The sequence below is a fragment of the Oncorhynchus keta genome, chromosome 34, assembly GCF_023373465.1.
Source record: "Oncorhynchus keta strain PuntledgeMale-10-30-2019 chromosome 34, Oket_V2, whole genome shotgun sequence".
Classification (NCBI taxonomy): Eukaryota; Metazoa; Chordata; class Actinopteri; order Salmoniformes; family Salmonidae; genus Oncorhynchus; species Oncorhynchus keta.
Window position 1 is genome coordinate 43,575,471 of NC_068454.1, and position 549,985 is coordinate 44,125,455.

At 41.7% G+C, this 549,985-nt stretch overlaps 2 protein-coding genes across 3 annotated transcripts; one reads left to right on the forward strand and one right to left on the reverse strand.

The window, feature by feature from the left end:
• The first annotated feature begins 80,817 nt into the window (after window positions 1–80,817).
• On the forward strand, window positions 80,818–145,565 carry LOC118367558 (inactive dipeptidyl peptidase 10-like). Its single transcript, XM_052493929.1, has 25 exons — window positions 80,818–80,921; window positions 85,896–85,991; window positions 89,258–89,352; window positions 89,706–89,780; window positions 105,586–105,638; window positions 107,756–107,837; window positions 110,604–110,724; window positions 111,606–111,760; window positions 118,734–118,831; window positions 119,005–119,128; window positions 120,142–120,180; window positions 120,360–120,467; window positions 123,709–123,800; window positions 124,100–124,147; window positions 125,782–125,903; window positions 126,130–126,177; window positions 133,111–133,209; window positions 134,045–134,114; window positions 138,692–138,886; window positions 139,025–139,079; window positions 139,221–139,320; window positions 140,094–140,152; window positions 140,582–140,654; window positions 141,281–141,354; window positions 142,073–145,565. Exons 1-25 carry the CDS (start codon window positions 80,873–80,875, stop codon window positions 142,205–142,207), a joined length of 2,265 nt encoding a protein of 754 aa, XP_052349889.1. The 5' UTR covers window positions 80,818–80,872; the 3' UTR covers window positions 142,208–145,565.
• Window positions 145,566–149,269: 3,704 nt separating this feature from the next.
• LOC118367559 (inactive dipeptidyl peptidase 10-like) lies at window positions 149,270–470,034 on the reverse strand. 2 transcript variants are annotated; one of them, XM_052493923.1, is made up of 26 exons: window positions 469,820–470,034; window positions 303,896–304,010; window positions 300,194–300,289; window positions 260,686–260,780; window positions 260,352–260,426; window positions 244,944–244,996; window positions 244,515–244,596; window positions 234,024–234,144; window positions 229,158–229,312; window positions 199,517–199,614; window positions 199,297–199,420; window positions 198,413–198,451; window positions 198,087–198,194; window positions 197,573–197,664; window positions 191,071–191,118; window positions 189,980–190,101; window positions 186,592–186,636; window positions 176,726–176,824; window positions 176,570–176,639; window positions 176,214–176,408; window positions 175,925–175,979; window positions 175,635–175,734; window positions 171,755–171,813; window positions 158,354–158,426; window positions 157,992–158,065; window positions 149,270–154,832 (listed from the first exon to the last, which is right to left on the reverse strand). In XM_052493923.1, exons 1-26 carry the CDS (start codon window positions 469,889–469,891, stop codon window positions 154,695–154,697), a joined length of 2,403 nt encoding a protein of 800 aa, XP_052349883.1. In that variant the 5' UTR covers window positions 469,892–470,034; the 3' UTR covers window positions 149,270–154,694. The 2 variants fall into 2 exon arrangements, with proteins under 2 accessions (XP_052349883.1, XP_052349884.1); XM_052493924.1 differs by lacking the exon at window positions 469,820–470,034 and adding an exon at window positions 338,466–338,946.
• Between the last annotated feature and the right edge of the window lie 79,951 nt (window positions 470,035–549,985).

The following is a 549,985-nucleotide window of genomic DNA, read 5'->3' on the forward strand; positions in this document are numbered from 1 at the left end:
AGCAGGGAATATTTCTCCAAAAAGTATGATCTTTGTCCCCATGTGCAGTTGCAAACCGTAGTCTTTTTTATGGTGATTTTGGAGCAGTGGCTTCTTCCTTGCTGAGCGGCCTTTCAGGTTATGTCGATATAGGACTAGTTTTACTGTGGATATAGATACTTTTGTACCTGTTTCCTCCAGCATCACAAGGTCCTTTGCTGTTGTTCTTGGATTGATGTGCACTTTTCACACCAAAGTATGTTAATCTCTAGGAGACAGAACGCATCTCCTTCCTGAGCAGTATGATGGCTGCGTGGTCCCATGGTGTTTATACTTGCGAACTATTGTTTGTACATATGAACGTGGTGCCTTCAGGCATTTGGAAATTGCCCCCAAGGATGAACCAGACTTGTCTAGGTCTACAATTCTTTTTCTGAGTTCTTGGCTGATTTCTTTTGATTTTTCCATGATGTCAAGCAGAGGCACTGAGTTTGAAGGTAGACCTTGAAATACACCCACAGGTACACCTCCTATTTACTACAATGATGTCAGTTAGCCTATCAGAAGCTTATAAAGTCATGACATAATTTTCTGTAATTTTCCAAGCTGTTAAAGGCACAGTCAACTTAAAGTATGTAAACTTCTGACCCACTGGAATCGTGAAACAGTGAATTGTAATTGAAATAATCTGTCTAAACAATTGTTGGAAAAATTACTTGTGTCATGCACAAAGTTGATGCCCTAACCGACTTGCCAAAACTATAGTTTGTTAACAAGAAATGTGTGGAGTGGTTGAAAAACGAGTTTGAATGACTACAACCTATGTAAACTTCCGACTTCAACTGTATGTTGTAACATTCCCACCATGTTGTGCCAATATCAGTTATTTTTAAGTCTTTGTTGCAATAGTTTATAGTTTTTTTCCCAAGAGAATGTCTGTTCTATAGGCACTCTGCAAGGTTTTTTATATCTTACCTATCATGTGAATACATTTTTCTGACTCATTTTGGATTGACTCAAGATTGCTCTTATGTCCAAAAAATGTCAAATTTGAAATTTTGTGATATGAAACTTGTTGCATGTATTTGAAAATATTTTCAGTCCAAAATCCTGTCATGAAAATAAATGTATTTCCTATTATTATGAGCATGCACATCTTCAATATGTACCCATTGTTCCTCATCAGTGCATTTAACTATATGTTGCAAGTAAAAGCCGTGGATGGCGAGTTGATACATTTCCAAGTCTGGAAGGTTAAAACCAACCTCAGACTTTGGAAGATATAATGCATTCCTTTTTATTCTATGCGTTTTATTTGCCCATACAAAGTCTTAAGACTGAGTATACTGTTTTAAAGAATGGCTTCGGTGGGGTAATTGTTATTACTGATAATAAATATAACTATGGGAGCCATGCCATTCTGAAGAGGTATTTTATGTTTTGTCAACTTAATGGATTGCTGTAGATTATGAGGTATAAAAATATATATTTTGCCATTATTTCATTTTTTTCCCATGTTGATTATATATCCTAAGATTTTAGAGTATTCTGAAAATATTTTTAGCAAAGGGGGAGTTGAATTTTCAATATTGGTCAGGAAAATCAGGAGATCATCTACAAATACACTGCATAGACAAATGTATGTGGACACCTGCTTGTCAAACATCTCATTCCAAAATCATTGGTCCCCCCCCTTTTCTGCTATAACAGCCTCCACTCTTTTGGGAAGGCTTTCCACCAGATGTTGGAACATTGCTGCGGGGACTTGCTTCAATTCAGCCACAAGGGCATTAGTGGGGTCAGGCACTGATGTTGGGCGATTAGGCCTGGCTTGAAGTCAGTGTTCGATGTGGTTGAGGTCAGGGTTCTGTAGGTCAGTAAATTGTTTTCCACACCGAAACTGTTGCATCAAAGTTGGAAGCCCAGAATCATCTAGAATGTCATTGTATGCTGTAGCGTTAACATTTCCCTTCAGTGGCACTAAGGGGCCTAGACCCATACCATTATTCCTCATCCACCAAACGTTACAGTTGGCACTATGCACTGGAGTAGGTAGTGTTCTCCTGGCATCTGCCAAACCCAGATTCGTCTGTTGGACTACCGGATGGTGAAGTGTGATTCATCACTCCAGAGAACGTGTTTCCATAGTCCAATGGCAGTGAGCTTGACATCACTCCAGCCGATGCTTGGCATTGTGCATAGTGATTTTAGGCTTGCTCAGCCATAAAACCCACTTCATAAGGTTCCATTCAAACAGTTATTGTGCTGACGTTGCTTACGGAGACAGTTCGGTTGTGAATGTTATAACCAAGGACAGACTATGTTTTTACTTGCTTCGGCACTCAGTGGCCCCATTATGTAAGCTTGTGTGGCCTACGTCTTCGTGGCTGAGGAGTTGTTATTCCTAGACGCTTCTACTTCACAATAACAACTCTTATATTTGACCAGGGCAGCTCTAGCAGGGCAGAAATTTTACGAACTGACTAGTTGAAATGGTTGGATCCTATTCTGGTGCCACGTTGACAGTCACTGAGCTCTTCAGTAAGGCCATTCTACTGCCAATGTTTTTTTCTAAGGAGATTGCATGGCTGTTCGCTTCATTTTATATAATAGCCGAATCCACTAATTTGAAGGGGTGTCCCTACAATTTTGTATATATAGTGTATGTTTAGTTTTATATTCATGTTTACCAATACTTATACCTGTTACATTGGGTTCCTGTCTAATTCTTTCTGCATGCGGTTCAATTGCCAGCGCAAACAGGAGGGGAAAGAGAGGAAATCCCTGTCTTGTTCCCCTTTCTTAAGCAATGTCATCAGATAATGTATTTGTGTATATTTTTGCTTTAGGACCTTTTTATATAATATTTTTATTCAATTATGTCAGCTGGGAAGTTGAAAGCTTACACAGTTTTGAATATAAAAGGCCATTCAAGACAGTCGAAAGTATTTTTGGCAACAATAGCCATTATTGATAAATCTATCTTGTTTTTTAGGGTGTTTAATTAAACTGAAACATATTCTTGTATTTGCTTGTAAGTTTCTATTTTAAATTAACCTTGTTTGATATGTTATTTTTATTGTATTACTATTTCCATTTTTCTTAGCAAAATTTTCTCACTTTTTAACTGCATTGTTGGGAAAGGGCTCGTAAGTAAGCATTAAACGGTTAAGTCTACACCTGTTGTATTCATTTACATTACATTACATTTACATTTAAGTCATTTAGCAGACGCTCTTATCCAGAGCGACTTACAAATTGATGCAAACACCTATGACAACCAGTGGAACAGCCACTTGCATCTAACTCTTGTTGGGGGAGTGAGAAGGATTACTTACCCTTACTTACCCTATCCTAGGTATTCCTTGAAGAGGTGGGGTTTCAGGTGTCTCCGGAAGGTGGTGATTGACACCGCTGTCCTGGCGTCGTGAGGGAGTTTGTTCCACCATTGGGGGCCAGAGCAGCGAACAGTTTTGACTGGGCTGAGCGGGAACTGTACTTCCTCAGTGGTAGGGAGGCGAGCAGGCCAGAGGTGGATGAGCGCAGTGCCCTTGTTTGGGTGTAGGGCCTGATCAGGGCCTGGAGGTACTGAGGTGCCGTTCCCCTCACAGCTCCGTAGGCGAGCACCATGGTCTTGTAGCGGATGCGAGCTTCAACTGGAAGCCAGTGGAGAGAGCGGAGGAGCGGGGTGACGTGAGAGAACTTGGGAAGGTTGAACACCAGACGGGCTGCGGCGTTCTGGATGAGTTGTAGGGTTTAATGGCACAGGCAGGGAGCCCAGCCAACAGCGAGTTGCAGTAGTCAAGACGGGAGATAACAAGTGCCTGGATTAGGACCTGCGCCGCTTCCTGTGTGAGGCAGGGTCGTACTCTGCGGATGTTGTAGAGCATGAACCTACAGGAACGGGACACCGCCTTGATGTTAGTTGAGAACGTCAGGGTGTTGTCCAGGATCACGCAAAGGTTCTTAGCGCTCTGGGAGGAGGACACAATGGAGTTGTCAACCGTGATGGCGAGATCATGGAACGGGCAGTCCTTCCCCGGGAGGAAGAGGAGCTCCGTCTTGCTGAGGTTCAGCTTGAGGTGGTGATCCGTCATCCACACTGATATGTCTGCCAGACATGCAGAGATGCGATTCGCCACCTGGTCATCAGAAGGGGGAAAGGAGAAGATTAATTGTGTGTCGTCTGCATAGCAATGATAGGAGAGACCATGTGAGGTTATGACAGAGCCAAGTGACTTGGTGTATAGCGAGAATAAGAGAGGGCCTAGAACAGAGCCCTGGGGGACACCAGTGGTGAGAGCGCGTGGTGAGGAGACAGATTCTCGCCACGCCACCTGGTAGGAGCGACCTGTCAGGTAGGAGGCAATCCAAGCGTGGGCCGCGCCGGAGATGCCCAACTCGGAGAGGGTGGAGAGGAGGATCTGATGGTTCACAGTATCGAAGGCAGCCAATAGGTCTAGAAGGATGAGAGCAGAGGAGAGAGAGTTAGCTTTAGCAGTGCGGAGCGCCTCCGTGATACAGAGAAGAGCAGTCTCAGTTGAATGACTAGTCTTGAAACCTGACTGATTTGGATCAAGAAGGTCATTCTGAGAGAGATAGCGGTAGAGCTGGCCAAGGACGGCACGCTCAAGAGTTTTGGAGAGAAAAGAGAGAAGGGATACTGGTCTGTAGTTGTTGACATCGGAGGGATCGAGTGTAGGTTTTTTCAGAAGGGGTGCAACTCTCGCTCTCTTGAAGACGGGAGGGACGTAGCCAGCGGTCAGGGATGAGTTGATGAGCGAGGTGAGGTAAGGGAGAAGGTCTCCGGAAATGGTCTGGAGAAGAGAGGAGGGGATAGGGTCAAGCGGGCAGGTTGTTGGGCGGCCGGCCGTCACAAGACGCGAGATTTCATCTGGAGAGAGAGGGGAGAAAGAGGTCAGAGCATAGGGTAGGGCAGTGTGAGCAGAACCAGCGGTGTCGTTTGACTTAGCAAACGAGGATCGGATGTCATCGACCTTCTTTTCAAAATGGTTGACGAAGTCATCTGCAGAGAGGGAGGAGGGGGAGGATTCAGGAGGGAGGAGAAGGTGGCAAAGAGCTTCCTAGGGTTAGAGGCAGATGCTTGGAATTTAGAATGGTAGAAAGTGGCTTTAGCAGCAGAGACAGAGGAGGAAAATGTAGAGAGGAGGGAGTGAAAGGATGCCAGGTCCGCAGGGAGGCGAGTTTTCCTCCATTTCCGCTCGGCTGCCCGGAGCCCTGTTCTGTGAGCTCGCAATGAGTCGTCGAGCCACGGAGCGGGAGGGAGGACCGAGCCGGCCTGGAGGATAGGGGACATAGAGAGTCAAAGGATGCAGTAAGGGAGGAGAGGAGGGTTGAGGAGGCAGAATCAGGAGATAGGTTGGAGAAAGTTTGAGCAGAGGGAAGAGATGATAGGATGGAAGAGGAGAGAGTAGCGGGGGGAGAGAGAGCGAAGGTTGGGACGGCGCGATACCATCCGAGTAGGGGCAGTGTGGGAAGTGTTGGATGAGAGCGAGAGGGAAAAGGATACAAGGTAGTGGTCGGAGACTTGGAGGGGAGTTGCAATGAGGTTAGTGGAAGAACAGCATCTAGTAAAGATGAGGTCAAGCATATTGCCTGCCTTGTGAGTAGGGGGAAGGTGAGAGGGTGAGGTCAAAAGAGGAGAGGAGTGGAAAAAGGAGGCAGAGAGGAATGAGTCAAAGGTAGACGTGGGGAGGTTAAAGTCGCCCAGAACTGTGAGAGGTGAGCCGTCCTCAGGAAAGGAGCTTATCAAGGCATCAAGCTCAGGGATGAACTCTCCGAGGAACCTGGAGGGCGATAAATGATAAGGATGTTAAGCTTGAAAGGGCTGGTAACTGTGACAGCATGGAATTCAAAGGAGGCAATAGACAGATGGGTAAGGGGAGAAAGAGAGAAAGACCACTTGGGAGAGATGAGGATCCCGGTGCCACCACCCCGCTGACCAGAAGCTCTCGGGGTGTGCGAGAACACGTGGGCGGACGAGGAGAGAGCAGTAGGAGTAGCAGTGTTATCTGTGGTGATCCATGTTTCCGTCAGTGCCAAGAAGTCAAGGGACTGGAGGGAGGCATAGGCTGAGATGAACTCTGCCTTGTTGGCCGCAGATCGGCAGTTCCAGAGGCTACCGGAGACCTGGAACTCCACGTGGGTCGACGCGCTGGGACCACCAGATTAGGGTGGTCGCGGCCACGCGGTGTGGAGCGTTTGTATGGTCTGTGCAGAGAGGAGAGAACAGGGATAGACAGACACATAGTTGACAGGCTACAGAAAAGGCTACGCTAATGCAAGGAAATTGGAATGACAAGTGGACTACACGTCTCGAATGTTCAGAAAGTTAAGCTTTCGTAGCAAGAATCTTCAGCGACAAATACATTTTATTTAAATTTTGTGTGCCATCCTTCAGCACAACATATCATCCTTTATAAAGGACATATTTATATCATATTTGACAGTGTGTTATGCCACATTTTACAATGGTGGTTATGTCACACAACTATGACACATTTCTGACCCCTTTATATAGCATGAAAATAAGAATTTGTTCTTAACTGACTTGCCTAGTTAAATAATGGTAAAATAAAAATGGCCTACGGTTATAGATGCTTAGACACATTCATGTAGTTCCTATTAAGGCTTTATTTTTTATTTTATTTAACTAGGCAAGTCAGTTAAGAACAACTTCTTATTTTCAATGACGGCCTAGGAACAGTGGGTTACCCTCTTGAAACTATTTTCATGTTCCCAAAGTAAACGGGCTATTTTTCAGGACCAGATAATAGAATATGCATATAATTGACAGCTTAGTATAGACAACACTCTATAAAGTTTCCAAAACTGTAAAAATGTTGTCTGTGAGTATAACAGAACTGATATTGCAGGCGAAATCCTGAGAAAAATCCAATCAGGAAGTGACTCTTATTTAGAAACCTCTGCGTTCCTATGCGTCCCTATTGAGCAGTGAAATGCATATCAACCAGATTCCTTTTTCTATGGGTTCCCTAATGTGTCTCGTGTCACAAGACATAGTTTCAGGCTTTTATTTTGAAAAATGTGCGTGAGCGACAACATTGTGTCAGTGGTCAGCTGGTGGCTCTCAGTGATATGTGCGTAATAGACAAATGCGGCCATTGTTTCTCTCGCTCCTACTAAGAAGCCAACTGATCCAGTTGATATATTATCGAATAGATATTTGAAAAACACCTTGAGGATTGATTATAAAAAAACGTTTGCCATGTTTCTGTCGATATTATGGATCTAATTCTGAATATTTTTTGGCATTGTCGTGACTGCAATTTCCGGTCGATTTCTCAGTCAAACGTGATGAACAAACGGAGCTATTTCGGCTACAAAAATAATCTTTATGGAAAAAAGGAACATTTGCTATCTAACTGAGTCTCGTGAGTGAAAACATCCAAAGCTCATCAAAGGTAAACGATTTAATTTGATTGCTTTTCTGATTTTTGTGACCAAGTTGCCTGCTGCTAGCTAGGCATAATGCTATGCTAGGCTATCGATAAACTTACACAAATGCTTGTCTTGCTTTGGCTGTAAAGCATAATTTCAAAATCTGAGATGACAGGGTGTTTAACAAAAAGCTAAGCTGTTTTTCAATATATTTCACAAATATGAATATTTTCTAGTAATATATTTTTGCCTGTTGCGTTATGCTAATTAGTGTCAGTTGATGACAATTCTCCCGGATCTGGGAGCGGTAGTTCCAAGAGGTTTTAACTGCCTGTTCAGGGGCAGAACGACAGATTTGTACCTTGTCAGATTCGGGGTTTGAACTTGCAATCTTCTGGTTACTAGTCCAACGCTCCAACCACTAGGCTACACTGCCACCCCAAGACTTTTAAATGCAGAACATCATTTAAAGTGGGACCAAAGTAAGACATGTAGGTAACTGGCTCCTACTGTTTTGCCCTTTTTGATAGACAGTAATTTGACAGACTTGTCTTTTAATTCTTCACTCCCCAACCAAGTCAGCTTGGTTTCAATAATACAAAATCAATCACTACTTGATGATTGTAATCATACAGGAGTGGGTATAACATACATCTACTGTAGTTGGCAATGTCTCACCACTCATTAAACATTTAGCTCATTATTTGGCCTTTGGCTTGGTACTCTATTAGAATGCTGCTCTTGCTCTGACTTGGGCTTTGATGTTTCCCTGCAATTTCATGGCTTGCGCCAAACCATGTTCTGTCTTCCACACTTTTAATTGCATTTCGCCTCGTTTTTCCCATACTGTAGTAGAGCTCGAACTCAAATAGTGCCAGTATGAATTTTTAGGAGCTCAAACCAACTGATCCTTGCTCATTGCTCAATGGCCCTCTTAGTGACTTGGTTTCAAGGCAAGACAAGGGCAAATTGTGGAAAGTCACTAGTCTACTGAGAAGAGAGTATTACTTTATTTTTCTTAGAAGAACTCTAGAATTATGTGTGTGTAGATAAATGTGTCAAATAGATAAATGAAAGAAAGTTGAGAATATGTAAGTTGAAGTTATACACTAGGTTAAAACCTTCTAAAGTTCCATAACAAGCTACAGCTGTTTGCTCTAGATTTTGTTTGGTTTTAGATCTTGACAGCCACATACGATCTTAATGTGATTTTGTGGGTAAGAGCTTTAGAGAAAAAGACTTTGAAGTACTCAATATTTCATACAGACATGCATGTTTTCACTCACAGAAAAAGGTACATGTGAATTGAGGGTCCATTTTCAGCAGATATGACAAATGATTGTAGATCAATATGATCTGCAAACATTGGTGAAGATACTGTACCTACAAACACCCATTTTACTATCATATACAGCAGTCCTTCATGTAAAGTCAATTTAATCTATAAGAATAATATGTTTCTTTCCATACTAGACAGTGTAGTTTCAAGCCCCATCTGAATATAACACAGCTGACGTGGTTTCAAAAACAGAAATAAATAATATATATCCACTTCAAAGAGGGGCACTCTTTCTGCAGGAGCTTTAAATGCTAGGGGCTAATGCAGCCCTGCACATTTTCTCTCTCCTCTCCTTCCCTCTATCATCTCTGCCTGGGCATGGATCTCAACCCCCTCCAGCCAATGTGTGCTTAGCAGCAGTGCATACCAGCGAGAGGCAGAGTCTATTAATATTTCTTTAGCAAGAGAGGGAGAGCATCCTTATGCGCGTGCATAAGGATGCGAAACGGGTAAACAGACGGACACGTGTGTGTGCATATGTATGTGTGTGTTGCAGTGTCAGTTTAATATGTATGTGTGTGTGGGTAGAGTCCAGTGAGTATGCATAGACCCAGTGCAAAATTGTCAGTGCAAAAAAAGAGGTTTGATGCAAATAGTCAGAGTAGCCGTTTGATTAACTGTTCAGCAGTCTTATAATAATAATAATAATATATGCCATTTAGCAGACGCTTTTATCCAAAGCGACTTACAGTCATGTGTGCATACATTCTAAGTATGGGTGGTCCCGGGAATTGAACCCACTACCCTGGCGTTACAAGAGCCATGCTCTACCAACTGAGCTAGATTCCTTTCAGGAGCATTTTGGTTCCAGACTTGGCCTTCCGGTACCGCTTGCCATTCGGTAGCAGAGAGAACAGTCTGTCTTGGGTGGCTGGGGTCCTGGATGGCAGGGATCTCAGCCCCAGACATTTACTGGGTCATGTTTGATAGTTCCTTATACATTTCTGGATTAGTGTCCTGCTCTTTGACAGCAGCAGCTCTAGCCTTTTAGCTCAGTGCAGATGTTGCCTGTAAACCATGGCTTCTGTTTGAGATATACATGTTCAGTCATTGTGGGGACGATGTCTTTGTCGAAACTGGTGGATTATTGAATGAAGCGCACCAGCTAAACTGGGTTTTTGGGGATATAAAGGACTTTATTTATTGATGTAGCTGGGACCTTTTGGAGTGCCAAAAGAAGAATATCTTCAAAGGTAAGTGATTTATTTTATTGCTATTTCTGACTTTTGTGGCGCATCTGCCTGGTTGGAAAATGTTTTTTTTAATACTTTTATGTGCTTTTATATTATCTGTCATCAGATAATCGCATGGTGTGCTTTCGCCGTAAAGCCATTTTGAAATCTGACACAGCGGCTGGATTAACAAGAAGTTAAGTTTTTAACTGATGTATGACACTTGTATTTTCATGAATGTTGAATATTACTATTTCTATCATTTGAATTTCTCGCTCTGCAATTTCACCGGATGTGGTCGAGATGGGACACTGGCATCCCAATGATCCGCAAGAAGTTAAGCTTTTCACACATACCATCACACAGGTGTGCTCATTCTACAGTGGTCCCTGTAGCATACAATCACACCTGTGTAGTTAGAAAGCTTATTTAGAACGACCAGCAACAATCAACATTTGAGCTAGGCATGGTTTCTTCAGAAACTATTTACACAAACACAGCCCTTACAAAAGTATGTCCAGAATGTGAGGAGTTTATTTTTGGATGCAATGTTCAGATATTCACTGAAGTATCTATAGCATAACACGTACCCTACCTTTTTCCGGTTTATTTGTTCTTGTGCTAACCGAGGAAAGATTGACACGACACAAGCGGTCATATTTTTATAACTCTTGGCTGACATAAACTACATTATGAATTAGCTAATAGCAATTACTATTTATAATTAATAACATCATGGGTGAGCTCACCATTGATTGAAATAATTGAGTAAAACACTTTCTAGAAATCAAAAGTAATCCGAAGATGGGTAGTTTCAGCACGCCGCCATGCTTTTTTTCTCTCACAGAAACCAAAGATAATAAGAGAAGGCAAGATGAGTTTGGTCTGTTTATAGTATGCATGTTGAAGGGGTGTGTCATCTACCATCGTTCACATCCCACTCCATTTCCTGAAGTTCTCAAAAAATGAGTGAACCCTTACTCACCTCATTTTGTTATAACATCTTTGGTCCGACAGACGATTATGTGAAACCCAGAATACATTGTATGTCAACAAACATGGCTCCACATATAGCTGGAATTAGCTTAGCTCATCATAATCAGTACAACCTTCAAAATAGTGTTTTACACATATGTGCCCATTACAATCTATGCAAGAATCGGAATGCATGATTTATCATCGGTACTTGAAAACGTGAATAAAACAGTAAATAAATAAATAATTACCACACAAAACATTTCTGATAGTGATTTAGTGATACAAGTCACAATCACGTAACCTCTCCCTCCCACTCTGAGCCATTCAGTGTGGTTGTTTATGTATTTAGCGAGTGAGCTAAGCTGTAGCATTTGCAACATCTTTCAGTAGGAGACAACTCACAAATGTGGAAATTCTGGAGATTAAAACAATTCTGACAATGAGTCGAGGCAATCAGATTCTGACACTGACAGTGAGGAGCTGTCCCCCAGCCATTGAGAACCCTGAATCTGATGACTCCTTGTTCAATGACAAAGTCCCTGGTCCCTTTGAAGATGCTGGTGGTGATTGAGGCAGACCAACAGTGGATGAAGCACAGGAGTTCTGTGGTGGCTGGAAGGCTGCCAGCCATTTCACCCTTCCTGGCCTTACTGTTTGCTTTGAGTCCCAGTCTGGAGGGCAACACCCCTTGCCATTTCCATCTGAGGCAGAGTGCTTCAAGTTGTTTCTGACAGAGGAGCTGGTGGGAGACATAGTAGAGACCAATCGCTATGCCTTGGAGCTACAGGAGAGCGAGCCAGGAGTGGGGGGGACAACAATTTATGAAATGTATACCTTTCTGGTGAAAGTCCTTCTCATGGGGATAGTAAAGAAGAACTCCGTAAGAGAATACTAGAACACAGATCCTGTTTGCAACTACCTTCTTTGCAACCCTCTTTTCCCAAGACCGCTTCCTAGTTCTGCTGCGATGCCTGCATTTCGTCAACAATGCTGCTGCTGTCCTAAATGACCCGTTATACAAAATAAGAAATATTCTTACCAGCCTTACAAAAGCATTTTGAGCTACCCTGACCCCGATGCTAATAAGTTAGCATAACTTGGCTGTGTTAGAGTATTAGCATACTACAATAGCATACTGAAAGGCCCTGCTTAATTAGCAACACAGTGATTAAAGGGGATGCTAAAACAGGAGTGAAAAGGCTAAGGACAATTAGCGGTTAGGGTGCTAACACAATAGCGTTGATGCGTATGAGTGGCTTGGGGTGGCCTTGTCTGTGGTGATGACCATGCTGGCTCATCGTCTCAGCAATGAACACACTTTGTATGTGGACAATTGTTACAGCAGTCCCACACTCTTCCAGCATCATTTGAACCAGGGTGTCGGTAGTGATGCCTCTAGCACTGAGATGCTGTGCCTTAGACCGCAGCACCATTTGGGTGCTTCATAATTCAACACAAGCTAATACTTCTCTGATGCAATTAGCATTGTTTTACAGAGCTAATAGACGAATGTAGCTAGCTACATAAGCACGATTGAATAGAACACCATAAACGTTATGAAATGAGTAACGTTACCTCGCGTGACCACGGTTATAAGGAATATACACAAATATATTATGCTACAGTAGAAGTGACAACACGACATACAGCAACTATTATAACCTACTAAGGTACATTGATAGAAACGCACACATTTCCAAAGTTGTTATTATTGGTAACGAAAACAACAACAATGAATGCGATGCAGGCAACAGATGGAAAATGTGGAACACGTGTGTGCAGGACGGGAGATGCGCAAATGTCTGCAGACTTGAACTGCAAAAACAATTGGGAAGTGCTTAGGGAATTTTGTCCGGGTCAGAAATGTCACCAAAAACAATTGGTCCGCAAAAGTAAAAATGACAAATTTTACATCAATGAATGAGGAGGCGGAACACACCTCAATTCAAACTGTTCTTAGAAAATAAAAAAACAGACTGCGTACCTTGGTTTGAGGGTAGTGCCGATTTAAAATGTACTGTTGCGTAACAATCACATTATGGAATGGAGAGAACGTTCTAACAATACGTGCATAGAATAACTCCCGCTGGGACGACAGAGATATTTGGAACTCACACATGAAAAGGTTAATATCAAACTTGTTTGCCATCTGTAAATATGAATAAAATGGTTAAATTACAAGCCTAGTTGGTTTAGCCAGAGAAAAAGGGCAACCTTCCCGCTAGCCATGATTGGCTGAGATAATGAGTGAGCTGGACATGCCGAGAGAGGAGTTTGTATTGGTCTGCCATATAGCACCCGTCTGTCTATTGGAGCTGGTCAGTATGTCTAGGTAATCGTGTCAAACGTGGCTTTTTTAAAATGCATTGTGTAGTAAAACTGCATAAACCAAATGTCATGTTAAAGTGTACTGTTAGCTAGCTAACGTTATGTGTATGCTCTCCACTTTCTGGAGGACCGAGTTTTGAAATCAGTGGAATTTGAGTATGATAGCTAAGGAGATAGAGAAAACACCAGTCTGGATTACATCATCAAACTAGTAAGGGCAACCATACATGGCATCAGACAGGAGATGTAACGTCGTTCTTCGTTTGTAGAACGAAAACACAAAATACAATGACCAAGGCGTGACAGGAGACACGTCCAACCATGATGTATACTGGTAAGATGCTCTAGCTAGCTACATGTTCAAGTATTACACGGTTCTAATATTGACAGAAAGTGGTTTCATTTCAAGTGTACTGTTAGCTAGCTAATTTTAGCTGGTTTGGTCGCTAGCTATCGTTAGCTAACGTTATCTGTAAGATCTTATTCTTCATATCTCAGACATATTTACTTGCCTAGTTATAGCCATAGAAACTGGTTAGTTAGCTACCTGCAGATTCATGCAGGGTAGTAGTGTCATGAGTTGTGATTGGTCCATTGTTTAGCTAGCTACTCCACTCTAATTTTGCCAAAGTATTTTTATTCTCAACTCTGTGTACTGTTAGCTAGCTAGCTAACGTTAGCTGGCTGGCTCGCTAACTAACGTTACGTTGTGCGTTGGGATTCATTGTTTATCGAGCTAGCTAACTACTTTTCTTAACAAAAGACTCACGTCTTAGTGTGCCAGAGTTCAGAATACCTGATTTTATTTTTGAAAGCTTAACACCGGTTGAATATGTCTGGTGTCAGTAAACATTGGCAGCAACACTTTTTTGTTTACTACATGATTCCACATGTTATTTCATAGTTTTTATGTATTCACTATTATTCTACAATGTAGAAAGTTGTAGATGGGTCCAAACTTTTGATTGGTACTGTATACCAAAATGAATGTAGGCCTATTTAAATGGTTTTGAGTTCTTTTATTTTCATGATAGTCTTCAACAATAACTGTCAGTTACACGGTTATCAAATTACGATCACAGCCCAAATGGTCTCCAGCTTATCATGAGGTATTCGAAATCAGCTGAGCAGAACCTCCAGACTTCCTTAATATTAGAGATTGCGCACCAGCTGAAGCTGCTGTCCTGTCCTGCCGATGTAGAGAAAAAACAGCTTGATTTAAATTTTCAATGTCCTTGTTCAGCCACGACTCTGAGAAACATAAGATGTTACAGTTTTTCAGATCATGTTGATAGGATAGTCTCAAACAGAGCTCATCCAGTTTATTCTCCAGTGTTTACACATTCACCAATAGAACGGAGGGTAGAGGCGACTTATCCACTCTAAGACGTAGTCTCGTCAGGTATCCTGCATGCCGGGGTTTATAGTGCCATCTCCTCCTTCTCTGAGTATCTGGTATTTTGGCCTGGTCCGGGACAATCAATGTCTTTCATCGCCGACTCATTGAAGGAGAAGTCCTCATCCAAATCGAGGTTAGAGATACAGTTGAAGTAGAAGTTTACATACACTTAGGTTGGAGTCATTATAATTATTTTTTTCAACCACTCCTTTTCTTGTTAACAATCTATAATCTATAAGTCGGGTAGGACATCTACTTTGTGCTTGACACATGTAATTTTTCCAACAATTGTTTCAGACAGATTATTTCACTTATAATTCACTGTTTCAGAATTCCAGTGGGTCAGAAGTTTACATACACTAAGTTGACTGTGCCTTTAAACAGCTTGGAAAATTCCAGAAAATGATGTCTTGGCTTTAGAAGCTTCTGATAGGATATTTGACATCATTTGAATCAATTGGATGTGTACCTGTGGATGTATTTCAAGGCCTACCTTCAAAATCAGTGCCTCTTTGCTTCACATCATAGGAAAATCAAAAGAAATCAGTCAAGAACTCAGAAAAACAATTATAGACCTCCACAAGTCTGGTACATCCTTGGGAGCAATTTCCAAATGCCTGAAGGCACCAAGTTCATCTGTACAAACAATAGTATGCAAGTATAAACACCATGGGACCACGCAGCCGTCATACTGCTCAGGAGGAGACTCATTCTGTCTCCTAGAGATGAACATACTTTGGTGCGAAAAGTGCACATCAATCCCAGAACAACAGCAAAGGACCTTGTGAAGATGCTGGAGGAAACGGGTACAAAAGTATATATATCCACAGTCAAACAAGCTATATCGACATAACCTGAAAGGCCGCTCAGCAAGGAAGAAGCCACTGCTCCAAAACGGCCATAAAAAAGCCAGACTACAGTTTGCAACTGCACATGGGGACAAAGATTGTACTTTTTGGAGAAATGTCCCCTGGTCTGATGAAACAAAAATAGAACTGTTTGGCCATAATGACCATCGTTACATTTGGAGGAAAAGGGGAAGCAAGGGGGTGGCAGCATCATGGTGTGGAGGTCCTTTGCTACAGGAGAGATTGGTGCACTTGGCGAAGGTGTATGTAAACTTCCGACTTCAACTGTATATAACATACTAATCAGGGGAAATGGGAACCAGGTGTGTGTAATCAGACAAGACAGTCCGGAGTTGATGATAATGAATCTCATTCAGTGAAGCCTAGAAAGCCGGTGACCTAGACCTCCGGAAACGGAATGAGCAGCAGTACTTGGGGGATCCATGACAAAGTAATGAGTAAAGTAAATCAATAGGGCTAGAGTATAATCTCACAAACCTCTATAGGTATAAACCAGTGGAGAAAGACTTCCCACTCTCACTGAAGCCACAGAAGTTACCTGCAGTACCGACCGCAGTACTGCAGGCATTGTTAGCAGAAAATATGATCCCCCATTAGTGAATAAAAAAATGACAAACTTCGTGGTCAATCTTTTGTGTAAATATATATTTTTAGAAGACAATCATGGTACCAATAATTGCTTATGATACACCAGATGTATGTCTTGAAGCGATTATTTAGAAATTGTACACAGAAGATATTATATGGATAATTTAGTTGCTAAAGGCAGCCTACAGTACCACGGTCGGCCTTCAACTTGAGTTACCCAATGAGAGGAGGTAAATGACTTAAATGTAAATGTAGGTAGCACTGAGCTAGGCTCCAACATCATTTCCTGGAGTAGCTCAAAATGTGCATGTTATGTCTCATTGAGACGCCATCTTAACCGACTTAATTTGGCTTCAATGCGCTGTTGCGTCTTCACATAGGAGTGAATAGTGTCACATAATTGATGGCTTTGTCCATTCTTATATACAGTCATTGATGTAAACAAGTTACTCACCAGGGTGCATTCCAATCAGGAAAACAACACTTACAGTGCCTTGCGAAAGTATTCGGCCCCCTTGAACTTTGACCTTTTGCCACATTTCAGGCTTCAAACATAAAGATATAAAACTGTATTTTTTTGTGAAGAATCAACAACAAGTGGGACACAATCATGAAGTGGAACGACATTTATTGGATATTTTAAACTTTTTAAACAAATCAAAAACTGAAAAATTGGGCGTGCAAAATCATTCAGCCCCCTTAAGTTAATACTTTGTAGCTCCACCTTTTGCTGTGATTACAGCTGTAAGTCGCTTGGGGTATGTCTCTATCAGTTTTGCACATCGAGAGACTGCATTTTTTCCCCCATTCCTCCTTGCAAAACGCTCGAGCTCAGTGAGGTTGGATGGAGAGCATTTGTGAACAGGAGTTTTAGTTCTTTACACAGAATTGGATTCAGGTCTGGACTTTGACTTGGCCATTCTAACACCTGGATATGTTTATTTTTGAACCATTCCATTGTAGATTTTGCTTTATGTTTTGGATCATTGTCTTGTTGGAAGACAAATCTCCGTCCCAGTCTCAGGTCTTTTGCAGACTCCATCAGGTTTTCTTCCAGAATGGTCCTGTATTTGGCTCCATCCATCTTCCCATCAATTTTAACCATATTCCCTGTCCCTGCTGAAGAAAAGCAGGCCCAAACCATGATGCTGCCACCACCATGTTTGACAATGGGGATGGTGTGTTCAGGGTGACGCTGTGTTGCTTTTACGCCAAACATAACGTTTTGCATTGTTGCCAAGAAGTTCAATTTTAGTTTCATCTGACCAGGGCACCTTCTTCCAAAGTTTGGTGTGTCTCCCAGGTGGCTTGGCAAACTTTAAACAACACTTTTTATGGATATCTTTAAGAAATGGCTTTCTTCGTTAAAGGCCAGATTTGTGCAATATGACTGATTGTTGTCCTATGGACAGAGTCTCCCACCTCAGCTGTAGATCTCTGCAGTTCATCCAGAGTGATCATGGGCTTCTTGGCTGCATCTCTGATCAGTCTTCTCCTTGTATGAGCTGAAAGTTTAGAGGGACGGCCAGGTCTTGGTAGATTTGCAGTGGTCTGATACTCCTTCCATTTCAATATTATCGCTTGCACAGTGCTCCTTGGGATGTTTAAAGCTTGGGAAATCTTTTTGTATCCAAATCCAGCATTAAACTTCTCCACAACAGTATCTCGGACCTGCATGGTGTGTTCCTTGTTCTTCATGATGCTCTCTGCGCTTTTAACGGACCTCTGAGACATCACAGTGCAGATGCATTTATACGGAGACTTGATTACACACAGGTGGATTGTATTTATCATCATTATTCCTTTAGGTCAACATTGGATCATTCAGAGATCCTCACTGAACTTCTGGAGAGAGTTTGCAGCACCGAAAGTAAAGGGGCTGAATAATTTAGCACAACCAATTTTTCAGTTTTTGATTTGTTAAAAAAGTTTGAAATATCCAATAAATGTCGTTCCACTTCATGATTGTGTTCCACTTGTTGTTGATTCTTCACAAAAAAATACAGTTTTCTATCTTTATGTTTGAAGCCTGAAATGTGGCAAAAGGTCACAAAGTTCAAGGGGGCCGAATACTTTCGCAAGGCACTCTAAGTATGTTGACGAACATACACCATTCATAAAACACAATAACTTTGAATATACAATTGAGTCCAGGACCATTCACTTGAGTCATGGATCATTCATCGTCCACGTTTTTAATCTGTTCAGCAGTCATCATGAATGGAGACGTTTGAAGATACTGCAATGTTTCTCAGACTCTTGTCTTTGTCATATTCTATTAACTTGATTATATATTTGTGTATCTGCCCTTGATGTTTGTGGGCTCTTTTGTCAACTTAGATGGGTTAGCTGACAACGTCACGAAAACGAAGTGCGCAGTTCAATTGGGCAGAAGTCTGTGTTGTAATTCTGGATGGCCAATAGTTGGCAACAATGACAAGAAGCTGCCATGTGGGAAATAGTAGGTGGCTTGTTTCAGATATATTCATCTTGTTCTTGATACCATGTCTTGCTTTGAGGTGTTTTGACTAATGCCATGTCTATGCTAATAGGTCTACAATTCGTCAGCTAGCTATCCAAAAACTGTAACAATGTATTTGAAAGACAACAAGTGCTCATTGTGCAAATGTATTTGTTTTCAATAAATAAAAAAAGTCTGAAAAAATTTGGCGAAATATAGTTTACACTTTGTCAACAAATCTAAGTTAACCCGTCTGTTTTGCCATAGTTGCTCACACATCAGTTTTGTTGCTAAACAACGAATCCATCTATAGTGCCCTTCAATCCTTGTCTAGGTCTACGGAATAGCTCCTTTCATTCCCTCAAACCATTGACGTCAGGGATGGATTCTGTTGCTTTTTATATTAATATAAAAGTCGTTTTACTCTTATGTTAACTTTTTCATATGTCATAGCATGCCTTCAAAGCCTTCCATGGCATCAAGGACATGATGCTTCAGAGGCCTCTACAGATAAGTTTTCTCCAGAAATTCAGATGGATATCTTTCATTTGATGGTTTCCTGGAAACTATTTGATACATGTAGATTGGTGTTTTTGTCAAAAGACTATGCAGTGTTTGAATAATATCCATCTGTAAGGTTAATGCACCTCTGAATGGATTTGTGTATCACTCTTCTAGTTCAAACTAAATGGGTGCTTGACAGAGGTTGGTTGTAAATGAACTGAGGCTACTTGCTTTTCAAAACCGAGAGAAATAAGTGTTGAGTTTTAGGTAAGGGCAAGTAAAAATGGAAGAAAGAATGACCATTTTCACACTTCTGGGTATAACAAAATACTCATGACATGAATATAGAAGCCTGACGAAGAGCTTTGGGTTGAAACGTTGCACAATAAACTGCAGGAGCAATCATCATTATGCTGCTATTTATCTCTATATCATAAAAATAATGACCGTGTATCAAATCTGGGTCATCTTTGCATCACAAGGCAGCCTGTGGAGCTAAAGTACACCTAAAGTTGAAAAACACTACAGCTGACCATGCAAGAAGTTGTTGTGGTCTTACGTTAGCCTGTGACTTAAACCTCCGAAAAATCACACCAATGTTCAAGGAGAGGGGATTCTCGGGCACACGGGTGGATTATGAATCCATTTAAGCTCTCGGAAATGTGTCTGGGAAATGATAGTTGATCCCGAACTAGAAACTAATTGTCCACTGTATGCTCCGACTAGGTCCTACGGCCTTATCTCTGAGCGGAGGCTTACACCGCTCCCGGGATGTGACGGCATTACCATAATCTCCACAGTTGATTGTGTCTGGGCTACAGTGACATAAAGCTCTGCTGCCTGATTGGCTTCTGCAGGCTTGGCAGCCCAGGAAGGCAAGAAGCAATCAGCGGGGCAGATTAAAACTCCGGACAGCAAATAAAATAAGGAAGCAGCAGACTGACACAACGTTGAGACCTGCCGTGGTCGCCTGTGTCTGGGGACGGCTCTGTCTGTTAATGGAGGGGTCCATCACTTCTTTGTCCCACCCTCATTGCAGATTGGCTTCCCAACTATTGACTGACAGGTCATCATTGATGAACCCCCTGAGCTATCATGTAAATGCCCAGTACAGTCTAAAACTAGATTTTTTTTCTGTGTTTATATACAGTGGGGCAAAAAAGTATTTAGTCAGCCACCAATTGTGCAAGTTCTCCCACTTAAAAAGATGAGAAGCCTGTAATTTTCATCATAGGTACAATTCAACTATGACAGACAAAATGAGAAAACAAATCCAGAAAATCACATTGTAGGATTTTTAATGAATTTATTTGCAAATTATGGTGGAAAATAAGTATACAGTGGGGAGAACAAGTATTTGATCACTGCCGATTTTGCAGGTGTTCCTACTTACAAAGCATGTAGAGGTCTGTAATTTTTATCATAGGTACACATCAAGTGTGAGAGACGGAATCTAAAACAAAAATGCAGAAAATCACATTGGATGGACATGCGCTGGCTTGAGCAGGGGGACCTTGCGTGCGCTGCAGGATTTTAATCCATGACGGTGTAGTGTGTTACTAATGGTTTTCTTTGAGACTGTGGTCCCAGCTCTCTTCAGGTCATTGACCAGGTCCTGCCGTGTAGTTCTGGGCTGATCCCTCACCTTCCTCATGATCATTGATGCCCCACGAGGTGAGATCTTCCATGGAGCCCCAGACCGAGGGTGATTGAGCGTCATCTTGAACTTCTTCCATTTTCTAATAATTGCGCCAACAGTTGTTGCCTTCTCACCAAGCTGCTTGCCTATTGTCCTGTAGCCCATCCCAGTCTTGTGCAGGTCTACAATTTAGCCCTGATGTCCTTACACAGCTCTCTGTTCATGGCCATTGTGGAGAGGTTGGAGTCTGTTTGATTGAGTGTGTGGACAGGTGTCTTTGACCTCGTTACCTGTATAAAAACAGGTGCAGTTAATACAGGTAATGAGTGGAGAACAAAATCGGCATTGTCTCAAATACTTGTTCTCCCCACTATATATACACATACACACACAGTACCAGTCAAAAATTTGGACACACCTACTCATTCCAGGGTTTTTCTTTATTTTTACTATTATCTACATTGTATAATAATAGTCAAGACACCAAAACTATGAAATAACACATATGGGATCATGTAGTAACCAAAAAGTGAGATATTTGAGATTCTTCCAAGTAGCCACCCTTTGCTGTAATGAAAGCTTTGCACAAGTTTGGCATTCTCTCAACCAGCTTCATGAGGTAGTCACCTGGAATGCATTTCTATTAACAGGTGTGCCTTGTTAAAAGTGAATTTGTGGAATTTCTATCCTTAATGAATTTGAGCCCATCAGTTCTGTTGTGACAAGGTAGGGGTGGTATACAGAAGATAGCCCTTATTATGGCAAGAACAGATCAAATAAGCAAAGAGAAATGAAGTCCGTCATTTCTTTAAGACATGAAAGTCAGTCAATTGTGAAAATTTCAATAACTATAATTACATGTTCATCGAGTGCAGTCGCAAAAACCATCAAGCGCTATGATGAAACTGACTCATGTGGACTGCCACAGGAAAATAAGTTACATCTGCTGCAGAAGATAAGTTCATTAGTTACCAGCCTCAGAAATTGCAGCCCAAATAATATATATTTTCTACAATGACATCACAAACAGGAAATTATGTCACTTCCTTGGCGGGAAAACAACTGCGGTGAACCTGGTGAGTATCTAGATTTCATACTATTACATTTTCAGGTGATGTGTCCACCCTGTTAAGCAAAAATATAAAAGACGTTCATCAAACTTAATAATTTCAAAATATATTTGTCGAACAATGCAAATTCCTTTTCAAATGGCAGCCATTATCCTAGCTTCATCACGATCACTTGGAGCAGAGTTGCTAATTTTAGCTCAAAATGTCCACGTTGTCCACACTGTTATCCATGTACACGTAACAGGGTGGACATGCACTCAACAGGGTGGACAAATTGATATTTTGCAGGAATGTGTTGCAAAGTATGTGTCTTTGTTCATGAATTGTATTAAGTAAATACAGTGTGTATTTATAGCATGTATAGTATTTTAAGAATAAATACATATACAATTGAATCGGGGTCTTTCTGAAGGAATGGCACCCCCTCTTAATGCAGCTGAAAGACAGCGGCAATACAGAGAACGATGTAGTGCTGACCCAGAAAGAAGGAGAGGGTATCTAGAGAAGGAGAGGGAGGAAGGCACTGAGTTTGAAGGTAGGCCTTGAAATACATCCACAGGTACACCTCCAATTGACTCAAATGATGTAGATTAGCCTATCAGAAGCTTCTAAAGCCATTCCATAACTTTCTGGAATTTTCCAAGCTGTTTAAAGGCACAGTCAACTTAGTGTATGTAAACCTCTGACCCACTGGAATTGTGACACAGTGAATTATAAGTGAAATAATCTGTCTAAACAATTGTTGGAAAAATTACTTGTGTCGTGCACAAAGTAGATGTCCTAACCGACTTGTCAAAATTATAGTTTGTTAAAACCTCTTTTGGCTGCAATCCTGTTAATGGGATGATATGACAGCCAGTGAAAGTGCAGGGCGCCAAATTCAAAACAACACATCTCATAATTAAAATTCCTCAAACATTCATGTATCTTATATCGTTTTAAAGGTAGTATTGCTGTTAATCCCACCACAGTGTCCAATTTCAAATATGCTTTTCAGCGAAAGCACCACAAACAATTATGTTAGGTCACCACCAAACCACAATAAAAACAGCCATTTTCCCAGCCAAAGAGAGGAGTCACAAAAAGCACAAATAGAAGAAAATGAATCACTAACCTTTGATGATCTTCATCACTAACCTTTGATGATCTTCATCAGATGACAATACATGACAATACAATGACAATACATGACAATACATGTATGTTTTGTTTGATAAAGTTCATATTTATATAAAGAAATCTGAGTTTACATTGGCGCGTTACATTTACTAGTTCCAAAAACATCCAGTGATTTTGCATAGCCACATCGATTCAACAGAAATACTCATCATAAATGTAGATGATAATACAAGTTATACACATGGGATTATAGACATACCTGTCCTTAATGCAACCGCTGTGTCAGATTTATTATTATTTTTTACGGAAAAAGCAAACCATGTAATAATCTGAGACGGCTCTCAAAACAATCGGGTCAAATTAGCCGCCATGTTGTAGTCAACATAAACCATAAATTACATGCCAAATATTCCCTTACCTTTGATCTTCAGTAGAATGCACTCCCAGGAATCCCAGGTCCACAATAAATGCGTGATTTGTTAGATAATGTCTGTTATTTGTGTCCAACTAGCAACTTTTGTTAGCGCGTTTGGTACACCTATCCAAACGCTGGTGCTGCTCGAACATTTTTTCGGACAACATTTTCAAAAAGTTATATTAGAGGTCGAAGAAACATTTCAAACTAAGTACATAATCAATCATTAGGATGTTCTTATCATAAATCTTCAATAAAGTTCCAACCGGAGAATTCCTTTGTGTCTTGAGGAGGAACGGAACGCAAGTGGATATCATGTGGAATGCGCGTGACCAGGAAATGGCTGACTGCCAGACACATGGCTAATTCTGCTCTTATTCAGTCCCACAACACAGTAGAAGCCTCATTCAAATTTCTATAGACAGTTGACATCTAGTGGAAGCCCTAGGAAGTTAATCTTCATTCATATCGCAATGGGATTTCAATGGGGAATGGTTTGAAAATATACCAACCCCAGATTTCTCACTTCCTGTTTGGATTTCTTCTCAGGTTCTTGCCTGCCATATTAGTTCTGTTATACTCACAGACATCATTCAAAAAGTTTCAGAAACTTCAGACTGTTTTCTTTCCAATACTAATAATAATATGCATATATTAGCAACTGAGACTGAGCAGGCCTTTTTCTCTGGGCACCTCTGGGCACCTTTCATCCAAGCTACTCAATAGTGCCCCTGCAGCCATAAGACGTTTTAACAAGAAATTTGTGTAGTGGTTGAAAAACGAGTTTTAATGACTCCAACCTAAATGTATGTAAACTTCCGACTTCAACTGTACATACATTTTTATTGTACAGTAGCTGGTTGAATATTTAAATGTATAAGGTGTTTGTTTCCCGTTATTTCTTATCATGTGCTATCTCTTCTCACCTCAGATGCCTGCCTTAGATGCTATTAAAGGAACGATGAAGATTCATCAGGTTATCAGTGTCTCACCAGGCCAGATAAAATACAGGGACATTACTTGTCTGTGGAAGAAGGATAGTGGTAGGACTGTCCTTGTTTTCAGCTCAAAGAGGCATCTCTGGGTGAACCTGCAGCATCTAACCAGCTCCCTGCTTCTCATGACAAGGCTGACACCACATGGCGACCTGGCACCATTGAACTTAATCACGTAGGGGAGTAGTGTGTTGTCAATTATGACCATGAAGGATACCCTGGCATCATCATGGATGTAGAGGAACATAACATTAAGGTGAATTGCATGCACCGGAATGGCATCAACAAATTATTCTGGCCAAGCCCAAAGGAAGATATTTGTTGGTACTCTGATGGACAGATAATTTGTCTTATGCCAGAGATAGAAAAAGGGGAAGGGAGAGAGAGAGACGAACAGGAATGTGTTAATGCTAATTCCAATGATTTTATACCGGCAATGCCTTTTTGTGTTGTTTTTCACAATGAATATGTAACTAAATAGCAGTTCCAATGTTGTTACTACATGTATTAATATGTAGATGTCTATTCAGTGTTCAGGGTTTAATTTAAGTTCTGTCCCGTTATAGCTATCCACCCTGTTATCTTGGCATCTTTTTCAAATTAATTCAGTTACAGAGTAAGACATGACCAACACCACACAATCATCAACTTGGATAACATATAATTAATACCTGTCTCCATTTAGAAAGATACGGTGCAAATTAGATTAAGTTCTGTATAAAACCACAGATTGTATTCAAAATCTGTTATCTTTATAATTTGACCAGAGCAAATGGACAGGGTTGACAAGGGGACACAAATAGCTTCATGAAAATGTATATATGATTAAAATAGTCTAATGAAAGTAATTAAAGACCGATAAGTGCATGTCCGTAACAGGGTAGACATATTGTATGGCTGATTCACTGTCAATGTGTTCATAATTTTCTAACTCTTAGTGCTGGAGCTTGGCCAACATGTTTTTCTACACGTCTAATATTTCCTTTTTATCGTAAAACATAAAAGAAACACAAATTCTGACAAACATTTAAAATGTTGCATGGTCCAAATTGTACTGTTTTGTGATATTGACCCATCAGATGACCAGGCCTCCACAATCACCCGACCTCAACCCAATTGAGATGGTTTGGACCGCAGAGTGAAGGAAAAGCAGCCAACAAGTGCTCAGCATGTGTGGGAACTCAACTTCAAGACTATAAAACATCTCAAATATATATATATTTGATTTGTTTAACAGTTTTCTTTTGTTACTACATGATTCCATATGTGTTATATCATAGTTTTGATGTCTTCACTATTATTCTACAATGGTGTGTCCAAACTTTTGACTGGTAGTATGTATGTATGTGTGTGTTCACGCTATGAGTAGAAAAGCAAAACTTGGAACCATCTCCAATCAAATATGTTGAATAGAACCATAGCCTTAACATTCTACACATTGTCAGAGAGAAGAAAGTCGATGAATATTCATGACTGTAGCTCAATCACGATGTGATGGTGCAGAGGCCCCTGTGGATTGTGGGTACTAACGAGCTGTCTGTGGCGCCCATCTGTTCATTTGTGTGATAGATTAGTCAGATGCCACAGGTGCTCCACTGACAGCAGTGGGGCCCAGTCGAGGTCAGCTGGCAGCATAGGCCAGGGGTCTCCAACCTTTTCTAGCATGCAAGCTACTTAAAAAAAATATGTTGTGAGCTACTCATTTTTGTCTAGCTTTCAAATAGGCACATTCTTCTCCTCTCCCCAGCAACTCTTCCCCGGGTCATTAGTGTACAAGAGAAAGTAGTGCTCTATGTTTTCTGCCAATATACCATGGTAAAATAATGATCAATAAACAACTCTAATGGGGACCTATAAAATCTGTGATTTCTTCCCCAAATTATTATTTATATTTTCCCAAATTATAGCTTCTCAGTTTTATTTTCCCTGGTTTTAGATTTTTTTTTTTAACTCTCAAAATTATAATTGTTCACAGAGAAACAACGAAATTGGATGTTCTGAGTCCGTGTCGATGCTTAAATCCATGTGAAGAAGAAAATGAACATATTGATTTTTTTAAGTGAGTAATTTCCCTTTAATTGTGCATCTGGACCTTTTATTATTGTGCTCCTTGTAATGTGCTGGTCTAGCGATGGTTCTGTCCTGCTGCTTATTTGGTGTTGTAACATAATACTGTCATAATACATTACTGCTTAGAAACAGCATAGTAACTAATATAGACAGCTATAGATCACCAATACTACAATCCTCCTCCATGGCTTGTAATTCCCAGAGAACAAGGTAAATATGTTTGCGAAATACTAATGAAATATCCGAACAATGCATTCTTAAACATTTCTCAACTACTGGGTTGAAGCAGACTTTTCAGAGCCCAGCACAAATCCAGGGGATTGTTCTGCCCCGAAGATGGAACTTGTGTCCTAATAACTAACCGAAGTAATGTTCTTTTTCTTTCCTTTTTATCTAGGACATATTGAAGTGTTTGTTTGTTTTACCGTTCTTTACCTCCTGAAACAGCTGAGGTGTCCTTCGCTGTCGAACAGAATATCTCCGCTCCTCCTGGGCTTCTGGTGGTGGGCCAGGTTTGGGTGGAAGGTCAGGCTCTGTCTTTACCTTACATCACAGTCAGGAGAACAATCCTGGGGGTTTATTGTTGTTGTTGTTCTCTCAGCATGTCTCAGCTGGGGCGTTGGACCGTAGCAGATGATCCACATGAACGTTGACATGGCGATGACCAACTTAGACTTGGTAAGTCAAAGGTCCTCTGCGTTGCAAGATCACACCTGAGTTCTACGCGCTTGTTGTGTCTGAAATCACATACCATCACACTCTCTCCCTCTTTGAAATCTCTGACAGTCTTTGAGTGTCTGTCATGAGATTTCTTCTGCTGTAGCTTGTGCTTTGCCACAGTGTTTGACAAGTCTGGTTTCAACAATGTCAGGCGGGTACGTGGTTGGTGTTTCAGAAACAATTCAGCTGGTGTACGTTCCGTTACTGTGTGTGGTTCGTTATGGTAAGTAAACAGGAAACAGGGAAGCCTTTGGTGGGTGGGCACAGACTGAACCTCGAGTCTAGTCCAGGCCTTCTTAAATGTTTACACAGCTCTCTCCGCTGCTCTGTTTGATGCCGGATGGTAAGGCGGTGACAGGATGTGCCATACTCCGTTGTTCTTGAGAAACATTTGGAAATCGTTCGATGTGAAAGGACGACCATTGTCCGGAATGAGCTCCTTGACTAGTCCAAAGCATGCGAACAGGTGTCTGAAAAGATTAATGGTCTTCTCAGCTGTGGTCAGTCGAGTAGAAAACACTTCCATCCACTTGGAATGGACATTGACGACAACAAGGAAGTGTTGCTTGTCAATCTCGGCGTAATCCACATTTATGTGTTCCCGTGGTGTAATAGCCCTGGACCATTAATGGAGAGGTGCATTAGCAGGCTTGTTCCGAACAGCTTCACAGGGTGAGCAGTGGCCTACATGCTGCTGAATGTTCTGATCCATTCCAGGCCCCCACAGAAAACTGCGGCGAGTGCTTTCATTCGAGTGATCCCTGGATGTCCCTCATGCAAGTCTCCTCTTGAATTTGTGAGGTACCACCCCCCTTGATCCCCACAGAACACATCCTTGATCAGTAGACAACTGGTCTTTCTTGTCGAAGAATGGACTAAGGTTATCGCCATTTATGAAGATTGGCCAGCCGGCCAATGTTAAGTCCAAGACTTTTGAAAGCACTGGGTCTTTTCTTTGTTTCCTCTGCTATGTCTGAAGCAGATATGGGCAGTTCGTCGATGAGAAAGAGCAATCAACCAGATCTATCATCTTCACTGTCGGAGTCACTTGCAAGATTTCAAAACTAAAATGCTTCAAACTCAGTATACAGTACATCAGTCAAGTTCAAATAAGCTAACCCATCGTCTGTCACATTACGTCGTTGTCGCCATCAACGATGGCTGTTAGTCATCGTTGATAGATGATGCAATCGTAATACCACCCAACCTTACTAGTAATCCAAGTCTTTACAAAAAGCAATTAGTACAAAAATGAGGCACTATGTAAGCACACTGGAATAGTAAAGACCATGTCTCATACTACTCATACTCTCATACTACTTTCCCCACTGTAAAGAATGGAGTCTCACAGCCCACACAAGTGATATTCTGAGTAATTTGTCTATTGCTATTTGCTATAGCCCTTTCAATAAATACTGCATGTTATGTAGCCTACAGAATGCAAGAGAGGAATGTAGGCCAGACAGAGCGGAGAATTAAACCAAAGCAGTGCAAAATATGCATTCAGAAAATATAGTTTATCTCTCTCTGTTGGATGCATGGGCATGAAGTTATAGCCTAAACCTATTAAGTTATAGCCTAAACCTAAACCTATTTCTTTTTGTATAAACAGACACTTAACTGTTTAAACTGTTTAAGCTGTTTAAAAAAACATAGCATATCGAATGGAGAAGGGAATATAGGCTGTGTGAATATAAAGGCTAGGCTTCATCGTTTTATGAATGGCTTTCTCCCCATCAGACAATGAATGCAACAGAGTTCCATTTCAAAACCGTTATTTGAAAAGCCTAAAAACACAAGGTAGTCAGAGGACTAATAATGAGAGCGATCCAACAAAATCAATAGCCTTTAGAAAAATCGAATGACAAGTTTAATCAAGTTTAAGCTTACTGAAAAAGAAAAGATCCATGGGGGCCTGGAAAATTAATCGAGGTTGAAAGCCAAATGACCAAAAGCCTATCCTCATTCCTCTTACTGGCATATAATAAAAGCTTTAAGACAAGTTAAGTTATGAACAGTATCTTAATTTCCTAATATTCTATCCTACAAAGGAATTGTCCAAAAGTGGCTTTCAAAAAGAACAAGTATTGAAGTCTATAGCCTAAGCCTAGGAATAGCCCACTGGGCACACCACGTCATTGGGCAATATTTGGTTGAGACGTTGATCAATTAGATTACAACCTATATTCACCCACTCAAAAAGACAGCCAAAAGTTAGTTGAATTTCTAATGTATTATCTCTATGCTTTCAACCATCTAAAAACACAACTAAATTCCAATGAAAAAAATGTTTTTTTTGTTTAGTTGTCACCCAAATGTCTATTCTGCGCTTTCAACAATTTAAAAGCACGGCAAAGGTAAAATGGGAATACAACGTCCGCTATTTTGTTTATTTATACAACATATGAATTAATCTGAGCCACTGGCTTCATCCCATTCTTCAACTTACGTTGTTGGTTGAGTTGGAGACGTGAATCCAACATATAATTTGTTAACAAGTTAATAGGCTATTTATTGTATTTCAGAAGTGATATTGAATTGTGTTTGGTTGTCAACGCAATTAACAGGAGATTTATCTTCTTTTTGGATAGTTCACTCTGTGCCATTGACTAGTCTGTCTTTAATTCCAGTTTGTTGGATTCACATCTCTATGTCAACCAAAAATCTAAGTTAAAGAAATCAAATCATACTTTAAATGCATTCTACTCAAAGTTTCATTTGATTCAGTCCTATTCCTCAACGTAGATTGTTGGTTAAGATGCAGACATGAATCCAACATATTAATGATTCATTTGTAGACAAAGGGGAATTTAAGTTTCAAGTTTCAAAATGTATTCACCACTTGCACCGGATACAGCAGGTGTAAAACAGTACAGTGAAATGCGTACCTTGAAAGCTCTTCCAACAATGCAGTGATAATAATATAGATAAAAAAAGAAAAATATTTGAAAGAATAAATACCACACAAGAACTACGATGAGAGTTAAAGAAGCATGAGAATGCAACTATACAGTGCCTTCAGAAAGTCTTTTCCACATTTTGTTAAGTTACAGCCTTATTTTTCTATTGATGAAATAGTTGTTTCCCATCATCAATCTACACACAATACCCCATAATGACAAAGCAAAAACTTTAGAACTGTTAGCACATTTATTACAATTTAAAAACTGAAACATCACATTTACATAAGTATTCAGACCCTTTACTCAGTACTTTGTTGAAGCACCTTTGGCAGCGATTACAGCCTTGAGTCTTCATAGGTATGACACTACAAGCTTGGCACACCTGTATTTGGGGATTTTCCCCCATATTCTCTCCAGATCCACTCAAGCTCTGTCGGGTTGGATGGGGAGCGTTGCTGCACAGCTATTTTCATTTCTCTCCAGAGATATTTGATTGGGTTCAAGACCGGTCTCTAGCTGAGCCACTCAAGGACATTCAGAGATTTGTCCCGAAGCCACTCCTGTGTTGTCTTGGCTGTGTGCTTAGGGTCTCCTTTTGGAAGGCGAACCTTCGCCCCAGTCTGAGGACCTAAACGCTCTGGAGCAGGTTTTCGTCAAGGATTTCTCTGTACTTTGCTTCATTCATCTTTGCCTCACACATGACTAGTCTCTCAGTCCCTGCCGCTGAAAAACGTCCCCACAGCATGATGCTGCCACCACCATGCTTCACCATAGGAATGGTGCCAGGTTTCCCCCAGATGTGACGCTTGGCATTCAGGCCAAAGAGTTCAATCTTGGTTTCATCAGACCAGAAAATCCTGTTTCTCATGGTCTGAGAGTGTAATTGGTGGAGTGCTGCAGAGATGGTTGTCCTTCTGGAAGGTTCTCCCATCTCCACAGAGGAAGGCTGGAGCTCTGTCAGAGTGACCATCAGGTTCTTGGCCACTTCTCTGACCAAGGCCTTTCTCCCCTGATTGCTCAGGTTGGCTGGGCAGCCAGCGTTAGGAGGAGTCTTGGTTTGGTTTTTGCTCTGACATGCACTGTCAACTGTGGAACCTAATGTAGACAGGTGTGTGCTTTCCAAAGCATGTCCAATCAATTGAATTTAGGTGGACACAATCAATACACAATTAATCTACAACAATCAAGTTGTAGAAACATCTCAAGGATGATCAATGGAAACAGGATGTACCTGAGCTCAAATTCAAGTCTCTTAGTAAAAGGTCTGAATACTTATGTAAATAAGTTATTTCTGTTTTTTTATTTCTAATAAATGTGCAAAAATGTATTAAAATCTGATTTTGCTTTGTCATTATGGGCTATTGTGTGTAGATTGATGAGGAATATTTTTGTATATTCATTTTAGAATAAGGCTGTAAGGTAACAACATGTGGAAAAGGGTAGGTGCCTGATAAGCTGTCGCAGCTTCTTCAAGACTGTTATCGTGTGTGTGAACCATTATAAGTCCTTAATGATTTGGACACTTGAAGTTCTCAACCCTCTCCACTTCCCTCCCCACCCCTCCCCCTCCACCATTTCCTGTAGTCCACAATCAGCTCCTTGATCTTACTGACATTGAGGGAGATATTGTTTTCCTGGCACCATACTACCAGGTCACTAACCTCCTCCCTTTAGGCTGTCTCATCGTCAGTGGTGAAAGGCCTACCACCGTCGTGTAGTCAGCAAACTTGATGATGGTGTTGGAGTCGTACGTGGCCACGCAGATATGGGTGATCAGTGAGTACAACAAAGGACAAAGCACACATCCCTGTGGGCCCCGTGTTGAGGTTCAGCGTGGCTGAGGTGATGTTGCCTACCCTCACTACCTGGGGTCGGCCCGTCAGGTACTCCAGGATCCAGTTGCAGAGGGAGGTGTTCAGTCCCAGGATCCCAAGCTTGGTGACGAGCATGGATGGTACTATGGTGTCGAACGCTGACGCCACGTAGTCAATTACAGAGGATTACAGACTGGGACAAGGAAAGTTACATACATTGTTGTTTTCTCCGTTAAAAATGCTCCTGTTGATAATCCATGAGGCTTTCAGTCAGCAATGTGAGACATGTGATCAGACATGTGCGGAGCACTATAAAGGTATGTGCTCTATCATGTAATCAATTCCAATCTAAGGGCACTTAGCGGTGCACAACTATTGAACACAGCAATACATCCCAAACCAGCAGCAGGCTTTGAGGAAGTTAAGAAACTGGAGGTAAGCCCTTTCAGAACGCTTCATTAAGTCCAAATAGGCAACCGGATGGTTGGGTAGGATCCCAACACAGTATGCAGTCATTAAGCATAATTCATGAACAAACACATTAGTCTTTTGTTGTTTAGTCTTACTCTCAAAATGGATGTTAAATCGTATAACCATGCCAATTGTTCATTCACGGGCCATCAAGTCTACATCAAAATCACAGCCCACAGATGGCCAAATCCATCAGTGTACAGCTGGATTTTTACAAATTCTTACACAATTGTAATGAGAGAACCAACCTTCCACCCTTTGGTCTTTCATAAGCTTCTTGACTAACAATTGAACGTATTTAGCATTGTATGAGTCAATATTGTTTAATTCTACTGTATTTCAAATGGCTGTCTCATAACTAATAGAAAACATCACCTACATTTGTTCAACCATTTATTAGAAAATATATGTCAATGGTTGGAATTAGGCTCGGCTCCTTCGGGGTAACTCACTGCCAGAGCAAGCAGCAATCATTAAGATAATAAACTAACTACAGTCAGTGAACTCGATACGCTATCAATCCCCCTGACTGAAACAAAAGCAGAGCCAAACAGGTGGAGGCTGGGGTGGTGGAAGAGCAAACATAGCACGTAACTCATGTTACAGCGGCAGCATATTAGCAAGAAAATCAGGCACATAGCTTGCGATGCTGCAGCAATCAGAGGATGTGTGCCTGGAAATGGTCAACTTATGGTCAACTGCAACACCAGCCGAGTCTATCACCTGATGCATGACGCACACTCTGGTTTCCTGTCTGAACTGGCTTCACTTGATTTGAACTCCATAACTATAAGTCAGTGTTTGAATGTGCGCATAAGATTAGTGTCTATAATCAGACATTTTCATTGTATGTTTCACTCCACCTATTGTGCTCCAGCTCAGCCATCCCCCCAGCTTTAGTATATTGAAGTATGAGGTATCCCACTGTCATTTCAATGTCTAGTTTTGATTTACATTTGGTTGAGTTGTCAACTAACGTGAATTCAAATTGAAATCGACAACAAAAATTCACCATGTCACTAATCTTACACTAATCTTGGATTTATGTTCTAACTTGGCTGAAAAGAAAATACAAAATTCCCTTACCTTGATGACATTTTGAAAATCCAATCAGTACATCACGTTGATTCAGCATCATCACATATAATGTTTTTGTTGAAATTATGTGAAAACAACATTGATTCAACCAGTTTTTTTCCCCAGAAGGATGGCATTTGTTTGAGTTGAAGTAAAAACAGTTGCCTATGTATTGACACATCAACCAAAAACACTATATATCCCTCCAACAAGGAGTCACCCAGAAGCCCTTTATTCTAACAAGAAGTCTCTGCCAGTTGTAATGACACAACCAATAAAATATCAAATCTAATTTTATTGATCACATACACATGGTTAGCAGATGTTAGTTTGAGTGTAGTGAAATGCTTGTGCTTCTAGTTTCGACAATGCAGTAATATCTAACAAGTAATCTAACAATTCCCCAACAACTACCTAATACACATAAATCTAAAGAGGTGAATGAAAATACATACATGTAAGTATATGGATGAGCGATAGACGAGCGGCATAGGCAAGGTGCAGTAGACGGTATAATATACAGTCTATACAGTGGGGGGGGAAAGTATTTAGTCAGCCACCAATTGTGCAAGTTCTCCCACTTAAAAAGATGAGAGGCCTGTAATTTTCATCATAGGTACACTTCAACTATGACATACAAAATTAGGAGAAAAAAATCCAGAAAATCACATTGTAGGATTTTTTATGAATTTATTTACAAATTATGTTGGAAAATACGTATTTGGTCAATAACAAAAGTTTATCTCAATACTTTGTTATATACCCATTGTTGGCAATGACAGAGGTCAAATGATTTCTGTAAATCTTCACAAGGTTTTCACACACTGTTGCTGGTATTTTGGCCCATTCCTCCATGCAGATCTCCTCTAGAGCAGTGATGTTTTGGGGCTGTTGCTGGGCAACACGGACTTTCAACTCCCTCCAAAGATGTTCTATGAGGTTGACATCTGGAGACTGGCTAGGCCACTCCAGGACCTTGAAATGCTTCTTACGAAGCCACTCCTTCGTTGCCCGGGCGGTGTGTTAGGGATCATTGTCATGCTGAAAGACCCAGCCACGTTTCATCTTCAATGCCCTTGCTGATGGAAGGAGGTTTTCACTCAAAATCTCACAATACATGGCCCCATTCATTCTTTCCTATACACGGATCAGTCGTCCTGGTCCCTTTGCAGAAAAACAGCCCCAAAGCATGATGTTTCCACCCCCATGCTTCACAGTAGGTATGGTGTTCTTTAGCTGCAACTCAGCATTCTTTGTCCTCCAAACACGAAGAGTTGAGTTTTTACAAAAAAGTTATATTTTGGCTTCATCTGACCATATGCCATTCTCCCAATCTTCTTCTGGATCATCCGAATGCTCTCTAGCAAACTTCAGACGGGCCTAGACATGTACTGGCTTAAGCAGGGGGACACGTCTGGCGCTGCAGGATTTGAGTGCCTGGCTGCGTAGTATGTTACTGATGGTAAGCTTTGTTAATTTGGTCCCAGCCCTCTGCAGGTCATTCACTAGGTCCCCCTGTGTGGTTCTGGGATTTTTGCTCACCGTTCTTGTGATCATTTTGACCATCTGTAAAAGTTGGTCAGGGTTTTGAGTAACAAGCCAAATTTCTTCAGCCTTCTGAGTTTGAAGAGGTGCTGTTACGCCTTCTTCACCGCACTGTCTGTGTGCGCGGACCATTTCAGTTTGTCTGTGATGTGTACGCAGAGGAACTTAAAACTTTTCACCTTCTCCACTGCTGTCCATTCGATGTGTATAGTGGGGTGCTCCTTCTGCTGTTTCCTAAAGTCCACGATCATCTTTGTTGACATTGAGTGACACCACACTCCGAGTTTTCTTGACACCACACTCCGAGTGTCCTCACCTCATCCCTGTAGGCTGTCTCGTCGTTTTTGGTAATCAAGCGTGCATGGCCACGCAGTCGTGGGTGAACAGGGAGGGGCTGAGCACGCACCCTTGTGGGGCCCCAGTGTTGAGGGTCAGTGAAGTGGAGATGTTGTTTCCTACCTTCACCACCTGGTGGCGGCCCGTCAGAAAGTCCAGGACCCAATTGCACAGAGTGGGGTTAGGACCCAGGGCCTCCAGCTTGATGATGAGCTTGGAGGGTACTATGGTGTTGAATACTGAGCTGTAGTCAATGAACAGCATTCTTACATAGGTATTCCTTTTGTCCAGATGGGATAGGGCAATGTGATGGTGATTGATTATCTTTGGACCTCTTGGGGTGTTATGTAAACTGAAGTGGGTCTAGGGTGGCCGGTAAGGTGGAGGTGTTATGATCCTTGACTAGTCTCTCAAAGCACTTCATGATAACATAAGTGAGTGCTACGGGGCATTAGTCATTTAGTTCAGTTATCTTTGCCTTATTGGGTACAGGATCAATGGTTGCCATGTTGAAACATGAGGGGACAACAGACTGGGACAACAATTAATGTAACTAAAATATCTCTATTTGGTAGTGGTTGTGAATTACTGCCTTAGGATCCATTCCTACATGATTCTTCATTTATGCAGTCTTTGAGAATATAAGTGAATATGTTATCTGTTAGAGGGTGTTTTATGCAGACCTGTTATCCTTACCAGGCCTCACACACTTTCCTACAGTCACTATTGAAAGTCTACACACCCATTTTGGTATTTTTTCCTACTGATCTATACAACACACTCCACATTTCCAAAGTGAAAAGAAAATATAGAACATTAAGATGTCTTCACACCCCAGAGTTAATACTTGGTGGATGCACATTTGGCAGCCATTAAATCAAATCAAATTGTATTTGTCACATACACATGGTTAGCAGATGTTAATGCGAGTGTAGCGAAATGCTTGTGCTTCTAGTTCCGACAATGCAGTAATAACCAACAAGTAATCTAACTAACAATTCCAAAACTACTGTCTTATACACAGTGTAAGGGGATAAAGAATATGTACATAAGGATATATGAATGAGTGATGGTACAGAGCAGCATAGGCAAGATACAGTAGATGGTATCGCGTACATATGAGATGAGTATGTAAACAAAGTGGCATAGCTGTGAATAATTTTTAATAAGATTCTACCAACCTTGCACATCTCTTAAGTTAACGAACACTGAGTATTCAGCGGGACACCAGCCAGCAACATCTGGTGAAATTTGAGGGAGAACAATTCAAATAAATAATCGTAATATTAAAACCTCTTAAAACCTCTTTAGGCTAGGGGGCAGTATTTTGATGTTTGGATGAAAAATGTGCCCAAAGTAAACTGCCTATTTCTCAGGCCCAGAAACTAGAATTTGCATATAATTGGCATATTAGGATAGAAAAACTCTAAAGGTTCCAAAACTGTCAAAATATTGTCTGTGAGTATAACAGAACGGATATGGCAGGCGAAAACCTGAGGAAAATCCATCCAGGAAGTGCTGTTTTTCTGAAACTACTCTTTTCCATTGCAAGCCTGTCCTCCATTTAAATGGATATCAACCAGATTCCTTTCCCTATGGTGTCCAAAAGGTGTGAACAGTCTTTAGACATACGTTTCAGGCTTTTATTCTGAAAAATTAGTGAGAATGATCACGTCGCTTCCGTGGATAGCCACATGTCCTCAGATTTGTGCATGCGCGCGCGCCGGGAGCGAGACCTTTCCTTTTGAAAAAAAGATCTCTCCTATTGAAAAAGCCACGGTCCGGTTGAAATATTATTGATTATTTATTGTAAAATCAACCTGAGGATTGATTATAAAAACCGTTTGACATGTTTCTACAAACTTTACGGATACTATTTGGAATTTTCGTCTGTCCGTCGTGACCGCATGAGCCTGTGGATTACTGAACAAAATGCACCAACCAAATAGAGGTTTTTGGATATAAAGAGAATCTTTATCGAACAAAACAAACATTTATTGTGTAACTGAGAGTCTCGTGAGTGTACACATACAAAGATCATCAAAGTTAAGTGATTCATTTTATTGCTTTTCTGACTTTCGTGACCAATCTACTTTGCTGCTAGCTGTTTGTAATGTTTTGTCTGCTTAGAGCTGTCCTCACATAATTGCATGGTTTGCTTTCACCGTAATGCCTTTTTGAAATCTGACACGCCGGCTGGATTAACAACATGTTAAGCTGTGTTTTGGTGTATTGCACTTGTGATTTCATGAGAATTTAAATGTTTTAGCATACTCTTGGTATCAATTGAAAGAAAACACTCTGACGTTTATGGAAATGTCAATTGAATGTAGGAGACTATAACACAATAGATCTGGTTTAGATAATACAAGGAAAAAAACATACATTTTTTTATTTTATTGTTGTTGCATCATCTTTAAAAGGAACAAGACAAAACAAACATTCAGATAGGATGATGTGGACAATTTCAGTGACAAACATCAGAGGGCAACAGTACTTGTGCAAAGTTTCAGAATGATAACTTCCTGAGTGAGTGTGCTACTACATGACATTTAGCATGAAGTCACCCAGGTGTCCCACACAAGTTGCCCAAATGTATCCAAGTGGCCGAATTGTTGAAGTTATACATTTGGGGGCAAATAATTATATACAAAACACCAAAATTGTATTCTAACACCCCCACAAAATGAAAAAAAAAAATATATATATACATTTTAAATAACAAGGGTAACTATTTACACACTTTCAATATTTGAAAGACCCTCAGTCCTCTACACAATATTGTGCCGCTGATGCCATGTGTCATAGCAGTATCTTTCTGCTGTAAAGCATAGGGTCATTAAGCATGTGGTGCAGGAGATGGGGGACATCATTTTGCAAAGAACACAATGATGCCTACATCCTGTGCCCTTTTGGCCCTGAGGCATTACCATGCCTGCAGAAATACATTTGGGCAGATTAACACCACTTGTGGCAGGAGCCGAAGGGACAGAGGTAGAGGGGCCAGAACGTGGTGCGGTGGTACTGTAGCCAGCAAGCTCACTGATGAGCAGCTCTCTGAAGGCTAGCTGTGAGATGGGGGGCTTTCCACAGCTCTTAGCCATTTCCCTAATGTAGTATAAATGCATTCACCACAGCAATGTCGATGAAATGATAGAAGAATGTCTTGTACCATTTAATCGTCCTGAACCTGAGACCAGAAACCTCTACCTCAGGGCAATATCAAAATAAATAGTCTATTGATTCTGTATCCTCACAACAAAATCTGCAGAGCTTCGATGATTTTATGCTCCAAATATTTAACATTTTGTTGGTGGCAAGAATTCTGTATAATAATTTTAGCTGAAAAGCATTAAGTCTTGAATCTTGCGTTGTTTTATATATCATCTCATACACCCTGTACCATGGAATCTGTACATTGAAAATCTCTTCCCAACTATTTTGCAATCTGTATGGCACAGTTGTCAACATCCTGGTCCTCAAATGAAACTGGTATACTTTCCTATTTATGTTATTTTTATTACTCTGCCAGTTTTGATCCTTTATATTGGGCAGACAGACCAGTTCCCTTCCTTCTCCCGCTGCCACCTGCCTCCTCCATTTTTGGGGTAATGCTGTAATCAATTGGTTGTACTCTTGGATTGAGCAGATCTTCCTGTACAATTCTGATAACTCCATGAAGGACATAACTCTACCATTCCAATTTACAATATAATTTAAGAACAAAATACCCTTTTCAAACATCTTTCCCATAAATACAGGTATTTTATCAACCAGCACATTTGAGTCTTTTCAGGGGGATGAAATTGAAATTGTAGCCAGCTCTGCAATGCTTGTTTGAAAAAGAGAGATACTTTGAAAAAAGTATAATTTTCAATTAATCGAAATGAGACATGGCAATCTGCACAAAGGCAAAAAGGCGGTTTTTAAGCAATGGATGAGCTTTTCTTAATAATCTACTCGAATAAAATGTTTGAATGAGTGAAGTTTTTCGAGAGCGGTTTAGTGCTTTTATATTTAATAATCTCAACCCACCCAATTCATATTCATTATATAGATAGGCATGTTATATTCTGTCTGGTTTAGCGTCCCAGATAAAGAAAAATATTTTTTGCTCATATGATTTGAATAACGAATCATCAGGAGTAGGCAGCACCATAAGTGAGTAAACTGAGATATGACTAAGGAGATAATCAGGTACATTTTCCCATAAATAGACAGGTATTTACTTATCCATGGTTGCAGGATCTTGTCTATTTTTACAAGTTTTCTATTGAAATTCATTGTGGAGAGTTTTTTATTTATATATTTTGTGATATAAATACATGGTATGTCTACTTCGCCATCAGCCCATTTTATAGGTAAACTGCAGGGTAATGCAAAAGTTGTATTTTTTAAGGATCCAATATGTAATATTGTGCAGGGATCTAGCTGCAGGGATCTACATTGCAGGGATCTAGCTTGCAGACGTAATATAAAACTTGAGTCATCGGCATACATGGACGCCTTTTGTTTTTAAGCCTTGGATTTCTAATCCTCCAATGTTGTTATTGGATCTGATTTTAATAGCTAGCATTTCGATGGCCATAATGAATAGATATGGTGGCAGCGGACACCCTTGTTTAAATCCTCTTGACAATTCAAAACTCTCTGAGAAGTAGCCGTTATCTACAATCTTACACCTGGGGTTGCTATACATAATTTTTGACCCAATTTATAAGAGAATTACCGAAATTGAAAAAATCCAGGCATTTATAAATAAAATCCAGTTTTACTTTATCAAATGCCTTTTCAAAATCCACTATAAATACCATTCCTGGCTTCTTATATGTTTCATGAAGTTCTATTATTTCAAATAGTTGTCATATATTATCTCCAATGTATCCTCCATGTTAAAAAACCTGTCTGATCAGGATGAAGAATACCTGGTAAAACACTTTTTAAATTCTGAGAGCTATGCATTTTGCTAGTATTTTTGCATCACACCATTGAAGTGTAAGGGGCCTCCAGTTTTTTTTAAATAGACTGGGTCTTTATATTTGCCATCTGGGTCTTGTTTTAAGAAATCAGATGTTCCTGCTGAGTACCTGACAGACTACCATTTCTATAGGAGTAGTTAAAACAATCTAACAATGGAGCGTTTAGTATATCAGAAAATACTTGATATAACTCTACCGGTATGCCATCAAGCCCTGGGTTTTTCCAGACTGAAAGGATTTAATAGCTACAAAAAGTTCTTCCTCTGTAATTTGGCCTTTTCAATGATCTTTCTGTACATTTGTTCATTTTCCATTTTTTTTTAATGATTTGGAAATAATTCTTTACCATAATCTTCATTCAGTGGGAAAGGATGAGACGGAAAAGAGAACATCTGCCTCAAATAATTTGCTTCCTCTTTTAAAATATAATTTGGAGAATCATAGATCACTCCGTCTTACAGTAACGAGTTTCTGCAAATTATTTTTGTTAGCGTTCCTGTATTGGAGATTCAGGAATAATTTTGTGCATTTTTCTCCATATTCCATCCAGTTTGTTTATTTTGTAATATATTACATTAGATCGTTCTTGAATAAGTTCCTCAAGTTATTTTTCTTTTTTCCTCTAACTTATTTTGTATCTCTGTAGTATCGTTTTTATTGCTCTCTACCTGTACTATGAGTTCATGGATTTCCCTTGTTAGTCATGTCTCTAGCCAGAAACGGCTTTTTATTATTGATGAATATTGAATTGAATGACCCCTTGAAGGTACATTTAAAAGTATCCCAAACAATAACATGATTTTCTGAACCTATATTATACTGGAAAAATTCAGTTCGAAATGATTTTGTCTTAGTTAAAAATAAGTTGTCCTCCAGTAAACTTTGATTAAATTTCCAATATCCCTGTCCACATGGAACATCTATAAGAGTTATGTGAATGCCAATTAGATGATGATCCGATCGCATTCTGTCTCCTATTAAAACTTTTTAAACCTTTTGATGCAAGAGAGAAAGAGACAAGAAAGTAGTCAAGATGACTAGCTTGATTAAGTCTCCTCCCATGGATATCTCACTAGGTCGAGGTTTTTTAGTCTCCAAATATCCACTATTTCTAATTGTGTCCATAATATTTGTGATTTCCTTAAGGAGCAGGGTGATGATAGTTTGTAGAGTGATTACCTTTACACTCCATTGAGGTACTGAACACTGTGTTATAGTCTCCTACCAGAATTATTAGATCATTTGTTGCCTGTAAGTTCAATAAATTGGTATAAATGTTTTCAAAGAAGTGTGGATCATCCTGATTTGGACTATATAGATTAATGAGCCAAATCTCTTTTTCGTCCACTTTCATATTCAAAAGGATCCACCTTCCCTGCGAATCATTCCTGACTATTTTCACATTTAGATCAAACTTTTTGTTAATTAATATCATCATACCCTTTGAGTTCCTTTGTCCATGACAGAAAATTATTTCACCACACCATTCCTTTTTCCACGCAACTTAATCTAAGGATGTAGAGTGAGTTTCCTGTAAACAGCATATGTTATATTCCTTTTCTTTTAGCCACATAAAGACTGATCTTCATTTTTTATAATCTGCTAAACCATTACAATTATAACTGGCTATACTTAGTTCACTCCTTACCATAACTAGATTATATTATATTCTTTAAATTGACCATAATTGGTGCTTGTAAAGTTACTGCCATCAGAGGTATTATGAAGGTCAAAACTAGAGCTTTCATATGTCTGATATTTAGAACTCAAGAAATAGGTTCTATCAATATGTGTTTTATTCCCTTGCCTGTTTGCATGTGAGCCAATGCCACAGATGTTAGAAAATTGAGACAAGATATTATGTGTGTAGCAAATCTGAGTAGGTTGAAGTGTATGATATTGGATGTGATATAGTGTGTGTACAATGTCTGTATAAGAGTAAGACTATAATGTGTGATGTCCAAATAAATAATAACTCTGCCAATTTTCATGGTTATGTGTGTATGTATAGCCTTAATATTCATGATGATAATTTTAATCCATATTGTATCACCATCATAGTTGCATCATAATTACCTTGAAGAACATGGAAATGAACATGTGAAAATAGCCTCAAATAAAAGGTGACATTCTGTACCGTCACCTCATATGAAACATTTGAACTCAAATCCAAATGCTGGCGTTTAGAACCAAATTAAAAGTTTTAGCTTCACTATCCAAATAAATACGGAGGGGAGTCTATGTAAGTAAAGAGATCTGTTCTTTCTGGCTTTCAACAGAGGACAAACACTCCCGGGGCCATCCGCCACTCTACCATACCCAGAACGTTGTATTAGTATACCGCTAACATTCCACACCTCACATTATTAGTGTCCCCACCCCTGTTTAGTACATCCATGTTTCTCCTCACCATCTGCTGTTGTGAATAGTGGCGCTTGAGGGTGGACCTTCATGGAGTGATCGTGGGGACGTGGGGGGGGGGGGGGTTGATGTGTCACCTCACCATGTGGCTCATCTCATTACTTTAGCCACCCTGGCGCCAGGTGGATCATAATTAATCTGCATTGAACCACATGGCTGTCTCTGTGACAGGCTAAATGATCTGGACAGCGGAGGGCCAGATAACAATATCCTCAGATAACAACACCCACCTGTAGCACACGTTCCAGCAGGTATATCTCACTGATCATCCCCAAAACCAACACCTAATTTGGTCGCCTTTCCTTCCAGTTCTCTGCTGCCAGTGACTGGAATGAATTGCAAAAATCGCTGAAGCTGGAGACTTATATTTCCCTCACCAACTTTAAACATCAGATATCTGAGCAGTTAACTGATCGCTGCAGCTGTACATTGCCCATCTGTAAATAGCCCAACCAATCTACCTACCTCATCCCCATACTGTTTCTATTTACTTTTCTGCTCTTTTGCACACCAGTATCTCTACTTGCACATCATCTGCTCACTCCATCTGCTCACTCTGCTCACTCCAGTGTTAATCTGCTAAATTGTAATTCTTCGCTACTATGGCCTATTTTTTTATTTTTTATTTATTTCACCTTTATTTAACCAGGTAGGCAAGTTGAGAACAAGTTCTCATTTACAATTGCGACCTGGCCAAGATAAAAGCAAAGCAGTTCGACAGATACAACGACACAGAGTTACACAAACATACAGTCAATAATACAGTATAAACAAGTCTATATACAATGTGAGCAAATTAGGTGAGAAGGGAGGTAAAGGCAAAAAGGCCATGGTGGCAAAGTAAATACAATATAGCAAGTAAAACACTGGAATGGTAGTTTTGCAATGGAAGAATGTGCAAAGTAGAAATAAAAATAATGGGGTGCAAAGGAGCAAAATAAATAAATTAATTAAATAGTTGGGAAAGAGGTAGTTGTTTGGGCTGAATTATATGTGGGCTATGTACAGGTGCAGTAATCTGTAAGATGCTCTGACAGTTGGTGCTTAAAGCTAGTGAGGGAGATAAGTGTTTCCAGTTTCAGAGATTTTTGTAGTTCGTTCCAGTCATTGGCAGCAGAGAACTGGAGGGAGAGGCGGCCAAAGAAAGAATTGGTTTTGGGGGTGACTAGAGAGATATACCTGCTGGAGCGTGTGCTACAGGTGGGAGATGCTATGGTGACCAGCGAGCTGAGATAAGGGGGGACTTTACCTAGCAGGGTCTTGTAGATGACATGGAGCCAGTGGGTTTGGCGACGAGTATGAAGCGAGGGCCAGCCAACGAGAGCGTACAGGTCGCAATGGTGTGTAGTATATGGGGCTTTGGTGACAAACGGATTGCACTGTGATAGACTGCATCCAATTTGTTGAGTAGGGTATTGGAGGCTATTTTGTAAATGACATCGCCAAAGTCGAGGATTGGTAGGATGGTCAGTTTTACAAGGGTATGTTTGGCAGCATGATTGAAGGATGCTTTGTTGCGAAATAGGAAGCCAATTCTAGATTTAACTTTGGATTGGAGATGTTTGATATGGGTCTGGAAGGAGAGTTTACAGTCTAACCAGACACCTAAGTATTTGTAGTTGTCCACGTATTCTAAGTCAGAGCCGTCCAGAGTAGTGATGTTGGACAGGCGGGTAGGTGCAGGTAGCGATCGGTTGAAGAGCATGCATTTAGTTTTACTTGTATTTAAGAGCAATTGGAGGCCACGGAAGGAGAGTTGTATGGCATTGAAGCTTGCCTGGAGGGGTTAACACAGTGTCCAAAGAAGGGCCGGAAGTATACAGAATGGTGTCGTCTGCGTAGAGGTGGATCAGGGACTCACCAGCAGCAAGAGCGACCTCATTGATGTATACAGAGAAGAGAGTCGGTCCAAGAATTGAACCCTGTGGCACCCCCATAGAGACTGCCAGAGGTCCGGACAGCAGACCCTCCGATTTGACACACTGAACTCTATCAGAGAAGTAGTTGGTGAACCAGGCGAGGCAATCATTTGAGAAACCAAGGCTGTCGAGTCTGCCGATGAGGATGTGGTGGTTGACAGAGTCGAAAGCCTTGGCCAGATCAATGAATATTTATTGCCTACCTAATGCCTTTTGCACACACTGTATATAGACTTTCTGTCACGTTCTGACCATAATTCTTTTGTGTTTTCTTTGTTTTAGTGTTGGTCAGGATGTGAGCTGAGTGGGCATTCTATGTTGTGTGTCTAGTTTTCCCATTTCTATGTTTTCCCTGATATGGTTCTCAATCAGAGGCAGGTGTTAGTCATTGTCTCTGATTGGGAACCATATTTAGGTAGCCTGTTTTGTGTTGGGTATTGTGAGTGGTTGTCTTCTGTCTTTGTCTATGCACCAGATAGGACTGTTTCGGTTTTTCACATTTGTTTTGTTGGTATTTTGTAGTGTTCACGTTTATTGTCTCTATTAAACATGTTGAACACTAACCACGCTGCGCTTTGATCCGATCCTTCGTCCACAGAAGAAAGCCGTTACACTTTCTTTTTGTCTACTGTGTCATTGACTTGTTGATTGTGTTATTGGCTTGTTTGTTGTTTTCCATGTTATTCCAGGTGTAACTCTGTGTTGTCTGTGTCACACTGCTTTGCTTTATCTTGGCCAGGTCACAGTTGTAAATGAGAACTTGTTCTCAACTAGCCTACCTGGTTAAATAAAGGTGAAATAAAAAATAAAACATTTTTTAAAATAAAGGACAGGGCTACTCCCACAGGCCTATCTCAGCCAATCCAGAGGCTATGGCTGAGGACACAAGCAAGTACAACAAGCCCTGCTACGACTTCCACAGAGCAATCAAACAAGAAAACGGAACAAGGTGGAATCCTTTTACACAGGCTCCGATGTCCGATGCATGTGGCAGAGGCTACAATCCATTATGTGTTACAAAGGAAGACCCAGCCGTGGTCTGCCAAACGATGCCTCTCTACCAGATGAATTCAAAGTATTTTATGCACACATAAACGAAAACAGCACTGAGCCATGCATGAGGGGAATGGGTGATCTCGCTCTCCAAGGTTTTTAATCCATGGGGCCGGACAGTATTCCAGGGAGCGTTCTCAGAGAATGTGCAGACCAGCTGGCAGGCATATTCAAGGTCATTTTCAACTTCTCCTTGTCCCAGTCTGTAATTGGGGATAGAAGCTGTTTAGGAGCCTGTTCGTGGCAGACTTGTTGGTCTAGTACAGTTTGCCGTGTGGAAGCAGAGGGAACCGTCTACGGCTTCGGTGTCTGGAGTCTTTAACAATTTTCCAAGCCATCCTTTCACACAGCCTGATATAGAGGCCCTGGATGGCAGGGAGCTCGGCCTCAGTGCTGTACTAGGCGGTCCGGCACCACTGTCTGAAGCGCCAAGCGATCGAGGGCGATGCAGTTAGTTGGCATCTTTTCCCATTGACTGCCATATATTGACATAAGCTTCAACCACGTGAGAAACATGACAGGATGATGTTTTGAGGCTGATAATGGGCTGACAGCTAATTTTGACAAACACAATTAATTAGGGCTCGGGTCCTTTTTTTCAGAATTTCCGCTTGACTGAAATGCCCAAAGTAAACTGCCTACTCAGGCCAAGAAGCCAGGATATGCATATAATTGGATAGAAACCATCGGATAGAAAACACTTTGAAGATGGTAAAAATGTTAAAATAATGTATGAGACTATAACGCAATTGATATGGTAGGAGAAAATCCCATGCTCTTCCAATGGAAAGCTATGGGTCCTATATTCCATCTCCCAGATTGCAATTCATATGGCTTCCACTGAATGTCAACAGTCTTTGTTCAAGGTTTCAGGCTTATTTCTTCCAAAACGAGGAGGAATTTTGAGCTTTGGTACTGGGAGTCACAGTTGGAAATCAGTCTGTGGGGACGCAATGAAGAGGAAGCGCACTTGCTAATTTTAATCCTTTCCATATGAAATATTACAGTTTAATTACATTTTAGGATACCTGAGGATTGGATAGAAACATAGTTTGACTTGTTTTAACAAAGTTTAGTGTTCGATTTTTGGATGCTTTTGTCTGCATGTTGAACTCAAATCGATGGCGCCAACTAAACTGACATTTTGGGATACAAAGAAGGATTTTATCTTACAAAACGACCATGCATGTTATAGCTGGGACCCTTTGGATAGCAAATCAGAGGAAGATTTCCAAAAATTATGTGATTATTTAATCGCTATTTGTGATTTTATGAAGCCTGTGCTGTTTGAAAAATGTGTTCATGTGGGGCGCCGTCCTCAAACAATCGGATGGCATGCTTTCGCTGTAAAGCCTATTGTAAGCCGGACAATGCAGTTAGATTAACAAGAATTTAAGCTTTTAACCGATTTAAGACACTTGAATGTGTTTTATTTTTATTTTTCCATAATTTTTCCAATGATCTATTTGAATTGCGCGCCCTTCAATTTCACCTGAAATTGCTGAAAGGTGTACCGCTGATTGACTACCTAGCCCTAATGTATGTTGCCCTAAGAGTGCAAGTTTGGTAGAATCTTATTTGAAATTATTCACAGCTGTAATGGCTGCCAAATGTGCATTCACCAAGTATTAACTCTGGGGTGTGAATACATCTTAATTTCATAGTATTTTTTTAATTTGGAAAATGTTCTGTAATTTTTCTTTCACTTTGGAAATGTGGAGTATGTTGTGTAGATCGGTAAGACATTTTTTAAATGTATCCCTTTTAGGATTTAATTTTAAGGCAGCAAAAAGTGAAGACAATGTGTGTGTAGATTTTCACTAGTGACTGTAGAAAAGTGTGAGGCCTGGTAAGGATAATAGGGCTGCATAAAACACCCTCTAACTGTCTAACAGATAACATATTCACAAAGACTGCATAAATGAAGAATCATGTAGGAATGGATCCTAAGGCAGTAATTCACAACCATTATCAAATAGCGAGGAGGTTTGGTACGTTACACCCATAAGAATCAACATGTGGTATTTTGCAAATGATAGAAAGGGAAATTGACATGCTCAGGTCAAATGTTTGTAGTAACGAAATATATTTTGGTGCCGGGCTCAAAGGGCATATACTTGAACATTACATTACATTTAAGTCATTTAGCAGACGCTCTTATCCAGAGCGACTTACAAATTGAACAAAGAGTTTGAATGTATTTTTTATCAGCAGAGGTCAGAACAAACAGACATGTTTCGGCACCAGCCTTTGTTGGTGTTCGGAGAACAATACAAATGTACCCGTATGTATAGACGACGTCACATTGCAGTACTGTTACTTTCTTTTTATTTACATACTTTATTTACATACATTTTCTATTATTTTCATCAAGAGCTTCAAAATAAAAATAATAAGCAGCCATGAACAATATATAATATGTAATATAATGTAATCCAAAACTTAAATTGTGCACAGCTAATCATTTACTTGTCCATTAACCAATGTCTAGTAGAGTAAAGACAAACAGGAGGTAAATATTTGTTGTGTGATGCTAAGTAATCCATGAGCTCTACAAAAATAAATCTATGAATTTCAAAACATTAATTAACTGAATTAAGAAGCCTACTTGGCACTATGTTATAAGTAAACACCCCAATTATTATCCACTAGAGTGCAATAGCATTCTGTTTCTGTGTCAGTCTTCAGCAGACAGACAGGCAAGCTGTTATTCTCTTTTCACTCGCTCTTAATTAACGCTGTGTTGCCCTGGAGATGAATAGGCCGATAACATGGCTGCTTCGTTCTTGAACTAAGTTTTTCTCCATTTGCCTCCCCAAATGAGTTCAGTGAACTTTTTCTGGCCATGAAAATACTTTTTTTTGGAACTCCATTTGAATTCATTAGGCTACCCCTGTCTGAGTCCGTTTTTTTCTCTCTCTCATGTTCTGACAAATTGTCTGAAATGCAGCTCCTGGAGATGGATGCGTGTGTCAAACTCTAATGGAATCACTGTTTATTTTTGTAGTTGACTTGACAGATTATGTGAGGATAAACAGATTGATTTAGTAGTTAGCATTGTACATTATTCTGACCTAGCTAAACACCCAATATTACAGGGACAGATTTATATTCTGGTCTGATGTCTCTTTTTAAATCATTGGTGTTTAGGGCACTTGTTTATACATACATGTAACAGAGGGGGTTTGGTAGCTGTCGGTGAGGTGGTTTGGTGTTAGGTCCTAGAGTTAGCTCTCTGGGCTAGCGCAGTCTTGTATAATGTTGACAGCCTGTGTGCACACTACGTAGGTCAGAGTCACTGTCAGAGCCAAGCTGTGTGACTGTGGAACCTTTTAATTGCAGGGACTATGATTGAGGGACTGCAGTAGACAAATAACCGAGCACCTCAACATTAAATGACTGTGTGTCTAAAAAGCTATTAGTCCCAACTGTATCTCAGATACACTGTACTGTATGCAATATTCTCCCAAAGGCCCCGTGTTCAAATAATGGAGTTTCGCAAACATTTCCCCTTGAAGCCAGGAAATTACCACTGTTTGCAAAGTCTGCAAATTGACCGACAAATCACGAGGGGAACTGTTTTCTTTAGAAATGTATGTTCTCCAAATCTGCATCCTCTGACACACGCAAGAAGGGATGGCAAAAGAAGCTATTGTGAGGGCATGAAGACATTGTTCAAACAGATACAGTTAAAGCAGGCAAAAATATAACATACCATGTCAATTCTGAGTGGGTTGAAAGTAAAAGGTCCATGGAACAAAGCCATTTGGGATAGTTTTGAAAGTAACACTCCATGGCTCATCTCTGTTCTCCCCATGCTGTTGCGCAGGTTGGTTTCACCCTCCTGCCATAGTTGTCATAGCCACCCGTTTTATTACAGAAGACACAAGCTGCACCTCTACGATAAGGCCTCGGAATGTACGGTGAGCCAGTAGCGCATCAACCATGCACACAGCTACCGGCGTTAATACGATACATGCCTGCTTGGCTTATCTGCCACTGCTAGGTTCTTCTGTCATTGTCTTCACAATGCTTATTACTGCTACTGCAAGAGGAAAAACTTTGGACTTTTCTGTTGAGTCACTCCAGAGCCATACTTACGTATCTATGGGTCTGGGTCAATCGATGTAACACCAGTTATTAGTCCTAGCTGACATGACTGCTTTCAGACATTTCTGTAGCCAGGCTTTTGCCTGTGAAGTAACTGCCAGAATTAAATTGAGGGGGTTAGGAAGGGGACCAGGGAAACTTAGCAGGCATCGGTTCACGTCTCAGCAGTCAGTGTGGTATAACAGGCTGCTACAGCTGCAGGTTGAGGTGAACATGAACGTTTATCAGAATTCAGTTTCACTCTAATAGATCAGTTTAACATTGTGTCATTTTTCTAATACATTTACACTATCTAAAATATGCGATATAATTATATATTTTTTACATTTGAGTTATTTAGCAGTAGCTCTTGTCCTGAGCAACTGGTGTTAAGTGCATTGCTCAAGGGCACATCAACAGATTTTTCACCTAGTCGGCTTGGGGATTCGAACCAGCAAGGTTTCAATTACTAGCCCAGCACTCTTAACCTCTACACTCGGTTGCTTTTCACTTAGTCTTAAAGCAATTTGGATCAAAAGGCGGTAACTATCTCCATCTATCACTAATGTTTAGCATGCACCTGGGCGGTGAGCGACAGCCATGTTGTGCCAGAATGACTCATCACAGCAGAGAGACTAAGAGTAATTGGCCAAGTTTGGGGATGATTATATAGATGGCCATTAGAGTGTGACGTGGGAGACTTAGAAGGAGTTAAATCAGGAAAGCTTTTTATGATTTATCACACTGTTACATAATTTACTTTAATTAATGATTTAATTTCGTCCCCACCCACTTCATAAGCACTTGAAAGTCTTTTTTTTTAGACATGAATCAGGTTTAAAAGCAACTTTACTTGATATAATGACTACGCAATGAATCATTTTATACAAAACATAACTTTCAAGTCATTGGTTGTAAACATGGGATGTAGCTTACACTCTTAGAAAATAGGATTCCAAAAAGGTTATTCGGCTGTCCCATACGAGAACCCTTCTTGGTTTCAGGTAAAATGATTCTTAAAAGGGTTCTCCTAATAGGTTATAGTCACTGTCCCAGTGTAAGATGAACCATACACCTACAGTACTTAAGTAGCCGCACCAAAGTGTGTTTTTATCTCAAATGGTAAGATTACAATCACAAACATAGCCTTTTAAGCAACAAAAGAATAGGTGGTGGGCCGAACCCAAAACATGTGAAGTTGATAGATCCGCATAGAGTGAGGAGCTGATTTGTTTGTATAATAACAGGGAAATATACTTATGATGACTATAGAATTTGTTGGCACCTTATGTACCCCGATTCTATGGACATGACTAACACCTTCAAGACAATGCAAAATATCAATGGGGAGATGCTTATGGATTGCTTTGATTTTTAATCCAGGGAGGGCTATAAGCCATGGCCCACTATCTTAGTCAACGACCCACTCACACACTTCCTAGCACTAACTGTATTGTTGAATTTGCTGAGATGGTTCTGACTAAGAAATGTTTCATGTTTGAAAATAGCATGTTAATTCATCATAAGGGATCTGCTATGGGTAGAAAAATGGCACAGAATTATGCCAATCTGTATGTGGGGTTGTTTGAGAAGAATGTGATTTTCAGCCCTAACAATCGATTATTGTGCCATATCAGGCTCTGGAAACGCTTCATTGATGAGGCATTCCTTCTATTCCAGGGCACAGCAGAGGAACTTCATCGATTCCACTCCTTCATCAATACAAGCAAGGAACATTTGAAATTCACCCTCACCTTTGATGCGCATGAAACAAGTTTTCTTGACATTTTAATTAAGAGGGAGGGGGGTGGATTCCACACTACACCCCTAAATAAGAGCCTCCCCATCAGCCAATACAGTCGCAAATGCAGGATTTGTAGTACACAGAGGAGTGACTATGACAATCAAGCCGACTATCTGGATGTTTCAGACAGCGGGGTTACCCAGGGGAATGGCTGCATGACGCAAGGGATCGTTATAAAAATATGACTCCGGATGACAGCTTCACGCCCAAACCACTTCGCCCTCCTGACCAACGAGTTCAATGCTTTCTTCAGTACTCCCCACTTGGTAAACAGTTCGACCACGTCATTAAAAAACACTGGCACATCTTGAGCACTGATCAACAACTATAAAATACGTTGATCTTCCACCAGTGCCACGTGCAGTAGTACCTAATTACCGGATGGTAATTAAAGATGTGGCCAATGTACCCAGCGTAATGTTACAAATAAATGTGACAGACCGGCTCGATTCGATCTTATGTAGCAACATTTGAATTGGAAAATTTAATATCATACACTTACAGTTACGGAACAAAGGACAAGTGATTCTGCTTTGAAAGTTGATAAACTTGTAACCTCGCTTTTGAAAAAATGGCACTTGAATGTTTTGGTAAACTTACTGGAGAGCTCTTCTTTGTCTACACCCACTCCGCATTGTTCACAGCCTCTTAAGCCTTTAGCCCCACCTATCTCTTTAAGGATTCACATGTGAGGCCATGTACTAAACAAGCAAAGATTCAAGACTAAAGGCTGGTTTATACCACGTCTATCAACAGTTGCCGCAGAGACATCATGAACATGCTATTGTCGTCCGATATCAAACTTGTCGTTGTCGTTATGAAAAAGTATAAACGCAAAAAAGTCAGACTGCATGACATCAGCAGACAGTTGGTCCAACTTGTGAATTTTAACACCAATTAACCCACCCGTTTAAAAGGGAATTTAGTATCCGTCAAGCTAGCAAACCAGGCAACTTAAAGCAACTCTCTAAACAATGTTTTGAGCTGGCTAGACAGTTCAAATAATGACCATATCATATAGCCAACAACCTCTTCACTTTAGCTCATTTGTCTTCATTATTACAGGAAAATAAACAAGATCATCATTTACAAGTTAATGGCGAGCCAATTACAGAAAATAGCTTACGGTTGTGAGTGTGACGAAATAAAAGGAGGGCATTCTACTGGAGAATTTTAGAACTTGGACACTGTCTTGTTCGCCTAACATTATATCCTAATTTGACTTTGGTGAAGGTTATGTTCTTCACATTACCGTCTATGGTAAACACATACTATGTCAAATGAAATCAAATTGTATTTGTCACATACACATGGTTAGCAGATGTTCATGCGAGTGTAGCGAAATGCTTGTGCTTCTTGTTCCAACCATGCAGTAATATCTAACAAGTACACTAACCTAAAAATGTCACAACAACTACCTTATACACACAAGTGTAAAGGAATGAATAAGAATATATACATAAAAATATATCTATAAGCGATGGCAGAACTGCATAGGCAAGATGCAGTAGATGGTATATAGTACAGTATATACATATGAGATTAGTAATGTAGGGTATGTAAACATTATATAAAGTGCCATTGTATAAAGTGGCTAGTGATACATTTATTACATACATTTTTCATTATTAATGTGGCTAGAGATGAGTCAGTATGTTGGCAGCAGCCACTCAATGTTGGTGATGGCTGTTTAACAGTCTGATGGCCTTGAGATAGAAGCTGTTTTTCCAGTCTCTCAGTCCCTGCTTTGATGCACCTGTACTGACCTTGCCTTCTGGATGATAGCGTGGTGATCAGGCAGTGGCTCGGGTGGTTGTTGTCCTCGATGATCTTTATGGCCTTTCTGTGACATCGGGTGGTGTAGGTGTCCTGGAGGGCAGGTAGTTTGCCCCCGGTGATGCGTTGTGCAGACCTCACTAGCCTCTGGAGAGCCTTGCGGTTGTGGGTGGTGCAGTTGCCCTACCAGGCGGTGATACAGCCCGACAGGATGCTCTCGATTGTGCATCTGTAAATGTTTTTGAGTGATTGTGGTGACAAGCCAAATTTCTTCAGCCTCCTGAGATTGCAGAGGCGCTGCTGCGCCTTCTTCACCACACTGTCTGTGTGGGTGGACCAATTCAGTTAGTCCGTGATGTGTTCGCCAAGGAACTTAAAACTTACTACCCTCTCCACTACTGTCCCATCGATGTGGATCGGGGGGTGCTCATTCTGCTGTTTCCTGAAGTCCACGATCATCTCCTTTGTTTTGTTGATGTTGAGTGTGAGGTTATTTTTCTGACACCACACTCCGAGGGCCCTCACCTCCTCCCTGTAGGCCATCTCGTCGTTGTTGGTAATCAAGCCTACCACTGTAGTGTCGTCTGCAACTTGATGATTGAGTTGGAGGCGTGCATGGCCACGCAGTCATGGTTGAACAGGGAGAGGGCTCAGAACGCACCCTTTTGGGGCCCCAGTGTTGAGGATCAGTGTGGCGGAGATGTTGTTACCTACACTCACCACCTGGGGGTGGCCATTCAGGAAGTCCAGTACCCAGTTCCCAGGGTCTCGAGCTTGATGATGAGTTTGGAGGGTACTATGGTGTTAAATGCTGAGCTGTAGTCGATGAACAGCATTCTCACATAGGTATTCCTCTTGTCCAGATGGGTTAGGGCAGTGTGGTTGCGATTGCGTCGTCTTTGGATCTATTGGGGCGGTAAGCAAATTGGAGTGGGTCTAGGGTGTCAGGTAGGGTGGAGGTGATATGGTCCTTGACTAGTATCTTAAAGCACTTCATGATGACAGAAGTGAGTGCTACGGGGCGGTAGTCATTTAGCTCAGTTACCTTAGCTTTCTAGGGAACAGGAACAATGGTGGCCCTCTTGAAGCATGTGGGAACAGCAGACTGGGATAAGGATGGATTGAATATGTCCGTAAACACACCAGCCAGCTGGTCTGCGCATGCTCTGAGGACGGGGCTGGGGATGTCGTCTGAGCCTGCAGCCTTGCGAGGGTTAACACGTTTAAATGTTTTACTCACATCAGCTGCAGTGAAGGAGAGTCCACAGGTTTTGGTAGTGGGCTGTGTCAGTGGCACTGTATTTTCCTCAAAGCGAGCAATGAAGTTGTTTAGTCTGTCTGGGAGCAAGACATCCTGGTCTGCGACGGGGCTGGTTTTCTTTTTGTATTCCGTGATTGACTGTAGACACTGCCACATACCTCTTGTCTGAGCCGTTGAATTGTGACTATACTTTGTCTCTATACTGACGCTTAGCTTGTTTGATTGCCATGCGGAGCGAATAGCTACACTGTTTGTATTCGGTCATGTTTCGGGTCACCTTGCCCTGTTTAAAAGCATTGGTTTGCGCCATCAATCCACGGTTTCTGGGTTAGGAATATTTTAATAGTTGCTGTGGGTATGACATCGCTGATGCACTTGCTAATTAACTCGCTCACCGATTCAGCGTATTCATCAATGTTATTGTTTGACGCAGTGCGGAACATATCCCAATCCATGTGATCGAAGCAGTGCGGAACATATCCCAATCCATGTGATCGAAGCAATCTTGAAGCGTGGATTCAGATTGGTCGGACCAGCGTTGAACAGACCTGAGCGCGGGAGCTTCCTGTTTTAGTCTCTGTCTATAGGCAGGTAGCAACAAAATGGGGTTTTACCAGCCCTGGTTGCATAATCGATATGCTGATAGAATTTAGGGAGTCTTGTTTTCAGATTAGCAAAACCATCAAGCGCTATGAAGAAACTGACCGACAGAGGAAAGGAAGACCTAGAGTTACCTCTGCTGCAGAGAATAAGTTCATTAGAGTTACCAGCCTCAGAAATTGCAGCCCAAGTATATGCTTCACAGAGTTCAAGTAACAGACACATCTCAACATCAACTGTTCAGAAGAGACTGTGTGAATCAGGCCTTCGTGGTCGAATGTGCTGCAGATACCACTACTAAAGGATACCAATAAGCCAACAAGTGCTCAGCATATCTGGGAACTCCTTCAAGACTGTTGGAAAAGCATTCCAGTTGAGAGAATGCCAAGAGTGTGTAAAGTTGTCAAGGGTGGCTACTTTAAAGAATCTCAAATATGAAATGTATTTTTTAAATACTTTTTTGGTTATTATGTGATTCCATATGTGTTATTTCATAGTTTTGATGTCTTCACTATTATTGTACAATGTACAAAATAGTAAAAAAAAAAAATCCTTGAATGAGTAGGTGTGTCCAAACTTCTGACTGATGCTGTATATTATTTTCTTTAACTGCTACATGTGCCCATCTCGTTGATATCAAATTATTATAGCTACACAAACTGTTTTTGCGCCCACCGTGCGCCACAGGCATAATGTCACGTGAGTTGAAATTTGAATATTTTTTGGGACGATTTTTTTGTTGGACCTAACAAAGATCCATTTCGGATTGAAATGTTGTCAATACAGCGATGAATTGGGCACTTTAACAATGCGCCGGTCTTGTTCTTTACATTTTATCAGAAAAAGTTTATTCTAACACTGTCTGCTCAGACAACTTTGCAGAACTGCTGAACTTAGAACCAATCAGAACTCGTATACATACACGTTGTGAAGAAGTCAGACAAATGGCCTGCTTCTATCTACGATGTAAACACAGGCTGACATGAAGTCGTGAGCTGCTGTGTGTGATGAAGAGGATTAAATCTAAAAGACTAAAATAAGATCCATATGTCTGTTTGAGGGCACTTGAGATATGCAGCATGCAATTTGAACTGTCTTGAAGAGGTAACTCTGTTGACCATTTAGCCAATTTTCGGAAAGCTGACTAGCCTAGCTAGCTAATGCTACTGTGTCAATTTGCCTGCTAGCTATTCAGTGACCACAATAAACAATACCTTTACTCATGTTCAACATGAACAAATCTTGACCCATTTTATTTGTGTGTGTTTCATTAATCTCTGCCAGTGAATTAAACTATTTAATGATTATACTGTATGTCTAATTTGAAGTAACTAGCTATTTGCAGGATGAAATAACATTAAAACATAGTTGCATGGAAGGAAACCTAAATACAATCATGGAGATGGGGTATTGTGGGGTATTGTGTGTGGAGATTTATGAGGATTGATGAGGGAACAAAATACTTTTATCCATTTTTGAGTAAGGCTGTAATGTAACAAAATGTTGAAAAAGTGAAGAGGTCTCAATACTTTCTGAATGCACTGCATGTAGTGAATGTGAATGTGCATAGTCGGTGCAAGATAGGGTCAATGCAGATAGTCTGTGTAACCATTTAATTAACTATTCAGCAATCTTATGGCTTTGAGGTAGAAGGTGTCTCTGAGCCTGTTGGGCCAGAACCGATAATCTGGTACCGTTTACTGGACGGTAGCAGAGTGAACAGTCTATGGCTTGGGTGGTTGAAGTCTTTGTCAATTTTTGGGGCATTCCTCTGACACTGCCTGAAATAGAGGTCCTGTATGGTAGGAAGCTCAGCCCCAGTGCACCACCCTTTGTAGCGCTTTTCTCATTGGTGCAGCTGTCGAACTTTTTGAGGATCCGATAGCCCATGCCAAATCTTTTCGGCCTCCTGAGGGGGAGTAGGTGCTGTCATGTCCTCTCCACGGCTGTGCCGGTGTTTGTGGATTAGGGCTGTGGCGAAATTTCATCAGCCGGTGATTGTCAAGCAAATAATTGACGGTCTCACGGTAATTAAAACCTCTTTGGGATCATACCCTTTTTTTCTCCAATTTTCACCTAAAATGACATACCCAAATCTAACTGCCTGGAGCTCAGGACCTGAAGCAAGGAGAATATGCATATTCTTGATACCGTTTGAAAGGAAACACTTTGGAGCTTGTGGAAATGTGAAATGAATGTAGGATAACATAACACCTTACATCTGGTCAAATATAATACTAACAGAAAAACATGCGTTTTCTAATTATTTTTTTTCTTCATAATCTTTGAAATGCAAAAGAAAGGCCATACTATAATATTTCAGTTTAGGCTCAATTTAGATTTTGGCCCCCAGATGGCAGTAGTGTGTGAAAAGTTTCAGATTGATCCAGTGGAGCATTGCAATCAAGTCTGCCCAAATGTGTCAAATTGGTCAATTGATACATTTTCAAGTACATAATTATAGAGAACATACAAAAATGATATAGTAATACAAAATTATAGTTTACACACTCCCAGGAAGGTCATACATGGTGCTTCATGAGCTTATACACCAACTTTCACACATCTAGATGGCCAGGAGGGATAGGTGTGGAGCCAGAGACAGTAGGGGTTCAAACTGTTGAACCCAGATCCTACATTTGAATATAAATGGATTTCATCAAAGAAAACTATGCTACATGTCTTGGACTCTCAGGATGACAAATCGAGCAAGATTACTGAATGTAAGTACATTATTTACCTTCAGAGGTGAATGTATCAAACCAGTTGCCGTGATAATTTTTTGTTGTTGTTGTGCACTCTCCTCAAATAATAGCATGGTATTTTTTCACTGTAATATCAACTTTAAATTGGACAGTGCAGTTAGATCAACAAGAATTTAAGCTTTCTGCCCATATAAGACATGTCTATGTCCTGGAAAGTTTGCTGTTACTTACAACTTTCATGCTAATAATATTAGCGCTCGTTAGCTCAACCGTCCCAGTCCCGTAGAGGTTAACCGTTAAATAACAGAAACACATTTAGCATCTCCTTGCTTCCACACATGAAGCTTTGGAAAATCTACATTTTAAAATGTCAAATAAATCCACGTAATCCATGTTGAGCGGTTAACAAAAAAATAAGCACTCATTTATGCTTAATTTACAGTTATTAATGTAACTGTATTTGTTCTACAAACGTTGGGCTATATGCTTTGATTTTTAATTCAATGTAAGGCTTCATGATGCAACTCTAATGATGAAAGGTATGAGCTCTGCTTTGTTTTTTTTTTAGAAGCACTTGATAATGCCTCAAATTTCCCAGCGGCATCCCCTTTGTGTGGCCATAATGAACCCCCCAAAGAATCCATGCCTTTTGCAGCCCTTCTCCCTAAATGCTGCCTGCTCTGAAGCACCTCTCATCTCACTCATCTCACTCACATGGCTCTCCATCATGTGATCGGTCTTTCTCACAGGCTACTCACTGTTTATTATCTATGCATAGTCACTTCACCCCTACCTACATGTACAAATTACCTCTAACCTGTACCCCCGCACACTGACTCGGTACCAGTGCCCCCTGTATATAGCCTCGTTATTGTTATGTTACTGTGTTACTTTTTATAATTTTTTACTTTAGTTTATTTGGTAATAATTTTCTTAACCCTTCTTGAACTGCACTGTTGGTTAAGGGCTTGTAAGTAAGAATTTCACGGTAAGGTCTACACTTGTTGTATTTGGCGCATGTGATAAATAAAGTTTGATTTGAAGACCGACACATCGGGGACGCAACTATTCCCGTCCTTATCCAATTCCGAGGTGAATATTGAAGATATTGGAAGAACTGTTCACATTTACTTTTCGTCAGCCAACAAGATCTTTAGGCCTAACGAACAGCAAAAGCACAAGTCTATGTCAATCTACTGTCCCCCCATAGTACAAAAGTTGACTGATTCTATTCTGTGTGAGGAAACAAATATTCCAAACATAGTCTGGGACGGTTATGGGATGCGATAGATCCCAAATTAATACTATCACAAGCTTCAAAAAAACGTTTTTATGCAAAGAGGCTGACGCAACAGATCAGAGCTTTTAGCCTAATAGTTTATCAACATTTTAATCTATTTCCTCACATTATAAGCACAGCAATGTGCACACTGTAGGAGGCTTTAAGCACAAATGTTCCATTAGCGGGAAAACACCATTATCAAAAGTGACCACAAATGCGATTGTGCATGTATTGCTTTCATTACAAAGGTGCATTTTTATGGTGGAAATTATCCTCCCCAAACTTGAAACTCACATGCCTCTTATGTATGTCAGTTAGGCTCTACACCCTTTGTAAAGCGTATTAATGTGCTTAATTTTAAGTATTTATTTGGCAACTTTAGTTGTAATACAAACCTCATTAAAACATATAGGCCTACGGGCTAGGCTACATGAGGTGTGCGACTATGATTAGAAAAAGTTGCAAAAAAAGTAATCGCTTCTTATACTGGACATCATTCACAATTGATAATATATCATTCACAAGTGACAAGCTAATATTGTCACCCATCAGACAATTGAATCTTACCTTACGTATACTGTACTAAATAACATATGTGTGAAATGTGTTTTGATTTAGATTGGACCACTATTGCGCACCCTGTCTCGAAACAGGGGCAGTGGGAAAAAATACATATCATCTATGCACTTAGATAGCTAATGGAGGACGTTTTTCCCAGTGGTTTATTTTCATGCCAGCCAGGTAGGCTATAGTCCTGCTGTAAATATAAGCAATGTGCCTAATATTAGGAAAGTTGAAAAATATATATAGTAGGCCTAGCCTATAGAAAGCTGATCCTCCTCTTTTCAGGAGAGGCATCACTCTGTTTTCTCTTGCAATTGCATAGCCTATTGAAATGTTGTCCAACATGAGCTCATGGGCTCTCAAGTGTTTGATTTTCAAATATATTTGCATTAATGTCAGAGTGATTAGAGGGACAATAAAGTGCTGAGTACCAGGCAGTTAGCAAGTTTGGCAGGCTACTAATGATCATCAGCAGCACAAGGGCTTGGAGAAGCCCAATTACCATGACTAGATGGTCATGTGGAATTTGACTGCCTTCATGACTCGTGACCGTTGGTGTGGTGGTAATATGGTCACCGCAACAGCCCTAATATGAACCATGTTAAGTCCTTAGTGCTGTAGATGACAAGGAACTTGAAGCTCTCGACCTGCCCTGTTACAGCATCGTCGATGTGGATGGGGGCGTGCTGTTCCATCTTTCTCCTGTAGTCTACGATCAGCTCCTTGGTCTTACTGGCATTGAGGGAGAGGTTGTTGTTCTGTCACCACAATGCCAAGCCTCTGACCTCCTCCCTGATCAAGCCTACCCCTGTCGTGTCATCAGAAAACTCTGATGTCATGCATGGCCACACAGTTGTGGGTGACCGGGAGTACAGGAAAGGACTAAGCACGCACCCCTGGTGTTGAGGGTCAGTGTGGCGGAGGTGTTGTTGCCCACCCACACCACCTGGGGCCGGCCCGTCAGAAAGTCCATGATCCAGTTGTAGAGGGAGCTATTCAGTCCCAGGGTTCCCGAGCTTGGTGACGATCTTGGAGGGGACTATGGTGTTGAACGCTGACCTGTACTCTCCTCACAGGTGACTGAATCAATTCATGCTTGGTGAATAGCACTTGGTTGATATCTCTGGTAGCAGGACACATGGAGAGCTGAATAGATCATGGGAGACAAAAGTGAGAGACAAGAATTAATAAAAACAGCAAAGGATTGTAGTTTATGAGCTAGAAAGGAACATCCTGGCAGTCTAAATAATGACAACTTAACTAGGCTAGTAGGATAGAAGCAGAGTTCTCTGCAATCATCCTACTCCAACTATTGACAGGAACAATGTGGCATGTGTCAGTATGAATGAAATTAATGGGTCCTGCCATGATGACTGTATTGTGTTAGCTTTACACTACTTGTTCTATAGCTTTTTGCATTCTTAAACGGTTTCTTGGAATAAACTGATAGCTAAAGCTCCCTGTACCTATATGACATGCTAGTTATAAAGCGATCTGCTCCTGCTAGCTAGCAACAGGTCTACTTATTGTAGCCAACTAGCTAGCTACTTAACCAATGTTGAAGCATCCTAAGTTGATAGTCATTTTGCAGCTTGCATTGATGGTATAACACTTTACCTGATAGCAGTTTTGTCGGACAGAGATCTCCTTCGAGCAGTCACCAGCTGTGTTTACTCACTTAGCTACTCAGAACGTGATTGGCAGACGTGATTAGCAGAGATGGTACACATCGGCGGTGTTTGCATGTCCAGCTTGCGAACTCAAAAGTGAGTATTTTTTTTATGAGCAAGAATTGACACTGCCAACATAACAGAAATGTGTTCAGAATAAATAAATATACACAACATGTGAAATCTAGCTCTTCCCTCTCCAGGGACCAATCATCTTGAAAACTGAAGACATCTCCTCCTGCAGTCCCCATTCTGTTGAATATGTGATGTACTGAATATCTATTGGCACACAGCATTCGTCTCTGCTTTTATATGACGGAAATGTCAAGCGGTTTGATTTATTATCATTCAAATTTAGCCCCTGGGATATTTATTAGCATTATGCATTCCACATACTCACCATCTACCTACATATGCATCCACCTAAGTCCCCACAAAATATTCACCCCTGTACAGTTACAGTAGATATGCAACAGTATGACCAACAGCGAGGAAAGGTGTTCCTAATGTTTTGTATAATAATCCAATTTATTTTATACTCATATAATTGCTCAGAGTAAGAGATCTGATCACACTTTATTTGGATGGTCTGGATTTTCCATCTGCCGATGCTCTACAAAGTGTTTGGCACCACTGTTTTCAATACTCCAGCACCCTCCCCTTGTGAGAATAATGCCTTGAGACCTTTTTATGAAATGTTTTTATGAGGTATGAGAACACATTGGGAGGGATCTTAGACCATTCCTCCATACATAATATTTCCAGATCCTTGATATCCTTCAGATGTGCTACCCCCTGCGCTTATATTTACCATTGCATTAGATTTGGTAAAATAGAGCCCTGAGAAATAATGGCATTTTTTGTATCACATTTTGTTTATGGTCTCTGCTGCTGTATGACAATAAATATCCAATCTGGATCTATCTAGCTAATATTGTTTTTATAATGGTTCAATCTGATACAGTTTTTGAAAAATAGTGCACCGTAAGAGGCATCGGGAGTCATAAAACGGTTACAGACTTCATCGTCGCAAGCATGTCCTTATCACACACCTGTTAAGACTTTATTTCCTGCTTGCACATTCTGTTAAGTAGCCCTATTATGCTATGTTTAGCGTGAATGAAAATTGCCCTCTATGCAAGGAGCCCTCCAGCCCAGTGCTGACAAACACAGAGAGCAGGGCTTGGCATAATGTTTCTGGGAGACAGAGAGTCATTCCTCAATGTGACAGCAGTGTACTGCGGGCAGCAGCAAAAAAGGGACACTTTAACCTTTTTATCAGGCACAGAAGACCAGGAGAAGATACCCAAATGTCCGCACACACTATACTTTCTCTCTCTCTCACTCTCTTCTTTCATACCCTTGCATTAAGGAGCAAGGGCAAACAGTTTAGTGGGTGTAGACAATAGGATAAGGAGATTACATTTCTCCCTCTCAAAGTGATTAAGGTTTCACCTAAAAATCAGCTGTCTTCTTTCTTCAATTACTGCCTGAGTATTACTGTTGTTAACCTAGCCTGTCATAGCATGTCCTGTCTCTTTAACCTTCATGGTGATATGTTATTTCTGGGATAGTGAAAGCTTTGAATCAAATACACGACATGACCAAAAGTATGCATACACCTGCTTGTCAAAAATCAAATTCCAAAATCATGGGCATTGATATGGAGTTGGTCTCCCCTATGCTGCTATAACAGCCTCCACTCTTCTAGGAAGGCTTTCCACTAGACGATAGAACATTGCTGCGGGGACTTTCTTCCATTCAGCCACAAGAGCATTTGTGAGGTCGGGCACTGCTGTTGGGCAATTAGGCCTGGTTTGCAGTAGGCATTCCAATTCATGCCAAAGGTGTTTGATAGGGTTGAGGTCAGGGCTCTGTGCAGGCCAGTCAAGTTCTTCCACACTGATCATTTCTGTATGGACCTTGCTTTGTGCACGGGGCCATTGTCATGCTGAAAGAGGAAAGGGCCTTCTCCAAACTTTTGCCACAAAGTTGGAAGCACAGAATCATCTAGAATATCATTGTATGTTGTGACATTAAGATTTCCCTTCACTTGAACTAAAGAGCCTAGCCTGAAACATGAAAAACCTCCCCAGACCATTATTCTTCCTCCACCAAACTTTAAAGTCTGCGCTATGCATTGGGGCATGTAGCGTTCTCCTGGCATCCACTAAAACCCAGATTAGTCCGATGGACTGCCAGATGGTGAAGCCTGATTCATCACTCCAGAGAACGTGTTTCCACAATGGAGGCGATCTTTACACTCCACTCCAGTCGATGCTTAGCATTGCGTTGACCGGGACAGATACAGCAGAAATGTGACAAACTGACTTGTTAGAAATGTGGCATGCTATGACGGTGCCATGTTGAAAGTCACTCAGCTCTTCAGTAATGTTTGTCTATGGAGATTGCATTGCTGTGTGCTTGGTTTTATACACCTGTCAGCGACGGGTGTGGCGGAAATAGCCAAATCCACTCATTTGAAGGGGTGTCGGCATACTTCATATTAATAGTGCACCATTTTGACCAATCAACAAAATGTCATCTAGGTTGCATACAAATTATGGCAGGAATCTCAACATGTACACATTCCTTTTCTTATTTTTTTGTTACCAAGGAATACATGCATAACCTTACATTCTATTTAATTTCGTACCACATTTAATGTGGAGACGTTACAAGGCAAACTAAACAGTAGTTATTTCGCAATGGTGCACCTGCTCTGATGAAGGTCGACCGACCGAAAGCTCAGCCACAATCAAAGAAAGTTGCATCTGACTGGAAGTGTGTGGAGACTTTTTCCTGTTTCTCCAGTTTTGCCTCGAGCCCCTTCACTAATCAGCTCTGGGTGTGTGGTAGATTCTGCCTATTATGCACCTGCTCTGTCAAAAGACAACTGCAGATGATTTAGTTCAATATCGATCATGGCCCCTGCAGGTTCTGTATAAATGATGCAATTTGTCACGTGTACAAACCCCGACTCACCTACACTATATATAGAAAAAAAAGTATGTGGACACCCTTTCAAAGTAGTGGATTCGGCTATTTCAGCCGCAGCCGTTGCTGACAGGTGTATAAGATTGAGAACACAGCCATGCAATCTCTATAGACAAACCGTGGCAGTACAATTGCCTTACTGAAGACTGTCATTATGGCACCGTCATAGGATGCCACCTTTCCAACAAGTCAGTTTAACACATTTCTTCTTTGCTAGAGCTGCCCTGTTGAACTGTAAGTACTGTTATTGTGAAGATGAAAGGAGGAGCAACAACAGCTCAGTCACGAAGTGGTAGGCCACACAAGCTCACAGAACGGAACCGCCGAGTGCTGAAGCAACAGTTTGGGGAAGGCCCTTTCCTATTTCAGCATGACAATGCCCTCGTGCACAAAGCGAGGTCCATAAAGTAATGGTTTGTCGAGATTGGTGTTGAAGAACTTGACTGGGCTGTACAGAGCCCTTACCTCAACTCCATCGAACACCTTTGGGATGAACTAGAACGCTGATTGCGAACCAGGACTAGTTGCCCAACATCAATGCCCAACCTGACTAATACTCTTGTGGCTGAATGGAAGCAAGTCCCCACAGCAATGATCCAACGTCTAGTGGAAAGCCTTCCCAGAAGAGTGGAGCCTGTTGTAGCAAAGGTGGGACCAACTTCATATTAATGCCCATGATTTTGGAACAACATTTTTGATGAGCAGGTGTCCACATACTTTTGGTCATGTAGTGTACCTGTCACTTGAAGTATTGTGGGTGAGAGTGATAGGAATAACATGTACTTTCAGCTGCTTAGTGTTCATAGCCATGGTTATCAACTGTACCGCAGAAATGATACGTAAATCATAGAAAATAGACGTTTTGGTGGCAGCTGCAGAGAAGTACTTGGGTGTATGAGATTTTAATGCAGAGAAGTTACATGGTGTGTTGAATGATAGTGTCCCATCCTCCTGGCTGCTGGCCTGGTGTAGGATCAGATGCAAAATGCAAAAATAGTGCAAAAAAGTGATGGAATGGGGGTTTTAATGTGTGTAGGGTTAGTTGGTAGTGCAATTTTTCTTCCCTTTCCCCGTTATTTTGCCCTTCTCTTTTTGTGTCACGAGGTGTAATGAATTCACACTCCAGTAGTGTAGGTGGAAAAGCAGAGCTTGATAAGAGAACTAGATTAATAGGGAGGCCTCACTCTAGTACAGTAGGTGGCGGTGTATGCACCTTTCAGTTGGTTGCTATTCGCCAAAACAAATTTAAAGAAGAAGTATGGGTTCATAGTACACACTCTTTGCACGCCATTTGGCCCAGTGGCTGGTGCTATAAGTCATGATGGGCGTAGATTTCAGCACGTATACGGCTGCTCACACTGTCGACAAAAGAGCTGAGCACTCACTCAATTCTGGATTGTGGAATCTCTTCTACACACCGTGACATGTTGTCTAAAACCTGGCATACACTGCATGACTTTCAAAATCTTAACATCACTGAGTCTCTCATATTAAACAACCATCTTTCCTCTAGTATTTTGTTTTGTAAATTTTAGTTCACCTTTATTTAACCAGGTAAGTCAGTTGAGAACAAGTTCTCATTTACAACTGCAACCTGGGCAAGATAAAGCAAATCAGTGCGACACAAACAACAACACAGATTTACACATGGAATAAACAAACGTACAGTCAATAACACAATAGGAAAGTCTATATACAGTGTGGGCAAATGAAGTAAGATTAGGGAGATAAGGCAATAAATAGGCCGTAGTGGAGAAATACTTACAATTTAGCAAAGAAACACTGGAGTGATAGATGTGCAGAAGATGAATGTGAAAGTAAAGATACTGGAGTGCAAAGGAGAAGAAAAAAAAAAGTAATATGGGGATGAGGTAGTTGGGTGTGCTATTTACAGATGGGCTAAGTACAGGTGCAATGATCTGTAAGCTGCTCTGACAGCTAATGCTTAAAGTTAATGAGGGAGATATGAGTCTCCAACTTCAGAGATTTTTGCAGTTCGTTCCAGTCATTGGCAGCAGAGAACTGGAAGGAAAGGCGGCCAAAGGAGAAATTGGCTTTGTGGGTGAACAGTGAAATATACCTGCTGGAGCGCGTGCTATGGGTGGGTGCTGCTATGGTAACCAGTGAGCTGAGATAAGGCGGGGCTTTAACTAGCAAAGACTTATAGATGACCTGGAGCCAGTGGGTTTGGCGACGAATATGAAGCGAGGGCCAGCCAACAAGAGCATACATTTTGCAGTGGTGGGTAGTATATGGGGCTTTGGCGATGAAACGGATGGCACTGTGATAGACTGCATCCAATTTTCTGAGTAGAGTGTTGGAGGCCATTTTGTAAATGACATCGCCAAAGTCGAGGATCGGTAGGATAGGCAGTTTTAAGAGAGTATGTTTGGCAGCATGAGTGAAGGATGTTTTGTTGCGAAATAGAAAGCTGATTCTAGATTTTTTTTTGGATTGAAGATGCTTAATGTGAGTCTGGAAGGAGAGTTTACAGTCTAACCAGACATCTAGGTATTTGTAGTTGTCCACATATTCCACACATGTCCACATATTCAGTCAGAACTGTCCAGAGTAGTGTTGCTTGGTGGGCAGGTGCGAGCAGCGATCGGTTGAAGAGCATGCATTTAGTTTTACTTGCATTTAAGAGCAGTTGGAGGCCACCGAAGGAGAGTTGTATGGCATTGAAGCTCGTCTGGAGGTTAGTTAACACAGTGTCCAAAGAAGGGCCAGAAGTATGCAGAATGTCATCTGCATAGAGCAAGAGCGACATCATTGATGTATACAGAAAAAAGAGTCGGCCTGAAAATTGAACCCTGTGGCACCCCCATAGAGACTGTCAGATGTCCGGACCACAGGCCCTCCGATTTGACACACTGAACTCTGTCTGTGAAGTAGTTGGTGAACCAGGTGAGGCAGTCATTTGAGAAACCAAGGCTGTTGAATCTGCCCATAAGAATGCGGTGATTGACAGAGTCGAAAGCCTTGGCCAGGTCGATGAATACGGCTGCACAGTATTGTCTTTTATCGATGGCAGTTATGATATAATTTAGAACCTTGACCGTGGCTGAGGTGCACCCATGACGAGCTCGGAAACCAGATTGCATAGCGGAGAAGGTACTGTGGGATTCGAAATGTTCGGTGATCTGTTTGTTTACTTGGCTTTCAAAGACCTTAGAAAGGCAGGGTAGGATAGATACAGATCTGTAACAGTTTGGGTCTAGAGTGTCTCCCCCTTTGAAGAGGGGGATGACCGTGGCAGCTTTCCAATCTTTGTGGATCTCAGACGATACAAAAGAGTGGTTTAACAGGCTAGTAATAGGGTTTGCAACAATTGCAGCGGATCATTTTAGAAAGAAAGGGTCCAGATTGTCTAGCCCAGATGATTTGTAGGGGACCAGATTTTCCCGCTCTTTCAGAACATCAGCTATCTGGATTTGGGTGAAGGAGAAATGGGAGAGGCTTGGGCAAGTTGCTGTGGGGGGTGCAGTGCTGTTGATCGGGGTAGCGGTAGCCAGGTGGAAAGCATGGCCAGCCGTAGAAAAATGCTTTTGAAATTCTCGATTATTGTAGATGTATCGATGGTGACAGTGTTCCCTAGCCTCAGTGCAGTGGGCAGCTGGGAGGAGGTGATCTTTTTCAAATCAAATCAAATCAAATTTTATTTGTCACATACACATGGTTAGCAGATGTTAAATGCGAGTGTAGCGAAATGCTTGTGCTTCTAGTTCCGACAATGCAGTGATAACCAACAAGTAATCTAACTAACAATTCCAAAACTACTGTCTTATACACAGTGTAAGGGGATAAGGAACATGTACATAAGGATATATGAATGAGTGATGGTACAGAGCAGCATACAGTAGATGGTATCGAGTACAGTATATACATATGAGATGAGTGTGTAGACAAAGTAAACAAAGTGGCATAGTTAAAGTGGCTAGTGATACATGTGTTACATAAGGATGCAGTCGATGATGTAGAGTACAGTATATACATATGCATATGAGATGAATAATGTAGGGTAAGTAACATTATATAAAGGTAGCATTGTTTAAAGTGGCTAGTGATATATTTACATAATTCCCATCAATTCCCATTATTAAAATGGCTGGAGTTGGGTCAGTGTCAATGACAGTGTGTTGGCAGCAGCCACTCACTGTTAGTGGTGGCTGTTTAACAGTCTGATGGCCTTGAGATAGAGGCTGTTTTTCAGTCTCTCGGTCCCAGCTTTGATGCACCTGTACTGACCTCGCCTTCTGGATGATAGCGGGGTGAACAGGCAGTGGTTCGGGTGGTTGATGTCCTTGATGATCTTTATGGCCTTCCTGTAACAACGGGTGGTGTAGGTGTCCTGGAGGGCAGGTAGTTTGCCCCCGGTGATGCGTTGTGCAGTCCTCACTACCCTCTGGAGAGCCTTACGGTTGAGGGCGGAGCAGTTGCCGTACCAGGCGGTGATACAGCCCGCCAGGATGCTCTCGATTGTGCATCTGTAGAAGTTTGTGAGTGCTTTTGGTGACAAGCCAAATTTCTTCAGCCTCCTGAGGTTGAATAGGCGCTGCTGCGCCTTCTTCACGACGCTGTCAGTGTGAGTGGACCAATTCAGTTTGTCTGTGATGTGTATGCCGAGGAACTTAAAACTAGCTACCCTCTCCACTACTGTTCCATCGATGTGGATAGGGGGTGTTCCCTCTGCTGTTTCCTGAAGTCCACAATCATCTCCTTAGTTTTGTTGACGTTGAGTGTGAGGTTATTTTCCTGACACCACACTCCGAGGGCCCTTACCTCCTCCCTGTAGGCCGTCTCGTCGTTGTTGGTAATCAAGCCTACCACTGTTGTGTCGTCCGCAAACTTGATGATTGAGTTGGAGGCGTGCGTGGCCACGCAGTCGTGGGTGAACAGGGAGTACAGGAGAGGGCTCAGAACGCACCCTTGTGGGGCCCCCGTGTTGAGGATCAGCGGGAGGAGATGTTGTTGCCTACCCTCACCACCTGGGGCGGCCCGTCAGGAAGTCCAGTACCCAGTTGCACAGGGCGGGGTCGAGACCCAGGGTCTCGAGCTTGATGACGAGCTTGGAGGGTACTATGGTGTTGAATGCCGAGCTGTAGTCGATGAACAGCATTCTCACATAGGTATTCCTCTTGTCCAGGTGATCTTATTCTCCATGGAGATGCACATTTCTGTTTGAAACAGCTAGCCTTTGCTATCCTTACTGCCTGTGTATATTTGTTTCTAACTTCACTGGAAAGTTGCATTTCGCGGGGGCTATTCGATGCTAATGCAGTACGCCACAGGATGTTTTTGTGCTGGTCAAGGGCAGTCAGGTCTGGAGTGAACCAAGGGCTATATCTGTTCCTGGTTCTACATTTTTTTTGAATGGGCAATGCTTATTTAAGACGGTGAGGAAAGCACTTTTAAAGGATAACCAGGCATCTTCGACTGACGGAATGAGGTCAATATCTTTCCAGGATACCCAGGCCAGGTCAATTAGAAAGACTTGTTCGCTGAAGTGTTTTAGGGAGTGTTTGACTGTGATGAGGAGTGGTTGTTTGACCGCGGACCCATTACGGATGCAGGCAATGAGGTAGTGATCGCTGAGATCCTGGTTGGAGACATCAGAGGTGTATTTAGATGGCAGGTGGGTCAGAATGATATCTATGAGGGTGCCCGAGTTTACAGATTTGGGGTTGTACCTGGTAGGTTCCATGATAATTTGGGTGAGATTGAGGGCATCTTGTTTAGATTGTAGGATGGCCGGGGTGTTAAGCATATCCCAGTTTACGTCACCTAACAGTACATAGTCTGAAGATAAATGGGGTGCAATTAATTCACATATGGTGTCCAGGGCGCAGCTGGGGGCTGAGGGGGATCTGTAACAAGCGGCAACAGTGAGAGACTTATTTCTGGAAAGGTGGATTTTTAAAAGTACAAGCTCGAACTGTTTGGGCACAGACCTGGATAGCATGACAGAACTATGCAGGCTGTCTCTGCAGTAGATTGCAACTCCACCCCCTTTGGCGGATATATAATGGATTTTACTGTTTCAATAGGGAGCCACAAAGATGAAGGAAACAAATATCATCACTGAATTCACGTTGTTTGCTATGTCATGCAGCCACAGAATAGAAAGAAGCTAAACACATAATTTTATATTCAAATTTGGCATTGTTTAAAGTTGAGCGATATCATTAACACAATGTACAAGGAGACTGGGTCTGTAAGTATGTAAGTATGCCTTCAGGATAATATGGTAAAGTTAGCCTCATGTTTCCCCCTGTATATAGCCTCGTTATTGTTATTTTATTGTATTACTTTTTATTAAATTTTTTACTTTAGTTCATTTAGTAAATATTTTCTAGAGTTTATTTCTTGAACTGCATTGTTGGTTAAGGGCTTGTAAGTATTCGGTGCATGTGACAAATACAATTTGATTTGATTACATGCATAAGCCCCCGATCAAATAAACAAGACCAAGGACATCCAAAAACCACCAGTCACCGTTTTTAATGAAGCCAGCAACGTTTATTCTAAATAAAAAATGTTTTTAAACAAAATGAAAAATGTCACATTGGGGGAGAGAGAGATCGCGTCATCAACCTTTAGATTGCTGAGAACACCAGTAAAAAATATACATACTGTATGCTAACTGTGAAACATTTACTATATAATCAGCAGTTCACATGATTACATCACCGTCACTGAGAAGGGATGGGGAAAGGGTAAACTCAGTTAATCTGACTGTTAATCTAAACGCAAAGAATCAATATCAGTGATTGACAGTATGCAGGTATTATTGCATTATTGAAATTCGATTCAGTCTAGTCATGGTCAGTTTCATATATTTAATTCAGTGGTGCAGTGCAGTAGATTGGCTTGATAACAGCAATCATTGACATTGTTGGTTAGCTAGCAAGCAAATATGATGTTACTTTTGGGAAAACTTTTGGGAAAACTTCTCCAGCCACTTGGTAGCTAGCTATCGTTAGTTCAAATAAAGCAACATTATTGTATATGCTAATATGAAAGTATATTCATATTGATATTCTGATAGCATAAAATACCAGCAACTGTTTTGTCTTTGGAAGTTAACTACTAGTGAATGAAGGTGCTGGTGGTTCTTTAAAGTGTGCTGTCAATGGAGGTATCTGTTTAGATGTCACCCAGTCTGGAGCTATCGCAAGGTAGGATGGTGTTGAGGAGGATGGGTTGGTATACGACTGTCCTCATGTCCTCTGATTTGTGGCAGATCTGTGAAAGGTACTTGCAGAGACAGGACGCATTAGGAGGTTCTGTATCGTCAGAGATGCTAAACTAGATGGCTGGTACTCTAACTCCATACAAACAAGCACATTTAAAGGACTTGGAAGAAGACAAACCTGGTGGATAACAACGGATTACCTTTGAATTAAAACATGTGTTGTTCGCTTTGTCAGTGTCCAAGGTCCCAATGCTCACCTGTCTCTGCAATTCTGTTCATCATTTCTTACTTACAGTACCTTTTGGATGCCTGATTATTTTACGTTCACATTATGTGGTATGACACTAAATATATGGAATTGTATGAATACATTTCTTTGTAAAAATGGAAAGATATTGGATTGTCATAATTGCATTCCATACGACCTTGCATGATACAAATAATAAAGACTTTGGATAGACAAGCCCATTACCGTGGTAGTGGGTTGATTTAAATGACTTGCAGCACATAATACGATTGTTCAAGTTAGCTGGATACAATGAAAAGTAGCTTTGTTTTCTTTTGGTAATCATTTACATTTTCCTCCCAGGTATGAAATTCCACCTCCCTATTTTGCATTACAAATATATCCCCAAAGGGATGAAGGTGTGCATGGATAATAATAACCTAGCACATCTCAGTATTTCTTTCAGAATAATCAATTAAACCTTGTACATCATGAATGACATACAGTGCATTCGGAAAGTTTTAAGACCCTTTGACTTCTTCCACATTTTGTTATGTTACAGCCTTATTCTAAAATTGATTAAAATACATTCCCCCCCTCCCTCATCAATCTACACACACTACTCCATAATGAGAAAGTAAAAACAAGTTTTTAGACATTTTAATTTATTGCAATAAAAAAACTATCACATTTGCTCAGTACTTTGTTGAAGGACTTCTAGCAGCGACGAAAACCTTGAGTCTTGGGTATGACGCTACAAGCTTGGCACACCTGCTTTTGGGGAGTTTCTACCATTCTTCTCTGCAGATCCTCTCAAGCGCTATCAGGATGGATCTGGAGTGTCGCTGCACAGCTATTTTCAGATCTCTCCACAGATGTTTGATCGGGTTCAAGTCCGGGCACTGGCTGGGCTACTCAAGGACATTCAGAGACTTGTCCTGAAGCCACTCCTTGGCAGTGTGCTTAGGGTCGATGTCCTGTTGGAAGGTGAACCTTTGCCCGAGTCTGCAGTCCTGAGTGCTCTGGTGCAGGATTTCATCTTCATCTTTCCCTTGATCTTTCCCATGCTTCACTGTAGGTATGGTGCCAGGTTTCCTCAAGACATGACGCTTGGTATTCAGGTCAAAGAGTTAAATCTTGGTTTTATCAGACCAGAGAATCTTTACTTGCCTTTTGGGAAACTCCAAGTGGGCTGTCATATGCCTTTTACTGAGGAGTGGCTTCCTTCTGGCCACTCTACCACAAGGGACTGATTGGTGGAGTGTCGTAAAGATGGTTGTCCTTCTAGAAGGTTCTCCCATCTCCACAGTGGAACTCTGGAGCTCTGTCAGAGTGACCATCAGGTTCTTTGTCACCTCCCTGACCAAGGCCCTTCTCCCCCGATTGGTCAGTTTGGCCAGGCGGCCAGCTCTAGGAGGAGTCTTGGTGGTTCCAAACTTCTTCCATTTAAGAATGCAGACGTTTTCCCCAAATCTGTACCTCGACACAATCCTGTCTCGGAGCTCTACGGAAAATTCCTTCAATCTCATGGCTTAGTGTTTGGTATGACATGCTCTGTCGACTGTGGGAACTTTATATAGACAGTTGTGTGCCTTTCCAAATCATGTCCAATCAATTGAATTTACCACAGGTGGACTCCAAGTTGCATCAACATCTCAAGGATGATCAATGGACACCGGATGCACCTGAGCTCAATTTCGAGTCTCATAGCACAGGGTCTGAATACTTATGTGAATAAGCTATTTCTGTGTTTATTTTTAATCCATTTGAAAACATTTCTCAAAACCTGTTTCGCTTTGTCATTATTGGGTATTGTGTGGAGATTCATGAGGCCAATTTTGTTTGATTGAATCCATTTTAGAATAAGGCTGTAATATATCAAAATGTGGAAAAATGGAATACTTAACAAATTATATATACAGTTGAAGTCAGAAGTTTACATACACTTAGGTTGGAGTCATTAAAACTTGTTTTTCAACCACTCCACAAATTTCTTGTTAACAAACTGTAGTTTTGGCAAGTCGGTTTGGACATCTACTTTGTTCATGACACAAGTAGTTTTTCCAACAATTGTTTACAGACAGATTATTTCACTTACAATTCATATCACAATTCCAGTGGATCAGACGTTTACGTACACTAAGTTGACTGTGCCTTTAGACAGATTGGAAAATTCTAGAAAATTATGTCATGGCTTTAGAAGCTTTTGATAGGCTAATTGACATCATTTGAGTCAATTGGAGGTGTACCTGTGGATGTATTTCAAGGCCTACCTTCAAACTCAGTGCCTCTTTGCTTGACAATATTGGGAAAATCAGCCAAGACCTCAGAAAAATTATTGTAGACCTCCACAAGTCTGGTTCATCCTTGGGAGCAATTTCCAAACGCCTGAAGGTACCACCTTCATCTGTACAAACAATAGTACGCAACTATAAACACCATGGGACCACGCAGCCGTCATACCGCTCAGGAAGGAGACGCGTTCTGTCTCCTAGAGATGAACGTACTTTGGTGCAAAAAGTGCAAATCAATCCCAGAACAACAGCAAAGGACCTTGTGAAGATGCTGGAGGAAACAGGTAAAAATTATCCATATCCACAGTAAATCGAGTCCTATCTAGATAGGTCGACCTGAAAGGTCGCTCAGCAAGGAAGAAGCCACTGCTCCAAAACGGCCATAAAAAAGCCAGACTACAGTTTGCAACTGCACATGGGGACAAATGTCCTCTGGTCTGATTAAACAAAAATATAACTGTTTGGCCATAATGACCATCGTTATGTTTGGAGGAAAAAGGGGGAGGGTTGCAAGCTGAAGAGCACCATCCCAAACGTGAAATACGGGGGTGGCAGCATCATGTTGTTGAGTGCTTTGCTGCAGGAGAGACTGGTGCACTTCACAAAATAGATGGCATCATGAGGCAGGCAAATTATGTGGATATATTGAAGAAACATCCCAAGACATCAGTCAGGAAGCTTGATTGTGGGCCTTCCAAATGGACATTGACCCCAAGCATACTTCCAAAGTTGTGGCAAAATGGCTTAAGGACAACAAAGTCAAGGTATTGGAGTGGCCACTACAAAGCCCTGACTTAAATCCTATAGAAAGTTTGTGGTTAGAACTGAAAAAGCGTGTGCGAGCATGGAGGCCTACAAAACTGACTCAGTTCCACCAGCTCTGGGAAGCTTGTGGAAGGCTACCCGAAACATTTGACACGAGTTAAACATTTTAAAGGTAATACACTCAGTATTTGGTAGCATGTAAACTTCTGACCCACTGGGAATGTGATGAAAGAAATAAAATCTGAAATAAATAATTCTCTCTACTATTATTATGACATTTCACATTCTTAAAATAAAGTGGGGGTCTGAACTTACTAGGATTAAATGTCAGGAATTGTGAAAAACTGAGTTTGAAAGTATTTGGCTAAGGTGTATGTAAACTGCCGACTTCAATTGTATCTACTGGTCACAGTTACAGTAATAAAAAATAAAATAGTAGTAGCATGGATCAGAAAACCTGTCAGTATTTGGTGTGACCAACATTTGCCTCACGCAGAATGACACATCTCCTTCAAATAGACTTGATTGTGACCTGTGGAATGTTGTCCCACTCCTCTTCAATGGTGTTGTGAATTTGCTGGATATTGGTGTGAACTGGAACATGCTGTCATACACGTCAATTCAGAACATTCCAAACATGCTAAATGGGTGACATGGCTGTTGAGTAACCATGCTATGGAAGAACTGGGACATTTTCAGCTTCCAGGAGTTGTGTACAGATCCTTGCAACATGGGGCTGTGCATTATCATGCTGAAAAATGAGGTGATGGCAACGGATGAATGCCACGACAATGGGCCTCAGGATCTCGTCACGGTATCTCTGTGCATTCAAATTGCCTTGGATAAAAAGGAATTGTGTTCTTTGTCCGTAGCTTATGCCTGCCCATACCATAACCCCACTGCAACCATGGGGCACTCTGTTCACAAAGTTGAGATCGGCAATCCGCTCGCCCACACAAAGCCAAGCATACACAACACCATATGCCCGGTACAGTTGAGACCGGTTTTCATCCGTGAAGCGCACACTTCACGGATGGCCATCGAATGTGAGCATTTGCCCGAACTGCAGTCAGGTCAAGACCCTGTTGAGGATGGAAAGCACGCAAATGAGCTTTCCTGAGACCGTTTCTGCAGAAATTCTTCAATTGTGCAAACCCACAGTTTCATAAGCTGTCCGGGTGGCTTGTCTCAGACAATCCCGCAGGTGAAGCAGCTGGATTTGGAGGTCATGGACTGGCATGATTACACGTGGTCTGCGGTTGTGAGGCGGGTTGGACATGCTACCAAATTCTCCAAGACAATGTCGGAGCCGGCTTATGGTAGAGAAATGAACATTTAATTCTCTGGCAACAGCCGTGTTGGACATTTCTGCAGTCAGCATGCCAATTGCACACTCCCCCAACTTGAGACTTCTGTGGCATTGTGTTACGTGACAAAACTGCACATTTTAGAGTGGCCTTTTATTGCCCCCAGCACAAGGTGCACATGTGTAATGATTGTGCTGTTTAATCAGCTTATTGATATGCTACACCTGTCAGGTGGATGCTCAGGTCCAACTCCCATACTCAAAGGATTGGCCATGATCTGCTCTCCCTCTGTTCATCACATGACTGGTGATGCAACGCACTTCCGCCTTGTTTCCATATGGTTGTTCTGTTTGTTGCTGCTTGGCTACCTGTAAAACGTTTTCACTTTTTACTGTTTATAATTATTTAATCGAACTCTGTATTTATTAAGTTTACCAATGTATTTGTTTTGTCCTCACACAAAAAAAATTATGAAACTTTTTCACCCCGGACGCTTTATCTGCACATAGATCTGCACATAGATCTGCAGGACTAAGTAACATTATGCCTTGTTATTGCAGTTGCTGTACTAACAATATACAGGAGAACTATCGCCTTATGGTAAGGATAGCCAAGGTGCAAGCTGGGCTTCAGACGTAATCGTTAGGCAAGAGCAATTTATGTGTAGGAAAGGATACAGCATCTGTGCCACAAGTCAATACAGGTAGTAGTGTTAATCCCTCTGCCCAGTCCCCGCAATTTTCTCACGGCTTCTGGAAATAAATGCTGTCTGCATGCTCAACCGGTGTCGCTCATTCAGCCGAATAAACTTTCAACCTGTTTTTCCCACTAAGTAACGAGTCGGAGTCAGAGCCCAAAGCTTTCTCAGGTCTCTCCTCTCCCGTTACGGGGTCTGAGCCATCGAAGCCTCCCACCATTAACTCTGACAAATTGAAAACCCCAGTCATTGGAAATTTCATTACCTGCAATATTAGACTTAAAAAGAATCATCAAGCGATCCTACATAGTTTTCCAGGGGGCAGGGCACCAATGTCAGCACCAATGATGTTAGAATGAAACAGTCAGAGGTCACCAAGAGCAACATAACTTTAGTGTGTAACTTAGCTAGAAAGATGAATTGGTATTCAGAAATGGTCTCTGGCCCCCTCCCAGTTATGGGGAGTGATGAGCTCTATAGCAGTCTCGCACAACTCAATCGCCCGTTGAAAACGGTTTTCTGCCACTCCCAAAAGATAGAATTTTTAGATAACTGGCCCTCTTTCTAGGACTCCTGCACAAACAGGAACAAGGCTGGCCTGCTGTGGAGTGACGGACTCCATCCAAGCTGAAGGGGTGCTTTCATCTTATCTATCAACATAGACAGGGCTCTAACTCCACAATGAGCACAATGAGCACAATGAGAGACGGTGCAGGGCAGGCAGCAGGCTGTTAGCCAGCCTGCCAGCTTAGTGGAGTGTACCACTAGCTTTCCCCATTGAGACAGGTGTATGTGCCTGTTTACATTTATTTTTTAAACTATCAGCCTATATCGAATCTCCCATACCTCTCAAACGTTTTAGAAAAGGCTGTTGCGCAGCAACTCACTGCCTTTCTGAAGACAAATAATGTATAAGTAAAGCTCCAGACTGGTTTTAGACCCCCCATCATAGTATTGAGACCCCACTTGTGAAGGTGGTAAAATAACCTTTAATGGCGTCAGACCATGCCTGTGTATCTGTCCTTGTGCTCCTAGCATTTAGTGCGGCTTTTGACACCATCGATCATCACATTCTTTTGGAGAAATTGGAAACCCAAATTGGTCTACACGGACAATTTCTTGCCTGGTTTAGATCTTATCTGTCAGAAATATATCAGTTTGTCTCTGTGGATGGTTTGCCCTATGACAAATCAATGGTAAGTTTCGGTGTTCCTCAAGGTTCCATTTTAGGACCACTATTGTTTTCACTATATATTCTACAGTACCTCTTGGTGATGTCATTCAGAAACACAATGTCAATTTTCACTGCTATGTGGACAACAAACAGCTGTACATTTTGATGAAACATGGTGAAGCCCCTAAATTTCCTACGCTGGAAGCCTGTGTTTCAGACATAAGGAAGTGGATGGCAGCAAATGTTTTACTTTTAAACTCGGACAAAACAGAGATACTAGTTCTTGGTCCCAAGAAACAAAGATATCTGCTGTTTGATCTGACAATTAATCTTGATGGGTGCACAGTCATCTGAAATAAAACAGTGAAGAACCTCGGCGTTACTCTGGACCCTGGACCCTGATCTGGATCCTGATATTTAAAGCGCAGCTTTGTTCCATCTTCGTAAGATTGCAGAAATCTAAAACGTTTTGTCCAAAAATGATGCAGAAAGCTAATCCATGCTTTGGTCACTTCTAGATTAAACTACTACAATGCTCTACTCTACCCGGATAAAACACAAAATAAACTTCAGTTAGTGCTAAATACGGCTACTAGAATCGTGACTAGATCAAAACAATTCAATCATATTACTCCAGTGCTAGCCTCTGGCTCCTGTTAAGGCTAGGACTGATTTCAAGATGTTACTGCTAACCTACAAAGCATTATATGAACTTGCTCCTACCTTTCTCTCCAATTTGGTCCTGCAATACATACCTACATGTACGGTATGGTCACAAGATGCAGGCCTCCTTATTGTCCCTAGAAGCAAACAGCTGGAGGCAGGGGTTTCTCCTATAGAGCTACATTTTTATGGAATAGTCTGCCTGTCCACGTGAGAAACGCAGACTCGTTCTCAACCATTTAGTCTTTACTGAAGATTCATCCTATGATTAAGTGTAGTGTGGCCCAGGCGTGCGAAGGTGAACGGCAAGGCACTGGAGTGACGAACCGCCCTTGCTGTCTCTGCCTGGCTGGCTCCTCTCTCTCCACTGGTATTCTCTGCCTCTGACCCTATTACGGGGGTTGAGTCACTGGCTTACTAGTGCTCTCTCCTGCTGTCCCAAGGAGGGGTACGTCAAGTCGTGCCAGGCTTTTTTCCCCAATATACTCGACTTTAGCAGGTTGAGTCACTGACATGATCTTCCTGTCCGGTTTTGTGCCCCTTCGGTCTAGTGCGGAGGGTGGCCTGTTGATATCCCTCTAGTTGTATGGTGGCTTTGCTTTGGCAACGTGGGTGGGGTTATGTCCTGCATGGTCGGCCTTGTCCGAGGGTTATCATCAGACAGAGCCACATTGTCCCCCGGCCCCTCCTGTCTCAGACTATTGCAGCATAGAGACTGGAGACTATGTGCCGGGGGGCTAGGGTCATTCTGCCCGATCTGGTGTAATTATCCTGTCTTATCTGGTGTCATGTGTGATCTTAGGTATGCTCCCTCTAATTTTCTGCACTCTCTCTGTCTCCCCTCCCTGAGGGCCTGAGCCCTGGGACCTTGCCTCAGGACTATCTCGCCTGACAACTCCTGGCTGTCTCCATCCCGTCCACCTGGTCGTGCTGCTGATCCAGTTTCTGCTATTTTTCCTGTGGCTATGAAACCTTGACCTGCTCATCGGACGTGCTACCTTGTCGCACTGCTACTTCAGTTTGAACTGTTCTGCCTGTGGCTATGGAACCGTGACCTGTTCACCGGATGTGCTATCTTGTCCCAGACCAGCTATCTATCTCTCTCTCTCTCTCTCTCTCTCTCTCTCTCTCTCTCTCTCTCTCTCTCTCTCTCTCTCTCTCTCTCTCTCTCTCTCTCTCTCTCTCTCTCTCTCTCTCTCTCTCTCTCTCTCTCTCTCTGTCTCTGTCTCTGTCTCTGTCTCCCTCTCTGTCTCACACACACCCACACACCCACCCACACACTCCTGCTGTCTCAAACTCTGAAAGCCAGCTGACATTTACTCTCAAGGTGCTGAACTGTTGCACCATCTACAATCACTGTGATTATTAACTGACCCTGCTGGTCATCTATGAACGTTTGAACTTCTTGAAGAACAACCTGGCCTTAATGGCCATGTACTATTATCATCTCTAGCCGGCAATGCCAGAAGAGGACTGGCCACCCCTCAGAGCCTGGTTCTTCTCTAGGTTTCTCCCTAGGTTCCTGCCATTCTAGAGTTTTTCCTAGCCACCGTGCTTCTACATTTGCATTGCTTGCTCTTTGGACTTTTAGGCTGGGTTTCTGTATAGCACTTTGTGACATCTGCTGATGTAAAAAAGGCTTCATAAATACATGTAATTGATTGATTATCTTGGCAAAGGAAAAATGCTCATAAAAGTTGAGAGAAATAAGCTTTTTGAGCGTTTAGAACATTTCTGGGATCTTTTATTCCAGCTCATTGAACTGGGACCAACACTTTACATGTTGTGTTTATATTTTTGTTCAGTGTAATCTCAAAGTTTTCCGGAATGCCATGTGCATCCATTTATATCAGTACATTTGTAACAGCCTAAATATTGCAAAAACTTATATTTGATCAAAGAAGTCTCACGTAATTCGACACAATTCATAGACCTCCATGCAAAAAAGGGCTTATCTCACAAAGACTGAATTTTGGGAAGAGTAAATCTTCTCACTTCGCCTCTTCATCTCTTGCGGCATGGACCGACTGTCCGGTTGGGAGATGTTTCTTTTTTGTTTCCACTTCTACTTTCAACTCGCTACAAATTATTTATGAATATTAACCTTTTCTCTCTCTCTTCCTCCCTCTTTCTATCTCTGTCTCTCTCTCTGAAGGATGTGCCGGATTTTGGGCCAGACAGGAACTGGAAAGGTATCGCCATCTCTCTGCTGGTCATCATGGTCATACTGTCACTCATTGGACTGGCCATCGCTCTTCTTTCCAAAAGTAAATTTCTGGAGTTATTTTGTTTTACATATAATCTCAAAACCTGATTCAAATCATTTCGAAAGAAGACCTTGGTTCTAACTTTTCACCATTCTCAATAAATGCAGCTTTCAAAAACAGGCGACAAGCTACCTGCTTAGAATTTAGTCTTACAATTTAAAACTAACACCTTTCATTTAAGTTAAAAGTTCAACACTCCATTGCCTTTCTTTTAAGCAAATGGAGGTTATTTAATTGTGAGGGAATACTCTGGGATGATTATAATTTTCAGAGACAATGTGCGGATAACTTTTGTCAAGACTTTGACCAACGTTGGTCACCGCTTTTCAAAGTGTGTTGCATTTTGGGTAATAAAAAAAATCTGACTTGTTAACTGCATGACCTTTACACAACCATGTGATCAAAGGTCATGAACTTTCAATTGCAGTCGATTATAATTTCGACAGTTGCTCCTCACAAACTATAACTTGAATTCGGAACCAAAGCATTATGGGAGACAACCTTGTGTTTCTTTTGGAAGCAAAAGGCACTACATGCTCATACAGTATATGGTTGATGTCACAACCTATCATTGTTTATTATCAATGCATGTTTTAGGAGGATGACTATTTAGAGCTTAAATACATATTTATCCATACATCCTTACAATCTAATTACATAGTCCTACATGTGATCTACATTTCTAACAAAATAAATGAAATATCCCACTTGTAACAATATAGCTAATGTATTTATCTAGATGTTACTGTAATGTTGTGTCCCATGTTATAGCCTCCAATTTGTCTTGTCTGTGTTATTGTTGTCACCAAACAAATTAAAATGTCTTAATTGTCTATTAAGTGTGAATAAAATGGAATACATACTGTAGGCTATACATGGGTTATTGTAGGGGAATTCTACACTGGCAATTTTATAGGTTTAATCTGTGCCTGGGAAACAGGCCCTTAATGAGCACGTACCCCAGACACCAGTCGTGGGGTCAATACCAACAGCATTTGACGCCTTGGCATATTGTTTGGCATATTGTTTACCCAGCAACTTATTTGAGCTGATGTACATGTATAGTCTAATACTTTTCATATTGTTTACCCAGTATCTTATGTGGACTGATTTACACGTATAGTCTAATCATTTTCTGTAAAGTGAGTGTTTTGTCCTTCATGTGATTGAATCAAATTTTGTTTATTTCCGAACCCAGTGTTAGTGCTGTTCTTAACACACCGCGTTTGACTGAATTTTATCGTCTCCTGGAGCTAACGTTAGCAGGCTATAAATTATGACCAAGGGGATAATCCAGGGTGCGCTATGAGATTGGTCTCCTATGCGGTAGCTATGGATGATACTACTTTGGTCCAATAACTTGTATTAACACATCCAACCAATGAGAACCGGCGGACTACTCCATCTTGCTCTACACCATTCCAATGTATTCCTCCTCTGGCCCTCTCGTCCAGACCTGCGGCTCTCTAACCGTTTTACAGCTCTGAGCCCCCTGACTTCACCGGGGGCCCTCCGACGTCCATCAGGCTCGTAGCGACCCTCTCCTTGTCCATAGTTAGGGATGTGGTGGTCCCGAAAGCAAGACACACTGCTTCCCTGGATCCCGTGTTTGTGACATAGATCACCAGGTCCCTATTGTGATGCAGAAGCACTTGAATGCTCACACAGTAGTCATTCATGATAGTACCAACAATATAAATCTTCATAATTTGTAGCAATTAAAAAAATAACCTCAAAGGTTTCATAGACAGGCTATACCAACAATAGGACACGGAATGGAACACTTTAGTTGTCTCCTCTGGCTACACTGTAGCTCAGTTGGTAGAGCATGGCGCTTGTAACGCCAGGGTAGTGGGTTCGACTCCCGGGACCACCCATACGTAGAATGTATGCACACATGACTGTAAGTCGCTTTGGATAAAAGCGTCTGCTAAATGGCATATATTACACTACTGGCTTAAATCCTATGGGTCCTCTATCAATTTGAAGTTCATTGACAATTTAGACCATTTTTGGGAGAGGCCCCAGTTCTAAAATAATAAAAATGATTGTTTATATATTTTTATCCAGTCGGACAAACAGCCTGTCCGACCACTCTGATGGTCCTAAAGCACACCGCTGCCTCATTTTGTATCACGTTGCAAAAATGCACATCGCAAAAATGCAATTTCAGAATGTGGGGGAGGACATGTCAAAGTTGCGACCCTGGATCTGGCCATAAGCCAAAATATAATTGTATCTGTTGCAGGGATTTATATTATTGACAACCTTTACTTCACTACATTCCAAAATAAAATGATGGACATTTTACGCCTTACATTTTCCCTGACACCCAAAAGTACTCGTTACATTTTGAATGCTTAGCAGGACAGAACTGGTCAAATTCACTCACTGGTCATCTCTACCAGTTATCCCTAAATATTTCTAAAACTAAAAGCATTGTATTTGGAACAACTAAAAGCATTGTATCTGGAACAAAACACTCACTAAACCCTAAACCTCAACTAAATCTTGTAATAAATAATGTGGAAATTGAGCAAGTTGAGATGACTAAACTGCTTGGAGTAACACTAGATAGTAAACTGTCATGGTCAAAACATATTGATGCAGTAGTTGCTAAGACAGAGAGAAGTCTGTCTGTAATAAAGTGATGCTCTGCCTTCTTAACAACACTATCAACAAGGCAGGTCCTACAGGCCCTAGTTTTGTTGCACCTTGACTACTGTTCAGTCGTGTGGCCAGGTGCCACAGAAAAAGGACTTAGGAATATTGCAATTGGCTCAGAACAGGGCAGCACGACTTGCCCTTGGATGTACACAGAGAGCTAATATTAATAATATGCATGTCAATCTATCCTGGCTGAAAGTGGAGGAGAGATCGACTTCATCACTAGTTTTATTTATGAGCGGTATTGACATGTTGAATGCACCGAGCTGTCTATCTAAACTACTGGCACACAGCTCGGACACCGATGCATACCCCACAGGACATGCCACAAGAGGTATCTTCACAGTCCCCAAGTCCAGAACAGACTATGAGAGGCACACAGTACTACATAGAGCCATGACTACATGGAACTCTATTCCACATCAAATAACTTACGCAAGCAGTAAAATTGGATTTTTAAAAAAAGAAAAAAAAAACACCTTATGGAACAGTGGGGACTGTGAAGCAACACATACACAACACATTGGCACACACACACACACACACACACACACACACACACACACACACACACACACACACACACACACACACACACACACACACACACACACACACACACACACACACACACACACACACACACACACACACACACACACACACACACGACAACATATGCACTATACATACACATGGATTTAGTACTGTAGATATGTAGTAGTGGTGGAGTAGGGGCCTGAGGGCAGTGTTGTGAAATCTGTGAATGTATTGTAATGTTTTAAAATTGTATAAACTGAAGACCCTGGGAAGAGTAGCTGCTGCTTTGGCAGCATCTAATGGGGATCCATAATAAATACAAATACTACCTCTCGTCTGGCGGACTCATTAAACACAAATGCTTTGTTTCTGAATGATGTCTGAATGTTGGAGTGTGCCAAATAAAAAAAAGGACTAACAATTATGCCATCTGGTTTGGAATTTGAAATGATTTATACTTTTACTAAAGTACATTTGTACAACTACATTTAGTTTTGATACTTAAGTAAATGTAATTAAACCAAATACTTTTAGGCTTTTACTCAAGTAGTATTTTACTGGGTGACTTTCACCTTTTACTTGAGTCATTTTCTATTAAGGAATCTTTAGTTTTACTCAGGTATGACAATTGGGTACTTTTCCCACCACTGGTTATTGGAGTTTTTACACTTGTAGGATGGACAGATTTACAAAATAGAGCCCGAAAAATCAAGAACATTTAATTGTGTCAGCTAGGCTGGATTCTGTGCAGGAATGAAGGCTAATGCATTCACTATCGTGTTGAACTCGTCATGTTTCTTCTCGAATCCACAGGACACAAAATATTTATAGAGGTAAAATGGATATAGATTTTGAGACATGACATGTAGTATTTTCATATGTCAATGTACGCTTTAATATTCATTCAAAATTCCGGTTCTCACATAAATGTCAACCAACATTTATTTTCAAAGCCTTTAACATTTAATTCAGCTCATGTCATGCTAATTTGGCTTTTCACAACCCGCGGAAACAACTATGAAGATGTCGACCGCGAAAGTTATGATAAACCCGCGTCACTATGTAAACAGAGCTCGGTGCTTATTATTGGATGTATTACGTTTCGAAATCCAACTTTTTTGATATAATGGTAAAGATACAGTATGTTAGAGAAGGACCCCGATTCAGAACATGAATTATCGTATTTGTCTTGGTAAAATGTATTTTATAACATAAGGAAGTGAAATTACATCACCAAAGTGCGTTTTCACCCACTCTGGGCAGAGTGGATGGACACACTACTGAATGGCTCTGAATTCACTGTCAGCATGCAGTCAAAGCTTTAACCACTTTTGGAGCAAACTAGTGCTCTCAAATCATATCCTGATATGACAAAAGATTGATAACTTAGCTAGCTAACTTATGTTTGAAGAAAAATAGTTATATTAAGTGGCTAGCTAGTGATAGCAATGTTTGGTGGTCAGCTAATCACATGAGATAGCAAGCAAGCAATGTAACAAAATTATAATTCCGCTTCAGAAAAATCCTCCTGGTGCACTGTTCAATGATTTAGCAATTTAAACATGTATTTTTTTTAAAGAAAGCTCAGTTTTTGCCACAGCCCTCACTAGCTTTTCTTGTGATTTAAATGTGAATGATGACAGTTTCTATCCATTGGAGCGCTGTGATTGATTGCCCAACATTCTGGGAATGGCCTTAGCTAACTGTCAATTGTGAGTAAAAGTGTTCTCTATGTCTATTTGAAGACTTTGTGTCATTTCTTCACAGATGATGGCGCGAAGTCTTTAGGCACCCAATTGACACTGGATGACCTCTTTCAACGAGAGTTCCAGGTGCATGACCCTGATGCTAAGTGGATCAATGGTATGTTTATGCAGTATATTCATAACTCTACATATCTAATGTCGCTCGTATCTGTAACAACATTGTATCTGTCTCAAATGTATTTTGTTTCCATTTGCTATGAATGCTGAGCAGCCATTATTGGGACCTGTTGCTCTTCGAATTTAGTCTCCTCTGTTCACTGAACACATCATATTTCATCAAATCTGCGTGGTATCTGCTGGAGACTTGTGCCTCTCACTAAATCAAGATTCGTAAACATCACCCATCTGCTCTTTAGTTTCAACACAGAGCAAAGCCCAAAAGTAAACATCAAAAAGCTTTCAAAGAGAAATGGCACAGGCATCAAACGCTCTCAAAGAATGGTGTCCTTTGAAGATTTTTGAATGCGTTCTGAGCTGACAAAGTACATTTGTTTCTGCCAATTGTCTCTGGCGGTGTTTGTTCATCCGCATACCATTCTAAATCTGAATTTGAATTTCAATGGAAACGACATACTGTATATCTCTGAGGAACATTGTTCTGCCATTAGGATGAATTGTGCTGGCATATTCCGAAGCCTTTAAAGGTACCAAACTACCATCACTGCTGCTGTTTGTCTGATATTACATATTCATGCTGTTAAGGAATGTATTCATGTAAATTTAATTCGGAGAGGCCGAAAGTGGTTAATATTCTCCACATGGACATGAAATAGTTAACCTACTGCAGCAGATAAGCAAACACATGAAATAAAATAAACTGTATTACACAAATTTGAACATTATACTGAAACAAACTCATTTCAAGCCCTATCGGAGCCTTAAAAGCAAATACAAGCCTTGAAAGAGGATTCATGAGAAGGTAACATTGATACAATCACTGTTTAAATACCACCAGTGGAGTGTAAATTAATCATAGCACCAGCAGAGAACAATGATAGAATACATTACTTTAATCTATAGGAATTCTTGCTCCGTTGGGAACCAGCATTCTTGGTTATAAATCGTTCCCTCCTCATACATTCACTACTCCGGAGCCAGAACGGTACGGGATGTACCATCTGCAACCATTAACAACTCAAGATCCGGAAGATCAGAGAGGGATTTAATGCGTTAAGTTGAAGCTTGCAAATCACTGCTGCTTTCACTTGTTTGTGTTTACAGTATGTGAAGCGAAGTCTGTATTTTAGCACTGTCAGGCTGTGGCTAGTATCAGAGCGGTGTTGCAGATATGAAGGGGTCAGACCAATTTATAACACTCTCAAATCACTGTATCCTTTCATCCACATTATCTGAAGGAGAGTCTTTTCAAAATATAATGAATAAAGCATCACAAATAGCACCTTTCATGACAAGGCACTCCTCCCCTTCTTAGTCTCTCTGTCTAAGAGTTTGAGTTTGGCTTGTCTGTATAGGTGCTGTCAGCTTGTTAGTTCACTCAGCATCTCAGTCTTCTGACAGGCTAGGACATGCTGCTGTCTCCTTGCGGTCATGCTCTATTTTCCACTCCTGAAAGATGGGGCCTCACTATTCATCCTTCAATTTCAAAGAGCGCTCCTCACAACTGCCTGAGTGCAAACCCCTGAAGTACTGCTAATTACTTCACTGACATTCTTAAAGGTCCAATGCAGCCGTTTCTATGTCAATATCAACTCATTTCTGAGTAACAATTATACCGTATAAAAAGTAAAGTCATAGCGTCTAAAAAAATAAACACAGCACCTGGGATGGAAACAGGTCTTGTCAAACAGCTCTTACACTTAAAGGGCATTAATATTATTCACAATTTCACAGCATTATTCCAACCTCATAGTGTGGAAATGTCCTTTGTGACACAGTATAAAAAAATACTTTGTCAAATTGCTTTCACATAAGGACACTGTTCGTGAAGTTCTGGATGAAACGTCTTTTGTCAACACACTTGGCAGATGGCAAGTGGATGTGACGGTTGCATTGAATGTACATCACAGTTTTTGAGCAGAGCACACAAAGCATAAGCGCAAATCCAAATGTGCCTCTGTGCTTTGTCACAGGCCTCCATAACATGTGGATTGTCTGACAAATTTGACAAAAGTTTTTTTTTTTTGCACTGCGTCACAAAGGAAAATACCAACAAACATTTTTGGGGTGAAAAGTGTCAGTGAATCATGTACAGGGGAAGATGGCATTGAACACGTTGTATTGAAAGGGCACTCCATAGGGTCTGCATATGATCTGTACAGCACAAATGTTGCACAAATGCAATATATAAATACCAGCCAACCACAGGTTGATTCAAGACTACAAGCTCACGGCGTGCCACAATATTTACAGTTTAGTAGGCTACAGTTGATTCAGTATGCTACTGCACAATGTCACTTACTGCAAACCAATTATGAATCACAATGACAGTTTTATACATTCTTATCAAGTACCCTTAGAAGGAGTGTCTTCTAAAAAAATCTAACTTAATAACATTCTGGTCCCCTCTCTTCTCTTGTACCCTCTTTCTCCTATTGATCATAAGTCAACCATCCATCACTATTTTATGTTTACTTGCCTGTCATTGTACTTTAATGTATTCTGAGTCATCTCTGTTTTATAGCCCACCGGCCCAAGGTTGACGCCTTAGATCTCATTCAATGACATTTACTGTATATGAGATGAGGGCTTTGTAATGATATTGGTCCGTCAAAAGCATTAATGAAATCCTGGACTCCCCAGATTGTAAAATTGGCCAGAGATGAAAGATATTGGCCGAAACTCCCATCACATTTGTTCCTGTTGATGTGAAATAATACTGAGCCAAGTTGTCACTGATACTCTCTAAGTGAGTCGGTAGATTACTGTGCATGTTGAGTGTCTCAATTCTTCAGGGGGGACCTCTTCGTGCAGTTGTAATTTCTCATTGCAATGACAAGTCATATTTGGTGCGTCATACAAGGGATGTCTCACATGGGATGTCATTATACAGGATACCTGAGACAAGTGCCTATGCTTAAAAACACATATTTGGCACGATGCCCATAATTGTGTATGAGCACCGGAACTCTTAGCCATTCATTGTGACATCTGTAATTTACTGGCAGTGGGCCAAGTTGAACGAATGAAGTAACTAGATTGGATGTAGCAAACCATTGTTAAGCACCTCAAGGCAGTCCATGAGCAAGGTTATCCAGTATAAAAACCTAAACAAAGCCAGGCATTAACCATAACCCTTGGTCTCAGCCTTGGCATCACTTGTAACCCTTCACTTATTCATCTTACAACCTTTTACCAAGGGTCCTCTCTCTTTCTCTCTTCCCCATTTCTCTCTCTCTCTGACAGATGAGGAGATCATTTTCAGGAGCTGGGACGGTGATGTGTTCAAAGCCAACACGCAGAGCAATGAGACAGACCTCTTACTAAAAAACACCACTTTTGTGAGTACTTACCGTCTCAGTGCATACCAACTCCTCTTCCCAGAGAACTCACATTAGCGAGACATGCTCACCTTAAGGTGCCATTTGGTAAGTGGCTGCCTCCAGTAACACCTTGCCATCTTGTTTTATTTGCTACATGTTGTAGACTGGAATTAGACAATGTTTTAAATAAGTTAGAGAAGATAATACTATGCCATTCTTGTGGAATTTGAAAACATGTGTAGTTCATGCTAATCCAAAAAAATCATTAAATTTCACGCTTCAAAACAACACATTTGAATGGACTGTAAAACTGCAGATGAACAGTCACCGTATCTCTCATTCTCTTTCCACTCTTTTCTCTTTCTTACCAGGCAACATTTAAGGCATCCAAGTTTGCAGTTTCTCCAGATCTAAACTTTGTTCTTCTGGGCTATGACGTGAAACAGGTCAGTGATTTTAATGTGCCATTCCTGAAGAGTATCTCAAAATGATACACATCTTCGTAGCCTGGTCCCAGATGTATTTGTGCTGTATAGCCAACTCGTTTGGTTATTGTCTTGAGAAACATTTGTTGATATTGAAAATGAATAACAACACAATAATCTGAGGTACAGTACAACATTTTTTTTTTTTTTTACAACATTAATGAGAATTACATTGGAGAATGAATGGTGTGGGCCTGTGTGTCTCTGTGGTCTCCGGTTTCCTTATAATGCATCCTTCAGTATTTCTCAGAAAGAGATGTTAGACACAACAGATGCACAGAGAATGAGAACAATAAAGACAGCGAGTGCCTGAAGAGACCTTTCTGTGAGATTGGTACCCTCGGCCTTGTCATTTGCGGTGGTCTCACGAGCTGTGTTTTGAGGCCTTCCTCTTGTTCGTATTCTGTGATGTTCTGGTACAGAAAGCTAATTCTCTGGACTCGTAACTCTGTGGAAAAGTAACTGCATTAAAAGGCCGGAGGGCTTGTCTTCTTCCTCATGTCCTACCTGTGTCTGCTTTTATTAGGGTCATAGTGACGTTGAAATGTTTTGTAAATACTACTAGTTCACTCCCTGCTGACATATTGTTTGCTTCTGTAGGTCCAAACCGATACTGTAACTCTTTAAGTTATTCAGCTCTTTTTGAGTCTATATAGACATGGGAAACACTGTATTTGGATGGTATCCCACTGATGCATCTCTGAATGCTCAAGCACAACTCATCAACTAAAAAACAACACAACCGTACCACAATTAGTCATATTTATCACGTGTCTGCTGCAACTTTGTTGGCATGCACCAATAAAAACAGCAGCGTTAGTGGATAGCTTGCTTGGTTCACTGGATGGTTAGTTCTGGCACTTGTGGGCCAATGGAATGCCCCACTGAAGGTGCCTTTGGTCTCAGTCGAGTGTGTTTATCCTTTGTGGTATGACTACATAGTGGAAAAAAACGTGTTTTTGCCCTGTTTCTAACCGTTTGGAAAATAATGAGAGGTTGTGTAAATGTATTATCGTATTTTTACATGAATCCGTTCAAATTCGACCCTTTCATTAACCTCAGGACAAAAGTTGTGTCCGCATCAAAGCAATTTGTTGTAAACAATCCAAGACAATTTTTTCCATCATTGTACTAAAATAACTGTTGTTCAAAGAGAAAGCAATTATCGTTTAACGTAAGCCGACAGGCTACGGGCTCGATAGATATCAAATCAAAATTGTATTTGTTTGATGTGCAATTGAAATGTATTACTCGGATGAATAATTAGCAACATGCAATGATAGGGAATACTTTGGAATACTTAGAGAAAGCACATATTTGCAGAAACCATCAGAAACAATGTCCCATTCTTGTGTTCAGTGATGTTCTCTTTCATAACAGGAAGAGGCTAAAGCAAAGGAAAGGATAGGTGGTATGGTATCGGGGGAAACCTTCCTACTCAGACGACCGACCGCTTATCCATTAGTTTGGTTGCAAACAACAACAAAGAATTGGCTACGAAACGCTGGCAACATGGTTTCTGATCTTCTGAATGCCACCTCATACTGGCTCAGTAATGACCTAACCCTAACTCAGCATCAAGGGTATTTCGCACAAACATAACCCCTTATGATGAAGCAGGTATTTTAATGGAATAACCAGCCGTACTTTGAGTTCCCGATATCTCACTTGAACTGTGTGTCATAGCCTACTACAGTCATAATGTCTCCAAACCTATCATTGAAGAACATTGGATGCCCAATAAACAGTGACAGCTTCAAAACCAGTGCCATTAACAAATTTCATCAACTGAATGCCCTGATGGAATTGAACATCTCGCTTGCAAAAAGCAAGACCTTACAGCAAAACCTATTAAAAATATGAACTCTTATTCAGTCTGTATACATAGACACTCTAGCCTATGGCTCTCAAAGTGTGTCCATTAAAACAATACTTGGTTTCAGCGCTCCACACAAATAGCTCCTCTATATAGCTCCTCTCTCACGTTCATTCTTCTGGAGCGCATAAAAGCCATTCCTTTTAGGCACTTCGGTGTGTAGCCAATTTTCATCTTGTTTAATAGCAGACCTGGGAACATGAGAGTGGCTCACAACAGCAGTCATCTTGATTCAGATACCGGTTTGTATAATGCAGTCTGCACCAATCACCAGACGATGGTTAGTAGGGTAGCTAAGAGCCTATTCAAAATGCAGAGGAGGATAAAGATCTGATGAGGGTACAGTGCATTCGGAAAGTATTCAGACTCCTGGACATTTTCCACATTTTGTTACTTTACAACCTTATTATAAAATTGATTAAAATGTTTTTTTTCTTCATCAATCTACACACAATACCCCATAATGACAAAGCAAAAACAGGTTCTTAGAAATCTTTGAATATATATATAGATATATAAACGGAAATATCACACATACATAATTATTCACTTTTACTCAGTACTTTGTTGAAGCACCTTTTGCAGAGATTATAGCCTTGAGTCTCCTTGGGTATGACGCTACTAGCTTGGCATACCCGTATTTGGGGAGTTTCTCCCCTTTTTCTATGCAGATCCTCTCAAGTTCTGTCAGATTGGATGGGGAGCGTCGCCGCACAGCTATTATCAGGTCTCTCCAGAGATGTTAGATCGGATTCAAGTCTGGGCTTTGGCTGGGCTACTCAAGGACATTCAGTGACTTGTCCTGAAGCCACTCCTACGTTACCTTGGCTGTGTGCTTAGGGTTGTTGTCTTGTTGGAAGGTGAACCTTCGCCTCAGTCTGAGGTCCTGAGCACTCTGGAGCAGGTTTTCATCAAGGATCTCTCTATACTTTGCTCCGTTCATCTTTCCCTCAATCCTGACTAGTCCCCCAGTCCTTGCCGCTGAAGAATATCCCCACAGCATGATGCTTTACTGTAAGAATGGTGCCAGGTTTCCTCTAGATTGGCATTCAGGCCAAAGAGTTATTGGTCTTGGTTTCATCAGAGCGGCCTGTCATGTGCCTTTTACTGAGGAGTGCTTCCATCTGGCCACTCTTCCATAAAGCCCTGATTGGTGGAGTGCTGCAGAGATGGTTGTCCTTCTGAAAGTTTATCCCATCTCCACAGAGGAACTCTGGAGCTCAGTAAGGGTGACCATCAGGTTCTTGGTCACCTCTCCCCCAAATGATCAGTTTGTCTGGGCGGTCAGCTCTAGGCAGAGTGTTGGTGGTTTCAAACTTCTTCCATTTATGAATTATGGAGGCCACTGTGTTCTTGGGGACCTTCAATGCTGCAGAAATTTTTTGGTAATTTTCCACAGATCTTTGCCTCAAACCAATCCTGTCTCGGAGCTCTATGGACAATTCCTTCCATGCCATGGTGTAACGATCGTTGTTGAAAGGATTGGACCAAGGTGCAGCGTGGAAGGCGTTCATCATATTTATTAATGTGAACCAGCAACAAAACAAATAAAGAGTGCAGGTTTGTAGTGCAAAGGGCTACAAGACAAAAACAAGATCCCACACACAACAGATGGAAAAGGCTGCCTAAATATGATCCCCAATCAGAGACAATGATAGACAGCTGCCTCTGATTGGGAACCATACCAGGCCAACCAAGAAATATAAAAACTAGGGTACCCACCCTAGTCACACGCCGACCTAACCAAAATGGAGAATAAAAAGGCTCTCTAAGGTCAGGGCGTGACACATGGTTTGGTTTTTGCTCTGACATACCTGTAAATAAGGTATTTCTGTTTTTTATATTTAATACGGGGCGACAGGGTAGCCTAGTGGTTAGAGCATTGGACTTGTAACCGGAAGGTTGCAAGTTCAAACCCCCGAGCTGACAAGGTACAAATCTGTCGTTCTGCCCCTGAACAGGCAGTTAACCCACTAGGCCGTCATTGAAAATAAGAATTTGTTCTTAATTGACTTGCCTGGTAAAATAATTAAAAATACATTTGCAAACATTTTAAAAAATCAATCAGTTTTCACTTTGTCATTAGGGGTTATTGTGTGTAGATTGATGAGGAAAAAATGGATTTAAATCAATTTTAGAATAAGGCTGTAAAGTCACAAAATGTGGAAAAAGTCAAGCGGTTTGAATACTTTCCGAATGCACTCTATATGCCATGCGATAGCCTATGCTTGCTTTTATGGATACATGGAACTGAGAAAGAGGTGCCACATTGATGAAACGTGAGTTATGCTAGACCTAACATGTGTTTTTACTAGCCTGAGAGGTTAGCCATTCAATGTGTTGCCATATGACCTGACAGCATTCAATTATTGACATTTTTTACTAGATGGAACTCTCCCTCTCAATCATAAAAAATAGCCTTTTTTTTATTAGTCACTGTTAACAGTGGTTTAATCAACATTGGTGTTGCAAGCATGGACATTTACACGCCTCCTGCCTTATCAGTGCCATAATGAGACAATTGACATGCACTGTTGTGTAAGTTCCATTTAGACACGTTCGTAACAGCCATGCAGCTTTAAAGGCCCACTCCTTCATTGGAAAACAACAAAACGGCATCCCTGCCATTTGGTTTAATATAAAGCTCAGGGAAGGGAATCAATGGGTGGCTAATGATTTTAAATGATCAAAAACGGCTGCAAAAATTAGAGTGGGCCTTTAAGATGGGTTTGCGGAGTGCTGCTACACAGTCAGGTGTAGTGATTAACCCAATAGGGACGCACACAGAGCAGAGTCTAGCGAAAGCTCAAGGTGTCTGTGTTATCCTGCTTTCCCGTGGTGGCGGAGGCTTACGCCAAAAAGGCAATATCCCAAAATAAACAAAAGGCTTTCTGTCTTAGGCAAGCCACGCGCTCCTGTTTTGCACCGCCGTTTAACATTGTATTTGCACAGAGGGCTGGAAGTTGTATTTTGAGGGAAAGTGTGAGGAGATAATCCCAAAATATCGTTTTTTTGTGGACACTCAGGTGTTGACAGTTAAGATCACATTATTCACATTAAAGCTAAAAACAAAGTCTAGATATACAGATGTAACTCAAATTATAGAAGAAATTGATAGGATACTACAATGTTCTCCACAAGACCACAAAATGGTACAAGACATTTTTCCATAATTTCATTGACATTGCTGTGGTGAATGCCTTCATCCTCCAGAAGGAAATGGCCAAGAGCTGTGGACAGCCCCCCATCTCACAGCCAGCCTTCAGGGAGCTGCTCATCCAGGAGCTTGCTAGCTACAGCAAGTCCACTGCAGCACCTTCTGTCCCCTCTACCTCTGACCATTCTGCTCCAACCAGTGGTGTTCACCTGTCCAGATTCATCGCTGCAGGCACGAATGTGCCTCAGGGCAAAAAGGGCACAGTAGGGAGACGTCATTGTGCCCTTTGTCACAGGAAATTCCCCATCACCAGCACCACCTGTTCAGTAAGCCTCTTCTTTACAGCAGAAAGAGACTGCTATGGGCCATGGCACCAGCAGCACAATATTGTGTAGGACTGAGGGTCTTCACAATATTGTAAATAGAAAATGTGTAAATAGTTGCCCTTGTTATTTTTTAAATTTTTATAAAAATACAAAAAAAGTATGTATTTTTTTGGTGTGTGTTGGAATAGCATTTACAGTGCCTTGGGAAAGTATTCGGCCCCCTTGAACTTTGCGACCTTTTGCCACATTTCAGGCTTCAAACATAAAGATATAAAACTGTATTTTTTTGTGAAGAATCAACCACAAGTGGGACACAATCATGAAGTGGAACGACATTTATTGGATATTTCAAACTTTTTTAACAAATTTAAAACTGAAAAATTGGCCGTGCAAAATTATTCAGCCCCTTTACTTTCAGTGCAGCAAACTCTCTCCAGACGTTCAGTGCCTTGCTCTAGGGCATAACAGCAGGCAATGGCATCTAGGATTTGATACCAGCAACCTCCACAGCTCACTTTCCTGTCAGACCCGGGATTTTAACTGACAACCTTCCGGTTGCCGGCTTGTCTTTCTAACCATTAAGCTGTTTTTTCTCCTTAAGGTGACAGAGTGGTTGTATGGTTGACTTTTGTTCTACCTCACTCAAGCGTAGGAGCTTCTAACAAATAGACTTGTAGACACAGACCTACTTATAAATCCCAGGGGAGTTGTTGGGCAATGTTCAGACTTTCAGAGTCCCTACAAACTGTCTGAGTGGTCAACAACCGTGATTCTAAAGAGCTGTACACGTTTTAGTTCCAGGCAAGACTTAACATTTTGCTGGTGAGATGTGAGAACTCAGTGTCCTCTATTTGTTGCGGTAGTCTGGTGTAAATTGTAGAACAAAGAACATCTTTTAACATCATGTCACTTTATTTCGACAAATTGGGCAATGCTGCTTTTAGTAGGGTTTTTGTATTTCCCCCGCCTCTCCAAAAAAAAAATCAGAACAATTTAAACCCCAACAACTACAAAGTACATTATCCCAGTTTAAGACGGCAGCAATACGGCAATTGCCATCACTTTAGACTTCAAATGTGAACATTTCAGTTCTCTAATGTATTAAAATGACAAAATCCGAGTCTGTCAGTGAGGCTTTAACAATTGAAATATACAAACACCAGCAGCTGTGAGCACTTACGTACCGACGCTTGATATGGAGAATTAGTCCTGATATTCTAACACATGCCACTCTGATTTCCACATCCACTTACTGTAATTACATACATGCCATTCATATAGATTTACTGAGCTTTAAGAATTAGGCTGGACAAGTGTATGAATCGGGGCTGTCGATGTTGTTATTGAAGCAGTGTCTGTTCAATCTCAAGCTGCAGCATATCTCAATTCCCTGGGCGTCAATACATTCAGTCAGGCTGATTAAATTAAATGTTACAGTACATATAATGAAAGTTTAGACTGACAGCTGTTATGCTATATTCATTCATTCCTTTATTAGTCCATATTGATACAACCATGCAAGGTACACTTTGGTGGTCTCATTGCCTAGTGTTCCCAGAATGTTTTGCTCTATAGGAGCTATAATAATATAAACATTTTACTTTCCAGTGCTCAATGATGTGGGTAAACGTCTAGAAAAACATTATTTGGTCCAAATTCAAGTTAAATTTAAAACGGTAATATGAATACAGTGTGACGCATACTTTGCTGTTAGATGTTTGCAGTGATTCCTTGCATCGATTCATAGCTCTGTTATCCGCCATAGATCGGCATGAACTCAAGATGAGCTTAAGTCTGTCAGACACTATTGGCACTGAAAATATATTTGTGCGAGGCTCAAGCCGAGGCCTGCCCGCTCGATTAATAACTACCATGTTGAGCTGATTTTAAAACAGAAGATAATAATTGTGTTACTATATCACTCTTGGTACACAGTATAAGCCTTAAACTAGTTTAGTAGTAAAATGTGGCTTAACAAATCATATGTTAAATGGACTCACTCTGAATTATTAGTGGTTGACATGTATGTCCCCCATGCATAGAACATCTGTAAGGTCCTTCATCAAGTATTACATTTCAAGCACAGATTAAACTACGAAGACCAATTAGCATCATAAAGAAGGGCAGTGATTGGTAGATGGGTAACGATAACGACAAGTTAATAATTATTCTGTGGATGATGTATTAAACCACCCAGATACGTCAAAGATGCAGTCGTCCTTCTGAACAGAAGCTGCAGGACAGGAAGGAAACTGCTTATCACGATGAGGCCATTTGTAACGGCTTTCTTCTGTGGACGAAGGAGAGGACCAAAGAGCATCGTGGTTAGTGTTCATCATGTTTAATAAAGACGACAAACGTGAACACTACAAAATACAAAACAACAAATGTGAAAAAAAAAAAACGAAACAGGTGCAGACACACGAAGACAGAAGACAACCACCCACAAAACCCAACACAAAACAGGCTACCTAAATATGGTTCCCAAACAGAGACAATGACTAACACCTGCCTCTGATTGAGAACCATATCAGGCCAAACATAGAAACTGGAAAACTAGACACATAACATAGAATGCCCACTCAGCTCACGTCCTGACCAACACTAAAAACAAAGAAAACACAAAAGAACTATGGTCAGAACGTGACACCATTAGTATTTTAAAACAGCTACAGAGTTCAATGGCTTTGATGGGAGAAATCTGAGGATGGATCAGGAACATTGTAGCGACTCCACATTAATGACCTAAATGACAGAGTGAAAAGAAGAATACAAATATACATAATAAAATGCATTTGTATGCAACAAGGCACTAAAGTAATACTGCAAAAACACTTTTGGGTCTAAATACAAAACCTTATGTTTATGGCTAATCCAACACAACACATCACTGTGTAACTGCCTCCTTATTTTCAAGCATGGTGGTGGCTGCATCGTGGTATGGGTATACTTGACAGTGGCAAAAACTGGGGAGTTTTTCAGGATGAATAGAAATGGGAAAACCTGCGTCAGTCTGCTTAACTCTGCAAATGATTTAAAGTCACCATTGGCCTCATGGTGAATTTCCTTCCTCTCCGTCAACTGAGTTAGGAAGGACGCCTGCATCTTTATAGTGATTGGGTGTATTGATATACCATCCAAAGTGTAATTAATAACTTAACCATGGTCAAAGGGATATTCAATTACCGTTTCTTCTTTTTTTTTTACCCATTTACCAGTAGGTGCTGCTCTTTGCAATGCATTCAAACTTTAAAGACAAACAATAAGGATTATTTAGTTCATCAGCCAAACAGAGGTAGGAATACATATAGCTTAAAATATTTTTTTTGTCAATTAAAATAATAAGGCTGTAGATATTGCTTTTTATTCTTTCAGGTCACCAAGGAGACTGTCGTTTTAGAATTGACTCATTCATGGGTATTTGATGCTGGAACATGTCATGAGTATTATACTGCACATATAACATTGATGTTTTGTACACTGTACAACACTCATCTAAAATAGATTGAGGGCAGAACAAAATCCTTCTTCCAGATGCTTAACTCAACAAATGCATAAATCATTCATTGATTTATCCGCAAATACTCTAGTTACACAAGTGGATCTCGAGTCATGATTCTGACCTAAATGTTTACCGTATATGCATTGCACTTTGTCAAGTCCCTGTCTTTGCTTGTCTTCTGTTGAAACATTGCAAACAGATCGTTGGTTGTTGAGCAGAACAATCTGTTATAGGCGTCTCATTTTGGACTTACCAGGAAGCATATATACTTATCAATGTACACATTTTTACAAATTGTGGACTACTGTGAAAGATGTGCATTTTAATCAATGCGCACATTTGACTGGGGAAAGTTCTTTACAAACGGAAAACATACAAGGCATGATGCTTGTGTAAATCGGGAATCAAAACTCCTTACCAAAATTGTTTCTGAATACATGTATTTATGATTCGTCATCTCATATAACCACACAGATTACTTTTGTAGATGGACTGTTATTACAGATGTAATAATCAAGTCACACTGTGCAAGGAGCTTGATAAGTTGTACAACGTTTACATGGTTCTACATTATAGGTGTTGGTGGCCCTGATCACCTCCCTTCTAGTGGCATTGCCCTCACATGCTGGGGAGTGAGCTCTGTGAGAACAGGTTTGATGGAGACTGGAACTGATCTCCGCTGAGATGATGTGACCAGATGTGATCATCATCACACCGACAGCCCGAGTCGATTGAGAGTTATAGCACGGCCACTGCACCACCATCTCCAGTTGTCTTGTGAATTTATCATAATAGTGCTACCGCTATGCCTCCAATAGCCTCCATGCTCGGTATGTTAGCTTGTGCCAAGTGTTAAATATAGCCTGTTATAGCAGCAGGGAGTAGGATATCCTGAAGTGAATATTTGGATCTCAGCTATAGTTGTAGCCATACATCTTAATATTATGTATCTTCTCTTAGATGTGTGGCTCGGTGTCGTGATGTATGTTTTGCATGACTTGAATACCTTTAGAGTAGCTACTTTCCTTTGGCAGTTAATGCCACAATTTAATGCTGTGATACATATGTCTCCCTTAGGTGTGTTTCAATAGTCATACGTTTTATTGTTACTTGTCAGTTTGTGATCATTAAGGCAACGTTTAAATGTGTATGTTTTCCTGCCAATCATATGAAAAACATTTAGCAATAATAGCAGTAATGTGTGAATATCTATTGGATTGCTTACTGAGCCTTAAATGGAAATAACTACCTTTTCGGTAATACTTTACTTGACACCCAGCACACGAACACGTTATGACACGGTCATAACAGTGTCATAACAGCTGACATAACTTGTCATAGCCCGTTATAAAATGGCCATAACCCTGTCATGACACATATATTTAGACCTGTTGTGATATACACTACATGACCAAAGGTATGTGAACACTGGCTCATCGAACATCTCATTCCAAAATCATGGGCATTAATATGGAGTTGGTCCCCCCTTTGTGCGCGTCTGGACAGGCATGGAAACCTCTTTTGTGAAGCTCCCGGTGAACAGTCTGGACCTCGGTATTGAATTTTCATCCAAGGACATACGATTTTTACACACTTAAGCGCTTGGCGGTCCCGTTCTTTGAGCTTGTGTACCACTTCGCGACTGAGCCGTTGTTAAACCTAGACGTTTCCACTTCACAATAACAGCACTTACAGTTGACCGGGGCAGCTCTAGCAGGGCAGAAATATGACGAACTGACTTGTTGGAAAGGTTGCATCCTATGACAGTGCCACGCTTAAAGTCACTGAGTTCTTCATTAAGGCCATTCTACTGCCAATGTTTGTCTATGGCGATTACATGGCTGTGTGCTTGATTCTATACAACGGGTGTGGCTGAAATAGAAGAAGGGATGTCCACATACATTTGTATATATAGTGTATATTCCATTATTTTGTGGCTGTTATGACACCTGCAAAAGAGTGTCAAAACTCACAAAACCTACCACACTGTCACGACCGTCATAATTGGACCAAGGCGCAGTGTGAGTAGAGTTCCACATTGTCACGCCCTGACCTTAGTTATCTTTGTTTTCTTTATTATTTTGGTTAGTGTGACGAGGGTGGTATGTGTGTTTTTGTCTTGTCTAGGGTTTTTTGTATATCTATGGGGTTTTGGTATTCTCTAGGTAAATGTAGGTCTATGGTGGCCTGAATTGGTTCGCAATCAGAGACAGCTGTTTATCGTTGTCTCTGATTGGAGATCCAATTTAGGTTGCCATTTTTTCCATTTTGGTTTTGTGGGTTATTGTCTATGTGTAGTTGCATGTCAGCACTAGTTGTTTATAGCTTCACGTTCGTTTTGTTGTTTTGTTAGTTTGTTTAAGTGTTCTTCGTTTAATAAAAGAAGAATGTATTCATCTCACGCTGCGCCTTGGTCTCCTCTTTACGACGAACGTGACACACATTTTAATGATAGTGACACTTCCAAAACAACAAAGATACAATGATCGTGAAATACGTAGAGCACATAGGCACTCATACAAAAACAATATCCCAACATCGCAAGTGGGGAAAAGGACACACTAAGTATGATCCCCAATTAGAGGTAACGATTATCAGCTGCCTCCAATTGGGAACCATACACACACACCAACATAGAAATATAATACCTAGAAGCCCCCCTAGTCACGCACTGACCTATTACACTATAGAGAACCCCGAGGGCTCTCTATGGTCAGGGCGTGACACACACAAGGCAAAATATTCCATTGCACCATAGCCTACTTGTCAACAATATGTTTATGTTACAGTGCATTTGGAAAGTATCCAGACCCCTTGAATTTTTCAACATTTTGTTACGTTAGTTTTATTCTAAAATTGATTACATCGTTTTTTCTTCCTCATCAATCTGCAGACAATACCCGATAATGATAAAGTAAAAACAGGTTTTTAAACATTTTTGCACATTTACAAAAAAATATCACATTTACATAAGTATTCAGACCCTTTACTCAGTACTTTGTTGAAGCACCTTTGACAGGGATTACAGGTTCGAGTCTTCTTGGGTATGACGCTACGAACTTGGGACACCTGTATTTGGGGAGTTTCTCCCATACTTCTATGCAGATCGTCTCAAGCCATTTTAGGTTGGATGGGGAGCGTCACTGCACAGCTATTGTCAGGTCTCTCTAGAGATGTTCAATCCGGTTCACGTCTGGGCTCTGGCTAGGCAACTCAAGGACATTTAAGGACTTGTCCCGAAGCCACTCCTGCGTTATCTTGGCTGTGTGCTTAGGGTTGTTGTCCTGTTGGAAGGTGAACCTTCTCCCCAGTCTGAGCACTCTGGAGCAGGTTTCATCAAGGATCTCTCTGTACTTTGCTCTGTTCATCTTTCCCACGATCCTGACTAGTCTCCCAGTCCCTGCCGCTGAAAAACATCCCCACAGCTGCCCCATGATGCTGCCACCACCATGCTTCTCCATAGGGATGGTGCCAGGTTTCCTACAGATGTGACACTTGGCATTCAGGCCAAAGAGTTCAATCTTGGCTTCATCAGACCAAAGAATCTTGTTTATCATGGTCTTAGAGTCCTTCGGGTTCCTTTTGGCTAACTCCAAGCGGGCTGTCATATGCCTTTTACTGAGTATTGGCTTCTGTCAGGCCACTCTACCACAAAGGCCTGATTGGTGGAGTGCTGCAGAGATGGTTGTCCTTCTGGAAGATTCTCCACAGAGGAACTCTGCAGCTCTATTAGAGTGACCATTGGGTTCTTGGTCACCTCCCTGACCAAGGGTCTTCTCCCCCAATTGCTCAGTTTGGCCGGGCGGCCAGCTCTAGGAAGAGTTTTGGTGGTTACAAACTTCTTCCATTTAAGAATGATGAAGGCCATTGTGTTTTTGGGGACCTTCAATTCTGCAGACATTATTTTATGCCCTTCCCCAGATCTGTGCCTCAACATAATCCTGTCTCGGAGCTCTACGGACAATTCCTTCGACCTCATGGCTTGATTTTTGCTATGACATGCACCGTCAACTGTGGGACCTTATATAGACAGGTGTGTGCCTTTCTAAATCATGTCCAATGAATTGATTTTACCACAGGTGGACTCTAATCAAGGTTTAGAAACATCTCAAGGATGATCAATGGAAACAGGATGCATCTGAGCTCAATTTCGAGTCTCATAGCAAAGGGTCTTATTTCAGTTTTTGATTTTTAATACATTTGCAAAAAAAATTGAAAAACCTGTTTTTGCTTTATCATTATTCTGTATTGTGATTGGATTGATGCGGGGAAAAATGTATTTAATCCATTTTAGAATAAAGCTGTAACGTAACAAAATGTGGTATATGTCAACGGGTCTAAATACTTTCTGGATGCACTGTATGTAGCATTTTCTGAAATTGACCATATTACATTAGCATTGTAATTACGCACAAATAGATGTCAGACATGCACCTACCCCAATGCGCTGTTTCTGATGTCTGGGATAAATTTAGGAGCAGATTTCAGACACCCTATTTTTGACTGATGACTAACATAAGGGCATGTATGTGATAGACCGGTCTGGCTTATATGATTATGATGTCATAATGCTTCTTGACCGTGTCATAAAGTGTATTTTTTGCAAGTTATTTCAAATCTGATGAAAAAGACACATGACTGTAAATAATGAATTACAACAACATAGGACTTAAAAAACACATTTTAAAATGAAAGGAAACGTTTTGGCAGGGAAAAAACACAATTCAATAAATGTGGGGTTTTGACACTCTTATGTAGGTGTCATAACCAGCCATAAAAGAACACAATAGGTGCAACAACAGGCGTAAATATATGCGTCATCACAGTGTTATGACCATGGTATGACAAGTTATGTCAGCTGTTATGACATATTAGGACATGATTATGACAATTGCATAACATGTTATGATGCTGGGTGTCAAGTAAAGTGTTATCAATTTAGACATTTAGAACTTGGAAGTGGTTCTCATGCTTCTTGGCAAAGTATTCGTCCGGTCAAATATAGATTTAAGTATTCCTTCACACATAAAGCTCATATTCACCTCTTTGTCTCGATGTAATCATTCACATTCATCACACCTAACCCACCTCTCAGATTCACCGATTCAAAGAATAATACCAAAACATCTTACCCCGCCTTCCCACCCTTCACTCATGAAACATATCAAAGCTGTTAAGAGGCTTTGTTAGTCTGAGAGGCTAATCCTCACTTTCTCTCATAGCCATTTTAGCCAACTGTTGACAATCTTGTGAAAAACAAAAAACATTCCCAAATGTCTCCTATCATGGTGTCAAAGTAGACCTTCTGAGTGTGAGTATGAGTGACCAGTGATGATGCAATGTATTTTTCGGGGGGAAATTTTCCTCGGGCAACTCAAACAGGAGAACCAAAATTAAGACTGAAGGCAGGGTGACTGGTATAATCAGCCAAGCAGACTCCATTTCCATGGGCAATTGAGCTCTGGTTAAGACGAGTGGCGCGCCTCCACTGTATTTATCACTATGCCCAAGGGTGAGATTACTGTAATATTGTTATGCAAATGAGCTCACTGATTACCCATACAGCACCACTTAGAAATTCCCCCTTCACCTGATGACAACTAAAAGCTGTGTTGATGGAGATACACTGTGTACAAAATATTAGGAGCACCTGCTCTTTCCATGACATCGGCTGACCAGGCGAATCCAGGTGAAAACTATGATCCCTCATTGATGTCAGAAAAACCTGCAGTAGTCTTTTTAATAAACCTTGGGAAGTGTTTTATTTTTAACAACTTAAACAATTACACCCATTTTAATGCCAAAGACACACCAGACTGGCTTTCCAAGAGGCGTTGAATGTTCCTGAATGGTCCAGACTCAGTCTGCAATCAAAAACAATGGATATACACTGAGTGTCCAAAACATTAAGAGCACCAGGTGAATCCAGGTGAAAGCTATAATCCCTTATTGCTGTCACTTGTTAAATCCACTTCAATCAGTGTAGATGAAGGGTAGGAGACAGGTTAAAGAAGGATTTTTAAGCCTTGAGAAAATTGAGACGTGGATTGTGTATGTGTGCCATTCCGAGGGTGAAAGGGCAAGACAAAACATTTGAAAGGACTATGGCAGTAAGAGCCATGCGCACCGGTTTGTGTGTGTCAATAACTACATTGCTGATGGGTTTTTCACGCTCAACGGTTTCCCGTATCAAGAAGGGTCCACCACCCAAAGGACATCCAGACAAGTTGACACAACTGTGGGAAGCATTGTGTAATGAATACTCAGGGAGAAAGAGGTATAGATTCGCACGCAGAGCACGGCAGATGTTTATTATGCCTTCGCGGAAGGCAAGAATCGTGGTCGCAGGCAATGGTCAATCACAGGTAGGCAGTCAAAAACAAACAATACCTCACAACCATACAGACAGACAGAGCTGAACAAAATAGTGAGCTGATGAGACCAGGTGAGAAACAAACACAGGTGAAATCAATGAACAAAAAACAAAAGACAGAACACAAAGAAAAATAACGCAAGGTTGACTAAGAAAAGAAAAGCAGAACCTTACACATTGGAGTCAACATGGGCCAGCATCCCTGTGGAACACCTTCGACACCTTGTAGAGTCCACGCGCTGACAAATTGAGGCTGTTCAAAGGGGGTGCATCTCAATATTAGGAAGGTGTTCCTAATGTTTTGTACACTCCGTGTAGATTGAGTTTTAATGGCCTTATAGTTTATGCAAAAGTTTTCTGTCCAGCTTTCCATTTAGGTCACAGTGCCAAATAAAAACAATTATAGATTTGGATAATGCGCAAAACATTTATAATGGAAAATAAATATTGCTTTATTAATCTTTCATCAACACCACATTTTTCTGATTATGTATTGGTGATAACACATTCTCTGCTATGGATTTCTCCTTAGGTTTACCGGTACTCTTTCCTGGCATCCTACTTGATATACAACCTGAATACAAGGTATGTATCACCTGTCAAGATTTGAGTAGCCTAATAGTAAACAGAAGGCAATTTCCTACCAAGATGTCAGCTGAACCCGTGTGTCTCGCGCGCTTCTGTTTATTAGTTTGCAAGTGTTTTTTGTTGTTGTAATCATTGCCAGATACAACAGTAATTTTTTTATGTTTTTCATGTTACTTGGCTATAAAAAAAGATAATCTATCTTTTCTCTTATCGGAGAAAGCAAACAGATATCAATTGCTCCACTATGCACCTGTCTGGTTGAAAGCCTCCTCTCATACCCTGCCTCCCGAAACAAGCCTCTCCCAAGCGGGTGTACCTAGGCTGTACCTAGGCATGAACATGCTGCACTGCTTGGCCCTCACCTTTTTGGTCCGCTGACTCTTTTACCGATTATCCAGGCCTGCTCCTCACCTGTCTGGTACAGTTACCCCCGCCAATTGCTCCCTTCCTCCCCGTGCTTCGCTCACCTCCAGCACGCATTTACACGCACACACGGTTTTATCGTTAGCCTGTAGACTTGTGTGGACTTTTACTGGGGAACTTGTATGAATTTCAATTTTTATTACTTGGCCTTTGTTATTTTATTGTAGCTTAGACCTATTTTTGATTAGTGTGCAAACTCATAGGCCTATAATTATAGCTTTAGAAAACTTGTTAGGATTATTTCTCACGTTGATTGATCGGGCTACAAACGAACACGCTGCTGTTGTTGCTATTGTCTACCCTTGAATCTCACACTGAGGATGATGCATTTAGGGCCTGAGGCCTCTTAAATGTGGAGAACTTTGAGTGTTTTTCACATGGTGCATCCTGGGAGAAACCATACCCTTGTCCCGCTATTGCGCTGGAGAACTCTGCATGTTTTCCCCATTTGACATGGGAGAAACCGCATGCTTGCATTTACATGGATTGTTCTTTCAGTACTTAATCACGTCACTAGACAGTATGAATATTTTTAAATATGTTGCGTTAAAGACTCTGGGTCCTCTGGACTATGGTTCTAGTATGGTCTGGAAATCCAAATGCTGTAAAATCCAATCTAGACTGATTAAGTACGTCATTACGTTGCTGCTTTTCTACCCCATCTGAATAGAAAAGTCATTTTCTGCAGATAAATGTAAGAACTCTTCTTCCGAAACTTGATTTTGTAATTATTTGGATTAAAAAAAACCCAGACCCAGATATATTTATGCTTCCTCAAACCTGTCTCTAAAAAAAATCCATCACTGACAATGATTTTGGCAATGTTTTTCAGGCAGATCACAAGGGTGGTGGTGTTGCTATATGCATAAAAGACAAGTTCTCTGCGACCATTTCTGACTTCTGTTACCAAGCCTAAGCAATTTGGATATCTGTCTTTGAACGTACCGTAAATCTCTGCGCTTCCTTGAATCTGGTCGTCTCCTGTTGTTATAGAACCACCATCTGCTATTTGTTGGCTCTCTGGATTATATTTTTGAACTATTATCACACAACGTCAAATCTGAATTCGTGCTTATGGGTGACCTGACATCCAACTCTCCTCACCTCAAGAGTTTATGTAACACCTGTAATCTTACTCAGATTGTCAAAAGTGTAACGAGGTTGAACGCAAAGGGTCCTCTGAAATCCTCTTTGATTGATCTTATTTTAACCAATACTCCTCCTCGTCGTTTTCATGGTTCTGGTGTCTTTACAAAATAATATCACCATGCTGTTGTCTGTGTAAGGGATTGTAGCAAAATGTCTAAATTACCTCCACGTATCACCATGAAAAGATGATGTTTTAAACATTGCCTGGAATAGAGTTGAATTCATCCCTGATGTTGAATTAGTCTTTTCTTACTTTCCACAAAACATTCCAGGATGTACAGTATGCAACAAGCATGCCCCTATCAAACCATACAGATGAGCTAGCTGGAATAATAAGGAAACAGAATGCTGTGTGGGCAAAAGCAAGAAGGTCTGATTTGGATAATGATTGGATGGCTTTTAAATGCCTTCGGAATCAGGGTGTGGCTATGACCCGAAAGCTGAAAGCAGACCACTACCTCAAATCTGCTGCTGATAATCTGAATAATCCTTCTAAATTTTGTACATGAGGGACTGCATAATGATGTTGGGTTTTCAACCAGGGAGGTACAGGAGCTGAACCCTCCAGAGGTGTCGGACTCGGTCCTGCAGTTTGCTTCCTGGGGCGTTCGGGATCAACAGCTGGTGAGTATTCCTATGGGTCAGCTTGAAGAAAATGACTCATGCTAATGTAGGGTTTATGATGTGTACACTGCACACCGTGTACTCAATCACGTTGAGTTGATGTCCTTTACTCATGCATGGCGGTAGATTTATGATAAGTAGTTAAAGTCGGATGAAATGGGGTGAGGTGAATAGGGGCTTGTCCACAAATTGGTTGGGTATGTGTACCATGTCTGCCCTGGGACCATACCATAACAACACAACCAAGCATACACAAATGTAGAGCAAGACACTAGGAGTTTTTTACTGGAAATCTCAGGAAGATGACATCACACAGTGAGACAACTAGCAGTGAATGGCGTTCCTCCTTTGGAAAGCCATATATATAGGTATGTAAGTATGTAAGCCTTGGACAAGCCTTGTCCGAGCCAGAACCATAGGGCAGAATCTCCTGATTTTGTAGCACGAGGCAGCTTGATGACAAAATGATAGTCTATCGCATGGCATTACCCACAATCCAGCTCCTTAACGCTGAGTGTCAAGCAGAGAGGCATCGGGTCCCATTTCTAGAATTTTTAGTTTGATTCGACTGTCGATCGAACCCCCATCAGGGCGGACACTCTAACCACAAGGCCAGAGTTGGTTTAAAGCCATAGTGTGTAGTGTTGAAGCCAAAATAGCCATTTGAGTTTGAACAAAATAGTTTGACCTTCCCTAATACTGTAAGTACAAAAAAATGTACACAATCGAAAGCAGGTGCGAAGGACTCAATCTCAAATCAGATCTTTGAAGTCTATTGCAGAACGTGAAGTCAACATGAACTTGAGCCCATGAAATACAATGTTGTTTGTTGTGTTTTACCAACCAAATGCATTGCTTTGACTAATTTTCAATCGCTGGAAGCCATGGAGAGGCATGGGCAATGTTTAAACCTCTTATGGAACAATGGTATGTATAGTTCAATCTCCAGACCCCCTTTGCTCAAAGGTGAATGTTGATTAAAGGTCATTTTAGACAGGAGAGATACATAAACAAAAGCCGTAAAAGGAACCAATTATCGAGACGGAAAACGAACAACAGTACTACTAATCAACCCGTTGCTTTAAGACATGTTGTTGGCTACCAGATCGCTCTTTGTGAGTAATTCCCTCTACCCAAGGAGTATTAAGCATGGTATAATCAGTTCATTATTTGTAAAGCTTAGACATGGAAAGTAATTAACCGTTTGATAGCATATTTATCTACTTACTGCAGTATTTATACCTGGCCCCCATGTAATCAGTTACATAGGCTGCTTACAAAGGCAGACCAATTCTGATATTTTTTTTCACTCATTTGTCTTTTGACCAATCAGATCATCTCTGAAAAATGTCTAATGTGAAAAGATCTGTTGTGATTGGTCAAAAGACCAATTAGTGGAAAAAGTAGATCTGAATTTGTCTGCCTGTGTAAACGCAACCCTAGAAAGCCCTTACAGCCGTGTGTGTGTGTGTGTGTGTGTGTGTGTGTGTGTGTGTGTGTGTGTGTGTGTGTGTGTGTGTGTGTGTGTGTGTGTGTGTGCGTGCGTGTGCGTGTGTGTGTGTGCGTGCGTGTGCGTGTGCGTGCGTGTGTGCGTGTGTGTGTGTGTGTGCGTGTGTGCGTGTGCGTGTGCGTGCGTGCGTGCGTGCGTGCGTGCGTGCGTGCGTGCGTGCGTGCGCGCGTGCGTGTGTGTGCGTGTGCGCGTGCGTGTCCATTTGTGTCCGCTGGTGCGTGAGTGTGTGTGGCTCTGGTAATGACAGAGTAGGTTTCATTATTCCTTAGCTCTTTCTGCATATTTGTCTGTGTTATCACTTCACAGGATCTCTGCATATCCATTTATCTAAGCTCCTCACACCAACATTTCCTCACAGTCTCCTATCATGTAAACACATTTTCTCTATTTGTCTAAGATAAATTGTTAAAAATGACCACTTTGCCATGTGTTATGACCTCCACCGGTACAATTTATCGCATTTCTTTTGGAACTTTCCAAGTTAATTCTAAGATACAACAGGGGGAAAAAAAGCTCAAAACTGGGGATAGCAAGTCAAATACTCTATTTAAGTGTGGGTTCATTCCCTCCGCAAAGTGTGCGTTGATTCAAGAGGTTCTTCTGTGTTGTTGATTCTTCCTCCACTGAATAACTTACACATACACATGGTTAGCAGATGTTATTGCGAGTGTAGTGAAATGCTTGTGCTTCTAGTTCTGACAGTGTAGCAATATCTAACATGTAATCTAATAATTCCACAAAACCTACCTAATACACACAAATCTAAGTAATGGAATGGAATAAAAACAAATACATTTAAATATATGGATGAGCAATGACAGAGCGGCATAGGGAAGATGTAGTAGATGGTATAAAATACAGTATACACACATGAGAGGAGTAATGCAAGATATGTAAACATTACTAAAGTGAATAGTGTTCCATTTATTAAAGTGGCCAATGATTTCAAGGCTGGTATCTAGGCAGCAGCCTCTCTGTGTTAATGATGGCTGTTTAACAGTCTGTTGGCCTTGAGATAGAAGCTGTACAGTCTGATGGCCTTGAGATAGAAGCTGTCTGATTTGAGTGTGTGTGTGTGTGTGTGTGTGTGTGTGTTTCACACATACGCCTCCACACACTTGTCTTAATAAACCACAAGGCTCTTTTATTTATAAGTAATGAAGCGTGATCTTATTACATAGCAGGAACATCGACTATATGTAGGTGAACGCAGTAGATTTGATATCCCATGATGAATGAAACATCTTTCTCATCAGGTGTATGTCTTTGAAAACAACATTTACTACCAGATGGATGTGAAAAGCAGTTCTTGGAGACTGACGTCTTCAGGACAAGAACGAGTTGTCTTCAATGGCATCGCTGATTGGTTATATGAAGGTAGGACCGCCACTGTTCTGATAATATTGGTCAACAATGGTTGAGAATGGTCTTAAATGACAACCTCAGACTGGAATTCATCTATACTGTGTGGACAGTATAGGTACATTCCACTACTCTGAAATGGCTCCCTTTGTTTATGGCCTGGGGACTGTCTTTTGTAACCACGGATAGCAAAAGGACTTGTGGTGTCCAGCATAGAACAGGATTCACACACACACACACACACACACACACACACACACACACACACACACACACACACACACACACACACACACACACACACACACACACACACACACACACACACACACACACACACACACACACACACACACACACACACACACACACACACACACACACAGATAGTGACTGTATTTACTCTGTTGAATAGCTCTATGACGATTGTGCATCATATAGGGCCATTATTACGTTCAGCTAGATTATTGGGTGTTTAGAGCAGGAAAAATAGAAATGTCCCCACATGAGCTATTTTTACACATTATATTGTGTTGGCCAATGGAAAGTGAAGAGGATGTTAATTTTGTCATCTCCTACATGATTTCTGCCTGCCTGGCACTCCTACTGCATATTGGTTCAGCCTCTCCATGAATCCAAAGTTTACACAGTGTACACACGCACATTATTATTTCTGGAGGAAGTAGAAAATAGTAAGACGAGGAGCTAAAAAAGGTAGATAATTAAAAATAAGTGTCTTTGCATTTCTTTCCATTAAAAAAAATACATGTCATTAGTGCTGTGAATGTGTTTTGACAGGCTTATTTTGTTGTGTAAAGTGTAGAGTTACCACATGCAATGTTTTATCCACTTGGTATAAACATTTTACTAAAAAATCTCCTTTCATTGTTTTACAGAGGAAGTGCTGCACTCTCAAGTGGCTCACTGGTGGTCCCCTGATGGGTCACGACTGGCCTACCTCAACCTCAACGACACTCTGGTACCCAACATGCTCCTGCCTCGCTTCACTGGCACCCTCTACCCCAGGGGCCAACTGTACCCTTACCCCAAGGTAACAGTCAGACCAACTGTACCCTTACCCCAGGTAAGAGTCAGGCCAACTGTACCCTTACCCCAAGGTAAGAGTTAGGCCAACAGTCCCTTACCCCAAGGTAAGTTAGACCCGGTACCAATTTAGACCAAGTTAGGCTGACAGTAAACTTACTCCAAGGTAAGACGTAGACCAACAGTATCCTTACTAGGGCTGTAGCGGTCATGAAATTGTGTCAGCCGGTGACTGTTATGCAAATTACTGCCAGTCTCACAGTAATTGACCATCATTAACATAAACACGTTTAGCATCTTTGACTTCCACGCATAGCCTACAACCCCCTGGAATATCTATATATTTTTTAAAGTAGAATAAATACATGTAATATAACCTACACCATTACAATAAATTATTTATTTTAGACAGGTTAGTTTAGAAAATGTAGACTATTTCAGAAGAGCAGAATCGCAAACTTTTCTATTATTTTAGGCCTGATCCAGTTATGCCATAAGGCTGTGGGATACACTAGTTCATTTAGCAGACAATATTTGCTTAGAATTCTGTGGCATTATTTTATAGTATGAAGAATACAATTGAACATAGCTGAATAAAATTAAATGGATATTTTCTCCAAACGATTTCCGAGGTACTGCAATTATGAGTTTATTCTGTGTTGAGTGGTTAACAAGAAATCAGGTCCACCTATATGCTCAATTTAGAGTTATTTATGCAACTTTAATTGTGATACAAACGTTGGGCTGCATCCCCCTTGTGATGCCGTTGTGCATTTTGGCTGAATATAATAATTATAATTCCCTTTTCTTGACTGCCAGTCGCAGCACTCCAAAGCACCTCTTACTCACATGGCTCTCTCAGATATCTCAATTCTTATTAGCCAATGACCTTCAAGTGATCGGGTCCTTCTCACAGGCATCTCAGCTCCGAAGTAGGCTACAAGTGAAGACAGACACATTGGGGACGCAACTGTGCATGTCCTTCTCGAATTCTGAACATGTTAGAAGAACTGTTCAAATGTTCTTTTCATCAGCCAACAAGATGAGTAGGCCTAATGAACAGCAAAAGCACTAGCATATGTCAATCTACTATCCCCCATAGTACAAACATTTTGCAATTCTATTGGTCCACGTGTTCTTCTGTGTGAGAAATAAATATTCCAAACATACTCTGGGACAGTTGTGGGATGCGATACATCCCAAATGAATACATCCACTCGCATAAAAAAAAAAAAACATTTTAAAAGAAATGAAGCGGATGCAACAGGTCAGAATGTTTAGCTTAAAATGTTAATAAACTATTAGGCTATTTCTACATATTATAAGAGCATGGCTGATAGACTACGGTTCCAAATTCCGAATGATCCAAAATGCAACCAATTAGCGGGAAAACACCATTCTCAAAAGTGACCGCAGATGCCATTATGCATGGAATGCTTTATTATAAAAGGTGCATTTTTATGGTGAAAATAATGTTACTCGAACTGGAAACTCACGCGTCACCTATGTACAGTTGGGCAAAAAAGTATTTAGTCAGACACCAATTGTGCAAGTTCTCCCACTTAAAAATATGAGAGAGGCCTGTAATTTTCATCATAGGTACACTTCAACTATGACAGACAAAATGAGAAAGAAAATCGCATTGTAGAATTTTTTATTAATTTATTTGCAAATGATGGTGGAAAATAAGTGTTTGGTCAATAACAAAAGTTTATCTCAATACTTTGTTACAGTATGCCATTAGGCTCTACACCGGTTGTAAAGGAGTTATTTGCCAACTTTAACTGTGATACAAACCTTATTAAAACATTGGCCATATGGGCCAATGAGATGTGTGACTGATTTTAAAAAGTCACAAAACAAGGCATGTGCTGTTTCTTGCCTTATTGCAAACAAAATCATTCACAGGTGAAAATACATAATTCACAAGTGATAATATTGTCACCCATCAGAAATATTCTTAATTTAACCTGTTGACTCGTACAATCACATATTTGTGATCATTGTTGAGTGGTCCCTGCAGCGTACGATCTCACATATGTGATTGGAACAGTAGCAACAGAACGTATGACGCAACAAATGCGTCTAAACAGCATTGTTGGCTGAACAGCATCTAAATATTTTTTTTTGTACTGATGGAAAATAAAGGTCTTAAACTGTATTCCTCAATTTGACCTTTTATTATAAAAGATAAATGTAAACTTCATCATCCAAGCATCACACGGAACACATCCACAGCCAAACTCATTCAATAAACCAGTCTAAATAACAGGGTGCGCTGACAAGAAAACAAAACATAACAGCTGGACTAGTTTACAATGTACCACTTCTCTGGTGAGGACGAGACTAATGTAATGTTGTTTAGAAAATAAATGTGTGTCAGCTAAGCTAACAGCAGCTAAATTCTTTATGATGGGAGCCATATTTGTTTACTGTATGTTTGACTTGGTGAAAACTACCTAATCCCAGAATGCCATTCACTATAAGACACAAGTCCATGGGGGTAGAAATGGGGGAAGGTATTGTGGAGGATATGATGCAGGAAATATTACTATGATGGGGATTAATCAGTAAATGGGGAGCAAACACAAGATAAGTTATACGCTAAATAAAAATACCCCCCCCCTTTAAGATTTAGATGCACTATTGTAAAGTGACTATTCTACTGGATGTCATAAGGTGAATCCACCAATTTGTAAGTCGCTCTGGATAAGAGCGTCTGCTAAATGACTTAAATGTAAATGTATGTAAACCCCTGGAAAGGGGACTGACCTGGCAATCCTGAGGTACCAAAGTTACAATCTGTTGCCATGTTCAAAACAACTGGGAAATGGGAAATCTCCGACTTCCGACATCAGTGTGCTCAAGACAACTGGGATCTCGGAAAAAACTAGCTCAGACTGGGAAAAATCGTTTTCAACATGGATCGCATCCAACTCGGAATTCCAACTTGGGAACTTGGGCCTCTTTCTAAAGCTCTGAATTACTGACCTGAAGATCATTGATGTCATGCTTTTACCTAGTATTTTTCCGAGTTCACAGTTGTCTTGAAAGCACCATAAGTCAGTTGAGTGAACTATCCCTTATTATAACATCTTTGGTCTGACAGACGCCTGCATGACCATCAGAATGCATTGTATGATGTCAACAGACATGGTACCACACATAGCCGGAAAATAGCTTAGCATTAGCTCATCATAATCAGGACATTCAAAAAAGTATTTTACACACATCATGTGTCCATTACAGTCTATGCAATAATTGCAATGCATGATTTGTCACCAGTACTTGAAAACATGTGAATAAAACAGTAAATACATTATGATGCATACATACATATGGTGTGCTACAGCTGAAGTGACAACACGATATACAGAAAATAAGCCACTTTGATAGGAACAAAGTCCAATTTGTAAGGAAAACAACCATGAAGGCAATGCAGGCGCCAGCCAGAAAATGTGCTGGGGAAAACATTTGTGCAAGGCCTGTTCTGACTATAGATGCGCAATGTCTTCATACTTGATCTGGGAAAACACTAGGGAAGTGCCTGGGCTCTCGTTGAAGAGAGAAGTTTGTCCGCTAAAACATAAATTGTCCACAAGAGTGAAATGATCTACTTATTATGAGACTTAACGAGGAGGCGAAATCTAAACTGAAAACTTGTTAGAAAATAATTTTAAATTGACAGCCTATAGTTAATTAGCGGCAGCATGCCTTGGTTTGAGGGCAGCGCATGTAACTGTCCTGTTGCATAACAGAAATATTTTGGACCAGTGAGAGCATTCTGACGCCACGCATGAAAAACTCATGCCGGGGCGAAGGTTAGAGATATTTGGAACTCACACTTGAAAAGGTTCATCTTGTCTTTACAGTGCCTTGCGAAAGTATTCGGCCCCCTTGAACATTGCGACCTTTTGCCACATTTCAGGCTTCAAACATAAAGATATAAAACTGTATTTTTTTGTGAAGAATCAACAACAAGTGGGACAAAATCATGAAGTGGAACGACATTTATTGGATATTTCAAACTTTTTTAACAAATCAAAAACTGAAAAATTGGGCGTGCAAAATTATTCAGCCCCTTTACTTTCAGTGCAGCAAACTCTCTCCAGAAGTTCAGTGAGGATCTCTGAATGATCGCAAAGTTCGCAAAGTTCAAGGGGGCCGAATACCTTCGCAAGGCACTGTACATATACTAAATAGTATATGTGTGAAAATAGTTTTGATTTAGAATGGACCATTATCACCATTATTTGCACTTGTCTTGGAACAGGGGCAGGGTAAAAAAAAGCATGTTATATGCACTTACTGTAAATAGTGAAAGGAGAATGCTTTTCCCGTGGTTCCTTTTCATGCCAGCCAGGATGGCTATACTCTTGTTCTAAAGCGAAGCAATGTGCTTAATATTAGGAAAGTTGAGAAATAAATATAGTAGGCCTAGCATATAGAAAGCTGATGGGCTCATCCTCTTTTTTAATTCGAGGCCATCAACACTCTCACACAATTGCATAGCCCATGGAAATGTTGCGCAACATGAGCTCCTGGGCTCTCATGTAGTGTTTGATTAGATTTTCGATGACATTTGCATTGATGTCAGAGTGATTAGAGGTACAGTGGAGTGTGGAATACCAGGCAGTTAGCAAGTTTGGAAGGCTACTAATGACCATCAGCAGTATCAGAGCTTGGCGAAGTCTATTTATCGTGACTAAACGGTCATGTGGAATTCGACTGCTGTCATGACTCATAGCTGCCGGTTTGGCGGTAATCTAGTCACCATAACAGCCCTAATCCTTACCCCAAAGTACAAATGAGCCCAGCATTATCTCTACTCTGGTGTAGGGTTTGGTATAGCAATATTACCACTTCAAGGACGCAGCGTGTATAACTCTACTTAAATTTCATAGTGGGGTTAGGTCAACCCTTGCAGGTCCAGAGAATGAAGAAACAATTAACTGCCCATAGGGGTCCTACTTTTGTACTCAGAAACAGGACACAGCTATTGTCACTGACTTTGAGTGACTGTGAAATTCTAGTGCTTTTGATTGATTGACTGATTTGCGAAAGAGGTAGCACAATAAAGTCAAGAGACCTTTTTAATTTTGGTCCCTAAAGTGCATGGGGCAAAAAAACATAACATTACATACACGGAACAAAAATGTGTACTGCGACGTGCGACAATTTCAAAGACTTTACTGCGTTACAGTTCATATAAGAAAATCAGTAAATTTAACCACATTTATTAGGCCCTAATCTATGGATTTCACATGACTGGGAATACAGATATGCATATGTTGGTCACGGATACCTTTAAAAAATGTAGGGGCCTGGATCAGAAAAACGGTCCGTATCTGGTGTGACCACAATTTTCCTCATGCAGCGCGTCACATCTAATTCACATACAGTTGATCCGGCTGTTGATAGTGGCCAGTGGAATGTGGTCCCACTTCCCACTTCTGTCCCACTTCTTCAAACGTGAAGAAGACGGATGTTGGTTAATCAGCTTCTTGATATGCCACACCTGTCAGGTGGATGGTTTATCTTGGCAAAGGAAAAATGCTCACTAACAGGGATGTAAACAAATTTGTGCACAACATTTAAGAGAAATAAGCTTTTTGTGCATATGGAAACTTCATGGGATCTTTTATTTCAGCTCATGAAACAGTATACTATAGATACAGACACATTACATAGATACAGACATGAAAATTGTTCTATTGTTCAATCATCAGCCAGCTTTTGAGATTTTTTAAAAATGAAGTTACGGTCGGTATAGCTTTGAGTTGCTGTGGTACTTTGTTCCACTCAACAGCACGGTGTACTTACCAGACTCTTAAATTTAACGAGCACATTCTGTGTAGAGTAGCCATGTAGCCAAAGCCCTCTCCTGGCTCTTCCAGGGCATAAAGAAGAAACAGCTTCATCATATTACAGGTGGAATGAATAATTAAACCTGCACAGGGCTTTTTGGCTTTAGCTTTTTCATCCTGGTTAAAAAGAAAATCTTGTTTTATTCATATCAACGCTGACTGGCTTCCTTTGAAGAGCACGGTGGTGGTGGTTGCAGGGATCTGTAGCGTTAGGCGGGAAGTGCTGTGATATGCTATGGTAAGGAGAGGTGATGCTCTACCATCCTCTGTTCTGGAGGGGAAGAGTGGGGCTACCTCTCGAAGGGGCGAGAGAGCAGTGGGGTAGAGGAATGTTGCCTCGCCCGGACAAAGAATTAGAGTCAGAGAGGTTCATGGGAGGGAATCTTATTAATAAACCACAGCAAGTTTTGATCACACACGCACAAACGCGCACACACGCAGGCAAGCACATACGTACGTACGTACACACATACACACACATATAACAGTATGCACATACACACACATATACAATGAGAACTTTGCACATACCCACAAGAGAGGCAGGCTAATATCGAGGGAGTCAGCGAAGAAGAGAAGTCATTTCTCTTGGAATATCAGTTGGCATATTGTTTTTTTCCTTTCACCCAGAGACCCGATTATGCCGAAAAAAGAGAATAACAGAGCAAGATTATAATGCGGTTGGCAAAATCAGTGCAGTGAAAGCCAAAGTTTGACTCCTGTCATCTTCAAGTTAGGATCTGTGGTATGGGACTCCTCCAGCCCTGATAGACTAATGAGCTGTGTGTTTTAAGGGGAGGACTGAGCTCATCTGGGAGAAAACAATAGCCTCGTTACGATGGGCCTTGAAGGCTTCTGCGCAACACAACTCTTGTTTGCTCCATTTGTGATTCTCCCTGGTCATTATAGTCTCTGACGAGGGACTGTTTATGAACGCTGGCATTTCAAAACATGACAAGAACAGAGCAGAATGTTGTGGGGCTGTATATCACAAACTGTTCATGCCTTCTCTGTATAGATTATAACGTCTTCTATGTGTGATCTCCGTGCTCTCAATGGTGGGTGAGCACTTTGAAAACTGTTGTGCGTGTGGTTTTTCTATTTGTGTTTTAGGTGGGGCAGGTCAATCCCACAGTTAAGATTTACGTCGTCACCTTGGATGGGGGATCCCAGACAATTGAACTGCGACCTCCCAACAGCTTTGAAAAAAGGTATCAATTGAACAATCTTGTTTCTATATTATGAAGAGACCAGCATGTTCAATTAAAAAAGACAACGATCGCAGCATGTCGTTCATTAAGCCCCAGTTGGCAGCATATCATTTAGTTTTTTAAATAAAAAACAGATACATAATTGTGTCCCAATGGCCCTTTGTCCACTATAGTGACTACTACATAACCATGGTGAAATGGGTCACAGCGGAGAAGATTGGTGTGCGCTGGTTGAACCGAGCCCAGAACACCTCCATCCTGTCGCTATGTGAGGTCACTATGGGGGCATGTCTAAAAGTGAGCATCCTACAGTAAAAGTCAAAAGTTTGTACACACCAACTCATTCAAGGGATTTTCTTTATTTTTACTATTTTCTAGATTGTAGAATAATAGTGAAGACATCAAAACTATGAAGTAACATGTATGGAATCAGGTAGTAACCAAAAAAGTGAGAAACAAATCTAAATATATTTTATATTTTAGGTTCTTCAAATTAGCTACCTTTTGCCTTGATGACAGCTTTGCACACTCTAGGCATTCTCTCATCCAGCTTCACCTGGAATGCTTTTCCAACCGGCTTGTTCCCACATATGCTGAGCACTTGTTGGCATTCTCTTAACCAGTTTCATGAGATGTATTTCAATTAACAGGTGTGCCTTGTTAAAAGTTAATTTGTGGAATTTCATTCCTTCTTAATGCATTTGAGCCAATCAGTTGTGTTGTGACAAGGTAAGGGTTGTATACAGAAGATGTCCCTATTTGGTAAAAGACCAAGTCCATATTATGGCTTTGAAAGTTTCTTCAAGTGCAATCGCAAAAACCATCAAGCGCTATGATGAAACTGGCTCTCATGAGGACCGCCACAGGAAAGGAAGAGTTTCCTCTGCTGCAGAGGATAAGTTCATTGCTGTTACCAGCCTCAGAAATTGCAGCCCAAATAAATGGGCATCAACTGTTGAGAGGAGACTGCATGAATCAGGCCATCAAATCAAATTGTATTTGTCACATGTGCCAAATGCAACAGGTGTAGACGTTACAGTGAAATGCTTACTTACAAGCCCCGAACCAACAATGCAGTTTTAAGAAAATTAAGTGTTAAAGAATACAAATTATTATTCTACATTGTAGAAAATCATAAAAATAAAGAAAAGCCCTTGTATGAGTAGGTGTGTCCAAACTTTTGAGTGGTACATGTACACGTTACTGTCTTTGCGCTGTGAAAGGTCTGATGGGTTGTCCATGTCTACAGTTCAAGGTTTGAACAGCAGACACATATACCCTGCACTAACCTCTCTCCGTTTCCTCCTCAGAAACATGTGATTACATCAGAGAAGTGGCTTGATCGTCAGGTAAGCATGCATAAGGTTTGTCATACTGTTATTACACAGATATTACACAAGTTCATTCAATAATTTATTGTGCAATACTTTTCACTGGAGAGGGATACAAAGGAAATACCTTGCAAAACCAGAAAATCCGCCTATTTTGTCTGGTCATGACCAGTTGGCTACACTCTTTTTTCTTACAGAATGAAGAGCCATTGTTTTCCAAGGATGGGAATACCTTCTTCCTGACCATGCCAATAAAACATGGCGGACGAGGGTCATTCCACCATATCACCATGATATCTGACCAGGTAGGATGTTCAGCTGTCATAGTTGTGGTAAAGAAAGTCTCAATTAGGTTATTCGCTCTCTTGTTGTCCCCCATGATAAAATTGGGGAGGGGACTGTGGACCTGTCTCCGTCCGTTAGTGCGTTAATACGTTAGTCACACACGACATGTCAGACAGAACTGGCTTGATTTTGAAGAAACTTTTGTGAATAATGCGTCTTGCCATAGAGATCCGGTATTTACAAAATTACATTGATTGGCCAGATGGTTGTGCTATAAGAAGAGATTGAAAATGCAAACTTTGAAAGGTCACGCCCCTCACACCATTTGACCTAAACTTTCACTTCGGCATGGTCGAGTACATACTGTAAATGCATATAAATCAAAGATATTCATATTGCAACAACATTTTTTACACATGTTGTAAACACTGTCAAGAATCATTCATATCGACCACACGGTGGCACATGTTTAAATGTCTTGTTCTGTTTGACTCTTGATCTGTTTGGAACACATGTTAACCTCACTTGGGTACGCTAGTGTCCCACCTCGTCAACAGCCAGTGAAAATGCAGGGTGCCAAATTCAAAACAACAGAAATCCCATATTTAAAATTCCTCAAGCACACAAGTATTTTACACCATTTTAAAGATACACTTGTTGTAAATCCACAGTGTCAGCCACAGTGTCTGATTTCAAAAAGGCTTTATGACGAAAGCACACCAAACGATTATGTTAGGTCAGAACCAAGTCACAAAAAAACACAGCCATTTTTCCAGCAAAAGAGACTAGTCACAAAAAGCAGAAACAGCGATAAAATTAATCACTAACCTCTGATGATCTTCATCAGATGACACTCATATGACTTCATGTTACACAATACATGTATGTTTTGTTCGGTAAAGTTCATATTTATATCCAAAAATCTGAGTTTACATTAAAGCTTTATGTTCAGTAGTTCCAAAACATCCGGTGATTTTGCAGAGCCACATCAATTTACAGAAATACTCATAATAACCATTGCTAAAAGATACAACTGTTATGCATGGAATTTTAGATCCACTTCTCCTTAATGCAACCGCCAGACCGTCAGATTTTTTTTAAACACACCATGCAATAATCTGAGTACAGGACTCAGACAACAAAACAAGCCAAATAGATACCCGTCATGTTGTGGAGTCAACAGAAGTCAGAAATAGCATTATAAATATTCACTTACATTTGATGATCTTCATCAGAATGCACTCCCAGGAATCCCAGTTCCACAATAAATGTTTGTTTTGTTTGTTAATGTTCATAATTTATGTCCAAATACCTCCTTTTTGTCCAGGAGTTTAGCCCAGTAATCCAAATTCATGAGGTGCGAGCAGACAAACGGTTAAAAAGTTCCATTACAGTCCGTAGAAAAATGTCAAACAATGTATAGAATCAATCTTTAGGATGTTTTTAACATAAATCTTCAATAATGTTTCAACCGGAGAATTCCTTTGTCTGTAGAAATGCAATGGAACGCAAGCTAACTCTCACGTGAACACGCGTGGTCAGCTCATGCCACTCTGGCAGACCTCTGACCCATTCAGCCCCCATTCCCCCCTCCTTCACAGTAGAAGCATCAAACAGGTTCTAAAGATTGGTGACATCTAGTGGAAGCCTTAGGAAGTGCAATATGACCCCATAGACACTGTATATTCGATAGGCAATGACTTGACAAACTGCAAACCTCAGATTTCCCACTTCCTGGTTGGATTTTTTCTCAGGTTTTTGCCTGCCATATGATTTCTGTTATACTCACAGACATCATTCAAACAGTTTTAGACATTTCAGCGTGTTTTATATCCAAATCTACTAATTATATGCATTTCCTAGCTTTTAGGGCTGAGTAGCAGGCAGTTTAATTTGGGCACGCTTTTCATCCCAAATTCCAAATACTGCCCCCTACCATAGAAAAGTTAAGGGATATGAGTCTAGCTATCCCATGTGATATCTCAGACACCATTGACCTGGTGTGGATTAACCTGTTAATCCTACCCCCTACTTTTTCGAACATTCTGTTAAAAATCGTGCAACATTTCAGCGCCCTGCTACTCATGCCAGGAATATAGTATATGCATATGATTAGTATGTGTGGATAGAAAACACTCAGACGTTTAAAAAACTGGTTAAATCACGGCTGTGACTATAACAGAACGTGCGTTTCATCGAAAAGTGCAGGAAAATCTGATCACTGAAAATGGGAAAATATATCCATGCGCGACTTGAACCCATTGATAAAGGTGAACCACATTTAATGGGGCTGAGGTTGCAATACCTACAGCTTCCACACGTTGTCTAGAGTCTTGTCATTTGCCTAGGCTTTGTTTCTTGGTCAAACAGACGCAAGGCAACGCATTTCCTCCGGTCTCCGACCAGATATTTTGGTTGAGAATTACCCGGACATTATTTCCAGACGGACAGCTACAGAATATACTTCGCCTCGTGATCAATTTGATCGCTTATTAACGTTTAATAATACCTAAAGTTGCATTACAAAAGTATTTTGAAGTGTTTTGAGAAAGTTTATCGTCGACTTTTTTAATTAAAAAAAATGACGTTACGTTATAAGACGCTATTTTTTTTCGTTTATCACACAGTCTTCATAGATCGATATCTAGGCTATATATGGACCGATTTAATCGAAAAAAATACCCAATAGTGATTATGGGACATCTAGGAGTGCCAACAAAGAAGATGGTCAAAGGTAATGAATGTTTTATATTTTATTTGTGCGGTTTGTGTAGCGACGACTATGCTAATTATTTTGTTTACGTCCCCTGCGGGTCTTTTGGGGTGTTACATGCTATCAGATAATAGCTTCTCATGCTTTCGCCGAAAAGCATTTTAAAAATCTGACTTGTTGCCTGGATTCACAACGAGTGTAGCTTTAATTCAATACCCTGCATGCGCATTTTAATGAACGTTTGAGTTTTAACTAGTACTATTAGCATTTAGCGTAGCGCATTTGCATTTCCAGATGTCTAGATGGGACGCCTGCGTGCCAGGTAGGACCAAGAGGTTAAACTTGGGTGAATCATGCTTCTTGCCATGATGCTTCTTGCCATTCTTGCCAAAAGTATACTGACCAAGGGGGGGCGCTGCATCTTTCATGGGGGACATGTTTACTGCCTTGTTTTGTTATACATCGCACATGGGCTATACAAGGTTATGTTGAGTCTCGCGTGTCACTGCAGGTGATGTAATGTGTGTTTGTTTTGTTTCCCTGCTCAGTTCAATGGTGATGAGGTCAACATGCGCCACCTGACCTCTGGCAGCTGGGAGGTGTCTCAGATCCTGGAGTATGATGAGGAAGCAGATACAGTGTACATTACTGATACTCAGACCATACTCTGACATATGGTTGCACAATTCTGGTAACTTTCCCAAAATCCCAGTGGAAGATTAGCATAATCAGGAGGGAGTAAGCAGAAAATTCAGAATCCTCCAACTAGGATTACTGGAAAACCTGGGAAGTTTGGGAAAGTTACCGGAATTCTCAACCCTACTCTGACATGCCTTCGATGTAGGGCTGAATTCAGTTGCAAAATATTGTTCAGGAATGTCATGCCGACTGAACAATGGACAACATATCATAACAACATATTTTCTTCTCTTTCTATAGTTATTTCCTTAGCACAGAAGATAGTTCAATGCAAAGACAACTGTACAGGTACTGTATACATTCATTTAAATAGAATGTATAGTAATTGCCAATATGCATCCATATGCATCCAACAGATATCAACTCTGGTCCAAACATTTGTCTAGAGGTAAAGTGCATTTGGAAAGTAGTCAGACCCCTTGACTTTTTCCACATTTTGATACGTTACAGCCTTATTCTAAAACTGATAACATATTTTATATATTTCTACACAATATAATTCTACACACAACACCCCAAAATGACAATGTGAAAACAGGTGTGTTAAATATTTTTGCAAATTTAAAAAATATATATATATATATTTACATAAGTATTCAGACCCTTTGCTTTCAGACCCTTTGCTATGAGACTTGAAATTGAGCTGTTTCCTGTTTCCATTGATCATCCTTGAGATGTTTCTACAACTTGATTGCAGTCCATCTGTGGTATGTTCAATTGATTGGACATGATTTAGAAAGGCACACACCATTCTGTATAAGGTCCCACACTTGACAGTGCAGAGAAAAAACAAAGCCATGAGGCCAAAGGAAAGGTCCGTAGAGCTCCGAGACAGGATTGTGTCGAGGCACAGATCTTGGGAGAGGTACCAAAAAATGTCTGCAGCATTGAATGTCCCCAAGAACACAGTGGCCTCCATCATTCTTAAATGGAAGAAGTTTGGAACTACTAAGACTCTTCCTAGAGCTGGCCACCTGGCCAAACTGAACAATTGGGGGAGAAGGTCCTTGGTCAGGGAGGTGACCAAGGACCCAATGGTCACTCTGACAGACCTGCAGAGTTCCTTTGTGGAGATGGGCGAAACTTCCAGAAGGACAACCATCTCTGCAGCACTCCACCAATCAGACCTTTATGGTAGAGTGGCCAGACGGAAGCCAATCCTCAGTAAAAGGCACCTGACAGCCCGCTTGGAGTTTTCCAAAACGCACCTAAGGACTCTCAGACCATGAGAAACAAAATGATTTGGTCCGATGAAAACTTTTGGAATAAATGCCAAGTGTCACTTCTGGAGGAAACCTGTCACCATCCCTACTTGAAGCATGGTGGGGGCAGCATCATGCTGTGGGATATTTTTCAGTGACAGGGACTGGGAGACTAGTCAGAATCGAGGGATAGATGAACAGAGCAAAGTACGGAGAGATCCTTGAGAAAACCTGCTTCATAGTGGTTAGGACCTCAGACGGGGGTGAAGGTTCCTCTTCCAACAGGACAACGATCCTAAGCACACAGCCAAGACAACGCCGGAGTGGCTTCAGGATAAGTCTCTGAATGTCCTTAAGAGGCTCAACCAGAGCATGGACTTGAACCCGATCAAACATCTCTGGAGAGACATGAAAATAACTGTGCAGTGACGCTCCCTATCCAACCCGACAGAACTTGAGAGGATCTGCCGAGAAGAATGGAATAAACACTGCAAATACAGGTGTGCCAAGCTTTTAGCGTCATACCCAAGAGGGTATTATGTGTGTAGATTGATGAAGGAAAAAAACTGTTCAATACATTTTAGAAGGCTTAACAAAATGTGGAAAAAGTAGTGGTCTGAATACTTTCCGGATGCACTGTATATTGTAGGGACCAAGCTCTCAAGTTAATTTGACTCTGACCTCTTCCCGTATTTTATTTTCTCGACTTCTTTCAATCAGGGTGTCGGCGGTAAACCCATTTCAACGTGAATGCCTGACCTGCTCCCTGTTCAAAACACAATGCTCCTACTACGATGCAGTCTTCAACCAAGACTATCAATATGTCCTGCTGAACTGTAGAGGTAACAGTTCAATAAAGAGGATCAGTTCAATCTGAGTTGGATACATGCCACCTGTAATTTTGCAGTGTGTTTTATATAACATTTTCAGTTGAATGTACAACATATAAATTACAATAATAATTAGCAGACATTCAGTGACGTTTAAAATGTTGTCATGAAATGCTTAACAAATGATTAGACATTTTTACAAGAACAAAAATGGTTATACTTGGTCTCGTTTCTGCAGGTCCTGGTATACCAAGAACTACCCTTTACAAACTGAATGACATGAGCAGTAAGTACAAGGGCACCATCAATTCAAACAATAACAACCATGGCACTGTGTGCATACTGCTTGCTTGTGTAAGAAAGGAAGAACAGTGGGATGAAGGGAAGAAAGGATTTTTTTTTTAGCAGGTCAAGGTTTTACACTTAATTCAAGGAGTTACACCCGGGAGTACACCTGGTTCTATACTATTTACTGCAGAATCCAGCCTATTGACCAATGAGACCTGGTCAAAAGTAAGGCTCTAAATAGGGAATAAAATGCCATTTGTAAAGCAGTCTAGGATACTGGAGTAGATACATGATCAACCTCTTCTTCCTTTGCAGGCACACTCCGTGAGTGATGTTGTTTATTTCACTCATTAAAGTTGCGTCATTATATCCTCCGTAGGGCCACAACAAATGTATGTCGCTGAATCAGTTTCCTAGCAATTTGATCATCATTTAGATGGATGTGGTACAATATTTAAATGAAACCTGGGTATCCTAAAGCATGTGTGTGCATTGAGTGGGATGTGTTTGGAAAATGTGTGTGTGAACAGATATGGTAATGTGATCAAATGAAAGGAGTCATGTCTATTGAATCAGTTCTACCATATGATTTGATTATGCTGCTCGTTTCAATTTAAATGGGTTTAATTTTCAACTATGGATGTGTCTATTTTAGGATATTATGGCATACAATGTGCCTTTAGAAAATATTCATACCCCTAGATTCCACATTTTGTTGGGTTAAAGCCTGAATTCAAAATGGATCAAATAGATTGTTTTATCTCACCCATCTATGGTACACACAATACTCCATAATGACAAAGTAAAAACCTGTTTTTAGACATTTTTGCAAATGTATTGAAAATTAAATACAAAAATGATCTAATTTACGTAAGTATTCACGCCCCTGAGTCAATACATGTTAAAATCACCTTTGGCAGCAATTACAGCTGTTTCTTTCCGGGTAAGTGTAACGCAGACGCTGGGAGTCAGGACGCAAGTTCAGGAGGTGAATTTAGTCATAAATAGAACAGAGAGGGGGAGCGGGAGAAGACGTGACAGTAAGTCTCTAAGAGCTTTGCATACCTGGATTGTACAATGTATGCACATTATTATTAGTTTTATTTCTTCAAGCTCTGTCAAGTTGGTTGTTGATCATTGCTAGACAGCCGTTTTCAAGTCTTGCCATAGATTTTCAAGCTAATGACAAGCATACCCATAACATGATGGAGCCACCAACACGCATACTCAGTGATGTGTTGTGTTGTGTTGGAATTTCTCCAAACATAACACTTTGTATTCAGGACATTTTTTAAATATTTTTTTATTCTGTTTTTTTTTATTCCTTCTTTTCACTCTATCATTTAGGTTAGTATTGTGAAGTAACTACAATGTTGTTGATCCATCTTCAGTTTTCTCCATTCACAGCCATTCAACTCTGTAACTGATTTAAAGTCACCATTGGCCTCATGATGAAATCCCTAAGCAGTTTCCTTCCTCTCCGGGTTAGGAAGGATGTCTGTATCTTTGTAGTGACTGGGTGGATTGATACACCATCCAAAGTGTAATTAATAACCATGGCGCGAGATGGTTGGAGTCGTCAACAAAACCGCAGGCCAAAAAATATGATACGTTTTTGAACTACCGGTAGTTGAGGATGCCTGGTCATTCTTTAAGAGTAACTTCCTCACCATTTTAGATAAGCATGCTCCGTTCAAAAAATGCAGAACTAAGAACAGATACAGCCCTTGGTTCACTCCAGACCTGACTGCCCTCGACCAGCACAAAAACATCCTGTGGCGGACTGCAATAGCATCGAACAGTCCCCGCGATATGCAACTGTTCAGGGAAGTCAGGAACCAATACACGCAGTCAGTCAGGAAAGCTAAGGCCAGCTTCTTCAGGCAGAAGTTTGCATCCTGTAGCTCCAACTCCAAAAAGTTCTGGGACACTGTGAAGTCCATGGAGAACAAGAGCACCTCCTCCCAGCTGCCCACTGCACTGAGGCTAGGGAACACGGTCACCACCGACAAATCCATGATTATCGAAAACTTCAACAAGCATTTCTCAACGGCTGGCCATGCCTTCCGCCTGGCTACTCCTACTTCGGCCAACAGCTCCGCCCCCCCCGCAGCTCCTCGCCCAAGCCTCTCCAGGTTCTCCTTTACCCAAATCCAGATAGCAGAAGTTCTGAAAGAGCTGCAAAACCTGGACCCGTATAAATCAGCTGGGCTTGACAATCCCGACCCTCTATTTCTGAAACTATCCGCCGCCATTGTCGCAACCCCTATTACCAGCCTGTTCAACTTCTCTTTCATATCGTCTGAGATCCCCAAGGATTGGAAAGCTGCCGCAGTCATCCCCCTCTTCAAAGGGGGAGACACCCTGGACCCAAACTGTTACAGACCTATATCCATTCTGCCCTGCCTATCTAAGGTCTTCGAAAGCCAAGTCAACAAACAGGTCACTGACCATCTCGAATCCCACCGTACCTTCTCCGCTATGCAATCTGGTTTCCGAGCCGGTCACGGGTGCACCTCAGCCACACTCAAGGTACTAAACGACATCATAACCGCCATCGATAAAAGACAGTACTATGCAGCCGTCTTCATCGACCTTGCCAAGGCTTTCGACTCTGTCAATCACCATATTCTTATCGGCAGACTCAGTTGCCTCGGTTTTTCTGATGACTGCCTTGCCTGGTTCACCAACTACTTTGCAGACAGAGTTCAGTGTGTCAAATCGGAGGGCATGCTGTCCGGTCCTCTGGCAGTCTCTATGGGGGTGCCACAGGGTTCAATTCTCGGGCCGACTCTTTTCTCTGTATATATCAATGATGTTGCTCTTGCTGCGGGCGATTCCCTGATCCACCTCTACGCAGACGACACCATTCTATATACTTTCGGCCCGTCATTGGACACTGTGCTATCTAACTTCCAAACGAGCTTCAATGCCATACAACACTCCTTCCGTGGCCTCCAACTGCTCTTAAACGCTAGTAAAACCAAATGCATGCTTTTCAACCGATCGCTGCCTGCACCCGCATGCCCGACTAGCATCACCACACTGGATGGTTCCGACCTTGAATATGTGGACACCTATAAGTACCTAGGTGTCTGGCTAGACTGCAAACTCTCCTTCCAGACCCATATCAAACATCTCCAATCGAAAATCAAATCAAGAGTCGGCTTTCTATTCCGCAACAAAGCCTCCTTCACTCACGCTGCCAAGCTTACCCTAGTAAAACTGACTATCCTACCGATCCTCGACTTTGGCGATGTCATCTACAAAATTGCTTCCAACACTCTACTCAGCAAACTGGATGCAGTTTATCACAGTGCCATCCGTTTTGTCACTAAAGCACCTTATACTACCCACCACTGCCACTTGTATGCTCTAGTCGGCTGGCCCTCGCTACATATTCGTCGCCAGACCCACTGGCTCCAGGTCATCTACAAGGCCATGCGAGGTAAAGCTCCGCCTTATCTCAGTTCACTGGTCATGATGGCAACACCCATCCGTAGCACGCGCTCCAGCAGGTGTATCTCACTGATATCTCTACCTGTACATGATCATCTGATCATTTATCACTCCAGTGTTAATCTGCAATATTGTCATTATTCGCCTACCTCCTCATGCATTTTGCACACATTGTATATAGACTCCCCTTTTTTTTCTACTGTGTTATTGACTTGTTAATCGTTTACTCCATGTGTAACTCTGTGTTGTCTGTTCACACTGCTATGCTTTATCTTGGCCAGGTCGCAGTTGCAAATGAGAACTTGTTCTCAACTAGCCTACCTGGTTAAATAAAGGTGAAATAAAAAGAAATAAAAAATAAAAGTCTCTTTGATAAGATATAAAGTAATCTGTGCATTTGAATGACAACATAAATACACCTATTTCACTTTTGCATGTCAAAAACCAAATCACCACTGCTGCGCATGCTGCCACTGTTTTGAACAGATTAGATTATACTATTTAGAACGAGCAGCCAGCTCACGAACGAACGAGTGCAACAGGGAGAACGCAATCAGCATACAGATGCAATAAGTTAAAACACATTATCTAACTGGGGATATCTATCTATCATAATATCACAAGGCATGACGCGCTAGCCAGTACATTTTCATTCTGAAATAACTTCATATTTCCGAGTTAGTCAGAGGAGTTTAGAAAGACTTGAAATTGGCATGGGAGCTAACGAGCCAGCAAGCTAACAGCTAAAACGACCAAATAATTTCTCAGTGTTTCTCAAAATTACTGTAGCTGTATGATCAATTTTGCCTTGTGATACACCAAGTTTTATGCTGTTTTAATCCACACAACATGTCGCCCTGTGACCTACAGTAGAAACTGATAAACAACATCAGGGGGAAATGATACAATTAGCCATGATTTTTTTGTCCTACCATATCTGCGATGAGAAGATTCTAGTCGGGGTATCCATCTGTCCTTTGACCCTTGTTGGGTGTCGTTTTTTGGTTTATCAGGTCCCAGGCTCCTAAGACTTTTATGATAACTTAATTACAAGTTAATTACAATTAGCTTTTTGCTTTTTCGCCTAAAAAGGCAGATCTATTGTAGTCTCACATGTGGAAAGTAAGCCGTCTGGGGCCAGAAGTTCTGACTGAACCAAAGCATTGCTGTTATAATTTATGCTATGAAATCCTGTGATTTCATTGGGGCTTTTCCCACTCATAGCAAATAGCTGGCAACACAATCCAAGCAATGTTCTCGCGGGCATTGCCCACATGGAGGCGGAACAGGCACTGCTGGCAGTCACTGAGGGGCAGAGCAGTAAGTAACTGAATAGCTTGTTTTGAGCTATATATTTTGAAACAGGAAAATTCACACATTGCAATTTCATGAGCATTTAAAACATAATCCTTGATTCATTTAATATATATATATATATATATATACACACAGATTATAATAATTTATTCAATATATATTTCTGAACTTTTTTGGCCAAATGAACCAGTTTTATATATATATAATTTGTATTTATTTATTTACAAAAAATAAAAAATATTTAACCTTTATTTAACTAGGCAAGTCAGTTAAGAAAAAAATACAATTTACAATGATGGCATACCCTGGCCAAACCTTCCTCTAACCCGGACTCTGGGACAATTGTGCCCCATCCTGTGGGACTCCCGATCAGAGCCAGTTGTGATACAACCTGGGATCGAACCAGGGTCTGTAGTGACGCCACTAGCACTGCAATATATATATATAACTTCACCGCTCTGAAACAGATATTCAATGTCTGCTTTTATATTTTTACCCATCTACAAATAGGTGGCATTCTTTGTGAGGCATTGGAAATCCTCCCTCGTCTTTGTTGGTTCAAAAATCTAAATCAAATTTTATTGGTCACATACATATGGTTAGCAGATGTTAATGGAGGTGTAGAGAAATGCTTGTGCCTCTAGTTCCAACAGTGCAGTAGTATCTAACAAGTAATCTAACAATTCCCCAACTACTGCCTTATAAACACAAATGTAAAGGAATGGAATACGAATACGTACATATAAATATATGGATGGGCGATGGCAAGACGCAGTAGATGGTGTAAAATACAGTTTATACATATGAGTAATGTAAGATATGTAAACATTGGATCTGTGTTTGAAATTCACTGCTCAATTGAGGGACCTTACAGATAATTATCCAGAAAAAAGCCTTTAACTTCTACAACCACCTAAAAGGAAGCGATTCCCAAACCTTCCATAACAAAGCCATCATCTGAAGAGAGATGAACCTGGAGAAGAGTCCCATAAGCAAGCTGGTCCTGGGGCTCTGTTCACAAACACAAACACACCCCACAGAGCCCCAGGACAGCAGCACAATTAGACCCAAGCAAATCATGAGAAAACAAAAAGATAATTACTTGACACATTGGAAAGAATTAACAAACAAAAAAAACAGAGCAAACTAGAATGCTATTTAGCCTTAAACAGAGAGTACACAGTGGCAGAATACCTGACCACAGTGACTGACCCAAACTTAAGGAAAGCTTTGACTATGTACAGACTCAGTGAGCATAGCCTTGCTATTGAGAAAGGCCGCCGTAGGCAGACATGGCTCTCAAGAGAAGACAGGCTATGTGCTCACTGCCCACAAAATGAGGTGGAAACTGAGCTGCACTTCCTAACCTCCTGCCCAATGTATGACCATATTAGAGAGACATATTTCCCTCAGATTACACAGATCCACAAAGAATTCGAAAACAAATCCAATTTGAATTAACTCCCATATCTACTGGGTGAAATTGCACAGTGTTCCATCACAGCAACAAGATTTGTGACCTGTTGCCACAAGAAAAGGGCAATCAGTGAAGAGCAAACACCATTGTAAATACAACCCATATGTATGCTTATTTATTTTCCCTTGTGTACTTTAACCATTTGTACATTGTTACAACATTTGTACATTTGTAATGTCTTTATTGTTTTTAAACTTCTGTATGTGTAATGTTTACTGTTCATTTTTATTGTTTATTTCACTTTTGTATATTATCTACCTCACTTGCTTTGGCACTCCCATGCCAATAAAGCCCCTTGAATTGAATTGAATTATTTAAAATGTGTGAGGTACAACGATGAGGTAGATGAGGTAATCAGGTTAAACACTATTATTGCAGACAGTGTGAGTCCATGTAATGTATTAAGTGACTTTGAAATGATGAGGTTTTGTGTGTAGGCCAGTGACACAACATCTCATTGAATCCATTATAAATTCAGGCTCTAATAAGCCCAAATTTGCAAATAGTCAAGGGGTATGAATACTTTCTGAATGCAATGTAATGCAAATACATGTAATAACATTATATACAATTCGGAGTTTATGCAGATATTAAAACACAATGCTTTACCATGACGGATTTAAGAGAGATTATGTGTCTGCTTAATCCAAATATTTATTTTTCCATCTCTGTATATAGAGAATGACACTTTGGAGAAGAACACTGCACTAAGAGATGCACTGATATATAGGAATATACCAAGGAGAGATATCAGGACCCTACAAATCAACAACTTTGGTATGACAATTCTCATGATCATTCTATCATCGTGAACCATCATCTTCATAATCATCTTTGGTCTATTAACATCATCACCACTGTCACTGTAATCATAGTTGTCATCATCAGCATCATCATGAATCATCCTCCGTATCCCTCATGTGGTTCATTCATGGAATAATAGCAAAGTAACAGGTAACATATTTCAGCTTTCAGCATATTTCAGCATATTTCACCTGCTACGTGCAGACAATTCGACAGGCAGGGTTTTTAGATGTAGTGTGAGCCATGGAGCTTGCAGTGCCCGAATACATAATAAACAGATAACAGGGATAAACACAATTAAAAGAACAGGTGCACAGCTCTGTGAGGTAATTATGAATCAGCTCTGGAATGAGAAGCCTGCCAATCTACTAATCCAATTAGATGGGATGGCTCGCCATATGGGTTCTTCACTCTGAACCGTGTGCGCAATTAGACACAATGTGCTGCATTTCATTAAGGCTTCTGAATGGAGACTGCACCTCAATTTCTAGCTCCATTTCAAGGATTGCCTTTTGTCCATGTTTTTTTTTTTTTTTTTTTTTTTTTTTTTCACTCTTGATTTTGTATGTACGTAAAGTTGCCTGCAATGTAATCAGTTGCTCGGTCATTTGTCGAGCGATGTAACATGTCATTTGTCAAGTCATCATATCATGCAATCAGAACAGGTTAAACATCTGAAGATTCTCTCAAGATTCTCATTGGAGAAATAAACATGGTGTGTTAAAGTACTACATTTGGAAGGCTGATTGGTACTTAGTATAATCAATGTGCATTTGAGGTGTAAAGGGAATTCTGATTTATTTTATAGCACTTCGTCTGGAGCTGACCTTGCCAATAGATTTTGATGAGGCCACAGCGCATCCACTTCTGCTGATCCTGTACGTATCCTACCCTTCACCAATCCTTATCTTGGAGTGTACTGTGTGTGAAATTTCACTAGATCCTTATCCTTATCAATGGCTTCGGATTGAATATTGTTTTAGAGCAATAGCAGAACCAAGTTTCGCATCAACATTTCTCCTGAGATTATTGAGGGATCAAAATAAAGACTATTGTCATTCCATATATCACGCCAGGGACGTAGAAAATAAGTGTCTGTGTAGTGTGTTTATCCAGATAGTGATTTTCCAAAAAGTCTTATTTCTGTATCAGTAACAAGGTTTCCAAACAACTGTTTTTATGTGAGTAAAGTACATGTCAGATAAAAACAAATGTCACGACAGGCCTGATGGAAACTGCTAAGTTTGTAAACTTTCCAAATGTTGAGAAAACTAAATATGTTAGACGAGGTGGGATCTTTTTGTGTCTGTAAAATTAATTATGTGAGAAATGGTGGTTGAAATTACTTTAATCCGGAATATTGATATAATAACCATCATATCAATGTAAACTTGGAGTCACACGGTGATATGTTAGTGTGGTCCTCCCACTACGACTTGGTTACAGATTAAATAAATTATGATGCACTTCACAGGGCGGTGAAAGTACACGATGATGAGCGTGATGCTCCTTTGATTGATTCTTGGCTGCTGTTTGTTAAATAAATATAATCTTGCTGTTTTGTCCATAATAATCTCATCATGTAGGCCAGCCTACCCGAACTGTATATCTGTGAGCTGTTGGTTAGAGCTCACATGTCAAAACCAGAGTGGATATTTAAGTGATAATGCTTGAGAAGCCAGTGTTTGGAGGATATATTTGCACGGAAATTGCGTCTCGGGCCGAAAAACCGTGCCAATAAATCCTCCAAACATCGGCTTTGAGGGCATTATCACGTTTATTTAAAATACATATATATTTTAACCTTTATTTATCTAGGGAAGTCAGTTAATACAAACAAATTCTTATTTACAGTAACAGCCTAGGAACAGTGGGTTATCTGCCTTGTTCAGGAGCAGAATGAAAGATTTTTACCTTGTCAGCTCAGGGATTCGATCCAGCAAACTTTTCGGTCACTGGCTACCTGCCTCCCCAATACAGAAGGTTATTCAAAACATATTTAAATAATGATTGACATATTTGAATAAAAATTCTTATTTAGATTTATTTATTCATACTATTTCATCCTTCCACAAGATTTAGTCCCGACACAAATCTAGGGTTGATACCCAAGCCGGCTAGTTGTTCGATCTATCGGTTCGAATGCCAGAGACGCGACTCAGCCATTCAGTCTTTTTGTTCTGTATCTATGGACACGACCGAGTTGTTCATTCTAAATGTGCTATTACCACACTGTTTGGCAACATTATTATCCCTTGCTTGCTAGCTAGCCAACTACGGCTAACTTACTGTCACGTCAAAACTGCAGCTAGAATAACAGCAAAGTAGCTGCATTTGGATTTGTTTGAGCTGTTTTCTAGTGACATTTATTTGGATATATCCATAACAATGAGCTAATGAGGTGCAATTTCGCCTAGAAAATGTGCTCACTCGTCAGGACACTGTTCTTCAACAATACAGCAAACACAATCACCTCAAACCGAAGCTGGAAAGACTGCAAACTAGATGCACTTCGTTTTGTTTGACCTTTTTTCAATACATTTTTTGTATACAGTGCATTTGGAAAGATTTCAGACCCCTTGACTTTTTTCAAATTTTGTTAAGTTACAGACTTCTACAATTGATTAAATAAATTATTTTCCTCATCAATCTACACACAATACCCCGTAATGACAAAGCAAAAACAGGTTTTTATAAATGTTTGCAAATGTATACAAAATAAAATACTGGATTACTGCAACTCGCTGTTGGCTGGGCTCCCTGCCTGTGCCATTAAACCCCTACAACTCATCCAGAACACCGCAGCCCGTCTGGTGTTCAACCTTCCCAAGTTCTCTCACGTCACCCCGCTCCTCCGCTCTCTCCACTGGCTTCCAGTTGAAGCTCGCATCCGCTACAAGACCATGGTGCTTGCCTACGGAGCTGTGAGGGGAACGGCACCTCAGTACCTCCAGGCTCTGATCAGGCCCTACACCCAAACAAGGGCACTGCGTTCATCCACCTCTGGCCTGCTCGCCTCCCTACCATTGAGGAAGTACAGTTCCCGCTCAGCCCAGTCAAAACTGTTCGCTGCCCTGGCCCCCCAATGGTGGAACAAACTCCCTCACGACGCCAGGACAGCGGAGTCAATCACCACCTTCCGGAGACACCTGAACCCCCACCTCTTTAAGGAATACCTAGGATAGGATAAAGTAATCCTTCTCACCCCCCACTTAAAAGATTTAGATGCACTATTGTAAAGTGGCTGTTCCACTGGATGTCATAAGGTGAATGCACCAATTTGTAAGTCGCTCTGGATAAGAGCGTCTGCTAAATGACTTAAATGTAAATGTAAATGTACATATTCAGACCCTTTGCTATGAGACTCGAAATTGAGCTCAGGTGCATCCTGTTTCCACAACTTGATTGGAGTCCACCTGTGGTAAATTCAATTGATTGGACATGATTTGGAAAGGCACACGTCAGAGAAAAAAACAAACCATAAGTTCAAAGGAATTTTCCGAGAGCACCTAGACAGGATCGTGTCGAGGCACGGATCTAGGGAATGGTACCCAAAACAATCTGCAGCATTGAAGGTCCCCAAGACCACAGTGGCCTCCACAATGTTTAAATGGATGAAGTTTAGAACCACCAAGTCTCTTCCTAGAGCTGGCCGCTCGGCCAAACTGAGCTATTGGGGATAAGGGTTTTGGTCAGGGAGGTGACCAAGAATCCAATGGTAACTCTGACAGAGCTGCAGAGTTCCTCTGTGGAAATGGGAGAACCTTCTAGAAGGATAATCATCTCTGCAGCACTCCACCAATCAGGTCTTTATGGTAGAGTGGCCAGACAGAATCCACTCCTCAGTAGAAGGCACATGACAGCCCGCTTGGAGTTTGCCAAAAGGCACCTAAAGGACTCTCAGACCATGCAAAACAAGATTCTCTGGTCTGATGAAACCAAGATTGATCTCTTCGGCGTGAATGCCAAGCATCACTTTTGGAGAAAATCTGGACCATCCCAGTGGGGAAGCATGGTGGTGGCAGCATCATTCTCTGGGAGACTTGTCTGGGAGACTTGTCAGGATCGAGGTAAAGATGAATGTAGCAAAGTACGGAGAGATCCTTGATGAAAACCTGCTCCGGATCGCTCAGGACCTCAGACTGGAGAAAAGGTTAACCTTCCAACAGGACAACGTCCCTAAGCACACAGCCAAGACATTGCAGGAGTGGCTTCGCGAGAAGTCTCTGAATGTCTTTGAGTGGCACAACCAGAGCCCGAACTTGAACCCAATTGAACATCTCTGGCGAGACCTGAAAATAGCTGTGCAGTGACTCACCCCATCCAACCTGATAGAGCTTGAGAGGATCTGCATAGACATTCTGACACGGAACTAACCACTTGACAGATCCTCCACATACGAGTTACAAGTTGGAAACCAGAAGGTGATACCTGAGTTTAGAGTTTTTTGGGACATTTCATCATTGACCTTTAACTTTTTATTTTTTATTTTTTTACCCCCCTTTTTCTCCCCAATTTCGTGGCATCCAATTGGTAGTAGTTACTGTCCTGTCTCATTGCTGCAACTCCAGTACGGACTCGGGAGAGGCGAAGGTCGAGAGTCATGCGTCCTCCGAAACACAACCCAACCAAGCCGAACTGCTTCTTGACACAATGCACATCCAACCCGGAAGCCAGCCGCACCAATGTGTCGGAGGAAACAACGTACACCTAGCGATCTGGTCAGCATGCACTGCGCCCGGCCTGCCACAGGAGTCGCTAGTGCGCGATGAGACAAGGATATCCCTACTGGCCAAACCCTCCCTAACCCGGACGACGCTTGGCCAATTGTGCGCTGCCCCATGGGCCTCCCGGTCACGGCCGGCTGCGACAGAGCCCGGGCTCAAACCCAGAATCTCTGGTGGCACAGCTAGCACTGCGATGCACTTGTACCCAATGATCACAAGTTAAAACATTAAAAAACAGTGATTTTCAATCACTGTGAGATTCGCAATATGGAGCAAGCAAAAAAACTCATTGCCGGTTTCAAAATCAGTTTTTCCTAATCCTAGCCTTTGATGTAACAGAGAAGCATTTTTTTAGGACATTTCTTCTCATCTTTTTAACCACAGATTATAGAAACATGCAATTTTAACATATTTAGACACTGGTATGGTGCTGGAGAAATTAATATGAGGTTGAAAAGTGGCAGAATTGCCCTTTAATAATGTGAATAATCTAACTAGTTTTGCCATTTTGTCAATGTTAGCAATCTAGTTAACTCATTATTAGCTACCTAGCTCATATGTCAGTGGTTGAAAGTTGTTATGACTTCAAAAACACTTGAATACACTCCTGTTGTATTTATCACTACTATGAAATACCATATTCCAATGAGCACTGAACACACCAGAAGTAACCCATATTGCACCTTGATGGTAAGTTCAATTTGACCAACTTTCATGGTGTTCCATAGTGACAGTGCCCCCGGTGGCCAGGCGGTGAGTGACCAGTTTGTTCTTGACTGGGACTCTGTTCTGGTCAGCTCGGATAACGTCATCGTGGCTCGCCTGGACGGCAGTGGGAGTGGGTTCCTGGGCCAGCGGGTCCTACATGAAGTCCACCAGCGTTTGGGAACTGTGGAGGTGCAGGACCAGATCGCAGCAGTAGAGTATGTACTGGAGCATGATCTGAACATAATCTGAAATCTCTCACATGGATACTGTTGAAAGAAATTGTTGGTCCGATGGGAACTGATTCATTGCATTTCAGAAATGTTAGACTTTTATACCCTCCCGTATTTTCTTAGGTACCTGACCAAGCTGCCATATGTGGATAAAAATAAGGTTGCTGTTTATGGAAAGGTAAGGAAGTATAATTTAGAATATTTGTTGATATGGCATATATGGCTATAACCCCTTTTTTTGTATTCTTACTTACAGTACATGGGTTTTTACCTATATCCAACATTGCATGTCCAACTATTTTTGGGGGTGTTTCCCCAGGCTTATGGGGGTTTCCTGAGCTCTCTTCTACTCCTCTCCTCTGGCTCCATGTTCAGATGTGGGGTTGCAGTTGCTCCCGTGACAGACTGGAGACTCTACGGTAATTTTCCAGTCTAAGATAAATCCTTTCAGTAGCCATTAATTTAATAGAGTTTGTCAAGTCATGTCCAATATCTCTTTGAAGTTATGCTGATGGCAACTTAATACATCAGGATTTGTCAAATACGGTAGGCGGATGCGGCACTCATCCACTGACGTGAAATGTAGGGCCACGTCCAATAAGGCTGAAAAATGTTGTTGTTTATAACCATTTATGTGAATGGTAAGGCCAGCATGCGCTATTACTCTATAGAAATACGTCAGGCACTGGGAGGAAATACAGTGTTTCCTACTACCTCAGAACTGCCTTTGAATATCTTCCTCAAAACAGTGGCATAAAGCCCATTTATAGTTCAGGGGATTTTAGAGGTAATAATGAAAGAAAATATACCTGCTTCCTGTCTGTGCAATCACTGGAATCTTTTCTCACTTTCCAGTTCGCCTGAAATTTCGCTCTATACTTTACATGATCAATCTCATGTTTCCTACCCGTCATTTTTCACTTAGTGGAAAAATCCACTCAAAAACTATATTTTGGTATTTTTTTAAAATTAGTCCACTTAATTACAGTTAAACCCAATTCAAGATATTGGGTTTTCAAGCAGTGTGACTTGCCACATCCTCATGATGATGTGGCAGGTGACATTTTGCTTCTTGAAAGTCCAATATCTTGAAAGCTTGACTGCCGACACAAAACATTTTGGGACTGTATTAATAGTGGACTAATGAAAGAAATTCCAAAAACACACTTAACTATGTTGTATTTTTCTAAAGGTTCGGCCTTCACTGAGCGTTACTTTGGGTTTCCGGTCCAGGATGAGCGTAAATATCAAGTATGATTGACTTTCCACATTAAAAAAATGTAATATTGAGAGGTGGTCAAGGTGGAAGCACTTTGAAAATTCTACATTTAATCTTATCATTAGCAATTCATCCAATAAACATTTGTTACAGTGCAATAGTGTCATATCTGTTGATTCTTCGCTAATGGCAAGCCTCTGGTAGTGGCAAGCCTCTGCTAAAAAAAAATATATATATATATATATATATATTTTACCTTTATTTAACTCGGCAAGTCAGTTTAAGAACAAATTCTTATTTTCAATGACGGCCTAGGAACAGTGGGTTAACTGCCTTGTTCAGGGGCAGAAATCACACCAAGCTGGGCTTGAATGCATTTCTCTTATAGAAAACTAGTCAGTATTTACAGTATGTTTTCAGTATCTTTCACTGATATAACATTGTCATTGTGTCTCGAACAGCTCTCCAGTCTGCTTCCCAACATCACAGGGACAGGTCAACGGAAGTTTCTCATCATCCATGGAACAGCAGATGGTGAGTACTAGTTCTCTCGAGTTGCTACTCAGGGCATGGTTGAACGCTATTGTTGGACTTCAATGTGGAGCTTATTTTGTAGGTTTAATGAAAAAGATAGGAGACAAGCCGTTATCTAATTACTGTTTTATCTGTCAGGCAGACAGTGTTTAGGTCAAACAATGGGATTATTCATTGTGTTCAGTTGATTGTTAGCCTTAAGTGGGGATAAAAAGACAGATGTATCATACTGTTGTTAATGAAATAAGATATATTTGACAGGCACTCACAAAAATAGAACTGATGCAGCACACGTTATAATTGCATACCAGGTACATGTGCACATGCTATATTTTTAGTCTGTGCTCATTTAAACCTGAGATACAGTGCATTTTTTATACTTGTCTTATAAGAAGAATCTTCAATTGTACGTCTATTGTGCTCTAGCTTCATCTACTGTATCAGATCTATTTCATTTCTCAATAGCTTAGTGACTACGACAATGGATACTGTTTTTTTCTACATTGCTCCAGCCTCAACCCTGTAGAATTATATTTAATTGTGTGAAATTGCCTACAATGTTATTAATTTTGGATGAAAATGCTTGTCGCGCAAGAACACCAACGTTTCAATTATCTCTCTTTCAGCCACCGTTCATTTCCAGCATTCCGCGGAGCTGGTGAAACTTCTGTCAATGTCAAACGTTAACTACACTCTGCAGGTGACCAGTTACATTCTCCCTTCCTATGCCAAGCGCCATTTAATGTCCCTGACAAAGGAGCCCTCAGTGATAATTGAAGCTGACCTCCCCCTCTGCCTTGAATCATTTATTATTTAAAGTTTGACAAAGTGGAAATAGTTACCTGCTGCGTGGTGCCAAACCTGCCCTGAGGAAAATCTGTCTGATATTTAAAAAAGGCCCCACCTTTGAAAAGTAAGTGGGAGAGGAGGGAGAGGGATAATTCAAGAAAGAACTAGTGGAGCGATAATGGTAAGAGTTCAATTACATAAAGGTAGACTCGGCTAAATTACGTTGCCACGAGCAGCATTGCAGATGTTGCGATGAGCCAGACGCAAGACTTCGCTCTCACACAGTCACCCACAGTATCTGTGCAGGAGTTGGCTTCTTAAAACGTGGTAGCTGCAGGACCAAAACAGTGGAGGAGTTAAGCCTTGCCCTTCACCGTATTTAGTTGTTACGGAAATTGACCCACCATGCTGTTTACTTTGTGCCCCTGCGTCATATCGCTGAGTCTACGTTGAAGTGTCATTAATAATAGCAGCTCTGCATGTGTGTTGTGGCAATGATAATAGTGGTAGTCATAGAAGTTAACACTTCTTTTTTTATCTAATTCGTAATAACAGTAAATGTAAAAACCAATCTGCTGTAAAATTCAATATAAAGATAATGAACAACTATTTATTTCTCTGTTCCCTAGATCTTCCCGGACGAAGGCCACAACATTTACTCTGTGAAGAGCCAACGTTACTTGTTGAACTCTGTCATGACCTTCTTCAGGGAATGCTTCCTAGTGGAAATCCCTGGAGCTCATCCTGTGTCTGAGGATGACTAGGATGACCATATCTCACCTTGTTTTTGTAGAACCTGTTGCTCCTGGAAATGAGAAAGTGGTCTATGACCTGCTTGTCTGAGGAACCACCAGTGAGAAGTGGTGAGGTATGGTGAGACAAAGTGAATGAGAGAGAGGGGTCAGACAATGTTGTTGTGCTCTATGAAGGGTAATGATAGGCTGAGATGAGATTGAAGATTTTTCCTGTACAGTGATAATTTTTCCTATTGCTATGATCACGCAATAGTTCACATAGAAACATTTAGGGTATTACCAGTGTTCTGCAAATATCATAAGTATACAGTTAGCGTGGTAGAGTTTCAGTAGAGAAGAAGGGAAACTTCATATTAGCTGTTTGTATGGGAGATATGTTTTTGTCTTTACTGTTAAAGATGTGAAGGGAGATATTTATTTATTTTTCCTTTTAAAGAATATAGTTATTTCAGACAGCTGTAATGTATTGCGAATTTTATACCTAGATACATATTCAATTCTAATATGGCATTTAGCAGGCGCTTTTATCCAAAGCAATTTACAGAGTATGCATTAGGGACAAATACAGGTAACCGGGATCCTAGGACTTCACTCTTCACATTTCCCCCCCAAAATAAAATGACCTTGGTAATTAAAACATTTCCCCCAATATTGCACTGATGCAATTTTACAAAATACACAATCTGCACAGAAGCAAATTGGCAAACATTTTATACATAGTACATTATCCAATCAGGTTGTCGCATGGAAGCCTTTAGTCTAGAGAATTTACTTCACACAAAGTCACCATAAATTCAAAGCACACACATAATTGACACAGCTGGACTGCAGACAAGACTTAAATACAGTTTAGAGTTCTCATCAGAACTCTAAACAATGTGGCGGTTGGGGGCGGCAACAGAGTGAGTAGATGAGGAAACAGCCATTGAGACTAGAAAAAGCACAAAGAGAGGAAAACTCACCTTATTTATGATCAACTGATGATGAAAATATTGGAATAAAATAGGCTCATGCAATTGAAAGCATTGCTGCTACTGAAACTCACTCGGTCATATATTCAACCGTTATACTAATGTAGTTTGAGAGTTCTTTCAATGGTGGATGGATGACTATCTATGTCAGGGGTGTCAAACTCATTCCATTTAGGGCCCAGTGTCTGTGGGTTTTTGTTTTTTCCTTTCAATTAACACCTAGACAACCAGGTGAGGGGAGTTCTTTACTAATTAGGGAAAGGGAAAGGGTGATACCTAGTCAGTTGTACAACTAAATGCCTTCAACTGAAATGTGTCTTTCGCAATTTAACCCAACCCCTCTGAATCAGAGATGTGCAGGGGGCTGCCTTAATCGACATCCACGTCTTCGGCGCCAGGGGAACAGTGGGTTAACTGCCTTTAATTCATCAATCAAGTACAAGGGAGGAGCGAAAACCCACAAACCCCCACCCCATCTGGAATGAGTTTAAGACGTTATGCGAACAAAATCTGAATGGAGAATGATGATTATTTTATATATTTCATCATCAACTGTGCACAGATACTGTGCTGCATGAACTCAGCTACTCCACCAATCACAAATATGCAAGATGGTTACTGGGTAAATACTCAATAACTATTACCATTTCAAACAACTGATTCCACACTTTTTTTTAAAACTAACCAACAGTGAAACAGAAAATAAGAAATCTCGTAAAATAATCCCATACACCAATTTAATGCTATAGTTGTGTGTTGTCACGTAGATGATCATTTCAGAGAATGTGTTATCAACAAATAGTATGAGAGTAGATATGGATATTTTTAACAGAGTTGGTCCCCATTAAGATATCTTAATCTCCCGGTTATTTATGAGCTGATCTGCTATCTGTATAATCATCCACTTGATTTTGCCAAATAGGAGATATTCTGTCATTCTTTGGAGGTTAACTAGCAAGCTGAGCAATTTTGGTCATTTGTAGTTTGTATGATTCGACAATGCCAGGAAGCATATGCTTCCTGCTGAAATGTGCTGAATTTATGAAGGAACGTGATAATGCCTGGGGATATATGAACGGCCTGTTTTTCAATTCACAACAATATCATTGGCGATCAAAGTTACTCTATCATTAGTAAATATCAGTTTCACTTGCTGTGAAATCTTCACATAGTGTCACAGCCAAGCCGGCAATGTGGCATATCGACAATTTTATTTTGGGAGAACCCTGGCAAAGTAACCATATCTTGGTTTTAAATGTTTCTGGGCACTTCCAGTTTTTGTGGTGTTTTCCAGGGCTCTTGGGATAATTATGAATTTTTTCCGGTATTGAGACTTGGTAGATTTTCTGGAAATTATTCATCCCTAACGTGCATACATTTTTGAATGGGTGGCCCCAGCAGAATTCACAAGTTGATGTTGCAAGCGCCATGCTTTACCAACTGAGCCACTTTCTTGTATATACAGTGGAGTTCGGAAATTATTGACACCCTTCATAAAGACGAGCTAAATAATAAAAATATTGGGCTACATTGTATGCTAATGAAAATTGTGGAATTATATTATTTTATTCTATTACAATTTCTCAAAGAAGGAGATTTGATTTAACAAGTAATATATATACATACTGTATATATATTTGTTTTATTGACACCCTCGTTTTCAATACCTTTCAACGCCTCACCTTGCGAGGATAACAGCACTGAGCCGTTTTCTAAAATGTTTTATGAGTTGGAAAACACATTAGGTGGGATCTTAGACCGTTCTTCCAAACATAATCCTTTCGGATCATTGATATCCTTAATCTGTGTTCATGGACTGCCCTCTTCAAATCAAATCGCAGGGTTTCAAGTCTGGAGACGGCCATTGCAAAATGTTAATGAACCATTTCTCTGTGGATTTTGATGTGTGCTTGGGATTATTGTCTTTCTGGACGATCCACTTGCGGCCAAGTTTTTGCCTCCTAGCAGAGGCAGACAGGTTTTTGGCTAAAATGTCCTGGTACTAAAGTAGGTCAAATTCATGATGTTCTGCCTGCAGCTATGGAACCCTGAACTGTTCACAGGCCATGCTACCTTGTCCTGCTGTCTCAACCTCTGAATGCTCACCTATGGAAAGCCAACTGACTTTTACTCCTGAGGTGCTGAGCTGTTGCACCCTCCATAACCACTGTTTATTCATTATTATTTATTATTATTTGACCTTGTGGGTCCTCTATGAACGTTTGAACATCTTGAAGAACGATCTGGCTTTAATGGCCATGTACTCTTATAATCTCCACCCGGCCACCCCTCAGAGCTTGGTTCCTCTCTAGGTTTCTTCCTAGGTTCCAGCCTTTCAAGGAAACTTTCTTTATATGTGTATTGTTTGCTCTCTGCAGTTTAAGCTGGGTTTTTGTACAAGCACTTTGTGACATCTGCTGATGTAAAAAGGACTTTATAAATGCATTTGATTGATTGATTGATTGATTGATGATGCTGTTGACCTTGAGGCCAGGCACCACACCCATAGTAGGGTAATATTTTTAATATATATTAATCAAATCACATTAAACTTTTACCAGTTGGACACAAATATACTTAGAATAAAGCTGATAGCATTTTAAAAATGAATGCAATATTTATTCAATTCAGTTTCAAATCATGAAATTCAATTTCAAATTAGGAATTCTATAATTCAATTTGTGAATTACAAATTCAAAATATAAAATTCCTATTTAATACCCCAATACAAATTCAAAATTATGGAATTCAAATACAACTTCTGTTGGCACTGAAATACACTGTCCCTAAAAGGTAACTTCTCGTTTTTAAAATGGCCTGTCTGGCAATGATATGAGTCAAACATTTATTCTAGTGTCAACATTTACTATAAAGTATAAAAAGGATAATTTTGGTCAAAAAGTATGTCTTGTCTAATACTGAGACTTGCGAGATAATTGGAAGAAATTGTATGTCACGGAATGAAGGGTACTGTAAAAGTTTTCCGTGCGTGGGGTTTATTTTAAATCTTCCCATGGCTGGCAGTACTCAAGTAATCATCAATTCAGAATTTAGCATCAGGCACCCGATAATAATACCCATGGTCAATTTGGTCATGGCCGCATGCATTTTTAAATTAACCAAATCTAAAACGAGACCAAATCAGGAAAGGCAGTCGCCATACCGTACATCCTTGCCCTTTCAAATAAAATATTTAAATCTTGATCCTTTATTTGACCGAGATGCACGTCAAAAGAAAGACGCATCATTCTCAGAAAAAGCATTTGAGCGAGCGAAACAGCACTCTTCTGTCTCAGTTTGTGTAGCCATGTATCTGATGCTGTGTGGTTCTTGTGACTACCCATCCCGCATGCGGGAGCGTAATCATCGCCTGACAATAATTAGCATAACGCAACGGACATAAATATCCCTAGAAAATATTCCTATTCATGAACAACACAAATTAAATATATTGAGACACAGCTTAGCCTTTTGTTAATCACCCTGTCATCTCAGATTTTCTAAATATGCTTTACAGCCAAAGCTAGACAAGCATTTGTGTAAGTTTATCGATAGCCTAGCATAGCATTATGCCTTGCTAGCAGCAGGCAACCTTGTCACAAATCAGAAAAGTAATCAAATTAAATCGTTTACCTTTGATGAACTTCAGATGTTTTCACTCACGAGACTCCCAGGTAGATAGCCAAAGTTCATTTTTTTCCCAAAATATTATTTTTGTAGGCGAAATAGCTCCTTTGTTCTTCACGTTTGGCTGAGAAATCACCCGGAAATTTCAGTCACGAAAACGGTGGAAAATATTCCAAATTAGCTCCATAACATCGACAGAAACATGGCAAACGTTGTTTATAATCAATCCTCAAGGTGTTTTTCTAATATCTATTCGATAATATATCCGTCGGGACAATTCGTTTTTCAGTAGGAGTAATTGGAGTAATGGCTACCTCTGTATTTTACGCGAGAAATCTCTCTCGGAGCCACCATGTGACCACTTACGCAATGTGGCTGCCTACGGCTATTCTTCAACATAAATGCGTAAAACTACGTCACAATGCTGTAGACACCTTGGGGAATACGTAGAAAGCGTAAGCTCGTTGATGGCACATTCACAGCTCAATAGGGACTCATTGGAACACAGCGCTTTCAAAACCTGGGGCACTTCCGGATTGGATTCTTCTCAGGCTTTCGCCTGCAACATCAGTTCTGTTATACTCACTGACAATATCTTTACAGTTTTGGAAACGTTAGAGCGTTTTCTATCTAAAGTCAATTATATGCATATTCTAGCATCTTGTCCTGAAAAATATCCCGTTTCAAACGGGAACGTTTTTTTTTTTTCCAAAAATGAAAATACTGCCCCTAGAGTCGCAACAGGGAAGATTATGGCATGTCATTATTTTTTCAGCCAGACAGCATCAGATACATGGGCTAGATATTGTAAAACAGAGGGGTGTTGTTTCGCTCGCTCAGAATGCTCCGATGAGATACACTATATGACCAAAAGATGTCGAAAATCTCATTCTAAAATCATGGGCATTAATATGGAGTTGGTTGCCCTTTTCTGCTATAACAGCCTCCATTCTTCTGGGAAGGATTTCCACTAGATGTTGGAACATTGCTGCACGGACTTGCTTCCATTCAGCCACAAGAGCATTAGTGAGGTTGGACACTGATGTTGGGTGATTAGGTCTGGCTCACAGTCTGCATACCAATTCATCCCAAAGGTGTTCGATAGGGTTGAGGTCAGGGCTCTGTACAGCCCAGTCAAGTTCTTTAACACCAATCTCGACAAACCATTTCTGTATGGACCCTGTTTTGCACGGGGGCATTGTCATGCTGAAACAGGAAAGGGCCTTCCGCAAACTGTTGTCACAAAGTTGGAAGCACAGAATTGTCTACAATGTCATTGTACACTGTAGCGTTAAGATTTCCCTTGACTGGAAATAAGGGGCCCAAACCCCAGACCATTATTCCTCCTCCACCAAACTGTAGAGTTGGTACTATGCATTGGGTCAGGTAGCGTTCTCCTGTAATCCGTCAAACACATATTTGTCCTTTGGATTGCCAAATGGTGAAGCGTGATTCATCACTCCAGAGAACGCGCTTCCACTGCTCCAGAGTCCAATGGCGGCAGGATTTACACAACTCCAGCCTGCGCTTGGCATTGCGCATGATGTTCTTAGACTTGTGTACCGCTGCTTGGCCATGGAAACCCATTCCATGATGCTCCCGATGAACAGTTCATGTGCTGATGTTGTTTCCATAGGCAGTTTGGAACTCGGTAGTGAGTGTTGCAACCAAGGACAGATCATAGTTACACGCTCTGCACTTCAGCACTCGGCGATCTCGCTCTGTGAGCTTGCGTGGCCTACCATGTCACGGCTGAGCCGTTGTTGCTCCTTGACGAACTGACATCCTATGACTGTGCCGCGTTGAAAGTCACTGAGCTCTTCAGTACGGCTATTCTACTGCCAATGTTTGTCTATGAAGATTGTATGGCTGTTTGCTCGAATTTATACAGCTGTCAGAAACGGGAGTGGCTGAAATAGCCGAATCCACTAATTTGAAGGGGTGTCCACATGCAGTTGAAGTTGTAAGTTTACATACACTTAGGTTGGAGTCAATTAAACCCATATTTCAACCACTCCACAAATTTCTTGTTAACAAACTAAGGTTTTGGCAAGTCGGTTAGGACATCTACTTTGTGCATGACACAAGTAAGTACATTTTCCCATTTTTTTTACAGACAGATTATTTAATTTCTAATTCAATGAAGTTTACATACACAAAGTTGACGGTGCCTTTAAACAGTTTGGAAAATTCCAGAAAAGTATGGCATAGCTTAAGAAGCTTCTGATAGGCTAATTGATGTAATTTGAGTCAAGTGGAGGTGTACCTGTGGATGTATTTCAAGGCCTACCTTCAAACTCACTGTCTCTTTGCTTGACATCATAGGAACATCATAAGAACTCCGCCACGACCTCAGAAAATACATTGTAGACGTCCACAAGTCTGGTTCATCCTTGGGAGCAATTTCCAAACGCCTGGAGGTACCACATTCATCTGTAAAATAGTATGCACGTGTAAACACCATGGGGCCATCATACCACTCAGGAAGGAGACGTGTTCTGTCTCCTAGAGATTAACATACTTTGGTATGAAAAGTACAAATCAATCCCAAAACAACAGCAAAGGATCTTGTGAAGATGCTGGAGGAATAAGGTACAAAAGTATCCATATCCACAGTAAAACCTGAAAGGCTGCTCAGCAAGGAAGAAGCCACTGCTCCAAAATCGCCATAAAAAAGCCAGACTACATTTTGCAACTACATAAATACCTGTTTGGCCATAATGACCATCGTTATGTTTGGAGGAAAAAAGGAGGGGGATTGTAAGCTGAAGAACACCATCCCAACCGTGAAGCACAGGGGTGGCAGCATCATGTTGTGGGGGTGCTATGCTGCAGGAGGGACTGGTGCACTTCACAAAATAGATGGCATCATGAGGTAGGCAAGTTATGTGGATATATTGAAGCAACATCTCAAGACGCCAGGAAGTTAAAGCCTAGTTGCAAATGGGTCTTCCAAATGGACAATGACCCCAAGCGTACTTCCAAAGTTGTGGCAAAATGGCTTAAGGACAATAAAGTCAAGGTATTGGAGTGGCCATCCCAAAGCCCTGACATCAACCCTGTTGAACATTTGTGGGCAGAACTGAAAAAGTGTGTGCGAGCAAGGAGGCCTACAAACCTGACTCAGTTTCATCAGCTCTGTCCGGAGGAATGGGCCAAAATTCACCCAACTTATTGTGGGAAGCTTGTGGAAGGCTACCCGAAATGTTTGACCCAAGTTAAATAATAATAAAGGCAACGCTACCAAATACGAATTGATTGTATGTAAACTTCTGACCCACTGGGAATGTGATGAAAGAAATAAAGCTGAAATAAATAATTCTATCAACTATTATCCTGACGTTTCACATTCTTAAAATAAAGTGGTGATCCTAACTGACCAAAGACAAGGAATTTCTACAAGGATTAAATGTCAGGAATTGTGAAAAATCGGATTTAAATGAATTTGGCTAAGCTGTATGTAAACTTCCGACTTCAACTGTACATGCCATGTAGTGTCGTTTCAGCCATGAGAATTTAAGGAAAGTTGGTGGGTGCACAGTGTACTGTTCAGATACTGGAATTATTTTGATGAATGTGCGAAGGGAAACTTATTTTTGAATATGCAGGATGTCCAATTGGATTAAAGTAAATTTAAATACATTTGCCAAAATTATATATTTACTCTTGTCTATACAAAAATAAATAAAATAATTCAAATACTTCACCAGAGGATCATGAGCTTCCTAAAAAAATTAGCTGTGGATTGTTTTAAATTAACTGTGCATAGCCCTATGCCTATTTGAGAAGCCTGCAATTTGGACAGCTCGCATGGCAATAGGCCTAGCTGATTATTGAGTTGCAGCTGTCATTGACAAGTAGCTAAAATATGTGTGTAGATAAAGTGTCATGTCTATAATTGAATGAATAATGTTGAGACGAGAAGAAGTGAAGGGATGTGTGGTGAAGATATAGGCACGTCTCTCTCCAGAATACATGCTCTCAGCTCTCCAGAGTGCCGTAGCTGTCTCCCGCTAATTATTGCACATTCAATGTTTCATTGTGTGAATTGTTTCCCCTTTGATTGTTTATTTTTGATTCATTCTCCATTTACATATGTCACCTGTAGTAAATGTACCATTAGTCCCCGTCATTTAGTTACATTAATTTCTGTTTCTCTACCTTTCTTGCCTTTGTGCTGTTGTCTGTGCCCAATAATGTTTGTACCATGTTTTGTGCTGCTGCCATGTTGTGCTGCTGCCATGTTGTGTTGCTACCATGTTGTTGTCATGTGGTTTTGCTACCATGCTATGCTGTTGTCTTAGGTCTCTCTTGTAGTGATGTGTTTTGTCCTATATATGTATATTTGTGTTATCCCAGCCCTGTCTTGTACAGGTAAATAAATACTAAATGAAAAATACAAAAATAAATAATGCATGTAATAATTACAGTCATTTACCGTTCCCATTCTCGGAGTGGAAACGTTGTTTGCAGAGTTCACAACGTGCTACACTTGTGAGAAACAAGTTTTGGTTAATTTCATAACCATCATTTACGAGTTTTGTCAATTTTCATTGTCTTTTGTTTGGATAGCTTAATTTGAGCAATGAGCATGTGTCTGATTTCTCTGTCTTCTTAATATTGAGGGAGTGCGTGAAAGTGCCCATTTGGAGATGTCTTATTTCGAATTGTCTTAACTCACCATGTCCACCAATAATACATTCTTTTTCATCACCTCACACAGTAAGTCCCTTCAAAGTTTTTACATTTTTTTTACATCCATTGCGAATGATAATAGTTATCATTCCAACACTCTCCCCCTTGATAATCACTAAGCCTCGGTGTGCGAGAGCAAAATATAATGATTTGATAATTGCATATATCCATTGGAAAACATCCTTAAATACCTGAACATTTTTCCCAAAAACATCTCTCTGTCCCAAGCTCACAGGTGTGGGAAACTGAAGGCTCAGAATAGGTTAGTTGATACAATGTTGCAAGTTCGCTAACCACGGCTTCATCTGGTCCCAGTTGAGTGATTTGATACAATGTTGCACTTCGTTAATTCAAGTCAAGTCCTTGAGAAAGGGAGCTATACAGGCAGAGTAGAGAGATTAATTTAATTGAAAGAACCTGCATTTTTATTTGTCGGTTTTATGTGTTTTTACTTCGTTGACAATGCAAGTTACAGGCCTACTGCTGCATTGGCCTATAGGATATCATTGAGCTCCATGCATACAGTCATTACTTTAGCCGCCAATGATTCATGGTGTATCAATGTGTCCATTCGGCAGAGGCTGGTGCTCTCGCATTAGTTTAATTTGAACTTTGAGCATTTTATAATTTAATTTCAGATTTTTATGATTAACCAACTCACAATGATTTTGAGAAACAAAATTATCATTATTGAAATAAAACTATTCCACGAAAATGTGCATATGAAAATCATAACTGGCACGCAGATCGGTAGAAATGTTAACATAAATTGTACGCTTCCCCAAACTTGAAACTCATGTGCAGTCTATTAAGTGATTTGTTTGGCAATCAGATGAAAACATCGTAACCTTTTGTGTTCATGCCACATTAAAAGGTGAATTTTTTTTTACAGTTAAACTAAATGCCTTTGCTAAAAAAAAACATAAAAAAATGTATATAGGAGGTCCCATGAAAAAAGGTGCCACCGTTTGGAAATCAAATGCCTGTCCAACTGATTCCTTCTGGTGCCGGCCGTGGCGGTCACCCTTTACATGTCAAGCACGCTACTGTATAACCAGGCTTCAGATTGAATCCCGGCCTAAGTTCATGACACCTATACAAAACACAACTTATGTTCAATAATTGTCTACCATTCTATCCATCATATGGTGCAGCTTTACTGAAGTGTTGATCATGTATATTAATGCTTGCCTCAAATGAAATACACACAAACGTCCCAATCACCATACAGTAAATGTCCTTCGTGAATTGTATTTGTATATTTGTCTAAATAATGTACGCTAGAATAAAACCAATATATCTGTACTCTAGCGACCTTGATCCCCAATTTGTTTGTTGGTAGGAAACTGTACAGTAGAGAAACACCATTGTTCGGGCAATTACATCAGGTTGATTACATCAGGTAATCAACTAAAAAGTACATCAGACACCACAAAGCACTGTTAATCACTGCAAGTTCTGCTTCACGTTAATACACTGCACATAATACACTTTGAAATTATGTTGGATGCTGTTCTACAAAGAGGTATCAACATCTCTCGCTCGCACACCACGACTGGTTTACATATGTTAGAGCTGGGTTGGAACAAAAGCCTGCAATTTGTTGCTCTCTAGGACCACAGCTGCCCACTCTTGGTGGGAGATCCAATGTATAGTTATTGGGTGAAGTGTGTCCTCCTCACTCCCAGGGAGCAGCATTTAGTCTATTAAACACAACACTGATAAACCATCTGCCTCAAGGCCCTCATTGGCTCTCAACTCAACTCATCTAGGCACAAAGGTGAGTCCAAGGTCAACGAACCGATGAAATACAGTAGAATTGCCTGGATCATTTTGTCAATCAATACTAACAACACGGTGGTTGAATGTAATTTGTTTCTGAATACCTTATGGTAATATATTCGTTTTTTCAGTGTTTTTTTTTATTATTCACAATCATCACTGGAGGACAATCACAATAACCCCAAATCATCACCCCCCCCCTTCAAAAACAACAAAATTAGCATGAACAAGCATTACAAAATCCATCCTAAGAAGAAAAATCTATTAAAACCAAAATTAACTGAAAAATATACACGACATACATGTCAAGTCATTCCATTCCCATAGACTAACCTATCCATGAGATCTGACATATCTAAAAAATATATGTATGTACACACTCTGCTGTATTTTACTGTACAAAATACGACAACACTTTAGGCTTCCCCCTGTAGACATGCAAATGCCTTACTTAGCCCTGCACGATGTCATTTGACGGCCTTTGTGACCACTCAGCACTAATTATAATTGGTTTATGACCTGACATTACAACGGCTATTGACTGTCTCTGAGACTGCACTGGCATGTTGCATCTCAAACAACTGAGCTGACACAGGTTCGTGTGAAGCTTCTAATAATCAAGGGATATGAATGCCAGTAAATGGTCTTGTGTAGCACTTCATAAGGCATTGAACATGTCTACATGAGACCCTTGTACAATTAAGTGTGCCCCAAAGGACTTATTTTCAGTGGGGGTCAAAGATGAGAGCATTCAGCCGGAATTGCACTTATTTGCGGACAACGTCACAGTCAAGGTGAACTTGCATTGCCTACAGCATGTCTCTGAAGAGCTGTGGAGCATATCCGTATGCATCAAAACCCCAAAATAAAGAGAGGGTAAAATTTAAAAGGGTACATATGTGTTTGTCTCTTCCAATGTCTACCACGATGAAAACTAACATGGCAAAACTAGTTAAGCTGAAAGGGGAAAAGAACCATGCACTTGTAAGTGTGGATGTTGAAACCCTAATGGCTCCTGCCGGAGATGGAGGCAGTCTGCTATGTGCTTTGCCGTGAGAGGGATCGTCTCAGAGGTGGAGATTGAAGTGGCATTTTGGATAAGTGAGAGTTCCCACTTGTAGTCTTGCCAATTCTGGTGTCCATTGTCTTTGACAGGTGTCCTTGGGAGTTCTCTGACTGCAAACACATGCACACACAAACATACGCAGGCACACGCACAAACACTATCAAACTCTCTCTCAAACTAACACAAAGTATGTGATTTGCACACACACGCACATACCCACACACACACAACTCTCACTGTCCACCTCTGCCTTAACGCTTGGTCCAAAAGCCACCAGCCTTTCGTGCAGGCTTCAGCAATTTTTTTTACAGTGAGGAAGTCCTGCAAAAGTCCTGCCGAAGGTCTCCACCACATCCTACTCTTCCTCCTCCTCATCATCATCGGGCAGCGGTAGGATCTCTTCCTTGAGACACTCCCTGTAGAAGCTGGTGAGCGAGGCAAAGAGGTGCAGCCTACTTCTCTGGGACAGGAAATGACCCTCATCTGGATAGATCTAGAACGCCACAACAATGAGCACAGCGGCATCAGTGAAAAGACAGTATACTTATATTTATTTAAACTACTACTTTATGGGTGTGTGTAATTACTCTCCTCTCATCACAGTTTAGTTTAGCTTATTAGGATCCCCATTAGCTACTGCACATGCAACAGCTACTCTTCCTGAGGTCCACATAAAACGTGCAAATACATGACAAAGTACAGGACAGTTATAGATTAGAACGACATGTTAAATTACATTCCAAATAAAATGTAAATATGATTTAAAGATTGGAGAGACACCAAGAGACAATAAAATGACTATTTACACACTATTCGTATATACTGTACATATGCATATTCTTAGATAGAGTACAGTTACATTAGATCTTTAGAAAGAGGAGAGGCTCTGTGATACAAAATGTTTTTTATCAAGCTAAACTTGCTTTTTGCCCGAGTTACCTCTGGTGGCAGAGCATTCCATGATGACATGGCTCGACAGATAACTGAGAAGTGCATTGAATCGGTTTTTGGTTTGGGTACAAGTGAAGAAGCCCACAGTGGCATGTCTGGTGTGGTATGTATGTCTGTTTGAAGTATATGCAAATAGATTGCACAAGTGATTAGGCATTTTCAACACACAAATGCTTCTTAAAAAGACTAGAACAGAAATAGTAAATTTGTCCTCAACCCTCAACTATGAAAGACTATCATTCATCTCCGGCGCGGCCCACGCTTGGATTGCGTCCTACCTGACAGGTCGCTCCTACCAGGTGGCATGGCGAGAATCTGTCTCCTCACCACGCGCTCTCACCACTGGTGTCCCCCAGGGCTCTGTTCTAGGCCCTCTCCTATTCTCGCTATACACCAAGTCACTTGGCTCTGTCATAACCTCACATGGTCTCTCCTATCATTGCTATGCAGACGACACACAATTAATCTTCTCCTTTCCCCCTTCTGATGACCAGGTGGCGAATCGCATCTCTGCATGTCTGGCAGACATATCAGTGTGGATGACGGATCACCACCTCAAGCTGAACCTCGGCAAGACGGAGCTGCTCTTCCTCCCGGGAAGGACTGCCCGTTCCATGATCTCGCCATCACGGTTGACAACTCCATTGTGTCCTCCTCCCAGAGCGCTAAGAACCTTGGCGTGATCCTGGACAACACCCTGTCGTTCTCAACTAACATCAAGGCGGTGGCCCGTTCCTGTAGGTTCATGCTCTACAACATCCGCAGAGTACGACCCTGCCTCACACAGGAAGCGGCGCAGGTCCTAATCCAGGCACTTGTCATCTCCCGTCTGGATTACTGCAACTCGCTGTTGGCTGGGCTCCCTGCCTGTGCCATTAAACCCCTACAACTCATCCAGAACGCCGCAGCCCGTCTGGTTTTCAACCTTCACAAGTTCTCTCACGTCACCCCGCTCCTCCGCTCTCTCCACTGGCTTCCAGTTGAAGCTCGCATCCGCTACAAGACCATGGTGCTTGCCTACGGAGCTGTGAGGGGAACGGCACCTCAGTACCTCCAGGCGCTGATCAGGCCCTACACCCAAACAAGGGCACTGCGTTCATCCACCTCTGGCCTGCTCGCCTCCCTACCACTGAGGAAGTACAGTTCCCGCTCAGCCCAGTCAAAACTGTTCGCTGCCCTGGCCCCCCAATGGTGGAACAAACTCCCTCACGACGCCAGGACAGCGGAGTCAATCACCACCTTCCGGAGACACCTGAAACCCCACCTCTTTAAGGAATAGCTAGGATAGGATAAGTAATCCTTCCCCCCTAAAAGATTTAGATGCACTATTGTAAAGTGGCTGTTCCAATGGATGTCATAAGGTGAATGCACCAATTTGTAAGTCGCTCTGGATAAGAGCGTCTGCTAAATGACTTAAATGTAATGTAAATGTAATTCATGTTCTTGGTGTTAGTTCTATGTGTGCAGTGAAGACAAGGCGTGCTGCTTTGTTTTGTGCCAGTCACAGCTTTGCTAGGTCTTTCTTTGCTGGCCATGGCCATATTACCGGACAGTAATCAAGATGGGACACGATCAGAGCCTGAACAACTAGTACAGTTGTTCCTGTACGCAGAACATATTTTTAGAACTGACATCTCTCTCTCCCCATCTTCACTTCAACTTTGTCAATATGACTTGAGCATGATAACTGACCATCCAATGTTACTTCTAGGGGTTCAGCTTCTTCAACTCAATGGTCACACCCTTTATGTGCATTTCCAGTTGTGATTCAAGTCTAAGAGAACACATTGAACCAAATACAATGATTTTGGTTTTAGATGTGTATAAGGTCACTTTATTGTTATTTAGCAATTCTGACACTGAATTACAACTCCTTCCTAAGAGTTTCAGTAAGTTCACTGGCTGTAGGTGCTGATGTGTAGTGTGTTTAATCATCAGCATACATAATCATTTTTAGCTTCTTGTAAGACAAGTTGCCAATAATTTGTAAAGATATAGAGGAGTAATGGCCCAAGGGATACCACACTGTCCTTATCGGATGTTAGAGAAGCTTCCCTTTTTTTAACCTTTATTTAACTAGGAAAGTCAGTTAAAGAACAAATTATTATTTTCAATGACGGCCTAGGAACAGTGGGTTAACTGCCTGTTCATGGGCAGAATGACAGATTTGTAACCTTGTCAACTCTGATATTTGAACTTGCAACCTTTCGGTTACTAGTCCAACGCTCTAACCAGTAGGCCACACACCTACCCCATTGAAGAACACTCTCTGGGTTCTATTGGATAAGTAACTCTCCGACCATTTGATGACAGGTGACGTAAAGCCAGAGCAAGTGAGTTTTTCAGTAACAAATGATGATCAATAACATCAAAGGCTGCACTGAAATATAACTATACAGCTCCAACTATCATTGTATTATCCATGTATTTTAGCCAATCATCATTCATCTGAGCCAGAACGGTAGAAGCTGAGTGCCCTTCCCTATATGCAGTGGCTGGTGTTACTGTATGTTTATGGTACTACAGACACTACAATAACATACTGTACATACATAGCATGGGTAGGGTACTGCATAGTTTCGTTACTGTTAGTATACATTTAAAGCAACCATAGCTTGGGTAGACTTATGGCTTAAAGAATCTAGTGTACCTACACAGAACCTGTATTCTACAGTATAGTGGGCAATGACATTCTCCATACCTGCATCGAGTAGTTTGCTCCAACTTTCACAAGGTTCTTAATGAGCTCAGCAGTATGCTGAAAGTGGACGTTGGCTGAAAGAAGCATAAGAAAATGTGTCAGCAGAATTCCGCTTGAGTCGTCACGGGGAAGAGCAGCAAGATCACATAATGACAGAAAACTTATATTTCATAAAAACGGTCATTTTTGTTAAAAGTTCTTCAGTTTTTGTCATTGTTAGATTATTGCTGTTTTAAGTGTCGTTTGGCAAGACGCACACTGCAGACTGGTCCTACATAGTAAATAACAACACAACAGCTACATAACTGACCCCAGATCATTGTTGATGCCTTTTTCTTGGTTTCACATAGTTAGTCACTCACCATCTGCTGTGCCGTGTACAAGCATCAGAGTCTGTTCCCTCAGTGGCTGGACATTCTGCAACACACTGGAGAACTGCAACAGAGCCAACCATAGAAGTGTTAAGAGTATTAGAAAGAGTTTGCTGGCATATTGTTAGAAAGGGAAGGTCAACAAGCATTCCTAGTGGCTAGTGAAAGTCTATACATCCCTTGCACAGTCTTCACATTCTGCTGCCGAAAAATTACATCTAAAAATGTATTAAATTAGATTTAGTTTTTTATCGATCTACACAACTTACTCAACACTTTCAAAGTAAAAAAAATATATATATATAAAAAATGAAGATGTATTGATTGTGTGCCTTCACACCCCAGAGATAATACTTGGTAAAATAACCTTTGGCAGCCATTACAGTTGTGAATCATTTTTGAATAAGATTCTATCAACATTGCACAACTCTTATGGCAACATACACTGAGTGTACAAAACATTAAGAACACATTTCTAATATTCAGTTCCACCTACGCTTTAGCACTCAGAACAGTCTCATTTCGTCGGGGCATGGATTCTACAATGTGTCGAAAGCATTCCACAGGGATGCTGGCCCATGTCAACTCCAATGCTTCCACAGTTGTGTCATGTTGGCTGGATGACCTTTGGGTGGTGGACCATTATTGATTTTATTTTTATTTAACCTTACTTTAACTAGGCAAGTCAGTTAAGAACAAATTCGTATTTACAATGACGGCCTACCAAAAGGCAAAAGGCCTCCTGCAGGGACGGGGGCTGGGATTAAAAATACAAAAAATGAATAAAATATAAATATAGGACAAAACACACATCATGACAAGAGAGTCAACACAACACTACATAAAGAGAGACATAAGACAACAACATAGCAAGGCAGCAACACATGACAACACAGCATGGTAGCAACACAACATAACAACAACGTGGTAGCAACAAACATGGTAGCACCACAAAACATGGTGCAAACATTATTGGGCACATTATCGGGCAGACAGCAGCACAAAGGGCAAGAAGGTAGAGTCAACAATACATCACACAAAGCAGCCACAACTGTCAGTAAGAGTGCCCATGATTGAGTTTTTGAATGAAGAGATTGAGATAAAAATGTCCAGTTTGAGTGTTTGTTGCTGCTCGTTCCAGTAGCTAGCTGCAGCGAATTGAAAAGCGGAGCAACCCAAGGATGTGTGTGCTTTGGGGACCTTTAACAGAATGTGACTGACAGAACAGGTGTTGTATGTGCAGGATGAGGGCTGCAGTACATATCTCAGATAGAGGGGAGTGAGGCCTAAGAGGGTTTTATAAATAAGCATGAACCAGTGGGTCTTGCGAGGGGTATACAGAGATGACTAGTTTACAGAGTAGTATAGAGTCCAGTGATGTGTCCTATAAGGAGCATTGGTGGCACATCTGATGGCCGGATGGTAAAGAACATCTGGCCGCTCGAGAGCACCCTTACCTGCCGATCTATAAATTACGTCTCCGTAATCTAGCATGGGTAGGATGGTCATCTGAAACAGGGTTAGTATGGCAGCTGGGGTGAAAGAGGAGCGATTACGATAGAGGAAACCAAGTCTAGATTTAACTTTAGCCTGCAGCTTTGATATGTGCTGAGAGAAGGACAGTGTACCGTCTAGCCATACTCCCAAGTACTTGTATGAGGTGACTTCCTCAAGCTCTAAATCCTCAGAGGTAGTAAACACACCTGTGGCACAACAGAGGTAGTAAACACACCTGTGGACACAACCCAACCAAGCCGCACTGCTTCTTGACACAATGCCCACTTAACCGGGAAGCCGGCCACACCAATGTGCAATGTGTTAGAGGAAACACCATGCACCTGGCGACCGTGTCAGCGTGCACTGAAACTTTGTAGCGAGGAAGGGGGAAAAAAGAGGGAGAAGCATCGGGGATAGTCCCATTAGAAGGGATGGGAGTTGAGGAAATGTTGGACGGGCAAGGAGGCATGGCTAAGTACAATAGGAATCCTGACTTAACGAAGTGGTGATTAAAGAGCTCAGCCATGTACTTCTTGTTATTAAAAACCACATCATCAACATTAAGGGACATGGGCAGCTGTGAGGATGTCATGAACATTGTTGTAAGAATTGGACCAAAATGCAGCGTGGTTTGGGTTCATCATCTTTTATTATATGTGAACCGGCACAAAAACAATAAAGAGCAAAGAAACGAACGTGCAGCTTTGTCGTGCTCAAAGGCAACAATACTAAAACAAGATCCCACAACAAACAGGTGGGAAAAGGCTGCCTAAGTATGATCCCCAATCAAAGACAATGATAGACAGCTGCCTCTGATTGGGAACCATACCAGGCCAACCAAGAAATAAAGAAACTAGAATGCCCACCCTAGTCACACCCCGACCTAACCAAAATAGAGAATAAAGGATATCTAAGATCAGGGTGTGATAGAGGAGTGTTATTTCTCCAGGTCTTTAACCGTTTTCCAGAACTTCTTGGGGTTAGACCCACGAAGACATAACTGCTCCTCAAAGTAACTAACTTTGCCTTCCGGATAGCCTGAGTGCACTTATTTCTCATTTGCCTGAACGACAGCCAGTTAGCCTGACTACGCGTGTGCCGAGCCTTTCGCCAAATGCAATTATTGAGAAGGAGTAACTCTGCAAGATCACGATCGAACCAGGGGTTGAACATGTTTCTAATTATCATTTTCTTTATGGGGCCGTGTTTATTAACAATACCACAGAAAATATCAAAAAAGAAGGTCCTTCGACAGTGGGGATCAAGCTGATTCTATAACATTTTACAGGAAGGCTTGCTCATTCAAGTTTCTTAGCAAGGGTCTATGGCAAATCAGGACAAGTCATTTCACTGAGCAGCCATTACGAACACAGGCTGTAAAACAGTGATCTCCAAGGTCATTACAGAAACACCAGACTGATACTAATCAGGATTATTTGAGAGGATAACATCGAGGAGAGAAGCCTTTTCTGCGTGTTTGGAGTATCACGTTGTGGGATTGGTAATAATCTGAGAAAGATTTAGGGAGTCCCATTGCTTTGGGACTTAGTCAGGTGGTTTAAGCATGTCCCAGTTTTGGTCACCTAGCAGGACAAATTCAGACTCAGTGTAAGGGGCCAGAAGAGAGCTTAGGGTACAGGCTGGTGCTGATGGAGGACGATAGCACCCAGCAACAGTCAAAAAATAGTTATTTTGTTTTAATGCTTAAAACCAGCTAATCAAATTGTTTGGTGACAGACTTGGTGTAGACAACCGAGCACTGAAGGTGATTCTTGGTAAAGACTGCCACTCCCCCTCCTTTGGAAGATCTGTCTTGCAGAAAAAGGTTATAATCAGAAAGGTTAACATCAGCATTCTAAACACTCCTCCTTAACCACGTCTCAGTAATGACCAACACATCTGGATTGGAGCTGTGAACCCACACTTTCAATTGAAAGAACACTCACTCAAACATCTGTTGAACGTGAAAAACCCAGCAGTGTTTTAGTTCTTGACACCGGTGCACCTGGCACATTACTACCATACTCTCTTTAAAGGCACTTACATCTTTTGTCTTGCCTATTCACCCTCAGAAAGGCACACATACACAATCCATGTCTAAATTCTTATTTGACCTGTGTCCTTCCCTTCATCTACACTGATTGAAGTGGATTTAACAAGTAACATCAAGAAGGGATCGTAGCTTTCACCTGGATTCACCTGTTCAGTCTATGTCATGGAAAGAGCCGTTCTAAAATGTTTTGTAGACTCAGTCTATATACATTATTTTTGATTGCAGACTGAAAATGGACCATTCAGGAACACTCAACATCTCTTTAAAAGCCACTCTGGTGTGTCTTTGGGTGTAATTGTGTAATGGGTGTAATTGTTCCACTGAAAAATAAAACTCCCCAGGGTTTTCAAAAGCCTACGGCAGGTTTTTCTTTAACTTTGTACCTGGGCTTTCCTCCTTTCATTCTTATTTTAATCTTCGCAAACTACCCAGTCCCTGAAAGTGACAAGCATAACCATAACATGATTTTGCAATCTTAAAACTTAAAAATACAGTGCATTCACTCAACATTATTGGCCTGTATTACAAAGTGAAGGCTGTGTTAAAAAATATCCACTTCAAATTATCCATTCTGTTTGCAACAAGCCTGTTAAGTAATACTGCAAGACAACACAGCAAAGAAATTAACTTGTGAGCCGAAATAAAAAACAACAAGTTTGGGTCAAATCCAATACAACATAACACAGAGTGAAACCCTCTGTATTTTTAAGTATTGTGTCGGCAGCATCATGTTATGGGTATGCTTGTCACCGACAGGGACTAGGGCAAAGAGCAAAGCCCAGGTAAAAAGTTAGAGGACAACCTGTCTCAGTCTTCTGATAAACTAAACCTGGGATAGAGCAGGACAAATATAAAATAAAAATGCCAAAGAAAATGCCAGAATGGCTTTCCAGGAGGTGTTGAATGTTCCTGAGTGATCTAGTGACAATCCATACTTGCTGAAAAAGTCTAAACAGCTTGAATAATCTCAAAAAAGGTTTGAAAATTATTATCCATCAATGATTTCCAACCAAATGTACTGATCTTGAGACATTTTTACAAAAACAATGGATATACACTACTGTTCAACAGTTGTGTCATTTAGAGAAAGAAAATCACATACTTTTGTCCATTAAAATAACATCAAATCGATCACAAATACAGTGTGGACATTGTTAATGTTGAAATTGCTTATTGGAGCTGGAAACGGATTATTTTTTAAATGGAATATCTACATAGGTGCACAGAGGCCCATTATCAGCAATGGCACATTGTGTTATCTAATCCAAGTTTATCATTTTAAAAGGCTAATTGATCATTAGAAAACCATTTTGCAATAATGTTAGCACAGCTGAAAACTGTTGTACTGATTAAAGAAGCAATAAAACTGGCCGCCTTTGGACTAGTTGAGTATCTGGAGCATCAGCATTTGTGGGTTTGATTTCAGGCTCAAAATGGCCTGAAACTCTTTAGTCTATTCTTGTTCTGAGAAATGAAGGCTATTCCATGCGAGAAATTGCCAAGAAACTGAAGATCTCGTACAATGCTGTGTACTACTCCCTTCACAGAGCAGCGCAAACTGCCTCTAACCAGAAAATAAAGAGGAGTGGGAGGCCCCGGTGCACAATTGAGGAAGAAGACAAGTACATTAGAGTGTCTAGTGTGTCAAGTCCTCAACTGGCAGCTTCATTAAATAGTACCCGCAAAGCACCAGTCTCAATGTCAAAAGTGAAGAGGCGACTCCGCGATGCTGGCCTTCTAGGCAGAGTTGAAAAGACAAGGCCATATCCCAGACTGGTCAATAAAAAAAAAATTAAGATGGGCAAAAGACCAGAAACTGGATAGAGGAATATTGGAAAAAAGTGTTGGACAGACAAATCTATGTTTGAGATGTTCAGATCACAAAGAAGAACATTCATGGGACACGGTGTCAAGCATGGTGCAGGCAATGTGATGGTCTGGGGGTGCTTTGGTGGTGGTAAAGTGGGAGATTTATACAGGGTAAAAGGGATCTTGAAGGAAGCTATGACTCCATTTAGCAATGCCATGCCATACCCTGTGGACGGCGATTAATTGTAGCCAAATTCCTCCTACAACAGGACAATGACCCAAAGAGCAGCTCCAAACTATGCAAGAACTAGTTATGGAAGAAGCAGTCAGCTGGTATTCTGTCTATAATGGAGAGGCCAGCACAGTCAACCCTATTGAGCTGTTGTGGGAGCAGCTTGGCCGTACGTAAGAAGTGCCCATCAAGCCAATCCAACTTGTGGGAGGTGCTTCAGGAAGCATGGGGAGAAACCTGTTCAGATTACCTCAAGAAATTGACAACTAGAATGACAAAGGTCTGCAAGGCTGTAATTGCTGCAAATGGAGGATTATTTGATGAAAGCAAAGTTTGAAGCACACATTTAATATTTCAATTAAAAATCGTTATTTATAACCTTGTCAAAGTCTTGACTATATTTTCTATTCATTTTGTTTTCATGTAAAACAAGGACATTTCTAACTGACCCCAAACTTTTGAAAGGTAGTGTGTTGCCCTAAGAGTTCTGCAAAGTTGGTAGAATATCATAAAAAATGAGTCACAGAGGCTGCCAAAGATGCTTCCACCAAGTTTTAATTCTGGAGCTGGAAGACATACGCGATCAAGATAATCAATTCTCTATCATTTTAATTTATTTGGAAACTGTGGAATGGGTTCAAATCAAATTCAAACATTATTTGTCAAGTGCGCTGAATACAACAGGTGTAGACGTTACTGTGAAGTGCTTACTTACAAGCCCTTAACCAACCATTTAGTTCAAGAAATAGAGTTAAGAAAATATTTCATGAATAAAGTAAAGTAAAAAATAAAATGAAAAGTAACACAATAACATAACAATAACGAGGTTATATACAGGGGTAGGGGTGCTGAGTCAATGTGCAGGATTACAGGTAGTCAAGGTCATTTGTACATGTAGGTAATGGTAAAGTGACGATGCATAGACAGTAAACAGTGAGTAGCAGCAGTGTAAAAACAAAGGGGGTAGAAGCTGTTAAGCAGCCTTTTGGACCAAGACCTGGCGCTCCGGCACCCCTTGCGTTCGGTAGCAGAGAGAACAGTCTATGACTTGGGAGACTGGAGTCTTTGAATTTTTTGGGGGCCTTCCTCTGACACCATCTAGTATATAGGTCATGGATGGAAGGAAGCTTGGCCCCTGTGATGTGCTGGGCTGTACGCACTACCCTCTGTAGCGCCTTATGGTCGAATGCCAAGTGGGTACCATACCAAGCGGTGATGCAACTGGTCAGGATAGTCTTGATGGTGAAGCTGTAGAATGTTTTGAGGATCTGGGACCCATGGCAAACCTTTTCAGTCTCCTGAGGGGGAAAAGGTGTTGTTGTGCCATATTCACAACTTTCTTGGTATGCTTGGACCATGATAGTTCATTGGTGATGTGGACACCAAGGAACTTGGAACTCTCGACCCACTCCACTGCAGCCCCGTTGATGTGAATTGGGGGTGTGTTCGGCCCTCCTTTTCCTGTAGTCCACGATCATCTCCTTTGTCTTGCTTACGTTGAAGGAGAGGTTGTAGTGACAAGCTTTAAGGGCACTATGGTGTTGACCATGAGCTGTAGTCAATGAACAGCATTCTCACATACAGTTGAAGTCGGAAGTTTACAAACATTCAGGTTGGAGTCATTAAAACTTGTTTTTCAACCATTCCACAAATGTCTTGTTAACCATCTAGAGTTTTGGCAAGTCGGTTAGGATATCTACTTTGTGCATGACACAAGTACATTTTACAATGATTATTTCACTTATAATACACTGTATAACAATTCCAGTTGATCAGAAGTTTACATACACTTAGTTGACTGTGCCTTTAAAAATCTAGAAAAATGACAGAAAATTATGTCTTGGCTTTAGAAGCTTCTGATAGGCTAATTGACATCATTTGAGTCAATTGGAGGTGCACCTGTTGATGTATTTCAAGGCCTACCTTCAAACTCAGTGCCTCTTTGCTTGACTTCATAGGAAAATCAAAAGAAATCAGCCAAGACCTCAGAAAAAAAATTATAGACCTCCACAAGTCTGGTTCATCCTTGGGAGCAATTTCCAAATAGCTGAAGGTACCACTTTCATCTGTACAAACAATAGTACGCAAGTATTAACACCATGGGACAACGCAGCCATCATACCGCCCAGGAAGGAGATACGTTCTGTCTCCTAAATATGAAAGTACTTTGGTGCAAAAAGTTAAAATCAATCCCAGAACAACAGCAAAGGACCTTGTGAAGATTCTGGAAAAAACAGGTACAAAAGTATCTATATCCACAGTAAAACGAGTCCTATGTCGACATAAACTGAAAGGCCGCTCAGCAAGGAAGAAGCCACTGCTCAACTCAGCATTCTTTGCCCTCCAAACACGACGAGTTGAGTTTTTACCAAAAAGTTATATTTTGGTTTCATCTGACCATATGACATTCTCCCTGGCTTAAGCAGGGGGACACGTCTGGCACTGCAGAATTTGAGTCCCTGGCGGCGTAGTATGTTACTGATTGTAGGCCTTGTTACTTTGGTCCCAGCTCTCTGCAGGTCATTCACTAGGTCCCCCCGTGTGCTTCTGGGATTTTTGTTCACCGTTCTTGTGATCATTTTGACCCCACGGGTGAGATCTTGCGTGGAGCCCCAGATCGAGGGAGATTATCAGTGGTCAAGTATGTCTTCCATTTCCTAGTAATTGCTCCCACAGTTGATTTCTTCAAACCAAGCTGCTTACCTATTGCAGATTCAGTCTTCCTAGCCTGGTGCAGGTCTACAATTTTGTTTCTGGTGTCCTTTGACAGCTCTTTGGTCTTTGCCATAGTGGAGTTTGGAGTGTGACTGTTTGAGGTTGTGGACAGGTGCCATTAATACAGGTAACGAGTGCAGGACAGAGGAGTCTCTTAAAGAAGAAGTTACAGGTCTGTGAGAGCCAGAAATCTTGCTTGTTTGTAGGTGACCAAATACTTATTTTCCACCATAATTTGCAAATAAATAAATCCTACAATGTGATTTTTTTTTCTCATTTTGTCTGTCGTAGTTGAAGTGTACCTATGATTAAAATGACAGGCCTCTCTCAACTTTTTAAGTGGGACAACTTGCACAATTGGTGGCTGACGAAATACTTTTTTGCCCCACTGTATATATACACATATATATTTTGTAGTGGTTTCTTTGCAGCAATTTGACCATGAAGGCCTGATTCACTCAGTCTCTGAACAGTTGATGTTGAGATGTGTCTGTTACTTGAACTCTGTGAAGCATTTATTTGGCCTGAAATTTCAGAGGCTGGTCAGTCTAATGAACTTAACCTCTGCCGCAGAGTTAAGTCTGGATCTTTCTTTCCTGTGACGACCTTCATGAGAGCCAATTTCATCATAGAGCTTGATGGTTTTTATGACTGCACTTGAAGAAACTGTCAACGTTTTTGAAATGTTCTGCATTGACTGACCTTCATGTCTTAAAGTATTGATTGAATGTCGTTGCTCTTTTCTTATTTGAGCTTTTCTTGTCATAATATTGTCTTGGGCTTTTGCCAAATAGGGCTAATATCTGTGTACCACCTCTACCTTGTCACAACACAACTGATTGTCTCAAATGCATTAAGGAAAGAAAGAAATTAGACAAATTACCTTTTAACAAGGCACACCTGTTAATTGAAATGCATTCCAGGTGACTAACTCATGAAGCTGGTTGAGAGAATGCCAAGAGTGTGCAAAGCTGTCATCAAGGCAAAGGGTGGCTACTTTGAATAATCTATAATATAAAATATATTTTCATTTGTTTCACACTTCTTTGGTTAACCAGATGATTCCATATGTGTTCTTTCATCGTTTTGATGTCTTCACTATTATTCCACAAAGTAGAAAATAGTAAAAATAAATAAAAACCCTTGAATGAGTGGGTGTGTCCAAACTTTTGACTGGTACTGTAGGTTCTGGAGATTTGTAGGAAAACTGTCAAATGTAATCCCTTTTCAGAATACATTTGAAGGAAGCAAAATGTGAAGACTGTGCAAGGTGTTGGCACACGTTCTTTTCACTTTGTCATACAGGCCAGTAATGTGGAGGGAATGCACTGTATTTTCATGTTTTGTGAATGCAAAATCATGTTGTTGATATGCTTGTCACCGGCAGGGACTGGGAGGCTTGTGAGGATTGAAATAAAAAAAATTAAGGAGCAAAGCCCAGGTATAAAGTAAAGGAAAAACCTGCTGTAGTTACATTTTTCTGAAAAATAATTACACCCATTTTGATGCCAAAGACATACCAGAGTGGCTTTCCAAGAGGTGTTGCATGTTCCGGAGTGGTCCATTCTCAGTCCTCAATCAAAAACAATGAATATTCACTGAGTGTATAAACATTAAGAACACCTGCTCTTTTCATGACAGACGGACCAGGTGAAAGCTACAATCCCTTCTTGATGTCACTTGTTAAATCCACTTTAATCAGTGTTGATGAAGGGGAGTGGACGGGTAAAAAAATATTCAATTGAGGCAAGGACATTCAGAGGGTGAAGATGGTGCCGAAGAACATGGCTGATGTTTTACATTCTCCCAACCAATTGTGCAATTTTGTCGTTTTTTTTTTTTGCTTTTTGTGGAACTTATTTTTTTCAACTTATTGTGTACATAATGTTGCTGCCACAGTGTCTTATGACCGAAAATAAATTCTGGACATCAGAAAAGCCATTACTCACCGCGGACTGGAATAAACTTTTTTCTTTCACTAGTCCGATGAGAAGGATAACCTGCTTTCACTGGAACAGGCCCAGATCCACACCTATTGCATTAAAGAAAAGATGCCGGAAAAGGGGACGCAGGTCGGGGATCGTTCTGCGAATCCAGAGGCGAGTAAACGCTCAATGTCTTCCGTTCTCCTTGCTAACGTGCAATCATTAAAAAATGTAATTGATGACCTACTATTAAGGTTATCCTACCAACGGGACATTAATAACTGTAACATGTTATGTTTCACCGAGACGTGGCTGAACAAAGAAACGGACAATATAGAGCTGGAGGGATTTTCCATGCACTGGCAGAACAGAGACGCTACCTCTGGTAAGACGAGGGGTGGGGGTGTGTGTCTGGTGCGCGATGTCTAATATTAAAGAAGTCTTGAGGTATTGCTCACCTGAGGTAGAGTACCCTAAGATAAGCTGTCGACCACACTATCTACCAAGAGAGTCCTCATCTGTATTATTCGTAGCCATCTAATTACCACCACAAGCGAAGCTATCACTAAGACCGCTCTCAACCAACTCTATAAGGCCATAAGTAAAGAAGAAAATGCTCACCCAGAAGCGGTTTACCTAGTGGACAGGGACTTTAATGCAGACAAACTCAAATCAGTTTTACCCCATTTTTACCAGCATGTCACATGTGCACCCAGGGGAAAAAAATCCTAGACCACCTTTACTCCACATACAGATGTATACAAAGCTCTCCCCCGCCCTCCATTTGGCAAATCTGACCACAATTCTATCCTCCCGATTCCTGCTTAAAAGCAAAAACTAAAGCAGGAAGTACCAGTGACTCGCTCAATACGGAAGTGGTCAGATGACGCGGATGCTACACTACAGGAGACTAATCCAGAAAACCCGATATACCCTCAGACGAACCATCAAACAAGCAAAGTGTCAATACAGGATTCAGATTGAATCCTACTACACTGCCTCTGATGCTCATCGGATGTGGAAGGGCTTGAAAACTATTACGGACAACAAAGGGAAACCCAGACACAAGCGGCCCAGTGACACGAGCCTACCAGACGAGCTAAATGCCTGTTATGCTCGCTTCGAGGCAAGCAACACTGAAGCATGTACAAGAGCTCCAGCTGTTCTGGATGACTGTGATATTGCTCTCGGTAGCCTATGTGAACAAAACCTTTAAACAGGTCAACATTCACAAAGCCGCTGGGCCAGACGGATTACCAGAAAGTGTACTGAAAGCATGCGTGGACCAACTGTTAAGTTTCTTCACTAACATTTTCAACCTCTCCCTGGCCGAGTCTGTCATACCTACATGTTTCAAGCAGACCACCACAGCCCCTGTGCCGAAGGAAGCGAAGGTAACCTGCCTAAATGATTTCCGCCCCGTAGCACTCACGACGGTAGCCATGAAGTGCTTTGAAAAGTCATGACTCACATCAAGAGCATCCTCCTGGACACCCTAGACCGACTCCAATTTGCACACCAACATATCCACAGATGACACAATCTCAATTGGAAGGACCACCGATGTGAGAATGCTGTTCATCGACTACAGCTCAGCGTTCAACACCATAGTGCCCACGAAGGACCCTGGGACTAAACACCTCCGTCTGCAACTGGATCCTGGACTTCCTCACGGGCTCCCCCAGGTGGTAAGAGTAGGCAACAACACTTCTGCCATGCTGATCCTTAACACTGGGGCCCATAATGGGTGTGTACTTAGTCCCCTCCTGTATTCCCTGTTCCTCCAAGACTGCATGGCGAAACACGACTCCAACACCATCATTCAGTTTGCTGACGACTGCAAGCGGCAAGCACGGCAAGCGGTACCGGAGCGCCAAGTCTAGGACCAAAAGGCTCCTCAACAGCTTCTACCCCCAAGCCATTAGGCTGCTGAACAATTCATTAAAAAAAGCCACCGGACAATTTACTTTGACCCCCCCTCTTGTAAACTGCTGCTACTCGCTGTTTGTTTGCTTGTAGCGATTTCCTCAACTAGCCTGTACCCCTGCACACTCGGTACCAGTGCCCCCTGTATATAGCCTCGTTATTGTTATTCATATTGTGTTACTTGTTATTATTAATTTTTATTTTAGCCTACTTGGTAAATATTTCCTTCTTCTTGAGCTGCACTGTTGGTTAAGGGCATGTAGTAAGCATTTCACTGTAAAGTCTACACTTGTTGTATTCGGCGCATGTGGCAAATAAAGTTTGATGATAAAATATTTAAGTACCTTTGAATGGTAGTAGGTGACAGGCGCACCGGTTTTCAGGAGTTTCAACAGTTTCTCGTGTGAATCAAGAGTGGTCCACCTGCCAAACGACATCCAGCCAACTTGACACCACTGTGGGAAGCATTGGAGTCATCATGGGCCAGCATCCCTGTGGAATGCTTTCGACACCTTGTAGAGTCAATGCCCCGATGAATTGAGGCTGTTCTGAGGGCAAAAGTGGGGGGTGCAACTCGATATTAGGAAAGGTGTTCTTAATGTTTTGTACACTCAGTGTGTATTTCAATGGTACATACAGTACTTTATTACTGCGGTATGGATACTGTGAGAAATGATCTTGTCCCCAACGGACATGAATGTCATGTAAATCAGATTGAGGGTTATGTGCACAATCCGTATTGGTTGGAGAGAGTTTTGTGTTGTTTCTGATATAATGGCTTATTTCAATTAGTTCGCTGTACAAGTTGCAGTCATATAAATAAACAGTGTGTATACCAAGTTAGTTTACTTATTTTGTCCAGAAGTCCTGACTGTTCTGTCTTTCTTATCAGTGTAACTGAGCCAGCTGTTTGACACAGCACCAGGTCCACACCTTAGGGGAGTCTGGGAAAGTCAGATGACCCCCTTCAGCTGCTCGTCAAAACACTAACGTAGTGAGATTTAATAAGCTAATGTGCCACATTTACCGTAGGAGATGATTTACAAAGTCTCTGTGCTCTGGAAGTATCATAAAAAGAAAATGGTGAAAAAACTCAGTACTTTGACTTTGATGGTAGTGACATTCTGTAACTGTGGGGGCTTAACTATAGGCACGTATTTGATGCTACGACGTGGAGCTTTCAAAGAGCTAAACAAGGCGGCAAACAAGAGCAGGGAGGCGGTAAACAAACGCACCTGATATCTGCTGTCGTCCCGTAATGGCATGCCAAGGTACCGCTCAGAAAATGCTGATGCTGTTCAAATAGAAAGCGATACACTCTAAAAAGGTGGCAGGTACAGACAGTGTTTCAGTGCTTCAGGTGAGCTAAGTATTACTTTTGCTGACGCTACACAAAAAGTGATGTCTGTCATTCTGCATCCAAACTAAATGAATAAAATAATGGGGGGGGGAGGAGGTTACACAATTATTCAACTTCATATTCATATCATAACTTCATATCTCCAGCAACACCCACACATTAACATGTGAACATTTTGCGTTTCAATGTTTTGTAGTAAAAAAGGATAGGGGAAGATAAATGTTTTCAATGACATCATGTGATTTTAACCAATTAGTAGTAGGCAACTTTTTTATTTGACCTTTATTTAACCAGACAAGTCAGTAAAGAACACATTCTTATTTAGAATGACAGCCTAGGAAAGGTGGGTTAACTGCTTAAGTCAGGGGCAGAATGACAGATTTTTACCTTGTCAGCTTGGGGATTCGATCTAGCAGCTAGAGGTCGGTCGACTGATTATGATTCTTCGATACAGATACCGATTATTGGAGGACCAACAAAAAAAGCATATACTGATTAATCGGCCGATTTTTTTTTATATATGTATATATAAGTATATATATTTGTAAAATTGACAATTACAACAATATTGAATGAACACTTTTATTTAACTTAATATAAAACATAAAGTATATTTATTTTCAAATAATTAATGAAACATGCTCAATTTGGTTTAAATAATGCAAAAATACAGTGTTGGAGAAGAAAGTAAAAGTGCAATGTGTGCCATGTAAAAAAGCTCAAGTTTAGGTTCCTTGCTCAGAACATACAGTTGAAGTCAGAAGTTTACATACACCTTAGCCAAATACAATTAAACTCAGTTTTTCACTATTCCTGACATTTAATCCTAGCAAAAATTCCCTGTCTTAGGTCACTCATTTTAAGAATGAGAAATGTCAGAATAATAGTAGAGAATGATTAATTTAAGCTTTTGTTTCTTTCATAACATTCCCAGGGGGTCAGATGTTTACATACACTCAATTAGTATTTGGTAGCATTGCCTTTAAATTGTTTAACTTGGGTCGAACTTTTCGGGTAGCCTTCCACAAGCTTCCCACAATAAGTTATGTGAATTTTGGCCCATTCAAACAGTTCTATTTTTGTTTCATCAGACCAGGGTTATGTCGATATAGGACTCGTTTTACTGTGGATATGGATACTTTGTACCTGTTTCCTCCAGCATCTTTACAAGGTCCTTTACTACTGTTCTGGGATTGATTTGCCCTTTTCGCACCAAAGTACATTCATCTCTAGGAGACAGAACACGTCTCCTACCTGAGCGGTATGACGGCTGAATGGTCCCATGGTGTTTATACTTGCCTACTATTGTTTGTACAGCTGAAAGTGGTACTTCAGGCATTTGGAAATTGCTCCCAAGGATGAACCGGGTTTGTGGAAGTCTACAATTTGTTTTCTGAGTTCTTGGTTGATTTCTTTTGATTTTCCCATGATGTCAAGCAAAGAGGCACTGAGTTTGAAGGTAGGCATTGAAATACATCCACAGGTACTCCTCCAATTGACTCAAATGATGTCAATTAGCCTATCAAAAGCTTCTAAAGCCATGTCATAATTTTCTGGAATTTTCCAATCTGTTTAAAGGCACAGTTAACTTAGTGTATGTAAACCTCTGACCCACTGGAATTGTGATACTTTGAATTATAAGTGAAATAATCTGTCTGTAAAAAAAGGAACATTTACTTATGTCATGCACAAAGTAGATGTCCTAACCTACTTGCCAAAACTTTAGTTTGTTGTCCACAAAGAAATTTGTGGAGTGGTTGAAATATGGGTTTTAATGACTCCAACCTAAGTGTATGTAAACTGAAGGCTTTCAACTGAAAGCTGGTGGTTCAATATTCCCAGTTCTTCAATATTCCCAGTTAAGAAGTTTTAGGTTGTAGTTTTTATAGGAATTATGTCGTGTCGACTATTTCTCTCAATACCATTTGTATTTTATATACCTTTGACTATTGGATGTTCTAATAGGCACTTTAGTATTGCCAGCCGAATCTCAGGAGCTGATATGCTTGAAGTCATAAAAAGCGCAGGAATCAAGCATTGTTAAGAGCTGCTGGCAAACGCAGTAAAGTTTGAATGAATGCTTATTAGCCTGCTGCTGCCTACCACCGCTCAGTCAGACTGCTCTATCAAATATCAAATCATAGACTTAATTATAATATAATGAAAACAGAAATACGAGCTTTTGGTCATTAATATGGTCAAATCCGGAAACTATCCTTTCGAAAACAAAACGTTTATTCTTTCAGTGAAATAAGGAACCTTTCCGTATTTTATCGAACAGCTAACAACCCTAAGTCTAAATATTGCTGTTAAATTGCACAACCTTCAATGTTATGTCATAACTTTGTAAAATTCTGGCAAATTAGTTCGCAACGAGCCAGGCGGCCCAAACTGTTTCATATGCCCTGACTCTGCATACAATGAATGCAAGAGAAGTGACACAATTTCCCTAGTTAATATTGTCTGCTAACATGAATTTATTTTAACTAACTACGCAGGTTAAAGAAAATATACTTCTGTGTATTGATTTTAAGAAAGGCATTGATGTTTATGGTTAGATGCATTCGTGCAACGATTGTGCTTTTTTCGCAAATGCGCTTTTGTTAAATAGTCACTCGTTTGGCGAAGTAGGCTGTGATTCGATGATAACTTAACAGCCACTGCATTGATTATATGCAACGCAGGACAAGCTAATTAACCTAGTAATATCATCAACCATGTGCAGTTAACTAGTGATTATGTGAAGAATGTTTTTTTTATAAAACAAGTGTAATGCTAGCTAGCAACTTACCTTGGCTCCTTGCTGCACTCGCGTAACAGGTGGTCAGCCTGCCACGCAGTTTCCTCATGGAATGCAATGTAATCAGCCATAATCAGCATCCAAAAATTCTGATTACCGATTGTTATGAAAACTTGAAATCAGCCCTAATTATTCAGCCATTTGATTACTGGCCCAACGCTTTAACCACTAGGCTACCTGCCACCCCACATTTGTCTACTATTTGCCTACTGATAGTCTACTAATTGGTTGATATCATTAGAAACACTTATCTTCCTCTTATCTTTTTTTACTAAAAAAACATATAAACGTGCCATTTTCACATATGTTGATGTTGGGGTGGTGCTGGAGATGATGAATATGAAATCAAACAATTTAAAAATGTTACTTGAAGACATAAAAGTGCATAAGTAGCCAGTGAGATCTTATGATACTCTGTGGTTTAATCTTCAGTCATTTTTGGTCTCTCTCTGTGACTCAGGTGTTGCAATGTTTCATTTTAATGTGACATTTGAACAATATCCTAATTCCTTATTGAGGAATTTCTTACAAATAAGACCATCACCTCCATAAATGGTGCCCCATGTGAGAAGAATCCCCTACTCAGGTATCAACCCTTCTGTCACCTCTCCTTTCCTACCCTTCTATCTATTGATGTGAAGTGTAATTTCTGGAACCAATCAAAGATTGGGATGGCCGAAAGTCCTGTTAGACCCAATTGATGATATGCAGGTCTATGACACCACAGATTGTTATGCCTATTTCATAACATGAGAAAGACTGTTTGTGCTTAATACATATAAGTGACAAGAACATGAAATCATAATAGATGAGTCTTTAAAATCTTGCATCTAACTTGTCGAGAACACTTTACATTAAACATATTAAAGCAGTCATTAAGACTGTCATAAAAGTCATCATAAAAGGTCATTAAGGTTAACACCAACAAATATTTTACAGTCAAGCTTCTACTCACCATATAGTTTCCAGTCTGTGACTGGGGACATTGCTACGGAGCATTTTAACAGGCTGTCTGTTGATTTGAGCATCATTAATGTAATATAGGCACCATAACCCTGAAAAAAAAACAAGTAACCAAAATAAAATACAAATATTTGTTAAATTTTAAATCATGGGGCACAGCCAGCAAATAAAGTGAAAGTTTGTACTAACATGTTGAGTTTGTGTGTCTCCTAAAGTCATTCAAATCAACTTGAGACAAGCAAGCTGGAGCCTCTGTGAGTGAATCTGTCAATAGAATCTTACCCTCCCAAATACTCCTATCCGTGTACGATCAATGTACGGGAAGGTCAACATGTATCTGAAATAAACAATATTGAGGAGATGCCCAAGTTACAAAGTATGATAACATAGAATGGAATACAGTAACATGAATACAGTTCCTAAATATGTTTAAAGTCGTTTGCCAAATTCAGTTAAATAGAAAATGTAAGCAAATTGATAAATTGCCATGCATTCTAAGGCTAATGATTTATTGAATTAAATTCTAATTATTATATTAGACTCAATGGGAAAGGATCAAACTGGTACATACTCCACAGCTGAGATTTGATCCTGCACCTCTACTGTCCCCAAACGTTGGTGGACCTCATGTAGAACCCTCTGGCCCAGGAAGCCACTCCCTCTGCCGTCTAGACGAGCCACAATGATGTTATCCGAGCTGACAAGAACCGAGTCCCAGTCCAGAATGAATCGGTCGCTCACAGCCTGGCCACCAGGGGAGCCATCGCTGAATTTAAAGAGACAAATGACAGAATAAAACGGTGCTTGAGCCAGTCCTAATATGGGCATCATAAAGACAGTCTGGCTCTCGTGATGGGGTCCGCACCAACCATAATATAATATAATATTTTAAAAAATGTGTGCACAGACACTGAAGGAGATACGTACACGACCAGAAGCAGGCCATAGTGACGTGATTCAGAAAAGTCTGGTGGGTAGGAGATCTTCAAAGGAAGATCTGAGCAGAGAAAGCAGCTATTAGAATAATAGAAAGAGAAACTGATCCAACAAAAAAACGTAAGTAGCAAAAAGTATCCGTTTTACCAAAATGTTCTATCTGGACTGTTCTGAAGTCCGTCATTTGAATCCTCTTGATCTTCAAAGCCGCCTTCAGTAAAGAGTTGTTCTCAAGGATGTAGTAATCTATGTTGAGAGAAAAAGTTGCATAAGTTTTAGAAGTGTCCACAACACGGGCCACAGGTAATGTCGTAGAAGGTATACCACCGTATCAATTATGTAGTACAATAGAGAAATCATGCAAGTAGCCTACACAAGAGCAAAACACGTAAAATATTGGGCTAATCCAATCACGTGGATAAATGCAAACGTTACATTTAAGAATGGCCAACACAGAAATAATGTTCACGTGAACAGCAGCTGAAATGGCTCTGATTGGCTGGTCATTCAGAACATTACTGTGGTTCAATCAAATATGTTTTGATAGGTGGCGCCTTGTCTGTGCATAACAAACATTTGAAGTGTGCTCCTCGTGACAATTGTGAAACGGAAGTTAAAGACATGGTAGAGCACGCAGACTCATTTTTGGCATGTCTGGAGCAGGAGCAAGTAAAGTGTCGCGTGCTGGTGTTGACCCAGGGTGATGTCGCTGCACTGAGTTCTTTTGCAGATATGGTATGCTAATTAGAGGGACAAAGTGGACGCACAGAAACCCCTCTCTCTCCCTCTCACTCTCCACCCCCTTCCTCTCTATCCATCTCTCAATCTCGTGTCTTTGATGTTTGTTGAAAATGCATTTTGATAGAAACACCGTAGGCCTACATACTGAGATGTACTGTACTGTTAAAATGTTGACATGCAACTCTAAATGCCAAAACTACGCATATGTATTTGGTAAATATTATATATTAGCCTTATTATGCAGCACAGTCACTGAACCCATTTTTACACTTAGCTCTAATTTATTATTTTCACAATTTCAATTTCAGCACAGTTGCAGGCTTTCAGCAACTGTATTGAATGGCTAACTAGGCCAACCTAGTTCAGATTGGTTCTGTAGTGTAAAGAGAGGTACTGTAGGAACAGAACATAAGAACATGGTGGTTTACACACTGCAGGACTAAACTGACACTGAGCCATGCCAAGACAAGTCCAGACGAGGTGGCCTGGATATGTATCCACCATAATGGCTTGAACCCCGCTAGAAAGGTCAATGTGAAAAAAATATCCAGACCAGCACATTACATCTGAGCATGACGAACAGTTGAGTTCGGAAGTTTACATACACCTTAGCCAAATACATTTAAACTGAGTTTTTCACAATTCCTGACATTTAATCATAATAAAAATTCCCTGTCTTAGGTCAGATAGGATCACCACTTAATTTTAAGAATGTGAAATGTCAGAATAATAATAGAGAGAATGATTTATTTCAGCTTTAATTTCTTTCATCACATTCCCGGTGGGTCAGAAGTTTACATACACTCAATTAGTATTTGGTAGCATTGCCTTTAAATCGTTTAACTTGGGTCAAACGTTTCAGGTAGCCTTCCACAAGCTTCCCACGGTAAGTTGGGTGAATTTTGGCCCATTCCTCCTGACAGAGCTGGTGTAACTGAGTCAGGTTTGCCGGCCTCCTTGCTCGCACATGCCTTTTCAGTTCTGCCCACAAAGTTTCTATAGGATTGAGGTCAGAGCTTTGTGATGGCCACTCCAATACCTTGACTTTGTTGTCCTTAAACCATTTTGCCACTACTTTGGAAGTATCCTTGGGTCATTGTCCATTTGGAAGACCATTTGCGCCCAAGCTTTAACTTCATGAGGTCTTGAGATGTTGCTTCAATATATCCACATAATTTTCCTTCTTCATGAAGCCATCTATTTGGTGAAATGCACCCGTCTCTCCAGAAGCAAAGCACACCCACAACATGATGCTGCCACCTGTGCTTCACGGTTGGGATGGTGTTCTTCGGCTTGCAAGCGTCCCCCTTTTTCCTCCAAACATAACGATGGTCATTATGGCCAAACAGTTCTATTTTTGTTTCATCAGACCAGAGGACATTTCTCCAAAAAGTACAATCTTTGTCCCCATGTACAATTGCAAAACGTAGTCTTGCTTTTTTATGGCCGTTTTGGAGCAGTGGCTTCTTCCTTGCTGAGTGACCTTTCAGGTTGTCGATATAGGAGTTCTTTCACTGTGGATATAGATACTTTGTAAATGTTTCATCCAGCATCTTCACAAGGTCCTTTGCTGTTGTTCTGGGATTGATTTGCACTTTTCGCACCAAAGTATGTTCATCTCTAGGAGACAGAACAAGTCTCCTTCCTGAGTGGAATGACGGCTACATGGTCCCATGGTGTTTATACTTGCATACTATTGTTAGTACAGCTGAAAGTGGTACCTTCAGGCATTTGGAAATTGCTCCCAAGGATGAATCAGACTTGTGGTGGTCTACCATTTTAATCTGAGGTCTTGGCTGATTTCTTTTGATTTTCCAATGATGTCAAGCAAAGAGGCACTGAGTTTGAAGGTAGACCTTGAACGCTGAACGAGAGACCTCGGTTTATTGTTTTTATATACGTTTATTTTATTTTGGATCCTGAGGCTCAGCTGCTCTTAGACTGCTGTGAGTTGCTGCTGTCTGTCCCGTGAAACCTCCAGATTCGGCAGAGGGGTAGAGACACGGAAGCCCAGCTAGCCTATCTGGCTCAGCGGTCTCAAATGGAGGTCGCTATTGAGTGTTTCCAGGCTGCAGGAGCTGTGTTTACTTTGCATTGTTCTGGGACAATATTGGTCCGTTGACTTTCAATGTAGTTACTGTTTGCTTGCGGAGAACTACAGGGGTGAATTGACTACTCTTATTAGCAAGCAAGTAGCAAACCTACAAAAGATACTGGGGAATCCATGCCTGACTACTTTTTATTTTTCTTCCACCCCAGTAGCCGGACGCCACTCTGGTCTGGTTGACGTGTCGCCTCCGTGTCGGCTCTCCACAGCCGACTGGACGGTGCCCAGCAGGGAATAATCCCCGAAGGGGTCTCCCTCTTCCCTGGAGAATGGAGCTGTTCTCGACCCAACCAACCAGCCATGGAGATACGTCACTCGCGGTGGAAGTCGAAGACTGCGTCCTCTGGCAATGTGGGTCTTCTTGGAGATGTTGAGCTCTTCTTCATTGGGGGCTTCCCATTCAAGATCGGATCTGGAGGTACCTGCGTCTTCATCCTCTGTTCTGTCTCCCTCTCTTGTAGCTTCTACCTCGGGTTTAGATTCGCGGAGCTTCCACCCTCATCAGACCATGAGGATGCCTGAGAGACTGGCCCATTCAACATCACCAGCTGTCATCATAGGCAGCTCTATGTTGAGAAACATCTTGGTCCCCAAGGCAAAAACCCTGTGCTACCCAGGAGCACGAGTACAGGACGTCAGAAGGCTGCTTCCGACTGTTCTACCCCAGATGCCGGGAGCTGACACTGTCGTAGTCTATGTGGGGTCAAACGACATCAGGAGTGCTAGCTTGGAACATCTGAAAATGGATTTTAAAAGAACTGATTTTAGCATGAAAAGACTCCAAAAAAGGGCCAATCATTTCAGATCTCGTACCATCATGGGAAATATTCAGCAGTCTACTGTCCTTACACATCTGGCTAAAAGATTAATGTAGCTTTGCTGGAGTCACTTTATATATAACTTTGTCACCTTCTGGAAACAGAAGATACTCTACAGGAATGATAGAGTCCATCCAAATCATCTTGGCTCCTGGACCCTGTCCACGCATTTCAAGGCTGCGTTGAAACAATAACTTATCAATGACCCAAGACCAGCTCAGCTAATCCCTACCATTGTGAAAATGAGTTGTCATAATGCTGCATTAAATGTACATTATCCTAGGGGCGTTGGAAGACACAACTTAATTTATGTCCCCCTAATTGCCCTGAATACCCGTGTTAATCCTACAGCTATGGGATGCAGTGATCATGAGTCTATAAACCAGAGTTACACTGTTAGCACTGTTGATGATGTAAATAATATTTGCTGGTCTGTGGTGTATAATGAGGTGCAACCAGACGCTGCACTTGACACATTTATGAAATTGCTTATTCCAGTTTCTAATAAGCACACACCCATTAAGAAAAGGACAGTAAAAACTGTTACATACCCTTTGATTGATAAGGAATTGAAAAATGGTATGGTTGAGAGGGATGAGGCAAAAAGTATGGCAAATACATCTGGCAGCCCAAATGATTGGCAAACATACGGCAAATGAAGAAGTCATGTGACTAAGCTAAATAACAATAAAAATAAACTATACTATGACACAAAGATAAATGATATAAAGAATGATAGTAAAAAGCTTTGGAGCACCTTAAATTACATTTTAGGGGAAAAAGCCAATCCGGCTCCATCCTTCATTGAATCAGATGGCTCATTTATCACAAAACCCACTGATATTGCAAACTATTTTAATTACTTTTTCATTGGCAAGATAAACAAACTCAGCAACAAACGCTGACAAGTATCCAAGTATATCTGACCAAATAATGAAAGACAAGAATTGCACTTTTGAATTTCACAAAGTCAGTGTGGAAGAGGTGAAAAAATGGTTGTTGTCTATCAACAATGACAAGCCACCGGGGTCTGACAATCTGGATGGAAAATTACTTAGGATAATAGCGGACGATATTGCCACTCCTATTTGCCACTTCTTCAATTTAAGCCTACTAGAAAGTGTGTGTGGCCTCAGAAAGCGTGTGTGGCCTCAACTAAAAGCATTGTATTTTGGACAAATCATTCACTAAACCTCAACTTCATCTCGTAATGAATAATGTGAAAAATGAGCAGGTTGAGGTGACTAAACTGCCTGGAGTAACCCTGGATTGTAAACTGTCATTGTCAAAACATATTGATATAACAGTAGCTAAGATGGGGAGAAGTCTGTCCATAATAAAGCACTGTTCTGCCAGCTTAACAACACTATCAACAAGGCAGGTCAAACAGGCCCTGGTTTTGTCGCACCTGGACCACTGTTCAGTCGTGTCGTCAGGTGCCACAATGAGGGTTGGGAAAACTTGGGAAAATTGCATTTGGCTCAGAACAGGGCAGCATGGCTGGCCATTAAAAGTATGCAGAGAGCTAACATTAATGACATGAATGTCAATCTCTCATGGCTGAAAGTGGAAGAGAGATTGACTTCCTCATTATTTGATTTTGTAAGAGGTGTTGATAAGCTGAAGTTACCGAGCTGCCTGTTTAATAACATACTAGCACACAGCTCGGACACCCATGCATACCCCACAAGACATGCCATCAGAGGTTTCTTCACTGTCCCCAAGTCCAGAACAGACTATGGGAGGTGCAAAGTATTACATAGAGCCATGACTACATGGCACTCTATTCCACATCAGGTAATTGATACAAGCAGTAGAATCAGATTCAAAAAGCAGGTAAAAATACACCTTATGGAACCACAGGATAGTGAAGAAACCTCTGGTGGCATGTCTTGTGGGGTATGCATGGGTGTACCAGCTTATCAACATAGGCACAGACACATGCCCTGGCTGAGGGAAAGAGGTTATCGGCCAAGATTTTACAGTACATGGCCCCGTCCATCGGTGAAGTTGTCCTGTCCCCTTAAGCAGAAAAACACCCCCGAAGCATAATGTTTCCACCTCCATGTTTGACGGTGGGGATGGTGTTCTTGGGGTCATAGGCAGCATTCCTCCTCTTCCAAACACGGCGAGTTGAGTTGATGCCAAAGAGCTCCATTTTGGTCTCATCTGACCACAACACCCAGTTGTCCTCTGAATCATTCAGATGTTCATTTGCAAACTTCAGACGGGAACGTATACATGTATGTGCTTTCTTGAGCAGGGGGACCTTGCGGGCACTGCAGGATTTCAGTCCTTCATGGTGTAGTGTGTTACCAATTGTTTTCTTGGTGACTATGGTCCCAGCTGCCTTGAGATGATTGACAAGATCCTCCCGTGTAGTTCTGTGCTGATTCCTCACCGTTTTCATGAACATTGCAACGCCACGAGGTAAGATCTTGCATGGAGCCCCAGGCCAAAGGAGATTGACAGTTATTTTGTGTTTCCTCCATTTGCAAATAATCGTACCAACTGTTGTCACCTTCTCACCAAGCTGCTTGGCGATGGTCTTGTAGCCCATTCCAGCCTTGTGTAAGTCTACAATCTTGTCCCTGACATCCTTGGAGAGCTCTTTGGTCTTGGCCATGGTGGAGAGTTTGGAATCTGATTGATATATTGCTTCTGTGGACACGTGTATTTTATACAGGTAACAAACTGAGATTAGGAGCACTCCCTTTAAGAGTGTGCTCCTAATCTCAGTTTGTTACCTGTCTAAAAGACACCTGGGAGTCAGAAATCTTTCTGATTGAGAGGGGATCAAATATTTATTTCCCCCATTAAAATGCAAATCAATTTATAACATTTTTGACATGCGTTTTTCTGAATTTTTGTAGTTGTTATTCTGGCTCTCACTGTTAAAATAAGATTATTATTTCTTTGTCAGTGGGCAAACGTACAAAATCAGCAGGGGATCAAATACTTTTTTCCCTCACTGTATGTAGTAGTAGAGTATGGGCCTGAATGTATCGTAATGTTTTAAAAATTGTATAACTGCCTTAATTTTGCCGGACCCCAGGAAAAGTAGCTGCTGCCTTGGGTTGGCTTGACTGTCAAAGACCAATATGGTATTTGTCATTTTAGGTCATTCAGAGTACATGTCACTGTTTCTAATATCATTTTTCACACACGGCGCCTTTCCTGCGCCTGGTGTGTTGTTTGCGAAAAGTATTGCAGAATTATATCCACTTCTCCACTACACCACTGGTGGGCCTTTTATCTTAGTGCTCTTAGAAGAAAGTGGAATTACAGTGCCTTCAGAAAGTATTCATACACATGAATTATTCCACATTGTGTTGTGCTACAGCCTGAATTCAAAATGGATTAAATTGAAAAAAAAAATGCACACTTCTACACACAATACACCATAGTGACAAAGTGAAAACATGTTTTTAGAAATGTTAGCAAAATTATTGAAAAATTACAGCTGTGAGTCTTTCTAGGTAAGTCTCTAAGAGCTTTCCACACTTGGATTGTGCCACATTTCCCTATTATTATATATTTTTTTAATTTCAAGCTCTGTCAAATTGGTTGTCGATCATTGTTAGAAAAACATTTTGCCATAGATGTTCAAGTGGATATAAATAAAAACCTGGCCACTCAGGAACATTCACTGTCTTCTTAGTAAGCAAATCCAATGTGGATTTGGACTTTTAGGTTATTGTCCTGATGAAAGGGGAATTCATATCCCAGTGGAAAGCAGACTGAACCAGGTTTTACTCTAGGATTTTGTTTGCGCTTAGCTCCATTCTGAAAAAATGTTGTCCTGAAAAACTCCCCAGTCCTTAATAATTGCAAAACATACCAATAACATGATACAGCCACCGCTATGAAAATATGGTGCCCATGCTACTCAGTAATGTGTTGTATTGGATTTGCCCCAAACATAACACTTTGTATTTAGGACTCGACGTGAATTGCTTTGCCACATTTTCTTCAGTTTAACTTAAGTGCAGGATGGACGCATGTTTTGGAATATGTTTTATTCTGTAAAGGCTTCTTTCTTTTCACTCTGTCATTTAGGTTAGCATTGTGGAATAACTACAATGTTGTTGATCCATCCTCCGTTTTCTCCTATCACAGCCATTAAACTCTAACTGTTTTAAAATCACCATTGGCTTCATGGTGAAATGCCTGAGATGTTTCCTTCCTCGCATCTGAATTAGGAAGGATGCCTGTATCTTTGTAGTGACAGGGTCATACACCACCCAAAGCATAATTAATAACTTCACCATGCTCAAAGGGATATTCAGTGTCTTTTTTTTACCATCTACCAATAGGTGTCGTTCTTTGCGATGCATTGGAAAACCTCCCTTGTCTTTGTCGTAAGCTGTGTTTGAAATTCACTACTTGACTAAGGGACCTTACAGATAATTGTAAATGTGGGGCACAGAGATGGGGTAATCATTCAAAAATCATGTTAACCCTTATTGTATACATAGAGAGACCACTTATTATGTGTCTTGTTAAGCACATTGTTATTCATTTAGGCTTGCCATAAAGAGGTTGAATAATTATTTAATCAAGATTTCAGCTTTACATTTAAAATCTGTGGCAAAATAACACATTATTTAATCCATTTTAAATTCAGGCTGTAACACAACAAAATGTGGACAATGTCAAAGGGTGTGAATACTTTCTGAATGAACTTTATATTAGACTTATAAAACTTTTTGAACAAGGTAAGTTTTACTGGGGGAAGTCGGATAATGTAATCATGTGCAAGAGCACAAATTTCTCTTTTTTCTTTTGTTAAAAAACTTCAAGGTCCTGATAATACTAATCCCGTGCGTTCCGACGTCCTTATGTTGTCTGGGAAAGTTTGAAAGGTTCTGCTCGCAGTTTGAGCAAGGAAAGAAGAACGGATTTGAAAGCTTGGTGCTTAAAACAAAAGGCGTATATATTTCATATGAATAGCCTACATTCAACTCTCAGTGAATATTTTTGTTTATGCACTTTGTGCCAATGGATTGAACTTGAACGTTGCCAAATGCGTCAGTTTACCTAAATGCGCAATCAAAAAGTATGTCTAACATGGATCGCTAAAATAATCATTATGATCACACTACCTCAATTGAAATATTATTGGGACACCTATACAGTTGGCAGCCAAGCACGAGTTATCAGTGTAGCTCATTATAGTCCACACATGTTGAAAAACCTCCAGGCTTCCGTCATGAGTCAATTGAATGAAAAAGTTTAAGAATTAGATGAATTTATCCTGTCTGAATCGTTCTCTGGAATAACCCACATGCTGGGGTAATAGTTACAAAATCAATTAGTAATACTACATCTGTCCCAATACGGTTGGCGCATGAAGGTTAAGACATATCTGTCAAGTCTGAAGTAAAAATATAACTATGAACTCAAGTGCAGAGAAAATATGGAAACAATGGCAAAATCAGGTTTTTCCAGCACAGCCTTTGTGTGGGTGTTGAACAGTGTCCTTGATAACCAACCAAGGCCCAATTGTTTGGCCCAAGACATTTAAATGTCTCATAAAACCAGATGCATTGTTTTTCCTAACCCATAATAAGACGTTGGTTGGTCTGCAATTAAGACAGAACTAAATGTTGTACATCAAAATAATGCAGTGCTGCCTGCACCGGAGTTCGACCACTGTAACATTATCAGTGTCTGATGTACAATTGACTAGGTGTGCTATTGATCTTGTCGCAACTGGCAGCATAAATATCAGACCCACTGCAGTGCAGAAATGTTACTTTCTCCAAATACATCTTATACATTCAACTGTTTGTCAATGGTGGATTTTAAAAGAATCAATTTCCTCCACATGGAACAACAAAATGAATGCCTATTGTATATTCCGTTTTAGCCATCTGAGAGGAAACTGAATGGAATGCAATTTATCCAGCATTTTTATGGAAACACAAAATAAATAGGCCTCTCATTATGAAACCACAAAGACTCCAAAGTTCTCAGTTGTGGATTGGAAGGTCTGGCCAAATAATCCTTGCCAAATTAAAACTGTCTTGCCTTTTTTTCCACTGCATCTGTTAACATTCAAGACAAAACATTGATAGAAATCCGGACATGGGCGTAAAGGAAAAAAACTAAATTAATAAAACGAGGGGGTCGTTTCAACAAGGGTAACAGTGAGAGGGGGACTGGCATTTTAAAGAGCAAACCCTCAATATTTGAACAAAATGAGCAAATGAGCTGTTTTGTTTTTCATCCTTTCAACACTTGTTGGTTCTGGCAAAACACCAAAGTTCCAAGTTATCTTGCCAATTACTTTAATCAGTTCAAGACATGACCATCAATTGTGGAAGATTAAGTTGAGTTCTTACTGGCATTATTGAGGCTGTGTAAGATCACAGTGGGTGCTCCCGGACCTGCGAGAAATACAAAAAAAAAGTTAGACATACAAATGTATCCGATCTGTACATAGTTACAAAAATAGCACCTCCCAAGCAGGGTAGCACGGTCACAAATACAATACAGCAGCCTTTCCAATCCCCTAGCTGCTGTCACAACTGTCACTTCCCCTTCTTTACCCATTACAGTCAGTGGTTAAAGGTCATTCAAACTGCCTCTAATAACCTGGGCTTGTCAAATTAAGTCAATTCTATTCAGCACCCATTGGAAGACACCCACACGGAGGTTAATAAGATCTAGCAGTCGCAGTTCGGCTGCCCAACCCTCCACAAATCACTCCTACAGCCATTATCAGACCTGTTTAGTCAGACTAGCCCCCCCTATCTGAATAATGCTAGCTGAGGTAATGGTGATTTAACAGCCACACACACTGTTGCCATGAATAGTAAACATCTGAGACTTTTAAAGTCCAACACTGATCAATGAAGAGTAAGCTTTGTTTCATTTCCACCACTTAAGGCAAGTTTTATCACGCCTTAGGCTTTTTTTTAATTAAAAAAAGATAAGAGATTATTCACAACAATGCAGTGTTAAAACTCTTAAGGGGCGCTGGCCAACAACAAAGGGCTGCTAATTTGTCACACGGAGAAATTGTTTCTCATTTGCTTACCTGCTTGAAAATGGTAATAGCATCCGTTGCATTTGACGGAGGGAATTAACTAGCTTTAATATGCTTGATGAGGAGTGTGACAAGCTGCTTGGTTTCTACTGAATTTAGCCTTATCCTCAGATGACGTGCTAACTGCATTGTGTTTTTATAGCTCACAAAGAGAAGGATGGTACATTTTTTCCATTAACTTATGGTACACAAGGACAAACACTCAAGCTTATGTTTTTTTACTTTTATTTATCTAGGCAAGTCAGTTAAGAACCAATTCTTATTTTCAATGACGGCCAAGGAACAGTGGGTTAACTGCCTGTTCAGGGGCAGAACGACAGATTGGTACCTTGTCAGCCCGGGGATTTAGACTTGCAACCTTTCGATTACTAGTCCAACACTCTAACCACTAGGCTACCCTGGTTAAAGCAAACCTTAACAATAAACAACTGTGGCGGCAATTAACTGGTACGCATGTCACCAAAACACCTAAAGCAATTATACACAATAGAGCGACTATTTTTATTTTATTTTATGCTTCTTATATTGAATTGTCTGATGGTCTCTCTCCACACAAAATGTTAAATAATGATAGATTGCCAAAGGCAAATCCCTGACATCTGTCAAATGGGTTGTGGCTCGAAGGGCCACTGACACAAAAATGGTTGACTACATTGGAAAAGACAACTTCATTTAAACTATAATTGAATCATACTTCCATCTCAAATGGATCTGAGATTATGTTTGTTTAATGGAGTTAATTTTCATATGTTATGTTACTTTAAAATCACAAAAATAAAACATTTCTGGCCTTTATGAGAACCTTTTAAAAAAAAAAAATCATACATAGGTAGCCTAGTGGTTAGAGCGTTGGGCCAGTAACTGAAAGGTTGCTTGATTGAATCCCCGAGCTGAATCCCCGAGCTGACAAGGTAAGCATCTGTCATTCTGCCCCTGAACAAGGCAGTTAACCCACTGTTCCCCGGTAGGCCGTCATTGTAAATAAGAATTTGTTCTTAACTGACTTGTCTAGATAAATAAAGCATAAATGAAATACCATAGAAATATGAAAACATTTGCTTAAAGACCTTTTGCTCCTAGCAGTTTGTTGGATGGAGTGTGCTAAATATGCTTGCTCACTATACTGTATACGCTACCAGTCCAGAAATTGGACACACCTACTCATTCAAGGGTTTTTCATAATTTATTATATTTTCTACATTGTAGTATAATGTAGTAACCAAAAAAAGTGTTCAACAAATCATTAAAATATTTTAGATTCTTCAAAGTAGCCATCCTTTTCCTTGATGACAGCTTTGTACACTCTTTCCATTCTCTCAACCAGCTTTATGAGGAATCCTTTTCCAACAGTCTTGAAGGAGTTTTCACATATCCAGGATCTATCACAATCGGCAGTGATTGGGAGTCCCATAGGGCGGTGCACAATTGGACCAGACTTTGGCCTGTGTAGTCTGTCATTCAAAATAATAATTTGTTCTTAACTGACTTGCCTAGTTAAATAGAGGTTAAATAACTATGCTGAGCACTTGTTGGCTGCTTTTTCTTCACTCTGGGGTCCAACTCATAACAAACCATCTCAATTGGGTTGAGGTCGAGTAATTGTGGAGGCCAGGTCATCTGATGCAGCACTCAATCACTCCCCTTCTTGGTCAAATAGCCCTTAAAGTCTGGAGGTGTGTTTTGGGTCATTGTCCTGTTGATAAACAAATGATAGTCCCACTAAGCGCAAACTAGATCGGTTGGTATTTCGCTGCAGAATACTGTGGTTGCCATGCTGATTAAGTGTGCCTTGAATAAAATAAAATAAATCACTGACAGTGTCACCAGCAAAGCACCCCCACACCATTACACTTCCTCCTCCATGCTTCATGGGGGGAACCACACATTTGGACTCATCAAACCAAAGGACAGATTTCCACCGGTCCATTGCTCATGTTTCTTGGCCCAAGGAAGTCTCTTCTTCTTATTGGTGTGCTTTAGTAGTAGTTTCTTTTCAGCAATTTGGCCACGAAGGCCTGATTCACGCAGTCTCCTCTGAACAGTTGATGTTGAGATGTGTCTGTTACTTGAACTCTGTGAAGTATTTATTTAGGCTGAATCTTTTGAGGCTGGTAACTCTAATGAACTTATCCTCTGCAGCAGAGGCTGGTTGAGAGAATGCTAAGATTGTGCAAAGCTGTCATCAAGGCAAAGTGTGGCTACTTTGAAGAATCTCAAATATAAAATATATTTGGATTTGTTTTAACACTTTTTTGTTAAGATGTATCTCTGATCATGTATCTAAGTCTAAGCAGATGATGCATTGGTTGGGTTTAGCAAATGGCCTAGCTGGCATACCTTCACAGTCTATAATAAATGGTTAGTTGATGTTGGTTACTAATATCTTTAAATAACCTCTCAAAGAAAGTTGATGCTCTGGTTCTCTAAGCTCTACCAATATTTATCTGTCTTAAACAAAGAAAGACGAGTGGTGCTGTAATTTAGTTGAATATTAGCCTTCAAAATGATCCACTGCTTGTTTTAGCATTTAGCTTAGCTGACTAACTGTAAAATTACATGTATGGATTAGCCTGCTTGTGTTATATTGGAACTATGGAGCATTGCTATGCAATAGATTAGCCTGCTAGTGCTATCTTGGTGCTAGCTGTCTGTGTTAGCATCTAGCTTGGCTACTAGCTTACCTTTACAGTGGAGAAGGATGTGCTGATTACTGGGGTTTATCTCAGCATTGAAGAACAGACAGTGGGCCTTATTTAGCTCACACGTCAGACAGTGTCGAGGGAACAACCCCACAGTCTTCACACTGAAAGGAAGGGGAAGAGGGAAGATTAGGAGACCGTTTTAACTTCCACTGCAAATCCTAAAGAGCAGGCCTATTGGGTATCTAGCACGAGTGGTGTTTGCAGTTTGCACATGATATTTACACTCCACAGAAATGAAGAGATGAGCAATGTTGAGGTTGGGAGTTAATTAGTTCACCTGAAAGCATTTGAAATGTTATTAAGCCGATTCGACCTCATCATAAGACCAGCTGGATTTGGATATGGTTGGTTGAAAATGTAATTATTACTTCTCTAGACTTCAGATTCTTTAAAAGAATAAGGTAACTGTAAATGAGGGATACAAATTATATTGAAAGCAGGTGCTTCCACATAAGTCTGGTTCCTGAGTTTAATAAGCAATTATCGTCCCATCATGCTTAGGTTCATTCGTTTGGATACCATTTCTATGCCCCAATAGGATGGCAATGCCCCCATCCACAGGGCAAGAGTGGTCACAGAATGGTTTGATGAACATGAAAATGATGCAAACCATATGCCATGGCCATTTCTATCACCAGATCTCAACCCAATTGAACACTTCTGGGAGATTCTGGAGCTGCGCCTGAGACGGCGATTTCTACCATCATCAACAAAACACCAAATTATGGAATTCCTCATGAAAGAAGGGTATCTCATCGCTCCAATACAGTTCCAGACGCACAATCTTTGCAAGGTGCATTGAAGCTGTTCTGGCTCGTGGTGACCCAACGCCCTATTAAGACAATTCATGTGGGTGTTTTCTTTACTTTGGCAGTTACCTGTGTTATTTGGTGTACACAATCTTACATCAATATTTACATTTACATTTTTCTGTCTGCACAAAACTTCAGCTGTTTACCGCTGTTATGACATGTTCTTCGCAAGGGGGAAATGATAGGCAATAAGACGGACTGTAAAGCAAAGGGGAGCTGTCAAAAACAAGATTCATGACAGGTTGCTAAATGTGTCACCTGAAAAGCTGTCTTCTCCGTGGTGAGCCTTCAGTGCTGAGGAAATAACTGTATGCAGGAAACAAACACGTTAATTGGGTTTCAAAGAAAATCGGTGGCCTTTGTTAACACGGTTATGCCACAAATACTGTACATGCTCAAGCAGCATTTGTCCTTGTACTTCATAAGCAATGTACATGACATTCAGTCTTGAGGCATTAGGCATGGTGTTTATTGGTGTCAAGTTGAGAATAATAAAATCTGCCTATTTAGCAAAAATATCATGCTAATCCAGTTACTACACAGTTTAACACTCAAGGTTATGTGTTTTACGACAAGTAAATTCTTAAACCTCCTTTTCCCACCATGCACTATGGTGTGTTGTGTGTGATTGGTAGTTACATTGGTCTGAGAATTAGATTCAGAATGTACCTGACACCTTACAAGAGTCATGACACAAAGCCCCACATAACATACAATCAAGTTCATTGTGGTAACAATTACATTTTCTGTTTGTGCTGTCGCCAACTCCTCTACAACATTCATTCATCATTCCATACATGCACATAAACTCAGCAGCAACGAAAAAGTCCCTTTTTCAGGACCCTGTCTTTCAAAGGTAATTCGTAAGGGTTTAAACACTGTTTTCCATGCTTGTTCAATGAACCATAAACAACTAATGAACATGCACCTGTGCAACGGTCGTTAAGACACTAACAGCTTACAGACAGTAGGCAATTAAGGTCACAGTTATGAAAATGTAGGACACTACTGACTCTGAAAAACACTAAAAAACACCAAAAGAAAGATGCCCAGGGTCCCTGCTCATCTGTGTGAACGTGCCTTAGGCATGAGGACTGCAGATGTGGCGAGGGCAATAAATTGCAATGTCCGTACTGTGAGACACCTAAGACAGCGCTACAGGGAGACAGGGCGGACAGCTGATCGTCCTCACAGTGACAGACCACATGTAACAACACCTGCACAGGATCAGTACATCTGAACATCACACCTGCGGGACAGGTACAGGATGGCAACAACAACTGCCCGAGTTACACCAGGAACGCACAATCCCTCCATCAGTGCTCCGACTGTCCGCAATAGACCGAGAGAGGCTGGACTGAGGGTTTGTAGGCCTGTTGTAAGGCAGGTCCTCACCAGACATCACCTGCAACAACGTCACCTACGGGCACAAACCCACCATCGCTGGACCAGACAGGACTGGCAAGAAGTGCTCTTCACTGACGAATCGCGGTTTTGTCGCGTATATCTTCGAAGGAATGGGCGTTACACTGAGGCCTGTACTCTGGAGCGGGATCAATTTGGACGTGGAGGGTCCGTCATGTTCTCAGGCAGTGTGTCACAGCATCATCGGTCTGAACTGGTTGTCATTGCAGCCAATCTCAACACTGTGCATTACAGGGAAGACATCCTCCTCCCTCATGTGGTGCTCATCCTGACTTGACCCTCCAGCATGACAATGCCACCAGCCATACTGCTCGTTCTATGCGTGATTTCCTGCAAGACAGGAATGTCAGTGTTCTGCCATGGCCAGCGAAGAGCCCGATCTCAATCCTATTAAGCACGTCTGGGACATGTTGAATCGGAGGGTGAGGATTAGGGCCATTCCCCCCAGAAATGTCCAGTAACTTGCAGGTGCCTTGGTGGAAGAGAGGGAGTCCATGAGGACGAGATGCACTGCAGTACTTAACACAGCTGGTGGCCACACCAGATAGTGACTTTTACTTTTGATTTTGACCCCCCTTTGTTCAGGGACACATTATTCAATTTCTGTGAGTCACATATCTGTGTAATTTGTTCAGTTTATGTCTCAGTTGTTGAATCTTTTTAGGATCATACAAATATTTACACATGTTAAGTTTGCTAAAAAATAAACACAGTTGACAGTGAGAGGAAGTTATTATGATCTGTCGACCAGACGAGATGCTGCCTATGTATGAGATGCCTTTGTGTCAAGAATTAATGTAAGATGAATGTAATTTAAGGTTAAATATCCGGTGTTATCACATATGGGATTTATATTAACATGAGTCCGTTTCCAGATGCCCAACTATCTATCACCTAGCCATACAACACTGTTATATGTGTATACACTGCTTGATCAACTAAAAGTTTTGAAAAAAAGCTGCGTGACTTAGAGGTAATTTGTTGTTTAGTACGGTACCCTGCGTCACTGCTTCATTGCACCAGACCAGCGCAAGGGGGAGTTAGAGCACAGACTATGCTTTTGGGTCCCCAGGCACTAATGTGTCTCTTGCTTACAATGAATGGGCGACATAAACATAATAGAAACTCATAATTGTGCACGACTTCAACATTACATTTCAATGGACTGAATGATGAGGTTGAAGAAGGTGATTGAATTTAGAACAATAGTGTAAGAATTGCTATTCCTCTGTCCTGCACACCTTGAAAAATGCTCTTATTTTTTTGTTTCTACTCGTCAGTAATAATTACTAGAACTGTTGTTACACTAAGTTTTTTATTCTAAAAGAAATGAAAATGATCTATTATATTCCATGATATTCTTAAGATATACAGTTGAAGTCAGAAGTTTACATACACTTAGGTTGGAGTCATTAAAACTCATTTTTCAACCACTCCACAAATTTCTTGTTATCAAACTAAAGTTTTGGCAAGTCAGTTAGGACATATACTTTGTGCAGGACACAAGTAATTTTTCCAACAATTGTTTACAGGCAGATTATTTCACATATAATTCAATGTATCACAATTTTAGTGGGTCAGAAGTTCACTTACACTAAGTTGACTGTGCCTTTAAACAGCTTGGAAAATTCCAGAAAATTATGTCATGGCTTTAGAAGCTTCTGATAGGTTAATTGACATAATTTGAGTCAATTGGAGGTGTACCTGTGGATGTATTTCAAGATCCACCTTCAAACTTAGTGCCTCTTTGCTTGACATCATGGGAAAATCAAAATAAATCAGCCAAGGCCTCAGAAAAAGAAATGTAGACCTCCACAAGTCTGATTCATCCTTGGGAGCAATTTAAAAATGCCTGAACGTACCACATTCATCTGTACAAACAATAGTATGCAAGTATAAACAGTATGGGACCACGAGTCCTATATTGGCATAACCTGAAAGGTCGCTCAGCATGGAAGAAGCCACTGCTCCAAAACGGCCATAAAAAAGTCAGACTAACGGTTTGCAACTGCACATGGGGACAAAGATCATACTTTTTGGAGAAATGTCCTCTGGTCTGATGAAACAAAAATAGAACAGTTTGGCCATAATGACCATCGTTATGTTTGAAGGAAATAGGGGGATGCTTGCAAGCTGAAGAACACCATCCCAACCGTGAACCACCGGGGTGACAGCATCATGTTGTGGGGGTGCTTTGCTGCAGGAGAGACTGGTGCACTTCACAAAATAGGTGGCATCATGAAGAATGAAAGTGATGTGGATATATTGAAGCAACATCTCAAGACATCAGTCAGAAAGTTAAAGCTTGGTTGCAAATGGGTCTTCCAAATGGACAATGACCCCAAGCATACTTCCAAAGTTGTGGCAAAATGGCTTAAGGACAACACAGTCATGGTATTGGAGTGGCCATCACAAAGCCCTGACCTCAATCAGGGGACCTCAATCCTACAGAAAATGTGTGGGCAGACCTGAAAAAGTGTGTGCGAGCAAGGTGGCCTTACAAACCTGACTCAGTTACACCAGCTCTGTCAGGAGGAATAGGCCAAAATTCACCCAACTTATTGTGGGAAGCTTGTGGAAGGCTACCCGAAACGTTTGACCCAAGTTAAAACATTTAAAGTCAATGCTAAGAAATACTAATTGAGTGTGTGTAAACTTCTGACCCACTGGGAATGTGATGAAATAATTAAAAGCTTAAATAAATAATTCTCTTTTATTATTCTGACATTTCACATTCTTAAAATAAAGTGGTGATCCTAACTGACCTAAGACAGCGAATATTTACTTGCATTAAATGTCAGAATTGTGAAAAACTGTATGCATGTAAACTTCCGACTTCAACTGTATGTGTTGACTGAATATAAGCAAGTGATGTCTGTTAAATAATCAAGTTGATGGCGCAGTCATATAGCCTCGGCACCTACATAAAACTGAGTGACTCAGTCATTCATGGCTTTGGATCAAAATAAATAAGTACCAACCTTCTTTCTGATAGACTTAAATAAATAAATGTTTTGGATATCGTGACCTGGACATCATGTTTTATAATAGCCCATTATGGGCTGTTATCAGGACAATAGACAATTGCCAACACCTCTGTATCTTGATACTTTGTGCAAGGCATTTGATCAGCATAGAAACATTACAGATGGGGCCTCCCGAGTGGCACAGGGGTCTAAGACACTGCATCACAGTGCAAACTGCGATGCTACAGATGCTGGTTCCATACCCGTGCCTGCTGCAACTGGGAGACCCATTAGGCGACGGTGGGCTTTTTGTTTCTCTCCCTCTAAAAGCAGAAATAAATCATTCTGAATAACAAACTGGCTTTATTTACACATTTGTGAGAATGTCTCGCTCCATGTTCAAGAATTATTATTAATATCAACATTTCTGTTTGGGTGTTGGTTAGCCTTTTACGACTAGGGGGCGATATTTTAATTTTTGGATGAAAAACGTTCCCTTTTTAAACAAGATATTTTGTCACGAAAAGATGCTTGACTATGCATATAATTGACACCTTTGGATAGAAAACACTCTGACGTTTCCAAAACCGCAAAGATATTGTCTGTGAGTGCAACAGAACTGATGTTACAGGCGAAACCCAGATAAAAATCCAATCATGAAGTGCCGCATTTTTTGAAACCGCCTCATGCCAATGACTCCTTATATGGCTGTGAATGAGCTACGAATGAATTTACGTTTTCTACGTATTCCCCAAGGTGTCTACAGCATTGAGACGTCTTTTTACACATTTCTGTTTAAGAATAGCCGTAAGGGACCATATTTAGCAAGTGGTCACATGGTGTCTCCCGCAGAAAATCTTGAGTAAAATACTGAGGTAGCCATTTTTCCAATCGCTTCTTATGAGAAACCAATTGCCTCAACGGATATATTATCGAATATATATGTTAAAAACACCTTGAGGATTGATCCTAAACAACGTTTGCCGTGTTTCTGTCGATATTATGGAGCTAATTTGGAAAAACGTTTGGCGTTGTAGTGATAGCATTTTCCGGTCGATTTCTCAGCCAAGCATGATACACAAACGGGAGCTCTTTCGCCTACAAAATTAATATTTTTGGAAAAAAGGAACATTTGCTATCTAACTGGGAGTCTCCTGAGTGAAAACATCCAAAGTTTTTCAAAGGTAAATTATTTAATTTGATTGCTTCTCTTATTTTCGTGAAAATGTTGCCTGCTGCCAGCAGAGCCTAGCATAGTATTATGCCATGATAAACTTACAAATGCTTGTCTAGCGTTGGCTGTAACATATATAGTTTGAAAATCTGAGATGACAGAGTGATTAACAAAAGGCTAAGCTGTGTCTCAATGTATTACATTTGTGATTTTCATGAAAGGAAAATGTTCTAGGGGTATTTATGTCCGCTGCGTTATGCTAATTCATTTGAGGCTATGATTACGCTCCCGGATCCGGGATTGCTAGTCGCAAGAAGCTTTAGACTACAATTAGGATGTGAAAATGTTATGCTCTTAGTACTGTAGCCTACTCCCAACCGTAACGTTGTACAGCACCATATTTTCCATTCCAAACTAATGTACACCTTGAGGGTTTCGTTTTTCTTGGAATAGAAACACCATCATATTAATCAAATTAATTCATCTACATTTCTTACAATCAATCCCATATACTATGTTCTTACAAAAAAGTTTTTAAATTCACTCATACAGCCAATATTGAAGCTTCTCAAAGATGCCCTCTGGTGGTCAAACTAGCACTAACTTGCATTAATTGTAATAATGGCTGACAATTAAATAATGTTTAATAGAATTCTTCTGCATGTCACGCCTTGGTTTTAGTATTTTGTGTTTTCTTGATTTATTTGGTCAGGCCAGGGTGTGACATGGGTTATTGTGGTGTGTTTTTGTCTTAGGGGTTTTGTGGGGTGTCTACGTAGTCTATGGCTGCCTGAGGCGGTTCTCAATCAGAGTCAGGTGATTATCGTTGTCTCTGATTGGGAACCATATTTAGGCAGCCATATTCTGTGAGTGTTTCGTGGGTGATTGTTCCTGTCTTTGTGTTTGCACCAGATAGGGCTGTTTCGGTTTTCATTATTTCATTTTCGTTATTTTTGTAGTTTCTGTATGTATAGGTTTTCCTTCATTAAAATATCATGAATCATCATCATGCTGCATTTTGGTCCGATCCTTGTTCTACCTCTTCGTCAGAGGAGGAGATAGAAGAGAGCCGTTACACTGCAGCCCGCAAGGTGTGCTGCAGTATGACGCAACTTTTAAAGGAAGAACCACTGTATGCACAATACCTGAATCCTCATTATTCATATATTATGCACAGCCCAGAAGAGACACTCACATGTTGTCGTTGCTCTCATCATAGGCCAGGATCTTAGTTACTTCCCAGTTCCCTGACGTAAGATGGCGGACTTCATTTTGATCTGCTCTGAACTGGAGGAAGGAAGGGGAACAGACACAGGAAATAAACAATTAGAAGAGTCTTACACACATATATATATATATATATATATATATATATATATATATATATATATATATATATATGCCATTTAGCAGACGCTTTTATCCAAAGCGACTTACAGTCATGTGTGCATACATTCTACGTATGGGTGGTCCCGGGAATCGAACCCACTACCCTGGCGTTACAAGCGCCATGCTCTACCAACATAGTACATATATATAAAAACGACTTATTCATCACCATCAGCATGACCCTCACTTCTTGTTCTGTAACCACAGAGACATTACCCTCACCACAGTGGAAACTAGAGCAACAGAACACTTTGAGTGGTAACCACGGTGACATGAGTGACCCCCATCGGTTCAGTAACCATGGCGACTTGATCCTATACCTGTGTGGTGAACATGGCGATGTGATGGAACTCTCCGCGCCCCCCTTGCTTGACGGGCACTGTCAGGAAGAATCTGCTGCCGTCCCTGGAGAACACTGGTTCCTGGTTCTGCAGAAACAAACACAGCAAACATTTTACTTTTGAGTGTTATGACCATTATATGGACCACAGAGATGGTGTATAATAGACAAGTAATATTCATGTCTTGGCATTTTAGGCCAATCATTAACAATGTGCACAATAAAGATCTATTGAATTTAATGGAACGGAACTTTGATTTGATATGTTTGACCATGACTGACTTTACAGGAGTTAAGATGTTTTACCTGCTTGGAAAGCCAGAGCTCTGAGGTCTCCTCATGCCTCTGAAATAGAAAGACCAAAATGTTAACAGTTAATAGTATGTCCCGTTTTAACCAATTAACCATTCCACAAGACAGCCCAAACCCCTTCAAAATCATCCAATTCCCTTTCTTCCCTAATACATTAAAATGTCGGTATATGTGCTCTTTCATTTAAACCCATTGCAGACAAGGACAAAAGCCCTGGCAGAGAAGATGAGTCCGGGCCCAGGGAAAGCAGCTTCTTGGCTGGAGAGCCTGTTTGGTTGTGCTCTAGCCATCTGTGGGGCCTGACCCTGGAACAGTCAAACTGAACAGTTTCCCACAGACTGCCACGCTTTCCCCACAGGGGACTGCTGCTCTGCCCTGTTCCAGACAAAGCTTATAATAACACTCTGCAATCAAAACAAATTGTGGGAAGGATAAATCTTTACTTTAGTGTTCATGAAAACAGTTCTATGAGATGATAAAAGCTTCCCAGAAAAAAAATTATAGAATAATTCATGTGATTTATAGTGTGTTTATCTGATAAATGCCACGAGATAATCTTCTTCTTCAAAAATGGTGGGTAAACAGAACGTGCATGCACCCCTTTACAAGCACCCTTTAGCATGCATAGTAAAAAGCACACCAAACAACACAACAGGTGCTAAGCCCATACTGTAAACTGTTGATATAGAACTCATACAGTACTTTCAGATGAGGCATTCGAGTAAAGAATCTCTTTCCCTTTGGTACAGTAGCATAGTAATAACAGGCAGTGCATTGTCTGCTCTCTCCTCCCACTGCCAATATAACATAATGACCCACCACTGGGAGTGTGAACCCCCCCCCCCTCCACTCCATACACAGAATGCCATTATTCTCACCTTAACACAGGCCCCTGTGGTGGTGTCACACACGGTAAGGATTGACACATTCTGGGCACGGCTCATCCACCTGACCGTTGTCTTGGTTTTACTGATCCACTTGACCATGGCTACATAGTGCTCCCTACGAGAGAGTTCAAACAGTTATTATTGATTGAAAATAACCTTGTCTCTCCGAAAAGAAAACTTTCCAAGATTTGTCTTCATTATTGTATCACACCTTATTTTGAGGCTGTCTGGTGGTGTGAGCTCCTGAGTATGGGTCGGCCCGTACAAATTCACCATGTATAACTTCACTGTGGGGTTTGGTTGGCCCGCCTGAAAACAGAGTAAGTTTTTTTAGATACTGTCGCACCACTACATATGATAAATCAAAGATGAACCATAGAGAAAAATACCACACATTACAATCACCATATCAACGAGCAATATCATACAGTGTATGTACCTACATAATAACCCACCTCCAAAACATCCCCAAACAATGGATGATAATAATAAACAAGAATTATTTAACACATGCCCTGACAATATATTAATAATAGCTACAGTATGTCATTACACAATTACAAACCAATTTCATCGAATGGTGATACAAATGTTGGTAACGCTTTCCATAAAGTTGCCCCTATTACTTTTTAACTACACCGTAAAAACTGTAGTAATAGGTGTTACTATGTAATTACATGGTAAGGAAGGTTGTAGCGCTAGCAGTTATTGCACAATTTGAAATGTGTATTTACATATCCACTTGCTGACGGTTACTCCGCATGAGTTTACTGATGCTACACATTCTCTTGTTCCACAATGCAACTAACGTTTTGTAATTACAAGTTTGAAAGTTACCTGTGAATTACCATGTTAATAACGAGAAACCAAAATCTGACCTTGTTAACAAGGTGCCACTGCCATCGAATACACATGCAATACCAGGGTTGATAAATAGGCTAGGGTCTGTTTGCAACAATTGTCATTAACTACCGGTCAGTTTCAATGAGTTTATTTCTATGTTATGACCTGGCTCAAAGGCTATATCCCGAATCAAATGTAATGTAATAACAATGTGTTCAAGCAACTTCATGTAAAGTGAAACCCAGTAGGGTATAACCTTTATTACCATGTAGTTAGAATATAACTTTTGCAGACAGAAAATAGAGGAGACTGGAGAACATTATGCATAACCCTTTTAGTTACATTCTACTTCAAATGTATAAACCATTTTAACAGCCAACTCTGTAATTACAATGTTGTTACAAGAGATATACATGTATTTACAATGTACTTACCCAGGAGTAAGCATCAGGTAAAGTGAAGTGAATTTTCTTATGACTTTGTACCAATGTAAATGGATGTTTGTACTTACAATGTTACATTTACATTACATTTAAGTCATTTAGCAGACGCTCTTATCCAGAGCGACTTACAAATTGGTGCATTCACCTTATGACATCCAGTGGAACAGCCACTTTACAATAGTGCATCTAAATCTTTTAAGGGGGGGGGGGGAGAAGGATTACTTTATCCTATCCTAGGTATTCCTTAAAGAGGTGGGGTTTCAGGTGTCTCCGGAAGGTGGTGATTGACTCCGCTGTCCTGGCGTCGTGAGGGAGTGTGTTCCACCATTGGGGAGCCAGAGCAGCAAACAGTTTTGACTGAGCTGAGCGGGAACTGTACTTCCTCAGTGGTAGGGAGGCGAGCAGGCCAGAGGTGGATGAACGCAGTGCCCTTGTTTGGGTGTAGGGCCTGATCAGAGCCTGGAGGTACTGAGGTGCCGTTCCCCTCACAGCTCCGTAGGCAAGCACCATGGTCTTGTAGCGGATGCGAGCTTCAACTGGAAGCCAGTGGAGAGAGCGGAGGAGCGGGGTGACGTGAGAGAACGGGGTGATGTTCATTTGGATTTGCCAAAGATTCATATTCAAACCTTTCAAATTCAATTCTCCATTTCAGACTCAAAGCAATAACTATTTTAGTTAGTAAAAATAAGTAAGACAAGGTGGTAAAGCTAGTGAGCTAGCATTTCCCACTTATTCATTAATGTAGCTAGCGAGCAGCAAGCTAAGCACAGGCACAGTGTCAACACACGTTACAAAATCATCATAAAACGTATGAAACATTTAGTTAACCAACAATGCAGAATTGTTTAAAAAGTAAGTAAGAAAATATTAGTGAAAAAAATTAAGAAAAAATCAAATAACCTGAAGTAACACAAGAAAATAACAAGAAGATAACAATAACAAGGTTATATACCTGAACCGAGTCAATGTGCGGGGGTACAGGTTAGTCGAAGTAATTGAGGTAATATGTACATGTTGGGGAGTAATGGATTACATCCAATATGTTACATGTAAGGGTTACAAAAAAACGGTAACTGTAATTGGTTACGTTACCAGCAAAAATATTGTAATCAGATTACAGATACTTTTGAAAAACTAAGATGTGTTACGATCAACTAGGAGTGGTGGGTGGAATCAGGCGCAGAGAGCAGGGTTCAGTCTTTCTTTCAAATTTATTCCCCAGCGCAACAAAACAGTCACGCCAACACACAGGGCATATGAATTGCCAGTCCAAACAACAGGACAAAATAGTCCGGAGAATAAATATACGAATAACTCACACCATCAAACACGGAGTAACACAAACAAGCCCGCACAAATACCCAGCGGGCCTAGTGCCCTAAATACCCTACAAACAAACCCTAATACAAAACAGGTGTACCCAATTACCCAATAACCCAAAACAAACGGAAAGGGATTCGATGGTAGCTAATAGGCCGGCGACGACGACCGCTGAGCACCGCCCGACCAGGAAGAGGCACCATCTTCGGCAAGGTTCGTGACAAGATGATTATTTCCAGGATTACTTTGAAATTTAGGAAGGATGTTTGTGAAAAATAATCTTTGACACTTTGTTTTCTCAATGACAATCAAATCAGCATTGAAAAAAGGCACAAGTTTAAGTTTGTTCCAGCTGAGTGAATCTGACCACAAGTCAGAGACCACCATGAAGACACACCAAATGGGTTTGATAGATCGCGGGAAAAGAGCAACAGTCCAAGCTAGGTCTTCCAATGGTGCGACTGCTGTCGGCATCCAAAGATGATCCAATGTCCTTGCATCTATAGCAAAATATAGTAACATACATTTTTGTTTTCTTCTAATGCCTCTTAATTGGAAAGTAATCTAAAAGTAATGGAATGTAATCCGATTACGTTACTGAGTTCAGGTAATCCAAAAGATACATTACTGATTACAATTTTGGACAGGTGATAATTGTAATGGATTATAAAGTAACCTACCCAGCCCTGCATGTTGGTAGAGGTAAAGTGACTATGCATAGATAGTAAACAGTGAGTAGCAGCAGTGTAAAAAAAGGGGGTCAATACATACAGTCCGGGTAGACATTTGATTAACAGTTTAGCCGTCTAATGGCATGAGGGTAGAAGTTGTTAACTTAGGGATAAGGTCAATTTTTCTCAATTTCCACCTGAATGACGTGACCAAAGCAAACTGCCTGTAGCTCAGGCCCTGAAGCCAGGATATGCATATAATTGGTGCCATTGGAAAGAAAATACTTTGTAGTTTGTAGAAATGTTAAGATAATGTAGGAGAATATAACACAATAGATATGGTAGGATAAAATCCAAAGATAAACCAACCAGATTTTTCTTTTTAGAGACAATCATCTTAGAAATGCAAGAGAAAGCTCATATTGTAAAATAGCTCATTTTCAGGCTTGTAACTTCAAAAACGAATGAGAAATAACCATTTTTGTATGAGGACACAGTCTTAGAAATCTGTGTCATGGCACGCCATGATGAAGTTGCGCAAGTGCTAAAATCGGTTTCCTATTGAACATACTTCTTTCCCAAAAGAAATATTATAGTTTGATTAGATTTTAGGGTATCTGAGGAGTAAATACAAACGTATTTTGACTTGTTGAAACAAAGTTTTAGGGGTAGATTTTCGAATTCCTTTCTCTTCAAGTTGAACGAGTGGATTACTCAAATCGATGGCGTCACCTAAACAGACTTTTAGGGATACAAAAAATGATTTTTATCGAACAAAATGACACTACATTTTATCACTGGGACCCTTTGGGAGACAAATCAGAGGAAGATTTTCAAAAAGTAAGTGAATATTTAATCTTTATGTGTGAATGTATGAAACCTGTGCCGGTGGAAAAAATATTTTGATGTGGGGTGCCGTCTTCAAACAATCGCATGGCATGTTTTCGCTGTAAAGCTACTGTAAATTGGACAGTGCAGTTAGATTAACAACAATTTGAGCTTTCAGACGATATTAGATACTTATATGTACCTAAAATATGTAATTGCAATAATAACTATTAAAATTTATTTGAATTGCGTGCCCTCCAGTTTCACCGGAAGTTGTCCTGCTAGCGGGACACCAATCCTTAAGGAGCCTTTTGGACCTAGACTTGGGACTCCGGTACAGCTTGCCATGTGGTAGCAGAGAGATCAGTCTATGACTAGGGTGGCTGGAGTCTTTGACAAATTTTAGGGCCTTCCTATTTTAATTTATTTATTTTTTTCCTTTATTTAACTAGGCAAGTCAGTTAAGAACGATTCTTATTTTCAATGACGGCCTAGGAACAGTGGTTTAACTGCCTGTTCAGGGGCAGAATGACAGATTTGTACCTTGTCAGCTCGGGGGTTTGAACTTGCAACCTTCCGGTTACTAGTCCAACTCTCTAACCTATGACAACATCTGGTATACTGTATGGAGGTCAATGAGAGAGTGTCGAATTTGGTCAACAAAAACATGAATAGCTTATTTGCTATGTGAGGTTTATTTGAGCGAATTGAAGTTTCATGTTGCTTGAGTTGTTGCGAGTGTACTGATATAAGTAGGACACATGACATCCCGGCAGGCAACTTTGAGAAAAAACACTATTGGAGTTGTCGTGAGATGGCTATGCTTATTCATGGCATGATCTAGTAGCCATTTCTCTCCACTGAATACAGGCAGTTGACGTCAACAACCCTCATCATATATTCAAAAAAGGAATACAATAACGAGCTGTATCTACCAATCCAAAGAAAGGATAGGTAGGAGCTAGACAGCACGCCGTGCCGCTTTGTGGAGAACGACTCCCATTATTAGGGCAAGAGACATGTAGTATCTTGTTAGTGTACGCATGATCTTTGCTGCAGAGTGTGAGAGGTGAGAGGTCAGTGTGATGTCATTTCCTGGCGAAGAACCGCCTCAAGGCAACCATAGACTTTCCTAGACAACCCTACTCAGCCACAATCCCAATACCTACTAAAACCCCAATACAAAAACACACCACAAAATAAACCCATGTCACACCCTGGCCTGACCAAATAAATGAAGACAAACATACATACTTCGACCAGGGCGTGGCAGAACCCCACTCCATCAATGTCTTAATTCCTCCCCTCGCGTCCTAGGATAGTCCACCCTCGCCGCCGACCATGGCCTAGTAGTCCTCACCCAGAACCCCACTGGACTGAGGGGCAGCTCGGGACTAAGGGGCAGCTCGGGACTGAGGGGCAGCTCGGGACTGAGGGGCAGCTCGGGACTGAGGGGCAGCTCGGGACTGAGGGGCAGCTCAGCACTGAGGGGAAGCTCAGCATTGAGGAGAAGCTCAGCACTGAGGGGAAGCTCAGGCAGGTAGTTGGCTCCGGCAGACCCTGGCTGGCTGGTGGATCTGGAAGAGTCTGGTTGACTGGCAGATCTGGAAGAGTCTGGCTGACTGGCAGATCTGGAAGATCATGGCTGACTGGCAGATCTGGAAGATCATGGCTGACTGGCAGATCTGGAAGATCATGGCTGACTGGCGGATCTGGAAGATCATGGCTGACTGGCGGATCTAGCTGCTCTGGCTGCTCCTTGCAGACTGGCAGCTCTGGCTGCTCCATGCAGACTGGCAGCTCTGGCTGCTCCATGCAGACTGGCAGCTCTGGCTGCTCTATGCAGACTGGCAGCTCAGGCTGCTCTATGCAGACTGACAGCTCAGGCTGCTCCATGCAGGCTGGCAGCTCTGGCTGCGCTAAACAGGCAGGAGACTCCAGCAGCGCTGTAGAGGAGGAAGGCTCTGGCAGCGCTGAACAGGCGGGAGGCTCCGACAGCGCAGGAGAGGAGAAAGGTTCCGACAGCGCTGAACAGGCGGGAGGCTCCGGCAGCGCAGGAGAGGAGGAAGGCTCTGGCTGCGCTGAACAGGCGAGAGACTCCGGCAGCGCTGGAGAGGAGGAGGGCTCTGATAGCGCTAGACAGGCGAGGCGCACTGAAGGCCTAGTGCGTGGTGCTGGCACTGGTAGTACAAGACCGAGGACACGCACAGGAAGCCTGGTGCGGGGAGCTGCCACCGGAGGACTGGTGTGTGGAGGTGGCTCTGGATAGACCGGACCGTGCAGGCGCACTGGAGCTCTTGAGCACCGAGCCTGCCCAACCTTACCTGGCTCGATGCCCACTCCAGCCCGGCCAATAAGAAGAACTGGTATGTACCGCACCGGGCTATGCACCCGCACTGGAGACACCGTGCGCTCCATAGCATAACACGGTGCCTGCCCGGTTTCTCTAGCCTCCCGGTAAGCACAGGGAGTTTGCACAGGTCTCCTACCTGGCATAGCCATACTCCCTGTGAGCCCCCCCCAATACATTTTTGGGTCTGACTCTCAGGCTTCCATCCGCGTCGCCGTGCTGCCTCCTCATACCAGCGCCTCTCCGCTTTCGCCACCTCCAGTTCTTCCTTGGGGCGGCGATATTCTCCAGGCTGAGCCCAAGGTCCTTCACCGTCCAGTTCCTCCTCCCATGTCCAGTCCTTCTCTCGCTGCACCTTGGTGCGGCTACACACCCCTGGTTTAGCCCAGGGTCCTCTCCCGTCGAGGATTTCCTCCCAAGTCCAGAAATTCTTGTCGCGCTGCTCCTGCTGCTGCTGTTGCTTGTTACCACGCCACTTGGTCCTGTTGTGGTGGGTGATTCTGTAACGGCTCTCTTCTATCTCCTCCTCTAAAGAAAAGGTGGAACAAGGATCTGACCAAAATGCAGCGTGATGATGATTCATGATATATTTTAATTAAGGAAAAACTATACATGCAGAAACTACAAAAATAATGAAATGAAATAATGAAAACCGAAACAGCCCTATCTGGTGCAAACACAAAGACAGGAACAATCATCCACGAAACACTCAAAGAATATGGCTGCCTAAATATGGTTCCCAATCAGAGACAACGAAAATCACCTGCCTCTGATTAAGAACCGCCTCAAGGCAACCATAGACTTTCCTAGACAACCCTACTCAGCCACAATCCCAATACCTACTAAATCCCCAATACAAAAACACACCACAAAATAAACCCATGTCACACCCTGGCCTGACCAAATAAATGAAGACAAACATACATACTTCGACCAGGGCGTGACAGCTACACTTTCTCACTATGATGGAAGTTTGCCTCTTTTTACTGACTGAGATCTTTTCACCTCGTTCATTCAAAAGAACAAATCTTTCAACTAATTTCATTTATTTGATTCAGTAATGCCCAGAGCAAGCAGGAGTTGACAATACATACTAGTTAACAATTAACTAAAAACCCTAAAGAATTATGATTCCACAAGCCTCTCGCGAGGGAGATTAGCACAATCTAGTTTGTTAACAGCAGCAGCCGCTGAAATGATTAGTTCTCGAGTTCAAGCTTGCTGAGCAGAGGCAGGCTGTATATTTTTTACAAACCTGTGTCCATTGATAACATTTTTAATTGATTGCATTTATTAATTATCAGTTATCAGTTCTGAAAATGTATTTTCCTGCGCACTTATGATAGGCAGTTGGTGATCTCCGGAGCAGCTGAGCCAGAGGTATGCATATGAATCTGTCTGTATTCATTGCGGAAAGCATATCGAACGAACGACTCAAATTAACGAGTCACTCTGAAAAACAAATCATGACATTCGAGTCAGTGAAAAGTGTTGTTAAAAAATTGTGTTGACATTGTGCCAGTGCCTGGCTAGCTACATTAATGAATAATGGATAAATAAATGCTAGCTAGATAGCTAGCTTTTACAACCCAGGATTGTAAAGTTATTGCTTTGAGTCTGAAAGGGGGAATTTAATTTAAATAGTTTAAATATGAATCTTTGTCAAATCTATTAAAGAAACAGCTAACTGCAAAATGTTCCTGTCTCCCTATTTTTCCTGGTTTGCCTATTGTCTGCAAATGTTGTTACATTGTAACTACAAAGTAATGCACATGTCACTTCACTTTGAATTAAGTTTATTGGTCCTGGATAAGTACATTGTAAATACATGTATATACCTTGTAACAACATTGTAATTACAGAGTTGGTTGTTAAATATTGTAAGTTCAATGTAACTTAAAGGGTTATACCTAATGTTCTTGTGTCTCGTAATTTCTTCTGATTAGCCTGTTCTCTACAAAGACTGTTATATTGTAACCAAATAGTAATTATAAAGATTATACCTTACTGGATTTCACGTTACATTCAGTTGCTTGCTCCTGGGTAGGTACATGATAATTACTAGTAATGACGCTACACTCGTCCGCATCCTATGACTCGCAGTGTCCCCTTTCATCCCAGGCGGTCCGGCCCTCCCCTCCTGCTCCGTGGCTGAGTGACTCATTGCGAGTTTACAGAATAGGACTGCTGGCAGCTGAGCGAAAATGGAGAAAAACTAAACTTCCAGAGGACCTATCATCCTATCACTCACTCCTCTCTACTTTCTCATACTCTGTATCCACTGCAAAAGCCACTTTATATCACTAAATTTGAAGCTTCTGCCTGTAACCCTAGGACATTCTTTCTCACCTTCTCCCTCCTTAATCCTCCACCCCCTCCATCCCACCTCCCTCTCTACGGACGACTTTGTCAACCACTTTTAAAAGAAGGTTGACGAACATCTGCTCTTCATTCACTCAGCCTATTGAGTCCACTTTTCCCACTAGTCCAGAACTACCCTACGCCCTGACCTCTTTCTTCTCTCTCCAGATGAAATCCTGTGACTAGTGAGGTTTGGCTGTCAGACAACCTTCCCGCTCAACCCTATTCCCTCTTCCCTTCTCAGGGTCCATCTCTGGAGACCTTCTCCCATTCTTAATTTCCCTCATCAACTCATCCGTGAACAATGGCTGCGTCCCCTCTGACTTCAAAATGTCGCTCCTCTCCCCAAGAAACCAACATTCAACTCCTCTGATGTCAAAAACTACAGACCAGTATCCTTTCTTTATTTTCTTTCCAAAACACTGGACCGTGCTGTCTCTGACCAACTCTCTCTCTCTATCTCTCCCAGAATGATCTCCTTGACACTAACCAGTCAGGCTGGTCAAATAACCGAGACTGCTCTTCTCCGTGTGACTGAGGCTCTCTTCTCCGTGCGAGTCAAAGCATTGACTCGCTCCTGCAGATTCATGTTCTACAACATCCGTAGATTACGACCCAACCTCACACAGAAAGTGGTGCAGGTCCCAATCCTGGCACTTGTCTTCTACCATCTGGACCAGTTCAACTCGCTGTTGGTTGTCTCCCCGCTTGTGCCATCAAACCCAAGCAATTTATCCAGAATGCTACAGGCCGCCTGGTGTTCAACCTTCCCAATTTCTCTTTCCATGTCAACCTGCTCCTCCACACACTCAACTGGCTTCCAGTCGAAGTGTGCATCTACTACAAGAACATGGTACTTATGTATGGAGCAGCAAGAGTAACTGCCCTTCCCTACCTTCAGGCTATGCTCAAACCATACACCCCAACCCGAGCACTCCATTCTACTACCTCTGGTCACTTGGCCCTACCACCATTACGGGAGGGCAGCTCCTGCTCAGCCCAGTCCAAGCTCTTCTCTGTCTTGGCACCCCGAAGTTAGAACCATCTGCTTGAACAGCAGACTCACTGCCCATCTTCTGAACCCCGACCCACCCTTCCCCCACCAGCATAGTGGTGACTGCATCATGTTATGAGTATTCTAGGGAGTTTTTTTCTATGGTAAGACTCGAAAATGGCTGTCTAGTTATGTTCAACAACCAACTTGACAGAGCTTGAAGGATTGTGCAAATATTGTACAATTCAGGTTTGCAAAGATCTTAGAGACTTTGTAAGTCGCTCTGGATAAGAGCGTCTGCTAAATGACTAAAATGTAAATGTAAATGTAAAGAAGCGCAACTGTAATTGCTGCCATATGTACATGTGTTGACTCACGGGTGTGAACACTTACAGTACCAGTCAAAAGTTTTGACACACCTACTCATTCAAGGGTTTTTCTTTATTTTTACTATAACTTTGTCTCTATAGCTTTTGTATTACATATACACTGCACACGTTAGGAAAAACCTTCCAAATATTGAAACACCTTTGAAATATTGAAATTATTTTTTAAATCTACAGTACCAGTCAAAAGTTGACAAAAGTATTCTTTATTTTTACTATTTTCTAGATTGTAGAATAATAATGAAAACATCAATACTAGGAAATAACACAAATGGAATCAAATAGGAACCAAAAAAGTGTTAAACAAAACTAAACATATTTTACATTTGAGATTTTTCAAAGTAGCCACCCGTTGCCTTGATGACAGCTTTGCACACTCTTGGCATTCTCTCATCCAGCTTCACCTGGAATGATTTTCAGTCTTGAAGGAGTTCCCAAATATGCTGAGCAGTTGTTGGCTGCTTTTCCTTCACTCTGCGGTCCAACTCATCCCAAACCATCTCAATTGGGTTGAGGTTGGGTGATTGTGGAGGCCTGGTTATCTGATGCAGCATTCCATCACTCTCCTTCTTGGTCAAATAGCCCTTACACAGCCTGGAGGTGTGTTGGGTCATTGTCCTGTTGAAAAACAAACGATGGTTCCACTAAGCCCAAACCAGATGGGATGGCGTATCGCTGCAGAATAATGTGGTAGCCATGCTGGTTAAGGGTGCCTTGAATTTTAAATAAGTCACTGACGGTGTAAAAAGCAAAGCACCCCACACTATCACACCTCCTCCTCCATGCTTCCATGGTGGGAACCACACATGCAGATATCATCCGTTCACCAACTCTGCGTCTCACAAAGACACGGCGGTTGGAACCAAAAATCTCAAATTTTGACTCATTAGACCAAAGGTCAGATTTCCACCGGTCTAATTTCCGTTGCTCATGTTTCATGACCCAAGCAAGTCGCTTCTTCTTAATAGTGTTCTTTAGTAGTGGTTTCTTTGCAGCAATTTGACCATGAAGGCCTGATTCACACAGTCTTCTCTGAACAGCTGATGTTGAGATGTGTTTGTTACTTGAACTCTGTGAAGCATTTATTTGGGCTGAAATGTCTGAGGCTGGTAACTCTAATGAACTTATCCTGTGCAGCAGAGGTAACTCTGGGTCTTCCTTTGCTGTGGCGGTCCTCATGAGAGCCAGTTTCATCATAGAGCTTGATGGTTTTCGCGACTGCACTTGAAACTTTCAAAGTTCTTGAAATTTTCTGCATTGACTGATCTTCATATCTTAAAGTAATATTGGACTGTAATGTCTCTTTGCTTATTTGAGCTGTGGATGCCATAATATGGGCTTGGTATTTTACCAAATAGGGCTATCTTATGTATACCACCCCTATCCTGTCACAACACAACTGATTGGCTCAAATGCATTAAGAAGGAAATAAATTCCACATATTAACATTTAAGAAGGCACACCTGTTAATTGAAATGTAATCCAGGTGACTACCTCATTGAGCTGGTTGAGAGAGTCTGCAAAGCTGTCATCAAAGCAAAGGGTGGCTAGTTTGAAGAACACTTTTTTGGGGTACGACATGATTATTTCATAGTAGAAAATAGTACAAATAAATAAAACCCTTGGAATGAGTAGGTACGTCTAAACTTCTGACTGGTACTGTATGCGAATTAGATTTTCAAATATGTCTAAAAACATGTTTTCAGTTTGAAATTATGGTGTATTGTGTGTAGATGGGTGAGAAAAACAAATCTATTTAATTAATTTTGATTTCAGGCTGTAACAGAAAATGTGGAGTAAGTGAAGGGTATAAATACATTATGAAGGCTGTGGATCAGAGCATCTGCTAAATGACAAAAAAAAATGTAAAAAAGTACATCCTATGTAACTGCATTGTTCTCACAGAGGAACTACACCGGTATTACGCATGCACAAACCGTGAACAGGACTCAACACAGTAATTTTACCTGCTACACCAGAGAAGTAAAAAGATTTGCACGTGGGAGCAGAATCTCTTCTGCAAGGAATCTATTATCTTTGGGTCCAATATAGGTAGCCTATTTGACTATATAACCATATATAACCACTATATAACCATATTTCTCAATACATAAAAAAGGAAGTTGAGTAGAAATTTCACAACCATCTGCATTCAATGAATTAACCTTGTTCACTAATCAACAATTGAACAGTAGCTGGCTAGCTGTCTGTACTTTGCTGGTCATATTTTTGTTCACATCAAATGATTTTGTTGACAATACCAGAGAGGAAAAGGCAAAGCAAGAGGGTCCACTCCAATCAAAATCTATTCAAACGGGAATGCAGTGATAAGGGACTGTATGTTATTTATAATGAGGGACGCCCGGGGAAAATTGGATTTCTCTGAAATGAAAAGAGATGGCCCTCCCTTTATTAAAATACATTTTTACCCAACCCTCCCTGAACGCTTGAAAAATACAAATAACTGAAACATAAAGTGGATAGCGGATAACAGGCCTACAGTTTATCCTCACTCCTAGGACAGACCAAAGCCTTAGATATGAAGCTGTTATTCGTTTTGTAAGCATTACATGGCAAAGTAGCCAGAAGGTTGTGGATTCGTAGACCATCACAGACAAGGGTGAACAGATATCCATTATAATAAAAGCACTGCATGAATCTATCATATTTTTTGTGTTCTGAGAAAAAAAATTGCCTTTTATAAATGGAGAGAAGCTAAATCTTTTTTAATACCACAACTGAGCATGACAACGAATGAGCGCATACTGCAGCTTTTGATTTTTATAAAGGCTATTGTTAAAAAAAGAGGATAGTCTAAGTGTGGAACCATGCTAAAGTTGTCTATCAACGGTAGACATTTAGCGCAACCAAACCAGTTAAAACATGAGTATCTGATCATCAATGATTTCGCGAAAAAAGCAATTCCTTGTTTAACACAGCCACCTCATATCATCAACCTTTTTTCATTTGGGAAATGATAATTATCCTAATTTAATATATTTTATTCCACAATATTGTTGCTACACACAACATTTGTGTTGACTGTGATTAGGGCATGGGAATATAAGAGCATCGGCTCGGCTAAATTAATGCACTAGGCATGCATAGCTCACCACATGATCCCCCGACTGGCCAAACTCGTGATTCTAAAAGTGAATTAAAAGGCACTGTAGAATGACTACATAGCCTAATAAGGCATTTTTTGTTTAATTATTATTTAATTACCAATAAAGTCATTTTATTTTGCCTAAATGCTACATTTATAAGCATGTTTTTGAAGTACTGTTGACGATGAGTTGATGAAATGCTGAACGCTCCTGCCAGCCTGTAGCTTGTCACAAATGCTTCACAATTGATTTCTTAAAAGGCTGGCTATAGCCTTGAAATCATAATAATATCGCCTAAATTCCTTCTTAGGCTACCTGCTTGCTCCTGACTGATATAGAGGTAGTATGTTGTTTAATAGCCTGTTGAAATGTTAAATGTCAATTGACAGTGACAGAACCATTACCTCCCAAGCAAAATACATTTTCCTTCTAAAGTTTTCCTTTGCATGTCATATGCATCGGAGTCATGACTTTCCCCAGCATTTTACAGCTTGTTTCTAGCTGCGGATTAAAGTGTCGTTAAAGATTGCATTATATAATCAGGTACATTATATAATCAGGTACAACATTTTTTTCTTCAAAATCTTAAGTTAACAAGGGGTACGCCTATGCATTTAGCCACACCATAAATACAAAAGTATGTAGACACCCCTTCAAATTAGAGGATTCGGCTATAAAACCGAGCACACCGCCATGCAATCTCCATAGACAAACATTGGCAGCAGAATGCTTTATACTGAAGAGCTCAGCGACTTTCAACTTGACACCATCATAGGATGCCACCTTTCCAACAAGTCAGTTCATCGGATTTCGGCCCTGCTAGAGCTGCTCCAATCAACTGTAAGTGCTGGTGCTGTGAAGTGGAAACTTCTAGAAGCAACAATGGTTCAGCCGCGAAGTGGTAGGCCACACAAGCTCACAGTACGCCACCGCCGAGTGGTGAAGAGCATAGCGCATAAAAATCGTCTGTCCTCGGTTGCAACACTCACTACCGAGTTCCAAACTGAATCTAGAAGCAACATCAGCACAATAACTGTTAGTTGGGAGCATCGTGAAATGGATTTCCATGGCCGAGTAGCCGCACACAAGCCTAAGATCACCATGTGCAATGCCAAGCGTCGGCTGGAGTGGTGTAAAGCTCGTCGCCATTGGACTCTCAAACAGTGCAAATGCATTCTCTGGAGTGATGAATCACACTTCACCATCTGGCAGTCTGATGGACAAATCTGGGTTTGGCTGATGCCAGCAGAACACTACCTGCCCCAATGCATAGTGCCAACTGTAAAGTTTGGTGGATGAGGAATAATAGTCTGGGGCTGTTTTTCATGGTTCGGGCTTGGCCCATTAATTCCAGTGAAGGGACATCTTAACGCTACTGTCACGCCTTGGTCTTAGTATTTTTGTGTTTTCTTCATTATTTGTTCAGGCCAGGGTATGACATGGGGTTATTGTATTGTCGTATTGGGGTTTTTGTAGGCATTGGGATTGTGGTTGATTAGGGGTGTGTCTAGTATAGGCTTGGCTGCCTGAGGCGGTTCTTAATCAGAGTCAGGTGATTCTTGTTGTCTCTGATGGGGAACCGTATTTAGGTAGCCTGGGTTTCACTGTGTATTTCGTGGGTGATTGTTCCTGTCTCTGTGTAGTTTCATCAGATAGGCTGTAATTAGGTTTCACGTTCCGTTTGTTGTTTTTTTGTATTTTGTATAGTTATTTCATGTGTCACTTTTTCCATTAAAGTCATGAGTAACCACCACGCTGCATTTCGGTCCGACTCTCTTTCTACAAACGAAGAACGCCGTTACAGCTACAGCATACAATAACATTCTAGACAATTCTGTGTTTCCAATTTGAGACAACAGTTTGCAGAAGCCCCTTTTCCTGTTTCAGCATGACAATGCCCACCTGCACAAAGTGAGATCCATACAGAAATGGTTTGTAGAGATTGGTGTGGAAGAACTTAACTGGCCTGCACAAAGCCCTGACCTCAACCCCATCAAACACCTTTGGGATGAATAGGAAGACCGACTGCGAGCCAGGCCTAATCGCCCAACATCAGTGCCCGACCTCACTAATGCTCTTGTGGCTGAATGGAAGCAAGTCCCTGCAGCAATGTTCTAACATCTCGTGTTTCCAGAAGAGAATAGTAGAGGCTGTTACAGCAGCAAAGGGGGGACCAACTCCATATTAATGCCCATGATTTTGGAATGAGATGTCTATTTTGGTCATGTAGTGTATTTTCTTTAACAAAAGCCACAATACCCTCACATACCCCTTCAATTCATGCCCTGGCTTTAACTTAACACACCAAGCTCTTCACTGACACTGAGCTATTTAAGGAGTGCATGGTGACTGAAGGAATTGGCAGATAAAATCTATGGATAGTAGACTATAATTTAGTCTGTCAAATAGGTAGATCTACCTCTTATTTCTTTTATAGGAAGAAATAGGTTACAACACAAAGCCCTCTTGTTGTTGGTAGCCTAAAGTCAAATTTAAATTATACTTTTTAAATGGATTAGGTCTTCTCAAGTTAGCCTACTTTCAGCACCAGTCTCTGCTTCGTAGTAATGTTTGTAAATTACTTGAATATGGATTATTGTGAGGTCGGTAACTCTGATAAATAGCTTAATTATAGGCAACAAAACATATTGTTTTTTATTAAAATAAATTCTAGCAAATAGCAAGCTTACCTCCGGTCCTCCTTTTCATCCTCACTCTCTCTCTCAAGCTGAACAGGACAGCAATAGGCCTTGTCCGCACACACATACAGTATACGTATACATATTTTTTTGTTTTGTTTTTTACAAATTGACTCTCCTCCCGAAGTGCCACCATACACAGCATAGTCATTGGTTAGGCAGCACAAAAGGGTTACATCAGCAAGAACAGGGCAGGCTCATGATTGGAAATGCCTATCCATTTCAGTGTGTAATGCAGTGTATTTTAGTTTTATATACACCATCCCAGAAGTGCAAAAACTCGGGAAGTAAGTATATTTTCTTAGAAACATAACTTGGCCCTGTCCGCCGAGCATGCTCTTCGTACAGCCTAGGCCTATATCCTACAGTATAGGCCAGCCGACTGTTTTGTGCCAGGGACACCCCAGAGGTGTTTTCAACAGTCAGTCTGTTGCAATATTTTGATTTTATTGCAGGAAGAGAGGAGAAGCTGGTCTGACATAAGTAGGTAGAATGAAAGGAGGTTAACGTCTTCACTGCCATCTCGCAGAGTTGCAGGTATTCTCCACTGCTGAACAGCCCAAATGTGGACAGGCACATCTCATTAAAACTAGAGCGCAGGCCTTGGTCATAGGACAGCTTCAATAATTGATCATTCAGAACCGGTGACAAGCAGAGTCTCTTCAGTGCTGGTGAATGGATTATGCATTTACTGCTTTCCTGAGCGTGGATCAGATTGTGAGGAGAAGTAATCCTTTAATTTGAGCTGAGTTTTGCTCAGATGTGACCCCATCAAAGTAGTGCACTGGGCCTTTACTAGTCCTGTATTAGCAGACCGATATAGCCGTCTAAGTATGGAGCCTTCAGTAAACTCACGTCTGTGAAATTATAATGCAGCATTTTATTTGGTTGAGCATTTTTCTGTTTAAAAAATGGTTTGGTTTATAATTGAGATGTGGATGCTTTGTTTCTAAATGTCTGCACATTTTCGATGGCTTCACAGCATTATTGCTGATACCAGTCTGACACATCACACAGATCGGTTTTGGTGGCCAGCTGTTATTACGCCAAGTAATTACAATTTAGCAATTAACACTGGAGTGATAGATGTGCAGATGATGATGTGCAAGTAGAGATACAAAATAGCAACAACAACAAAAATAACAATGTGGGGTGAGGTAGATGGGTGTGCTATTTACAGATGGGCTGGGTACAGGTACAGTGATCGGTAAGCTGCTCTGACAGCTGATGCTTGAAGTTAGAGAGGGAGATATGAGTCTCCAGCTTCAGTGATTTTTGCAATTCCTTCCAGTCATTGGCAGCAGAGAACTGGAAGGAAAGGTGGCCAAAGTAGGTGTTGGCTTTGGGGATGACCAGTGAAATATACCTGCTGGAGCGCGTGCTACAGGTGGGCTATGGTGACCAGTGAGCTGAAATAAGGTCGGGCTTTACATAGCGAAGACTTATTGATGACCTGAAACCAGTGGGTTTGGAGGCTATTTTGTAAATGACATCACCGAAGTCAAGGATTGGTAGGATTGTCAGTTTTACGAGGGTATGTTTGGCAGCATGAGTGAAGGAGGCTTTGTTGCAAAATAGGAAGCTGATTCTAGATTTAATTTTGGATTGGAGATGCTTAATGTGAGTCTGGAAGGAGAGTTTACAGTCTCACCAGACACCTAGGTATTTGTAGTTGTCCACATATTCTAAGTCAGAACCGTCTAGAGTAGTGATGCTAGTCGGGCTGTCGGGTGTGGGCAGCCATCGGTTGAAGAGCATGCATTTAGTTTTACTAGCATTTAAAAGCAGTTGGAGGCCAACTGTTGCTTCCATCAATGTTATTGTCTGCATCATTTCCAATCCCTCATATATTTTTGGTGTAAATATATACAGTTGAAGTCGGAGGTTTACATACACTTAGGTTGGAGTCATTAAAACTAGTTTTTCAACCACTCCACAAATTTCTTGTTAACAAACTATAGTTTTTGCAAGTTGGTTAGGACATCTACTTTGTGTATAACATAAGTAATTTTTCCAACAATTGTTTACAGACAGATTATTTCACTTATCATTCAATGTATCACAATTCCAGTGGGTCAGAAGTTTAAATACACTAAATTGACTGTGCCTTTAAACAGCTTGGAAAATTCCAGAAAATTATGTCATGGCTTTAGAAGCTTCTGATAGTCTAATTGACATCATTTGAGTCAATTGGAAGTGTACCTGTGGATGTATTTCAAGGCCTACCCTCAAATGCAGTGCCCCTTTGCTTGACATCACAGGGAAATAAAAAGGAATCAGCCAAGACCTCCACAAAATTGTAGACCTCCACAAGTCTGGTTCATCCTTGGGAGCCATTTCCAAACGCCTGAAGGTACGTACAAACGCCTGTACAAACCATAGTACGCAACTATAAACACAATGGGACGATGCAGCCGTCATACCGCTCAGGAAGGAGACGCGTTCTGTCTCCTAGAGATGAACGTTCTTTGGTGCAAAAAGTGCGATTCAATCCAAGGACAACAGCAAAGGACCTTGTGAAGATGCTGGAGGAAAAAGGTACAAAGGTATTTATATCACCAGTAAAACGAGTCCTAGATCTACGTAACTTGAAAGGCCGCTCAGCAAGGAAGAAGCCACCACTCCAAAACAGCCATAAAAAAGCCAGACTACAGTTTGCAACTGCGGGGGGGTAGCAGCATCCCGTTGTGGGGGTGCTTTGCTGCAGGAGGGACTGGTGCACTTTCCTATATAGATGGCTTCATGAGGAAGGAAAATTATGTGGATATATTGAAGAAATATCTCAAGACATCAGTCAGTAAGTTAAAGCTTGGTTGCAAATGGGTCTTCAAAATGGACAATGACCCCAAACATACAGTACTTCCAAAGTTGTGGCAAAATGGCTTAAGGACAACAAAGTCAAGGTATTGGATTAGCCATCACAAAGCCCTGACCTCAATCCTATATAACATTTGTTGGCAGAACTGAAAGAGTGTGTGCGAGCAAGGGGCCTACAAAACTGACTCAGATACATCAGCTCTGTCCAGAGGAATTATTTGTTATTGTGGGAAGCTTGTGTGGAAGGCCACCCGAAATGTTTGACCCAAGTTAAACAATTTAAAGGCAATTCTACGAAATACTAATTGACTCTATGTAAACTTCAAACCCACTGGGAAAGTGATGAAAGAAATAAAAGCTGGAAAAAATCACTCTACTATTTTTCTGACATTTCACATTCTTAAAATAAAGTGGTGATCCCAACTGAACTAAAACAGTTTTTTTACTAGGATTAAATGTCAGGAATTGTGATAAACTGAGTTTAAATGTTTTGATTAAGGTGTATGGAAACTTAAGACTTCAACTGTATATACATACATATACAAACATAAACCCTATCACCTCTCCCCCAATTGGAGTATACTAATAAACAATAATACTTAGGCTTCTACCTTCAGTTTATCCATATTTTACAGACACAATCTATTTTACAATAGTTATATTTTGTTTGATTTTAGTCCTTCCTCTTTCTGTTGTCCATCCAGTTTGATTTCTATTTGTAACTGTGCTATTTCGAACCTATATACATTTTACAGACCACGTATGTTGTACATTGGTTATCTTGTTGTTATTAGTCCCACCCTTCAGCTCCATTCAACCCCTTCCATCTATCTCTTAACACCATCCATTTTGGATTTCTATTTGCCATATATTTTTCAACTGTGCTGTGATGCTTCACAAAAGTACTAAACCGTTCTATTCTCATAGTTTCTTCAGATTGTAAATTAAAGATACATTTTTGTTAAAATCATTATTATTCATTGAATGATTGACTGTGACTTTTCAAATCACCCAGTACTGCTATCTGCAGTGTTAGTTCTAGGTAAATGTTGCAATTCTTCAGCCATTCCTGGACCTTTGACCAAAAACATGCTACATGTGGACAGTACCAAAATAAATGATCTAATGACTCTGTCTCCTCACTGCAAAAACCGCAGAGCTGGGAAGATTGCATCCCCAATTTACATAACATTCTATTGGTTGCAATCATTTTTTATAAACATTTCAATTGAAAAATGTGATGTTCTGAATCCAGTGTTGTTTTGCATGTCAATTAATAAACTATGTGCCATGGAATAGGTACATCAAATCTCTTCCCAAATACTTTGCAATTTACAGTATATGGGACAGCGGTCAATATTTTGGTCCTTAAAAGAAATTGGTATGTTCTTATTCATCACATTTTTCGTTAACCATTTATGTTATTTAATGCAGGGCCAACAGACAGGTTCCTTACTTTTCCCCCCTTCAACTTGCCTCTTCCATTTTTGTGGTAATGCTACAATCAGTTGGTTGAAATTTTGGGTAGAGCAGACATTTCCAAATGTATGTGTTCGCTGCATGTGTGACATAACTCCACCAGTCCTATTTATGATCTAATTTACAAAAATGATACCTTTTTTAAACATTTCATATATATATATATATATATATTTTTTGCAATTAGTTTATTCGAGTTTAACCTCAATATTTGTTGCATTATTTGTTCTGTATTTTCAGGTGGATTAAACTGAAATTGCAACCAACTTTCTAAGGCTTGTTAAAAAAATATATATATATATTTTGGAGATTATTTCATTTTCAGCCATAAAAAAAACGAAAGTGAGCAGTTGTGTTCTGAATAAAGGGAAAAGGCCATTCTTGTGAGTGAGACATTGATACCAATTTACTAGAGAACCATTTTGGATATAAATATAACTTTTGTATGACTGATGCCTTTACTGAGAGGTCTTGCTTTAATATTTCATCATTTCTGCCATCCGGATTCATATTTGTTATATAAAGAGGCACTTTTCATTTTGTCGGGCTTGCCATTCCAAATACAATTGAATATTTTACGTTCATATAATTTAAAAATCAGGTCACTAGGTTTAGGCAAAACCGTAAACAAATAGGTAAACTGTGATATGACTAAAGAGTTAATCAGGGTGATTTTTCCACAAATAGACAGGTATTTTCCTTTCCATGGTAGCAAGATCTTATCTATTTTTATACAAATATATTGGAGTGAGAATTTCTTTCTTTCGGGATTTGTATACCAAGTATATCTACATCCCCGTCAGACCATTTTCTTGGTGAACTACACAGTAATGTAAAAGTAGCATTTTTTAGTGATCCAATACGTAATATAGTACATTTATCATAATTTGGTTTTAATTCAGAGAGGATAGCAAAAGTATCTAGATCCTCTATGAGGCTGTGGAGGGATTCTAATTGTGGTTTTAAAAGAAAACATGAATCATCAGCGCACAATGACACCTTTGTTTTTAAGCCAAGGATTTCTAATCCCTTAATATTATTGTTGGATCTAATTTTAACAGCTAAGATTTCGATGGCAAAAATAAATAGACATGCCAATAGTTGACAACCTTGTTTTTCTCCTCTTGACAGTTTAAAACTTTCTGAGATGTAGAATTTATTTACTATTTTACACCCCGGGTTACTATACATAACTTTAACCCATTTTATAAGAGATTCTGAAACATTTTAATATTCTAAGCATTTTATTATAAACTCCTGTCACGTTCTGACCTTTATTTCCTTTGTTTTGTATTTATTTAGTATGGTCAGGGCGTGAGTTGGGTGGGCAGTCTATGTTTGTTTTTCTAGGTTTTGGGTATTTCTATGTTTCGGCCTAGTATGGTTCTCAATCAGAGGCAGGTGTCATTAGTTGTCTCTGATTGAGAATCATACTTAGGTAGCCTGGGTTTCACTGTGTGTTTGTGGGTGATTGTTTTTGTCTCTGTGTTTGCACCAGATAGGACTGTTTAGGTTTTCACACATTTATTGTTTTGTTAGTTATTTCATGTCTAGTTCCTTTATTAAAGAACATGAATAACCACCACACTGCATTTTGGTCCGCTTCTCCTTCACCACAGGAAAACCCTTACAACTCCAGTCATACTTTATCAAAAGCCTTTTAAAAATCAGCTATGAAAACCAGCCCTGGTATCCCCAATATTTCATATTGTTTCCAGAAATATTGTTTCCAGTACTTGTCTTATATTATCTCCTATGTATCGTCTATGTAAAAAACTGATTTGGATTAATAATATCTGACAATACCTTTTTGATTCTATGCACCAAGCATTTAGCTAGAATCTTTGCATCACAACACTGAAATGTAAGAGGCCTCCAATTTTTGGATTTATATATATACCACTTGGATCCTGTTTTAGTAATAATGAAATCAGACCTTCCTGTTGCGTGTCCGATAATCTACCATTTATAAAGGAATGGTTAAAACATTCTAATAATGGTCCTCTGTGTACATCAAAAAAAGTTTAGTATACTTCCACTCGTATGTCATCCAGCCATGGAGTTTCCCCAGCCTTGAAGGCTTTAATTGCATCAATAAGTTCCTCCTCTGTAATTTGGCCTTCACTTTAGTCTTTCTAAAAAGATGTTAATGTTACATTATCAACAGGAAAAAATTCAGTACAATTAGAGTCGGTTAGTGGAGATGGATGAGACTGAAATGAAAACATATATTCTTAGAGTACACTGCTCAAAAAAATAAAGGGAGGACTAAAATAACACATCCTAGATCTGAATGAATGAAATATTCTTATTAAATACTTTTTTCTTTACATAGTTGAATGTGCTGACAACAAAATCACACAAAAATTATCAATGGAAATCAAATTTATCAACCCATTGAGGTCTGGATTTGGAGTCACACTCAACATTAAAGTGGAAGACCACACTACAGGCTGATCCAACTTTGAGGTAATGTCCTTAAAACAAGTCAAAATGAGGCTCAGTAGTGTGTATGGCCTCCACGTGCCTGTATGACCTCCCTACAACGCCTGGGCATGCTCCTGATGAGGCGGCGGATGGTCTCCTGAGGGATCTCCTCCCAGAACTGGACTAAAGCATCCGCCAACTCCTGGACAGTCTGTGGTGCAACGTGGCGTTGGTGGATGGAGCGAGACATGATGTCCCAGATGTGCTCAATTGGATTCAGGTCTGGGGAACGGGCAGGCCAGTCCATAGCATCAATGCCTTCCTCTTGCAGGAACTGCTGACACACTCCAGCCACATGAGGTCTAGCATTGGCTTGCATTAGGAGGAACCCAGGGCCAACCGCACCAGCATATGGTCTCACAAGGTGTCTGAGGATCTCATCTCGGTACCTAATGGCAGTCAGGCTACCTCTGGCGAGTACATGGAGGGCTGTGCGGTCCCCCAAAGAAATGCCACCCCACACCATAACTGACCCACCGCCAAACCGGTCATGCTGGAGGATGTTGCAAGCAGCAGAACGTTCTCCACGGCGTCTCCAGACTCTGTCACATCTATCACATGTGCTCAATGTGAACCTGCTTTCATCTGTGAAGAGCACAGGGCGCCAGTGGCGAATTTGCCAATCTTGGTGTTCTCTGGAAAATGCCAAATGTCCAGCACGGTGTTGGGCTGTAAGCACAACCCCCACCTGTGGACGTCGGGCCCTCATACCACCCACATTTGCGCCCTGCTGGAGGTTATTTTGCAGGGCTCTGGCAGTGCTCCTCCTGCTCCTCCTTGCACAAATGCGGAGGTAGCGGTTCTGCTGCTGGGTTGTTGCCCTCCTACGGCTTCCTCCACATCTGCTGATGTACTGGCCTGTCTCCTGGTAGCGCCTCCATGCTCTGGACACTACGCTGACAGACACAGCAAAAGTTCTTGCCACAGCTCGCATTGATGTGCCATCCTGGATGAGCTGCACTACCTGAGCCACTTGTGTTGGTTGTAGACGCCGTCTTGATCTACCACTAGAGTGAAAGCACTGCCAGCATTCAAAAGTGACCAAAACATCAGCCAGGAAGCATAGGAATTGAGAAGTGGTCTGTGGTCACCACCTGCAGAACCACTCCTTTATTGGGGGTGTCTTGCTAATTGCCTATAATTTCCACCTGTTGTCTATTCCATTTGCACAACAGCATGTGAAATGTAATGTCAATCAGTGTTGCTTCCTAAGTGGAAAGTTTGATTTCACAGAAGTGTGATTGACTTGGAGTTACATTGTGTTGTTTAAGTGTTCCCTTTATTTATTTTGAGCAGTGTACTGCTTTCAAAATAGCATTTGGTGAATCATGCGTGACTCCATCATTTGTAACAAGTTTCAATAAAAAAAAATGGTAGCATTTCTATGTTGAAGATTGAAAAACAAATTGTTGCATTTTTCCCCATATTCCATCCAGTTTGCTTTATATTTGTAATATATTTGTAACGCTCGTCCTCTTCTTCTGACGAGGAGTAGCAAGGATCGGACCAAAGCGCAGTGTGGTACATGTTCATGGCGATATTTATTCAACTCAAAACACTAAAACAAAAATAACAACGAGAATGATACGAAACAGTCCTGTCTGGTGACATACACAAATACAGAAAATAATCACTCACGAAACACAATAGAAAACATGCTCTCTAAATATGGTTCTCAATCAGGGACAACGATTGACAGCTGCCTCTGATTGAGAACCATACCAGACCAGGCCAAACACAGAAATAGCTAATCATAGAAAAACTCAGAAATAGCTAATCATAGAAAAACTAACATAGACAACCCACCCAACTCGCACCCTGACCATACTGAAACAAAGACATAACAAAAGAACTAAGGTCAGAACGTGACAATATTAGACGGGATCTTTCTTGAATAAGTTCCGCCATTACTTTTAGTTTTTCCTCTACCTTGTTCTTTTCCTCTATGGTACAGTTTTTATTGCTATCTAACTGTACTGTTAGTCCTTCAATTTCCTTTGTTAATATGGACTCTTTTGATCTTAATTGCTTTTGTTTTATAGATGAGTACTGAACTGCATGGCCTATAAAGGCACATTTAAAAGTGTCCCATACAATAAGGGGATCTTCTGTACCTATGTTATTTCGGAAAAAGCCAGTTATAAATGATTTTGTCCAAGTTATAAACAAGTTATCATCCAGTAGGCTATGATTAAATTTCCAATATCCTTGCCCACGTGGAAATTCTTTCTGTAAGAGTAATATATATATGTCAATTATGTGATGATCCGACTGCATTCTGTCCCCTATCAACACTTTAAAAACTTTTTCTGCCAGAGAGAATGACTTAAGAAAGTAATCAAGACGACTAGCTTGATTAAGCCTCTGCCATGTATCTCACTAGGTCAGGGTATTTAAGCCTCCATATATCCACTAATTCCAATATATCCATGACATTCATGATTTCCTTAAGTGCCTGAGGGTGACAGTTTGTAGTGTGATTTCCTTTACGCTCCATAGAGGTATTTATTAAAACCGTATTAAAAATCCCCCACCGTAATAATAGAGTCTTGTGTTGCTTGTAGAGTTGATAAATTCTCATACATATTTTCAAAGAAGCTTGGATCATCATTATTTGGGCCATATACAGTGGTGCAAAAAAGTATTTAGTCAGCCACCAATTGTGCAAGTACCCCCACTTAATGAGAAAAAAAATCCAGAAAATATATTTGCAAATTAAGGTGGAAAATAAGTATTTGGTTTATCTCAATACTTTGTTATATACCCTTTGTTGGCAATGACAGAGGTCAAACGTTTCTGTAAGTCTTCACAAGGTTTTCACACACTGTTGCTGGTATTTTGGCCCATTCCTCCATGCAGATCTCCTCTAAAGCAGTGATGTTTTGGGGCTGTTGCTGGGCAACACGGACTTTCAACTCCCTCCAAAGATTTTCTATGGGGTTGAGATCTGGAGACTGGCTAGGCCACTCCAGGACCTTGAAATGCTTCTTACGAAGCCACTCCTTCGTTGCCCGGGCGGTGAGTTTGGGATCATTGTCATGCTGAAAGACCCAGCCACGTTTCATCTTCAATGCCCTTGCTGATGGTAGGCTTTGTTACTTTGGTCCCAGCTCTCTGCAGGTCATTCACTAGGTCCCCCCAAGTGGTTCTGGGATTTTTGCTCACCGTTTTTGTGATCATTTTGACCCCACGGGGTGAGATCTTGCGTGGAGCCCCAGATCGAGGAAGATTATCAGTGGTCTTTTATGTCTTCCATTTCCTAATAATTGCTCCCACAGTTGATTTCTTCAAACCAAGCTGCTTACCTATTGTGGATTCAGTCTTCCCAGTCTAGTGCAGGTCTACAATTTTGTTTCTGGTGTCCTTTGACAGCTCTTTGGTCTTGGCCATAGTGGAGTTTGGAGTGTGACTGTTTGAGGTTGTGGACAGGTGTCTTTTATACTGATAACAAGTTCAAACAGGTGCCATTAATACAGGTAATGAGTGGAGGACAGAGGCACCTCTTAAAGAAGGTCTGTGAGAGCCAGAAATCTTGCTTGTTTGTAGGTGACCAAATACTTATTTTCCACAATAATTTGAAAATAAATTCATTTAAATTCCTACAATGTAATTTTCCGGATTTCCCCCCTCATTTTGTCTGTCATAGTTGAAGTGTACCTATTATGAAAATTTCAGGCCTCTCTCATCTTTTTAAGTGGGAGAACTTGCACAATTGGTGGCTGACTAAATACTTTTTTGCCCCACTGTAGGTTAATAAGCCATATCTGTTTATTGTCCATTAACATATTTCAAATAATCCATCTACCTTGATGATCTGTTTGGACAATTTGCACATTTGGATCAAAATGACTGTTAATTAATATCATCACACCTTTTGAATTTCTTTGCCCATGGGAGAAATATATTTTGCCCCCCAGTCCTTTTTTTACACAAAACTTCTAAAAAACTTCTAACATCTAAAATTGTTGAATGTTTCCTGTAAACAACAGATATTATATTCCTTCTCTTTTAGCCAGGTAAATACTGATCATCTTTTCTTATTATCTGCTAAGCCATTACAATTACAACTGGCTATACTTATTTCCCCAATTGCCATAATGTGACACAAGTTTCAATTATATTTATAAAAAGCAAGGCTCCTGATCCAGAAGGGAATTCTTTGCTGTTACCAATTGAAGCTTTATTTTGAAAGAATCGAACCACTTAGCTGGATAGCTAACTAGCTACTAAATTAGCAAACCAAATGTAAATGTTGCGCATTTGGTTTGCTAATTTAGTAGCTAGTTAGCAGAGAATTTTAGCACATCAGACAGTTAACTTAATAGTTATAAATTATTTAGTTGGCAAACATTTAGTTGTGAATTCCATACTGGAGCTAGATCACCTGGTGCGTGCTGCACAACGTGAGTGACTCACAAGGCTCCAGTCTCTTATAGTTGTGGGCTTGTAAACAAACACTATATGACAAGAGACTACAAGTAAGCCTTATAATGAAAAATTATGTGACAGATGAAATGAAGAATGCGATCTTCTTTCTCTCTTAACATATTACAGAAGTTTACTGCAGGTATTTACTTAAAGGGATACTTTGGGATTTTGGCAATGAGGTGCTTTATCTACTTCCCCAAAGTCAGATGAACTCGTGGATACAGTTGTTATGTCTCTGTACCCAGTAAGTTAAAGGTAGCTAACTAGCATTTGCAGAATGACTGGAAGTCTATGGGTATCTGCTAGCATGCTAATAGATACCCATAGACTTCCATTTTTTAGCACAATGACTGTGTAGTGGAAGAATTAGAGAACGTGGCAACGTGCTGGCACCGAGGCAAGGGAGGGCAAGGGAGAGCTTTGTATGAGTCTCTGTGTGTGGAATATAGGTGGTCCAGAGTTATTTTTCCTCTGGTTGCACATTTAACATGCTGATATAAATTTGGTAAAATGGATTTAAGTTTCCTTGCAGTAAAGTCCCTGGCTACTAGGAGCGCCACCTCTGTTTGAGCGTTTTCTTGTTTGCTTATGCCGGAACACAGCTCATTCAATGCTGTCTTAGTGCCAGCCTCTGACTGTGGTGGTGTGTGAACATACAGATGAAATATCTCTCGGTAGGCTGTGTGGTCTACAGCTTATCATGAGATAGTCGACCTCAGGCGAGCAATAGCTCGAGACGTCCTTAGACATCGTGCACCAGCTGTCGTTTACAAAAATACATAGACTGCCTCCCCTTGTCTTACCAGATGCCGCTGTTCTATCCTGCCGGTACATCGTACAACCAGCCAGCTGTATGTTAATGTTGTCGTCGTTCAGCCACGACTCCGTGAAGCATAAGATGTTACAGTTTTTAATGTCTCATTGGTAGTTTAATCTTCCGCGTCACTAATACATTTTATTGTCCAAAGGTTGCACATTTGCTAGCGGAATGTAATGGCACCTTTTAGTTACATGTAACAATGGTCAGATTTTGTTTTGAGTTATTAACATGGTAATTCACAGTTTACTTTCAAATGTGTTATTATAAAACATTAGTTACTTAGTGGAACAAGAAAATGTGTAATAACATGAGTAATTACACATGTGGCATAACCTTCAAGTGGATGTGTAATTACACTTTCCTTGTTCCGATTGTGTAATAACTGAAAGCGCTTCAACCTTCAACACCTATAAGTACTATGTTACTGCAGTTATTGCTGTGTAGTGTCGTAGATAATCGTTACAGAAATATAATACTGTCTATAGAAATATAATACTCTCAGAAGAAACTGTTGAATTCAATGTAGACTTTAATGCAAGTTATTAAAGCCGTGCTGGTCCACGGGAAAGCCGCCACTTCTCAACACTGGCCTTACTTTTATACATACATAGTACTGGGGTACATCACATATGTAAATAGAGCCACTCCCCCTTAGTATCCGGTTTTGGTAACAACGATGGCAGAACTCTTTCCATGTTCCAAAAATAATGTATATACTGCATGCCCATGTTTTACGTGTTAGTCATCAGTCATCTTGCCTACATCTTTCTTCCTGCACCCCGCTGACCACAGCACGTTCAGCTGTCATGAATGCACGTATGGTCTTGGTTAATGTATTCCTACAAAAATAGAGTATGGTCTGGGTGTCATATGGCCTGGATATCATCTTCTCTTAATGTGCATGTGCTTGCTACTTCAGCCTCTCAATGGTTTGCTCCAACAGAAGACATGTACCAGACCCCATAGAGACTAATCATAGAGACACAGTATCGTATTGACCTTTTCTAATGCCAAACCTCACTAATAGAGTAGCAGTGCTTTTTCTACATTCAGTGTGGCATTTTCTGTTGGTACTCAACCCGAAATGCCATATGGAAAGCTCTACTGGTTCTCACCCTCGGTATGGATTTTGCCGCTTCTAGTTTAACCTTGGGCCAAGAACACAGGGCCGGATTGGCCTCACACTGGGCCACAGGGCTGTGCTGCGAGAGGCACACATAAACCAGGAGGAGGGATCGCTTAGGTGTCCACTGTTATCTAATTATCACTGTCAAAAGAAATTGTACTCTATTCCCTTTATAGGGCTCTACTTTTGACTGAGGCCCGTAGGGCTTTGGTAAAAAGTAGTGCACCTTATTGGGAAAGGGGTGTAAATTGGGATGCATCCAGGATCTGGGGAAAAAACAGACATCTATTTGGTGGGGAGTTTTAGTCTTAATTGCTGCAGGAAAGGGACACTTTTTGGATGGATCTTACTGTACATTGAAATAATATTTTGTCATCGCCGCTTGATATACGTTTTAAATTATAATGATAAATTATAGGTTTGTGTTTTACATTGTAAATAGGTCAAGTACAAATATCTAAGTGTGCTTACTAAAAGCTCAAGAGGAATGTTGATTTGTCTTACTCCCAAAACACAGATTTTGGTTTTGATTGTAATGAAGACTAGAGATATAGTCAATATCCCTTTCTCAGACTAGTCAGAGCTACAGTATCTTGGAGTAAGGACCATTTTTCATTCCACCTATTGAGCTAGCTAGGTGGGTGGCAGCAGACAATGTAATGTACATCATCTCAGATTAAGGCTATTACTTACCTTAGGGTAGGGGTATTGCTTTCCCTTGGGGTATGAAGACCCAGTGAAGCGAGGAAGGGCCATATTTGGCACCAGAGAGTCATTGAGAACCAGAAAGGCCAATCTCTCTCCATCGGGTGACCACCAGTGTGCCACATGGGACTGGAGAATCTCCTCTGTAGAAATACAAGGAATACATAAATACATTAGAGATCTCTATACATGTTTTTATATGGCCACATATGGTTGTATTAATATGTTACAGTACATGGACATTTAGTGTGAGAATGGATTTTTAGATAATAGTTGATATTAGCATATTTCCTTAAGCACAGTCTAACTTTTCATATGTACTGTTTCATATAGGAAGGACATATATCCAGAGTGTATTCAGAAATACAGCGGCACTAAATCATTTCAGCGACTCAAGTATGATGTTCGCAAGCATGATGTTCGAGTGCAGTTAACGGTACTCAAGGGTCTGTGATAGCGTAAGGTCACACAATTCAGATGTTAATTAGGTCTGATTAAGAGGCATTTGCATATCTCAAAATAGATGATCAGAGAGAGAGAGGGAGAGAGATAGAGAGACAAAGGAATAATAGGTTGTCATAGAGACTGTCATATTACCATGAAAATCACATAGTTTATGCAGGAAAAAAGTGTAGTTCATAAACATAAAAGAATATCAATTGTTTTCCCAGAGGTATAGTTATAGGAAACCAATAAGTAACACACCGTATCAGATGAAGCTTAGAACTAAAATAGGCCAAGTTTACTTTGCACCTTCAAAAGGCTTTTAAAACACTGATGAAATAACAAAAAGGTAAAATAAAGGTAAACGGTAAATAAACACGATCTCATGTTTTGCGTTTGCTTTTGGTGTTTTACATATTTGTGGGGCAAGAACAGGTGCAAACATGGCCCTAAATGTCCATTTAAAGGCAAAAAAAAACACACAACATAGAATGACAATGATAATTTCTCACACAAAGGTACATGGAATAATGAAGAAACAATATATGCAATTGTACAGTTAAAGTGACTGCTTGCAGAAACACTTCCAAAATCTGTGTATAATTGTGTTTCTCCTGAGCAGTGTTGGGGCGTTACATAATCAGATTACTTTTATGAGTAACTGAGTAAAGTAACATGTTACTTTTTCAAATTGGGTATTATTATTACATTTACTTTGTCAGACAACGCTTGCGTTACTTTCAGAGTCATATCTCTGCCGGCCGTGTGTTTCCATGATCCGAATTCGATTAATTTCCTCATTTAGAGAGAGCGGAGAAAGGCTGTTTGGAGGAATGTCAAAACAGCTACTGTCCATAGAAATGCATGGAGGGAGCACCTCTGATCTTTGCCATTGAATGCTTCTGTGACAGCAAAGCCCATAGAGGGCTATCCCGTCTAGTGTGAAGTGTGCCCTATATAAAGTACATCTTAATGGGTCCATATACATGCTGTCTATAACCAGAACTGTTGGCTCAAGAGAAAGATTTTAATTGAAAAGATAGGAAATCTGTACAGATGTTTGGCTTACCATATATGTGGCTAATTATTAAGCAGCCCATATATAGCACAGCACCTGTAGACTAGCACAGGAAAGCAGCGCCACTGATGAAAGGAGAAACTAGTGATCTAACCTGAGTTAGTAAGTAGCCTTTGGTCGAGCGGAGAGATTGAGTTTTTTTCATGAAAGTAACGCAAAGTTTTAAAACTAGTCATTTAATGTGTTACTTTCCTCACAAAGTAATATTGTAAAGTAATGCGTTAATATATTTTCCAGTAATAATCCCAACACTCCTGAGTAACATGATGAAATGTCTTTCTCCTAAACTTAATAAACTCTTCCCTATTCAAATCTGCTATTTGATCACATTCATATTGAATACTTCATTTTTTTAAAAATGGTATTTGGCACTAATTTAGAATTTAATTAATCTACCTATTGTGCAGTGAAGAGAAATTGCAAAATGTATTCGAAGGTGCAGTTTGACTCCCCCACTTTGACTAATTTGACATCATCAGGAAAACATGAGATGTTGGAACAGCTGAAAATCACTCCACTGTGTTTACACAGTCACAAATATCTTGAGTTACATGAAATACTATTGACAATATTGTAGCTATGGTGAACTTTTAATTAGGTGTTTATGCGGAATTTAGATTCTTTGCATGAAATCTGTCGCCAGTTGGATGGGAAACCAAGTTATTGTAACCAATTTTCAACATATACAAACCTTGTATAAAATATGTTGAATTTGTACCTTTGAAACAACGCCAGATCTTCAACGTTATATCCACTATAAGACAAAAAGCTATAGGCTGGGCAGCACCTCCTACTGGAAACTTGATCTATCTAAAGCAATTGAAATGGTCTCCCATCCAGGGTTTTAATCAAGCCCAGCTTTGATATTTGTCACTGACTACTACCAATGTGCAGTCGTGAGAATTATATTTAATAACTAAATATATTCACTGTTGCTATCGAAGTCATTCCAAAGGGTAGGTTTAACAGAAGACATTTAAATATAACCATAACCAAATTTAACCATACATCAGTCATATATCAATTATACTATTTAGGCCTTATAGCATTTGCAAAGACATCAACAGCTATTGTTTCAATTCAACCCAGTGTTCAACAAAAAATAGACAATACATACAGCTGAAGTCGGAAGTATACACTTAGGTTGGAGTCATTAAAACTAGTTTTTCAACCACTCCACAAATTTCTTGTTAAGAAACTATAGTTTTGGCAAGTCGGTTAGGACATCTACTTTGTGCATGACACAAGTCATTTTTCCATCAATTGTTTACAGACAGATAATGTCACTTATAATTCAATGTATCACAATTCCAGGGGTCAGAAGTTTACATACACAAAGTTGACTGTGCCTTTTAACAGCTGTAGAAGCTTTTGACAGGCTAATTGACATAATTTGAGTCAATTGGAGGTGTAACTGTGGAGGTATTTCAAGGCCTACCTTCAAACTCAGTGCCTCTTTGCTTGACATCATGGGAAATTCAAAAGAAATCAGCCAAGAAATGTAGACCTCCACAAGACTGGTTCATCCTTGGGAGCAATTTTGAAACGTCTGAAGGTACCACGTTCATCTGTACAAACAATAGTACGCAAGCATAAACACCATGGGACCACACAGCGGTCATACCACTCAGGGAGGAGACGCGTTCTCTCCTAGAGATGAATGTATTTTGTTTCGAAAAGTGCAAATAAATCCCAGAACAACAGCAAAGGACCTTGTGAAGATGTTGGAAGAAAGAGGTACAAAAGTGTCTATATCCAAAGTAAAACTAGTGCTATATCGACATAACCTGAAAGGGCGCTCAGCAAAGAAGAAGTCACTGCTCCAAAACTGCCTTAAAAAACAGACAGATGAAATAAAAATTGAACTGCTTGACCATAATGACCTTTGTTATGTTTGGAGGAAAAAGGGGGAGGCTTGCAAGCAGAAGAGCACCATCCCAACCGTGAAGCACGGGGGTAGCAGCATCACGTTGTGGGGGTAGCAGCATCACGTTGTGGGGGTGGCAGCATCACATTGTGGGGTTGCTTTGCTGCAGGAGGGACTGGTGCACTACACAAAATAGATGGCATCATGAGGAGGAAAATGATGTGGATATATTGAAGCAGTATCTCAAGAAATCAGTCAGGAAGTTAAAGCTTGGTCGCAAATAGGTCTTCCAAATGGACAATGACACAAAGAATTCTTCGAAAGTTATGGAAAAATGGCTTACGGACAACAAATTCAAGGTATTGGAGTGGCCATCACAAAGCCCTGACCTCAATCCCATAGAACAATATGAGTTGAACTGAAAAAGTGTGTGTGAGCAAGGAGGCCTACAAACCTGACTCAGTTACACCAGCTCTGTCAAGAGGAGTGGGCCAAAATTCACCCAATTTATTGTGGGGAAGCTAGTGAAAGGCTACCCGAAACATTTGAACCAAGTTAAACAATTTAATGACAATGCTACCAAATACTAATTGAGTGTATGTAAACTTCTGACCCACTGGGAATGCGATGAAAGAAATAAAAGCTGAAATAAATCATTCTCTCTACTATTGTTCTGACATTTCACATTCTTAAGACAAAGTGGTGATCCTAACTGACCTAAGAAACGTCATTTTTGCTCGGATTAAATGTCAGAAATGGTGAAAAACTGAGTTTAAATGTATTTGGCTGAGGTGTATGTCAACTTCCCATGTAGACCTATGGTTTCAAGCTTTGTTTGATTTCAAATGTAATCTTCAAGTGAATATGTTGGATTCATATCTACATCTCAACCAAACATCTAATTTACAGAATAGGACTAAATAATATCAAATATTTGAAGTGCATTTTGAATTTGATTAGATTAGATTTATTCCTATTCCTTAACACCTTTTTTTGGATCTTTGAATTGTGTTTGATTGCTAACACAACCAAATATCAGCATATGAAGTAGATGTATTTTCTGCTTGGTTAGTTACATTTTGTCCTCAAATTAATAATTGTTGGATGTTGGATTCAAGTATCACTCTCAACCAAATTAAATCAAACTTTAAATGCACTTAGAATAAAGTTTTATTTGATTTAGTCCTATTCTTCAACTTAGATTTTTGGTTGAGATGTAGATGTGAATCCAACATATCAATTATTAATATGCATGCAAATTGGAATTAAAGCCAGACTAAGTCAGTGGCAAAAAATATACATCTCCTTCAAATGTTGATATTTGGATGTGTTGGCAACCAAACACTATTACATATATATTTTGCAATACAGCAAATAGCCTAATAACTTGTCGACAACTTTCGGGAACACCTGCCACATTTCTAAAAGGACTTTACAGTCTATTTAAGTAAATGGTAATACCCACCTTCGTACAGCCAGTCAGCAATCCCATTGAAGATGACCCCTTCCTTTCCAGAAGATGTCAGTCTGAGTGAGTTGCTCTTCACATCTGATTGGTAGTAAATATTGTTCTCAAATATGTAGATCTGTGTGCACAAGGACACACAAGGAGATCAGGAAAGTCATCACTGAAATATCACATTCCATCTTCAACAGTCCCACCGTGACTGACACCAGTGCGTTTTGGACTTCTAACCCATTTTGAACATTGTGTGTTAGAGCTACAGATTTCTGGATTTTTGGGATTTGTCCATATCCTCTGCATCCGTTGATGCCGACCATTAGTCTGTGTGATTAACGGGGGGCTGAGCTAGAGCGCTGTTTGTGAAACGCTTCTTCTCACCAAAAAAAATGTCTGTAAAGTTTGAACGGTTTGAGCTACAAAATGTGAAAAGCTGAGACACAAAGCCACACAAGAGTCGTTAGGAGGTAAGAGGTTCTTCTCCATAAGTCATAGGAAATCCCAGAATATAGTGTTTTTTTAATACTGTAATAAGCTCACATAGTTCCTGTCACAAACTCCAAACTCCACAAAGTTGTCACTGACTAGTTGGATATTCATTTCTTACTGCAAAAATCATTTCTGTACTTACAGCATTCTTATAAATATATATATATTTTTTAAATCAGGATTTTGCTCGGTGGACTTTTTTTTTCAATTGGAATTTGTCAATAAAATTAATAAATGGAACTGTTTATGTCAAATAGTGTTCAACTTTAAGCCCTGGTTGTCCTGAAAATAACATGTTACACTATGCGAGGCTAAATATGAGGGCAGGGCAAGCCGATCAATAAAAGTAGTGAATTTCATATTTTTCAGCATGGGATTTCCTGAGACTGATAGATCTGTGGGCACAAAGACACACAAGGAGATCAGAAATGTAATCACTGACATTAGTGGCTCCCGAGTGATGCAGCAGTCTAAGGCACTGCATCTCAGTGCTAGAGGTGTCACTACAGACCTTGGTTCGATCCCGGGCTGGATCACAACTGGCCATGATAGGGCGGCGCACAATTGGTTAGGGGAGGGTTTGGCGGGCATAGGCTGTCATTGGAAAATAAGAATTTGTTCTTAACTGACTTGACTAGTTAAATAGGTTAAATAAATACGGTTAAATAAATTTCACATTTCATTTAACATTTCAATTTGGCATTTCCTCTACAGGTCTGAAATGTGAAAGGCAATCAAATATCAACTTTTGAACACAGAGAGAGAAAGACGAATATTGTATATCCAGACCCCTATAATGTCACAGGGTAAATACAAGGCCTAGGAAACATCCTTTTCAACATACCCAACTTAGCAGATATATTGAAATTCACGAAAAGGGGGAAATAATAACACATTTTCAATTCAGGTCTTATTCAAATCTCATTCCCTGAATGGATGTGGTTGAAGAGCCCTGGAATCACCATGTCCAGAGAAATTCTAGAAACCTAATGTCCGATTCCATTAGCAACCTAAATGATCTGTGTTACATAGACCTGTGTTGAAATGATCAACCAACTCCTTATCCTCAAATTTATTTTTTTCCCCAGAACCAACAAACGTTTCCAGGTCAACCAGCTGCCTGCATCAGCCAGACTTACATAAAGCACTGTTATGTAGTCACTCGGTCATGGAGCTGAGCTGAGCTGACCCGTCTCAGGCTCTGCAAGCCCCGCTGTTATATCAAAGGCATTGAGTAGAGGCAGCCTGCCTAAATCGCTCCAGAAGGCAGTGTGTGTGGTATAGGATTCAGCAAAAAGAGCTGCTTTAAAACAGAAATGTCTTGAACCGTTTCAACATCAATGTACCATCAATATACATCAATGAATACATGGATATGGTGACTGAGTTCATCAGGAAGTATATAGGAGATGTTGTAAGGTGAATGCACCAATTTGTAAGTCGCTCTGGATAAGAGCGTCTGCTAAATTACTTAAATGTAAATGTAAATGTTGTACCCACTGTGACTATTAAAACCTACTCAAACCAGAAAATGTGGATAGATGGCAGCATTTGCGCAAAACTGAAAGCGCAAACCAACGCATTTAACCACGGCAAGGTGACTGGGAATATGGCCGAATACAAATAGTGTAGTTATTCTCTCCGTAAGGCAATAAAACAGGCAAGTAAAGAGACAAACTGGAGTTGCAATTCAACGGCTCAGACACAAGACGTATGTGGCAGGGTCTACAGACAATCACGGACTACAAATGGAAAACCAGCCACGTTGCGGACACCGAAAAGCTAAACAACTTATTCGCCTGCTTTGAGCATAACACAGTGCCACCGACATGACCCACTACCAAGGACTATGAGCTCTCCTTCTCCGTGGCCAACGTGAGTAAGACATTTAAGCGTGTTAACCCTCGCAAGGCTGTCAGCCCAGATGGCATCCCTAGCCGCGTCCTCAGAGCATGCGTAGACCAGATGGCTGGAGTGTTTACAGACATATTCAATCTCTCCCTATCCCAGACTGCTGACCCCACTTGCTTCAAGATGTCCAACCATTGTCCCTGTACCCAAGAAAGCAAAGGTAACTGAACTGAATGACTATTGTAGCAATCACTTTTATCATCATGAAGTGCTTTGAGAGGCTAGTTAAGGATGATATCACCTCTACCTTACCTGACATCCTAGACCCACTTCAATTTGCTTTACCGCCCCAATAGATCCACAGATGATGGAATCGCCAACGCACTGCACACTGCCCTATCCCATCTGGACAAGATGAATACCTATGTAAGAATGCTGTTCATTGACTATAGCTCAACACTATAGTACCCTCCAAGCTCAACATTAAGCTCGGGGCCCTGCGTCTGAACCCCGTCCTGTGCAACTGGGTCCTGGACTTCTGACGGGCTGCCCCCAGGTGGTGACGTTAGGAAACAACACCTCCATGTCACTGATTGTCAACACAGGGGCCCCACAAGGGGGCGTGCTCAGCCTCCTCCTGTACTCCATGTTCACCCATGAATGTGAGACCACGCACGCCTTCAACTCAATTATCAAGTTTGCAGACGACACAACAGTAGTAGGCTTGATTACCAACAATGACGAGACAGGCTACAGAGAGGAGGTGAGGGCACACCACTGGCAAACTGAAATGGTCCACCCTCAAGTCCCTCCGACTGTTAAATAGCCATCACTAGCCGGCTTCCACCCGGTTACGCAACTCTGCACCTTAGAGGCTGCTGCCCTATATACATAGACTTGGAATCACTGGCAACTTTAATAATGGAACACTAATCAAATTAATAACGTTTAAATAATGTTAACATACTGCTTTACTCATCTCATATGTATATACTTTATTATATTCTAATGTATTTTAGTCAATGCTCCTTCGACATCGCTCAAGCTAATATTTGATATATTTCTTATTAATTCCATTATTTCACTTTTAGATGTGTTTGTATTGTTGTCAATTGTTAGGTATTATTGCACTGTTGGAACTAGGAACACAAGCATTTTGCTACACCTGCAATAACATCTGCTAAGTATGTGCATGTGGCCAATACAATTTGATTTGATCTGCTTCACTAAAGACTGAAACTAGCTGTCCAATAAGACGGGTAGGATTTTCAGTTTGGAAATAGGAAGTGTTATCATAACATTTCTATGTATGTTTTGTGTTTTGGGCTTGAGTTTGTGTTGATAGCTAGTTCACTTTAAGGATGCTGTCAATGCAATATCTAGTCTACACAACAAAACAACTCACAGAACTGGCATCCTATCCAATATATACTAGCAGTGTCATGTATTTATAAGATAAAATTGTGGCTAACGATGACGCTTATGCGACTCGAAAGCCCCGAATGCCTGCATATCTGTCTGCCTCACCTCTCATCACCGTAATGGCCCTCTAATGGAGGTGAGTTTGATTTATGCCTAAATAACCACACCAAATGTTACAATTGCAGACAAGAAACCTCGAATACTTAAGCCTGTTAGCTGTCCACAAACAGTGCCCCATCTGTCTAAAGCAAACAAATGAAAAGGTATTATCATCTAGTTTGAATTATTCTCTATTTTTAAAAATGAACTGGAGTACAATGCGAGAGTCATTTGACATTCCAAAATCAACCTGCTTAGAATGCTGTGCTTCGATAGCTGGATTTAGGCCGGCCTTTCACAAAGCCGTGTATAATTACAATTGTGCGACCACCATCCAAATGGATGGTATCGGGTTTGAATTCCACATGACACCCAACATAACATTTGGTGTCAGAAGTGAGATCCAATACAGATGTGCCCACCAGAACAGTGTCTGAGCAGCTGTACGAAGAAGTTCAAAGAAGCCATCCAAAGGAGATGGGGCTGGGGTAGAAGGACCCTGCTGCCACTACGACCACTGCCCAGCGAGTTTGCCATCTGGGCACTGTGGTTAATCCTGCTCCGTGGATTCACCACAAAGCACTAGAAAATGAGCAGATTTGAGAGAAATATTCAGGCTTAGAAGAAATGGTCCACATTTACATGGCATACCGAATGTCACATTAGTGCAGGTTGTTTCAGGTGCGCTTGGCATGTCACTACTGATTGTCATGTTAATCAAATATCATGTTCTCGAATAATCTGACTGAAAGCTGTCAACGTGTTTGTATGTCCACAACATCGTTCTGTGACTAAAAGGATCAAAGTAATACTTTGATGCATATGTTTTAAAGGGCCGGGTAACTTGGTAGACCTTCAAAGCCAACACAGGAGACGGAGTGGATATTATCTATGCATTCTGGCTTTACATTTTAATTAACTGGAACATAAATGTTCATGTAAGAAAGACAAACATGACAGGGATGCAATAGCAGACAACAGGCATACTCTACTGTTGCCACTTTAATGAGAAACATGATTCACTTTCAACCGCAACATAATCAAAACACTGTCTAATTAAAAGTTCAGAATGCACTCCATGCAGGGATTAAATTGGAGAACAATTAAGTCGAACAAAGCAATTACACGAGGAAGAGGGGGAAAATCCTACGGGTGAAAATCCCCCCATAGGCTAAATAAAGAAATAACAGCATTTCAAAAAATATACAATCAAAAAGATTTTTAAAAACTGTTGATCCTGGGCAAAGCAACCTGTCCTATTCCTTTGCACATACATTTCAGGCCACGGGCAACACTTGTTAAAGCAACTTATTTGTAGTTTATTCAAGCAGTACCCAAAAACTTCCAAACAAATAGGTGACATAACCCACAATAGGCAAGGACTATATTCAGTTACTTTCAACACTGGGGTATGTAAATGCAGAATATTGCAAGTTTGGGGGGTAGTCCCACCTGGAACTCAAACCTGGGTCTACCGACTATCAACCCAATCAAATCAAGATCTATTTATCACGTGCGCCGAATACAACAACTGTAGACCTTACCTTTAAATGCCTCTAAACCTTCAAGCTGCATACTGGACCCTATTCCAACTAAACTACTGAAGGAGCTACTTCCTGTGCTTGGCTCTCCTATGTTGAATATAATAAATTACTCCCTATCCACCGGATGTGTACCAAACTCACTAAAAGTGGCAGTAATAAAACCTCTCTTGAAAAAGCCAAATATTGACCCAGAAAATATAAAAAACTATCGGCCTGTATCGAATATCCCATTCCTCTCAAAAGAAATCCAAGCTGTTGCGCAGCAACTCACTGCCTTCCTGAAGAAGAACAATGTATACGAAATTCTTCAGTCTGGTTTTGGACTCCATCATAGCACTGAGACTGCACTTGTGAAGGTGGTAAATGACCTTTTAATGGCGTCAGACCAAGGCTCTGCATCTGTCCTCGTGCACCTAGACCTAAGTGCTGCTTTGATACCATTGATCAGCACATTCGTTTGGAGAGATTGGAAACCCAAATTGGTCTACACGGACAAGTCCTGGCTTGGTTTAGAGCTCATCTGTCGGAAAGATATCAGTTTGTCTCTGTGGATGGAGACTTATGACAAATCAATTGTAATGTTGATGTTCCTCAAGGTTCCGTTTTAGACCACTATTGTTTTCACTATATATTTTACCTCTTGGTGATGTCATTCGGAATGTTAACTTTCACTGCTATGCGGATGACACACACCTGTACATTTCAATGAAACATGGTGAATCCCCAAAATTGCCATCCCTTGAAGCCTGTGCTTCAGACATAAGGAAGTGGATGGCAGCAATTGTTTTACTTTTAAACTCGGACAAAACAGAGACGCTAGTTCTAGCTCCCAAGAAACAAAGAGATATTCTGTTGGATCTGACAATTAATCTTGATGCTTGTACAATCAACTCAAATAAAACTGTGAAGGACATTACTCTCGACCCTGATCTCTTTTGACGAACATATCAAGAATAGTTCAAGGACAGCTTTTTTGCATCTTCGTAACATCGCAAAAATCAGAAACTTTCTGTCCAAAAATGTCTCAGAAAAATTTATGCATGCTTTTGTCATTTCTAGATTAGACTACTGCAAGGCTCTACTTTCCAGCTAACCGAATAAAGCACTAAATAAACTTCAGTCAGTGCTAAACACGGCTGCTAGAATCTTGACTAGAACCAAAACATTTGATCATATTACTCCAGTGCTAGCATCTCTACACTGGCTTCCTGTTAAGGCTAGGATTGATTTCAAGGTTTACTGCTAACCTACAAAGCATTACATGGGCTTGCTCCTAACTGTCTTTCTGATTTGATCCTGCCGTACATACCTACACGTACGCTACGGTCAAGAGACACAGGCCTCCTTACTGTCCCTAGAATTTCTAAGCAAACAGCTGGATGTAGGGCTTCCTCCTATAGAGCTCCATTTTCATGTAATGGTCTTCCTACCCATGTGAGAGACGTAGACTCGGTCCCAACCTTCAAGTCTTTATTGAAGACTAATCTCTACCGTAGATCCTATGATTGAGTGTAGTCTGGCCTAGGGGTGTGAAGGTGAACGGAAAGGCACTGGAGCGACGAACCGCCCTTGCTGTTTCTGCCTGGCCGGTTCCCCTTTCTCCACTGGGATTCTCTGCCTCTCACCCTATTACGGGGGCTGTCACTGGCTTACTGTTGTTCTTCCCTGCCGTTCCTAGGAGGGGTGCATCATTTGAGTGGGTTGAGTCACTGACGTGATCATCCTGTCCGGGTTGGCACCCCCCTCGGGTTCATGACGTGGGGGAGAGCTTCGTGGGCTATACTCTGCCCTTGTCTCCGGGTAGTAGCTTGATGGTTGAAGAGATCCCTCTGGTGGTGTGGGGGCTGTGCCTTGGCAAAGAGGGTGGGGTTATACCCAGCCTGTTTGGCCCTGTCCGTGGGTAACGTTGGACAGGGCCACAGTGTCTCCCGATCCCTCCTGTATCAGCCTCCAGTATTTATGCTGCAATAGTTTGTGTTGGGGGGGCGAGGGTCAGTCTGTTATATCTGGAGTATTTCTCCTGTCGTATCCGGTGTCCTGGGTGAATTTAAGTATGCTCCCTCTAATTCTCTCTCTCTCTCTATCTCTTTTTCTCTCTCTCTTCACGCCCAGGACCTGAGCCCTAGGACCATGCCCTGACAAGGTAGCTGACAAGGTAGCTGTTTTGCTGTTTTGGACTCTCTCTTCGCACTTGCTGTCTCTAACTCTGAATGATCGGCTATGAAAAGCCAACTGACATTTACTCCTGAGGTGCTGACCTGTTGCACCCTCTACAACCACTGTGATTATCATTATCTGACCCTGCTGGTCATCTATGAATGTTTGAACATCTTGGCCATGTTCTGTTATAATCTCCACCCCGCACAGCCTGAAGAGGACTGGCCCACCCCTCAGAGCCTGGTTCCTCTCTAGGTTTCTTTATAGGTTCTGGCCTTTCTAGGGAGTTTTTCCGAGCCAATGTGCTTCTACATCTGCATCGCTTGCTGTTTGGGGCTTTAGGCTGGGTTTCTGTACAGCACATTGTGACATCGGTTGATGTAAAAAGGGCTTTATAAATACATTTGATTCATTGATTGAATGCTTACTTACTTACAAGCCCTTAACCAACAGTGCAGTTCAAAAAGAGTTAAAAACATATTTACCAAATAAACTAAAGTAAACAATTATAAAGAGGAACACAATAAAATAACAATACCAAGGTTTTTTACAGGGAGTACCGGAACCGAGTCAGTTTGCGGGGGTACAGGTTAGTTGAGGTAATTTGTACATGTAGATAGGGTTCAAGTGACTATGCATAGATAATAAACAGTGAGTAGCAGCAGTGTACAAAACAAATGGGGGGGTCAATGTAAATTGTCCGGTGAACATTTGATTAATTGTTCAGCAGTCCTAAGGCTTGGGGATAGAAGCTGTTAAGGGGCCTTTTGGTCCTAGGCTTGGTTCTCCGGTACCGCTTGCCTTGCAGTAGCAGACAAAATAGTCTATGACTTGGGTGACTGGAGTCTGACAATTTTATGGGCTTTCCTCTGACACCGCCTATTATATAGGTCCTGGATGGCAGGAAGCTTGGCCCCATGTACTGGGCCATACGCACTAGCTTCTGTAGCGCCTTATGAACAGATGCCGAGCAGTTGCCATACCAGACGGTGATGCAACCGGTCACGATGCTCTTGACGGTGCAGCTGTATAACTTTGAGGATCTGGGGACCCATGCCAAATCTTTTCAGACTCTTGAGGGGTAAAAGGTTTTATCGTGCTCTCTTCACAACTGTCTTGGTGTGTTTGGACCATGATAGTTCATTGGTGATGTGGGACTCGTTGGTGAATTGAAACTCTCTACCCGCTCCACTACAGCCCCGTTGGTGTTAATGGGGGCCTGTTCAGCCCGCCTTTTCCTGTATTCCACGATCAGCTCCATTGTCTTGCTCACATTGAGGGAGAGGTTGTTATTCTGGCACCACACTGCCAGTTCTCTGACCTCCTCCCTATAGGCGTTCTCATCGTTGTCGGTGACTGTTGTGTCGTCAGCAAACTTAATGATGGTGTTGGAGTCATGTTTGGCCACACAGTCATGGGTGAACAGGGAGTACAGGAGGGGACTAAGTAAACACCCCTGAGGGGCCTCAGCATTGAGGATCAACGTGGCAGACGTGTGGTTTCCTATCCTAAACACCTGGGGGCGGCCCGTCAGGAAGTCCAGGATCCAGTTGTAGGGGGAGGTGTTTAGGCCCAGGGTCCCTAGTTTAGTGATGAGCTTTGTGGGCTTTCTATGGTGTTGAACGCTGAGCTATAGTCAATGAACAACATTCTTACATAGGTGTTCCTTTTGTCCAGGTTGGAAAGGGCAGTGTGGAGTGAGATTGTGAAGGTTTAGGGTGTCGTAGAGGATGCTGTTGATGTGAGCCATGACCAGGCTTTCAAAGCACGTCATGGCTACCGACGTGAATGCTAAGGGGCGGTAATCATTTAGGCAGGTTACCTTCACTTCCTTGGGCACAGGGACAATGGTGGTCTGATTGAACCATGTAGGAATTACAGAGGGGAGAGGTTGAAAATATCAGTGAAGACACTTGACAGTTGGTCCTCGCATGCTTTGAGTACACGTTCTGGTAATCTGTCTGGCCCCACGGTTTTCTTAATGTTGATCTGTTTAAAGGTCTTGCTAACATTGGTTACCGAGAGCGTTATCACACAGTCATCCAGAACAGCTGGTGCTCTCGTTCATGCTTCAGTGTTGCAATGCCTCAAAACAATCATAAAAGGCATTTAGCTCATCTGGTAGGCTCGCGTCACTGGGCAGCTCGCGTCTGGGTTTCCCTTTGTAGTCTTTAATAGTTTTCAAGCCCTGTCACATCCGACGAGCGTCAGAGCCGGTGTAAGTAGGATTCAATCTTAATCCTGTATTGACGCTTTGCTTGTTTGATGGTTTGTCTGAGGGCATAGCGGATTTGTTACAAGTGTCCGGATTAGTCTCTCGTTCCTTGAAAGTGGCAGCTCTAGCCTTTAGCTCGATGCGGATGTTGCCTGTAATCCATGGCTTATGGCTGGGATATGTACGTACAGTCACTGTGGGGACGACATCGTCGATGCAGTTATTGATGAAGCCGATGACTGAGGTGGTGTGCTCCTCAATGCCATTGGATGAATTCCAGAACAAGTCCTGTGGCGTAGCATCCACGTCACTTCAGCATTGAGCGAGTCATAGGTACTGCCTGCTTTAGTTTTGCTTGTCAGCAGGAATCAGGAGGATATAATTATGGTCAGATTTGCCAAATGGAGGGCGGGTGAGAGCTTTGTACAGTATACATCTCTGTGTGTGGAGTAAAGGTGGTCTAGAGTTCTTTTCCCGCCTGTGACTCAAACCTGGGTCTACCGACTATCAACCCAGTACTTTAGCCATTACGCCAAGAATGCAAACGTCCTAGTTGGAGTAATATTCAAAAGGAATGTGATATCGGACTGTGACTTTAACCACCCTTCTTCCGGGCACATGAAAAATCACAAATTATGCCTGTTGCATTATTCCCAATGGTAACAGGTGTGATATGGGAGGGTTCCATGTAGAAGTGGCAGCTCATCTTTGACTCACCAGTTGCTGGCCCTGCACTCCCCATTCAGCGTACTGCAGAACAGAGTTAAGCACCTCCGGCGGGTCCAACTCCCATACCTCCCTGAAAAACAACAGTAAGTAACCAGTAAGACTGCTACATAGAGCAGTGGAAGGCATTTACATTGATACACCTTTAACTTCCAGATACACTGGTAACTCTAACTGTAAGTCGCTCTGGATGGGAGCATCTGCTAAATGACGACGAGGTACAATGTAAAAAAGCCCACATCAAAACAATGTTTTATCATAAATATTGACATTTTAAAAGGTCATGACTGACAAAATATTGAATTTCATTTTTTGTTGTGGATTCACCAGACTCTTAGCATCCACCTGAGCTAAACTGCCTTAGAAGAGATTGTCTTGACGAGTAGACAAACGCATGTTAAACAAGCACGTGAAACATACCTTGTGTGAATGTTATAAATGCTATATGAGGCCATGTATGAATGCCGGTAAACCTAGAACAAAAGAGAGAAAAGAAAGAGGAGATTACTGCACAAAACATTAACGATGGTGGCAGTTTGGCTGATAAAAACATCATAAAAACAGGCAGAGAAAGGCATCAAATAGAATAGACCTGTAGCTGTTTTCACAAATAGATTATGTGGACAATGTGATTTGCATGGTTGACAGCTGCGAGATGAGACATTTTAATTCCATCTGAGAAACCGATCATGGAACCCCCATGACTTCGGGTCTGAAAGCCTGAGAGAGAGAGAGAGAGAGAGAGAGAATCCAAATGGTCTGGGGTGTGAGTAAATCTGTCTGGATTCCCCGAGAGAAGCTGTGCCTTACATGATAATAGCATTCAGACCGTACACGGGGAAGGAAGCAGCCTCAATGTTCCAGTGTTTCATAATGATGACATGCTCCACATAGTTCAAATATAGACCAAGAAACATTATCTGACAGGAGTGTTATTGTACTGTATGGCAAATGCATTGCAAACTGTGCAGAGAAATACTTTTACCTCATTTTGTTGTGTTACAGCCTGAATTTAAAATGTATTCAATTGAGATTTTGTGTCACTGGCCTACACACAATACCCCAAAATGTCAAAATGGATCTTTTTTTTTTTTTATGTTTACAAATTAATAAAAAATGAAAAGCTGAAATGTCTTGAGTCAATAAGTATTTAAACCCTTTGTTATGGCAAGCCTAAATACGTTCAGGAGTAAAAATGTCATATAATAAGTTGCATGGACTTACTCCGTGAGCAATAATAGTGGTTAACATGATTTTTGAATGACTACCTCATCTCTGTACACCAATGCCTCGCAAAGAAGGGTACCTATTGGTAGACGGGTAAAAAAATAAAGAATAAACATTGACTATCCCTTTGAGCATGGTCAAGTTATTAATTACACTTTGGATGTTGCATCAATACACACAGTAACTACAAAGAGACCCGCGTCCGTCCTAACTCAGTTGCCGGAAACGAAGAAAAACACCCAGGGATTTCACCATGAGACCAATGGTGACTTTACAACAGTTAAGAGAGTATAACGGCTGTGATAGGCAAAACATGTGGATAGTTCAACAACATTGTAGTTACTCCACAATACTAATCTAAATGACATAGCGAAAAGAAGGAAGCCTCTACAGAATAAAACACATTTCCAAAACCTGCATCCTGTTTGCAATAAGGCACTAAAGTAAAACTACAAAAATATGGCAAAGAAACATACTTTATGTCCTGAATACAAACAGTTATGTTTGGGGAAATCCAACAAATTGAAATGAGTACCACTGTTATTTTTGTAGCCCCTTTTTTCACAATTTCGTTAATACAATCTTCTCAACGCTGTAACTCCCCAATGGGCTCGGAAGAGGCGAAGGTCGAGTCATGCGTCGTCCGAAACATGACCCGCCAAACCGAGGTCCTTAACAACCACTCGCTTAACCCGGAAGCCAGCTGCACCAATGTGTCAGAGGAAACACTGTTCAACTGATGACCGAAGTCAGCTTGCAGGCGCCAAACGGAGTCGCTAAAGCACGATGATGGGACTCCCGGTCATGGCCAATTGTGGCACAGCCTGAGATTTTAGGGACGCCACAACACTGCGATGCAGTGCCTTATACCGCTGCGCCACTCGGGATGCCCCACAATTCATGTTTTCAACAATGGTGGTGGGTGCATCATGTTATGGGTATGCTGGTTATCGGCAAGGACTACGGAGATTTTTAGGATGAGTAGAAACCGAATAGAGCTAAGCACAGGCAAAATCCTAGAGGAAAACCTTGTTCAGTCTACTTTTCAACAGGCACTGGGAGACAAGTTCCCCTTTTAGCAGGACAATAACTTAAAACAAAAGGCCAAATATACACTGGAGTTGCTGAAAAAGAAGACATTCCTGAGTGGCCTAGTTACAGTTTTGACTAAAATCATCTTGATAATCTATGTCAAGACTTGAAAATGGCTGTCTAGCAATGATCAACAATCAACTTGAAAGAGCTTGAAGTATTTTTTTAAGAATAATGTGCAAATATTGTACAATCAAGGTGTGTAAAGTTCTTAGAGACTTACCGATAAAGATTCACAGCTGTAGTCTGTGCAAAAGGTGACACTAACATGTATTTGCTCAGGCGTGTGAAAACTTACAGTACCAGTCAAAAGTTTGGACACACCTACTCATTCCAGGTTTTTAGAATAATATTGAAGACATTAAAACAATAAAAAAAGTGTTTAATAAATCACAAATAAACAAATATTTTATATGTGAGATTCTTCAAAGTAGCCACCCTTGGTCTTGATGATAGATTTGCTCACTCTTGGCATTCTCTCAACCAGTGTCATGAGCTAGTCACCTGGAATGCATTTCAATTTACAGGTGTGTATTGTGAAAAGTTAATTTGTGGAATTTCTTTCATTCTTAATGTGTTTGAGCCATCAGTTGTGTTGTGACAAGGTAGGATGGTATACAGTTGATATCCCTATGTCACGCCCTGACCTTAGATATCTTTTTGGTTCGGTCGAGGTGTGACTAGGGTGGGTACGCTAGTTTTGTATGTCTAGGGTTTTTGTATGTCTAGGGTTTTTGTATGTCTAGGGGTGTTGTATATCTAGGGGTTTTGTATGTCTATGTGTAGTTGCCTGTCAGCACTCGTTTGTATAGCGTCACGTTTCGTTTTGTTATTTTGTTAGTTTGTTCAGTGTTCATTATTTTAATAAATAAGAATGTACGCATACCACGCTGCGCCTTGGTCCGATTCTCAGAACGAACGGGACAGATGATCCCACCAACAAAGGACCAAGCAGCGTGCCCAGGAGAAGGAAGTATCCTGGACTTGGGAAGAGATCCTGGACTTGGAAGGAAATCCTGGCCTAGGAGCATGAGAGGACAGCAACGATGTCAGGGAGGTAGGCCACAGAAGTTGAGGGGTGAGTCAGAGACTGTCGAGGAGTTATTGGACAAATTGGAGGACAGATTGGAGGAAAGTGAATGGAGGAGAAAGTTAAAGACCTTCGAGGAGTTGTTGATCAAATTGGAGGAGAGTGAAGAGAGAGAGATGTTGGTTTGGCATAGTATGCACCGCATTTGCACTGAGGAGCGTGTTAGCTGTCCAATGCCACCTGTGCCAGTTCATTGTACTCGTCCTGAAATGTGTGTTAAAGTTCCCGGAACAATTGATGCCGGCTATACACACCAGGTCTCCAGTGTACCTTCACAACTCAGTACGTCCTGTGCCAACTCCTCGCACTCTCCAGAGCTTCCGGCAACAGTTCCCAGTCCAGAACTTCCGGCAACAGTTCCCAGTCCAGAACTTCCGGCGACTGTTCCCAGTCCAGAGCTTCCGGCGACTGTTCACAGTCCAGAGCTTCCGGCGACAATTCCCAGTCCTGAGCTTCCGGCGACGTTTCATAGGTTCCGGAACCTCCAGCGACGGTCCCCAGTCCGGAGCCTCCAGCGACTGTATGTAGTCCGGAACCTCCTGAGACGGTCCGCAGTCCATAATCTCCTGAGACGGTCCCCGGTCCTGAGCCTCCAGCGACGGTCCCCGGTCCGGAGCCTCCAGCCACGGTCCAAGGTCCGGAGACTCCAGCGACCGTCCATGGTCCGGAGTCTTCGGCGACGAGCTGCAATCCAGAGCCTCCAGTGTTGCTTCCCAGTTCAGAGCCTCCGGCGATGATCCAGGGGTCCGGTGCCTCCAGTGACGGTCGGCAGTCCGATGCCTCCAGCAACGGTCGGCGGTCCGATGCCTCCAGCAACGGTCGGCGGTCCGAAGCCTCCAGCGACGGTCGGCAGTCCGAAGCCTCCAGCGACGGTCGGCGGTCCAGAGCCTTCAGCAGGGGTTCTCAGTCCAGAGCCTCCTGCGACGATCTATGGTCCGGTTCCTCTGGCGACGATCCACGGTCTGGAGCCTCCGGCTACGATCCATGGTCCGGGGCCTCCAGAGACGACCCACGGTCCGGAGCTTCCATAGCTGCGTCCAGAACCGGAGTCACCACCAAGGGTAGATGCCCACCCGGATACTCCCCTATAGGTTCAGGTTTGCGGTCGGGAGTCCGCACCTGAGTGTGTGTGTGTGTGTGTGTGTGTGTGTGGGGTACTGTCACACCCTGACCTTAGATATCTCTGTTTCTCTATATTTTTTGGTTAGGTCAGGATGTGATTAGGGTGGGTACGCTAGATTTCTATGTCTAGGGTTTTTGTATGTCTAGGAGTGTTGTATGTCTTGGGGTTTTGTATGACTATGTGTAGTTGCCTGTCAGTACTCGTTTGCATAGCTTCATTGTTTGTTTTGATATTTTGTTAGTTTGTTCAGTGTTCATTCTTTTAATAAATAAGAATGTACGCATACCACGCTGCACCTTGGTCTGACCCTTATAACGAACGTGACACCCTGTTTGGTAATATAAAAAGTCCATATTATGGCAAGAACAGCTGAAATGAGCAAAGAGAAACGACAGTCATTATTACTTTCAGACATGAAGGTCAGTCAATACGGAAAATGTCAAGAACTTTGAAAGTTTATTCAGGTGCAGTCGCAAAAACCATCAAGCGCCATGATGAAACTGACTCATGCTGACCTCCACAGGAAAGGAAGACCCAGAGATACCTCTGCTGCAGAGGATAAGTTCATTAGAGTTACCAGCCTCAGAAATTTCAGCCCAAATAAATACTTCACAGAGTTCAAGTAACAGACACATCGCAACATCAACTGTTCAGAGGAGTCTGCGTGAATCAGGCCTTCATGGTCGAACTGCTGTAAAGAAACCACTACTAAAGGACACCAATAATAATAAGAAACTTCCTTGGGCCAAGAAACACGAGCAATGGACATTAGAAGGGTGGAAATCTGTCCTTTGGTCTGATGAGTTCAAATTTGAGATGTTTGTTTCCAACCGCCGTGTCTTTGTGAGACACAGAGTATGTGAACGGATGATCTCCGCATGTGTGGTTCCCACCATGAAGCATAGAGGAGGAGGTGTGATGGTGTAGGGGTGTTTTGCTGGTGACATTGTCTGTGATTTATTTATAATTCAAGACACACTGAACCTACATGACTACCACAGCATTCTGCAGTGATACGCCATCTCATCTAGTTTGTGCTTAGTGGGATTATCATTTATTTTCAACAGGACAATGACCCAACACCTCCAGGCCTTGTAAGTCCTATTTGACCAAGAAGGAGAGTTATGGAGTGCTGCCTTAGATGACCTGGCCTCCACAATCACCCGACCTTAACTAAATTGAAATGGTTTAGGACTGCAGAGTGAAGGAAAAGCAGCCAACATGTGCTCAGCATATGTGGGAACTCCTTCAAGACTGTTGGAAAAGCATTCCAGGTGAAGCTGGTTGAGAGAATGCCAAGTGTGCAACGCTGTCATCAAGACAAAGCTTGGCTAATTTGGAGAATCTTAAAATATAAAATACATTTAGATTTGTTTAAATCTTTTTTGGTTACTACATGATTCCATATATGTTGTTACAGAATTTTGATGTTTTCACTATTATTCCACAATGTAGAAAATAGTACAAATAAAGAAAAACCCTTGAATGATTAAGTGTGTCCAAACTTTTGACTGGTACTGTAAGTAAATGATATATTTCTGTAATTAATTTTCAATACATTTGCAAACATTTGTTTTGGGGTAATGTGTATAGATGGGTGATATATATATATATATGTATATGTTTTAATCCATTTTGATTTCAGGCTGTAATACAACAAAATGTGGAATATGTCAAGGGGTATGAATACCTTCTGAAGACACTGTACATGAAAAACAAAACACAATCATTAAAAACAGACACATTCCTGATTTAAAGGTCCCCTAACAGCCATCTGAAATGCCTTAGAGGCACCATTTCCACCTATTTTAAAGTGCCCTAGAGGTCATTCCACACGTAAGGTAAAAAATAATTGTAAAAAAACAATCAGGTGTATAAATCTGTAATTTAACGACGAAGTAAGGTAAAAGCGGAGGTTTATACAGGAATGCTTTATAAACAAAACGAGTGCAAAGCATAGATCTACAATACTCCCCAGAGGGCCTGCCTATTTTCTGAGACAGAATGCAGTGATGTGCACTAAACCAATCGCCATAATAAAACGTAGTGGGCTAATGGCTTCAATATAGTGGCAGTTGCATTCATATAGACAATATCTCCATCTCCATAGTCTGTAACTGGTATGAATGTCAACTGAATTATTTGTTTTCTGCTATTTAATGAAAGGCATGATAAAATAATAACATCTATAAAATAAGATGATTTTAATTCTTAATTTATCAACTAAATCATCCACATGCTTTTTGAAAGATAGCTTCTCGTCGATCCAGACGCCCCGATATTTATAAGTGGGGACATGATCAATGAAGGCACCATCCAATGTACATATGCATAAATCATCAGACACATTTTTACATGATTTGCAGAATAACATATACTTGGAGAATAACATATATATCTGTTTGAGCAGAAAGGAGTCTTAAAACAGGGATGCCATGGCAGAGGATGGATAGCTCAAATTAAAAAGCTCTTCTTCACTCGGAAAGAACGCACTTCGCCACAGTGAATTATGCATAGCGCCCGAGGAAGGCAGAAGGGCTCGATGGAGCTGGCAACGATGGCAACGACGGACGGTGGTGGGGGCTGTTATAGTGGCGAGATTGATGAGTAATCACTCCTCACTCCTGAAATAGTGTTGATGAGTGATGTCAGAGTGAGGGGAGGGTTGAGAGTATACCTCCAATGGCTTTGACAAATGTATCCGTTCCCTCTGTTGCTATTAGCTGCTGAGAAACAGAGACGCAGGTAGGGGTTAAACATCTGTGAAAACACATCCTTTGCGAGGAGGCAAAACACCTGAGTGTTAAGATGCGTTGTCTCTTTAAAACAAATTCAAGGTCAGCATTTGGAACTATATGTAATGAGCTTTTGTGAAATATCAACGGCAGAATCACAGACTCTTGTTCCCAGTAATGGCAAATTACTGTTTACAAAAAGAGGAATGGACACAGTGACTTTTACTTGAACCCTATTGACTCCCTCCAGTTGGAGGTGTACTTCGGAACACACATTGACCTTTGGCAAAACATGTTTTACTGCTTGTGGGATACAACTTTGACCTTCTTGCTCTCTCTGAGGTGCTCCTTATATCTAGCTTTGATTACATTTCCTACTCTGTATATCATGATAAAAATGGCTAATATCAACTCTCAGTTTCCATATCATGTGTACAGTTTCCAAATGTTTCAAATTGTTGCCCCTCCCCACATTCCTTCAAGAGCTGAGAAGCTCACACGGGCACAATGATCTTTGTGGTCAGCATGGTGATTTAATCAAAAACAAGGAGGTTGACATTTTCAACTCCCTTTGCACTCAAATTTGAGCTGCAGCTCGATGAAGAATATGAGTGGTACACTCAGCTCTGGGGACATAGACGTTTTGTCAAACATAACTAATCACACTGCAAAAGTTGAGAATAAAACCACACAGAGGGAACAGCCTCTGCCCAAACCAATGAAAACCCCATGTTGTATTAATGATCATTTCCATCACCACGTTCCTCCATTTCTGCCACGATCGTCGAATGGAGCGGACCAAGGCGCAGTGTGCATATAGTTCCACATATTTTATTTATCTTCCACCGTCACTGGAAGCTCCGGACCACTGACCATCACTGGAAGCTCTGGGCCGTTGACCGTGACTGGAAGCTCCGGGCCGTTGACGGTGACAGGAGGCTCCGGGCCGCTGACCGTCACTGGAAGCTCCGGACCCCTGACCATCACTGGAAGCTCCGGGCCGCTGACCGTCACTGGAAGCTCCGGGCCATTGACCGTGACTGGAAGCTCCGGGCCGTTGACGGTGACAGGAGGCTCCGGGCCGCTGACCGTCACTGGAAGCTCCGGACCCCTGACCATCACTGGAAGCTCCGGGCCGCTGACCGTCACTGGAAGCTCCGGGCCATTGACCGTGACTGGAAGCTCCGGGCCGTTGACCGTGACTGGAAGCTCCGGGCCGTTGACGGTGACAGGAGGCTCCGGGGCGTTGACCGTCACAGGAGCCTCCGGACTGTGAACCGTCGCTGGAAGCTCCGGACTGTGAACCGTCGCTGGAAGCTCCGGACAGTGAACCGTCGCTGGAAGCTCCGGACAGTGAACCGTCGCTGGAAGCTCCGGACAGTGAACCGTCGCTGGAAGCTCCGGACAGTGAACCGTCGCTGGAAGCTCCGGACAGTGAACCGTCGCTGGAGTCTCCGGGCTGTAGACCGTCACTGGAGTCTCCGGGCTGTAGACCGTCACTGGAGTCTCCGGGCTGTAGACCGTCACTGGAGTCTCCGGGCTGTAGACCGTCACTGGAGTCTCCGGGCTGTAGACCGTCACTGGAGTCTCCGGGCTGTAGACCATCACTGGAGTCTCCGGACCGTACACACGCACTGGTGGACAAATGCAGGGAGCCTGCACAGGGTGTACCTTGGCTGGGGAGGCACACTGGAGGCCTGGTGCGTGGAGCTGGTGTGACAGGTTAAAGGACATATTCATAGCCTGTTATACATTGAAAAGTATTAGTAAGTTCATAGTATGTGAGGATCTTAAAACATCTAAGGTTAAAAAGATGCATTCAGTATTAGTTGATAGTTGATAACATTCATATAATTGTGTTAAAGTTCAAATCTGTCAAAGGGTACGAATTGTGAGAGTAATGTGTAAACGTTATATTGATTACTTTATTTTGTGGTGCCTAAAAGTGTTATAATCTGTGATCTACGAAATGCTCTTAAGCTAATGAGCCGGAGATCGATTGCTCTGGTCTCCACGCATATTCCTGGGGAAATTCGCGGTCTTTTCTCATTGAACTAAATGTTGACTTGAGAATACAACACCGTATCACTCTCGTGATTATTTCTCCCCTGTTTTCATTTATTGATGATATAAATAGTAATTTAAATGTTATAACTAGCGAACATGTCAAGAGTGTTTAAGGTGTGTTTTAGTAACGTCTTGAGGAAGTTAGAGTTAAGTTTGAAGAGAGTAATATTAGCCCTGCTCGGTTGAAGTGAAGGATAGCGTCGTACTGAGAGTAGCTGCCATTTTATGTCGATTGTGAATGAACATGCGTGTTGTTAATAAGATATTTTGCTGTGTTATTTGTATAATGGGTTTTTCTGTTATGTAATGTGTTACTTTTGTGAAATGATTGAACTAAATGTTGACTTGAGAATACAACACCGTATCACTCTCGTGATTATTTCTCCCCTGTTTTCAGGGGCGTAACACTGGCACAGGTGGCACCGGACTGATGACACTCTCTTCAGGGCGAGTGCGGTGCAGAACACACCTAACTAACATTTCTCTCCTTTCTCTCTCCTCCAACAGCTCCATCGCCTCCCCAACGGTCTTTGACTCTAACCTCTGCTCAGCCGACCACCCCTTGTGGTCCCCCCCCCCAAAAAATATTGGGGTTTCTGTGGCCTCAGACCCCGGCATTGTCGCTGTCCTTCCATCTTCCTTGGCGATTCCCTCGAAGGAAGGGTCTCGCATCCTCCTAGGATTACCTCCCATGTCCAAAACTCCTTTACCTCCATAACACGCTGCTTGGTCCTTTGTTGGTGTGATATTCTGTCACGATCGTCGAATGGAGCAGAACAAGGCTCAGCGTGCGTATAGTTCCACATATTTTATTTCAAAGTAAACAACAAAGAAACAACGAACATCCAGTACAGAGCGCACTAACGCACTAACTGAAAACAATATCCCACAACACAGGTGGGAACAATGGGCAACTTAAATATGATCCCCAATTAGAGTCAATGATAATCAGCTGCCTCTAATTGGGAACCATACAAATACCAACATAGAAATGGAAACGCTAGAAACCCCCCTAGTCACGCTCTGACCTATACATCTTAGAGAACCCAGAGGGCTCTCTATGGTTAGGGCGTGACAATTTCAAATATCATCTGATGATTACATTTTCCACACACCGACCATCCTTTACTTCCTTCCTATTCCACAGTCAAGGTGAATCGCCCGCTCCGTCCTCCCCTATTAGATATACAAATCGGATTGAATCAAATGAAAACATGGATTCTCCTGGTTTATGGGAGAGGTTTGAAAGTTCACACTTCTGGATATTACCCAGAGATCTCCTCATCTCTGGCAGTGTGTGGTGCATGCCAGGGAGAGATTGGGAGCCACAGATGAAAACAAACGATTAAATATGTAAACTGGCTCAAAACAGGTTTAGGTGGTCTTCTATACTGCCTCAGAGAAGAGTACAGTGGACCAGTTAATGGAGCAATGCATGGCAATGTTTACAATGGGTGCTTTCAGCCTCTGGGTAAAATATGATACAAAATTGTTTTGTCACCTACATTTTTTGGGTCTGCTTGTACATGTGAATTTTCTCACATAGTAATTAACATGTTTCATACCATTATTTACTGTGTTATACAGTAGGATAGTAGAAATTCCATGTGAATGTTTGTTGCTGTATCTAATCATTTGGTCTATGGCGATACCTGTATCACAATATGTTTTCCATGTCAAAAATTAAAACACGAAGCGTACCTGCTGTACGCAAAATATTGTTTCTTATAGCTTGGAAAATAAATAAATGTGACTCTGGGTGACAACATAATGATGTTTGTTTCCAACATTAGGGCTGTTTTCCTAAAGAAGTTAAATCTGCATTGTGTTTTGTTACTAATGAGTATTGCGATACTGCTATCATCCCAGCCCTACTAATGTTCTGTCTACAGAACAAGTGCCTTGTCTGCATTGAGAAAATAAAGGCCTAGTTTACTCCCCTTATTCGAACATGACCACACTTAATGCACAACTTTGCTCAAGCTGTACTGAAAGGGTTACAGAGGAGCCTTAATCAAATACAGCAAAGAAACTTAAGCAACTCCTAGGACCAACAGAGCAGAGAGAACCCGTGAAGCAGTTTCCCAGCACGGTCACCCCAAAACAAGTTAAATTGTCACTCCAGACCCACTGGGATCGATCCATTTGTAAGCGAAGGGTAGGAAAGAAGAAAACTCCCCAGGTTGGGAATTATTTTAGGCTATAAGCCACTCCAGAAGATTTTGTGCAAGGAACGTAAGAGCCATCTGAACCCCTAAGAGGATCAAAGCAAATTGATCCCTGAATCTACCGGTGTCATATAATTTTTTGCTAACTTGTCATATTTTGTGCACAATGTTCGCCCAGTGTGGATGACAGGATCACTGCGACCCTCTCAGTACAGCAGTCAAAATGGGTCCCTCAGGTTACCATAGCAATTCTGGGCCCTCACAGCACATTGGCTCCCTCAGATTTACTATAATAACATGGGCCCTCAAGGTGCCAGCACTGTAAAGGCCCTTCAGTCTCAAAGGTCTACCCAATCTAGACCCATTTAGAGGGCTTGGGAATATGGATACGGTGTTAACAGTGTTTATGGCCCCAGGTGCTGCTTTTGGCCTGTTAAATCACACACGGTTGGACTATTTGGGTTCCTGTGACTCCCGAATGGTCCTGATGAGATAGCTCTCATAGATTATCCTTCTTCCTGTCACGGTCTGACCTTGTTATGTCTTTGTTTTAGTATGGTCAGAGTGTGAGTTGGGTGGGTTGTCTATGTTCCGTTTTCTATGTTGTGTTTTTGCGTTTGGCCTGGTATGGTTCTCAATCAGAGGCAGGTAGCGCATGCATAGCGCATGCATAGCCCGGTGCAGTACATAGCAGCGCCTCGTATCGGTCGGGCTAGAGTGGGCATCGAGCCAGGTGCCATGAAGCCAGCTCAGTGCATCTGGTCTTCATTGCGTCTCCTCGGGCCGGGGTACATGGTACCAGCCCTACGCATGGTATCCCAGGTTCGCCAGCACAGCCCAGTGTGGGGTATTACACCTCGCCACACTGGCCTGGCTACAGGGAGCATACAGCCAGGTAGGGTTGTGCAGGCTCGGTGCTCGAGACCTCCAGTGCGCCTTCACAGTCCGGTCTATCCTCTGTCCGGAGCTGCCGGAGTCTCCAGTCTGTCTGGAGCTGCTGGAGTCTCCAGTCTGTCCTAGGCTGCCGGAGTCTCCCATCTGTCCGGAACTGCCGGAGTCTCCAGTCTGTCCTGAGCTGCCAGAGTCTCCCGCCTGTCCGCTGCTTCCGGAATCTCCTGACCTCAGTTCCTTTGTTATGTCTTTGTTTTAGTATGGTCAGGGCGTGAGTTGGGTGGGTTGTCTATGTTCCGTTTTCTATGTTGTGTTTTTGCATTTGGCCTGCTATGGTTCTCAATCAGAGGCAGGTGTCGTTAGTTGTCTCTGATTGAGAATCATACTTAGGTAGCCTTTTCCCACTTGTGTTTTGTCACCAGACAGGACTGTTTCGTTTTGTGTCATTCTCGTTGTTATTTTTGTTTTAGTGTTCTGAGTTGAATAAATATTGTCATGAACACGTACCACGCTGCGCTTTGGTCCGATCCTTGCGACTCCTCTTCAGAAGAAGAGGACGAGCGTTACACTTCCTCTTCCTTTGCATCACATCCTTGATTCCCGCCAGGCTTATTTGTTTGGATATCAGCATTTTGGGATTATGCAAGGTAGGAACTACGTGTCCAGCCTTTGTTCATTTGAAGGAAGCGAGCCAAAGACTACTTCATCAATGTTAGCCAATATTTTTTCGATCACGTGGACGTATCTGACTTAAATAGTTTTCTCCTTGCAAAGCAACTGAATTCTTAATCTATTTCCCTCACCAAAATGTCAGAAATAAAATTGCGATGTGATAGGCTATTTGTGGTTTAACAATGTGAGACAAAATAATTGTGCAGTTGTCCATTTTACTTAGATCTGTACCCTAACAAAATAAAACACCATTTCCTTACAGAGCGATTTAATAATTGTAGAGGACACCCAAATAGCATATCATCTATGTCATGTCAAGTAAACAATGGACTTCATTATTATACTCCACGGGTAAACATAAATCCTGTTTATACACCTTTGTTTGGTGAGGTACTCCACCCACTCCAACCTGATTAGCTTGAATCTATTAGCAAATTTTCATTGCAAAACACAAGGCACTGGATCAACAAAGACTTGACTAGAGGATTTACAAGAAGCAAAAGCATTACAAGATGTTTACCAGCATAGAAAACAGAGCCTATTATCATAATTGACAAACATACACAGAGATCATGAGTGTTTATCAAGTTTAATCGCTCTCTGATACCTCTGTAATGAGATAATGGCATGTAATCCTCAAGCTAGGTGAGACTACCAGAGATGTCCTCAATACACTCGGTCAACAACTTCCCTCTACACTGGTGAAAATAATTTGGAGAATTGATGTATATAACACATTTTGTCAGCATAGATTACGTTTGAAGAGTGAGACCATACAGGATCTCTTGCATCTAATGAAGATTAGTTTGATGTTGATGGTGGACATACTTGTTCAAATGCCACAACATTATTCCGTGCTTCCTTTTCATTCCAACATGCTGTACCACGTGTATTGCCCTGTTTGCTCAACTAAACAATTTCCCAAGGGTCCAGAAGTTGTTTTCATACAGCAGACGCCCAAAGGGGTTCTGAACATAGAATTATATAATGAACAAATGACAGCCTCTTTACATATCTTTCACAATCAATTCTGAGCTTGTCCCTCTACAGCATACAATATAACACTGCACGGCAAAAGAAAGGGATTGCTCAGTGAACTGAAGTTATTTTTTGGCCCGCACAAGAATCACGGGAAATATGCAAATACATTAAGATTAATCTCATTGTCGGTAATCCTCATAGTTGATCCCTTCCAGAGTAGAGGGTGTAATTTGCATATCTGATTTCGCATCTACACGTTTCGGATGGAAACAGGGCCACTGCTATATTAATTAATGAACGTGACCTGTTAATTGCCAGCAACTAAATGTTTTATCACTTGTCGTTCCGCCCCCGAGCACTGTGAATTATACTGTAAATACCGGCTCAGTCACATCAACTAAATGTTTTTAAGTTATGATAAAAAACGAGATTTTTACTCAGCTTACTCTACTGTAGGTAGATTTTTAAAAATGGTTTTAATATCTGTGTTTTTGCATGTCTATTGAGTTATTGATTGATTTATCTTATGCTACACAAAGAAAACAAATCCAATCATTTAGTAATACGTTTTGCACCAGTTACTGAAATGTTTGTTCCAGTTTAATTGACTTAGGTCGTCTCCTCACACTAATCCTAAACCTGGCAGTCATAATGAATGCAGATTGCGGGTGAATATAAATTCCAACTGTTGGGTATCCTAACTAGCTGGATTCCGATAGGAATCACACATCACTTTGCAAGTCAAAATAATGTTATTTGCAAGTAGGGATGCAAAATTCTGGTACATTTCCCATGTTTTCCAGTATCCCAGTTGGAAGATTACTGGAAATCCTTCAACCAGGATATTTTTTATGTTTATTTTGCAACCCTACTTGCAGGCCTGATGTGGCCTGTAAACCATGAGTTGCAGCCTACTGTATTAGGGTAAAGCTAGGCCTCAGAATAAAGCCTGATGAGATATGTAATGTATTGTCATAAAGAACACAATTATAATGATAATATTTTCCTAGGAACTCACTTGGTGGCCAAAGGACTGAAAATGTTTGAATTCAACAAATATGTCTTTGTCACTAACAAATACAGTCATGGGTGGTGACTCTACAATTCACTCGAAAAGACAAGGCACACTTCGAAATGAGATTTGGAGGCATGGCTTAGTGCTGATACAATTAAAATCCAGACCCCTTACAGAGTCACAGTGACTCCATCGGTTTGAGTAATAACTACAACATCACTTAACTGTATTCAGATATGTTAAGCGCAATGGGTTTCCTCAAAAGTTTCGAGTAATGACAGCACATTGGTGTTTACAGTCTTGAGGCCCCCAAGCTAGCTCATTTTTTTTCATTGAGGCTAAAAATGGACCAGCCCATAATCTGTTTGCCAAAATGCCAGATGGCCAGTCCGCCCCTGTACACACGGAATGGTGTGGGTGTTTGGTCAACAATCCCACTGTATAGTTGGCTGACTTCAAGATGTGTGCCTTGTAGTGCACAAGCTTGTATGGTACTCTAGTATGCATATATTTAAGATTGAGTTTGTTGATTTGATGGAGTTAGAGTGTGTTCCAGAATGTGTGAGAGACAGAGCGTATGGCAGAGAGAGAGAGGAAGAGAGCGAGAGCGAGCATAATTGTGTTTTGTACTGTAGGCTACTCTACCAGTCCAATTATCTGCAAAAGCAATTACTTTTCATATTTTATGAATAATGAGGGTATGCGACTTTTTCACAACAGCAAGACAAAAAAACTAGAGGGAAAGCGGGAAAGTAAGAGGAGCTTACCTGTTTAACATCATAGGCAAAGAGCACATATTTCAAGTCCGGGGAAACAGAGTACTTTGCAACGTTGAAATTGACCTAGAAGACAAAAAAGACAGAAAGTATGCACTTTTAAGTGTGCATACTGTATCAGTTTGCTGACATGTCAGTTTGAGTGATATATGTGCTTCTACATCTGCATTGCTTGCTGTTTGGGGTTTTAGGCTGGTTTTTCTGTACAGCACTTTGTGACATCGGCTGATGTAAAAAGGGCTTTATAAATACATTTGACTTATATGCTTGTGTGTCAGTTTCTGCGCGTGCATGCATTTTCAGATGGTAAAGGGTTTGCACTTACGAACGTTGTGTTTGTCAGTACAATATCAGTCTCATTGGTGAGGATGTTAAACTTGATGACGTGGCCATCGCGATTCCTATAGATGACTTCTGAGTCTGTGAAAGGAGAAATAAAGAATTAAAAACAAGTCCTGGTGAAACAATTCTTCATTAGTTTTTCTACTAAGAAAAACAGGGAAGGGGGTATGGAGGCCTTTGTTGCCGTTTTGAACACAAGGCCTTCTGTCAAAACTAGAACTGGTTTTGCACGGACACTTTGACAATGGAAGTTTCCATTCTATCCCCATGTCCTTGTTTTCTTCAACATAGAAAAGAGAGAACGGCCAGTACCTTGTCACATCATTGTGTCCGGAAAATCAAAAAACAATAGTAACATGACGGCACCGACTCCCTTCATATGCATTTGAGTGTGACTGCGTTGTGATGAAGCCACATAATAATTTAATTGGTGTACAGAAACACAAATAAAGAGGCACCTTGAGTTTTCATTTTCTATTAAACCCGCATGTTCTTTGTCCTGTGTGCTAGTTGTTGGATCCACAGCTTCGTTTTGCTGTGTGATGTGCAGACATGTCCCTGAAATTTCATCCAGCAGGAGAGTACGGCAAATGGCAGGTCACACGAATACATATACACACACACAGTGATCAAATGAAGCCATGCATTGTTACCCTTATAATCACTAACTCATAGATGAGTCCATAAAGCTCTGTGTGGAAACAAGCGGGGACATATAAATTGTAATTACGTTATCCATCTCTGTCAAAGGAGAGGGCGGTTATGCACCTGACATGGCAACCCCAGAAGACCTGGCAACCCAGTCAGATATTGGAATCCTACAGCAGGAGGCGATCAGCTATTACTCAACTTTCTCAATTGTCCGTCAAACATTTTCTCATTCCCAGCCAATCAGGGCCCTGTCATCGTGCTATAGTTACTATGGGTTTGATTGATGAGTGATGGGGCTCTCACGGCCCTATCCCGCCCCATACATTTGTACCTGTCATAACCTGTGTGTACCTATCACAGACATAAATGTCATCATCGAAGACAAGTAATCTGATGCCACAAATCCACTGGTCAAAATACTGATGTTTACCATATAAATAAGGCCTTTCAAAAACCAAATGCCAAAATTAACCCCCTACATACAGTACAACGTTTTTTTAATCAGAGTTTGAGTGTTTGTTTATATTTATATATTTTGGAGTGTTGTAATCACTTAGGGAATGCTGTGTTTCTCAAGCATCATCATTAAGGCACAACATCTGTGTCGGAAAATGAGCATGAGACGTGAGTGTGTGTGTCTGTGTCAGTGTGTTTGTCAGTGTGTTTGCATATGTGCATGCACACACACGTGTCCGTGTGTCTGGATCTGTGTGTGCGCATGCGTGTCTGGGTGTACATGCGTCTGTGTCTGTGTGAAGGTCAATGTTTGGCATGGTAATGAAGTAGCTTTTGAAGTAAACAGATCCGTCCTTGCAAACAGTGTCTCACCCAAAACAGATGCCAACCATGAGTTTGGACAGAGCAGCGTACCCTCAGGAATACTCTTGGCATTTCAAAAGAACAGCAGTTTAGAGCTGGCTGGCCCACTGACAAAACAGGAGCAGAACCCATCCACGATCTGAATGTTACCATCCTGCTGTAGATGCTCCGGTCACCTTGGCTTCTGCATGCACCACAGATTCAAGAATAATCTGTCATTGAAATAAAAATCTTGGGCTAGGAGCCTGCGACGCAGATAAAGTTGGACACACTCATGTAGGATGTAGCACTAATTTGGACTTTATCACAATAACTGTTAGTTATTGTGCATTAGGCTACTTTGGGAGCTGTTACCCTAACCTTTCATTTGGAGTTTAAATGAGATAGGGGTGAGAAGATGTTGAATATATTGACAGATAAAAGTGCCAGACACTGATAGTCATGGTCTCCGTGCTGTGCTTGTTTGCTCTTGGAACTACCGCTCCCGGATCCGGGAGAATTGTCATCAACATACATTACCACCCTACCATCCTCAAGCTCCAACTCAATCTCCCTCCAGCATCCCTCTGGAAACTTAACTAAACTCAAAACCATGGGAGACAGACAAGGCTTTTAGAAGGGCTACGCCCCGGGTGTGGAACATGCAGCCAGACTCAGTCAGGGGTGCAGTGTCCCTCCATTTCAACTTAAAACATTACTCAATCTTATAATTGTGACTTTCATAAGACTTCATGGACATGGTCAAGACACATGAATTTGAGCTTCATGCAGTGCCTTCAAAAAGTATTCACACCCCTTGACTTTTTTTCTCCACATTTTGTTGTGTTACAAAGTGGGATTAAAATTGATGTAATTGTAATTTTCTTGTCAAATATCTACACAAAATACTCTGGAATGTCAAAGTGGAAAAAAATTCTAACATTTGTAAAAAATAAAAAAAAACATTAAAAAAACCCACTAATATTTCCTGGTTAGATAAGTATTCAACCCCCTGCGTACATGTTACATGTACATGTTAGAATCATATTTGGCAGCAATTACAAGTGTGAGTCTTTCTGGGTCTCTAAGAGCCTTCCACACCTCAACTGTGCAACATTTGCCCATAATTATTTTCAAAATTCTTCAAGCTCTGTCAAATTGGTTGTTGATCATTGCTAGACAACCCATTTCCAGGTCTTGCCATAGATTTTCAAGCAGATTTAAGTCAAAACTGTAACTTGAACACTTTGTAAATGTTTTAAAGTCACCATTGTTAGGAAGGACACCTTTATATTTGTAGTGACTGGGTGTATTGATACACCATCAAAATATAATTTTTTTATTTATTTTTTTATTTTTTTTTTTTTATTTCACCTTTATTTAACCAGGTAGGCTAGTTGAGAACAAGTTCTCATTTGCAACTGCGACCTGGCCAAGATAAAGCATAGCAGTGTGAACAGACAACACAGAGTTACACATGGAATAAGCAATTAACTAGTCAATAACACAGTAGAAAAAAATGGGCAATCTATATACAATGTGTGCAAAAGGCATGAGGAGGTAGGCGAATAATACAATTTTGCAGATTAACACTGGAGTGATAAATGATCAGATGGGCATGTACAGGTAGAGATATTGGTGATATTGGTGTGCAAAAGAGCAGAAAAGTAAATAAATAAAAACAGTATAAAAACAGTATGGGAATGAGGCAGGTGAATAAGGGTGAGCTATTTACCTATAGACTATGTACAGCTGCAGCGATCGGTTAGCTGCTCGGATAGCTGATGTTTGAAGTTGGTGAGGGAGATAAAAGTCTCCAACTTCAGCGATTTTTGCAATTCGTTCCAGTCACAGGCAGCAGAGTACTGGAACGAAAGGCGGCCAAATGAGGTGTTGGCTTTAGGGATGATCAGTGAGATACACCTGCTGGAGCGCGTGCTACGGATGGGTGTTGCCATCGTGACCAGTGAACTGAGATAAGGCGGAGCTTTACCTAGCATGGACTTGTAAATGACCTGAGCCAGTGGGTCTGGCGACGAATATGTAGTGAGGGCCAGCCGACTAGAGCATACAAGTCGCAGTGGTGGGTGGTATAAGGTGCTTTAGTGACAAAACGGATGGCACTGTGATAGACTGCATCCAGTTTGCTGAGTAGAGTGTTGGAAGCCATTTTGTAGATGACATCGCCGAAGTCGAGGATCGGTAGGATAGTCAGTTTTACTAGGGTAAGCTTGGCAGCGTGAGTGAAGGAGGCTTTGTTGCGGAATAGAAAGCCGACTCTGGATTTGATTTTTGATTGGAGATGTTTGATGTGAGTCTGGAAGGAGAGTTTGCAGTCTAGCCAGACACCTAGGTACTTATAGATGTCCACATATTCAAGGTTGGAACCATCCAGGGTGGTGATGCTAGTCGGGCATGCAGGTGCAGGCAGCGATCGGTTGAAAAGCATGCATTTGGTTTTACTCGCGTTTAAGAGCAGTTGGAGGCCACGGAAGGAGTGCTGTATGGCATTGAAGCTCGTTTGGAGGTTTGATAGCACAGTGTCCAATGACGGGCCGAAAGTATATAGAATGGTGTCGTCTGCGTAGAGGTGGATCAGGGAATCGCCCGCAGCAAGAGCAACATCATTGATATATACAGAGAAAAGAGTCGGCCCGAGAATTGAACCCTGTGGCACCCCCATAGAGACTGCCAGAGGACCGGACAGCATGCCCTCTGATTTGACACACTGAACTCTGTCTGCAAAGTAATTGGTGAACCAGGCAAGGCAGTCATCCGAAAAACCGAGGCTGTTGAGTCTGCCGATAAGAATTTGGTGATTGACAGAGTCGAAAGCCTTGGCGAGGTCGATGAAGACGGCTGCACAGTACTGTCTTTTATCGATGGCGGTTATGATATCATTTAGTACCTTGAGTGTGGCTGAGGTGCACCCGTGACCGGCTCGGAAACCAGATTGCACAGCGGAGAAGGTACGGTGGGATTCGAGATGGTCAGTGACCTGTTTGTTGACTTGGCTTTCGAAGACCTTAGATAGGCAGGGCAGGATGGATATAGGTCTATAGCAGTTTGGGTCCAGGGTGTCTCCTCCTTTGAAGAGGGGGATGACTGCGGCAGCTTTCAATCCTTGGGGATCTCAGACGATATGAAAGAGAGGTTGAACAGGCTGGTGATAGGGGTTGCGACAATGGCGGCAGATAGTTTCAGAAATAGCGGGTCCAGATTGTCAAGCCCAGCTGATTTGTACGGGTCCAGGTTTTGCAGCTCTTTCAGAACATCTGCTATCTGGATTTGGGTAAAGGAGAACCTGGAGAGGCTTGGGTGAGGAACTACGGGGGGCGGAGCTGTTGGCCGAGGTTGGAGTAGCCAGGCGGAAGGCATGGCCAGCCGTTGAGAAGTGCTTATTGAAGTTTTCGATAATCATGGATTTATCGGTGGAGACCGTGTTTCCTAGCCTCAGTGCAGTGGGCAGCTGAGAGGAGGTGCTCTTGTTCTCCATGGACTTCACAGTGTCCCAGAACTTTTTGGAGTTGGAGCTACAGGATGCAAACTTTTGCCTGAAGAAGCTGGCCTTAGCTTTCCTGACTGACTGCGTGTATTGGTTCCTGACTTCCCTGAACAGTTGCATATCACGGGGCTATTCGATGCTATTGCAGTCCGCCACAGGATGTTTTTGTGCTGGTCGAGGGCAGTCAGGTCTGGGGTGAACCAAGGGCTGTATCTGTTCTTGGTTCTGCATTTTTTGAACGGAGCATGCTTATCCAAAATGGTGAGGAAGTTACTTTTAAAGAATGACCAGGCATCCTCAACTGACGGGATGAGGTCAATGTCCTTCCAGGATACACGGGCCAGGTCGATTAGAAAGGCCTGCTCACAGAAGTGTTTTAGGGAGCGTTTGACAGTGATGAGGGGTGGTCGTTTGACTGCGGCTCCGTGGCGGATACAGGCGATGAGGCAGTGATCGCTGAGATCCTGGTTGAAGACAGCGGAGGTATATTTGGAGGGCCAGTTGGTCAGGATGACGTCTATGAGGGTGCCCTTGTTTACAGAGTTAGGGTTGTACCTGGTGGGTTCCTTGATGATTTGCGTGAGATTGAGGGCATCTAGCTTAGATTGTAGGACTGCCGGGGTGTTAAGCATATCCCAGTTTAGGTCACCTAACAGGACAAACTCTGAAGCTAGATGGGGGCGATCAATTCACAAATGGTGTCCAGGGCACAGCTGGGAGCTGACGGGGTCGGTAGCAGGCGGCAACAGTGAGATCAACACCATGCTCAAAGGGATATTTAAACAGCTTTTTTTTAACCCATCTACCAATCTGTGTTTGACATTCACTGCTGGACTGAGGGCCCTTACAGATAATTGTATGTGTAGACTACAGAGTTGAGGCAGTCATTCAAAAATCATGCTAAACACTATTATTGCACACAGTCCGTGCTCCAACCAATTATGTGACTTGTTAAGCACATTTTTACTGCTGAACTTATTTAGACTTGTCAGAACAAAGGGGTTGGATACTTATTGAGTTGAAGACATTTCAGCTTTTCATTTTTAATTTATTGTAAAAAAACAAAATCGAAATACACAATTCCACTTTAAAATTATGGGGTATCGTGTGTAGTCCAGTGACTCAAAATTCAGGCTGTAACAGAATCAAATGTGGAAAAAGTCAAAGGGTGTGAATACTTTCTGAAGGCACTGTACATGTTTATATAAGTAGATAATGGTGGCTTAGTCAGGTATTAGCCAATAATGCCTAATGAATGACTAATAATTCCTAATAAAGTCCTAATTAGCAATGTATACTGCAAATCAGTGCCAATAATGTGATCCCTATACTGGCGCTACCAAAGTCTGGATCGTTTTCTTTGAGCGATGACTTGCCTACTGCTATAGAATACACACAGCACTAATGTCATTAACATCCAGTCATACATGCATAATGTGACCAATATCTGTGTTGATCTTACCTGTCTGAAACATTGTCCTGGATTCAAACAGACGCATGTTATTGCCTACCGACCTTGCGCCTTCTAAAGGCAATTTTGCTGACGGTCGCGGAGCTTACATTCACAGAAAATGCTGTAGATGTCGGCTCAATTGAAAATGACCTCAAATGTCAAGCGTTATGCACTTGTCGACAACGCAACTTTGATTGAATCCCGGCCATTGTCTACATGAGTCACACCAATATGTTTACAAAGAATCTCAATTGAATGACCTATCATGTCAATGCACCATATTCCTTCTCCTATCTTCGTCAAACAGCTGAGAAACAGGTCATTATAATGGACAAGAGTTGTGAAGTCATCACACAGATATCATTAGTCAGATTTGAATGGAAAGGGCTGTATTGGAAAGGGCTCCTAGTCGAAATAGATGTGATTGAGGGGTTATGAGAGCTATGCGCTTCCTCACCAGACATCCTCACCAGACATAGTGAAATTTGGAGGGTACTAAGCTAACATATGGAATTGTTTTAAGATGGTCATACCATAGATGATTTAGTTATTTGATTTGAATTTTTAGGTATGAAAAAATATAAAATGTAGAATTTTGTCTTTAGTACTTTAGTACATAGAATACTCCTGTGTTGTCTTGGCTGTGTGCTTGGGATCATTGTCCTGTTGGAAGGTGAACCTTTGCCCCAGTCTGAGGTCCTGATTGCCCTGGAGCAGGTTTTCATCAAATGATTCTCATGGTCTCAAGAGTCCTTTAGGTACCTTTTGGCAAACTCCAAGTGTCACGTGCCTTTTACTAAGGAGTGGCTTTCGTTTGGCCACTCTACCATAAAGGCCTGATTGGTGGAGTGCTCCAGAGATGATTGTCTTTGTGGAAGGTTCTCCCATCTCAACAGAGCAACTCTGGAGCTCTGTCAAACTGACCATCTGGTTATTGGTCACCTCCCTTCTCCCCCTATTGCTCAGTTTGGCTGGGCGGCCAGCTTTAGGAGAGTCTTGGTGGTTCCAAACTTCTTCCATTTAAGAATGATGGAGAACACTGTGTTCTTGGGGGCCTTCAATGATGCAGAAATCCTTTGGTACCCTTCCCCATATCCTGTCCTTGACACAATCCTGTCTTGGAGCTCTACGCACAATTTCTTTGACCTCATGGCTTGGTTTTTGCTTTGACATGCATTATGAACTTTCGGACCTCATATAGACAGGTGTATGCCTTTCATGTCCAATCAAATTTAATTTAAAACAGGTGGACTCCAATCAAGTTGTAGAAACATCTCAAGGATGATCAATGGAAACAGGATGCACCTGAACTCAATTTCGAGTCTAATAGCAAATGGTCGGAAAACTTATGTAAGTAACGTTTTTCTGTTTACATTTTTAATACATTTCCACGCACATTATGGGGTAATTGTCTGTACATTGATGAGGATTTTTTTTAAATCCATTTTTAGAACAAAGCTGTAACGAAACAAAATGTAGAAAAAGTCAAAGGGTCTGAATACATTCAGAATGCACTATAGGTGATCTTAGATTGTGTGCGGCTGCTCGGCCATGGGAACCCATTTCATGAAGATCCCGACGAACAGTTATAGTGCTGTTGAACAGTTATTTTGCTGATTTTGCTTCCAGAGGTAATTTGGAACTCGGTACTGAGTGTTTCAACCGAGGTCAGACGATTTTTAGGTGCTACGCACTTTAGCACTCAGCGTTCTCGTTCTGTGAGATTGTGTGGACTACCGCTTCACGGCTGAGCTGTTGTTGCTCCTAGATGTTTCCACTTCACAATAACAGCCCTTACTGTTGACTGGAGCAGCTCTAGCATGGCAGAAAGTTGACAAAATAATTTGTGGGAAAGGTGGCATCCTATGACAGTGACACAATGAAAGTCACTGAGCTCTTTGGTACGGGCCATTCTACTGCAAAAGTTTGTTCATGGAGATCGCATGGCTGTGTGCTCGATTCTATACACCTCAGCAACGGGTGTGACTGAAATAGCCGAATCCACTAATTTGAAGGGGTGTCCACATACAGTTGTCCATGTAGTTTTTAAGAAAGCTCAGGAAATATTTTTGTTGTTTTGGACATATATTTAACACCTGATTTTAACGACCTCCATACTTCCATTAGTTTGTATAGGTAACCTTTCAGATGAGTCCCGTACCACTTGTGGGGGCCGTAGAGCAAGAACGATTTTTGGGATGTCTCACGATCTGACAAACCAATGTAGCTCGGCCACCTTCCACCACAGGTGCGGAAGGCCGACGTAAGCAAATGCGGTGGATTGAGATGTAGCCCATGCTAAATATCTGATATCTATAAATTAAACAGACATATTTTGATGGGGATTTTTTTTATTGTGTTACTTAAGTTTTCTTAAGGACTGGCCACAGTGCAAGAAAAGATCATGAACACAACCCGCTTACACTTTCTCTAGACCTATGACTGAGCATCGGGGATTCAATTGGCATTTGGCAGATCAGGTTTCGCAGGTAATGGTTGTTAATACACTAGGAGTGCAGAGGCTCAGGGCCAAGGGAGAACACTGGACAATGAAATATGCAACACACAACTGTATTATTTAATCCAAGGTTATGTAACAGATGAATGCTGTAGCACCGATCTCTTAAGGTTCTCAAAAATGGTCAGAACCGGGTCAAACTTGGAGCTTACTTGGCAAAGAATAAACAGTGCCCGAGTCCACAGTGCTCTCTACGGTGTGCACCACATGTCTTATGGACAGGCATGTTACACAATGTGCAGAAGACATTGCGACAGCACTTACTCGTCAGTTTGCTGTAAAAAAAGGGCATGTATAGTCCACAGTGTTCAAGCTGTTTCTTAACTTGCATTAGCATGTGCTTCTGCTACTGAATAAAAGTATCATGGAACGTCAAGAGAGTTCATTGATCACTGTGAGTGTCAAAGACCTTGAATCAGCCTGCTGCAGTCGCCTCAGTGAATCTAACTTTGTATTTCCGGAGCAATTAGCGTCCCCATAAATCTACACATATCACAGCTGACAAAGACAGACGGCCAAGAAGATATGTGCAATTTTATCCATTTCTCATCAGGACCCATGATATGTACACTACCGTTCAAAGGTTTGGGGTCACTTAGAAATGTCCTTGTTTTTTAAAGAAAATCACATTTTTTGTCCATTAATATAATATCAAATTCATCAGAAATACAGTCTAGACATTGTTAAAAAAAATATATATATTTTTTTAATTTAACCTTTATTTAACCAGGTAGGCTAGTTGAGAACAAGTTCTCATTTGCAACTGCGACCTGGCCAAGATAAAGCATAGCAGTGTGAACAGACAACACAGAGTTACACATGGAGTAAACAATTAACAAGTCAATAACACAGTAGAAAAAAAAGAGTCTATATACTGTACATTGTGTGCAAAAGGCATGAGGAGGTAGGCGTATAATTACAATTTTGCAGATTAACACTGGAGTGATAAATGATCAGATGGTCATGTACAGATATTGGTGTGCAAAAAAGCAGAAAATGACTATTGGAGCTGTAAACCCATTATCAGAAACCATCACTCCTGTGTTCCAATGGCACGTTGTGTTAGCTAAATCAAGTGTATCATTTGAAAAGAAAACCCTTTTGCAATTATGTTAGCATAGCTGAAAACTGTTCTGCTTAACGAAGCAATAAAACTGGCCTTCTTTAGACTAGTTGAGTATCTGGAGCATCAGCCTTTGTGGGTTAGATTACAGGCTCACAATGGCCAGAAACAAAGGACTTTCTTGGATTAGCTAACATAACATGACATTGGAACACAGGAGTAATGGTTGCTGATAATGGGCCTCTGTAAGCCTATACAGATATTCCATACAAAATCAGCCATTTCCAGCTACATTAGTAATTTACAATATTAACAATGTCTACACTGTATTTCTGATCAATTTTATTTTATTTTAATGGACAAAAAAATGTGATTTTCTTTCAATAACAAGGACATTTCTAAGTGACCCCAAACTTTTGAACGGTAGTGTATGTCTGGTGTTCCACCATCTTAAACCATATGGTAGGTGAAATAAACACTGCATATATCATCAACTTTACAAGAGGTCTATGGCATTAGTAACAATTATCACTGAATAACATCTGAATTAGCAGCACAGTAGAACCCCACTCATCACTGAATAATATCTAAATTAGCTACCCAGAAACCTCAATCTGTTGACACATTTAATGAGTGTTGGAGAGTGGAAAACACACTCCATTGGTAAATGAGGCCTGGGTGTTGTAGTGGAGTGGTTGTGAATATAGCTATGTGCAGACTGGTGTCCCAGGCTCCAGTGGAGACCCAGGATATACATAGACAGTGGATATGAAATATTCATCAGAACAACAAGCGTCTGTTGTGGGATATTTTAAGATTTCGCACTGTTGCTAAATGACCCTGAGGCTCAGCATACTGGATATCCACTGTGAGAGAAAAGCTCTGAAGATGGAATATTGAGTTGGCAAACATACAGCTATGGGGATATTCTCTTTTACTTCTTTGAAACAGTCAGTTTGGACAAGGTACTCTGAAACATGCATGTTACTCAAGCCTCATTGTAACCAATTCACCCTAAGTAACTTGCAACTCACCTTCAGTAGCTTTGCTAAAGCACTTTGAAGGCCCCAAAACATGTATTTTTAAGTTCAGTCATTTCCAAAGCATTAGGTGGCTAGGTTAAGAGCAGAGTGTAACGTGTGCGCTGGGAGTTGGGAAAGAAGTTCAGGGAGTGAATCATTTAATAAATACAGTATATGAAAACATATAATACAAAACAAGAAACACGAACAACGCACGGGCATGAAACTAAAACAGAAAAAGTGACGACTGGGGGAAAAAAAACAAAGGGTGACATATAAAGGGCAGGTAATCAAGGACGTGATGTACTACAGGTGAGTGTCATTATTTGCGTAACGATGGTGACAGGTTTGCGCCATAACGAGCAGCCTGGTGACCTAGAGGCCGGAGAGGGAGCACAGGTGACATTACCCCCTCCCTGACCGCAGGAAGCAGACCAAAATTACGATCCTGGGGATCAGGAGCAGGAGAGAGAGAGAGCCGGAGAGAGAGAATATACCTGATACAGAGGCTGGGACCAGTTCAGCACACAGAACAAAAAAAACAATAATTCTTTGAGGAACGGAAACAGAACCGGGAACGAAAGTGATCTCTAATGTTCCGGAACAAAACCATTATTTTCTAATCTTGAGAACCAGTTATTTATGCAACTTTTTGTTCAAAAAAATATTCCTAAAGTCTCGCATATAATTCTGTAACATTATGATGCTAGTAGTAGCCTATACACATTGCAATTCACAAGCCAAGCCCCCTCCATGTCCACCCCTCTCTCTCACTCTCTCCCCTCTGGTAAAATGTTGGTCGCATCTTGCACCTGCACTTATCTGCCCATAAAATGTGTAAACAACTACCGTACTCGTTCCATAGTAAGCTACTCTATCCATGCTAATTGGTGGAGTAAATTCATGAGCTACTATGTTGATTTCACATGGTAAAAAATAACAAAAAATAACATAAAATAAAATTTTATTTGTCACATACACATGGTTAGCAGATGTTAATGCGAGTGTAGCGAAATGCTTGTGCTTCTAGTTCCGACAGTGCAGTAATAACCAACAAGTAATCTAACTAACAATTCCAAAACTACTGTCTTATACACACAAGTGTAAGGGGATAAAGAATATGTACATAAAGATATATGAATGAGTGATGGTACAGAGCGGCATAGGCAAGATGCAGTAGATGGTATCGAGTACAGTATATACATATGAGATGAGTATGTAAACAAAGTGGCATAGTTAAAGTGGCTAGTGATACATGTATTACATAAAGATGCAGTAGATGATATAGAGTACAGTATATACGTATACATATGAGATGAATAATGTAGGGTATGTAAACATTATATTAGGTAGCATTGTTTAATGTGGCTAGTGATAAATTTTACATCATTTCCCATCAATTCCCATTATTAAAGTGGCTGGAGTGGAGTCGGTGTGTTGGCAGCATTCACTCAATGTTAGTGGTGGCTGTTTAACAGTCTGATGGCCGTGAGATAGGATCTGTTTTTCAGTCTCTGTTTTTCAGTCTCTCGGTCCCAGCTTTGTTGCACCTGTACTGACCTCGCCTTCTGGATGATAGCGGGGTGAACAGGCAGTGGCTTGGGTGGTTGTTGTCCTTGATGATCTTTATGGCCTTCCTGTAACATCGGGTGGTGTAGGTGTCCTGGAGGGCAGGTAGTTTGCCCCCGGCGATGCATTGTGCAGACCTCACTACCCTCTGGAGAGCCTTACGGTTGTGGGCGGAGCAGTTGCCGTACCAGGCGGTGATACATGACCTGTTTTGTTTGAACCTGTTCAGAACTTGATTATGCTGGTCAGAACACTGGAATGGAAACAAAATAGATAAGGGTTCTGATCAGAACTGAACGATTGGAAAATAATTTTGGTTCCAACCCCTGGTTATGAGCAACATTAAAGCCAAAGTTAAAAGCAGATGATGATTCGCTCATGTTGAGTTTGTTTTGCTCTTGGCATCACAGATCCATGCTTCTTAGCTCTCACCCTGTGGAACTCAAAGCTTTTCTGGGTCAGTGAAGCTTGAGTAACACCTCTGGCAGAACTGAAAGAGAAGAGGGTTGCTTAACATTCTACATACAGTGGGGCAAAAAAGTATTTAGTCAGCCACCAATTGTGCAAGTTCTCCCACTTAAAAAGATGAGAGTCCTGTAATTTTCATCATAGGTACACTTCAACTATGACAGACAAAATGAGAAAAAAAATCCAGAAAATCACATTGTAGGATTTTTTATGAATTTATTTGCAAATTATGGTGGAAAATAAGTATTTGGTCATCTACAAACAAGCAAGATTTCTGGCTCTCACAGACCTGTAGCTTCTTCTTTAAGAGGCTCCTCTGTCCTCCACTCGTTACCTGTATTAATGGCACCTGTTTGAACTTGTTATCAGTATAAAAGACACCTGTCCACAACCTCAAACAGTCACACTACAAACTCCACTAAGACCAAAGAACTGTCAAAGGACACCAGAAACAAACAGACAAGGATACATTTTTCTTACTTTTTAACTCTGCATTGTTGGGAAAGGGCTTCTAAGTAAGCATTTCATGCTTTTTTTACGTTTACGCCTGTTGTATTCAACATGTGACAAATAAAATTGTATTCAAGTTTTATAAACTGCACTTAATCAATGGATAGAACTGGTATCAAGGAACTCTTCGTCAGAGTCTATATACACTCAATTTCTGAATCCCATAAAGTTTGTTTCTGTGCGGTGAGATAGAATCAGAATGCATCTTGTTTGATGCAATCTGATGTTATTTGTCTTGTTTCGGCTACTGTATCAACGCTGAGACAACGCAGATGCTTGTGGCTGTGCATGATCTTAAGTGTAGCAAGTCAAGCAACTCTATATAATAGCACCCAACATAACTGTCACCACCACCATCATCATCATCATCATTATCATCATCATCATCATTAGAAAGATGGCGCCGAACCACATGGCTGACGTTTTACATTCTCCCAACCAATTGCGCTAATTTGTTCATTTTTGGCATTTTGTGTAACTTATTTTTAAACTTATTGTGTACATAATGTTGCTGCTACAATCTCTTATGACCGAAAATAACTGAACATCAGAACAGCGATTACTCACAGCGGACTTGAAGAAACGTTTTATTTTAACAAGTCTGACGAGAAGGATATCCTGCTTTCACTGGAACAGGCACAGATCCCCGCCTTTTGCGTGAAGAAAAGACACAGGAAAAGGGGTCGCAGGTCGGGCAGCCTGCTGAGAATCCGTTCTTCTTGCTAACATGCAATCATTGGAAAATAAAATTGATGACCTACGATTAAGATTATCCTACCAAAGGGACATCAAAAACTCTTGTGTTTCACCGAGATGTGGCTGAACGAAGATACGAACAATTTAGAGCAAGCTGGATTTTCCATGCATTGGCAGAACAGAGACGCTACCTCTGGTAAGACGAGGGGTGGGGGTGTGTGTCTATTTGTCAATAACAGCTGGTGCGCGATGTCTAACATTAAAGAAGTCTCAAGGTGTTACTCGCCTGAGGTAGAGTGCCTTATGATAAGCTGTCGACTACAATATCTACGAAGAGAGTTCTCATCTATATAACTCTTAGCCATCTATTTAGCAACACAGAACAAAGCTGGCACTAAGACCACTCTCAACCAACTCTATAAGGCCATAAGCAAAGAAGAAAATACTCACCCAGAAGCGGTGCTCCTAGCGGCCAGGGACTTTAATGCAGACGAACTCAAATCAGTTTTACCAAATTTTTACCAACATGTCACCTGTGCAACCAGAGGGAAAAAAATCCTACACAACCTTTACTCCACAAACAGAGATGCATACAAACTCTTCCCGCCCTCCATTTGGCAAATCTGACAATAATTCTATCTTCCTGCTTCCTGCTTAAAAGCAAAAAAGACTGCAGGAAGCACCAGTGACTAGATCAATAAAAAAAGTGGTCAGAGGAAGCAGATGCTAAGCTACAGGACTGTTTTGCTAGCACAGACTGGAATATGTTCCGGATTCATCCAATGGCATTGAGGGGTATACCACCTCAGTCATCAGCTTTATCAACAAGAGCATCGACAACGTCGTCCCCACAGTGACTGTACGTACATATCCCAAACAGAAGCCATGGATTACAGGCAACATCCGCATCGAGCTAAAGGCTAGAGCTACCACTTTCAAGGAGCGGGAGACTAATCCAGACGCTTATAAGAAATCCCACTATGCCCTCAGACGAACCATCAAACAAGCAAAGCGTCAATACAGGATTAAGATTGAATCCTACTACACCGGCTCTGACGCATATCGGATGTGGCAGGGCTTAAACTATTACGGACTAGAAGGAGAAACCCAGACGCGAGCTGCCCAGTGATGCGAGCCTACCAGATGAGCTAAATGCCTTTTAAGCTCGCTTCGAGGCAAGCAACACTGAAGCATGCATAAGAGCAACCAGCTGTTCTGGATGATTGTGTGATCACGCTCTCGGTAGCCAATGTGAAGAAAACCTTTAAACAGGTCAACATTCACAAAGCAGCTGGGACAGACGGATTACCAGGATGTGTACTTAAAGCATGCGTGGACCAACTGTCAGGTGTCTTGACTGACATTTTCAACCTCTCCCTGACCGAGTCTATAATACCTACATGTTTAAAGCAGGCCACCATAGTCCCTGTGCCCAAGGAATGCAAAGGTAACCTGCCTAAATGATTACCGCTCCGTGGCACCCACGTCATTGGCCATGAAGTGCTTTGTATGGCTCACAACAGCATCCTCAAGGACACCCTAGACCCACTCCAACTCGCATACCAACAGATCCCCAGATGACGCAATCTCAATTGCACTCCACACGGCCCTTTCTCATCTGGACAAAAGGAACACCTATGTGAGAAACCTTTTCATTGACTACAGCTCTGCGTTCAACACCATAGTGCCCACGAAGCTCATCACTAAACTAAGGACTCTGGGACTAAACACCTCCCTCTGCAACAGGATCCTGGACTTCTGGAAGGGCCGCCCTAGGTGGTAAGAGTAGGCAACGACATGTCTGCCACGCTGATCCTTAACCCACGGTCCCCTCAGGGGTGTGTACTTAGTCCCCTCCTGTACTCCCTGTTCACCCACGACTGCGTGGCCAAACACGACTCCAACACCATCATTACGTTTACTGACGACACAACAGTGGTAGGCCTGATCACCGACAACGATGAGACGGCCTATAGGGAGGAGGTCAGAGAACTGGCAGTGTGGTGCCAGGACAACCTCTCCATCAATGTGAGCAAGAAAAAGTAGCTGATCATGGACTACAGGAAAAGGCAGGCCGAACAGGTCCCCATTAACATCGACGGGGCTATAGTAGAGCGGGTCGAGAGTTTCACGTTTCTTGGTGTCCACATCACCAACGAACTATCATGGTTAAAACATACCAAGACAGTCATGAAGAGGGCACGATAAAACCTTTTCCTCCCCAGGAGAATGAAAATATTTGGCATGGGTCCCCAGATCCTCAAATGTTTCTACAACTGCACCATGGAGAGCATCCTGACCAGTTGCACCACCGCCTGGTATGGCAACTGCTCGGCATCTGCCCGTAAGGCACTACCGAGGTTCGTGCGAATGGCCCAATACATCACTGGTGCCAAGCTTCCTGCCATCCAGGACCTATATAATAGGCGGAGTCAGAGGAAAGCCCCAACAATTGTCAGAGACTCCAGTCACCCAAGTCATAGACTGTTTTCTCTGCTACCGCACAGCAAGCTGTACCGGAGTGCCAATTCTAGGACCATAAGGCTCCTCAAGAGCTTCTACCCCCAAGCCATAAAAAATCTCAACTGGACAATTTACATTAACCACCCCCACCCTCCCTTTTGTACACTGCTGCTACTTGTTGTTTATTATCTATGCATAGTCACTTCACCCCCACCTACATGTACAAATTACCTCAACTAACCTCTACCCCTGCACACTGACTCGGTACCGGTGCCCCCTGTATATACTGTAGCCTCATTATTGTTATTCTTATTGTGTTACTTTTTGTTTTTACTTTTTATTTTAGTCTACTTGGTAAATATTTTCTTAACTCTTCTTGAACTGCACTGTTGGTTAAGGGCTTGTAAATAAGCATTTCACGGTAAAGTCTACACTTGTTGTATTCGGCGCATGTGACAAATAAAGTTTGATTTGATAATCATCATCAACAACAACATTAGCAACAGCAGCAGCAGCCATCAATAAAGTACCTGCACCAACAACAATAGCAGCTCAACAAGTAAAGTTGGCACTAACTGTTACAGAATATGAAGTCACCCTCTCCTCTCGCCGCTGGGCATCTGGGGCCTGCTGATGCTGCATGGCAGTGGCACAAAGCACCACCGTGTACCCTGTGGTAGAAAATCCTGTTCAAAGGTGCCCTCTCTCACCCTCCCACGCTATCCAGGAGCGCACCTGGAAACTGAAACCTGCGCTCTAACCGGCAGAAACACCAGACATCACTAAAGCCTGTCTCACATGGAGTAAACAGTTGCATCCCCGTTAGCTCAAGCTCTTTTATCTATAGGTCACTAAACAGGCATACAGGAAGCACTGGGGCTTTCTGTGTACTATTGTGTATTGCTAACATGTTTTTATTTTTTTGGGGAAAGGGGATTTCATAAGGATCTGTAAGATAAGCGATATAGGATAGAAAATGGTGGGTTAAAGGAGCCTCAGTTCAGTGTAATAAACTGACACTAAGAAAGAGGCTGTTTAAAGGACCACATCAGAATGTTAATGTTTCTAGGTATTAAAGGACCACATCAGAATGTTTCTAGTTATTAAAGGACCACATCAGCATGTTAATGTTTCCGGTTATTAACTAACCCGTACAATCATTATTTGCAGTATTTTGCAGAATACAGAGAGAGATACAGTACATACAAAATAGCTGCTTTACAAAACGCTTCTCTTACATGGAGGCAACAAGCAGCATTTACTACTCCCTTCCCTATCAACATCCCGTGTACTAGAAACACAAATCAGCCATGTCCATGACAAATCTGTCTTGAAAGCGGAAGTGTGCACGATACACAATTAGAAAAGCACATGCCCACATGTCAGACTGGCCCACATTTTCACTTTCTCTTCCAACAGTTGTGCATTGTGGGTGAAGTTGCCTGGATACGTGGATGACTGTGTGTGGGATGGGCGCAGGGTGGTTTTAATTGTTCCCCAGGGAGCAACGCCTCCATCTTGAGATGGACAGGTGGCAGGGCCACGCTTCGCAGAACTACTTTAATTGGGATCTTCAAGCTTGTATGAGGCGTCCTCTCGTTCGCTAAAATGGGTGAGTGGCGCCCTCTCATTCGCTAAAGTAGGCGAGTGATGCTCTCTCATTCGGTAAAGTGGGTGAATGGTGCCCTTTTGTTTCTGGGAGGAGGCACATGGTGTGTAAAGACTGAGAAGAAACACGCTTTCCTCCCAACTGGAGTCTGTGGTTTTTGGGGAAAGTGGACACAGTGTACAAAACTGGTTCATTTGACATCATTACAACCAGTTTTGTACACTGGGAAAAGCTGTTGAAGGATGATAGATGCCACTGTAAAAAAACATTAAAAAATTACACATAGAGCACTGCACTTCAGGTGTCTCTCAGGAATGAATACATTTTAAAAGATGCCTTGCACGATCCAAATAGAATACATGTAATCTTAAAATGCTTCAAGGCGACGGTCGTGGAATATTGAAAGTGACAGCTATTTTATTTCATGATTAAAACTCGTTGAGCCCAAGAGGCATGTGTATGAAGTCTGTTAATCAAACAAACTTTATCACGCTCATACCTCCGGCTACAGTCGGTGAATGTCCTTCCAGTGACCTTTTAAATGACACAATCATTCTCAACCATTCAGGCAGACTTGTGGCTCAGCCCAATTTGAATGCGATAATAGGCTTGCGTTTCAGGGAGGTAAAAAGACAAAAATAATAATAATTGCCCGGCTCCAGACAATGCTCTGAAAAATGTATGAAACCAAGACCAGAAAATGTCCTGCATCTTCATGTCCCTCTCTGACCCCATTAAGTTGCCACGGCAACAGATTTTACAATGCAAACCAGCTAGACGATGATTGTCGTGGAGGAGACTGAGTGAACAATCTATGAAGAATAACTAATAAAATACAGGCATCTTTGTCCTGCGAAGCTTATATTTAAACCAAACGTATTTAATTCATAGTACGCTATCCACTCATATGCACAAGGCCTTGTTTCAATGGGGCTAAATGTACTCAGTAGCAGAATGTCACAGGGCTATGGCGGGGTGAAACAGTCATCCAATAATATATTGCCCTGGTGACCCAAGAGACCCGGGGGACTGTGGCAGGGACGTTGGTTTATTTGCTGTACATAAAACAGCATTTGTTTGGGATTGAACCTTTTAGGCTTTGGCTGGACCTTTGGCTTTGGACGGATGAGCTCCTGAAAATAAAAGTAGACGATGAAAAAAAAATGTTGTTTATCATTTGAAGGCATACAGGAAGCCTGAACTAGGCAAATGCTACTCCATATACAGGGCCTTCGGACAGTATTCAGACCCCTTGACTTTTTCCACATTTTGATACAATACAGCCTTATTCTAAAATTTCTAAATACAAAATAATACTCAGAAATCTACACACAATAACCCATAATGAAAAAGCAAAAACAGGTTTTTAGAAATCTTTGCATATTTATTAAAAGTAAAAACAGAAATACCTTTTTAAATAAGTATTCAGACCCTTTGCTATGAGACTCAACATTTAGCTCAGGTGCATCTTGTTTCCATTGATCATCCTTGAGATGTTTCTACAACTTACACCACCAGTGGTGAATTCAATTGATTGGACAAGACTGGGAAAGGCACACACCTGTCTACATAATGTCTCACAATTGACAGTGCATGTCAGAGCAATAACTAAGCCATGAGGTCAAAGGAATTGTCCGTAGAGCTTCGAGACAGGATTGTGTCGAGCCACAGATCTGGGGAAGGATACCAAAATATTTCTGCAGAATTGAAGGTCCCGAAGAACACAGTGGCCTCCATCATTCTTAAATGGAAAAAGTTTCCTAGAGCTGGTCACCCGGCCAAACTGAGCAATCGGGGGAGAAAGGGCCTTGGTCAGGAAGGTGACCAAGAACTCGATAGTCATTCTGACAGAGTTCCAGAGTTCCTCTATGGAGATGGGAGAACATGCCAGAGGTAAAATCATCTCTGCAGCACTCCACCAATTAGGCCTTTATGGTAGAGTAGCCAGACGGAAGGCAGTTTGGAGTTTGTCAAAAGTCACCTAAAGGACTCTTAGACCGTAAGAAACAAGATTCGCTGGTCTGATGAAACACTCTGCACCATCCATACAGTAAAGCATGGTGGTGGCAGCATCATGCTGTGAGGATGTTTGTCAGTGGCAGGGACTGGGAGACTAGTCAGGATCAATAGAAAGCTGAACAGAGCAAAGTACAGAGAGATCCTTGATGAAAACCTGCTGCAGTGCGCTAAAGACCTCAGACTGGGGCGAAGGTTCACCTTCCAACAGGACAAAGAGAGGTATTGTGGTATTATGGGGTATTATGAGAAGATTGATGAGTAAAAATACATATAATTTTAGAATAAGGCTGTAATGTAACACATTTTGGAAAAAGTCAAGGGGTCTGAATACTTTCCAAATGCACTGTAGTTTAGCATGGACGAGCCCTTACCAGCATACTTTGGAAAAAGCTCATATTCATACGCCATGACTCAGTTCTCTAGATAATAGCGTAGCCATAGCCAAAAACAAACCTAAATAAGGACGTGAGGTCCTCACAAACAGTTTCTGATTGATCAAATGTAACAGCTCAAAAGGTTACATGAACACGTTCACCATGGTGAGAATTCCTGTTGGAAGGTAGAAGTGAAAGGAGGAATAATCCGTATCTTCAGAGGGGTGAAGTCAGGTGAAGTCAGGTGAAGTCAGGTGAAGTCAGTGAAGTCAGGGAACAACACAGTGGCATAGAGGTTTAATGTGGCTGCTCGCCAATGGCCTCATTGGGACGAAGTAATATAGTAAGCTTTTAGTAGACAACGATAGCCATTGTGTTTGCTTGTACCGTTTTGGCCTCAGGGTTAGACCAAAGCAGGAAGAGTGAGTGGACACTTCAATGACTTGTATGATTAGTGACTAAGTGCATGACTGATATTGGACTGTAAGCCAATTATTGCAAATTATTCTTTGTTCCCATGGTCCATTAGGCAATTACAAAAGTGAGAAAACTGCTTGCGATGAAAAGTGCACCCTTGACAAGGGAATTAATTTAACAAATTCTACATTTAGACATACATTTTCAATTGTAATTATGCTAATTCAGTTGGTTTTAGTTGTTTTTATTTATTTTATTTTATTAAGATCACCAGTAGCTGTTGCAAAAGCAGTCATTACTCTTCCTGAGGTCCACACAAAACATGAAACATGACATAATACAGAACATTAATAGGCAAGAACAGCTCAAGGACAGAAAGGCATACGTAGCCTACATATCAATGCATCACACAAACTATATAGGTCAAATAGGGGAGAGGCGTGGTACCGTGAGGTGTTGCTTTATCTGTTTTCTGAAACCAGGTTTGCTGTTTATTTGAGCAATATGAGATGGAACGGAGTTCCATACAACAATGGCTCTATATAACACTGTATGCTTTCTTGATTTGTTCTGGATTTGGGGACTGTGAAAAGACCCCTGGTGGCATGTCTGGTGGGTAAGTGTGTGTCAGAGCTGTGTGTAATCCAAATCAATTTAGGATTTTCAATTTATAAAAACAATAAGTGATGCAGTCAGTCTCTCGTCAACTCTTAGCTAAGAGAGATTGGCATGCATAGTATGTATATTAGCCCTCCGATTACAATGAAGAGCAAGACGTGCCGCTCTGTTCTGGGCCATCTGCAGCTTAACTAGGTCTTTCCTTGCAGCACTAGACCACACGACTGGACAATAATCAAGATTAGACTAAACTAGAGCCTGCAGAACTTGCTTTTTTTGGAGTGTGGTGTCAAAAAGTCAGAGCATCTCTTTATTATGGACAGACCTCTCCCCATCTTTAAGACCATTGAATCTATATGTTTTGACCATGACAGTTTACAATCAAGGTAACAACAAGCAATTTAGTCTCCTCAACTTGTTCAACAGCCACACCATTCATTACCAGATTCAACTGAGGGCTAGAACATTGGGAATGATTTGTACCAAATAAAATTATCTTAGTTTTAGAGATGTCCAGGACCAGTTTATTACTGGCCACCCATTCCAAAACAGACTGCAACTCTTTGTTAAGGGTTTCAGTGACTTCGTTAGCTGCGGTTGATGATTGCGTATATGGTTGAATTATCAGCATACATTGTCACACATGCTTTGTTTAATGCCAGTGCCAGGTCATTGGTTAAAATAGAAAAGAGTAGAGGGCCTAGAGAGCTGCCCTGCAGTACACCACACTTTACATGTTTGACATTAGAGAAGCTTCCATTAAAGAAAACGCTTTGAGTTATATTAGATAGATAGCTCTGAATCCACGATATGGCAGAGGTTTTGAATCCACGATACAACAAGTTATGGTCAATAATATCAAAGGCTGCACTGAAATCTAACACTACAGCTCCCACAATATTCTTATTATCAATTTATTTTAACCAATCATCAGTCATTTGTGTCAGTGCAGTACATGTTGAGTGCCTTTCTCTATAAGCATGCTGAAAGTACGTTGTTAATTTGTTTACAGAGAAATAGCATTGTATTTGGTCAAACACAGTTTTTTCCAACAGTTTGCTAAGAGCTGGCAGCAAACTTGTATATCTGCTGTTAGAACCAGTAAAGGCCGCTTTACTACTCTTGGGTAGCGGAATTACTTTGGCTTCCCTCCAGGCCTGGGGACAAATACATTTCTCTAGGCTCAGATTAAACACATGACAGATAGGAGTGGCTATAGAGTCAGCTACCATCCTCAGTAGCTTTCCATCTAAGTTGTCAATGCCAGGAGGTTTGTCATTATTGATCAATAACAATATTTTTTCCACCTCTCCCGTACTAACTTTACACAATTGAAACTTGTAATGCTTTTCTTTCATGATTTGTTTTTTTTTATGCATGATACGATGTCTCACTGTTCGTTGTTGGCATTTCCTAAAGTTTGCCCACTTTACTATTAAACATATATTTTTTTAAAGTACAGGACAAATATATATATTTCACACTCGATTACTGGTATACTGAAACTTCGGTACATTTTCAATACTAGAACATGAAAAACGTTTCGATACTAGACTTTTTGTTACTTTCAGTACCTATGTCAAATGTGTCTCACGTCATATGCGGATTGAGAGGATCAAGTCTGTCTAGTAATTTGTCTGAATCTTCTTAAAGGTTGCAGGAGTAAGCTAGCCTGGCTACTTGCACTTGCACACGCAGCTGACACAGCATGAGTTGCTTTTGAGGAGCAAGAGGAGAGAGAAAATGCCAACAGCATGGCTTCTTCAAATGAAAACACCATACTTTCACGCCCGCAGCTCGTTGACAGAACTGGCTCCAGAAGCGAACTATGGGAATACTTTGCTTACAGAGTAGATGATGAGGGCAACTGAAACAACTATGCAAACGGTGTTAGTTACAAATCAGTGCAGGGGAGGTTAAGTTGCAAAATGACATAAAGAAATATTAACACGTGACATTTACATTGTAATTTTATTGTACTAGCAACTAAATTCTCATTATTTTTGAGTGACACTGACATGAACGTACACTTACAGGCCAATTTATTAGGTACATCACCCCGTTCACGGAAATGAATCGCTCCTACAGACAGTGAGTCACGTGGCCCGTGGCTTGCTATGTAAAGCAGACAGACAGGCATCGAGGTACTCAGTTACTGTTCGATTGAACATTAGAATGGGCAAAACTAGTAACCTAGGCGACTTTGAGAGTGGTATGATCTATGATGCCAGGCGCACCGGATCCAGTATCTCAGAAACAGCCACCCTTTTCACACATGACAGTGTTTATGTTTTACCGAGAATGGTGCAACAAAAAAAAACAATGTGGGTGAAAACAGCTTGTTGATGAGAGCGGTCGAAAGAGAATCCCAAGAATCGTGCAAGCTAACCGGTGGGCCACACATAATGGCACAGTACAACAGTGGTGTGCAGAATAACATCTCGGAACACACAACTCGTCGATCCTTGTCACGAATGGGCTATTGCATAGGACGGCCACAACAGGTTCCAGCGAAAAACAAGAAGAAGCGGCTACAGTGGGCACATGATCACCAAAACTGGACAATTGAGAAGTAGAAAAACATCGCCTTGGAACATGACAGCGAGTTCAGTTAACTTGAGTGACCGACGCAGTCCCCAGACTACAACCCAATAGAGCATATTTCGGATTATGATTAAACAGGCTGTTCGCAGCATGAATGTACCAAAGTCCAATCTCCAGCAACTGCGTGATGCCATCACATCAGCATGGACCAACATCCCTGTGGAACGTTTCTGACACTTTGTAGAATGCACCAAAAAATTCAAGCTGTTCTGGAGGCAAAGCTAGGTCTGACCAGGTACTAGATGGGTTTACCTATTAAACTGGCCTGTGAGTGACATTCGTGTGAGCATTATAATATGATTACAAACCAAAAGTAATATGAAAGGCTCTCATAACTTAGCTATGACAGTAAATTTATTCTACTTTGTGTTTGTCTGGGCGTGCTATCAATAGCCAGTAGCCTACCAACAGCCCTGTGCAGAGCATTGCACCCTGGGAGTTGGATTGCACTCTGGGAATCGTAGTATGCTGTGTGAAATAAATTGCATTTCTATGGAGTGTAGACTATTGCAATATAGAAGCTTCAGAAATGAGCTTCCAAGTGTTATTATGTCATTTTGGAACTAAACGATTCATCTAATACATTAAACGATTTAGCTGTAATGAATAATGAATCATACTGTAGGTCTAAGAAAATCATTTGTCCCAAATGTTGGCCATAGTAACGGCGGTCTTCGTTTGTGGAAAGAGAGTCGGACCGAAATGCAGCGTAGTGGTTACTCATGACTTGAATAGAAAAAGTGACACATGAAATAACGATACAAAATACAAAACAACAAACTGAACGTGAAACCTAATTACAGCCTATCTGGTGAAATTACACAGAGACAGGAACAATCACCCACGAAATACAAAGCGAAACCAGGCTACCTAAATACGGTTCCCAATCAGAGACAACGAGAATCACCTGACTCTGATTGAGAACCGCCTCAGGCAGCCAAGCCCATACAACACCCCTACTCAGCCACAATCCCAGTAATACAAAAACCCCAAAACGAAATACAACAACATAAACCCATGTCACACCCTGGCCTGACCAAATAATTAAAGAAAACACAAAATACTAAGACCAAGGCGTGACAGAACCCCCCCCCCCCCATGGTGCGGACTCCCGGACGCACCTCAAAACCATAGGGAGGGTCCGGGTGGGCGTCTGTCCATGGTGGCGGTTCCGGCTCGGGACGTGGACCCCACTCCATTAATGTCCTTGTTCCTCCCATTCGCGTCCTGGGATAATCCACCCTCGCCGCCGACCATGGCCTAATAGTCCTCACCCAGAACCCCACAGAACTGAGGAGCAGCTCGTGACTGAGGGGCATCTCGGGACTGAGGGGCAGCTCGGGACTGAGGCAGCTCGGGACTGAGGGGAAGCTCGGGACTGAGGGGCAGCTCGGGACTGAGGGGCAGCTCGGGACTGAGGGGCAGCTCGGAACTGAGGGGCAGCTCGGAACTGAGGGGAAGCCCAGTACTGAGAGAAAGCCCAGTACTGAGAGGAAGCCCAGTACTGAGATGAAGCCCAGTACTGAGATGAAGCTCAGGCAGGTAGTAGGCTCCGGTAGATCCTGGCTAGCTGGCGGATCTGGAAGATTCTGGTTGACTAGCAGATCTGTAGGAGACTGGTTGACTGGCAGATCTGGAAGAGACTGGTTGACTGGCAGATCTGGAAGAGACTGGTTGACTGGCAGATCTGGAAGAGACTGGTTGACTGGCAGATCTGGAAGAGACTGGTTGACTGGCAGATCTGGAAGATTCTGGTTGACTAGCAGATCTGTAGGAGACTGGTTGACTGGCAGATCTGGAAGAGACTGGTTGACTGGCAGATCTGGAAGAGACTGGTTGACTGGCAGATCTAGAAGATCATGGCTGACTGGCGGATCTAGCTGCTCTATGCAGACTGACAGCTCCTTGCAGACTGACAGCTCTTTGCAGACTGACAGCTCTTTGCAGACTGACAGCTCTGGCTGCTTCATGCAGACTGACAGCTCTGGCTGCTTCGAACAGACTGACAGCTTTGACTACTCCATGCAGGCTGACAGCTCTGGCTGCTCCATGCAGGCTGACAGCTCTGGCTGCTTTATGCAGACTGACAGCTCTGACTGCTCCATGCAGGCTGACAGCACCCTGCAGACTGGTAGCTCCTTGCAGACTGACAGCTCCTTGCAGACTGGCAGCTCCTTGCAGACTGACAACTCTGGCTGCGTCATGCAGACTGACAGCTCTGACTGCTCCATGCAGGCTGACAGCACCCTGCAGACTGGCAGCTCAGGCTGCTCCGAACAGGCAGGAGGCTCCGGCAGCGCTGAACAGGCGGGAGACTCCGACAGCGCAGGAGGGAAGGAAGGCTCTGATAGCGCTGAACAGACAGGCGACTCCAGTAGCGCAGGAGGGAAGGAAGGCTCTGGCTGTGCTGAACAGGCGAGGCGCACAGAAGGCCTGGTGCGTGGTGCTGGAACTGGTGCTACAGGATTGAGGACACGCACAGGAAGCCTGGTGCGGGGAGCTGCTACCGGAGGACTGGTGTGTGGAGGTGGTTCTGGATAGACCGGACCGTGCAGGCGCACTGGAGCTCTTGAGCACCGAGCCTGCCCAAGCTTACCTGGCTCGATGCCCACTCTAGCCCAGCCAATTCGAAGGGCTGGTATGTGCTGCACCTGGCTATGCACCCGCACTGGAAACACCGTACGCTCCATAGCATAACACGGTGTCTGCCCGGTCTCTCTATCCCACCGGTAAGCACAGGGAGTTTGCGCAGGTCTCCTACCTGGCATAGCCGTACTCCCATTAAGCCTCCCCCAATAATTTTTTTGGGCTGCTTTTCGGGCTTCCAACCGCGTCGCCGTGCTGCCTCCTCATGCCAGCGCCTCTCCGCTTTAGCCGCCTCTAGTTCTTCCTTGGGACGGCGATATTCTCCCGGCTGCGCCCAGGGTCCTTTTCTGTCTAATATCATCTCCCAAGACCAGAAGTCCTTATATTGCTGCTCCTCACAATTAACAGGGAGAGTAGGCTCAGGTCTGACTACTGACTCAGCCACTCTCTCTCTGCGCCCTCCCCCAATACATATTTGGGGGATAATTTCGGTTTTCGCTCTGCGCCGCCGTGTCTTTCTTTTTGACTCCATTCGCCTATAGCCCTCTTCGCATTGCTCCAGCGAATCCCAGGCGGGCTCCGGCATTCTCTCTGGGTCGGCCGCCCACCTGTTTATTTCTTCCCACGTCGTATACTCCATGCCTCTGCTGTCCATAACGTCCTCCCTTCGCTGTTCAAGCTGTCGCTGCCTGTTAACACGCTGCTCGGTCCGTGTAAGGTGGGTGATTCTGTAACGCCGTTCTTCGTTTGTGGAAAGAGAGTCGGACCGAAATGCAGCGTAGTGGTTACTCATGACTTTAATAGAAAAAGTGACGCATGAAATAACGATACAAAATACAAAACAACAAACGGAACGTGAAACCTAATTACAGCCTATCTGGTGAAACTACACAGAGACAGGAACAATCACCCACGAAATACAAAGCGAAACCAGGCTACCTAAATACGGTTCCCAATCAGAGACAACGAGAATCACCTGACTCTGATTGAGAACCGCCTCAGGCAGCCAAGCCCATACAACACCCCTACTCAGCCGCAATCCCAGTAATACAAAAACCCCAATACGAAATACAACAACATAAACCCATGTCACACCCTGGCCTGACCAAATAATTAAAGAAAACACAAAATACTAAGACCAAGGCGTGACAATAGTTACACTCGCTGATGGAAGGATGGGACCAAGGTGCGGCGTGGTAGGCGTACATCTTACTTTATTTAATGAACACCGAAAAAACAACAAATACAAAACGTAAAGTTTAGTAGGGTTAAACAGCACAGTACCAAAACAAGATCCCACAAACTACAGGTGGGAAAAAGCTGCGTAAGTATGATCCCCAATCAGAGACAACGATAGACAGCTGCCTCTGATTGGGAACCATACCCGGCCAACAAAGAAATAGAAAACTTAGATTTGCCCACCCTCGTCACACCCTGACCTAACTAAAATAGAGAATAAAAGAGCTCTCTAAGCTAATACACTTTATTTTCTTCTGTGGTATCATTTCGGTATCGAGTATCGTCTTGGTATTGTATATCATTTCGGTATAGTGTATCATGATACTAAACCTGGTATGGTATCAAAGCCACAATTCTGGTATTGTGATAACACTACACTCCATAGGAGACCCTGTGTTAGGTTTCCATCCAATTGGCGACAGATTGTTATGCAAATAGAAAGAAAATGTGCATTTTCCCACCAGTAGTGTTTCCAGCAAACTGACTTGTTGCAGATAAAAATCCGTGCGTGATGATGTAGTGCACAGACAATTTTTTTTTTGCTTATGTTTTCATGTAACAAAATAAAAATTGTGTTAAATTGCAAATGTGCCCACTCTGTTCTTGACACATGAACTCTAGCCAACAGCTAGCAGATACAGTGAGGGTAGGCTGTGCGGGTAGTTTACACAATTATAATATTATGGATGAGAGCGAAAGTATTTGTATTTGTCAAACAGAAGTCAAGCATCGATCATTATGTCACCAGAAATAGACCCTCGATATTCATTGGAAAGTAGAATCAAGCTCATGTCCGTGCACTTTCATCTGTAGCCTCATAAACTGCATGGCTTCCAGAATCGTCGTGGGAAGAACCATATCATCGCGGGACTCCAAGTTTACTTCGATATGATGGTTATAATATGAAATAAAATATTATATTAATTTTACAGAAACAAAAACATCCCACCATGTTGAACAAACAAATTATCTGTCAGCATTTATAAAATTGTACAGAAACGTCCTGTTTCTATCATAGCTGTTGTGTTTATATTTTACATGGTATGACTTTACTAGCATAAAAACTGTGGATGGAAACCTGGTTTGTGTCCTTTAAAACTTTTGTTGCCAAATATGATCCCTTACATGCCCTGCACACACACTCTTCTCACATAATAAAAGCTTTCAAATGTTTCAGGTAAATTCAAATCGCTACATTGTGTGCCTGTGCTTGTGTGTGGGTGTAATTGTGTGTATGTGTGTGCGCACGCAAGTGTGATTGTGTAAGATGTAATGATTTCCCAAAATGCCCTTCCAAATCCTTCAGAATCAGGCTGTAATTTGTATTGTAGCTGTTCATTAAAAAGCTTAACTTCCGTTCTGGATCAATATACGAATGAATGAAGCAAAGACCTTGTCCTTTACACCACTCTGGCATCTGCTCTTTCCTAATATAACAGATACCATTACAAGTCTTAGCCAAACTGAGACTCACCACGGATAGCCAATCACCTTACCACATTTCACCTCAAATATAGTGCATTCGGAAAGTACCCCTTCCCTTTTTGCACATTTTGTTACGTTACAACCTTACTCTAATGGGGATTTTTTTTTAAATGCCTCCTAAATCTACACACAATACCCCATAATGACAAAGTGAAAACAGGTTTTTAGAAATGTTTGCAAATTTATTAGAAATAAAAAGCCGTACTTATTTACATAAGTATTTCAGACTCTTTGCTATGAGAGCTCAGGTACATCCTGTTTCCATTGATCATCCTTGAGACGTTTCAACAACATGATTGGAGTCCACTTTCCAACAAGACAACGATCCTAAGCACACAGCCAAGACAACGCAGGAGCAGCTTCAGGACAAATCTCTGAATGTCCTTGAGTGGCCCAGCCAGAAGCCGGACTTGAACCCGATCGAGCATCTCTGGAGAGACCTGAAAATAGATGTGCGGCAACTTTCCCCATCCAACCTGACAGAGCTTGAGACGATCTCCCGAGAAGAACGGAAGAAACTTCCAAAATACAGGAGTGCCAAACTTGTAGCTTCTTACCCAAGAAGACGTGAGGCTGTAAACACTGCCAAAGGTGCTTCAACAAAGTACTGAGTAAAGGGTCTGAATACTTATGTAAATGTCATATTTACATTTTTTATTTGTAATACATTTGCACACATTTCTAAAAACCTGTTTTCTCTCCGTCATTATGGGGTAGATTGATGAGAAAAGAATAGTTAATAATTTTAGAATAAGGCTGTAACAAATAAAATGTAGAAAAAGTAAAGGGGTCTGAATACTACTTTACAAATGCACTGTATTTTAATGACTGTATTTCCTATACCAGTATGTTATACACACAACACAAATTGCATGACAGGTAGCTAACGGCAATTAGCCGGTTATTCAGCTACCCCCTCGTACTGATCAATTTATTCTAGTATTGCAGCACGAAAATGTCCATTACTCTCTAATTTGATCCCAGTTATTGATGGTGCACCTGCGTCACATGGGCTAGACATAGTCGTCTCATGGTCTTGACTTTCTTTGATGTGATCAATGCTGAGGAAAGACAGAGGCATTTGCAGTCAGTAGACAGTTGTAAATGTCACACAGGAGATACTTTGAAGGTCAGAGGATCCACACAATGTAAGTGTCAGTTAAAACCTGCCGGCTTTAACGTGAGAGTCCTATGTGCTTTGATAGAGTCGATTTCCAAACTTCTAAATGAGCAGTGACTGGTAGCTCTAACCCATGCTGGCCTAGTGCTGAGCCCTGTCAGCCAGGAACCCTTATCCAATACATCACTGTCCGCTCTCATTGGCCCTCCCTCCTCCTCACCACCAGGTGAGAGCCAATCAATACCCTAGGCTCGTTAGGATGCCACTAAATGGCCTTTTCTGTCGAAACAGTGTGACACAGGATGGAGCGGTGCATTACTGTGTATTAAAAAGGCTACCTTAGGGGTGAGTGGAGTGTTGTGGTTCATTGCAAATTAGGGTGGAGGGAGAATGTTGCCAGTTTTCCTGTTATGGGATTGGGAAATAAATGGGAATCCACTGGGCTGGAAACCCACTGTCTGGCTGATGACAGATTCCGATAAAGACAATCAACAGGCATTAGAGGCAGTCATATTTAACTGTCACACATGGGTGTGAGGAACACCACAGAAATGGAAGGGTTCTTCTCATCAGAGACCGAGACAGGTATCTCCCTTTCCCTCTATGTTCGTCTCCTGCTCTACTTCTATGTTAGAGACCTCACGGTTTCCGTGTCCCACATTGAAGAAAATGTCTACCTACATCTCTTTCATATCTCTGGAAGTATACATGTTTCCCTGTCTTTCTATTTCTTTCTTACTCTTTATCTATGTGTATCTTTCTGAGGGAAGCGTTCTGTCTGTATTTTTGCCAGGTCTGTTGGGTATTCCAAATCAAAAGATATCTTCTACGCAACATAAGCAGGAAAAACACACTGGTGACTTGGAGAATAAGACACAGTGGCAGGATTTTTCTCTTATTATGATTATGCTGAACTAACAGACACATTGAGGCACACAGTGCAACTCCTAACAACTCATGTAAAACTAGGAACAATGAGATCAGAAGAGGCAAAAAGAGAAAAAAATATACTGTTGCAGACATAGTTTTAATAATTTTCCCTCACTGTTCAGAACTGGGATAATGGGGGAGCCAGCATTTGCTGGAATTGATTGGTGTCACAGTAGCCTCGCAACAGAGGGAGTAGAATAGTGAATACATCAAGCTTTAGAGTGGCCTCTGCACCGCAGAAACACAATATTTGTCTTTGAGAAAGGTGTAAGGATATCACATCCGTCCACGCACGCACACACACGCATGCACACGCGCACACACGCATGCACACACACTCACACCCACCCACCTGGTGTATTCTCCCCTACTCTGATGCCCTATAATGCAGCTTGAGGAGCCTCTATTGTTAATTAATGGCAGGCACCGGAGCATGGGATTTCTCATTAACCCCGGAGAACGATGCTGCAGAAGCATGCAAGTAGAAAAACACTCTAAAAGGGACGCCATTGTACCATTGCATCCTGCTCTACAGATCATTGGCAGCCGACAAGACTGAGGCCGTTCTTTACCTCTGGCTTCTTAATGGCAAGCGGCAGGGGAGTATAGTGACTTAATTGAATTAATTACGGAGCTAATCAGGTAAATTAGAGTGAATCCAGGTGGGGAGGAGGGTTACTGTGACGGAACCCAAAATTAAGCATATTGGTGGGGTGAGAGTGACACACAAAGTTCAGAGCTCTTCAGCAATCTGACAATCTAAAGAAAGATAAATATCCCTGGAGCATGGTCTGATATCACTGTTTAACTCAACCACAATGCCGTGCGAAAGTATTCGGCCCCCTTGAACTTTGCGACCTTTTGCCACATTTCAGGCTTCAAACATAAAGATATAAAACTGTATTTTTTGTGAAGAATCAACAACAAGTGGGACACAATCATGAAGTGGAACGACATTTATTGGATATTTCAAACTTTTTTAACAAATCAAAAACTGAAAAATTGGGCGTGCAAAATTATTCAGCATCTTTACTTACAGTGCAACAAACTCTCTCCAGAAGTTCAGTGAGGATCTCTGAATGATCCAATGTAATCAAGTCTCCGTATAAATGCACCTGCACTGTGATAGTCTCAGAGGTCCGTTAAAAGCGCAGAGAGCATCATGAAGAATAAGGAACACACCAGGCAGGTCCGAGATACTGTTGTGTAGAAGTTTAAAGCCGGATTTGGATACAAAAAGATTTCCCAAGCTTTAAACATCCCAAGGAGCACTGTGCAAGCGATAATATTGAAATGGAAGGAGTATCAGACTACTGCAAATCTACCAAGACCTGGCCGTCCCTCTAAACTTTCAGCTCATACAAGGAGAAGACTGATCAGAGATGCAGCCAAGAGGCCCATGATCACTCTGGATGAACTGCAGAGATCTACAGCTGAGGTGGGAGACTCTGTCCATAGGACAACAATCGTATATTGCACAAATCTGGCCTTTATGGAAGAGTGGCAAGAAGTAAGCCATTTCTTAAAGATATCCATAAAAAGTTTTGTTTAAAGTTTGCCACAAGCCACCTGGGAGACACACCAAACATGTGGAAGAAGGTTCTCTGGTCAGATGAAACCAAAATTGAACTTTTTGGCAACAATGCATAACGTTATGTTTGGCGTAAAAGCAACACAGCTCATCACCCTGAACACACCATCCCCACTGTCAAACATGGTGGTGGCAGCATCATCGTTTGGGCCTGCTTTTCTTCAGCAGGGACAGGGAAGATGGTTAAAATTGATGGGAAGATGGATGGAGCCAAATACAGGACCATTCTGGAAGAAAACCTGATGGAGTCTGCAAAAGACTTGAGACTGGGACGGAGATTTGTCTTCCAACAAGACAATGATCTAAAACATAAAGCAAAATCTACAATGGAATGGTTCAAAAATAAACATATCCAGGTGTTAGAATGGCCAAGTCAAAGTCCAGACCTGAATCCAATCGAGAATCTGTGTAAAGAACTGAAAACTGCTGTTCACAAATGCTCTCCATCCAACCTCACTGAGCTCGAGCTGTTTTGCAAGGAGGAATGGGAAAAAATGTCAGTCTCTCGATGTGCAAAACTGATAGAGACATACCCCAAGCGACTTACAGCTGTAATCGCAGCAAAAAAAAGGTGGCGCTACAAAGTATTAACTTAAGGGGGCTGAATAATTTTGCACGCCCAATTTTTCAGTTTTTGATTTGTTAAAAAAGTTTGAAATATCCAATAAATGTCGTTCCACTTCATGATTGTGTCCCACTTGTTGTTGATTCTTCACAAAAAAATACAGTTTTATATCTTTATGTTTGAAGCCTGAAATGTGGCAAAAGGTCGCAAAGTTCAAGGGGGCCGAATACTTTCGCAAGGCACTCTATTTTGCAATGAAAATGAGCAACTTTTTATTATCTGGGAATGTTGATTGGCAGCTCCACTTATTGGGCAATTTGTAGGAATATTGGTAATGTGATCAGTCTGTTCTCCAAAATATTTTGAAAACATCGCATCCGTTTTGAGCTGAAGCAAGAGAGAAATCAACTCCCATGTTGGAGTGAAATGTTGGCCATTCACATCTCGTATTTTGCTCCACTACAATATTATATCACGAGGCATAAATAAATACATACTGTATTCAATTGGTCATGTTTAACTGCGGAAATATCCACGGTGACGCTCATGCTAATCGATTAGCATGTTAACCGTAACCCATGCTATGTCAATGGGACAAACAGGCTAATTCGCTAGCTTGTCATGTAGATTGTCATGTAGATTTTACATTTCGTTTTATAAGGTTTTTGTATGTTTAACTAGCTAGCTTGCTTGATTAATACCATTTACACTTCCTAGCATAAAATTCTGAAGTAAAACATTTTTAAATATAGTTATCCTTGTCTGCGTTGCTGTTGACTTGACTTGCAGTAGGTTGAGTGGATGCCCAAGGCAACACCTCTTTGATGCTTGTTTGTTAGCTAATAAATTCCAGTACAGATGAGGCAGCCAACAGGCAAGAAAAAGCAATAGGAGATGAGAAAATAAATGTGGAAATTGAGTTTTAAGTTAAATATATACTTCATATGAAATACACTGTTCAAAAAAATAAAGGGAACACTTAAACAACACAATGTAACTCCAAGTCAATCACACTTCTGTGAAATCAAACTGTCCACTTAGGAAGCAACAATGATTGACAATACATTTACCATGCTGTTGTGCAAATGGAATAGACAACAGGTGGAAATTATAGGCAATTAGCAAGACCCCCAATAAAGAAGTGGTTCTACAGGTGATAACCACAGACCACTTCACAGTTCCTATGCTTCCTGACTGATGTTTTGGTCACTTTTGAATGCTGGCGGTGCTTTCACTCTAGTGGTAGCATGAGACGGAGTCTACAACCCACACAAGTGGCTCAGGTAGTGCAGCTCATCAAGGATGGCACATCAATGCGAGCTGTGGCAAGAAGATTTGCTGTGTCTGTCAGCGTAGTGTCCAGAGCATGGAGGCGCTACCAGGAGACAGGCCAGTACATCAGGAGACATGGAGGAGGCCGTAGGAGGGCAACAACCCAGCAGCAGGACCGCTACCTGCTCTTTTGTGCAAAGAGGAGCAGGAGGAGCACTGACAGAGCCCTGCAAAATGACCTCCAGCAGGCCACAAATGTGCATGTGTCTGCTCAAACGGTCAAAAACAGACTCCATGAGGGTGGTAATGAGGGCCCGACGTCCACAGGTGGGGGTTGTGCTTACAGCCCAACACCGTATAGGACGTTTGGCATTTGCCAGAGAACACCAAGATTGGCAAATTCGCCACTGGCGCACTGTGCTCTTCACAGATGAAAGCAGGTTTACACTGAGCACATGTGACAGACGAGACAGTCTGGAGATGCCGTGGAGAACGTTCTGCTGCCTGCAACATCCTCTAGCATGACCAGTTTGGCGGTGGGTCAATCATGGTGTGGGGTGGCATTTCTTTGGGGGGGCGCACAGCCCTCCATGTGCTCGCCAGAGGTAGCCTGACTGCCATCCTCGGATGGGGCCACAGTGTCTCCTGACCCCCCCTGTCTCAGCCTCCAGTATTTATGCTGCAGTAGTTTATGTCTCGGGGGGCTAGGGTCAGTTTGTTATATCTGGAGTACCTCTCCTGTCCTATTCGGTGTCCTGTGTGAATCTAAGTGTGCGTTCTCTAATTCTCTCCTTCTGTCTTTCTTTCTCTCTCTCGGAGGACCTGAGCCCTAGGACCATGCCCCAGGACTACCTGACATGATGACTCCTTGCTGTCCCTATTCCACCTGGCCGTGCTGCTGCTCCAGTTTCAACTGTCCTGCCTTATTATTATTCGACCATGCTGGTCATTTATGAACATTTGAACATCTTGGCCATGTTCTGTTATAATCTCCACCCGGCACAGCCAGAAGAGGACTGGCCACCCCACATAGCCTGGTTCCTCTCTAGGTTTCTTCCTAGGTTTTGGCCTTTCTAGGGAGTTTTTCCTAGCCACCGTGCTTCTACACCTGCATTGCTTACTGTCTGGGGTTTTAGGCTGGGCTTCTGTACAGCACTTTGAGATATCAGCTGATGTACGAAGGGCTATATAAATACATTTGACTTGATTCATTAAGTACCGAGATGAGATCCTCAGACCCCTTGTGAGACCATATGCTGGTGCGGTTGGCTCTGGGTTCCTCATAATGCAAGACAATGCTAAACCTCATGTGGATGGAGTGTGTCAGCAGTTCCTGCAAGTGGAAGGCATTGATGCTATGGACTGGCCCGCCCGTTCACCAGACCTGAATCCAATTGAGCACATCTGGGACATCATGTCTCGCTCCATCCACCAACGCCACGTTGCACCACAGACTGTCCAGGAGTTGGCAGATGCTTTAGTCCAGGTCTGAGAGGAGATCCCTCAGGAGACCATCCGCCACCTCATCAGGAGCATGCCCAGGTGTTGTAGGGAGTTCATACATGCACGTGGAGGCCACACACACTACTGAGCCTCATTTTGACTTGTTTTAAGGACATTACATCAAAGTTGGATCAGCCTGTAGTGTGGTGTTCCACTTTAATTTTGAGTGTGACTCCAAATCCAGACCTCCATGGGTTGATAAATTTGATTTCCATTGATAATTTCTGTGTGATTTTGTTGTCAGCACATTCAACTATGTAAAGAAAAAAGTATTTAATAAGAATATTTCATTCATTCAGATCTAGGATGTATTATTTTAGTGTTCCCTTTATTTTTTTGAGCAGTGTATATTATTCATGTCCATGTTGCTCATTGCTCATCATTTGCACCAGTGTCTAATACATCGCTCTGCTGCCAGCAACATTGCTTGGCAACATTGCCCCCAAAAACTGGCAATTGCCTTAAGACTTGAGAGAGTAATGGAGCCAACTGGTAACTCCTGTGCTATGTGACTGAATTGCAAGACGCAAGTTGATGTGACGTACTATTCTCACCAGATTGTCACTGGCAGGTTGAGGATGTTCAGCCCTCAAGGAAAGGCTGTGCCAATACTGATAGAGACTGACAGCCCAGAGAGAGAGAGCATTGCGTGACAGTGGCTGACTGTGACTGTTATACACGCACATACACAGAGGCATACACACACAAATGCCAACACAAAAAAACAACAGCTGGGGTACATATTCTACTTCATACACTTGCGCATTAATTAGCCAGCTATCTACCTGTAATGTTTATACCGATTGTCATGAATAATAACTGAGCACACACTGGAATTACGATTCATCAACATGCAATGATGCAAAATTTGAATTATCGCCAACTGACAAGAACAATGGATGGATGAATGCATAGAGAGACATTCTTATCCTGGCATGGAATGTTACCTAACTGTTGTAGGAACGTTACATGTTTGCTGGGTATATAGCTATCCAACTCTACAGGTACATATCCAACTAAAGTGTAGGGATACGTAACAGCGACAAGCTCAAACGGTGATGTTTCTGGTGAACAATGGCCTGTAAAACCTTGGCTCCGTTACACCTAATCATACAGGACATACAGTACCTGATTCCCCAGGCTTTTTAAGAACTGATTTCACTCATTTATCCTCTTAATCTATCCCTTCCGTCTTACCAATCATTTGTTCTTAACGTCAATTTGTATCATCCATCCCGAGGAAAAACATTTGATCTCTGTCACTGGACTCTTTAGCCTCATGTGCTTAAGAGAGGCAGCATCAATCAAGGTTTCTACTGTACATTCCATTTACACTGCCATTGATTCTCCCATCAACCATTTAATGTATTCCACCCATTCACCCTCTGCAATCTATAATAACTATCCTTTTTAATCGAACCGTGCGCATATACATTTCCACACACAGTATACCTTCCAATCTATACTTTCTATAGCTTCTCTCTCAAAAAAGTAATATCTGGATCGTCTAAAACCACCAAAGCCACACCATGCTCAATCTCAGCTCCCGCATGTTACACTCCCTGTCTATTTGTTATTTCATCCTATTTGTCTGGGGTCCATCTATCATCAAAGCCGTTCCCCATGAACCTAGATTTCTGACAGTCTCGATGCAATGTTAGCCCTCTCCATCTCTAGCCTGAGGTCAGCTCTGGGATTGAGATGGTGCAGTGGAGATAGTGGAGAAGTGTCACTGAGGGGATTAAATATTGATGAACAGAAAGGCCTTGCCTCTACCCCGTACCCTCTGGCTGCGAGCGAGCGAAGTCATGCAGTTATGGGCAGAGAGGGAATCTGAAACAAACAACTCAAATGGCAGCAGGGGAGCAGAATAGAGAAACGGATGGTAACTTGGATCCCCAGGAGCATCTTAGGAAGTCCTATCCTGTGAAAGTTATCGTTATCCTCTCCATTACAACGCAACCATAATCAGATTCACTTGTGCTTCACTTAATGCTTTAGTCAGAGATCTGCTCCAACAGGGCCTTATTGTTTTTACATACAAGCCCCCTCCAGCAGAAAAGGAATCAATACAATGTATTATGTACCAGAGGGAAAGAAAAGACATACATGAAGGCAGGGGTATGAGACATGCAAGCCTAGTTTAGTTTGACGATGAATTACACAAGCTGGTTTTACTGCGCCAGGCGAGGGATCGTCCCTTTGTTGTCCAACTAACTCAGCCCTTTATTTTCGCTTCGCAGAACCGACTGCAGACTCGCAGCATATCAAGATCTTGTTCATGTCAAAGAAGGGATATGAAGGTGTGTGTATTTTTACATAAATGTGATAAGTGCTTCAATGAGGCAGTTTAATTCCAGGCGTTTTGAAGCATTCTCACTCATACCACAGATGTAGGTATAACTGATGTTATGTTATTTTGGGAACAATGAGACGCGTAGGTAGCGCAGGCAGCCAAAGTGAGATACTCTGTATCACTGAAGGCTAACTTTGAAAACAAAGACCAATGCAATAGCTCCACCTCGACCCTGCCACAGTTATTTAGGGCTAATAACACACTGATCAGTGACAAAAACACTTAAATAACGACATATTCACATTAACGTCAGCAACAATAAACTCCCAACATTGAGACTAAGGACTGTTTGTAGCCAATCTTATGCCACCTTGTGTAAAGGACATGCACCATGTTACACACGATTCTCCTCACCAAATCATTGCAACCAAGTTGCGTCGAAATGTCCATTATGTTGACGAGCGCTCCATCAACAAATCATGAGCTGCTCTAAAATCTCTTTATGGTCGCCAAAAGGCAGCACAGTGCAGTACGTGTTGGCACTTACCGTTGATCCATTTGGCCTCTGGGTCATGGACCACAAACTCAGGCTTGAACAGATCTTCCACAGTGAGTTTGCTATCACTGCCAGCTTGGCTGTCCGCTGCAACAACAAACAAATAGGGGGAAAAGGTGCATTAATTCCAAACTCTATTAATACTGGGAACTCATTAATGATCAAATCCTTATTTTATCATTATCGTTATTGATATTCCCCAGCATTGTTTATTCTCTCATACAAGGAGCGAGTAGCAAAATGTTATATTGTTATATTGCTTCTTGTTTTGTGATGTGACGTGTGCTGCATCAAAGTCTTTCTGAGGAACCCAGTTACCAGAAAGCATCAGGTCAGTCTCCATTCAAGGACAGGACAGCCTCCTTGGTCCTGACCTAGAAGTTATCCCAGGCAGATGCCGCCAAGAGATTGCCACTAGAGACACTGATCTAAGATCAGTTTTACATTGTTGCCCCTGATGTTCAAGGTAAGCATTTAGGGTAGGGTAATCTGATCCGATATCTGTGTTTAAGGTGTCACCTTTCATTCCATGTACGGTAATACATGAGATCGAAATTCAAAAGTGAAACATCGTTTCCGAGGTCGGACAGGCAGACAGAATTTTTATAGTGACCCACACTGTACCAAACTAAATGCCAGGTTGGAAGCAAGGGGAAATAGTGTGCAAGTTGAGATAAATACAAGAGATGATTCAGACAGAAACATGAACATGATATTTGTCACGCCCTGGTCGAAGTATTTTGTGTTTATCTTCATTTATTTGGTCAGGCCAGGGTGTGACATGGGTTTTTGTATGTGGTGTGTATGTAGTGGGATTGTAGCTTAGTGGGGTGTTCTAGGTAAGTCTATGGCTGTCTGAAGTGGTTCTCAATCAGAGGCAGGTGTTTATCGTTGTCTCTGATTGGGAACCATATTTAGGCAGCCATATTCTTTGGTTGTGTTGTGGGTGATTGTCCTTAGTGTCCTGATGTCCTTGTTCTGTGTTAGTTTACACAAAGTATAGGCTGTTTCGTTTTTTGTTACGTTTATTGTTTTTTCGTGTTTGTGTTTTTTCGTGTCTACGTTGTTTATTAAACATGGATCGCAATCTACACGCTGCAGTTTGGTCCGACTCTCCTTCACCACATGAAAACCGTTACAATATTCTTATTGATCATTTTTAGATGGAACTGTTAGCAGGCATAGGTATGTCTGTGAGGGCCAACACAGCATGGATTGGAACGCTGCATGTCCAATCAGCATCCAGTATCCAAACAACCAGTTAAATGAAAGAGTGTACACAGAAGCATATTAGGTGTTTATAATGTATTAGGTCTATGCTTTAGTCAGACAAATGACACTCAGATGAATATCGCATATAGAAGAGGTGGAGTGGTCTGTAAACAGGGACTTTAATCTATGATGACTCCTTGCTGTCCCCAGTCCACCTGGCCATGCTGCTGCTCCAGTTTCAACTGACCTGAGCCCTAGGACCATGCCCCAGGACTACCTGACATGATGACTCCTTGCTGTCCCCAGTCCACCTGGCCATGCTGCTGCTCCAGTTTCAACTGTTCTGCCTTACTATTATTTGACCATGCTGGTCATTTATGAACATTTGAACATCTTGGCCATGTTCTGTTATAATCTCCACCCGGCACAGCCAGAAGAGGACTGGCCACCCCACATATGCTCTCTCTAATTCTCTCTTTCTTTCTCTCTCTCGGAGGACCTGAACCCAAGGACCGTGCCCCAGGACGACCTGACATGATGACTCCTTGCTGTTCCCAGTCCACCTGACTGAGCTGCTGCTCCAGTTTCAACTGTTCTGCCTTGTTATTATTCGACCATGCTAGTCATTTATGAACATTTGAACATCTTGGCCATGTTCTGTTATAATCTCCACCCGGCACAGCCAGAAGAGGACTGGCCACCCCACATAGCCTGGTTCCTCTCTAGGTTTCTTCCTAGGTTTTGGCCTTTCTAGGGAGTTTTTCCTAGCCACCGTGCTTCTACACCTGCATTGCTTGCTGTTTGGGGTTTTAGGCTGGGTTTCTGTACAGCACTTTGAGATATCAGCTGATGTACGAAGGGCTATATAAATAAATTTGATTTGATTTGATTTGATTTAATCTAGGGCAGCTATGTATGTTTTTGGGCAGGACTCTTGAGAGTGTCATGCTTACTTTAGCCTTTATGAATAAAATAAGTTAGGATAAAGTCTTATAAGAAGATTGGATGCACATAAATGGCTTCACCTGCTCTAGAGGCAGATACTTCGAGCAACCTTTTAAATGCAGATGAAGAGGGAGTCAGGGGTGTACGAGTGAGGTAGGGAGTGATGGAGGGAGAGGGAGTCAGGGGTGTAAGAGTGAGGTAGGGAGGGAGAGGGAGAGGGAGAGAGGGAGAGGGAGAGAGGGAGGGAGAGAGGGAGAGGGAGTGATGGAGGGAGAGAGGGAGAGGGAGAGATAGGGAGGGAGAGAGAGAGGGAGTGAGGGAGGGAGAGAGAGGGAGGGAGGGAGAGGGAGTGATGGAGGGAGAGGGAGTGATGGAGGGAGAGGGAGTGATGGAGGGAGAGGGAGAGGGAGTGATGGAGGGAGAGGGAGAGGGAGTGATGGAGGGAGAGGGAGAGAGAGGGAGTGATGGAGGGAGAGGGAGTGATGGAGGGAGAGGGAGAGGGAGTGATGGAGGGAGAGGGAGAGGGAGTGATGGAGGGAGAGGGAGAGGGAGTGATGGAGGGAGAGAGAGAGGGAGTGATGGAGGGAGAGAGAGAGGGAGAGGGAGTGATGGAGGGAGGGAGAGGGAGAGGGAGAGGGAGAGGGAAAACAGAAAGAGAGAGGTGACAGTAGAGAAAGTGATATGGAGAAATTATATATATTAAGAAAACAATAGAAAACACACACACACACACACACACACACACACACACACACACACACACACACACACACACACACACACACACACACACACACACACACACACACACACACACACACACACACACACACTCAATGGTCATTAATAGATTGTTATCCAACCTGAAATCCCTCAGCTGTGTAAACATTGCCTTTGTAAACATGTTTTAATTAGAAAATGTTAAGCCATCAGTAAAATAGAATGTTGTTAAGCCAATTGTAAACTAATGTTGACTTGGACAGCTGCTAATTGTGCAGCGCGAGAAAGAGAGAGAGAGAGAGAGGAGGGCCAAATGATTTTGAATGTCAGCCATGTTGGCCCGGGCTGGATAACTACAGAGCACTCCTGTTTGTAAATGATGTGGCAGCCACATGCAATGGATAGCTAGCCCAGCAGACATTCGAGGGGTTGGAACATCAGGGGACAGTGTGGTCTCCTTGTATCTGTGAGTCATTCCAAACATGTCTGAGTACGTCACTCAGCATAAACTGTTCTTCATTGCAGTAAATTGAGGAGGTCGATCAACAGCTGAGTGCTGATATTAAGTTAGTATAAAAGGTGCTTGCAAAAATGAGAAATGAGTAGCACAACTGAGCATGTAGCCCAAAATTCATCATAGAAAGTTGAGATGAGTTAAGCAATAATACCCTTTTGGGGCTAATTTCCTTACTGTCACTAATAGTCTACCAAACCATAGGCACTGAACCACCTCTGGGACAGATGCTATGTCTCTCCTGCAGAACACAACTCTGGTTAATAAAGTAATGTAATAATTCTCCATGCCCAGTTCTGTACCTGGAGTGAGGAGGATGACAGACAATGTGATCAGAGAGCAGACCCCCAATATAACCAGCAGAGCGATAACAATCCCTTTCCAGTTCCTCTCAGGTGGAGCTCCCGCACCAAGGTCCTGTAAAGAGAGAGAGAGGGGGGATGAAGGGAGGGAGAGAGAGAGAGAGAGAAGGAGGAGGGGACAAGGGAGAGAGCGAGAGCATAGGGAAAGGAGTGTAAGAATGAGAGAGAGCGAGAGAGAGAGAGAGAGAGAGAGAGAGAGAGAAGGAGGAGGGGACAAGGGAGAGAGTGAGAGCATAGGGAAAGGAGTGAGAGAGAGAGAGAGAGAGAGAGAGAGAGAGAGAGAGAGAGAGAGAGAGAGAGAGAGAGAGAGAGAGAGAGGAGGAGGGGACAAGGGAGAGAGTGAGAGCATAGGGAAAGGAGTGTGAGAGAGAGAGAGAGAGAGAAGGAGGAGGGGACAAGGGAGAGAGTGAGAGCATAGGGAAAGGAGTGAGAGAGAGAGAGAGAGAGAGAGAGAGAGAGAGAGAGAGAGAGAGAGAGAGAGAGAGAGAGAGAGAGAGAGAGGGGGGGAAAGAGAGAGGAGAGAGAGGGGAGAGAGAGGGGAAAGAGAGGGGAAAGAGAGAGAGAAACAGTTATTAAAAGGGAGTTCTAAAAAATAACAAAAATGGAGATACCTAGACATACAGTGTACAGAGCCACAAAACACAGGGATAAACACGCTAACAGCCCTACATGCATTTTTCGGATTTGAGTCCAAGATATTCTTGCATCCATCCATACAAACTATTAGTACTGTGCAGCCGTCTTCATCGACCTCGCCAAGGCTTTCGACTCTGTCAATCACCATATTCTTATCGGCAGACTCAATAGCCTCGGTTTTTCAGATGACTGCCTTGCCTGGTTCACCAATTACTTTGCAGACAGAGTTCAGTGTGTCAAATCAGAGGGCATGCTGTCCGGTCCTCTGGCAGTCTCTATGGGGGTGCCACAGGGTTCAATTCTCGGGCCGACTCTTTTCTCTGTATATATTAATGATGTTGCTCTTGCTGCGGGCGATTCCCTGATCCACCTCTACGCAGACGACACCATTCTATATACTTTCGGCCCGTCATTGGACACTGTGCTATCAAACCTCCAAACGAGCTTCAATGCCATACAGCACTCCTTCCGTGGCCTCCAACTGCTCTTAAACGCGAGTAAAACCAAATGCATGCTTTTCAACCGATCGCTGCCTGCACCCGCATGCCCGACTAGCATCACCACCCTGGATGGTTCCAACCTTGAATATGTGGACATCTATAAGTACCTAGGTGTCTGGCTAGACTGCAAACTCTCCTTCCAGACTCACATCAAACATCTCCAATCAAAAATCAAATCCAGAGTCGGCTTTCTATTCCGCAACAAAGCCTCCTTCACTCACGCTGCCAAGCTTACCCTAGTAAAACTGACTATCCTACCGATCCTCGACTTCGGCGATGTCATCTACAAAATGGCTTCCAACACTCTACTCAGCAAACTGGATGCAGTCTATCACAGTGCCATCCGTTTTGTCACTAAAGCACCTTATACCACCCACCACTGCGACTTGTATGCTCTAGTCGGCTGGCCCTCACTACATATTCGTCGCCAGACCCACTGGCTCCAGGTCATTTACAAGTCCATGCTAGGTAAAGCTCCGCCTTATCTCAGTTCACTGGTCACGATGGCAACACCCATCCGTAGCACGCGCTCCAGCAGGTGTATCTCACTGATCATCCCTAAAGCCAACACCTCATTTGGCCGCCTTTCGTTCCAGTACTCTGCTGCCTGTGACTGGAACGAATTGCAAAAATCGCTGAAGTTGGAGACTTTTATCTCCCTCACCAACTTCAAACATCAGCTATCCGAGCAGCTAACCGATCGCTGCAGCTGTACATAGTCTATAGGTAAATAGCTCACCCTTTTTCACCTACCTCATTCCCATACTGTTTTTATACTGTTTTTATTTATTTACTTTTCTGCTCTTTTGCACACCAATATCTCTACCTGTACATGCCCATCTGATCATTTATCACTCCAGTGTTAATCTGCAAAATTGTATTATTCGCCTACCTCCTCATGCCTTTTGCACACATTGTATATAGACTGCCCATTTTTTTCTACTGTGTTATTGACTTGCTAATTGTTTACTCCATGTGTAACTCTGTGTTGTCTGTTCACACTGCTATGCTTTATCTTGGCCAGGTCGCAGTTGCAAATGAGAACTTGTTCTCAACTAGCCTACCTGGTTAAATAAAGGTGAAATAAAATAAAAAAATAAATAAAAAATTCGGATTTGAGTCCAAGATATTCTTGCATCCATCCATACAAACTATTTGATTGAAGACCACAGATTGTCAGTACGTGAGTCATTCTATGTTGAGTCAGTTATGTAGGAGCTTAGAAAAAAATATAGCCATGTGGTTGAATTGCTAGAAAGTCCAATTGAAAGCCAAATCCAATTCACAGTTCACAGACACTGAGCACGTCATACACATACATTTTTTAAAAGGAGGGAGACAATAGGCAGCAGAATGGGTCAGCATGGGTTGACCCCTACAATATAATGTAAACAATCTAAGAAAAAACAGATGACTTAAACAGCACAATGTGTTACGATTGAATGCCGGTCATTGTGTCAGAATGGCAATGACTTCGACAGGAAAGTGAACATCTAATCATGTCGAAAAACGTAGAAAAAAACGTAAACTAGGAAATGATATCCACAAAAATGTTAAGTATATGTTCAGCTTTATTATGGTGGATGTGCTAGCTACAGGTTTCAGCATTTCACCTTGAGCTGCATGGTGGAGCTCATTGTAAGCTACATAGTAGCATTGATAACCAGCTTCATGGTGGGTTTCAAAATAAACTGCATGATATTGCTCAAGCTAAGCTGCGCGGTGGGGCTCAATGATAAACACGAGCAACATTATGGCATTCTGTGTTGAAATTCAACTCAGAGGTAAGCAGCTGTTTGTAAGCTGCATGGAGGGGCTCCGAGGAAAGTGGATTGAGGGACTTCATGAAAAATGCAAGGTAATATTTCATCATTTGCATTTCAAGGGAGAAAGGCTATTTGCATGGTTGACTAGCTTTCATTAAAAACTCTCTCGGAGTCTCTCTCTCATACTCCTACTTCATGACTACTGAAGCAACTCCCCGGCACAAACAAGCAGCCTTTTACCAGCTGTGCTACAGTATCACCGTGTGTCATAACCCCTATTCGACAAGACAGAAACATAACTCAGGCATAGGACTACATGTTTTGCATTCAACAATTTTACAGCTTATCATGGTGGCGAAAGGACAGGTCAAGATGGCCGTCTGCTTCAATAGCCATGCAGTGGTGGGTTAAAGGCCCAATGCAGCCATTTTTATATCAATGTCAAATCATTTCTAGATAACAATGAAGTACCTTACTGTAACATATTTCCTTTAAAGTGGCAATGTCTAACTATTTGGGTGACCTGACCAAATTCACATGAGTCAGTAGATCTGTTCTATGTGAGCTATTGCTATGCTTCCCATTCTTACTTTCAGTTTTGTACACCAGCTTCAAACAGCTGAAACAACAATATTTGTGGTTATGGAAAATATATTTCACAGTGGTTTAGATGGTACAATGATTCTCTACACTATACTAGCTTATTCTGTCACATAAACTGAGAATAGGTGAACTATTAGAGTTTAGGTAAGCAGGATATGGCGGAGCGATTTCTGCATATTACAACTTTAAAATGAGCAAAAATAGCTTTTTATGAAGCAATCATTTTGCTATGACTGTTTGGGTGTGGTCTGAGTGGGGCAGGGAAAACTGAAAACTAGCTGTAATTGGCAGAGAGGTTTGAAAATCTCTTTGCTATTGGTTCATTAACCATTTTACCACATGGAGATGTCACCATGAAAAGCCGAAACTGCTGCCCATGCAAACCTGCTGATTAGAAGGTCCTGTGCAGATTGAATTTTCAACTAGCAACTATCAGGAATAAAAGTTTTTTTTACAGTGTTAGTTTCATCAGCGGCAGGGTTAGAGTGGTTAGAGCGGTTAGAGCATTGGACTACTAACCCGAAGGTTGCAAGTTCAAACCCCCGAGCTGACACGGTACAAATCTTTCGTTCTGCCCCTGAACAGGCAGTTAACCCACTGTTCCTAGGCCATCATTGAAAATAAGAATTTGTTCTTAACTGACTTGCCTGGTTAAATAAAGGTAAACAAATAAATAAAAATATGATACAAAGCAAAAACAGAATTGTGACAGCACTGGGCCTTTAAGAGGCTGTGGCTCAGTGTCAGAGGAGTTCTGCCTCAGTGGTCTTAAATAGGTTCTGTCCTTCATCTATATCTGCTAGTTCTGATAAGGTGGCAACATTAAGACCCTCGCTCCACATGACCCAAACCACTGGCTTTCCTGGCCTCACTTACCCACAAAACCCTGCAGGTACAGGGAGGGGATTATTGGCCTCCGGTCCACTTCTGAGTTGTGATTGGCAAGAGAGGTGAAGTAGAAATATGGCCAATAAGACCCAGGTTGCCGTTTCAAAAAGCTTTTGTCACATTTTTGCTAAATTTTTCAAAGGAGGTTTGGATCTGTATCGATTTATTTACTGTGCATCTTGGAGGGTTCACAGGTAGGTGTGAACCAAACCGTCACATTCCGCCTGCTCCCCAAAATGTTCAAACGCTCAAGCACCTCTCCAATAGCTGTGGGGAGTGACGTGTCCGGCTATCCGCATTTGCATCCCTTGGCAAAGCCTAGGAGTGTGCCCTTGTTCTGGGGACGTTGTGTTATATCATTTTCGGCCCCCAAAGGGCACAGGCGGCTGATATATTATCAGAGGTTGGGCTGACGCTCATTTCATTAACACCACAAAAAAGCGGCTGCCTTGTCCTTGAACACTGACAGCAACTCTAAATTGCCAAAGCCCGCCATGCGTGAGCTTCTTTTTTCGCTTCATCTCAAATATATATCTCTCTCTCTCTCTCTCTCTCTCCAATTTCCTATTTAGCAGTTTTGGAATCATCATCCTTAATTGATTAACTCAATTATGAGCAGATAAAGCCACTGAGAGAGTTCTGGCCCAATGCGTCTCTCCATTACCATTATGGGGATTAGGGAACCATGTCAAGGCCCTGACAAATGCCTAGCCCCCAGGAGAAGAGAAAATAGCTTGGGTGTGTTTCACACAGACCCCCCCCAACAACTCTCTCTCTCTCACACACACACACACACACACACACACACACAGGACTAGGCCTGTAGGTTAAGGGACGGGCTAAAGCCATCTCTTTTACAAAGTGGTACTAATCCCTTCCTCCCACCTCTGGTCATGACCTTAGCTCTTATTTTGTCTCCAGAGATTTTTAACTGAAGTCATTAGAATCACAGTTTCCCCAACCCACATTCAGTACCACGGGTCTTTCCCTTGAGATTTATACCACTTCACAATATGCTCATGAATAACACTTCAAGTAAAGTGTTATAACACATACTGTACATAGACACAGGCAAGGGCAAAATAGGCGAAGGACAGCCAAAGAGCAAAAGTAAATCCAACAAGACAATCTTGTCGCCCACAAGCACTGCAAGTCTAACTTTCTTTACTTTCACCAGTCTAGACAGAGTTTTCATTTCGATTTACAGACCAAACTAAATAACAGAGTCATGCAACTAATATGGCTGCCCACACCATTTTTTAGCAACCCATTTTTTTGCCCTTAGATTTTCTGTCATAGACTGTCATTCATCTTGCAAATGTGATATTGTACTCCACATCGGGGTGTTAGTCTGTGTTGCAGAGAGGCACTGAAAACCATAAATAAATATCCGACAGCTCCGGCAATAAGCAAGCAGAAAATTCTGCATCCCAAATGGCACCCTTATTCCCTTTATGGTGCACCGCTTTTGACCAAGGCCTATAGGCCAAAAGTAGTGCAATGTGTATGCAATAGGGTGCCATTTGGGATGCATTCAAAGCCTTCATTTCTCTGTCTCTTAGAGAAGAGACTCGAGGGGGAAGAAGAACAGGTCTATGGGGAGTTAGGGTTGAAGTGTTATGTAGATACACATAAAATAGCCCTGTTAGCTTTGTCTGTCTTAATGCAAGAATAATGCGGGTTCTTGTTTTCGGGATATGATTTATGAAGTTGTTAATACAATGTAAGTTATGGGCCAACATTAGTCTATATGGGCAATTCCAGCGGCAGGTCAACCTAAGTTTGTCGTTTCAAAATGAAGCCATCACATTCCTAATTATCCTTAAGGTGCAGACGTTATTTTTAACAGGACATTACATCATTGTTTTTTGCCATTACAGAGTATGATGCCATGTGTCAAATAACACATTTTTTTGTGTGTTTAGTGTTTTCAATCATATTTTCCCCCACCCTCACAGAGCTTATTTTGCCTCTCACAGCCCCCTCCCCCTCAACCCCCACACCCCCTGTTTGTTAAAAAGTTGACATATTAATGAAGTAAAGAAAATACGTTTATGCTATAGGCACATGTACACTAAACAAAAATATAAATGCAACATGTAAAGTGTTGGTCCAATGTTTCATGAGCTGAAATAAAAGATCCCAGAAATGTTCCATATTCACAAAAAGCTTATTTCTCTCAGATTTTGTGCACAAATTAGTTTTACATTCCTGTTAGTGAGCATTTATCCTATGCCAAGATAATCCATCCACCTGACAGGTGTGGCACAGCAATAAACTGATTAAACATTGCACAGGTGCATTTTGTGCTGGGGACAGTAAAAGGCCACTCTAAAATGTGCAGTTTTGTCACACAACACAATGCCACAGACGTCTCAAGTTTATAGGGAGCATGCAAATGGCATGCTGACTGCAGGAATGTCCACCAGAGCTGTTGGCATATAATTTAATGTTAACTGATCTACCATAAGCCGCCTCCAATGTCATTTTAGAGAATTTGGCAGTATGTCCAACTGGCCTCACAGCCGCAGATCACGTGTATGGCGTCATGTGGGTGAGCGGTTTGCAGATGTCAACGTTGTGAACAGAGTGCCCCATGGTGGCGGTGCTGTTATGGTATGGGCAGGCATAAGCTACGGACAACGAACACAATTGCATTTTATCAATGGCAATTTGAATGCTCAGAGATAACTGTGACGAGATCCTGAGGCCCATTATCGTGCCACTCACCATGTTTCAGCATGATAATGCATGGCCCCATGTCGCAAGGATCTGTACACAATTCCTGGAAGCTGGAAATGTCCCAGTTCTTCCATGGCCTGCATTCTCACCAGATATGTCACTCATGGAGCACGTTCGGGATGCTCTGGATCAACGTGTACGACAGCGTGTTCCAGTTCCTTCCAATTTGTAAGTCGCTCTGGATAAGAGCGTCTGCTAAATGACTTAAATGTAAAATGTAAATGTAATGTTCAGCAACATCAGACAGCCATTGAAGAGGAGTGGAACAACATTCCACAGTCCACAATCAACAGCCTCTATGTGAAGGTGATGGTGGTCACACCAGATACTGAGTGGCTTTCTGATCCACGCCCCTACATTTTTTTTTAAGATATCCGTGACCAACAGACACATATCTGTATTCCCAGTCATGCGAAATTCCTACTTTAGGACCTAATGAATTTATTTCAATTGACTGATTTCCTTATATGAACTGTAAACTCAGTAAAATCTTTGAAATTGTTGCCTGTTGCGTTTATATTTAAATGTTTGCTTCATTTTCATATTTTGATATAATTATTTCAAGAAAAGGTGTAATACAAATAATTGTGTATTTTTTCAACATGTAATGGCTTCTGATGACATCACCAACAATCAACAATCAAATACAGATGACGACAAATGTGTTTGGATAGATTTTGATAAAGAAATCAGACTCTGTAATGGAGGGTGAAACACACGTAACAGTTGTTCTTCCTCAAAGTAATAATTAAGAAATTACAACCTTTTCAAAATTAGAAGTGTTGTGTTGAGGCAAGTCTTTCCTTTGAAATGCCTATTCGTGTTTTAATGTAGGATTTACAAACTCACAGACTTTTCCTAATGTGTTCCGTCTCGCCAAAAAGCTTGTCCATTTAATTTCCCCTGCAAAATGCCTATTATTTGCTGTATTTCTCAAACCGTAGTCTGGCATTTTATGACGGTTTTGGAGCAGTGGCTTCTTCCTTGCTTAGCAGCCTGTCAAGTTATGTCGATATAGGACTCGTTTTACTGTGGATTTAGATACTTTTGTACCTGTTTCCTCCAGCATCTTCACAAGGTCCTTTGCTGTTGTTCTGGGATTGATTTACACCTTTCGCACCAAAGTAGGTTAATCTCTAGTAGAAAGAACTCATCTCCTTTCTGAGTGGAATGACAGCTGCATAGTCCCATGGTGTTTATACTTGTGTACTATTGTTTGTACAGATGAACGTGGTACCTTCAGGCGCTTGGAAATTGCTCCCAAGGATGAACCAGACTTGTGGAGGACTACAATTTGTCTTCTGAGGTCTTGCCTGATTTCTTTTGATTTTCCCATGATGTCAAGCAAAGAGGCACTGAGTTTGAAGGTAGACCTTGAAATACATCAACAGGTACACCTCCAATTGACTCAAATTATGTCAGTTAGCCTATCAGAAGCTTCTAAAGCAATGACATAATTTTCTGGAATTTTCCAAGCTGTTTAATGCACAGTCAACTTAGTGTATGTAAACTTCTGACCCATTGGAATTGTGATACAGTGAATTATAAGTGAAATAGTATGTCTGTAAACAATTGTTGGAAAAATGACATGTGCCATGCACAAAGTAGATAAGTCCCTACCGACTTGCCAAAACTAGTTTGTTAACAAGAAATTTGTGGAGTGGTTGAAAAACGAGTTTTAATGACTACAACCTAAGTGTATGTAAACTTCTGACTTCAACTGTAGTCCATCCAACTACCTCATCACCATGTTGTTATTTAATTCATTTATTTTGCTCCTTTGCTCCTTTGCACCCCAGTACCACTACATGCACACTCATCTTCTGCACATCTATCACCCCCGTGTTTAATATGCCATACTGTAATAATTTCGCCACTATAGCCTATTTATTGTCTCATCCCCCCCTTACCCTACCTCATTTGCACACACTGTATATAGACTTTCTCTATAGTTATATTGACTGTATGTTTTGTTTATTCCACGTGTAACTCTGTGTTGTTGTTTGTGTCGCACTGCTTTGCTTTTATCTTGGCCACGTCGTGTAAATGAGAACGTGTTCTCAACTAGCCTACCTGGTTAAATAAAGTTGAAATAAAAATACATAAAATAAAACCATGTGCATTATGAAGGCTACACTCAGAAAAAACAAGTTTACTAAGGGGCTCTTCGCCTGTCCCCACAGGAAAACCCTTTTTGGTTGCAGTAGAACTGTTTTTGGTTTCAGCTAGAACCCTTTTGGTTACCATGTAGAACCCTTTGTGGAAAGGGTTCTAACATGTCACCCAAAAGGGTTCTACCTGGAACTAAAAGGGTTCTACCGGGAACTAAAAAGGGTCCCTTAAAAGGGTTCTCCTATAAGGACAGCCGAATAACTTTTTGAGGTTCTAGAAAGCACATTTTTCTGAGATCGAGCTACCTACACTGTGTGGTATGTTACATTATTCAGGCTTTGTAGTTGAATAAATCAGGTTGTTGTCAACACATATCATGATGTGTGGAGTCAAGTATACCGAGAAGGTGAAAACAACACGGATTCTGAAATTATCATATGCACAGCAAATTGGCCAGTATGTATTTTTCAGTGTAACATTTCTAGTGTTGATTAAGGAGTGAAATTCACTTTGTAAGAGTGAAAATAACCCTCAATGGTGTAAAATAACCAGCAGTGTTGGTGTTAATAACCAGTCATTGTTTTACACTGTGGAGAATAAAATAGCCCCATCAAAATGGTTAGATTTCTTTAGGATTGTTTTTAATATCTGTGTTTTAGCATGTGCATTGGTTGATTCATTCATTCATTTTATGCTACACAAAGAAGAATAACATAAATGTTCCTATACTAATCCAATCAGTTAGAATTATTGCACCCGACACTGAAATACTTGTTCCAGTTTAAATGGTTTAGGTAGTCTTCTTATCAACTGTTTTAACCCTGACAGTCATTCTGAATGCAGCGTGAATAAAACATCCAAGTATAACCTTACTCTGGCTGGAGTCCAATGGGAATTACACAATACTTTGCAAGCCAGCATAATGTGACTTGCATGCCTGATTTTGCCTGCAAACCAGGAGTTTCCAAACACCACTGTGTTAGGGTAAGACAAAGCCATCAAAGTAAGGCCTTATGATATACACTGCTCAAAGAAATAAAGGAAACACTTAAACAGGAGACGTGGAGGAGGCCGTAGGAGGGCAACAACCCAGCAGCAGGACCGCTACCTCCGCCTTTGTGCAAGGAGGAGCAGGAGGAGCACTGCCAGAGCCCTGCAAAATGACCTCCAGCTGGCCACAAATGTGCATGTGTCTGCTCAAACGGTCAGAAACAGACTCCATGAGGGTGGTATGAGGGCCCGACGTCCACAGGTGGGGGTTGTGCTTACAGCCCAACACCGTGCAGGATGTTTGGCATTTGCCAGAGAACACCAAGATTGGCAAATTCACCACTGGCGCCCTGTGCTCTTCACAGATGAAAGCAGGTTCACACTGAGCACGTGACAGAGTCTGGAGACGCCATGGAGAACGTTCTGCTGCCTGCAACATCCTCCAGCATGACCGGTTTGGTGGTGGGTCAGTCATGGTGTGGGGTGGCATTTCTTTGGGGGGCCGCACAGCCCCCCATGTGCTCGCCAGAGGTAGCCTGACTGCCATTAGGTACCGAAATGAGATCCTCGGACCCCTTGCGGTTGGCCCTGGGTTCCTCCTAATGCAAGGCAATGCTAGACCTCATGTGGCTGGAGTGTGTCAGCAGTTCCTGCAAGAGGAAGGCATTGATGCTATAGACTGGCGTTCCCCAGACCTGAATCCAATTGAGCACATCTGGGATAGTCCAGGTCTGGGAGGAGATCCCTCAGGAGACCATCTGCCACCTCATCAGGAGCATGCCCAGGCGTTGTAGGGAGGTCATACAGGCACGTGGAGGCCACACACACTACTGAGCCTCATTTTGACTTGTTTTAAGGACATTACATCAAAGTTGGATCTGCCTGTAGTTTGGTTTTCCACTTTAATCTTGAGTGTGACTCCAAATCCAGACCTCCATGGGTTGATAAATTTGATTTCTATTGATAATTTTTGTGTGATTTTGTCGTCAGCACATTCAACTATGTAAAGAAAAAAGTATTTAATAAGAATATTTCATTCATTCAGATCTAGGATGTGTTATTTTAGTGTTCCCTTTATTTTTTTGAGCAGTGTATATATTGTATTGTATTGTCATAGAGTTACATTTAAATGATAGCATTCACAGAGGTATTCTGTTGATGAAAGACACAGGCCTTTAAATTGAAATAATTCAATAAACATGTCTATGTCACTATCAAAAACTATCATGTGTGGTAACTCTACAATTCGCTTGAAAAGAAAAGGCACTCTGGGAAATGTGCAAACCATATAGAGAGTTAAAGCAACACCCAAAAAGTATTTACTGTAACACTACAGGTATCAACAACTACATGTGTTAATTTCTTACACTGAGAAAGTGTAACAGCGTCAGCACTAAGCAACATGTGCCCATTTAACTCTAAATCAAGTGTTATGTTTTGCTCTGTAGGTGTTGCATATTACTCGACAATAGAGCTATGCAAACACCGCAGTCAAGTTCATTTTAACACTTTAAGAGTTGAACGCGGACCACTGCCACAGAGTTAAATCTTTAACACTTTCAAGTGTCATTTTAACACTAGTTCATTGGCACTCATATGTTCACTGAAAATAGTGTACATGTAACACTTTCAGAGTTAAATGTACACAGTTGATTTTGCTGTATGACATTACAACACATTCCCTCCAATCAAAGTAATTGTATTGACCCACCAACCAGACTGAACTATTCAGACCACTTCACTTTTTCAACATGTTGTTACATTACAGCCTTATTCTAAAATGTATTCAACAGCAGTGGTTCAAACTTTAGAACCCAGTTCCTACATTTGAATATTAAAATGTATTTTATCACACAAAACTATGCTACATGTTTATCTCTGGGACCCTCAGGGTGACAAATCAGAGCAAGATTACTGAATGTAAGTACATGATTTACCTTCAGAGGTGAATGTATCAAACCAGTTGCAGTGATAGGTTTTTTTTGTTGTTGTGCATTCCTCAAACAATAGCATGGATTTTTTTTTCCAGTGTAATAGCTACTGTAAATTGTGCAGTGTAGTTAGATTAAGAAGAAGTTAAGCTTTCTGCACATATAAGACATGTTTATGTCCTGGGAAGTCAGATGTTACTTACAACGTCCATCTAGTCACATCAGAGCACGTTAGCAACAACCGTCCCATGTAATGAACCCGGATTCCGTAGAGGATATGTATAAAAAAAAACAGAAATACTTTATTTACATAGGTATTCAGACACTTTGCTATGAGACTCGAAATTGAGCTCAGGTGCATCCTGTTTCCATTGATGATCCTTTAGATGTTGCTACAACTTGATTAGAGTCCACCTGTGGTAAATTAAATTGGCTGGACATGATTTGGAAAGGTACACCCCTGTCTATATAAGGTTCCACAGTTGACAGTGCATGTTAGAGCAAAAACAAGCCATGATGTTGAAGGAATTGTCCGAAGAGCTCTGAGACAGGAGTGTGTTGAAGCAAATATCTGGGAGGGTATCAAAATATTTCCGCAGCATTCAAAGTCCCCAAGAACACATTGGTGTCTATCATTCTTAAATGGAAAAGTTTGGAACCACCTAGACTCTTCCTAGAGCTGCCCCCGGCCAAACTGAACAATCGGGGGCCTTGGTCAGGGAGGTGACCAAGAATCAAATCAAATGAAATTTATTTATATAGCCCTTCGTACATCAGCTGATATCTCAAAGTGCTGTACAGAAACCCAGCCTAAAAACCCCAAAACAGCAAGCAATGCAGGTGTCGAATAATAACAAGGCAGAACAGTTGAAACTGGAGCAGCAGCACAGTCAGGTGGACCGGGGACAGCAAGGAAGAACCCTATGGTCACTCTGACAGAGCTCCAGAGTTCCTTTGTGGAGATGGGAGAACATTTCAGAAAGACAACTATCTCTGCAGCACTCCACCAATCAGGCCTTTATGGTAGAGTGGCCAGACAGAAGTCCTCCGTAAAAGGCACATGACAGCCAGCTTGGAGTTTTCCAAAAGGCACCTTAAGGACTCACAGACAATGAGGAACAAGATTCTCTGGTCTAATGAAACCAAGAATGAACTATTTGGCCTGAATGCCAAGCGTCACGTCAGGAGGAAACCTGACACCATCCCTTTGGTGAAGCATGGTGGTGGCAGCACCATTCCGTGGGGATGTTTTTCAGTGGCAGAGACTGGGAGACTAGGCAGGATCGAGGGAAAGATGAATGGATCAAAGTACAGAGAGATGCCTAATGAAAATCTGCTCCAGAGCGCTCAGGGCCTCAGACTGGGGTGAAGGTTCACCTATATTTCTTTATTTTCACTATTTTCTAAATTGCAGAATAATAGTGAAGTCATCAACACTATGAAATAACACATATGGTATCATGTTGTAACCAAAAAAATGTTAAACAAATCTAAATATATTTTATATTTGAGATTTTTCTAAGTAACCACCCTTTGCCTTGATGACAGCTTTGCACACACTTGGCATTCTCTCAACCAGCTTCATGAGGTAGTCACCTCTGGAATGTGTTTAAAATGTGTTTGAGCCAATCAGTTTTGTTGTGATAAGATAGGAGAGGTATACAGAAGATAGCCCTGTTTGGTAAAATACCAAGTCCATATTACGACAAGAAAAGCTCAAATAAACAAAGAGAAATGACAGTCCATTTTTACTTTAAGACATGAAGTCAGTCAATGCAGAACATTTCAAGAACTTTTAAAGTTTCTTCAAGTGCAGTCTCAAAAACCATCAAGCGCTAAGATGAAACTGGCATCAGCTCCTTCTTTTTGTTTATGTTAGCAGTTGACGTTACTCTTCAATAACACAGACCCCGAAAAAACAATCAGGGGGAGAAAAATAGATGAATTCAAAGAAGATAAATCATGCGGGGAGATAGATGTTCATTCTCCCCTGTCCTCAGTGATTCCCTCCTGTGATTCTCTCCCGTGATTCTCTCCACAGAACAAAGTAACAGGATGTACTTTATAACCCAGCCCTAGCCTGTGGTTGACCAATTAGAATTCCTTGCAATAAAACTGGGCCAATGGCCAAATAACAAATATCCTATTTCAGGTTCGATGTATAAACAATTTGGACCAATGAGAACTTGCTATGTAGCTATGGGTCCCGGACTGAAATTCCTCCCATGTCTCTGACCCATTGATCATTAATCCCCTATTACAGAAAAAAAACCTATTTCCATTGATCGTTAGTACTCTATTGACTTTTAGTCCTCTTGATAGTACTGTCACTATAGATCTGTTTCACCTGTCTTTGTGATTGTCTCCACCCCCCTCCAGGTGTAGCCCATCTTCCCCTTCATCCCCTATGTATTTATACCCGTGTTCTCTGTTTTTCTGTTGCCAGTCTGTCTTGTTTGTCAAGCCAACCAGTGATTTTTTTTGTGTCAGCTCCTGCTAGTTTATGACCCTTGCCTGTCCTGACCCTGTACCCACCCGCTTGACCACTCTGTCTGCCCCTGACCCTGAGCCTGCCTGCCGTCCTGTACATTAGCCCCACCTCTGGATTACCGACCTCTGCCTGACCTGACCTGAGCCTGCCTGCCGTCCTGTTCCTTTGCCCCTGTTTCTTTAATAGACATTGTTACTTTGACACTGTCTGCATCTGGGTCTTACCTTGATTACTGATAAGTACTCTATTTTCATCTCATCCTCTGCATTGTGTATTTATCTTCAAAATATTCTTACAGTTACTACATGATTCCATATGTGTTCTTTCATAGTTTTAATGTCTTCATTATTCATTTTACAATCTAGAAAATATTAAAAATAAAGAAAAACCCTTTTAACTGAGTAGATGTGTCCAAACTTTTGACTGGTACTGTATACTTTCTTGTTGTTGCCTGTTTTGTAAGTTATTTTGGCATTAATACGTGTCACATTATCAGTTTGCAAACAAAGTAAAAAAACAAAAAAATAATTGAGTTAATAAAGCCGCATACAAACATGGTATCTTTTTTTGCTTTCCTGAGTAAGGCAGCTTCAAAATGCAGGTGCTTCAGCCTAGCTCAGTGCTTTCTGTGGTGGTTGGGTAGCCAGTGGTAAATATGGAGCGTAGGGGTTGGTAATGTTCTCTTGTTGCACTGTCTACAGGGAGAGCTAGAACATTCAAGCCCCTTGCGTGATGCCATAGAGTTACTTTAGAACTGCCCATCTAAATAGGCTTAAGGTCATTGGCCACAGATAACATTTTTTTTTTTTTTGCCCCACCAATATTTACATGCTAAAATCGGCATATATAATCGTCTATAAAAATAAATTGTCTATATAATGATATAGCAATATATGAATACAATGGGGATAACAAGCACAGTAACCAGAAACCCAATAGGGTCTTTGGACTTGGCCAGAGAGAACTTTATCCCATTATCCATAATCACATAATGTGTCTCTGAGAATCGAAACCAAGAGTAACCTTAAAAAAACAGACATGAAAACTGACTTCAAATTACACCGAATTACATGATTACCTCGAATGACATGATCACTTAATGAGGATTCAGAAAGTGAAAGATATTCAATGTAATTAGCCTGAAAATGATGACCCTTAGCAGATAGAATGTGACTCATACCATCTTTATGAACCCATGTAATTAAGCCCACATTCTGAGGACTATTGTCTTTATTTTTAATAAGCCTATAGCTATTAATAGCACCTTAGAGCGCTCCCTCGCCTCACCTCCAATGTTACCTTGGTGAGCATGTGACAAATAACCCACTGGCAACACTACATTTATTTCAACAGGGACAACTGAGTAATATTTGGTTGAGTTGATCAATGAGATTGCAACCTATATTCAACCACTCAAAACGCCAGCCAAAAGTTTTTGAATTTTCAATGTGTTATCACTATGCTTTCGACCATCTAAAAGCACAACCAAATTCCAATGGAAAACCAATGTCTGTTTTTTTTGTTTATTTATAAAAGAAGAAGAATTTGTTTTCACTTTGCTTCATCTAATAGCAGAACCAAGTGACATGGATAGCAGTTGAGATTACATTACATGATACAAGTGATCAATGCCTTTCGAAATTCTGTGCAAATTATTACAGCAATTGTGCTATCTTGAAAATGCACGCTTTACATGATTATTATTATTCGACCATGCTGGTCATTTATGAACATTTGTACATCTTGGCCATGTTCCGTTATAATCTCCACCCGGCACAGCCAGAAGAGGACTGGCCACCCCACATGTGCTCTCTCTAATTCTCTCTTTCTTTCTCTCTCTCAGAGGACCTGAGCCCTAGGAACATACCCCAGGACTACCTGACATGATGACTCCTTGCTGTCCCCAGTCCACCTGGCCGTGCTGCTGCTCCAGTTTCAACTGTTCTGCCTTGTTATTATACGACCATGCTGGACATTTATGAACATTTGAACATCTTGGCCATGTTCTGTTATAATCTCCACCCGGCACAGCCAGAAGAGGACTGGCCACCCCACATAGCCTGGTTCCTCTAGGTTTCTTCCTAGGTTTTGGCCTTTCTAGGGAGTTTTTCCTAACCACCGTGCTTTTACACCTGCATTGCTTGCTGTTTGGGGTTTTAGGCTGGATTTCTGTACAGCACTTTGAGATATCAGCTGATGTACAAAGGGCTATATAAATACATTTGATTTGATTTGATTAATTTGTAAACAAATTGGAATTAAAGATAAATTAATTAAATGGCACAAATGGAACAATCCAAGCAGAAGATACAGTACATCAAATGATGATATTTGGTTGCATCGACAAACAAACACAATTCAATATCATTACATTACGACTGCATGGCCAGGCACAACTCCAACACCATCATTAAGTTTGCAGACGACACAACAGTGGTAGGTCTGATCACCGACAACGACGAGACAGCCTATAGGGAGGAAGTCAGAGACCTGGCCAGGTGGTGCCAGAATAACAACCTATCCCTCAACGTAACCAAGACTAAGGAGATGATTGTAGACTATAGGAAAGGAGCACCGAGCACGCCCGCATTCTCATCGACGAGGCTGTAGTGGAGCAGGTTGAGAGCTTCAAGTTCCTTGGTGTCCATATCAACAACAAACTAGAATGGTCCAAACACACCAAGACAGTCGTGAAGAGGGCACGGCACGACAAAGCCTATTCCCCCTCAGGGAACTAAAAAGATTTGGCATGGGTCCTGAGATCCTCGGCCTCTGACCGCAAGGCACTGCAGAGGGTAGTGCGTACAACCCAGTACATCACTTGGGCTAAACTGCCTGCCATCCAGGACCTCTACACCAGGTGGTGTAATAGAAAGGCCCTAAAAATTGTCAAAGACCCCAGTCACAGACTGTTCTCTCTACTACCGCATGGCAAGTGGTACCGGAGTGCCAAGTCTAGGACAAAAAGGCTTCTCAACAGTTTTTACCCCCAAGCCATAAGACTCCCGAACAGGTAATCAAATGGCTACCCAGACTATTTGCATTGTGTGCCCCCCCCACCACCACCCCTCTTTTTACACTGCTGCTACTCTCTGTTTATCATATGTGCATAGTCACATTAACTGTACATTCATGTACATACTACCTCAATTGGGCCGACCAACCAGTGCTCCCGCACGTTGGCTAACCGGGCTATCTGCATTGTGTCCCACCACCACCCACCAACCCCTCTTTTACGCTACACTAACCGGTGTCTGTATGTAGCCTCGCTACTGTATATAGCCTGTCTTCTTACTGTTGTTTTATTTCTTTACCTACCGATTGTTCACCTAGTAAGTAAGTATGCCTGTAAGTAAGCATTTCACTGTAAGGTTGTATTCGGCGCACGTGACAAATAAACTTTCATTTGATTTGAAATCAATATAAATAGCATTATTGACGATAGGGGCCTGATGCACCACAAAATTCTGAGGGGGCACAAAGTATCCGCCTGACTGGTGGTTCTTTTTTATTTAATAAACTAAATATGTCTATCTGCATCTCTGCTAAAATCTGGGTAAACTATTTAAAAAGGAATGTGAGTATTATTCAGTACATTCAGTTATTGCTTGCTTTTCTAAAGGCTAACAACCTTTCCAGCAAGCATGCCAGCTAAAATAGTTAGACAAGCTAGCCATTCTAACTCGAAATGGCTTCTTTGTAGCAAGTGATGAGGTTGAGAGATTGGGAACCTATCTGGGCTGGCTAAAGCCAACTTCTTACAATGGGTTGCTAGTTGTATTACAGAGAAACAACAGCAAAATATATTTTTTTTTAAATAGGACAAATCTGAGGGGGAGTGTGCCCCTTTGCCCCTTATTAGCATGATGCCTCTGATTGAAGATATGTGAGTGATAAAGTATGGTCACATTTAATTTGCTCTGTTACACCTATCTTTTGGAATGACTTCAATAGCAATAGTGAATCTATTTAGTTTATAAGCGGAGACTTCTGAACAATCCTTCTCACAATAGCACATTGTTTAAAGGTACAAAATCAACATATTTTGTACAAGATTTGTCTATGTTGAAACGGGGTTATAATGATGACATAACACTGTGGTTGAAATGGCACCCTCAAAACAATAGCTTACGTTGTTAACTTTTTTTCAAATGCAATTTATGTCACTTTACAATATGTTGACAAATTACATTAAAAGAACGTTGATACAACCAGTTTTTGCCCAGGCCATCACCGCAACACTAAGCTATTTCACAACGTTGACAGTGCAACCGCTGGGGGAAAAATAACCACTCTCTGCTATTTCTCTGTTTCGTTTACCCTCGTCAAGTCAAGTCGAGTTGTTTACCTAAGCCAATGCATCGTTATTCTACAGTAAGAATTAAGACGGTCAAAGATTGGCAAAGTGTAGAGTGAAACAGTAGCGGTGTGCCAGAAGTAAATGCAATTTGTCTGGGTCAAAATTGATCCACTGAATAATTGGAAATGACTAGCCTGGCATTGGCTGTGCATGACTAACTTTGCCCTGAGGTACACCGGTGATGCCCTCAGGTCTGAAGGAAACACCCTTCTCTATTAGTTACTGTCTCTGTCATATTGAATTCAGATATACGCACAACACTGGATTCATTCCACACTGTCATGATATTGTATTCATACAACCACAGGGCTCAGCTGCTTCCATATCAAATTCATAGGATCAGAGGTATCTGTTCATGTTCAATGTATAAAACCTTAAATGTTTTAAAACCAATGGTGCAGCTAGGTAAGACAAAATAGCTATGAATGCCCCTAGAATATAAAACAATTTTCAAAGTCATGAGATCTCAAAGTTGCATTTTTTTGTTGTGGAAAAACAAATCCTTAGTGATATCTTATTGTCTGCCGTATTATGAAGGCTACATCATTAAAAAGAAGGCTGGAATAAAATAGTTGTGTGTTTTCCAGGGGCTAAAAATACTTATGTTGTACCAAAAAGTTCACAAGTTTCTCTGATTCATTCCATCGATGTCTGCTACTGTTTTTCGCCAGACAACAAATAGATAACAAATCGAGGCCTTGATTGAGGTTCTGCCAAAACTGTGGTAAACAACTCGTGAGAATACTCAGAATTCCTAATCTGCACCTCACGATAAAACTGCAATACGTGTCTCTCCAGTGTTGTAATAATGCTGGTCTCATAGTCTGTGTCTGAAATTGCAACATTTTCCCTATATAGTGCACTACAGTACATTTGACCAGAGTACAATGGGGCCTGGTCAAAAGTAGTGTACTACATAGGGAATAGGGTGACATTTGGGATGCACACATAGTGCATTCCAACATCCATAATTCAAACGATTTACATACAGCTGTAATCAATGAGGGTATCAAACTGATAGTAGGGATGCATTACATTACTTATTCCAGATTCAGAATCGTCTGCTCCCGCTGTCCCTCTCCTGTGCTCGAGGGCGCCAGACTGCCTATCACTACACACACCAGTCCCCTTCATTACGCGCACCTGCGCCTCATTGGACCCACCTGAACTCCATCATTATTTGATTGCCTCCCCTTTATCTGTCTGTTTCCTCTGTTGCATTCCTTTGTCAACATTGATGTTGTTACTTTGTCCCCTGTCCAGACGCTGTTCCTGTCCGGTTTCATGGCAGTTATTTATTAAATGTTCTCCCTGTACCTGATTCCTGTCTCCAGCGTCGATCCTCATAGAATGCTGACACCCAAAATTGAAAGCATCAGGGAGGCCTCGTTTTTTGTTGGTGATGTCAGGTCCGGGTGCCGTTGCCGATGTTACCGGGGGTGCCTCAGCTGGCTCATAGGGCTTCCAGGCGCTAGCTGGCTCGAGAGGTTTTTCTTGCCCCGGTGGGCTCGGCAGGCGCCCACCCCACGTCATGCTTCAGCTGGTTCATCAGGCTCCCATGCCTCAGCTGGTTCATCAGGCTCACACGCCTCAGCTGGTTCGTCAGGCTCCCACGCCTCAGCGGGATCATCAGGCCTTCACGCCTCAACTGGATCGTCAGGCTCCCAAGCCTCAGCAGGTTTGCCAAGCTCCCACGCCTCTGCCGGTTCATATGGCTTCTACGCCCCCAGCCGGCTTGTCCTGTGCCCAGACCTCGGCCGGCTTGTCCTGTGCCCAGGCCCTGCACACCTGTCCCATTCGTTATGCGAACCTGCGCCTCATTGGACCCACCTGAACTCCATCATTATTTGATTGCCTCCCCTTTATCTGTCTGTTTCTTCTGTTCCATACTTTATCAGCATTGATGTTGTTATTTGGTCCCCTGTCCAGACGCTGTTCCTGTCCTGTTTCATGTCTGTTATTTATTAAATGTTCTCCCTGTACCTGCGTCCTGTCTCCAGCGTCGATCCTCACAGTCGCATTGGCAATCAGTCTGTCGCATTAGCTTACGTTCATATTCTAGTCAATGTTGAGTTATACTGCGCTGTGTGTATCTGTGCTGGTCTGTTGGGGCTTGCTGTATCCAATTAAGGATCTACCCTCAAGCAAGATTAACATATCTGAAGAAATCAAGTTGCATATGTTACACCCTTTATCGTTGAAGGTTTTTTTGCTCTGTAGACAACATGCTCTTCAATTACATATCAACATTTGTTTGGTAAAGGATTTGACTAGGGCTGCAGAGGGAGGGTATATTACTGGAAACTTTAGAGGTTTACCAGTATAATACCAGAATTTTAGGGTCTTTGAAGGATTTTATGTAATCTACCACAAGACATCTAGTGGCTCTTCTGGGTTCTTCAGATTATCACAGGTGTCTGTAATTATCTCTTGTCCACCGCGTGGCTTTATCAAATGTAGCATACAGTGCCTTCAGAAAGGATTTTGCCTGTGCTTAGCTCCATTCTTTTTTATTTTTTATCCTGAAAAACTCCCCAGTCATTATCGATTACAAGCATACCCATAACACCACCACTATGCTTGAAAATATGGAGAGTGGTACTCAGTAAAGTGTTGTATTGTATTTGCCCCAAACAAAACACTTGCTATTCAGGACAAAAAGTAAATTGCTTTGCCACATTGTTTTGCTGTATTACTTTAGTGCCATGTTGCAAACAGGATGCATGTTTTGGAATATTTGCATTCTGTACAGGATTTGTTATTTTCACTCTGTCAATTAAATTAGTATTGTGGAGTAATTGCAATGTTGTTATAACATGACGTATAGAATTGTTTTGATGGTCATACCATGGATTGTTTAGCTAATTGATTTTGAATTTCAGGACCCCTTTATGTATCCATGACAATCTAATGCACTTGTTCTCTTGCTCAGTTGTGCACCGGGGCCTCCCACTCTTCTTTCTGGTTAGGGCCAGTTTGAGCTGTTCTGTGAAGGGAGTAGTACACAACATTGTACGACATCTTCAGTTTCTTGGCAATTTCTCGCATGAAATAACCTTCATTTCTCAGAACAAGAATAGACTGACGATTTTCAGAAGAAAGTTATTTGTTTCTGGCCATTTTGAGCCTGAAATCGAACTCAAAAATGCGGATGCTTCAGATACTCAACTAGTCTAAAGAAGGCCAGTTAAATTGCTTCTTTAATCAGGACAACAGTTTTCAGCTGTGCTAACATCATTGCAAAAGGGTTTCTAATGATCAATTAGCCTTTTAAAACGATACACATGGATTAGCTAACACAATGTACCATTGGAACACAGGATGATGGTTGCTGATAATGGGCCTCTGTACGCCTGTGTAAATAATTCCTTTAAAAATCATCCCTTTCCCGCTACAATACTAATTTACAAATACAATGTCTACATTGTATTTCTGATCAATTTGATGTTATTTTAATGGACAAAAAAATGGCTTTTCTTACAAAAAAAAAGGACATTTCTAAGTGACCCCAAACTTTTGAATGGTAGTGTATATATTTTTTTACACATTTAACTCCTTTTTTGGGGTAGGCACAAAACTACCTCCATACTTCCATTCAGTTTTTAAACCAGTACCGGTTACCATCAGATGAGTCCTGGGACACTTGTAGTCTGACAGACAGCGCCGTAGCTTGGCCACCTTCCACCGCAAATGCGGAAGGCCGCCATAGGTGGATGTGGTGGTAGATGGTCGATTGAGCCCATGCAAAAAATATATATATCTAGCTTAAACTGGCGGATTTTGATGAGGATTTTTTGATTATGTTTCTTAGATTGATGCAACAGTGGGTCAATAGACTCTAGGGGCTTAAGATCATTTTTACTCCTGAACTTACTTAGGCCTTCCATAACAAAGGGGTTGAATACTTATTGACTCAAGACATTTCAACTTTACATTTGAATGAATTTGTAAAAAAAAAATTAAAAAAAAACATCATTCCACTTTGGCATTATGGGGTGTTGTATGTAGGCCAGTGAAAACAATTTAAATTTTTAACCCAATTTAAATTCAGCCTGTAACACAACAAAATGTAGAAAATCAGGATTGTGAATACTTTCTGAAGGCACAGTATAAATTACCAAAGTTACGATAGATTGCTTTAACAAACTTACTGAAGCTTTTCAACCCTATCTACTGTATGACTAGTGGAAAAGTTTGACTCATTATTTTTCATTATATCCGCCTGTAGTATGTTAATCTTAGTAGAGTGTTTTGCTTCAAAATAGATTGAATGACAGTTCGACAAGCTGGGAAAAGCCTCAAGTCAAGACAGGTATAAGTGTTACAGATACAGTATTTCTGTAATGACATGCATGCAATTCTAATATAGCCAAGAGCCACCAGTACTCTGAGAACTGAACATTTGCCAATGATCACAGCGCTACCCACACCACACTACAACATACACCAACCACAACACTACCCAATCACATATTTAATATACACCTTGGGTGTCCACAAATGCCTTCAACAGTTAAAGCTGCAGAGAGAAGTAAATGAAACAGAACATTATTTTGGACCAAAGAAGACAGGCAAAACGTTCCAATAAGAAACCAAAGCATTCAAACCACAGCAGCCTTGTACAAAGTGCAAGTTGGGGACCATGCACTTCTGAAGGAGGTTGAGGTTGAAACTAAAAATGTGCATTGATCACCTCCACAGACGGTTCTTGTCCATATGCCACAGTGGGGCTCTAATGTATACACGACTCTTACCCGATATGCCCATGACACACAAAGGGAAACATGACTCGGGCCCTCACTGATGAAACTCAATTCTCAACATTGACTGTGAGCCAGCTCAATCTAGGAGTCAGTTTTTTCTTTAATATGAGAAGCTGAGCACAGAAAACGTGGAGTGTTGCAGCTGTGCTATTCACAAATTAATATGTGTCCCATTTGGTTCCTTGCTTGCTTATCAGAGCTCTCATGACAGATATTTGATGCTTCATGTGATAATCATTGTCTAGCACTGAAGTCAAGAGTCTAGTCCGGATGAAAATCTATGAGACATTTGCACTCAACGGAGCTCACATGATCCGCTATGAATGTCTACTCCTTCACAATCTTATCTCCTATGCCAAGTGATGTTAATTGTTTTCAAAGGAAAATAACATGTAAAACCAAATGTCAGATTGGAGCTCCATTAATTACATTCTAAAACAATACCTTCTTGTTTCATTTTTGAGTATTTTGAAATCGCTATGCTGTTGTTAAAAAATACAAATAGAGTCAATGACGTACACAAAACAGCAAATGTTTTCTAGCAGCATTAAGTCAAATAAGGACATGGCCATTCAAAGGATGCGTTCATCGGTATAAGACCATATCATGTGTGAATAATGCCCAGACCACCTCCGCAGAAGCATATGCAGGACAATACAGTGATTCTATTAATCAGGTTTTAATATCTGAATCAATTTTACTCTACCGCACATTAAATTGTGATTTGGTTTAAATTACACGGTAGGTTTTAAAGCTTTTTTTCTCTCCTGCAGTGAAATGTAACTGAAGCCAATTACACACAGCTGACTACATTACTAGTCAAATTGGTCCATGCTATCAGGGATCCTTAGGACATCCCTACCCCATTGAAGTTGAAATGTAAAATGGTTAAGTTAAGGGGTAAGGTTAGAGTTAGGTAAGGGTTAGGGATAGGGTAAGGGTAGGAGGGTTAAGGTTAGGGTTAGGGTAGAACTAGTGAAATTATGCTCGAGGGTGTGAATAGAAATTCAGCCATTTCCCTCTGAATAAAAAAAATGTATTTTATCTATTCTAGAGAAATCAAACGTAACCAAAAACTGTAATGGGAAGCCATCCACAAGATAAACTCATTGACACACAGCTGAATGTGTCTGAGTGAAGATTGTAGTCACACTCCAGTCACACACAGGCTATGCACTTTTGGAGATAGCCTTTCTCTGTGTGCCAAAAGAGTCTTTCACTCTCTAAATGTTTTGGAGACATAGGTGACATTGGGGCATCCAGCAGCCACTGAGCTATAAAATTACCGTCGAGGGGCGAATTAAGAACGGAAAGGAAAGGACGAAGGACAATGCCAGTGGGAGTTTGAGTTGGATTTATAGGGCTGCTCATGCGACTGATCTCCTCTTTCGGTTCCTCAGTCCTGTCTGCTGCTCCAGGAGTTTGGCTCACATTTCCAAACTCTCTCTAAGCAATTATTTAAAATGAACTGTGGCTTGGTATCATAGCAACTATTCACCAAATATGTATTGTGTCTATGAATAACTTTAAGGATGTAAAGTATGGCCTTATAAGTTAGAGGAGTACATATCTAAAAGTGTACACTTCGTCATTGAGATTTATGTAGATAGTTGGGGGAGAAAGACAGTTCAGGTACATCTTTCTCATTTTCCCATCTTATGTAAGTCGCTGCACAAGTGGAAGGCCACCTCTCTCTTTCCGACACACACACACACATACAAAACTGCACACACACACACACACACACACACACACACACACACACACACACACACACACACACACACACACACACACACACACACACACACACACACACACACACACACACTCCTAGCCTTTCTCATGACAGTAGAGTCATGTCGATACATTTGCCCTTTGATTATATACTGCTGGGCAACAGATCAATCCCATACTCCCCTAAACACTCACAAAACCCCTGGAAGAGGAGAAAACATGTTTTCCCAGGACTCTAACATAAATAATGAACTAAGTACACACCGTAGCGAACAGCAAGGCACGGAAGCTAACCTGGCACACTGGCGTGAAAGGCAAACATACTAGGCATCACACAAAGTGGGAATTGTAACGTGGCTCATATAGTGATGACCATATATTTAGAACAGGTTGAACTTCTAGGCACTACGACAGAAACCCATCTGAATGCTGTCTTGCTGTCTGTCCCTCCGACATTTTCAACATTGTTTCAATATTCAAATTCAATCTCCAGCCATCCCATACCAGTAATGAATGTGTCGGGAGTCGGAACGAGACAGATGGGCAGGCAGCGTTTCTCCGCCAGTCGAAATCATGAATCAGCTGGCATCATTTTTATGGATATATACAAAGAAATGTCGACTGAAAAAAGGTTAGTTTGCAGTCTTTCCAGGTTCAGTTTGAAGTGATTGTGTAAGCTGTGTTGTTGGCAAGCTCCTACTCTGAACCACAGTGTCCTGACGAGTGAGCACATCTTCTATGCCAGGCTAAAACACGCATCATTAGCTCATTGTTAAGGATGTATCCAGTTAAATGTCACTAGAAAAAAGCTCAAACAAATGCAAATGCAGCTGCTGTTGTTATTCTGGCTGCACTGTTTGACGTGACTGTAAATTAGCCGTAGTTGGCTAGCTAGCAAGCAAGGGTTACGAACGTTGCCAGTCAGTATGGCAATAGAACATTTAGAAAGAATGTCTGGGTCACGCCCATAGATACAGAACAATAAAACTGAATGACAGGGTCGCGTCTCTGGCAACCGAAACGATAGAACGAAGGACCAGCCGGCTTGGGTAGGAACCCTAGATTTATGACTGGACTATATCTTGTGGAAGGATGAAATAATGTGCATTTTTCAAAATACAGTTTTTAATTAAATATGTCAATCATTATTTGAATATGTTGGTAACCCGTTGTAAAAAAGTGATAATGACCTCGAAGCCGGTGTTTGGAGGATATATTGGCACGTTTGCCAAACACAGCCGTGCCAACATATCCTCCAAACACCGGCTTCTCAGGCATTATCACTTAAGTAGACAACAGGGCTGGGGTCAATTCCATTTCAATTCCAGGCAATTCAGAAAGTAAATCAAACTCCAAATATAATTCAAAATGTTCTTTGTTGAAAAACATGAAAGAGAATTTCTGTGTTCCTGAATTGACTGGAATTGAAATGGATTTGGCCCCAAACCTGGTAGACAAACCTGTCCATGCCAACACACATAAAAAACACATTCATAATGACCCACTGAACACTACCTAAAAACAAAGACCCAATCCCCCCAGAAAAGGAAAGGTTTCCACATCGTATTTTACTATATCCAATACTGTTACTGTAATTGATTTACACTACCAATAATGCTACTGTAGTCCTACGGTAACATACTCTTACTGCAAAGCCTTATTTGCATATTTCCCAAAATGCCTTGCCTTTGGAATGAATTGTTGAGTTACCACTCATTATTGTATTTGTTAGCACCAGAGACATGGTTGTTGCATTCATCCATGTTCAGTCTTGTGGCCTTCACCAAGTGAGATCCTAAATGAATATGTTCTCATTAAAATGTAATTATTTAACACATAAGGCCTCATGAATGTTTTACACCGTACCCAAACCGGCCGTGCCTGTGCGCCAAAATGCGCAAATTGATTTTGTCCCCCCACACCAAACGCGATCACGACACAAAGGTTGAAATATCAAAACAAACTCTGAATCAATTATATTAATTTGGGGACAGATCAAAAAGCATTAAACATTTATGTAAATTTAGCTAGCTAGCTTGCAGTTGCTAGCTAAGTTGTCCTATTTAGCTAGTTTGCTGTTGCTAGCTAATTTGTCTTGGGATATAAACATTAAGTAGCTATTTTACCTAAAATGCACAAGGTCCTCTACTCCGACTACTAATCCACACTTAAAACGGTCAACCGAATCGTTTTTAGTTCTCTCTCTTCCTTCCGGGCTTTTTCATCGTTGGACTTTATATGGAGAATGGCATCTAACTTTCATAGTTACCATGACGATCGACCAAACTCAGTTCATCTTTCAATCCCCCAAGTGGGTTTAACCAATGAGGAGATAGCACGTCGGTATCTGCTTCTATAAACCAACGAGAAGATGGGAGAGGCAGGACTTGCACCGCGTTCAGCGCCACAAATAGAACTGACTTCTATTTTAGCGCATGGCAACGCAGACGCTCGTTGGCGCGTGCGAGCAGTGTGGTTGCAATAAGTGAATAACGTGTGTTTAAATGTATTTTGCAATGCTCGCGCACGCGACCTCAGAGGTGTGGTCAGCATGTTATACAATCCACATAAGGATTGCAAGCAGGGATGCAAAATTTCATTACATTTCACAAAATACCCACAAATCCTGTTCAAAGGATTCAGAGCATGTTGGGAAATATGATAAAGATTACCGTAGTTTTACAGTAACTTACAGGTAATTGGCTGACATTAAGTTACTTTAAACAAAACAGTTTTATGGTAACAATGCCAGTAATCCAGTAATCCATTGATGGTACCATTACTGGTATTGTCATCTATTGTATGGGGTGGGGAGGAAGGGGGAGAGTGGTTTGAATTCAGGCTAAGTGATGCTGCAATTCACCATTTTTCCATAGGAGCCCTTTGTTTTACATGAAGCTCCTATTATGTGTTTGCTTGGCTTACCTTTTTCAATGGAAAGTGATTTATTTGCATGTGTCACGGGTGTAGACCAAAGTGCAGCGTGGTGAATGTAAATTTTATTTTATTTTAAAATGTCGCCAACAAAACAGCAAACGAAAGAAACAACCTTGAAGCTTACAGGGCTAAGTGCCACAAACAAAGTTAACTACCAACACTGAAAGGAGGGAAATAGGGCGACCTAAGTATGATTCCCACCCATAGACAGCTGTCCCTGATTGAGAACCATATCCAGCCAAAACATAGAAACACAAATCATAGAAATAAAGGACATAGAATGCCCACCCAAATCACACCCTGACCAACCCCCCCAAGGTGCAGACCCCGTCCGCAAAACCTGAACCTTTAGTGGAGGGTCTGGGTGGGCATCGGTCCTCGGTGGCAGCTCTGGTGCGGGACGTAGATCCCGCTCCACCTCTGGCTCACACCACTTTGGTGGCACCTCTGGTGTGAGGAACCTCGCCGCGGACCGCGGACTGGGGTCCCTCTCTGCGGGCCCCGGACTGGGCACCCTCATTGCGGGCCCCGGACTGGGCACCCTCGCTTCTGGCCCCGGACTGGGCACCCTCGCTGCTGGCCCCGGACTGGGCACCCTCGCTGCTGGCCCCGGACTTGAGACCGTCGCTGGAGGCTCCGGACTGGAGGCTGTGTTTGGAGGCTTTGTGCCATGACTCCTCACTGGAGGCTTCGTGCCATGGATCATCACTGGAGGCTTCGTACCATGGATCATCACTGGAGGCTTCGTGCCATGGATCATCACTGGAGGCTTCGTGCCATGGATCATCACTGGAGGCTTCTTGCCATGGATCATCACTGGAGGCTTCTTCCTGGGCGCAGGCACCAGACTCACCAGGCTGGGAGACACACAGGAGACCTGGTCCTTGAAGCAGACACAGGACTCATCGGGCTGGAGAGACACACAGGAGGCCTGGTGCGTGGGGCGGGCATCGGATACACTGGGCCGTCAAGGCGCATTGGTGGTCTCGAGTGCAGAGCTGGCACAACCTGTTCTGGCTGGATGCCCACTTCTACCCAGCAAATGCGGGACGCTGGCACAGAGCACACCGGCCTGTGAATGCTCACTGGAGACACCCTGCGCATCAACACATAACAAGGTGCCTGACCAGTCACATGCTCCCCACGGTTAGAATGGGGAGTTGGCTCAGGTCTAAACTCCGACTCCGCCAATCTTCCCATGTGCCACCCCACAAAAAAACTTTTTGGAGCTGCCTCTCGGGCTTCCGTGACCGGGACTTGGCCCCTGCCATTCTCTCCTCCCCGGTCCAGCTCGTCCTCCAGGTTGGCGCACGCTGCTTGGTCTTTTGGTGTTGGGTAGTTCTGTCACGGGTGTCATTGGAATTAGACCAAAGTGGTGAGCGTACATTTTTGTTATTTTAAAATGTCGCCAACAAAACAACAAACGACAGAAACAACCGTGAAGCTTACAGGGCTAAGTGCCACAAACAAAGTCAACTACCCACACTGAAAGGAGGGAAAAGGGGATACCTGAGTATGATTCCCAATCAGAGACAACGATAGGCAGCTGTCCCTGATTGAGAACCATACCTGGCCAACACATAGAAACACAAATCATAGAAATAAAGGACATAGAATGCCCACCCAAATCACACCCTAACCAAACCAACAAAAAAAAAACATTAAAAAGGCTCTCTAAGTTCAGGGCATGACAGTATGATGTATCTTTCTGATTGTAGACTATATATAAATATATAATATATATATAGAAATATATAAAATGGCATGGCCATAAACAAAGCAATGCATATAAAATAACAATAATATGTTACTTTTGAATATACCCTTTTTTGTATTTTACAGTGTGGGCAATACCACGATAACGGAAATACACTGAGACTCAGATGTTTCACTTTAAAATATATGACGAACAAAAAACATTAATTTCAGAGTTTAACAAACCATACAACTCTATGCATAAAGACTACTTCAAAACACACAAAACATTTCTGTGACGTAGAAGTCAGTCACTGGCCGCGGGCAGCATTTGGTTCTTTAACGCACACACATATTCATCACTCCTCCCTTATCCAATAAGATAAGTTAACAATGTGGGTCGACACACAAATTAACTTCTGTCTTGGTGCATGCATTTCACACTTGTCAATGTTCATATTTGAGAGATACAATAATTATTATACTTATCAATGTTGTGGATGAGCGCATTGTTTGTTTGTTCTGTTCCTCTCTCTCCATCTCTGTAGCTTCCGGGTATGCTGGAAAAGGACCCGAGCTAAGGGAATTGGGTTGGCTTTATAGTGCCTGTCCCAAATGGCTCATTAATGCATATGGGCATATTGAAAGATATTGTCAGTAGTGATGTAATGTTGTAAATGTTATGTTGTGATATTGTTTAAAACCGTGTTGCAATGTATATCCTTTAGTATGTTTAGTTCATGGAAAATGTAGGTTTGTATTGTTAATTGATTAATTAATTAGGGTTAATTGTTCTGAGAGGAGGGGCTAGCCCTACAAAAGGAGCCTCTCTTTCAGTCATAGAGGGGAATTTTGGATTGAGCTGTGGATGGGGCAGCATTATTTTTAAGCTGTCCCATAAGGTAGACGTTGATGGCAGTACTGTTGTTTTTTGTTCCGGAATCACTTGTAAATAAACACCTTTGCACAGAAGAACTTTTGCGGCTCCGCCATCTTTTTATTTTGATAGAGGTTAGGTTATCCAGTTTAGCCTTCTGGCCTACTCTACGTGACAATTTCACAACAACACATTTACTGGAAGAACTGAGTAGATGCGAAGTTTAGTAACAGAATGAAGGTAGAATCTCCTTCTGTGCCTCCCGATTGGCGCAGTGGTCTAAGGCACTGCATCTCAGTGCTAGAAGTGTCACTATAGATCTGAGTTTAAGCCTGGGCTGTGTTGCAGCCGGCCGCGACCAGGTGATCCATGAAAGCGGCGCACAATTGGCCCAGCATCGTTTGGGTTAGGGGAGGGTTTGGCCGGCCTGGATGTCCTTGTCCCATCGCGCTCTAGCGACTCCTGTGGCGGGCCGGGTGCATGCATGCTGACACGGTCGCCAGTTGGACAGTGTTTTCCCTAGACACATTGGTGCGGCTGGCTTCCGGATTAAGCGAGCAGTGCGTCAAGAAGCAGTGCAGCTTGGCAAGGTCATATTTCGGTGGATGCATGGCTCTCGACCTTCGCTCTCTGAATGCACTCAATAAATGTTGTGGATGGTTGATCTGCTAGGGCTGTCAGAGAGTCAGGTGCAGTTACTGCCTCACATAATCTCTGAACAAAAAAATGCTTTTGTGGCATTGTGTATGGGTATCTTTTGTGGCATTGGAAACTGTAATTTATACTGTAATTTTAGGTATAACCAATAGCAAAAATCTCTGAAACGTTTTACTACAGTATACTGTAAATGATGGTACATTGTCGGGAATTGCTGTAATTGAAAAGGTACTGTAATTCCACCACACAGAATACAGTACCGTATCTTTAGTGCGCCAACAACCTTTTGACCACTAGTGGATGCATGGTATTGTTGTTTCTGGCTCAATAACCTATTTTGAGGTGTGCCTTATTATATTTTTTGCACCCGTGAGTGAGATTGCTGTACCAATTTAATTCCTACGTGGTTATTCATTTAAAATATATAAGGGACAGATTGAAGTGGCAGCAAGTCTTGAACCATTGAAGTGGCCCAAGTCTTAAACGGTTGAGTATTTTGCCATGTCCTTTTGGTCGGTTTTGTCCTGTAGTCGCTGCCAGTTTGTAACCATTTGTTAAGGCCTCTAGAGTTGCAAGTGATATAAAACACCAACTATTCATTGATATGCTATAATGTGTAAACACTTTAACTTTATCTAGCAGCCAAACTACTTGCACCAATCCCTTCTAATTACCATAAGATCAAGTGAAATACAAACCCCTCCACTCAATGAAATTGATTAATTCATCCATTAATTCATTCATACTGATTATGGTAGCATTTATACTTTTTTACAGTATAATATAGTACATTTTACGGTATTGTACTGTGTGTCATTACACAGTACTTGTTTTGATACCATATGAATTTGACAGTAATTTACAGGCAGCTCGTGGCAAGTAAAATGCAGTATTTCATATTACAGTACACCTACTGTAATATAAAATACTGCATTTTACTTGCCACAAGCTGCCTGTAAATTACTGTCAAATTCATGGCAACCCCTTTCCAGTGTATAGCCTACACTGTAAATTGTACGGTAATTTGAGATGTTATCTTAGATATTATTTTAAATATTATCACCAGTAAAAAACAATTTTACTGCAGCATACTGTAAACGATGCTGCATTGTGGAGCTGCCTGTGACTTGCTGTCAAATTCATGGTAATCCCTTTTCAGTGTTTGCATGTTTGTCATGTCAATGAATTAGTCATACCTCAGTTCAAGTAGTATTTATTTACTTTTAAATGAGTGATGCACTTGATTGAGCATGCCTGGTACAATTGAACCAATTAAAAGTGCAAAAATAAAGTGCGAACCCTGCCCATCTGTCACTCCAGGCAGGCCCATTCAAAACCCATCTCATATCAAATACTACTTGAGCTCAAGTCTGGAAATGCAATGGTACCCCAACACAACATCATTCAATCAAAGCAGGAGTTTTCAGGGTTTGGGAAAAACAGCATTTCAGAGATACAATAAAGTATGCTGGTTGGTATCTATTACAGTGTGGTTGATTTTCCGTTCAGACTCAAATTCATTGAGGGGAGAGGTTTTTATTTCACAGTATTTTATTGTAATTACAAGAATATAAAAGATACCTCAGCACAAGAGGAATATTTGCCCACAGTCTTAGATTTCTAGTAGTAGGACTATATATGAGCTCTGCCCATGGTGTTGAACCCCGCAAGACCCCAACACAAGGGACACCGGAAATGTGGCATTTAAAATGAACATGGTGGTGGAGGCCACAGATGTTGGGCATAATATACAGTAAGATAACTCCCACGTCAAAACAGATAGATAGCAATGGTCTGGAAGATCCCTTTGCCGGGTGCAACATGTGAGGGTTATTTAAACATTTAGGGAGGCAAAATCAATTATTAGCGCCCAGAGTTGACGTAACTAGAAGCAATAACCTAGTTGTCAACTTACTGCTCCACCAATTCTTCCATTCAGAGATATCACACCTTGAAATTCTTAACTAGAAACATACTAAATTCCGGATAAAAAGCATTGCAGATGCGGGCTGGTACACGGTCTCAGAGGGCTATTTGTACTGCATGAACACACTGACAAGAAAGCCCTGCCTCTCGGATAATTGTGGTTGACGTGCCCAAAATACAGAAAACAGTTACTAAGGTGAGCTGCTGCAAGTCTTGTGCGGTGTGTGTGTGTGGGGGGGGGGGGGTAGACTCTTTTCAGAGTGATTCTCCGCGGCTGTTCTCTGTCAAGGTGGTGTGTTGCGGACAGCTGTTACGAGGCAAAGGTTGAATTACAATCTCCCGCGAGCCGCCGAGCACGCACACCGTGCGGTCACCCCCGCCCCCTCTCCTCCAGATTTCTACGAGAGCACTCATTATTCTCGGCTTGACAACTGACGAGGTCTTCTTACAGAGTCACTAATTGATAAGTCCTGAATCTTGTCTTGCAATATTCGCGCACAATAGGGAGCGCGTGGACAGAAAGCAATCACTGATAGGGTAAATAAGACACAGGGATCTCTAATAGCAGACAGTGAAGACGCAACATATCCAGTGAAAGACACATCACTGCACTTCCTTGCTGTAGACTAGGAGATATGTTCCTGAATATGAAATGTTCAAAAATATAGAAAGTAGGGATATTCAGGTGTTATATGACCCCTATTTCTCACACACTGCCACACACAACAACCGGCATTCATTTGCGGCCATCTAATTTTAGAATTGTAGCCTAACTGACCTTGTAGTCTAGAATACACAAACTAGATGGATAATGTATTATCAAAGAATAGAAATTAGCTCATTAACTCTTCAATAGCCTAACCACAGATCATTGCAAATATATAGACTGGCAAGCCCACCTCCTCGTCATCCTTCGGCGGTGGCTTCTGTCTCTGATTCGGCTGCTGCTCCTTCGTGGCTGTCATTGCAAACTCCTTGTAATAGAAACTTGGAGTCAACTCGCTGAGAATCCTAAAGATGCGCTGCAGTCAGAGCCCACTGCCCCGTGGATTAGTCAAAACGGCGATCGTGATGTCCTCGTACTGCCTGGTAAGTATAGGCGCCGGTTTATCAATTGCAGAATCTTAATTAAGCAGGAGGCATGCAGCAATGTGGTCCGTCACGAATGAATTCTGCGAAGTCTTAGAACGTCTGACAAGAACCCTTCTAATGCTGGTTGTCTCTCCTTATTATGTCAAATAGAGTGGGCAAAAATATCGATTCGTCAGAATAATAAGAATAAATACATAGAAACATATCAAGTAGACTGGCTGCTTATAGCCCTCTATCTTTCTGAAAGCGACAAACGAGGGGATCCTAACTACTCGCTCCTTGTCTGTCTTTGTGATCCATGGTGATGGTGTGGTTTGGGAACTGGGAGGGGGAGGAGGGGAAGGGGCATCGGAGTGGTCTGATGCGTTCCCACGGCAAAATGGGTGGGGGTGTGATTACGTGTTTGACATAATATACACTTAATGAAGATCCAACAGAGCTCAAATGGGCATATTATTTCCACATCTTTTAGTTGTACTATTTCAGAATATAGCCATTACAAGTCCTACTAGTTTAACCATTATGCGTGTTGGCTACAGTTGATGATAGTAGTGGTAGGCTGCAGTGTAATGCCGGCCTATAGCTATTGGTTGGCTAATATTTATCAGTTTGAATCATCAATCATGTTCAGCAACTGAGCTTTGTGCGTGCTGTCCATGGTGCTAACGATCTGAACAGTGCCTCGCATTTATCTCCATTGAGTGCAAACGCGCTGTCACGCACAACGAACACATCCTGCTTTTACGATACCACCCCGTCAAAAAGGAATGATCACTGACGTAATCTGAGTTCATTTATTTTTGGTCCAATATGTTTTATGGGAAGCGGCTCTTGGTTAGTGTGGAGCTTAAAATTGTTGTTCGTTTTGTTGTCAATTTTTATTTGAGTGGCCTGTGCATTTGTACAATCGGCTATGCCAATCTGAAGACAGCTACATCAAACTCACTGTAGCGTTTGAGAGAAACATTTTTGACAAGGTTATAGGCTGGTTGGGAAATTACAAGAAGCCCCACACAATTAAAACCTTTGTTAATAACATGAGCCAGCCACCTCTAAAATAAAGAATAGATAGTGTTTAATCACTTAAATCTGTGCCTCCATACTCTATCTACCGCGTTCGAGCTAGGCTTCGATCAAGAAGCTTTATACCTGCAATTGACGTTGCAAAAAAATATATACAGTGCACTGCAAAATTATTCAGACGTTTGGATTTCTTCAGATTTTATTGTGTTACAAAGTGGGATTAACATGGATTCCATTATATTTTTTTTTGTTAACAATCTACACAAAATACTCTGTAATAAAGAGTAAAACAGATGTAATAACTAAACACCTTTGGCATTGATTACAGCTGTGAATCTTCTTGGGTGAGTCTCTAAGAGCTTTGTACACCTGAATAGTGAAATATTATTCCATTATTCTTTTCAAAATCCTTCAAGGTCGGTCAAGATGTTGGGGATCATGGCTATACAGCAATTTTCCAAACTTCCCATAGATTTTCAAGCAGATTTAAGTCAAAACTGTAACTTGGCAAGTCAGGAACATTCACTGTCTTCTTGGTAAGCATCTCCAGTTTAGATTTGGGCTTTTGTTGTAGGTCATTGTCCTGCTTAAAGGTGAATTCCTCTCCCAGTCTGTGGTGTAAAGCAGACTGAAGCAGGTTTTCCACTAGGACTTTGCCTGTAATTAGCTCCACCCATTTATTTTTATCATGGAAAACTCCCCAGTATTTGCTGATGACAAGCATACCCATATCATGATGCAGCCACCACCATGCACGACAATAAAGAGGCATATGTGTTGTGTAGGATTTGTCCCAAACATAAGGCTTTGCATTTAGGCCACAAAGTGTATTCCTTAACCATTTTTTGCAGCATTACTCTAGTACTTTGTTGCATACAAGATGCATGTTTTTGGAATATTTTTAGTCTGTATATTTGTATTCTTCTTTTAGCTCTGTCACTTAGGTCATTATTGTGAGTCACTACAATGTTATTGATCCATCCTCAGTTTTCTCCTGGCACTGCAATTGACCTCTGTAGCTGTTTTAAATCACCAATGTCCTCATGGTAACATCACTGAGCAGTTTAATTCTTGTCCTGCAGCTCAGTTTAGAAGGACAACTGTATACTTGATGTGTCTGGGTGGGTTAATACACAATCCACATCATAATTATTAACTTGACGATGACTGACCTCTACGGGATCACCCCCCTCCCTTCGGGGCGATTGTGCTACTGTAAGCTAATGTGATTAGCATGAGTTTGTAAGTAACAAACAAAATTCCCAGGACGTAGACATATCGGATATGGGCAGAAAGCTAAAATTCTTGTTAATCTAATTGCACTATCCAATTTATAGTAGATATTACAGTGAAAGAATACCATACTATTGTTTGAGGAGAGTGCACAATTATGAACTTGAACATGTATTTGGGAAGTCATGATACAACATTTTGAACAGATATGCAATGGTTCATTGGATCAGTCTAAAACCTTTCACATACACTGCACCCAAAATCGAAATTGCTCCTGGGCTGGAATAATACATTATGGCCTTTCTCTTACCTTTCAAATATGATGGTACAACAACAAAACAAGCGCATGTTTTTTGCTTTTACCAGATCTAATGTGTTATTCTCCTACATTATTTTCACATCTCCTCAAGGTGTTTCCTTTCAAATGGTATCAAGAATATGCATATCCTTGCTTCACGTCCTGAGCTATAGGCAGTTAGATTTGGGTATGTCATTTTAGGTGAAAATTGAAAAACAGGGTTTATTTTGTGTACACTGTTGACAAAAAATACAATTAAATCCATTTTAATCCCAGCTTGTAACACACTAAAATGCGAAGAAATCCAAAGGGTCTTGTAATGAGTGCGCTGAGAGTCGGGAAGCAAGTTCAGGGAGTGTTTTAATAAATTTAAAAATCAATGAACACGAAACACAAACAATGCACCGACATGAAAACAGAATCAATAACACCTGAGGAAAGAACCAAGGGGAGTGACAGATATAGGGAAGATAATCAAGGAGGTGATGGAGTCCAGGTGAGTGTCATGAGGCGCAGGTGCGCAAGACTATGGTGACAGGCGTGCGGAATAATCAGCAGCCTGATGACCTAGAGGACTGAATACTTTTGTAAGGCTTATAGTGTACTTTTCTTTTATTCCAGCTCTCTGACAATATGAGTGGGAAAACAGTCAGAGCATATTGGAAATATGTGGAAGAAATTTCCTAATGATCCGACTTGGGTTCAAATACATGTGTATTTGAGGATCTGCTATTTGAACTACTTTTTTGGTGTATTTGAGCATTTTCAAATACAACGCCCAAAACAAGTATTTTTTCAGTGTTTCGTTATTTGTAAAAAAATATATAAAAAAAATTGTCAGCTGCAGTATGTTCAAACACCAATTCAAATACTATGCTATACAACAAATACCTGGGTTAAATGCATGAGAGTATATTTGAGTCAGTGTATTTGAGTATTTTCCCATATTTTCTAAGTGTCTTTTCAAATATATTAAAATATTAAACTACTGGTCTTTTCAAATCAAATACAGATGAATACAGTGGGGCAAAAAAGTATTTAGTCAGCCACCAATTGTGCAAGTTCTCCCACTTAAAAATATGAGAGAGGCCTGTAATTTTCATCACAGGTACACTTCAACTATGACAGACAAAATGAGAAAAAAACATCCAGAAAATCACATTGTAGGAATTTTAAGGAATTTATTTGCAAATTATGGTGGAAAATAAGTATTTGGTCAATAACAAAAGTTTATCTCAATACTTTGTTATATGCCCTTTGATGGCAAGGATAGAGGTCAAACATTTTCTGTAAGTCTTCACAAGGTTTTCACACACTGTTGCTGGTATTTTGGCCCATTCCTCTATGCAGATCTCCTCTAGAGCAGTGAGGTTTTTGGGCTGTTGCTGGGCAACACAGACTTTCAACTCCCTCCAAAGATTTTCTATGGGGTTGACATTTGGAGACTGGCTAGGCCACTCCAGGACCTTGAAATGCTTCTTACGAAGCCACTTCTTCGTTGCCCGGGTGGTGTGTTTGGGATCATTGTCATTCTGAAAGACCCAGCCACGTTTCATCTTCAATGCCCTTGCTGATGGAAGGAGGTTTTCCACTCAGAATCTCACAATACATGGCCCCATTCATTCTTTCCTTTACACGGATCAGTCGTCCTGGTCCCTTTGCAGGAAAACAGCCCCAAAGCATGATGTTTTCACTCCCATGCTTCACAGTAGGTATGGTGTTCTTTGGATGCAACTCAGCATTCTTTGTCTTCCAAACACGACGAGTTGAGTTTTTACCAAAAAATTATATTTTGGTTTCATCTGACCATATGACATTCTCCCAATCTTCTTCTGGATCATCCAAATGCTCTCTAGCAAACTTCAGACGGGCCTGGACATGTACTGGCTTAAGCAGGGGGACTCGTCTGGCACTGCAGGATTTGAGTCCCTGGCGGTGTAGTGTGTTACTGATGGTAGGCTTTGTTACTTTGGTCCCAGCTCTCTGCAGGTCATTCACTAGGTCCCCCTGTGTGGTTCTGGGATTTTTGCTCACCTTTCTTGTGATCATTTTGACCCCACAGGGTGAGATCTTGCGTGGAGCCCCAGACCGAGGGAGATTATGAGTGGTCTTGTATGTCTTCCATTTCCTAATAATTGCTCCCACAGTTGATTTCTTCAAACCAAGCTGCTTACCCATTGCAGATTCAGTCTTCCCAGCCTGGTGCAGGTCTACAATTTTGTTTCTGGTGTCCTTTGACAGCTCTTTGGTCTTGGCCATAGTGGAGTTTGGAGTGTGACTGTTTGACGTTGTGGACAGGTGTCTTTTATACTGATAACAAGTTCAAACAGGTGCCATTAATACAGGTAATGAGTGGAGGACAGAGGAGCCTCTTAAAGAAGAATTTACAGGTCTGTGAGAGCCAGAAATCTTGCTTGTTTGTAGGTGACCAAATACTTATTTCCCACCATAATTTGCAAATAAATTAATTAAAAATCCTAAAATGTGATTTTCTGGATTATTTTTTCTCATTTCGTCTGTCATAGTTCAAGTGTACCTATGACGAAAAGTACAGGCCTCTCTCATCTTTTTAAGTGGGAGAACTTGCACAATTGGTGGCTGACTAAATACTTTTTTGCCCCACTGTACTTACTTTGGGTGTAGAGTACCTGTCACGCCCTGATCTGTTTCACCTGTCTTTGTGCTTGTCTCCACCCCCCCAAGGTGTCGCCCATCTTCCCCATTATCCCATGTGTATTTATACCTGTGTTCTTCGTTTGTCTGTTGCCAGTTCGTTTTGTTTCGTCAAGCCTACCAGTGTTTATCCCTGTGTTCCTGTCTCTTTATTGTTCCTGTTATTCCCGGTTTTGACCTTTTCTGCCGGCCTGCCCTCCCGTACCTTTGCCTACTACTCTGGATTATCGACCTCTGCCTGACCTGACCCTGGGCCTGCCATCCTTTACCTTGGCCCCACTACTCTGGATTATCGACCCCTGCCTGCCTTGACCTGTCATTTGCCTGCCCCTGTTGGTTTAATAAACACTGTTACTTCGACACAGTCTGCATTTGGGTCTTACCTGAAACGTGAGAGTACCAGTCAAAAGTTTCGACACACCTACTCATTCCAGAGTTTTTCTTTATTTTTACTATTTACTACATTGTAGAATAATAATGAAGACAAATAACACATAGTAACCAAAGAAGTGTTAAACAAATCAAAGTATATTTGAGGTTCTTCAAAGTAGCCACCCTTTGCCTTGATGACAGCTTTGCACTGCTGCTATAAACAATGTCTTATTTGAACATATGTTAGCTATGAGGGATTTTATAATCCCTACCTGGTCTCAGTTACAATGTAGCCTCATTTGTCAATACCAGTTTTTTGAAGGTGTATTGTCAAGCCCTATTTTCAATCTTATGAATAGTGTTTTGTGAATACTTGTTAAGGTCTGGGTGAGGTAAAGTTAGAGGTACAATACCATACAATAGTTTTGAATACTCTATTTACCAGAAACATAATTCCTCCAACAACAAATTTAGTTTTTGAACATGGCCATAAAATGAGCAGAGTTAATGACCAGAATAATCGGAAATTACAATGACAAGATACTGTAATGGATGCTGTCATGTGATAAATGAGACATGCCATTCCATCAATTTCTGTGATAGATATGACATGTAATACACATAGTATCATCATGTAAGCCTAGGTGCATTGTAGGCTTTATCCTACAGTCAAAGTGTCACCAATTCATAAATCTCTTGATGTGTGGTATCAGGGTGTCATGTCATTTCAGCAAGCCATGACACCCATCATCTCAGATTCTTCTGAATATGTTTTTGTAGTCAGAAACAGGTAAGTTTGGCATTCCTGAAACATTCTTTTGCTGAAATAACATTTTATCTTGGATAAATTAATTGAACCAAAATTGGACATTTTAATTTATAGGATTCAGATAATATAAATGAAATATAGTACCTACTGTAACATCCGATTTGGACCAAACCTCTTCCTACCAATGAGTAAGACATGAGGAATAAAACCTTCCACACCCCATGCCAATCCCACCCCAAAAACAGTATATAGTATCAGTTCTTTATTTTTGACAAGTCGTATGAATCTGTGGCTTGCAGTATTGCTTCTCCATACTTTTTAATGTATTCTCTGTGAATATGGTAATGATTTTTTTTCCTTGTTGAGAGAAATTATTAATTGAAGTCGCTTGCATTATTTACCATATAGTAATGTGAAAGTCAATAGTGGTGTGTTGGTAAAATCACTGGGGAAGCCAAGGTAGGGAAAAAAATCCATATAATTTAATTGTTTGCTTTATAACCTGTTAGTTCATATGCCTTGAATAAATTCAATCACACCTTTGCTTCATCACAAAACCAGGGTAGTCCCCACTCGCCCGCTAATTAGTGAACCTCCACCCGCAAATGGATTGATCTCTGACCTCAGCAGCGATACCAACCCTAATTATGCCATTAGTGGAAAAGCAGACAACAACGCTTTCCAAAATCAACCATCGGGCGCAGGCCTCGTAAAGGTTCTCTCCAGTCTAGCCCTGATGTCTTGCCACCCAAGTTTGGCATCTGTCCAATACCGCAGTGCACAGCTGAAGCACGAGCAGGTAATGGGAGACATAAAGGGACAGAGGGAGAGAACCGGGAAACCAATGACAAATGCAGAAAAGGGAAAAATTCTGCTAGCTATGGAACTGCGCTTGAAAACTGAACAATTAAGTGTAATTGCAAAAACGTATGACGATGAACAAGCACAAGCTCTTCAACAAAATCGTCTTCTACAGGAACAAAATCATATGCTACAGGAACACATCAATTTAGCCAAAACTAAATACGATGATGTCCACGCCAAACTAGATACATCTGAAGAGTTATCTACAAACAGGAGCGCTCAACTTGATAACATGCATACAGCTTTGTTGAACGTTACTCAAAGTAACACAATTCTACTCAAAACGCTGCAGACCAAAGACGACCCGTTAGTGAACACAATCACAAAGTGACTAAGTTGGATGACAAATCAGCAGAACTCATTGAAGTCGCTGACCAAATGAATGATGAGAGAACTCAGGTGATGAAGATGGAAATATTGATTTCTAAGCAAGCGGAGGAAATCTCATCACTGAATATCTCTCCGTACTCAAGACCTCTATCTGCAAACCATGACAGATACGTTTGAGACCGAAAGGAGCAAGTGTGACACTCAGGTGTCCAAAATCAGTACTCTAAATGCTCAAGTGGACTCTGCAATGCAGCAGAATACCACCCTTAGGTACCATCTGGAGGAAGTCCAGAATGGTCACGCTCTACAGCGCGACTACCAATCCAAGCAACCAGAGCCCTGTACTCACAGGAGTATAGACGATAGGTTTCAGACCTTGCCTCCCTCATGTGTCCCACAGTCTTCTCCTCTTGGCCATTCGGCACTGAGTAATATTGACCCTCTTGGCCAACAACAACAAGGCTTGGCTTCTCCTCTTGGCCTTTCGGCCCCAATCTCTCCACAGGATGAAGCCAACCCTTTCCGTCCGCTTGGCGCGGAATACCTTGACAAACTCATCAAGAATTTCCCCACCTTTGACCCCGTTCCAGGTTAGCCAAACGATACTGAGACGTTTCTACTTGACATAGTGGACGCGTTGGATGGATACCCGAATGCTACGGGTTCTGACAGGGTTTACCTGTTGAAGCGAACATCGAATAGACACGTGACAAGGGTCATTAGTCTACAACAGCAACACGTGCTAAATGATTACGCTAAACTTGCCACAGCTTTGAAAGTATAATTCAGTGGTTCTGCGACTCGCAAACACGATAGCTCACTGGCTAACACAGTGAAACAAGCTCAGAATGAACACCCACAAGCTTACTATCATAGGCTTTGTTCAGCTTACTTACTTGGCCTACTCACTGAAACAGGCATGGAGACCTGTTACCTTTTAAACAAATGTTCCTGTCGAACATGTATCCCACCTTTATTACCTACTTGGGCCCTGCCGCCCACATTGGCTTGCCTATCTTACAACTCAGAGAGCTTGCAAGCACAGCTTTTGAGGCATCAAAAGTTCACAACACTAAGAGCCCTGACCACTCGGTTTTGAAGTTTGACCAGGAGCACTCACTCCAGTTAGAGGGTGCATTATCAGGTATTGGAGCATTGAGAGATGACGTACAACAACAGTTTCTACCTCGAAACCATGATTCCAATAACCTCTGTGGTCTAAATAACTGTAAAGTACGTCGCCATCAACATGACTACCGCTACAATCGAACTGTTCGCTACGTTCCTGCACCCAACCCACAAAAAGTGTCAGAGCACAAGGGTAACAAAGGGGTGAAGGACGATCAAATCGTAGACCAATGTTTTCCAGAAGTTCCAGTACGGGAAAAACTAAAGCGAGAACAATTTGAGAAAAGGGTAAAAGATAAGTCACAAGGACTAGACAGGGAATTACCGGACACCAGGTCCGCAGGAATTAACACCCATAGCAAGGACGTTGAAGTTCACATTTCTCACGCTCTCATTCAAGACCCTATCCAGGGCCCGCTTGATCAAGAAACAAGCCTTTGTCTATAGACTCTGATACAAAGTTAGCGAAGAAACAAGTCAACCGCTTCGCTAAAGCCAAGCCCACCCAAAATCGGAAAAGTCTATCTGCTTCCACCTTGAACAGAAATGGCACATCACGTCGTTGTGAACGACCACTCCACTGTGGGGAATATGTCCACTAACCAAGAATCTAAACGGCCATACCTGGAAACAGTCCTGGAGGACTGCTTAACTTGTCATGCGCTAATTGATTCGGGTGCGACAGTATCACTCATCTCTCAAACATTGTTTGATGATCTCAAAAGGGCTTTGAAGCCAACTAAACATTGGGTAAAAGTGGAACGATGCAACACTACCCTTCGAGGGGTCACTCAGACTTCCTCGTCTCTCACATTGAGAGTCATGCTGAAACTACACTTCAAGGACGTATCGCTCGTTCACCCTGGGTATGTTACCAGCCTCGAAACTGTAACCCTGCTACTTGGAGCAGACTTGACGGATCGGTTACTCCCATTGATGTATTGGAAAACCAACCAGGTATGGTCACAGGCCACCGTGCTTTCTCCACTGACCACACTGTCTTCCCCTAACGCTAGCTGCAATGCAGTCATTCACGAGGGGTTTCCGTCGAAATCACCTCTTGGGAAAAAGACGTTTAGAAACCTCTTGGGGCAGAATCCGATCCAAGGAGATATTACGATATCTCGACTTATTCCATCAGCCAACTTGATTGACCATTATTTTCATGATTTCTAGCCAGCTGTCTCTGTGAATAAGCAACTTCCCTCCTCCTTGCAGTCGTGCAATACGGTAGTTGAGATGAAATCCTCTTGCCCTTCGAACACTTCCGTAAGCACTGCGGCCGTCTCAGCAGGAAAAACATTGATGCGCAGAGTATACTCTGCTTCCGATGATACACCTTCCGCTTTACCCCTTACAATGACACCCCTTACAATGACACTCTCCGCATTCAGAGAAGCCTACCAAGTTCAACCACCAGAGGGGACTGCAACAATGATCTACAAACAGGACATCACATGTTCATGATTTTATGTTGATTTGTAACTTGCAGGACAAACAAGATCCAAACCACCAGGGAGGGTATGTCATGACGTTGGCCTCTTTGGGTATTGCAACCCCATCCCCCTCTCCCTGTCTCCCCCTTGCCTCCTTCAACTATGGCTGCTGTGGTCAGAGGTCGTCAATTCCTGAGAAGACCCTGCCACATAGTATAGAGAGAGTAAATTTTCATAGAGGGCAAAGGAAATCCTTCCACCTCACAGAACTTGAGGTACAAACAAATTTCATGTTCCGGAAAAAGTATAAAAGATCGGTGAAGAATCCAGCTACGAACTGGTCCGTTTGTCACAACTTGGGGAAGCTCATGGGAGACGTTGAGGCCACATTACCATAATGCTGTTTGTATATAATAGCCTCAGATTTGAGGTTTACATCTAATTGTTGTATAAGATGAATGAGTGAGTATGAAACTGTTTGTATAATTGTGTAATATGATTTTGGACTGTTAATGAAGAAAAATACAGTTCCCTTTTGATTTGAACTAAATCAGAGGACCGCCCCTGAGCCCAGTTAGGGTCAGACATCCTGGGACAGCCCTCTTCGGCCCTTCCGTATAAAACCCCTACTCGTGTTTTTGATCAGCAGACCGAGCTTACCTCAATTACGAGATGGCTAAAGGTTGCAGACCATGTTTTTCTCCATTAGGAGGGGGACAAGAGTTGTAGACCATTGCTGAACCTTTTAACCATACCACATGGTTAAACTCTATCGATACCGACAGAATAAGAACAAGTCTTTGATATTAATTACTAGTCTGCAGCTAGGAATTCGGTATCATTGAACGCGAAGAACGACAACCGCCGAAATATCAATTCTATAACGAAATCAATGAATGTCACTTTGAACTATCCACTATAACCACGACAGAGAGAGAGAGGGAGAGAGGTGGACAATTCTACAGAAGAAATGAACTTTTCACCAGCGATCAAGACGACACACTGAGCGTAAATATATATTTTGATTGCAATTGTTCCTGAATGAGTGAGCGTTCATGTGCAAAGGGTTAGCATTTCATTTGTTATAATTATCACTTTGTAGTGACTTTAGTCGACCCCCACTTCCCCTTTTGTCTAACAAGCCGCCATGCCGGTTTAGCCAACTTGGGCACATTCTCCTATCATTTCATGTAACCACATTTACCTTGTTTGTTTGTTTGTTTGTTTATGCATTTCTGTGAATTACTTAGTTAGTAATAAATAAATTATTTAAGACGGATGATGTATGGATGACTCATAGTGAAGACTGGGTTCGTGCAGATAATCAACCATTTATGATGCTTGGAATGAGACTAATGTGAGGTAAAGTAAATCATTCATTAATTCGAAGACTAATTGATCAGATAAAATATCTGAAAAGTTATTTTAGGAAATGATAACTTTGTAATCTGAATATTTTTCCTTGGTGCCCCGACTTCCTAGTAATTACGGTGACATGATTAATCAGTCTAATCGCGTAATGACTAATTACAGAGAATCTTTGATAAAAACTGTCAGTCTTCAGTTAATGATAATAAAGACACGACACTATGCTATTGGACTGTTTTGCTAGCACAGACTGGAATATGTTCCGGGATTCCTCCAATGGAATTGAGGAGTATACCACCTCAGTCACTGGCTTCATCAATAAGTGCACCACAGTGACCGTACAGTGACCGTACGTACATATCCCAGCTAGAAGCCATGGATTATAGGCAACATCCGCACCGAGCTAAAGGCTAGAGCTGACGCGTTCAATGAGTGGGACACTAATCCAGACCCCTTTAAGAAATCCTGCTATGCCCTCAACCAAACCATCAAAGAGGATAAAACTCATTACAGGACTAAGATTGCATCCTACTACATTGGCTCCGACGCTCGTCGGACTTTGTAGTCCACAAACTTTTATGGACTACAAAGGGAAACCCAGCCGCAAGCTGCCCAGTGACACGAGCCTATCAGAAGGGCTAAATGCCTAAATTGCTCCTGGAGGCAAGCAACACTGAAGCACGCATGAGAGCACTCGCCATTTTGGACGACTGCGACTGTGTGATCACACACTCCATAGCGGTTGCGAGTCCAGACAGATTACCAGGACATTTACTCAGAGCAGGCAAGTGCCTTCACTGACATTTTCAACCTGTCCCTGACCGAGTCCGTAATACCTACACGTTTCAAGCAGACCACCATAGTCCCTGTGCCCAAGATAGCAAAAGTAACCTGCCGGAATAACTACCACCCCGTAGTACTCACATCGGTAGCCATGAAGTGCTTTGAAACGCTAGTCATGGCTCACATCAACACCATCATCCCGGAAGCGCTAGATCCACTCCAATTCACATACCCTAGACCCACTCCAGCACTCCACACCGCCCTTTCCCACTTGGACAAAAGGAACACCTGTGTGAGAATGATATTCATTGACTACAGCTCAGCGTTCAACAACATAGTGCCCACAAAGCTTATCGCTAAGCTAAGGGACCTGGGACTAAACACCGCCCTCTGCAACTGGATCCTGGACTAATATATGCCATTTAGCAGACGCTTTTATCCAAAGCGACTTACAGTCATGCGTGCATACATTCTACGTATGGGTGGTCCCGGGGATCGAACCCACTACCCTGGCGTTACAAGCGCCATGCTCTACCAACTGAGCTACAGAAGGACTACCTGATAGGCCGCCCTCAGATGGCAAGGGTGGGCAACAACACATCTGACACGCTGATCCTCAACACGGGGGCCCCTCAGGGGTACGTGCTTAGTCCCCTACTGTAGTCCCTGTTCACCCAAGACTGTGTGGCCAAACACGACTCCAACACCATCATTAAGTTTGCTGACGACACAACGGTGGTAGGCCTGATCACGACAACGATGAAACAGCCTACAGGGAGGAGGACAGAGACCGGGCAGTGTGCTACCAGGATAAGAACCTCTCCCTCTACGTGAGAAAGACAAGATTGTGGACTACAGGAAGAGGAGGGCCGAACATGCCACATTCACATAGATGGGGCAGTAGTGGAGCTGTTCTTTGGTGTCCACATCCCCAACAAACTATCAAAAACACCAAGAAAGTCATGAAGAGGGCACGACAATGTCTTTTCCCCCTCGGAAGACTGAAAAGATTTGGCATGGGTCCCCAGATCCTCAAAAAGTTCTATAACTGCACCATGGAGAGCATCCTGACCAGTTGCATCACCACCTGGTATGGCAGCTGCTCAGCTTCTGACCGTAAGGCGCTACAGAGGGTAGTGCATACTGCTCAGTACATCACTGGGGCCAACCTTCCTGCCATCCAGGACCTATATACTAGGCGGTGTCAGACGAAGGCCCTAAAAATTGTCAAAGACTCCATGCACCCAAGTAATAGAATGTTCTCTCTGCTACAGCACAGCAGCGGTACCGCAGCTCCAAATCTAGGTTCAAAATGCTCCTTCACAGCTTCTACCCCCAGGCCATAAGACTGCTGAACAATTAATCAAATGGCCTCCTGACTATTTACATTGCCCCCCCTCGCGATTTATTATTTATTCAAAGTCACTTCACCCCGAACCACACATACCTCAACTAACATGTACCCCCTCACATTGACTCGGTACCGGTACCCCCTATTGTTGAAATTATTATGGATAAACGAATAAACAATATCCCCATTTTAAATAGAATTGTAACCAAGTAAACTTACTCTGTTTTATAAGTGATTAACAATATGAGTTCATAAGAAGGGATTGTGTGACACGGACAAGGAGTAATAAAAAGTTAATAAACACCATTCCAACTAGGCAGAAACAAATGGGTTGGGGACTGTGTAAACACATAAGGTCGTTAGCCTATGGTTGACCCTACTGAAACTTAGCTCTGGGTTTTTTAGATAAGGCAGTGAGTGCATTCCTAGGTTTTCTGTTAATTAAAACTATCAGTTCAGTGGTGATCGATAATGTTGAGGGGTCAAAAGTTATCTGGGAGTGTGTTAGTAAGTTAGAATGAACTTTTCACCTTACTTGGTCCCGGTCGAGAGGAGGGGATTCTGTTAAAGCCATGAAATGACGTCATGATCTGTATATAAACTGCTGCATGTGATTAAGTGGGAGCGCGCTTCGAGAATAAATTCTAGTACCTATTATTGAAAGACTGGTCTGCGTCTATTTTATGCAAACAAGAAATCTTACAAATTCTCATAAAATAGATTAAGGGCTTTCAATTGATGAAAGCACATTGACATAATTAAATTACAGTAACACCTATAGATAGCCTCGTTATTGTTATTTTTTGTGTTACTTTTATTTTATTCTTTACTTTAGTTTATTTAAAAAATATTTTCTTAACTCTATTTCTATTACTTGAACTGCATTGTCTGTTAAGGGCTTGTAAGTAAGCATTGCGGGTGTATTGCAGGTGTCGCAAAATGCTTGTGTTTATAGCTCCAACCATTCAGTAATATCTAAGAATACACAATAATACACACAAATCTAAAAAGTTAAAGAATGGAATTAAGAAATATTGAAATATTAGGACGAGTAATGTTGGATTCTGGAGTATTATTACAAATAATTACAGTACCAATAGAAATTTGGGACAGAACTACAGATTTTCTTTATTTTCTACATTGTAGAATAATAGTGAAGACATCAAAACTATGAAATAAAACATATGGAATCATGTAGTAACCAAAAAGGTGTCAAATATATTTTACATTTTAGATTCTTCAAAGTTGCCACACTTTGCCATGATGACTTTGCTCACTCTTGGCATTTTCTCAACCAGCTTCGTGAGGTAGTCACCTGGAATGCATTTCAATTAACAGGTGTGCCTTGTTAAAAGTTAATTTGTGGAATTTCTTTATTTAATGCGTTTGAGCCAATTAGTTGTGTTGTGACAAGTTAGGGTTGGTATACAGAAGATAGCCCTATTTGGTATAAGACCAAGCCCATATTATGGCAAGAACAGATCATTACTTTATGACGAATGTCAGTCAATCCGGAAAATGTCAAGAACTTTGAAAGTTTCTTCATGTGCAGTCACAACAAGCGCTATGATTAAACTGGCACTCACGAGGAGCGCCATAGGAAAGGAAGATCCAGAGTTACCTCTGCTGCAGAGGATAAGATCATTAGAGTCACCAGCCTCAGAAATTGCAGTCCAAATAAATGTTTCACAGAGTTCAAGTAACATACACATCTTAACATGAACTGTTCAGATGAGACTGAGTGAATAAGACCTTCATGGTCGAAGTGATGCAAAGAAACCACTACAAAATGACACCAATAAGAAGATGATGCCAAGATGCCAAGAAACACAAGCAATAGACATTAGACCGGTGGAAATCTGTCCTTTGGTCTGATGAGTCCAAATTTTAGATTTTTGGTTCCAACTGCTGTGTCTTTGTAAGACACAGAGTAGGTGAACGGATGATCCCTGCATGTGTGGTTCCAACCGTGAAGCATGTAGGAAGAGGTGTGATGGTTTGGGGATGCCTTGCTGGTGACACTGTCAGTGATTTATTTAGAATTCAAGGCATAATTAACCAGCATGTCTTACACAGGATTCTGCAGCATCTCAACATCCACTGTTCAGAGGAGACTGCATGAATCAGGCCTTCATGGTCAAATTTCTGCAAAGAAACCACTACTAAAAGACACCAATAAGAAGATTACACTTGCTTGGGCCAAGAAACATGAGCAATGGACATTAGACCGGTGGAAATCTGTGCTTTGGTCTGATGAGTCCAAATTTGCAAAGTATTTGAGCAGGTTACCGAATAGAGCAGGTTACTGTGAAATGCTTACTGTGAAATGTTTACTTACAAGCCCTTAACCAACAATGCAGTTTAGGGAATAGAGTTAAGAAAATACATCCAATCTGGTTTGAGCTTAGTGGGGCAATCATTTGTTTTTTAACAGGACAATGACCCAGAGTCTAGGAAAACCAGCCAAGAAGTGCTCAGCATATGTGGGAACTCCTTCAAGACTGTTGGAAAAGCTTTCCTCATGAAGCTGGTTGACAGTAAAAATAATGAAAAACCCTTGAATGAGTAGGTGTGTCCAAACTTTTGACTATATATACACTACCGTTCAAAAGTTTGGGGTCACGTAGAAATGTTCTTGTTTTAAAAGAAAAGCCTTTTTTTGTCCCTTTAAAATAACATCAAATTGATCAGAAGTACAATGTAGACATTGTTAATGTTGTAAATTACTATTTTAGCTGGAAACGGATGATTTTTTATGGAATATCTACTTCGGCATACAAAGGCCCATTATCAGCAACCATCATTCTGTGTTCCAATGGCACGAAGTGTTAGCTAATCCAAGTGTATCATTTTAAAAGGTTAAAGGATCATTAGAAAACCCTTTTGCAATTTTGTTAGCAAATCTGAAAAAGTTGTCAGATTAAAGAAGCAATAAAACTGGTCTTCTTTAGACTAGTTGTCTATCTGGAGCATCAGCATTTGTGGGTTCGATTACAGGCTCAAAATTACTAGAAACAAATAACTTTCTTCTGAAACTCTTCAGTTTATTCTTGTTCTGAGAAATGAAGGCTATTCTATTCCGAGAAGTTGCTAGGAAACTGAAGATCACGTACAATGCTGTGTACTACTCCCTTCACAGAACAGCATTCTGGCTCAACCCAGAATAGAAAGTGGAGTGGGAGGCCCCAAAATCTGGAGCACAACTGAGCAAGAGGACAGGTACATTAGAGTGTCTAGTTTGATAAACAGACACCTCACAAGTCCTCAACTGACAGCTTTCATTAAATAGTACCTGCAAAACACCAGTCTCAACGTCAACAGTGAAGATGTGACTCTGTGATGCTGTTTTTCTAGTCAGAGTTGCAAAGAAAAAGCCATATCTCAGACTGGCCAATAAAAAAAAAATGAAGATTGGCAGAAGAATACAGACACTGGACAGAGGAACTCTGCCTAGAAGGCCAGCATCCCGGAGTCGCTCTTCACTGTTGACGTTGAGACGGGTGTTTTACAGGTACTATTTAATGAAGCTGCCAGTTGAGGATCCTGGCAGGCGACCTGCTTTACTTAATGTATACAGAATGTCAGAAACATTGACTTACTATAGAATGACCACAATTGTGCTTAAAATATATTTATGAAGAAAAACACTAGAGGTGAGTCGTGAAGGTTGTAAATTAATCTAGGCTTTGTTTTGACAAGATATAGAAGGAGAGCGAGAAGGGAAGTACTGTCTTGTTCTGTGTGCTGTGCATTCTGGTAGTGTCTCTAGCATTAGCATAAATCCTACTTAACCTTTGCATGTGCGCCACTCGTCGTCTAGTGGAATGAAGCCTGCATCAAAAGCAGAGCAAAACCCGCATTAGCTGTATCAGTGTTGCCTATAATATAGCATGCTCTTTACTGTGTGAGAAAACAGCGATGATATAACATAGAAGTATGTCCCAGACCTGCTCTTTTCAACTCTCTAGAGACAGCAGGAGCGGTAGAGATACTCTTAATGATCGGCTATGAAAAGCCAACTGTCATTTACTCCTGAGGTGCTGACTTGCTGCACCCTCGACAACTGCTGTGATTATTATTATTGACCATGCTGGTCATTTATGAACATTTGAACATCTTGGCCATGTTCTGTTATAATCTCCACCCGGCACAAGAAGAGGACTGGCCACCCCTCATAGCCTGGTTCCTCTCTAGGTTTCTTCCTAGGTTTTGGCCTTTCTAGGGAGTCTTTCCTAGCCACAGATGCTTCTACACCTGCATTGCTTGCTGTTTGGGGTTTTAGGCTGGGTTTCTGTACAGCACTTTGAGATATCAGCTGATGTAAGAAGGGCTATATAAATACATTTGATTTGATTTGAAGTAATATGTGGGCAGCTTTAACAGACTACAAAGGGTACTACTCGATCTATGGCCTTTGGATATCATTATTTCTGGGATTCACATTGGACAGGTTGACAACACGATTGTCTGTTATTTGTTAGCCAATCACATAGTTTTCTAGTGCTGTAAACTATGCGTTAGGATTGTTGTAAAACAACAGTTTTACCTGTTTCATACCATGGAGCCAAACCGAGCTGAGTCAAGCCAAGCTGAACTGGTTACGCATGTCAAAATAAAGTATATTTGAGTCAGCACAGTACGGTTCTGGTAGGCCATGATACAACCCAACGAGTTGTTTTGCATTTAAACATGTTGATACAGTTTGGCTGTTGATCATGACCAGTGGCGATTCTTGGTGGGGCAAACCCGAAACATTTTGGGGGGATGCATGCCAGCAAAGCCCTTACACAATACAACACAACACTAAACAATACATTAATTGAACTATAATGGTGACAAACGGTGCCCAGAAATTGTTAGGGGCTACAAAATGCTGTCCCAAGAGCAGAGAACACAACAGCAGTCCCAACACCTTACCACTGCTACACCTGGCTATCAGCGGAGCCTTGTCTGGCAGCTTACAGTTTATTCATAAAGGGGGCATATAAGCAGACCATGAAAAAGCTCTTACAATATTCAATGATTACATTTCTCTAAAACAGGTTATAGACTACATGTACACAACCAAGACAGAACAGTAGGCAAAATTAAGAGGGGAGATAGACCAATGTATTAAGGTGAAGCACATGGGCTACCAACAGCTTACTACACAACATATTACTTTCTTAGCTGCAGTATACATATCTCACTGGCATATTACAAAATGTATGCAGCAGCATACAATATATTTTCGGACTCACCTTGTTGTGCTCACTTGAACAGGAAGGTGGCGCAGCAAATTTGGTCATCAAACTTTGTCATCAAAGTCTGACATTCCCTGGATTGATGGTGCTTTCAAGACAAGTGGGAACTGGAAAAAACGAGCTCCGACTGGCGAAATAGGTTTTGAACGGTCATCCAACTCGGAATTATAAATTGGGAACCCTGAAGATCACTGACGTCATCATGATTGGACCTTGTTTTTTTCCGAGTTCCCAGTTGTCCTGAACTCACTGAAGTCAGATTTCCCAGTACCGAGTTAACAGTTGTGTGGAGCGCGGCAGAAACCATGCTGGATTGACAGCAAGGCCAATGTTTAATGTTCATAATTTTACATTTGGAAAAGAGACCCTTAAACCCAGAATTGGGACTACAAACACACTCCACTGAATAGCAGTCTGGTGATTGCTTTTGCGATGCTTGCAGTTAGCCACGGATTCCCTCCAAACCACTCATTGTTGGAATTTGCGATTTCCAACTTGTTTTGTAATGTTTATGTCCAATGGCCGATGAACACCGATATGGTAGCACCACAGGGGTTTGAATTTTAGAGGTCTACCCTTAGATTTGTCAGTGAGGTAGTGTCCCCATGAGTGACAGAACACTGAGCCAATTAACTAGAGCCAATCAACAGCGCAACTAGAGAAAATTAACAATGCCTATGCTTTTCCGCTGGCTGCCCCACCACCACTGAAAGAACTGAGCTAGGCTGAAACACCTGCATTTTGAGCAGGCTGAAACACCTGCATTTTGGAGCTAGCTTACTCAAAAAGCAAAAAAGAGACCATGTTTGTATGTAGGCTTTATTTTTTTTAATTTTTTTACATTGTTTGCAAACTGATATGTGGCACAGGCAACCCCCACAAAAATTTGGGGCTCAAAACATTTTCGAAAAATCAAGTTTGTTGTTTGACACTTCAAATATACAATGAGTGCACAAAACATTATGAACCCCTGCTTTTTCCGTGACATAGACTGACCAGGTAAATTCAGGTGAAAGCTATGATCCCTTATTGATGTTACTTGGTAAATCCACTTCAATCAGTGTAGATGAAGGGGAGGAGAAGAAGGATTTTAAGAAGGATTTTTAAGCCTTGAGAAAATTTAGATATGGATTGTGTATGTGTGTCATTCAGAGGATGAATGTGCAATACTAAAGATTTGCCTTTGAACGGTGCCTTTGAACGGGGTATGGTAGTAGGTGCCAGGTGCACTGGTTTGTGTCAAGAACTGAAACCCTGTGGTTTTCATACTCAACGGTTTTCTGTGTGTATCAAGAATAATCCACCACCCAAAGGACATCCAACCAACTTGACACAACTGTGAGAAGCATTGGCATCAACATGGGCCAGCATCCCTGTGGAATGCTTACGACACCTTGTAGAATCCATGCCCCGACAAATAGAGGCTGTTCTCAGAACAAAAGGGTGGGGTACAACTCAATATTAGGAATGTATTCTTAATGTTTTGTACACTCAGTGTACGTGATGACTTGTTTTTAACTAGCCTCCCTCTCACTGCTGTACTTCAAGCACCGTGTTATCCAGCTGTATAGGAAGAATATGTCACTGGGACTAGGAACGTTGAATTACAGCATCAAGATCAAAGTCATTCCTGCAGATCGGAGAGTAATCAAGTGTGTTTCAGGTTATTGCTTTGCTAAAGCTAGAGGGAGTTTTCACAATATAACAAAGGAGAAAAAATCTAAACACAACCTTGAACTGAAGTGTTACCAAAGTACAGCAGTATATGGATTTCTACAGTTGAAAGTATTTTTTATTCACTTTCAACTGTAGAAAATCTTTAGAAATCCATATACTACTGTACTTCGGTATAACTTCAGTTCAAGGTTCTGTTTTGCTTCTTAGGAAATATGGTTGTACTGTAAAATCCCCTTGTAGACTTGAGGAGGGTCAACTTCACATGTAGAAGACCAGCCCAGTTGAACTCTTCACCGCTTTGGATTTGTTGCAATAACAAATACCAAAAGGTTTTTATTTCTATTAGGCCTCAAAACATTCACATTTACACTCATGAACAGTGAGGTTTAGTTTGTGAGATTGCTTGTTCATATTTTCTCCACAGTGCCAGACAACATCTTGTGTACAGTGTTTTAAGACAGAGCGATACAATGTCATGATGCACAGTTGGGCTACTTCCTACTTAGTTATCAAAAACAAAATACATAACTGCCCAGACTGCCACTGTTGGATCTTTCCAATGTATGCCTTCCCATGAGTCATACCAACATTGGGGACAGCCAATATTGACACTCTTTGAAGATATTAATTTTGTTGTTGTTGTCCGTAAGCAGGAAGTCGCCCAGCTGTGTATGATGATGTCATGGCTTTAAGCTAATACTTTTAAAGTCACGTTCATGTATTGGCATTATTATTAACAAAAAGTCCTGTAATTGAAGTCTCTTAACTGGACAAGAAGCGCTGTCCTGTTATTGTCCAAAGCTTATGTTCTTATCTACTTAGATTTTTTAGTTTTTACTTACTGTCAAGAGCTTTGAACTGGTGGGTGTGATAGAAGGGTTTGTGCCTGAGTTTTGACTTCACAGAGACACAGCAGGCCATGATATCTGATTAATCTGCACTTCATCAAAGGAAAGATGTTTTCCCGCAACAACACATCACGTAGAGGCCCTATCTGATTTATCTTTTGAACAGCTAGGATTATGTATTCAAAGAAGACATGCTCTATGAATGATATAAAGACCTTTTCACTTGAAACTTTACATTTTCATTGAAATACTTACATTAAAAAAACTGTAATGAAGTGGCAATTTGTTTGACTAGTATGATTCTGTATGTAGCCTAAAGATTTTTGACAGTACCATTTATAAATGCTGCATGAGGTTTTTTATTCCAATTGGCAAGGTTTGCCTTTCATTTTTATGTCAATGGGAAACACAATTGCAGCATATACTTCCATTCATTTATATCTGTCACGCTAATGTTTATATCTCCACACGTCTTTTTGCACATTCCATCACAGTGGCATGACATTCATCTAAAGACACCGTGGAGCAACATAATTTCCTGTTGCAGGGTACATTTGCATATCAACACCAATTTGAGAAGCCTGCTGTCACGAAGTTTGACATCAAAATGGTTATTTTGCTCTGCAATTTGCGTTTTTCAAAGGTTTGGCTCCGGGCACAAAAACATCAGATGCATCAAATGACCAGCAGCAGTCCTTTCATCGGACTGCTGAGTGAATATGCGGATAATTTCTCCCAAATGTTTTGAATCAGAGATTAATATTACTGATGTCCGTGTACTGAAAGCAGGCGTAACGCTCAAGTTTGGAATACTGGAGAAGGCAATTGAGGAAATGTCAATTTACCATGTTGATATATGCCTTTGTCAACCGCCTGGTGGAATGTCACACACACACATGAAAGGATGTGGCATTCTTGGTGTGACGCACACAAATATGTATGGTTATATTTTTGACGTTTTATTTTCGTTATTTTATGGAGCCATCCCTTGTATCATTTTCTAGGCCTTCCGGGTATTTGCATTGAAAGTAATGCATATGGTTACCGTCGCAAGGGGGAGCTGTGACATCAATGGAGAGCTTTGGTGTGATTGTGAGGTCTTTCTTGGATGTTTCTTCTTCAATCTAGGAAATGCCTGATACTGAACACGACTACCTTTTCACAGTCTGATCATTCTACACTGTTAATTCAGGTATGTAAACGTGCAAAAGTACAATATGACTCTGAGAACATGATGAACTACATAGTCCATTAGTTGGGTGATGTTTGAAGATAATTGAAGGGAGTTTTAACCAAATGAAAAACTGGTTGGTATTTTCTCCATTATAAATGGTGTACATGTAAGCAACGGGAACCAGATGGCGTGCAAAGTCATTGACATAATGATTTGAGCGTGCAGAAATAGATGTGTAGTTGTAAGCACATTCTCAAATGTGTAACTCATGAGTTGTGAACATGAACAAAAACTAATTTGTATTTTTAATCACATTCAAAGTTAATATTTGCCAGCAACAATTGCATCTGTACCCCTGCACATGTCAATTGCAAACTTTTGGCAGTACTTTAGTGCCCTACAATGACATAAAATGTGTAGTTGTGCAGACAACGATTTGCAAGCAAGGAAAGCGAGAGAGCGAGCAGGAGTTCTGGCAGGTGGGGCCTGTTTCTTCTAATCAATTAGATTAGGTTTTCAAAGACACACTACACTGGTTGGTTGGTGACAGCTCACATGGGTATTAAAACAGTTGCAATCCTTCAAATAGCAATGTCTCAAAGTAACTTGAGCACATAAAAGTCTCAATGTGTTAGCATACATCAGGGATCAAGTAGATTCAGCCGTGGGTTGTTTTTTTCTGGAGCGGATGGTGCGTTATCAGGTTACCACTGAGACTGGTTGTGCAATGTCCACCAATAAAGACCAGCTGTCAGCTGTCATGGCGGGTACATTTAAACGTCTTTATTTTACGGCTAGGTAGCAATCTTTTTTCTTTGTAATACATTTTTGGAAGATATTGTCCAATTCATTGTTAAGAGTTTGTAACTACCATTGAAGACTGATACTAGTTACCAAAATCTATTAGGTAAAGTTATTTCACAAGCTATTTTCAAGCCTGCTAGCTAGTAGGCTAACATCAGCTTGATTCTGTATGGACCAATAGCTAGCTAGCTAGCATAGTCATTAGAAAATTAATCTTTCACCTGCTAAGGACACAGCAAAGTAAAATTTCTAAGATAGTTGCTGGGATGGTGTAAATAAACTAGGCTGCATTACACAATGCAATGGCTATTCCAACCCTGAGTCCCGGCCTGCTCTGCTGATCAAAAACGTATTTGTGTGTTACATAACGAATGGCTGTGCTGTGTAGGCCTATGTGTAGGCCTCTCATTTGTTGATTTCTGTAACCATAACAACCTTGGTTTCATGCATGTTAACATTAGAAGCCTCCTCCCTAAGTTTGTTTTATTCACTGCTTTAGCACACTCTGACAACCCGAATGTCCTAGCCGTGTCTGAATCCTGGCTTAGGAAGGCCGCCAAAAAATTTCCATCCCCGAACGATAACATTTTCTGACAAGATAGAACTGCCAAAAGGGGCAGAGTTGCAATCTACTGCAGAGATAGCCTGCAGAGTTTCACTTACTATCCAGGTCTTTGCCCAAACAATTTGACATTATACTTTTGAAAATCCACTTTTCTAGAAACAAGTCTCTCACCTTTTCCGCTTGCTATAGACCACCTTCTGCCCCCAGCTGTGCCCTGGACACCATATGTGAATTGATTGCCCCCATCTATCTTCAGAGCTTGTGCTGTTAGGTGACCTAAACTGGGACATGCTTCAGACCCCGGCATCCTACAATATGAGCTTGATGCCCTCACTCTCACACAAATTATCAATGAACCTACCAGGTACAACCCCAACTCCGTAAACATGGGCACTCTCATAGGTATCATCCTAACCAACCTGTCTTCAACCAGGATCTCAGCGATCACTGACTCATTGTCTGCGTCCATAATGGGTATGCTGTCAAACGACCACCCTTCATCACTTTCAAATGCTCCCTAAAACACTTCAGCTTGCAGGCCTTTCTACGCGACCTGGCCCAGGTATCCTGGAAGGATATTAACCTCATTCCGTCATAGAGGATGTTGTTCTTTAAAAGTGCTTTCCTCACCATCTTAAATAAGCATGCCCAATTCAAAAAATGTTGAACCAGGAACAGATATAGCCTTTAGTTCACTCCAGACCTGACTGATATGATATGTCAATCACCACATTCTTATCGGCAGACTCAACAGCCTTGGTTTCTCAAATGACTGCCTCGCCTGGTTCACCAACTACTTCAGAGTTCAGTGTGTCAAATCGAAGGGCCTGTAGTCCGGATCTCTGGCAGTTTCTATGATGGTGCCACAGGGTTCAATTCTCGAGCCAACTCTTTTACTCCTTATACAACAATGAAGTCACTCTTGCCGCTTATTATTCTCTGATCGACCTCTACGCAGACTTCACAATTCTGTATACTTCTGGCCCTTCTTTGGACGCTGTGTTAACTAACCTCCAGACGAGCTTCAATGCCATACAACTCTCCTTCCGTGGCCTCCAACTGCTCTTAAATGCAAGCAAAGCTAAATGCATGCTCTTCAATCGATCGCTGCCCGCATCTTCCCGCCTGTTCAGCATCACTACTCTGGACGGTTCTGACGTAGAATATGTGGACAACTACAAATACCTAGGTCTCTGGTTAGACTGTAAACTCTCCTTCCAGACTCACGTTAAGCATCTCTAATACAAAATTTAATCTAGAATCGGCTTCCTATTTCGTAACAAAGCATCCTTCACTCATGCTGCCAAACATACCCTCGTAAAACTGACTATCCTACCGATCCTTGACTTCGGCAATGTCATTTACAAAATAGCCTAGAACACTCTACTCAGCAAATTGGATGCAGTCTTTCACAGTGCCATCTGTTTTTTTTCACCAAAGCCCCATATACTACCCACCACTGCGACCTGTATGCTCTTGTTGGCTGGCCCTAGCTTCATATTCATCACCTAGGTCATCTGTAAGTCTTTGCTAGGTAAAGCCCCACCTTATCTCAGCTCACTGGTCACCATAGCAGCACCAACCCGTAGCACGTGCTCCAGCAAATATATTTCACTGGTCACCCTCAAAGCCAATTCCTCATTTGGCCGCCTTTCCTTCCAGTTCTTAATGACTGGACCGAATTGCAAACATCCCTGAAGCTGGAGACTCATATCTCCCTCACTAACTTTAAGCACCAGCTGTCAGAGCAGCTCACAGATCACTGCACATTTACATAGCCCATCTGTAAATAGCCCATCCAACTATCTCATCCCCATACTGTTATTATTATTATTTTTTTTTTTCTCCTTTGCACCCCAGTATCTTTACTTGCACATTCATCTTCTGCACATCTATCACTCCAGTGTTAATTTGCTAAATTGTAATTATTTAGCCAATATGGCATATTTATTGCCTTACCTCCCTTATCCTACCTCATTTGCACACACTGTATATAGACTTTTTCTATTGTGTTATTGACTGTATGTTTTTTTATTCCATGTATAACTCTGTGTTGTTGTTCGTGTTGCTTTATCTTGGCCAGGTCGCAGTTGTAAATGAGAACTTGTTCTCAACTAGCCTACCTGGTTAAATAAAGGTGAAAAATAAAATTGTGGCAGTTCAGGAGGAGAGTCAAAGGCTTCTTCCAAATTCGTTTTTTGATTAGGCCTAGACTCCAAAAAATCACTATCATGAGCGCGGACAAGCCTATAGCCTACGTTCTGTTCAGTATGAGGAGGACCAGAGGCAAACTGGTCTTGATAAGTTGCTACTACTATAAATGATTTTATTAAAAACAACATTTTTGTTTCCCATGATGTAGGCCTATTTATCAGAGTTATTGACGACACAATAATCCAGATTCGTGTAATTTACATTCTGGTGCTGAAACTTGAAGCAGCAGCAACATCGCAATTGTCACGTTCTGACCTTAGTTCGTTTGTTTTGTCTTTTGTTTTAGTATGGTCAGGGCATGAGTTGAGTGGGTTGTCTAGGTTAGTTTTTCTATGATTTTCTATTTCTGTGTTTGGCCTGGTATGGTTCTCAATCAGAGGCAGCTGTCAATCATTGTCCCTGATTGAGAACCATATTTAGGTAGCCTATTTTCTGTTCTGTGTTTTGTATTTCACTGTTCAGGACTGTTTTGTTTCGTTCTTGGATTGTGTTCATATAATAAATACAATATGGACACTTACCACGCTGCGCATTGGTCCTCCGATCCTTCTTACTACTCCTCCTCAGAAGAGAAGGACGAGAAACGTGACAGCAATCAATCGGAAATTGACAGCTCATAGTGCTGAAGGTAAGCAAAGTAGAGTAGGCATATTTCAACCATCTTAATTTTAATTAGACTTTACAAAGGCTTTGTGTTGGCTTTGTGTTGGAGCCTATTATTTCCTATTTAAGAAATATGAGGTAGGGCTAACTGTTTGACAGACGAAATTAGTTCCTCGGCGTACACATCACAGACAAACTGAATTGGTCCACCCACACAGACAGCATCGTGAAGAAGGCGCAACCTCAGGAGGCTGAAGAAATTTTCACCAAAAGCACTCACAAACTTCTACAGATGCACAATCGAGAGCATCCTGTCGGGCTGTATCACTGCCTGGTATGGCTGTCATGTATTGTATTGTCATGTCTTGTCCCTGTGCTTTCTCTTCTCTTCGTTTCCCCCTGCTGGTCGTATTAGGTTTCTTTCTCTCTCTTTATCCCTCTCTCTCTATCGTTCCGTTCCTGCTTCCAGCTGTTCCTCATTCTCCTAACGACCTCGTTTACTCTTTCACACCTGTCCCCTATTTTGCCCTCTGATTAAGTCTCTATTTCTCTCTCTGTTTCTGCTTCTGTCCTTGTCGGATTCTTGTTTGCTTTGCCTTTGTTCCGTCCTGTTGTATTCTGCCTCGTCATCAGATACTGCGTGTGAGCAGGTGTCTCTATCCTCTACGGCCCGCGCCTACCCGAAGGGACCTGCAGTCTGTTGCCGCAAGCCCTGCAACTCCCCTCAACAACTAAAGAGGATTTATGTTTTCCCTGTTTAGACATTTCCTGTAAAGGATTGAGGATTATGTTTTCTCTGTTTGGACTTTAATAAATTCAGTTTCTGTTAAGTCGCTTTTGGGTCCTCACTCACCTGCATAACAGAAGAATCCGACCAAGAATGGACCCAGCGACTATGGATCCTCTCTACTCTGCCGTCGAGTTCCAGGGAGCGATGCTAGGCAGACACGAACAGGAATTGTCTGCTGCTCGACATGCCGTTGAGACCCTGGCCGCCCAAGTCTCCGGCCTCTCGGAGGAGATTCACAATCTCCGCCTCGATCCACCGGTTACCTCCTGGGCGTCCGGGTCTCCGGAGCCCAGAATTAATAACCCACCGTGTTACTCTGGGGAGCCCACTGAATGTCGCTCGTTCCTTACCCAGTGTGATATTGTGTTCTCTCTCCAGCCCAACACGTACTCCAGGGGTACTGCTCGTATCGCCTACGTCATATCTCTCCTTACTGGACGGGCTCGTGAGTGGGGCACGGCAATCCGGTGAGGCAAGGGCTGAGTGTACTAACCAGTATCAGAACTTTAAGGAGGAGATGATACGGGTTTTTGATCGTTCTGTTTTTGGGAAAGAAGCTTCCTGGTCCCTGTCTTCCCTATGTCAAGGTAATCGATCCATAACGGATTACTCTATAGAGTTTCGCACTCTTGCTGCCTCCAGTGACTGCAACGAGCCGGCGTTGCTCGCTCGTTTTCTGGAGGGTCTCCACGCTGAGGTAAAGGATGAGATTCTCTCCCGGGAGGTTCCTTCCAGCGTGGATTCTTTGATTGAACTCGCTATTCGCATAGAACGACGGGTAGATCTTCGTCACCGAGCTCATGGAAGAGAGCTCGCGTTAACTGTGTCCCCCTCTCCGCATCACTACCATCTCCCCCACTGGCTCAGGTGTTGAGCCCATGCAGCTGGGGGTATTCGCATCTCGACTAAGGAGAGGGAACGGAGAATCACCAACCGCCTCTGTCTCTATTGCGGTTCCGCTGGTCATTTTGTCATTTCATGTCCAGTAAAAGGCCAGAGCTCATCAGTAAGCGGAGGGCTACTGGTAAGCGCTACTACTCTGGTCTCTCCGTCAAGTTCCTGTACTACCTTGTCGGTTCATCTACGCTGGACCGGTTCGGCAGCTTCCTGCAGTGCATTAATAGACTCTGGGGCGGAGGGCTGTTTTATGGACGAAGCCTGGGCTCAGGAACATGACATTCCTCTCAGGCAGTTAGGGGAGCCCACGGCTATGTTCGCCTTGGATGGTAGTCCTCTCCCCAGGATTCAGCGTGAAACGCTACCTTTAACCCTCACTGTCTCTGGTAATCATAGTGAAACCATTTCTTTTTTGATTTTTTGTTCACCTTTTACACCTGTTGTTTTGGGCCATCCCTGGCTAGTGTGTCATAATCCTTCTATTAATTGGTCTAGTAATTCTATCCTCTCCTGGAACGTCTCTTGTCATGTGAAATGTTTAATGTCTGCTATCCCTCCTGTTTCTTCTGCCCCCTCTTCACAGGAGGAGCCTGGTGATTTGACAGGGGTGCCGGAGGAATATCATGATCTGCGCACGGTCTTCAGTCGGTCCAGGGCCACCTCCCTTCCTCCTCACCGGTCGTATGATTGTTGTATTGATCTCCTTCCGGGTACCACTCCCCCACGGGGTAGACTAGACTCTCTGTCGGCTACCGAACGTAAGGCTCTCGAAGATTATTTGTCAGTAGCTCTCGACGCCGGTACCGTGGTCCCTTCCTCCTCTCCCGCCGAAGCAGGGTTCTTTTTTGTTAAGGAAGAGGACGGGACCCTGCGCCCCTGCGTGGATTATCGAGGGCTGAATGACATAACGGTTAAGAATCGTTATCCGCTTCCCCTTATGTCTTCAGTTTTCGAGATTCTGCAGGGAGCCCGGTTCTTTACTAAGTTGGACCTTCGTAACGCTCACCATCTCGTGCGCATCAGGGAGGGGGACGAGTGGAAAACGGCGTTTAACACTCCGTTAGGGCATTTTGAATACCGGGTTCTGCCGTCCGGTCTCGCTAATGCTCCAGCTGTCTTTCAGGCATTAGTGAGGGATGTACTGAGTGACATGCTGAACATCTTTGTTTTCGTTTACCTTGACGATATCCTGATTTTTTTTCACCGTCACTCCAGATTCATGTTCAGCACGTTCAACGTGTGCTCCAGCGCCTTTTAGAGAATTGTCTTTATGTGAAGGCTGAGAAGAGCGCTTTTCATGTCCCCTCCGTCACATTTCTCGGTTCTGTTATTTCCGCTGAAGGCCTTCAGATGGATCCCGCTAGGGTCCATGCTGTCAGCGATTGGCCCGTCCCTAAGTCACGTGTCGAACTGCAGCGCTTTCTCGGTTTCGCGAATTTCTATCGGCGTTTCATTCGTAATTTCGGTCAAGTGGCAGCTCCTCTCACAGCCCTTACTTCTGTCAAGACGTGCTTTAAGTGGTCCGTTTCCGCCCAGGGAGCTTTTGATCTCCTCAAGAAGCGTTTTACATCCGCTCCTATCCTTGTTACACCTGACGTCACTAAACAGTTCATTGTTGAGGTTGACGCGTCAGAGGTGGGCGTGGGAGCCATTCTGTCCCAGCGCTCCCATTCTGACGATAAGATCCACCCTTGCGCGTATTTTTCTCATCGCCTGTCGCCGTCGGAACGTAACTATGATGTGGCAAACCGCGAACTGCTCGCCATCCGCTTAGCCCTAGGCGAATGGCGACAGTGGTTGGAGGGGGCGACCGTTCCTTTTGTCGTTTGGACTGACCATAAGAACCTTGAGTACATCCGTTCTGCCAAACGACTTAATGCGCGTCAGGCTCGTTGGGCGCTGTATTTCGCTCGTTTCGAGTTCGTTATTTCTTATCGTCCGGGCTCAAGGAACACCAAGCCTGATGCTTTATCCCGTCTCTTCAGTTCTTCAGTAGCCTCCACCGACCCCGAGGGGAGATTCCCTGAGGGGCGTGTTGTCGGGTTGACTGTCTGGGGAATTGAGAGGCAGGTAAAGCAAGCACTTACTCACACTCCGTCTCCGCGCGCTTGTCCTAGGAACCTTCTTTTCGTTCCCGTTCCTACTCGTCTGGCCGTTCTTCAGTGGGCTCACTCTGCCAAGTTAGCCGGCCACCTCGGCGTTCGGGGTACGCTTGCTTCTATTCGCCAGCGTTTTTGGTGGCCCACTCAGGAGCGTGACACGCGTCGTTTCTTGGCTGCTTGTTCGGACTGCGCGCAGACTAAGTCCGGTAACTCTCTTCCTGCTTCTGCTCCTGGCCTTGCTGGGTCTAAGTCTGTCCCCAGCCACCGCATCTCTCCTGGTCCTGCTCCTGGCCTTGCTGTGTCTCAGTCTGTCCCCAGCCACCGCATCTCTCCTGCCGTTGCTGTGTCTCAGTCTGTCCCCTGCCACCGCATCTCTCCTGCACTTGCTGTGTCTCAGTCTGTCCTCAGCCACCGCCTCTCTCCTGTTCCTGGTCTTAGCCTTGCTGTGTCTCAGTCTGTCCCTAGTTGTTACTCTCCTGGCCTGTTTGGTCCTGAATGCTCAAACTCTTACAGTTCTCTACCCGTGTCTCATTTTTATAATAATAATTGCACTAAGATTCCCTCTTCATCGTTTCCCGGTACGGTCCTGAGGAGAGGAGTTGGGTTCCATCTCGGGACGTGCTGGACCGTTCGCTGATCGATGATTTCCTCCGTTGCCGCCAGGTTTCCTCCTCGAGTGCGCCAGGAGGCGCTCGGTGAGTGGGGGGGTACTGTCATGTATTGTATTGTATTGTCATGTCTTGTCCCTGTGCTTTCTCTTCTCTTCGTTTCCCCCTGCTGGTCGTATTAGGTTTCTTTCTCTCTCTTTATCCCTCTCTCTCTATCGTTCGTTCCTGCTTCCAGCTGTTCCTCATTCTCCTAACGACCTCGTTTACTCTTTCACACCTGTCCCCTATTTTGCCCTCTGATTAAGTCTATTTCTCTCTCTGTTTCTGCTTCTGTCCTTGTCGGATTCTTGTTTGCTTTGCCTTTGTTCCGTCCTGTTGTATTCTGCCTCGTCATCAGATACTGCGTGTGAGCAGGTGTCTCTATCCTCTACGGCCCGCGCCTACCCGAAGGGACCTGCAGTCTGTTGCCGCAAGCCCTGCAACTCTCCTCAACAACTAAAGAGGATTTATGTTTTCCCTGTTTGGACATTTCCTGTAAAGGATTGAGGATTATGTTTTCTCTGTTTGGACTTTAATAAATTCAGTTTCTGTTAAGTCGCTTTTGGGTCCTCACTCACCTGCATAACAATGGCAACTGCTCCGCCCACAACCGTAAGGCTGTGGGCGGAGCAGTTTGCCCCCGCATCACCGGGGGCAAACTACATGCCCTCCAGGACACCTACACCACCCGATGCCACAGGAAGGCCATAAAGATCATCAAGGACAACAACCACCCGAACCACTGCCTGTTCACCCCGCTATCATCCAGAATGCGAGGTCAGTACAGGTGCATCAAAGCTGGGACCGATAGATTGAAAAACAGCTTCTATCTCAAGGCCATCAGACTGTTAAACAGCCACCACTAACATTGAGTGGCTGCTGCCAACACACTGACTCAACTCCAGCCACTTTAATAATGGGAATTGATGGGAATTGATGTAAAATATATCACTAGCCACTTTAAACAATGCTACTTAATATAATGTTTAAAACCCTACATTATTTATCTCATATGTATACGTATATACTGTACTCTATATCATCTACTGCATCTTTATGTAATACATGTATCACTAGCCACTTTAAACTATGCCACTTTGTTTACATACTCATCTCATATGTATATACTGTACTCGATACCATCTACTGCATCTTGCCTATGCCGCTCTGTACCATCACTCATTCGTATATCTTTATGTACATATTCTTTATCCCTTTACACTTGTGTGTATAAGGTAGTAGTTTTGGAATTGTTAGTTAGATTACTCGTTGGTTATTACTGCATTGTCGGAACTAGAAGCGCAAGCATTTCGCTACACTCGCATTAACATCTGCTAACCATGTGTATGTGACAAATAACATTTGATTTGATTTATAGGCTGCAGGCTCCATAGATTTGTTGGTCAATTCCTCCACCCACCATTCACTCTTTAAATAGCCTACCTCCATGTTAGTGAAGGGCTGTTAGGTTAAAACCAAGACTCTAACTGAGGGGGAATATAGCGTTATTGTTATTCTTAAAGTGTTACTTTTATTATTACTTTTTATTTTAGTCTACCTTGTAAATATTTTCTTCTTCTAGAACTGCACTGTTGGTTAAGGGCTTGTAAGAAAGCATTTCACAGTAATCTGATTATATAAAGTGATCTATAACAAAGCTTGGGGCTGCAATGCTATATGCTATTAACAAGCTGTAAAAGAACAGAGAAATACATGACTCCACTGCATATGGGGATATAGGTGTTTAGTTTCTTTGACATTCAGAGTCTGAGATACAACCTTCTATAGCCGAGTAGACAACATGTACTTTGCTTGGGAAGTAATCTAATTCTGTCACTGTCATTTGATTAAGCTATTCACTTTCTGTACAATAGAAGATGTTTAAACCCAGACAGCTTTTAAGGAAACAGTTGCAACCTTCTCTCGTTGGTTTAAGCCACGGAAGAAGAGTAGCCAGCAGTTAAAGCTTACATTTATTTCTACGCTGCTAAGCCTACTCTCTCTGGGGCGGAAAGGTAGGCCTAACCTTTGAAAGTACCATGCTCAGATTGCTAATGACATCGCAGATTTAATTATTTGCTAACATAGACAGTTTCATTTCAAACGAGACACACTGATTTGGCATTGGAGAAATACAGTATGATAAGATGAACAGATAGGCTTATGTCTCTGTCCATTCTTAGCCTGTAATTTTGGTAATTTGTGTGGTATTAAAATACATTCTGCTAATATGTAAAATGACGTAGAATCGCATGTTTATCAAAAGGCATTTTGTCTCGGACCTGCAAATACGATGATAGATTCATGCAATGCTTTTACTCTAAAGGAGATCTTTCCACCACTTCTCTTGTCCACAGTTGTCTATGAAGCCACAGCCTTCTGGCACGCAGCCATGTTGCTATGTAATGCTTACAGGACCAAGAACAGTTTCTAAAACTGCATATCTAAGGCTCTGGTCCAAGAAGTGAGGTTAAACGGTAGACATGTTCTCTGCTATCCACTTTATGTTTTCATTATTATTTTGGATAAAGGGGATTTTTGTTTTTGCATTCATGGAGGGTACAGGTAATATATTTTGCTGAATGGAGGAACTATCCATTTTAATTTCAGAGGTCAAATTTTCTTCATGTAACCCTTATTATTAATATTGTTCACGCCCTAAGACCTACACTTCCTGGGTTCCAGCAGCTACACTTCCTGGGTTCCAGCAACTTCTTCGGGATCAGTGTCCCTTCCACGGGACGGCTGAGCTAACATAGGCTAATGTGATTAGCATGAGGTTGTAAGTAACAAGAATATTTCCCATGACATAGACATATCTGATATTGGTATAAAGCTTAAATTCTTGTTAATCTAACTGTGCTGTCCAATTTACAGTAGCTATTACAGTGAAAGAATACCATGCTATTGTTTGAGGAGAGTGCACAATTTTGAACATGAAAAGTTATTTATAAACAAATTAGGCACATTTGGGCAGTCTGGATGCAACATTTTGAACAGAAATGCCATGATTCATTGGATCAAGTCAAAAACTTTACACATACACTGATGCCATCTAGTGGCCAAAATCTAAATTGCACCTCGGGTGGAATAATATATTATGGCCTTTCTCTTGCATTTCAAAGATGGTACAAAATAAATTACAAAAGAACAGATGTTTTTTTCTTTGTATTATCTATTAACAGATCTATAGTGCAGGTACGACTAAATTAGGACCTGTAGAACCCGTCTTGTTGATAGTGTTGTTAAGACGGCAGAGCAACGCTTTATTATGAACAGACTTCTCCCAATCTTAGCTACTGTTTAATCAACAGTTTTGACCTTGACAGTTTACAATCCAGGGTAACTGACAAGATGTTTAGGCACCTCAACTTGCTCAATTTCCACATGATATATTGCAAGATTTAGTTGAAGTTTAGGGTTTAGTGAATGATTTGTACCAAATACAATGCTTTTAGTTTTAGAAATATTTAGCTTGTAACGTATTCCTTACCACCCATTCTGTTTGTTAAGTGTCACAGTAATTTCACACACTATAGTAGCTGACATGTATAGTATTGAGTCATCTGCATACATAGATAGACACACTGGTTTTACTCATAGCCAATGGCATGTCATTAGTAAAGATTATTTTAAAGTAAGGGGCCAAGACATCTGCCCTGGGGAATTCCTGAATCTACCTGGATTATGTTGGAGAGGCTTCAGTTAATGAACACCCTCTGTGTTCTGTTAGACATGTAACTCTTAATCCACAATATAGCAGGGGGTGTAAAACCATAACACGTACACAACCGTTCAAAAGTTTGGGGTTACTTATAAATGTCCTTGTTTCTGAAAGAAAAGCTAACTTTTTGTCAATTAAAATAACATCAAATTGATCAGAAATAGAGTGTTGACATTGTTAATGTTGTAAAGGACTATTTTAGCTGGAAACGGCAGATTTTTTATGGAATATCTACATAAGAGGCCCATTATCAGCAATCATCACTCCTGTGTTCCAATGGCACGTTGTGTTAGCTAATCCAAGTTTATAATTTTAAAAGGCTAATTGATCATTAGAAAACTCTTTTTCAATTATGTAAGCAAATCTAAAAACTGTTGTGCTGATTAATAAAGAAGCACCACAACTAGCCTTCTTTAGACTACCAGAGTATCTAGAGCATCAGCATTTGTGGGTTCAATTACAGGCTCAATTATTGATGTCTATCAACAATAACAAGCCCGCGGCGGTATGACAACTTGGATGGAAAATTACTGAGGATAAAAGCAGATGATATTGCCACTCCTATTTGCCTATATATCTTCAAACTAAGCCTACAAGAAAGTGTGTGCCCTCAGGCCTGTAAGAAAGCAAAAGTAATTATTCAACCCAATAATAATTAAAGCCCGCTTCATTGGATCAAATAGCCAAACAATTAGCCTGCTATCAACACTTAGTAAACTTTTGGAAAAAAATTGTGTTTGACCAGATACAATACTATTTTACTGTAAACATATTGACAACAGACTTTTAGATGAGAGAAATTGATGAAAAGATTGTTGGAGCTGTTTGTTAGACTTTAGTGCGGCTTTTGACATAATCGATCATAGTATGCTGATGGAAAAACACACACTACCCTTCAAAAGTTTGGAGTCACTTAGAAATGTCCTTGTTTTTTAAAGAAAATCACATTTTTTGTCCATTAAAATCACTTAAAATTGATCCAAAATACAGTGTAGACATTCTTAATGTTGTAAATGACTATTGAAGCTGGAAACGGCAGATTTTTTAATGGAATATCTACATGGTCATACAGAGGCCCATTATCAGCAATCATCACTCATCTATTCCAATGGCACGTTGTGTTAGCTAATCCAAGTTTATCATAACGTAAGCAAACCTGAAAACTGTTGACCTGATTAAAGAAGCAATAAAACTGGCCTTCTTTATCTGGAGCATCAGCATATGTGGGTTCGATTACAGGCTCGAAATGGCCAGAAACAAAGACTTTTCTTCTGAAAACACCAGTCTCAATGTCAACAGTGAAGAGGCGACTCCAGGATGCTGGCCTTCTAGGCAGAGTTGCAAAGAAAATGACATATCTCGACTGGTCAATAAAAATAAAAGATTAAGATGGGCAAAAGAACACAGACACTGGACAGAGAAACTCTGACTAGAAGGCCAGCATCCCGGAGTCGCCTCTTCACTGTAGACGTTGACTGGTGTTTTGCGGGTACCATTTAATGAACCTGCCAGTTGAGGACTGGTGAGGTGTCTGTTTCTCAAACTAGACACTCTAATGTACTAGTCCTCTTGCTCAGTTGTGCTCCGGGGCCTCCCACTCCTCTTTCTATTTTGGTTAGAGCCAGTTTGCGTTGTACGGGATCTTCAGTTTCTCAGCAATTTCTCGCATGCAATAGCCTTCATTTCTCAGAACAAGAATAGACTGATGAGTTTCAGAAGAAAGTGTACCTATGATGAAAATCACAGGCCTCTCATCTTTTTAAGTGTGAGAACTTGCACAATTGGTGGCTGACTAAATGCTTTTTTGCCCCACTGTATATGGATGAGCGATGACTGTACGGCATAGGCAATATGCAGTAGATGGTATAGAATAATGTATATACATAGGAGATTAGTAATGTAGGATATGTAAACATGATTAAAGTGACGTTATTTAAAGTGACTTGTGAAACCTTTATTAAATCCATTTATTAAAGTGGCTAGAGATTTGAGTCTGAATGTTGGCTGCAGCCTCTCTATGTTAGTGGTGGCTGTTTAACAGTCTGATGGCCTTGAGATAGAAGCTGTTTTCGGTTTCTCGGTCCCAGCTTTGATGCACCTGTCGTGACCTCGCCTTCTGGATGATAGCGGGGTGAACAGGCAGTGGCTCAGGTAGTTGTTGTCCTTGATGATCTTTTTGGCCTTCCTGTGACGTCGGGTGCTGTAGGTGCCATGGAGGGCAGGTAGTTTTCCCCCGGTGATGCGTTGTGCAGACCGCACAACCCTCTGGAGAGCCTTGCGGTTGAGGGGGGTGCAGTTGCCGTACCAGGCGGTGATACAGCCCGACAGGATGCTCTTGATTGTGCATCTGTAAAAGTTTTGTGAGTGTTTCTTCAGCCTCCTGAGGTGGGGCCCCAGTGTTGAGGATCAGCGGGGTGGAGATGTTGTTTCCTACCTTCACCACCTGGGGGGCGGCCTGTCAAAGTCCAGCACCCAGTAGCACAAGGCGGGGTCAAGACCCAGGGTCTCAAGCTTAATGTCAAGTTTGGTGTTGAAAGCTGAGCTGTAGTCAATGAACAGCATTCTTACATAGGTATTCCTCTTGTCCAGATGGGATAGGGCAGTGTGCAGTGTGATGGCGATTGCATCGTCCGTGGACCTATTGGGCGGTAAGCAAATTGGAGTGGGTCTAGGGTATCAGGTAGGGTGGAGGCGATATGATCCTTGACTAGTCTCTCAAAGCACTTCATGATGACATTTAGTTAGTTCAGTTTCCTAAGCTTTCTTGGGATCAGGAACAATGGTGGCCATCTTGAAGCATGTAGGGACAGCAGATTGGGATAGGGATTGATTGAGTATGTCCGTAAACACTCCAGCCAGCTGGTCTGCACATGCTCAGAGGACGCGGCTCGGGATGCCCTCTGGGCCGGCAGCCTTGCGAGGGTTAACACGTTTAAATGTTTTACTCACATTGGCCACGAAGAAGGAGAGCCCACAGGCTTTGGTAGCGGGCCATGTCAGTCGCACACTGTTTGTATTTGGTCATGTTTCCAGTCGCCTTGGCATGATTAAAAGCGGTGGTTCACGCTTTCAGTTTTGCGCAAATTACAGTTTTGCGCGAATGACGGTCATTGAATGTTTTTAGATAGCCTATAGTTAATATACTGTCAAGTTTGATGTATAACTACCAACGTTAGGTAGATACTGCTGTAATGATATGCGATTCGTAAGAACAGAATAGCTAACAAATTGTCAGCCAACAAAGTGCAAGGTAACTTATTTGAAAAGTCATTACTTTATTACATTGAGTAGCAAGCTACCGTGAGGACGCACTCCATCGACTCTACGGCTTGAGCATGCTTTTGGTGTACAATCGATAGCATGCTGGACTTTGGGCAAGAATGTTGAGGGTTCGAAACCTGCTCCCTGCATGTTTCATTTCAAGTTGTGCACAATTAAGTGCGTGAAGCCTGCTCATGCGCAGATACTCTGTGAGAGTAAAGTCTTGCATTGCGTTGTTCGTAATATCTGTAGTGGAACATCACTTCGCTGAGTATACCTTAAAATAAAGGTTCAAATCCAGGTTGTGATATGATAAACCAAAACACAGCACCCTATACATGAGTCACAGAGGGCAGTACAGACTTAGTTTTGTATTAATTGAGGAACCAGGTGAGCGGAGGCACAATGTTGTTGGCCGTCAGGTCATGTAGCATCAGTAATATCTGGGCACCAGTCCAAATTGTGTTATTATGCAACTAGTTCAGCAACATTAAAATAGAAAGGTATGGTTGGATTGATGCCCGCATATCATTAATGCCACTTGAGTCACAGTGAGGGCAGTACAGACTTACTTTTGTAAGTATTAATTAAGGACCCAGGTGAGGAGGGACACAATATTGTTGGCCGTCAGGTCCTCTGCAGCCAGTTCCTGCACCCTCATGGACTCAGTGTTGTGGTAGAGCTTGAAGAACCTGTCAAGGTGTTGTACTGTGTTGGGAAGTACTGCACCAGCGTCAATGCTCACTGTGGCCTCCAGCCTTGCCTAGGCCGCGTTGCAGCACTATCCACAATTGCTTGGCAAGGTCGTCTGACAGGCCCTGCACCTTGCCAAAGAAGTTTCGGGTGAGGTTCATGTTGTATGTGTTTATTGCTGCCAATGTGGTACTGATTGTACTTGAGGTCATTGAATTAGCACTCCAGGTTCATCAGCTTGTGGTGTCCCTCAAGCATCTCAGCTTGCTCTATTATTAGCGGAGTGTCTCCCACCATCGCAGGCACTGCACAAGAAGGAAGGAGGAATATTAATACACAAATACATTGTAACTGTATAGTGTCAAATCAAAAGCGATGCAAGACAACAATAATAATAATCGAGCAGCTGAATATACTTGAAAATATATTTTTCAGGTTCTCCACGGCTGAGGCTAGCTGACGGTCTTCCATCCCAGCATATTTTACGTACTTCAGGTGCTCAATGGTGTTCATGCTTTGCCTCCAGTCATTGCTGACTTCTTCTGGATGTGCTTTATGTCCCTCACGGCATTGTGGAGCTGACAGAGGCCTGAAACATCTAACTGGGAGTGGATTGCAGCCTGGAGAGTGGGGACAGACAATTGTAAAGGGTTTGAATAGGGTTTAACATTACTCAAAGGGCAGTACAATTTCACAGAATACAGCCAATGTCAAAGCTAAATGAATTATTTTCTACCTGGGTCCTACTAAAACTCCAGTGATCAATAAATAATGGGTGATCAATAAAAAATGGGATTTATGTCCGTTGCTCATTCTTAACCCTATTGATGAATTTTCTAATTATTATTCTAGCTAGCTAGCTATGTCTACATACAGAATCAAGCTAACGTTAACCAACTTGTAATCTTAAAAATGGCTTGCAAAACATTACCTAATCAATTTTGGTAGCTAGTATCAGACTACAAAGTTAGAGTTACAAACTCTTAATAACAATGAATTGGACAATAGATTCCAAAAAAAGTATTACAAAGAAGAAAAAAGATACTACTTAGCCATAAAATAAAGATATTTAAACTTACCTGCCATGACCGCTAACAGCTGGGCTTCATTGGTGGACATTGCACAAACAGTCTCAGTGGTAACCTGGTAACGGACGTCATCCAGACATCACGGCCCATGTGAGCTGTCACCAACGAACCAGTGCAGAGTATGCTGTTCTATGTAAACCTCATCTAATTGGTAAGAAGAAACAGGCCCCACCTCCCAAAGTTTGAGGATGTGTTTACAACTACAGATTATTATTTCATGTTTACAACTCATCAGTTACACACTTGAAAATTGTGTTTACAACTACAAATGGGTGGTCCTTCTGTAGCTCAGTTGGTAGAGCATGGCGCTTGTAACGCCAGGGTAGTGGGTTCGATCCCCGGGACCACCCATACGTAGAATGTATGCACACATGACTGTAAGTCGCTTTGGATAAAAGCGTCTGCTAAATGGCATATATTATTATTATTATATTACAAATCTATTCTACATGCTTAAATCATTATATCAATGATTTATCTCCATGCTATTTGGTTATATTTTCTATGAATGAAGGCTCAGTTTACTATATATGTACATGTGCAATGTGATAGAATGTGTTAAGTGTTTATTTGTAAGAAAATAGAATTTAACAGTTCCCTAGCTTTATGCTAACCAAAAGTGTGCTTTGCTAAGAGCTAGCTAGCTCTAAGGCTATTGGGATTCAGCTATTGTTAGCTCATGTGTTGAGGGTTGATAACGTAATGTTTGTAGCATTGTTTAGCACAGGTCTACAGTCATTTGTACCTTTATGGAAAGTGCTATATAGTGAGGTGTATATATAATACACTGCTCAAAAAAATAAAGATAACACTAAAATAACACATCATAGATCTGAATGAATGAAATATTCTTATTAAATACTTATCTTTACATAGTTGAATGTGCTGACAACAATATCACACAAATTATCAATGGAAATCAAATGTATCAACCCATGGAGGTCTGGATTTGGAGTCACACTCAAAATTAAAGTGGAAACCCACACTAGAGGCTGATCCAACTTTGATGTAATGTCCTTAAAACAAGTCAAAATAAGGCTCAGTAGTGTGTGTGGCCTCCACGTGCCTGTATGACCTCCCTACAATGCCTGGGCATGCTCCTGATGAGGTGGCGGATGGTCTCCTGAGGGGTCTCCTCCCAGACCTGGACTAAAGCATCCGCCAACTCCTGGACATGCCGGTGATCCAACTGGTGGATTGAGCGAGACATGATGTCCCAGATGTGCTCAATTGGATTCAGGTATGGGGAACGGGCGGGACAGTCAATAGCATCAATGCCTTCCTCTTGCAGGAACTGCTGACACACTCCAGCCACATGAGGTCTAGCATTGTCTTGCATTAGGAGGAACCCAGGGCCAACCGCACCAGCATTCAGCACAGGGCGCCAGTGGCCAATCTTGGTGTTCTTTGGCAAATGCCAAACGTCCTGCACGGTGTTGGGCTGAAAGCACAACCCCCACCTGTGGACGTCGGGCCCTCATACCACCCTCATGGAGTCTGTTTCTGACCGTTTGAGCAGACACATGCACATTTGTGGCCTGCTGGAGGTCATTTTGCAGGGCTCTGGCAGTGCTCCTCCTGCTCCTCCTTGCACAAAGGCGGAGGTAGCGGTCCTGCTGCTGGGTTGTTGCCCTCCTAAGGCCTCCTCCACATCTCCTGATGTACTGGCCTGTCTCCTGGTAGCGCCTCCATGCTCTGGACACTACGCTGACAGACACAGCAAACCTTCTTGCCACAGCTCGCATTGATGTACCATCCTGGATGAGCTGCACTACCTGAGCCACTTGTGTGGGTTGTAGACTCCGTCTCATGCTACCACTAGAGTGAAACGCCAGCATTCAAAAGTGACCAAAACATGAGCCAGGAAGCATAGGAACTGAGAAGTGGTCTGTGGTCACCACCTGCAGAACCACTCCTTTATTGGGGGTGTCTTGCTAATTGCCTATAATTTCCACCTGTTGTTTATTCCATTTGCACAACAGCATGTGAAATTTATTGTCAATCAGTGTTGCTTCCTAAGTGGACAGTTTGATTTCACAGAAGTGTGATTGACTTGGAGTTACATTGTGTTTAAGTGTTCCCTTTATTTTTTTGAGCAGTGTATAATAAAGCCCTTTATTATATAATTTTATGGTATTACATGCCCAATAGCTTTTGATGTTATATGTTAAGTACTATACTGATGGAATTGCCTCAGGTTATATACACTATTCATTTGATTATTAGTGAAATGTAATTCGGTGAATGTATTTGAATGTGTAGATGTATGGAGCCCTTGCCCTTGTAATGCCCTTGTAATGTATAACTGATAATTAATTTGGACAACAAATAGAAAAAAAGGACAAAAGCCGAAAATGTGACAGTGTTTCTAAAAAAACTTGCAACAAGCTAGCATGCATAAGATACAAAATTAATGCGGAATAGTTTTGTATATTATGAATGCTAACTTGTTGCAAGTCAGATTTTTTTGGGGGGGGGAACACAGCGTCTTTTTGGATAAGTGACTGGCAAAGCATCACTTGTTTCCATCTATATTCTACAGAGGAACGGGCAAAACAAGGCATGGACAACAACAAAAAACGAAACCCCAAGAAAATGTATTCTAAGAGACAATCAAATGTGAGAGCACTAAATATCACCATTACCCAGACTTCCAATAGTCGAGTGAACGACATGGTATTTCAGAAGGCTGGCCACACGAGACTAGTGATTTGGAGAACTATACTTGATTAAGTGATGAGTAACCTTATTAGCTCCCTGAAGTAATACAGTACACCTAGCCTTTAATTCGAATTTAGGCTTTTGGCATGCAGACGACACTAGGTTCAAACCCACTTGGTCACAGCAACATGTTTCTATTCCATCCAAATCCCATGTTCAATTCAACAGAAAGGAATCAGTAAACGTTACTATGCCTTCACCCAGAAGGACTGGGATCCTGTTTAGGGCAGCATCTTACAATTCTCCTACTTGGGCTGTGATGAAATATGAAACATCTTCCCTTTCAGTATCCAGAATTCACTTGGGAGCACTAGACTTCTAAACCACACACCATTAAGAATACAAAGTCAATATGCAGATCTGGTGTAATGAAGTCAAATTATACATGTATTCATCTTCCATAATTCCAAATCAATACGGTTCCTAGGTATTTGCATGGCACCGAGCGCTGTTTCAACAGTGCTTCTCTTTTATCAAAGCGGCTACTTTACAGAATCTCCACATTTGTACTGCCTGCGATAACATTACTGCGCTCGAGGCTCCTCATTTAAAAAAAAAACAGACTTTTCAGTCAGAGCAATGCTATTGGAGAGAGGGAAGGCATCAGAGTTTGGCTGGAGTTGAAAGAATGAGTTTGAGGGGCCTCGAGCAGTCTTTGACATTGAAGTGATGTTTTATGCCAAACACACAGAAGCCAAGGCGGTGTGCAGTGTGTAGAGCCATTGTAAACCCTTAACCCAGAATATGGAGAAGACGGAGTGATGTGGTGGCTATTGCCTGCGTTGGCATTGAGGAGGAGGTTCTTCATACAGAAGGATTAAATAACACCTGTAGTTTCATTTAAAATGGCTCGTTATTCCCTACATAGTGAAATCACTACTTTTGGCCAGAGTTTGATCAGATTCCAAATGTAGTGCACAGGGATCCATTTAATAATAATAATAATAATAATATATGCCATTTAGCAGACGCTTTTATCCAAAGCGACTTACAGTCATGTGTGCATACATTCTACGTATGGGTGGTCCCGGGAATCGAACCCACTACCCTGGCGTTACAAGCGCCATGCTCTACCAACTGAGCTACAGAAGGACCATTTCAGATTGGCTCTCTCAACCCTCGGATAATGGAAGGGAGATAGCACACGGGATCCGTAGAGATCACTGTTACCAGGGACAGGGCCTCCAGGCTGTCTTTTTCTTTTCTTATCAAATATGTGAATGTGAATATGAACCTGTTGCCATTCAGAGGATAAATGACACGACAGACTATAAGTCCAAATCACAATCGAATGACCCCAATTCAATGACGTTCTGAAGGCTACCGTCTGAGGACAAGACAATGACACCTATGTCAGGTTGAGTAGCTCCAAAAGAAATAACTTACTGAAACTTCCTTCTAAAAAAGCCTCCTTTGCAATACTCTTAGTATTTTTAAGAGAGCAAAGTCCCCTTCATAAGATACTAGAGTACCGGTAGACAGTGGTTGGTACATACAACCTGAGAGTGAATGAGCACACACAGGCGTGGCAAATTGAACGGAGACCCAGAGAAAGAAAGTTCCAGAGAGAGGATGTACTGGAGAAAATGAGAGTAGATGAGGGGGATCAGAGTAGGGCTGAGGGGACTGATAAGAGGATTTGGGTGGTGGGGAAGAGAAGGGGGAAGGAGAGAAGAAGGAGGGGGGTAGAAGAGCTCTAACTGGCCACATTACTCCGAGTGTGTACGAAACCCTGGTTGGGGTAGCAGTAGAATTTCGAAAAATCCAGACTTGTTGAAAACTAACTCAACTGAACTGCAGGGCAGGGATGAATCCTCAAACAGTCATGATTGCTAGCCACGCGCTAGATGCTATCTTTACTCCCTGTAGATGTCTATCAGGGAAGGGAGAGGTACTTTGAGGAGAGATACTGAAAGGGGCATCATATCAAACCAGTTGTTCCTCTGTCAGATTGTGACTAACCCTAACCCTGCATGGAAACCAAAAGGGTTCTACCTGGAACCAAAAACGGTTCTTCAAAGCGTTCTCAAATAGGAACAGCCGAAGAACCCTTTTGGTAGCCTTTTTTCTAAGAGTGTATGATGATCTTGGGGATTCTACAAAAACCCTTAAAAGCAGAGATTTGTTGTTTTGTATCAGTGTATACTGTACATTAGCTGATAACAGTATTCAATGGAAAGGTAATCCCTAGTAAGGGAACTATAGATAATTTATCCGAAGGGTTTTCTTCACAAAAATACTATGTTGGAGGGGTTGTTGTTTGTTGGAGGAAGTTAGCTCTAGTGAGGGAAGTATAGATTATTTTCAGAAAGGGTTTTATTCACAAAAATACTATGTTGGACCTTGAAGGGGATACAAGAGGCATAAGCAAAGATACAAATGGACTCAGCTGAGAGTTACCAGCGGAAATATATATACTCTGCATGACCTTGAACAGAGAGAGGAAGGCAACGGAAATGAATCCTGCTACTGCTAGCCTTGGGAAATGTCTGGAGGGCCCTCAGCGACTTCAACCAATAGCGGCTACAGCTTCAGGGAAGTCCTAAAGTCATTAGCCTGGTTAAACCTGACTGAACGCTGCACTAGTTATATATGTATATATATATATATCGCTGCAGGAAATATGAAGTGAAACAATAGGAAGTACAGCATTCAATCTGGTATAAGGTCATGGCCTTTCTTGAGAAAGTGAAGAAGTGAGAGTGTGAAGGACAGGTAAGGTACCTTACAGTGACACAGCGTAGAATATAAAAGCAAAAATGTTATCGTCTTCACAATGTGGGAATTTTCACGAAGTGTTACAGTGGCATTATACACATAGGCCCTACACAAAAAAAAACACAGTGTGACGAACAGGTAATGCGGCTTTAATGTTACAAAATCTAGAATAGAATGGTAAAACTTTCACTAGGTTTCAAAGTGGCATTATACTCGTAATACACATAATACACAACACTGACAAACATCAACCTGGGATAGATAGCGATTTAAACTGCCAAGCACTATTAAAGGAAAACTCAACCCCAAAAAATATATTTTGGTATTTGTTTCAAAGTTTTGCTTGTGAGCGATCAAGTTTTAAGGATATGTAACTTTCAAAATACAAAATGTATCATACAGGGATGATTTCTGTATTTTGGGACTATGTCAACAATGGACTAATGAAACAAATACCAAAATATAGTTTTGGTTGGACTTTTCCTTTAACCAAAACAACACCTGTTAAAAACAGGAGGGGACGTTCACAAGGTGGTAAAGTTTTACAAACAACTTCGATTACGTTTCCCTTTTAAGACATAGAATGGTTGATGGAGAGCACATGACCCGAGCATTAGAACATACTTTATGTTCTTGATTTATTCAAATATCATCATGCTTTGAAGTATAATTACTTGAATAAACAGCAGAACATTAAATCTGTCTTAATTACACATAACATTTTGTTAAATTGGGAAGCTGCTGATGTCAATTACATCTTCTGATCGTAAAGTTGTAGTAAATTGAATGTAAATCGAACGTATGAGTCACTTGTTTTGCAAAGTACTGCGAAGGTTAAGCACACTGTGGTATAAGAGACATTGGTTTGCGTAGCAAAATTGGTTAGATCTCGGCTGCAATTTGTCTCCGTAATTGCATGTTCTCAAAGAATAAAATTAGATCAAACTCAGTGTAATGACTTTAAAATGTGTTCACTAATATCCACAAGTCTTCGCCATTTCAGAGATTAAATTATGAACAATTGACTGACCAATTGATTATTAGGTCAGTTCAACTATCGGGTCGATTGCAGTTCTCCAATTAGGCGTATTCTAGTCAAGGTGTCACGTTCTGACCTTTATTTCCTGTGTTTTGTATTTAGTTAGTATGGTCAGGGCGTGAGTTGGGTGGGCAGTCTATGTTTGTTTTTCTAGGTTTTGGGAATTTCTATGTTTCGGCCTAGTATGGTTCTCAATCAGAGGCAGGTGTCATTGGTTGTCTCTGATTGAGAATCATACTTAGGTAGCCTGGGTTTCACTGTGTGTTTGGGGGTGATTGTTCCTGTCTCTGTCTTTGCACCAGATAGGACTGGTTTGAGTTTTCACAGTTCTTGTTTTTGTAGTCAGTTGTTCATGTGTACCTTTACGCATTAAAAGAACCATGGACAATTACCACGCCGCGTATTGGTCCTCTGATCCGTTTCGCCTCTCCTCTTCGGAAGAAGAGGAGGAAATTCATTACAGAATCACCCACCCAAATCGGACCAAGCGGCGTGGTAAACAGCAGCGACGACAGCAGCAGCAGCAGCAACAACAGCGGCCAGCATCAGAGCAGAATCTGGACTACACAACTTGGGAGGAGATAGATAGGTGGGCGGTTGACCCAGGGAGAGTGCCGGAGCCCGCCTGGGATTCAATGGAGCAATGCAAGGAAGGTTACAGGAGAATGAGGTTGGCGAAGCCAGCACGGTAGTGCGACAGGTACGAGAGGCAGCCCCAAAAAATTTTTGGGGGGCACACGAGGTGTGGTACTAAGCCAGGTAGCAGACCTGAGCTCACGACTCGTGCTTATGATAAGCAGCGCATTACTGGTCAGGCACCGTGTTATGCGGTTAAGCGCACGGTGTCGCCAGTGCGTGTCCATAGCCCGGTGCGCTATAGGGCAGCACCCCGAAAGTGCCATGCGAGTGTGGGCATTGAGCCAGGGCGTATGGTGCCTGCTCAGCGGGTCTGGTCGCCGGTACGCAGTCTTGGTCCAGGTTATCCTGCGCCGGCTCTGCGTGCTGTGTCTCCGGGGCACTGGGAAGGTGCAGTGCGTCCTCTGCCTGCGCTCCGCTCGTGTCGGGCAACTGTGGGAGTGGAGCCTAGGGGAGAGGTGCGTGTAGTAAGCACTAGATCTCCCGTGCTTACCCACAGCCCGGTTCAACCTGTGCCTGCACTCTGGAGGGTCCGGGCTAGAGTAGTTGTCCAGCCTGGGGAAGTGGTGCCAAGGTTGCGCACCAGAGCTCCAGTGCTCCCCCACAGCCCGGTCTTTCAGGCTCCTCCTAACACCAAGCCTCCTGAAGGTCTCCCCAGCCTGGTGGTTCCTGTGGCAGCCCCACGCACCAGGCTGTCTCTCAGTCTCCTCCCTGCAGGTGCTCCCGCCTGTCCGGCGCCGCTGCCGGAGCGTCCCGCCTGTCCGGCGCCGCTGCCGGAGCGTCCCGCCTGTCCGGCGCCGCTGCCGGAGCGTCCCGCCTGTCCGGCGCCGCTGCCGGAGCGTCCCGCCTGTCCGGCGCCGCTGCCGGAGCCTCCCGCCTGTCCGGTGCCGCTGCCGGAGCCTCCCGCCTGTCCGGCGCCGCTGCCGGAGCGTCCCGCCTGTCCCGCGCCGCTGCCTCCTGTGGCAGCTCCACGCACCAGGCTGTCTCTCTGTCTCCTCCCTGCAGGTGCTCCCGCCTGTCCGGCGCCGCTGCCGGAACGTCCCGCCTGTCCGGCGCCACTGCCGGAGCCCCTCAGCCCAGAGGCGCCGGAGCCCCACAGCCCAGAGGCGCCAGAGCCCCTGCCCCTCTGTCCAGAGCTTCTGCCCCTCTGTCCCGAGCTGCCCCTCTGTCCAGTGGGGTCATTGAGAGGGGTTGCCATGGTGAGAAAGCCACGGAGGCGGACAATAAGGCGGACTAAGACAATGGTAAAGTGGGGTCCGCGTCCCGCGCCAGAACCGCCACCGCGGACAGACGCCCACCCAGACCCTCCCCTATAGGTCAAGGTTTTGCGGCCGGAGTCCGCACCTTTGGGGGGTACTGTCACGTTCTGTCCTTTATTTCCAGTGTTTTGTATTTAGTTAGTATGGTCAGGGCGTGAGTTGGGTGGGCAGTCTATGTTTGTTTTTCTAGGTTTTGGGAATTTCTATGTTTCGGCCTAGTATGGTTCTCAATCAGAGGCAGGTGTCATTGGTTGTCTCTGATTGAGAATCATACTTAGGTAGCCTGGGTTTCACTGTGTGTTTGGGGGTGATTGTGTTTGAGTTTTCACATTTCTTGTTTTTTGTAGTCAGTTGTTCATGTGTACCTTTACGCATTAAAAAGAACCATGGACAATTACCACGCCGCGTATTGGTCCTCTGATCCGTTTCGCCTCTCCTCTTCGGAAGAAGAGGAGGAAATTCATTACACAAGGAATCATCTAAGCCTAAGGAATCATCTAAGCCTATCTAAGCCTATAACACACGCATATTGGAAACATAATGTTAAAAATGACAGGAAATGTCGTGCAGAAAAAAAAGGGGAAAAAATGCAATCCCTCTGAAGTTACGATTGGTTACCTCATGAATCTCTGTTTTGACGTCCTCACAGTTTATGGGTTCGTAGTGAGGTGGTGAAAAGTGTCACAACTTAATAATGTTGCACATTTTGCTTGTGGACACCTGAGACACCTAAGACAATTTAGCTGATAAGGTAACAGTTCAGTGGGTGAAACAGCATGTACTTAAGGAATGGCTAGATGAGTTGACATCGAGACTTCTTCCTATTAAAATGTGTATCTGCAAATAAGCCTTTCGTATGGACCAAAGGACAGCTTCCTACAAACCAGTACAATTAAAATAGGCTTTGAGACCAAGCAGGCAGCAGAAACAGTGAGGCAGTTGTGCAAGAGCATTCCTGAGATAATTTATACATAAAGGCAGTTTTTGTAACAGTTACTGTCTACAGTGAACAGTAATCCTTCAATGTACTAAAGAAAAACAAAGATGTATGGTTCAATAGGCTTTACTGCATATGTCTTCCATACTTGTCATTTTAGTGGAAAATTCCAATGTTTCCTTATCTCATACTTGAACTGACTTTTCAACATTCTACCTTGAAAGCTAAGATACCCTTTCATACCACTTTCAATTAAATGTAATTCAATTCAATGGTTGAAAACACCCACCTCCAATTTCATATCTCTCATATCAGCCACTTTGATGTGTTTCACATCAATAACAATCAACATCCACCCCCACTCCTGGGATAAGTTCTCCATCCAACCACCCATCATTGCCTCACACTAGCAAAAGTGCTCCCTTATAAGACCTCTGAAGCATGTACTGTAAATCAAATTCTTTGCATACCGCCCAAATCTCCATCACCGTAGCCTGGCAGTACACTCCTGCTACCACCCACCCCTCCACTCGTTCGTACCCACCTCTCTGCACTCTCTCCTGGGTGATCCATCATGGCTCCATCCCTCCCTCTTACCACCCCTCCACTCCGCCTGCCCTCTACTGTACCTGTGCCGTTATCATAATGAAATCTAAATTACAGGCTGTGTACGAGGCGCTCATCCATCCACAGCATAGTGCCAGTGCTCCCCGTACCTCGCTTGGAGAGCTCTCAAACAGCGAACAGAGAGTGATTTGGCATTTAATAAATACACTGAGCTCTAGGAGAGACCGGCCCTCCGATGTCTGCTGGCAGAGTAAGGCACGTTGTTCATTTGTGCTGACGGGAGAGTGATACTGTCGGGATTGGCGTTAGGATAAGTTTCCCTATAGAGGGAACAGTAAGAGTGAACCCAGCAACCGTATCTGACTGAGACTCATGCGATGGAGCTACAGATATAGATACCTCAGCAACACCACAGGAAGCCAGACTGAGGGAATTCCTGCTGGGACTGTTGTCCTCTGATTCACAGATGTTTGGGGAGTGGGGGGTGTAGATACCTAGTCAATTGCGAAACTAAATGCATTCAACCAAAATCTGTCTTCTGCATCTAACCCAACCACTCTGAATCAGAGAGGTGCGGGGGGCTGCCTTAATCGACTTCATCGGCACAATTGTTGTTGGAGGGTTAACTGCTTTGCTCAAGGGCTGGTTTTTCCACTTTCCTGGCTCAGGGATTCGAACCAGAAATCTTTCAGTTACTGGCCCAATGCTCTTAACCGCTAGATTACCTGCCACGCGTGGTGATAGACTGAGAAACAGACAAATGGAATTGACATTGCGGATTGCTTCAGCAGGTACGTCAGAAGCATTCACATGTCATTCAAAGGAAAGAAACTCTTCACTTGCAAGTATCATTGTTATCAATCCCTAACATGTCAGCCTCACACCTTTCATCAGAGCGTTCAACATAGGAGAAACAACCCTGAATTTTATTTTGCCAGAAACTCAGCAAAAAATGAAATGTCCAGTTTTCAGGACCCTGTCTTTCTATGATAATGCATAAAAATCTATTGTCAATGGTTTAAACACTGTTTCCATGCATGTTCAATGAACTATAAACAATTAATGAACATGCACTTGTGGAATGGTCGTTAAGACACTAAAAGCTTACAGATGGTAGGCAATTAAGGTCACAAATCTAGGACACTAAAGAGGCCTTTCTACTGACTCTGAAAAACACCAAAAGAAAGATACCAAGGATCCCTGCTCATCTTCGTGAACGTGCCTTAGGCATGCTGCAAAGAAGCATGAGGACTGCAGATGTGGCCAGGGCAGTAAATTGCAATGTCCGTGCTACAGGGAGACAGGACGGACAGCTGATTGTCCTCGTAGTGGCAGACCACGTGTAACAACACCTGCACAGGATCGGTACATCCGAACATCACACCTGCGGGGAAGGTAAAGGATGGAAACAATTGCCCGAGTTACACCAGGAACGCATAATCCCTCCATCAGTGCTCAGACTGTCCGAAATAGGCTGAGACAGGCTGGACTGAAGGCTTATTGTAAGGCAGGTCCTTACCAGAAATCACCGGCAACCACGTTGCCTATGGGCACAAACCCACCATCGCTGGACCAGACAGGACTGTCAAGAAGTGCTCTTCACTAACGAGTCGCGGTTTTGTCTCACCAGGGGTGATGGTCGGATTCAAGTTTATTGTCGAAGGAATGAGCCTTACACCGAGGCCTGTACTCTGGAGCGGGTTTGATTTGGAGGTGGAGGGTCCGTCATGGTCTGAGGTGGTGTGTAACCGCATCATCGGACTGAGCTTGTTGTTATTGCATGCAATCTCAACACTGTGCGTTATAGGGAAGACATCCTCCTCCCTCATGTGGTACCCTTCCTGCAGGCTCATCATGACATGACCCTCCGCATGACACTGCCACCAGCCATACTGCTCATTCTGTGTGTGATTTCCCTCCCTATTGCCCATTCACCTTCTGAATGGCACACATACACAATCCATGTCTCAATTGTCTCAAGGGTTCAAAATCCTGCTTTAACCTGTCTCCTCCCCTTCATCTTCTCTGATTGAGGTGGACTTAGCAAGTGCCATCAATAAGGGATCACAGCTTTCACCTAGATTCACCTGGTCAGTCTATGTCATGGAAAGAGCAGGTGTCATAATGTTTTTTGCACTCAGTGTATATAGTATGATAAATATAGTGGGGCTTAGACCCTGAGTGGAGTTTGTTTGTTTCCAATGTTTATTGCACAGTAACAGAGGATTCGGGGGGGGGTCTCATACATAAGTATTCAGACACTTTCCTCAGTAACTTTATTGAAGCACCTTTGGCAGCAAGCTTTGCACACCTGTATTTGAGGAGTTTCTCCAGTCTTCTCTGCAGATCCTCTCGAACTCTGTCAGTTTGGATGGGGAGCGTTGCTGCAGAACTCGTTTCAGGTCTCTCCAGAGATGTTAGATCGGCTTCAAGTATGGGCTCTGGCTGGGCCACTCAAGGACATTCAGAGACTTGTCCCGAAGCCACTCATTCATTGTCTTGGCTGTGTGCTTAGGGCCGTTGTCCTGTGGGAAGGTGGGCTGTCATGTGCCTTCTACTGAGGAGTGGCTTCCATCTGGCTACTCTATCATAAAATCCTGATTGGCGGAGTGCTACAGAGATGGTTGTCCTTCTGGAAGGTTCTAGCATCTCCACAGTGGAACTCTGGTGCTCTGTCATAGCGATCATCGGGTTCTTGGTCACCTCTCTGAGTAAGGCCCTTCTCCCCCGATTGCTCAGTTTGGACGGGTGGCTAGCTCTAGGAAGAGTCTTAGTGGTTCCAAACTTCTTACATTTAAGAATGATGGAGGCCACTGTGCTCTTTGGGGCCTTGAATCCTGCAGAAATGTTTTGGTGCCCTTCCCGAGATCTGTGCCTCGATACAATTCTGTCTCGGAGCTCTACAGACAATTCCTTAGACCTCATTGCTGGGTTTTTGCTCTGACATGCACTGTAAACTGTGGGACCTTATATAGACAGGTACAGTATGTGACGTTCCAAATGATGTTCAATCAATTGAATTTACAACAGATGGACTCCAATCAAGTTGTAGTAACATATCAAGGATGATCAATGGAAACAGGATGTACCTGAGATCAATTTCAAGTCTCATACTTATGTTCTGTTTTTAAATTTGAATACATTTGCAAACATTTCTAAAAACCTGTTTTCACTTTGTCTTTTTGCGGTATTGTGTGTGGATTGATAAGGAATTTGTTTATTTTAATCCATTTTAGAACAAGGCTGTAACGTTAAAATAAAAATGTAATACTTTCCCGAATTCACTGTATGTAGTGAGTGGATTAACATGCGCGGGTAGCCTAGTAAAGGAGCCCTTTGAAGTGATTGACAAGTGCGTACTCACTTAGGTGGTCCCGTACCGGAAAGACATGTATTCTACTTTCACACCTGATTTTACCCATTGGTCAAAATGTGTTTTTGATTGGACACCCTGTAAAACATTTTAAAGCTGGTAGTACTTCACTGATCTCAACGGCACAGTTACAAGCTATCTTAGATTGGAAGGCAAAGTCATTATCTCTTCATCTCTTAAACAATGATTGTCTTGTTAAATTGCCATCTTGAAGTTCTTATCTGTTGGTATGGTATGGCAACTGCACTGCCCTCGACCGTACATCACTGGGATCAAGCTCCCAGAAAAATTGTTAAAGACTCCATCCACCCAAGCCATAGACTGTTCTCTCTGCTTCTGCATGGCAAGTTGGTACCAGAGCATGAAGTCTGACACCAACAGGCTCCTGAACAGCTTGTATCTCCAGGACAAAAGTCTGCTAAATAGCTAACAAAATGGCTACACTGACCAACCTACATTGACAGTTCTATTTTATTTTTGCAGTCTCTTTGCACACTCACACACTCACTCTATGCACATTATACACACTCACAAACACACACTCACACCGACACTCAAACACACAAACACTCACACACACAATAACTTGAAACTTTAAATATTTTAGAAACTCATAAAGCTGTGATCTTCCACTCTGCAGGCCACTTAGATTCTCCTCTCTCTATTTCTCTCGCTCTCTCACACACACCCACACAACCACATGATTGTTGTATTTGTCAGACGTGCTGTGGATACAACCAAGGCTTTCAGACACTTAATGAAACGTACACTTCTGGTTAGACTTTTCATCTACAGACAAAACACACACCATTCCTCAGACCATATGCTTAAAGAATGAGCTCTCCTCTGTGCTCTTGGGAAGATCAATGATTTGTTTTCCCACAGATATTTATCTTCAGGACAAGAGCAGAGGAGATGGAATTTAATGTATCTCTTTTTAATGAAATTCTCCTATATGGGACTGTTTCTATACTACCATGTGGGGTACAATGTTCTTTGTCCTCTGTTGCTCTCCATTGGAAAGATATTTGAGGGGGATGTATGAACTCATCTGAGGCAGTCTATTGAGACTGCCTTCTAAAATACTAAACCATGTTTTAGTAATCTTCAAATCCCTCGGTGAAGACAATGAGGATAATGGTTGTACATGGTGTGTGTGTGTGTGTTCTAACACTGATCTTACACACCTGCACGCACCACCCCCACCCCTATAAACAAACACACCCCACCCCTAGCCAAAGGCAACTTAACAAAGTCAACAACAACAACAACAGGCTTTCAGAGGTGTCGACCGTATTGTCATAAATAAGGTCAGTCTTTGTCCTGGCCGGGCCTCATTACTGTGTCACCGTCTCCAAATGAAAAGTTAATCAGGATGACAGCACTGTACAGCACCGGGGCAACCACATGCCCTTTACCATCTGTCGGGGGATATAAAGCTGCAATATGTCACTTTTTGGGCAACCCGACCAAATTCACAATGAAATGTGTTATTTTTAGATCTGTTTTATGTTGCTAATTATATGCCTCCTGTTCTGGTTTATATTTTTGCATCTTTTGGTACTTTACACCTTCTTCAAACAGCTGAAAACATAATATTTTTGTTTCGAGAAAATATATTTCCCAGTGTCAGGACACTGGTTTGAAATCGACACCGTCGATGTGCCATCTTCTGTTTGGTAGCATCCGAACCGTTTGGGCAACAAACTAATGGGAGCCCAACGTGGATAGGGGAGATGATGATCTTTGATTTGCTTTATGACCCCCACAAGTGTCACAGGACTCCTCAGAAGGTAACCAGTACCGGTTTTAAAAAACAAATGGAAGTACGATGGTAGTGTTGTGCCGACCCCAATTAAATACGTGTAAAAAATAAAAATATACGTATACTTCATGAGTTTTTAAACATATCACCTATTTACGACAGACACTTCCAAATACATGTTTTTACTGTAGTTTTTGCCATTTATGAACGTGTTAGTCAAATCGTTTCTATGGGCTTTAGTAGTAAATGCCAAAATCAATATTTTATCAATTCATTATTTATCTTTTATAACTAAAGGGGTCCTAACATTATCAATCAAATAGCTCAATTATCCATAGTATGACCATCTTAAAACTATTCCATGTCAGCTTAGTCCATCCTTTTGAACAGTTCACTTTGGATGAATTATCAATACACCCCGTCACTACAAAGATACAGACCATCCTTCCTAACTCAGTTTCCGGAGAGGAAGGAAACTGCTCAGGGATTTCACCTTGAGGCCAATGGTGACTTTAAAACAGTTAGAGTTTAATGGCTGTGATAGTAGAAAACTGAGGATGGATCAACAACATTGTATTTACTCTAAAATACTAACCTAATTGATAGAGTGAAAAGAAGGAAACCTGTACATAATAACAATGTTTAAAAAGATGCATCCGGTTTACAACAAGGCACTAAAGTAGAAAATGTGGCAAAGCAATTCACTTTTTGTCCTGAATACAAAGTTGTTGGGGCAAATTATGTTTGGGGCAAATTAAATACAACACATTACTGAGTAAATCTACACTTGAGTTGCTTACCTGGGTGGCAGAGTTACAGTTTTGATTGAAATCTGTTTGAAATCTATAGCAAAACCTGAAAATGGTTGTCTAGCTATGATTAATTGTTTATTTAAAAAAATATATATTTAAAATTTTACCCCTTTTTCTCCCCAGTTTCGTGGTATCCAATTGTTAGTCGCTACTATCTTGTCTCATCGCTCCAACTCCCGTACTGGCTCGGGAGAGACGAAGGTTGAAAGTCATGTGTCCTCCGATACACAACCCAACCAAGCCGCACTGCTTCTTAACACAGCGCGCATCCAACCCGGAAGCCAGTGCTTGTTCAACACCTTTTTGGTTAATACATAGTTTTGATGTCTTCACTATTATACTACATTGTAGAAAATAGTACAAATAAAGAAAAGCCCTGGAATGATATATATATATATATATATATATATATATATATATTTATTTATTTATTTATTTATTTATTTATTTATTTATTTACAAAAATATATATACTTACCAGAACCTATGGGGGGTTGGAAATTATGTAGACAATTACATTGATGGAAGCTACAATCTATCTGCAATATTAAAGCTGATCTACCCCCAAAACAATATGGGCCAGTATGCCTGTGGAACGCTTTCGACAGTTTGTAGAATCCATGCCCCGGCGAATTGAGGCTGTTCCGAGGACAAAATAGGGGTGTGACTCAATAACTCAATATTAGCCAGCCCATTCTTGTGGGCTGGCTAAGGAGTATTGGTGTCTCTGAGGGGTCTTTGTTGTTTGCTAACTACCTCTCTCAAAGAATGCATCTGCTGTTTTAGCCACTGCCTGCCACCAAGGGTGCACCCCAAGGCTCGATACAAGACCCCACGCTCTTCTCAATTTACATCAGCAACATAGCTCAGACAGTAGGAAGCTCTCTCATACATGTACAGTATATGCAGATGATACAGTCTTATACTCAGCTAGCCCGTCCCTGGATGTTGTGTTAAATGCTCTACAACAAAGCTTTCTCAGTATCCAACAAGCTTTCTCTGCCCTTAACCTTGTTCCGAACACCTCCAAAACAAAGGTAACGTGGTTTGGTAAGAAGAATGCCCCTCTCCCCACAGGTGTGATTACTTCCTCTGGGGGTTTAGAGCTTGAGGTAGTCACCTCATACAAGTACTTGGGAGTATGGCTAGATGGTGCACTATCCTTCTCTCAGCACATATCAAAGCTGCTGCTAAATTTAAATCTAGACTTGGTTTCCTCTATCGTAATCGCTCCTCTTTCACCCCAGCTGCAAAACTAACCCTGATTCAGATGACCATCCGAACCATGCTAGATTACGGAGCTGTAATTTATAGATCGTCAGATAAGGGTGATCTCGAGCGGATAGATGGTCTTTACCATTCGGCAATCAGATTTGCCACCTATGCTCCTTATAGGACACATCACTGCACTCTATACTCTGTAAACTGGTCATCTCTGTATACCTGTCGCAAGAACCAATGGTTGATGCTTATTTATAAAACCCTCTTAGGCCTCACTCCCCCTTATCTGAGATATCTACTGTAGCCCTCATCCTCCACATACAGTACCAGTTCTGCCAGTCACATTCTGTTAAAGGTCCCCAAAGCACACACATCCCTAGGTTGCTTGTCTTTTCAGTACGCCACAGCTAGCGACTGGAACGAGCTGCAACAAACACTCAAACTGAAGAGTTTTATCTCAATCTCTTCATTCAAAGACCCTCTTTCTGACAGTTGTGGCTGCCTGACATGATGTATTGTTGTCTCTACCTTTTTGTAATTTGTGCTGTCGTCTGTGCTCAATGATGTTTGTAGCATGTTTTGTGCTTCTACCATGTTGTCCTGCTGCCATGTTGTGTTGCTACCATGCTGTGTTGACATGTGTTGCTCCCATGCTATGTTGTTGTCTTAGGTCTCTCCTTGTGTAGTGTTGTGTAGTCTCTCTTGTCGTGATGTGTTTTTTGTCCTATTTTTTTATTTAAATTATTAAGATTTTTAATCCCAGCCCCCGTCCCCGCAGGAGGCCTTTTGGTAGGCCGTCATTGTAAATGTGAATTTGTTCTTAACTGACTTGCACATTTAAATAAAGGTTAAATAAATGATCATATGTTACACATCTATGATTTAACAGCACTAAAAAATAATATTAGAATAATATCAAGTTGTCGGGTGACCTAAATTACCATTTTATTTTTTAATTTTTTATTTCACCTTTAATTAACCAGGTAGGCTAGTTGAGAACAAATTCTCATTTTCAACTGCGTCCTGGCCAAGATAAAGCATAGCAATTCGACACACAACAACACAGAGTTACACATGGAATAAACAAAACATAGTCAATAATACAGTAGAACAAAAGAAAACAAAAATTATATATACAGTGAGTTCAAATGAGGTAGGATAAGTGAGTTATGGCTATAAATAGGCCATGGTGGTGAAGTAATTACAATATAGCAATTAAACACTGGAATGGTAGATGTGCACAAGATGAATATGCAAGTAGAGATAGTGGGGTGCAAAGGACCAAGATAAATAAATAAATACTGTATGGGGATGAGGTAGGTAGATAGATGGGCTATGTACAGGTGCAATGATCTGTGAGCTGCTCTGACAGCTAGTGCTGAAAGCTAGTAACGGAGATATGAGTCTCCAGCTTCAGAGATTTTTGCAGTTCGTTCCAGTCATTGGCAGCAGAGAACTGGAAGGAAAGACGACCAAAGTAGGAATTGGCTTTGGGGGTGACCAGTGAGATATACCTGCTGGAGAGCATGCTACGAGTGGGTGCTGCTATGGCGACCAGTGAACTGAGATAAGGCGGGGCTTTACCAAGCAGAGACTTGTAGATGTAGATAACCTGTAGCCAGTGGGTTTGGCGACGCGTATGAAGCGACGGCCAACCAACGAGAGACTACAGGTCGCAATGGTGGGTAGTGTATGGGGCTAAATCAGTAAAGAAAGAATGTGACTGGCTGTTCCAATCACAGAGCCCAGAAGCAGCACTTGACCCGCCTCCCTCTAGGGTCAAAGGTCAAAAGTGAGGACAGTGACATGAACAAGGAGTGTGGCAGTCGTGACATCATTTAAAAAGGATTCATGACCTTTATAGGTGACACTAGATGTCCCTCCAAGACATCACTTTCTAGTTGCCTCCGGGTTTCTTTCCTCCACAATCTCCAAAGAAACAATCTTGGATTTTATAAAAGCAGATTGAAGAGGGTAATGAATAAGCAGCAAAGAAATAACATTACCCTGATGTATCCCCTTAGTCCTTTGGACACTGTATGAATGGGAGTATACAGCGCATTCGGAAAGTATTCAGACCCCTTCCCCAGCCAGAGCTGGGCCACTTAAAGCCTGCATTGCATAGACAATAATGTGTTTTGCTAGGGATAGCTTAGGAGTAGAACAATCACGCATTGTCTCAATCATCCTTGCATCTGGGAAACAAAGCAAGGGTGGGGTTAAGACAACAACCCCGTGCAGATAATGACCGGATGAACGCAGAGTTGCTTATGATGCCCCAATCTGCATGGGAGGGGTGGAACCAACCATGACTAAGCATTTTTAGTGTCAGCTATATATAGTACTCTGCATTTGTATTAAGGTTAGGCTACTCGGCCTAACAATCAAGACTGTTGGGTTGACTACCGTAAATGCTGGTCATCGAAACACTGCTTGTAACAAAAATTAAAACAGTAGCCTACCAAGGAGGTCATTGGTCACTATCTTCCTCGTCCTGTGCACTGAAACCACTGAAGTCATCTCCTTTGGTGTCAGAGTTGAATAGCCTCAGAATTGCTTAATCCGATGTTGGATCGTTTTCATTGTCTCTCTCGTCACTTTCATCCTGAGAAAAATACCCTGCTGAGCTCATGCTGCCCCGTTGATGATAGTGGATTTTTTGACAATGCTCCACGCTGTCAGGACCCACTGGCAGACTTGACCATAAGTTGCTTTTCGCATGCGGCCCATTTTAGTGAAGGATTTCTCCCCACTTGTCATCCAAGCCTCCCACTGAACACGGAGCGCCACCTTAAATGCACGATTTACACTGATGTCGAGTGGCTGCAAATACTTTGGGCCATCTGCTTTTCTTCTCTCTGAAAGGTTTTTTGTCTTTTTGCACTGAGTCAGTTCCTCACGCTGCTGTTTACAAAGTCTTATAATCGACTCATTAAGGCCAAGCTCCCATGCAGCAGCTCTATTTCCTTTTCCAACAGCCAGATCGATCGCCTTCAACTTGAAAGCTGCATCATATGCATTTCTCCGTGTCTTTGCCATGATGAGGGTGACAAAATTACTGCCGTAATCAGAATGATGGGAAGTTTGAGCGCGCTCGATTTACGTCACATTATGTGACGGTGCTCAGTTTTTTGGCGGCATGAATCTTGTGAAAGCGGGAAAAATCCATAAATTAGCTGCGTCATTGTATAAACCGCGAGGTTCAAAATGTGGGAATAAAGTAGCGGCTTATAGTCCGGAAATTACGGTAGTCTCATTACTGCAATAATTAATCGATATGAACCTTTTCACTGTACCAACACATGGGTGTGATCACTCCCCAGTGGTCCTTGTAGCGTACGATCAAACTGATGTGATTAGAACGCGTATTTATAACGTTCAGTTTCGAATTATGCAACAATCAGCGTTTGAGCTGGCCACACTTTTTTTTTTTGTAACATTTTGCACAAACACAGTCCTTACAAAGTTACAATATGTCCAGAATGTGAGCAGTTTATTTTTGGATGCTATGTTTAGACATTCACCATATAACAATCATCCAAACCGAAAAAATGTAGGCTCCATTTGTCCTAGCGCTAACTGAGGAAAGATTGACATAACACAAGCGGTCATATTTTTATAACTCTCGGCTGACAGAAACTACAATATGAATTAGCGAATAGCAATTACTGTTTATAATTAATCACATCACGGATGAGCTCAATATTGATCTAAATAATTGAGTAAAACACCTTCTAGAAATTGAAAGTAATCTGAAGATGGGTAGTTTGTGCACTCCACCATGCTTGTTTTTGTTGCATCAACCAAAGATAATGAGAGGAGACAAGATGAGTTTGGTCTGTTTATAGTATGCATGTTGAAGGGGGTGTGTCACATACGATCATCCACTTCCCTTCATTCACTTCTGGAAGTTTACCCGAAAGATGAGTGAATCGTTCCTTCACCTCATTATAACATCTTTGGTCTGGCAGATTACGTGACACCCAGAATGCATTGTATAATGTCAACAAACATGGTGCCACACATAGCTGGCAAATAGCTTAGCTCATTATAAATCAGTACAACCTTCAAAAAAGTATTTTACACACATCATACTTTTAGTGTCCATTACATGCAATAATTGGAAACTGTAAATACATTATGCTCCATACATACATATATACATTTACATACTGAATGCACCTACAATAGAAATGACAACACAATATACAGAAAATAAGGAACTTACTTTGATAGGAACGCACACATGTCCATAGTTATTATGTGTAAGGAAAACCACAAGGAAGGAAAAGTGAACACCAGTAAGAACTTTTTCCAATTCTTGTAAGACTACACAAATATATGAATACTTGATCTGCTTAAACATGAGTGAAGTGCAATCCGGCTTGGTAAAGCCTCAAACATAAATTGTCCGCAAAGCTGTAATGGACTACTTCTATGTGAATTAATGAGGAGGCGGAACACACCTTAATTCAAACTGTTGTTAGAAAATACAACTTTTTAGAAAATAATTTGGAATTGACAAGTTGAAACATAGCCTATAGGTAATTAGCAGGCAGTGCGTGTTTACTGTCCTGTTGCGTACCAATCACATTTTAGAACAGCAAGTGCATTCTGACATCACGTGCATAAAACAACTCACTCTGGGGGCGACCGTTAGAAATATTTGGAACTCACATGTGAAAAGGTTAAATAAAGACGATTGTTTGAAGAAATGACAAAGTCTCTCTCAGTATGAATTTCCAGAACACGGTGTCAAATGAAGGCCCTAAAAATTGTCAAAGACTCCAGGCACCCAAGTCATAGACTGTTCTCTCTGCTACCGCACGGCAAGCGGTAGCAAATCACCAAGTCTGGAACCAACAGGACCCTGAACAGCTTCTAGCCCCAAGCCAAAAGACTGGTAAATAGTGTACCAGATAGCATTGACCATTTTTTCACTAACTATTTTTCCCTCATCACATATAACGAGGAATAACTAAGAGTATGTACAGTGCGTTCGGAAATAATTCGGACCCCTTGACTTTTCCCACATTTTGTTACATTACAGCCTTATTCTAAAATTCATTACATTTTACTTTTTAACTCATCAATAAAAATAAATAAAAAACAGAATTATTACAATTACATATGTAATCAGACCCTTTACTCAGTACTTTGTTGAAGCACATTTAACAGTGATTACAGCCTCGAATCTTCTTGGGTATGATGCTACAAGCTTGACACACCTGTATTTGGGGAGTTTCTCCCATTCTTCTCGGCGGATCCTCTCAAGCTCTATCAGTTTGGATGGGGAGTGTTGCCGCAGAGCTATTTTCAGATCCACCAACATGCTTCACCATAGCGATGATGTCAGGTGTCCTCCAGACGTGACTCTTGGCATTCAGGCCATCAGACCAGAGAATATTGCTTCTTACAGTCTGAGAGTCTATAGGTTCCTTTTGGCAAACTCAAAGAGTGCTGTCATATGGCTTTTACTGAGAAGTGGCTTCCGTCTGGCCACTCTACCATAAAGCCCTAATTGGTGGAGTGCTGCAGAGATGGCTCTCCTTGTGGAAGGTTCTCCCATCTCCACAGAGGAACTCTGGAGCTCTGTCAGAGTGACCATCAGGTTCTTGGTCATGTCCCTGACTAAGGCCCTTCTCCCCCGATTGCTCAGTTTGGCCAGGCGGCCTGCTCTAGGAAAAGTCTTGGTGGTTCCAAAATTCTTCCATTTATGAAGGATGGAGTCCACTGTGTTCTTGGGGGCCTTCAATGCTGCAGACATTTTTTGGTAGCCTTTCCCAGGTCTGCGCCTTTACACAATCCTGTCTTGGAGCTCTATGGACAATTCCTTTGACCTCATGGCTTGGGCTTTGCTCTGACATGCACTTTCAACTCTGGGACCTAATATAGACAGGTGTGTGCCTTTCCAAATCATGTCCAACAATTGAATTTACCACAGGTGGACTGAAATCAAGTTGTTTAAACATCTTAACGATGATCAATGTAAATGAGGTATTTCTGTTTTAAAGATGGTATACATTTGCAAAAAAATTCAAATAAACAGTTTTAGCTTTGTCATTATAGAGTGGTGTGTGTAGATTGATCAGGATTTGTTTATTTATTTAATCTATGGCTGTAACGTAAAAAATGTGGAAAAGGTCAATGGGTCTGAATACTTTCTGAATGCACTGTACATATCAAGTTATCATTCATTACTCATTGTGTATTTATTTTTACTGTTATTATTATATGTTATTACTTTCCTATTATTTTTTTTCTATCTTTCTCTGTGTTGTTAGGAAACGCCCATAAGTAAGCATTTCACTGTTCGTCTACACCTGTTGTTTACGAAGCATTTGACAAATACAATTTCATTTTATTTGAAGGTCAAAGTCCAGCAGAGGTTCTCAGAAGACATACCATCAATCTATGTATTCTCCGCAGGTAGTACCTTTGACATTTTGATCGTCATACATCCCCCAGATTGCATCAAAACTGCAGTCAGAGCATTGTGACATACAACCATATTACGACCAAATGGACCTACAATTTATATTGATCTTCTCATTGGGCCCTGAGTGGTCTCTATTTATTTCTGTAAGCCAGAAAAAAATATACGTACAAAATGGACTTCTTGAAGGTGAACTGAGCTATTTGAAGCCAGACTATGTTAGTCTGGTACTCTCCATCCCCCATGTTTTTTTTCCCAGCCTTGCTTAGTGCTATTGCCTGTCAGTTGTAAGGAATATGATTTAGTGGGTATGTGTACAGTGGGGATGTGTAGAATGTTTTAATGTAACGTCTGAAAAAAGGTCAATGCTAAGTGGGGACTAAAATATGCTTCTTGGGCTTATTCCTCAATGTCGCAGAATAATCAAAACATTTTGTCCAAGCATCATGTTCTCCGTTAGCTACATCCAGCTCATGAACCTTAGTGCACAGGTATATTGACAATGTATCCACAGCCATACCCACATACAAAACACACAATAATTCATAGGCAATCATGGAGGCTCCTCAGAGGAGGAAGGAGAGGACCATCCTCAGTGAATTTTTTATTTTTTTTAAGTAAAACATTTAAAAAGTTATCCTTTTTAGATAAAACTCTACTAAATATAATCATGTCACCAAGTAATGGATTAAAACACACTATTTTGCAATGAAGGTCTACAGTAGCCTCAACAGCACTCTGTAGGGTGGCACCATGGTGTAAGCCAGAGGAAAGCTAGCTTCCATCCTCCTCTGGGTACATTGACTTCAATACAAATTCCGGAGGACATCCTCCAACCTATCAGAACTCTTGCAGCATGAACTGACATGTTGTTCTCCCAATCAAAGGATCAGAGAACTGCAGTGCATAAAATGTGGTGAGTAGTTGACACAAAGAGAGAGAAAGACAATTGTTATGTTAAAAAATGAATGTTAAAAAATTGAGATGCAAGAGAGCAAGTTATATTTTTTTCATGTTCACTTACTTATTAGCAAGCAAATGCAGCTAGCTAGTTTAGCCTACTCAAACACCCTGCTCAAACAGAGGGATGCTATGTTAGCTAGCTGGCTATGACTATCCAACACAACACTGGAACTCTTCCAAGTCAATGTAAGCTTTTGTTTTAACTGATTTATTGCCACAGGCCCTGCAGTTGTAAGTGCTAAACTGCTTACACTAACGTTACTGCATGATAGTAGCGGATTTACTAACACGTTCATTCTATTACCTATTTTGACTATGATGTTAATTTAGCTAATATGGTGACAACGATGTAGGCTGTGTGCAGCAGTTATGGAATGGTTTGGAGAGGATTTTTCACCTGGTCACATACTGTACAGCTGATATGTTGTGCACTGAAGTCCACAAGCAAAGGGAAAAGGTGAGAGGAAGAGAGCGCATAGATGTGAGAAGGATCTAACGAGCAAAGTGATCGTCCTGTTTGTATGTGGCTGCTATGAAAGAGAACTGTGTTCGTGTGTTTTCAGGGGTGTGTGCATTCATTCCACCGATTCTGTTGAAAAACGTTTCTTAAATGGAAGCAAATGGAACTAAATGGAAGTAAACATACCTGAGTTGTCCAACAGAAACTTTCGTTTGCAACTGTTGGACTAATGATTACACCCTATATCAGCTAGATGCAGGCAAGAGTGTGCAAGGCGGTATTGAATGTGTCACTGTCTGTCCATGTGCCACTGTCACCTCTAATTTTTCTCTCGACCTGTGTGCACCTACATTGTAAACTTTCATTCATAGGCTAGGTTGTAGCGACCTCATGATGGGTATAGGGAAAATTTGAGTATCATGTAGTAGCCTAAACCTATCGCTGTTACATTGAACTGGTTGAATGAAATATGAATGACAGTCATCCAATATGCTGTAATAGAAATAAGACCATGCTGATGAAGAAAAAAAAAGGATCAATCCATCTTAAAATGGCACAGACCGCCAGTGATGAGCATACCTATATGTGCCTAAGGTAGAATTTCATACACATATTCAGACTCAGATGCGTATACACACGCATGTACGCAGGCACGTAAACCCCCCACATCCCACACACACACACTCACACAGTGACTGCTTCACAGTCTGTTTGGGCTTAAACTGCTGCCACTTCACTTTCGTGCTGCTTAAAATATTGAGGGAGAGGTATGCATTTTTAATCGTGTCTCTTGTGTGGAAGGTAACATATTTCCTCATGCATGTAGCAGAGCCCAATACGATATTATTCACGGTCCTAATGTGCCAGCACCTCATGCTTCAGTCTGAGAGATGTCTTTATAAACCGGGTCCTTATAAGCCTGATGCGTAACCAGAGAGAAGCAGCAATTAAACCATTCATTTTTAACAAAGGAACTTCAGCGTGCGGTGAAAGACAGCCATTGTCCCTATGCTTAATGCATTAACAACTTTTAAAAAAGCTAGTCTTCTGAGATACAGTAGGAGTGGATGGCAGGCTGAGGGAGTGAGGGTCTACTAAGGGCTTTACTTTTCTCCTTGCTCAGCCCACATGGGAACGTTGTGTTCACGGCCTCGGTAAGCATTGGGTATGACCTCTCTTAAATGTTGCTCTTCAAAGTATGCTGAAGTGCTCACTCATGCCTGATTAGACAGTACACAGTATGCCATTAAAGTTTGATAGAGTGAACTTGAAGTCGGCACATCTCGGCTCAAATGCACTGGTTCCGGTCTGTAGAGTCTGCGGTACTCTGTGTCCTCATAAATCAGATGTCCTCAAAATGGTTAGTGACAGTATGTCCCTAGAATATGTGTCTCACCTGTTTAGAAACTTTTTCTGAACGTGTACACTATATATATACAAAAGTATGTGTACACCCCTTCAAATTAGTGGATTTGTCTATATTAGCCACACACATTGCTGACAGGTGTATAAAATCAAACACACAGCTATGCAATCTCCATAGACAAAGATTTGCAGTAGAAGGTCCTTACTGGTGAGCTCAGAGACTTTCAATGTAGCACAGTCATAGGATGCCACCTTTCCAACAAGTCAGTTCATGAAATGTCTGCCCTGCTAGAGCTACTGAAGTCAACTGTCAGTGTTGTTATTGTGAAGTGGAAATGTCTAGGAGCAACAACGGCTCAGCCGTGAAGTGGTGGGCCACACAAGCTGACAGAACGGGACCGCAGAGTGCTGAAGCTATGCGTAAAAATAGTCTGTCCTCGGTTGCAACACTCACTACCAAGTTCCAAACTGTCTCGGCAAGCAACATCAGCACAAGAACTGTTCATCGGGAGCTTCATAAAATGGGTTTCCATGGCCGAGCAGCACATAAGCCTAAGATCACCATGCGCAATACCAAGTGTCGGCTGGAGAGGTGTAAAGCATTGAACTCTAGAGTAGTGGAAGCTCGTTCTCTGGAGTGATGAATCATGCTTCACCATCTGGCAGTCCGACGGATGAATCTGGGTTTGGAGGATTCCAGGAGAATGCTACCTGCCCCAATGCATAGTGCTAACTGTAAAGTTTGGTGGAGGAGGAATAATGGTCTGGGGCTGTTTTTCGTGGTTCGGGATAGGCCCCTTTGTTCCAGTGAAGGGAAATTTTAACGCTGCAGCATACAATGTCATCCTAGATGATTCTGTGCTTCTAACTTTGTGGCAACAGTTTGGGGGAAGACCCTTTCCTGTTTCAGCATGACAATGCCCTTGTGCACAAAGCGAGTTCTATACAGAAATGGTTTGTCGAGATCAGTGTGAAAGAACTTGACTGGGCTGCACACAGCCCTGACCTCAACCCCATCAAACACCTTTGGGATGAATTGACTGCAAGCCAGGCCTAATCACCCAACATCAGTGTCCGACCAATGCTCTTGTGATTGAATGGAGTCTGCAGCAAAGGGGAGACAAACTCCATATTAATGCCCATGATTTTGGAATGAGATGTTCGACAAGCAGGTGTCCACATACTTTTGACGGTAAAGTGTATGTCACTTTGTTTTCAATTTATTCATCTGAATTGGTTTAACATTCCCTCAGAAGATAAATGAATAATCCACTTGACAACTCTTTGTCCTCTTAATTAACAAACATTCCCTCAATACCTACAGAATTTGACCCTTCAAAGTCCAAATGCACCCTTTGGTGAAATTGTTTGAATCACAGAGTGGTGCATCTCCCCAGTGCTGAAGCACAGCAGGTGCATTGCGACGCCAACACACACCAAACCCAAGTGTGGCATTATCACCGATTCCCAGAACTGAAAGCTGAGGCAAAGACATTTAGCAGGGTGTCAAAGTCGCTGGAGTCCTCCATCAAACACAGACTAAGAGGATAAAGGCTCTGTCAGAAACACTGACAGGTCTAATATTTCAAGAGCCCCTGGAAGCTATTCCATCACCAAAACCCAGACGTAAAAAAAAAAATTCTGTGCCGTATAAATATATACAGTACTTTGGGGGCTATTGCCTCAGCAATTGTTGTCATTGTCGAGGTAATTCTAAAGTTAAGAAATCAAACTTCTTTCTTGCAGGCTTAGAGCGCTACTCTTCTTGGAGAGCGATGGATAGACATGAGAAAGCAATAAATATACAAATCCACAACAAATGTCTTACACTGCATTCAGAAAATATCAGATTCCTTGACTTTTTACACATTTTGTTATGTTACAGCCTTATTCTAAAAATTATTAAATATTTTTTCCCCCTCATCAATCTACACACAATACCCCATAATCACAAAGCAAAAACAGGAAAGCTCATTAAAAATGTATATAAAAAACATGACATTTACATAAGTATTCAGTATACATTTTTGAAGCACCTTTGGCAGTAATTACAGCCTTGAATCTTTTTGGGTATAATGCTACAAGCTTGGCACTCCTTTATTTGGGAATTTCTCCCAATCTTCTCAAGCTCTGTAAGGTTGGATGGGGAGCGTCACTACACAGCTACTTTCAGGTTTCTCCAGAGATGTTCAATTGGGTTTAAGTCCCATCTTAAAACGGCACTGACCTCCACTGATAGGCACTTATAGGTATGCTCAAGGTAGAATTTAATACACATATTCAGACTCATATGCATATACACATGCATGTACACAGGCACATACATGTCCTTAACTCATTTGTCAGCTCAAGCCATCTCTAGTGACCATAAACCCAGATTAGCTGCAGGGAACTAGAGTGGAGACCATAAAAACACAGCTTTAACAGGACAGAAATGTCTTCCTATTCGTTAAGTATTAATTGCTAACTATTAATATCAAACAAATCAGGTAAATACATAATTTTTCTCTCACAACCGACTGGTATAGAGGTCCATGATGGCAGGGAGCTTGGCCCCAGTGATGTACCGGACCATACACACTACCCTCTGCAGAGCCTTATGGTCAGATAACAATCAGTTGCCATACCAAGCGGTGATGCCAGTCAAGAGGCTCTCAATGGTGCAGCTATAGAGCTTTTTGAGGATCAGAGGGCCTATGCAAAATATTTTCAGCCTCTTGGGGGGGGGGGGGCGTTGTCGTGCCCTCTTCGCGACTGTGTTGCTGTGTTTGGACCATGATAGGACCTTAGTGATGTGGACACTCGACGCGCTCCACTACCGCTCAGTCGTTGTAAATGGGGGCGTGCTCGGCTCTCCGTTTCCTGTATTCCACGATCAGCTCCTTTGTCTTGCTGACGTTCAGGGAGAGGTTGTTGTACAGTAGCATCACACAGCCAAGTCTTTGACCTCCTCCGGATTGGATGTCTCATTGTCGTCGGTTTTCAGGCCTACCATTGTCGTGTTGTCAGCAAATGCAATGATGGTGTTGGAGTCGTGCGTGGCCACACTGTCGTGGGTGAACTAAGCATGAAGGGCCTAAGCACGCACCCCTGAGGGGACCCCGTGTTGAGGGTCAGAGTGGCGGATGTGTTGTTGCCTACCCTCAACACCCGGGGGTGGCCTGAGCAAGACAGTGAAGCTGATTTCACACTACACGATATTCCAAACAAATGTCATGCTCGTACGACGTCTAGATACTCTTAGGAGCAAGTATATGTGTAACATGAAAGATTCTAGCTAAGATCCCTGTATACAAGCTCGAAGGGCCACCAATATAGCACAGAGGGATTTAAAAAGACAAAGACATTCGGTAATGATTTACTTTGACTACATATCTATAACGCATTAATTACACATCTATAAGCATTTCATGAACACGTTATAACAGGTCCTAACCGCATTATTGAAGGTTAATGGAATATATCCATAGCATATGTATGGCGCATTCATGTTATGCTATGCAAGATCTGATATTTAGCTATCTTAATATATGCATCATTGCAATTACAGCTTGTGTCATCATTATGGCTGTTCTCAGTGTGCTTCTGCCATACAATTGCTAGTGTGGTTGTGCCAAACCACGTTCAGAAAATGATGCTGATACATAGCCTGTACTCGCCCCATTTCCCCAAACGGCCGGTGTAGGCCCATGACTTACCTTACCTGCTTCATCTTCTTCTTTTCACTGATTACTAACTCATCCCCAGTCCAAGGGTATAATTCACATCCATCAGTCAACTCTTCAATCTCCCAGATCTAAAGGCAATCTTGATAGCTCCATGCAGCATTCATAGTCCACTACCTTGTGTCAGATAGAGATCATGGTTGCTGAGGGATGGAAACCTGATCTAGGCATGCAGTTGCTGGCTTCTCACTTCATGTTCTCCCCATGCACTGAGAAGCCCAATCCCATACACTCAAATAGTTATTTATTTGTACCTTTAGGTAAGTCCATTAAGAACAAATTCTTATTTACATTGATGGCATAGGAACAGTGGGTTAACTGCCTTGTTCAGTGGCAGAACGACAGATTTTTACCTTGTCAGCACAGGGATTTGTTCTAGCAACCTTTCAGTTACTGGTCCAACGCTCTAACCACTAGGCTACCTGCAGCCCCGAATATACGGTGACATACATACACTCCCATAGGCTCCCATTAGTTTTTCGGAGTCCCAGCAACAATCACTTCACACGCTAGCGTGCGGCTCCCGATGGATCTGCTGTATTGAATTTCAATAGATTCAAATGTACAGTTTATGTGCCGTCAGAAAGGTCGGTGGGGCGACCATTTTGTCACCGAGCACTCGGTGTTGTGTATCTTTCCCCTCCGTTGCATTTTAATCACTCGGCGCACAACCAATCAATAAGCCATTTCATGCTACCCAGACCAACATGTAATTCACTCGCACTGTACTGCTGGGAAATACATTTGCTGCTGCTGATGTATATACAAATGAATTGCAGTTCTGAATAATGCCATAGAACCAACACAAAATAAGAAGATACCAAGCTCCAGCATTGATATAATGGCCTTGCTTGTATTGATAAAGTCTGGACTAGTTTAGAGGGATTCCACGCCAGCGGGAGCAAAAAAATATCTCCGATTCTGGTCATTCTCACATAGAAACTTCAATGGAAGGAAGGATGTTTTAAATTATTTTTGCATTTGTATCACAAACCATCATGATGAAAGTGGCCATTTTAGACCTATACCTGCCTCCTGAAAACCATATGATCTGTGAACTGTGCATGACACAGGCAACATATTGGCGTCATTATAATCATTATGTGCTCTAAAATATGGAGTATGTTTTGATTCTGAAATACACATTTTCAGATGAATTTATTCAATATAAAACATATGATTTACTTCAGTTTGCTAATTCTGAAGTTCTGATCAATTTTATGGGGCACCACACTAAAACAGTGAATGGTAAATGGATTCAAAGGGAATTCCCCCCTGCTGGTGATTTGCTGAATGTGCAATCTTGAAGGAGTGCTGTGATTCGTTCATGCCAATTTCTATGTATAAAATGGGTAATTTCATTAAAAGTACCAGAGAGGCCAGTCTGGAAATGTGATGTGTATGAATAGTATATTAATCCAAACAATATGTCTAAAAATAAGCTCATTCAAAATGTGTAGTTTTGAGATACTCTTATTTTTAATATGAAATAAATTAACAGGGAAAATGTTTATTTAAGAATCTAGACATACTCTATGTTAGAGCACCTGTTAAGGACTATAATAACACCAAGATGGTGTCTGTATCATGTACGATTCACAGATATTCGGGTCTTAAATGACCAGTTTCATCATGATTTTCTCAAAAATGGTTAACAAATGGAAAAAGCATTTCAAGCGTCCTTCCTCCCAATGAAGTGTCTATGTGAAATTCAATCTGAGATACGAAAATATTTTCTGCTCCCGCTGTCATGGAAACCGCCTCTAGACTTTTGAGGAAGCCTATGGTGACATGAGCTGGGTTGTGTAGTCTGGGTTGTGTAGTCTATTATTAAAGGGACACTTCAGGATTTTGGCATTGACTGGAAGTCTATGGTAACTGCTAGAATGCTCGTAAATACCATAGACTTCCAGTCATTGTGCTAAAGCTAGTTAGCGTTGGCTTGTGAAACTACCTCCGAACATACAAATGGTATCCATGCGTTGATCTGACTCTGGGGAAGTAAGGCTTCATTACCAAATCCCAACGTATCCCTTTAACATGTAATCACACTACTTTGGGCGTGAAACAAAACTTTAGTTTTGGCAACAACTTTTGGAAAATCAATGGGAAATTCAACTAGCATGTGAGGATACAACACATCTATAGAGAGAGCAACAACTTGTAGGAAATCAAGGCTAGCAATTTTTTTCGTTCTGAATTATTATGATATAGTGCATATTTGGGCTACTGAAAGTGATTGGCAACTAGTGGATTTAATCCATGGCTGCCTGACTACGGTGTGTATTCTCTTTAAGTCCGCATTCTCAATCTCTCTCACCCAAAGAGATCAGTGGAGAGGCAGGGCCCTAGATCCAAATCGATTTGGTAAAAGCAGCGCTGTCCATCATGTCTCTGTGACTGACAGATGGAATGAGATGCCTGTGTGCCTAAGGCGTCACTACGTTCAAGGTTATGAATTGCATATCTCATGTACGTGACAGATTCAAAAGAGTGCAGGAGGTAGGTAAGACCCTGTTTGTATTGGGAAGTCTGTGTTCGGGGCTATTCCAGAGGATCAGCCATGCAAGAGATGTTGCATTTTGGTGAATAATTAAGTCAAATGTTAAAAGTTCAATAACAGCATCCTAGATTTGAGGATGGGCTCATTTCAAGGTGAATATAGTGTATAATACTCTATATTTAATATGATATTAAATATAGTGGATCATATGAAATATACAATCCCATTTGATATAGTATCATATTAAATAGTGAATCAAATAAAGAGTATCATATTATATTTGAATGTCTTCATTGCTCTTACAGGAAAGTATAACCAAGGATCATGGTCATTTGTAACAGGTCATCTAGAGTCCCACAAGGGAAACAAAGCTAATATAAATTGACATAGGAAGACTGGCAAGTCCATTGCGAGTGTTTTGTGCCCTTTCAAAATATCAATAACCCAAGTGAATTATTATTATTACGTTGTGCTTTAAAGGGATGTTTTAATGCCAAAACTGCGAATGCTGGTTTACAAAATAATGGGGCTCTGACGGGTCTGGTCAGGACTCTCTTAACTAATCACTGACCAGCCAAGCCCAACCACACAAGCTGTGTGAGTATAAGTGGAGCTGCACCACTGATTTCTCTTGCTTGCTATTGGTGTGCGCACTAGACCGAACCGTTCTATACTGAATTCCCAGATGGCTATAAAGGCAATGTGTGTTTTATACTGTGTACTGTATGGTTGTCTGCAGAGAATATCAGCCCTGTTGTTTTTCAACATTTTCCACTTATAATGTTTCTGGCTAGTGATACTGGCTACAAAAATATAATTAAAAATGGATGAAATGTAACCACCAGGGTACCTTTCCAAACAACAGCTGTAGAAATGCATTGGCATGTGTATGAAATATAAACACTTTTCTCTATCTCCTGTTTTTGTTCTGTTTACTGTAACAGATAGGCTTATGCTGGGTAACAAATATGAGTAAATATTTGGCACTAAACCTAACAACATATTTTCAAATTCACTATAATCAACATTATGGGGTGATTTTCCGGACACAGATTACAATTAGTCCTGGACTAAAAAGTATTTTCAGTCCAGGACTAGGGGGTAGTTCCAAGTCATTTCATCAGGCCATATCACCCACCATCTCAAATTGTTCTGAAATAATTTCTGTAGTTAGAAACAGATAAGATTAGCATTCCTGCAACATTATTTAGTTGAAATATAATTTGATCTCTGAGAAATTAAAGTCATTGATTGCACCCAAATTGTCTATACATAATTCATAAGGATTCATATAATATTCAATACATATCCAATTTGGACCAAACCTTTTTTTTTAACAAAGACTAAGACCTGAGGAATTCAAAGAAATTGTCAAAAGCCGCCCACCCAAACCCCATGTCAATTCCACCCCAACAATGAGTATACAGTATCATGTCTGACAAGTAGTATTGAGCTGCGGCTTAGAGTATTGTTTCTTCATCCTATTTAATGTATTCCCAGTGAATTATTATTATTTTTTCCCTGTTTAGAGATATTATTAATTGAAGTTGTTAGGTTTTTGTTGTCCTACATCATAATATTACCAGGTTCTGACCACTAGATGGTGCTGTTTCAGGTGATGTATTTTTTTAAGAGCCCCCACCCACCCATCCATTTTAAAGGGATAGTTCCCTTAAATTACTTAATTGGTTTCCTTACCCTGTAAGCAGTTTACGGACTAGGCATGACACCAACCCATGCTTTGGTTTTGTTATCTGGGCACTGTTTCAAATGTTATCTTTTTTTGCATTTGTGGCACAAATCCAATGCATGTCAATGGTACCTAATATTAGTATTTTTGTGCTTCATATCCAAATCATCTACTGTATAACCAACATCATTGAGTTACACAATCAATTTGTAGATACTTCAGGATGATTTAGACATGAAGCGTGAAAATTCAAATATAGATATCATTGACTTGCATTGGATTTGTGCCACACATGCTGAAAAGTTACCATTTCAAACAGTAGATAACAAAACCTACACATGCATTGTTGTCATACTTTGTCTATAGACTAAGGAAACCTATAGGTACTTTTGTAATTTTGGTGAACTATCCCTTTAACATTGAGGGGGTGGGGGTTCTTTAAAAAAGGTTAGCACCTGGAACAGCATCATCTAGCGGTCAGAACCTTGCAATAACATGGTGTAAGATATGACATAAACCTAACAACTTCAATTACTATTTTCTCTGAATGGAGAAAAAAAACACCAAATTCACTGTGAATACATTACATAGGATTAAGAAACAATACTCCAAGCCGCAGCTCCATACTACTTGTCAGACACAGAGAACTGATACTATATACACTTGTGTTTTTATGGCCTGGTAACCACAGAGTCACCAGTTCAATTCCACTCGGGAGTCCATAGGTTTGGCTGTTCTGTTCTCTGTGCCTTTCTATGGATGACTTAGGCCTAGAACCGACTTACTAGGTTGCCAAGACGTACAAGAGGAATGATCTGCAATCTACAGGAAGGTGCCCCATTGCTGGCAACACAACACCACAATGTTCATGCTTTTCTCAAAAGGTCAGCTTGTGAAAATGTCAGTGATCGAAAAAACTAAAGACTGAAAGAGAATATTTTCAGATGTGACTATATTTAATTGATAGTAATTAAGGAGGTAGGAGAATGTGGAAAGTTTTCTAGGGTTAGAGGCAAAAGCTTGAAATTTAGATTGGTAGAAAGTGGCTTTAGCAGCAGATACAAAGAAAGAGAAGGTAGAGAGAGAGTGAAAGGATGATAGGACCTTTTTAAATTATAAGGAAGACGTAGGTGTTTATTGATGAGAGACGTATAATTATGATGATGGACCTTAATTTTGGTAATATGTGACTCACCACGTGGATTCGGTCTTATGTAGCAAAATGTGAAATTGTTTTTATTTTACATTGATAAAAAGGAGAGACTGAGCTACAAAATAGTATATCATACACTGCATTGAGGAACAATGGGAAAGTAATTCTGCTTTGAATGTTGATAAACTTGTGAACTCACTTTCGAGAAAAGGGCGTTTGAATGTTTTGGTACCTACTGGAGAGCTCTTCTGTCTACGCCCATTCAGCATTGTTCACAACCTCTTAAGCCAGCCCCACCCATCTCTTTAAGGATTCACATGTGAGGTAATGTGCTAAACAGTGAGTAGTGGAGTAAAGATTAAGACTAAATGTGGTAGTAGCCTACAATAATGAAAAATTCCAGGTAAACAAAGTGTCCAGATAAAAATATTAGATGACGATTACCAAGACACACATACTTTAAATGTAAAGAAACTTAATAGAACATTACTGAAGTAAAAGACACCCAGTAAAACATTACTGAAGTAAAAGTCACCCAGCACACTCCAATATTCAGACAATTTACAAACGAAGCATGTGTGCTTAGTGAGTCTGCCAGATCAAATGCAGTAGGGATGACCAGGGATGTTCTCTTTATAAGTGTGTATTGGACAATTTTCCTGTCAAAATGTAACGAGTACTTTTGCGTTTCAGGGAAAATGTATGGTGTAAAAAGTATATTATTTTCATTTTGGAATGTAGGGAAATGAAAGTAAAAGTTGCCAAAAATGTCAACAGTAAAGTAATGTACATACTTAAGTAGTATTTTCAAGTATTTTTACTGAAGTGCTTCACACCAGAACATTAGCATACTTTATATACTGTTACACACGCACTTATCACATAGTATACCATACATAAGTTAAGGCCATTTTAAGTTGAAACCTCAGTGAGTTGCACATCTACAGCACAAAAACAGGGCCCCTAATGCGATTCTTCAGAAAATGGGCATGGTTTGACAACGTTTTCAGATTTTGAAGAAAATGGCAGAAAATATCCATCCGAAGTCCAACGAAAGCGGACACAAATTCATTGCGTTAACTAATTATGACAAATGTTAAGAAAATGTGGAGCAATGTAATAAAGTAATGACTTTAAGTAAGTAGGGTAAACTCACCCCATTCCGTACAAATATGCACAACCGCAACATTGAAATGAGGCTACAAAGAAAACTAATGGGATTGTAGCGACTGTGTTGATATCAGAATCGGGGGTGTGAACTAGGTTTCTATTCAAGTGCGGCTCACGCTTGGATTGCGTCCTACCTGACAGGTCTCTCCTACCAGGTGGCGTGGCGAGAATCTGTCTCCTCACCACGCACTCTCACCACTGGTGTCCCCCAGGGCTCTGTTCTAGGCCCTCTCCTATTCTCGCTATACACCAAGTCACTTGGCTCTGTCATAACCTCACATGGTCTCTCCTATCATTGCTATGCAGACGACACACAATTAATCTTCTCCTTTCCCCCTTCTGATGACCAGGTGGCGAATCGCATCTCTGCATGTCTGGCAGACATATCAGTGTGGATGACGGATCACCACCTCAAGCTGAACCTCGGCAAGACGGAGCTGCTCATCCTCCCGGGGAAGGACTGCCCATTCCATGATCTCGCCATCACGGTTGACAACTCCACTGTGTCCTCCTCCCAGAGCGCTAAGAACCTTGGCGTGATCCTGGACAACACACTGCCGTTCTCAACTAACATCAAGGCGGTGGCCCGTTCCTGTAGGTTCATGCTCTACAACATCTGCAGAGTACGACCCTGCCTCACACAGGAAGCGGCGCAGGTCCTAATCCAGGCACTTGTCATCTCCCGTCTGGACTACTGCAACTCGCTGTTGGCTGGGCTCCTGCCTGTGCCATTAAACCCCTACAACTCATCCAGAACGCCGCAGCCCGTCTGGTGTTCAACCTTCCCAAGTTCTCTCACGTCACCCCGCTCCTCCGCTCTCTCCACTGGCTTCCAGTTGAAGCTCGCATCCGCTACAAGACCATGGTGCTTGCCTACGGAGCTGTGAGGGGAACGACACCTCAGTACCTCCAGGCTCTGATCAGGCCCTACACCCAAACAAGGGCACTGCGTTCATCCACCTCTGGCCTGCTCGCCTCCCTACCACTGAGGAAGTACAGTTCCCGCTCAGCCCAGTCAAAACTGTTCGCTGCTCTGGCCCCCCAATGGTGGAACAAACTCCCTCACGACGCCAGGACAGCGGAGTCAATCACCACCTTCCGGAGACACCTGAAACCCCACCTCTTTAAGGAATACCTAGGACAGGATAAGTAATCCTTCTCCCCCCTTTTAAGATTTAGATGCACTATTGTAAAGTGACTGTTCCACTGGATGTCATAAGGTGAATGCACCAATTTGTAAGTCGCTCTGGATAAGAGCGTCTGCTAAATGACTTAAATGTAAATGTAAGTGTTGATTGACATGGTAATGGCTCTATAGTACTGGAGAAAAGTTGCAAAAAAACTGACCCTCCGTTACATCTTGACGTGTCATGTCGTAAACGTACAGCACGCATAAAGCAACTATTTCTGTCTTACAATCTCTCTCCACCAGGTGTAGCACTTCTATCATCCTTTAAAAACAAGAAATGGACAGTGGCGGGGGTAAGGGGGGATACCTAGTAATTTTTTTCGTCATCATTGCATGCGATCATCATTCTCAAAACCACTGTTAACTTCTATGATCACTTTAGCACCGCCCTAAAAACCCGATTCATATTCACACAACTTCAAATAGGTTTGTAATGACACATTATATAAACTCTTTATGGTGTTTTATTTACATTTTGGAGGCGATAAGGTGATAAGTTGGAAAAATCAAGTGAAAAAAAGCAATTTTCCCACACGACTATTAGTTTCGCTTCCCCACCCGCCATTTTTAAAAAGACCCATTGCTTGGTTGAATTATGCAGAAACAGGCAGCATTTAGGTCATGTAATTGATTTTGTTGGAAAGGGGAGAAATTGTGCTTTATAATGATATTGACATTACAGTTGATCTGGAAGTATTCCGTTTTTGGGGCGCTAAAATAAGGGCAATTGTACGGACCAAGGCGATGTACGAGTTTACGTGAATTTACGTTACCATGTTATGTTGGCTGACAATATGTTAGTTACGCTATCCTTATGAACCGCATTGCATATCATTACAGAAGTATGTGCCCGTAATAATGTTAGTTGGCTACTAATACATCAAACTTGCCAGTATAATAACTAACTACCCAATGTCTGTTGACATGATTATTCACGTCATTCTTAGCTTAGCTAAATTGTGTAGACGTTGTGCTTTCTCAATGGACATTTTTAGTTCGGGTGCGTTCGTAAATTCGCTCTGGATATCTGCTCTGATTTCAGAGCACTCTCATCTGAATGTGCCAGAGTGCAGAATAACTGTTGAATTTACAAACACTCAACACCCGTTGAATATAGCACGGTGTCAGTAAACGTTGGGAAAAAAGCGTTGTTAAATTGTTACCAGCAGCACAGTTATAGTCACCAGCTCTCTGAGTTACATGAAAAAGTCTAACCAGCTCTGCTAGTGCTTGTAAAATTGTCAGAGTGAGGTGTTCTCACATTTGTGTCTGGAAATAGCTAGCAAGCTAGCCAACTTTAGCAAGTTAGCTTGGGTGCTTGACTGCCATTGTGAGGTCAGAACGCTCGGATCAACCCTGCTCCTCGGCCAGAGTGAACACACCCAAAGTCGTAAGATGTCTAGCTAGTAATTTGTTATGCTAATAAGCTAGCAAGAGGTTGCATGGCAACAGCATCAACTTCTGGTATACAGACTAAGCGCTAGTACGCACAACTGAAAGGTTACCGTTTGTTTACAGTATACTAACATGAACTAATAGTATGTAGTATATACTCATTAAGTATGTATACAGTATGTTAATATGGGTATTCGAACAGAGCTTGGGTATGTGAATATAATGTGTACGTATGTTTTGATGGCAGGTTTGAAACCTTGAAATACAGAAGCATAGTGTGAGTGTCACACCCTGATCTGTTTCACCTGTCTTTGTGATTGTCTCGACCCCCCTCCAGGTATCGCCCATCTTCCCCGTTATCCCGTGTATTTATACCTGTGTTCTCTGTTTGTCTGTTGCCAGTTCGTCTTGTCAAGCCAACCAGCATTTTTCTGTCAGCTCCTGCTTTCCCCCAGTCTCTTTTTCTCGTCCTCCTGGTTTTTGACCCTTGCATGTCCTGACCCTGTACCCACCCGCCTGACCACTCTGCCTGACCTGACCCTGAGCCTGCCTGCCATCCTGTACCTTTGCCCCTGTTGCTGTAATAAACAATGTTACTTTGACACGGTCGGCATCTGGGTCTTACCTTGATTAAAATTACCAGGCCAAACACTCCTTGTGAGTCTCAGAAAACCTTGGGGGTTTTAATCTCGTAAAACACTTAATTCCATCATATTCTGAAATAGATTTACAGAATTGACAAAAGGGAGGAGGGGTCACGAGAAATGAGAGTGGAGTTGAATAATTGTTTCTAGAGTTTTGAGCCAGCATTGAGGTTTCCAAACCTAAAATTACCTTTCAAAATGTTCGTTCGTAAACATGAAGGGCATTGTAGTGCGGTGGTTATGTAAAATCATGGGAGAAACGTGAGACCAGTCACATACGGGAGTAAATCGTTAGACTGGGTGGTGAGATAAATGCTGCTGTGTCTAAGTGTAGTACAGGCTACATAAAGGATACATAAACGTTGGGATGGATTAAAACACAAACGGTTAATGAGTGGAGAGAGGACAGTGGCCTCCTTGTGAACAGAATTGGTCATGTTTTATGTTGTCTGTGATTTTAAACATTTTGTTCACCTGGTAAAGTAACATTAGACTGTTAATATAAAGGTTGGTGATTGAGAGGGATTTCTGAGTTGAAGGAAACAGATATGTAGACCGGCCAGTAACCGAAAGGTTGCTCGATCGAATCCCCAAGGTAAAAATCTGTCGTTCTGCCCATGAACAAGCAAGTTAACCCAGGCCATCGTTGTAAATAAGAATTTGTTCTTAACTGACTTGCCTAGGTTAATAAATAAACACGTTTTTAGTACTGAATATCGAGCAGAAAAGCCAGCGCCAACTTTTGAAGGACCTAGCAGATATGTTAAGCAACAGGTTGTATATTTTAACTAGTTTTTGTCTCAGGGACAGTTTGGTTACAAGAAAGGGGCTCTGGGATTGTTTACTTTAGAAGGTGCCTATTCAGCTTGACGGGACATTGTATCATCTGATCTGTCTGAAGTATAAATCGATATACATCTGATGGAATGTCCGCTAACTTGTTTTTTTCTTTACATGTTTATCAATGATTCTGTATCTCTAAAACGGCAGAATTTCACGAACTGTTCTTCCAAGACAACGGCCTTGTGAAACGCAAATATAAACGCCATGGGACCACACAGCCGTCATACCGCTCAGGAAGGAGACGCGTTCTGTCTCCTAGAGATGAACATACTTTGGTGTGAAAAGTGCACAGCAATCCCAGAACAACAGCAAAGGACCTTGTGAGGATGCTGGAGAAAACGGGTACAAAAGTATCTATATCCACAGTAAAACGAGTCCTATATCGACATAACCTGAAAGGCCACTCAGCAAGGAAGAAGTCACTGCTCCAAAACTGGCATAAAAAAGCCAGACTACGGTTTGCAACTGCACATGGGGACAAAGATCGTACTTTTTGGAGAAATGTCCTCTGGTCTGATGAAACAAAAATAGAGCTGTTTGGCCATAATAACCAAAAAAAGAGGGAGGCTGGCAAGCCGAAGAACACCACCCAACCGTGAAGCATAGGAGTGGCAGCCTCATGTTGTGGGGGTGCTTTGCTGTAGGAGGGACTGGTGCATTTCACAAAATAGATGGCATCATGAGGGAAGTAAAATTATGTGGATATATTGAAGCAACATATCAAGACATAAGTCAGGAAGTTAAAGCTTGGTCGCAAATGGGTCTTCCAAATGGACAATGACACCAAGCATACTTCCAAAGTTGTGGCAAAATGGCTTAAGGGCAACAAAGTCATGGTATTGGAGTGGCCATCGCAAAGCCCTGACCTCAATCCCATAGAGCATTTTTGTAGGCAAGGAGGCCAACAAACCTGACTCAGGTACACCAGCTCTGTCAGGAGGAATGGGCCAAAATTCACCCAACCTATTGTGGGAAGATTGTGGAAGGCTACCTGAAACATTTGACCCAAGTTAAACAATTTAAAGGCAATGCTACCAAATACTAATTGAGTGTATGTGAACTTCTGACCCACTGGGGATGTGATGAAAGAAATAAAAGCTGAATTAAATCATTCGCTCTACTATTATTCTGACATTTCACATTCTTAAAATAAAGTGGTGATCCTAACTGACCTAAAACTGTTTTTTTTACAAGGATTACATGTCAGGAATTGTGAAAAACTGAGTTTAAATGTATTTGGCTAAGGTGTATGTAAACATCCGACTTCAACTGTACATCCAGGGTTTTGAGAGAGATTGCAATGTGTAAGCCTACCATGTGCAGGATGATTGCAATGTCTTTTATTTTTTTCAAGGTTCTTACTGTATTTTAATGTGACCATGACTTCTGCATTGATCTGATTTAGAATAAAAAAGTGTTTACTAAAATATTGAATTTGGCCTTTACTATTATAACTCATATAAACACATTGAATAACACATTCATGAATAACACATTCATAAATGGCAAAAATACAGTTAACAAATGTACCATAAAGAATAAGTGTTATATCTAGCTTAGCTGTCAAAGAACATACATCTGCACAGTTTCACATTGTACATCACTCTGTCATTTACTGACATGTGCCACTCATTCTGACAACCCATTTATCCGTAAAGCAGCACACTGTCATAAACCATAACATACAGTACGAAGAACAGCACATCGTACCATACATAACATTTCCCCCCCCTCTTTCCAAAACCAGGGACTGGTACCATGTATAAAAATGTCCATAGGACAAGAACCTAGAGTGATACCTGTAAGAAAGAAACATTAGGAGGAGGTAAATAACGAATCTCCGAACTAGCCAGTTCAGTCCATTAACCTGGAGGTTGACTAAGACACCTAATGGACCCTAAGAATGAAAGGAGGTTAAGTAGTCCCCTAGATGAGCACGGCGAGTTCGTGCCCTCATAGGCCGTGCTTCAGCAGCCCCCGCTTGTGGCTCTGGCCCTTGGGTAGCCCACAGAGACCATTGCCAGTGAGAGGACAGCTCCCAGTGCTCCGGCTGAGGCGTCCATAGGTGACAAAGGTGGAGCAGACGGGGTCAAAGTGAGACAAGACTGGGGCTGTGGTGAGCTGGCTCTTTAGTGGACCGACATCTGAGGAGGCTTGCCGTCCAGGCCCATGGCTCGTCCTTCTTGAGAAGCTGGCAAAGGGGCGCTGTGGTCTGAGAGTAGTGGGGCAGAAACCAGAGGAAGTAGGCTGTCATGCCCAAGAATGAGGCCACCTGAGTGGCTGAGGTCGGCTGCGGGATGCGGAGGACAGCTTCAATGCCTTTGGCCGACAGGCGGAACCCCACAAACTCGATGGCTGGAGCTGCAAAGATACACTTTCCAACATTGAGGGTCAGGTTGTTCCGTAGTAGAGCACTGAATACTCTGTGGAGGTGATAGTCGTGGATGTGGAGGTCAGGGCTATGGACCACAATATCATCCAGATAGACTGCCACCATGGTTAATCCAGCGAGCATGGTGCTTATCACCTTCTGGAAGCCGCTGGTTTCGGAGCTACTACTGTTAAAAAATCTGGGGTCACTTAGAAATGTCCTTGTTTTTGAAAGAAAAGCACAATTTCTTTTACATTAAAATAACATCAAATTGATCAGAAATACAGTGTAGACATTTAATGTTGTAAATTACTATTGTAGTTGGAAACAGCTGATTTTATATGGAAAATTACATAGGCATACAGAGGCCCATTATCATCACCTCTCACTCCCATGTTCCAATGGCATGTTCTGTTAGCTAATCCAAGTTTATCATTTTAAAATGCTAATTCATCATTAGAAAACCTTTTGCAATTATGTTAGCTCAGCTGAAAACTGCTGTCCTGATTGAAGAAGCAATAAAACTGGCCTTCTTCAGACAAATTGAGTATCTGGAGCATCAGCATTTGGGGATTTGATTACAGGCTCAAAATGGCCAGAAACAAAGCACTTTCTTCTGAAACTCATCAGTTTATTCTTGTTCTGAGAAATGAAGGCTATTCCATGTGAGAAATTGCCAAAAAACTGAAGATCTCATACAACGCGGTGTACTACTCCCTTCACAGAACAGCGCAAACGGTCTCTAACCAAAATAGAAAGAGGAGTGGAAGGCCCCGGAGAACAACTGAGCTAGAGGACAAGTACATTACAGTGTCTAGTTTGAGAAACAGACGCCTCACAAGTCATCAACTGGCAGCTTCATTAAATAGTACCCGCAAAACACCAGTCTCAACGTCAACAGTGAAGAGGCGACTCCGGGATGCTGGCCTTCTGGGCAGAGTTGCAAATAAAAAGCCATATCTCAGACTGACCAATGAAAAGAAAAGATTAAGATTGGCAAAAGAACAGACACTGGACAGAAGAACTCTGCCTAGAAGGCCAGCATCCCGGAGTCGCCTCTTCACTGTTGACATTGAGACTGGTGTTTTGCGGGTGCACAACATGTGATCGTTGTGCCGCGCCTGCTCATGCTAAAGCCGCTGTGTCAGAGTGGCTGGGGTCAGAGTGTATGCTGCAGAGCTATCTGTTAGCATAGCAGAGATTTCCAAAGCCACTTCAACCTGGAGTGCTATTTTAATAGCTCCATGAAGTTGTCAATTATTTGAACGGACTCACCCCGGCATTGGTGTCTTTTCCTTAACCTGTAGTGTCTGAGGAGCACTCACTCTTTCCCGGCGAAGTGGTTCGGTAGGAGGCTAACTGCAGCGGTGAATGTAGGAGCTGATCCAAGCGCTCTGAAAATCCTCTGTCTCTCTGCACCGAGGCAGTGACGGAGCAGTGCTCTCCTCCGCTTGTCGGAGATTGTAGAAAAGTTCATAGCTTTCGGGACAAGTTTTAAAACTTTCAAGCCAGTTATTCCACGGGACTGGAGGTTCGCCCGGCACGGCGAGGAATGGTGCTGGTGGTGCTGAGCTGAATTCAGCCATCTTCGTCGCCAATGTTATATCTATCTTAGCTGTCAAAGAACGCACATCTGCACAGTTTCACATTGTACATCACTCTGCCATTTAATGACATGTGCCACTCATTCTGACAACCCATTTATCTATAAAGCAGCACACTGTCATAAACCATAACATACAGTACGAAGAACAGCACGTCGTACCATACGTAACAATAAGGTTAGTGTCTGTCCTATATCTAGGAGATAAAAGAAAGCAGGACGTTTTTATGTTTGATGGGACACATATTTAACCCCTTATTTTTGTTGGCACAAACTACCTCCATACTTCGATTCATTGGTAGGGGTTACCTTCAGGCGAGTCCCGTGACACTTGTGGGCTTTGTAAAGTGAAAACGAAAAACACCATTGTGTTTGTGAGAGTCTCCCCTTACCACAGTGGGGTCATATTAGTTTGTAGACCAAACAGTTCGGACGCTACAGACAGACTTTAGCACCTCAGCGTTACCGACCTCAGATAAGTCCCGTGGGGCTTTTGGGGATCGTAGAGCAAAACGGAGAACACCATTGTGCGAGTGTTATCTTTCATAGTTTGTAGACCGAACAATTTGGACGCTACAGATGTTTTCAAGAGGAGATGGATTTTCGGGATGTCTCATGGTCTGACAAACACTGCTGTAGCTCGGCCACCTTCCACCGCAGATGCGGAAGGCCGACATAGGCGGATGTGGTGGAAGGTGGCCGATTTGAGCCCTTGCAAAAAAAACGGATACATTTAGCTTAAAGTGACAGATTTTGATGAGGATTGTTTTATTATGTTACTGAGATTGATGCACGGGTGCGTCAACAGATTCTTCAGGATTTTAAACTCTGATTAGTTGTTCCAATAACTAAAAAATGCTTAGCGTAGCACTTTCCCTTGTGTCCGCCCCAAATTACATCCTATTCCCTTTTCAGTGCACTACTTTTGAGCCCATACAAAAGTCAAAAGCAGTGCACTATTAAGGGAATAGGTTGCTATTTGGAACACTGATTTATCTCCTCTGATGAGACTGAGAGCACTAAACTCCCACCCCCAGGTCTCCTCATTTATCCCTCACTCCTCTCCTGTCTCTTCCATTTCCCTCTCATCCTCCCCTCTCTACCTATCTCTCTCTCTCTCTATACGAGACTCCATTACTTTCTGTCTCGTCTCTCTCTCCTCTCTCTCTCCCTTCCACTCTCTCTCTCTCTCTCTCTCTCTCTCTCTCTCTCTCTCTCTCTCTCTCTCTCTCTCTCTCTCTCTCTCTCCTCCATCCTTTTGAAAATGGAAATGATTTTCATTTAAAGAGCACCTTTCACAAGGAGATCAACAACAAAAAAAGCTCTTAAGAGTGTTTTCTCCCATCTTCCTACCTACTTGTGCTCTCATCATTCTTTTCAGGACTAATGCTTGCTACTTTTGCATTAGAACCTGCACAATATGTAATGGTGAATTATTTGGAGTACATTATATTTGTACATTGGAAAACATTTGACAACGGATTTATTCAACTTATTGTCACACTCTAATCTGTTTCTACCTGTCTTTGTGCTTGTCTCCACCCCCACCATGTGTCTCCCATCTTCCCTCATTATCTATCCCATGTGTATTTATACTTTTCTGTTTGTCTGTTACTACCTCGTCTTGTCCTGTCAAGTCCAACCAGCGTGTTCCTGTGCTCTAGTTTTTGTTTTTCTTAGTCTTCCCAGTTCGGACCCTGATCCTGCCCGCAGTCCTGTACCTGCCTGACTCTGATTTGGATTATGACCCTTTGCCTGCGCCTTGAACTATAATTAATCATCTCTGAGACTCGTACTATTTGCCTCCTGTGTCTGCATCTGGGTCTTAGCCTGAGCCGTGATGGTTACGGTGGCTGAGAATTTATCTGGGAAATCTATCAATTGGTCCTAATAAGTCAAAAACACTGCATAAGACATTTCATAATAGTCCATTGGACCTTTAAATACTTATCTACTGACAGGTTATGGAAAATGTGCTTAATGTTTCTCTAGTAGGTTTCCGCAAGGAGAAAGCCTCCACCTCTATGTCAATGATAATCAACCAAAAACACTATAGTAAATACTACAGTAATGTCTGCAAAAACACTACAGTATACTACAAAAAACACTACATTTCTTACTGTAGTTCTTTTACTACAGTATTTACAATATAGTTAACTGTAAATACTACAGTATTAACTGTAGTATTTTTGTCGAATTTAGTCTGCAAAATCACAACAGTGAATACCACAGTAAAGGTCCCCAAAAAAGGTCAATACTATAGTATTTATACCATAGTTGTCACACCCTGACCTTAGATATCCCTTTTATGTCTCTATTTGGTTTGGTCAGGGTGTGATTTGGGGTGGGTATTCTGTTCTATTATTTGTATTTCTATGTTTTGGCCGGGTAGGGTTCTCAATCAGGGACAGCTGTCTATCGTTGTCTCTGATTGAGAACCATACTTAGGTAGCCCTTTCCCACATGTCTTTGTGGGAAGTTGTCTTTGTTTGTTGGCACTATAATGTCACATGTATTTTTGGGGGGGGCGGGCGGGCGGGGCGGCGTCATATAAAGTAATATGTACGCTCACAACGCTGCACCTTGGTCCTCTTCATTCAACGGCTGTGACAATAGTATACTATAGTACTTTTTTATGCGGGGAAAGTGGTAGAACAGTTTGGGCCTTTAGGGGGGTAGTTCAAATTCGTAATGGAGTTCAAAGCGCAATTGCCCCTAAAGCAACTTCTCATTTTTTAAATGACCCTTGTGAGTCAAACATTTATTATAGTGTCAAGATTGACTATAAAGTGTGAATATGATACTTTTGGTCATAAAGTCAGTCTTGTCCAAAACAGAGATTTGCGAGATGACAGGAAACATTTTATGTCAACACGTTAACACTTTTCCCTGGGTTGGGTTTATTTGACCTCAATTTGGTTTGACATCTGATATTACTATGGAGCCAGTTGAAGACAATCAGTAAATTACAGAGTGTACTGTACATGGGACAATATTTTCAAATGTCAATCACTCCCTATTTTAAAAACCTAAAACCAACTATAATTGTAGAAATTCATATACACAAATATTGAAGGCATTTAATGAGAATTAAAAGACGTGCAAGATGAAAATATTTTGCCATTTCCATTGTGTCATTTATTGACAGCCCCTAACTATCCTCAGAGATAGGCTGTCCATAGTCAAACCTACTTTGCCATGGTTGCACACCAGCCGGCTGAAACTAATTGGCAAAATAATTTGTCTGACTCTTCCCACCTGCGAACACACACAAGCAACACCCACATCAAACCACACCCGCGAAAACTCACATTCGCCTTTGAAGACAGAGCATTTGTATTTGGTCGAGGTCGGCCGTTCTGTGTTCCTCCGTATTCACCAAGTCCCTCAAGTTGCATCAAGGTCCACGCTTACCGACGTAAACAGAACCCCGAGACCAAACCTTGGACAATAACTCACTCTTCAACTTCCCCTCAATTACTTGCGTAAGAGTTTGAATGCCTTTGAGTTGATCGGGTTATGCAAGGAGTTTTATATGATGTGGTTCCCAATTAAGGATGTGAACACAAAGGCAAGAGATGCCCAAAGGTGATGAGATTTAAATAACTCCTTTTAATAGGCAGCAACTCCGAGGGGTATGCAGGCAATTATCACGTGTGACCTGTAGCAATTATCACCTGCTCCCTGGTGGACAGAATGAAATTCTGAACTAATTGAGAGTTAAGCGTGTGGAATTCAGAGAGCTCGACCTTTTAATGGTTCAGTAGCAGGTGCCGGCGCATGTTCTACTCTGTTCCTTTATTTTAAAGGGTGACTGCACTTCCCGATTTGGCCTCGTTTTTCATCAATGCTCATTAAGAAATGGTTGCAGTCAATGACTGAATGCAAATGAGAGTTGGATTAGAGTTGGATTAGCGGTCAGGGCCGTAGATACAGTACAGGCTGTAGCTACATATGAGTATCTCTGCCATTTTTTTTACATTTAAAAACTCATTCTGGGATCTCAACTTACTGATAAGAGTTAGAATAGTAGAATGTGCAATTTCAAAACTTGGTTATGTATTAGCAGTTTTCCTCTTGCTATTCACCGAGTATACCAAACATTAGGAACACATCAATTAGGGATCATAGCTTTCACCTGGATTCACATGTTCAGTCTATGTCATGGAAAGAGCGGGTGTTTTTAATGTTTGTATACTCAGTGTGTCACTGACTGACAGTCACTCCGTTAGCTCATGTCACTAAAATAAATGTAGGTTGGTAAATTAGTCTCGTTAGTCTAGCCAGTGATCCAAACTTGTAGTAGTCATGGTTGAATTACTGAACATGCACTTACCCAGGGACCCTGACCTCCAGGGGGCCCCAATTGATTTTGTTAGACACTCTCACTCAGATATCATATTAACATAGCATACGTTATGGCCAAATGGCTATAATTGCAGGAAATTATCTGTGAAACTGCAACAACAGAAAAGTTCTGTAAGCAAACTGATTTGTTTACCTTTTGTTAAATATCTACCGTGAATTAAGATTCAAAGATGTCTGCAGAAAGAATGAGGCATCAGCTATGATATGACACCTTGAACGTAAGTAAGTGAAGTGGATTAACACCCGGTAACAGAATGACATTGTTGATCCCTGATCTGTACATTATAGAAATGCATAATTATGAATGATGTGAGGTGCACAAAGGTAGAAAAATGTGATATACTCCTTTGCATGTTTGGGTATCATTCTACACACTGGCTATTATTCTAATGAACTCCGCCCCAAAACAAGACCTACTTTGATCTGGTCCAGACCAAATCTGTACCAATCATAAACAGCACAGTAGAGCACAGTACAGTAAAGTATAGTTCAGTACAGCAAAATACAGTATATTATACTGTACTTTACAATAGTGTGCTTCACTGTACTATACTGTACTGTGCTGTCCAAACTTGTGAAACAGACATCTATGATTGGTTCAAATTTGGACTGACCAAATGTTTTACTACTTTCCCCATGTCCACGGACATCTAGTGTTGGTTGGTGCTCAGTGGGTGAGAGGGCTGGTTACAGTAAATGGAAAGAGAGGGGGCTCACAAGTAGTTGTCAGTAAGAGCCAGGAGAGTTGACATTAACTGTAAAGAGAGAGAAGAGAGACAGAGAAAGGGAGGGGTTGTACAGACTGTTTTCACACTCATGCTTTGACTGTCACGTGACAGAAAGAGAAAGAAAACTGTTATAAGTTGAACATAACAGTATGCCAGTGGAAGGGAGGACACTAGCAGGTGACCCCAACTGTGGTTTGTAGCTACTATGAATTTCCATTGTAGCCAACTCAGTTTCAGTCATTCTGTTACAGATTTTTGGGTCATTATATAACCAAACCGGATTTTTATTTGCTTGATACATCATAAACCAAATTGTTTTTTAGTAAAAACACTATAACTAATTGGTAGGTCTACCTATACTTCTTAATTCTGTGAACCTTCATTATCCTACCTTCTCCTGAGGGAGAGAAGATATTAGAGCGAAAATATCTTAAAGGCCCAGTGCAGTCACAACTTGAATTCATGTTGGAATAATACTGAGAAAATGTGATAATGATGGTAATGATGATAATGCCCTTTTAGTGTAAGATCTGTCCAACTGGGCACACACTGGTTGAATCAACATTGTTTACACGTAATTTCAATGAAATGACGTTGAACCAACGTGGAATAGATGCTGAATTGATGTGACATCACCATGTGGTAAATTAGTTAATAGACCAATAAGAAAGAGAATTAAAAAATAATAGCCAATAACAGCACATTTTCAGTTTTCCTCTCCTCACTCCCAGACAGTCCTATCAAAATTCATGCTTGAGAAATTGCCCTTTCCTAAGGATATATTTAGTTTGCTTTTAACCATTTTTAATTGAAAACAATCACAGTAAGGTACTTAATTTTTGTATAATATTGAGATAAAAACCTTTAAGTACACCTTTAAAGATATATGGGTTTGGGTAATAGAATGACAAGACACTAGGCATTATTTACAGAAGGCAAATCATTTCTGCAAACTAGATATAAATGTTGATATTAGTTGGAAGGGGTCAAATACAGTATTATTGTGTTTTGATGTATTTCTAATACCTTAATACTTTTTTTCTAGATGTTTTCTAAGACCACTTTACCATCCATTTGACCAGAAATCAAAGCCTTGTTTATTCAACATTTTTAGGATGGAAAACGGTTTAAACATTTATATATGCCTTCATTTAAAAAAATATAGACTCTTAGCTTTCATTTGAAACCAAATCTGATGGGCTCCTATGAACTTCACATGTTAGTGCTCATGGTGCTATTCCCATGGAAATGCCCTCATTTAATTGCCACTGACATTTAAAGGCAGCGATGTCGCTAGCTGACTCTGATGTTAGGGAGCTCAAGGGGAGCTAGCACCTTGCCGTCAGTGTCATACAGTATATCAGTTGGTCTATGATCTAACACTTTCGGTTCAAATCGCTGTTCTACTGTGAAGGCTAATGATTAGCTAGCTACAAGGGTCTGCAAGCTTATGATGTGTTTGCCTGTATGACACCATTGTCATCTCCAGTCAACTCAAATAGATGTTCTCAAATGGCAATCAAACTCAGGCATCTTTAATATCAACCCATCCAAAATCCCCTTTCCTTTTAATTTGGATTAGCATTGTTGTGGCAGAAGGGGCATTTCTCAGTTGAGATAAGAATCGATTATTGTAAATGCATTATCAACATGTGTGGTTGTATTGTGTTTAAAATGGGTCCCCCAAAAAATCTATATCTGAAACACTGATGTGCACCTCCGCTGGATAGGCTTGAAAGCCCAGGCACATTACCAAGCTGTGTCAATCAATCCCTATGAGCTAGTTCAACACTGCCCTCTTGTGTTTCCCTCCAAAAAAAGGAAAACCTGCCTTGAAAAGAGGATCTTCACATTTTCAAGGTAGATTCTATTCAGTTGTATGTTTGTCTCACTAAGTAAGACTGTCGCCCAATATCTCCCTCTCTCTCTCTCTCTCTCGCTCTCAATTTATCAGTCAGTCAGCCATGTCTCATTCTGTTATGCAGTCAGTTACTCCGCACCTCAGTCTGTCAAGTCTCTCTCACCCTCTCCCTCTTTCTCCTTATTTGCACGCCCTTCGCAATCCTCTCTCTCATTCACTCGCCTACACTTGCCTCCACACTACCAGCACCACACCACCTCTCCCCTTTCTCCCTCTTTCATTCTCAATAATCTTCTGTGGGTTTTTCCTACTTTCCGTCCTCTGAAGGTTTCTATCTGCCACTAGCCCTTTATCTTTCTCTTGACCTCACATTATTTCTCCCCTTACGCCTCCTTCTTCAACCCGCTCCCCTCTTGCTCTGAAGCTTCATTTATTTTTCTCACCCCACACTCTCACCCCTTGACTGTGTCATTTGATCTTCACCCTCCCCATCGCTCACTGGCCCTCTATCTCCCCCTCACTGTCATTCTTCCACTGAGCAATGTGTCCCCACATTGCATTCTTCCCCTGCTTCTCCCACTCCCAATCCAGCCCTCTCTCCCTGTGCACCTACTTCCTCTCTTCCCATTTCTCACAGTGTACATCCCTGAGGACCTATGCGCAGGGTGAGTGTGGCTATAAACCTTGGCATTCAAACCCAACGCTGCTCATGAATTTTAATATGCAGCAAGCAGGTGGGAGGGCTGCGTTTTAGAGTCGCTGAGCCCCCCGACTTGCAGCCAGCGGACAATAAAAACAGGCAGGCGTCGCACACTCCTGCAGTGCCTGGGGAGCGGGTCTTTAATCTCCCCTGTTTAGGCTTATATCAGCACCGGGGCTCTGGGCCAAGGTCAATTTCACGGCTGGGCAAGAGGTGGTTACGCTGGGTTTGGGGACCCGTGGTCGCATGGTCGGCTCCCCTGGAGGTGTGGGTCAATAGAAATAAATAAACCGTGAATTCATTTGGGCGATTAGTCAAGCCTTCTCCCAAGATTGATGTAGCTTCCCTGTTGTGAGACTTTTTCCTTATTGTGATGAGTTGAATAAGCCTCGTGTCTGGCCTGTACATCAGTAAATAGCTAATAGCTGTAATAGCTGAGGAAAGAAGCCTTACGTTGAGCCACATTCGCCATAATAACTGTTGTCTTTCAGATATCTACTGTAAGCTATCTGCCCTGAAAATTGGATTCAAACATGAGTCATTTCTTGATGTACACTCACAGCTTTTCTCTTAATTTGTCCCTCCCTTTGTGGCCTTCTAGTGACTTATAAAGTTGCGGATAGACAAATGAGCTGGTCCTTTTGTCAAGACCTCCATCCCTATTCTGCCATTTCCCTCCGATGAATTATATTCTCCTTTCCACCGTTGGAGAATTAGATGAGAGGAATCGGGTTAGAGAGCAACAAGATTAAATGAAAGAGTGTGTCTTTCAAAAGCTCCCCGTGGTCTCGGCTCTCTACTATAGCAGTTGTAAGTGGCACACACGAGGCTGGTCTACCTTTAGAAATAATAGAGAAGTTGTGGTTGGATTTTCTTTATAGTATTAAAGGTCAAACACGAACCACAAGATGAGAGGCTCGGTTTTATAAGTTGCTTGACTGAAACCATATGCCTATGAAGGGTATGGACTATACTATATGATATGATACAACACGATACAATAGTATACTATACTATGCAATACTATATTATACTATTTGTATGTAGGCTATTTTGTATGAGAATATGGAGGTGCATTTGTATTCATGTGTTTGCATGTTGGGGTGTTGTGCGAATCTGATTAAGACACAAATGGATCCATCTGCTGTAAGTGGATAACAATTCTGAGGGATTCATTTCTCTACAGCTAGACACGTCTGCTGTTTGGTTAATTTAATACAGGCCAGGTATTCTCCACAAAGTGATTCCAGCAGTGGAGGCTCCTCAGTTGAGGAAGGGAAGGAGCATCCTCCTCATCAAAGGCACTCTGAAGGATAGCACTATGGTGTAGCCGGAGTACATTGACTTCAGCACAAAACCTAGGAGGCTCATAGTATTCACCCCACTTCCATAGACTAACACAGTAATTATGACTGCATGAACTGACATGTTGTCCACCCAATCAAAGGATCAGATAATGAATCTAGTACTGAAAGCATAAGCTAAAGCTAGCTAGCACTGCAGTGCATACAATGTGGTGAGTAGTTTACTCAAATAATGAGAAAGACAATAGCTGAACAATTTTTAACAAAAACATTTCTTCAAAAATATTTAGATTTTTTCCTTACACTTACTTAGCTTATGAATGCAGCCTACTCAAAGAAAGAAGGATGCCGTCTTAACGAGCTGGTTATGGCTATCCAACACTGGAACTTTTCCAAGTCAATGTAAGGTTTTGGTTTTATTAATGTATTGCCCCGGAACCTGCCGGTGTAACTGCTAAACTGCTTGCTGACTGTACACTGTACTGTATGATTGTAGCGGTTTTACTAACATGTTAGCTCCAGTATCTATGTTGACTATGACATTAGCTAATATGGTGACAACGGTGTAGGCTGTGTGTAGCGGTTATGATATGAAGGTTTGGCTTGTCTAAGGTTTTTTTCGCCTGGACAGCTGATGTTGTGCACTGAAGTCCACAAGCGAAGGGAAAAGGAGACAGAAGGAGAGCACATAGATGTGAAAAATAATTTACGAGCAAAGTGATCATGTTGGCTGCTATGAAAGAGAACTCTGTTTCAGTGTTATCAGGGGGTATGAATTCATTCTGCCGATTCTGTAGAAAAAAGTTTCTTAAACGGAAGCAAATGGAATAAAAGGGGGAAAACATACCTGAATTGTCCAATAGAAACTCTTGTTTGCAACTGTTGGACGCATGATTACACCCTATATCAGCTAGATGCAGGCAAGAGTGTGCAAGGCTGTACTGAATGTGTCACTGTCCGTCATCTTGATTACTCCAATTTTCTGTACGTTGTAAACTTTCATTTATAGGGTAGGTTGTAGCAACTTAATGATGGGTATAGGGAAATTTGAGTATCATGTACTAACCTAAACCTATCAATGTTACATTGAGCTGAGTGAATGGAATATGAATGACAGTCATCCAATATGCTGTAGTAGAAATAAGGCCATGCTCATACATTTTTTTTCCGTCCTCCCTCATCTTAAATGGCACAGACCGCCACTGGATTCCTGCATTAGGAAACATGAACACCCCTACCGCCCTCACACACATACTGGCATCCATCTCTCCCCACCGCAAATAAAGACGAGCATGTGTGTGTACTCTCTCTCACTCACATTCTCCCCCTCCACACAGACACTATCCCCCCCACACACACACACACACACGCACACGCACACACAAACTCCCCCTTCACACACAATTCCCATGTTTAATTATGCATATCACTGCATGCATCACATGTGGCCTGGAGAGATGTTTAGCATTCATCAGTTAGGGTTGACTGTCTGTTTAGCTTACCGTCTGTTTCGTTGACTGAAACAGACAGGGCTTAGATAGGTAGATGTATAATCTATAATCATGACACACTGATGTGTGACGGATAATTGGGGAATTCAAGCAACACGAATGCAGTGATGCAGCTATTGGGTGATTATATTCTGTCAAAAATGCACTGAACTCATCAAAGTGGTGATTGTGATGAATTGATTACTTTCAAAGTTTGTTTCAAAGCACAGGATACAATTGTGAAACAGTGCAGTGAAATTATTACCTTGAGAGCTATTTCCCAACAATGCAGTGATAATAATAAAATAGATAATAATAGAAAATGGAGAAGAAAAAAAAAACACAAGTATGATATAAGTTGAAGAAACAGGAGCATGAAAGTATATAAAGGTCAGTGTCAGTACCTTATTCAATGTACAGGGTTACTGGAGTGGTTGAGGTCGGTGTATACATAATTAGTGACTGGTAGTAGGATATACATGTATACAGGGCTGAAAAGGGAATTATAAGAGTACAGCAGGGTGTTATGAATAAATAAACAACGCCAACAACAAAATCAGAGGATTAGAGAAGTAAACAACCTCTGTAGAGAACTATGTCAAACCCAGCTGCCAAAACCGAAACCAACTTAATTCACTGCGAACCTTGGAACTAACTACCCCAATAGACCCATTTCCCTGCCACGTCAGGCTATGGAATCCTGACCTGTTCACCGGACGTGCTACCTGTCCCAGACCTATTATTTGACCATGCTGGTCATTTATGAACATTTGAACATATTGGCAATGTTCTGTTATAATCTATACCCGGCACAGCCAGAAGAGGACTGGCCACCCCTCATAGCCTGGTTCCTCTCTAGGTTTCTTCCTAAGTTTTGGCCTTTCTAGTGAGTTTTTCCTTGCCAACGTGCTTCAACGCCTGCATTGCTTGCTGTTTGAGGTTTTAGGCTGGGTTTCTGTACAGCACTTTGAGATATCAGCTGATGTATGAAGGGCTATATAAATAAATAAAACATATTTTTTAATTTTTTAAAAACTTTTGGTTATTGGACAACAAGGAAGTGAAGTGGATTTACACCCGGCAACATAATTGGGGTAACGGAATTTCATCATTGGTCCCTGATCTGTACCACACAGAAAAGCATAATTATGGATATGATTGCCATTCTCTTCATGGTGATGTATCGTAAATAGCTGCACAAAGTTATAAATATGCAATCTCCTCCTTTGCAAATTTGATTATTGTACTATTTTCTCTGCCCCAAATCAGACCCAATTTGGTTGGTTCGGACCCGACAAAATCTGAACCAATCATAGACGTCTATGTTTCACAAGTTTGGACATCAAAGTACAGTACAGTAGAGCTCAGAAGAGTTTAGTAGAATACAGTACAGCATGGCACAAAACAGTAGAGTAGAGTTCATTACAGTACAGTACATTACAGTGTATTCAAATCCAGCGTGCTCTACTGTGTACTGAACTTAACTGTACTGCACTGTACTGTATTGAACTATACTCTGCTTTTCTTAACCGTACTGAAGTACATGGGGCAGAAATATTTGCATATTATAATTTGTTTAATTCTTCCAGCTCTGCCAAGTTGGTTGTTGATCATTGCATGACAGTCGTTTTCAAGTCTCGTCATAGATTTCCAAGTCAATTTAAGTCAAAACTGTAACTAGCCCACTCAGGAACAATCAATGACGTCTAGTGGTGCCGGGACAACAACCGCTCCCTCAACGTCAGTAAGACCAAGGAGCTGATTGTGGATTATGGGAGAAAGAGGGGAGAGCACGCCCCCATCCACATCGACAGGGCTGTTGTGGAGCGGGTCGAGAGCTTCAAGTTCCTTGGCGTCCACATCACTAAGGACCTAACATGGTCCACACACACCTGCACAGTAGTGAAGAGAGCACGGTCTCAGGAGGCTGAAAATATTTGGCATGGGCCCTCAGATCTTCAAAAGGCTATACAGCTGAAACATCAAGAGCATCTTGACTGGTTGCGTCACTGCTTGGAATGGCAAATGCACCATAGACCGCAAAGCGCTACAAACGGTGGTGCTTATGGCCCAATACATCACTGGGCCAAACTCGGTTTGAGAGGTTTCAGCCGCCCAAGTCATGGACTGTTCTCTCTGCTACCGGCACAGCAATCAGTACTGGAGAGCCAAGTTTTGGACCAAAAGGCTCCTGAAAAGCTTCTACCCCCACGCCATAAGACTGCTGAACAGTTAATCAAATGGCTACCCGGACAATTTACATTGAGCTCTTCCATTTTTTTGCACAGAATATCCTGTACAGTCTCTATGCACACTAACTTGACTCTATCCACACACACACACATACAACACTGACACTCCAGCACACACACACATACACACACTACATAATCTCACATACACACATGCATATTGATGCCACACACACACTCACACAGACACACTTTCACACTCTTCACATACACTGCTGCTACTCTGTTTAATATATATCCTGATTGGCTAGTCACTTTTGACCTGACCTACCCCGATGTACATACAGCTTAGCCAAATACATTTAAACTCAGTTTTTCACAAGTCCTGACATTTAATCCTAGTAAAAATTCCCTGTCTTAGGTCAGTTAGGATCACCACTTTATTTTAAGAATGTGAAATGTCAGAATAATATTAGAGAGAATGATTTATTTCAGCTTTTATTTCTTTCATCACATTCCCAGTGGGTCAGAAGTTTAAGTACACTCAAATAGTATTTGGTAGCATTGCCTTTAAATTGTTCATTGGGGTCAAATGTTTCGGGTAGCCTTCCACAAGCTTCCCACAATAGGTTGGGTGAATTTTGGCCCATTCCTCCTGACAGAGCTGGTGTAACTGAGTCCGGTTTGTAGGCCTCCTTGCTCGCACATGCTTTTTCAATTCTGCCCACAAGTTTTCTATGTGATTGAGGTCAGGGCTTTGTGATGGCCACTCCATACCTTGACTTTGTTATCCTAAAACCATTTTGCCACAACTTTGGAAGTATGCTTGGGGTCATTGTCTATTTGGAAGACCCATTTGCGACCAAGCTTTAACTTCCTAAATGACATCTTGAGATCCACTGAAATTGTGATACAGGGAATTATAAGTGAAATAATCTGTCTGTAAACAAATGTTGGAAAAATGACTTGTGTCATGCCCAAAGTAGATGTCCTAACCGGCTTGCCAAAACTATAGTTCCTTAACAAGAAATGTGTGGAGTGGTTGGAAAACGAGTTTTAATGACTCCAACCTAAGTGTATGTCAACTTCCGACTTCAACTGTGTATACTGCATTACCTTAATTACCTCAACTACTTCGTACCCCTGCACATTGACTTTGTACTGGCACTCCTTGTATATGGCCTTGTTATATTTTTTATTCTGTTACTATCTGCTTTTTTCAATTGACTAAATCGTTATTAATTCTGCATTGTTGGGAACAGGCTTGTCAGTAAGCATTTCACTGTAAAGTCTACACCTGTTGCATATGACCAATAAAATTGTATTTAATATATACACTCACTCACTCACTCACTCACTCACTCACTCACTCACTCACTCACTCACTCACTCACTCACTCACTCACTCACTCACTCACGCACACTACAATGACACTCCCACATAAAACCCACACACATTCACATACACTACATAGGCACACATGACACACACACACTCCAGACCAACATAAACACAATCACATACACGTTGCGCACACACACACACTTTTACGCTCATAATTTGCTGCTGCTGCTCTGTTATTTTACTCTTATTATTATCCATCCTGATGCTGAGTCACTTTATCCTGCCCTCATGTACATATCTACCTAAAATACCTCGTTCCTCTGCACATTCATCTGGTACCGGTACTTCCTGTATATACGTTGTTCAATTCTTGTGTATTTTATTTTATTCCTCGTAACTAATTTATTTCTAAACTCTGCATTGTCGGGAAGGGCTCGTAAGCATGCATTTCAAGGTAAAGTCTACACCAGTTGTATTCGGCGCAACATTGTATTTTAATTTGCTCTTCTAGAGATATGAGAGTGAGAGAACAGCGACATGGTGCTGATCTCTGGTGGCCAGAATGGTCAAATGCATGACCATCCAATGAAAGATGCACTGAGAAATGCAACCATAAACCTTACAGTAAAAAAACATGTTTGAATGTTATTTCCTGTTTTGAATGGAATGTACTTTGTGTCTGAAACTGAGCAAAACCAATATAAATAGTTATTTGTGTAGCATACTCTCTTTTACAAGAATGATTTAAAGAAATTAATAGACATGAGCTAGAGACACTGTACTATAAGGACACAATATATAAGGACAAGCATATGCGATTGAATGTAACAAATTATTGAGTGGAAATGCACTTGAACAAGTAACACCATTGTACGTATGTATTGCAGTCAGACGTCGTTCCCCAGATTTACTACTGCCAGCTTGGTCATTTGGAAATTCTTGGGGGGGAATTGATTATCGGCAACCTATCCATTTCAGTAAAGCTAGCATCATCGAGTGGCTGTCCCCGTACACAGCAAGAGCAAAAAAATACAATTGATATTCAGCGGCAACACAGTCCCTCTCCTTCTGCAGAGATCTCGAAAGGAATCTGATACTGATCCTAAATGGAACTATAACACCATTATTCTCCTTGCTTAAGAGACAGATTTAGGTGTTATCTGAGCTGAGTGAGCGGTTTTATTTACCTGCCCAATATCCTTCGATCTGATTTGTTGCCTCATTGGAATAGACTATTAGATGTCCATTCCTTCACCAAACAATGTAGTAACTAGCCTAGCCCTCTGCACACGTATTGGTTGAACGTTTGGTTGAGTTACCTGTGCGAAATATAAACAAGGAAAAATGTCCCAAAGAACAATACTTTGCTTGGATGGTGGCGGCTTGTGCCCGGCTGGCTAGAGTAGAGATTTTTTTCAAAGCCAAGTCAGGAATAGTGGATACCATTTAACTAGAAGTGTTAATAACACAACACCTGGAATACGTTATACATTATGAAGCATGTAGCTTTGAGTCTGTCAAAGGTTTCTGCCTGAATTCAGTGCATCATTTACAGTAGGGCTGAAACTTCATTTGCCCAAAACTGTCATTCCATGTTGTCAAGGTATGGTCATACTTAAAAGGGTATTATGTCAGCATTATAAATCCAATGAAGTGCTTTCTTTTATTTTCTTACAGACAAGCCTCAATGCCATATTCTAGAGAGGGTTGATTCAGGGGGTCAATGGAGGTGATATCCTTAGTGCAGCACACAGCTTCGCACCTCCAACATCGCAGCATGCAGCTCACTGTTCTCTGGCCCATAAACTAGTCGTTATGGGGCATCTCTATGGAGACACCTTCCCATGGTGCTCTATAGCCACAGAAAAGTGTTTAGTATTGAGCTGGTGTAATGGGAAGCAATGAGGTTGAGCTTTCTGTAACAAACTGTTTGTAAAGATAAGGTAAAGGATTTTGACTTGAGCTGCTTATGATTAGAGCTTCGGAGACCGATGATTCCCATCCTGCCCTACAAAGGCAAAATGCAGTAAGTTTCTTTTACTGCAAAATCTGACTAGACCGATAGCAATATCTGATACGCCATCATATATTCGGATCAACTGGCTTGTTATTGTGTCAGGAAACGAAATCAGATAATAAACCTGGCCATTAGAACAGATCAAAGATTTTTGATCAAATGCGTTTTGCCTTTGCAGGGCAGCATAGTGAAACAGTGCCGCCCAACTATTTCGTGATCTCTAATTAGTTTTTTTGCAGAGGTTGAATATTACAATCTACCTGACAAGTAGGCAAAAAGCTGTGAGATCAGTGGATGCATGCTCATAGAACTATATTCCCACTTCCACTCCATACGCATACAACGTTCCAGGGCATATTGTATCATCCATTGCAGTACCTCCCTTGTGAGAAATACATAGACCGCCTACTATATACACTGCTCCAAAAAAATAAAGGGAACACTTAAACAACACAATGTAACTCCAAGTCAATCACACTTCTGTGAAATCAAACTGTCCACTTAGGAAGCAACACTGATTGACAATACATTTCACATGCTGTTGTGCAAATGGAATAGACAACAGGTGGAAATTATAGGCAATTAGCAAGACACCCCCAATAAAGGAGTGGTTCTGCAGGTGGGGACCACAGACCACTTCTCAGTTCCTATGCTTCCTGGCTGATGTTTTGGTCACTTTTGAATGCTGGCGGTGCTTTCACTCTAGTGGTAGCATGAGACTGAGTCTACAACCCACACAAGTGGCTCAGGTAGTGCAGCTCATCCAGGATGGCACATCAATGCGAGCTGTGGCAAGAAGGTTTGCTGTGTCTGTCAGCGTAGTGTCCAGAGCATGGAGGCGCTACCAGGAGACAGGCCAGTACATCAGGAGATGTGGAGGAGGCCGTAGGAGGGCAACAACGCAGCAGCAGGACCGCTACCTCCGCCTTTGTGCAATGAGGAGAAGAAGGAGCACTGCCAAAGCCCTGCAAGAATGACCTCCAGCAGGCCACAAATGTGCATGTGTCTGCTCAAATGGTCAGAAACAGACTCCATGAGGGTGGTAGGTATGAGGGCCCGATGTCCACAGGTGGGGGTTGTGCTTACAGCCCAACACCGTGCAGGACGTTTTTCATTTGCCAGAGAACACCAAGTTTGGCAAATTCGCCACTGGCGCCCTGTGCTCTTCACAGATGAAAGCAGGTTCACACTGAGCACATGTGACAGACGTGACAGTCTAGAGACGCCGTGGAGAACATTCTGCTGCCTGCAACATCCTCCAGCATGACCGGTTTGGCGGTGGGTCAGTCATGGTGTGGGGTGGCATTTCTTTGGGGGGGCCGCACAGCCCTCTATGTGCTCGCCAGAGGTAGCCTGACTGCCATTAGGTACCGAGATGAGATCCTCAGACCCCTTGTGAGACCATATGTTGGTGCGGTTGGCCCTGGGTTCCTCCTAATGCAAGACAATGCTAGACCTCATGTGGCTGGAGTGTGTCGGCAGTTCCTGCAAGAGGAAGGCATTGATGCTATTGACTGGCCCGCCCGTTCCCCAGACCTGAATCCAATTGAGAACATCTGGGACATCATGTCTCGCTCCATCCACCAACGCCACGTTGCACCACAGACTGTCCAGGAGTTGGCGGATGCTTTAGTCCAGGTCTGGGAGGAGATCCCTCAGGAGACCATCCGCCACCTCATCAGAAGCATGCCCAGGCGTTGTAGGGAGGTCATACAGGCACGTGGAGGCCACACACACTACTGAGCCTCATTTTGACTTGTTTTAAGGACATTACATCAAAGTTGGATCTGCCTGTAGTGTAGGTTTCCACTTTAATTTTGAGTGTGACTCCAAATCCAGACCTCCATGGGTTGATACATTTTCCATTGATCATTTTTTTGTGATTTTGTTGTCAGCACATTCAACTATGTAAAGAAAAAAGTATTTAATAAGAATATTTCATTCATTAGGATCTAGGATGTGTTATTTTAGTGTTCCCTTTATTTTTTTTAGCAGTGTATTTTCAGAGTGTTTTAAAGTAAATTAAAATATATAAAGAATAGTCTTTGTTCCGGTTTTCCTAGTTGTGTAGAAAGATATTTAATGTACAGTGTCCTTCAGAAAGTGTTCATACCTCTTGATTTATTCCACATTTTGTTGTGTTGCAGCCTGAATTCAGAATCTCACCCATCTACACACAGTACCCCATAATGACAAAGTGAAAACATGTTTTTAGAAATGTATTGAAAAATAAAATCCAGAACTCATTTACATAAGTATTCACACCCCTGAGTCAATACATATTAGAATCAACTTTGGCAGTGATTACAGCTGTGTCTTTCTGGTTATGTCTCTAAAGAGCTTCGCACACTTGGATTGTACAATATTTGAAGAATTCTTCAATCTCTGTCAAGTTGGTTGTTGATCATTGCGTAGGGTGCCGTCTTTTGGGTGGGACGTTAAACGGGTGTCCTGACTCTCTGGTCACTAAAGATCCCATGGCACTTATAATAATATAATAATAATAATATATGCCATTTAGCAGACGCTTTTATCCAAAGCGACTTACCGTCATGTGTGCATACATTCTACGTATGGGTGGTCCCGGGAATCGAACCCACTACCCTGGCGTTACAAGCGCCATGCTCTACCAACTGAGCTACAGAAGGACCATTGAGCTACAGAAGGACCATCGTAAGATAAGAGTGAGGTTAAACCTCTAATAAATACACGGGACGAGACCCGCAATAACAATGCACAGGACGAGACCCGCAATAACAATGCACAGGACGAGACCTGTAAACAATGAACGGGACGAGACCCGTAATAACGAGAACACATTACACGCAGCACGAAACAACAAAGCATAGGTACTCACAAGACCAACAGACATGGGAAAAATAACCGACAGGACAATGGTGAACAGAGGGAACATATATACAATTACTAATCAGGGGAAATGGGAACCAGGCGTGCGTAATGAAACAGTTCAGTAATGCCTAGAGGTTGGTGACGTAGACCTCCGGAGCTGGTGCATGGAATGAGCAGCAGTACCGGGAGAATTCGTGACAGTGGCAATGTTTCCACATATGGAATTGCAAATTCTGTAATTCCATTATGTAAAAAGGTAACTTCGCCTACCTGAGTATATTAATCAAAGTATGTTAAAAATAATTATTTCTTATTTCTGAAAAATCCATTCAGTTTTACTGCCACAGGCACATGCCTCTCTTCTTCATACATTGACCAGTGACCTTTGGAAGAAGTCCACTGAAAGAACAGAGAAGCTAGCGCTCCGTGTCTCCTTATTTATACTTTTTAACATGATAAAATTAGCAGCGTCACAGTTAATCAGTTAACTCAAGTTAACTTTGTGTAATTTAGAGCACAATTTTTTTTATTCCATTGTCTGAAAATGTTCAAAATACACTGAAAACTTTCAAAACACACAATCAATACAGCTAAAAACATCAATGCGATGTCAAAACTAGTTGACTTTAAAGTTAAAGAAAGTGTGTGTATCAATTTACTTGATTTTGCTAACCGTTACTTTGGCCAAAATCAAAACGGCAATATTCTTGTAATGCTATTTTTATTTAAAACATCTTACCTTACAGCTCAATTTGAACAAATTGTGATTTTGCAATTAATCACAGCAAATCTTGTGATAAACTATTCCATTTATTTATCATTTGACAGCCCGAGTTTTCATTAAAATGTGAAAATGAAAGTGTATCGCAGAGTGTAGCGCACATGAGTCAGTCATGATTGCTCATGGACACGTGATGAGGTAGCCCCGCCTGCGTGTTGGCCTTTTTGGTCGAATGGTCAAGATGTTGTCTTCTCCCATGGGGGAACCACTTTCTAATCCTGCCAGTTACAAAAGCATATGTGAAACTCATAATATACAGTTGAAGTAGGAATTTTACATACACCTTAGCCAAATACATTTAAACTCAGTTTTTCACAATTCCTGACATTTAATCCCAGTAAAAATTCCTTGTCTTAGGTCAGTTAGGATCACCACTTTATTTTAAGAATGTGAAATGTCAGAATAATAGTAGAGAGAATTATTTATTTGAGCATTTCTTTCTTTCATCGCATTCCCAGTGGGTCAGCAGTTTACATACACTCAATTAGTATTTGTTAGCATTGCCATTAAATTGTTTAACTTGGGTCAAACATTTTGGGTAGCCTTCAACAAGCTTCCCACAACAAGTTGTGTGAATTTGGCCCATTCCTCCGGACAGAGCTGGTGTAACTGAGTCAGGTTTGTAGGCCTCCTTGCCCGGACACACTTTTTCAGTTCTGCCCACAAATGTTCTATGGGATTGAGGTCAGGGCTTTGTGATGGTCACTCCATTACCTTGACTTTGTTGTCCTAAAACCATAACTTCCTGAGTGATGTCTTGAGATGTTGCTTCAATATATCCATATATATCCATCCATATAATTTCCCTTCCTCATGAGGCCATCTATTTTGTGAAGTGGACATGATACTACCACCCCGTGCTTCACGGTTGGGATTGGTGTTCTTTTGCTTGCCAGCCTCCCCCCTTTTCCTCCAAACATAACAACGGTCATTATGACCAAGCAGTTCTATTTTTGTTTCATCAGACCAGAGGACATTTCTCCAAAAAGTACCATCTTTGTCCCCATGTGCAGTTGCAAACCGTAGTCAGTTTTTTAATGGTGGTTTTGGAGCAGTTGCCTCTTACTTGCTGAGCAGCCTTTCAGGTTCTGTCGATATAGGACTCATTTTACTGTGGATATAGATACTTTTGTACCTGTTTCCTCCAGCATCTCCACAAGGTCCTTTGCTGTTGTTCTGGGTTTGATTTGCAATTTTCGCACCAAAGAACATTCATCTCTAGGAGACAGAACGCGTCTCCTTCCTGAGTGGTATGACGGCTGTGTGGTCCCATGGTGTTTATGCTTGTATTCTATTGTTTGTACAGATGAAAGTGGTACCTTCATGCATTTGGAAATTGCTCCCAAGGATGAACCAGACCTGTGGAGGTCTACAATTATTTTTTCTGAGGTCTTGGCTGATTTATTTTGATTTTCCCATGATGTCAAGCAAAGAGGCACTGAAATTGAAGGTAAGTCTTGAAATGCATCCAAAGGTACACCTCCAATTGACTCAAAAGATGTAAATTACCCTGTCAGAAGCTTCTCAAGCCATGACATAATTTTCTGGAATTTTCCAAGCTGTTTAAAGGCAGAGTCAACTTAGTGTATGCTAACTTCTGACCCACTGGAATTGTGATACTGTGAATTCCTAATGTGACGAGTAGATTGCATAGTCATTTAGGCTAATAAAATAACTCAATCACTATTAGCAAAACATACAGTTCTGAACAATGCAATGCCTAAGCACGTAGTGACATAGAGTAGGCCTAATCATAGGCCTTATCACAATTGACTGGTATTTACAGCCTGAGACATTTGTGTGCAAAATTGTGTAGCTGTTCCTTACAAGCCAGAATGTTGATAAAATTACATTTAAAGTTGCTCTACCGGTTGCCTGTGCGGTTTGTCCTTCTGATGCTCAAACATTTTGACAAAATATACACAGAGTAGTGTAATTAAAATGACTTTCAGTACGCTTGTCTGTTTATCGAATTGTAATTCCGGTTTTTGGTTTTAAATACTGATCCAATACACAGGTGACAAACACTTGCACAATATGGACAAGCCTAACTTGACCATAGACCAAACTGCAAACACTTCCAGCTGACTGCAAGGAAACTGCGATTCGGTCGATTTAAGTTTGGTTACATTCGGCTACTGTTTACATATTGTGCATTACATGCAATGAGTCCAGATTGAAAAGACAAGCTACAGAATCTATCGGCACCGCGAAAGAAAGTCGGGTAAACAACACTTTCTTGTGGATATCCTGTCTCCACCCCCTACCTCCAAAAGGACCAACAGCATGTACCTTTTTATAGTAACCTCAAAATACAATTATATGCAACAATCTGGGCTGTAGAGATTATTGCATCTTTTTCAAAGCGCAACTTCTTTCAGACCAATAGCCATGAAGTAACCATGGTAACCGTCTGCTGTTTAGACAAGCCTTATCAGAGACGTTTCTTCTCCTTTTGCCCGTGACAAATTTGGACCTTTTTTGTAAGCACATTTCATGCAATTCTACTACACTTTATATGACTGGACATAAGCAACATCTTTTTTAATACGACACAAATTAGTGGCCTACTCTGCTGACACTGGCGAATAGATTAGGAAAAACGACCTAGTCTTAAATGCAACCACCTAATCTAGGCCTATGAAAAGGGGAGACATAAATTGTACCATACGATGGCCATTTAGTCTGAAGGAGGAAATCATTGTCCCCCCCCAAAACTTTCCAGTGATACTGATCCAATGATAAAAACAGTGACTTGGGATATGAACGTTGATCTCCCCTGGTGCCAATAAGATAGTGTTCTTTGTCTTCTCTTTTCAGCAATAGCAATTTTGTCTCTAAACTATGTTTTTTTATATGATTGTATAAAAAAACATTTGTGACAGGCCTAAACCTATTTAACTGCTTTTCACTGACTGGTACAACTTAACAATCAAATTGCACGCTTTAAACAATCCACAGTTCATTTTTAAAATGAAGCTCATGATCATCTGTGGTCAAATCATGCTCTCTGGTGTAGTATTTAGAATGACGTTATTTATTTGTGTATAGGCACAAGTAATTATGTAGCTAATTTACTTTAGTGTAAGCTCCTAGCTTATTGGACACACCGCCAATTCTGACATCAATGTGAAAGGAACCAGTGCAAAAAGACTGCTGGCAGAGAGGCTTACAAGGCAGAGTTCAAATGCCAACATCAATTTCAAATCAATCGGCGCGATGCCTTTCTCTCATTAAAGTGATAGAAAGGCATGCAGGCTGACAGCTTCTCGCCCAGCGATGCTCCGCATGGTCCTAAAGGCAGCCTTTCAATATGCTAAACATTTACATTTTTGGAGTCTACTTTTAAATGTTTGGTCTTGAGCTAGGCTATAGCGACTGCGAATGAATGGACGCGACTGGACCTGGATACTACCGTGAGTAAAAGAGACAATGAATGGATGTGCAGAGATACCTGCCGAAGCAATCGCTGTCTTAAAGCGAAGAAGAAACTGTTGTTGCTTCTTTGCCACTCGTTTGGGAGGATTTATTGTTGTGCATGGATTCCACTGTGTATTGTGGATTTGTTTGTGTGATTACTCTGGAGCGCGGTTGCAGGATTTGCCACACGTGTGAACGGAAACAATGCATCTGATGCGATCTAAAACACCTGTTGAGTTGTGTTTCCTGCTTTTTATTACTTGGATTGTGTTGAACTGTGTCTTACCGTGCTGTCGGAATTGCAGACAAAAAGCTTGATGAGCAGCCTGATGTGGCTGAGAGTGAAACTATTACTGAAGAGAAGCCACAAACGCTTCAAAGTGCAAGTGATGACGTCATGATTGCTGAAACTGATTAGATTTACGAAGCTGATTGGCTCTCAGACAGCTAAGCTTGGTGTATTGACAAGAACAATGAATTAAATAAATGCTCTCATTAGCAAGGGTGGGCGTGTTGACCAAGTAGACACACGTGGAAATGATGCTAAATGAAATTCTGAAGGAATTCACAGAACTTCACCATTCTGTGCAAATGCTATTGTCTGAACAGGAGAAGTTTTAATGCCCATGTTGATTGGTATAAGCCTGAAATGGAGAGGTTCAATTCATTTCTTGAAAACGTACATACATGGAAATGGGGAGGTTTTACTCCTACTGCGGTTCCTATAGATGTACAACCTGATGACAGTACTTCACTTCATGTACTACGGAGATCAAAGGGCTCTCCACAGCACCCTCAACCTCCTCCGTAAGAGCGGAGGCAAAAAAAAACGCAGCCCTATTGGCTCGTGCAGAAAGGCTCAAAATGAATCATCAGCTTGAAAAAGAAGAAGCAAAGCTGTTGGCAGAGCTGAAAGCAAAAAAAGGAGGAATTGGAAAATGAAATTGCAGCATTCACTGCCAAGTTGAAAGTCATTGGTGAATATAGGGAACCCAGTGGATCAGCACAAGTCAATGTAAGGACACCAACAGATGGTATGACTGTTTAGGTCTCCAAGAACTTTGGAGAGGTTCATTTCCACAACCCCTGCAGCATCACTGCAAGGTGACATTCAGCCAACATACGATGACATATACAACCCTAATCCCACATCTTCGAGTCCTGGTGCACGCTCAAAGATTGGCCACCTGCAGTTACCAACAAGGTCAGCAGATGTCGCCACACACTGGTACTGGTGCTGATGAAAGCGATCAAAAGATGCTTGTCAGTGTTCTACAAAACCAACAACGGCTGTAAGACAGGTACCAGTGTCTTCAGGTGATCCTTTGTATTATCAATCCTTCATCAGAGTTTTTGATCATGGCATCGACAGCAAAACTGACAGGCACCAAGACAAGCTGTACTTCTTAAAACAGTATACCAGCGGGCAACCAAGAGACCTTGTTTGCAGCTGTTACATATGGACCCCGCAAGACGGTATATGGAAGACAAGAAGTTCCTAATGCAAAACGTTTGTAATGGTATGAGGATCACTGCTGATTGTATGGAGAAGGCTCTGTGCTGGTCACCCATTAGAGTTGAAGATGGGGTAAGGCTCCGCATGACTATTTCTGAGAGGTTGTCATCTAGTACATGACAGAGATGAATACACCCCCCAACATGAGAAGCATCATCTCCATTCAACCTCTGAGACAAGTGAACATCAGCTGCATGTGATGTTCAAGAAGAAACTGAGCAAAGAGCAAGTTTCAAAGACTTGGTGAGTTTCATTGAGAGGCCGGCTCGGATAGCCTCAGATCCCATATTCAGCAATGTTGAAGACTTTGTTACTGCTAACAAAGCTGTTTGAAAGACCAATGCTTCAGATCCCAAGCTTCAGCCTCCAACTTGGGAACAGAGGAAGCAGTTTCACCACTTTAATCACTACTGACTCCCTTTGAATGGTTACACATTTTGTTGTGTTACATCCTGAATTTAAACTGTCAAATGTTTACAAATGAACAAAAAATGAAAAGCTGAAATGTCTTGAGTCATGTATTCAACCCTTTTGTTATGGCAAGCCTAAATAAGTTCTGGAGTAGAATTGTGCTTAAGTCACAATCATAATTTGTTTGAACTCACTGTGCAATAACAGAGCCGACCCATTTGTTTTCAATTTTTCAAGACTAACTGCCTGTAACTCAGGACCTGAAGCAAGGATATGCATATTCTTTATATCATTTGAAAGGAAACTCTTTGAAGTTTGTGTAAATGTGAAATGAATGTTGGAGAATAACACATTAGATCTAGTAATAGATAATACAAAGACAAAACATCTGTTTTTTTTGTACCATCTTTGAAATGCAAGAGAAAGGCCATAATGTATTATTCTAGCCCAGGCACAATTTATATGTTGGCCACTAGATGGCAGCAGTGTATGTGCAACGTTTTAGACTTATCCAATGAACCATTGCATATCAGTTCAAAATGTTGTATCAAGACTACCCAAATGAGCCCATTTTCAAGTTTCTAATTGTGCACACTGCTCAAACAATAGCATGCTATTCTTTCACTGTAATAGCTACTGTAAATTGGACAGTGCAGTTAGATTAACAATCATTTAAGCTTTCTGCCCATATCAGATATGTCTATGTACTGGGATTTTTTGTGTTACTTACAACCTCAGGCTAATGTGATTAGAATATGTTAGCTCAACTGTCCTGCGGGGGGGGGACACCGATCGCGTAGAGGTTAAAATGATTTTGAAGTGCTGTTTGACCCTACATCGCAGATCATTTTATAGATAGATTTCAATTTCAAACTCACATTTTCTATTATATTTATCTCTTTTATATGTGCCTTATTATTTTCAAGTTCTTTTATTATACTAGAGCCATAGCCCAGTTCACATGTATCTTCTGGCTTGCATGTGAAATATGACACCCATAATCACAAAGGGATTTGATTGACATGTACATAACCCACATTGCCATCTTGACAGGATGAAAACACTGCAGCATTTCAAATACGACATGTGACAAAGTTGTAATTATGCGACAGAAATGCTGCTATTTGGCTGGTTGGCAGGAGCTGTTGCCATATACAGTATGGCACCCCTTGACTTATTCTACATTTTGTAGCGTTACAGCCAGAATCCAGAATTGATTAAATATATATTTTTCTCTCACCCATCTACACACAATACCCGATAAAGACAATGTGAAAACATGTTTTTAGATTTTTGGGCACATTTAAAAATATATATATATATATATATATATATACAAAAATATCAAATTTATATAAATATTCAGATACCTTTGCGATGAAACTCCAAATTGAGCTCAGCTGCATCACATTTCCTTTGATCATCCTTGAGCTGTTGCTACAAGTTGATTGGAGTCCACCTGTGGCCAATTCAAGTGTTTGGACATGATTTAGAAAGAAACACCTGTCTATATAAGGTACTACAGTTGACAGCGCATGTCAGAGCAGAAACTATACCATGAAGTCCAAGGAACAGTCCATAGAGCTCCAAAAATTAATTATGATGAGGCATATATTTGGAGAAGGATATTAAACAAGTTTCCAAGAGCATAGTGTTCTCCATCATTGGGAAATGAAAAATATGGAACTACACAAACTCCTAGAGCTGGCCGCCCGACCCAACTGAGCAACCGACCAAGAAGGACCTTGGTCAGGGAGGTGACCAAGAACCCAATGACCACTCTGACTGAACCAAAGAGTTCCTTGGCTGAGATGGGAGAACAGTCTCTACAGCATTTCAACAATCTGGGATGTATGGGAGAGTGGCCAGACAGAAGCCACTCCTGAGCAAAAGGCAGGACAGGGAAATGGGATACCTAGTCAGTTGTACAACTGAATGCATTCACCTCAAATGTGTCTTCCGCATTTAATTACATTTCAATTTGAGGTGCTTCATTGCCATGGGACACATATGTTTACATTGCAAAGCAAGTGAAATAAACAATGAAAAACGAACAGTAAACATTACACTCACAAAAGTTCTCAAATAATAAAGACATGTCAAATGTCATTATACAGTGTTGTAATGATGTGCAAATTGTTTAAGTACAACTGTCAAAACAAACCTTGCTGCTTGGATTTGTTTTATAAGTATTTGTGGGTGTGTGTAATCTGAGGGAAATATGTTCATACATTTGGCAGGAGGTTAGGAAGTGCAGCTCAGTTTTGTGGTGGAATATTCTAATTAAGTGAGAGAGACTTTGTCAACAATGGTTGTCCTCTTGCTCAGTTGTGCACCGGGGCCTCCCTCTTCTCTTTCTATTCCAGTTTGCGCTGTTCTGTGAAGCGATTTGTACACAGCGTTGTACGAGATCTTCAGTTTCTTGGCAATTTCTCGCATGGAATAGCCTTAATTTCTCAGAACAAGAACAGACTCTTTCAGAAGAAAGTTCTTTGTTTCTGGCAATTTTGAGGCTGTAATCGAACCCACAAATGCTGATGCTCCAGATACTCAACTAGTTTTACTGTTTATTTAATCAGAACAACAGTTTTCAGCTGTGCTAACATAATTGCAAGTGTTTTGAGCTCTTTTGCAATTGAGCACTTTTCCACATTTTCTGTTTTTATTCAAGCAGGACTGAAGAATGCATGGGCATGCTCACATTCACAAGTCATCTTTGTGAGAGAAAGAATGAGACATTGGGCCTGTCAGTCAAGGTACACCACACATTGATAGATACATAGCATCACGGAAAAGTAGGTTCAGGGTTCAGTGTCCCACCTCCCACCTCCCACCTCACCTTTTATAAAACCCTTTTTATTTCAATAGTCACAGAGTGCTTTACAGTTACATAGCATACACAGTCAAGTGTGAGCAAAGCAGAATCGAAAGCACAGAGACAATAAAAAAATGTTATTTTATAAATATAATAGATGTATATAATAAGGGACCATGTGAAATGTTCCACCAACAGGTTTCTGTGCCAACGCACCACACAACCAAGAAACTAGGCATACCGACTTCAGGCACTTCAATATCATGGTTGCATTTTCAACACCACAATAAATAGACTGTCAATCTCGACAAAAATATAATACATCCCTTCCCACCGTGTAGGCCTACCCAATATCGAAGGCTTGACTTGACAAGTTCAAAATGTCAAAGTTTTTGGTGCTATGTAATAGATGTCTCTTCACATTCATGAAATGGCCCCTTCACAGATTCGATTGATTTTATCTTACTAGTGAGTAAAAATACATACATATGCAGGACCAGTCAAAGGTTTGGAGACACATACTCATTCAAGTGTTTGTCTTTATTTTTACTATGCTCTACATTGTAGAATAATAGTGAAGACATCACAACTATGAAATAACACATATGGAATCATGTAGTAACCCCAAAAAAATATTTTTATTTTTTATATATCTTAGATTCTTCATAGCCACCCTTTGCATTAATGACAGCTTTGCATTCTCTCAACCAGCTTCATAAGGTAGTCACCTGGAAAGCTTTTCCAACAGTCTTGAGGGAGTTCCCACATATGCTGAGTACATGTTGGCTGCTTTTCCTTCACTCTGCGGTCCAACTCATCCCTAACCATCTCAATTGGGTTGAGGTTGGGTGACTGTGGAGGCCAGCTCATCTGATACAGCACTCCATCACTCTCCTTCTTGGTCAAATAGCCCTTACACAGCTTAGAGGTGTATTTTGGATCATTCTTTTGTTGAAAAACAAATTATAGTCCCACTAAGAGCAAACCAGAAATAGTCAATTCTTCTTTTAAAGAAAGAAGTACATCACTACACACACACACACACCTGTGTATGCAAAACACAAAAACGAGGTAGTAACAAAAGGCACTCCTTTGTTTAATAGTGTATGTTGTTTAAAAGGGTCAGAGAAATTGGAATGTCTTTTGTTACTACCTCGTTTTTGTGTTTTGCATACACAGGTGTGTGTGTGTGTGGAGTGATGTACTTCTTTCTTTAAAAGAAGAATTGACTATTTCTGGTTTGCTCTTAGTGGGACTATAATTTGTTCAACTCGTTTTTTTCTCTTCTCATTCAGAATAAAATATTATGGACAGCGTAAGTATTAACAATGAATATTACAAACACTCTCCTTCAGTCGGCCTGGTGCTGTGGAAGAAAGCACCTAAGAGAGAGGTAGAAAGATTTGTCGTCTGTCAGAGAATCATCTCCGAATCTATATATAGAAATGGTTGATATGTGTGTATGCCCTCGCATGTGTATTTACAGATCAATGTGTCATAGGAGGAAGACGTGAGAGAAAAGGAAACCGGTGTCAGGGGGAAATGTTCTGTGTCCCTGGGCGCTGGTGGTGTCAGCTTAGCCATTAAGATGTTAGACAGAGAACCTCAGTTTCACCATTAAGGCACTACAACCAAACACCCACCCCAACACCCTCATCTCAGCCACCTCCCCTTTTCAAGACTGCAAAGTGAGATACCACCATGGTCAGCCAGGTGGACTACTCTGTTCTCTGCTGGCCTGTACTGGAACTGCACAACTTTCTATTGGATCTGCCATCTCAGCTCTAGTCCTGTCCATAAACTTTAGCACACATCGATACAGGGCTTTAGTAGAGGAATGCGCACTAAAACCCTGGACCACAGCGAATTAGTAATATGATGTCATCCCCCACAGTGGGATTTTGTGTGTGATCGTTTGTGTGTGTGTGTGTGTGTGTGTAATGTATTTGGATATAGTTTCTTTATAATACAAACTTTAGCATTTTCTAAACCACTCAGTTTGTCTCATCTGTGTTTAAGACTGTGTAATCTCTACCTCTTTCCCATCCAAACAAGTAAATTCCACTAACAGGATAAGCTCATGGTACAATAGGATTTGCTGGTGTTCTAATCTCACCCGGCACGATACCTGGCAGGTTACAAGATTTCCAGGGACTTTGGACTGATTCTAATCTTACGGCTTGTGACGCCTTCATTGTGGTTTAATACATTATTATAGGCCATAATGCTTCTCTAGAGGCTTGAAATAAAGAGATAGTTTCACAAACATTTTAGGCCAAGTTTGCATATTTGCATTCCATGCATGGTTTACTTGGCAGGGGTTTCTGTAGAGCTAGTATTAGAATTCTACAACAAAAATAATATTGAGATTGGTTTAAAATGTCTGAAAACTATCCCATTTATATGACATACAGAGTACTCTACAAATTATTAATTTGGAATTATATTATGTTGAAAGGTGATTGTTTTGCTCGAGCTTTCCAATGCAGGATGTGATATTTTACTGTTGAAAGGTGATTGTTCCGCTCTAGCTTTCCAATACAGGATGTGATGTTTTTCTGTTGACAGGGAACATGAATTCATTGGTATTCAGGGGCTGTTTTGCCCATCTTGCTGTACTAGTGAATGCATAGACTTTGTGACAAAGTTGATGAAGCCTGGATTTTCATCACCAGACACACACACACAGGAGTCCTGTGCAGTGCACCCGATGCTGACAATACAATATTACGGAGTTTTTAGAATCGGTGCAAGAAAAAGTGTATAAGGACATTGTACATTGTTAAACACATACAGTGAGGGAAAAAAGTATTTGATCCCCTGCTGATTTTGTACGTTTGCCCACTGAGAAATGATCAGTCTATAATTTTAATGGTAGGTTTATTTGAACAGTGAGAGGTAGAATAACAACAACAAAAAATGCAGAAAGACGCATGTCAAATGTTATAAATTGATTTGTATTTTAATGAAGGAAATAAGTATTTGACCCCTCTGCAAAACATGACTTAGTACTTGGTGGCAAAACCCTTTTTGGCAATCACAGACGTCAGACGGTTCTTGTAGTTGGCCACCAGGTTTGCACACATCTCAGGGGGGATTTTGTCCCACTCCTCTTTGCAGATCTTCTCCAAGTCATTAAAGTTTCGAGGCTGATGTTTGTCAACTCGAACCTTCAGCTCCCTCCACAGATTTTCTATGGGATTAAGGTCTGGAGACTCGCTAGGCCCCCTCGTCAGGACGCAGCTGTCTCCAATTTCCAATGCCTTCTGAAGCTATATAAAAGCCAGTGTTCTGTTCAGAAGAGTGATCATTACTGGGAGGTCATTGCAGAGAGATTGAATGTGATATAGATCATTGCTGAGAGAGAAGGTTGATGGCTGAGGGTTATAGCATGTTGCTCGTTGGTATGTACTGTGTTAGTTGTTACTGGGAGCAGTTGGTATGTTCTGTGTGAGTTTGTTGCTCAGATAGAGCTTATTTGATGTCCTTTGTTTCTTAGTTTGTTTGAGAAGTTTTGTTCTCCTGTTTAATTTGTTCCCAAGGGGGAAGGGGAAGGCAGGCACCTAGGGAGTGCTTAGGCAAGAGGCCTGCGGATATACATATGCCCGTAGTATATTCACTATCTAGGCACACTAGGTAAGACCTGGGCGGACCACCCCCTGTATTTTGGTTAGGGCACCAGGTGGTGCTAAATTAGGTAAGTAGTGGTTAGGCAGGTAAGATAGAAGAGGGGGCTTTGAGATTTACTTTCTTTGCTTTGGTTCCGTCCAGCCCCTTTTCCCCATATTACTGTGTGAAGGAATACATTCCTAGTAAACGGTAAATTCTCTGCCTTTTGTCGTCCTTACTCACATCTACAGTCCATACCTCTCACTTCCCGGAGATTTGAGTTGTAGCAGGGTGTTGCGTTCCCTCTTCATAGAGGCGTGCGTAACAAGCTCGTCACCTGTATGAAAGACACCTGGGAGCCAGAAATCTTTCTGATTGGGAGGGGGTCAAATACTTATTTCCCTCGTTAAAATGCAAATCAATTTCTAACATTTTTGACATGTGTTTTTCTGGATTTTTTTGTTGTTGTTATTGTGTCTCTCACTGTTCAAATAAACCTACCATTAAAATGATAGACTGATCATTTCTTTGTCCGTGGGCAAGCATACAAAATCAGCAGGGGATCAAATACTTTTCCCCCTCACTGTAGATAGTAGTTTTAGTCCATTTATTTTCTTTCTTTCCAATAATCCAAAATCATACCAATACGATACGACGCAATGCGGTTGAAAATTGCCTGTGCTCCCAGGCAGACTAGCCCACACAATCACCTGGCAGCCATATCGAATCAATGGGGACAAATCAAAATCAAGGGGGGGTTAGTCAGGGCTAAACAGGTAAGTAAATAGGGAGGAAGAGAATAAAACACAAAACACGAGAAATGGCTCCAACATTCCAGCCCCTAATTGTGGCTGCAGGCCAAATTTAAAGCATTATTATATTTCATACATCATACAGTATTTCTCAAGTCCATAGTTCTTTTGTTTGTGTTAGTCCTTTCTTGAGACCCACCCGGGGCCACGTTGGTGTATGGGCTCCCGAGTGGCGCAGCCGTCTAAGGCACTGCATCTCACAACCGGCCGTGATTGGGAGTCCCATAGGGCGGAGCACAATTGGCCCAGTGTCGTCCAGGTTTGGCCGGGGCAGGCTATCATTGTAAATAAGAATTTGTTCTTAACTGACTTGCCTAGCTAAATACATATATTTAGCTAGGCAAGACACATTTTTAAAATGTGTCTTTGTAAAGTGTCAGTATACTCTAGATGTTAGTCCTACTACGTTGCGTCCTGCAGCAAGCACAGCTCGCTGATTGGCCGCTCCAAGATGCTCGTCTTGGTCTTGAAGAGTGAACTCCTTACCTGATCCTTAGAATCAGGGAAGGGTTTGATGACTCTGGCCATCAATCAGTTGCATGGTGCTACGGTATATCGTCCACTACTAGTATAATGTCATCTGTGGTGAGACTCCTTTTTAAGAGCTTCCATTTTTGGCGCTCCTGCATTAATGGAAGGTACTCGCTGATTTTAATATTTTCCAGAACAGATCCATCAGATACTGAATCTGTTTGCATCTTCATCTGGAATTACAAGTCCTCCTTCTGAAATAGCCCTGGTGGCATGATGGGTTTTACATTTCAGCTGTGGTTCAGGTGGTTTGGTCTGAGGGCCTCCAGATCATTGGGGTCATCAGACGCTGTGGTGATTGGACAATCATTCAGGATAGCTTCCACTTCACAGAAAGCTGTCTGTAAAGCCTTCGTCATCCAGTGTTTGTTTTCTCATGACTGAGGTCAGAATGGATTTTACCTGGCGTATCAGCCGCTCCCACACACCTACACGATGGGAGCCAGAAATTTTATTCCTTCAGGAAGTAAGTTGCTTTGGATCTATTTTATTTTCTAACTTTTCGTTGCTGTAGTGTTGTCTTTACTCTCAGCATCCAAACAACTGCCAATTTTCAAGTTACACTGTGAAAAGAGATTTCTATTTGTTGATTTGTGGGTCTCTTTTCTTTTTTTCACGACTATGTGATTGACAGTGATGTCTTTCTTTACCTCAGGGTCTTCAGAAGGGACGGGGCTCATCTGGCATTCCTGGCCCCTGTGACTCCGCCCTCAACAGGAAATCTGGACCTTCAATCCATCTCTGTATTCCAGGAAATATTTGCAGTCGTGCCACATCATCTGCTGGAATGACTTTGGAGCTCACACACCGCCACTCAGTAGTCTTTGACAAACCTCTGATGACTGAGACTCTGTTTGCCAGGAATGTGTGCAACCTTCTTGTTTCTTTGACTATGTAGCTCAACACAGATTTGCTATCAGTCCAGAAGATGGATTTTTGCAGCTGAATCTGAAACTCTGATTTCAACATTGACCTACTGCTGAAAGCTCTAGTTGGGGAGGGTAGTTTAGCAGGGCCACTCTCGCTCTTTCCATGATGCATGTAACGTGGGGATTGTCTGTGGGGTTTCTTTGCAGTAGATAGGTCACAACACTGGCATCGCAGAAATGTTGCAACTGTGCAGATATTACCTTGCCGAAGCCACTTGGTTTGATGCATCTGTTGACATAGAAACCAGTCAGTTGGTTCAGATCTGCAAGACGTTTCTTCCACTGCTGAGAAAATACATCTGGTATTTCTTCATCCCAGCCACAGTTGGATTTGCACAGCTCCTGGAGTATTCTCCTTGTTGTCAGGATGAAAAGTGCAAGGAATCCCAGAGGATCATACACTGAGCACACAACAGATACTATACATCTTGTGTGCGGTCGATTCTTCGTGACTGTTCGGAATCAAAGTGTGCCAGCCTCCACGTCCCACTGGACACACAGTGCTTTTCCACAGGTAAATTCTCTCTGTCGTGGTCAAGCTCTTTCACCTCTTTCACCTTCTCCACTGCAGGTAATGAAGCCAGGACAGCCAGGACAGCACGGCAGCTCTGAGGTCTCCGACCGGGGTGACGGCTTCACCGTCTGTGGGAATGGATTTCAAGCAATCGTCAACATAAACGTTCCTTCTAATGGTATCTTCAACAGTTTTACTAAGTGCAAAGCTAGCGCAGCTGGGGGATGAAATTGCACTGAATAGATGGACTGTCATCCCGTACTCTGCCAGCTGTTGGCTTACATCAACATCAGGCCACCACAGGAAACTCAGGAAGTCAACATCCTGAGGTGGTACTCTGACCTGAAGGAACATGCCCTCAGTATTGGCCCATCAAGGCAATGGGCTCCGGCTGAAATTTGAGCAGAACACTGAGCAGTGTGTTGGATAGGTCTGGGCCTTGCAGGGGCTCGTTGTTGAGAGATGTGGCCTTGAATGAAGCAGCACAGTCAAAAACCACACGGATAGTCTTCAATCTTGGATGGTAGACAGCATAATGCGGAATGTACCACACTTGTCCTTCATCAAGCAGCTGGTCTTCTGGTACCTTTTCAACGTGACCTTTCTGTATGACCTCGTTCATAAAAACCTTTGTAGTACTCAAATAGAACTTTGTCATTGTTGAACTTCCTTATGAGGTTAAAGGCTTGCTGTTCTGATTCCGAAAAAGGGTGTTGAAGGTGGTAATGTCAATCCTTCAGTGTCGCAGAGTCTGATGCTATCTTGAGGAACTGCTGGTCATTGTGACGCTGTTCTGGGAAATCGTGATTGTATTGCTTGACAAGGAGTGCTTCGATGTTTGCAATAAAGATACAATTTCATGCCATGCACTGTCTTCCATGTTTATCTACGCTGGTGCTGCTGTTGAGTGGACCATTGACCATTGATATTCTGTGATTGTGTTTTCGTTGGTGACAGGAATCTCTCTCTGAGTGTAGACCTCTGGCAGCTGAAAGAATATACAATTCTAGGCCCTTGAATTTGTAGCTGCTCAAATATTTCTCCTGACCCATTGTTTTTTGAAGAATCTCTTTCTTTCTTATCCTTCAGATGCAAGCAAGTCTATCATCAGCTTCTCAATACAGGTTGCAGAGCTACCTGAGCAAGCATGTTTGATTTGGACAGGCAAGATGGCTAGAGTACAATCTTTGTTACCGGTCCCAGTATGGCCACATGATGACATGAAGCACTGCTCACTGTTTCTTCTGATGTCTCCAGCAGAACTTCACCTCTCTGGGATAACTCCAGTCATCCGTCTTTACGTGCAGCAAACTGGGGAGCTTTCGCTGACACATTTTACACGTCAGCCATATTTTGTGGTCTCCGCCAAAGTGTCCTCTTAGTCAACAATTCAAAACAGAAATATTTACTTTTGAGAAAGTCCACGTTTTTTCTTTGTGTGGTCTTCATGTGGTCTTTCTGCAGCACTCCATTGTGTGATAGCGTGAGCAGAATAAACATAGCTTTAGAAGAGCAGTGTACTGGCTGTTCTCCTGAATATTTTCATGCAGTTTAGAGTGCCTCCAGAAAGTATTCACACCCCTTGACTTTTCCCATGTTTTATAATGTTACAAAGTGGGATTAAAATGGATTTAATTTACTTTTTTTTGTCAATGATTCACGCAAAAAAAACTCTGCAATGTCAAAGTGGAAGTAAAATATATTTTTTAAAAAAGGGCTTTAGGGAAAATAGAACACTAATATACAGTTGGAGTCGGAAGTTACATTCAACCACTCCACAAATTTCTTGTTAACAAACTATAGTTTTGGCAAGTCTGTTAGGACATATACTTTGTGCATGACAAGAGTCATGTTTCCACCACTTGTTTACAGATTATTTCACTTATAATTTACTGTATCACAATTCCAGTGGGTCAGAAGTTTACATACACTAAATTGACTGAGCCTTTAAACAGCTTGGAAAATTCCAGAAAATTATGGCATGGCTTTAGAAGCTTCCAATAGGCTAATTGATATAATTTGAGTGAATTAGAGGTGTACCTGTGGATGTATTTCAAAACCTACCTTCAAACTCAGTGCCTCTTTGCTTGACATCATGGCAAAATCAAAAGAAATCAGCCAAGACCTAAGAAAAATAATTGTAGACCTCCACAAGTCTGATTCATGCTTGGGAGTAATTTCCAAATGCCTGAAGGTACCACGTTCAACTGTACAAACAATAGCACGCATGTATAAACACCATGGGACCACGCAGCCGTCATACCGCTCAGGAAGGAGACATGTTCTGTCTCCTAGAGATGAACTTACTTTGGTGCAAAAAGACTCCACTAACCATTTCATTAGAATGTTCATGATGTCCCTGTGACAACTGTTGATAGACATAGCTGGTAAATTTGTAGTTAAATTGTTGCCAGCAGCATAGTTACAGTCACCAATGCTCTGGATAACAGAAAAAAACAGCCTAACCAGCGTCTGGAAGTAGCTAGCAAGCTAGTCAACTCCTTGGCCAGAGTCCAGTGTGCACTCTGAATGCTCCGAGAGCGAAAGGCTCTGAATTTACCAACAGACAATCTGACAACACTCTGAGTTTACGAAAGCCCAGAGCGCACTCTGAGCACACTCTGGCACTCTAGATTGAATTTACAAACACACCCGTAGTATAAACCTGACTTTAGTCTTAAATCTTTGGTTGTTTAGTACATGGACTCACATGTGAATTCTTAAAGAGATGGGTGGGGGTAAGGCATAAGAGGGTGTGAACAATGCTGAATGGATGTAGACAAAGAAGAGCTCTCCAGTAGGTTTACCAGAACATTCCAGGGTCATTTTCTCAAAAGTGAGATTACAAGTTAATTAACTTTCAAAACAGAATTACTTTCTCATTGTTCCTCAAGTGTAATGTATGATATACAATTTTCTAGCTCTGAGTCTCTACTTTACTTTACTTTGCTACATGAGACCAAATCGAGCCGGTAGGTCACATTTGTGTCTAATATCCTTTAAGAAATTCTTCAAGCTCTGTCAAGTTGGTTGTTAGTCATTGCTATATAGCCATTTTCAATTATTGCCATAGATTTTAAAGCCGGGTTCACTCAGAACTGTAACTAAGCCACTCAGGAACATTCAATGTTGTCTTGGTAAGCCACGCCATTGTATATTTGTTCTTATGTTTAAGGTGTTTGTTCTGCTGAAACGTGAATTTGTCTCCCAGTGTCTGATGCAGCAGACTGAACAATGTTTTCCTTTAGGATTTTGCCTGTGCTTAGCTCTATTCTGTTTCTTTTTTCCAAAAAACCCTCCATAGTCCTTGACAATGTCAAACATACCCATAACATGATGCAGCCACCACCATGCTTGAAAATATGAAGAGTGGTACTCAGTGATGTGTTGTGTTGGATTTGTTACAAACATAATGCTTTGTATTTAGGACAAAATCTTTAATTTATTTGCAACATTTTTTGCAGTTAAGTGCCTTATTGCAAACAGGATGCATGTTATGGGATATTTTTTTTATTCTGTACAGGCTTCCTTCTATTCACTTAGTAATTTAAGTTCGTTTTGTGGAGTAGCTACAATGTTGTTGATCCGTCCTCAGTTCTCCTATCACAGCCATTCAACTCTGTAACTGTTTTAAAATCACCATTGGCCTCATGGTGAAATGCCTGAGTGGTGTCCTTCCTCTCCGGCAACTGAGTTAGGACCGGCAGCTTTATCGCTGTAGTGACTGGATGTATTGATACATCATCCAAAGTGGAATTAATAACCAGTGGTGTAAAGTACTTTAGTCAAAATACTTCAAAGTACTACTTAAGTCATTCTTTGGGTTATCTGTACTTTACTATTTATATTTCTGCCAATTTTTACTTTTACTCCACTACCTTCCTAAAGAAAAAATGTACTTTTTACTCCATACATTTTCCCTGACACCAAAAAGTACTTGTTACATATTGACAGAAAAATGGTCCAATTCACACACTTATCAAGAAAACATCCCTGGTCATCGCTACTGCCTCTGATCCGGCGGACTCACTAAACACAAATGCTTAATTTCTAAATGATGTCTGAGTGTTGTTGTGTGCCCCTGGCTATCCTCAAATGAATAGAAAATGTTAAAAATTGTGCCATCTGGTTTGCTTAATATAAACCATTTGAAATGGTTTATACTTTTACTTTTGATACTTAAGTACATTTTAGCAATTCCATTTACTTTGATACTTACAGTAAGTATATTGAAAACCAAATACTTTTAGACTTTTACTCAAGAGGTATTTAACTGGGTGTCACAACTTCCACTGAAGGTGGCTCCCCTTCCTGTTCGGGCGGCGCTCGGCGGTCGTCGTCACCGGTCTACTAGCTGCCACCGATTCCCTTTTCCTTTGCTGTTGGTTATGTCTTATTGGTTTCACCTGTTTCTCGTTTGGGGTTTGGTTTAGGGCTATTTAAGCCTGTTATGCCCGCCTGCTTTTGGGTGGGCTTGTTTCTCTGTTCTGTTTTGTATTTTTCCGGACTGTTTGTGTCCTGTTTTGGGCCGGTCATTTATTCGCCTGTTGTTTTGGCATGACCTTTTCTCACCGGACTAAATATGGTTTTCCTTAAACCTCTGCTCTCTGCGCCTGACTGGGCACCCACCACTCCTAGTTACGTAACACTGGGTGACTTTCACTTTTTACTTGAGTCCTTTTCTATTAAGGTATTTTTACTTTTATTCCACCACTGTTAATAACTGCACCATGCTTTTTACCCATTTACCAATCGGTGCCCTTCTTCGCGAACCATTGAAAAAGCTCCCTAGTCTGTAGTTGAATCTGCGCTTCAAATTCACTGCTCGACTGAGCGCCTTTACAGATAATTATATGAGTGGGGTACAGAGATGGGGTAGTCATTTAAGAAAGTGGAAGTCTGCTGCACAATTTAAATATGTAGTAAAGGAGCCTGAGGAAAGGCAAGGGGAATATACATGGTTTACATTATCAATAGATTTCCATTGTCTCAACAGAGTCACAAACTGGATTGGCAACATCAGAAAGTATTGAGGAGCTGCCACAAGAAATGTTCTGGAAAGTGTGAATTTTTGTTAAAACAATTTTAATTTAAAAAAAAAAGACCTGGCTTGACATTGTACTGTGTTTGTTTCCTTTTGAAAACTTTAGTTGTGCTTGGTTAAGTTTGCCAGGCTCAATGGTACCAATGGTCCTGAAAGTGCAAACTTCACCTATCCAGCACGTCAGGCCAACTATTTCAAGATGTTGAAATGAAACAAATGCTATTTTGACCCAGGTATGGATTTGAATGTCTTGTTATGATGTCTCCATAAGGTTCTCATTAACATGACATATCATGTAATGTCATAATTTGCCGACATTATGCCCATTTATGTAAAATCACTGCTCTCTGCGCAGACACCTTCTTCGTGCTTAACCAAAGAGATAGTGTCTGAGTACATAAGTTGTCATAAACTATTATTACAAGTTATGTCAAACTTTAAATCTCGTTTAAGACAACCTCATGATGGATCACTCGATTCAAACAAAGAGCCAGCTAATGCGTTGAGACGTTTTACTCTCATACAGTCTAAATGCATGGCAAGAGATGTCACCATATCATGTTTGACAATCTCCAAAGACACCATAACAAATGAGATCCGAAAGATAGCGTAACAAATGAGATCCGAAAGACACCATAACAAATGAGATCCGAAAGATAGCATAACAAATGATCAGTGGAATATTGGCAAAATAAGTCCTCTTCAAAGGGATCTAACGTGTTGGGAGTATAAAAAGATCTTCAAAGACGGCCCAGTTAAGATTCAAATAGATTACACAAACACCAGATCTATTACAACTTACCGAGGTGAAAACTAAGAATACTGAAGTAAAAAGCTTGTAAAGAGGAGATATTACGAAGTAAAGTCTAATTATTTATCAAATGTATCTTTCGTGTGCCCTCTTTTAAACTTCATATGTGTCATATTATAAGAACTAATGGTATTAGAGACCTCTCAGCTCAACTGTCCAAAGCTTTGGCATTTCATAAATAACTTTTAATCACACCTCAACACAGTGGCCCCCATTACCAGCTCATAACATATTCACGTCAGTCCACTTTGCCGCAGGCTCTAAAAAATAGTTGCACCTAAGGGATGGTCAGTTCTGTTCCGAGGCTATAATATACTTCAGGAATCTAAAGAATAGGAAGCCTAGAAAGCCTCAAGGTTCAAGTCATTAGTACCGGTTGTGAGAACTCAAGAGAACCAAAGAATGATTACTACCGGTCAGACAGTAGTTTGACAAATGGTATTTTACATCCTGACGTGTTTTAAAAAAAAAACAAGTATTGGTTTAGGCGTAATCTTCGACATAGGGACAAATAAGCCACTTCTTGGGAATAGGCACTGATATGCAAATGAACAACAGACAGTGTCTCAACAACAAAAAACAAATTAGTAACACATTTATCACCCATTCCTCAGTGAATAGAGAGAATGAGAAAGAATGAGAGATGCACTGTGGGGAGAGAATATATTGAGATCAGTTGGCATGCCGACTATAAATTATAGAGTCACAGACTGGAGCGGTGATGCAATTATTCTTTTTGAGACAAATTCGAGCAATCGATCAGATGCTGAGGATGGCTGTCGAGCAGGCAGCCTGCAACACGTCAGTTGCTGGGAGTTTTTCGAGACAATTTATTTGATAGATCTTAGCAAGGGGAGAGAATGCACAGGGAGTGCCTCAGAGGTTCAATACCCCACCATTGGTGTTGTTCGGGACCAGGGGAGTAGAGCTAGCTGCAGAGATGAAGGTAGATGGTATGTTGAAAGATGGCTCTGATATTCAAGATCCAAGGTGCTTTGGGTGTCTCATGTGGGTTAGAGAAAAAGCAGATGTTATATAGGCAAGTATACTGTATATACTTGGACTTTTAAAAGTGTCCGAACGGGATGTTCATCCATGTTTCGTGGATTTTATCTTTGAAATATGCCAATGTCACAGAAGAATACTACCAAAATAATACTTTTACGGAACAATACTACCATATTACTACCATCTCCAGTAAAATGTTGTCCCATGACGTCTTAATTACATATTTTTCTAGTTGTAACCGGGTAAAGACATTGTTTATTATGACAGCATATTTTGCCTGTTATCTGGTCAGATAATCTGATTAAAACCAGATTAAGACATAGTTTCTGGTTGCTAAAAACAAGTTAACAAAACATCCTTTTACAACCAGTACACAACCTGACCATGACGTCATAAAACACATATCATAAGGACATCATTGCAAACAGTTTTGCCCGCTGGGTCACCACAGTTGATTCATCTTCACTCATCATTCCTAGTTCATCACATCCCTCCAGTCTGCCCTATCTTTTTTTCCCCCATTACAACCCTCAATCCTACACAATCTTATCAGCCCATTATTCAGAGATACTGGCCTCCATCACTCCTCCATTATAGGATCCATTAACCACTACTTCCCCTCACGGTGACCTTTCATCATCCAGCCTTCAGTACAACTTCACATCATCACACGTCTGCATCATTCCCATACAACGCCAAAAACATGAAAATATGAAGATAATATACCAAAGCCAAAGAGATAGGCCTATCTAATGGTTTAATGTGATTATATGCTATATACAGTGGGGAGAACAAATATTTGATAAACTAATTCATTACTTAAAAATCATTACATTGTGATTTTCTGGATTTTTGATTTAGGTTCCGTCTCTCACAGTTGAAGTGTACCTATGATAAAAAATTACAGACCTCTACATGCTTTGTAAGTAGGAAAACCTGCAAAATCGGCAGTGTATCAAATACTTGTTCTCCCCACTGTATATCCACATGGTACAATGAAGTTCACATCAAATCTACTACAGAAATACGAGTGTGGCATATTTTTCTCTCTCGCTGTGCTTGTTTAATGGATAATAAATATGTTCCATCATTTATAATTATTTCATGAGCATGATTACTAATTAATGAACTTCCCCCACTATGTAAACTCAATTAACCATCTATAAATATTGGTTGTCCGATATGCAATTACTTTTCCCAAATGCTCTCTCAAACTCATAATGGCTTTTTCTCAAACAGTAAATAGCTGAGGTTTGGGTTATTGAACTTGCAAGTGAATTGTGTACAGGACATGAGAGTTGTGATTGCTTTCTCAATATTTCTCCGTTTGCAAGTGGCTGTGAGTGCAATCCTCTTAACTCACCCAAATTTCAACTACTTTTGAATGGCCTTATATTTCTGGATCTTAAAGGAAAATCAGCCCAAAACAGTCTTCTTTCCCATAGAGCCTGCAAGATAACAGAAATCCAGAAGGTCTGATACAATCACGCTCACACATAAAGCGCCGAGAAGCATGCAAGCAGTTCCTCTAACTGTTTAATAAACTACGACTTCATACAGACACTGCTAATAAGACCCTTTAGTGAGAAGGAGATGTAAAACCATAAATAGTACCCTACGCCTATATGATAGCCAGTCCTGCTATTGGACAACGTTCTTGTGCTCTTATCACCTCATCAGTAATATGGTTGCGGTATCCCAGATGACTACAGTCACTATAGCCTTGGCTTCCTGCTTTCTGATGGGGCCGGTTCAGTTTATTGCCCTATCTGTGCTTGGGTGGACCTGTCACTTTTAAGGACCGAATGGTGTGAGCCGCAGCTGCTCGCAGACTTTGCTGGTCTCGTAAACCCAGCAGGAGCCTCGGAGAGTGAAAGCCCACAAACAATCTGCTGCCTCTTCTTAATTGGATTGTGTGTAAAGAGGAAGTGAAGAAGACATGGGAGTGTTTTAGAGGATCAAAGAGGGTGGTTAAGATCCAAAACACTGGCAGGGGGAGATCAGGCACTGGAAAGGAGATTATCTTTTGTATGAAACGGAGGTGGCCTAACAGTTAATCCAACTGTGTATTACAGAATGGTAAATTGGATCAAATGTACGATCCAGGACATGTTTGCATGAGATGAAGAGATAGTTGCTGCTACAGTGCCTTCGGAAAGCATTCAGACCCCCTGACTTTTTCCAGATTATGTTACGTTACAGCATTATTCTAAAATGTATGTATTTTTTTTAAATCCTCAGCAATCTACACACAATATCCCATAATGACAAAGTGAAAACAGGTTTTTAGAAATTGATTGGACATGATTTGGAAAGGCACACACCTGTCTATATAAGATTCCACAGTTGACAGTGCATGTCAGAAAAGAAAACCAAGCCATGAGGTCGAGACAGGATTGTGTCAAGGCACAGATCTGGGGAAGGGTACCAAAACATGTCTGCACCATCTGAAGGTCCCTAAGAACACAGTGGCCTCCATCATTCTTAAATGGAAGAAGTTTGAACCACCAAGACTCTTCCTAGAGCTGGCCGCCCGGCCAAACTGAGCAATCAGGGAATAATATCCTTGGTCAGGGAGGTGACCAAGAACCTGATGGTCACACTGACAGAGATACAGAGTTCCTCTGTGGAGATGGGAGAACCTTCCAGAAGGACAACCATCTCTGAAGCACTCCACCTTTATGGTAGAGTGGCCAGACGAAAGCAACTCCTCAGTAAAAGGCACATGACAGCCAGCTTGGAGTTTGCCAAAAGGCACCTAAAGACAAGATTCTCTGGTCTGATGAAACCAAGATTGAACTCTTTGGCCTGAATGCCATGTCTGGAGGAAACCTGGCACCATCCCTACGGTAAAGCATGTTGTTGACAGCATCATTCTGTGGGGTGTTTTTCAGGCAGGGACTGGGAGACTAGTCAGGATTGAGGTATAGATGAACGGCACAAAGGACAGAGAGATCCTTGAAGAAAACCTGCTCCAAAGTGCTCAGGACCTCAGACTGGGGTGAAGGTTCACCTTCCAACAGGACAACGACCCTAAGCACACAGCCATGACAACGCAGGAGTGGCTTCGAGACAAGTAAATGAATGGCCTTGAGTGGCCCAGTCCGGACTTGAACCCAATCGAACATCTCTAGAGAGACCTGAAAATAGCTGTGCAGCCACGCTCTCCATCCAACCTGACAGAGCTTGAGAGGATCTGCAGAGAAAATGTGAGAAACTCCTCAAATACAGGTGTGCCATGCTTGTAGTGTCATACACAAGAAGACTTGAGGCTGTAATTGCTGCCAAAGGTGCTTCAGAAAAGTACTTTGTAAAGGGTCTGAATACTTATGTAAATGTGATATTTCTGTTTTGTATTTTTAGTAAATTAGCAGAAATTTCAAAAAAAAAAAACGTTTTTTCTTTGTCATTGTGAAGTATTGTGTTTAGATAGATGAGGGGGATTTTTTAAAATCAATTTTAGAATAAGGCTGTAACAAAATGTGGAAACAGTGAATGTGTCTGAATACTTTCCGAAGGCACTGTATTTTACCTGGGGTTTGAAATACTGTTGTGCCCTCAATTTTAACCCAGCACAATTTGTACTCTAGCACTCCATATGGAACATGATTTTCTGAAAGTAAGTAACCCATCTTTCACTGAAATGTTTCAATACATCAAGGTCCAGTGGAGATCCGTTTGTCTTGGACTGTCTCACTCCCATTCAGGTTGCACCTGAGCTTTCCTCACATGCAAAAGGGATGAGTCAGTCAGCGTAGTGCTCCATCCCATTTCAGCACCATGCCACTGTCCTCAAGCGCTGCTTTGTCTCTGTGAGGCTCAAAATATTTCAGCACCACGTGCTTTCCACCAACACATAGACACATGCCAAACTGCTCTCTCTCTCTCACTCTCTCACTCACTCACACCAATTTCCAATACCACCTTAATATATTGTATGTAATGTGTTTGAATGTTGATGAGAATCTTGCATCATTTAGACTATCCCCTGAGGACATTTAGCAGTCTGCCAATGGACAGATGTTTTAGTATGAAGCCATCGATGGAGCCAACACCCAACTTTACTTACCGAGTCGTGAGTCAGTGATTGACCTTCAGTCACAGAATCACTGTTAGCCCTTAGAAAAGCATCCAGTTTATATGGAGAGTGGCTAATGTGGTATTATATATGGCAAAAGACTAACACTTATGTAGGCAGGCCTGGCCTGTGCCATTACAGGGTAATAGTACTGTTGGTGGCAGGGGTTGTGTCGCTGTAATCCGGGCTCAAATCTAAATACAATACCATCAAGAAGCATGCGTGCGACCAATTTTTATGAGCTTGAAATCCCTCTAATATCTATATGGACTAAAATGTATGCATATAAGACCCACGATGTGTAATCCTATGTCTAAGAAATCAAAGCCTTCACGATACAACCTGTTTACATTTGACAGCCTAAGACAAGCCACTCATCATGCCTGGGAAAATTGGGTTTCAGCTTTCAAACACGTACTACAATGAACAAGGTATGTGGTGAGACGGGCTGTCCGTGAGCAATGTATCCATGCAATCGACTACATGCACATTTCTATTCTGTACTGTATGTCATTTTCCCAAAATATGTATACATGCATTTTAAGGGAAATATCAATAAAGTTTCTTCCAACAAAACATGACCCAAATGTGGCATTTCCCCGGTAATCCAGAGAGAAATGATGCACAATTAAACCAGTAAAGAATTGACCTATTTATTCTGCTTTACTTTTATTCCCATAAGAGAGACAGGGACCTCCTCAAGTAGTTGCCAAAAGACGCAGAGCACGGTCTTGATGAACATTGATTGAGTTACTCTTAACAACAGGTCCATCTGGCCCAAATTCCCTTGAGACATCATATACACACACACACCAAAGAAACGTAGCCTAATTACGGCAATCTGTCAAGCTTTAAATGGCAATTTACTATTAGCCTATGGGTATGATGGATGAACTAAATTAACGCTGCTTGTCGTCATATTTTGTATTAACATGAAAGTGAATGGGTGGTTGGTGGGTAGAATCGATATGCCTTTTTTCAAAGGAATATATTGGTAGCATATTTCCCCCTCTTTCTTCTACTCTCGACGTGATCTGAATTTTAAATTGCTGTACTGCAGCATTGTGTGTAACTACAATGCTCTTTATCCAACAAAATATTTGCATTTGGCTTCAAAATGTTTGCTTAACGCGCTGAACAGTATCCAACACCCTGCTATAAAGTGAAATTAATCTTCAATATATAGCCTAATCTATGTGGTAGTACTGCAACATTTCTCAAACCCAACCACATCTAAAAACCAACAACAGCCACCAAACAGAGTATTAGGTCAAGTTAATAGCCACACATCAACATGATCGATCATTTAAACCAGGCCAAAGAGTTCTGGTCTCTTTTCGCAAATCTTTCCATCACAAAAAAAAGTTACATTTTCTCATAGAGGTGATCACATGGAACTTCTTGCTATTTTGCGTAATAACCCAAGCATAATAACGCAAGCTTAATACGGCAACAATTATGTTTCAAACTAACTTCACGTTTGCCTGTCCTTGTAGATATAACGTTCATACCTTGGCCATAGCCTTCGAAGACACAGAAGACTGGCATTTCACTTGGTGCGAAACGCCGGCAGTTTGGTTCATCTTGAAAACCCACGAGCCGTTCCTATCCCCCAAAAAATGTAAAACACCTGGCAAACACCGACCAAACCAAAATATAAAGCAGTGACCGTCTTTCCAGCAACTCCCTGTTGCATATGTGGACTCCGGGTATTCGGCGACTGACTCTTTTGTCGTGTATGATGCGCGCAACTGGCTTCTTCTCCTCGATGGGTGCAGCGCCGGCGCATAGGCTATCTGAATTGGTATTTGCAACGCTGTCTGTGGTTTGATCCACTACACCACAAACCAAAACAGGCTTGGAGAAATATGAACTCGACCGGACATGTGTGATTGCCAGCACTATATTCATTTGTCATCAATTTACTCACAATCATTGTGAAGTTGTTGATTCCCACTTAAATATACAGAAAAGTTTGTGAAAACAACAACCATTGATACAATATAACCAGGTTATTCATAATACTCTATCGCATTACAATGAAGTCATAAATAATCATACATGTTCGTATTTTAAATGGAAGTAGAGCTACCAAATGTTGCTACTCATTAACACCATTAAAAGTAATGTGCATTCGATGTTATCAATATGATCCGTTTTTACAGCGTAAAAATATATTTGAATCCCGGTCCAGCAACTGTCAAGTCAACACCTTAACTTCATTAAGCCATGAGGTCTGAACCTCTTGACTAGGTTGCTAGGCGTTGGGTTAAGGTCACCATAATACACTTGTCTAGGTGGACTATAGCTAAGGTTTTCTAAATGGATTACAGAATCACATTTATTGATGAGCAAAATATATTTACTTCATGGTTTGTGGCACACGTTACTTTCACCACTGCCAACAGCACATTTTATGGAGAGAGGGAAGGCTAGGGATATGGGAATAGTTGACAGGCTTGGGCAGAAACATGTTTTTTTCATGACACTGAGTAAATGTGTCTGCAGTGGCCTTCAGAACCTGATAAATTACTGTTCTACAAGCCACCCATGTCACAGAGCCTCAGACTCACCTCCTGTGTATGTGTCTCCGTGAGTGTGTGTGTGCATCAGACAGAGTGCTTTTCCTTTCTCTTTCATCTATTGTCCTTTTTTTCTCAATTTCAAAATTTCCTTTCCTCTCTTGCCTCCTTCTCTCTCTCTCTCTCTCTCCCACCCCCCTGTTCTTTGGATCTATTGTCCCTTTCCTCTGTTTTCCTTCCCCCTCTCATCTCCCTCTTCTCCTCTGTCTCCCTTGTCCCATGCTTGCAGTCCAGCAAATACCTTTAGGCTCCCTCCAGCGTCCCTCTGTATCCGAAGTGTGAACTGAACAGTTGTGGTGCATCTGTTCTCTCACCATGTACGGTTATCAGTGGGCTCATCAAAAGGCGTGTTACACCATGCCTCTCCATGGCATTTTGAATTGCGTTGTGCATATGAGGATTGCATATCAATGTCCATAATACATCTGAAATGCAATGTACCCACCACTCGTGTTTTTTTTTTTAGTATCTCAGTAAAACATGTTTCAATTTTTTTCAATATGCTGATACGCAGTGTACTGGAATTAAATAACTATACAAATGCATTTTAAATGAGCAACATATAAGCCTAGAGATATAGGCCTTACTACATAGCAAAGAGTCAATGACATACTGTACTAGCAGTTATAAATCTGCTAATGATATTCAGAGATTGTTTTGCGCGGTGTTAACCACACTGTGACATGTACAAGCAGGTGTAAATGAGACACTAGCATTTAGCTACAGATTATGTGGTAATGATTTAGTATGCACAGATGTGTGTTGGAATACAAATTTCTTTGACTGTATGTATTGAACAGAGGTGCTGGGATGACACCATGAGAAGTGTTACTAAATCAACAGCGTCAGGTTTCCCTACATTTCATCTTAGCTACAAGCTGAAATGGTATGAGAGTTTTGAATGAGTGTGTGTGTTTCAGTGTCTGTGTGAGTGAGTGGTTGTGCCTGTGTGCGTGAGGGAGAGATTGCATCGGCGTGCATACATAGCCTACCTTAAGATGTTTTCCCAGTCTATGGCTAATTCCAATCAAAATGAAATGTGTTTCGTTGTTTACTTGTGTTTTTTCTCTCTTCAATAAGAAATATTTTTAGTTCTTGAACGGGCTATGGGGAGAGAGCTGCAGGCGATTCGCATGGCTGAGCATGTATGGCCCTCTGATGGGTTCTTTCAATGAGCCCCAGGTTTTGTTCGGTGACTACAAAGCGCCATTGTGTGCAGAGCGCTTAACACTCGACAAACGGTGGACAGGAGGCTAATAGATTAGCTGTACCTGCGGGTATAGTTGGATGACACCAAACGATTGAATGAATCACCCAAGAGTGCCTGTCTCTCTTCCTCCCCACTCCATATAGATAGACTCGAGAAGCATGCGATGAGCAGAATCTGAACATACACAAGGAAGTGAGGAAGAAACATCATACTATGCGGCTAATGCTATGCAAATTAACTGTGCTAGCATACAAACACATCAAAGTAAACTTTGAGCTAACAACGTTTGTAATACGTTGCGCAGTCAACCAAGACATCCCATTACGTGCAAGCTTACAACATCTTGAGGGCATTGCAATCATGTCACTGCAATCTGGAATTTTAAGTGCCCCTGAAAAACAAATGTACGATCTGTAGGTCTGCGTGCATATCTATATTCCGTATTATGATAACATCTTGGAACATCTCTTCCAGCTACTGTATGCATCGTCAGCAAATTTCTCAAGTGAAGGCCAGGGTCCCCAATCTTGTGAAGATAAAAAATAAATATCTACACACAGTTTAGATTCTCCCATTGTTTAGTATAGCCAAGTCTTGTATACAGTATGTGGACTCTTGAGTATTCAGATGTCCTTGGAACCACGATTGCATCATTCAATAGCAAAGGTTTCAAGGCCTTGTGGTACAGGACCATAATGCTCCAATGTCACTATTGGCCAGAGCTGGGTTGTACAGTATATGAATCGACAGTTGAAGTCGGAAGTTTACATACACATAGGTTGGAGTCATTCAAAATATTTTTTCTACTAATCCACACATTTCTTATTAACATCTACTTCATGCATGACACAAGTAATTTTTTCAACAATTGTTTACAGACAGATTATTTCACTTATAATTCACTGTATCACAATTCCAGTGGGTCAGAAGTTTACACACACTAAATTGACCGTGCCTTTAAACAGCTTGGAAAATTCCAGAAAATGATGGAATGGCTTTAGAAGCTTCTGATGGGCTCATTTGAGTCAATTAGAGGTGTACCTGTGGATGTATTTCAAGGCCTACCTTCAAACTCAGCGCCTCCTTGCTTGACATCATGGGAAAATCTAAAGAAATCAGCCAAGACCTCAGAAAAAAAATTGTAGACCTCCACAAGTCTGGTTCATCCTTGGGAGCCATTTCCAAATGCCTGAAGGTACCACGTTCATCTGTACAAACAATAGTACACAAGTATAAACACCATGGGACCACACAGCTGTCATAACGCTCAGGAAGGAGATACATTCTATCTCCTAGAAATTAACGTACGTTGGTGCAAAAAAGTGCAAATCAATCGCAGAACAACAGCACAGGACCTTGTGAAGATGCTGGAGGAAACAGGTACAAAAGTATCTATATCCACAGTAAAACGAGTCCTATATTGACATAACCTGAAAGGCCACTCAGCAAGGAAGAAGCCACTGCTCCAAAACCACCATTAAAAAAGCCAGACTGTGGTTTGCAACTGCACATGGGGACAAAGATCGTACTTTTTGGAAAAATGTCCTCTGGTCTGATGAAACAACAATAGAACTGTTTGGCCATAATGACCATCGTTATGTTTGGAGGAAAAAGGGGGAGGCTTGCAAGCCGAAGAACACCATCCCAACCATGAAGCGCAGGGATGGCAGCATCCTGTTGTGGGGGTGCTTTGCTGCAGGAGGGACTGGTGCACTTCACAAAATAGATGGCATCATGAGGAAAGTAAAATGATGTGAATATTTTGAAGCAACATCTCAAGACACCACTCAGGAAGTTATAGCTTGGTTGCAAATGGGTCTTCCAAATGGACAATGACCCCAAATGTCTTCCAAAGTTGTGGCAAAATGCCATAAGGACAACAAAGTCAAGGTATTGGAGTGGCCATCACAAAGCCCTGACTTCAATCCCATTGAAAAATTGTGGGCCGAACTGAAAAAGCGTGTGCGAGCAATGATGCCTACAAACCTGACTCAGGTACACCAGCTCTGTCAGGAGGACTGAGCCAAAATTCACCCAACTTATTGTGAGAAGCTTGTGGAAGGCTACCCAAACGTTTGACCCAAGTTAAACAATTTCATGGCAATGCTACCAAATACTAATTGAGTGTATGTCAACTTCTGACCCACTGGGAATGTGATGAAAGAAATACAAGCTGAAATAAATCATTCTCTCTTCTATTATTCTGACATGTCACATTCTTAAAATAAAGAGGGGATCCTAACTGACCTAAGACCGGGAATCTTTACTCGGATTAAATGTCAGGAATTGTGAAAAACTGAGTTTAAATGTATTTGGCTAAGGTGTATGTAAACTTCCTACTTCAACTGTATATGTATGACAAAATGTGCCTGCTTAACTTGGTCTCTCCCTGTTCTCTCTACTCTCAACCATTTTAATTTCTCCACTTTTCAAAGCCAGGGTTCATCAGGAAAAAAGCTGGGTTTTTTAATCTTTTGAGTCATAACATGAATCCCCCTCAGTTTGTCTTTGAATTCATCCAGGCAATAAAGAACGAAGATGAGAGCATATATTTGTATACTGTAATGTTCATAAGTATAGTAGTGAAGATAGAAAGCTAAGTTGAACAAACATGCCAACAGTGACTCGTTAGCTTTTAGCTATAATGCCAATTCTTTCCAACCGAAAACATTCATCATTGACAATTTTAATAAGGATGTAGAGACAATGTAGTGATATAGTTTCATAACATTTTATCTGCCAGTTTACACACTTCGCATAGAAGGGATAGGGCTAATTAAAGCTATATTCCTGTGAATACAGCCACATTAATATGATTGTTAATATTTGCCGTATTCACTTCATAGCGTATCTGCACATTTATCAACCACCCTGGCAACTCATTAGCTTTGTTTGAAATGTTGACTTGCCCAACTGCAGACTTGCCTAAGGGCTTGGAGCGTACTAATTGTATTTTAGGGGAATTCATTAAAAAAATACTTATCAGAGAGAAGATCAGAGAACACACAAGAGGCTTATTCAGCTGTCACTCGAATAACGAAGTCAACAAGGCACTCTAAAAAATCTTTTAGGTTATTTTTTCAGATCATTCCTTGTCCCCACCCATAGGAAGTAACTGTTCTGAACAATCAAAATCTACAGTGGCAAGAAAAAGTATGTGAACCCTTTGGAAATACCTGGATTTCTGCATAATTTGGTCATACAATTTGATCTGATCTTCATCTTGGTCAAAACAATAGACAAACACAGTCTGCTTAAACTAATAACACACTGTCACACCTTGACCTTAGAGAACCTTATTATTCTATATGTTTGGTTAGGTCATGGTGTGACTCGGGTGGGAAAATCTATGTTTTCTATTTCTTTGTGTTTTTGGCTGAGTATTGTTCCCAATCAGAGGCAGCTGTCTATCGTTGTCTCTAATTGGGGATCATATATAAGTTGTCATTTTCCTTTTGGGCGTTTGTGGGATCTTGTTTTCTGTATAGTTTATTTTGCCTTACAGAACTGTGCGCTTCCGTTTTTGTCGTTGTTATTTTGCTTTTGGTGTCATCAATAAAAATAATGATGTATGCCTACCGCGCTGCACCATGGTCCGGTCATTCCACAAACGAGAACCGTAACACACACAAACAATTATATGTTTTAATGTCTTTATTGAACACACTGTGTAAACATTCACAGTGCAGGATGGGAAAAGTATGGGAACCCTTGGATTTAATAACTGGTTGACCCTCCTTTGGCAGCAATAACCTCTACCAAACATTTTCTGTAGTTGCGGATCAGACCTGCACAGCGGTCAGGAGGTATTTTGGACCATTCCTCTTCACAAAACTGTTCCAATTCAGCAATATTCTTGGGATGTCTGGTGTGAGCTGCTCTCTTGAGGTCATGCCACAGCATCTCAATCGGGTTGAGGTCAGGACTCTGACTGGGTCACTCCAGAAGGCGTATTTTCTTCTGTTGTTGATTTTACTTCTGTGTTTCGGGTCGTTGTCCTGTTGCATCACCCAACTTCTGTTGAGTTTCAATTGGCGAACAGATAGCCTAACATTCTCCTGAAAAACGTCTTGATAAACTTAGGAATTCATTTTTTCTGTTCATGATAGCAAGCTGTCCAAGACCTGGGGCAGCAAAGCAGTCCCTCCCCCATACTTTGCATTTGGGATGAGGTTTTGATGTTGGTGTGCTGTGCCTTTTTTTCTCCACACATAGTGTTGTGTGTTCCTTCCAAACAACTCAACTGTAGTTTCATCTGTCCACAGAATATTTTGGTGCATTATGGTGCATTATTGCAAACTTCTGACGTACGGCTTCTTCCATGGTGTCCTCCCATGAACACCATTCTTGTTTCGTGTTTTATGTATCGTAGACTCGTCAACAGAGATGTTAGCATGTTCCAAGGATTTCTGTAAGTCTTTAGCGGACACTCTAGGATTCTTCTTTACCTCATTGAGCATTCTGCGCTGTGCTCTTGCAGTCATCTTAGCAGCCTGATGAACATCAAGGCTTTTAGAGATACTTTTGTAACCCTTTCCAGCTTTAGGCAAGTCAACAATTCTTCATCTTAGTTCTTCTGAGATGTCTTTTGTTCGAGGCATGGTTCACATCAGGCAATGCTTCTTGTGAACAAACTGTTTTTTACAGGGCAAGTTAACTCTAACCAACATCTCCAATCTCATCTCATTGACTGAACTCCACATTAGCTTTTGGAGACGTCATTAGCCTAGGGGTTCACATAATTTTTCAAAGCTACACTGTGAATGTTTCAATTATGTATTCAATATAGACAAGACAAATACAATAATTTGTGTTATTAGTTTAAGCACACTATGTTTGTCTATTGTTGTGACTTAGATGAAGATCAGATCACATTTGATGACCAATTTATGCAGAAATCCAGGTAATTTCAAAGGGTTCACAAACTTTTTCTTGCCACTGTATGCTTCAAGATTGTTTTGATCATGCGGACTGGAAAATGTTCCACTGACCTGTACATTGACTCGGTGACTGGGTTCATCAATAAGTGCAGAGGATGTTGTTCACACTGTGAAGATTAGAACTTATCAAAATCAAAAATTGTGGACAGATGACAGTGTTCGCATAAAACTGAAAGTGCGAACCACCGTGTTTAACCATGACTGGGAACATTGATGTGTACAAACAGACCACCTATGACCTCCGTAAGGCAATCAAAAACAGTACAGGGACAAAGTGGAGTCGCAATTCAACAGCTCAGACACGAGACGTATGTGGCAAAGACTCCAGACAAATTACAGATTATAAAGGGAAAGCCAGACACATCGCGAACACAGACAAGCTATGCCCCTTCTTCGCCCACGTCGAGGAAAACAACATTGAGCCACCGACGCAAGACCATGCTGCTCGTGGACTGTGTGCTCCCGTTCTCTGTGGCCGACGTAAGTCATTTAAGCATGTTAACCCTCGCAAGGCTGGGGGACGAGACGTCATCCCAAGCCCCGTCCTCAGAGCATGTGCAGACCAGCTGGCTGGAGTGTTTATGGACATATTCAATCTCTCCATATACATCTGCTGTCACGACTTGCTTCCACCAATGTTCCTGTTCCCAAGAAAAAGAAGGTAACTGAATTAAATAACTATCCCACCGTAGCACTCACTTCTGTCATCACAAAGTGCTTTGAGAGGCTAGTTAAGGACCATATAACCTCCACCTTACCCAACAACCTAGACCCACTACAATTCACATACCGCCCCAACAGATCCATGGATGATGCAATCGCATACTGCGCTATCCCACCTGGACAACAGAAATACCAACACTACAGTTAAAAAGTTTGGGGTCACCAAGAAATGTCCTTGTTTAAGGAAAGTAAAGTAATTTTTTGTCCATGAAAATAACATAAAATTGATCAGAAATATAGTGTAGACATTGTTAATGTTGTAAATTACTATTGTTGCTGGAAACGGCAGATTTTTTTATGGAATATCTACATAGCCGTACAGAGGCCCATTATCAGCAACCATCACTCCTGCGTTCCAATGGCACTTTGTGTTAGCTAATCCAAGTTTATAATTTTAAAAGGCTAATTTATCATTAGTAAACCCTTTTGCAATTATGTTAGCACAGCTAAAACTGTTGTCCTGATTAAAGAAGCAATAAAACTGGTCTTCTTTAGACTAATTGAGTATCTGGAGCATCAGCATTTGTGGGTTTGATTACAGGCTCAAAATGGCCAGAAACAAAGAGCTTTCTTCTGAAACTCGTCAGTCTATTCTTGTTCTGAGAAATGAAGGGTATTCCATGTGAGAAATTGCCAAAAAACGTAAGATCTCATACAACACTGTGTACTACTTCCTACACAGAACAGCGCAAATGGACTCTAACCAGAATAGAAAGAGGAGTGGGAGGCCCAGTGCACAACTGTGCAAAAGGACAAGTACATTAGTGTCTATCTCATGGGAAGAGCAGGTGTTCCTAATATTTTGTACACTTAGTGTATTTAAATTCCGGGCTTTCTTAATTTTTTATTTTTACTTTTATGGATTATGTGTGTATTATTTTGTATTGCTAGGTATTAATGCACTGTTGGAGCTAGAAACACAAGCATTTTGCTGCACCTTCAATAACATCTGCAAATCTTTGTATGTGACCAATAAACTTTGATTTGACTCTTATTTCACTTGAAGTCACATAAGTGCAATGAAGGAAAGAAAGCTTCTTTATCTTTCTGAACCTATGGTAACTCTATGCTCTATCATTGTCTTAATGTTGTTGCCCTCATTCAGACTTTGTTACACCCCCCATCTGTGTACCCCATAGTTGGCCAAACAATGTCTCATTATGCCTAAACTCTTGACATGACATGACTACAAAAAACAATTCTCAACCCTCTTGCATCCAGATCGAGTTTAAGAGGCTACCCAAATTCGTTCCCCTTTCCAATTAGGGATTGTTTATTGATACATCTGAGCCTAACAAGAGCCTCACGATCCAATATTCAAGTCTTGTATCTCTACTTGCCAAGCACTGTGACCCATTCTCCCCCTTTCTGCAGAATCTGACAATATGTGACCGACCGGCTCAAATCATTCTTATGTAGCAACATTTAAAATTGTGTTTTTAAAATTGGATAAAAGTAGAGACTCAGAGCTACAAAATGGTATATCATACACTACAGTTGAGGAAAAACAGGAAAGTAATTTTGCTTTGAAATTTGATAAACTTGTAAACTCACTTTTGAGAAAATGTCCTTTGAATGTTTTGGTACAACTACTAGAGAGCACTTTGTCTTCAACCATTCAGCATTGTTCACACCCTCTTAAGCTTTAGACCCACCCATCTGTTTAAGGGTTGAACTGACCGTTCTGTACTAACAGCAGCAGTCAAGCACCCAAGCTAACTTGCTAGCTACTTCCAGACACAAATGAGAGAAAAGCTCACTGAACATTACTTGGCCTAGCAGAGCTGGTTAGCCTGTTAAGTTATCCAGAGCGTTGACTGCAGCTGTGCTGTCAGATTGTCCATTCGTACTCTCAGCGTTCAGAGCACACACTGGACGCTCTGGCCAATGAGTAAGGTTAATTTTGAACGTTCTGACCTCACAACGGTAGTCAAGCACCCAAGCTAACTGCCTAACATTGGCTAGCTTGCTAGATACTTCCAGACACATGAGCGAACAACCCACTTTGGCCATTTCACTCGCCCAAACAGAGCCGGTTAGGCTGTGTTCATGTTATCAAGAGTGTTGGTGACTAACTGTGCTGCAGGCAACCATTTAATTACGCTTTTTTTGCCAACATTTACTGACACCGACCATATTCAACGGGTGTTTAGCGTTTGTAAATTCAGCAGTTATTTTGCGCACTTGGACACTCAGACGAGAGTCTTTTGTTAAGACATGCAGCTAGCTAGCTATGTAAACAATTAACCATAATCACAACTCACGATGTTACTACCCTGTATGAATCTGCATGTAGCTAACCAACCAGGTTCAATGTTAGCTAGCTAACATTAGAATATAACAAGTCAAGCAAATTTCTCTGAGATACGAATATTAAGATCATTTAGGTCATTTTAGCTAGCGAGCCAGCTAATGTTAGCTACCTAGCTAACAGTACACTTAAACTTGAAATGTAAATACTTTATTTCCAAATTAGAAACATGTAATATCTGAAAATGTAGCTAGCGAGACTGTCTTACACATGGTCTGAAATCGGAGTAGATCGCCAGAGCGAATTTACAAGCTAGTACGTCTATCAACAGTTGTTAAAGTGACATTGAATTCTATTGAAATAGATACTTGCATAGTGGAGTCTTTTGTTAAGACATAACTCATGACGTTACTACCCTGCATGAATCTGCAGGTAGCTAACCAACCAGTTTCAATGTTAGCTAGCCAACATTAGGCTTTAACTAGCAAAGCAAATGGCTCTGAGATACTAATAATAAGATCATACACGTGATGTTAGCTAGCGAGCCAGCCAGCTAATGTTAGCTAGCTGACAGTACACTTCAACTTCAAATGAAACCACTTTGTCAAATTTAAAAATGTGTAATATCTGAAAATGTAGCTAGCTAGACTATGTTACCCGAATGCATCATGGATGGACGCATCTCCTGTCGGATGCCATGGTTGCACTTAGTTTGAAAATGTAATCCGGAGACAGGTGTTTTCTCCATCTCCTTAGCTATCTAACTCGAATTCCACTGATTTCAAAACTCGGTCCTCCAGAAAGTGAATTCTGATTGGAAAAAAAGTTGACGTTCAAACGGCTCTCCTGTGACATACGCCTAGTTTCCTGAAACGGGTCACATGTACATCAACAACCAATACATCCACCAGATCCACCGGAATCAAGACCATCAAAGGCAGACAAGCAATAAAAGGACAAGAATACCTGAACAGAGCAATCCACAACCCATCACTCAAGAAAACTGTATAAGAATAACAATGGGTCACATGAACACATCTATCAATCATGCTCCAGATGTCAAAGCAAGACTGATACAAACACAACCCACACAACATCAACATATATATACCTCATTTACAAACACAACATACCTACTATAGGAGGTTGGTGGCACCTTAATTGGGGAGAACAGACTCATGGTAAGGCTGGAGCGAAATGAGTGGAATGGTATCAAATACATCAAAAACATGGTTTCCATGTGTTTGATGCCATTCCGTTGACTCTGTTCCAGACACTATTATGAGGCATTCTACCCTCAGAAGCCTCCTGTGATACCTACCTAACTACATGTTATGGAACATTTGCTATTTTAGTATTTCTCCAGTAGGTTTTCTGAAGGGGAAAAAAAACTCCACTTCTATGTCAAATTTAATAAAACAAAACACTATAGTAAAAGCTACAGTAATGCTTGCAAAAACACTACAGTAAATAGTACAGCATACTATAATCCACAAAACACTACATTAATTACTATAGTATATACAGTTTTCTTTCACTACATAAGTTTTTATCTTGTTATGCCAGTCACTGACACTCAATTAGCCCATGTCAGATAACACTGTTTTTTTTTTTTGGTAAGTTAGTCTATCTGAACATTCTCATTCAGATATCACTAAAAACTGCAGCAAACATTTATCTCTAGCCTATGGCAAATGTGTAGAATTGCAGGACATTTGCTGTAAAACTGCAACATTTTCTCTACTCCTCATGGCAAAATGAGTAGAATTGCACTCAAAAACTTCAATTTTGCTTAGGGCCCCCTAAACACTAGGGCGGGCTCTGACTGCATGTGTGGGTATGGATGTGGGTATGCAGACCCGCAAACCTCTACGGACCCTCATGATGATTTCATATTTTTTGTGGACCCCAACCCCATCAAAGTTTCCCATCCCTGATTTATGCCATAGTATACTAATAATATTTTTTCATGGAAAGTCTGATCATAACCAAAGAGGCAATTGTCTGGTGTCCAACTTAAAAAGTGACTGTCACTATGGTGGACAATGTAGAAATCAAAAAGCTGAAATTAGTTTTATTTTGAAATAGTTCTGCATAATATTTGCCTTTGTGTCTTGAGCATAACATTTGTCAAATAGCTTATTTTCTAGCCATGTGAATCAATATTTATTTAACTCTAGTTCTTTTTCTAGGTTTACCAAAGTAACAGCTGGGGCACACTGAAGTAGACAAATAGAACAAAATCCACCACTTTATAGGCCACTATTCACATGGCCTCAGACCTACAGTAATTACAGTAAAACTATACTGTAACCTATTTCAGAACATTCAAAACATCATTAACCCCTTGTGGAAAGATATGCACCCTTTCCATAAGTACAGTACACTTCTGATAGGTTGATGTACCAGAACTAGGCGACTGCTACGCCACTCTTTCTCCAACAAATGTAGCAATCATAAAGGAACCTTTCTTGGAGAGGTATTGCAATGAAATCATTCTCTTGCTATCTACCTAGATACAATAAAGTATTTATTCCACACTGAGACATATTTAAATGAAATCATTCTCTTGCTATCTACCCTAGATACAATACAGCATGTATTCCACACTGCGACAAGTGCTTAGAGTGCTACAGAGGATTTCTCATGAAAAACCCATTTAAAGTGACTTTCTGACACACAATACCAATGAGACAAGGTGAGTTGAAAAGGTAATACTGTTGCTTACTGTAAGACGACTCCTAACCAGACCAAGTGGATTAGTAAATGACAGCTCATCTTTCATTTCAGGACAATAAGCCGATGTCCTTTATTGCTCTGACTCGTTCCCTAATTGAAATGTAACTTAACTATTCCACTTCTTAAGAATACTTAACCCACTTATTTGCTCTCTATGTGTCTTCTCTATTCACTCTGGAAGAAAAGAAGAAAAAAAACAAAATGATTGCTTTCCAACACCTTATAGAGTTGCAAAGTCCAGTCGCTGCCTTCTTTCAAGAGAAAAGACCATGGAAAATTAGGAATGACCCAAAGATCTGTTTTCTTCCATTTGCAGTGTGAGAGCAGATAGCCTGAGGCATATGTTCAGCACCATCCATCTTTTGATTAATAATCTATATGGTGATCCATCTTCTTACGCAGAGCAGACCTCCTGCTCCGGAGGGATCCCCGGAGAAATGGCACTCTACACAAATGCCTTGAGGCTATGGCATTCACTGACTCTAAATAAGATTTGTTGTTCTTAGGGAACACACTATAATACTATTTAGCTAGCAAGGGGAGTATGGACCCATGGGCATGAAGTCACTTGTTTTTGCAGTCAAATATGGGATTAAATCCATTGTTGATTAATAAAGACAGAATCCATGTTAATGCACGTGTTTACGATCCTTCTGAAGCAATGACAGGAATGAGTAACAAGACAAAGAGTGTAGAAATTGTAGTTCAGTACAACGAATCAATCAATAAGTTGTTACACAAATTGAACACAAGTTGGTGAAAAAAAGTTGTATTTCATAAGCATAAGCACATAAATAAATATGAAGCAACCCCCCGTTGCTGAATTTTTTTCGATCATAAGCACACATTTATCATTTCAGACAAAAAAAATTGCACCACCATATTATCCTGGTATTCAAGCAATCTGAGAGTGAAACATGGTTGTATCACCTAACTCATGAGTAGAGGACCAGTCCAGCTATGGTCCCTGGACATGACGTCATCCCTCCAAAATATTTCTGGCACTGCTTTTGAACTCCTGTTCTAACAGTAAGTTGAAACTTCTCACAACCATTTCTAAAGCAAGCAGTGTATAGAAAAGCCTTGAATGCTTGAGTAAGAAAGGGCAGAATCATGTTTTTGTTGTGTGTTCTTGTAAAGGCTTGACATTTACTGTAGTTTCCACCTGATTTAAGGATGGGATCTTGCTCCCTTTTAAAGTCACTGATATTCAAGCTTCCCTGCTTGTAATCCCTCATTCTGAAGGGAAAATATGCTTGGCCTAATTTAAAGGCTCAGACTTTTCCCTTGGTATCTCAACATTCAGACTTTCTACTTTCACAGGGTAGACTTTTGGTTTGAAACTGAATGAAGTGTAGCTATATCACAAAATAGCAAAGCATTTAGATGTCCACAGACTGGAATTCAATCATTGCAGAGATTTTAAAGTATTATACAGTATATTGGAGGTGCTGGAAAGGTTTTCAAAGCAGAATCATCTTGCCATGTTCCTGTGACAGCCAACGAGACAAGGATGGTTTGTTATAAAATAGCTTAGTCATTAGCATCAGTGGAAGTGTATTGCTGTACAGTTAATTCTGTTTTCAACTGAACCAGGAATGTCAATAACCACTTAAATACAAGATAAACTGTATCAATCCGAGTGTAGCAAGAGGCAAAACACCATAACAATATGTAGTGAGCAAATAAGGACTACATCATAGTTAAATGTTACATTTACATTACATTTAAGTCATTTAGCAGACGCTCTTATCCAGAGCGACTTACAAATTGGTGCATTCACCTTATGAGATCCAGTGGAACAGTCACTTTACAATAGTGCATCTAAATCTTAAAGGGGGGTGAGAAGGATTACTTATCCTATCCTAGGTATTCCTTAAAGAGGTGGGGTTTCAGGTGTCTTCGGAAGGTGGTGATTGACTCCGCTGTCCTGGCGTCGTGAGGGAGTTTGTTCCACCATTGGGGGCCAGAGCAGCGAACAGTTTTGACTGGGCTGAGCGGGAACTGTACTTCCTCAGTGGTAGGGAGGCGAGCAGGCCAGAGGTGGATGAACGCAGTGCCCTTGTTTGGGTGTAGGGCCTGATCAGAGCCTGGAGGTACTGAGGTGCCGTTCCCCTCACAGCTCCGTAGGCAAGCACCATGGTCTTGTAGCGGATGCGAGCTTCAACTGGAAGCCAGTGGAGAGAGCGGAGGAGCGGGGTGACGTGAGAGAACTTGGGAAGGTTGAACACCAGACGGGCTGCGGCGTTCTGGATGAGTTGTAGGGGTTTAATGGCACAGGCAGGGAGCCCAGCCAACAGCGAGTTGCAGTAATCCAGACGGGAGATGTCGAGTGCCTGAATTAGGACCTGCGCCGCTTCCTGTGTGAGGCAGGGTCGTACTCTGCGGATGTTGTAGAGCATGAACCTACAGGAACGGGCCACCGCCTTGATGTTAGTTGAGAACGACAGGGTGTTGTCCAGGATCACGCCAAGGTTCTTAGCGCTCTGGGAGGAGGACACAATGGAGTTGTCAACCGTGATGGCGAGATCATGGAACGGGCAGTCCTTCCCGGGAGGAAGAGCAGCTTCGTCTTGCCGAGGTTCAGCTTGAGGTGGTGATCCGTCATCCACACTGATATGTCTGCCAGACATGCAGAGATGCGATTCGCCACCTGGTCATCAGAAGGGGGAAAGGAGAAGATTAATTGTGTGTCGTCTGCATAGCAATGATAGGAGAGACCATGTGAGGTTATGACAGAGCCAAGTGACTTGGTGTATAGCGAGAATAGGAGAGGGCCTAGAACAGAGCCCTGGGGGACACCAGTGGTGAGAGCGCGTGGTGAGGAGACAGATTCTCGCCACGCCACCTGGTAGGAGCGACCTGTCAGGTAGGACGCAATCCAAGCGTGGGCCGCGCCGGAGATGCCCAACTCGGAGAGGGTGGAGAGGAGGATCTGATGGTTCACAGTATCGAAGGCAGCCGATAGGTCTAGAAGGATGAGATCAGAGAGAGAGAGTTAGCTTTAGCGGTGCGGAGCGCCTCCGTGATACAGAGAAGAGCAGTCTCAGTTGAATGACTAGTCTTGAAACCTGACTGATTTGGATCAAGAAGGTCATTCTGAGAGAGATAGCGGGAGAGCTGGCCAAGGACGGCACGTTCAAGAGTTTTGGAGAGAAAAGAAAGAAGGGATACTGGTCTGTAGTTAGGGTCAAGCGGGCAGGTTGTTGGGCGGCCGGCCGTCACAAGACGCGAGATTTCATCTGGAGAGAGAGGGGAGAAAGAGGTCAGAGCACAGGGTAGGGCAATGTGAGCAGAACCAGCGGTGTCGTTTGACTTAGCAAACGAGGATCGGATGTCGTCGACCTTCTTTTCAAAATGGTTGACGAAGTCATCTGCAGAGAGGGAGGAGGGGGGGAGGGGGAGGAGGATTCAGGCGGGAGGAGAAGGTGGCAAAGAGCTTCCTAGGGTTAGAGGCAGAAGCTTGGAATTTAGAGTGGTAGAAAGTGGCTTTAGCAGCAGAGACAGAAGAGGAAAATGTAGAGAGGAGGGAGCAAAAGGATGCCAGGTCCGCAGGGAGGCGAGTTTTCCTCCATTTCCGCTCGGCTGCCCGGAGCCCTGTTCTGTGAGCTCGCAATGAGTCGTCGAGCCACGGAGCGGGAGGGGAGGACCGAGCCGGCCTGGAGGATAGGGGGCATAGAGAGTCAAAGGATGCAGAAAGGGAGGAGAGGAGGGTTGAGGAGGCAGAATCAGGAGATAGGTTGGAGAAGGTTTGAGCAGAGGGAAGAGATGATAGGATGGAAGAGGAGAGAGTAGCGGGGGAGAGAGAGCGAAGGTTGGGACGGCGCGATACCATCCGAGTAGGGGCAGTGTGGGAAGTGTTGGATGAGAGCGAGAGGGAAAAGGATACAAGGTAGTGGTCGGAGACTTGGAGGGGAGTTGCAATGAGGTTAGTGGAAGAACAGCATCTAGTAAAGATGAGGTCGAGGGTATTGCCTGCCTTGTGAGTAGGGGGGGAAGGTGAGAGGGTGAGGTCAAAAGAGGAGAGGAGTGGAAAGAAGGAGGCAGAGAGGAATGAGTCAAAGGTAGACGTGGGGAGGTTAAAGTCGCCCAGAACTGTGAGAGGTGAGCCGTCCTCAGGAAAGGAGCTTATCAAGGCATCAAGCTCATTGATGAACTCGATAAACGATAAATGATAAGGATGTTAAGCTTGAAAGGGCTGGTAACTGTGACAGCATGGAATTCAAAGGAGGCGATAGACAGATGGGTAAGGGGAGAAAGAGAGAATGACCACTTGGGAGAGATGAGGATCCCGGTGCCACCACCCCGCTGACCAGAAGCTCTCGGGGTGTGCGAGAACACGTGGGCGGACGAAGAGAGAGCAGTAGGAGTGGCAGTGTTATCTGTGGTGATCCATGTTTCCGTCAGTGCCAAGAAGTCGAGGGACTGGAGGGAGGCATAGGCTGAGATGAACTCTGCCTTGTTGGCCGCAGATCGGCAGTTCCGGAGACCTGGAACTCCACGTGGGTCGTGCGCGCTGGGACCACCAGATTAGGGTGGCCGCGGCCACGCGGTGTGGAGCGTTTGTATGGTCTGTGCAGAGAGGAGAGAACAGGGATAGATAGACACATAGTTGACAGGCTACAGAAGAGGCTACGCTAATGCAAAGGAGATTGGAATGACAAGTGGACTACACGTCTCGAATGTTCCGAAAGTTAAGCTTACGTAGCAAGAATCTTATTGATTAAAATGATTAAAATGATACAGTACTGCTGAAGTAGGCTAGCTGGCAGTGGCTGCGTTGTTGACTTTGTAGGCTAGCTGGCAGTGGCTGCGTTGTTGACACTACACTAATCAAGTCGTTCCGTTGAGTGTAATAGTTTCTACAGTGCTGCTATTCGGGGCTAGCTGGCTAGCTAGCAGTGTTGATTACGTTACGTTGCGTTAAAAGAACGGCAATAGCTGGCTAGCTAACCTAGAAAATCGCTCTAGACTACACAATTATCTTTGATACAAAGACGGCTATGTAGCTTGCTATGTAGCTAGCTACGATCAAACAAATCAAACCGTTGTACTGTAATGAAATTAAATGAAAATGTGATACTACCTGTGGAGCGAAGCGGAATGCGACCGGGTTGTTGAGTTCTATTCGGAAGACGTTGGCTAGCTGTTGGCTAGCTAGCAGTGTCGCCTATGTTAAGGACGACAAATAGCTGGCTAGCTAACCTCGGTAAATTAAGATAATCACTCTAAGACTACACAATTATCTTGGATACGAAGACAGCAAAGACAGCTATGTAGCTAGCTAACACTACACTAATCAAGTCGTTCAGTTGAGTGTAATAGTTTCTACAGTGCTGCTAATCAGTGGACGTTTGCTAGCTGGCTAGCTGCTGGGCAGAGCAGTGAAGACTACGTTAGGACGACGAAATACGATAATTACGCAATTATCTTTGATACAAAGACGGCTATGTAGCTAGCTAAGAAGAAATTGCTAAGATTAGACAAATCAAACCGTTGTACTATAATGAAATGTAATGAAATGTAATGAAAAAGTTATACTACCTGCGGAGCAAAATGCGGATGCGACCGCTCGCTCCGACCCGGAAGTGATGTTGAACATTTAATTAATAAAGGAAGTCCCCAAAAGTAACCAAGAAAAGTGTCAATCGGGTCAATGTTTTTCTGGACAGTATTAGGGGACAGGCTCCACATTCGTCCATTGACTTATTACGTTTTAACCTGCCAAAACACACATAAAGAAATTGTACAGTTTACTATACAATGCTATAGTACTTACTATAGACAATGCTATAATACTTACTATAGAATTCTGTAGTAAACTGTAGTATACTTAAGTGATAATGCCCGAGAAGCCGGTGTTTGGAGGATATATTGGCACGTGTGTTGTTAGGCCCGAGACGAAGACCCGGGTTGCCAACATATTCAAATAACGATTTGCATATTTTCATTAAAAGCTTTATTTTGATTCATTTATTCATACTATTTCAATCGTTCCACAAGCTCCATCGTTCCACAACAACACAGCTAACACAATCACTTCAAACTGAAGCTGGAAAGACTGCAAACTAGCTGCACTTTGTTTCATTTGACCTATTTTCAATTTAGATTTCTTTATATTCATAAAAATTATGTCAGCTGATTCATGATTTATCGACTGTCTGAGAAAAGCCGAATTTGAATATTGAAACAATGTTGCAAATGTCGGAGATACAGAAAGCAAAAGTTTATACAAATATCCACTGTTGAAAATGAAATGTTAGTCGAAAAGAAATGTGAGATAAATGTCTTGATGCTTTTTATAGTGGAGATCAAGTTTATAAATTGCTTGGCTTGGCTGAAGAGACAGTGGATTGCACAGTCAGATGGAACATAGTAAATTGGCATTTTAACATCATAGATTTAGCCGGGTGGTAACTTGTGGAATAGACACTGGCTGGAATGTGGTTTTAACCAATCAGCATTCATGATTAGACCCACCCGTTGTATAATGTAGAGTACTATACTACACACTGTGGTATCCCTCTAACATATGTAGTACTTACTATAGAATGTTCTAGTATACTGTAGAATACTATTGTAAATACCACAATATTATCCGCAAAACAATACTGTAATAAATACTACAATGTCAACAAAAACTACAGTAATATTATAACTACAGTAAGTAATACTATATAACTATAGTAAATATTACAGAATTTAATTTGCATATACCTTGCCCACTCCCCTCCTGTCACGCCTTGGTCTTAGTATTTTGTGTTTTCTTTAATTATTTGTTCAGGCCAGGGTGTGACATGGGTTTATTGTATTGTCGTATTGGGGTTTTTGTAGGCATTGGGATTGTGGTTGATTAGGGGTGTGTCTAGTATTGGCTGGGCTGCCTGAGGCGGTTCTCAATCAGAGTCAGGTGATTCTTGTTGTCTCTGATGGGGAACCGTATTTAGGTAGCCTGGGTTTCACTTTGTATTTCGTGGGTGATTGTTCCTGTATCTCTGTGTAGTTTCACCAGATAGGCTGTAATTAGGTTTCACGTTCTGTTTTGTTGTTTTGTATTTTGTATCAGTTATTTCATGTACCGCGATTCATTCATTAAAGACATGAGTAACCACCACTCTGCATTTCAGTCCGACTCTCTTTCAACAAACGAAGAACGCCGTTACACCTCCCCCAATTTTTGTGAGAAAGTGAGAAACCTACATGTCTACCTACATGTCTACATGTCTAGTACATGTCTAGTATAGAGCATATAGTGTGTTGCGTACAGGTTATAGAAAAGATTTGAAGCTCTGGAACTATCCGTTCAAATAATACTGTAGTATTTACAATAGTATTCTACAGTACACTAGAACATTCTATAGTAAGTACTGCACATAATCAAGGGATGCTACAGTATATACTAGTTTACCACAGAATTATATAGTAAGTACTGTAGTATTCTGTAGTAAAGTGTAATATTTTTTAAAGTGGGCGCTAATAGTTTAGAACAGCAAAATGTGAACTTCAACGTATAGCCATCTTTATGAATAACATATTTATAAACATGTGCCTGACATAAACCCAAAGGGTAGGCCTGTTAATTCATATGTCCCATGTTGATAACCCGACAGAGAACGTGACCTGACTCCCAGATGCATAATCCTCTACTGTGTAAATTGTGTCCTCCTCCCAGAGCGCTAAGAACCTTGGCGTGATCCTGGACAACACCCTGTCGTTCTCAACTAACATCAAGGCGGTGGCCCGTTCCTGTAGGTTCATGCTCTACAACATCCGCAGAGTACGACCCTGCCTCACACAGGAAGCGGCGCAGGTCCTAATCCAGGCACTTGTCATCTCCCGTCTGGACTACTGCAACTCGCTGTTGGCTGGGCTCCCTGCCTGTGCCATTAAACCCCTACAACTCATCCAGAACGCCGCAGCCCGTCTGGTGTTCAACCTTCCCAAGTTCTCTCACGTCACCCCGCTCCTCCGCTCTCTCCACTGGCTTCCAGTTGAAGCTCGCATCCGCTACAAGACCATGGTGCTTGCCTACGGAGCTGTGAGGGGAACGGCACCTCAGTACCTCCAGGCTCTGATCAGGCCCTACACCCAAACAAGGGCACTGCGTTCATCCACCTCTGGCCTGCTCGCCTCCCTACCACTGAGGAAGTACAGTTCCCGCTCAGCCCAGTCAAAACTGTTCGCTGCTCTGGCCCCCAATGGTGGAACAAACTCCCTCACGACGCCAGGACAGCGGAGTCAATCACCACCTTCCGGAGACTCCTGAAACCCCACCTCTTTAAGGAATACCTAGGATAGGATAAGTAATCCTTCTCACCCCCCTTTAAGATTTAGATGCACTATTGTAAAGTGACTATTCTACTGGATGTCATAAGGTGAATGCACCAATTTGTAAGTCGCTCTGGATAAGAGCGTCTGCTAAATGACTTAAATGTAAATGTAAATGTAATGTAAATGTAAATCAATCCTGTACATGGTTGCTAGATATTTGACTTGTTTTCATTTCTTGTACGTTTCGTCATGTTTACCATATCACCTCTGTCCTGCGTTATCATGCAAGTCCGATGGCACTGGCACCCGCGGAGAGACACGCTTTTTGATTACCTGCGGTACCAAACCTGGGGCCACCGCTTCGGCTTTAATGTATTTTTCAGCTGTGTAGAGTGCGGGCACTGTCTCTCATCCGTCATTCCCCTTTATGTAGTAGCCCCTAAATCCAGCGTCTTCAAAAGGTATTCATACCCCTTGACTTATGTTGCGTTACAGCCTTATTTCAAAATTGATTAAATATATTTTTCCTCGCCCATCTACACACAATACCCCACAATGAAAGAGAAGACATGTTTTTCGAAATTTGTGCAAATTTACTCAAAATTAAATAGAGAAATGTCTAATATGCATATGCATTCACACCCTGGAGTCAATACTTGATATAATCACCTTAGGCAGCAATTACAACTATGAGTCTTTCTGGGTAAGTCTCTAAGAGCTTTGCAAACCTGGGTTGTACAATATATGCACATTTTTAATTTTTTTATTCTTCAAGGTCTGTCAAGTTGATTGTTGATCATTGCTAGACAGCCATTTTCAAGTCTTGTCATACATTTTCAAACTGATTTCAGTCAAAAGGGTAACTAGGCCACTCAAGAACGTTCAATGTTGTCTTGGTAAGCAACTCCAGTGTATATTTGGCCTTGTGTTTTAGGTTCTTGTCCTGCTGAAAGGTGAATTTGTCTCCCAGTGTCTGTTGGAAAGCAGACTGCACCAGGTTTTCCTCTGGAATTGTGCTTGTGCTTAACTCTGTTCTGATTCTTTTTATCCCCCCCCCAAAAAAATGTTTGTCCATGCCGATGACAAGCATACCCAAAACATGATGCATTTTATTGAGCTATAGTCACACAAGGTACACTGTATGAGGCACAGGCAGCCAGGAATCAAAAAGGGAAGATAGTGTTTTAGTTGGCAGCATAGCTTGAGGCAACGTGGTTTCTATTCAATGGTTTAGTTTACTTTAAATAAAAGTAGGATGCTAAGGATGTTTCTTTTCAGAATCCAAATTACCACATCATGTAAGCTGTAGTTTCTGTTTAAAATTTAAACATGTCATATTAGCACTATCTGCAAAAGGGAAAATGGCAAAAAGTTTGTTATTGGTTTGGAACGACGATGGAATATTTCACCCATTGAATACAGGAACGGAATCACAAAATGAATCTGCAGCCGTATTCATGTGAGCCAGACTGATCTGATGAGGTGAATCATTCTCTTTCTATGGCCCGTTACATAAGCGTTGCTGCGCTTTCCTCCAACGAAGTTCGATGGCAATCAGGTTTTCAATGGAGCTCATCAATCTGCTTTCTAATTTTAAAAAGTACAACTAACAATGTGTTTTGGGTTACAGTTATGCAATAAATAAACTAATACTGTATCCATCTAGCACATTTCAAAAAGCAAATAACCAAAGAGAGCTTGTATAAACATTTTCCCAGATCCATGCTCAGATGATGAAAGAGAACTTTAGCACGCCACGTCTCTGTCCTTCGTCTGTTGGTTGTTCACATTGAATATCACAGTCACTTGGGGGATGTTGGGGGATGTAATATGAGTGCTACTCTAGTGTAAGGCCATTAACATGCGGCTTCTGCAGCTCTTCATTTTCTTCAGGAGCAGTAGGAGGGAGAGCAGATGCCATCTGTCATGTTTTATTAAGTCTGTCCTGTTAGCTGAGAAATCTATAAGAAGTCAATGTACTCCTGCCAGTATGGACTTGCTTGCTGAACCAAGGGACTCCATTCTCATTTCCAGACCTGCAGCCTGGTCCTGAGGCTTTTCTGCCTAAAATGGTCCCTTCCCACGGATGGTCAGTAATGGTACTTGTGTTAAGTGCATGATGTGTGGAGTCGCACATTGCATTGAGCTAATATTTTACAAGAGGTTGCAAAATCTGTGAAGTACACACCAATATCCTGAAACACAATACATAGATTTCATCAAAGTATTGCAGATTGTATGTAGGCCTATGTGTTGTTGCTTTTGAATGTACCAAAATCTGGATGTGAATTTATATTCTGCTGTTACAATAGGCTAACTGGTACATGTCTTGGAGGTGTGAGGTGAGATAAACCACACCAGACAATGCAACACAGACATCGGTATGAACACAGTTTGAAGGTGTTGATTTCCTGACATGTTGTCATTTTGAAGCAACGTTCTTTCAGTTTAGGTTTGTTGCCCTGTCTTTGCATTGTATGTTGTGTTTTGCTAGTTCTTCATGCAAAATGGGGGTATTACCTACCGGTGCATACTGAGATCATTGTGTTTGCCTCAGGCTGAAAATGCATGACACAAGTCTACCTCCCTTCTCCTGAGAAGAAATTAAAATGTGTTTCCAGACCACAGCTTTTACAGTCTTTGATGACTATTTTCCACAATATTCTTTAGAGACTACATGCATGGAAACATCATAACTTGCCCCACAAATTTCAAGTTTGAAAATCTATGTAATAACCAAGTTGTAACATGATTAGCTAATAGACTGAGACAGTACCTAGGCTTTTGTACAGTCTTCAGTCACATTATCATGAGTAGCCTCGTGACACAAATATTTTATTGTTGAGTTTACTCCCCCCTCTCTCAATTTCCCAGTCCAGTTGCAGTGGCGCTCACTCACTCGCACACATCGTCCATTAGTTATTCAGAGTAACCCGTGGTGAGGGGAGGAAAGGCCTGGCAGACCTATACCTCAGAGTGGAAGGCTGATGAATAGGCCCTATCAAACACTGCATCAGGAAACTCCAGATGAGCTCCCCCCCCCTGCAGATTTTAAAAGGAGTCCCCCATAGCGAGCTCCATCACCCAGCTGTATCCGAAACGTATAGTCCTCGACCACAATGTGAATGTATACACTTCACTTACTGCCTATTCAAATGAGACAGGTCTATTTGTGGACATGTGAAGCCTAGCTCTTTGGACAAAAATCAAATCTAATTTTATTGGTCGCGTACACATATTTTGTAGATGTTGTTGCGGGTGTAGCGAAATGCTTGTGTTCCTAGCGCCAACAGTACAGTAACACCTAACAATACAAAACAATACACGCAAATCCCAAAAAATTTAAGAAAGGAATGAATATAGAAATATTAGAACAGGCAATGTCAGAGTACAGGATATAAATATATATATACAGTATGTGTAGACATTATGGACAGTATATGAATGGAAAAGATGTGTACAGCAGTAGTTATATAGGGATGAGCCTTGAGTAGAATACAGTATATACATATTAAGTGGGTAAAACAATATGTAAACATTGTTAAAGTGACCAGTGTACAATGACTATGTACATAGGGCAACAGTTTAAGGTGCAGAGAGTAGAGTAATGGGTGGAAGCCGGTTAGTAACAGTGACTGAAGTTCAGGGCAGGGTACTGGGTGGAGGCCTGCTAGTGGTGACTATTTAACTGTCTGATTGTCAGGCGTGTGCGTACTCGTCTTGAAGTCAGGTGCAGGAAAGCAGAGAATTGTGACCAGGCGCACACACTATTCATTAAGGCAGGAGAAAGATTACAGACGGACGCAGCTGCGTCAAAAACCTCCTCCAGCCAACAAGGCAAAGTGTAAAGCGCGCAAAAACAGTCACAAACCATAAATGTATAACAATTCAAGCAAGCTTCGTGAAAACACACGGCAATAACGAACGCCAGCCTGGAGCGTTACGAAACACGTAACACACAAACGATATCACACAAAGACATGAGGGGGAACAGAGGAATAAATACATGCAGTGTGATTGGGGAATGTAAACCAGGTGTGCAAAACAAGACGATACAAATTGGTAAATGAACAATGGAGTGGCTGCCGAACGCCGGCTTTTCGGCGGAAGTCGTGACACTGATGGCTGAAGATAGAAGTTGTTTTTCAGTCTCTCAGTCCCAGATTTGATATAGAGAGAGTTCTAATAAGACTTGAAGTGTGTAAATAAATAGTTTAAAGATGGCAACTGGGAAACTCTATCATACCATGTAGGCCTACTTATTGTTAATATTGTATGTGCTTGAATAGCTGTCATTGATTCACGACAACTGACAGGACAGCACTGCCCATTTTGAGGCTTCAGTGCACATCCCTATTACTACAGCATACCCACCAGAACCATGTGAATTGGACTCCTGTTAGCGAAATGTTGTCCATTCTCTGTTCTAGATTAAATCGGTTGTGTAATGCCAGTCCCCATTGCATGTGAATGTGTGGAAGCCAGGTATAGAGAATGCTTTTCTGCAGTTACAGACGATGGCTATTTCAAAGGTAGTGCTTAGAGGTCAGAGCACCAATTTCATACTCAATGACTGAGCTGCCTTTGTGTACTTCCCCTGCAGTTTAGACACATCTTCACTGAACATCTCATATCACAGTCATACAGACGAGGCAGACTCTCCTCCTCAGCCGTGGTGAGCGGTGGGGTTGTGTGGCTTGATTGTGATTGCTCCGAATTGGTAGTCCTAAATTGAATTTTTTGATGAAAACAACTTATCTCCTAAGACACAGATGGAAGCGCTTACATACCCTGAAGTGTATCCATGTTCTCCTTTATCTTGTGTGTGGTTTGACACAGATCCGTTGGGTCCTAGTACAAATGCATGATTGTGGCTAGAAATCTCACATGAAAAAAATAATTCACCTCGAATATTGTAAAGGCTGCTGTAGTCACCTGATTCCTGGAGGTGTGTACTCCCAAAGTTGTTGACTTGTTGTGTCCGCAAGTTATCGAGCAGTTCTCCCCAGTTAGTTGTTTCATACTGGCAATAAAAACAGATGATTCCCATCATTTCTTTGAGTCATTGCTGAAATATTTAATGCATCAAATCAAACATTAAAATACCATTATAGAAGGTAAAGTAAAAATGTGTCATTATTAGTTCAGTTGGTATAGCCCAGATAACTATATATTACAGATGAGATCTATGAAAGCTATTCAAAAGTAGTGTGCGCCTTCTACTTGGCATAAGAATGACCCACACCTGCAAGTCATCTTAAGAGGGTTTTCTGTTTTTGGTCACCTAAAAGTAATGCAACAAGTTACTTTCCACAGCAAGTAACAAGTTACAGTACTTTTACAGTTTTTTCCAACTGCTTACACACGTTTTCAAAACTGTCTCCTTTTTTCAAAACTCTACACACAATTCCCAAAACTGCACCCACAAAATGCGAAATGCCTCACATCTCCTTCAAAATGTAAACACATGTCAGAATGAAGCATTTGTATCAAATGGCAAACATTGCTTTCATAATAGTACATTTTTGGATATACCATGTAAACACTGTTGTTCTAAATCTAAAGCTCTTTGGTCTTTCATAGGCTTATATCTACATTTCAATACAATGTTCTACAGTGAAAGTAATCTGCTGAGAGGGGTAACAAGTACTGTACACTGTAAACACCAATGCAACGTAGAAACAGAAAATATTTAGTAGGCCAAACATTACTGTTGTATACAGTAGCATACAACAAAACCATAACCATATGTAAACCAAAAGTATATTCTTAAGAATACAGTAAAGAACACAATTGTGTGTGTGGAGTCCAGGGAGGGCAGTCCAGGAATTGGTAGGGGGGGTGCTAAGATACGCTTCATCTCTTCATCTCCGGCCTGGGTCTGGCCACAATACTTTGTCCACATCACAAGATACGTTTTCTCTTGCCAAACATCGAGGGAAGTATCTCCTAGCATGGCGTATCCAACCTTGGACAGAGGCAACCTCTATGTCCCCACATGCGTCCTCCATTGCCTGGAGAAGCGGCATGCGGGAATTTTCTTTTTCACCTTTATTTATATTTAACCAGGTAGGCTAGTTGAGAACAAGTTCTCATTTATAACTGCGACCTGGCCAAGATAAAGCATATCAGTGTGAACAGACAACAACACAGAGTTACAAATGGAGTAAACAATAAACAAGTCAATAACACAGTACAAAAAAGAAAAAAAAGAGTCTATATACATTGTGTGCAAAAGGCATGAGGAGGTAGGTGAATAATTACAATTTAGCAGATTAACACTGGAGTGATAAATGATCAGATGGTCATGTGCAGGTAGAGATACTGGTGTGCAAAAGAGCAGAAAAGTAAATAAATAAAAACAGTATGGGGATGAGGTAGGTAACTTGGGTGGGCTATTTACCGATGGACTATGTACAGCTGCAGCGATCGGTTAGCTGCTCAGATAGCAGATGTCTAAAGTTGGTGAGGAAGATAAGTCTCCAACTTCAGCGATTTTTGCAATTCGTTCCAGTCACAGGCAGCAGAGAACTGGAAGGAAAGGCGGCCAAATGAGGTGTTGGCTTTAGGGATGATCAGTGAAATACACCTGCTGGACCGCGTGCTACGGGTGGGTGTTGCCATCGTGACCAGTGAACTGAGATAAGGCGGAGCTTTACCTAGCATGGACTTGTAGATGACCTGGAGCCAGTGGGTCTGGCGACGAATATGTAGCGACGAGAGCATACAGGTCACAGTGGTGGATGGTATAAGGTGCTTTAGTAACAAAACAGATGGCACAGTGATAAACTGCATCCAGTTTGCTGAGTAGAGTATTGGAAGCTATTTTGTAGATGACGTCGCCGAAGTCAAGGATCGGTAGGATAGTCAGTTTTACTAGGGTAAGTTTGGCGAAGTGAGTGAAGGAGGCTTGTTGCGAAATAGAAAGCCGACTCTAGATTTGATTTTAGATTGGAGATGTTTGATATGAGTCTGGAAGGAGAGTTTACAGTCTGGCAAGACACCTAGGTAATTATAGATGTCCACATATTCTAGGTCGAAACCATCCAGGGTGGTGATGCTAGTCGGGCATGCGGGTGCAGGCAGCGAACGGTTGAAAAGCATGCATTTGGTTTTACTAGCGTTTAAGAGCAGTTGGAGGCCATGGAAGGATTGTTGTACGGCATTGAAGCTCATTTGGAGGTTAGATAGCATAGTGTCCAAGGAAGGGCCAGAAGTATACAGAATGGTGTCGTCTGCGTAGAGGTGGATCAGAGAATCGCCCGCAGCAAGAGCAACATCATTGATATATACAGAGAAAAGAGTCGGCCCGAGAATTGAACCTTGTGGCACCCTCATAGAGACTGCCAGAGGACCGGACAACATGCCCTCCGATTTGACACACTGAACTCTATCTGCAAAGTAGTTGGTGAACCAAGCAAGCCAGTCATTAGAAAAATTGAGGCTACTGAGTCTGCCGATAAGAATATGGTGATTGACAAGAGTCGAAATCCTTGTCCAGGTCGATGAAGACGGCTGCACAGGATTGTCTCTTATCAATGGCAGTTATGATATCGTTTAGTACCTTGAGAGTGCCTGAGGTGCACTCGTGACTGGCTCGGAAACCAGATTGCACAGCGGAGAAGGTACGGTGGGATTCGAGATGGTCAGTGATCTGTTTGTTGACTTGGCTTTCGAAGACCTAAGGCAGGGCAGGATGGATATACTGTAGGTCTGTAACAATTTGGGTCCAGGGTGTCTCCCCTTTGAAGAGGGGGATGACTGCGGCAGCTTTCCAATCCTTGGGGATCTCATACGATACGAAAGAGAGGTTGAACAGGCTGGTAATAGGGGTTGCGACTATGGCGGCAGATAGTTTCAGAAATAGAGGGTCAAGATTGTCAAGCCCAGCTGATTAGTCCAGGCTTTGCAGCTCTTTCAGAACATCTGCTATCTGGATTTGGGTAAAGGAGAAGCTGGGGAGGCTTGAGCGAGTAGCTGCGCGGGGGGGTAGCCAGGAGGAAGGCATGGCCAGCCGTTGAGAAATGCTTGTTGAAGTTTTCGATTATCATGGATTTATCGGTGGTGACCCTGTTACCTAGCCTCAGTGCAATGGGCAGCTGGGAGCAGGTGCTCTTGTTCTCCATGGACTTTACAGTGTCTCAGAACTTTTTGGAGTTAGAGTTACAGGATGCAAATTTCTGCTTGAAAAAGCTGGCCTTTGCTTTCCTGGCTGACTGCGTGTATTGGTTCCTGGCTTCCCTGAACAGTTGCATATCGCGGGGACTATTCGATGCTATTGCAGTCCGCCACAGAATCTTTTTGTGCTGGTGGAGGGCAGTCAGGTCTGGAGTGAACCAAGGGCTATATCTGTTCTTAGTTCTGCATTTTTTTGAACACAGCATGCTTATCTAAGATGGTGAGGAAGTTACTTTTAAAGAATGACCAGGCTTCCTCAACTGACGGGATGAGGTCAATATCCTTCCAAGATACCCGGGCCAGGTCGATTAGAAAGGCCTGCTCGTAGAAGTGTTTTAGGGAGCGTTTGACAGTGATGAGGGGTGGTCGTTTGACTGCGGACCCGTAGCAGATGCAGGCAATGAGGTAGTGATCGCTGAGATCCTGATTGAAGACAGCAGAGGTGTATTTGAGGGCCAGTTGGTCAGGATAACGTCTATGAGGGTGCCCATGTTTACAGATTTAAGGTTGTACCTGGTGGGTTCCTTGATGATTTGTGTGATATTGAGGGCATCTATATTAGATTGTAGGACTGCCGGGGTGTTAAGCATATCCAAGTTTAAGTCACCTAACAGAACAAACTCTGAAGCTAGATGGGGGGGCGATCAATTCACAAATGGTGTCCAGGGCACAGCTGGGAGCTGAGCGGGGTCGGTAGCAGGCGGCAACAGTGAGAGACTTATTTCTGGAGAGGTTAATTTTTTAAATTAGAAGTTTGAACTGTTTGGGTATGGACCTGAAAAGTAATGACATTACTTTGCAGGCTATCTCTGCAGTAGACTGCAACTCCTCCCCCTTTGGCAGTTCTATCTTGACGGACAATGTTATAGTTGGGTATGGATATCTCCGAATTTTTGGTGGCCTTCCTAAGCCAGGATTCAGACACGGCAAGGACAAGGCAGAGTGTGCTAAAGCAGTGAGTAAAACAAACTTAGGGAGGAGGCTCCTGATGGTGACATGCATGAAACCAAGGCTTTTCCGATCACAGAAGTCAACAAATGAGGGTGCCAGGGGACATGCAGGGCCTGGGTTTACCTCCACATCAACCTAGGAACAGAGGAGGAGTAGGATGAGGGTGTGGATAAAGGCGATCAAAACTGGTCGCCTAGAGCGTTGGGGACAAAGAGTAAAAGGAGCAGATTTCTGGGCGTGGTAGAATATATTCAGGGCATAATGCGCAGACAGGGGTATGGTGGGGTGCGGGTACAGCGGAGGTAAGCCCAGGCACTGGGTGATGATAAGAGAGGTAGTGTCTCTGGACATGCTGGTTGTAATGGGTGAGGTCACCACATGTGTGGGAGGTGGGACAAAGAAGGTATAAGAGGTATGAAGACTGGAACTAGGGGCTCCATTGTAAACTAAAACAATTATAACTAACCTGAACAACATTATACAAGGCATATTGACATTTGAGAGAGACATACAGCGAGGCATAAAGTAATCGCAGGTGTTGATTGGGAGAGCTAGCTAAAACAACAGGTGAGACAACAACAGCTAATCAGCTAACACAACAACAGCAGGTAAAATGGTGATGGCTTGGCAGAGAGGGTCGGATTAACTACACACCGAGCCTGAGTTTGCGGCTGGGGCCGTCAGATAAAAATAAATAAACAGAATGGTGTACCATGATTAATGGACAGTCCAGCAGGCATCAGCTATGTAGCCAAGTGATCATAGTGTCCAGGGGGCAGCAGTAGATGGAACAGGGAAGCCGCCACTACATTAGCACACGGGCGACACAGCGTTTAAAGTTAGTAGCCCGGGGCTAGTAGGAGCGTCTGCTCCGACGGAGGCCGGTTGAAGGCACAGCAGATGGAATATTTGTCAGCAGACCAGTCGTGGAGGTGCGGCGGGGCACCGTGTCGACAGAGCCGTGTATGAGTGGGGTTCGGGTGAACAGCTGAGTAGGCCGGGAGGTGGACCTCAGGGATAGCTTCGGTGCCACGGTGAATGCAAGCTAGCTGCAAGCTAGTTGTGAAGATCAGAAGTATCCGGCGTTGTTGTGGAGAGACAGTCCGATACTGGTAGACTAGCGAGTATTATCCAGGCTAAAAACAGGGCTGGTATCTGTGCAGAAGGTAAAAGCCGCTAGCAGTGGCTAACTGTTATGCTGGTGAGTGAGGACCCAAAAGCGGTTTAACAGAAACAGAGTCTTTTAATGTTCAAACACAGGGAAAACATAAATCCTCTTCAGATGTATCGGTTGACTAGTCCCCTTCTAGCAGTAGAGGAGAATAGCAGGGCTAGCGGCAACTGACTGCAGGTCCCTCCGGGTAGGCGTGGGCCGTAGAGGACAGATGCACCTGATCAAACGCAGCATCTAATGCAGAGGCAGATTACGACAGGACAGAACAAGGGCGAAGCAAACGAGAATCCGACAAAGACAGAAGCAGAAACAGAGAGAGAAATAGAGACCTAATCAGAGGGAAAAGAGGGAACAGGCGTGAGAGAGTAAACGAGGTCGTTAGAGGAGAATGAGGGACAGCTGGGAGAAGGAAAGGGACCATAGAGAAAGAGAGAGATAGAGGGAGAGAAGGTAACCTAAAACGACACGCAGGGGGAAACGAAGAGAAGAGGTCCTTCTGTAGCTCAGTTGGTAGAGCATGGCGCTTGTAACGCCAGGGTAGTGGGTTCGATTCCCGGGACCATCCATACGTAGAATGTATGCACACATGACTGTAAGTCGCTTTGGATAAAAGCGTCTGCTAAATGGCATATATTATTATTATTATTATAACATGACAATACATGACAGTACCCCCCCACTCACCGAGCGCCTCCTGGCGCACTCAAGGAGGAAACCTGGCGGCAACGGAGGAAATCATCGATCAGCGAACGGTCCAGCACGTCCCGAGATGGAACCCAACTCCTTTCCTCAGGACCGTACCCCTCCCAATCCACTAGGTACTGATGACCACGGCCCCGAGAACGCATGTCCAAAATCTTCCGGACCCTGTAGATAGGTGCGCCCTCGACAAGGAGGGGGGACAACGGGGGCGCGAAGAAAGGGCTTGACACAGGAGACATGGAAGACCGGGTGGGCGCGAAGATGTCGCAGTCGCACTGCGACAGGATTAATGACCTGAGAAATACGGAACGGACCAATGAACCGCGGGGTCAACTTGCGAGAAGCTGTCATAAGGGGAAGGTTACGAGTGGAGAGCCATACTCTCTGACCGCGACAATATTTAGGACTCTTAGTCCTACGCTTATTAGCGGCTCTCACAGTCTGCGCCCTATAACGGCAAAGTGCAGACCTGACCCTCTTCCAGGTGCGCTCACAACGTTGGACAAAAGCCTGAGCGGAGGAACGCTGGACTCGGCGAGCTGGGACGAGAACAGAGGAGGCTGGTACCCGAGGCTACTCTGAAAAGGAGATAGCCCGGTCGCAGACGAAGGAAGCGAGTTGTGAGCGTATTCTGCCCAGGGAAGCTGTTCTGCCCAAGACGCAGGGTTACGAAAGGAAAGACTGCGTAAGATGCGACCAATAGTCTGATTGGCCCGTTCTGCTTGACCGTTAGACTGGGGATGAAAACCGGAAGAGAGACTGACGGAAGCCCCAATCAAACGGCAAAACTCCCTCCAAAATTGAGACGTGAATTGCGGACCCCTGTCCGAAACGGTGTCTGACGGAAGGCCATGAATTCTGAAAACATTCTCAATTATGATTTGTGCCGTCTCTTTAGCAGAAGGAAGCTTAGCGAGGGGAATAAAATGAGCCGCCTTAGAGAACCTATCGACAACTGTTAGAATAACAGTCTTCCCCGCTGACGAAGGCAGACCGGTAATAAAGTCTAAGGCGATGTGAGACCACGGTCGAGAGGGAATGGAAAGCGGTCTGAGATGGCCGGCAGGAGGACAGTTACCGGACTTAGTCTGCGCGCAGTCCGAACAAGCAGCCACGAAACGACGCGTGTCACGCTCCTGAGTGGGCCACCAAAAACGTTGGCGAATAGAAGCAAGCGTACCCCGAACGCCGGGGTGGCCGGCTAACTTGGCAGAGTGAGCCCACTGAAGAACGGCCAGACGAGTAGGAACGGGAACGAAAAGGTTCCTAGGACAAGCCCGCGGCGACGGAGTGTGAGTAAGTGCTTGCTTTACCTGCCTCTCAATTCCCCAGACAGTCAACCCGACAACACGCCCCTCAGGGAAAATCCCCTCGGGGTCGGTGGAGGCTACTGAAGAACTGAAGAGACGGGATAAAGCATCAGGCTTGGTGTTCTTAGAGCCCGGACGATAAGAAATAACAAACTCGAAACAAGCGAAAAACAACGCCCAACGAGCCTGACGCGCATTAAGTCGTTTGGCAGAACGGATGTACTCAAGGTTCCTATGGTCAGTCCAAACGACAAAAGGAACGGTCACCCCCTCCAACCACTGTCGCCATTCGCCTAGGGCTAAGCGGATGGCGAGCAGTTCGCGGTTACCCACATCATAGTTACGTTCCGACGGCGACAGGCGATGAGAAAAAAACGCGCAAGGGTGGACCTTGTCGTCAGAATGGGAGCGCTAGGAAAGGATGGCTCCCATGCCCACCTCTGACGCGTCAACCTCGACAATGAACTGTCTAGAGACGTCAGGTGTAACAAGGATAGGTGCGGATGTAAAACGCTTCTTGAGGAGATCAAAAGCTCCCTGGGCGGAAACGGACCACTTAAAGCACGACTTGACAGAAGTAAGGGCTGTGAGAGGAGCTGCCACCTGACCGAAATTACGGATGAAACGACGATAGAAATTCGCGAAGCCGAGAAAGCGCTGCAGCTCGACACGTGACTTAGGGACGGGCCAATCGCTGACAGCTTGGACCTTAGCGGGATCCATCTTAATGCCTTCAGCGGAAATAACAGAACCGAGAAATGTGACGGAGGAGACATGAAAAGCGCACTTCTCAGCCTTCACATAAAGACAATTCTCTAAAAGGCGCTGGAGGACACGTCGAACGTGCTGAACATGAATCTGGAGTGACGGTGAAAAAATCAGGATATCGTCAAGGTAAACGAAAACAAAGATGTTCAGCATGTCTCCCAGTACATCATTCACTAATGCCTGAAATACAGCTGGAGCGTTAGCGAGGCCGAACGGCAGAACCCGGTATTCAAAGTGCCCTAACGGAGTGTTAAACGCCGTTTTCCACTCGTCCCCCTCCCTGATGCGCACAAGATGGTAAGCGTTACGAAGGTCCAACTTAGTGAAAAACCTGGCTCCCTGCAGGATCTCGAAGGCTGAAGACATAAGGGGAAGCGGATAACGATTCTTAACCGTTATGTCAATCAGCCCTCGATAATCCACGCAGGGGCGCAGGGTCCCGTCTTTTTTCTTAACAAAGAAAAACCCCGCTCCGGCGGGAGAGGAGGAAGGGACTACGGTACCGGCGTCGAGAGCTACAGACAAATAATCTTCGAGAGCCTTACGTTCGGGAGCCGACAGAGAGTATAGTCTACCCCGGGGAGTGGTACCCGGAAGGAGATCAATACTACAATCATACGACCGGTGCGGAGGAAGGGAGGTGGCCCTGGACCGACTGAACACCGTGCGCAGATCGTGATATTCCTCCGGCACCCCTGTCAAATCACCAGGCTCCTCCTGTGAAGAAGGGACAGAGGAAACAGGAGGGATAGCAGACATTAAACACTTCACATGACAAGAGACGTTCCAGGAGAGGATAGAATTACTAGACCAATTAATAGAAGGATTATGACACACTAGCCAGGGATGGCCCAAAACAACAGGTGTAAAAGGTGAACGAAAAATAAAAAAATAAATGGTTTCGCTATGATTACCAGAGACAGTGAGGGTTAAAGGTAGCGTTTCACACGGAATCCTGGGGAGAGGACTACCATCCAAGGCGAACAAGGCCGTGGGCTACCCTAACTGTCTGAGAGGAATGTCATGTTCCCGAGCCCAGGCTTCGTCCATAAAACAGCCCTCCGCCCCAGAGTCTATCAAGGCACTGCAGGAAGCTGCCGAACCGGTCCAGCGTAGATGGACCGACAAGGTAGTACAGGATCTAGAAGGAGAGACCTGAGTAGTTGCGCTCACCAGTAGCCCTCCGCTTACTGATGAGCACTGGCCTTTTACTGGACATGAAATGACAAAATGACCAGCGGAACCGCAATAGAGACAGAGGCGGTTGGTGATTCTCCGTTCCCTCTCCTTAGTCGAGATGCGAATACCCCCCAGCTGCATAGGCTCAGCACCTGAGCCAGTGGGGGAAGATGGTAGTGATGCGGAGAGAGGGGCAACGGATAACGCGAGCTCCCTTCCACGAGCTCGGTGACGAAGATCAACCCGTCGTTCTATGCGAATAGCGAGTACAATCAAGGAATCCACGCTGGAAGGAACCTCCCGGGAGAGAATCTCATCCTTTACCTCGGCGCGGAGACCCTCCAGAAAACGAGCGAGCAAAGCCGGCTCGTTCCAGTCACTGGAGGCAGCAAGAGTGCGAAACTCTATAGAGTAATCAGCTATGGATCGATTACCTTGACATAGGGAAGACAGGGCCCTGGAAGCTTCTTCCCCAAAAACAGAACGATCAAAAACCCGTATCATCTCCTCCTTAAAGTTCTGATACTGGTTAGTACACTCAGCCCTCGCCTCCCAGATTGCCGTGCCCCACTCACGAGCCCGTCCAGTAAGGAGAGATATGACGTAGGCGATACGAGCTGTGCCCCTGGAGTACGTGTTGGGCTGAAGAGAAAACACAATATCACACTGGGTGAGAAACGAGCGGCATTCAGTGGGCTCCCCAGAGTAACACGGCGGGTTATTAATTCTGGGCTCCGGAGACTCGGAAGCCCTGGAAGTAGCCGGTGGATCGAGACGGAGATGGTGAATATGTGTCGAGAGGTCGGAGACTTGGGCAGCCAGGGTCTCAACGGCATGTCGAGCAACAGACAATTCCTGCTCGTGTCTGCCTAGCATCACTCCCTGGATCTCGACGGCTGAGTGGAGAGGATCCGAAGTCGCTGGGTCCATTCTTGGTTGGATTCTTCTGTTATGCTGGTGAGTGAGGACCCAAAAGCGGTTTAACAGAAACAGAGTCTTTTAATGTTCAAACACAGGGAAAACATAAATCCTCTTCAGATGTATCGGTTGACTAGTCCCCTTCTAGCAGTAGAGGAGAATAGCAGGGCTAGCGGCAACTGACTGCAGGTCCCTCCGGGTAGGCGTGGGCCGTAGAGGACAGATGCACCTGACCAAACGCAGCATCTAATGCAGAGGCAGATTACGACAGGACAGAACAAGGGCGAAGCAAACGAGAATCCGACAAAGACAGAAGCAGAAACAGAGAGAGAAATAGAGACCTAATCAGAGGGAAAAGAGGGAACAGGTGTGAGAGAGTAAACGAGGTCGTTAGAGGAGAGTGAGGGACAGCTGGGAGAAGGAAAGGGACCATAGAGAAAGAGAGAGATAGAGGGAGAGAAGGTAACCTAAAACGACACGCAGGGGGAAACGAAGAGAAGAGAAAGAACAGGAACAAGACATAACATGACAATACATGACACTAACAATGACTAAATAGCTTGTAGCTAATTAGCTGGTTAGCTTCTGAATGTTCTTGAATGTGTTCTAAAGTTTAAAATAATAGCGATTACATATCACATTGGGTGAGGCAGGCTACCGGAAGGTATAATCAAATAAAAAAATTGAAAAGAGATTGAAAATAAATTTAAATATATATATATAAAAATATACAAAAAATATGAGAAAATACAAAAGTACACGAGAGGACAAACAAACGTCTTCACTGCTACGCCATCTTGGAATACAACCATCAGGGTTGGCGATCATACACTTTTCCAGCGCCAGGCCGAGAAGAATTCCTCTAATGGATTTAGAAAAGGTGAATATGGGGGTAGATGCAAAACTACAAATTGTGGATGTGTGGCAAACCAGTTTTGGACCAGAACAACCCGGGGAAAACTAACATTGTGACATAAAACCACAAATCTAGCAGGCTCCTGATCTGGATCAGGGACAAGCATTGTGAAAATTGCATCCAGAAAAGTGAGCATATGGCCGGTGTTGTACGAACCCAGTGTAGCATTGTGATGGAGGACCCCGTTTTGAGTGATGGCAGCACACATATTACCCCCACGCTGTCCAGGGACATTGGTAATTGCCCTCTGTCCTATTACATTTCTTCCGTGGCGCCTGGTTTTGGTGAGGTTGAAGCCAACCTCATCCACATAAATAAATTCATGGCGAATTACATGGGCATCCAGCTCCAATACTCTCTGCAACAGACAAACGGATATACAGATGAGTAAATATGGTATGTCTGAAGTACTGGAATTAGTGTTGCATACATACCTCTACAAAGTCATGTCGCATATTCTTGACTCTGTCAGAGTTTCTCTCAAATGGCACCTTGTAAAGTTGTTTCATCGTCACTCGGTGCCGTTGGAGGATGCGTTGTATGGTCGACAGGCTTACAGCACTGATGTTGTTAAATATGGTGTCATTATTCAAGATATGGTCTCTTATCTCTCGAATCCTAATTGCATTGTTGGCCAAAACCATATTTATAATTGCAGTCTCTTGTACATCTGTAAACAAGCGTCCTCGTCCTCCATGATGTCTTTGCCTTTCCACTCTGTACAGAATTCAAACACAGTATGTGTTCAGCATAGGAACTGTAAACAATGTACAAAAAAATGTAGTTCAGCATGTTAACCAACCTCATTCATTCAATGCAGTGCAGTAAATGGATGGCTTAGAGTTTAAAAAAATTATGCAATACTATGCAGTCATACGTATTTTACAGTACATTACTGTAATGCTAAAATAGTCATTAGATAGTTGCATACCTGTTCTCATTTCTGAAAGTTTGGATTATGGATGCCACTGTAAATCGACTCAAGTTGGGCTGGACTCTCAGTCCAGCCTCTCTCATGGTCAAACTGTGGTTGATCACATGATCAACAAGTGTTGCCCTAATCTCATTAGAGATGGCTTTCCTTCCTTCTCTTCTTTGCCCTCGTCCTCTTCCTCCCACTCTTCTTGCTCTCTGTCCATTGTTGGCATGCATTGTTCAAATCAGGTAATCTGACCTTTGACCTATTACTAGGCCTATACTACATTAAAGCAGTGATTGGTTAGTGATCAGTTAAGCTATTAGTGTTTGCACATGTGAGGAGTGTGTGTGTGACCTGGTGAATAAGTGTAGCATTTCGATTGGTTGTGTTTGGAAAAGGAAAGCAAGTCGCTTCCTGTTAGATTTTTGTGTTTTAGGTAAAGAATTGTGTGTAGGGTTTTGACAAAAGTGTTTTATGCAATTAACAACTGAGTCAAAGGCTGAGAAATAGCTTATGGTTTTGGATATTTGGTGTGTAGTTTTGCACTTTGAGTGAGAGGTTAGAGACGAATTAGACCCATATCATATAAATTCTGGCGCTAATAAAAATATTATTCCTTTTTAGGGTTGTTTTTGTTTTCGTTACTTTGATAGCCTCCATCCTGTGTGTGTGTGTGTGTGTGTGTGTGTGTGTGTGTGTGTGTGTGTGTGTGTGTGTGTGTGTGTGTGTGTGTGTGTGTGTGTGTGTGTGTGTGTGTGTGTGTGTGTGTGTGTGTGTGTGTGTGTGTGTGTGTGTGTGTGTGTGTGTGTGTGTCAGCACGTGTGTGTATAAACTTCTCACGTGCAGCCCTGGACATGATGGTGAATGCTGGGTGAGTCAGAGCAGGGCTGCTCGGGGCCTATTGATTCCCAGATAGCCGTCAGCTCTATGTGGGACTCCGAAGATAAACCGCTAATGTGTATTTTCTTTTGTTGTATTTACTCTTTCCTCCTTTCCATGTTCTATCTAATGGTTCATATATGATGTCCTGTTATATTTGTGCACTTCTGATCTCAAATGTTCCCACTCATCAGAGTTTATTTGGGGGAAGTGTCCAAATGTTCTCCTGGGTGGATAAAGACATCTGACAGCTTGTCTATGAGTGGACTGGCGTACCAAGGGTGGGGGCTGGCATTCCAAATGACACCCTATTCCCTTTTTAGCGCACCACTTTTCACCAGAGCCCATAGGGATTAGTTTGAGTATTATTTTTAAATTCAGAAAGGATATTTGCGAAAGAAAATATTTGACACTTCTCTGTTTGTTTTCTCAATGACATTCAAATCAGCATTGAAAAAAGGAGCAAGTTTAAGTTTGTTCCACCTGAGCGAGTCTGACCACAAGTCAGAGACCACTATGATGACATACCAAATGTGTTTGATGGATCGGCGGGAAGAGAGCAGGAAAAGGCTTTTGTAGGCTACAGTCCAAGCTATGTCTTCCAATGGTGCGACTGCTGTCGGAATCCAAAGATTATCCAACTTGAATAAACGCTTGGAGGTGAGGATGACAACAGTGGTGTGGTCTACAGTGGTAAGGATATCACTTGTTATTGATATCTACATAGCGCATTGATTTGAATCACACTGCTGACCTCTCATTTAGCTATTTGCACCTTACGGATTGTGGGTGTTGTGGATGGCTGTTCACAAATCTAAATGTGTATTTGAACCCAATAATGGTTGAATTCAAAAAGTTGCCTGTCAATCAATGTTTTTGAAACCAGTGGACAGCCAGTGAAAAATGCGCTCTTGCAACAGCTGCATAGTGAGGATCCCAGCCTATGGAATAAAAGTGGGGCTTTTATTGCTCAATCTAATTCATGCTGATAAAAAAAGAAATCCATAGGCCTAAAGGACACATGCTCAAAATCATACTTTTGATCGACTTACAAGGGCAATCGTTAGTTGCTGCATCCGTTTTTGGACTTATAAATATATAAATATATTGATTGTTGAAGAACATAATTCATAAATGCCTCTTGAGGTTAGTTCAACTGTCAAACTCCATGATAAGCCAAATTATAAGATGTTTTTTCTCCAATGTTTGCAAACATTGTAAATGTAAACAAACGCTGTATAGCCTCATAACATGGTTAAAACAATCATTTTGATATCATGGATGGTCAATCCTTGCATCCATAGCTCTGTCTATTCCTCTGAGAGTGGTTACATTTCTCCAGGCCCATCCCTCAGCTTTTTACCAAACCAGCCTATAGTAAATGCAGCATGTGGCGTTCATTTTTCACATGTAAATAGCACTTTTCAGTAGTGCCCAAAGCATGCCATTCCATGAGCGCAGCATTTACTTTTCAACTTGAATCAATGAGCCCAATCAGTCCTCCATGACAACAAAAACATAAACAACAGAGTAGGGCTGGCTAATAAGTCCTTAGTTTTGGGGTTATGCTCAGGTAAAACAATTTGGCTAATCTATACATGCATATTTCCAAGTCCTATTCTTGAAGATCAAGGGGTATAACATTTATTGGAATGACTGGAATTCTGATGAATTTTGGTTTTTAATGTAAAGATATAATTTAATTGTATTATTATATGTAGTAGAAAGCAATGGGTTAGAACCCATAAAGTAAAATTTAGCATCCATATATGGCCAGCTATGTACACTTTAACATTGATTTGTCCTGCAATAGATGTTGTTCAATTGGTATTATACATTTTTGTATTCTTCTAATGCCTCTTAAGGGGAAAGTAATCTAAAAGTAAATTAATGTAATCAGATTACGTTACTGAGTTTGGGCAATCCAAAAATTACTGATTACAATTTTGGACAGGTAACTAGTAACTGTAACACATTACATTTAGAAAGTAACCTACCCAAACCTGGTTATTGGGCTATTAACTTATTTTAGGCAGACCAAAACGCTATCCTATCAAAACAGGCATACATTTGTCCCCATAGGAGAACCCTTTTTAGTTCCATGTAGAACCCTCTGGGGAAAGGGTTCTACATGGAACCCAATAGGGTTCTACCTGGAACCAAAAAGAGTTCTTCAAAGGGTTCTCCTATGGAGACAGCCAAAGAACCCTTTTATGTTCTACCCTTTTTTTCCCAAGAGAGTTTAGGCCTAAGGTAAGGGTAGCCTACATACTTGGTTTTGAATGATATGAAATAGAAAACAAGCAATTGTTAGAGGAAAATAACTTCTAAATAGGAGGATCACCAGCATAATATCATCTCTCGTCAGAATGAGGATCGGACCCAAGCGCAGCGTGGAAAGTGTTCATGATTTTTATTGACCAAAAAACACTCAAACAAAACAACAAAGTGAAAAAATGAACAGCTCTGTAAGGCAAAAAAAAAAAATATACAGAAAACAACTACCCACAAAACACAGGTGGGAAAACGGCTGCCTAAGTATGATTCCCAATCAGAGACAACAATAGACAGCTGCCTCTGATTGAGAACCACACTCGGCCAAAAACAAAGAAATAGAAAACATAGAAATAAAGAAACTAGAATGCCCACCCTAGTCACACCCATGATGGGCATATGTTCGCTTGTAGCCTACATGGAGGGGTGTTTATACTCATCCAAAACAGGAGCTGGCTAAAATAATGTAGGCCTACAATACATAGATTCAAAAAAAGAGGATGTCCACTCACTGTTTTGCTTCTCCCAAACTTGATTTTTTTTAAATAAATCTTCGGTGATTAAGATTTATTTCAAATAAGTCATGAGCCAAATCCTTAATTGGTAGGTTTGGCTACTCAAGTGAAAAAGGTGTGTGTGTGTGCATGTGTTTGTGTGCGTGTGCTTGCACTTGCGCTTGCGTGTTTTTCTTGCACCCAAGAAAGATAATATTCTCTAACTTTGCTCCCTTGCAGTGATGTGTACAACACAGGCCTGGATGACAGCAGGACATGATGTAACCTTAGAAAGTGACAATGGTAGACATCGAGGCCTTTACATTTCCATGATTCCATGGGTATTGCTGGAAAGGACAGTGATATGTGACACTACACAACAAATCACATGGTAATACGCCTTGACCCTTCTGTGCAGGAAATGGGGATATGGTTCAGTTTCCTGGCATGCATTATTGATTAAACTAACCATAAATCGAATGACCATTTAAACGAATGCCTCTTTATCTAAGGACTTTAATTCAGTACTGCTTTGTTGAATATGTTGCTGAAGTTCCACGATAAAGACATGCAATATAGTAACATATTCTTTATTTGGGGCACACCAGGTGTTGCACATTCCAAAGCTTATTATTGCATAAGGTGATTGATTTAGAGGGAATTAGAACCTGCACCCGTTAGAATTTAATAGATGGTCATTTGATTGTGCAGGTATTCAGGATGTACAACAATACAGCTCTCAATAGGTCCAGAGATATAATGTAAAGGGTATGTAAAAATCAATATTATGAAGAAAAATGCCATTTCAGTTCTCACTTCATGGGCCGTCTCTACAGTGAGTTTGGAGAAATGAGAAGCTTGAACAATGTCTCACGGTCTTTGCCTCCGATCCTGGACATTTTTCCTCTGAGCAATGAGTGTTCTGATCACAGAAATGAAAAAAAAGGGTGCTTCGTTCAAGGCCAACTGAAGTGGTTGTGACACTTGATTGCCATGTCGCAGGATTGCTTTTTAACAGAAAAACACATTGAATGTCAAGAGAAATAGAGGTCAGGGGGTTTTCAAATTTGCCACTTCTGCTGAGTGAAATGAAATTTGAACAAAGGACAAAAAACACAACACAGTTCAATGCTGCACTGAGAAAGAACAATAGAACTTGGCACCTCTCCTTTAGGACCCCTTCATCCCTTTGTAGGTATTTGTGAACACACAAAACAATTGTTATTAGTCATTTGAATCAGTAGTTTCTTATGAAAGTATGTGATTGTTTGATCTGTATGCCATGTGAAGGTGTTTCTAAGTAATTCCTTACCATGTCACAAGAGAGCTTCAATATTAGCTAAGGAGAGGATTCATTTGTGTAAGGATGTAGGCATTTACAATATGGCATGAAAGGGGGTCGATATTCCGTGCAACTTCATCACTGAAAAAGTGCTTGAGTCAAAGTTGTTTCCAAGTCAAAAAATATATAAAAAACATGGAAAACTGATTGGATTTGCATTTAACCTAAATTAAATGACATGGGGGGGGGTCAATGCATTATTGTTACAAGTACAATTATTTTATTCGCCTAACTGAAATGTTTTTTCAAAGGATCATGTTGACTTTTCTGTTGTTTTTATATAATAATTTATGCCAGTTAGGTTGAACCAGCATCACCTTGACAATTCAAATCCACGTGGAATTTTACACAATACCGTTCCAAGGGATCATCGACACATACCAACAGAGCCAAAACAAATGTGATCTATTATCATTACAAATACGTATTTCATTAAACTAATATTTATTCAGATCTCAAGCATGGAAAAATAGTTACTGTTATTTTGATTTTTGTCAACTAATTGTGTGTGTAATTTATTGAAATATACCAATGTAGAGAGGGCTGGGTCTGTGAACGAGAATTCGGAGGCCAGTTCCACTTTGGCTGTATGAGAGGCGAGATGATGAATTGCCAATCAGCCAAATGCATCCGAATGTCAAACAAGCTTGTCTTTGATCCTCTGTAGACTATCAACAAAAGCGAATCAAATTGCTATTAAGTATGCCCCCCAGGTAGCATCACATCTGTCAGTGTGTCAATAACAAACCCTTATACGAAGCAGGCTTGTGATTTCTCAAGGGACCACTACTATCTGGAAGCCATTTTGTTGCCTTTCTCTTGTATTGATGAGGATATCTAAATAGGAGGCTCTGTCATAAGGGATGGGTTCAAACAATCTTTAGCAATAGATGATGATCTTTATGCTACATTTTACTCTCCATCTACTTTTTTTTATTGAAAATTATAAAAAATGTTGCACACTTTTTTGTTGTTGCTGCATCATCATAAAGAAAATCTATTTACGAAACTCATGCAATAATGGAACACACCATTGTGGTGATGCCAAATCATTTCTCCAACCAACTGAGCCATCTAGTTCACCAATCATCTCATGCAGCAGAAGCCTGGTGTCTTTCGGCCTCCTTTCTACTGATTCTAGTACATGCATTGATATCAAAACTGGTCATGAGGAGAGGGGAACCCAAGGGGGTTGCGTGGACGCAAACCCATGTCAGCCACAAGATATTCTGCCGTTTTCCTATCCTTTCCCCAGTCACGTCCTACATTTTACATTCAGAGCTCATTATTTCATGAGCCATATACAGTACAACTAAGTTTGAGATGCATCCCTAAACTTTCCACCTCTCCTGTCTACTTATCGTGTAAACGTCTTTAGCAAGAGTGTGTTGGGGAGCTGTTTTGTGAGACCATTGTTTAGTAGCCTACAATTCTAAGAGACAGGTGAAAAAGACAAAACATCTAAAATTAGATGAAGTGGTCAACAAAGCAACACAGCATATTATTTAATGCTGAGAAGTTCATGTGCCCTAGTATAACATTACGCAAATGCATAAACGCCCATAAGGAACATCAAGTAAACGCACATTTAAACATGTAGGCCTACACTTCTACTACTCCTATGTAACTCAAGCTCGTCTAACAGCATTTCGTATTATTCTGTACGTAAATCCGATAAACTTAATTTAGTATAGTACATTACATTATGCATTGGTATGTATTCATTTGTGGATGTCCATCACCCATTTCCTCTAATACGTTACAAATGACAATTCATATTACATGTTACAGATTTTCAAAACGTACAATATGTTACAAATTCGCAAAATGTACTGTATGATATGAATTTGCAAAATGGGCATTAGAACTTAATGAGTTCTAGCTGGATGACTAATGTTAGCTAGCTTGCTAGCGTTAGCTAGGCTGGGGGTTAGGGTTAGGAATTAGGATTAAGTTGAGTAATTAGGTTAAAGCGTTAAGGTTGGAGTTAGGGGAAGAGTTCTCTAAAAGGGTTACGGTTAGGGTTATAGGAAGGGTAAGCTAACATGCTAAGTAGTTGCAAAGTAGATTTTTTTAAAAGTAGCATCTAGTTGAAAAGTAGCTAATTAGCGAAAAGTTCTCCGTGATGAGATTCCAGCTCGCAACCTTTGGGTTGCTAGGCATTCGCGTTATACACCCACCCATGCACCCTGGCCAACCACCCTACTTTCATTATTGTTAAGTAACCATCAACCATCTCCAATCTCATAAAACGTTTTAGAAAAAGGCTCAGTGTCGTTATCCTCACAAGGGGACGATACCAGAGTGTTGATAACAGGCGTGCCAATAATTTTGGCGTGCCAATAACTTTTTTAATCTAAATCCTTTCGCTGAGCAATGGAATCGTTTAATGGGGGTAGGGCCTATGAGGCTAGTGTGATGGGAAGGGTGCATGGGGAGGAACTTAATCAGATTTTTCTGCCTGCGTAAGTTACTTGATGTGGAATAGAGTTCCATGTAGCCATGGCTCTGTGCGCCTCCCATATTTTTATTAACTTATTATTTAACCTTTATTTAACTAGGCAAGTCAGTTAAGAACAATTTCTTATTTACAATGGCGGCCTACCAAAAGGTCTCCTATAAATATAGAACAAAACACACATCACAACAAGAGAGACAAAACAATGCTACATAAGAGAGACCTAAGACAACAACATAGCAGCAACACATGACAACATAGCATGGTAGCAATACAACATAACAACAACATGGTAGCAGCACAACATGGTAGCAAGCCAAAACATGGTACAAACATTATTGGGCACAGACAGCAGCACAACGGGCAAGAAGGTAGAGACAGCAATACATCATGCAAAGCAGCCACAGCTGTCAGTAAGAGTGTCCATGATTGAGTCTTTGAATTAAGAGATTGGGATGAAACTTTCCAGTTTGAGTGTTTGTTGCAGCTCGTTCCAGTCGCTAGCTGCAGCAAACTGAAAAGAGGAGCGACCCAGGGTTGTGTGTGCTTTGGGGACCTTTAACAGAATGTGACTGGTAGAGCTGGTGTTGTATGTGGAGGATGAGGGCTGCAGTAGATATCTCAGATAAGGGGGAGTGAGGCCTAAGAGGGTTTCTTGAGGTGGAGTACCTCTGCAAAATGACAGTCGAACCAGGGCTGAACCTGTTTTTCATTCTCATTTTCCTTATGGGGGCATGTTTGTTAACAATACCACTGAAAATATCAAGAAAGACGGTCCAAGCATCTTCGACAGAAGGGAGCTGATTCTAGCTGATTCTATACCATTTTACAGAGGCCAGTTCATGAAGGAAGGCTTGCTCATTAAAGGTTCTTAGCAAGCGTCTACGGCAAATCAGGTCAGGTCGTTTCACTGAGCAGCCATTACGAACACAAGCTGTAAAACTTTGATCACTAACGTCATTACAGAAACACCAGACTGATACCTATCAGGATTATTTGTGAGGATAACATCGAGGAGAGTAGCCTTTTTTGCGTGTTTGGAGTAACACGTTGTGGGATTGGTAATAATCTGAGAAAGATTTAGGGAGTCCCATTGTTTTGGGACTTGATCAGGTGGTTTAAGCATGTCCCCATTTAGGTCACCTAGCAGGACAAATTGAGAATTTGTGTAAGGGGCAAGGAGAGAGCTTGGGGCAGGTAGGGTACAGGCCGGTGCTGATGGAGGATGATAGCACCCAGCAACAGTCAACAAAAGCTATTTGAAAGTTGAAGGCTTAAAACCAGCATATCAAATTGTTTGAGGACAGATTTGGTGGAGACAACCGAGCAAAGAAGGTGATCCTTGGTAAAGATTGCCACTCCCCCACTGTCTTGCCAGAAAAGGTTATAACCAGAAAGATTAACATCAGCATTCAAAATACTCATCCTTAACCAAGTCTCAGAAATGACCAACACATCTGGATTGGAGCTGTGTACTCACATTTTAAATGGATCCACTTTAGGTATTAAGCTTCGAGTGTCAACATGCAGAAAACCCAGGCTTTTACGAGAGCATAAATCAGTGAAGCAGATATCAGAGCACAAGTCAGAATTGGGGCTAGCAACAGTAGATGGGCCAGGGTGTACATGTACATTTCCAGATATCATCAACAGTAATACAATCATGGCACCGCATAGGACAGGGAGAGCTCTGCAGTGCCGATTTATGACATCTGAATGTGCATCAGATGTCAACCAGATCATATTGTACAGCAATTTCAGGTAAGATGAATACAAAGCCGGCGAGAGGTTGTTAGAATAGGAAGGGAGGCCAAAGGTCCATGTAACCAATAGAGAGTCCTGAGTGTGAACAAACATAGTCTGTCCAACGGTTGGGTAAAGAAAATTTGTGGTCAACAAAGTATGCAGGGGTCATGAGGCAAATGGCAAAATAGCAAAAAGTGCAAGAAGAAAATCTAATATATAACAACTTGGGGCTAGTCATTGTAAATTCAGAGTCATTGCAACAGTGCATCTAGTCTGTTCTGGACTTGGGGACTGTGAAGAGACCACTGGTGGCACATCTTGTGGAGTAGGCATGGGTTTCTGAGCTTGGTGCATTTAACATATCCATAATTCTTACAAAAACAAGTAGTGATGAAGTCAGTCTTTCCTTTACTTTGATCCATGAGAGATTGATATGCAGAATATTCATTTTAGCTCTATGTGTATACTTAAGTGCCAAGTCCCTCTTTGTGGCACCTGACCACACGACTGCAGAGATGGTTATCCTTCTGGAAGGTTCTCCCATCTCCACAGAGGAACTCTGGAGCTCTGTCAAAGTGACCATCGGGTTCTTGATCATCTCCCAGACAAAGGCTCTTCTCCCCCGATTGCTCAATTTGGCCGGTTGGCCAGCTATAGGAAGAGTCTTGGTGGTTCTAAACTTCTTCCATTTAGGAATTATGGAGGCCACTGTGTTCTTGGGGACCTTCAATGGTGCAGAAATGTCTCTGCCTCAACACAATCATGTCTCTGAGCTCTATGGACAAATCATTTGACCTCATGGCATGGTTTTTGCTCTGACATGCACTGTCAACTGTGGGACCTTATAGAGACAGCTGTATGCCTTTCCAAATCATATCACATCAATGGAATTGACAACAGGTGAACTCCAATCAAGTTGTAGAAACAACTCAAATTTGATCAATGGAAACAAGATGCACCTGAGATCAATTGTCGAGTGTCACAGCAAAGGGACTGAATACTTATGTAAATAAGGTATTTTTTATATATATTATTTTATTCATGCTTAAACAATATACTAAAACCCGTTCTCGCTTTGTCATTATGGGGTATTGTGTGAAGATTGGTGGTGAAAACATTTATTTAATCCATTTTTGAATAAAGCAGTCATGTAACATTGTGGAAAAAGTGAAGGGGTCTGAATACTTTCCGAATGCAATGTATTATCCAGATACTGACTGCAGTTGGTGGTCTATAGAAACTTCTCACAGAATGGGCTTTAGGGGAGGCAGTTGAACGTGTAGCCATATTACTTCAACAGTATTTAACATGAGATCCCTTCTAAGCTTTACTGGAATGTGGCTCTGAACATAAACATCTACACCTCCCCATTGTCATTTCTGTCTCTTCTGTAGATGTTATATGTATTTGCTTCCACTATATCATCAAAGGTATTGTCTAAGTTAGTTTCAGAGATAATCAGAATATGAATGTCATCGGTTACTAGGAAGTTATCGATTTCATGAATGCTGTCTCTACAAGTGAATGAATATATGACATTATTTTTGTGTCAAATCCCCAGATGGCAATCCATCTCTTATGTGAATAATTGACACACAAACAATAAATAAATAAATAAACTTCAAATGACAATAACTCACTGTGATAATTCAGTGATAATTATTATTCCGGTGTTTTCTGCAGTGTGCATCTCATAAAGACAGAAAGAAATGTAAGATACAAATCTGTATATAATAGTAAATAAGGTTATGCAAACAATAATTATATCCATAGAGCAGTAAAGAATATACATACAGTTGAAGTTGGAAATGTACATACACCTTTGCCAAATACATTTAAACTCAGTTTTTCACAATTCCTGACATTTAATCCTAGTAAAACATTCCCTGTCTTAGGTCAGTTAGGATCACCACTTTATTTTAAGAATGTGAAATGTCAGAATAATAGTAAAGAGTGATTTATTTCAGCTTTTATCTCTTGCATCACATTAAAAGTGGGTCAGAAGTTACATACACTCAATTAGAATTTTGTAGCATTGCCTTCAAATTGTTTAACTTGGGACAAACGTTTCGGGTAGCCTTCCACAAGCTTCCCACAATAAGTTGGGTGAATTTTGGCCCATTCCTCCTGACAGAGCTGGTGTAACTGAGTCAGGTTTGTAGGCCTCCTTGGCTCGCACACACTTCTTCAGTTCTGCCCACACATTTTCTATGGGATTGAGGTCAGGGCTTTGTGATGGCCACTGCAATACCTTGACTTTGTTGTCCTTAATACATTTTGCCACAACTTTGGAAGTATGCTTGGGGTCATTGTCCATTTGGAATACCCAGCAAAGCACCCCCACAACATGATGCTGCCACCCTCATGCTTCACGGTTGGGATGGTATTCTTCGGCTTGCAAACCTCCCCCTTTTTCCTACAAACATAACAATGGTCATTATGGCAAAATAGTTCTACTTTTGTTTCATCAGACCAGAGGACATTTCTCCAAAAAGTGCGATCTTTGTCCCCATGTGCAGTTGCAAACCATAGTCTGGCTTTTTATGGTGATTTTGGAGCAGTGGCTTCTTCCTTGCTGAGTAACCTTTCAGCTTATGTCGATATATGACTCGTTTTACTATGGATATAGATACTTTTGTACCTGTTTCCTCCAGTATCTTCACAAGGTCCTATGCTGTTGTTCTGGGATTGATTTGCACTTTTTGCACCAAAGTACGTTCATTTTTAGGAGATAGAATGCATCTCCTTCCTGAGCGGTATGACGGTTGCGGTATGATGGCTGCGTGGTCCCATGGTGTTTATACTATTGTTTGTACAGAGGAACGTGGTAACTTCAGGCGTTAATTGCATCCACAGGTACACCTCCAATTGACTCAAATGATGTCAATTAGCCTATCTGAAGCTTCTAAAGCCATGACATGAAAAATTCTTCAAATAAAGTGGTGATCCTAACTGACCTAAGAATTTTTGCTGGGATTAAATGTCAGGAATTGTGAAAAACTGAGTTGAAATGTATTTTGCTAAGGTGTATGTAATCTTCTGACTTCAACTGTACATTTGCTGCAGCACTACTGCAACTCAGTGACACAATGATAAGGATTATCTGAGCAGGGCTTGGGTCATTGATAAGTCATTGTCTCAATGCAGCCTTGAAATGTGTGGACAGAGATCAGGAGCCAAGATGATTTGGATGGACTCCGTCATTCCTGTGGAGCATCTTCTGCTTCCAGAAGGTATCAAAGTTATCTCTAAAAGTTATCTCTAAAAGTCACAGCTGCTGCCCAATGACGGTACTTCGCCTGAAATAATTGGCCGCCTTTTTGAAAATTTTAGAGCTATAATCAGTTCTTTTAAAATCTATTTTCTGCAGTTCTGAGCAAGCCTTCGTGATGTCGTTTGACCCCCACATGGAGTATGACAGCATCAGCCCCCGGCATCTGTCGTAGAATGGTAGGAAGCAGCCTTGTAATGTCCTGTACTCGTGTCCAGGGTAAGCACATGGTTTTTGCCCAAGAACCGAGACGTTTCTCACCATAGAGCTGCCCATGACGACAGCTGGTGGAAAAGGCTGAAGCGGTGCGGCCGCCCTTTCACTTCGAGTGGCCTCGTAGAACCCCCCGAGGATTGATGGGCTGTGAGGCCTGAATGACCCAAGCCAGCTGTTGATTCCGTCGTGGCTGATGGAGGGGGCCAGGAGTCTCAGACACCCTCACGGTCCGATGAGGGGGGAGGGAGGGGGGGGGGGGTCTGAAACTGAGTTAGAAACTACAGAAGAGGGAGACAAAACAGAGGACAAAGGCACAGGTGCGTCCGGATCCGATCCCCCAGGGATGAAGTCGCCGAAACCTTTGGAGGAAGGCACCGGAACCTACTGCATTTGCTACATCTTTATGTGCATGGACTTTTCCCATCACCACAGATGATATTTATCTTTACCTACTGTACCTAATCATCAGAATGTAATTTGTACCTTTATATCTTTCCATCATCACCGTACCCTCCACAGCCACCAGCAGTGTTACTGAACACTGATACTCACTCATACACCGTGACATAACCCTGCAGAGCTTTCTGCCTCTCTGTTTCTCTACAGAGACGGGTGGACAGTGAGGGAGCACACTGTGATGACCAGGTGAGATATGAACACAAGGTCTCATGCCTTTGAGGCTGTGTCTGATTGAGGCCGCTTTGATGTGCTAGGCCATGACCGGTGGAGAGATACAGACACCTCGGCGGCTGAGAAATTAGTGCCATCAGTGTCTCCGCAGCTGGATTAATGAGGGCCTGTGGTGCTGAGCCAAGCAAAGGCTGCTTATTTGTTTGAATTCCCATCTCCAATAAATAATAATACGGGGAATTCATGGGCTCCAGCAGCGCACTCCGCCAGCAGCAGCGCCGGCGATGCCCGCCGTGGTGTCGAGGGGTTTGTATTACGACAACAGAGCTCATCACACTTTGTAATCTCTGATGAAATTAAAATGGCGTGGACAGCAGCTGCAGCATTTTCTTACAATCACTACTCCCTGTCAGCCTACCCACCACCACCACCACCACCACCACATCTCCTTACTTGAAGGTCTCCTCTTTCAGATATTGTGTAAGATATTGTATACGGCACAGTTTCTTGGTTCTGCATCTCTCCATGTGCCACAGATAATATAAAAGAAATTAAGCGGGTTAGTTTTTTCCCATTTGGACAAACACATAGGCTTACAGGTAGGTGTCGTGCGCCAACTATTCCCCCCATATCAGCCAGGTGACTCAGGTCAGCTGACACAGCGATTGTATTTGTCCTTATTGATTTGTACCTCTGACCAATCTCCATGCATTTTCACTTTGCCTCGCTCCACCGCACATAATAGAATTGAAGGGGGCAGAACGCACAGACACCGAAAAGCCATTTAAAAACAATTAGCATGTATCATTAGGCAGGAGGGAAAGAAAACACCTGAAGGAGAGATAGGGAGAGGGAGAGAGGGGAAAAAAAGAGTAATGGTGGGGTGGTCCAAGGACATTAGTGTCACTTAGAGAGGGGAAGAGGTACAATGTAGGTGTCATGAAAAGAGTCCATTGCTGATGATCTCTGCAGTATGATAAGGAGCACCATTGTAACTGTAGTCCACACATTATAATGAATCCGTCATAATGACTACAGTAGATTGAATCAAATGTGAGAACAGGTGAATCTCTCAAAAGCACATTTCCGTAATTACAATTCAGCAACATCATTAACCCCCTGTGTACTTGGATAGCGATTGAAGCATAAGGGAAACATCCAGTGAACTAACAAATAGATGAAGCTGATTATCATTTTTAGTGGTTCTCACCCAGTATTAATTCAAATGAGTTTGGATGCTTTCTCCTGCTTTGGAGCATCTTTAATAATTCGCCTTCGTTACATCAGTTATATTACAGGCCAGAGTATTGTTGTCACAATAAGTACATAAAAATAGTATGTGACATTTTGTGAGATTTATGTTAGTTTACCAGACATTAGTCAAACAATAATTAAGAAACTGTGAGTCCACTGAATCCCATTCAGACAAAAATGCTTTACAGGTGAAAATGTGAGTTTGTGCCCAGATTCTGTCTACTTCTAAACTGTTACATCCTTATCTGCCACGCTCAAAACAGTACAGATTAAAGGCACAGGTCATTTCCATGTAAAAGGACCCATGAGCGCCAACTTGTGAAGTTCATAGGAGCATGTCAAATTGGGTGTCAAATGAAAACTAAGAGTCCATTTTTGTATTAACTTCTTATGGCTGCAGGGGCAGTATTGAGTAGATTGGATGAAAGGTTCCCAGAGGCGTCCAAAGTAAATGACCTGCTCCTCAGTCCCAGTTGCTAATATATGCATATTGTAATTAGTATTGGATAGAAAACACTCTGTAGTTCTAAAACTGTTTAAATGATGTCTGTGAGTATAACAGAACTCATACGGCAGGCAAAAACCTGAGAAGAAGTCCAAACAGGAAGTGAGAAATCTGAGGTTGGATGATTTTCAACCCAGCCACTATTGAATACACAGTGGGATATTGCTTATGTTGCACTTCCCAAGGCTTCCACTAGATGTCACCCATCTTTAGAAATTTGTTTGAGGATTCTGCGGTGAAGTGGGGGCTCATAAGGGCTGTTTGAGCCAGGTGTCTGGTAGAGTGCCACAAGCTCTGAGGCGCGGTCACGAGAGAGTTAGCTCTCTATCCATTGCTTTTCTACAAACATAGGAATTCTCTGGTTGGAATGTTATTGACGTTTTATGTTAAACATCCTAAAGATTGATTATATACTTAGTTTGACAAGTTTCTACGGACAGTAACGGAACTTTTTGACATTTCGTCTGCAACTATGGAACGCGCTTCATGACTTTGGATTTGTTTACCAAACGTGCTAACAAAAGTAGCTTTTTGGACATAAATGATGGACATTATCGAAATAAATCAAACATTTAATGTGGAACTGGGATTCCTGGGAGTGCATGCTGATGAAGATCATCAAAGGTAAGGGAATATTTATAATGCTATTTCTGACTTCTGTTGACTACCCAATATGGCAGATATCTTTTTGGCTGCTTTGTTCTCTGAAAGCTATACTCAGATTATTGAACAGTTTGCTTTTTCTGTAAAGATTTTTTGAAATCTGACACAGCGGTTGCATTAAGGAGAAGTGTATCTATATTTCCATGTCTAACAATTGAATTTTCATCGACATTTATAATGAGTATTTCTGTAAAATGATGTGGCTCTCTGCAATATCACCAGATGTTTTTGGAACTAGTGAACGTAATGCGCCAATGTATACTGAGATTTGTTTATATAAATATACACTTTATCAAACAAAACATATATGTATTGTGTAACATGTCCGACGAGTGTCATCTGATGAAGATCAAAGGTTAGTGATTAATTTTATCTCTATTTGTGCTTTTTTTGACTCCTCTGACTGGAAAAATGGCAGAATTTTTCTGAGAGTTGGCGATGACCTAACATAATCGTTTGTGGTGCTTTCGCTGTAAAGCCTATTTGAAATCGGACACTTTGGTGGGATTAACAACAAGATTACCTTTAAAATGGTATAAAATACATGTATGTTTGAGGAATTTTACTTATGAGATTTCTGTTTTTCTGAATTTGGCGCTCTGCACTTTCACTGGCTGTTGTCATATCAATCCCGTCAATCCCCAGCCTTAAGAAGTTTTAAGGCGCATATACATTTTTCAACAATTTTCCATCCTAAAAATGAGGAATACGTGAAGGCTTTGATTTCTGGTCAAACAGATAAAAAAAGCGTATTAGAAATATATTAAAACATAATATGTTGAAGTAAAGTCCTCTGCCAACTAATATTAACAATTACTGTTTATTGAGTTGGAGAAAAAAATTCTGCCTTCTGCAAGTTTAAGAAACCTCTTAAATGTAACTAAATTAATCTAACATGTAATCCCCAAAAGTTATGATGTATCACAAGAGGGCCATAAACAATAACAAGTAATGCTGCATACTCCAAGAAGTGTTCAAATCCATTTCCGGCATTATTTTAAATAAATTGCTGAGGTGTAGTCAAGTACACAGTGCAAATATGATAAGTATTTCCTGTTCAACAAAACTGTATGATCAAGGCTTGAAATTAATTATATGCTTTCTAAATATAGTATAATAAAATTATAATTAGAGTAACTATAAGGTTTCACGTTACTTATAAAATACATATTTGTATGTTTAGTGGCTTCCTGAACTGGTTCGGAACTCGCATTTCATCTCATATTAATATTGTCCGTCTATGACAAATAGAACGTTGTTTTGCTTTAGATTACTAGATTTAGATTACTTTAGATTACTTGAATGAATTTGTTATAAATCGACCTCTGAATGTGCTAGAGCGACTAAACAACTCCCTCCTGTCAGTGGCTGTGATGTAGGGTTCAGCCATGAGTTGATGGACAGTATGAAGAGTATATTAAATGTGGTCCTTCTGTAGCTCAGTTGGTAGAGCATGGCGCTTGTAACGCCAGGGTAGTGGGTTCGATTCCCGGGACCACCCATACGTAGAATGTATGCACACATGACTGTAAGTCGCTTTGGATAAAAGCGTCTGCTAAATGGCATATATTATTATATATTATATGATAGGAGGGACATCCCATCTTTAAGTGGTGTCAGATTTCACATCCTACGTCACACAGGTGGAAGAGATACACTCATGAGTCCATGAGAGCCAGAGTGACCGCTTAATGCAAGCCATTTTGATCTAAGCTGTCCACAGATCATTTGTCTCTCATGAGGAGGTAGAATAATGAAAGTTCACAGAAGTAACAAGTAAAGGCAGACCTATCAATTAGTTATGGTGTTTTTACTGATATTGATTTTGTTTATTAAATATTAAGTGAATAAAACTCTAGATTAAACTCTAGTGTAGTAGAGATCAGGGGCCTGTGATGAAATTCCGTTACCACAATTCCGTTACTGTATTTCAATAACCAAAATAGATTTCTTTTCAAAGTCCATTTTTTTTTTTTTTAACCTTTTACCTTTATCAATGTGTCATGTCATGGCTAACAACCCATTTATTTCTGCAGATATCGATGATTATTAATTCGGAGCAGATATTGGAAAACGTGAACACATAAAAAACTGAGGGAGTTTTACAGAAATTCTGTTAACAAACTTTCCATCTGCGCAGCTCTTCCAGTAAATGTGTTTTTGTCAAATATTCTGTGTAAATTGTTAAAAGTCGTCCTTGTGCATAGATGGTTTTGTTCGGCATACATTTTAAGTGAAAAATCACAGTCTAAGCGCAATTCCATTAACGTGGAATTGCCACCCACACACGTAGGTGCGAACACACACACCTGTAGACATGTATTTAGCTCCTCTAACCTGAAGTCGGTCTTTCAAAGCTGTGGTCAAAGGGTATCAAGTTCAAGCTTTTTATTACTGGAAGTGCTTCTACGCTGTCTATTCTTTCAATGGAGAGCAAAGTATAAGTCAGACAGGAACAGAATTGATCCTGTTGGATCGGTCAAAAGTGACCTGCAAGTTTGTCCTGTATCTTGAATGGTTTATACAAAATAAGTAAATGTTTTGATTGCACTTTTTAAAAACTTTGTTGTGATAAGACCAGCATAGTCAATGATGATTTGAAGAGAATAACCGGATGGTCCTACTTAAATTCAATTTCTTAGATACAGTTGAGTAGCTGTTCTAAGTACTGTAAGAGGCTACTTCGTCATCTTCAACTCATGTTGATTTTCAAGGTCCTGACCAATGTAGCTGCAGCTTGTGGTCCTTCTAGTCTGATATGTTCATTCTTAACTCAGTCGTTTATACACTTGGGTAAAAATGGGGGTTTTCGTCATACTGACAAGCTTTCTGAACTCCCTCAGGCGTGGCTACTTAGGGGCACTGCATCATCAAAAACTATGATCTCATTAGAAAACTAAAATCACATTCCTATCTTAACAAAAATATTATCTTCAACCTTGATATTTCCGACACAGCGTCAAGGATGTAAACCTGATATACACAGTGTGAAAGCTCTTCATGTTACAATATCTTCGTTATATCACTTTTATAAAAAAATGTAATGACATCACAAAATAGACATTCATTTCCCATTTTCCATCTCTCATCATTCCGCACATTTGGATGTTGAAATATATCGTCCCAGTGTTCACTGTTGGGTGTTAGGGTTTTTGGGCAGCAAAACCTTCTGTAACAAAGAGATTACATTCACAAATACTAGAGACCAAACGGAGTTGTCTGCTGCCAACAATTTACGATTGACGTGAGGTGTCATAAAAACCCACACCAAACCCTCCTCCGTTCTGCGGGCGAAAGGGCTCTGTAGATGTAGATGATCCATTGCAACCTGATCTTTGGATCTCTCACAGGTGTCAAGACACTGCATGTTTACAGACAAAGTTTAGCTGGATAATTATATTCTCATCACTCATCTTGAGAAAACATGTACTAAAGACTTGGAAAACAATCAATTCGCCATCATTAACAAAGTGGAAAAATTAAATTATTTATTATTTACAGTAGCATTGGCGACTGAGAAAAACAAATGTATACAATTTGGCAAACAATAATGCAGACACTAGGGACGTGGTGTGAGCATGCGGATCTGGGCAGATGAGATGTAGTCGTTGTTTGTGTGCGTCTGTAAGTTGTTGTTTGTATGTACGGTATAAGTTTGTATATGGAGTGAAAAAGATCCATTAAAACCATTAAAAGATAATAATAATAATCATTTTAGAACACACATTTTTTTTTTATATACTATCCCATTTCTACCTTAGCTTTATGTATGTACTTAGTATTAATTGGACATCAAATGCCAGCTGAAACATTGTAACAGACCTAACAGCTTGCCTGCTTCTAGCATCCCAACATAAGACAGTACCGAGTTGTGTTGCACATAAGCAATGACTCATATCCCCATCTAAAGATTAACATAATTGATGACTGTGTGATACTTAACCTTTTTGTATCAGACGGGAGTCATCCAAGGCTCGGGGAATATGTCAAACAATAAATCATATAGAATAATAAACAGTTTAGTGAATACTTGCAGACATGTGGTTACTGTATACCACACAGTGCAGTGTTTGAATAAAATAAGTCTGTGTGGTATCCTTGACTTGCATTTCAGTTTGTTGATGTTAATTATTCAGTACTTCCCAGCAACAATCCAACTTGTAGGTAGGCGGACCTGTACAGTGCATTCGGAAAGTATTCCCTTTTTCCACCTTTTGTTACGTTACAGCCTTATTCTAAAATGGATTAAGTCAAAAATTGTCCCAATCTACACACAATACACCATAATGCCAAAGTAAAAACATTTTTTTTGCAAATGTATTAAAAATTAAAAACAGAAATACCTTCTTTACATAAGTATTCAGAACCTTTGCTATGAGACTCGAAATTGAGTTTCAATTGATCATCCTTGAGCTGTGGTAAACTCTATTGATTGGACTCATTTTGAAAGACACACACCTGTCTATATAAGGTCCCGCAGTTGACAGTGCATGTCAGAGCAAAAACCAAGCCTTGAAGTCAAAGGAACTGTCCGTAGAGTTCCGAGACAGGATTGTGCCGAGGCACAGTTCTGGGGAAGTGTACCAAAAAATGTATGCAGCACTGAAGGTCCCCAAGAACACAGTGGCCTCCATCATTCCTAAACAGAAGAAATTTGGAACCACATAACAAAGGGGAATCCCTATTGCCTATTGAAAACCACAACCAGGAGAAAAACATCTTGGTTTCATGATATCAATTTGCATTTAATCTATTCAACCTCTTACTTTCCAACAGAACGTAAACCGTTTTCACTGTAAATCCTGCACATATACGATGACAGGGAAACGAAGTGTCCTTTAAATCATGAGTGTGTTAACAGTCTAGCAGGTCTTCTAACCCCTGATCGAGGGTGGGGGTGTTTTGACACAAAATGTATTTCTATCTTCCCGGCACTAACTGCATTCTCCCAGATGATTGTTGGGAGATGACAGAGGCGGGTCAGTCCAGCCTCCAGTCATGAGGAGCATCTGCTCATGAAATAGACTTGTTCCTAATGAACATTTAGTAGGAGAGGCAGAATTTGCTACCGCAACTACAGGGAACATGTGCTTGGTCTGAAATTATTATGGGAGAGGGAATTCTCAGCAGACTTCTCATAGCTATGCAAATGAACCCACATATATTGTTCTTATACTGACATTAGTTGTTTTAGAGGGTCAGTTATAGTAGCTAAGTGCCTTCTTTAAGGGCACATCCACAGATTTTTCACCTTGTCGGCTCGGGTATTCAAACCAGCAACCTTTCGGTTACTGGCCCAACGCACTAATCGTCTACCTGCCACCCTACCTGGGGCTGAAAAACCTATAAAAGAAAAAGGTGGAATGGTTTCGCACTCAAAAAGATAAAGCTTGCATAAATCTTCTTTAATTATTATTACTTTTTAAAAATTATTTTCACTTCATCAGGGATAGCGTAATCAGACCTTTTGGTGTCACAGGATTCTTCAATGTGTAGGTACAATTTTCTTTTAATATAAAAGCATTTGTCAAGAACAGTGCCTTCAGAATGTATTCACACCCCTTGACTTTTTCCCCAAAAAATGTGTTACTGCCTGACTTTAAAATTGATTAAATTGAGATTTTCTGTCATTTGCCCTGAGGTGCGTATCTTCAGCGCGGTGCCACCTGTACCAGTCCCACGCACCAGGCCTCCACAGTCCAGTACGTCCTGTGCTCCCTGCACTCGCCCTGAGATGTGTGTCTTCAGCCCGGTACCACCAGTTACGGCACCATGCATCAGGTCTCCAGTGCGCCTCCACAGTCCAGAGCTTCCGCCGACAATTCCCAGTCCAAAGCTTCCGGCGACAGTTCCCTGTCCAGAGCTTCCGGCGATAGTTCCCTGTCCAGAGCTTCCGGAAACAGTTCCCAGTCCAGCGCACAGTCCGGAACCTTCAACGACGGTCCACAGTCCGGAACTTCCAACGACCGCCCACCGTCCGGCGACGGTCCCCAGTCCGGGATCTCCAGCGACTGTCCCCAGTCCGGGGCCTCCGGCCATGATCAGCAGTCAGGGCGTGACTAGTTCAGGGCGTGACTAGGGTGGGTACGCTAGTTTTTGTATTGTCTAGGGTTTTTTGTATGTCTAGGGTATTTGTAGGTCTAGGTGATATGTATGTCTATGGTGGCCTGATATGGTTCCCAATCAGAGGCAGCTGTTTATCATTGTCTCTGATTGGGGATCAAATTTAGGTAGCCATTTCCCTTTGGTGTTTGTGGGATCTTGTCAATGTGTAGTTGCCTGTTAGCACTGGTTTGTATAGCTTTACATTTCGTTTTGTTATTTTGTTAGTTTGTTCAGTGTTCATTCTTTAAATAAATAATAATGCCCGCATACCACGCTGCACCTTGGTCCGATCCTTATAACGAATGTGACACCTACACACATTTTTTATTAATTAATTAAATATAAAAAGCTGAAATTTCATTAAGTATTCAATCCCTTTGAAATGGCAAGCCTAAATATGTTCAGAAGTAAAATGTGCAAAAAAGTCACATAATAAGTTGCATGGACTCACTGTGTGCAATAGTAGTGTTTAACAGGATTTGTGTACGCCCCTTCATATTAGTGGATTTGCCGATTTCAGCCACACCCGTTGCTGATAGGTGTATTTTATAAAAAACTTTATTTAACCAGGCAAGTCAGTTAAGAACAAATTCTTATTTTCAATGATGGCCTAGGAACAGTGGGTTAACTGCCTGTTCAGGGGCAGAACGACAGATTTGTACCTTGTCAGCTCGGGAATTTGAACTTGCAACCTTCCAGTTACTAGTCCAACGCTCTAACCACTAGGCTACCCTGCCGCCCCAAAATCGAGCACACAGCCATGCAATCTCCATAGACAAACATTGGAAATAGAATGGACCGTACTGAAGAACTCAGTGACAAATGTATGCCCTGCTAGAGCTTCCCTGGTCAACTGTAAGCGGTGTTATTGTGAAGTGGAAATGTCTAGGAGCAACAACGTCTCAGCCGTGAAATGGTAGGCCACACAAGCTCACAGAATCGGTCCACCGAGGGCTGTCCTTGGTTGTAACACTCACTACTGAGTTTCAAACTAGAGGGTGGAGTTCGCCATTTGAGAGAGTGGTTAATGTTCTATAAATCCAGAGGACGCAGGTGAACGTAACGAACAGACTACTATTCATGATTCAACTCATTCGCAAAGAGGCAGGTACGATTAAAACTCAGTCAGATCAAGAATATAAGTGTTCTGAGAGCTGATAAATGCTGGGTCAATATTTAGATGTTGAACCATAATAGACTTTCTTTATTGTGCACAAAATATATTGTTATTATTAAAAAATATAAATGTAGTTATTAATACAGAGATCCGGACCTTATGTAGTTACTAGTGTATGATAGATGATTATGAGCTTGTTTGTTGATACCGATATTGACACTGTTTCTTTCATTAATTTAATCGTGATTAATTATTTATTCATCAACTAGAACATATTTAAAACACCGATTTATTTGATCTGGATAAATAAATTCTAAATTATTAAACTGTAATAGAGAGATCAGAAGGGGAAAAAATGGAAATGAACCTAATAGAGGTATTTCAGAAATGTTAATCCTTCTTGCGTACACTGTTTGAGACATGGTAAAATCGTGAAAAATATTCAGGGTCACGACCTTGCAAGTTGGCCATTTCAAGGGGCCCTGAATAGGGAAAGGTGGGTAAAATCTGATTACCTCAGAGGGATAAGAGTGTTTTGTATCTCCTCAGACTTATTTTATTTCCCTTCTCCAAGAATAAACAGCCTATATCTCTGGCAACTCGCCTCAATTGATTTTCCCTTCTTTCTCAAATCACTCCACCTTAGGCTTTGCCTCCAGCCTCGAGATGGGATTCAATCCATCCCTACGGCCCAAAACAGTTAATTCAGATTGAGCCGATAGGAATCTGGCTCGGGTAAAGGGGCGTGAGGAGGAGATTCAATGCCGAGCATAAGAAATGAGTCCTGCTTGGACATATGAATTGTGACCTGTGACTTATTATAATTTTGGCTTCCGTTGTAGTTTGTTAGACTGGCTCAGAATTGTTCAACTCACAGTAAGCCAGTTGTTCAGTGTGATTTATGTTGCTTTTTTCTTTTATATTACAATGTCCATCAGAATGCAAATTGAAAGTGTGTTTGGATTAAGTATTTTCTTGTCTGAAACAGTCATTTGCAAAAATATTCTAGATACAAATAGCTAGCTGTTTTTCAGTGCATACAAGCCATCTGACAAAATTAGACTTTTACGCCAATATCAGGGGTGTAGGAGAAACTTTTGTAAAACAGGTTTAAAATGCTAATTTCTAGTTTTAAAGGCAGACCTGAACGGTCAAAGTGAAATTAATCCATTTCCACTCTACGCAATTATCAAAAATAAAATATCATGACTGCCCTCTCTCCTAACACATGCAATACACCCTCTAGATTGAAGCTGCTATCATTTAAACAAAGATCATAATATCATATAGTATATGATAATTCAAATTGATTCACACTATGATAGACCTTTAGTCTATGACCTCTATCAGCAAAGAGTGGCACTTCTCACTATCTTACCTGTTGGTTTGTGGCCTGTCGTTCTCTTTGCCTGTTTTCCTGTCCATCTGTGGGTATCATGGCTGCATCTCTCCTGCATGAAGTTAACACATGCAATACACACTGTAAAAAGTAACTGCCTAACTCATTAAAGAAATTGAGTAGTGGCTACTCAAACATATCTAACAGTCAGTAGAACTCAAATCATAAAAGTAGCACTAACTCATATGTCAAACCCCAAAGGTGCGGACTCCGGCCGCAAAACCTAAACCCATAGGGGAGGGTCTGGGTGGGCATCTGTCCGCGGTGGGGGCTCTGGCGCGGGACGTAGACCCCACTCCACCTTAGTCTGGGCCCACTTAGGGGGAGCCTTTGGAGCGGCGACCCTCGCCGCCGACCCCGGACTGGGGACCCTTTCAGTGGGCCCCGAATAGACGGGAGACTCTGGCAGCGCCGGAGTGAAGGGCGGCTCTGGCAGCGCCGGAGTGTAGGGCGGCTCTGGCAGCTCCTGACTGGCGGGCGACTCTGGCAGCTCAGGACAGACGGGCGACTCTGGCAGCTCAGGACAGACGGGCGACTCTGGCAGCTCAGGACAGACGGGCGACTCTGGCAGCTCAGGACAGACGGGCGACTCTGGCAGCTCAGGACAGACGGGCGACTCTGGCAGCTCAGGACAGACGGGCGACTCTGGCAGCTCAGGACAGACGGGCGACTCTGGCAGCTCAGGACAGACGGGAACACCTGGAGGAAGGAGACGGAGAGACAGCCTGGTGCGGGGGGCTGCCACCGGAGGGCTGGTGCGTGGAGGAGTCACGGGATAGACCGGACCATGGAGGCGCACTGTAGGTCTCGTGCACCGAGCATGCACAACCCTACCTGGCTGGATACTCCCCGTCGCGAGGCCAGTGTGGCGAGGTGGAATAGACCGCACTGGGCTGTGCTGGCGAACCGGGGACACCGTGCATAGGGCTGGTGCCATGTACCCCGGCCCGAGGAGACGCACTGGAGACCAGATGTACTGAGTCAGCTTCATGGCACCTGGCTCGATGCCCACTCTAGCCCGGCCGATACAAGGCGCTGCGATGTAACGCACCGGGCTATGCCTGCGCACCAGGGACACCGTGTGCCTCACGGCATAACACAGTGCCTGCCCGGTCCACCTCACTCCACGGTAAGCGCGGGGAGTTGGCTCAGGTCTCCAACCTGACTTAGCCACACTCCCCATGTGCCCCCCCCAATAACTTTTTGGGGCTGCCTCTCGGGCTTCCTTGTCAGCCATTTTCCCTCAAAGCGCTGGCTCCCTTTACCTGCTGCCTCCGCTCTCCTGGCTGCCTCCACCTTTTCCCATGGGAGGCGACCCCTTCCAGCCAGGATCTCCTCCCATGTGTAGGAACCCTTCCCGTCCAGAATGTCCTCCCATGTCCATGAGTCCATTCCACGCTGCTCCTGGTGACCACGCTGCTTGGTTCTTTTTTGGTGGGTAGTTCTGTAATGGCTGTTGGAAGGAGAGGACCAAGATGCAGTGTGGTAAGTGTCCACGTTAGATTTATTCGATAAGCTGAACACTGAAACACAAAGTAAACAAAAGAACAACTGAAACAGCCCTGTCTGGTAGAGACACAGAGACAGAAAACAACTACCCACAAAACACAGGTGGGAAAAGGCTACCTAAGTATGTTTCTCAAACAGAGACAACGATAGACAGCTGCCTCTGATTGAGAACCACACCCGGCCAAACACAGAAATAGAAAACATAGAACACAAAACATAGAATGCCCACCTCAACTCACACCTTGACCAAACTGAAACAGAGACATAAAAAAGGAACTAAGGTCAGGACGTGACACAGTCAGACCAACGCCTCCTCTAGCCTTTTGGGGCCCCACCCTTGGCAGGGCATTGGGGCCCCACCCACTGTCATAGTGTCAGCCTGTCTGTTTGTTCATGGCTGTCACTCTCCTACCATGATCATGAGAGCTCCAAACAATGTCTTAACACCTTCATGACCCATAATCATTGTGGTGAAGTTAAAGACAGCTAAGCTGAAAGCACTCAAAATTGCCAGCTAGTTTTCCAGGAGTGGTGTGTTGGCAGTTGCCAAGAACCTGCACTTTTTTTTATACAGTGCCTATAGAAACTATACACCCCTCTTAGATTTCTTCACATTTTATTGTGTTATAAAGTGGGATTAAAAAGTATATAATGTGTCATTTTTTGTCAACAATCTACACAAAACTTCCACCGGAGGTAGTTCCTTTCCCTGTTTGGGCGGCGCTCAGCGTTGCCGACCTACTGCTCATCACCGATCCTTTGTTCCTTTTCTGTTTGTCACACCTGGTTTCATTTGCCATAATTTCTGTGTGTATAATTACCCCTGTTGCCTGCCTAGGTTTGTGCAGGATTATTCGTGTGATGTTGCTCGTTAAGGTTGTGCCTATTTTGTTTTCACGTATTTATACTGTGTGTATAAATGTAAGAGTGTTGTTTTTTCCTCCTTTCGTGAGTAACAGGTTACTCTGTTGTCAAGGGCGTTTTATTTTGGTATTGTACCTTACCTGTATGTTTGTGGATTTGCCCATTAAAATACGCATCTCGGACATCTCTGCTCTCCTGCGCCTGACCCCTTCACATACCTCTAAACGCAATCTTGTCACAGTAATGTCAAGTGGAAGAGAAAAATTTGAACATTCTTTAAAGACTAATGAAATGTAAACACTATTAAATCTTGATTAGATAAGTATTCACCCACCAGAGACAATACATGTTAGTAACACATTTGGTAGTGATTACAGCTGTGACACTTTTTTACTTTTATTTTACCTTTATTTAACCAGGCAAGTCAGTTAAGAACAAATTCTTATTTTCAATGACGGCCTAGGAACAGCGGGTTAACTGCCTGTTCAGGGGCAGAACGACAGATTTGTACCTTGTCAGCTCGGGGGTTTGAACTTGCAACCTTCCGGTTACTAGTCCAACACTCTAACCACTAGGTTACCCTGCCGCCCCACTTCTTAGGTAAGTCTCACAAGTATTGTGCAATATTTGCCCATTATACTTTTCAAAATTCTTCAAGCTCTGTCAAGGTGTTGGGGATGGATCAAGGCTAGACAGCAATTTTCAAGTCTTGCCATAGTTTTTCAAGCAGATTCAAGTTCAAATTTAACTTGGCCAGGAACATTCACTGTCATCTTGGTAAGCTACTCCAGCGTAGATATGGTTGTGTTGTAGTTTATTGTCCTCCTGAAAGTTACATTATTTTCTGTAAAGCAGACTGAAGCAGGTTTTCCTCTAGGATTTTGCTTGAAAAACTCCCCAGTCTTTGCCGATGTCGAGCATACCCATTACATGATGCCACCACCACCATACTTGAAAATAAAGAGGGAGTTACTCTGTGATGTGTTGGATTTTCCCCAAACATAAGGCTTTGCATTTATGTCAAAAAGTGTATTTCTTTGCCATGTTCTTTTACAGCATTACCCAAGAGCAGACTCAGACGAGGAGACTGGGATGAAGTAACCAAGGTATTTATTGAAGCACTGGGGGAGATGGAGTGCATGTCAGGGGAAGCTCGGGCTGGTTGCTGGAAACCAGGTGCGGAGGCTGAGGCCTCTTCACGACTGTCTTGGTATGTTTGGACCATGATAGTTCGTTGGTGATGTGGACACCAAGGAACTTGAAACTCTCGACCCGCTACACTACAGCCCCGTTGATGTTATTGGGGGCCTGTTCGGCCCGCCTTTTCCTGTAGTCCACGATCATCTCTTTTGTCTTGCTCACATTGAGGGAGCAGTTGTTGTCCTGGCACCACACTGCCAGTTCTCTGACCTCCTCCCTATTGGCCAACTCATCGTTGTTGGTGATCTGGCCTACCACTGTTGTGTCGTCAGCAAACTTAATGATGGTGTTGGAGTTGTGTTTGGCCACGCAGTCGTGGGTGAACAGGGAATACAGGAGGGGACTAAGTACACACCCCTGAGGGGCCCCAGTGTTTTCAGGATCAGCATGGCAGACGTGTTGTTGCCTACTCTTACCACCTGGGGAGTTTAGGTTTTTGTTCAATCCCGTATCTAGCACACCTAACTAACTGGTTGGTCAGCCCTGCAATAGTGATTTGTAAAAAAACGAGAGACCAATAAATCATCAAATAATCAAATAATCTGTAGCTATTATGCTCATCTGTTATGTTAACTATTCAAGCGTTTGGATTCGAAAGAAATGTACACCTGTTTAGGCGAGGTGTTTGACAGCAGAGTAGATCACTTGAAAAAGAAAAGGGGAGCCGCACACTCCAGGAGCTCAGATGCAATAATTTAATAACCTAATAACCAACGTTTCGACAGACAAGCTGTCTTCATCAGCGTATAATGACAACCACTGCGGGTCACTAGTTTATACAGTGTCAAAGGACACACACAGGTGTCTGTAATCATGTCCAGGTGTGGCTTGATATTACTGGTTAATTTTCAGATATAAATAGAACATACAAAAAACATGAATGGATAGCATGTGATCATAGATACAATTTGGCCAAATAGGCTTACAAAGATTTACCATAAATAGCAAAACCAAAACAATCACAAGAACGGCTTCAGATCAAAGTCTACGTTGAGACCGATGGGAGCAAGGGTCTTTAAATTAAAGATCCAGGCAGCCTCTCATTTTAACAAATTGTTGAGGTCACCCCCTTTCCTAGGGAGGGTGACATGTTCGATGCCACACAACTAATATAATAATATAACTTAAGGGACAAATCGAATGGTTCGCTTCCAAAAAGTTGGCGGGTCAAATGTGTACGTCGAGTTTTTGCACCTAATGGTGCTACGATGCTCCGAGATTCGTACTTTTAATTTGCGCTTAGTTTTACCCACATAGTTTTTACCACAAGGAAAAGTTATAAAATAAATAACTGCCTTAGTGGAGCACGTGATAACACTTTTGATTGGGATCTGTTTTCCCTGTTTGGGGGTGTTTAAAGGATCTACATTTGTAAGTGCCATTGCATTGAGCGCAGCAGTTACACTTGTAGTTTCCATCATGTAGAGGTGCAAATAGACGTTGTGCAGGGGTATTTTGGGGTGGTAAATCTGAATTTCCCAATTGATCTCTGGGATTTCTGCACCGCGAGAATACGACCAAGGGAGGGTCGTATTCATATTACCGATACAGTCATCGGATCTTAGAATGTGCCAATAATTGTGAACGATTGCTTTAATTTGTTCAGAGCACTTTGAATAGTGGTTGGCGAGGATGCAAGAATGCTTCTATTTGTGAGACTGTCCATGAAAGACGTCATGTCCCAATTTGTTTTGGATTTTCTCAATGGCAGTATTAATCTGACCATTTTTGTACCCCCTCTCCTTGAATTTTCTTTGCGTCACAGCCATATTTCTGTCAATCTGATTTAAAAAATATATATATTTTGATAAGACAGAATTAGCTGTTTTTCAAGGAAAGTGGGTGACAGCTATCCGCCCTCATCAAACTGTTACGATCATAAGGATTCCTGTAAAGATCATTGTACAGAACATTATCCTCAAACAAAATCAGAAGATCAAGGAAACTGATTTGACTATCCAAGCGTTATAACACAACCATAAGTTAAGAAGCAGACACAATGAAGTCCACCTGGAACGCACCCGTGTCGAACCTGCAACTTGCAACGCGACCGTGGGCGAGCAATGTCAGTCAAACTAGCCAGTTGGGCCACAAGTTGAAAGGAGCTCGTTCAGAGGTGACGTTTGAATCTATGTTTTAAATTATTGTATTAATTTATGAGCTGCAAATGTAATGCATTTTATTTGCTTCTATCATTGGGGAGGACATGTCCCCCCCAGCTCCTACGCCCTTGGCTAATATACCTATACTATACATTATAGGATTTATAAGATATCGTTAGATTGCTATTGAGACGTATGTTGGTTAAGGCATGCGTCTCAATCATCTTGAAGACTACCAGTGCCTCTTCCTCAGTCAGACCCCAGCTCAAACATGTGTGGCTAAACTTCCCGAAGACCAAGTTTTTAAAAACAAGCCTCAATCACGTTGTTGCAACAATAATAACATGATTTGTTTACTTCTGGAACGAGTGGAGTGTCTCTTTAAAATGTAGAAGTAGAGTATAAGTGATTGGATACAAAGTATTTCCCTTGACAGTCATTTCCAGTTATTGTATACAGGCTAGAAATGGCAGTGGCATGAACTATAAAGGTTTTATAAATGCATAGTCTGATTTATGGTTCAGGGGTGAGTGTGCAACAGAGGTGTTAATGAGTTTACACGGCACTATGTGCAACCTAAACAGCAAGGCATCTGACAAATAAATGCTTTTAGATGCTCCGGAAATTACGACATCAATCTGAATGTGTTGAAGGTGAGAGAGACATTGCAAGGACACCGTTCTTTAACAACCTTTTCAATATAAAACACGAGTGTACTTCTACATGAAAAAAAACCTTGCCAGCTCCAGAATTTTTTGCAAACCCAATTGAATTTCAGTTTACTCACAACAATGCCTGGTGTTAGCCCACGGCGTACTCTTAATGAACCTACCGTCCAAGGATCTTATGTTATGTCCAGAAGTAAACTTTTTTCAGGTGACAACGCGTTTCTGGCGACCTTCTTCCATTACACACAGTCGTTCGGAGCATGCTACATACAGTGCCTTCAGAAAGCATTCACACCTCTTGACTCTTTCAAAATATTGTTGTGTTACAGCCTGAATGTAAAATGAATTAAATGTAGATTGTTTTGTCAATGGTCTACAAACAATTATTATTATGTTTGGTTTTTAAATGTAAATGTCTTAAGTCAATAAGTATTCAACTCCTGTATTATGGCAAGCCTCAATAAGTTAATGAGTAAAAGTATGCTTAACAAGTCACATAATAAGTTGCATGGGCTCACTCTGTGCAATAATAGTGTTTAACGTGTTTTTTTAATGACTACCTCAACGCTGTACCCCACACATACAATTATCTGTAAGGTCCCTCAGTCGAGCAGTGAAGGGCACCTATTGGTACAGTTGATAAATAAAAAAAAAATGGTGAAGTTGTTATTTAAACTTTGGATGTTGTATCAATACACCCAGTACTATAAAGCTACGGGAGTCCTTCCTAACTCAGTTTACAGAGAGGAAGGAAACCGCTCAGGGATATCATCAAGAGGCCAATGGTGACTTTAAAACAGTTACAACGTTTAATGGCTGTGATAGGAGAAAACTGAGGATGGATCAACAACGTTGTAGTCACTCCACAATACTAAACTAATTCACTAACCTAAAGGGAAATTATCTCCAAAATATTGCTATTTGAAAAAAGAAACTTGTTGGAATTTCAGTTTAATCTACCAGAAAAGACAGAAGAACAAATATTACAACAAATGTTATGGTTGAACGCAAATATACTAATTGATCATCATTATTTTTGGAAATACAAAAAACGGTATAATCTTTGTAAATTATATCATAAATAGGACTGGTGGAGTTATGTCACACATGCAGCTAACAAAAATATATGGAAATGTCTGCTCTATCCAAAATTACAACCAACTAATTGAAGCATTTTCGCCAAAATCAAAGAAGCAAGTGGAAGGGGGAGAAAGAAAGGAACTTGTCTGTCGGCCCTGCATTAAAGACCAAAACTGATTAAAGGAAAATATGATAAATAATAAAGTATAGCAGTTTCATTTAAGGCCCAACAAATGTGCATCTGTGCCTTAAAGGTTGCAAGGTTCGATGTACCTATACTATGGCACATGGTTTCTGAACTGAAACACTAAACCACGCTGCATTCAAAATTGTTCTATTTAAATTATTATACAACATTTTTGCAACCAATAGAATGTTATATATATGGGGGATACAACCATCCCAGCTCTGCAGATTTTGCTGGGAAGGGACAGAATCATAAGATCACTTGTTTTGGTACTGCCCATATGTAGCTTGTTTTTGTCGTAGGTTCAGGAATAATTGAATTAATAGCAACATTTACCTGGAGCTAACTCTGCAAATAGCACTGCTGGGTGATTTGAAAAGTTATAGTCAATCGAACAATAATATAATAATACTCTTTAATACTAATAATACTACTCTTTAATATACAATCTGTAGAAACTATGAGAATAGAAAGGTTCAGAACTTTTGTGAAACATTACAGCACAATTAAAAAATATATGACAAGTAGAAATCAAAACTGGATGGTGTTCAGAGATACGTAGACATACAGTGCCTTTGGAAAGTATTCAGACAACATGATTTTCCCACATTTTGTTACGGTACAGCCTTATTCTAAAATGTATTAAAAAAAAATTTCACTCATCAATCAACACACAATACCCAATAATGACAAAGCAAAAACAGGTTTGTAAGAAAGTTTAGCAAATTGAAATATTTCATTTACATAAGTATCCAGACCCTTTACTCAGTAATTTGTTGAAGCACCTTTGGCAGCGATTACAGCCATGAGTATTTTTGGGTATGATTCTACAAGCTTGGCACACCTGTATTTGGTATCGTTAAGGTCTGTGGAGTTTTTCACAATAAAAAAAAGTATGGAATGGAGCTAAGCACAGGCAAAATCCTAAAGGAAAACAGGTACAATCTGCTTTCCACCAGACACTGGGAGAGGAATTAACCTTTCTGCAGGTCAATAACCTAAAACACAATGCAACTGGAGTTGCTTACAAGGAAGACAGTGAATGTTTCTGACCAAAATCTGTTTGAAAATCTATGGCAAGATATGAAAATGTCTGTCAAGCAATGATCCACAACCAAGAATAATGGAACAATGTTACACAATCCAGGTGTGGAAAGCTTTTGAAGACTTACTCAGAAATACTCACAGCTGCAATCACAGACAAAGTTGATTCTACCAAGTATTGACTCAGGGGTGTTGAATACTTACAGTTTGTAAATGAGGTATTTCTGTATTTCATTTTCAGTACATTTGCAAAAATGTCAAAAAAACACGTTTTCACTTTGTCATTTTGGGGTATTGTGTGTTGATCGGTGCGAGAGAAAAAATCTCTTTAATCAATTTTGAATTCAGGCTGTAACACACAAATGTGGAATAGGTCATGAAGTATGAATGGATATGAAGACACTGTATATTTTGCATTCTGATGGCGTACGACAGTTGAACTAAGCTCATTAGGAATTTATAAGTTATATTCTTCAATAATCAATGGGTATATTTAATTCATTTCTATGTCCAAAAATGTATACAGCAACTGCTGTTTGCCCCTTTAACTGTTAGTGGGGGGAAATGCTAAACTGACCCAAGATCAACGTTTAGGGGAAACTTCACCCTACACCCCTGAAAGTAGACAGTATAGTCATCATCACCACACACTCCACACTAAAGACCAAGGTCCAGGATGTATCCTTGAGAAAGCTTCACCCAAACTTTCTTGAAGGTCTTCAGTCTGATAAAGTGCATCCAGGCTTTTAAAAGCTGCATCAAGCTATCTGATGCCGACAGACCAGCCAACGTTCAGAGCTAATGCTATTTTCTCAGAGATGCACTCAGCCACTGCAGATCACAGTTGTGTTCCTTTCGCAATGATGTGGGATAAAAACAGCGAAGCGTGGATGGGCAACATAATATAAAGTTTGCGGTTTCTTTCACAAACTTGAATTCTAATACTTTCCCATTGCCACACTGAAAGTAAAAATATATTTCAGACTGGTTGAAAAAAAGATCTGAGAGAATTCCTCAAAAACATTTCCAGTACTTCACATCCCCCATAATCGTCAGTCGGAGAGCCAATGAACAGCCACGATATCAGTCAGCACTGTGGTTGCCTCAAATCCTGTGCTGTGAAGGATATTGGCACCCAGAGAATTATGGCAAAAAATAGCCATTGACTAATGTTAAGCTGTGCTTTCTCTATTCTTTCTATATTGATATACTGGCTAATGGTTGGTGCAACTTGGGAATGTTACCGTTTTAGTGTAATGCGTTTGAAAAGAGTTTAAATTCACTTAATATAGCATGGACTAAAACCTTATGGTGTTGTGAGGCTAACATGACATCTGAACCATTTGGATGCCAATCTGTCAACCAAGCTATGACTGTAGCTACACTCAAATTTACATTATAGACTGCAATTTTAGCCTACAGGTGGGTTAAAAATAGACCTAAATGCATATTTCAACAAAACAAAAAATGTTAATAGCTTGCCACCACTGCATAAGTAAATACAGGTGCCTCCGGTCCAAATACAAAAATGTTTTCACTCCGAGAAGACTTCGCAACCACCCCAACCCCACCCTATGTAATGTCTTTGTTGAATTATACATACGGTGGGGTTTTGTACATGGAAAGACTGAAGTACATGCTGCTTTCTGCATCCCTAGTCCACACCCCTAACAGTAAGCTTCAAAGCTCAGTACTCTATGGCTCCTGTCCTCCTGTGTCTCGTCACGTGGCTTCTCTGAACCGGTGACACATCTTTAACAACACCTACAACACCTGCACCTTGACACGGCCATCCACAGAACCCTGTATAGCCACCTCCAAACCTGTCTCTGGTCCCGCGGTCTCTCTGACAGCACCAACAGCCCACAAATCACACCCTATTATCCAGGAGTCATCCTCAAAGGAGCGTTGGAGGTCAGATACGGGACTATTTACCACATATGCCATCTGGCTCAAAGGGTTTCCTTGTTGTTGTGACACATTGATCTGGCAGACAGTAGCCTTGAACAACAAATAATTTTGACAGGTATCTGGTGTTTGGTCTGCGCAGACAGTACAGTGATTGGACTTTCACTCAAACTTTTGGGCCGTGACGTTTACTCGAAGCTATCGATTTGTTTGCCAGGTGTGTCCTGTAGAAAGAATTATTTTACTGAATCATCAAAAAAAAATTGTCCCTGAAGTATTATGTGTCTTTATTCACAAAGAAGATTTGATGTCATGAGATTTCTGTGAAATACAGAAGTGTCTTTGTGTCCCAGATGTATACTTGTTCTTTGGGGACAGTGGGACACTGTGCCTAAAATATTGTTGCTTGCAATGCCAGGACAATACCTAGATTTAATAGGAATGGATTTACTTGCAATCCTTTAAAAAAAACAATAAGACTGGATTAATTAATTAAACCTCTACAGGATCGGTGGGTCCCCCGCGGGACGGTTGAGCTAACGTAGGCTACTGTGATTTAACATTATGGCCTTTCTCTTGCATTTCAAAGATGATGGTACAAGAAAACACAAAACAATTATCTTTTACCAGATCTAATGTGTTATATTGTGCTACATTAATTTAACATTTCCACAAACTTCAAAGTGTTTCCTTTCAAATGGTATGAAGAATATGCATATCCTTGCTTCAGGTCCTGAGCTACAGGCAGTTAGATTTGGGTATGTCATTTTCGGCTCATTTTTCTTTTAAAGGGCCGGTTCCCTATTAAGAGGTATTTAAGCATTTACAATGGAAGGTAGTTTGGCACGGAGAAGATAAGAGTCAGCCTAATCTAAATGACCCTGTCATCGGATAATGCCCACAGCTTAGAAGATATGTGCATTTGGAATGGCACACTGAGGTCAACACGGCCATCTGTTTCTCCCATGTCTCAATTAAAGTATGTTTACCAACTGCAAGGAGCAGTACTGTAGCTCCTGCAGTTATTCAAAAATGACTCCTCTCCCACCCCCGATCCTCAGCTAAATCTATGAACGTCCTCATACAGATCTCCACCAAGGGTTAGCTTAGGTATTCAGCCCATAAGGTGTATGATGCAAAACATGTCTGAAATTATCAACATTATTTGAATATACACTTCATGAATTATGGTTGAATTTACATGATATCTTCCTTCCTGAAGCAACTTCAGGTCAAGACATTAGAGAGGGTGTAGAAAATGCAACGTAGTTCTCATGTAGGTATTGCTCATCGTGAAACGCCTCATAGTTATAACCAATATGACCTAATACGTCTAAGTGGAAATAATGAGCCCTGAAACCATGAAAGCAACATAAAAACAAGGAGGTAAATAATAAGCTGTGCTTGGAGCGCTCCCTCGTTCCATCCCTCTGTCTTTCCCGTTAGCTCTTATCCAGAGGATGGGCCAATCACTTTCTCCTCTGTCCTTCTCTTCCTCCTCCCCTCAGACTCCTATCACCCCCGACATCTCTTCTGTCTCCCTGAAATCTCCATCTGGATGCGATCCCAGCCACTTCTATTCAACCCTCAGAGACTTCAGCCTCTTTTTTTTATCTCTCCTCTTTCTCCCCAGGCTCTTCGATCTATCCTGACTCTGCAGGGTCCAAGCCTCTGTCCGCCCGATAAAAACCCACCCGACAACATTGACATCCCGCTTCCTTCATCGTTCCTCCTCCCTTTCTCCTTCCAATCGTTTTTATGACATGTTTGTTTCACCTGGGGAGAATGAAAATATAGACTTTAGATCAGGCTCGAATGAAGCACAGTGGAGTTCTCATTTCTGAGCTAATATCTGGTTTGAAGTTTAGTTTGTCAAGTAGAGCATTTCTGCACGTTGTGGGGGATAGTTGCTGTCCTCTGGTCCAATACATCACATATCTATTGAGGTTATTTTGAATTCCACACATTGCAGCTAAACTTTGAATTGCAGCATACGTAAGATTGGTTAACTGAGTGTACAGTAAGTGTACTGGTTAAAATGTCAACTTGAGTATAACTTAATATTATTGGTTGATCATGTGGTCCTACCATTTACATCCAAAGGTACATACATTTTATTGATTGAAATGTGGATTGTTATAGCACAATATTGCATATCGCAATATAACAATATAACCATAAATATGAACGTGATAACTTTTTATTCTTAAATGGTACAAATACATTTAAAGAACCTTTAAAGAACATTATGCAGAGAGCAGGATTTAGGGTGTTTGTTCTCTGAAGGGACCCATTTGTTTTCCTTTGTGTTATGTGTTGGTGCTGTGCCCTTTGGGCTCAGGGAAATTGGAAAATAGTTCAATTAGCACCAAGGTGCTAAAAAATAACCCTCTCTCCTTTTCTGCGTTTTACTTTTTTCCTGCATTAAATTAGAGATGAAAACGTAACCCAAAAACATAACCCTAAAACTAATCTTAGCTCCTAACCCTTAACGTAATTCTAACACTAATTCAAACTTTAAACCCCCTAGAAATAGCATTTGACCTCGTGGGGACTAATAAAACGTCCCCAATTTTTGTTGGTTTTACTATGCTTATGGGGACTTATGGTCCACATACACACACACACACACACACACACACACACACACACACACACACACACTCACTCCATCAGGTTCAGACAGGTGACTACTTAAGTGTGTCTGGATGGAACAGTGGGTCCACCAAAATGGAGACAGTGAATCGTTTCCACCTTGATGTTTGTTATTACTGTGGTCATCTTCCAGGAAGCCTTTCGACCCTCTCCATATGATTGACAATCGTTCAAGTGAGGAGGCATCTGATTTCCAGCCCATCACAGTAGATGGACCCTGTATTGCTCTCCTGGTTTTCAGTTATGAACGCACAAGGACCTGCAATCACCCGGGTCTATATGTCATTAGCCATCAAATGACATCGGACATTGGATGTGTGACGCCGAGGGAGCGGCGGCTATTCCAAGTCCCCCCCAATGGAAATGCTGTGTCCAATCGATCTACCTTGTGTGACACATTGGTATTTAACCTACCCACAAACCTTTCCTGGACGCTGATTGCCCATTATATCGGACATGGGCTTTGATCTGGGCTCCAGGGCTCAGTCTCTGAACCTGCTCCCCACTCTGTCATACGCAGAAGATGTTGTGTGGACTCAAGACCTGCGAAGCCACTTATTTCCTGTCCTCACTCAGTGTGCGTATTCAGGCAAATGTGTCAGGGTAAACGGAAGTCCTTCTCATAGTACTTACAGGCTTATAGAACTCATGCATGGGTTTTACACTGTGATAATGAGAAACAATTTTACCTAGGCGGAACGAGACACTTTCTGTCTGAAGAGAGAGCGCCGTGCATTTTAGACCCAGAGTGATAATGTACTTTAGGATACATACTATCGTTCAAAAGCTATTTTCACATTGTTGTAATATTCAGCTAATTTGTCAGTGTAACTTTAGTTGAACCCATATTTGCACATCACAAAACAAGACACTGCACGCAAAAGTATGCAGTGGAATGAAATGGGTGCAATTATTGGTGTTTTGTTAGGGGATAGGCCTAGGGTCAGAGTTGTTGACGCCGAACCTAAATTGGTTGAACCTGCATCAACAATGGGAATGTTTTGATTGTTCTGTTTCAAATAATAGTTGGTTCGAACTTACTTTTCGGGATACAGTGTATACAATCAATCACATACATAAAGTTGTTTCATATGAATTATATTAAAGACACACTATACTACAAACCAACACCAAAATAACATTTCCCATATAACACTTTCTAATTTCCTACCCCACACATCATTTCTCCTTTGTCAACAAAACTCATCTGTTCCTTCTGTCACAGTTAATGTATACATCAGAGCCTTGCTTTGTCCCAGCTTGCACAAAACAATACCATATGAAAATTGCCCATTTAAGTGCCGGTCACCGAAATTGATTTTCTGTTTGCGAAATAAGGCTCTTTGAATAGGTAGGTTCCTTTTTTTCTAGCAGGAACCTATTACCTGTGCTCAAAGAAGAAACCTCTTCTCCATATAAATGAGGCTATCGTTTCCCAGCTCACTCTCTATTTTGTCCTGCTACAGTGTTGGGGGAATCCGAATGCTTATGTTTATTTTTCTAAATTCATTGGCCGATGAGGACCTAGGTGCCGACCAAGTGAAACTGAAGCACTTACGAGCTTTTCACAGGTGTAATTGGGGCCGTTACCCTAACGCTAAAACCGAGAAATATCTTGAAACCCTGCCCTTTGGGGGTAGTTTCAGTCTCCCTTGCCAGGTTTTCAGGTGTGTATGGTTGGTGAACAAAGACTTGGAGTGAGATAGCCAAGGAAATTCTGGTAACGCTTTATATTACAGCTAGGAATAAATTGATTTATGTTAAGTGCTACTGAAATCCTGCCTTCCCTTCATCCTTTTCTTTGTAATTACTACAACCAGTTATGGGTCTCTTGAACAGCAATGATTTCCTTTCCAAACCATTTTCATTGGTAAAGAACAGGCTCATGCTCAAGTTAGCTCTGATTTGGTTTTCAGGACTAATGCATGAGAGCTGACAGCGAGTTTCTACTTTGAATTGGGTGTACTTTGCCTGTGTCGAAGGTATCTTACATTAGAGCAGAATCTTTTTTAAACACCAAATGGCGCACCAAGTCTTTTCCCCTTAGACAAGCAAAATAAGTGGAGATCAAGACCAACTACCTTGCCTAAGTGACTAATTAGGCACTCGTATTTGCTCTGAGTGGACATCACCAAAAGAACCTTGCGGTTTCCAATCTCCTCCAGCCTCCAGTCCACTTGCGTGTAAGTGGTCCGGTTCCATATTGTCTTTCGCCAAAGGGCTATGCATTCACGTACACACAGACACTGATAGTTTATGGTGGCTTTGATTCTCTTGAAGGACAGAAATAGCCCACAGGTAGGAAAAAGTTCTCAAGCAGTCAGCAAAAAAATGGAATTCAACAGAGATGAACGTCCGACAAAAATAGCACAAACAGTTCCTTTATTAACCTGATGCAATTCGGAAGAAAATAGTTGACTGGAGTTGTACTTTTGACAGAAAAAAAAGACAATGATGTACCTCATATTCAGTTGAAGTTGGACATTTACATACACCTTAGACAAATACATTCAAACTCTGTTTTTCACAAGTCCTGACATTTAATCGTAGTATAAATTCCCTGTCTTAGGTCAGTTAAGATCACCACTTTATTTTAAGAATGTGACATGTCAGAATAATAGTAGAGAGAATGATTTATGTCAACTTGTATGCATTTCATCACATTCCCAGTGGGTCAGACGTTCCGGGTAGCCTTCCACAAGCTTCCTACAATAAGTTGGGTGAATTTGGGCACATTCCTCCTGACAGAGCTGGTGTAACAGAGCCAGGTTTGTAGGCCTCCTTCCTCGCACACACCTTTTCAGTTCTGCCCACAAATTGTCTATGGGATTGAGGTCAGGGCTTTGTGATGGCCACTCCATTACCTTGACTTTGTTGTTCTTAAGCCATTTTGCCATAACTTTGGAAGTATGCTTGGGGTCGTTGTCCATTTGGAAGACCCATTTGCGACCAAGCTTTAACTTCCTGAGTGACGTCTTGAGATGTTGCTTCAACGTATCCACATAATTTTACTTTTCTCGTGATGCCATCTATTTTGTGAAGTGCACCAGTCCCTCCTGCAGCAAAGCACCCCCACAACATGATGATGCCACCCCTGTGCTTCACAGTTGGGATGGTGATCTTCGGCTTGCAAGCCTCCCCCTTTTTCCTTCAAACATAACGATGGTCATTATGGCCAAACAGTTCTATTTTTGTTTCATCAGAGCAGAGGACATTTATCCAAAAAGTACAATCTTTGTCCCCATGTGCAGTTGCAAACCGTATTCTGGCTTTTTTTAAATGTGGTTTTGGAGCAGTGGCTTCTTCCTTGCTGAGCGGCCTTTCAGGTTATGTCGATATAGGACTCGTTTTACTGTGGATATAGATAATTTAGTCCCTGTTTCCTCCAGCAGCTTTACAAGGTCCTTTGCTGTTGTTCTAGGATTGATTAGCACTTTTCGCACCAAAGTATGTTCATCTTTAGGAGACAGAACGCATCTCCTTCCTGAGTGGTATGGCGGATGGGCCCATGGTGTTTATACTTGCATACTATTGTTTGTACAGATGAACGTGGTACCTTCAGGCATTTGGAAATTGCTCCCAAGGATGAACCAGATTTGTGGATGTCTACAATTTTCTTTCTGAAGTCTTGGCTGATTTATTTGGATTTTCTCATGATGCCAAGCAAAGAGGCACTGAGTTGAAAGGTAGGCCTTGAAAAACATCCAAAGGTACACCTCCAATTGACTCAAATGATGTCAATTAGCCAATCAGAAGCTTCTAAAGCCATAACATTTTCTGGAATTTTCCAAGTTGTTTAAAGGCACAGTCAAAGTAGTGTATGTACACTTCTGACCCACTGGAATTGTGATACAGTGAATTAGAAGTGAAATAATCTGTCTGTAAACAATTGCTGGAAAAATGACCTGTGTCATGCACAAAGTAATGTCCTAACCGACTTGCCAAAACTATAGTTTGTTAACAAGAAATTTGTGGAGTGGTTGAAAAGCGAGTTTTAATGACTCCAACCTAAGTGTATGTAAACTTCCGACTTCAACTAAGTGCTCATTCATCTCAGTGTGTCTCTGGCCTAAGGCCACAGCCACACTGAGATTAATGAACTCAGATTCAATTGTATATTCAAAAGTACAACTCATCTCTACTTTCTTCTGACAAGATCGCACGAAAAGACTAATCGTTTGTGGGTTTCTTCATCTTCAGACAATAATCTTGGTTGTCCGGCAACGGATGACTCCCATTAGAAAAAAACATGGGCTCCCTCAAATTCTTCAACACGAAATCCCAATGTGGCCATGGCCCAAATGCTGACATCACCACCTGTTCTCTGTTTGATATCACTTCCTGATGGAGTATTCTTGATGGAAACATAAGCCTTA

Excerpts from the sequence above, each read along its gene's own strand:
- LOC118367558 (XM_052493929.1), top strand. The coding sequence starts at position 80,873 with ATGGTCATACTGTCACTCATTGGACTGGCCATCGCTCTTCTTTCCAAA. Across the intron at positions 89,353-89,705 it reads TACTAAAAAACACCACTTTT|GCAACATTTAAGGCATCCAA; the intron begins GTGAGTACTTAC and ends CTTTCTTACCAG. Across the intron at positions 120,181-120,359 it reads AGAAGTGGCTTGATCGTCAG|AATGAAGAGCCATTGTTTTC; the intron begins GTAAGCATGCAT and ends TTTTTCTTACAG.
- LOC118367559 (XM_052493923.1), bottom strand. The coding sequence starts at position 469,891 with ATGAACCAAACTGCCGGCGTTTCGCACCAAGTGAAATGCCAGTCTTCT. Across the intron at positions 199,615-229,157 it reads AGCAATACCCCTACCCTAAG|GCGGGCCAACCAAACCCCAC; the intron begins GTAAGTAATAGC and ends CTCTGTTTTCAG. Across the intron at positions 198,195-198,412 it reads AGCTCTGGCTTTCCAAGCAG|AACCAGGAACCAGTGTTCTC; the intron begins GTAAAACATCTT and ends TTGTTTCTGCAG.